This window comes from Lichenostomus cassidix, chromosome 3 (genome assembly GCF_008360975.1).
Source record: "Lichenostomus cassidix isolate B80296 chromosome 3, HeHo_3.0, whole genome shotgun sequence".
NCBI lineage: Eukaryota > Metazoa > Chordata > Aves > Passeriformes > Meliphagidae > Lichenostomus > Lichenostomus cassidix.
In genome coordinates, this window is record NC_139483.1 from 94,092,406 (window position 1) to 94,669,121 (window position 576,716).

The 576,716-nt window shown below is 38.1% G+C and overlaps 2 protein-coding genes and 1 long non-coding RNA gene across 20 annotated transcripts; all 3 read right to left on the bottom strand.

Annotated features, from left to right (window-relative positions):
• Positions 1-29,993: 29,993 nt before the first annotated feature.
• PXDN (peroxidasin) lies at positions 29,994-112,263 on the bottom strand. Of its 2 annotated transcripts, XM_085056751.1 has the most exons (23): positions 111,924-112,263; positions 86,364-86,435; positions 85,651-85,722; positions 79,129-79,200; positions 71,657-71,728; positions 71,024-71,095; positions 70,380-70,549; positions 68,926-69,043; positions 66,675-66,844; positions 65,498-65,770; positions 64,406-64,522; positions 63,079-63,237; positions 60,030-60,142; positions 58,908-59,064; positions 54,779-54,887; positions 54,180-54,337; positions 48,280-49,783; positions 47,306-47,440; positions 44,730-44,938; positions 37,154-37,274; positions 34,583-34,715; positions 33,582-33,695; positions 29,994-32,911 (listed from the first exon to the last, which is right to left on the bottom strand). In XM_085056751.1, the coding sequence occupies exons 1-23, from the start codon at positions 112,145-112,147 to the stop codon at positions 32,789-32,791; spliced, it is 4,467 nt and encodes a 1,488-aa protein (XP_084912877.1). In that variant the 5' UTR covers positions 112,148-112,263; the 3' UTR covers positions 29,994-32,788. The 2 variants fall into 2 exon arrangements, with proteins under 2 accessions (XP_084912877.1, XP_084912878.1); XM_085056752.1 differs by lacking the exon at positions 79,129-79,200 and having other exon boundaries at positions 111,924-112,262.
• A 13,089-nt stretch (positions 112,264-125,352) lies between these two features.
• On the bottom strand, positions 125,353-436,708 carry MYT1L (myelin transcription factor 1 like). 17 transcript variants are annotated; one of them, XM_085056762.1, is made up of 24 exons: positions 436,563-436,708; positions 351,168-351,282; positions 309,165-309,278; positions 258,540-258,594; positions 258,324-258,357; positions 257,955-258,017; positions 231,513-231,886; positions 209,081-210,058; positions 204,475-204,609; positions 201,855-201,945; positions 199,469-199,576; positions 196,089-196,300; positions 189,930-190,177; positions 187,422-187,658; positions 185,616-185,737; positions 185,190-185,252; positions 184,623-184,691; positions 160,795-160,857; positions 156,279-156,362; positions 154,769-154,990; positions 136,268-136,359; positions 133,139-133,248; positions 128,479-128,622; positions 125,353-128,159 (listed from the first exon to the last, which is right to left on the bottom strand). In XM_085056762.1, the coding sequence occupies exons 4-24, from the start codon at positions 258,592-258,594 to the stop codon at positions 128,019-128,021; spliced, it is 3,645 nt and encodes a 1,214-aa protein (XP_084912888.1). In that variant the 5' UTR covers positions 309,165-309,278; positions 351,168-351,282; positions 436,563-436,708; the 3' UTR covers positions 125,353-128,018. The 17 variants fall into 17 exon arrangements, with proteins under 17 accessions (XP_084912888.1, XP_084912886.1, XP_084912890.1 ...); XM_085056760.1 differs by lacking the exon at positions 309,165-309,278; XM_085056764.1 differs by lacking the exons at positions 309,165-309,278; positions 436,563-436,708 and adding an exon at positions 430,100-430,125 and having other exon boundaries at positions 231,516-231,886.
• LOC146440237 (uncharacterized) lies at positions 422,391-427,905 on the bottom strand. Its single transcript, XR_014851377.1, has 2 exons — positions 423,960-427,905; positions 422,391-422,847 (listed from the first exon to the last, which is right to left on the bottom strand). It is a non-coding gene; the product is annotated as an uncharacterized LOC146440237 (long non-coding RNA).
• Positions 436,709-576,716: the final 140,008 nt, after the last annotated feature.

Sequence of the window (576,716 nt, forward strand, 5' to 3'; positions counted from 1 at the left end):
CATGGCTGGACAACATCATGATAAAACCATGGTAAGCTTGTCTTTATAAAGTTCCTGAGCAAATGATGGAAAAAGAAGTGACATACTAATGAAAAGAAAAAAAAAAAGTTAGGACATTAAAATTCCTGATTAGAAAGAACTTAAAAAGTCATTGCACATTGATTTCTGAGGCATTATCTTTGGATAATTCCTTTTGCCTGTTTATGATATTGCAAAGGTTATTGCCACACATTGTAATTCTCCCAGATTTGAGACTGGTTTGTAAGTTCTTTAAAAAATTTCAAAAATATTTCTTGAAAACATTATATTTACCAGAATATATTTACCAGAATGTGTCTGATTTACAGCCTATTATGGAATGGGAATACTCCCAATAACATCAGTGTGCATCAGTTTGTAAAGTTTTGGTGAATCATTACAAATTATACCAGGAATCAACAGGAAATCATACTGTTACATTACATGATTTAGAATTTTGAGAAAAACAATGAATAGAAAAGACTGCTTGATATGCATTTATAGACAAACAGTGTAATTCAATGAATGCAAATGAGTACAATAGATTTTTGACAACTAAAATATTGTGAAATAGTCACAGGAAGAGATAAACTCTCCAGTATATATCCTCTCAGGCAGATATACTGGGAAATGTCCCTCAACATTCAAGCTTCTTTTTGGTTTGAGGTATTCACATGAACAATTAAAGCTTCCATACTCTCAGACTGAGGCCAAGCAAGGCTTTGCTGGAATCCTTTAGCTGCCAGAACTTTCAGAAATTTTTCTTGCATCCTCTTGCAATAAAATGCCTGCCAAGGTTAACTGTCAGATACTTGTAAGGAGCAGTAAATCTCACAGTGAGAAAGGTATTTCCCATTGTTTAGTAAAAAAAAATTGTTGGAATATATGTGAGAGGGAAAGACAAACTGCTTTGAAGCCTGAGCCTTTTTCAAAACTGAACATCTTGAGCCTTTGCACCAAAAAACATTTGTAAAGAATTAATATGTGAATGGGAGCTAGCAATTCAGCAGCCATTATGAAGAGAATTATAGACCACAGTCTGAGGCTTTCCAAGGCACAGCCAGTTTTATATACTAAAAGAACAAATCCATTAGATTAATTTCTCTTGGTTTGGCTATGAATATAGCTCACAATTAGTTTATAGTTTCATTTGGGTGGTTTCTCTGATTTTTCTAAATATCTAAATAAAATTCCTCCAGCAGTGTTTTCTGGCACACACCATTCCTGTTTCTGTATATGGAACATTTCCAAATCAGATTGCTTATGATATTCTCTTCCTGCAAGCTATATTCCATCAGAAACACCTGTGATTTTTAGGTTCTTTCAGCATCTTGGTATTTAGAGAGTCAGATCTGATATTTACACTGTACAAGCAGCAATCCTGCTGGTCCTCTAGGGAAAAAATAAAAAAATGTAACCAAAACTGTGGACAGTACCATTTTTTATCAAGATAAAAATGCAATTAAAATAGAAAAAGGTCTTGAGGATTGCTCCATTGAGCTTAAAGAAACAATTCTACCTATTTATTTTTTTCTACATGACCTTTGTTTCTTCACCTAAGGAATGACATGCAGTTTCTTCTCTTTCAGCTTGCATGATGGAGCTTTCCAAAAACTTATTCTACTTGCCCTCATTTGGCAGAGAAATTCTCCAGATAAGGTTTCAATTTCTTCCTTAGAAGTAGTTTCAAATGTTATATAGCTTGTGATCACTATCCTAGATTAGAGAACATCCATTTTATCTGAACTTAGGCAATAATTATGGTGATGGACACTGCATGTGTTAACACTCATCTTCCTATTACTTACTGCCAACATGCTGCCAAAAAAATTGTACATATCAGATAATGCATGAGCTTTCATTCAGGTTCCTCTCTGTGTTGTCAGCTATAATTTACAGGTAAAAAAGTAGCTCCCTTCATCTCAGTTTTCACACATCTTTTAGAATGTAGATGACAGAACAGAAAAAATATATGTGGATACTTTCACATCAATAGCACTTAACAGTGCTTATAAATAAAAGGTTGGGAAGCAGGAAAGTTAAAAAGGCAAATGAAAAATTATAGAAGCATAGTTGGGCTCTACACCATATAATAAGGAAGCCCAAATAATCCAATAAACTTAGCTTCCTTAAATATATAACCTGGAAATAAGAAATTCCCTTTTCAAATTCACTCTGATGGCAAGCAGAACATCAACTATGGTCTACATCCTGTTTCATCCCTACCTAGAGTTGGAATAAGTATCTTTGATATGAAATTAAATCATTCATTCATTGAAATTAATCTAATCAACTTTTAGACTCTTAAACTCAGTATTATAAAATCTATATGGAAATCATTGTCTGGGAAACTATTTGTTTCAATGCCATATGTTTCAATGGATCAATGCCATAGAAGACAGACTACAAGAAGGAATATTGCTTGTTGTGTTTTGAAAATGTACATAAACATCCTTGAAATTTCAGCATGCATTATACAGTAGTTCTGCTATTCCATATGAATGTATATGCAAGAAATTGAAATGCTATTGTGAGAGATAAAGATGAATTTGTTGTATATGCAAAAATTAATGATAAAGTACAAAAAACTCAGTTTGATCACTCTTGCTACATTAAGCACAGTAAAGTCCAAAGGAGTAATATACATAATTAGGGCTTTGAAAGGAGACATTTCCCAGAACTGAAAATAATTATGACCCAAGTCAGTTAGCAGAAAGAATTTAAGCAGAAAAATCATATGTCAATTAGAAATTAATTATGGATATTTTGCTTCATGTCCAAAAGTTAATAAGCCTGTAAACAAAAAACAAACAAACAAACAAACAAAAACCCACCAAAAAAACCAGCAAACAAAACAGAAAACAAAATAAGAAGACAGCTATAAAACTAGAGTGATGCCTTGAGAATTCAGAAAACTAATACTAAAAAAGTATAAATTAGAAGTTGGAAAATGGGAAGGAAAAGTATATAAAACATTAAAACACAACAAGAATAAGCACAATGCCAAAGTGCACTTCAGTGCATAAGGATTAAAGTTGCATAAGTCTATCATTCTGTAGAAATGGTGCATCTATAACACGATAGGGAAGATGCAAAAAAAGAGGGTCAATATTGATTGAATGTGGAAGGAATCACAGTAATGATTCCAAATGGACAGGCATAATGCCATCAGAATGATAGTTTTAAAAACATAATGCCATTGTTTGTCTTCAAATTTTTAAATCAAGTAAGATGAATCAGTATTGATTTTTTCAATTATTTCTTCAATAAAAAATTCTAATTTTAACTGCAACTTTCATATTGCCTCATCCATCACCTTCTTAATCCCTTTGTATTATTTTTCTCCTGTGAGTACTTTAATTTTCTATGGAGATCATCTTTTGCTAGGGTGTCTCAAGTGTCATTTTAAGTGTCTAAAAGAAAAGACTTTGGGCTACTTCTGTGTTAACAAATCAAGCACTGCCAGGGAACATTCCTGGGCACTGGAACTTGAATATGTTAAACTCTTAGAACATTTCCTGGCACCATTTTTCCTGGGCCAGCAATTGCTCTATCAAACAATTTCCAGGTATGGCCCAAATGTTAATGTAGTCCAGGAACTCATCTCAAAGGATGTACAACCTCTTTTGGTGTCCAAGACAAAAATGGATTCTCTTCTATGCCCCTTGGCCTCAGTGATAGAGAATGGTCCCAGGTGCATAGTTGCCTTGTAAATATGTAGCCTTTTGTGTCAGATCAAATAAAGACAGATTCAAAATTAATGTCTCAAATTCTGAGCTAATGAAAGTCCTTTCACATTTTTGGCCATGAGTTTGAACTGTTCCCAGAGGAAAGTCACTTTATATGATTATTTTCAAGCTGCGTTTTGGGCTTAATTACCCTTGTACTATAAACCCCAGTTTTCTAACTATTTTTCGTATTGTGATCCTAATAAATTAAGTTTCCTGTAGACAGTTTTATTAGGTATAATATGCCCCTTGTAAAAATAAATAGGTTTAGTTCAAAGTAGGTCTTGAATCTTTCTCAGTCTTTTTAATGTCTGGGGGTTTTTTTCACCTGGCTTTGTTAGTTACCAGCAATGCAAAACAAAGCTAACAGCTTTCTAAAGGACAGTATGAAAAAAACATGAAACCCAAAGTTTTCCATATTTTTTTTTCAAGCTTAGAATGGTCTAGGTAGAACTTTTTCCAGATAAAGTCTCACATTTAATAGGTATGAAATAAGCATTTAATGAACTCATGGTAGCTTACCCAAATAACATTTAAAACATAATCTTTGTGAACATGAACTATGTCTGTCTAAAATCAGTGCCTGATTTCCCTGTTTAGGGGATGGAGACGGCTCCGTAAACCAGAAAAGGGACAGCCATTCTGCCCAGCAGAACCACCTTCTGCAGCTCCAGTGACATAAACCAAGCCCACCTCCCTCTTCAGACTCTGGGTAATTTACAAGTCTACATTTGTCTTTAAAAGCACACAGAACAAGGATGCAGCCTATCCTTGACTTTTTCTTGATAAGACCATGTATTCAGTGGGCTTCTTTTTTCTTTGACCTAACAGATTAATGATTAGCGAATTCCAACAACAAAGAAGAAATTTAATTCTTGGCTCAACTTTGTTCAAAAGAGAAATCTTTAAACACACGAGCATGGAGCAGCTGGATGGAAGCTCCTTGCTTTCATTCTCTTTTGAAGGCAAAATGCTGAGCACAGAAGTAGGAACAGCCCCTCTGCAGATGAATGGAATGAAGAATGTCTGTAAAAGGGTCTAGGAAATTCCCAAGCTATCTTAGAATGTGCCTAGTTAATACTGATGCCCAGGATTTCAGGACATCTTGAAGTTAAGATTGTTAAGATTCCTGTCTGAAACTTAGGGCATTCAAATTCTTACTTGAGAAGGAAGGGACCTTAGGACTACAGCTATAGCACGAAGTTTAAAATGCCCAGGCACCACTTCTGGCACTGAAGCAACCGGTGTGAAACAGTTTGTGTCATTAATAATAAATGGTTTAATCCGCTGAAGCAGGATGGCTTCATTCAAACTGTAAACTGGATTTTTAATACAGCTATTTAATTTGTTGCTATAGATGTTTTGGTGCAATGGACCTCATCCAAAATTAGCACAGTTCCATATCTGAAAAAATCTTCAGCATAGTACTGCATTTTATCTGGTGTTTTCCGTTTCTATTTTCCTCCACAAATGCCTAGATTTTTCTGTGTTTGATTAGTAAAGTCTGCACTCATTAACTAGCTCTATGGTTATATCATCAAAGTTTTTAGAATAAGTAAGATTTATATTATCCATCATGCATATTTTTTCCATTTTTCCAAAGAAGCAGTCATCTTGACACACCTACAATCTTATGCTACTCTGGATCAGCATTTGCAGCAATTATTGTTATAAGAGGGAGTTGGATATGGGGATTAAAACAAGTTATTTCCTTCAGAGACTGATGTTACTTCTTCTGTTTAACAATATTATATTTGCTCCAATGCTATTCCCTTACTGTCTGCTAAACTGAAAAATCCAGATTTTCCTTCCATTCCGGCTCACAATTTTAGCATAAATTTTATCTGCTCTAAACACTGCTTCTTTCTGTTTCATTTCTGCATGAATTTTGTTAAGAGATATTCCATATGTTTTATGGATTGTGAAGAGTGAACACATTTTACAAGATTCAAACATGACATTACTGAAGCCAAATAGCTTAGCTGTTTTCCAAAGTATTAGACCTTTGTATGAATAGTAAAATTATCCAGAGGAGAGAAAATATTCACAGAACTTTTCTTTGATATACAAGTCCTCAGGTTTTAGGTATGAACCAGCTTCCAACCACTGAAGGAGAAATTCCCCATAGGTAGTATTTGCCACAGCAGCATGTTACACCAAGCTAAAACATCTGCTTCCAACCACAGCTGGACAGAAATACACACAGAGTTCTCTGACAATAATGAACATCTTTTGTTGCTTTCACCATTAGTAGCATTCTTTGCAAACATTTCCCACAACTACTCACAGTCCTAATACAGTGAATTTGCCAGTGTCATGCACATTGTTTATTATCATCTTTTGACAGGTATGTTTGTACAAAATAATGTATATAGAAAAAAGGTGAAACAGATCAGTTTATGCATCCAAGTCAGTAACTTGATTATTAGAAATCCATTCAGCCAACAGGGGAAAAAATAAATCCAGATAAATTGTACAAACTTTGCAAGTAAAGCAATAGTGCCTGACTTTTGGGTTTCTTTGTCTGACTGCCAAATGAAAAAGTAGAGTCAAATAATAAGATATCCTGTCCTGTCAAAACTAACTGAGAATACACTGAAGCTCAAACAGCAAAACTTTCCAGGAAAGCTGGAATCTGACTGTATGTTTTCCTCAGGGAGGCAAAGCAGATCGGACTCATGCACATGATTAATTACAATGACCTGCCAGGAGTCCACATCACCATGACCCGAAACTGAATGCAGAAAATATAGCAATGTTATAAAACAGGCAGCGAAAAAAGTCTGAAAGAAGGCAGAATTTAATAGGGAGGCAGTAAATTAGCTGTCAGTCTGGAGAAAACAAGACAGGAAAAGGAGTAGCTCAACGGGAGACAGAACGTTCAGGGGCTCAAGCTGTCATAATAGAACAGCTGGAACAGAAGAGCCTTTTCCTACGCTGGCTATTTCTTCCCATTTCTATTTTATGCTGGGATCTTGGGAGAAAAAACAGACTCCGTGTATGACTTCCCTTTACTTTGCTCAGGAATTCACTGGAACATGGGGACTCAGATTACATTAATGTCATTTAAGACAAATAAATTAGAAGTTACATCAGCAGAGATCCTTGCTGGTGAAGTGCTCTCTAACATGACTTAGCAAGCTGGCCATGTTTTGTCCAAGTGTGACCACACACAACATTCACTTAGTTTTGAATATCCATTAAAAGAGCAGTTTAAAAAAGAGCTCTCCCAACAGGAAACAGGCAAAGTTGTCTAAAGCTTTGAACACTGGAAGAACACATTTTGTTTCCAGTTCTGCCAGTGAACTCCTGTTCTTTCTCCATCTGTCAAGTTTCTCAGGTCACAGCTGACAGTAATGAAGTGTCATGTAAGAAATAAATACACCATAAACTTGATAAAGAGGCTTGATAAGAAAATGCTATTAATTTTAATTAAGGGTGCTGAATTAACTAAATGGCAGTTGTGGCCATGGATTTGTTTTTTTCCCTCAATTAAAGAACCAAATAGCTTCAATTACTTCCTGCCCTTCTCTTTTTTTCTTCTGCCTCTTTATTGCCTAATTAAATGTGATGTGAATACAATAGTAAAGAAATTACAGTAACATTGCATGCTCTTTAGAATGAAAAAGTTTTGGTTAGTAGGTATTTCTGGAGGCTGTGTAGTCCAGCCCCTGTCTCAGGGCTGCCAAGCCAGGTCAGGCTGTTCAGGGCCCTCTCAAGTTGAGATTCTACTGTTCCAAGGATGAAGATCCCATAGCCTTTCTCCTCCAGCGCTTAACCACTGTCACAATGAAAATTTTATCCCCATATCCAGCTGGAATTTCTCTCGTGGCTGTTGCCTCCTTTCACTGGCCATCACAAAACCACAGAATAGTTAGAGTCAGAAGGGATGTCTGGAGATCAATCATATATTAATTGTGTAGGGCTTGATTCAATCTACCAGAAGGATCTGGTACCATTTGAAAGGCTCTTTTGAAAGGATCTCCTTTTTGACACCCTGCTGCCATCCAGTAGGGCTCAGATGTCCCCAAGTTCCTGTATGACCTCTGTCATTCTGCTGCGGATATCTGAGCCAGGCTGGGGCATCTCAAATGGTGCTCAGGAATCACTGTACTGATGGCTGACTAAGTAAATGATCCTCAAATATTTGTAAGTCACATTGAACCAGATTTTCATTGCCTGCAGTGGCAGTTTAAGTGCTTAAAATGCCTGGAGATGTTTAACCCCAAGCATCTGAGTGGGAGTATCTTTCATGCCATCAGTGTCTGGGCTACTCTAAAGTGGAATGACAGAATTGGCACTGCGAACATTACCTGTGATAATCTGGCATCAGTGACAGTGCCTTTAGCCACCTCCTGCTAACAAAAGTGGTTCTAAAAATAGGCTTTCAACAGAACCACTGGGCAATGTTAAAGATACTGTCTGGGGAAGAATACAGTGCAATTCAACAGGAATGAATGTCAAGTTCTGTACATAAGAGCAATCAGCTGTATAATGACAGGCTGAATAATTATGATTTCTGGTACTGTAGAAAAGGGTCTCTATGGTGAATCATGAGTTGAAAATTATTCAATGTTAGGCTGCTACAAAAAACCAGAACATACCATACTGGGATAGATAAACAATAGCTTTGTTTGCAAAATATGTGAAGTAACTTGTCAGTACCATGATCTCAGGGGTAGCACCATGTCCATTTTTGGGCAGTGCAGATCAAGAAGAATGTAGGTCAGTCCAGACAAGCAACAGGAATGACTGAAGGTCTTAAAAACATGGTCCATAAATGTTGAAGGAATTAGGGCTGGGTAGTCCAGACAGGGTTGAGGGAAGAAAACTTGGCATGACTTAATCTTTCCTGACTTTAAAAGTGACAAAGAAAACTAGGAGGACATAAAGATAAGGCCATTTCTGGTGCTGATTGGTACTAAAGACGTTTGGCCACTATGATTTACTTCTCCTGTGCATGTGTATCAGGAGCAGGGTCCATGCAGCCAGTCCATCACTACTGCTTAGCTCACCCTCATGAGCTAGGCTTTTGGCAGCAGAAGGCTCTCAGCATACATGGAGCTACTGCCAAACACTGAGGACTGTCCAATCTTGTAACCTTTTTTTCCCTACACCGTGCATCAGCTTGTATTTTTACGAAGAGTGTTTATACCACATAATAAACTGACTGAGTCAGAAACAGAGGCAAGCCACACAAATAATTTCATTATGAAGTTTGACCATATTTCTGTTTCTTTAAAGGCAGAATCCAAGTGTAACTATCAGCTGAGAGTTAAATAGTGCTATGGAGTCGTGCACAAAAAATGTACAGTTTGAAAAAAAAAAGAAAAATAAGAAAGAAGAAAAAAGAAATCCGTTGACTAAAATCTGATGCCAGGGAGTAGCAAGGGACAGCTGCTGCCTAAGGACAATGAAGGTGAAGGTGATCCAGGGCAAGTCATGTCCTCACCAAGCCAGGGCAGAGCATGGTGGGCAGAACCATGGGCTCGTAGCAGGGTCCATCAACAACCCCAGATCCAGGTCCACAGCTGATGCCAAGGATCCCATCAGGGGGAAAAGAAGATGGAAATAGCTGCAATCGACACAAAACGGTTTGGGCAAGGACAGAGAGGCTGTGGTTGAGCTTAAATGGTGTTCTAGCCCTACAGAAAGGGGTGTTGAAGGCCAGGCAGGGTCAGCAAGGTCTATCAGTTCCCTCATGGTTCTGGAAAGTTTCAAAGGAACCAAAAGTGACATATTCTTGATTTAATACACATTGGACTGATTTTAAGGGTAGCTGTACTTAATAATAATTGCTGCTACACATCATTTTAAAGTCCAAAGGAAGACTGATAAAATTCAATAAATACAATGATTTGTTCACTACTATTGAATTCAAAGATAGACATTTTTACCAACAGCAAAAAATATTATATATTTCCTAGTAAATATGGGCTGAAAGAAAGATTTTTGGTCTTGGCTTATGCTTGGAGTTTAAGTTTACCAGAATTACAGCTCGGTTTAATGGCAGAACCAACGGTGCCAAAATCTTTTCTAATAGTTATGTGGTTTTGGAAAAAAAATTCATGAACTCTCCTGAGAATTGTTGTTTTTTGAGAATCTTGGCAGCATCTCAAATGGGAAACAGGTTCTTACAGCTTTGGGATCTTACTGGAAACCATAAGCAAGGGAATGATGTTGAAGCTGGGAATTCAAATATTTCTCCGCCCTTCTTGGCCAGAGATTAGATGAGATGGATGTGACATACTAGTTTCAATCCATCTGTTCTTCCAGGCACTATCCGATACACAGCTCATTTCACTGACAGCACATGCTCTCAATAATTTGTATTACTTGCATTCTGCAATATTCTTGGTGATCTGCTCTCCTTCCCCACTTCCCCATGGACACAGACTTAGCTATTCATCATGTGCTCCTCACCTCATTGTACTATGAGACAGCTGTGCTCTCATGGATTGCTTTAGACCATTTGGCTGCAAAAGCTGGCTGGCAATCCTGTACAGCTGTAACCTTGGCCTGCTAACTTTCTAATGAAAGCCATGCCACAGTGGGTACCAAAGGGAAAAAAAATACCCTTTTGCCCATGGAAAGTCTGGCCGGGAAGCAGATCCACTTTTGTTTCAATAACAAATTTCCTTTGACTGCAGCCCTCCCTTTGATTTTTTTCACAGTTAGTCAAATTGACAGAATAGCCAAGGGCAGGAGGAGACCTACAGTACTTTGAGCTACAGCTGCCAGTTATTTGAAACAAATAATCTATGGGCAATTAGCAAAGAAACTGCTAAATCAATTCGTAGAGAGCTGCCTTAATGGGAGGTGGTTTCATTCCTCAAACTGGTTTCTTTTTCATATGCACACACATTCAGTAGAAAAGCCTGGAGCAGTGAGGAATGTCTGGCATTTCTGCTGTCAGTGTGCATGTACATTGGAGTTAGTTATTTTTAGAAGCCCATCACATCCAAGTATGCATGAATTCTCACGTAACCTCATAGCGTGAACAGCTCACGGAGTCAGGGATGTGAGCCTTTATCAGATTAAGCACACAACTTGGTTCCTGCTGAGTGTTCTCCCCACAAACACTTTGCTGAATATTCCAATCCAGAGGTACATGGCACTGTAAGATTAAAATGGAGAAGAGCAGCAGGAAAGGCTATAGTAGCTGGGGTATGGCATAGCTCTGCAGGGCAGAGCTAAACTCCATTAACCTGCAGATGGCACGGGGAAAACTGGATGTTCAGTGCATTTTAGACAGCCATATGTCTTTTGTAAGTGGCTCTAAGAAAATGTTTCTTTCTTAGGGGAAATTTTCTGTAAATAGGAGATTTCTGCTGGGTCTACCCTAGTTTTCTGACCCATGCCCAGAAATGAAGCCTTAATTCTTCTCTCTTGTCTAGAGCATCTGACAAGCAGCCTTTAAGTGCCTCCACAGTAGAAGTAAAACAGGGTCAGCTTTACAAAGAAAGACATGGGAAGGTCATCTTTCAAGAATGTCTGGTTTGAGACATAGTTATTCATGTAAGAGAAAGGGGCAAATTTGAACTGGAAATTTCCGGAGCTTTTTCAACTTCTCTTTATCTCCCAAAATAATAAGGATACTATTTATTACAATGCCAAATGTACGGAAAACATTTTAAAAAAATATCCCAGTGTTAGGGATAGAGGCTTTACTGGTTAAGCCACAGATCAATTTTACAACACACTCCCACTTAAAGGGGGCACCGTTTTAAAGATAGGGCAAGGGTCTCTAAACTGCTGAGTGGTTTTAGATCCCTGAAATTTTGCAGGCCAAGCAGAGGACAGTTTAAAGTGTCTTGCATCTCTGCTCTAGCACCAAAACATCCAAAATCACTTGACATGTAAATGATTAGTTGCACTGAAAAAATAACCAGGACAATAATCCACCAGGAGTACTTCTGACAAAACCTAATTTTTTTAGGTACAAAGGGTCAGAAATAAATGTGAACCATGGGTCAAGTACGTTTTAACTATTTTTTCATTAAAGTGCTTAATCAGACTTTCAGTATCTGATTTAATCACCAAAGCTTGGGCCTAAAGCTCTTTGCTGAGGGAAATCCAAGTTTAGAACATAAATACAACATTCCTGCATAATACAGCTTTGATCTAATGAATAATAACAAGGGAAGATTCTTGTTCTATTACTCCCAGAACACAAGTGAAATGGCCTTTGTGTTAACTTTCTCTAGTCTTGATTACATCTGTATGTCATTTAGGTCTAGGAGAGTAAGAAAAAAGTAATTATAATTCTTTTGCCTTAAGGGCAATCTCTGCTTCTGGACACAGAGGTTTTAAATGGGGTCGAACTGACTTTTTTCCCCCTGTTTTTATTTTAAGTTTCTTTTAAAAAACAGAATGAAGAAATGTGAAAACAATGAGCTAATGAGATGGTTAGTGCTGCTTGTTGCTTCTTGTGAGCTTGTCCAGAGTTCATAATATACATTTTCCTAAGAGAAGAGATAAAGTCTTACATAAATAAAGATAGCACAGTGTCGTGCTACTGGAATTGTGCAGGCTTAAGGCAGCCTGCAAAAGTACTGTGTATGAATAAGCTGAATGTCTTTGTAGTCCCTATGGTAACCAAAGGAACAATCAGTTTCTCTGAGAACAAGTGGAAAAGAAATGCTATGAGAAAAACAGGCCTTTTCTGACTAGGGCAAGGAAAAGGCATGATCTCCACAGCCTCCTAGAAATAATGTACACTGTCATTATAACTTGAAGTATGCGAACAAAGATCCAAGTATCACAAAGGGGATGAAAAATAAAGAGCTGGCACAAGGCTCTGTGGTTTTATGATCAGGCTTGAGATACAGAGGCAATTTTCAGTCTGTAATTAATATTTCCCTGCTACTGCCAAGGTTTCCATAGACTAATCTCTCCTCTTTCAGGGTTTCTAATTGGATATCCTCTGAACAAAGTCCCATGGCTCATTTTGTTCAGCACCCAACATCACTCTTCTTTCGAGGTGCATCCAAGCCACTGCCAGGCATGAGTAGGATTTCCTAACTCCAGGGCAGAAATACCTATTACCACCAGCAAAAGATATTTGTAGCATCCCCAGCAGAGCTCACTGATTTTCTTGTCACAGCATAATCTTACATGAATTTTCATAAGAGAAAAAAATTAATTGTTCGTACTGTGGAATGTATAAGAGATCATCATGGTGTACTGAAAATAAGTAACCTTGTTGTTTTTGCTGTAGAGATCTCAGAGAGCAGGAAGGAAATGTTCCTGAGGAACACGATGTAAAGGAAGAGGATCTGGAGCATGAATTTGCAGCAGAGAATTGGAGGAACTTGCTGAGGAAGATGAACACCTGGCATAGTAATTGAAGGTCATAACATGATTTAACATTTGAACATCAAATCTCTACCAAACATTTAAATCCATGTATGTTAAATACAGTTTCTAGAAACATGTACCTATGCACCAAAACATATAAAAATGACACTAGAATACAACAATATATTATTAACTGTAATGGTGAACTGTTCATAGCCATAACTGATTTTAGTAATTGTCTAAATCACTAACTGAGCATCCAACAATGCTCAAATTAGCAAAATATTGTTTTCTACCAAATGACCGCTTAAAAGTATTTTCTTGCATCTCACTCTAAAGGTTGAAGGGTTCTTTTGGGCAGCACACCAGAGAAATGACTGCTACTGAAAGGGATCCTTTATGTTGTGTCTCTGATTTAGGAAACACTGGCTCTAAATGCAAATTTAGAAATCCTTCGCCTCATCATTCTCAGCAGGTTTTGTCTTTTGGAATCTCTCGCTCCCATTATTTGAAAAGGCAGAAGAAAGAAATTCAACACACTTAGTGTACTACATAGAGGAAATGTATTTTTCATTCCTGTATATCACTTCCAGAATTTCAGCAAAGAGATGTAACTGAACTACCAAAGCTTCTGAGACCAGAGGCAATGCAAGATCCCTTCCTCCTGCCCTAGGTAAGGTAAACTGTTTTCTTGGCAGTTTTTGAGTGGCACCTCCCAGGCAGAAATATGTGTACATGTGCTCCATAACACAAATGGAACGATCTGGACAGAGTCCCAGGACACATGGAGCCTAGTGCATGTGATGCACAGACTGACCTCTCAGAGGTGAAGTGTACATTTCACCAGGTCTGATCCATCCAAACCATGATCTATCAGTGAACTATATGCACAATACAGTTAATGCAGCAGTCTCAACATACATCATGCATTTCTGGTCTCCACTGTTGTAATTATCATTGGTGGCTAATAAGAGACAAATCAACCTCAGAGGTCCCTGTAATCCTCAAATTCACACATGTCCATCTGATAAAGAAACCTTTTTTAGGGCATATTAATAGCATGTACCTATTTACTTTCCAAATCTAGAAATTGTATTTTTCATCTCTTGTATATTATGAGGCAGATGTTTCTACTATTGTTGTTCATTTTCTCTTGATGCAGGGAACCCAAATCCCTCATGGTTTTTTGCTGCATTTATTTACTTTCTGACACCCCTTCTCTCTCATTGGAGAACACAACTCTCAGAAAAGTGATGGCCATGAAAGCATGGTGTTAGCAGTGGCAGGAAGAAGATGAATGGAAGATCCAGGCTGGAGAATGGAAGATCTAAAGCAAGAACATATGTACTCACCCTCTTCTCTCCTTTCCCTGTTATCAAAGCACATCTCTTGCTGCTCTTAGGAGGATGCTCCAGACATCCCTAACAGTATGAGGTATGTCAATATACCTTAAAACAATGAAAGTCCCTAGGTCTCAGAGTCCGGGGCAAAAAACAGTGTCACTTGAATCACATGAATGCATCATTAATCAAATGCTTTAAAAGTGCTGAGCTTACAAAGTTGTACGTTTTCTCCAGTTACACAGGATTTTATCACTTCCAACAAACTCTTGGTAGAGCATGACAAAAGAAAAGAATGAACAGAATCTTTAGATTATCAGAGCTCGCTGTCAGTCAGTGTGAGGACTGCAAATATTGATAACAAGCTGGGTTGGGCATCCAATTCACATATCCAAGTGAAGAGCTGTTTTTCACTCCTGCATGTGCTGAGGGAGAGCCTTAAAGAAGTTGTATAAAGGCAGACTGAAGATCATTGTTCTTCCCTGCCACATACTTCTTGGCCAAAAATTGGAGGGGAACTAATGAACACTATAAATAAGGGGAAAAAAATACAAAAAGACGAAAAGAGGTTACAATGAAGCAGAGATTAGAAACAGGCCTAAGTTAAAACACAAGCAACAGTCTAAATAGAGACAGGCTGGCATCAGCTCAAGCTATGAAACTTAAAATAATTTAAGGCAATCACCTTTAAAAAGAAGCCATAAAAATGTCTTGGTTGTATCAACAACTTTAAGCCTTTCTACAGAGTAAAATCTCTATTTGTCTTTCTTTCCTGTTTTCTCTGTTTTTTTCCTACATCTTGCATTTCCTTCAGGTCCTATACCTCACAGATAAATTTTCTTTATGCTCAGAAAGGTATTATTTAGATTACTTAAAACCAGGCTTTTCAAAATTATACTGATAAGCATGGTATTTTTCTGAATCTTTGACAAGGGGTGACATTTTAAAATAATACTAAGTTAATGCAACACAAATTTTTGCACAATTATTTTCAGTGTATTATGGCTCAAAATAACAAGACAGTTAAAAGTATAAACACTTCTGAAGAGATAGAAATGGTATAACTTTACCAGGTATAAAGATGAACAATTAAGAAAAACTAATGTATGAAAATGAGGTTACCATAAAATGGCCTAGAATAGTTATTGGAACATTTTTTGTTGTTTAAATGAGGATGAAATACTGTTGAAAAGTGGTTTTTAAAAAACTTTATAAAATGCCCTGTCACAGAAAACATAAATGGTATTTGCTATGACCCATGTAGAAACAAGATAAAACATCCATGGGGCCATAAGGATTTCCCAGAAACTCCTTGAAGCTGTGAAGTGTGTCACAAGGAGGGTTTTCCTTGTGAAACAACATATAAATAACTTCAATAAAGTAAGCAAAGGAGTTAATTTTGGCAGAAGTGATCTGCTTCGAGTTATTGAAAATCACTGTCAGCTTAAATCAATGGATGCTACAGCCCAAACCACCAGAGAGGTGTAAAACCTGGGACTGGTAACTCATTACCTCTTTCCCAGTCATAGACCTTGGGCTGCTGGGAATGTCCTCTGTCCCTTTTCGGCTCAGTACAGGACACTGCTCAACCCATCTGTCTACCCTGCTGCCTTCTTATCCCTTCACACACACTGAGGAAAATGTAGGTGCAGCTAGCCTGTTTAGAAAGAGAATTTGTTCCAAGCTGATATGTTTCTCAAGTGAATGCCAGATGAATTCATAATTGTGGGAACTCTTGAAACATTTCCAGACTTACAAAACATGTTTGTTTTAGGGCTCCAGTAATGTCTGTAATATGTGGGTCTGCTGAGATTTGGAACAGATGCATTATTTTCCTCAGCCACCTGGAAGATAGTAAAATATTGAAAAAAGCTGGTTTATAAGGACTCCCTGGTGTCCACAAACTGGTCTGGTTAATAAAAGAGAAAATATTTCTGATTTTTTTCAGCTGCAAAACAAATAGTAAACATATAATTGCTGCTTTCTGTCAAGGACATAAAAATGTCAGGAGGCTTGCAAAGCTTAAAATGAACACACAGTAGCTTGCCTGGTGTCCTGTTTTGGGGGTACTTTAAGGATTTGTGAATGTACTTCTCAGTCCTGTCCTGTAAACCTGAAATCAAAGAGAGAAGACCCCAAAACTGTGTGCATTTCAGTGTAAACTAGACAGTTTAGCAGGAGTTAGAAGAAATTCTTAAGATTGTTTTAAGTTCTTAAACGCTTTTACTGGGGAAAAGACACACTTGAAGTTTACACTTTGAAAGCAAAAGAACTTTGAAAATGGAAAAAATGGCCAAGGTCAAAAGGCAACCCAGAGAATGAACTTTGCTCCAGACTTAGAGATTTTCAGATTGTTGCAAATGCCCTTGAAATTAACTGGCAAACTATTTCATATATACAAATAATCACGAGCCATAACATTCAATGATGTCCTCCTTTGCTTCTCCTCACTATAATGAAATGTGGCAAAGTCCTTTCTAACCCCCATTGCCTTCTTTGAGAGATAGGGACCTGTCTGTCTTTAGGCTGAAAAGAGGAGCTTTGTGTTCACAGCCCTGAGCCTGGGAGCAGACTGAATGGATGGAGGTCATCTACCAACAGTGACTTTGTAGCTGGAGCAAAGCCTCAGGCAGGGATCAGGAACACACAAGGAGACCCTGCTGAGCTGCAAGGCTCCATCTGCTGCTCTGCTCACACGTGGTCTCATGGCCTCAGAGCTGGTGGCATCCACAGCAAGAAATTCTAAAATTGGTTCAAGATGGAGCTTCTCTTATGTAGCCATTGGCTCTTAAAGATGGTGCATGGCCTCTTGTGTATGCAGAGGCCATGGGATGTTACAGACTAGTCTACAGAATCTGGATATTGGCAGGAGAGACAAGCCTTTAAAGCAACTCTGCAGTGGTGCTTTAATATCCAGGATTTCTCAGGTGATCAAGGAGAAACTTTTTACTTTTAAAAAAGTGTTTTAAAATGTCTTCACAGGCTGACCAGAGTTTTCCCACATTCAGACATACAAGGTTTTGCCCCAGTTATTTTCACAAATCGTCCTGAAATGTCATCAGTGTTGGGTAAATGAGGTAAGGTTTTTTTTCCTGCCGGGAATAGGTAGGACATAGCATATGCAGCAAAAAGCACTTCTTGGAGACAAGCCGTTTTGTCCAAGATATACATATTTCAGCAGCACATGTAAAGACCAGTTGCCTCACCAGACATCCTCAGCTGCTGGCCTGAAAATAATGTTTGGGTAGATAGTTTTCTAAAAGAGAGAACTCTCTGGCCAGCTGTGTTTGCAGGCTTTACAACCCCGAATATACTTCTCCTTTACATGCTACAACTCAGCTCCAAGACATATACACTGGAATTTCCAAACTAGGTTTCAGATCTATATATTTCATTGAAATTTTTTTTATTTTGTTGGAACTCTAAAATTTCAAGGAAGATCATATGCATCTGTTGCCCAGAGAATATGAAGTTTAACTGAAGTTATCTTTTGTCTCTGCCCTTCAGAGATCAAATGGAAATTATTAAAATATGATTTTGTAACAAATATTTATGCATCACTAACAAAATTCCTGCATTGTTCTTGTGTGCTAGACACTGTGTAAGACCCACTCTTTACCACAGTCAGTTCATCTCATCTTTGAAATATTATGACATTTCCATGGCAACGTGCTGTTTAAAGGGATCAGTGTGAGAGGAGTTGGCACGTCTTGAAAAAAATAAACAAAGTAAAGTTTCTTTTTCAAGCCTCTCCTCTGCTAAGTGAGCTAGACTATAAAGACACATAGTTATAATACTAGGAAATAAAATATAGAATACATTCCTCTCCCTTCACCCCCCTCCAAAATCTAAATCTTCATTATCTAGCAATTTACAATGAGCTACATCTGCAAAACTGCATTGCTGCATTTGAAAATCCCAAAGGCCTAGTGCAATTCCTAACAGATGTATCACTGCTTTTACACAAAGGGGAATAATGTGGCCCACTAACCACAAGAAATACATCAAGTTATATCTCTGGTGATGGCTATAGCGTCTGGTGATGATATCATGTGCTAACTAGTTTTTTTCACATCTTACAAGGATCTAGAATTAGGTCTGTCTGTGAAGTTCAGCAGATAATTGCAGTACAGTTCACTTCTTATTGCCTTTTCAGAAATGCTATGGAACATTTCATTGAAATTATAATGCATTTATAAAGTCTATTATTCAATAAGCCATTCATAAAGTCTATTATTTAATAAGCCATTTGTCATCCTTACATCATGGATATAATCCAGATATCAGGTTTATAGGAAATGTCTACTTACGTTACACTCAAAATCGTTCTGCTGGGGCTTGACAACATGCTTGATTTTTCCAACTAAGCCCAATCTGGACACAAAGTGGGAGTGAGAGGAGCAAACTTGGATGAAAATCTAATGGGAGTAGAAGGACTAAGATGAACAGTTAAGGATACAAGGAGGGAGAAAAGAGCAAGCAACCAAGGTGGCAATGCAGTAGAGAAGGCAAACTGAAGGGTGCATCAGAGAGCTGGCAGTAGGGCTAGATCCAAATAGGGATTGTCAGCTAATGTAGAAATTACATAGAGCTGTAGTTTTCAAGCAGCTCACATAATTGCCATTTATCCCAGGCATCATCTAGTCCATTGTGTTTTAGATATCCAAAAATTGACACTCTTTAAAACTGATTGGGCTGTTCACACCAACTTTTTGGAAAGTGCTAGTTGGAATGAGATGGAAATGTGCAGGTTCTTTCTAACAAAAACATTTGTTTGCAGGTATGAAGCCTAGCATTGTTCCATTTACTGTCATTCAGAGCTTCATCAGCATTATCCCTTGGCTATTTCTCAGCCTCTCAGGCATAATGAGCTACACCTGCAAAATTGCATTGCTGCATTGCTCCTCTACAAGCCATCAAATTACTGTCAAAGCACTAAAAAAATTAAGAGTCTCAGTAGACTTTTAAATTAAGTATTATCTAGTAGCTGAAAATTAGCAGTAGCATGTCTGTTCTCAGTTACATAAAGGAAAATGTCCCTTTGGGTTAGTGTATGTTTCTCACTGTTAAGCATATTCATTTATCATATATCCCATTTTCAGTTTCTTAACTTTCATTGTGCATTATATTAAGCTTAATATCCATAATCATGTCTTTCTCTGACCATAATTTTAGTGGTGTTTCTCATAAAGTAGCTGTCTTCAGACAGATTTGTACTCATTGGAAAAATATTACATTGATTGTGTGTCTACAGTTTTACACTGTAATTTCTGTCAACAGCATCTACATGACAACAAGGTTGTTCTTCCTACTAGGAATATATATAAATATAAATTTACTTTTTATGTTACAACATCAAGCAGTTAATGGTCATTCAGAAAATTTGCCACAGGGTAAGATCACTGCTGATTATCATATAAATATTGTAGTAAAAACACCTGTGCAAACTAGATGAAGAATTTGAAGACTGACAGAGAGTAAGGGTATATCTAAGAAATACTTTGCTTAATTTTACCTCTGCTCAACTTTTTATAGGGAAATCTCTAATGGAACTTCTTAAATTGAATTAAAGCTGCTAATTCCTTTTGGAGGAAGGGAAAGAAAATATAATTCATGCTATAAAGATATACCCATCTTCAGTCAGAAGAATTTGAACTCACCTGTGAAATTAACCCATCTCTCATCCTTCATCAGGTACATTTATGAAAGGGGAATCTCTACAAATTTATCAAGAAGTCTTGATGAAAAACTTAGAAGAAACAAACTTGTTATTGAGGATGATTGAACACTGTATGGCTGCAGAAGTTCTAATGTTTTGAGAAAGTAGAAGCATGTCTTGTCTGGTCCCATGTTTGCCTGGGAAAACTTAAGGAAGGGAAAGATGCCAACAGGATGTGAAGACATTTCCCAGGTGAATTTTGCATGAAGATTGTCTGAAAAAATCAGAAATTCTGATGAAAGATGGGATTTAAGACTCATCCAACATCTCAGAAAATTAAACTGATATAAACTTAATTCTATCTGCTAGCAGAGCCAACATATTTGTGTATGCCTTGTCTGATGTTCACTGGGCTTCAGTGAAATTCTAGGATGTTCTACAATTGTTTTCAATATTAACTGACATTTTTCCTTCAGTTTAGTTTCAGATGAGTAATCTGATGTTCAAGTCATTTGAAGGTTTATTTTTAAGAGCATAGGCTATTTGACAGGAATTAGATACGCACAAGTATGGTCTCACTAATTGCTCACATGCCTAATTCCATATACATGAGAGGAAGGAATAAAGGACAGGGAACCCTAAATCTCCACTACAGTGCAGCCAGTAGGAAATAAGAAACACCACAAGGCCATTATCAGCCACTCCCAGACCTGGTAAATTTCTATCCTAATCAGATCATCTAAGACTCAGCTTCCCCTTCTGGTTAAAGGTGTTGTACATGGTGGATTTGTCTTCCTTTGATCAACCAAATCCCTATTCAAAATAAAGGCAAAGATCACCAAAAGGAAAAACAAACAGGGGAAGGAAATAGCACATAAGAAGAAACAACAGTAAGCTTTCTCTGAGACTCAACAGGCTACCAGTGAACTTCAGAAGATTTTAAAAGACTTTAAGAGACTTGCATTATTATGTCTTTCTTACAGATGGGAGACTTAAATATCGAGAACTTAAATTAATTGCCTGAGCATGCCAAAAGCTAACCCAAGAACAAATCCATCCTGTTTCTTATTTTCAAGGCTATCCTGCCTTCAATTAATTGTTCCAAATCTAGACAAACAATGATTAAGGGATATTTTTCCCTCTGTCTACCTTGATCCAGAATATTTTTTATGATCGAGATGTCAAACAGTATCAGTGTAGAATCCAACAACTCTGGAGACAGGAAGGTGAGCAGCTTCATTAGCCAAGTGTCCTTTCCAATGTGTTTAAGAGGAAAACCTCCTAAATTCCATTTAACTGCTTAGGCTAATTCACAGCTTGACTGGTACAGTTGAAAACCATCTTCTTGTTTACTTATTCTAGTTTGGGTAACTAATCTACCTCTGACATTTACTTTTAAAAAAAAATTATTTTAGTTCAGTCATGCATATAAAACATATTAGAAAAGGATACATTGTGGTGTATAGAACTGTGAGTAGACACTGTAGAGTACTCCCAAACTGTTCATTTCCACTTCTCAGTACACAGGTCTCTGTTGCCTTCGGGTCAAGGAAACAGAATTGTAATAGACAATAGAAACTCTAGTTACTGAAAAGCAACTAATATATGAATAAATACGTAAAAAATACCTGTCAATATCAGATACTAGGAACAAGACTCCTAATCAGGATAATGCTATGTGCTGGCTTTGTCTAGGGTGGAATTAATTTTCTTCGCAGTGGCTGGTATGGGGCTGGCTTTTGGATTGTGCTTAACACAGGGTTGATAACATAGAGTTTGGGTTTTTTGGCTTTTTTTTTACTGATGAGCAGGGCTTACACAGAGCCAAGGCCTTTTCTTCTTTTTATGCTTCCACCCTGGTGAGGAGTTGGGGGTGAGTGGGAGGCTGGGAGGAGACACAGCTGGAAGAGGTGACCCAAACTGACCAGAGGCATATTCCAGACTGAAGGACATGGCAGTCAGTATATAAAGTGGGGGGAAGAAAGAAGAAGAAATGTTTGTGACGGGGCCCTGCTCTCCTGGTGATGGCTGAACACCTGCCTGACCTTAGGAAGCAGTGAATTAATTCCTTGTTTTGTTTTTTTTCCCTATTAAGCTGTCTTTATCTCAGCCCATAAGTTTTCTAGCTTTTTTTTCCTCTAGCTTTTACCCTTCTGACCCTCTCCCCAAACCCACTGGTGGGGGAGCGAGTAAGAGGCTGCATGGGGCTTTGTTGCTGGATGGGTTGAAACCATGGCATCCTGTCATGTTAAAATCGTTACCAAAGGAGTATACAATTTATTAACACAGTAATTGCAACTTATCACCTAAAAAAACCTGTTTCAAATACTGCAGATAGTTTTTACACAATTGTATTCCTTTCACAAAGAACTGAACTTTCTAGATGATGATGAATAAATCAGCATAAAAGTAGGTATAATGTATTTGGGTATGTTGCAAATCTTGAAAATGAACAATTTAATATATATTTATTTTTGTGCATCCTGCACTCACTTTTGTGTAAATTTTACCATGGACTGAACAAAATAATGCCCTCAGTTTATTTCAGGGATTATTACACACTTTGGAGAATTGAATAGGGTAGCTCAATGCACAATGGCCATTTTTCTCCTCCCAAAATTGCATTCTAATTAAACCACCTCAAAATAACCCTTACTTCAATTCTTCTAAACATTTCCTTCAAAATAATTGTGAGTTGTTGCCATATTCGGACACTTCTCGATGGTTGTTTGGCAAATGGTCTGTTAACTCCCTTAGGAAACCAGTCCCCATGGGACCATAAATGCTGTTTTTCTCTTACATCCATTCCCTTTGACAGAACACTTTGGCCAGGACTTTGAATCACTTGTTTAGGTATAGGGTCACCAGTGTCACACAACAGAGAGTCATGTGGACTACAGAGGTCACAAGATAGAAATATATGCATTGCAGAAATAAATACATGTAATCACTACAGTCACAGAAAACTTTCACTCATATTAATATAAAATATTTAATATTTAAAAGAAAATACATGCAGTAAAGAAATACCATTTTCCATGGAAGTTTCCTTCCTGCCTACAGCTGGAAATTCATGTATTCTATAGAGATATTTTAACTAATTCGCTCTCAAGTTTACAAGACAATAGGGAAGTATGGATTTTCTGCCTGATTGCCAGAGATTTTATTCAGGGCCCAAGAGAGGAATTTATTCATGTAAGTCATGATCTTGTGCATGCTTCCTTGGTGTGCTGTGCCAAGACTGATGTAATAAGCTTTAGGAATCTTCACTGAAGACCCAAATGTGCTAAATGAGATCTGAGATAGCAGCTGCCATCCTGACAGTCTGGCAAGCTGTCTAGAAGAATTTTCTGACTCTGCTGGGAGAGTTAAACATATTCTCTAAAGAGTGAAGGATTTCCTGATATCTGGCCCAAACCACAAAAGTTAGTTTTTATATGGATTCCAATTTCATTTGTAGCTAGGCACTCACAAGGATGGACCTTGTGTAATAAAACTACCTAGAAAAAAATTTTCAAGATATTTTTGAGGATAATATCACCAGGGTTTTTATTGATGGTGTCCTCTAAAAGGAATATATTTAGTGAAATCCTGTCCTTAAACTGTAGGCATATATTATCCCAAGCTATCTTATTAGAAAACATTTCTAAGTGAATTGGTTATGAGTGTTCCTTGGGATACTTCTCTTTTCAGGAGCTGCAACTCTAACTTCTCTGTTTATTCAGTTTACTTGCACTGGGCCCTCATGGAAACAAACAAAATTTGGGACACAGGCCTGGGACATTACAGACAATAGAATTTCTTCCTAATGAAAATATATTGTTCAGTGCTGTCACACTGAACAATATAAGATGACATTACTGAAACTGATCTGATCTTGTATCTTAAGACACCAAATTCCTTCTTAAAACAGAAAATCCAGAACTAAAGGAATATTATTTGATTATATGGGTGGAAATCCTGGCCCAACAAGTATCTTTCCCAGGACTGACCATGAAGTGTCAATGACATTACCACATTGACTTAGCAGAGACAAGATTCCAGACCTGTCCTATCTCTTCTTAACAGATTTTTGTGGGCTTTCAGAAGGAAAAAAGGCCACCTGTTTGGATAAAGACAGGGATACAAAACAGAAAAATAATGATTCACTTAGGGAAGCAGTTTCTACAGCACTTTTGCAAGATCGTACTTTATTAAGAACTTTTAAATCGTAAGTACTTAAATCTTCTATAATCCCATACGGATATAGAAGACCAGGATTTTAAAACAGCTGAGCTGGCACAGTCACTGCCATCAGCTTTCTTCAGACCAGACTTAGTATCTTGTTTGCTTTGCAAGAACCTGTGAAAGTTGAACTATAACATTTTCTGTAAAAGTCTGGGATTAACACTCTAGTTTGTATTTAGTAATAAGCAGTCAACTACTCAAGATTTGGTTTACAAAATAAATGTGTAATTGTTGTGGCATTTCCATTTTCTTCTATTCTATCCCTTTTATATTTAGCATTTAAAGTAATAATTAATTAAAAATAACCATGTAAGCCACTTTTCTACACATAAATATTCTAATAGTACAAATAATAAATATTTGGATTTTAAGGTGGCTATTGTTAAATACTGCTGATGGGAATGCTTCTACAAGACAGGTAAGATGGTTTGCAGTGTTTCTAGTGAAGAAGCAAAATCATAATCAGTAATTAAGCACAGAACAGAGACATATTCCTTCCTAGCAGCTTGTAAACAAGTGATGCCACAAAACCCACCAAGACTGGTACTTACTTGCAGTGTTAGTCTCAACAGAGACACTGAGGCTTGAATGAACTCAGGTTTTCGTCTGTGTCTGAGTAATTTTCCAGAGCTGTGGTGGAGTTCAGAGGCTCTAGGAAGTCCTCACATCTGCCAACCATGGCTGTTACGCAGGCCAAGGCATTTTATTTTCCAGTGGTGCAAATCCAGCACTAAAATATGAAAAATTCCTGACCACAGCTATAGCTTCATGTAGCCCAAACTCTTTAAACTTCTAATATAAACAGTTTCCCCAGCCATATTTTTCTGCTCTTTCATAAGTATGGGCTATTGTTGTTTTAATCTAATTTAAATTAGAGCCAGAACTAAGGGCTGCAATACAGGAAAGCTGCAAGGGAAAGGAGAGACAAGATTATCACTAGGAACACACAATGTACAACATGTTTTTCCTTTAGTTTCATATTATCCCAAGTGTGGCCAGTCATACTTGGCTAATTATTGCTGTAATCCATGAGATGGATTGACTTGTAGCTGCATCAGAATATCTACACCAGGCTAAATAACACCAAACCTGAAGTAAATTACTTTCCATAAAGAAAATTAAGACAATTACTGTTAAATCTGGCTTACTCTGTAGACTGAGTTTATCTGATTAGAGTAAGGTAGTCAAACACAAAATTATTCATGGGGGAATAAAGAATGTGATGCCTTCTAAAAAAATTTGGGGCTATAAAATAGCTAAAATTAGCTCTAAGATCTGGCTGACCTGAATTCTTGGTGTCATTTAGTGAACAGGAGTCATCTTGAACTGCAAGTGGCACCCATGTAAACCTTGCAGTTTTCAAATAAAAAAAGAATGATCTATTTTAAAAGTGAAACTACAGGTTAGGATGAACAGTTCAGCAGCAGAATACAAAACTATTGCAGGCTGATTTTTTTTTTTCTGAGAGTAAGTAACCCCCTACTACAATTTACATTATGGTGATGCAGAAGTAACATTTTAAAATTTTCCATCAAGACTGTCAGTCTTTTAAAGACACTATTCAAACACAAGATAGTGTATTGATATAAGAAACTCTGGACAACTTGAGTTTACTAGACAAGGCTACAGTGACTTCTTGGGGCTTTAAAGGTCTATTAATCTAAGGCAATAGATAGTAGCTATGTCCCTTTTTATCACTCCCAATGTGCAAAATCCTTGAAATCAAAAAAGTAAAGTGACATTTTCTGATTACATCTGCAGATCAAATAAAAAGTATTACCTGCTTGTGAGGTAGGATTTCAGATAACAATAGCATTCAACCACAGAAAAAAAAAAGAACACCAGATGAAGGTTTTAAAATCTACATTAACATTTACCTGCAGCAGATACAAGCTATCCTTTTCTGACTGCAAGGCACCTATTGTTTGTTGTTGCCTGACTTGATTGTTGATATAAAAGAAAATATAAATAATCCCACAGCAATCTTCTTTAAATACTCTCAATATAAGAGAATAGCCTGGCAATATGCAAGGCTGTATGCAATCATGTCAAGACATTTCAGATGGCAGAAAACATTCCACCCCTACAATGTCTCCAATCTGTTGCACTGCATTCAAGAAAGCTATTTCCACAAAGCCTAATTTAAAAAAAATCCTTTTCCATGACAACTTTGAGTTTTTAAATAAAAATGTGGGTTGCTAAATAACTGATTTTCACCCAGAGGTAGAGAAAATAATTAGAACAGCTTGAGTATTCCTTCAGCAAATGGAATTGCTCTCTATATATGAAAGCTGTCACACTTACCTCTCAGGTGTAGCAAGTAGATGGCTTTCTGCAAAAAAGAACAACCTAGGAAAGAGCAAACCCTCAGCTTGGTGTCTCCCAGCAGAGTTCTGTGGAAGTGGGAAACCTGTTATTGAAATCTGTAACTAACAGTGCCAAATCTGTCACCCAAGCACAGGAAAAGAACAGGAACCCTAGTATGACCCTTTGAGCAATGTTTTTAACTGGCTGACTCTGAATCCTCCTCTGAAGTATCTCATTCAGGCCTCTTTTGTCCTTGTTCACCAGCCAGGACCTGCCATTCTGGGTCAGGCTGATGATTTGCTCCAATAAATACCTTGACCTTCAGTCTTGAGTTCACATTTAAGCCCCTTAGCGGTGAAAGCAGGTAGGACAGAAAAAAAAAAGATCTTCATTGCAAGAGAGGCAATGCCTCAGAGTGGAGGTAGGGGACTAAAAGCCTGCCTCACTACCACTAGTAGCTGGTTCAAACAATGGTAAAATTGCTTCCCAATGCCTCGGGACTCTCTATTGCAGTCTATGTGTTGCTTTGGTGTATTTAATCTGTTCCTATATTCCTAATGAATTGTTGCATCTGCCTGAAAAAATTCAGAGACCTTGATGAAATTTTTCTTTTTTTCCCCCTGCCAAGACAAAGCAATAGTTTATTTCCTTTTTCTCTGGACAATTTCTGGTAACTTCCCCTCCCCCCCACCCCTGGACACCTTTTATTAAAAGAGAAATGAAGCACTTTGCCATTTCGATCCTCGGAATGGCCGCACACCAAATTAACAGCTGACATCTCATAAAGATATAAGTGGATAATGAGATTCATTTTGGCAACTCAGCAACAGCACATGACTTGCTAGGAAAGTAAAGTTGTATCATTGAGGGAGGCATCAAAAAGACACAAACATCTTTACCGAATGCAACAATTCAGTTTATTTCTTTATTGCAGGAATTGCTGTTCTGTTCCATTTCTGAATCTAAACAGATATTCATTTCAGAGCTTTTCAGCTAAACACAGCTAGCCAGATCTTCTTGTAACTTACACATATCTGATCTATACTCTGCTCCATCTGCTAGCAGGCTGTAATGCTAAAGCCCTGTGAAAGGACCATTCATAACACTGCCAGCTGGACAAAAAATACATGGGGCCCAAGAGAAAAGGAAAAGTATGCTGGAGGTGCAGAGATTTCCTTGCCATGTCACAGCAGGCTAAGTGGGAAAAAAAGGAAAGAAAACTACTAAGAAAGAACTACTGCTTGAAAGACAGGACTTGAGGAAATGGCATGAAGCTGAGTTAGAGAGGTTTAGGTCAGATATTAGGAAAAGGTTCTTCACCCAGAGGGTGGTTGGGCACTGGAACAGCTCCCCAGGGAAGTGGTCACAGCACCATCCTGACAGAGTCCAGGAAGCATTTGGCCAAAGCTCTCAGGCACATGGTATGGCTCTTAGGGATGCAGAGCCAGGAGCTGGACTCGATGATCCTTGTGGGTCCCTTCTAACTCAGCTGAGTCTGTGGTTCTATGAGGTAAGCAGCCATGACAATTACAAAACAACAGTCTGATATTCTTAGTATGTCTGCTTTAAAATATGCTATTAAATGACAACGCTGCCTTTTCACGACAGTACAATCTCCTGATTAGGCACATCATAATGCAAAAGATGGTCAAGAGAGTATTAGTATCTATCAATTTATTAAGTATTTAGCAATTTATTGGTTCATATTAGTTTTAATAAGGATAATGTTTCATTCCACTGGGAGTCTGACAAACTTCCAGCATGAATGAACTATATGCATATGCTCATATTGGTTGACACAGTCTATCCACATATGGATGTCATTTTCTTCTTATACATAACAAAAATTAGTGAATTCTGACACATACTTCACTGAACCTCATGTTGTAGATGAGAGACCATAAGAGCACACTACACAGCATTTTCTTCTACTGGCAATTTTATAATTTTATTACACTGTGTGTGCATAACTTCATCTATTTTACCCATAAAATAACAGAATAATGCAGATGTTTTGAGAAAATTAGTCAAATATACCAGCTTTTGATATCTTAATCTAGTTTTCAAACTAAAGCTATGGAACAATCCAACATGTTTAATAATCTCCCTGCAAAGATTACTTATTTGGTTTATATTATAAGCAAAAAGCATGAAGCTAGTTGGAGATGAAAGAAAATAGGAGCAGAAATATTTTAGATCATATAATGATATATGCTATGGCAGCAAAATATTATTTTACAAAACAAAGTTAATGACTATGGGAGGTCATTCCCTATAAAGACAACTTTCATCATACTGTAGCCAAATGATTCTTAGCTGTAATCAACTAAAAGAAATACATTAAATTTACTAGATTTATTTCAAATGTAACTGAGTCTTCCTCAAAATATATCAGTATCAGTGCAAGGATTTTATTCTAAATGTCTACATTTTATGGTTTAGGGTTTTGTTTTATAGCTTTTAGCAGACTTCTTGGCAATTAACACTAATTTTGGATGAGCAATAGTGTATTTCAGCACCCTTCTGGAAAATACACAAATGACCTATCACAGTTTTGTTTTTCTATATTTGTCTTAAGCAAAACTATAAACTACATAAACTATAGTGAACTGCGATTAACTGCAACCATAACACGATTCTTAACTTTGTCTTCTGGAGTCCATCTTTAACTTCTCCCACATCACCATAAGGAAACTTAGAATTATATTAATTTCATTGATATTTTATCACCAAAATTCTTTAAATTAATTTCAGGTAAATCTGGCAAAGGAACTGACCTAGTGTCCTAGAGATCTTAACACCTCACCAAAGGATGAGAGTAACTCATCATGTGTCCAGCAGTAATTAATGTCCTGGGATGGAAAAACAAGATGAGGTAAAGAAGATTTCTTTAGCACAAAAGACTCATTTTGACCTGAGACTGCATGAACCTGAATATCCATTTGTGAAATTATGAGAATAAAGAATGAATGTAGAATCAAGTGCTTGTGAAGCCAAGTCATGACTGGATCTATTTGGAGACATGAGGAAGTGAAGAAACTATAAGAACAGCTTAAATATGTATCTACTTGTATTTAACTATTATGACATTCCCATAAAAAAATTCAGCACTAGATTTTTTAAAATACATTTTTGCTAAGAAAGAGGTGTCTTTTTAAAAATCCTTTCTAAGCATATATCTTCTTCCCATCATCTAGAAGGAAACTGTGAATACTTTAATTCTACATGTTGCAATATTACAGAACCTACTTAATCTACCTGACTCATTAGCCCATTGCTTAGTTCTCAGAAACAGTCTTGATTATGACAACTCTGCTTAAGATAAGTAACATGGATCTTTGATAAAAGCCTACACACTGGAACTTCAGCAAAAAAATTGAAGAAAATGCATGTACAAGAAGAAATCACTTGAAATTTACTTGGAAATGTGGCCCATTTTATTTTAACTGAAAAGCATTCATTATACAGTGCAAACAGTTCTTTGGTAAATTTACTGATTAAAGTAACAACAAAGACTTTGTTTTAGGTAACATTAAAAAAGAAAATAAATATGTAAAATCTGCAACATATTACAGCAATATTCTCACAGTGGATACTGAGGAAATGGTCATCTAGCCATTGGCCACTGTTTCAGAAATGTTAAAATCAACGCTGATTCTACAGACACTGCAATAAAACTGAACTAGTACAATCCATGACTGATTACATTTTAGACTGTGGATAAAGACCTGTTTCTCCTGGTTTATAAACAGATGGATGGCAGAAAATAACTCATTATTACACTTGTTACACTTGTTTAAGCATATCCAGACTCCTAAGCCCATTTTATATACCATATGAATAAACAGTGAACAATGAAGAAAACCTCCCACTTTACTCTGGAGGCTGGAGAAAAGGAACAATCAGATATAACGTACTATTTTATAATGTATAAATGGAAACTCTCTTCTCCTATAAGTGAAAATCTTGAGATAGTTTATTTAATATAAAATTGAAAAGAAAGAATGCAAGGAGTGACCAGCCGGATGTATTACTGTCTTATTTAACTGTTTGGACAGTTAAATTATATTTGGGTTAGCTCTGCAACCCTTCCTCTTTGAGGAATTTCTGCTATAGGTCAATGGGAGTTCCATCTCTGAGTTAGGATTATAGGACGAGACATGTGGTTTGGACTCTCAACAAAAGTCAACAAAATACCAGAGTATCAAAGAAATACAGGAATGACAATCTTTAGGAACCATATGATACTCAAACATGCTCGCCACACACAATTTCTAGAAGTATTAACATAGAAAATTACATAAATCAAAACGTTGTATATAAAATCAATTAAAATATTCTTAAAAATATAAATTGTAATTCCATGTGTACCACACACCTTTAACACAGCACTCACATGTACATATTGCTTCTACCATAGTATGAAACAAAGTTTCTGCAGTGAGTTTTGAAGTTACACCAACGTTTGTATGTGTGTCATGGTAATAGTTCATCAAATTAGGAATTATTAAGGTTAGTAATCAGAGAAATTATGTGCCAAAATATGATAGTGGATTTCATATTGCTATGCTAGGTTAGTTATTAGACAGGTATTTGTTCTACCATGCAATAATTAAGTACTCAGTCTGTTTGCATAATCTGAAATGTTTAACATCTGAAGGTTTAATTTTGTGCAGATTTCTTTGATACCCCAATCTCTGTCCCTTGAATTTGAATGCTTAAACTCAGAAGTCAGTGAACTATGTAACTAGCTCTGACTCTAGCCAGTCCTGACTTAGGACTAAAGAACAGAGCAATAAACTCTAACAAATTAAGTATTCAGGGAAAGAATCAATCCTGAATAAACACAAAAAAAAGCTGTAAAATGAGGTATGATAGTTGTCCTTCAGTCAATATAATTCCTGGTCAAAAATACGCAGTTTGCATTCTAAAAAAGTACACAACTTTGAAATGCTAGTGTAGACATATACTCTATAATGTTAAACATTTAAATGGGAGATAAAGTCCACTGGCAGACTATATTTAACAAGAATGATAAAAATATTGAGGTAAAAATATATGAAACTGGAAAAAAAAAAAGTCAAATACCTTGTCAGAAAAAGTAGTCAATCCACAATTAATCATGCTGCTTGATTTTGATTTTTCTTTTTTTCAGCAGTGCCACAATATAATCAGGAACATATGTCTATTGACAATATGCACAATGAATCAGTAGGAATCTTTGTATACAAAATGGCATGTGACATCTTTTCACATTTTCAAAACAGGGCCATTGTTTTGAGCTGATCTGAGATCAGCAGAAGCATGCTTTGAAACTGACCTGGATGGTTATGTTACAATGACTTAAAATAAATGAAACAAACAAAAAAAAAGTTGTCAAGCAATTACATATGTTTTGACAAAAAGGATTATGTTAATTTTTAAGATCAAATGCTACTCTGTCATGCATGTTTCCCTAGAATGAGGAACACTGTCAATTACATCTATAATACACGTTCAATTGCTTTTTGTTTCTGTCAATTACAGTTATTTATATTTCCTTATTAATTCTAGCTTTTTTTGCTTTGAAAATTTTGATCAATTTTGCTCCTTGAATTAAGGAAAATATGTTGAAAGGTGTCAAGTAGCTTTCTTTATTTCCTTGCTGGTCCAGACCCAGCAAGGATAGTGATTTAACAGAATTTCCATGCATTGATGTTTGCAGAAACTGGCCTGCTAAGGCATTGCTTCAGGCACAGTGACTTTGTGTTTTCCTTTTCCTGGCATTTGAGTAAATAACAGCAAAGAGCTAAGTATCAAGACAGACTGGTACTAGAAAGGGACAGTAAACTTTTAATGTTGCTGAATAAAGATAGGAAATAAAGTGTTCATTTTAGAGTAAATCCTAAGCCCAGTCATTTTGGGTACCTAAAACTACCTGACAGTGTCCTTTCAAAGTAGCACCAGTTTGAGTTTGTCTAACCTGAGAAGTATAACACACAATTAACTTTGACCTGTTTGCTAATTTCCCTTTCATTAATTTTTGCATTGTGATTTACCTTCATGGGCACAAAATAATATGATACATTATGTTATACTCTTACAGCACCATTAGAATATTGTAAATCTTGATTTCTTGCTGTTGTCAAGACTGTAGTTATCTGGTTTTGCCATCAGCAGGCACTGATATGATTTGAGGACTATGCACCCTAAATTCTTAAAAAGTAGACTTATGGCTTCTTTGTGTTAGTATTTTGTTGTAAGCAGACTGGACAGCAATCTCCTTTACCCTTCACAGGTGCTTCGCAGTCAGCTGGTGGGCACGATTCTACAAAACAGGTAATCTGACCAAGCTGCACCAGGAAAAAAATAACAGAACAGAAACATACTTAGCTATGTGCTCCAAACAAGAACATTTCTCATATTATTGAAGAACACATTTTCATTCATTCTCTGTAACAACCTGACTAATGTGGTAACTCCACATAGTTTGTTTCAGTATAAACTTACACTGAGAAGCTCAAGTCACTCAGTATCACCGCATCTTTTTGATAAAGCAGCATATATGCTTTTGTCTAACATTCAGGTGTAAATGGAATGCATCTGCACTATGGAAGTACCTTCCACAAATGGAAGGTACCAAGCACTAACGTATTTTTTTTTACTAACTTTTTAAAAATTCCTCCCTGAAAGAAGAAAATAACAATCTAGTGCTAAAAAAATCACATGAGCTTTTATTGATTTTTTTATGCATTTTGTTCGATTTTTTCAATAAGTGTCTTACTTTACAGTCAATTGCACCCATATAACTACATATAATTGAAAATAGAAATATAATAAAAATAAGGGCTGGATTGGAAAACAATGTCCACGGCAGGGATATCTGAATAATATAATTTTCTGCCCAAAATAACTGAAGATCCATAAAAAAAGTTTGCAGAAATTAGCAGGCATAAAACTGGAACTGCTGTTTTAGAGGAAGAATTAAAATTTCTATCTCAAAATTAATTTCCACAAACTTACTTTGCATTCACACACAGTACAAGGGTCCCTTTTCCAGGTTTCATTACTGGAATATGATTTACCCTCTTCATCAGTGCAATCAGAATTACTGAGGCGTGATTCAAGTTTTTTTATCTGAAAATATTAAAAAAGTTAGTAACTGAATCAAAAAAAAGGTTTTTAATTGTGCAAGGTATCCTCTCTTTTCTCTTATACTACAAGCTATATAACCCTTGTTAAATACTTGTCTGGGTTTTTCTTCTCCCTACTTAGTTCTTATAATGTTAAAAGACTAGAACAGGTAATACATGCAGAGATAGTCTTTCAAAAGAAAGCTAACAGAAAATAAATCTCTTCTACCATTGAAATATTCAGCTAGAGCATACAAAGAGAAAAAAACTACGTTTCATATATGGAAAGACAAATTTGAATTGTCAAAAATGTTTTGGAAAGGAGGAAAATTGAAAAAAAAAAATAAACACCTTGATTAAAAATGTTTAGTTGGATTTTTTACTAACTTCTGCATGGTGTATATTTTAAAAATAGAATTCCACTATATGAATAGAGTTCACCTGCAAACATTGTACAGTCTTCTGTAAGTGATCTAGATCTTAACTATGTTTACAGCTGCAATCTGGCATATTATTTCTTGTGAAGTCTACATTTTAATAATTACTTTACACAGGTCCTCCACATTTCAAATAGAAAAAAGATTTTATTAACAGTACGCAAAAATTTTTAGAGGATGATTAATTCTATGTTTAGTATACAACAGTTACACAAGGCTTCAGTTTCGAAAGTCAGAGACGGTCCAGCTCTAGAGTATTTCAGTATGATTTCAAAAGAACACAGAAATAAAGAATAATAACACACCATGTTCTGTGTTATTTTTAATTTGAGATACTATGTGGTGGGTTTTGTCTGCAGGGGATGTCTAAATATTAAAAACATAAGATGACAGATGTTAGGAAAACATTATCAATTGAATCTACAATTAGACACTGTTCATGATAACATCTTACCTGATTTCTGAGGCTTGAAATAGTTTTTTGCATTTCCAAAACAAATTCTTTGAAGTCATTCACTGCAGGTACATTTCTGTTTTCATTAGATGCTGATGTGGTGTTACGAAAATATTTACTCTGTTTCACAGAACTGCAACAAATAAATCCCAATTCAGGATATTCACCTAACTCATTTTTATTTGGCTAGATATTTTAGGACGCTTAGCAAAAATGTCAAAGAAGAGCAATCAACAAATGTAGGAACAATACGAATCACAACAGCACACAAGACCAACTGGTGCTGAAGACAGACTCAGGACAGGTGAGTTCTAGGTTATTGTTATATCACTAGCAAACAGAATTTCTTCTACTTAGAAAAATTACGTATTTCATGCAAGGGTACTTACAAAGTTGTTGCCAGTGACACTACAGAGCATCACTTTAACTTCACCCCTGAGCCTCCAATACAAAAGCAGACTAAAGTGAAACAGTCTTAAAAAGTGTTCCCAACGATACAAAATTCACATTTCGCATTCTGAACCATAGATTCTTCATCTATATGTTTGTCAGCAAAACATGTCTTTTAAGAAATATATCTTTAAAAAGGAGAAAGTTTGGTTTCATAAATAAATGAGAAATACTTTTAGATATGAACATATTCTTAACTAATATTTGACATCAATACTGCTAATAGTACACAAAATCTAAAATCTTGCCTGTAGTACTTTCCAGCTGAAATCTGATAACAGATGTATAATACTAAATTGTGTTAATCATTCAATCTGTTGATGAGAAAGAGTAACAAAAGAAACTGTCTATAACTAACAATATATTATCTGGCACCACTTAAAAAAACATGCATTCAAAAGCATGGATAACACTAATTTTTAAGTCACTTATTACATTAAAATCCTTGAATCCATACAGGCATTCTTATTTTGTTAACATGTCATCTCCAGTGCTGAGGGATACCCAAAGAATGAACAGGCAAAGAAATTCTCATATATCAGGGCTCAGGATTTATAATCTTTCTGCATAAATTTAAACAGCACTTACTGGCATGGGTTCAAGCTACTTTGTTTCCCATAGTTTTTCATCTAAATTAGAGAAAAAGAACTCTAAGCAACATAACATGCCAAAGTTCAAGTAAACCAGCTGCTATTGTATAACAAAATATTTAATCTTCCCCACCTGTTCAAGTTATTGAAAATGAGAAGCTAAAAAAAAAGGGAGGGAAAAAAACTTCACCACAAATGCAATTTAAATACAACCCTGAGCATGAGGACTGATGGGAATGTTCAGTGACTGAGGCTGCTTTAGCTTTATTTATGCTACAAATAAAGTATTGTAAAGCTACTATTTTGTATTTCTAATTAGTAATTGGACTGAAACAGTAATTTCTAAAACACAGGCAGACAAGCTGGTACTTAGATGTGTTTACTTCTTATTTCTTTCATTTTTATGCCATTTAACCCCTTTTTATGAATTGCTGTTTTGTAAATTGTTCTAGCAGTTTACTTGCAAAAACAGACAAAACATCTTTCTTCAAGGATTACTTCAAAGGAACATATCTTTCTAAATTATCTATAAGCCAGTTTATACTTAGCTGCTGTCTTCTCTTGTATAAAATCCTAAAACACCTAATGAATCTTTTATTTCAGGACAGATTCCCTCAAATGAGTGAAATATAATCATGGTGTTTCTTCAAGTACTACAACACCTCCAGAGTATTTGAAATGGCTGGAACACATTTAGCTATTTATCTCTCTAGATGCTTTCCTCACCAGTGGGTAGACTCTGCTTGGTCATCGTCTCACTCAAACAGATAGTTTTATTTGCTAAAAGCATGCACACTGAATAGAAAAAACTGTAATTCAAATGTCTCAAATTTGTTCCTTATGTAGGATCTTCACAAGAAATAATCTGAGCAGAACTCATTTCATGTCACTAATTCATAGGGAAGTTAGTTTTCATTCCCTGGACAGGGCAGAGACCCTGGCAGCTGATAATTTGTGACTGAAACTGATTTACTTCCTTACTACAGTATTTTGGGGATTAGGGAATTATAAACAATATTGTTAGCACTGCTGTTCTCCATTCCTGCTCTGAGTATTTTGGCACCAGAAGCAATCCTTGCCATTAGCACAAATATTTAAGCAAGTCAAATTAACGCTTGGTATCCTCCTATTTCTACAGGAGAACCTAGAAGTTCCAAAGAGGAAATGAAATAACTTAATTTCGTTACTGCAGGCACCATAGGAATGTGGCATTTCAAATTCCCAAATTACACTTCATTACTGAGTTTTTTCATGAAAACTGCAGGAAGAACAAAAGTACTATACTTATATTACTCACAAGGAGTCTTACAGAAATTAGAGCTTGAAAAATTGGGTTATTGTTGGTAGGTATGTAGAAGTGTCAGAACAAAATACAGCAATCATAAACTTTAGAAAGCAGACACTGGAAAAGAGTGGCATGTGCTTACAAAGGAATAATTCAGTTCCATTCCATTTTGAAAACAAATGCTTTCTTGTAATTATTAAAAAAAAAACAGAGATAGAGAGAAAAAAAAAATTTAAAAAGTCTCACCTTATTGCTTTGGACATTTTCATTTTCTTCAGGGGCTTGTCCTCCTGAAAGCTGTAGTCAAGAGAACGTCTCCCCCGAAAGTGATATGAAAATGCATTAAACTGTCCTCTGGTTCTACAGTCTGGAAATGGACAAGAAATTACACATTATAAACTACAGTATATTTCAGCAGTTAGAGTATTAATATGGTTTTGCAGTGTCTTCTGAATTGGCAAAGGTAAGTCATACATTCAGTCTGATCCCTCTGGAATTGGTTGATGGCAGATGGATATGTCTTAGTGACAGAACATTTAAGCTAGATGGATGCAGAGAATGTGATCCCAAAACCAGCTTTTTAGAGTGAAACAAAGGAATAAATGCTATTTTCACAAACCTAAATAGTGCTACTGTAACGATTCTTTTCAGATCTGAAATTTCCACTCTCTTGGCTTTTTTACTATTTTCTGCTTTTCAAAAGGGGCAGCTACATACGAAGAAAAACAGTAACAGAAAAACCACTCTGTGGCTTCTTCATCTATCCCAGGCATTATTATCTGGGTTTTTTTGACATTTGAAAGAGAATTTTTATTTAAATTCCAAAGTTGCAGACATGCTTTATAGGTTATAGGATGAGTCCTATTTCTAAATCTGAGGAATTTGAAGGTACCACAAGACTTTAAAACTCTTTCCACCACAGAGTAAAAATCTCAAGCCTGAGAATCATCTATGACAGAAATTTTCTCCTGAGATGTTAAGAGGATGTCTTGACAGGATGAAGTATGTCTTTCTTCCAGTTCACTTTATTTAGCCTTCCAAATACCGTGGATATTTGGAAACAGTCCCATTCAAAAAAGAAAAGGAAAACAAAATAAAACTACAACAGCACTTGAGAGCAGAGACAATGAGAAAATAGAACCTGAAAGTTACAATGGGCCAAGCTGAAGCAGGAACAAACTGCATTATCAACTGCTAGAAGCAGAATCTGCTAAACAGAAGGGAAAGCCTAAATACAGGATGCCATAGACATTTCCCAGCTAAGTCTGGTATTAGCAGAATGAGCCATGAAAGCAACTGAACGTGGGAAGAAGTCATTTTCCATAATGTTTCTTTAATTTGCAGGAAAACAAATTAATTCAGAAAGTCAGTAACATTTTTAAAGTATTTTTCTGGAATTTAGATTGAATACCTAAAGAATTAACACAAATTACTGCAAAAGTTTCAAGTCTATAAACACTGCTGACATAAGCAACTAGAGAAACAAATGTAAGGTTGCTCTGATTATACAAAATTAGGTATCTTGGACTACTTTTAATTGTGTTGGACATTTACTTAAAGTAGACTATTACAATTTCCCTGTTAGGAAAAACTTTAAGTTTGTCTTAATGGCTTAATATCCTTCAAGACACAAAAAAAGTAAAAGCTGATTGACAAAAAAAAAAAGTACTGATTGGTTTTCAGTTCAAAAACAGTATCTACAGATCATTCTTGAGCACGAGTTACCCACAATTCCACTTCCCTGTTCTTCCCTTGAGGTTTATCCCATTCTTTAATAAATGCATTACCTTCCTCCTATAAAAAGAGCACCCACGAAACAACTAGATGGTATTTACTGCCAACCTATTGTTCATTCTTCATGTGTGTTCTGCTGTTTCCCACATAACCTCCTTGCTGTCCACTCAGAAAGTAAACTCAGATGGGAACAGACTGACATGTAAGATGCTCGGCATGAAGGCATTTTTGAACACCCTTAGACACGTCTATATTTAGTATGGTGAGAAAAAGGATCACACTGAAGGGTTCCTGAAGAAAGAACTAATTTTGGCCAGAGGAATTTTTTTCTTAAAGCAATGTGTTTCTTAAAGTTTTCCTGAGTGTCACAAAATCTCACTAAAATGTCCCCAGATTAGCTATAACCATTCCAATTAATTTTCTGCAGAAGAAGCTAATGTTTAAAAGCAACTTAAGAATTCTTTTTCTCTATGGGCAGCTTTTATCTTCCAGAAGTTCCACTAAGTGCCACATCCAGTCATTTCTTGAACATTTCCAGGGATGATGACTGTCCCACCACCTCCCTGCACAGCCTATTACAGTGCATAACAACACTTTCCATAAAGAAACTGGCATTTTCATTTATATATGGAAGTCATGTCTACATTCTTGAGAAAATCCCCTGTTTCCTACAAGGTTTTAAAAATGCAACTCTAATGTAAATTGGATAACATAAACCTGACAGAGAATTATTGAGCACTCTTAATTCCCTATGAATCACTCCTCAAAATCTAGGCCACAGAGAATTAATCTAATGGTAGATTAAAACAAAACAATGTGAAAGACTGGGAAATGTGAAGAAAAGCACATATATCTATTTGTTACTAGTTTGATTCTCCAAGATTTATTGTAGTGAATTAAGCTGCTGTTACTGTAAGCATTTGTATTAAGAACTTGTAGACATGCCAGTGGGACCAGTAAAAGGGTGGAGAAACACTGGAAATATCTGATGTAAAAAAAAATTTTTGAGTAGATGTTTTCACAAAGCAGCTACTTAAAAATTGCACAACATAGGAAAATGACTTTTCACATTAAATGAAGCCCTAACTCAAAATAGCTGGTTTTGTTACTGCCAAAATGGGCCACAATCCTTCACCTTGTACTGCACCTCTTCATTGCTTCTGTTGAATAAGAATTTCTAACAAAAGATAAATTAAACAGCACCAAAAATGCAATGTGGTGGTCTAAAATCCAACAGTAATCTGCTCAGATCAGAACAGATGTATTTTGTATAAACATTACTTAAACATCCGAAAAAAAAGGTGTAGAACATAGAAGACAAAGTAACAACCCAGACTGCCATCTACCAGCTGATATACTGGGAAATTTTAAGAATAAACATGTTTCCTGTAGTTGATCTCAAAGCTCACAGACTGAGAACTAAAAGGTTCAGATGTTGTAGCAAATATCCAATTTGTTAATATACAGCTAATGATAGACTAAAGACAATTAAAAACGTATCATGCCTTCATTATCTGAATAGGTCTTGGATGGTCTGCAGGTAGATAAAGGAGAAACATTAGGTTCTTGACACCAAACCAAAGCAAATCCAACCTCTCCACTGGAAAAATTAAATAGGACTAGTTAGAGGATTTTGAAGATCAAAACCATGAGCTTTTGGAATATAAATCAGTACGAAAAAGTAATTTCAAACTGAAAATCCAAGGAAATTATTAAAATACCCTAAGAACTGTCCTGCCCACTAGACTGTGAAGTCAACAGTGTCTTTGAAAGGCAGCAACAATCCACAACAAAGAAAATCCTCCAGCTGCCTAGATTTGTAGAAATCACTGAGACACTTCAATTAGGATGCTTTTCTACCCATGTTGATTTTACAGTCAATGAACACTGACATAAGTTGAGATTGCAGCCTGACTGTCCTCTTTATTGCCAGCAGTGGGACTTCGACAGATCTGGCAACTCATTCAGGACTTTGAATTTAACCACCATGATTGAAGCCTATTGCTTCCCTGCTGCTTTTCACCAGGAATGGCAACTACTGGCATGAAAATCCTAGTAGCAAAGACAAAGCAATGTCATACATTAAGTCTCCTTATTTTATGTTTATGAATTGGAATTGTATTTCATGGATCACAGATACCTGAGAAATATAATTTTTTGTTTGGATGAAATACAAATAAACATACTGATTCTCTCAGTAAAATTTGTAATCATACAAAAATACTGGGCTATATTAAATGCACTTCCAATCAAAGATAAAAAGAATGCAATCCTTTAAATTATAGACCCTGGAACTTTGTTTTAGTAGCCTGGTGTAGACTGAATTGTTATTAAGCTAACAAACGCTGTCTTTAAATGTAAATTTAATGTAAAAAGATACATTTGAATGTAGAAAGCAAAAATATATCACCTGACTGAAGCAAACCAGTTATGTGTAAAGAGAAAATCTTTTCAGGCATAAATCACATCATTATAGTATTTCGAGGAGTTCTTGGTAACCAATTTCCTTTGTCACAAAAGAACTTCCAGTCTCACACAGTGACTTCTGCTAGCACTTTAAAATGTTACTTCCACTATATTCCACAGAATTCAGTGCTTAGCTCAGTACTGTTTAGTATTTTAATTGAAGATTAAAGGGCATAAAGAGAAATGCATAATAAGGGATTAATGTTGTCAGTAGAGAAGCAATTGACAGCATAATTGTTCCTCTGATCTTAAAATACATGAGTTCATAAATATAGGTCCAATCTACTGAAAGACCACGTATAAAAGCATTCAGATTAAGAATGTCTTAATTCTTCTGAAGAAATTCAGTGGGATTTAAACATGTTTGATCATAATTTGTATAAGGTTGTATTCCTGAATTAAACAAACAAACAAAAAGAAAGTAACAGAGGAGATATGCCATTTGCTAACTGAGAAACAGTTAAGAAAAATCATCCTAAATCAGTTTACACTTATGAGGATGATTTTCATCTTATCTGAATCACTTCCTCCAGGGTCATTGTCCATTGTCTTCCTGGGTCCATGTGAAAACCTCATGGGTTTTGACATAAAACAAAAGGTTAAAGGATTTTTTTAAAATTTCAACTTATAAAAAACAAAACACAACAAAGCCAAAAAAGTGTGAAACTTTGAAAGACTCATCACATTTGAGTAATCATGAAAGCGTACACTGATTACTTTAAAAAATGAAATTCAAAATACACTTTTTGCACTAGAGAGCCTGAACTAAAGTACCAGAAGTTTCTTGTTTGAAAAATCTGAAGCTCAAGCACTCTTCACTCAAATAAAGAGCTGCATCAAATCCAGTAATTACTCATCATCTCTCCCAAGACAAAGACAGGTAGAAAGTGAAGGAAAACAGAAGAAAACTTGTGTATTTCAGTGGAGCCCCTATTTTTTGCCATCATAAACTAGTAATTCTTGTATACAATTCCCAACTGAAATCTCAAGGTAATCTTGTTTTGTTATTATAAAGAGGAATAATGTTTTGCTTTGTACGAAGTAAAAACTAGCTTTACTCAAAAAATCTACAAGGCAGCTTTTGTAACTAAGAAATTTTTCTATTCTTCATATGGAAAACTATTTTGACTTTTAACAAAACAGGAAGGACAATAAAACCAGATGTGTTTTTAACCAGGCTGAAACAGCTGAACACATGGGTCACTTATGAAACATACATAAAGTGCAATGAGCAGTATTCTTTACTTGAAATTTTAACTTAGGATAATTTTAGTTAGAAAATCATTAGAAGCATTTTAAATGTGGCGAAGGGTTTAATTTTTTTTTCTTTTAAATATTAAATAATAATAAATTCAAATAAACAAACCCCCACAATGTATTTAACTCAAAGTAAATGTTGTTCCTGAGTGTATGCCCCCACCTCAGAGGAGTGGTGGCCAAGGAAGGAAAGAATTTTTTTACATCAGTTGCCTTAACTGGAGTCCCACAGAAAACGTCACAGTCATTCATCCATGCAAGAAAGCAGTTCAAGCCATGTGTACTTTGCTTCTTTTCATTAACCCTTGCAAGGCTTCAGGAGTTCAAAATAAGGGGATACATGTAGGCAATTTTTTTAAAAAAACAGTAATTATTTACCCTTTCTTTTGTTTGGCAGTTGTTTAACTGAACTGCATCCAGTGGTATTCTCTGGTAGGAACTTTCTTGAATGAAAATACAAGCTGGGTTGCTGAACACAAGGATACTCTAAAGACTTTCCAAAGATAACATCTGCTCTAAAAGGCTCAGTGATAACACAGCATTTAGAGAATCAACACACAATTTCTCAGAACAGTTTTACTATTTTTCCAAGTTGATATAAAAAATGTATTTGTGAAACTGTCAAGTTTCATGAACCATGGCAAAGTGAACTTATCCTGACCTGGCAGAATGTGCTTTATTTATGTTAAAGCATTTAAAGAGTGATAATTGATTTTCTCCCAATGTTTTTGGCATATGTCAGGGAATTTTTGAAGAGATTCTGGAAGACTGTATTAAAACTAAAATGTGTCAATCATATCTAGCTTTCTATAAGCTATTATCATTAATTTGGGAATGGCAAACCTGGTAAACATTGTTTTAAAAAAACTGAATAACCTACAAAAAAAAAAAAAGCTGTAAAAATTAGAGTAAGGCCTGAAAGGTATTATATATATGGGCGATATTGTACAAGATCTTGTTAAAATTTAAAGTATTTATGTCTGCTAGTCTCACACAGATAACTGACATTTTGAACAGAGTCTTCCAGAGAAGAATTTTTCTTAGGGAGTGATTTTTTTTTAAAGACTTGTTTACTGGACAAGACAATGCAGTAGTCCACTTAAAAGCTAAGTTATGCAGTAAATTTGAACAAGGAAATCTCTATTTTGTTAATTGTTAATGATATCTGATTTTTTTCTCATGGTACCATCATACCACTTAAAATCCTTCCCCTGTACTAACTGTATCTGTAGCAGACTGAAGAGACATCCTCCATCAGTTTAACTTTTACTTTCTGCCTTAAATTCTGAGCTGCATCACAAAAGAACTTTGTCACTGTGGACAATTATATCTTACCAAAAGAGTTAAATAGACAAAACACTAGTGGAAGATTGTGACTTCTCTCAAAAATGCAATGCACCAGTTCTTTATTCATGCATATCTTTCAACAGAATATTGAATAACTTACTCAGCAGTAGTAAACTCAAGAGAATCAGCAGTAGAAAAGATGAAGAACACAGATCGGGATACCTTTCATCAGCATATCTACAAGACACTGGTAGTGAAATATACTAGGAAAATGATATGATTCTAATAATTATCAACTAATACTACCATTATCGTTCCAAATAAAAGCAAAGTTTTTCCGTACCAACGGTTTGTTTGATAGTAATTTCTCAATAGTCAGAGTTCAAGAGCTAAGTTGCCAAAATTTCTGAATGTACTTTTACAGCCTGGGCATGTCATTTGAATTTTGTCCAAAGAAAATGATAACAACATTGGCAAGGAGATCTCAAAAAAGAGAGGTCATTGTCCTCTGAAGCATTTTGTTGTTGATGCTACTGAAAATCATTCTGCATGATCCAGAAGACTCTCTTGGGAATGGATTCTAACTATGTTACAGCTGCAGTGAAGTCTGATGTGACGATGGCTGAAGAGAGGCCACTCAGAAAATCTGTGAGACAGAAGCCAACATACAGGCCACCAAGCAGTGTCCTGTGCTTCATGCAGCTAAGGAAATCCTATTTCAGGAGAAAAACAGCTTATTTTTCAGGAAAAACAAATCACCCCAAGCTCATAAGTTTTGAAGGAGATGGCAGTGAACAAGAATATTTATCCACAAAAGAAAGGAAACAAGGAAACAATGCAAGTGTTTACAGCAATTACAACCCTACACCATGCAATACTCAAATCCATGTTATTTCATACTGTGTTTATTCAATATAAAAAATGGAAAGATTTTCCACTTAACAGGGGCTATGCTTCAGATTAAAATTTTTAACACCTTAACAAAACCCCAAAAATAGTAAAATAACTCCTTAAAATAAAAGAGACATTTAAATAACTGCACACACATCACTGTTCCCGAATCCACCTCTATACAGACCTTCACAGCAATCTTGCCACATCCTGAGGTCCAGTTTGGGAATATCTTCACAGCTACTATATCCATGTGGAAATTCAGCCACCTTAAAGACATCATGTTGTACCCTGGTTATGTTGTCACCATTGTCACACAAAACTCTGGCAAGAGATGTCTGCTTGATCTGAGTGAGCTGAGCAGGCGTGAACACACCTGGGTTTTCATACCATAACCTGTAATCTCACAGAAAAGACAAGTTTGCCAGTGAAAAAAAACAAGAGGCAGTTTTTCAAAGATATTTCAAAATAATGAAATGAATTATCTCATAAATCCTGTTCTCAACTTTACATTGTATCAAAAGACTGATACAAATGCAAAAATATAAGTTCCTGGTGTCACTTCAGCCCTAGTTGGTGTCATGCTGACACTCTGAAATGGCTGAAATCTTCAACAAATTCTTTGATTTCTCTGCTAGTCTCATTTCCTCATCTCAGGTATCTCTGGACATCTAAAATGGCACCAGACTACCAAGTTTCGGGTTTTTTTAAGGACGAATCTTAAACGATCACAATTTCTTTCTGTGGGGAACTTTCCCACAGTTATGAACACATTTTGATTGAAATTATCAAAATTATCAATTTGCTGACATTAGAAAAATGGTTAATCTATACCTAGTTTACTATTGAGAAAAGTGAGATGATTTAATTGACTAATGAATTTTTTTTCTGTTAAACTATTTTTGTGGCTGTACTGATTCAGGGACTTTCTAATTCATACTCAGTTAATTCATTATATTCAAGAAGGAAACACTATTGTTTCAAATAGTTTGTTTCTCACACATAAAGGGCTAAAAGACTGTTATCAATAGCAAATAGAAATAATGCATTAGTATGAAGAGCAAGCTTCACATGGAAAAGAAAATTTCTTAAGTTACTGTCCAGAATTTGAAAACATTTTAGGCCACTCTAACACATAAGAACTGCTCACTGTGACATTGTTTCTGCCTCCCAAAGTTGTATTTGTATATCAATATTGATACTTTTTTCCCCACCTATTTCAAACAAAAAAACAAAAAAGGAGGCTCTTTAAACTTTATGAAAAATCAAAACCAGTCTTATAGTAAACTTATAAGAATGGTCAATAAATTTCATTTTACCTATTTAATGTATAATTGTCATAGAGTATTGGACAGTGGCCAATGAATTTCCAAGTACTAGGATCAGATTCTGAAATTTCCATCTTGACATGAAGCTAGGCTCCCTTCAAACATCACTCCTTTTTCATGCACAGACACATTTGCTTTGCATGGTGTTATCAGCTTTGATCCTCTGCCCATTGAAAAGGCTTTTCAAAGTGAGAGCTGCTTTCATTATGTCTAATAATATTTTACTATTTGCTGGCATGTTGCTTCCAAATATTTGTATTCCTTGGACAGCATAATCCCATTTCCTAAATATTCAATGTTTTCATATAGTTTCTAAATGTTGTTTCAGAAAACAAAACAAAAACAAAACAGAGAAAGTGCTTTTGCTGAAAAAATGCAAACAGATATAAACAAAAGCCAGTATAGATATCCTGTTGTGACACAAATAGGTAGTTGTCACCAGCAACCTGGAGCTCATACTACATATATTTCTTCTTTTAGTCTCTCTGCCTCCAGGCATGAGAGTTCTATGCTTCACAGCCTAATTTTTAAACACATTTTATATAAAAAAGTTTGGGGTTTCTTTTAAAAAAAGCACACAAAAAGGCTTGGGTTATTGACTACAAAAATAAAAAAGCCTTTATAATATCCTAAGTAACAATTTAGTAACTTAATTAAGGAAAATAACATTAAATAAAGCTAATCAAATCTAATTTCCTAATTCTTCCTCTGTTTTCCTTTCATTAGGATGGGATTAATCAGCCTTTGTACTCTCATGCCATGAAAAGAAGAGGATTCTAGGTCACAAATTACGTTAAAATGAGGGAAACATTGACTTTGAGATGCTGAATGGGTGAACTGAAAGTGTGCAAAGGAGATCTGGCTGCTGTGACAAGAAAAATGACTATTCTATCAGGTACTCTAGAAACTGAAAATGAGAAATTGCTTACACTGTGTATATAAAGTAATTTAAAAGCAATTATCAAATTATGTTCTTTGGATTATCCTGTCTGCTTTTAGTACTTTTTTGGTGCACAGATTGCTTGTATCGTAGTATGCAAAGGGGTTATACATACAGAGTGATACTGTTCCAACCCATGCTCAACCTAACAACCATGCTTTCTTTGCTGGTAAAATAACTAAATACCAATAGGAAAAGTATCATGCACTTTTCAAAAAGGTAAGTGACTTGAATAACTGGCAAAAGGAACCTCAGAATGTGTTGGCCATTGTGCTTTTGGGGGTCAGTATGACATTCATTCTAAAAAGTAACAGAATTAATAAAGAATCATGGCTTCTAACAGTATTTTAGACCTGTGTTCTTCATTTTTAAAATTATATTTTAAAATCATAAATGAACATAAAATGGAGTTTGTTTTGGAAACATGACATTGTAACTGTTATTAAGCATCCTTAATTTAAAATTCATTATAGTTTCCATGGTATTTCAACATACCTGTCTCCATCCCGAATACGCCTGAACTGTGTGCTTAACAGACACATCAAAGTTGGCCCCAGTCGGCTCCCTGGAACTAAGTCTTCCACCATTAGAGCAGGAAATAGGTCTATGTTCAGTGGGGAGCCATACAACCTATGAATTGAAAAACACAAATATTGAATAACAAGAATTTTATATTTACAAAATAATCAGTACATAGTGAAGCTAAGAACAAGGGATACAAATAACTCCCAGGAAAAATGAAGTGATAGCCCTACATCTTCTGTGAATAACGTGTGGATATCCATGCACAAAATCCTGCAACACAGGTTGTATACACTTGTATACACCATGTGGGTCTGCATGTCTATCCTGCAATTTCTTTTTTATTAGTAGCCTTCTTCTGATTTCTTGGAAGTGTTTATTTTTTATAGCTTCTTTTTCTGTCCTTCTGTACACACTTTTTCTATTACTGTAGCTGAGACTAATTCTGTGTCTTTAATATTGGACAGATAAACTAGAGGTGGAAGGTATATGTAGACTAATTTCAAACACTAAAGCTCTAAATAAGAACTAATTACTGGTAGTGAAGGATGTCCACATGACAGTACAGTGAACGATACTGATGTTTGTTTCACTGTATGGAACAAATGGAACTGAACATCTAAGTACATGCATGAAGTTGGCATTTAATATGACCTTACACTGAAATAGCACTCATGTTTAACACCATTAAGAAAAGTAGGCATTTCAAATTATAAATTTCATGAATACATGCAGTATATAGTAAGTTCTTATTGTTCACAGAGATATAGAAGTAGAGAAATTATCTGTATGTGGAAATTGTTAACATCTATTTTCTGGTACTGATGGAAGTTTCTTAAAATACCCCTATGTCTTTCATAACAAGTATCTTTTTCTAGGTAAGATATTTAGCTACTGGTTTTGCATGCACATTTAGATAATTGACTTTTTCTTCACCTCAGGCTCACCTGCTAAGTTTCTCCCTGATTTCAGGATTCTTAATTTCATTTTTCAGATCTTCAAAAGTCTGAGCTGAAGAAAGATTACAGTAAACTCTAAAATCATGGTAGGGAGGAATTCCATGATCTCTGCCTCTCTGAATATTCATAGCTGCCAGATCTAAAGCCACAGTACGTGCCATGGAGAAGAGTCTTTCTGTTAATTCTGTATTGAGTAATTGTGATGGGACACGCATCTTACCAGCAACACCAAATAATCCCCTTAGAAGTGGATCAATGCCTCCTTCATTTACAATCCGAAATGGAGAGAAGAATGCCTTATGAAGAGGTAGATGGCCTTGTGGAATAGGTTCAAAGTTTTCATCCAGTCGATACAGAAAAGGATTAATGAGTGTGTGACCAAACCTAAAAGCGGCAGTTGCAAACTCATTAGTTATGCCAGAATTAACACTGGGATCATAACCCTTATATTCTCCAAGCATCTTCATGCCTACCTCTCCAAAGATCTTAGGGAGCCAGTGGCTAAATGTTATGTGTTGCATTTCTGCACCAACAATTTTGCGTGTTTCATGATATATTGTGTCACCGTCCCAGTGTGGATTGAGTTTCAGTAGCTCTGTGGCAATTCTGTTGTGTTCTCTAAACCACAATGTGTGGATGCTGGTAAGACCCAACTGTTCGTTAGAGCGCTGATCACCAGCTAGAAAGCAGGGTATTGGGCTCTCATTTTCATCTCTCATACATTCTGTTGGTGGGCCAGTGGCAAATGGAAGAAGGGGCTTGCCAGATCTCTGTACAATGCCCTGCCTCAGAAGACCCCTTTGACTCGCCAAGTCTCTAATTTCTAGTGCTTCGTGGTCTGAACTGCCATACACATTGGATGCATCAATGTATGATGTCAGCTGGTTGATCTGTTCTCGTGGGTACACAGAATTCATCAGGAGAGATGTCATTCCGCTTCCACAAACTGGACTGGAGCGTACAAAAAACATGCAGCGTGCACCATTTCGAACTCTGGGATCATTTGGTGGTATCATGATTGAAAAGCACGGAGGATCATTTGTACAAACGGAACTGCAATGCTGACCATCTGAAAACCTGGCCTCGCTCAGTGCAGCCACGGTGAGGTCAAGGTCATGGTCAAGAAACTGACCCCACTGCATGAGCATGTGAGTGTACTGGTCATCAGGAGTTACAGTTTCCGTCCCAATCAGAGTAGTTGAAACCAAACGAGGCATTGGGAGTGCGTAACCATTAGAGAGTCTTCTGGGTTCAATTCCCCGAGGCAAATTAAATCCATTTTCGTAGACTGACTTTAACAGACGTTCAAAAGCTGTCAGAGAAGCACCCCACATGGGATGCTGAAGGTTGTTGCATGTTCCATCATGTGTCCTGTACTTCTGGTGGAAGCACATATCTGAGCAGTTGTTCACTCTTCGATGGGCTGTACAGCCTGAGAGATTGGCTATCAGATTCAAGTACTGTGGGGATACAAGGTCATTATAGTGATAACCTGAAACCAGAAAAGAGAGAGAAAAATCAGAGGATTCTTAGACTCATGATCCCCCCACAGATAATTAACGTATTTGAAATGCTATTTTATTTTCTATTTTATTTTACATTTCCCGCCAGATTAAACATCCCTATTTTTAGAAAAAAACAATAATCATATATGTATATTTGAGCATTAGGTCATTTTAACAACTTCACCACCACTGGGTCAGGAAGAAACTTTCTAAAATGCCAATTCAAGTGCAACTTTTACAAAATTATCACAAAAGAAGCTTATTACTTATTTGATCACTTAGGAAAACAGAGATATTTTCAGAAATAAAAGGCTCATATTGAGACAAGTGGAACATTTTCCTCATGTTAGTAAAAGCATTTTAAAAAATGTTAGCAACACATGGAGTTCAAAACTTTCGCTTTTGAGACTTGCTAATTCATTGAACGTTACTATTTTGTTTTGCTTTATTACAATGAAAATTGCAGAATTCTAAGAAAAAAGTCAATTAGAAAAAAAAAATAACCACTGGTAATAGAGCCACACATGGAATGATCTCTAGGACAAATGTTGTGGAGTAACTCAAAATTACATTACCCTGGACAAGTTTCTGTAGAAAAGTAGTGTTTGGCACAGGTTTCCTCCGCAATATACATCATTCACCTCTGGGGCTAAAACATAATTTTTCTGCATTTTTTTCTCAGTCCATAGAAAAATAATACATACAAAATATATACTGCAATACATAAGAGCTATGTTTTTAGAACCTCAGATTAAGGTTACATGTTGCATGATCTCTGCTGTGGTATGACAGCATGTGGAAGGACTGAAGATCATAAGGCCTCTTAATATAGTGTTGGGTGACTGAAAATAGCAGAAGAGTCAGTCTGTGCCTTGTCCTTGCTATCAGGAATCATTGTAAAAGTGATTTTTACTTAGAAACATTTGGATTTAGTTTCAAGGGGAAAAAAGTGATTATTTCTGGCTACATCTACATTATCAACTTGTGTAGACCAACACAAGAAATATGTCAGTAACGTGAAATTTTTGCTTCTGTGTAAGACATGCCTACCATGAGTAGGTTTCCTTCAGAAAATCTGTACTCCTGAACTGAATGTGGGCCTGGACCTGATTTTCATTTACACTGAAAAGAATTCACATTGCTCAAGACCATATCACAAATCACACCAAAGCACAGTAAGTGGGGACAAATGGGAGCTGCTGATCCAAAGTAAAAGGCACACCATGAGTGACTAATGGATATCCAGTGGGGATGAATGAGGTTCCAGGATCCAGGAGAGAGTTCAGGTGGTGGAGTATTTGACAGTGTAGATGTATATTTAGCTAACTAGAAACTGTAATCCACCACCACGGATCTTGATCTGGAAAACTTGCAGTCAGGAATAAAACTAAACGAGCAATATAAAGGCAAAAGGAAAAAAGAAAATGAGTGAATGTTGAGTGGTACTGTGTTCCCACAGCCTTGAGGGGCTCCCAGCATGATGGGAAACACTCAAGAATATGAAGTGAATGCAGTTTTGCAAGAGGTTAGTACCGGTTGGGAAATGGTACTTTTAGTCCTGAGTTCAGACCCAACGTGCCTGCAAAGACCATGGTCTTAATCTAAATTCAACACATAAATGTGTGCTAGGCACAACTGGCTTTCTTCCAACTTCCACAGTGCAGGGGAACTGCAAACAAGCCACCTAAAGCCCAGCTTTGCCTTTGCCTTGAAAGGGACTGGGTTGCTCACAGTTGCCCAGCTGGGACAGGACCTGTGCTCAGCCAGGGAAGTTGTTTTCTCACCCTCAGGCTATGAGTACTCCACATGGCTTAAGTCAAAGCAAAGATATCAGAGACTTAGTGCTTGCATTAGGCAAAGCTAACATGCTCATGTAGACATACAGAAATTATTTTATGGAATATTCCATACTACGAGAAAGAAAAACAAACCACAGAGCAAAACCTGTAAATGCCATTGGGTAATGCAGCAAAATACACTCTTTGAGGGTATTATTTATAGGATATTAAAATATCCTGCCTATCAGGGCAATTTAATTCTAGAACTACACCCAGAAAACTTATCTTCTTCATAATAACACTCCTGTTTAAATGATCTGCATTCACTATGGAGTTCTTTCCTTATGATCGTTATTCATTCAAATAAATATTTGTGGTTATCCTGGTTGCCACCCCCATTTCTGAAGTCAAGTTGTGAACAAAACTCAACTGTGAATCTTTTAGGTGAAATGACCTTCAGTAGTAATTTAAAATAAAAGGCTCAGATTCTCTCTCTAGAAGTTCAAGTGGAATGTAATATCTCATTATGGATTAGATTTTGGCTTTCTGATTAGCCAGTTGCTAATCCTTAATTACCCCACACATTATAGGTACTAACTTTGCCTCTGCTCTCTAAACGGCTGGGTGCTGAGCATTTTCAGTGCTTAGAAGCTGGCCAGCTCAATTCACATATTAACTTTTTGTTTTTCAAAGTGCAAGGAAGATGTTTCTTAGAGTCATAGAAATATTGATTATAAGGGACCTCTTATCCAGATCAAGCTCCTGCTTAAAGTAGAGCTGTTTCCAGCACTAGATCAGCTCAGCTGTTTACGTGTTCTAGAGGGCTTGAAAACCTTTAAAGTCTAGACTATTCCACCATTTGGGATTAGTTGTTCCAGTGCTGCACTGGCCTTCTGGTGAGAAACTGTTTCCTAACATCTAATCTGAACCTCCAGAGCAGCAACTCGTGGCCATTCCCGTTGTTATACAGTCTGGCACTGCAGAGGAGAATTTGGCTCCATAGTCTTTCCTTGGGATATTCAAAGGTTTTACAACAAAAAAAGAAAAAGTCTCTGACTGGGAAATTGTCACGTTCCTCAACCGCTCCCAATGAAAAAGTGTTAAATAATACCTTCCATTTGGTTCTACATTTCAAAATAAAATGAAATAAGGACAAAAATTACTATTAAAAATCTGAGTATTGGGCTATTTAAATGAAAACAGATTTATTTTTCTATTCAAGTTTCCCTAAAAGCCATGTTTCTTTGGATTCTGTAGGTCTGAAAAGCAAGCTCTGGTTGCAAACAGAATTTCCATATCACAGAAAATTGCTTAATTTTGTATTCATTAACTAGTATCCACAGGCTTTAATGCCAATTTTTAGTACACTTTAGGTGCTTCACTATTAGGAATCCTAGTGAAAAGTAGTCAACCAGTTCTCACATTTTATATATTGCTAGTATTATATACTCATAGCATATATATTCAATATTCTTGCATATGCATCTAATCAGAGAACCAAACCAAACTGTGTTGCTTATAAAACATTAGTCTTCAAAGAATTTTGAATAAGTTTTTGTGGTAAACAATTCATCACAAATTATCTGCTCAGCTCTAATAATGAGTAACAAGCTCTTTTTGCTAGCAAATGTGACATTACTCCACAAAGTTTGCTATCTTTGGTCTTGCAAATGCTTGCTAGTTCACGGTCAGAGTTAAAGTTTTCGGAAGTTACAATACTCAATTATAAACATCAAAAAGAATATAACAAGTAAAAGTATTTCCTCTAGATTTTCAGTGTAGTTTTTGGCTATGTCTCAAGTCTCAAAAGCTCTCCTAAAACTCTATCATTATTTCCAAATACTTCAGTCCTGTGTTTCAAGCCTATCCACACACATATCTACACACATTAGCCGAATGTGCTCCAGCTGGACTTCATGAGTTTGATTGGAATCCAACACCTAAAAGGCAGGCATTAAACCCCACTTTTTTTGATAGTTATAAAAAGCAACAACAACTGCATTTCTCATTACATCAGGTCAGTGTTAAACAGAGCAATTAGCTTAGTTTGACGCACATTTATAAAGTAGCAAATAATTCTTTGAGCACTATTCTGGTACATGCAGAAACTTTGGTTTGTGAGGTATACAAATCCTTCTTGTTATGTCATCTTTTCTCCTTGCCAAGGCACACTGATATTAAATGCTTTTTCTTAAAGAAACAGGAACAAAACATTGCTTGTTTTTAACATATAACAGAAAAATCTTTTCTGCTACAAGACAACGGTCCTATGAAATTAACACATAGGGAATTAACTAAGAGGATGCATTATGCACTTCCATTATACTAACTTTGACCAGCAGAAGAATCTGAATCCTAACTTTTTCTTAATATGTCAGCGTGGACAAAAGTAAAAACACTCCACTTGGAGAGCTCAGTTACATAGTGAGCAATGTGCAAAAAGGTCTGAATTTAGTAAAGTTCTGCAAAGTCAAATACTTCACAAATTTCAATGTAATGGTTCTGCCACTGGGACCAAACCTCAGAAAATTAACATCTCCTGAAGTGTAATGACTTAAAAAGGCAAATTCACATCAAAACAGAAAAATAAGGAAAGAGTACTGACTTGTTCCATTCAGGTCAACCATTAGACCATCTTGTACATGATCTTGAATAAGCTGTAATGTCCTTTCAAATATTTCCCCAGCTCTTGCTTGCTCAACAGTGTATGGGTCCCTTGGGTATCGAAATAAGGCTAGCAAATCATTTGGAGAACGAGGACGACTGATAGATAATTTGGAAAAAAACAGTAAGTGTACACAGGAGTTACAAAACAACAGTACTACATAAATCATGTAAAATTCAGCAACGTGATTAGTACATACCTTGATTACTCATCTCAAAATGGGAGGCAAACCAAGAAGAAAAGAATTCAATAAAATAATAAAAAATTAAATATTTAGAATGAAATATTTAGTAGCATTTTAATATACATTATCTCAGCAGTAAAACTGCTGTAGTAGATAGAGATCTCAGTAGGAGTGTATAAACAATAGGAACCCTTACATGTTAGACTGTCAGTATTCTCAGAACCAACCAGACACTAAGAATGTCTTTTAAATAATAAAATGGTTTCTTGTCTAATAAATCTCCCATTATTTCTAGTACATACAAATTAATTCTGACTTCTCAGTACAAAAAAAAAAAAAAAAAAAAAGGAGATACCTGTCAAACAGATGCGTACGTGTTGAATTTATTGCTCTGTCAACAGTTGCAATTGCTTCAACAATTGACGTTTGTACAAAAGGATCTCCATTTCGGCTGACATTAGGAACTAGAGAAAAAGGAATTCACACGTTATTGCGAAATTGGCCACACACAAAGAGATACTTCTATAAAACAGAGTCTAGACACCACATCATTTCAGTTCTACAAAGTAAACGCTTGTTCTTTAAGCATTAGTTCATCCAAATACAAAATTCATAACCATTCTGGTTATGTATCAAGGCATAATAAAATAGAACAAAATTCACATAAAGCAGAAGTTAACGTAAGTTTAAAAGTCATCTAGATTATAACTCAAAACCAAAATAAAGACAAATGCAAACAGACTTTAGTTGTCCATTAATTAGACGTGCAATTTCAAGTGCGGATGATCGAAAAAAAAAATGAATTATTATTATTACTTTTTTTATTATTATTAGTTTTTTTCTCGTGTGTGTATTATCATGTTTCAGGTGTTGGTATCAAGAGCCTGATATATATCCACTGAAATCTATGGAGACTTCCCCTTTGATTTAAACTAGAACTGAATTAGTATTTAATTCAATGTAGGAATTTAAAGGGCTTACAGGAATGTGCTTCAAGTGTCACATAATGAACATAGTTTGCATAATTGAATAAGCATAAATTAACATCGTTCTTCTCCTGATCTTAAGTATAATAAGCAGCACAGATTAATTTTAAAGGGCAGTAAATATATTTTTTAATTTAGATCACTACTTTGTTTCCTACTTTAAAATTACGTTTTCAATACTGGGTTAAAAATCACATGCTTAAATGCTGTTTAACAACTGTACGTAACACTGGAAAGTTAAAAATGCATAGGCCTTTTTATACAGTGCTTACTTGCAGTTTGTACAACCTATCTAGGACTAATAACCTTCCTTTCAGTCTAAACTAAGAGCTACCAGATCCAGGGGCAACAGCTAACAATTTCCAGAGTGTGTTTAGATTGGAGAAGTCACACAGGAAGAAGGGTAAATGAGGGAAGAAGTCCAAAGCAAATATACTGGAATAAAATCAGCAGATGTACAAAATCATCAACATAAAAACTGTTGTTTACAAGCTTTTTGTGACTACTTTTTTCTTTTCTAGGCAACTTTCCATTATTCCTTCCTAAGTGGCAGCTTAAGTTGAGGCTGTGTGGGTTTCATAGTCTAGACCGACTTAATCAAACTTAACCATCTATACCTTCAAATCAAACAGTCCCTGGAACTCTATAGCTGTAGATGGAGCCATTTTCTGTGCCCTGAGGCCAGTCTCAGGCTTTTGACAATATATTCCCAGCATCCACAATGAGCTGAGCCTTTCCACAGTGCCTGAGGGCAATAGTCCCTGATCTGTCCTAATTACCAACTGTCCTTGTTTGACAGCTTCATTTTCAATAGCAGCCATACAGAAACACTATCAAATAAGCTATTTATTTTAGAAAGAAATTTCATTCACAGGTTTAAATTTTACACTGTAGTTGTTTCAGAATATCTGTATGCCTTGAACAACCTGAACAGTGCAAAATTACAGTCTGTAAAAATCCAGTGGCTGGTTAACTTCCTTAGTGCTGTCTACATTAGATGTAAACTTGGTGTTTACTTGCAAGGCTTTCTAATTAATGGTATAAGTGGGCTGAATTATAAACCTTGGTCAGATGTTTACTGTTCTTGATTTTTGTTAAGACTATTTATTGCTAGCAGTTCTTTTTTTAGACTGATAAATATTACAAGTTAAACCTCCTTGCAAGTGTCTCCCACAATACTTTTTTTTAAATTTGAGCAGGGAGGGGGGAATGTTGTGATCAAAGCTGCAGTTTCCTCACCCCTTTTCTTCCTTATATGTCTATGTTTCTCCTATTGCGCTGCCTTTCCCGCCCCTGGCCCTGGCCACTCCCTCAGGTTTCCCTATTGGTTTCTGTACCCTAACTCCTCCCATGTACCTCCCCTGTGCCCAGAGATCACTGGGCCATGTGCTGTCCCCACCCCTCTGTCTCTATAGAAAACCCCTGACTCTCCGCCATGATGCTGTCTTTGCACACGAGGTCTTTACATCTGGGATGTTTTGCTCTGGGACCATGTGAATAAAGGTGTTCACCATGCATAGACCCTTCTCACCACCTTTACCACTACCGCATTACAAGGAGCAGATAAAACCAGAGCTGGCCATTGTCACCCTGGCAGGGTAAAGCGCAGTGACCAGCCTTCGGAAGGAAGGTTTGGTGCACTGAGGCGCTGACCCGGGCCAGGCAGAGACGCTCTCTGGTAAGGCCTGCGGCTTGCTGTAACACTGCATGAAAGCAACCCAAAACCACAATAGGGGAATGACTTTTACAAAACAATGGAAAAGGAGAGAAGAAACTGGCAAAAGAAAAGCATCTTTAAAATATTGTCCAACACAGCCAGCAAAACCTGTTCCCACCTTCTATACACTTGCCTTTACTCTGTCTTAATCGTAGGAAAGTATTTTGATTTAGAAACATTCATAAAACATTGCCCTGTTTAAAAGAAATATTGACATGCAAGTTTTTAGGCATTTCTGGCTATGCCATTATTAATTCCATCCACATAGCAATTAACCAATACTTATAATCTGTCCACTTTTCCTCCTTGCTCCTTCAGCTTCATTTTTCAAAAGCAGCCATAGTGAAACAGTATCTGATATTCCACTAGTTTTAGAGAGAAACTTCACTTAGAGTTTCAGATGGAATACAGATTAATTAAGGGTAGTTTCATTAATTTTAGGTTTAATTATGCTACAGGTTAGAAGAAATTACTACATTACAATTAATTATTGCAAATCAGCAAGTAAGTAGTTTTGTAGTTTGCTGATTTCAGCAGATGAGAATGATCAATTTACACCTGTACTAAGTGTATGAAACTCATCTCCACTGGGGTTTTATTTCCATTTGTGGTTTCATTTTTCAGAGCTTTTTCAGAGCGACTTGAGAACTAGCTCATTTTTTCTAAACAAAAACATTTTTTTGCTATGCATCTCGACAGAAGCCAGATTAACTGATTGTCATGGACTTTCTTTCCTTTGCTGACTTCATATATGTAGATGGACACTTATTACTGAATGATTCCTAGCCATACAATTTTTCTCTGCTGAATCATCTTTAAACATTAAAGGAGTATTTTTCATTAATCTACAGATTAATGGTCTACTAAAAGCAACCTAAGAAGGGCAACATCACAGTTTTATTGATACCATGGCAAACAATACGTTAGAAAAATCACTGATACATCTTTTATTAATATAGTAAACAAAACACAGAACATCCCAAATAACACTGGGAAACAATATCCAATATATTGAAGAAATCTTCACACCAATCTTCAATATTGCAAAGAAATCACTGTTCTAGAATAATTTTTCAAAGATACAAAAATACTGTCCTATATTTTCTACTGAGAGACAGAAATCATTCAGTTTTCTTTAATTTTCCATCAAAATTAAACTGAAAAATCAACAGTTTTAGTCAGTAAGTCAGAAAAGCAGTATGGCCAATCTTTGTAACAAAGTTATTTCATTAGCCTCTTTTGCTGCTTTATTACCATTTATTACATAGCAAAAATAGACAATTATTATTTGCCATTATTACTTTCAAATAATTAGAACAAGATAAAATATTCCCCTTTCCTTTCTGTTTTCTCTTTTAGCTTCTAAAGGTCTGTATGACCTTCCTGAGCTGTTTCACAATGGTTGCAGCCTAATTTTTAATGAAGTGCTGTAAGTGTCCCTTTGAAGGTGCCAGAAGACTTTTTGTCAAGTTATCCCTACAACTTAGACTGGGTATTTGACTAGCAAATTCTTATAGCTCTATGCGTATCTCAAGAAGAATGCTGAAAGACTAACTTAAGCCTAAATCATAGTTTGGTTTAGAGCTTAACTCCTAGAGATATTATGACATTCTCATCTTACTCTTATCTGTAAGATTAATAATGGGAAAAAAGAAAGAATCATAGGAGAAAAAATATGAATAACTAATTCAGTATTTTGACAACTTTTTTTCCATCTTACACAGTAGGCAATTAGAACAAAACTAATAATCTAACTCATATGTCTCAATCATATATCTTACCATTTACACTAAGCACCATGCTAACAGAGGAGTATCCTATGGTATTCCGGGCAACACATTCATAGCGACCTTCATCGGCTGTTCCAACATCGCGAATGGTGAGAAATCCTTCTGGACTAACATGAAATTTTCCACTCTCAGTCACCTGTACTCCATCCTGCAGGAAAGCCCAAAGTTTAGTTATTCAAAACACTCTTGATTTCATACATGAATTTTTGTAACCTTTTTCTCTTCTGTTTTTATTTTTTATTTTATATTTCTATTTCACAAATCAAGTTCACAGTCAGATAGATTTAGATAAACTTATATAGAAAAACCACATGAACTTCTAAATTGCATAATGTATTTCTTTACTTCTAAAAGTACTCATTATTACAAAACAAAGTATTTTAATAGGCTTTCACCACATAAAATCTATGACTCAAAAATAAGATAGTACCTCTTGAGAACATATATATTTTTTCTTAAAATTAACTAACTGAAATATATCTGAAGAGCTTTATGTGGATCAGTTCTTCATGTGCTATGCATTTAGAAGCTCTTTAAGATTCATTAAAGTACATTTTTAATATTCACTAATTGAAGAAAAGAATGTGATCAGGAAAAATGAATATCAACATCAGCTACTCATTAATTCATTGGTAACTCTCCTAATACTCTATAGTTTGATATAGTAATTATTACACCAACAGAAATCAAAGGCACAAAGAGGTTACCAATGAGTTACCAAAGCCTGTCCTGGCTGGTCTCAACCTTACAGTGTCAAATGGCTCCAATATAGCATTTCTCATTGTTTTATATCTGTAATATCATTGAAAGTGTGAATATTAGTAGGTTATTCACACAGAACTGTCACTAAACACACAAACCTTTCAAGGCATACATTATGAATTTTAGCTGGTCTGTATAATAATTTGCATAACTATATATTTATCTATATAAAATTCAGGTTTAGTATCTGTAAACGTACTCCCTACTAAATACTTACTGATTGAACTTCAGGTAATGTTTTCAGACATTTCAGACAGAGAAAGCAATAATTAGACAATGTGAATTTTCAATAGTTAATTATGAAGAGATGGAAAGGCCACTGCCTTTCTGTAACAACTGAATACGTAGTACCTTATTCCATGTAATGACTGGCTCCGGCTCTCCTTGAGCACTGCATGGGATCTGCACATTTGAGCCAACCTCCACTGTCATGTCACTGGGAACACTGGCAAATACAGGAGTCACTAAAAAAACCAAATGATAAAGTATGAAATACAACTTTTGCAAAAGATGATAAAAAAATAGGTCAGCACTCTTAATTTTATCAGTTACTGAACATTTCTTAATCTAAGACATAATTCTATCTGCACATTTTTAGCCACTTATAAATTTGTTTTAGAGATTAAATTCCTCTCTCCTGGAGAAACTAGCTTCCCGTGGTGTGGATGGATATATTCTTTGCTGGTTAAAAAACTAGCTGGATAGCCAGGCCCAGAGATGGTAGTGAATGGAGTTACATCCAGTTGGTGTCTGGTCACTGGTGGTGTTCCCCAGGGCTTGGCATTGGGGCCAGCTCTGTTTAACATTTTCATCGACAACCTGGATGAGGGGATCAAATGCACCCTGAGCAAGTTCACAGACAACATCAAGTTGGGTGGGAGCATTGATCTGCTGGTGAGTAGGAAGACTCTGCAGAGGGATAGGGACAGGCTGGATAGATGGGCCAAGGCCAATTGTATGAGGTTCAACCAGGCCAAGAGCCAGGTGCTCCGGCTTGGATCACAACAACCCCAGGCAGTGCTCCAGGCTGGGGGAGGAGTGGCTGGAAAGCTGCCCTGTGGAAAAGGTCCTGGGCCTGCTGGTTGACAACAGCTGAACATGAGTCAGAGTGTGCCCAGGTGGCCAAGAAGGCCAATGGTATCCTGGACTGTTTCAGCAATAGTGTGGCCAGCAGGACCAGAGCAGTGATTGTCCCCCTGTATTCGGCACTGGTGAGGCCACACCATGAGTCCTGTGTCCAGTTCTGGGCCCCTCACTACATAAAAGATATTGAGGTGCTGAAGTGAGTCCAGAGAAGGCTGGTAACCAGTAACAGGACAAGAGGAAATGCCCTTAAGTTGTGTCAGTGGAGGTTTAGATTAGATAAGAGGAAATATTTTTGCATAGAAAGGGTTGTCAAGCACTGGAACAGACTGCCCAGGGAAGTGGTAGAGTCACCATCCCAAGTGTTCAAAAAACGTGTAGATATGGCACTTAAGGACATAGTTTAATGGTGAACATAGTGGTAGTGCTACATTGATAGTTTGACTTGATAATCTTAAAGGTCCTTAACAATTCCATGACCTGATTCTTGATGTCTGCTTCAGGGTGATTTTAAAATACTCTTAACTTCTAACATAATAGGCTAGTAGTTGTCAAAACCACTTAAGTTCTATGAATTTAGAGCTCTGAAAAAGATTTCTGTTAATAGCTAAATCTATACAAAGTCATCAGAATGAATATTGCATTAACTTCTGTCATTTTTAAGTTTTCATTTTTCAAGTAGCAACAACTGCAATTTTTTAGATGATAAAAGCAAAACCTTCCACAACTCATTCAACTGAATCTCTCAGCCTGACTTGCTGAGCCACCAAGTCTTGACAGAGCTCTCACCTCCATGACCCTTACAAGCCTCAGGGTTTAAAACATCAAAAAATCACCTTCAATTCTAAGGACAGAGTACACTGTTACCTAAATCCAACGTGAATGAAATTAATGCATTTTTTAACACTAATTTTCTTCAAATCCAGGTTGATGCCTGGCACTCAGATATCATCATGAGAAGCACATACAAGATGATGAAGACATTCAGAATTCTATTTCTGCTGTAACATATCCCTATTTAGGAGGAAGTGGGAAAGGGTGAAGGGCTGTGCTTCTACAGAAAAGTATGTGGCTCCACTGCAGTCATTTATACTACCAAACAAAACTGGCCCTTCTGTTAAACTGTACACAAATGGCTGTCAAAGACCAGAAACAGTTTCAAATAAGGTGTCCAGAGGCAGGTGTCCAGCACTGGGAGGTGAGAGAGTCTGGCTCTGTGGGTGTGAGCTGTGTCATGCCAGCAAACATTAATCTGTATTCATTAACACTGATTTAACCACAGTGACCATGACTAGACCATCCTCAAATGAACACTCATTTTGTTAGAAGCCCAGAAGAAAAAAATTTCTCTTCTTGCACAATTGAAAACAGCATTGCAAATACCTATGGCTGTGTATTCAGCCTTCAATCTTGTATTTACTGTCTTTTGGTGACTGAATTTTGCAACCTGAGCTGCACAAAAATTGTTTTATTAAACTTTATTCAAGGCCAGTGAAGTTTAATGCAGCTGGAAAGCTATAAAATTTTTAAACTGATATTTGTTTTACATAATTTTAAGCAACATTTTATATAGGTTAAAAAAATCTCAATTTTGATAAATCCATCTTCTAACACTACTCTTAACTATGAAAAGTCAATAGTATTTTTTTCTGACAAACTTCTAAGCTCATTTGAACCCCTTTCACTAAAATACAGTTTAAAATTAGGTCACAAAAAAGAAATGCTTAGAATTACATGTTTTATCTCCTTGAATTCAGTTAAATATCAAAGTACTTAAAGAAATTATGAATGTTAATATGAGTCTAATTTATCCTAGAAGTTGCTTACTTAGAATTTACTTGAAGAAAAGCATAAAAAATATGGAGTTAGGGGTTGGTTTTTTAGAACTTTTTTGGTGTCAGTTTATTTTCTTTGTGAAGTTCATTCTGCTTCTGTAAAATAAAGTGTTCTGTTTCTGGGCATAAAACATTATGTTAATAACACTATTTAACAAACAGCATAGAGGCTTATTGGAAACTAGAGTTTTCACAAAATAAATTATTTTTCTAAACATAGGAATACTGTCATCCTCAAAGCAAACCTCCACTCCTTAAAAAAAAAGTAAAACAGATAAACGTCTTCCCCAGAAGACAGAATATTCTAAAGGAATGATACCCTGTACAAACACTGGTAAGAATCCAGACGTGTTATTTATTGAAAACCACCTGGGATCTAAAAAGAGATAGAAACAATTACACATGGTGCTCCATATTTTAGTTAAGCTTAAATATTTGTTGCTTTTTTTTTTCTTCCCAGCAGCTGTACATGGAGAACATACCTCTAGGCTGTACAGTCAGGTATACAACAATTCGCTGAGACCCAATAATGTTGACAGCTTGGCATTCATACTGGCCCTGGTCATGCAGAGCAACCCTGGAAATCCTCAGGGTTCCGGAGGAGAGAACTAAGTGTCTTCTGTCAACAGACAACTGGCCTCCTGAAACACACAACAACATCATTTGCTGTTTACAGCAACAAAGTCCCTTTGTATCAAAGTGAAACCCAGAAGGTTTTAAATTTGATAAAACACAGGAAAAAATTTAAGTTTCTTAAAAAAAAAAAGGAAAAAAGTTTGAAACCTTTACTTCTAAGAAGATAAACATGAAAAGCAAATTAATTGTACATATGCACACAATCATAATCCTGATCTCTTCTCTGTGGTAGAAATAAATATTTTCATTTAAGGAGCGTGACAAAGCATCTGAATGAGAAGGCATAATAACACCAGCATGTGTTACTGCTCATTTCATATTATTTCCATGTGTGTAGGACACAATTCATTTCATGTGCCTAGGCCTAGAGAATTGACAGAAAAATACACATCCCTGAAAAAAATGGAATATAAGACAAATGAACGCACAGCAGTGTCTGTACCCTATCCTCCCTTTCTGGACATTTCATTTGATTGGAACAGTCTAAATAGAGGGAGAAACATTATCAGCATCAAAATGATCAACAGTTTGTTAACAATCTGCTTTATCTAGCATAATTTAGAATTTCCTAAGAGTTGTTTTGCCTGCTAGAGCTATTTCACTTGAATCACCTGGAATCTTTGCTTACCTATAAAACATCCCCGACAATATTTATTTCTGCTGGATTTGGTGTAATGTCTTTAGAGCCTTAACTTGATGAAACAGCAGAGTACAACCCATCGTTTCTCTCAATGTGCATTAAGTGACAGAGATGGTTGTACACTGATGCCAGTTACAGGCTGGACTATTCTGGTTTCTGAAGAGAGCACATCCCACCTAATATCAGACTTCCAGTTAATGAAAGACATCTCCATTTCTTCTGCAGAACAACAGCAGTGATATGTATTGCCACATGTAATTTGCCTCATATTTCTTAAACATTTATTATTAGGAATCTATTATAGACACATATATTTTAGTGGGTCTTTTTCACTTAATAATGAAAAATGCTTGGGCAGCCAGCTTCTGTAGGACACCTTGTCATTCCCAGCTAAAGGAGAAAGATGAACTCTGTTTCCTTCAGAAACTGAAGCATCTAAACAAATACATGCAGTTCCTTTCAATAAAGGAATGATTCCAATATGACTGCTAAACTATTCTAGTAGTTTAAAAGTAAGACTAGAACACACTTACCTCCTTTAGTCCAAGCAATAACAGGCTGGGGATAACCTTGTGCTTCACAAGGGAAGTCAACGGTTTGTCCCTCAATCACTGTTTTGTCTTGTGGAGTGACAGTAAACTGAGGTAGAGCTACACGAGAGAAAATTAAGCAGTTAAAAAAAAACAGCTGGAAAATGCATTACTAAATTACATACTATTTCCTGTGTAATTTGAAATACTCCATATTGGTGGGAAGAGAGATGCTAATGGGACTCTTTTTGACCCTTAGAGAGGAGAGTTAGGGCGGCCACTTGTGCAAAAGGAACATCTCCCTCACAACCTGGCCCTGAGCTCAATGAAGGCATGTGGGATCTACTGTCACAGATCCAAATAGGTAAAGTAAGACTTGTAGAATCAAACATAGACTGTTCCCTGGATTAAAAATACCTTCTTCTCTTTCTCTCAACACTTCCCAGCTAAACTGTGAAGAAAACATAATGTAATCAAAACCTTCCTGAGCCGCTTCTTTTCCTCCATGAAAGCAGTGAAGGGAGTGTGGGTCAGATTCTGCAGCAACACTGTGCTCTACCAGTGTGAGAAGTGATTTGTTCAGCTCTCAAAACACAATCATCCAGTGGTAAATAAGAAATGAATAAACCATACAGACAAGTTGCTCTGTATAGCTTTAGCACTCCCTAACAAGGCATTTACAATCTTAACTGTTTGCCAACTAAAGATTTTAACATGAGAACAGAAGCACACTAGAATTTAAAGTTACTCAAAGTATTTTGGAAATAAAAGTTCCATCATTAAAGTGTTTGCAAAAATTATTATCTATATGTACAAGAGACTTTTGATAGATATTCTCAAATACTTTATAATCACACTATTTACATACAATATCAAAATTACTGCAACCACAAGTTAGAGTACTTTGAATTTTGCTTTGCAGAAAAGCTCTGCTAATGCCTCAGGCAATTAAAAGTAAAAAGTCTTACGTTTTTAGCCTGGCTCTGTCAACTCAGAAGAAAAGACAACCCACACAATTTCAAGTAATATGTTGCTCCTAGTTGAACATTATTTGTTGTGATAATAGGTGCATGTTAAACCGCAACAATTATTTACCTTGGACTATGATGTACGCAGTCGCATGGATGTTATCTATGCTGTTAGTTGCAAAACAGGTGTACTCGCCACTGTCTTCCTGCTTTACATTTTGTATATAAAGTCCTCCTGACGGGGTTATTGTGATGCGAGGGTCATTTGGCAGAGGGGTTCTGTCACCTTTGGTCCAGGTAATTCGTGGCTGAGGGTGCCCAGTTGCACTGCACTCCAAGGTAACACTCTCTCCAACCAGCACTTCAGTATTTTGTGGGTGAATCACAAAACTTGGCCGGGCTGTGAGAAAACAACAATGCCTAAATGCAGCTTTTAGCTTACACACCTCTAATTTAGACCAATATAGTCTATAAATGGACACAACTATGGGGGGTTCTAATAGCTGTGTTCCAACATACTTCTAATCTCTGCCTTCCTTTACATCTGATCTAACTGCAGACATCAATAGATGAAAACAAAAGCTCATAGTTGCACTGATGTTTTTTCTCAACTCCCATTAAAACAATTTTCAAACATTTTGCATTCCTATGATGATCTTTATAAAGGTCTCTTCAGAGGCAAGGACATTGAGACCCAAACAACAAACAGGCTAAAAATTGCAGTAAGTGCACAAAAGACAAAACTGATTAAGCTACATTTTAAGTAACTTCTCTCAACTACATGAGTACTTTGCAATGACATTTTAAGTTTACCTGATGCTGTGTGTCAAAACAAAATGTTCTCACAGCAAAGTTTGGGTTTTAAAAACATTACAGTTCTGGACAGGAATTTAGTCCTTGCAAACATGAGGCCTTGGCTAGACAGAGCTCAGAAGTTCTTGAGCAAGAATGGCTGCACAGGGTATGCCAAAGCTTCCATGAGCAGCCTGTTCAGCAGCCTGGGGTTTTCAGGTATCCAGACAGAATGTTGTTGCATTGAGCAATGTTGCAATGTAACAGCCTCTTTTCCTAACCCTTCTACAGCCCATGAGACTATTATCAAAATTGCATACTACAATAAAAATATTAATTAACCAGCTGAGTTGCATTTTTGTTCTAGGGATATTAGTGCTTCATGATCTAGTTCTTAAGATGCCCAACCCCAACAAATATACATGTCAACCACGAAAGCATTTCATTTTTTAACAATCTTATTATCAAAACAACTCTATCTGAATGCAAAATTCATACTTAATGTTCTTTACCTGGTGACTCAAAGTATCTAAGAGTAACTTCCTGAGTTTTCACTTCTCCAGCCACATTTTTTGCCATGCACTGGTAAATGCCTTGGTCTGTTTCTTGGGTATTCTGAATCATCAATGTACCATCATCTAGCAAGTTTAAACGGGAATCTTCTTTCATACTGAGCTCATTACTGAGAAGAAAAGGATCTGCTAGAGTTAAACCTTTAAATCACAAGCGCAGAAAACTGCCAAATAATAAAACCCAGGAGATAAATTACCCAAAATAACTTGCAAGGGAAGAAGAAAGTTTTACTTTGCTATAAAATAATAGAATTTTAAACTTTCTCCTAAAGAGAAGAAGAGGAAAAACAAAAAATGTAACAATTTTGCTTATGCAAGTATTATATCTTCAAAATGAACAGCCAAAATAATTTTATGAGGAAAAGCTTACAGGAAAAAAAGTGAACAAAATAGACATACCTGGTCTTTAAAAGGCTGTTCAAGCTGGCAAAACAATTTAAACTGTTTGCACCTGAAGTATACCATGCAAGTTCAATATTCAAGATACTTTCTACTAGGAGAAAGATTAGTTGCTATAAAACCATCTTTATGCCAAACTCTGCCTGGATTATTCAAGGCAAACTAATGAATCTGATTATAATTTGTACTGGTAAAAAACGTAAGTTAAGATCAGGTCTTCAGGTTAGGTCATGGATGAGTTTTTGTGATGTTAACTGAGAAGTCCTAAGGGGTTTTATCAAAGGAACTGTTTCTCAGTCCACTCCTCACTACGTGGTGAAGAAAGGACAGAAGAGGGATGAGATCACACCTCCTATGAACAAAACTCAGCCTACTGATCTATTAAACGTACTGCTCAACAGGTCGATGGCTTTTGACTGAAATCTTGCCATATTCAACTACCTCGCAAAGAGCTTTGCTCTCATTCATGAAGCCAGGAAACAAGCCAGAGTCAATAATCCCTCACCCCAAGCTCAAATTTCTTCTTAAATATCATGTGTGCTTTGAATACATTTTCTTTGTGTACTATAAAAAGTACATATGCCAGAGAAAATTTTAACAAAATAATTATACCATTCAAGTTCAAGGCTCTGTTCTTGACACACTCCATAAATGCTACACCTTTGCTGCATGTGGGGCTCTCACTGACATCAGCAGAAAGTTATAGAACCAGGACTACACACCATGCCATTTTATCAGCGACTAACAAACCAAAAGGCTTTATATAAACTGTAAGGTAATTTATGCTCCTGATCAGATTCTCCACTTGTGTAAGAACATTATTAAGCAAAAGTCTGATTTGCTGATGGTAAACTCACAACTCATGTGTCCATTGTATGTTCACACCAGTTTAAGGGGGCAATGTGCTGGCACAAGGCTGGTTGAGATGTGCGTGCCCAGCACTGCTGGAGTGAGCCAGGCTCTGGGCACAGCCTGAGCAGCCACTCTGCAGCAGGCTGGCCCTTGGGCTGTTGAAAGATAGTCATCCTTTACAGAACCTCCCCTCATCTTCTAAGCGGTAAGGAAAAGATATGGAGTAGGTTGCCCAGACAACTTGTGCTATCTCCATCCTTACAGGCTCTCAAGACCCATCTGGATAAATCAACCTGATATAATCCTGCTTTGAGCAGAAGGCTGAACTGGAGACCTCTTCCAACACGAATTATGGTACAATCTTATGATATAAGGACTTGCCTGTCCTCCATGTACCAGTTTGAGGAGCCTGGAAACTGATGTGTCTCTCCTCTCCTGGAACAGAGCTACACCCTGGAGGAAAGCTACCTCAGAGGAGCTAGGAAGACCTTCTCTGAAACTTTAATTGTATCCAGCTGGAGTCCTTTAAAAAAAGTAGCTTTTGCTCTGCCCCAAAATATATGCAAATGCTAAGTAATCCACATGTTGTACATGCAACATGTCCACAGCAGATTGTGGTAAGTGCCTGGTACTTACATATAAATGATTTAGTATTACAGATGTAAGCAGCATTGCAGGTATACTACAGCTGATCATCTTACAAATAGTATTAGAGTAATGAAATAATATTTTATAGATATCAGCTCTTTAGTGTTTAGAATTACTAATAAAAAAAATATGGGCCATTATTACTTCATGTATTTATTTTAATTATAGCATGTTTTTGCTGTCACTATTTCATATATTAGCATATACAGCACGTGGACATGCATCCAGAGATTTACACACACACAGGCAAATGTACTTACATCAAGTTTTTCTCTTCCTCTTTTAAACTTACTTGTTTCGAAGCCAGATAATTTCTGGTTTAGGATTGCCTTCAGCCCTGCAAGTGAAGTACACTGTATTCCCTGAGGTAACGTCCACATCCTGAGGCTCTGATGTAATTCTTGGCCTCTCTATATCAACAATAAAACATACAAAGAACTCTTACTTATTTTAAAACTACTAAAATGGTAAATAAAAATACTTCCACACACCTTGTAAAAAATATTTTTTCACAAATGTTTTGACTTAAAATATGTATATGCTTAATCAGGATTAAATGCACTTTTCCCTATACAAAAGTGACTGTGGGATTTCTGACCTCTTTCATTGTTCATTAGGACCTTTTAAAAGACTGGAAATAGATTGTGCAAATTTGTATCAGGTTCTAAAGCAGCTGTTTTATTTATTTGAACAGAGACTCAAATTGCCTATGAAGGAAAAAACTTTAAAGCAGAAAGCACAAGTGCCATTTAAAATAACTTCCTCTAGATAAGTATCAGTGCCTAGCCTGCTTCACAGAATATTTTGTATGCTTGCTTCCTGCAGTTTCCATATTCAGGCTCCTTAGATGTGCAAAGAGCTGGTAGGATGCCATGTGAATCATTCTTGCTTGAAATCCCCTTTGTACTATCTTTTTCAAGAACCTTTTAGATGCTTATGGTCATAGCTCTTGTGATCAAAATTATATCCAATGCATAACCAAAAGGACAATTTACTTATTTAATACCTTGGTTTCATTACATGGGTGGGCAGGTAAATGCCCATAGCTTGATGAGAAATCCGTATTTTGATTTCAGAACACAAGAGGTGCTGGTCCAAGACCCAGGGTGCCCATGGGCCAAGCTTTTGCACCCCTAGGGTGAAGGAATACAGGCAAACAGAAGGATAACAAACGTGCTTGTCCATTAATCCTCAGTGCCAGAAGATTTCTGTACCTGTGTGGGGCACTCCTTGTAATTAGAGATGAGTAAAAAAAAAATTCAGTGGCCCAACCCCAATTTCTACAACATCAACAAAAATTTTAAAGGCAAGGACTGTGTCATCAGGAGCATTTCAGTAAAGCTTCTTTCTTTCCTTTCCCTTGTATAGAAGGGAATAAAGGACACCAAACAATATTGATGCAACACCATAGACTCTAGTTGACAATCCTGTTATGATCAGAACTGAAATATAAATAGGAAAAAGAAACTCCTTCAGGATAATCACCTTTAGTTCTTCAAGGGAAAATTTCAAACATGGCTATATTTGTTTCATTAAAGATAGGATGAAGGGTAAAAGCAATCAATTCTGTCAGAAGCACACAAAACCAGAGAAGGAACACAGAGAGATTTCTAGAAATAACCAATATTAACCAGAAGTGGTCAGCATTATCAAAGAGAACAATGAATTCCAACCTCCAAAAAAAAAAAAAACCTGTTTAAGTACATGCAACCCATTAAAGAAGCCATCAGGAAGTGGCAAACTCACCGCAGTTCAGTTCTTCTGGTGTTATTGTGGCCACTGATCTTCCCTGGATCCTTCGTGGATACTCACAGGTAGCTGCTGCTTGAGCGTTTCCTGACTCCGCGTACGTCTTGAGCAGCTCCGCCAGCCACAGGATTTCACAGTCGCAGTGAAGAGCGTTTGAATCCAAACGCCTGCACAAAACAAGGAGCAGCCACAACTCTGTTAGCAAGCTTCAACCATTTTCTAGGATCAACATGGTTCTGCAAATGGAGCAACACCTTTGTCTGTGAATGCAGACAATGGCCAACATGCAATTCAGGTAATGGTTACTTGCTTGTAGGCATTCTGGTAGTTTTTATTAGAAGAATGTGTGTTATTTTTCCTGCATAAAGAATGATCCTTATATATTGTTTAGTCTATAAAACAACAATTACAAATAATCCCAATAAAGGAAATAAATTTTAGTCAATAACTAAAGAAAATAGATATGAAACAATGGTCTCAATCTATATACATACACAACTGGAGCACAGTTAAGAAAAAAAAAACAGTACTTAATTACACGCTAAAAGGCATTTGCAAGGAAGATAAATATTGCAAGAGGAGATACAGTCTAATTGGGTTATTTAAGATTCCTTAGTTCAATAATAATTCAATTTACTTACAGTCTCTTCATAGATTCTAAGTGACTAAATGTTCCAGGAATCAAATGAGCTATTCTGTTGTTATGCAAAAACCTGTTAAAAACACAGAAATATGCATGTAATAATTCAAATTTTGTGATGCACTCATTTAATTTATATTCTTCTGGAAGTTTTTCAAGATAAAGCAATCTAAGAAAATTTAAGAAAAAAAAGTTAAACCTGTTCAGCAACTCACTGTCTGCTATTTTTTTAAGTGGCCTCCAAGGTTTACTTGGTGTGTCCATGGGGGGAAATCGAAGCCACAGGTAACCAAAAGGAAGAGGGTTCATAAGCATTCAAATGAGATTTTTTTTTAAAGGTTCTAAATAAATTATCTAGTTCTTCATTCATAACATTTATTTTAGGTCAAACATTGATCACAGCTCTTTGGAAAATAGTTTTGCAATAGAAAAATATACCACAGGCAATGCTCACTTCTGCATTCCTCTAAGACCAGCCTCATCAAAATGTTCTTGGAAATACTATGTAGTAGTTACAGTAAAAAAAAAAGGATTAAAAATAATCAATGGCAATTTTTTTTTCAAACACTTGATTTAATTCAAACAAGGAAGCAAGCTGTCTTCTGAATCTTACCCCAAGAAAAAAAAAACTTACAGCCTTTCAAGTTTTGGAAGATGAGTAAAGGATTCAGGTTCCAACGTTTCTATTTGATTAAAGTGCAGATACCTGAAAATACGTTAAACAAAAAGAAAAGTAATGAAACAATTTTCTTAAAGAAGGTGAAATATTTTAAAGAATTTATTGTTTCCATACAGTTTATAGATCTAAATGGCCACAGTGATGTAGCAGCTTTTTCTGTTACCATCTGAATCTCATACTTAAATCTGAGAAATACAAGACCTGACAAACAAAAAAGTTTTACAGATCACTACACTGAGAGTGTGTGTGTGTGTGTGTGTGTGTGTGTGTGTGTACATATATAAGAAAAAAAACTCGAACATTGCTTTGGAGATTTTGGAGATGATACTTTGAACACTGTTTTGCCCAGTCAGATGTTCATTTTATGCACACTTGAAAAAAAAAAAAAGAAAATTATTATTTTTTCATAGGAAAAATGTTAAAAGTTGTTTAGAAAACAGTTTCCAGCAGAATAACATTTTTCATGGACAATTGTTTTCATTTCAGTGGGTGAAAATTTCAAAAGATCCTGAGAAGTAACCTTCCCTAGTCCATAAGCACTGGAATTTAAACATGTGAACACTCTCAAAAGCCAAATTTGTAATATAAACCCAAGTTTGATTAATTTGACTTTAGACAAAGGACTTCCCAGCCATTGGTGCTCAATTAACCACCACAGCTGTGCTGTTTGATGCTCTGTTGATGCTTATGTAAGCTATTAATATTACACAACAACAAATACTACACAACTGTTTATCCTGTAAAACTGAGAGAGTTAACATAACAAGACAATTAACCGAATCACTAATCTGTATCTTTTGCGAAAAGGGACTGAAAAGGCAGGATCATTCCAGCATTGACTATTTTGTGGAGATATTCCTTAACACGGCAGATGAGAAAACAAGATGTAATAGATAACATTGGCACAAGGAACTGTGAAAATAATTTATAGCCTTTGGATCCTGATTACATCCAAAACTATCAAAAACTCCTTAAGTTTCCTATTTGACCTCTGACAAACTCAGGAACCTCTGGAGAATGTGCACATACAGAAATCACTGCGGTCTGAAGAACAAAAAAGCCCGTCATTTAAAAACAGTGAGAACAACTCAGAGCCCAGTAGCTCCTGAAAAATCAATCCCTCACTGTGAAAAGGACAAGGACATGGGGATTTGCCTGTGCTGAGCCCAGTGGTGGCTGCGGAGAGAGAAAAGCGGCAAGAAGCGGCGATTCCGGCCAGGCCCTTGCAGGGAGCCCTGGAAGGCGCGAGCAAGGGAAGCCAGGCACGTGCCTGGCAGCCTCCCAGGCCAAGCGTGAGCCAGCGAGCGATGCCAGGGAGCAGTGAATGGGGACCACAGAAAAAGCCAATAAATCAGCACTGACGAGATCAAGCACATCAGAGTGTCAAGTCTGCCTACTGCCAGTGCAAGGCGTAGCCACAAAGCGTATTGAGCATAGAGAATGATCTTGCTAGCGTAAGGAATCAAAGTGTGTCACCATACATCACTATGACTGCCAGTTTTCATCTCCCCTTTGAAAATACAGGCCAATTTCATCTAAATTAAAAAGACAGATCTCAAAGGCAGATATTTCCCGCAAGGTTCATTCTCAGCAGAGAGAAGAGAGCCTTTAGTGAGGAAGGACTGAGGTGGGCGGGCACAGCTTGCCAGGAGCCAGGGCTCTGCTTGTCCACCTCCCTGGATCAGCAGCATTTGGGAGGGAGCAAGGCAAGTTGGGGATCACTGCAATGATAGGGGACAAAGGGAAAAACCAGGCATAGCTATAGGTTTTGTTACTTCTTGTTAATTCACTACTTCTTGTGCAGTCAGCAGTGATTCTTTCCTTTTTAACTTTCTTAATTCTACTTGCATTTTTATGCCTCATGAGCACCTTGCAAATGCATTTCTTTATATTCCCAATAAATTAATCTCTTGTATTTCTTTGGCATTGACAAGGCAAGATTTGTAGATCTCTTATCAGAACAATAAATAACATTGGTAAAAGCAGACACATTGAGGCACACAACTCCTTCTTCAGGGCCATGAATCAGAGGTGAAATTAGAAAGAGAGAAAAAGAAAGAACACCTCTCTCAGATGGTTTAAGTAGTGTATAAATTGCTTAACTCAAATCAACAGTCCATAATGGCCATTTAGAACTCAAGACTACTAAAATTACAGATGTAATGACCACTTTATGTGCCTGAAAACCCACCTTGTTTCTCTAACCAAATTTAAAGAAAAAAATTTATTATAAACCTTGTCTTGTTTACTAGCTCACACCATCCCAGATACAAATACTATAATTCAGGTGCTGAAGCAGTTGTAACAGTTAACTTTACTTCATCAGATACCACGCTGCCTAAAGCAGCTCAAAAAATCAAATAATGAAATCCAGCCACAAAATACTCTTAATTCATTCAAGTAGTTGGACTACACAAGTTAGTTGGGTTTTGCAGGTCTTTAAATTATGGCCTAAAAAAGTCCTGAGCAACTTACCATGCAATTTATGAATAAAACAAAGTGTTAAATATCTGGCCAAAATAATTACCAAGTGTAACTCAAAATAAATAGATGCAGAAACCAGACTGCATTTTAAGTCTACAATAAAGAGAATAAAAAATTGTTGGTATTACGACCTACACTTTAATCCTCTTTTATCACTTAGGTTTATCACTTTTATTATTTTCTTCTATGTACTACATTGATGTTTTTTAAAAGGATATTTCAATATTTTAATTAATATGATAATTTCTTGGATTTAAAATTCACTTTAAAGGTAATTATATTCAGGAAATAATCTCACATTGGCATATCTTTATAGGCATCTTTTATGATCAGAGTACAAAACACTCTAAAAATAGTAGTACCATGTAATAAATTTAATATTAAAATTACTTTTAGCATGAAAATTAAAAGAAAAGCATGCAAGAATGATTTTTAAATACCAACATGACTTTCTTTTTGAATTCTAAACTCACTATCAAGAATTAAACAAAAGGAAGAGAAACACTTACAGGGAAAAAAAGTCTAAATGAAACATGAGAGAAAGATAAAGGTATTCTCAAATAAGAATGGTGTAGATTTTCTTTCTTATTATCCATCTTGTAGGACAAAAATTTACTGTAAAATACAATCCCACTGGCATTTTTCACTGAATTTAGGATTATATCTTACGTTGCTTTGTATTTTTTGTGGGGGAGGACTTTTATCATATATGCCAATTGTTCTTTTTCTACTAGTATTGTCATATCTTTGGGGAAGTACTTACTAACCCATTAACTGAGTATAATCTATGTTCTCAATATTTAAACAGCATGTTTTCTGTTTTGATTATTAGAAAAAGAATGAACAAACATATATTTTCCAATTTATAAAAAAGTTTTCCCTGCACAGGGACAAGAAGTACGAGCCTTAAACCACAACTAAAAATATTTCAATGTATGTTGTGGTAATGATATAAAATACTGGAACAGGATACTTAAGGAGATTATGGGATCCTATTTTTGAAGAATTTTAAAATATGACTAAACGAGTATCTGTTTCCAGTTTGAGTCCCTAGCTGATCTTATACTTCTCAAGGCCCCTGTAATGGGTTTGTTTGTTTATTTGTTTAATAATTCTCTTTCATTATTCCTTCTGATAGGTAGTTTTAGCTGCAATGCTACACAGACTCCACTGTGTTAAATGTGTATAACTGCTGACATACAGTTATGCAAAAATCAGAAACTTGTACTATAAAACAAGAAAATAAATAGCAGCATTTAAAAAATACTGAAAATTGAAATGAGGGAAATAAACTTAATATAACAGACTGAATTACTATATGTTAGTGAATGGTTTTGTCTATTAATTCCCCCCAAATATGTACACGTGTACACAAATTACATCATAACTAATAACAGCTTATAAAGAGCAAAGTTAGTATGCTAATATGAAAGTTATAAGAAAATGCGTAAGTAAGATTAGGTAAACAGATTTATATAATAATTCCATTATTATCTGGGGATCCCACTAGTTAAATATGGCAGTGTACACTTTTTGTCCCTGACACATACAACTCATAAGCTGAGATCTCAAAAATACGAGAGATATTTGGAAGAAAAGCAATGTATACATATCTGGAAATGGGCTCCATTTAGAGCTAGATCTTAGGATCCAAACTCGTGACCTCCCAAGCAGGTCATTTGTGACATTTCAGGTGGGATTTAGTTGTCTAAGCACAGGCACACGGAGGTATAGAGTAGCTGTCTAAGCCCAAGCATATAGAGGCAGCCTTCCTTGCCTTTCGGGTGTTCTGTCTGCCTTCTGGCTGCTGCTCCGAAAAAATGTAAGTTTCCTGCAGCTTTGTGCTGCATTTGCCAGACCCAAACATATGTCTTGCAGATTTAACAGTGTCTAAACTGGTACTAAGTGGCTACTTTTCATCAGCTGACTCTCCCCTTTCATGCCCAACCACAGGTGAAAAGTCAGGTGATGACATATGTGTGGTTCAGTGTGTTCAAGTATCTAAAACTGCCAATTTTTCTTCAGAATTTACTCTAGCACAAACAGGTTTTAAGATCTGATTCAAAGATCTTATTCCCTTGGCAGAAATCTCCAAAGGAAAAGCATTTTGACTACATCAGCAGCTAAGAATTCTGCCGCAGAGGTTTAAGGAGGAACCTGCCAGCTGCAGTAAATACTTGGGGGTTTTTGTCCCCTATACGTGCAACAGGCCTCCTAAATTTAACTACATTTAGATTCTGTTAACAACAATAACCACCACCAGAAATGTGTTTGTTTTGCTGTTCAGGTATGTTTTAAAAAGCTACTATCAGTTGAATTCTGCTTCACTGGAGTAGAAGAAATTGCTATGAAACATGTCTTTCCTGAAACGTGGTCCACAGAATCTACTTCTGAGAACTCTGCTAAGCATTGAGAAGAACATTTGGCTGAATTAACACAACCAGTAGCAAAATGTATTTGATAAGTTGAAGCCACAGAGACCTCAAATGCAGAAACATTGACTAAGTAGTCAATAAATTTCAAAACTAAAATTAGGACACTTGGGAACTTGTTTGCCAAGAGTAACACTTGTCCTGTCAGCAGTTTTCCTCCAAAGACAATGTGATAAAACAGACCCTGCAGAGTAAGAACATATTTTTATACTGAATATGCATAAATGCCAAATCTCTCATAAACTAAAAATCTCAAAGACTACTCTCCATTGACTTTACTTCTGTGCCTCCCACCAGCTTCATGTGCTCCCATTTTCCTGCCAGGCAAGCTGTCTGTTTAGCACGTGCCCAGGAGAAGAGCTCTAAAAAGCAGTGAGCTCTGCTGCAGGCAGTGGGGAAGTACCTGCCCCAAGCCCCCAGCAGCTGCAGGTGCTGCCTTGACACAGTGAGCTGTGACTGTGCCAGGCTTCATTTGCATACTGCCCAGCTAGAGGCGAGACTCAAACCCTGAGTTTGAAACTTAATTTCATACTGAATAAAGATGTCTCAAAAGTTTGAGCTTAAGCTGATACAGTCTGATATCACCGTAGGCAGAGAGGCTTAATTGCCACATAGTGGGAAAGTATATTCAGCAGGTGTTAATATTTCAAAGTGATTTATGTTTTTCAGTCATAACATAGATCAACAGGAAAAAAAAGGAGAAAAAGATAAAAAGGACAAATGTTGCCACTTGTAGCATATCAGAGTTGTAGCATAGGCAAAAGCATTATTTTGGAAACAGTAATTCAATACATGGGCCTCAGTATTCCAAATTCTACACAGAAATTAAGTATTGCTATTAGCATGCAAGTAAACCCTACCAGTTGCTGTCAATATGGTGCAGTAATAATTTCTAGAGTAAAAGGAGGAGGAAGAGAAAGGTATTAAGGAAACAAATTACATATTTATATATTTTTTGCAATCAATGCTTTTGCTTTATACACAAGCTCTTCCTTCAAAAGGCATCTACTGCACTCTGAAATACTCATGTATGATTTTGTACCCACAGGAAGTATAATTTTATTTCATATATACTCTGTATCTACTAATATCCATTAGAGGTTTATAGTAATAAGGAAATTGGTACATATAAAAACTTGTAATACACTGATACCTTTCAGGAGTTTAAAAATTTATGTTCAGCCCCCAACTTATACACTACAAAACTTATTGCTTTACTACTATTATTTGGTAGTCAAACTGTGAAACAACTACATATTTACAGCTTTTTCCCTTTTCTAAACATTACCACAATGAATGTAGAGCAGTGCTTTCTGATCATAGAATCATAGAATTATTAAGGCTAGAAAAGATATTTAGGATTTTCAAGTCCAACCATCAATTGAACACTGCTATCATGTTCATCGCTAAAGCATGACCACTAAGTGCTATCCAGTCCTTTCTTGAACATGTCCAGGAAGAGTGACTCCACTGCTTCTCTAGGCAGTCTGTTTTCCACCCTTTCCACGAAAAAGGTTTTTCTAATATGCAATCTAAACCTCCCCTGGTGTAAATTGAGGCCATTTCCTCTTGTCCTGTCTCTTGTTACCCGGGAGAAGAGACCACTGCCCAGCTCACTACAACCTCCTTTCAGGTTATGGTAGAGAGCAGTAACTTCTCCACTGAGCCTCCTTTTCTCCAGACTAAACAACCTCAGCTCCCTCAGCTGCTCCTCACAGGATTTGTGCTCCAGACCCTTCACCAGCTTCACTGCCCTTCTCTGGACTCACACCAGCACTTCAGTGTCTCTCCTAAAGTGATTATAAAACAAAATACAAGTCAAACTTAATGGAATCAATACAACTGGGTTTCGTCATGCTTAGGACTGCATTCTTCATTCCTTTTCAGTAGAAATTATTCTTCAGTCATTATACAGGAAAAGAAGTATGATTTTAATCAATCTTTCTGGAGGACATTACTGAAACATCTACATTACAAATTATTAACTTCCTTACTTTTTAAACATCTGTATATGGCAATGATTAACACATATAAACAATTGCAAGGTTTTTATTTAAAAATCTATTCTTGTTTCAAAATCTAACAAAACTGGGTTGAACTTCAAGAGACTAATTCAGCTTTAGTTATGCTGCACAAAACAAAGTAACTGCTGCAGTCAAAGGAATTGTGATATTTTAAAAAACCTACAGAAATAAAAGCAGAATCTATCTCTAAGCAATACACATTAATTTTCAACATTTTCCACAATTATTCTCCTTTGTCAAAGCTATGTAACAATGTATAGGGACATCAGGAATGCAAATCACAAATAAAAGACAAACATAGAAATGAGGAATTTGACACAGAGATCAATTGTGGTTTTTTCACATGCAAATGATTACGGGGCTCTCTGCCCAACCCAGGGAATGCAGACATGCAGAACATGCAGGTAGGATGTATGGATCAAGGCGTGCACTTTTCCTCTGCAGGGGAACCATGGAGATGACAGCACAGAAGAGAAAAGGCACTTACAGTTGTTCTAGAGAGGCAAGTCCTTTAAATGCTTGCCTGTCAATTGACTGGATTTCATTCTTGTACAAATAGCTGAAACAAGAAACAATCAGTAATATTAGTACACAAACAAGAGCTACGTGAAGATGGAAAAGAAGAATTAAGTTGACACATGAAGACAGTTTTTCAACTACATATTAGAAAAAAATACAAATCAAAACCTAAAAACATAAAAATATTCTGTCCTTGAGATTTTATCCTAAATGACTACTAGGAAAGACAAAAGTTTGGGACCTTGAAGGTCCTGAAGCTGATACTCAGATGGGCTTGGGCCTCCCAGTGCTCATGGTATTACTTGATTTTCATCTCCTGTTTTTTTGATTGGTTTGCCAAAAGTCAAAATAAATTCAACTCAATGGGACAGAACTGCATTAGAAGTGCCTTTACCAGAACACAGCAGGGATGCCAGTGGCCTCTTGTTTTCTTTAAAATATCTCATCTGAATACTGGTACAAATATTCGAATTAGGATAGAGTGAGTCTTTACTGGACTTGGAGAACAAACAGTGAGAAATTTCTGTAACTCCGCTTGTGTTGCCTTTTGAGTATTTACAAAAAAATACAAGTTAGAATATTGGTATTGCATCCATACAGCAGCATTGTATATTTGTTCTGTCTCTGTGTAGAAGATGGACATTAGGTCTCTATTGATACTCTATAATATAAACAGAATTAACAGAGTATCAGTATGATGACAGGTGTTGTCTACAACTTTTTTATGGAATTAAAATAAATCAGGATGGATCAGTGTATGTGCTCATGTTCATCATGCTCTGAGCAGCAAAGATGGTTTAGTGATGGGGTATTGGAGAAAAATCACACAGTTAAGCTGATGGCTACAGTTTCTGCATGGCAGCAGCATATGAAAATACTTTGGGGGTTCAATGTCAGTCACTTTTTTGTGTTAGGATAGGAGCAGGTTCATGGTTAAGAACTTCTTCACAAATATTTGATAAATTATTTGAAACTCAGTTAATCAGGCATGGGCTTCTATGAAAAGGGGATGAAGAGACTTTGTACCACAAATGACTTTATTAGCAGGCATCTTATTAGTAGTGTTTTTGGGCTTTCTGTTATTACAATTTTCAGTAACTTACTGGAAATATTGCAAACTCCTTTTGATGCAAGAGAAAAACTACTGTCTCTGCTGGTGGTGGCAGTTTTTACACTGATGTGACAATGGGCAACATTTCACAATATGCCCTAACAGGAAAAAAAGTTGTAGGTATTTAAAACTCAACTAATGACAACTTTGGGGAACAATAAGGAGTAGTATCCTTCCTTTGACTCTTAATTAATTTTCCAATGCACTGCTTGCTGAGAATCCAACACATTAATATACAGAGATTCCCACATGCTCTATTAATGTAGATATGCATCTGAATAAAAGGTAGAGTTCCTCCAAGAACAGGTAACATGGAAATAAAAATTTCTGAGGTTTTTAAAGTACTCAAAACCAGAAAGAATTGGTCTCATGTGATATTACTGTAAAAACTTACAAAATAATTTGAAAAGTGAGTATAAATTCATTACACATTTTATAGGTGGAACTGGTTTTTATTCTATTTGAAAAAAAATATTTCATGAGTATTAAAATATTTGACTGAGATTTATCAATTCATTTGAGGATCACAGTCATTTCAATTTTCTCTCCCCTAATTTTCCTCTTTCCTTTATATGAAACTCCTATCTTTTTCTGTGAGAATTTTAAATGCACCTTTTCACTCCTTAGATAATTTCAAGGACTGAACAGCTGAAGTGTTATTTCTATTTCTTAATGCACTTAATTCTACTTAGCAGTGTGAAAATCCCTCTTATTTCTGAGTACTAAACTTCTGGTCAGAGAACCAAAGTGGGCTTTGAAAGTTTTGATAACAACCCTCAGTTAATTATCTCTTGTGGGAATTTCACTAATTTTTTCCAAGAAATCTGAATTACTCCAATTTTTTAAAAAGTTTTACCACAATCATTCATGTAACTTTTATTTACTCTCTGCAGACAAAAGAAGGCACAGAGTGCAAATCAGAGGTGAGTTAGAGGAAGACTGGGATAATGACTGTAGTGTTGCAGGCTTTCACCACCATCCTGCAGGCAAGGGAGCAGCCTTTAGGAGCTCTTGCCAAGCCACTGCGGTAAGCCTTTATTTGGCATTCAGCTTTAACCTAGAGCTTTTTCCATTCTGGCCAGAAAACCCTCAGCTGCAGGAAACTCAGTCGACCTCAGCCCACCATATCCTCCCTTCAGAGAGAAACCCCAGCAACCTCAGGGCTACAAAAATGTATGGCTTATGACAGATGTGTTAACCAGATTTCCATTTAATTGTGTATTTCACTGAGGATATTAACAGAAAGAAAAATATATAAATATTTGCCTAATGGAGAGCAACATGCAGTACAAATACAAAGAACAAATAAGTATCACTCACAAAAAATATTCATCTCTCCAAAATGCTCCTGTGCACATAACATATTATACAAGTAAAACTTCGTAAACACTGACAAATTTTAACATAATTATTCTCAAAATTATCTGTTACATTACCAGAAAACAGATTTAGTACAATTAGAGAAAAATAATTTATCATTTAATTGATCTAAAAGCTTTCTTACAGAACTGAATATTAGAATTTGACAGAAGATGAATAAACAGTGGATTAAGATGAAAAAGGGATATATTCTATTAAGACATTAAATTATTTTTGGACAATTACTAATACCTATTTTTAGAAGTGTTTTATTTTAAAAAAGAGCATTTTTTCCAGAAATGCAATCACGGCTGCTAGAGATCAGAAGTACTGGTCATATACTTAGGAAATTAACAAATAGGTAATCAGTTACCAGAAAATTAGGGAAAAAAACATAGCTTTAATTAGAAAGCTTGCTAGATTCCCTATGAGGACATTATTGGAGTTTTCAGTTTCACTTTTTTTAATGGACCATGTTAAAAATCATGTGATTCAAGGAAAGTAAGATCCAGATGTATTTGTTTGGAACTGCAGAGAAAAAAGGCAAAAAGTAACAGCAGTATCAGGTATTGTAGAGTTAAATCTCACAAGTAAACACCCAAGGAGAGGTTTATATAGGAACATGAAGGAGACAGTGGAACCAGCTACATGAATTGCTAAGAAAAGAGATCTGGAACTACTGGAGGTGTTCAGAGCAACACAACCAAGACAGCAAGAGTGGCAGAAGGCACATAAGGAAATTTGACCTAATCTCATACTTAAGGTCAGAAATTCAGCATTTTGGCCTATTTATAACACATCATCTACCACTATTACTTCATTCACCAGACACAAAACAAAATTTGCATGCTCCCTGTTAGCATTTCTGGAACTGATACATTTCATACAGTCTTAATTACCATTTACCATATGCTTATGGCAGTACTTTCATGTCTGTTTCCTCATCTCTCCATTTCATACTGTGACCTTACAATGTTGTTGACAAAGCTAATTTCATTCCCGTTTTACTTCTTTCGCTTCCTTCATGCTACCTTCTAGCTCACTGCTCTGTAAATACCTAATGCATTCGCTTTATCTGGAAAGGTTTTTTAATAGCTAATTTATACTATAAATTTTTCCATATCTCCTCCTAAATTCTTTCCTTTTTAACTTACCATAATTTTTTCCACTTCTGATTCCAAACCTTTTACAAATCTACATGTTGGCATGGTAATAATGATCATGTGTCTACCTTTAATTCCCAACTATCTTCTCTCTTGGAGAATAAACTGTTGGCTTTTAGGGTCAGGAACTATTATCCTACCAAGTTTCCACAAATTTATTTGCATCTATATTATAAGGTTGGGAAGGTTTCTAAAGAACCATATTGCCAAGATTAAGGTATATGAAATAAAGACAGAAAGGCAGAGAAGCAGAAGAAAAAAAAGTACCTTCTTAGTTTAACAGCAAAACACTAACTACATTTCTTTCTTTCCAAACAGCAAAACACTAACTACATTTCGTTCTTTCCAACCATTAGTATAGTAATACAAAACCAAATTATTACCACAAACAGCATAGCAAAATAGTACAAAACTGCTTTTATAAGTGGCAAAATTTCAGTTACATAAAGAACAAGATAATAAAGAATCCTTAAAAAAAGGTTTAAAAATTGTATGGTGTAAAGACCAACTTTTACAGTGATGAGTATTTTTAATGCACAGAAAATTGAGAAAATATCACTACCTTTTGTCAAAATGTCTTCCTCAGACAGGTAATTCTGATAACATATATTCCTCATAAAACTCTAAGCTCAACTTCAGAAAGAAACAGTACAAAAAGTCATTTCAAAATCCTGATTTAGACCCTGCTGAAACAATTCTTGTTTGAAAGCAAAAAAGCTGATCTTCAGTGGACATACAGCAATGGATCTTGACATCTATTTCTCAGAAACTGGCTTTTAAAAAAAAATAAATATGCTGCATCATACATTATATATTTTATATATAAATATATAGTTGCTAATATTTTTGCTTAGTTTTATAGATGCATGTTTACTACTTGTTATAGATTTTATATTTATATATACTCACATTTTGCTAAATCAGGGTCACTGAGGAATTACAGGTTTTTTAAAATTAGTCAGCAAATTATACATTTTCAGAACCATATGCAATCCAGTACAAGCTCTCATAAGAACACAAGTAACATCATGGATCAATGATCTAGTTTTATGAAACATGAGAGAACAACTTAGGGTTGCATATTTTTCCAGATTATTTGACTTTATAATAATACATTCTGAGCCTCATTTCTAACTTCTGTACAATCTCTCCCCCCTAATTTCAACTTCAGGGGATCCTATTGGAAAGAAATATTTTATTTTGTTCCCTTCATTTCACAGAATGCAGTTAGCATGTTCTTGCTCAGCTGAAACTTTCACTGCTGAACAGTATTGATTTGCTACATTTAAGCCTTCTGTATTGATAACCTGAACAGTAACAGCAATTCTGCAACTTTAAGGCTGTACAGTTTAAACACTTGTATCACAGCCATTGAAACAGGCAAAGAAACCCTTAAAGTTTATTTTTGCAAAACAAGGGATAGCTTTAAACAGCTTTCTGCAGTCAAATAAACTACCAGACTGAACTTTATATTGAAATTTTCCAGGGAACAACAGGAAAACAAAAAGATCTTCCTCTTAACAATATAGATACTAACAACCATTACTACATGCATATGGAAACAAATCAGAGTTCAATTATCTCTTTTCACTCTTTCGTTGAACTGAACACACTGCATAGTTGAGTTTTATTTCAGGTTTACTACAGCTAGGCAAAGGCAAGTATGTAAAAACAAAGAACTAATAAGAATGAAGAAAATCTCTGTACAGTTGCTGACTATGGAAAGAAGTTTAGCAAACCTTGCTTAGTAAACCTGATGTACTACACTATCAGAACCACCATACCAGCATATCTTGTAACAAATACAATCATCATGGACTTTAATCATTCATTGGCAACAGTCAGTTCAATATTCTTTTCCCTCCTATTGTGTATAGATTAAACAATTTCATTACTGAAAGACAACACACATGAAAATGAGACCAGGAAATGCAATCAAGAACAACTTGGAAAAATAGGTAATGTGTCTGCACAAATTTATGCAATTTTCTCCCTTCTCCTACCTCCTTAGAGCTCTTCAGACTTCATTCCTGAAAACTACATGAAAAATTTAGCTTCTCAATTGTTTCCAAAGCAAGGAAATCTCAACGGGACCTTATTTTTCTGTACATCATTCAACTAACAATCAATCAATACTCCAAGATGATGGAGTGAAACTTTTCAAAAGACACTCCATAGGGTGGACTCCAGAAACTAGAGCGGAGAATCCATGACAACTTACTATGCATCTTTAGTCTATTATGCAGATAAAAATAACATTTTTGATGCCTTCTGTTTCTTCATATAATTAATAGCCTTGGTATGTTTGTTAAAAATGTGAGAAATTAGTCTTAAAATACACAAGGTGACTGAAGACCTAGAACTAACAGCAAATCATATATATACTCTGGTATTTTGGGTTTGGTTGAATTTTTCACTTACGAATTCAGCGGAAAATTTAGGGATGATTAATAAGCTTATGGAAGTTACAAGCTTCTGTAGACACAACCCTTGGACTACCTACTTTTAAACCACTTTTCAAAACGCAGAAAGTACCTGTGTGAAGATTTCAGTGAACCACTGAAGAGGTGGTTTCCTACACCTTTCAACACACGCCTTTTTAAATGATGAGTTGCATACAATAAACAGCAACTAGTAAGCCCTTTAAAACATATTGCCTACAGATATGAGTCTTTTATTAGCAACTACTTAGAGAAAAACAGTTGCCCCCACCCCATAAATTAATTTCACAGATTTTCAGTGCAGTTTATCTCCTGACATAGTGAGTCAGACAGAAATCACCATCTCAGATTAAAACACTTTCTCACTGGGGAAGCTGTTATACATTGAAGAATAAAGTGACATTCATTTAACTTACAGATATTTCAGATTTTCGAGATCTTCAAATGCCCCACTAGGAATTCTTTTGATTTGATTGTTGTTGAGAAGCCTGCAAAAAGACATAAACAACCATTTATTTTAATGTAAATGATAGAAGAGATACAAAATTAAAACAATAATACTCATACTATTTGTATTATTGGCTGTAAAAGGTCTTTTAAAAAGACTTTTCTTCACTATCATATATGACAACAAAGACCTCCATGAAAGGCAGCTCAGTAAGAACAAAACCTTGAGACTCCTGTCAGTGCTGGTAAGCACATTAGAATAGGAAAGTTCAAAACATTAATTTGTCAAATATTTTGTACCTGTAACACATTTGCACATCTGAGCTTTTGAACAGCTTTCTTGTAACTCCTTGGTTTATTACACAATATTCCACCAAAGCAATGTAGCACTGTGTTGAAAAGAAATTATACAGTAATGGTCTGCATTTTTCATTCAATTCAATTAAAGTACGTTAATAAAATACTAGTATGCAAATAATTTTCTTTCTTATTATGATAGACATATACCTGGTTTTGCCGTCAAATATTTTGGTCCTAACCCCCACTTCTCTCACCTGTGTAAATGCTACAGCTCAAATTCATGAGACTACTTAATTGTGATAAGTGAGCAAATTTCACACATTATCAAATTAATCACATTAAATCAAAAAAGAAAAGGTCTTAGGTTTGATTAAGAACTTACAGTGTGTTCAAGTTTTTAAGTCGTCTAAACTCTCCAGGCTGGATTTCTTTAATTCTATTAAATCTTAGGTCTCTGTAGAATAAAAAAGAAGAATCATGCTATTAAAAAAGCTGCATCTTTTTTCATATGAAAAACTAAACTAAGCACAAGTCTTTTGTGATGACTGGCCCGCCTCTGTCCATAAACCATAGCTTTTGATCAAAGCAAAACAAATCCAAGTTTAACAAGTCCTGTTTGACAAGTTTAAACCAAGGATTGACCAAATCTAGCCTCAGTGGTCAGCTGAAGGCTGTATCTAAGTTAAACCTGTTGTTGAAAAGTATGTTGTCTTCCACAGTGAAGCAACTTGTAATGGGTTGTTGAGTATTTTACTAAATTGAATTGTTTCTGTATTTTAAAAGCTGTTTGTAAATAATACAGTAGAACTAAAATGCTTATTATAAATAAACAGATATAGAAACATTTGGATCAGAGAAAAACTCAGGAAAAAGAAGAGACATGTTTCAATACTTTTAAGCTACTCTATTCTACTCTACTCTAGTTCTGAGCCCAGAAGCTTAAGTGCCCTTTGTTGTCTTATAGCTTAATGAGAACTTCTCCAAAAAGAAAGAAACCGATTTCTGAAGCAAAGTGCTGCAGAGAGAGCAGGGACAGGGAGTGAGGTGGCAGTGGAGCAAGGATGTGGGGAAGCACCATGGCTGTGTCAGACTCACCCCTCTCTTCTGCTGAGAGCAGGCAGCAAGGCTTCCCACCTCTGCCACCTCCTGTTCTTCCCTGACTCCACAGCTGGCTATTTGGCTATTGTATTCCAGCACCTCAAAACTGATTTAACCAACTGGTCAGAACCAGCAACCCGTGTAAAAAAACCAAAAACAAACAAACAAAAAAACAAAAACAAAAAAAACCCACCAAAACCAAACAAAAAAAAAACCCACCACCAAAAAACGAGGAAATAATTCTCTGCCTGATAAGCAAAATGGACAGGCTTCCTGAGAGAGCACCCAGTTGAGAGGGGGACTATAGGACCAGGGAAAAAGGAAGCAGAGCAATAGATCTGTCCTCTTCCCATAGCAACAGACCAAGGACACAGGGCCCTTATAGTGTCTGGTAAGCAAACATACGGGAAGTAAATGGGAAGTAAGTAAAATCTGAAAGACTGTGGTCACACATCTTAGAACACACACTCACCAATTGCTTTCAAAAAGTAGGACATGAACATGTCACAATTGGAATCTTTGCACCAAACCTGGTCTCAATTAAAACATAAATATGCTCAGCATTTTAACAAGTAATATGTTACCAAAAGCCTCTCTGTGATTTGGTATTTGGTCAAAGGAAATACAGAAAAGCAGACAAAACATCAGCTGCATCCTAATCCCAATACAATCCTACTGGCTGAGGCTGTACATTATGGGAGGTATAATTGTCTGAAGTCTTTTATAAAGAGCATACTTAAGCATAATTTCTTATGAATACACGCCAACAGAGCTTATTCAGCTCTGGAATAATGGCCTCAGAAGGACTTTTTCTACATAAGTGGTTGAGGATGTGCCCTACTGTTCATTGTAAGGAGAGAATCACACGTGTGGTTCTGTTTGCATTACACTCCACCAAAACACGTGATCATTGTCTGGAACAAATGAGGGATGCCAACTGCTATCTCTTACTTAGATGTGTAGCTAAACTGCCTGTAGACATGCTGTACAATCCCCTTACTCAACACTCAGTGAATTGAAGATTTCCAGATTTAGAAGCACAAATTTTTGTAGCTCTAACCTGTTCTTCACAAAAGCACCCTGTTTAGTTCTACCTTAACAGCATTATGTTTTGCTCTTCACTCACACAAGAAGCATGTTTCACATGTGATACATCTGTGTCCCTGATGAGAAAGAGGTGCTTCTTCTGAGTCACTGAACCTCAGGTGCCAAGATATTCTAAACAGCCATGGAATATCACATCCTGCACTGAGAGAAGATACAGCAGATCCCTCTGTAAGAATCATTGGACATGAGATAACACTTTACTGACTGCTTTTTTTATATTATCTGAAAGTTTATTGTGTTACAAGGCAGCATTTTAGTTTTGATTAAAACAGCCAAAAGTGAAAAAAAGTCAATATTCAAGAATGGAATATTGCAAAGTGAGTATTACTCAGAACCCTCAAACTACCATTACAGCTAGCAATATTTAGCTCCTAAAAAACTCTTTTTTACATTTAAAATAATATACATTCACTCATATGAAAAGCAAACCTATTCCCTACAGTGAAGCCAAGACAATAAATAAGAATTTAACTTTCATAAATGCAAGGAAGGAGTCAGACCTCTGGGTCAGCATCAAAATGAAGCCCTTTTGATGTGTCCAATCTACTCTGCAGTAACTCACGAGGATAACTGGGGATTAGGAACACCAATCAAAGCAATTTATATTATTTTACTATTTCTGCATATAGTGGTATTCATCTCAACTACTAACACTATTGCCTTTGTCATATGAATGTTCTTTAAAGCTAAAGAACAGATCAAGTTTGAAAATCTACCCATTCATTTTCATTCTACATAAATGTATGAGAAAAGGGAGCTGCAATAAAACACAGCACACACATTTCCTCTAGAGCACAGTACATTTGGAATCTGTACATAAAATTGTAAGGAACATATATATGTTTTGCTTAAAATTAGTGCTACATTTACATTAATATTGGAGGAAAAAAGCAATGTTAATTTTACTAAAATGTAGGATTACGATTTTGGTCCATTCTTTCAAAGAGCAGTTCCTTCTTCAAAGCAACATTTCTCAGTGTTCACTCAAAGTATTTTCATTAATTCTCAGCACAAAATCCCCCAAAATAAAGAGTGAAGCAGTTCACAAACAAATAACATAAAAGGTAAATCAGAACAACTGTAGATTTCTAAAGAAGAAATTCTGTAAAACTATCATAATTTCTTTATACAACAAGATAATAAACAAGTGGATAAAGGAAATAGAATTAACATTGCATGCATTAGTTTAAGGGGTGTGGTATAGGCCATTCACATAAAAAATAGGGGAAATCTCTGTAAACCAAGTGTTCAACTGATAGGGGAAAAGACACGCAAGACTAGTTATTGAAGTGAAAGATTACATCAAACAGAATTGGCAGAAATCAGAATCAGTAGAAGAGAGAGGAAAAAACAAAAAACCTCAGTCACCACTGTCATAACATCATAGATAAAAAACAAACAAACATTCCATAATAAACAGAAGCACCGTTTCTCAGGCCTGAAATGTCATGCCCCCAATAGCACAGACACCATATCCAGCTTATGATAACAGAATGATTTCAGGGAGCAGAAGAGCTCAGAGCAAAAGCCCAAGAGTAACCACAAACATCCCCTTGGAGAATGAATGGCAGGAATGAGGACTCTGTTAAAACTGAAAAATGAGTATGGGTAGCTCAAGCAGGCCATTATGGCGCAGATCTTCAAAGGCATTTTGTGTTGCTGAAATAATGTGTGGTCAGTCAGCACAATGAGGTCTCTTGACCCCTTTTTTCTGACTAGTTCCTGCCCAACCGTACTTCCACGTGACTTTCACTCACAAAAGCCTGTTCCCTGCCCATTCATTTCTCTTTCCCCTTTTTTGTTGCTCCCCATTTCACTCTTACAATCTGACATATCCTGGCTGGATGCTGTGCTTTGGGGCTCAGCAAGCCTGACTCCCACTGACCAGGTAGAGTGCACCAGGAGGTTAAAACAGCAGACTGAGGGAGGCCATCCAGTTGCTGACTGTCATTTTCCTCCTTCCTAATCTCTAAATAGTAAATGAAACAACCAAGTAAAGAAATGCAAACACCTGTGATGATGGCATTGGATTTTAGTGTATATAACAGCTTTTGCATAACAATCCAAAGCTAAATGTCATGCACTTGTTTCTTAAAATAAAAATCTAATACACCTAACTCCTAATTCAGATTGTCTCTTTTACTGTGTGTTTCAAAGTGAATATATTTACTTCTTAAAATTGTAGCTAGACAACATAATTTAAATGGAAAAATCCACTTCAGCCACACAGGCTCCCACAGTAGCTAAGCCCATCATTTTGAAGCATTATGTCTTGCCTGGATAACACAAACAAAACATGTCTGTGATAGCCAGTAAACCGAATACTCTCAGGGTTATTTTCCTGGCTCCACTCAGGAGCTCTGCTCTGTGCTAATCCATGGAGCATGACTAGGAAATGTTCGGCAGAGCGCGAGGCTGCCTGGGCCAAGAACGTGCCAGGGAGCAGGCAGTCAATTTAGCAATTGGCCTTGAGATTCACATTCCAGTGCCTCGGAATGGCCATGGTCCCACAGCCCGTGGGTCAGGACACGTGCCAGGCAGGGTGTGCACACATATTGGCTCTGCAGGCTTCCTATGCACTGTTACCTGAACAGGCTTGTACGAAAATCTGCAAGGTCCAGATGTATGGCATATAAATAAATACAACATTTGTATATGTTTTCTTCTCTGTCACAAAGCAAATGAGAAACGTGCTGCAGACTTTTTTTGTCTGGATGATAATGAATCCTGTTCTTAATAAATTCTTTATTTGAATTAACTGCATCCATTAACCTCCCCTCCTTAGATTGCCCATTCTTAATTCAGTCCAATTTAGCACTGAAAATTAACTTTTAACAATACTAACCTAATTAAACACAGTGGGTTTTTCTACAAATATAAATATTAAAAACCATTACTGTCCCATAAGATCCAGTGCTCCTGTGGAACTTCCTGGCACTGCAGGACATCCTCTAAGAAGCTTGCACTGACAGTGAGCAGTAATGAAAGATATGGTTTCTCTGTTAACACATCGTGATGGGGCATGGCAACACTAGGGCATATGAATTCATTGCAAGTTTACAAAATAGCACCTTATAAAAAGTAAAGACCTTAATAAATATTACAGTCACACAGGGTATGCAGCAAGCAGTACAACATTCACCTTAAACATCAAGCAACTTACAAGAAAAATTAATTAAGGAAGTTTCATATCACTCTGTTGGAAATATAGGAATCTCTTTGAGACAAGGGATTGTTTTTACTTGGATCAAACCATGTACTGAATGTAAAACTGTAACCTTTTATATAAAATGCTTTAAGTGCAGTTTTCCTTTATTCCTTTTTTCCCCTAATTATTGCAAAGCAACAAACAGGGTGGAAAGGTATGGATTTTAATTTCATTACTTTTATAAAAGGTTAGACTTCACATATTTTAATAATATTATTTCAGATCCCTTTTTGCATGTTTGACTTTTAAAGAGTCTGTTGCTTCATCAAACTCAGAAAAATCATTAACTATTCTAAATCAAATGGAGTTAAAGTAGGGCTGCGAAGCACACATTGTGTGCTCTCATCATGTATCTCGAAAGGATCAGATTGTGGATCCTCAACACCAAACCTGGTCACTCCCAGTCATCACTCCACAGATGATAACCTATTGATCTCAAGTAAAAAGGACTCACTAGTCAGCAGCTACTACAAAAGGTGTCATCCTAAGCAGGCAAACATGAAAATTCCTTATAAATAACTGCTGGAGAAGCAGTAAAGACACCAGAGCTTCTCTGCTTGCTCCACTCCAGTCATGTCCTTCTCATCTGTGCCTGAGGACTGGGCACCCTGTGATTTATTAGGGCTTGAAGGATGTCCCTGAGATCCCTCCATTGCTAGAGAGAGTATATTCAAAATGGCATTTATTTTTTAAATTTTAATCTGTGTCAGTAAGCAAAAATCGTAACACAATATTAAGATCTTTAATAAAAACATTTAAAACCAAAATTTAAAATGTTATGCTACAGCTTCTTCCACAGACATCTTTCTCTCTATATAAATATAATTAGCCAATTGTAACACCGTATTAAGTGATGCTGTAATTAAAAACATTTATCTTGGGAGATACTGTTTGTATGCAAAGCATAACATCAGGGCATTCACAAAAAAAGTTCTTAGTGTTACAGAAATGAGGCAATTAAAGAGATTTTAAATCCAGTACCACAACTGCAAGTGTTCTTGGTTATCAATTCCATCTTCTTAGCTACAGGACAGAAATGAAAGCAAAAATATAACTCATTTTATTTAAGGCTCATTTGCTAGGGTGTAACAATAAGATTTACAAAAGGTAGTATAAGGAAAGAGTTTGTAACTTTAGCTGCTAGAATCACCAACATAGCCCCAAAAGCTTAGACTAAAGTAAGGGAGATAACTTAGCTTGCTTTGGGCACTTTTTTTTCTATTATTAAAAAATGCTTGAGAAGAGACGTCTATATGGAAGAGGAAAATTTTAAGCACAATGTGTAATTTCATCTTCTGTTTATACCTCTCCTGATACTGAAAAAGATAAATGCAAAAATAGACTTTTGATCCTATTTCCTTCTCACATTAAAAAATAAATTTGTTGTTTCACTGTTGAGGCTGAGGAGGACACACAGCTGGTATAACCAAGCATTGTCCTAATGCCAAACAATTCTGCAACACAAAGCTATGTCTCAGTACTTTTTGGTTAGATATTTCATATCACTTGTATTTTTCAACATTAGAAGATCCCTTTAATAATTTGTTAATCTCCCAGCTTCTAAGTTTTTCTAGTCCAAAAATGAAAATATCCTTTTACTTTGCTTGATAACATTAGATGCAAACAACAGAACAACCTAAACATCAAGTTGCACTTACACTAGTAGTATTTGCTCTGGGGACTATTGCCCAGCATATTGCTCCCAGGTATCATAGATTAAAAATCATATTCACACATTCATGCTAAGAAACACTACATGAAAAGAAGAATAAGTGAAACAAAAATAATTAAAAAAAAAAAAAAACCAAACCCCAAGAGTGTCTCCAAAACCAGTATCTGTCAATACAGAATAAAGCCATCAGATTTACCACTAGCAAAGTGGAACAATGCATTTAAAGTAATGTTTAGAAGATCTGCATTTTTATCCACCTGTCATATTGAAAGCATGTGATTTCCTACTTTAAATTGAAAATATTCGTGTATCTGTTAGCTTTGGACAAGACAAAAGCAGTTTGGATTAAATCAGCTTAGTCATATACACCGTTTCAAAAGGGATGTTGACATATTAATGACTTTTATTTGCAGTCTTCATTTAAAAGCAAAATACGGAAGCATTAACCAATGAAATAAAATCCTGATTTTTATCAGCAGTGAAGATAAGTATCTCATTACCTTGTTTCAAGGGTTAACCAGTATTTCAGCATTGATTTATGAATGAAATTAAAATTCAGAGATGTTTCCTCAGCTAAGGAAAATCACCAGAGCAGCGAAATGGAAATATTTGAAAGAACACTACTGTTTAAAGTATTTTTAAAATGGACAGGTTCTCAAATGTCCAACCCCTGCTGCAAAGGTAGATGCCTTTAAAAGCGAAAACCATTAACACTAAACCTCTTCCTCTATAAGTGATTGTAAAGTGTATGGTCATACAATCTTCATTACTTCAATTTGATAAATTAAAAGGAGGTGGTGGCAGAAACAATGCAAACTACTTTAAAATTATGGATTTCTCATTGTCATAACTTTCTGATATTGAGAGATATAATCAGTGTGAAAAAGATGCTTATGTCAAATACAATGCACTCATTCATCTGTAAGGCTAGTTATGAAATGCTGATAGGCAACAAGAAGTGACAAAATGGAAAAATATCCATTCCTTCAGCTGTGCGATACATACTGAATCTGGAAAAAAAGGTGCAAATTAGCTAATCTCATTTTCCTTAAAAAAAAAAAAAAAGAAGGAAGCAATTTAATAGATAAATATTAGATTTGTAGGCCTATTAGATTTTTTGATCTATTCGATTTAATAGGTTAAATCAATAATTTAAGTTAAAGATTTGTCATCATTTGTTTAGCACTTTTCCAAAGTTTTTGTAAAGTAGGAATTGTCATAACCAGATGACTTTGCCATTACTAAATCTGAAAGAACAAAATAAGACAATATTTTTTTCTAACCATTACAGATTAATTACTACCCAGCAGAAATAACCTATACCTTAAACACCAAATGGTTATGTTTCTCAATACAGAACAAAAGATCTGCAAATGCCAGCAAGACTACATTGCTTATGTCTACTTTATTCTTATTCTTTTTTTTTTTCAAGGTCATCCCAGCAGGAAATGAAAAACAGCCATCAGCATAGTAAAAACATTCAAACAGAGCAGAGCATGAAAATTGCACAAAAGAGGTTATATAGTCAAGTCAGTGGAGTAACTGGATGATGTCAATGGCACTTTAATGCTGCATTAACTACTGCCCTGCAAAAAAATGTGTCACTTTGTTGAACAAAGACACAGCCACCACTTAAAAAAAAACCCAAAAAAAACCAAACCCTACTTGCAGCTATAGCACTACTTACAGTAATCCTCTCTGTTAGCAGTGTAACACTTGCTAGAATACCAGAGGAACCAAGATTTTTTTAATTTTTTTTTTTTGCCTCCTCTTCAGGTTTGGCCCTAGAGCTTCTTTTACCAACAAAACTATATCATTCTCCTTTTTCTTGCCAATTCATTTTCTGGATCAATTCTTCCCCAGTCTAATTACTACATAGAATATGTAATTTTCACTAATTTACATTGAGATATTTTTCTTACCGATACATCAGCATGTAGCACATAAAAAAAGCCACCACATTTTGAGATGGGAAATTAAAACATTATTCTTACATGGTGAGGGGGTATCATAGTCAATAATACTTAGTATATTGTAATTTCAGTAACAAAAGTAAATGGTAGGATCACAAAAATATTGGAAACTGTAGAACAGGATGCAGAACATTTGGCAGTACTCACCTTGATCATAAAACCATGCTTAAGAAAATATAAATAATTAAGTCTAGAAGATCTATCAATTATCTAATTAAAATAATATCTGATTTACACAAATATGTAAGATTTGTTGACAGGAACTTTCAGTTCACATGTCTTAAAAACTCTATTTTATCAGCTACAGCTTGTGAATGGAGAGCTTATAATATATCTTTCTCCAACAGCTAAGGATTTGTTTTAACTAACAATTATTTTGCCATTACAGTTGAAAGGAAAACATTTATATGTTAACTCAATGAAATACAACAGAGTATTGTCTTACTAAGTCTTTAGATCCCTTTGCTGCCCTTGTTGCCAGTTTTTCCAACCAGCCATTAAAAGTGCCATTAAAAGGATTCAAGTGGGATTTGCTGGTTCAAAGTTTTACGTCTGTAGGCTTAATTGTCAAGAATTATACATGGAATTTTACCCTGGCATGATTGTGGCTCTTTTTCTCATCCACCTTCAGAGTCCTCCAAAATCCATCCACTACAGAAATACTGTATTTTGAAATTAGAAATTTTATTTTATAAAGTTTTCTAATTCTTATGCTATCTTAATAACAAAAACAGAAACAAAGAACCCAACAAAACAAACCCAAACCCACACAACCAAACTCCCCTCCTTTTAACAGCATGGATAGAATTCAAAGAGATGCAATGCTGTTTCTGCAGTCAGAAATAACAAGAAAAGGCAAAATCTGTCTTTATTCCTCTCAGGGGGATCTATTGCTAAAACCAAACAATGGAATGGTTGTTGACAGCACAGCCATATGTTTCATCACTGATTATTTTTCCACAGAAATAACTTGGGAAAGGGCTGATTTCTTGTCCTGTGTTTGTGCTATGCCCAATAAAATAGAGCAAAACAGTTGTGCCTGAGTGCTGTCCTAACACAAATCTATAATGGTAAAGGTCCTGGATCAAGCTAATGGTTGGCACAGTCTGTGTTAAGAATTATGATACATTGAAATATTTGTGACAGTTGGGAGATGCAACCTTTTCTTGGCTTCCTTCTTAGTCTTTAAGATTATCCAGTCTCAACTGGACTTTTAAATGAAAAAATTAATTTCTCCTCTATAGTAGGCTAAAGAATACACCAAAATGGGAAGATGACTAGTTTATGCTTAGCATGAACCACTGAAACAAATGCGCTAGTTTTGTTTGGTTTTGAAGTTAATAGTCCTGTGAATTACTAATGTGAAAAGCCCACAGAAATTCTGCTTTTATGCTACAGTCATAAATTAGTCTTTTTTTCCTCCCATGTACCATTCTGTAAAATAAATACTGTTTCTGCACTTCTCTGTCTCACAGGGATGCTTAATTCTAAACTCTATATCCATGAAATACTGAAATTCTCGGAGAAAAGAACTGAAAGCCAGAAAGAAACATTATCATCCCTGACCTCTCACACAGCCAAGTCACACAACAATAGAGAATTCCTGGCTTAAGGCAATTATTGTTGTCAGAGCTGAGCTATCCCTGTGAGGGATATATAAAATTGTGATTCAAGACCATTAATCAAGCAAAATCTGATGACTTGTTAGTCATTCTACTAGTTAACTATATTCACTGTTACAAATGGGATAGTCTCACCCTGCTTCCAACGTCCAGCTTGAGCACGTTTGTTTTCAGTTTCTGCTCAGTAGAAACAAACAGTTTTAAGTGAGGAATAGCACAGACCATTTTTCTTTAAAATGTCCAAACACTGAAGTTCATGTATAATTTTTTTTTGCAGCAGCAGCAGTTCTTGAAAGATTTAAAAATAAATAATCATAAAACTTCAAATAGGGGTGGGTAGGAAAAAATACTCCCAACTGTGATTTTGTTCTATAGCAAATTAGTTCTTTCTCTTTTTACTGTCAGGTAAATGGATGCAAATAGTGTGCATATTCATAATTGAAAACTAACACGGGATAATCGCCCGTGTTTTAACAGAGTGCCTTAAACTTCCTTCTAACTCTGGAGGTGTCCATCAGCACCTCTCCCACAGGAGCAGCCAGCTGGGTACCCCTTATGCTGGGCGAGGATTGGTGCAGAGCTGAGCTCTCAGCAGCAAAGATCCTACAGCTGAAAAGAGGGCAAGAGTGAGGGCTGTGAATGAAGGAACAAACTGGACAGGTAAACAACTAAGCTAGTACATAATTGTGATTTCCCCATCAATGCAGTTTAGGGATTTCTTTCCTCAGGGCAGGCAGCCTCTTTGATACAGCATATGAGCTTGTATTATGTTTATTATGCCAATCTAAAATGCCAATGACCTTAGTAAAGAATGCACATTTTGTTTCCTTCAATTCAAAAAGAAATTCTGCCATACAGGATCAACATCAATCCAAAGGATGTGGAAAATTGAAAGAATTACTGCATCTAAAAATAACATCTAAATTTGACTCAAAAGCCTTTATTCATTGTAAATCTATGTGTCACTCTTCCCCTTACACTAGGCAGATTTTTGTCGGAATGTATTTCCAACTGTTTTGTACTTCCCACTTGTTCGATATAGTGATAGGCATATCAGATTCCAATAGACTTAGAGGTGTTGTTAGAATTTATATGGATAGTGGTTTTTGTAGAATGCTGAGGATATTTTACTATTTATATGGAAACACTGCTGGCTTGCATTAAGAGCAACAACAAAAAATCAGGTACTCTATCATTTCGCTGCAGACTGGATTCCTGGTTTCAGACAAAGCAACAGCTCTTCCTTCCACTTCATGGAAAATCCCAGATCACCTCAATGAAAAGCTACAGCTCTTGGAATGGAATTTTCTGCTTCCTGAGGTTCAGGACAGGCTGCAAGAGCAGATAAGTTAGCTACTTTCTGACTTTGCCTCCAGCTCCTCTTGCTCCTGGAAAGAAAACACAGAAGAGCAGGGCTCTTAGGACTCCTCTGATATTTATCTCTCCATTCCTCAGGAGTGCAGACAGCCTCAAGGCAGGCAACTGGGCGTTCCTGTCTCTTGGGAGAAGGTGTTTTCTCCCTATGAAGAGTAATGCAAGTGGCTACTAGAAGATATTCATTCAACCTTAAAGTACCCAATGGAATGACATTCAGAGAAGGGAATGTCTGGGAACAGATTATGGCTTCCCTTTTGCTCTTATGTCATGTCTACCCTCACACAAATATCAAAATTATAAACAAAAAGCAGTTTTGGAGCTACTACTCATTAGGGAACAAGCTACCTTACATAATGCATCAAGAGAATAATAAAAGTTGAAAAATAAACATTATGCATTATACCTTTTTCTTACATTCCTTCATTTGAATCAATCAATACCCATATCTCTTATCTCACATTGCACAAGTAGACTCGAACCAAGTAATACTAGCCTACAACTTCTTCCCCTGCACATTTTTCTTCTTTTTCTACTGCAATTAAACTGATTTACCATCTTTAAAAATAGCTTGGAAAACTGGACTGCTGCAAATTATGGATGTGTCTGAAATTTCCAAGTAAATGTCACTAGTCTTGTGTGTTTGTTAGCATTTTTCAATTCCAGTGGCCTCAGGAGATCACATCTACTTTAAATTAAGTCATATACCCTCTTCCTAGCAGTTCTAATAATTGGCAGCATTAAAACAATAACCAGTTAGAAAACTCATTTTAATCTCTCTGTGATTATTTCATCCTACTGTCACAATACTGAAGATACCAGAAAAAAAGTATGAAACACCTCCAGACAGAAAAACGTTTTTCACACTTCCATGTTCATAATGCAAAAAAGTTCATTTCTGAATAAAATTGAAGACAATTCTATCCTTCTTCAGTCTTCACCATGTAATGCCATTTTTAAAGCTATAACTCAATCTCATTTTTCTATTTTGAACATGTTTCAACTTACATTCTTGCTTTTATGACCCCACACAAAGTAGCTACACCCGGGCCATATAAATACCATTTGGGCCACATGGAGAGCAGCCGTGCTGCCCAGTAACACATAATAGCAAACGTGGACTCTCTAGGGCTCTTTCCTCGGTTCAGACATAAAGAACAACACTTTTGACCATATGAGTACGTAAAAAAAGGTTCAAACATTTGACTATCTTGCCAAAGCAGAATGAAAATATCAGCATTATCTCTAAAATAATAAATTAAGTACAAACCTGCCTTTAAGGGATATCAGGATGGTTTAAAATATCCACATATTAAATACCTAGCGTGACAACTCCACAGAGGGGACATTAATTAAAAATTAATTTGTGAAAGTTAGAATTGCAGACATTTCTGAGGCAGGACATTTGCTCTGGCAGGTGGGTGGAGTAGCCCAGGGAAGCACAGAGCAGGAGCTGGTGGCACTCGCTTCCCTGGCAGGGAAGGAAAGTGGGAGGCTTTTTCTCAAGAAGGGACGCTCACAGTTCTCGGTGTGCCCAGACCTGTCCCTTCAAGCTGTATCACACACCAGCTCACTTTTATGGCTTTCCTTGAGGGCAGGTCCTGTTTGGTGAGGCCCCAGGGCAGGCTAGCAGGTTTCCTCAGAGGCAGCTCCACCTCCTGCCACCTGCCAGGCCACCCTCTCTCAGACAGCACAGGCCACCAAACCGGGGAAATGATTCAGTAAAGACAAATGTTCTTCCCTTGCTTGTTTTTCAGCTAACTCTGAGAACTGATGAAGACCATGGGCAGGAATGAGCAACTACTGCTGGCACCCAGCAGCCAGAAGAAAGACAAGTACCACGCACAGGGCGTTTCTGAGTTTTTTGGAGTCTTTTTTAACTGCAAAGCAGTACAATCGCTATTTTGTAAACAAGAAAAAGAAAATCTGAACAAGTAGATATATCACTGTGTATATATATATATATATGTATATAGATATACTAATGCTACTATACAGTAGCATTAGTATACTAACTAGACCAGCTACTTAAATGCATTACACTATTTCCTTTTAAAATGCATTCTAAATAGTTAGATTAAAAAAAACCTGACTGTTATTTGCAGCCAAATTTTTTTTAAAAAAAAATCTTAGTTTCAATAAGCAGATATACCTACCAATTACTTTTCAGCTTTGAATAAAACATTCTTAGAATGTTTCTACTACTCAAAACCACACATCTACATGTCTTGAAAATGTATAAATGAGTATTATTCCACTTGACTAAGACCACTGTCATACATGTCATATATTTGGCTTAAAAGCCAGCAATAAAATTCTTTCCCAGAAAGACTAATCACGAAATTTTAAGTTCAACTGAAAAAGAATCCTCTGGACCCACAGCTAAACTATCACTGCTGTAAGAATGGTCGGAAGTACAAATATACCCTCTGATCCAAAGGCATACAAACACCAATTTATGGCTGGGATTTCCACAAATACTTAAGACACTTCAAGAAGAACTGAAGAGGCTGAAGAGTGCAAGCCACAAACCCAGCACTTAGCACTTAAGTGCAAAACTTCCTACTGGTAAATTTTCCTCAGGTGTCAGATGTTGTGCTACTACAGCAGCACTATGGCTGAAATCTCTGCTGAGAGATTATACACTTGCTCTGGTCTCTGGAGGGACAAGTCCTTCCCATGTCCAAAAGCTAAAGATAAGCCTGAGCTGAATGAACATTGTCTTTCCCACCCACTGAAGCTTCGTCACTCTGCAGTTAAAACCAACAGATTTACATAATGAAAGAGACACCAATCAAGGAAAAAAAACAAAACAAACCCTAAATTTTAAATCCACAAAGGCATTCAACAAGATTTTCAAATCCTGATGCTATCAGAAATTTCTTACATTTAGGTCCAGAAGTTAAAACCAATTTGTTTTATGGGCATCTACCATCATGTCCAACTATCTCAGAATTCTCAAAAATCTCAGAGAGAACTCAGAAAAAAAATAATATCCTGAGTTTTAAAAATTGGTTTAAATAAAGTATAGATGCTACCATACTAAGAAATGTATTTACAGACTTTTAATAATTGTCTAGTAGCCATTATCTACACACCTGACAACCAAGTCTTCAATCTACAAATTAATATGCTTTAGCTATACATAAAAGTCTAACTAGAAAACATTTTAATTGATTCTACCCCCTACATAGGTGTTATTGCATTTACTTAAGATTTTCCCAAGGCAATAAAATTAAATCAGGAAGTTAATGCCTTGAATCTAGCCAGAGCAAGCCACCAACTCACAAAATTAAATTGCTCTCTTTGCTCTTACAGTTCTGTTGCAGCTCTGCAGTTTTCCTTGCCTGATGTAAGTCTCCCCTTTTACTGGCACTTTAAATCAAATGCCTGGGCCCTTTTTCTAAGGTTCTAAGACTGAGAACCTTACCAAAGTCAAAGATCTGAATTTTTTCATTCAGTTTTTGTCCTTCAAAAATAAGTACTCTCATCTCTCAAATTTCCCAGAGTGTTTATCAAAATGCCATCAAACCAAAACCTTTTCTTTGAGCCCAAATTAGCTATTATCCCAAAGAGTAACAAGATATCCCTTAAAAGGCATCCTGCTTTGATAGGCCATGTACTATTTTATACACATATGTCCCACCATCATACTTCTGCTCTAGCTTTTTACTTTATCTTAGCAGATAATGTAATGTGGCTTTTATTTGTATTTGAGTTTTGAATGGCCCACTAGAGTTATCTGTGCACCAGAACACACACTGCCCCACCTATTTTTCAAAATATTTCTGAAAAATTTGGAAAAAAATTGGAAAAACTTCTCATCATTAAAACATTATCAGACATTCATTTAGACACACTGTAAAGATTTGAATATTGGTGACTGATTTAATCTGATCATAATGATAATCTATCATTAAATAGAAGCCACCACAAGATACCAAATAGTGAAATTTTTTATCAAAGTGGCCAACCAAAATCATGTAGAAGTGAAATATTTGCTTCTGTAGAGCATGGTGGACCTTGGACAGAGGCTATATGCCTCTGAATTTAACTGTTTTGAGAAGTCTGCACTGAATTTCATGCTGCCCCAGTCATGATGCTCACATTGCCTAGAGATAAGTCAAGCATGCAAGGACTCATTTATTCTACATTTTTTCTCCAACAAAGGAAATCAGCAGCAATATGGCTAATAAAATGCTATTAAATGCAGTCTGGCTAGCACAGTGCAAGTTGACACTTAGCAGTCATCATCCTGCTTACCAAAAACAGTCATTAGTTAAGGTAACGCTGTGTACCAAGTAATATTTTTCCTTTTTTAGACCAGCCAGGCAATGAGCAGTCTGTTGTAGTAAGTGATTTAAGGGGAAAGAATGCTGAAAGAAAATGTTTCTGAAAGATACAGGGAGTGGCAACTGGAAAGAGACTAAAAACTCTGAAAGTTAAAACAACAGATCACAACAACACAGGGAGCAATGTCACAGGCAGTAAACTAATTTGGAGTTAAATAAATTTGCTCATTGTTTTGCTTAGTAAAACTCAAAAAACTCAGAAAAAAACCTAAGAGAGAACACTACATTGTACAAAACTTCACACTTTCATTCTACAAACTTTCACATGGTTTCAAGAAACCCTGCCAGGCACTGCACAAACCCTTCAATGTCCTAATCTTTGCTTATCTTTGTAAATGCAGATTAAACAAAAAACATGAAGCTGAGAGATCACATCAGTCTCTCCTTCACGTGTCTTTCTCAAGATTTTGAGACTTTTATTTGTAATAAACATTCAATTTTCCATTTAAAAGAATCACTTGACTCTCATTAGCAGCAGTAATAATGTCATACCAACAAGCAATCATGTTTGGCAGCCTGATAAGCAAAGGAAGGAAAAGGAAATATTTGAGTCATTCTGTTCCAGCTCAGTCAGCTCTCGTTGCACCGTCTCTATGGACTGTTTGAAACCCTGCCCACATTTGCAATAAGAAAGCATTTAAAGTTATTTTTGTTTTGGTTGGGGTTTTTCTTATCAAATCCAAATGGAACAAATGATAAAGACAACTTAGCTAAGTTGTTTCCCTTTTAATATATATACATATATATATATATGTGTGTATATATACACACACAGAGTATGTACAGCATGTGTATATGTACACACACACATACACACAAGTATTTAAAATACTTATTTTCATACATAAACTTCACCAGAAAGACAAGCAACTATAAATGTTTAGATTGTGGGTTAGATTTTAAATGTCATCTTTATAAATGGATCTTTTCTGTAAGTGAAGTCTTATCCTATAAAAATATAAACATTTTGGCTTGCTGGAAAGAGACTCAGCAAATGTCCATGTCCAGGAAAAATCAGAAGCCTGGGGATTACTCATGTATACAAAGCTATGAGTAAGTTCACATCTGCAAGATGAGATCTAGAGTGTACAAAATATTTGATCACAAAATAATACCTGAAGTGGGGAAAAATACTGTGAACAAACTACAATAAGCTTTGAAAGTCTCAGAGATCTGAATGCAAAAGGAAATAATTAATTAATAATTAAATAATAATTAAATAATTAATGAATCAAGATGGATGACAATTTAGTTTGTTTTCCAGTCATTCAAAATAGAATTGGAGTCTCAAAACAGTAATCTAGCATTTTCATTTTACCCATTACACACAGTAAAGGCCATTTTGTAATTAAAAAAATAAAATATGCAATTTTAAACATAATGCACTATTTATCTTCTTTTGTTTTTTGCAAATAATTGTCTGCTATTTTTCATGTCATAATAGCAATATCGATTCCTTCTATTATATTATATTGGTTTCTTTCCAGTTTCCATATATCTTCATGCCAAACTCCTTTGTTAACTGGCTGTATTTCCTAGTTTTCTTTTCTGCTAGACTTTCAACCTTTTAATGTAAACTTAGCTTACTTGCAAGGCAATCCACAAGCACATGTGACAAGCCTAACATTTATTCAACACCTAAATGATGAAGTTTTCTGCTGGCTAATGGCCATCCCCATGTCATCTCTTAATGAGCACTGACTTCACCAGGGGAAGAAGTCAGTAGGGGCTACTCAGAAAACAGATGAGGTTAGAATATTTATTAATCATTTTTTCTCTTAGACATGTGTTTACCACAGTTTTAGGTGAGACACTCCTCTCCCTGTGTTTCAGATCCAGACCCTCCTGATGATGTAAGGGATAGGCATCTCCTTGTTATTTTTCCACCAGCTGCCTTTGGGAATTAGAAGAGAAAGGGTATATTTACTCATGTCCAAGCATCCATTTCCTACTCTGTCCAATGAGTAATCCCATGTTTGTCTCTGCTACACAAAAATTTCTTATTCAGTGTCCCTCATGTCCCTAAATTCCCCAAAGTAATGCTGAAAATTCATTTAACTCATCATTTTTTAATTATGTTGTTTGGGAAAGCTGAGTTATAGCAGCAGCACTAAAGCTCTCTGTTAAACAGAATCAGGACGACAGAAGAATGTTTAAAACTGAGAATTTGAATGGGGGATGTAGACAACAACACCAAGCAATCCACTGATCTATATAATCCTTACAGCTTTCTAAAATGTTTCAGTAGAACAACTGGAAACTCTTGTGCTGATGACAGTCCGAACTCCCAAAGCTTTGGGAATTAGAAGACAATCTCTTGAAACAGATATAAAGCAAATATTCCACACAGTCCAGATGAGCATATGAAGTTTGTAGTAAACGGAGAATTTTCATAGTTGGGAAAGGTCACCAGTAAGCTTTCACAGAGAGCTGTGCTGAGTGCTGCATTGTTCAGTTTATTCCTAACTGGAAGAGTGATGAACCACAAAAAGAACAAAGTTTTGCTTATGATATTCATCTATTTTAACAAAGTCTGACTAGGAAGAACAGCAAAAAGACCTGTCAACAGTCCACGAATGGCTATTAAAATGCAGACCTAATGCATGTATTAATACAAAATAATGTATATGGAGAAAACCAAACTTTGCAAAAAAAATGGCAGGCCTAAAAGTGATCATTACCATTTACAGGTAAGATCTTAAGCTACCCTTGATTAGTCCTTAAAAAAAAAAAAAAAAAGCAAACCTACACTCCAAGAGAAGGATATGTTAGGAATTATTAGGAAAGTAAGAGAAAATAAAAATAGACACCATCCTAATGCTGTTCTGTAAATGCCCAGTTAGCCCCTGTACCAGATTTGGCCATACAAATACTGGGGAAAATTATAATTCCCTCACCTCAAAACACAGTAGAGTGGGAAAGCAACAGTCCAGATGATGAGAGTAAGAACACCAACCTTTCAGAGAAGACACCAACTTTACAAAGAAAGGAATGGAGAAGCTTAGGATCAAAGATCACAAAATCATGGCATTGGAATGGTAGGGAGGTATCAAGTACTCACTGTCTCTTCCAATACAAGAAATGGGGGACACTAAGTGAAGCTAATAACTTGCAAGCTTCAAACAGGAGAGAGCAATTTCCACCGCATAGTTTGTGTAGTACTCCTTGTCACTGAAAGTTATGAGTGTAACTTAACAGCTAAATTAGTTGAAAAACAGAGGTTAAACAATTTGTGGAGGAGCGATACATCAAGATTTACATATAATATGGAAATATCTTTAGCCCAGAAAATCCGTATCTGCAAATTATTGTAGGGATAAACCACTGTATGCTGCTCTAAACTGTCTTCTTGTTTATAAGCTGCCCTTTCAGTCACCCTTTAAAGAACAGACATCAGGTGAAATGGATCTTTGTGTTTACTTTATAAAGGTATCTTTCCATAAATAAACACATATTTAGCATTTTAACATTCAAATGTTAAGTATTTATTGCTCAAAATTACATCTTAGAAAAACAGGATGAAAACTCCAAATTATATTTATTAACTCTAATATATGACAATGTAATCTTCTGATGACAGCATGTTAAGTGTACAGTAAGCTACTTGTAGAAAATGATGGGCATTATTTTGTTCCATGCGTTTTCCAGTTCTTCAATAAAGAATTTGATGAGGGCTAACATACTGCCAAGATGACAAAAATATCTTCCCACCAGTGAATCCGGTGACTTGAAGCAAAGACTCTTTTGGGCCTTCTGTTGCAGCCCTCAGCAGCTTTGCCTCATGTCTCTCAGTAAATGTCAAACACTATCAATGCTGTGCCCTTCTGCCCCCTGCTAACGACCAAACACATTCTGCAAGCTCTGCAAATGTCTCCTTAACACACTCATGCCTTGGTCCTGGGCTCATTCCATCAGCAGCACAACCACACTGCCTGGGAATGGCTTTAGCAGGCTTTACATCCTACACACCCTCCACAGCTGCTTTGCTGGGGAGGATTGGTATCTTTTGTATCCACTTGATTTGGTATCCACTTGATTTCTTGGGACTCAGGATGGGGCTTAACAGAAGGAAAACACTCTCCTTTTTAGCAACAATTTACGTACTTTGAAAGTTAATTTCTTTTATTGTTTATGACTCCTTTGCCTACTCTTTGCAAGTAGTTTCTTTCTGTTGAAAATTCTACAAGAACATTCTCTTCTGAAAAATAGTTTGAACTTTGGTTTAGATAAATAAACATCAACATCTACATACAGACATTTAATATCTTTTTATTGTCAACAGAAGACTAGTGAACACACATGCTGGACAAGGCACAAATAAATTAATAAACTGCCCAAACAGTAGACACTTAATTCAGTTGTCTGACCAGTGGTGCCTGCTATAGGTTTAGATATCCTAGGCTGTCTGAAACATCTGTTGAGAGCAAGCAGCTATGGCATAGGCAAAATAAAGGACTGGATCCTTTTGGGGAAGGCAGCCTGAGGCTAGAAATTATTTTAAATGAAGGTGTCCCCTTTTGAGTCAGCTGAGCTCTGTTTCAGGCACTATGAACTATACTGGCTGAGTTGTTACTCATTAGAAGAGAAGTTCACAAACCAAATATAGCTGTAAACTCCTGTGTATAGAGACTTAAATGTAGGTTTTAATCTCAAATTGAATTCTACACTTGTTCATAAAATTTCTATGAAGGAAGACGTAAGATAATTTTTATTGAAATAATCCTGTGCTTTACCCCCTGTTCTGTGTCATTCAAGCAAATCATCACTGGCACCTATTGCAATTTGCTGCCCAGCCAGGAGTGTGTCAATATCTGTGTCAGTATTAAATTATTCTCAAACCCTTCAAATAAATCTTCAGTATCTGTATTTCTTTTTTTTAATCATTAAGTATGTACAAATCCCTACATCTTGAATAAAATCTTCTGACTAAATCCCACATGCAAATTGATGTTCAGCCATGAAATGATCAAGTTTACTCACAGCCCACATTTGAGACTGCAATCCTTTGTCCTTCACAGTGATGAGGTGTGTTTATTTTATTTTGTCTTTATCAACTGGAATTTTTCTAAAAGGGTTTCAAATATCTAATCAGATGCAAGGACCTTGTATTTTTCAGATGAAAATGGGATGTTTGTTTGCTGGCTGAAAATGCATCATTTCAAATAGCAGATCTGCAAACAGCATGCAGATTCCTGCTACAATAGCCAAGAGAGCCCTGCACTGACAGTCTCCATACGTATCACCCATTTCATTTTCCTAAATGCCTCTGCTAAGAGGTGTAACATTAGCACAAATCAACAATGAAATGCAAAATGTCACTACCTTTCCATTACCCTTACCTCTTTAGTAATTCACATATTCTCCAAATAGATGTGTGATTTGTGTAATTTAGAGTTAGTGTTTTTTAATTGTATTAGACAGATACTCTTGAGAAGAATCAATAATGGTTTTCACGGGCATTATGAACGTACATTAGATTCCACCAAAAGCTCTTATGGAGAGATGAAAAAAATACAACTATTTCTTACTCAGCTGTCTAGAAAGCCACCATAGAATTAAACAACTAACACTTCCCCCTTTCCCTTTGACTTCTACACTACAAACCAGAAATTAAAGTACATCGATAAATAAGAAAATAAAAAAGTATACACCCTTAACTATCCATTGCTGAGAATATGTTGGAATCATGTAACAAAAGCAGTAACAAGTAGCATAGACTGTTGCCTTCAATTTCACTTCAGTGCCTACTTTCAAAAGCTGTTCAGCTGGAATGGCTGCAACTTTAAAAGTCCTATTAAGGTTTGATCACTTTAAATTATACTCACATGATGCAAAGGTGTTTTATTCATAGCAGACATGCAGGAGACCCAAAGTAATAATTATACATAGCAAATACAGATTTATTTGAAAATAAATTTTTCTCCTCAATAATTACCATGTCATTCTCAGTGCAAATCAAGTCCACTTTCTTTTGTAACAACTATTTTTGTCAATTTTTACCTTTTCTGCTATTAACAGAACATGAGTTGCTTTTCTTTTTCAGTCTGTTAGACTGAAATGCAGTGAATACAATTTTGTTTGTACAGCTAGCAAGAAATAAGAGAGCAATGTGGTGCTGCCAAGAAAAACTGCGAACAAATTTCAGTACTGGTCTGTGTAACTAGTCCTGTAGACAGATTTGGATTGTGTTTAGATACAAATAGTAACATATTGCATCAATTTTCAAAGGTCTCCTGTCAGAATTACCAACACCATATACTCAAAATTTCTGTAGAACACAGAAATCCCCTAAAAATGTAAGATAGGATACAATTATGGGAAGAGGAGACAGCAATAGTACTGCACCCAGAGTTTTACATTCCTCAGCTGTTTAAAAGGTTTAGTATAAATGTTCCACAACTTCACAATTCAGTTTCTATGAGTACAAGCACTCTGTATTTAGTCAGCAATGAAATGAAATTTCCACTATTGTACTTATGGCATGAAGTAGTTTTTCAAACCATTTTGGACACGAGTGTCCATTTTTAAGGGAAGTCAGCACAGAACTGGGATGTTAGCCCTAGTCCTACAAAGAGCCCAGGTAACAACCTCATCTTGGGTGAAACCACATGCTTATGCAATGCTCCATGAGCTCTTTCAAAGCTGGCAGAATCCACCCTGCAGAAGCAATCTAAACCATGGATCCCAGCCTGCAGCAGGAAACGGGAAAGTGCCAGAAAACAGGAGAAGCAAGAGAGAGTGAGAAAATGTACAGCCAGAAGTAGCACTGGCAAGGTCAGCAGCTAGTAATGTTATGAACAGTTTTCAAAAGAGAGCCTGAGATTAGGAGTAGACATTTTTGATATGTGGGGAAAAACATTTGGCTGCACCATTGGTCTGGGTCCCATGCTGTTTAAATCCATGTAACAAATTATATGTGAAATAGAGCAAAGTCAACTGAGCCTCCAAAATGGGGCATTTTTCAGAACCAGCACTCAACAAAATACTTTTAAACCAGGAAAAATTTACGGTGATGGTTTTTTACAAAATTTCTTTGCACAATCAATCTATGTCATAAGTAAGAAATAAAACAGATGAGAATGTGGAATTTATCAATGCCAGTAAAAATGGACCTAGCCCATCAGCAATACACTTGGCAGGATTTCCTAAATTTGTGTTTTAAAGGGGAAGGTGTTTGATTGAAATTAATTTATTATTTTAAATTATCTAACTATCAACACCACTGCTAAAGAAAATACTTTTAATATACAGGCTCCATGTGAAAGACAAACAGTGAGAGTCAAACTAGAGATGAAATAACTGCTTTCTTTCATGCTTAAAAAAGAAACTGTTCTTGACTGTAGAAAGCCATCTGTGGGTGATGGGCTACCTCTGTGAAGCATAAAACTGCAGTGTAGAGCTGCAGTTCAACATCACAGATAAGTGAAAAAAAAAAAAAGAGTGGTAAACTGTCTGGTAATTCAGTGAGTACCTCAGAAATGTAATAATTATTCTGAAAGTACATTATACAGCTAAAAATGGGTAATTCATATAAAACAGGTAAGCTATTTATGTATGATTGGTACCTTTAAACTACTGATTCCTAAAAAAATTGCACCATTGTTCTTTGTCCCAAAGATTCATATTGCCGGACCGTCTTCTGTCCCAGCTCCTTTCCATTCACAGCCATTCAGGAGAACTGTAGCAGAAGGAGTAACTGAGTATTTACAGATGTAATATTAACTGTTTTATTTATAATAGTTCCCCAGTCAGTTGTCCAGAAAGGTTAATATCCATTACAAGATGACAAGGTCACCATTAGGTTTTGAAGAATGCTGGTCATCTGCAGGCATATTTTGCAAATGACCAGTCTTTGGCAAGCTGAAAACATATTTTTAACTTCTTTTGCATTACTTCTGCAGCATGGTAGCTTGCATTATACCGGAATGATAATTCAAATTTGGGATACTAGACAATTTGATATATTAGTGGGGTTAGACAAGTACAATGCTTGCATTGTTCACACATTCTCCTCTGACTCACTGCAAGATTATAAATACCCACCGTAAGGGGAGCTCCACCCTGGTGAGCTTTAATCCAATACTTTCTGCTGTTGCAGACCCTTCTACCTTTAACACAAAACCAAGCCTTTAATATTTGAGTCCACACTCTAAGATTTTTTTTTTTTAAGATGATTCACAAAACTAGCGTTACACAGTTTCCTGTAATCTGAAGGCAAAAGGTGTTCTGTAAATGTACTTTGTTTCAGATGTATGAAACACTAACCACCCACTTCCTGTACTGTTCCCTAAAAGGTTTACAAGTACTGCAGGACTAATCCCATTCTGCCAAAAGCCTGCACTTCTTGCCAAAGACGGACTCAGTTAATGTTAAATGACTATACTCTTCACATTATATAATACTTGGAAGCTGAAACACAGCAAGGCTTTATAGATCCCTTTTGAAAATATCTGACAAAGTCACAAGTTAATTTATGACAGGAGGCCCCGCAGAAAATTCCCAGGGCCAAGCTCTGCTCAGCTTCCACGGCTGTGTGTGTGTAAGGAAAGGGTAGGGTTGGTGCCAAAAGCTTTCTGAGCCCAAGTAACATATAAGCAGGTCAGTGGAACAAATCCGTTTCTCTTCATAAGCCACGAAACAAAATAGCGTGTGATGTTCATTTGGAACTTTGCAGGGAAATATGGCTAGAAAGGTAACTGTTTCAGTCAAATCAATGTGAACTAAACGTCAGTCATGGTCGATACTAAACTTGATACCAGTGCAATTCCACCCAAAACTGACCAGAGGAACGGCCGGGCACTTCAGCTGACACATTTGTGCCTGAATTGAAAAACTGGTTACTAACTAATGTTCACAGGTCTCTGCAGAAATTTGAGCAGGTTTTGTTCTCAGCAAGCGCAGGGTTTAGGTCCCCGTTTGCTCGTACATCCCCACTACGTCTCAGAACAGAGCAGAAAGTGCCACCTACGTCTCTGCCGATGCCCCTGCCGACTGAATATGCTTTTAAGCAGGATACTAAGGAAGTAGAGAAATCGTTCTAGGGACGACTAAGCTGGGGCATAACGCCCGCAAGCTAACCAGCACATCCACTCCTGAGAGCCGCGCGGAACCGGAGGCGCCGCTGCGACCCCCCCGGAGCCAGCGCCGCCGGAGCCGGGCAGGAGCGCGCCGGGCACGGCCGGACCGCGGAGCCGGGGGGCAGAGGGGCAGAGGGGCCGGGGGGCAGCGGGGCCGGGGGGCAGCGGCGACGGGGGGCAGCGGCGACGGGGGGCAGCGGCGACGGGGGGCAGCGGCGACGGGGTCAGCGAGCGCAGCCACGGAGCAGCGCAGGGACGCCCGGGCCCCTCGGGCAGAGCCACCGCCGCGGGTCCGGCCCCTCGCCCGACCGCAGACAAAGAGCTGAGGCTCCGCCGCCACCCACACCAGTTCCTCTCAGCCCAGGTATCCATCCCCTCCTCCGCCTCCTCCTCTGCCCTCCCTCCCTCCGCCCCGCTCCCTGCCCCGGGCCGCCGCGGCAGCCCCCTCCGGGTACTCACAGGATGGTGGTCTGGGGGGACACGGCGGGGACGCTCTCCAGCATCAGATGCATGCAGCGCACCGTGGTGCGGAAGCAGAGGCAGCGGCTGGGGCACCACACGCTCCCGCGCTGCGGCGGCGGCGGCGGCTGCGCGGCGGCGGAGGGGAAGAGCCCCCCATCGCGGAGCAGCAGCAGGAGCAGGAGGCAGAGGCCGGGGGCGGCCGCCGCTTCGCGCCGGGCCATGCTGCCGGGCGGGACGGCGAGGAGGACGAGGAGAGGGGCTTCTGCAGATCCGCGTCGCGCCCGCTCCGCTCCCCGGCCGCGGCTGCCGCTCGGGTCGGCGGCGGGGCGATCCCGTCCCGCCGCGGGCTGGAGGAGGGGACGGCGGTGGGCCCGCCCCGGCCGGCGGAGCGATGGGCGGCCAACCCGCGCGGGGCTCCGCGCCGCCCTGCGCCGCGGGCAGCGCCGGGCACGGGCTGGGGCCGGGGGTGCGACCGCCAGCCAGCACTGCTGCTCCCCCGCGCTCCGCAGCGAGAGGGTGAGGGACGGCAGCTTGCACCCCGGGAGAGGGGAGAGGGAAGGCTAAATGAGGGGAGTGGAGCAGGGAAATGAAAAGGTAAGGACAGGAAACGAGAACAGAAAGGAAAAAGGAAAGATGAGGAAGAAAAGATCAGGGAAAGAGAAACTCTTATGGGAAGAGGCAAGTCCAACAAGCCAATTTCTATTTCTGCCCTGCTTTGAAAAAGCCACAGACACAACCCTTGGACTGTCCCCTGCGAGTGCTGCAACTTTGCTGAGTCAGGAGAATCTGCTGGATTTGCCCTGAATTACTTTGTGATGGTGGTTTTGGGTAGGTGGGGAAGTATAAGAGGACCCACCAGAATGTCACTTAGAAGTGGTTGCAGCCGCAGCTCACATGATCTTAACACTTTCTCAAATCATGCATGAGAACAAAACACTAGATTGCCTTTGACATGTCTAACATTGCCCTAAGTACTTTGTCATTCTTACATTATGTCAGTCCCAAGCAGATAAATACCTTTTTTCCAGCCCTTTGCCTATCCCAGGTGAGCATTGGCACATTAGTTCTATGATGACAATAACAGTGATCACAACTAACCTATTATATCTAACAATAACATATTCTCATAAATGATGGCTGTCAGCAGCCCCAGTTTCACCCCAGAAATCAGCCCACTTATTCAGGCAATTCTAAAGCATTGCCTGAATCCCTTTTTCTTCAAGGAACAATGTAGAGGCCATTCTTGCCTAAAACTTAACTATAGTTAAGTTCTCACGGAACAGATTGTCCTGAGAGGTTGTGGAATCTCCCTCACTGGACATATTCAAGAACTATCTGGACACAATCCTGTTCCATGTGCTCTAGGATGACCCTGCTTGAGCAGGGAGTTTGGACCAGATCACCCATTGTGGTCCCTTCCAACCTCACCCATTCTGTGATTCTGTTATTCTGAATCTCACTGTGAAAACTTGGTTTTAGCCCATGAGTCTGGGAATGACTTTTGGACACTTTTTAAACATCAAATCAAATACCTCATCAAGAAAATCAGAGCCTGGAAACGTGCTGTGATGCTGGAAATCATTAATGGGCCCAGAATTAAAATACTGAGATGAGTCATTATCTTTGACTGTTTTTCATGAGTCACAATGTCTCCTTCTCTAAAGCAACATGACTGCTTATATCTTAAAAAAGTAGTTAGCCAATGGAAGTTTAGAAGTGGGTTTTGTGTTCTAAGGAGTCCTGAATCCTTTAAAAGATTCACCATCCCAGTGGTTAACTGGGAGCCTGTGGACTCAATCTGTGTCTGAAGATAAGGGAGGCTTACTGACATGCCATCTGGGTGATTACTGAGTTTCTAGGATGGTCAGAGACTCCTAGAAGACTCTTACCAGTTAGATACACTTCCAAATTGGGTGCATTTCTAAATACTGTTGCAGGGCTGGACTAAGTCCTCTATTTCAATATCCTGAGTTGCTCAGAAACTCATATACATACACATCAGCTGTTTTACAGCAGGGGATACCAGTCTGAAGTAGAAGAGAATTTACAGAATAAGCAGGTTAAAAAGTTCATTACCTCAATGTCAATTCGGCAAACAGCTGCTATATGTATCACCTCCTCTGCATTTGTAATCAGTGTTGGGATGTCTTAATCTGAAAATTAAATTTGTTTCCTGGTCCAGGAAAACCTCAGGCACTTTTGACCTACAATGTGCAAATGTTGGCACAAGTAAGTTTTTGTTTCGGAAATGCCACGCACATTAGAGCATCTTGGCAGCTGTAAATCTGTCATCCCGCAATGCCTGCACTCAAAGCAGCAGAACATCTGAGGTTAGATAATTAAACACAGTAATACAGAGATATCACTGAATTGGGATATTCGTAGCATTTGGGAAAATATAATGACAGTTCATTTAGTGTAATTTTGGTGCTTTATGATGATTTTTTTTTTCAGAAATAAAGTACATAGTAAAAATTATGGTTCCTGTAGGAAATTTAAGTTGTTCTGAAAAGTTTTTAGCATTTGGGATCTTGACAGACTATTGTGCTATGCCTCAGAAGTGTCTGTGCTATTACATATGTAATTCTGATAGTAAAAGTGCAAAGATATTCTCACTGTCCTTAGGCAATTTAGATGTAACACGTGCTATAGAATTCTTGCCATTTACTTTACTACGTGCAACTTCCAGGCTCTTGGTTAATATGTTATTGATGCCTCATAAGTCATTTAAGTTAGACTTATTTTCATGCCCAGTGGAATCCAGAAGTACGAGGATTTTACATTTATGGTTGGACTCAATGATCTTAAAGGTCTTTTGCAACCTAAACAATTCTATGATTGTATGATCTTAATACTCACTGCATGCTATTCTAAATTGGTGGCAGGGAAGGTTTTTGATAGATAAGACTTCCAAATGGTTTTGATATATGTTTCTATTCTTAGCCAGTTTTCATAGAAGAATTTTTATAAAATGTGCAGGGTCATTTTTGTTGACCCTGCATATAAATATCCATGGGAAATTTGTCTTCTGTTTCCAATTTCTCTAGTTGAAGAGTTGACCTAACAAAAAATAATATGCTGGAAATAAGATATCATTCTTTCAGAATGCTAGCAGAAGTGATTTCCTTATAGTTAAATACAGTGTAAATCTCCATTTGCTTTTAAAAGTTTCCTATCTACCTCTCAAATTTTTGTCAAATACTGCCACTTGCTGGTTTTATTCCATACCAGTAATTTAGCTTTAAAGCTTTTGCTTTGCTGAAGTACTAAAAAAACTTTCTAAAAGATCAAATAGTTAATACTTTTGTCTTTTATTTTTCTAAAAATTCAGGTATAAGAAATATACACTCAAATCCTCTTCAGTTTATTTTATATCTCCATGTTAACATTCCATCTTTGGATATCAGGCATTTGAGACATTTCAATATATCTTCAGATACCTGAGAATGGAAATGCTGTGCATTGTCTTTAGTAGACACTGAATCATGAGCTAGTTTATTAACTAGAACCTTTTAGTCAATAATAACATAACAGTTAAGAGGACCAGATTGATAAAATCGCTAATGAAGCACCATGGAAACCTATATTTAAAGTGTTTTCATTATAATATACCAGCACAGGGATCTAAAGATTAAACACACATGATCTTTATGTTTTTTAAAGGCAGAAACAAAACTCAAATTGATTTTGAAAGCATAGAATCTTACCTTTTATCTCTATTATATATGCTAAGTGAATGTTATGGGGTAGCTGGATGGCATGTCAGCAAGTGTGCTAAATGCAATTATTAAAATTCATAAATGCTTGTTCATAAGCTTTCCTCACCTATCCAGGGAAGCTTAGGCTATATGCAGATACACCGTTCTTGAAATACGTCCTGCATCCTTATAGCCACATCTGTCAGAGGCAATGTAACTTCTCTGGCCATGGGCATTTGAGAGTTTACGATACCTGCTGGCACAGTAAAGAAGATTCAGGATTTTGTCTCCACAGACTCAGACATCCTTCTTCCTCTCAGATGGCATGGTGGTGATGTTGACATCTTTAAAAGCTGCCATTCTCCTTTCCTGAATATAATATGAATTTCTGGAGGAAATTATTCCTTCACTGGTTCCATTACAAAAAAAGGTACCTTCAGTTCAAACAAGACAGTGCCTAACTCTGGAATGTGTTGGTTATCTTTATTTGTCTGGTGACTTGCAGACACCTGAACAAGCATTGCTAGTTTCTTTATAATAATAAATTCCTGTGACTGGCAAAAAAAGGAAAGGGTTGTCTTCCAAACTATCTTTGAATCTTCACTTCAACCAGACTACCTGGTGATAGTGAATGTGTTCAAGGAAAGATACTCACTGTATCTTCAATCAGCCAGTATAACTTACATTTGCCACATATTTCCATTATTTCAGACAATGCATTTTATTGTGCCCTCCCTTTCAAAGGGACAGTTTGTTACATGTAGGAAATTGATCTTGTCTACCCCTTACCTGATATTTAGGAAAATAAATCATAAGATTGGTTTTTTACTAAATGTGCAGTAAGGATCTATTAGACCTTTGGTTTGATTCCACATAACTCTCACAGGTAACAGTAGGGGTAAAACACTTCTCCACCTGCACCGATTAGGGAAACCAGGCTTTAAAAGTAGAGAGCACAAGAGGATAACCTGTTTTTATCCTTTTGGCTTTTTAAATGATATGCTAAGAATAATAATTAAAAAAAAATATTAAGCCCTGCTTTGTCAAGTATCTTAAAATGTAGAAAAACATGGCCAGCCAACATACAAAGGAGGAATTTGCCTGTGATGATAAAGGAAAATAAGAAAACTCCCCTAAAGAGACTTTCCCAAAGAAAAATGCACTGAACCAATGAGCTCCTGGTTTCCCACAGAGTAATTTTCCTTAATATCAGCATAGCGGGAAATTGGGTGTTATTAGTTTAATCCCTTGACTACACTGAGGAAATACGTCACCCAGAAGAGATTCCAGGCTATGATTTGTTCTGCAGCTGTGCCTGGAGGCCTCAGAGGACCAGAGCCACCAGCCACATGTTTTACAATCATAAATAAAACCAAATTCCCTCTCGGAAGACAGATGAATGCCGTGGGACTGTGCCCACTGCCCAGATGGGCACCTTGAGCCCAGGGGCCTGGCTTTTGGGATGCTGGACCAGTCTGGGAAGAGCAGAGCTGGTCCCTGCTGTGGGGAAGGCCAGGGCCCCTGGGAGGGCAAGCAGGCCCACTTCTAAACAAACTGCCATTTCCAGCCTGGCCTCAGCCCATCCCCATCCCCACAGCCCTGCCCAGACATCCCAGGGCTGTGCCAGACACCAGTTCCCCCTGGGGCCTGATCCCAACCCCAGCCCACAGGTGAATATCCCAGGAATATCAGCCCCAGGAAGGCACTGATGCCCGGGCTGGCTGTCCTGTTCCTGGCTGAGAGGAGGGACAGACCCTGGCTGCTGCCCTAGCCATGGGCAGAACAAATCCCAGGAAGGGTCCCAGAGGCAGTGGTGAACAAATGCTGTTCAACTTTCCAGAACAGTGTAGATGTTTTCTGTTCTTAATTTTAAAAGAATGAGCATCATCAGGAAAAACATAGGCAGCAGATCGAGGGAAGCTGCTTTCCTCCATAGCTGGTGCATGTGAGGCCCTGCCTGGAAGGACACATCCTGCTGTGCCTCATCAGATCAAAGGGGATGAGAAAAACCAAGAAAGAAGACACCCAGGCGCCCAAGGGCCTTGAGTACATAACCTGTGAGCACAGACTGAGGGATCTGGGCTTGTTTGATCTGGTGAAGTTTGGTTAAAGTTGTGATCCAACAGCTACCTGTGACACTTGGAAGAGAAAGTACAAACACTGACAGTGTGGCACTGGCACATGTTACATGGAAATGCTGGGAATCATTTCTGAGAGATTCTCAAGATCTGATTAGGCAAAGCCAACTGCTGTAAGATATTGCTGGCAATAGTCCTTATCTCAGCAGGAGGCTGGCCAAGAGGTCTTCAGACATCCCCTCCAGCCATCATCTCTGTTTTTTTCACCTGCCTTGCCCTTTGGCAATGGCACCTCACTGTTAACAATACTGAGCCTGGGTGACCAGCTCAGGCAAGATGCCTCACAAGTCTCAAGGGTGAGTCATTAGCAACTTCACCAATATGACACAATCTGGGACAGGAATGGTCTGCTCTATTCATCATGACCTTAGCTTCCAGGGAAATGCAACAGCTTTTCTGGAGAAAAATCAATTTACTGTAGTTTGAGTGGAGTAATAGCTTAACAAAGATCTTTAGAAAACCAGACATAATACTTTAAAGGACGTTCAGAAGAATATGTATTTTTCCATATAGATGTTTGTGTTTAAAACTAATACACCAGAAAGATATAGTTCCTCAAACTTTCGGGTCAAATACCAAAGTACACAAAGAGGCAAGAGGGTGTGTTCAGCTAGGTTGTCTGAGGCTGAGGATATCAATAGACCTCCCTTAAATCATCCATGCTTTCCAGGCTGATCAAAGTCAATAGGACTGTTCAACTAGGGTGGGCCAGCTCAGTCCTGTTCTCTCCCTCAGGGCACTTTCAATGGCCTCTAATTGCTCCCCGGATTGACTAATTGCTGTCTGATCTTCCTCCTTTAGTCACCTTTGATGTTCTGTTGCTTGTTACAGAGTTTCTGGTTAGAATTAAGTAATTTTAGACAGTAAGACAATTCTGTGAAAGGGAATGCAGACAAATAAGTACTAACAAGAGAACAAAACAAAACAATGTTCTTTGCTCCAAGGAGCCAACTCCAGAGTTACAATAGCAGTGAAATCGGGGGTCTTGATTTGTAACTCATGTTATTGTATCATGACCAAAATATCATATTTGCAGCCATGATCTTTTCCTGTTGGCCCTTGAATTTTAGAATGACCCTCCAAGAGAGCAAAACAGCCTTTCCAGATGCAAGATTTAGGTAACAGCAAGCAAAACAGACTAAAGAAACAAATGGAGAAAAAAATCCACTACTAAAACCTGTGGCGATATGGGCACCTTTTGCATGCAAATCAATGTAATGTACGATTCTCTTCAGTTGCACAAAAAGTAATCATATTCTCCACGATCCTTGCTGTACATGCTCTGCTGGCCTCCAGTCATCACTTTGTTCAATCTCATCTACAAAATGGACATTTGGTTTGATTCCTTATTCTCTTTTTGCATAGCTTGGAGAAAGCATAATTTATTCCCATCCAGTTCTGACTGAAAGTGGCAATATCTTTAAAATATGAGTTAAGGCTCTATTATTTATCCTTATCATTTGAAAGTTAGGTGGGAGAATTCTAGAAAATAAGCAAATTTTATATTTTTTTCTGCTGATTTTTCTGGTTTTGTTTTTCTTTCATTATCAATCCTCGTTCTATTCTCAATCTGATTTTTCTAGCAGAACAAGAGTCAAAAAAGCTCTTAGGGAGTAATGAGGGTAACAGACACAGGGTTGTTTGATTTTTAATTACTTTTTTTTTGTTTTATCAAAAAAACAAAGTATTTGAAAACCCCCGTGCAGTTAAGATGTCCTATTCTATGACAGACCCGAAGAGACCTTGTCCTCTTTAACAAGTATCTGTTAAGAAGCTGGCAGATAGCAGGCATTTTAGAACAAAATACTAGCCCTTTAATGAAAAAAAATCCTAGTATCATTTGTAAGACCATAATGAACAACATACTTCTAATATTTATTTGTAACCCTTTTTAGAGGCACCAGAATTAAAATGACACAGTCATTATTTCTCCGTTTGAAAGTTTCCTTTTTCATCCTTCTTCTTCATGCTTCCCCTGCCCTCTCTCTTTAATGCATAAGGTTTTTCGTTCTTAGATTAAAAACCAGAACACCTGAAAAATCTTTTTATTTCTCTTGTAGCTGTCTAAAAAATAAAACTCCTACTTTTGTTCAAAACCTGTATTTTTCTGTGTTTAAAATATTTTTTGTCTTATTTTGGAAGAGAATGCCTAGGCAGATTCTCTTCAAAGCCAGCTCAGGACCTTGCTGCACTCACATTTTGCAGTCCTGCTCATTGAAGTCATACTTTCTCTTGACTGCACTGAGATTTGGGGGAAGTGCACTTGGAACATTTGAAACAGATCATTTAATAGATGAGTATTATAGTATATATTCTGGGTATATATGCTGCTATATATTAGTATATAGTATTCTGGCATATATAGTTTACATTTTTATCTGTTTTATCTAAATTTACCATTTTTATGTTACCTTTTATCTATGGATGTTTTTGTCCATCGGTATTTAACAGACAAACTATTTCCTTAGGAAACAGTGGATGAATTCAAATTGCATTTTGATAAATGGAGGTTTATCCAGGATTTTCAAAGGGAATTATGTGAGAACAATGATTTCCCAAGGTGCTGATCCTCTCTGTTCAGACAGCTGCTAATCCTGTGAGGACAAGATGCACCATGGGATGGTTTTCATGATTCCTATCTACAGATGAGATCACCTCCTGTACAGTGCTAACAGCCTCACCTGAGTCAGCACATCCAGTGAGAGGTGCAACCTTTGCCATGAATATTACTATTGCTTCTTGCTTATTTACCCACCTATCCTGAAAGATTCCCTTTTCATGCGAGTAAGTTCAAAATGGCTTATAATTATATAGTCATGAAAGTAATGACTACAAAAACTTAGCAGTTCTGCTGATACTGCAGTATCTGTTTTCAGACATACCACATTTTGCTCTTAGTTTTAATATTTTGCATCAGCTGTTCTACAGTAAATGCAATTTATTAAAAAGATCATTCCTTTCTCTCTCCTGGAAATAATTATTCTTCCAGACAGTATATTCCAGATCTGCCTCCTGGGATAGAAATTCAGCTTAAGTAATATTCAAAAATTGTCCTCACATAACCATAGATGTCCTCCGATAACCATAGATGGTGCAAATGAGAAAGAGTGGAATAACTGGAAGGGAATTTGAGAAGATTTTTCTTTCTCTGGAAAGGAGCAAATAATTAAGCATGTGAGAGTCACAGAAATTGGCACCTGACAGAAATAATTTTCTCTTTAATAGACTTGAATTGGTTAAATTTGCTGCTGTTACTGTTGCCATGCCATTTTCCTGGGAGGAGCAGCAAAACTAGATTTTACTGTGAACCTTTCTTTTTGTAGTTTCCTGAAAGTGTTAGTGAAATAAAGTTCTTTCTTGGTCCAAGAGGTATAGCATAGAAAGGCTCTCCATCTTTTCTTAGGAAACATAAAGTTTTGGGGTATCAGCATTTTGAATCAGAGATTAACTCTATATATGTATCTGGGTACACAGACATGAGAGGTAAATAGGTATAATGTCGTGTGAAGCCAGAAGAGCTGAAATATCTATTTTATCAATAAAGGTTAGACATTACTCATATCTGAGCAAGACCTTGCTTCTGTCTAGGCCTGAACATGTTGGTGGAGGTGTTAACAACATGTTTTAATATGAATGTGGCTCACACATCTTGGGCATCCATCTGGGCAGAGTCTCAGGGCTCCAAGGCATGATTGTGGATTCCGTGAAGCAGCATACTTCACAACTTAAGATTATATGCACATGTACACACACTATTCTTTCATGTTAATGTTACAAGAAGAAAACTAAATCTTCAGTTTCATGCATGTAGAGAACAATGTCTTTAGGAAAAATGTCTCATGCAAGGACAACGTGGTCCATACAGAAAACAATCTCTGTGTGAAAATCTGTTTTCATTTTGTTAACATCTCCATAATGTGTAAATCCAGTAATGACTTGCACACTTCTGTTCTCTCATTATAAAAGCCATGGTCAGTGAAAAACTGAATAAAAGCAATTCCATATACTGTGAGGGTCAGTGAATAGCTCATTCTTCATAAACCACGTTATTTCCTTGCTGCACACTGCTCAGATACCATTGAATTTAACACATTTACTTATATTAATTGAAGTAACAAACCCATTTAAAAATAACCACAGCCAGCTCAAAATCATCACAAAAATGAAAAAAAACCCCATACAGCTTCTTGTATTGTTCCTATTATAAGTAATTGCTGCATATAAATTTATGCCTCATTTTTGTAACAAATTATCACAGAAAAGGACCTAAACTACAAGTGTTCTCTAAAGCATAGTTTGAAGCAGTTAGTGCTGCTGTCACCCCAGTGAAGTCTTTGCTGCAGCTGCTGCTCTCCCCGAAGCTGCTGCAAGTATTGCTGCCTCTGGAACCACCCGGTGCTGGCAGCCCCAGAGCTACTGATGAAGGAATAGCAGGACAGGCATTACTAGAGGAGCCAGAAGCAAGGGAAGTCCTCATGTGAGGCTACAAGATCTGACCAAGAACATAACCTGGCATGAGATTCTGTCCTTCAGGGGAATTCTCACTTTCTTTAAGTGTCAAATGGAAAGTGGATGCTTGAGCAAAATAACAGGTACCCACAAATCCAGTCATCCAACATACAGAGTGTTTCAGGGTTGAAGAAAGACACTTCATCAGTCATCCCCACAGCACAGCTGGCTGCTCTTCAGACATGTGCTCAATGTCAGTGTGTGCAGCCATAATGTTTGGTGTGCAGTATGAGACAGAATACTGGGGGTTTCTTTTCAGTGAAGCAGTTTGACTTTTCAGTGTTAAGAGTTTATTATTTTCAGATTATAAAGGCAGGACACATCTACAGCTAATTTATAGTTAAAGCTTCTCTCATTGTTAGCCTGTATCATGTAGCAAAAGTAGCAAAACTTTTGTACAGAGTCCAGAGTATAATGCAAACACGAGGAGTTAGTGCAAGTGCCAAAAGGTGAATATCAGAAAAACGAAATTACTTGTGAAAAACATCCACTGGGCATGCCTGTGGCATCTTCTAGCTCCACCATACCCAGCATTCTTTTCCTTCTTGAAAGGCCTGTGCTGTATCCCAGCACAAGTGTTCCTATCTCTTTTTTTGCTACTTGCTCCATTTCATATGCCTTCATTCTTGATGGTCTGACTATGTCCTGTTTCTTTTGCTTCTTACTGACCCTGTTTACTTCTTCTGCAGCTTCTTTTTTCTGTTTTGATCCTTTCCCAGACAGTTTGGCTGATCGTGCTTTTTGGAAGCATTTACAAGAGGAGTGATTTTCAATGTACAGTCAGTGAACCTGGAGAATCCCCAAATTATTTGTAATAGCTCATGAGAGGCAGTTAAGAAAATCAAGTCTACTATCAGCAGGGTTAAATGTTCTGCTTAGAGATCAATTTCAGTCCATTGAAAAAAGTATCTGTAATGAAAACTCCTGCCCTAGACTTAGATCTGGTTCTCTCCACAAAAAGTGTTGAATGAATGATTGATTCTTCATGCTCCATTCCACATCTTCCCCCTGCTTTACAATGGAAGTAAAACTCTATATATAGTAGTGACAAGACAGAGCTCAAAGTTATTCATGCATACAGTTTCTGCCATAGTTTCTGTCTTTTTGGTACTACTGAGGCACATAATCCCATTACTGATTTTAAATAACAAAACCAGAAATCACCAAAGATGAAAAGACTGATCAGCACAGAATTGATATCTTGCACATAAAGAACCTGATGATGTGATGGGCTAAAAGGTTAGAGGCTGCTTAGAGATAAAAGACATTTTTTTTAATCTATTCCAAAACTTTATCAAAATGTAGCCCTTGGTCACAGGTCTAAGAGCTGTCAGTGAATGATCAAGAAAAAGCAAAATGTAATACGAGGATGTAGTGATATGCAAAGTATTTCTGGGCAATAGGAAGAGAGAGATCTAGTGTTATTTATGAAGACATTGCTTGGGACACTGGGCACAGTAGGCTCAAGAAAGATTAAGTCAAAAAAGTTCAAGGATTAAATCCACAAGCACAGAGAACAGACTGTTGATCAGAACAACGGAAAAATGGTCTTATGAGACCAGAGGAGTTGGCCCATATCCTTTGGCATAAGGACTTCTCAGAAGAAATACTGATGTTGGCAGGAGACAGAAGCAGAGAGTGGCATTAACTATTTCAGCTACCACTGCTCATCCGACTACTAATGCAGAGAACACGATGCCTTTATGTATTCTGCATCATACCAGTTCACTGGTGTACTGAGATTAGAAATACAGCTATCCTCCAAAACTTTCACTTTTTTCATCTGTTCACCTCTTGCAGTTTTTCATTCTTTTTTAAGCTTTGCTATTTTGTTGTGGTTTTGATGGCTTTTTTTTTTTTTCCCCAGAAAGGTCTCACAGTAGGAAGTATCAAGTTCTAATATAAAAAATCTTCTATGCCTGTACATGAACATAGCATCATGACATTAAGAAAAAATGAATATATCATATGAAAATATGAAAATATCATATATGAATAAAACTTTACATGTGATGCTGAAGAAGATCAAATTTTCTGAAATGTTCCCCATCTTACCTACAAAAACATATGTATCACATTGTGTATTCACAAGGTCACATACAGATGATCCTCTTTCCTGCGGTGATCTCCGTAGTTGTCTGCACAGCTTTTCCTGCCTGTCTGTTCTGCACTCTGCTGTGCACAGTGTCCTGGACCCTCTGTATATTCCCCATTCCCCCAGCAACTGACCAGCCTTTGCTAGGGGCAGAGAGACAGTCTAGAGTTTGCATTGGTGCTCCTGTCTTGGTCATTTAGGATGATCTCTAAGGAATGCAATTAAGAGGAATGTCATGCAGAGATAATGTACAGCATTAATTATTGATACTACTGCATAATGCTGGACTTAATGTATACTCAATACAGGAACCCAAGCATATGGTAAAGTTGTAATTATGCTTATAAATCAATTAATTACCAATTCCCCGTGTAGTTACTCTTGTTTGTTTTCAAGGAAGATGTTTTTAATTAGGCTGTATAACACCGATAGTGGAATCTAAACCAGTTATTAAGTCATAGCAGGGGTAACATAGGTTACGTCGTGGTGCAGAATATTGCATGTGACAGATGTATTGATGGTCTCAGGCAGTGATGACCAGAAGTGTTAGCTGACTGTTGTCATTCAACTCTTCAGCTGACTGGTTCTAAAAGCAGCTTGAGGCCTTAGTGCAGATCAGAAGAAAGGGAAAAGCTTTCCAACTGAGGTTCATTTTCCACTGGCTTATTCCTCATTTCTGAGTCTAGGAACCTGATTATCAGTGTATTTAAATATATTGCACACAATACTTAAGTCACGCTATATGGGCCAAGAAAACACTACTCAATTTCTTTCTAGGAAGTTCTGAAATGTTAGAATAAATTTCTTGTGCTTACGCATTTATGGAGAGCGGGATATGCATCATTTGAAGAGGCAGCTGTACATCCTGTGGGCAGAATTTGAGGAATCAACAGCCAAGGCTTCTTGTTAAAAAAGGTCTCTGATGATTTCTTTGTTGTTATGTCATATATGAAATAAAGTGAAAATGCTGAAAGTGATCATAGAACCACTGTGCTACAAATGTGGCAACACATTTTTTTATTTATTTAGAGTAAGATGTGTTAACATCCAGCATGACAAAATTTGTACAAAGTTCACAATTTAAAAATGAAGTATCACAGCAACTTGTGATTCCACACATTTATAGCAAAATTAAAATGTCAACAAATCCATGCCGTGTAGTACAAAAATAAATCAAACTTCAGTTCCACAGAGAGCACAATAAATAGTTTATACAAAATTCTGTCTTAATAAATGATTACTTAAATTAACTCAGAAATGAATATGAACAATAAGTTATAATAAATAAACTCTGATGACTCACAATAATTTCATATGAAAGGTCAGCATTCTAATATGTGACACTTTTGTGATCCCTATATAATAGTCACAGATAACTTTTGATTTGATATTATGTACCAACATTAGATGAGCAGCAGATTTGTGCTTAAAATCCCTTTCCATTGTACATAGGTGATAACAATAAGAATCCAAAACTGATACTATCTATTACTCTACTGAAAGCATTACTATATTGGCAAAGAAGCTGCAGACACAATGCAGTGGAAAAATGCATATGCCATTATGAACAATGAAAGCCCTAAAAGGAGGCTAGGGCAAAAGTACAATATATATGGCAGAAGGTGAACAACAAGCACCTTGCTTCAGCTCTCAAAAAGGCAATTCTGAGCATGGCAGCTACAACTAATAGCACAACAGAAAAAGGGCACTGTACAGATAAGATACTGCAGAGCCCCAAAGTAATTACATAATCTTTTCCCAGCTAGTTATTAAAGTCCTCGTGGAAAACTGTAAGCTTTTGTACAGTGAATAGTATAAAGTGCCGCTGGGATATACATATATTTATACATATATATATATACCGAGGTTGAGTATTGTATCAGAATATTTGTTGTGAGATCCCTGTAGTCTCCCTTAGCAATATTACTGGATTGGCCATAATGGCTTCCACTATAATTTGTTCAGGTTTAGTGTCACAAGGCTAATGACACAAGAAATTGCACACCTCCGTATGGATATATAGGGCAAGGTAAGTGCAAATAGTCAACTGGCACATTGTGGGGACAATGACCCTGTAAGTCCTGTTCTGCTAAAAATATTTTATTTTTTACAAAACCCATCTTTTTCATAACAAAATTTTAAAGTACTTTTGTACTTTCTGCATAACATCAAGACATGGAAGGAAAAGATATGCTATCAAATTTAAATAAATTCAACATCTGTAAAACACAACACATCACCAAATTTACTACTTAAAAAAGAAAAATGTAGTAATAAAAAGTGGTCTTATGCATACATATAGTGCAGTCATTTTGAAGAAAACAATCAAATCTTGAAGGTACAAATAAGTTTTACCTTAAAATGATCCTGTTTAAAGCAAAAAAAGTGCTGAAGTATATTTAATTACATTAAAAATTTGATTGCATTCATTTTTGCAATAGGTAATAGTAGAACAAATACAAAGCATATGTGAATGCTGCAGTAATGATTGTTCTCCAACAAAAAGCAAAACATAAATATTAAAATGTTAAAAATGGGATTGAATGTTTGGCAAAGCAAAAGGAAAAATCTTTACTGAACTGCATTCCTACTACAGACAGCAATGAATGCAGTTCAGTAACTCTATTAGACACAGATCATTTGTATTTATCCCAAAACTAAAGATGTGAAAAGGCAATATTAACTTTTAAATATTGTCCTCCATCTTGAATTGAAACCACAGAATTTCTGAAAGATGAACTACATTGCTATAACAGATAGTTCAGAGGGGCACTAGCAGTCCGGTAGAAATAAGAGAATGTTGGCTCCAAAGTTTATTTGAAAACAAAAGCTGAAATCTTCACGTTGTCCACCTCTGATATAGTTCTTTTCATAATGGAAGTTCCCATATTCATACCATGTAATGCTTAGAAGTTAATTAAAAAGTGCTGTTTAAGCTGCTTTGAATCTTCTGTCAAGTTTCCATGGCTTGATGTTGTCTTACAATAAATTACCCATTTTGTAACTTACATCTAATCCATGCCATTTTCTTGGAATTCAAAAAACCTCATTTTATTGCCCCCACCACACACCATCCTTCAAAAACAAAAGTCACATAATATTTTCAAGCATTGTTCAAAAATAAAGCATTTTTGCAACCAATTCTTGCTATGAAACAATATGCACACAAAATGTATTTCTTAAATCCCATAAAATCCTCCAACATGAGGCAAAATGATAGTGTTTAAAAAGTGGCTGCAGACCGCAACATTGTCATTCAAAGCTGTTTTTTTTTTTTGTCCATTTCAGTTCAAAATACTAAAACATTTAATCACTAAAGCATTAAAAAGAATTTACACTCTATTTATTTTGATCAGCTTACCTCTTCAGAAATATATATACCCCAAAAATGTGCATACATTAGCAGCTATAAACATTACATGGCATATCACACTATGTCAGCTTATATGAAAACGTACAAAATGTGAATGTATTCAAAAAACTATTCTGCAGTTACTATCTTTAAAGCAAGACATAAAATCATTATGAAGTCTTGTAAGCATAACACTGTTTCAAACAGAAATAAATATATAACACTTTCTGGTAAATTACAGCAGCAAAAAACAAGAGGCATCCTTTTTTTAAGCAAGATTTTCATCACTATAGCAGCTGTTCAGACCTGAATTCCTCTCACAGCCTGCTTTATATTTTCCAGTAGGGCTTTATTTTCTGGACTCTGATAACGATCTTGATTTGTATACATGTCCGTCAAAGTGGTCACGTAAGCATCAAAATTTTGTTCATTGATTGGTTCCTACGAGATATTAAATAGTAGTTCATATACAACTTTTATTTTCTTAATCGTATATTCATTTAAGCATAACATATTAGCAAGGCATATTGCCACCATTTTTATGATATTTAAAATGCCTATTTAGCTCTTACTTAATTTTACAGGATACACTGGAACAGGCCCTCCATGTCTGTTAGCAGTTAAATGTATCTCTATGGTTTCAGTGCTGTTACCACAAATATCCAACTGGTTGATGAAACATAAACATAAAAAAGGTATCTATTGTATGAGGTGAACTGAAGATCGCCAAATTCCTTAACTTGTGCTCTCAATCACTTACCATATGTGGCAGCTGGATATTAGCTAGACTATGAATTAAAGACTGGCTTAAATTGGCCAATTCATGAAGAAGAGACTCATTTTGCTGTTCAATTACTTTGTTCTCCTCTTCTATCGTCTTCAGGTTGCTCTCCATTGTGGTAATCTAAAATGGACAAATTTGTGTACAATGTAATATAAGGCAAGCTGGTACAAAGCATGCATTCTTTGAAGGGAGAGAGAACAGAAATACCAGGGGAAAGGAGAAAAGGTCTATTCATTCATGCTTAGAAAGGTTTTGCTTGAGTCTGCAATTCTTATCGCCGCTAAGGCTTTCTTATTCCCACTGTATGTTGTATAACTTTAACAGCTTGTCTTTTCAATACTGGTAATAGTGAGTGAATGAACTTGGATTTGATTCCACTCCTTCAGAGCTTTTCTTGTACAGTTGAAAGGCATTAAGAAGGACCTTAGTTCTGCAAGTTCACCCATGCGGTTAAACTCCTAGAAGCCAATCTTAGGGACATTTTGCAGTAAATCATGCTTTTCTTATATTTTCAGCTACACATATATCTTGTTAATTAAGCATGCAGATCTCCTTGCTGCCAGTGTTTAGCTCTTTGTAAGTATCATTTGATTCTGTGCAAATTCAAAGGGCTGCTTTTGAAAGCTGAACAACTGCATGTTATTGCAATGTATGTAAAAATTCAAAAAGTTTTCCAATTCATACAAAAACTTGTAAAACTGAAGAAACTGAAGAATACTTGCACATAGCCCTGTGGTATTGCTGCAATTACAGGTGAAGACAACTGAGACTGTGCTTTGCCTGTGTTTCCAGGTGACCAGACACATTAGCTCTGACCTTGCATGGTGCCCTGCTTGAGCTAAAAGCATTTCTGAGAGGCAGCTTCCCTGAGTTGTTGCAGAGCATTGTGCTAATGGAGCTATAAGGATTTCAGATGAGTGCTGGCTTACATCCAGCTCATCAAGAGCACATGCAGAGCTCACTCACATCTGTCTGCACTTTACTCTGTAGCCCTGTCCTTACTTTCCACATGGGGTGATAACTGTTAACATCTATTACAGAGTGTACAGTGTGCTCTGTGTGTGTAGGTTAAAATATACATTGACAAGAGGGTGAAAAGAGTAGCCAGTGAAGTGGAAAAAATGCCAAAGAACACAAGGCTTTGAATTCTCAAAATGAGCTTTATCCATTTCTACGCTGGCCTAGAGAGTGAACTATGGGAAGAATTGATACAATTAAAATGCTGATGAGAAGGTCAGAGGTTTGCGCAGTAGTTGCAGGAGAAGAGGAATAGGTTCTCCAGTGCGTATGAACTTCACCAAGGGTAAGTAAATTTTGGAAATTGGTGGCATGGTCAGGTAGTTAGAGGTCTCAAGTTTTATTTTGGTCCTAAAGTTGCAGTCTGCTTGTGGAAATATAGCCCATCAGTTGAGAGAAGTAACTTTGAAAAGTGAAATGTCTACATAAACAATCTCCTAGTATCTCTTGATTTGACTACAGGTGAATATTGCAGTTAATCCAAGTTGCCAGTATTGTAGGGACTTGGTTTTGTTGCAATTAATTGATTCTGAGCTATTTCCACAAAATATAATTGTAGGAAAAACACTTTCTTCTACTTTGAACCTAGACAAATCCTCTTCTCTTATTTTCCTTTCAGCTTGATTGTATTGGAGGGAAATGCTGTATGCAAATGCAAAACATCTTTCATAGGCAGCTTGTTGGAGTCAAGTTAAGCTCCAAACCCTACCCTAAAAACTCTTTTTTATATTACAGACCAGAATGAGGAGTCTGATGCCAATGAAGGCTCAGTTCAGTATGGCATACTGCAGCCACCTCACACTAACTTCAGCAGGAGCTGACATTCTACAAATTTTCTATCTAGCTGAGGACTGCAACTTGAATAGATTTTTTTTTCTTTTTTCATGAGATGCTGAGTATCTGCAAATACAGTGGCACCTGATCAGCATATCTCACCACTTCACTTAGTATTCATCTGTAAGTGTCTTAAGAAAACTGGCATGTTTAATTATTGTATTTGTTTGCTTAAAGGCTGAAATTTCCCTCTCCACATTTTACCCTAAAACTAAGAAATGTTTACTTGTGTGTCTTCTGAAAATGGGATAATCTGTTGCTTGTATGAGACACACAATTATTTGCAGATTCTTTTCCTCCCCTGTCCCCTTTAAGTGTTTCTGCTCCTTTCAAATTTGCATATTAAATTTGAGCAAATTTACTAGAAGATCTTGGATCAAAAATACTTTCAGCAAAGTGTTAAGCAAAAAGGCAGCTCAGTAAAGGAGAGTCTTACATATGCTCCAAGTAAGAAAAAGGCTGGACTTTTCACGTTATTAAATATAAAAATTCTACATGGAAGAATTTCCTGTTCCTGTCATAGGAAAAACTTTCACGGGTACTTACAATCATACGGGCTGCAAATCTGTATCAAACAAGACTGTTGCTACTTCTGGTGCTCACATAACTTCCACTATTTTCCCATTGCATATTCCCCATCTGTCAACTCTCACTGAAATCTGAGTTGCACAATGATTTTCTAAAGGTTTATCAGCAAACATTTTGTTATGTCCAATGTATTTTTACTTTTGCAAATAAAGGGGACAGTTGACTTTGATCCTCTTAATAGTTTGATGATGACTATGATGTAACTCTCTATGTGTTGGAAATGTAAACTGTTTATCTTCAGGAGAGTGTATGAATGCAAAACTAAGGCCTTTGAATTTTCTTGTGAAGTTTAACTCAGTTGGGATTCTCTGCAAGGCCTTAGAAGCTAATTGGGTAAGAAGAGGTAACTATTAGACCAGATTACCCAGAGATTGTGGAATTTCTAATGTAGGAAGTAAAGAACAAGTTAGACAAGCACCTGTCAGGATTGGCTTAGGAAGATCTTAGGAAGTAAAGACAACTGGTGGACAAAATAATGTTTTTACAGTTTCTTGTAGCTCTCCTTTTTAAAATCCCTTTAAATATTTTAATGACAGCACGTATCACTGCCAGTCATTCTACCCTTTTTCTAAATCTGCTGCACTGAAGTGTGAAAAACATCCTTTTAACTTGATGGTATAATCACCAGCTGAGCTTTCTTTTACCAAGAACATGCAGTGGTCCCACATAGTATCTAATCTGATTTCTAAGAATATGCAACAGCACTAGTCTGAAGTATGAAAGCTGGAACTGAGACCACTAAAGTATGGTTTCTGTACTCATTTCAGATCAAAGCTTGATGTGAAATTCCTAGATAAATTTTGAAACTCAGTACATGTTTATGCCTGTAATAGTGTTATCATGGCTTTATTTTATTTTTCAATTCATCTGGCCAAATATAAAATTAAAACTGCAGTAAATTATTGACAACTGGAGCATTTACCTAACATATACATAACAGCAAAACTGCTTCACATTTTTTAAAAACTCAGCTAAATCAGTCTGCATGTGAATAGCATCTACAACATATGAAGCAAAAGAAAACAATGCAATTGGAAGCTGCCAGATTCAAAACTAATGACCAAATTTCTCCAGAGTAAATACATGTAATTTTCCTGCCATTGATTATTCTTCTTACTTTATGTTCTTGCAGATTTTGTCCTCGTTAGCCTGCAGTTATATTTGGTCACATCAGGAAGCTGTGTAAACCATGAAACAAATCCTACAAAGGCTGAATAATGACAACAAAACTCTGAATGCAGGCATACAGTATAAGTAAGGTTTCAGTATCAGTTTGGCTAAGGTTTAGAAGTTAAATGAAAACCAAGTTGAAGAAGTAGATCCTGCCTTGTATTTATGAGCATACAAGAGGAGGAGGAGAATGGACATGGTGCCCATATCCTCAAGCAGCAGACAAAGAAGTAACAAGGAATGGTTTGCTCTGTTTCCATTGAGATCATTTGGGTGACTATGATCATGGGACTAAAGTCTCACAAATGGTGACTGTGATAAATTTCACTGTTGGTGTCTTTGCTCAAATCATGGGAAGGTAGAAGCACCGGAAGCTATATTGGACACTGGAAAATTCTAGGGAAATAATTCAATTGATTTTCTTTTGCTTTTTCCATCCAATTTTAGGACTGTTGAACAATAGGATTTTAGATAATAGTCTAATGTTAGGTTTTCTGGGATTTTTTTTCCTGCAGCAAATTTATGTGGAGTGAAAAAGGAATTAAGCTGCATCTCTGGAACCACTACTGCTGCCAAGGGCTGCACTTAGGTTATCACATGATGAAGTGAAGTGTAACAGGTAGTCACTTCTCTATCTAAATTTCCTCTGTAAGACCTGGCAAAAGCCATGTTGCTCATCTGGGCTCCTTTACCTTGTAAGTTATGTTAATGACCATGTCTGTCAGACAATGTTTTAACTGCCATTAGAAAGGCACAGCCTTATCAATGGGAAATACCAAGCTGACCATGACAGGTCATGTTTTCCCATTATTTTAAAGAATGTATTTTGCTGAGTTCTTTTGGGGTTTTTTACTGTTGGTAACTGATGTGGAAATTGCATAATGAACACTGTTTTCTGATTTTATAAATAGCAAATTATGAATAGATATCTTACTATATAAGAAACATAAAAGGGAACAATTATCTCCCACATTTCTTTTAATCAGTCATGTAGAAAAAGCAGCTTGAATTTAGGGCTTCATAAAACTGTTACCTGAGTTCTGAGTTTAATCATATCAGCTTCCATCTGGGAGTTGGATTCATTTAGTTCTTTTATTTCTTCATCTAACTGTTTAATTTCTTCATCATTTTCTATACCTGTGTGACATAAATATAAAAGGGGTGTTAAAATAATTAAGGTTTAAATCACAATTCAGTGAATTATTTCCATATTTGAAAATCAATTTATTTCAAGCAAAAAAGGAAAAGGAAATATTCTTCAAACTTCTATTCTGAAGTTAAAAAGAAGCATTTTACACTACTTTTCCTTTTTAAATTGCAGCAGTTCTCCAGTGAAAGTGTTGAAAATGCCTAGAGGATCAAAAAGACCTTTAACCTTATATACACTCATTTAACTTTATGAGAAATGCACCTGCAGCAACAAATTTCGCTTCACTGTCATATGTAATTTATATAAAGAGTGTGTCCACTTACTTATCTTAAGTAAAAAATCTTAACATGCTAATATATTCATACCCCAGCATGATCAACAGAATCTGTAACTAATTCAATTTTTTTTCTCAATAAAGTTAAATTTTTTTGATGTACTGGGATATATTGTGATTCTGCAGTTGTTTCTAATGGTTGATGAAGGCTCAGAATGGTTCAAAGTTCAGAAGGGTGCTATTAAATAATGATATATACAATAATTTGCAAAATTGAAGTGATTTCTCACATTTTGTGGCACAAATATTAAAACCAATAAAATTTTAAAGGTATCTGCATTTCTAAGAATTCAGACAGGAATAAACTGTAAGGGTTTAATTTATTTATCCTTGTAATTAGTATCACGAAAAATAAAATAATTCTGGGAAAAGAGACAGATAGATAGATAGATAGACAGACAGATAGATCTGTTTTTTCTCAAGTCAAAGTCTGAGCAGCTGAAGCCAGAGAAACTGGTGTTCCCACTCTCCTTCTTCTTCTGGTGTGAATCTTGCACACCTTTCCCCACAGTGCCTGACTTGATAGGAGGGACGACATAGAATCAGAGAGTGGCTTGGGTTGGAAGGGACCTTAAAGATCATCCAGCTTCCAACCCCTCTGCCACAGGCAGGGACACTTTCCACTTGACCAGGTTGCTCAGAGCCCCATCCAGCCTGGCCTGAAACACTTCCAGGGATGAGACATCTACAGCTTCTCTGGGCAGCCTGTTCCAGTGCCTCACCACTCTCACAGTAAAGAATATTTTCCTAATATCTAATCTAAACCTACTCTCTTGCAGTTTGAAGCCACTTCCCCTTGTCCTGCCACTATGTGCCCTTGTAAAATGTCCCTCTCCATCTTTGTTGTATGATCCCTTTGGGTACTGGAAGGCTGCAAATAGGTCATCCTGAAACCTCTTTTCCAGGCTGAGCAATCCAAATTCTCTCAGCCTTTCCCCATAGCAGAGGTGCTGCATCCCTCTGATCATCTTGGTGGCCTCCTCTGGACTGGCTCTAACAGTTCCATGTCCTTCCTGTGCTGGGACCCCAGAGCTGATGCAGCACTGCAGGTGGGATGTCACCAGGGCAGAGCAGAGCAGAGGGGCAGAATCCCCTCTCTCCCCTGTTGCCCACACTGCTTTGGATGCAGCCCAGGACACATTTGGCTCTCTGGACTGCCAGGGCACATGGCTGGGTCATGTCCAGCCTCTCACCCACAGCAGCCCCAAGTTCTTATCAGCAGAACTGCTCTGGATCTGTTCATCCCCCAGCCTGGACTGATACTGGGGGCTGCTCTGACTCAGGTGCAGCTCCTTGCACTTAGTCTTGTTAAACCTCATGAGCTTCCCATGGGACACTTCTTGAGCTTGTCCAGGTCCCTCTGGATGGCATCCCATCCCTCAGGTGTGTCAGCTGCACCACTCAGCTTGGTGTCATCTGCAAGTCTGCTGAGGGTGCACTCAATCCCTTCATCCATGTCATCAATGAAGACATTAATTACACTGATTCTAATACGGACTCCTGAGGGACACCACTTGTCACCCATGTCCATTGGGACACTGAGCCATTGACTACTACCCTCTGGATGTGACAATACAACCAATTCCTTATTCACCCAACATTCCACTCATCAAATCCATCTCTCTCCAATTTAGAGAGATGGGTGTCATGGGAGACTATGGCAATGGCTTTACAGAAGTCCAGGTAAGTGAAATCTGTAGCCCTTCCCTTGTCCACTGATGTAATCACCCCATCATAGAAGGCCACTGGGTTGCTCAGGCAAGCCATGTGTCCAAGTAGCCAAAATAACCTCATATTACTCCTTAAGGCATTCTTCCTGGGCATGACAGATACAGTTTTCAATTCTACCCAGGTTTTCAATTCTACCCAGTAGAGAAAATAACATCCAGATCTTTCACTCCCTGGTTACAAGCCATTGAAAAAAGACAGCCACTGCTTTCTCCAGCTGGGCTGGCCATGTGGGCTGAGGTGTCTCCTGCACTGCATTCAAATGCTCTGTGGCTCTAAACACAGTTAACACCAACAGTTAAGAAGACATGCAGTGTGACAGACTGACTGCAAAGTTTTCCAAGAAAACTCAAGACCAGGGCACCTCCCAGACAAGTCTTTTACATCACTTACTTGAACTGAAGCACCTACATCTTGCTTTCACTGCACTTCAGCTACCAGGGTACTATCATGACTTTCATCCAAGGTACTTTCGTCATCTTCCCTGCAACTCAAGGTTCCCAGCAAGAATTGCAGATTACTGGAGCTGAAATGGCACAAAGCCATCTCCATCTGCCAGAGGTTATAGAGCCACAGGTCCAAATGAATTCAAGGGAACTCGGGAGGAATTGACATTCTGGAAATAAACCCTTTTTCTCTTCTGAATACTGCCACAATATAAGACCAACTACCCACCTTTGATTAATGAAATGTGAACCAGAAAATTCTAATGGTATATTCTACTTTGAAATATTTTAGAGTTTTAGATTAATATAGACATAACTCAGTCTGACTGCTCTACTCCTGGCTCAGGTTTTCACAGCATAAAACCTGGTTTTTACTTCTATTGTCAGTGAATTCACAATTTATACAGAGTGGATTTATACATGTAGGAAAAAAGGCAACAAAGTATCAGTAACTTTACAGAGAATTAGTATTTAAGAAGGTAATGATTAAAAATTTACCATTACTGGCCCGCTGCTTTATTGTTAGCATTTGTTCTCCAGACAGCTTTGCTTTCTTCATTGCTGAAGTAGCTCTGGGGCATCCTGATAAACTGTGAACAGTAAGGAGCCTGTTAATTTTGACAGGTTATTGAAAAGAAATCTGTAATCCAAACCTGCAATAAAAACAGTATCAGAGACATAGTTTATCTTCACCGCCTAGCACTGAGACAGTGCACTAGTCTGAAAAAAGGACTTACCAGTAGTGATTTCAGGGTTTTGTTTTTTCTTCCAAATTCTTTTTGCATAGATAGCTAATACAAAAGTCAGATATACAGTCCAATTTTCTAACGACACAATATTTTAATAAAATATTAATTTAAAAAATTTTAAAAGCAGTTATTGTGTAAATACTCCCACTTGAATTCACATGTCCCTGCTCTGAACTTCCACCCTTTTTGATTAACATGCTCAAACATGGAACTGAATGATGAGAGAAGAGGACATGAGCTACCTCTCACATCCAAATGACTAGCTCTTATAAACTGTGCTTTTCTTTGTGCATATCACCTATTGTGCTGGCTAGATTTCCCTCTTCGAAATTGTTTCTTCAAATGGCAGTAAGTCTGTGCTGGCTTTTTATTGGAGCCCAAGGAAAGTAATGCCAATAAAAATGACCTTGTCTTGATGGGGGATATGTATGTCTTTTAATGCATTTGTTACATTTGTGAACATTTGTTACATTCAGTTTTCTCTCTCATGTTGCCAAAATATTAAGCTTTTAATTACATTGTACAAAACAGTTTGATAGCAAATGCAGTCTTAGCAGGCTTTATTTTAAAAATAAAAAAAAACTACCAGACAGTGCTCACTATTTAACAAATAATAGTACACACCAAACTGTCCCCGTTTTCCAAAATCACATCTTTCATGTAGTTGCACTATCACAGGTAAAAGAAAACACATATTCAACTTATTTAATGATGGAAATCTATAAACTTATTCTGAGGAAGCTTTAGCTTTAGTGAAGAGAATTTGGAAGCTTGCTAAACAATTTCCTGTTGCCTCAACATTTCAGTCTTCATAGCCATGGAAACTGAGTACCATCACATACTTCTCATTGCATACAGGCATATTTACATTTCCTCTCCAGATCCAAAGGAAGACTTTTTTTTTACAATTTTTAATTGTGCAAATCAGATTCAAATCTAATACTCAAATAATCACTCTGTAATATGGAGGAAAGTGGTGTCTTTGATTAAAAGCATTTCTTTAAGTAAAGACACATTTTCCTTCTAAATAAAGTCCTCTAATTTACGTATAGTGTTTGATTATTGAAAATGTTGCTCTGAAAAGCCTGGGCTATTATCTAGTGCAGTCATACAAAAATGGATTTTTCTTAGAAAAATATATTAAAAAAATATTTTCTCAGCAAAAGAATCAGTGTTCAACATTTTATACAGCTTTGTGACAAAGAATATGTATAATAAAACAAAACCAGTAGTATAAAGAAATAGCATGAACTCGTAGCTTTTGGCTGTAGCCTAGTTGGTAGGATGCCAAATTACTGTTCCAAGCCCTGCTATGGACTCAGCGTGTGACTGTAAACAACTGTCCTCTTGCAGTGTCAAAGGGAGCCTTGAAGACGATTAAGGAGGAGAGGATTTGGCATTTTGGAAAAAAAAAAGTTGGCACAGAGAAATGAGATAACAGTATATGCAAAGTTTCTGCATCATTTAACTGACTTAATTTTGTAACACTTCAACTGATTTAATGAATTTTCTCATATTTTGTCCTCACTCTCTTTCAGAAGAAGTTAGCATCACTGGACATTGTAACAACTGCATTAGTTTACTCTCAATTGGTCTGTAGCCTTTTCTTCTCTAAAAGTCTTGACTGATGACCACCTAGGGAACCCCTCAAAATAAAATCAGCCCTCAAACTGCCTGTAAGCACAGCATTCAAACAGACCAACAAGAAACCTGGATGCTGGAACAGTGCACCTGAGAGCACAGAAAAATAATCAAACAAAAAATATTGTTCTCAAGTATTAGAAATACACTGTAAGATTCAGTGTGCCTAAATCCAAATTTTGGTGCCAAGGACCCAAAATTATTCCCAGGCCATGGTTCTACACACCAATTTTTCAGGACTACATAAACCTGTAGATATCTTCTCAGCTTGTCTGGGAGGTTACCTCTCCACTAGTACATCCAGGGTGCCCCAAGTTGTACTCTCACCCTGAGGCCCCAGGAATAATGTTCCATATGTGCAATGCTAAGCTCTCCTATTCCACAAAATAGGAAGGTCACATTCTAGCTGCCAAACAGCAACTGTCTGTGGCCCATCTCCATTGGAGAGAGATCTAATACTGCGGCAGGCACGCATATAGCACCTATAGCTCGGCTGCAGTTCAGGCACCCTAGCACCAGATGCCTTCTGCCTAAACTGAACCACAAAGATCTGGGTGCTGTGCTCTATCCTTGCTGCAGGAACTGTTGGAGAGTCCCTCTGCATGGATTATCTACCTTCCTCTAGAGGCACCCAGATGAATCATGAGTTAGGGAGGGGAAAGGCAGAGGGCTGCCTATGTTCTGGGCATACTAGTGAGGATGCGTAACGCTTCCACATTCTATAGCCAGAGTAGTGTTTTCCTTACCCATTGGTGATCTAACACAATATGTACAGACAGAGGAGGGCTGCAGCAGTGCAAAACCTGAGGGCAGCCCCCCCTGCTGCGGGGGAGGGCTGCCCCAGAACCGGAACACGCAGGATGGTCATTCCATGGCCACGAGCTGTGGGGCTGGTGAGACGCGGTTCTTGTAGAAGCGTTGCAGGTTTAGAAAGGCAGCTGTTTGGTTCCTGGTCTGCATGGTGTTTTTATTGAGGAAAACAGGGGAGGAATGGGGAGACTGGGGAGGGGGAAGGGAAGGCAAGGGAGGGTGCAGGTTCCATATGAGCCCAGAACCAAAGAGGCTGTTCCGGATCTTGCTGGGGATTTTATCTCTAGGGATGGGGGGCGGTCCTGACTCACATCCAGTCAGAAGGGGTCAGGGGGGCGGGGTCAGGGACAGGAAGGACACACGTTACAACAAATCCACTTTTTCTCTTATACAAAAGGAAAAAAAAATTTTCTAGTTCAGAGTCTTTTGGAGCTGGTAGAAATTTCTTCAGTAGGGCTGGAGTTGAAGCTGCTTGGCTGAGGTCAGGTATATCTTGCTGCTCTGCTGCACGACGGGGCTGTGCTGTCTGCAGTGCCCCCCCCAGCTTTGACATGCAGGGAGAGGGGCAGAGCTTACACACAGCTGGAAAGACACAGGGATTTTTGGAAAAGCAAATTTTTAGAGAGCATGGTAGAGGGGCTATTTGGGGAAGAAGAGGGTAGAAAAAAAGGGGGTGAGGAGTGATTTTTTAAGGGTGATGGTACAAGGGGGGGACTGGCAAGGCGCCTGAGAGTATCGGTAGCAACTCAGCGTCTTTTTTGACGGGATGCAGCCTTGCTAGTTACCTCCTTATCAGAATGGGAGGGAAGAAGGGACATGGGAAGGAGGAAAGGTATTAATAGGGGTAAACAAAACATACTGTAACTCGAAAAAGGGTTTTAACTAAAGAAAATACCTTTCTTTTTTGAGGATTGGGTGGAGAGGGCCTTTTCCGGAAGCCCTCTCTAGCCCAATTCTCAAAATGCAACACTTGTTAATCTGTCTAAGGTTAAAAAAAGAATTAGCTGGGTTTTAAAACAGAGCCCTACACCCTGCCGTGTTCTATGACTCAACCATTCACACTTTTGCACCCCCTCCCCTGGGGGGTGCCTTTAGCCATTCACACGTTTCCCACCCCCTCCCCTGGGGGGTGCCTCCAAATCACATTCATACAAACATTCACTCCTCCTCTGCTGCAAACTACACCTTTAGCAGAGGTCCAGGGTCGGAAAATTTCCCTGAATAGGCAGTGCAGGTGCTATCGGCTCACCACAAGAGTCTCTCTTACTCTTGATAGACTTTTGCCAACTGACAAGACTGGTCACCGCTTTCCGGTCCCTTGCAGTCCTCTTCGTCACTGTTTCATCCTCAGCAACTCAACACAGACTTCACAGGCTTTCTACAAGTCCCTTCAGGGTCCTCTTCTTGGGACACGCCTGTGTCTTTAAAGAGTCTCACAGCTCGCGGCCAACGCGTGTGCTGCACAGCAGAGATGGTGTTTGGCCATGCAGAGTTGGTCTCGCCGGGGGAGGGGCGCACTCGACACAAAATGGCGGCTCACAAGATGGCGGCGCCCATGTGCGGGCCACGCGGCCAGGGTGGTCTCCGTCTGCAGCACAGGCAGCGTCCTGCCGCGTCGGCGGCTCCCCGCCGTGCGTTCGCCCCTCCGCCGCAGCCCCGCGCAGCCTGGCGGGGAGGCGCGGGCTGGCGGCCAGCTTGGTCCGGCCTGGCGCGGCCGCGCCGCCGGCCCGGCTCAGCCCTTCGGGCCGGCCCGGCCCGGCGCGGCCGCACCGCCGTTCATCGAGCACCGCCGGCTCCCGCCGCCCCCCAGCTCCCGCGGGCTCCGCTGCTCCCCGGCGTGTCTAGGCAAGTCTCTTACCGATGCCCGCATTCTCCACCACTTGCAGCAGTGCAAAACCTGAGGGCAGCCCCCCCCTGCTGCGGGGGAGGGCTGCCCCAGAACCGGAACACGCAGGATGGTCATTCCATGGCCACGAGCTGTGGGGCTGGTCAGACGCGGTTCTTGTAGAAGCGTTGCAGGTTTAGAAAGGCAGCTGTTTGGTTCCTGGTCTGCATGGTGTTTTTATTGAGGAAAACAGGGGAGGAATGGGGAGACTGGGGAGGGGGAAGGGAAGGCAAGGGAGGGTGCAGGTTCCATATGAGCCCAGAACCAAAGAGGCTGTTCCGGATCTTGCTGGGGATTTTATCTCTAGGGATGGGGGGCGGTCCTGACTCACATCCAGTCAGAAGGGGTCAGGGGGGCGGGGTCAGGGACAGGAAGGACACACGTTACAACAGAGGGCTTTGACCAAAACGGGTTTCTTGCAATGAAACTGCATACCCAAGCCACAAGCTTCCTCTTTTTGCTTTCTCAACCCTTACATGCATGGCTTAAACATGTGCATCAGGAACCCTATTACTGCTTTTAGCTTGTTACGTCTGTCCTTAGAAGACACCATGAATGAACAGATGGTCCTAAATTTTCCAGTGGCTTTACACAATTTAAGAAAGCATTCAAAACTCCCAAAGGTATCCTGCTCACCACAGACGAAGATGCCAAAGCCAGACCATGCCGTTGACTTCCTCTGCAGATCTTTACTGGCAAATTTGTCTCTTCATTAATTGTATATTGTATTGTAAGCAGATTAGCTCACTTTCCTGAGCTAGGCACTTTCAGTTTCAGTGAAGCAGATATCAAGTAAGTAACTAAATTAGAGTATTGAGTTTTACTGGTTTGTTTAACTTGGCTAAATAGTCAAAGATAGCAATGTGCATCCTTTTTGCCCAGCTCTGTTCTTAATTAAGTTACCTAAAACTGTTTTAAGTAATTAAAAAAGTAAATTAGGGCTTTTAGGACAAGCTTCTACTCTGCAAGGAAATTCTACCTCTTCCATTCTATCTTATTGACTATGTTTCCTTCTACTGAAGGCAACTCTTCTTTGTCTGATTTGGGAACAACCAAAAGAAGTCAGGATATACAGGGAGATAAGATGAAAAACAAGGCCGAATCAGTGTTGCACCAAAAATGGGCTGTTGTACAAAGGCTGAACCTTATGGAGGTGTAAAGTTAACCAAAAAGAATGGAGATTGCAGTGAGACTCAGAGATTGCAGTGAGATTGGATTGCAGTGAGACTCAGAGTTGCTTAAGATTTCTAGAAGACTGGAGGGTAGAAGGAGACAGAAGACAGAAAGGAGTAGATATGATTTTATTTCTTTTTCTGCGAGTGGCAAACAAAAGAATACAACTGCAAGCTATTTCAGTGCTTTAAGTGTTATGCAAAATGCTTTAAATATCTCAAAAATGGAAAAAGACTATGAGACACATCTAGGTAGTAGTTTTGTTACAGATAATACTTATCCTCACATTAAGGATGGTGCGGAGCTGTGTCAGGGCAGGTTTAGGTTGGATATCAGGAAAATGTTCTTCACCCAGAGGACGGTTGGGCACTGGAACAGGCTCCCCAGGGCAGTGGTCACAGGACCAAGCCTGACAGAGTTCAAGAAGCATTTGGACAATGCTCTCAGGCACATGGCATGATTCTTGGGGCTGGACTTTGATGATCCTTGTGGGTCCCTTCCAACTCAGAATATTCTATGATTAAGTTTGAAGCCTTTACAGTTGATGTTTGCCTTAGTTTTTCAAACTTTGCACTGACTTTTACACAAATATGGAATTCTGCAGCTTATTCATTCCAGCAAAGAACTAGTAAAATTAATCATAGTTATCCCACTTGTTCGTGCCATTATTCTCATACATATGAGAAAACATGCAAAGAAAATATAAACACAGTTGAGTATTCTTTCCATAATAAAAATGAGTTAGGCTTTCTAACAACATTGCTGGGGTACTGCTGTAATAAATTCAGTATAAACATACCAAGCCATGATTGATCTCTGTCGGACTCTGGAAGCCCCAGGGCTTGAAACGACAGCATTTTGGTGGGGCTGTGAGAAGCACTCACCTCCTGGCTCCCTCTGAGTTTGGGATTCACCAAGACCTGTAAGTCTCTGCTGTATCAACAACCAGATGACCATCAGCACCTTATATTGTTGGGATGAAATGTATCTTGGCTCTGGATGGATTTCTACTGTTGGGCTTAATCTCTAATTTGAGAAATAAAAGCATGGTCTTGCACATCATCCACCCTCTGTCATAACTTACAAAATACTATAAAGACTATATGGTGATTTTTCTGTCAGAGTTGAACATAATGTTAAGAATGAACTTTCTTTTTTGTTTAGCACTGTGGTTATCTTACTGCAACCAATGCCTTGCCATATATTCAGTGGACTTGGAGAGAGGGTGAAATTTGTTCAAAAATAAAGGGAAAATTAGTGGGGGAAAAATGTTTTAAAGTGGTATCAGGTAGTGTTCAGTGCACATTTACCAAGAAATTTTGTTTAAAAATAAATAAATGTGGGCTAAAATCCTGAACTGTTTCAAGAATGTAATTGCACTGTCTTCAGGGATGCAAACAACATAGGCAACCAGAGTGGAGGATCATTGATCAGGTGGAACAATTGTCTGGGTGACCCATTTTAGTTATGTGGGTTCCATCTGTGTTCTGTTAAATACATTTCTTTTCCTCAGTAAACAGATGCAGATTAGTCCCTCTTGAAGCTGAAGGAATTGCACTCGGCTTGTCAAGTGAAGAAAACATTTTCCAAACAGAGAAGTAGGGATATGGGAAAGGAGGAGATAAAGGTAAAATAAAACATAACTTTTACATTTCGTAGGTCAAGTGTTGAAGTTTTGAAGAAAGAAATAACAGGGTGTAAAGAAACCAGACCCTCAACCTGGAGTACCCAAAAAGCATCCTGAGAACAAACTTTATAAACCCTGCAAGATGTTTACAGATTCACTACCACAGTGGTTTTTCAAAAAGAAAATTAAACACTTCTCCTGTTTATTAAAAATAGCATTGCCTATAGACTAGAGGAAGGAGTAAGTCACTTTCAAGGGACTTCTTTTGACTAGAGCTACATTAAAAACAGGCCCCAGGTGTAAATCCTTTTGAAATTCAGGGAAATACAGATCACAGTGAGAATGACGGTTTTATTTTGTTAATGGATGAAACCTTACTTTTACGACTAAGCTCCTGAACTATTTGCTAATGTTTGAAGTTCAAGTTAAGAGCTCAAACTCAGCGATCAAAGTAGCCCATTCCTTGGTTTAATATTAAATCCATGAAGCACTCTTTTTTTTCTATGTCGAAAGGTATCAGGTTCAGTGATTTCCTCATTCCCATGAATAAATTCTGCTACACACCTTAAAGGATGAAATACTCTATGCACAACTCCAGCAGAGATAAAAGGAACCCTCCCTAAACCAGCACTCATTTTTATTTACATTCAAGGGTGATTGGCTTTTCCCCAGGTTCGTAGTGAGATGTAAAGCAAAGGGAATCCAGGAGAGAGGTTTTGCAAACAAGAGAGTTTTGTTTGCATGGAGATTGCTGTGACTCACAGAGGAATCTCTTCTCCCCACTGGCCACACAACCCCAACTGCCTTTGTGTGGTGTTTGGTGTTGGAAAAAAATCATCTGTTCAGCTCAGTTTCAGAATACTTCACTGGAAAATAATGGTTTTGATTAATGTGGCCCTTTATAGGTCTTGTTTCCTGGCTAAAGCTTTTTGGTTGGTTGGGTTTTTTGTGGTTTTACTTTTTTTAAATTTTGTTTGGGTTTTTTTTGGTGCATTTACAACTCACACCCGAATGCTTGGGGTGAAAAATTCGGATTTTGAAGCAGGAGGGAAATCTAAGTTAAAAATACTAAAAGCTGGATGTAATGTGGAAAGTGACAGCTCAAGTTGCTTTCCAAAGGTGCTGAGGAAGTAGCTGAGATTTCATTCTGTTTAAATCAATCTTTGCATTGGCTTCAGAAGTAAGAAAAATTAAACCACTTCTCAAGTGGCCATAGCCATTATGATTAAAACAAAATGCAACCTTTTCAAAATTATTTTAATTACATCTGACCATTATTGCAGAACAACTTTCTGGGAAGAACTATGCTCTTATTTTAGAGGGGGAGGGTTGAATTAGCATTAAAATATGGTCAGTCAGGCACCAAATAGACGATGAGACAGAGTGAACAGACACCCAGAAGAAGAGAAGGTATTTGGTGGTTTTTTATGGGAGATTTATAAGGTAAGATAGCATTATAGCTTAATTATGCCTATTCCTCATACCAAAAGAACAAAGCAGGCATCAGGTAAGAAAAACAAAGACAAAAATGATGCAGAATTGTTAACATGGCAAAGTCTCGAGAAAAGGCCCTGAGAGAAGACTCAATTTGAAAGGAATCACCATGGGGCATAAATATACACCAGAAAAGGCATTAAGTCATCTTGAAATGCTTGAACTGTAAGAGCACTGCCAAAGTTGCCCTTCAGCTGGGCACAGTAGTGCTGTGGCAAATTTGCATCATATTAAGTGAACTGAAGCTGCTTAGTCAGCAAAGAGGCTTTGTGGGTGGGCTTTTCACACGTGTTAATGAGCTTTCACCTGTATCATCCCTGAACAGGGAAAGAGGTTTGGTTCTTTGCCAATGTGCAACAACTGTTCAAAAATCTCTCATTTATTCTTTGGTGAGTGAGTACCCACTGCAGCACATTACATGACTTACAGGTGGCCTCAGCACTAAGCCATGCACTCAAAGGGGCATGAGTGAGTACCCCAGGAGCTGGGAGTTGGCTTCTGCAAAGCTTATCAGCCTCTCCTATCTGGTGACTGCCCACAACAGGACAGATGACCTGAAGGCTGGTGGATTTACTGGGCCATTGAACAGGGCATGTATTGTAAAGGAGAAAGGTTGAGACCTCCCTGTGTATAAATAAGTAAGGTGTATGATTAGCTACACACCTCTGATTAGTGCTCTTAGGCAGCTCAAAATTTCAAGTGATCTATTTAGTGACCTAGTCCAGCTCCCTTTGGCACTTAAAATGAAGCACAGTTTCTCTAAACACTTGTATAGACCGCAAAGAGAAAAAGGTATTTCAAGAGGAAAATTCATCCCTCCTGAAATCCAAAAAGCCATCCTGTATTCTCTGCTTTTTTATGGGCTATGTCTGGAATGAGGACAAGCAGACTTATAACCAGACAGCTTCTGCTAAGTGCCTGAAATCAAGGAGGTGTCACATTGCAAACACCTGTACAATTGCTGTCTGCTGTAATTTGTCAGGTCTGCTCAGCAAAATGATTTTTCTTGTTTATATTGTGCAGTCTGCTTTTTCTAATATGGATTTCATATTATTTTCTCTGTGACTTTCCCAAGGTAAGTAAATCTCTTAAGTCCTTTTAGATTAGCTTATTATTAAGAGCCTTCCAGTTTAACAGACAGTAGATCTGATCAAAATACTATTCCATCCTTCTTCCAGCTCATAATGAAAAGAGCTGGCAAAACTACCTACAGTCAAAGGGCCTAACTCTTTCAACCACCAGGTTCTGCATTTAGTCACTTCTGACTTCTGCCAAATTTTAACTGATCTGACTGAAATCTTCAGTGGCAACTGTCTGGCCAGGCTGAACTTTTTTTTCCAAATGTCATAGGAAAAATATTTCTATTTATTTCTATTTCTCAGATTGTACTTCTATACCACTATTTTGTCCCTATACATTGTTTTGTTCCTACTGAGGGGAACAAAAAAGTCCAAATAATTCAGTGAATAACTCTAACTGTCCATGAACTGGAGCAAGAAATGACATTTCATGGGATGTTGCGCTGAGTTTAGAGATGCGTTCTGCTGTTCTCATGAAAACAAAAAATAGATTTGGCAGAGCTATAAGCCTCTGACAGACTGTCACTTGGACATGCTAAGTGGATGTGAGTTAGTGTTTAGTGCCTGACCCTCCATGTACTTTGTGTGTTTGAGAACTGGGAACCTTCCCTGCCACCAGCCCCATTCAGGGCTGCAGGGCCTGGAGCAGAAGAATGCTTGCTGGAAGCATTGCCTGAGACTGCCTGTCCTGTTCTGTCAGTGCTCAGGAGAGCTAATTGAGCACCAGCTACCTCAAATTCTGGGGACTGAGAAGCTCAGAAGTAAGAAGACTGAACAGGAGCCACATGGACAGAGAAGGAAGAGGGCCAGAACATTACAGTAGGAGAGAAGGATGGGAAGAAGAAGGTATTGAAACGCAGTTTAGGAAAAGCCTTTTCCTTTAAGATCATGGGTCAACACAAAATTTCTAAGTAAAAAAATCCTTTGTACTACAAGACCCACCTCACAGATTTAAATTTTTTTTTCTTTATGTATATTATTATTACATTTAATTCCCACATTTCTTTCCTTGTCCTTTTGGAAATGTCAATGCATTTCCATGCCTGTCATCTTTTAATAATGTCATCATGATGATGCTTATCATTGTCAGTTGTAGCTACTGTTAAATGCAGTGAATTTGGTTAGTTTTTCTATACTCATAATGATGTATGATGTTCTCCTGCTTATTTGCTTCTATGAAAAACTAAGAGATGTGCAACACCATAACAAACCAATGGCAGGGAGGGGACAGGCAGATTAAAACCAAATGCACAAACACCCTAAACAACTTTAAAAGCCTACCAGAGAAAAAGTAAAACAACGAGAACTAAGAGGGTATTAATGTTGACACAAATGTGGCACTGTCAACTCACTGTAGCAACTAATAAAAGCATGGACAAGAGTTGACCTGACAAGAGACCTGGCTAGAAATAGATGCAATCAAATACTTTAATGCATTGCATATTAAAGGCTCCTTACAAATCTGGACTTCAGCAGTATTTATGTTTTGACAAATAGGAAAAAAAATATCTCTGCAAAGTTTTTACCATTTTAAGTACAGTGTAGGAACACCGTTCAAAAGATATTGATGGACACAGACTCCTGACAAATACGGTATTTTGAAAGTTTAGATTTCCCTGAGAATTCATCTGGCAGTTTGGATCCTTTATGTTTTAAAGAATGCTTGCAACTGCCTTAACTGCAAGCTTCTGGGTCTGCTCAAAATCAAAAGAGGAGTGTACCAGAGATGGAAAAGTGGGCAAATTCCCATGGGGAATGACAAGGCTGTTTCCGAGGGACGCAGGGATGCAGCTGGAAAAGCAAAAGCTCAGTTCAACTCAAACTGAAATTGGCCAGAAATGTAAAAAACTGCGAGAAATGGTTCTTTAGGTACATAGAGAGCAAGTGGAAACAGAAGGAAAATACTGGCCCACTGTCATATGGGAGAGGTGAATTAGTCACCAACAAAGCAGAAAAGGCTGAGGTTCTTGACAATTCCTTCATCTCTGTGTTTACCAACACTGTTGGGCCCCAGGCCTTGGGAACAAAATCCAGGTTGATGCAAACACAGACTGACCATCACTGATGGAAGAGGTGAATGTGAATTGTTACAGGAGCTTGACCCTACAAATCCATGGGCCCTGACATTGCCCACCCAAGGCTGTTAGGAGCGCTGGCTGATGTTGCAAGGCTCTTCATAATCTTTGAGAAGTTGGGGAGATCAGGGGATATCCCAGAGAACTGGAAGAAAGATAATGACAACCCCATTTACGAGAAGGGCTTAAAGGAAGATCTACAGGCTCATCAGGCTTATTTCAGTTTCTGGGAAAGCTATGGAATGAATCCTCCTGGCAGCTATCACAAGTCAGATGAAGCACATGATTGGGAAAAGCCAGCATAGATTCACCAAGACATGCTCAACAAACCTGCAAAGCAAATTTGCTTTTTGTGACAAAGTAACCTGTTTGTTTGATTGGAGGCAATCAGTGGACATTGTCTGCCTGGATTTCTCTGAGGCTTTTGATACAGTTTCCCATGGCGTCCTCCAAGAGGAACAGACGTGTTATAGTCTGGACAAGTTGTCTGTGTAGTGGGTGAGGAACTGGCTGAGAGGCTATGCACAGAAGGTGGTGGTAAACAGCTCCTTTTCAACTAGCAACCTGCCACAGTGGGGTCTCCCCGCTATCCATGCTGTGCTCAGCCCTGTTCACAGCCTTCATAACTGATCTGAACAATGGGACCAAGTGTACCCTGAAGCTTGACAATGATACCAAACTGAGTAGGGATGTAAACAATTTGGAAGGGAAAGTCACACTGCAGGAAGACCTGGATAGGCTGGAAGAGTGGGCTGACAAGAACCTTACGAAGTTCAACCAAGACAAGTCTAAACTCTTGCACCTAGGAGAGGTGCATAACCCAGAAGAACAGCACAGGCTGGGATCTACCTGTGGAGCAGCTCTGTGGAAAGGGACCTGGACCTGGGCGTCCTGGGGATGACAAGCTCAGTGTGAGTGAGCAGTGCTGCTGTGGTATGGAGAGCCAGCAGGCTGCTGGGCTACATCAACAAGGGCATCACCACAGAGATACAGAAGTCATTGTCCCACCCAGTGCTTGTCAGACCACACCTGAAACATGGTGTTCAGTTTAGGTTCACACTATGCAAAAAGACGGGGACAGGCTGGAGAGCCACTGCTGACCTAATGATAAGTATTTTTATGTTTTTAAATGCTGAAGCTGCGAAAAGCTGCTGTTAAGACAGGATGTGACTTCAGGCAAATACTGAAAGTTCTGTAACAATTTAGGAGCAAATTTGCACCAGCTAGCCTCTGCTTTGTAAAGCATCTGTATTACACAGCTACTGCCTCTTTGGGGGTACCCACCCACCCCAGATAAACCCTGGGGTGAGATGCTATTCTATGGACAGGGGTTGAGGCTGCAGCCCTGAGCACCAGGAGGTTTGACTGTAGGTGGTATTTGCAAATCTTCCCTTTAGAAGCTGAGGTTGATCACAGAGAATTTTTATTCAGTATCTATTTGTAGCAAAGCATATTTCATGAGAAAAAGGATCTGCATATGAGAAGTCTACATTTCCAACCTTCTTTCCCCACATTTGTCATCTCCTAAATGCTTTGAGTGTTTGGGAACTTGAAGGTCTTCTGAGGATCCATGTGAGTGTTGGTATCAGCCAGCTTCCAGACAGCAGCTGCAGAGGGCAGCTGTGGTCTTGAGGTTTTGGGGTTGTTTTTTTTTTTGTCTTTTCCTCTTTCATAATTTGTCTGTTCCCATGATTAGCAACGCAGCTGCGCAACTCAGAGCTATGACCAACCTAAAATTTTTGGAGGAAACAGCACTGACAATGCTCCTTCACCTCAGGACATGCATGTGTGGTAATGGCTGAACAGAGAGAACTGCTTCCTGTGGGCTTTCTGACAGCCTTACCCTTAACTAAACCTTCCTAAGCATAAAGTGGAAAGCCTGTAACAAGTGTCATATGTAATCAACTCCCATAACCACTTGATAATTTCTGCATACATGCCTTCAGAAGGGAAAAGGCAGTGAATTATGTCCATTGCTTCCTTCTAGCACATCTAGGCATTTTGCAAACACAGTGGCATGCTCTTGCTCCTCAAATACAAATCCTGTTCTATAAACTTTTTTATGGATCTTGGAGTCCTACTGTCCTCAGCGAGGATACAGGTTCACTAAAGAAAGATGACCCTTCCCTACACTTTCATCTCTATTTAGCATTAGCTTGTTAATGAGGAAAATATAATTTGATCATCTCTTGTATATTACAGCTCTACTAGCATATGTTTTTCTACTGGCTTTGGCTGGAATAGAGTCCATTTTTTCAGAGTAGCTGGTATGAGTCTGTGTTTTGGATTTCTGCTGGAAACAACGTGGATAATTCAGGGATGTTTTCCTCACTTCTGAGCAGTGCCCACACAGAGTCAAGGCCTTTTTTGCTTCTCACCCCACTCCACCATTGATGGGGCTGGGGTGCACAAGCTGGGAGCTGGATGGGGACACAGCTGATCCCAACTGACCCAGGGGATATCCCACAACATACGGTGTCATGCTCAGCATAGAGGGCTGGGGGAAGAAGAAGGAGGGGGGCAACATTTGGAGTGATGGTGCTTGTTTTCCCAAGTCACCATTACTTGTGCCCTGCTCTCCTGGGGATGGCTGAACACCTGACTGCCCATGGGAAGCATTGAATTAATTCCTTGTTTTGCTTTGCTTGTGAATGCATCTTTTTCTTTACCTATTAATCTCAACCCACGAGTTTTCTCACACTTCAGATTCTCTCCCCCATCCTGCTGGAATTGAGCAAGCAACTCAGTGCGGCTGAGATCTCGAATGGGGTTAAACCACAACAGTTTTCCATAGTAAAGGGAATTTAAAAGCTACATTAATGTGTTTGAAATGGGTGAACACTGATGTAAATAAAAGTGGGCAGGAGATGGGAACAAGAACACTGTTTTAGATCTGAAATGCCATTTCTGCATGCAATTTTCACTGAAGTCAGCACAAGCACATTTCCTCTTCTGTGCAAAGGAGCAGGGTTGCTAAATCCAAGTATATTCTGAGAAAGTCCCCACTGATTACAGTACTAGAATTCATGCCATCCATAAAAACCTTCTTAAATCAAATATAGGGATGTAAGGGTCTGTTCAAGAACTAAACTTCAAAGCTACAGTATAATAAGCAATTTACATTTCATTATAACCTATTTAATTTATCTGTCTACTGACTCCATGCTTACATGCCTTCCAATTAATTTTCATTCTGCTGATAGGTCACCTAATTTCACACTGGCCTCTCTTGCTAGCAGAGGCTCCTTTTTGAAGCATAGAACTCTTAATCCTATGCTTCAAGTTCCTCCTGATAACCCTCTGTTTTCATTCTTTCCTAATGCAAACTCCTTGACAAAATAAAATTGTTCATAGAAATTTCTGCAAACAGGCAAGGAAATATTAAAAACCAGAAATCTTTGTTGGTACCTTTGGAAATATGGTAAGATTAAAAATTCATTGAAATTTAAAACTTTTTCCACTGGCTACTTAATTCTGCTTCAGAAGCATCAATATAAGAACATGCACATATTTTTAAATGCCAGGCTACACACCAGTTGGAGAAGGTTTTTATTGAACTACGAGCCCTTGTGGATCACCTCCAGTGTCCACTGATACCAGTGCAATGAGACAATGTGCACAATGTCAACAGCAGTTCTAAGAAATCTTCACCTCAAAAACATCTTTCGTAATATATATTTGATAAATTCCAAAGTTGACATCATTTTCACAAGCCAGCCTCATGTTCATTTCCAGAGTATTAGAGCTGCTTTAATAACAGCATATTAAGAGCTGTCTACAAATGGCAGAATATAAAAATCTTGAAGAACACATAAAGGACAACTACACATGTAGTTTTTATATATTTATATATATATATATATATATATATATATATATATATATATACACACATATGCTTAGAGAAGTCTGCTGACAGAAAAGCATTTGCACTGGGAAGGAAAAATTTCCTATTAGAGAGTAGCAAGGTGTACTGGCAAAAATGAAGACATTAACTACTCCTTCCTGAGGAGCTTTTACTGATTCAGTTAAAGTCACAGCCCTACTTTCCCCCATGCATGCTGACCACAGCTCTACCTGCAAAAGAATATCCACAAATCTGGTCTCACTGTGTAAATGGCATAGCATTGCTTCTCTTCAGAAGGTGAGAGTTTGAGATTTACAGCTGTAGCTGTATAGCAAAATGTTATTAGAAGTAGAAGATGAGACCACAGTCTGTTAGAGGATGCACTCAAAGTGAAGGAATACTTCATCCTTATGTAAGAAAATGGATAGTCTGTAATTTATGTGGGACTGAGCTCCAGATTATGACACCTGGGTTTAAATGCCTGCATGGGAACTATGCGTCAAGGCTGCCATGGAGCTCTGGGGCCTGTTCATTTAACAAGACCATCACCCTTGCAGATCCCCTGCCCATGGACATTCAGCTCTCAGCTGTCATAACCAAAGAATGAAGTGTCTTCAGTCATTCTGGCCAACCCAGTATGGCCATACTGCATGCCCTAAGAACACTTCAAATGGCATAAAGTACGTATTTGTAGGCAGGGGAACTCACTGCCTCTTGACACACTCAGTGACATTTATGGTACAACTGATTAAAGGCAAGTGTCTACTTCACTGAGTGAAGTGAACAACCCTCCACAATCCATTGATCCTGGAAGAGGAGTAAATGCATCCCACATCTCATACAAGCAGATTCTTAAGGCAGGTGAACTGTTCTGAAGTTTAATCCTACATGCAGGGTTTTCAATCAATCTTTTAAAGCAACCTTTCATCTTGTGGTACAATCCTCTAACAGTGGGCCTTTTTGCCCAAAAAATGATCTTATAAGGTAAGCCATTTATGTCTCTGTTTCTACTTAAGATAGTGGTACTAAAAAACACACATGGCTGCTCTGCAGCTAAATGTCATATTCAGGTTACTCCATTAGGGTTTTTTTTCATGAAAGTATTCCTTTAAAAAAAAAAATCTCTAGCCACAATTTGCCCTTTAAATTGTTAAATTAAGTATCGGTACATTTCTTTTTAGTTAGTCTTGTTGTTGCAAGAATTTTCTCCTTGAAACCGTAAGTACTATGTGAATACTCCTTGCAAGCAATCTCTCACTAATTATGTTGTACCTTTTAACCAAAGGTAAAATAATTAAAAAATTTTAATAACTGATCTCTCTTAATGTTACACCATTATGAAAAAAGTTAAAATGAAATATGAACACTAATACTGATATTTTACTGGAAGTCAGAAATTTAAATCCACATGTGGTATCTGCACACATGGTCAGAGTTTTGCATATCCTACTTCCTAAAGCCTCTGGGAGCTGCAGGCTGTGTGATACATTTGACCACTCAGGTAACACTTCAGGTTATGGACCAGAATCCATTCAGGGTAGGTACCACAAAACATTGAGTAGAAAAACAGCTCTGAGCCTAAATAATAAATAGGAACTATGTGCACAATGTGTGGAGAGCTTGAAGTAAGGGTAAGGCTTCTGACTGAAGCTGTAAAGGATTGTCAGAGAAATAATCAAAGGAAATCGTTACAGGCAAGAAGCAGTACACTTTTCACCTCTGTATCCAGAACTGACTTCAAAACAAGATCAAATTGGTTTAGCTAACTAAAGGATACAGAAGTTCAACTGAGGTCTGCCTGGAGAGAGTGACAAATTAGGGACATCAACTTGACATCTTTGAAGTAATAGAGTTTTATATTAGTGATTATATAAGAAGAAATTTGCTCTGACATTATAGTCATTTTCAGGCCTACACTCCCAGCCAGAGCTCAAAAAAGTCTTTGTTTCCTCATAATCTAACATGTAAAATGGCAGCAAGTTTTAGCCTCCATAGACTGGCCACTTTCTCCTCCTTTTGAAAGCTATGATAAATGCTATCATTGAAGCTCTCTTATTTTTGCCAAGTTTATGAAAAATCGAGCTTTGTATTTTTCTCAAATATTTACATTCTATTAGTTTTAAATAATGTTTTGTAGTCTACATATATTCTTTTAAACAAACATGCACATTACCCAAGGAAGAAAAGTACTTTGATTTTATGGAACTCTTTCCTTAAATTCTTCAGTTCCATGCTCTGATGTTTGAGAATCAAAAACGTGTTTGACATCTCTGAAAATAACGGGGATTCAGACATGTCTTACAACGTCTACCCCAAGGTAATTGGTCCAGAAATATTCAATAAAGCAATAGGAAACTTACAGTTACTGTCATGCATGTTTTTCCTCCTAAAATTTTCCTGTATATTATAGATTCAAATGCAGGTCTGTATCTGCAAGAGCTTGCATAAAAAACTTGTGTGTTTGGATTTCCAGTTAACTAAAAATACATGTAAGTAGATTATTTTTTGAAGTAATAATGAAATTCAAAAGGAACAGAGACATGCCATGACAAAAAGCTGTATTTTAAATCTGGTTCAAATAATAAGCATAAGTGAAAAACGTAAGTCATAGTTACTCACCTACGATGAGTGAGAAAACTACCACTGACATGTCCTGAGCCATCACATCCTGGCGTTGGACATGACATTCCTTCCGTCTTCACTGACTTCCAAGAGAACTGTGAGCCATTTAGGTAGCCATCTTTTTGCCTTTTGGCAGCAAGAGGACACCCTGATGCACTGCGATGGGACGCGTATTTTCCAGTTATATGACCTTGACCATCACAGCCAGGAACTGGACATCTGGATAGCAGATAGATGAGATAAACTTTATTGTCTTGCCATTATATACCTGGTAGCCTCTACAACAAAGTCAAAATAAATGAAAAGGAAAGAATAATCCTACACTGTGGTCACAAAACGTTCTTTGATAAACTCTAAGGAGGCTAGCAGTAGACGTAGTAACAGATGTTGGCATTATAGAATTGCAACAAAAGGACTGAGACATATACTTGAATTGCAGATGTTTATCACAGTAAATATCACAGTGGAATTGAAATGCTTGCTACTGAGCTCTGAGCAGCATTGAAATTGCCCATAAAACCCCCATAAGCATAAAATCCTACTTAGAATAATCCTTGGTACATTTTATTTATAGGTATGGAACCTAAAGAAGACTTGTCTGAAGTCATGAAAATGTCACATATACACAGTCAGTTATGATGTGATCAGAGCACCTCATTAGAAATGCTGAGCACCTTTAACCCCTCTTTGAATAGGGGTGATTACATCAAATTGTGTGCTACAAGCCCAGAGATCAATGAAGGCAGTTCTGTATTCATCTGGTGGTTTTCCTTACTTGGGAACCCCCCCAAACATTTGCCCTGTATACTACTAAAAACCAAATAACCAGGTTTAGAAGGAACAGGTTAGAATCTTCAAAGTGAAATGTTTAAAGAAAATTATGAGGTGTTTTTTCAGTGTGTTGCTACGTAACACATGCCTAAACTAAAGGCCAATTACTTCACTGTTTGTGAACTAAAATATCTCTGGAACTCTCCACTGAGGATCTGGTCCTGAATGGTCTAAGCAGTTACTAAATCCACCAAGTTCAGAGGCCACTGATATGAAGAGTGCCTTGCAAGAAGAAACCAATACCTATAGGTAGGCATTTGTTTCTCTTGCAAACTGCATAAACACTCAGATTTGTTGCAGCAGTCTCATAAGAACACTCAATTCTCTATTCCCATAACTATGTTTATCTAGCATTTATGGTTTTGCCTGTAGTATGCAAACATGCTCAAGAGGCTTTTAGGAGATAAAGATCTAAGTAATTTTTTAATATCTTGTGAAAATGAAGAATTGAAAACTATTTCTAAATTATAGAAGATTATATCCTTGGCCAATACTGTATTCTTTGCTGAAACAATCAGCACAGATACTAGACTTGCTCATAGGAATCAATGTGGTTGTGTGCTCTTGGGTAACTATTACACAATAATGTTTATGCCTTTAAAAAACCTGAAGATATATAAGATATATAAAAGATATATAAAACACACGAAGGCCCTTTGACTGTATTTGTTCTCACCTAATGGGCTCTTGGTCTTCTTTGTCTTCCTTGCTTTGTGCTATCCTGATTCCACTTTTCTTTGCTCGAGGACAGCCTGAAAGACTGTGTGAAAGAAAACATTTTAGAATGCAACTTCTTATTCTTAGGTATAATTTACCAGGAATATACTTTCTATCTGAGACACTGGCAGAATCGGCCAGTTTCCACAGTCAAAGCTCAGGTGGGTTAAATGAGGAGAGCTGCAGCAGCCACCACGAGGGGGAATCCGAGCCTGTGAGTTTGTGACGCAGGACAGGACTGCCAGCGCTGTGCAGACCACATGCACAGGAACTCCCCGAGGAGCCAGGGAAGGCAGCTCTTAAACCTTCTGCCTAATAATTCCTTCAGCTGACTCAGCAGCAGCTGTGACATCTTTAAAAGGAATAGAAGCCAGTGTCTTAGGGCTGAGAAACATTATGTCCTCTATGCCTGAGACGGATGGAAGAATAGAAAAAACACGAGTATCTCTTCACTGGAATAAGGATTTCTCACATTAGAAACATTACCAAACCCTCTCAAACATCACATAAGAATTCTATAGATGATTGAATAAAAACATGACAGAGCCCAGAGTTTTCAATGCCTTCCAGAGAAGGAGTTTAAGTGCTCAGAACTCACCCAGACAAAAATAATTGGTAGAGACAGAGTTATATGTTAGGCTAACCAATGTTAGATTTAGCTAAAGACTGAGAATGTTTTCACCTACATAAGCTCATGTTTCCCTTGAATATGAAGAATTCATTATAGAAACCAGTTAGTAGACTTGAAAATGACTTTAAATTATTTTTAAAGATATTTTTAGGTAGTTGGTATCTGAGGATACAAGTACATCTATCAGAAAAATCATGCTTTGTCCTCTATTTAAACATTATTTCCATCTTAAGTATCAACATTAAAAAAAGAAATCCACCAGTAGAACACCTTCAAGTGTTGACATGAGAGACAAAGAAGTGCCACCAAAGAAAAATTTCCCTAGAGAAAGAAACAAAATAGAAAAGATTAAATTTTTGGTTTTAGCATGACAAAAGGTACTTGAGTGTTGTCTAGTAGGTCCTGTCTTTGTGAAGAAGAGACAGAAACAGTGGCAACAAAATTTCTAGTTACTTTGTCTTGTCAAAACCAGTGAGGACTAGGGGAAGAAGCAGAGAAAAAGGTGATGCAATCTCAGACAGAATGCTGTGTTAGAAAATGAAGAATAGACTTTCAGAGGCCTGGGGTCAGTGCCATGCCCTGGCATGTCAGCATTAAAAGAGTAGGCATCTGCACTCTGACACGTGGACCTGTGCTCTCATCCCATTTCATTTTCCAGTTCAAAAGTAACCAACCATTTTCCTTTTCAAAGCAAACTGCTGTTTATTCCAGCTTGCAGGGTGGACACCAAAGTACCATAGTTCCCTGTGTACAAACTAAATCTGAGAAAGCCTGTGCCAATTAAGAACACTTTTCTTGAAAAATAATAATGTTATCTGTAAGAAGAAAGAAGTAGGAGGAAGAGAGTCTGAGCGACTCAGAATAAGCAGAAGCTGGCTCTGGGGCAAGGGAACTGTTCAGGAACAGGCTGGTTCACTGCCTGACATTCAACCTGGTCAACAGAACATGAAGGGGAGGGGATGGGAGTTAAAGATATCCCTCCTTTATCTCTGAGACTAGCTGTACTCACTTTGTGAGAATAATCAGAATTTGCATCTGAAAACTAAACAGTTAATAGAAATTCCTCAGAAAGCAGTACTTTTTTTAGTAGGTGTACAGATGGGTATGCTTGTAGATGATGACATTTTCATAACAAAATCTGAACAAAGAATGTCTGCCTTGACTAATGATTTAAAGCTTTCTACATATTAAATCAATTTAATTATCACCTATTTACTGGTGTTTTGGTGCATCATCTCTCTGTAATAGATCTTTCTATTGTGGCACTATGATTTATTAGAAAATTCTAAGACCTTTCAGGTCCTCTAAACAGACATATCCAACAGACAGCTTCTGAAGCTATGATTAATTCATTTTTCCTCTGACAGTGGATCCATCAAGAAAACGTATGTCAAGGATGAGCCTTTGCTTTAATTTTTTCATCCTATAATAACCAAAGCTATTACAAGGTAAGCATATTCATTTTTTTATCAGTTTAATTCTTCATATATGAAGACAAAAGACAAGGGAAATTCAAGAGCAGTACATGCTGCTGTAACTTCTTGCATAAATTGAAGGGGTGTGAGGAACTGCAGAGTTATGGCAGAGTTAAATCTGCCTCCATGTGTGCTTGCTGTTGAGCAGCCATTTTAAATACAGATGATACCCAGGCATCTTGGCAGCCATTTAGGAGAGAAGTCTGTCATTCCTTTCCTGCTGAAACTGAGAGGGTTGTAACTTGTGGTATCAAATACAAAACAAAATGCTAACTCAGATGCAGGGAGAGCTAAATGCTAATTTTCAGTTTGCGAATTAGGAAGCTCAACCGAGAACATGCTGTGGGGTCTTTCATGCTTAACAGCTCCAGATTTAGGCTACTGGTTTGCTGCCCTTTAAAAGCATTCATTTTGCCAGCCTCCCCACCTCAGACGTGGCCTTGACAGATATCATGATATGAACAGGGTGAGGCTGGCTCTGTGTAAATGTGACAGGTCTCCTGGGGACTTCTGTGGATTTAAGCAAAGAAAATGTTACTTTACTGACTACATGTCAGTGCTTCTGTGCCTGCAGGCAGCCAAAGACATGGGGTTGCCAGAGGCCTTTTTGGAAGAGAAATTAAGGAGTTATGTGGTCAATACAGACATAGTGGCATTTCAAAAAGCTGCATGTGTTAAATCCCAGTGCACTGAACAAATTCCAGATCAATTCGTTTTGTAGAATTACTTTTTATATCTTTATATGTACTTCATTATGCTGCGCAATCAAATGAAAACTTGGTCCAGCAGTTATCTGCAAAAATACAAGAATGTAAGAATTTACAAACAAAAGTAGGTAACACCATTCAGCTCATGGTACAGTCCTATAGTGGCCAGGAGACAATGTGCAGGGAATGGCTTTAAAAAATGAGTCAACATTCAGTGATTCTCCCCTGCCAAACTTGCCAGCTTTTAGGTTTCTTGTTCGCAACACTTTTCTTCTGCATCTTCACTCTCCTGCCTGCTTCTGGTTAAATAGATGATCAAACACATTAATAGCCTCCCTGAAGTTGGAGTAGAGTTATAACAAGTATAATGCTGGTGGAGTGTTAGCTAGTAAATTTACATATAGTTAAATATAGTTCTAAATTTGACCTTAAATCCCTCTGAAAGCATGATTTAATCTCCTGCACCATACAAGTGCTCTTAAAATGCTTATATCTCCTCCTTTATAATGTTGTTTGTACTTTTGATGTTTAACACTGCATTACAGAAATTGGTATCATGATCTTCCATTTTTACAGCGTGTAAGATATGGTATGTTCCCAATTTCTTATTTTATTTATGTTTCAATTTTGAACTGTTTGCTGCTTTCAGTGGGAATACTTTTAAACTGGGAATTTGTGTATTGACTAGTTATAGCCAATTGTGAAACTACAGGGACTTGGTGAAGAAAGCAAATATCCAGACTCAACAGTACTAGTCTGCATGGCAGTAAAGAGCCTTTACTAACAAAAGGGAGGTGGACTACACTATTATTCTTTGATTAAAAAGTGGATAGATATTTACAAAATATGGCACAGCCCTTCTCTACTTATTTAGGTTTCAAATAGCCATAGGGAAATTGCTAATTACACAGCATTTCACAGCATTTATACCATTATCTCTACAGTGGTACCACTGTAATTGATCAATATCCTAATTAGTGAATGAGAAGTGTTCCTTGGTCCTTGGTAAAGTTTTAGTTTAAGCAGTTAAGGTAACAGCTTTCATCCATAAATCTCTCCCTTCTTCTGGCTTCATGTAGTACAATGCGTTGCAACTTAAGAACAAGCCAAACTCCTTTCTGAAATGTACTAACAAGACTGGTGCATATTAGATGACAGAGATACTTTTTCTCTATGACTAAAACTGATAAGACTTCATCCGGGAGAGAAGGTAAAAAAAAAGGGTCCAATTTTGCATTTCAAGGAATATGGAGTGAATCTGGAAGAGAATGACAGGAACAATCAGGAAATATAATTTGTGGGGAAAAGATGCAGGAGTAGGATTCGAATCTGGACTGTGAAGAGTTAAGTTGTTCAGAATGAGCAACAGAAGCGTGAATGTTGAATTGGCTCCTGGGCTGCTAGAGAAGGTAGAAAAATGGAATTTATTTTGTACAAAGATTTTGCTAGATATTAGCGAAAATATTCCTACCTATTTCGGTAGTGAGTCATGCTAAGATGAGAAATGTTATTCACTGGTGGTTAATATGAGTTAGACCAACCCAGCTCTATGTGCAGCACTCAGTCCTGCTTTAGTATTCAGGGAGTGAAGTCAGGTCGGTTGAGGTCCCTTCTAGCCCTGCAGTTGTTTGATTTAAATAACAAGACCTTGTCTTTACATACCTTCGATGAGAAGCATAATTTCCAGTAATATGCCCAGAGCCATCGCACCCAGGGGTGGGACACCTAGAATAACAATGGAAGAGACACCGAGCAGTTACTGACAGGAAAGATATAACTGCCCATTTAAAAATATTCATTGGCTCAGTCCTTGTTTCCTCAGGTGCCAGCCTTTGAGACCCCTAACCATTGCTAAATCTGAGCTCAATTCCACACCAAGGACAAAAAGTTTTTCATTCATAAAATGTTTTAGTTTGCTATTCATCAGTTGTCCACTCAAATGCTTCCTGGATATCTCAAGTACTGGCAGATCAGTGGAGATTCCAGCAGCAATCCAACATCCCTACACCACCAGGAATGAGTAGGGTTGACAGCAAATGGAATATCCCCATGGTTCTGTATGCTTAGGTAGTGGCTAACATTGCAGCAAGTCATTTTCTTTTCCACTGGAGTTATTGCTCTCATCCCACTACATAGTGTCACGAGGTCACACCCTGAAGAGACCCCTTCACCTCTCCATGAAGCAAGGAAATGCCTAAAAAAGAGGAAATGTGTAGACAGGGAATGCTGGCCTCTTGCAGGGAAATGATAACCCACCCATACACTCTCAAACACCAAGCTACAGCACCAGACAGAGAAGTCACTGATGGTACAGCCCTCAGTGGAATTTCTAATAGTGGAATGACATTAGAGCCAACAAAGAAAATGGATGTTTTTATCTACATTGCAAAGATGATTGCGATCATCACAGAAAAAGCTACATTATAATGCTAAGTAAAATCATTAGCTGGTATTTGAACTGCTATACTAAATCACAGAAAAGACAAAGAAAGAATTAATTCCTATACATTTTACTGAACAGACAAATGCTACATAAATTCCAAAAAGTCACTTTTCTTGAGCCTGAGTTTTGAATTTTAGCCATGCTATTTAAAGCTTCATTTGAAAAAAGCATTCAAATTCAAAAGAGCTTGCATACAAATTCAGATGTTGCATTCTGAAACATCAGATTTCCATAATATTGGATTTTTCCACTATTTGAATCCAGAATTCATGCAGACTTTGGCTTTCACCCTTTAGTTACAAGTGTGCCTTCCTCAAAGTTGGTCCATACTGGTAAACTTGTTTCACAAAAGTTTCTGCAGAGACTTGAATGGGAATTAAATAACCCAGGATCCAGTGCTATGGAGTTTTCATGTTCCATTAAGCTGAATTTCAGCTGTTTTAAGCTCATAAGCATTACCCACTTCTGAGGAGCTCAGCAAGGCCAAATTTCAAACATGATTATTGCTACTTTGAAAGACATAAATTAAACTGGAATGTATTCAATGAAGTTCCCATATGATCTTCATCTGGACCAGTTCAGTTATTCTGTAGAAAACATTAAAATATGGTAGCAGTTCTCAGACATGAGCTAGTGAAACTTCTGGGGTTCACTACATCACTGAAGTTTCTGTTCTCTATCCCAAACAGGCTGTGTACTCTGGACAAGAAATCTAAACAACATCCTTGAAGACAATTCTCCTCCTCTCTTGCTTTGTCTTTGCATAGGACCAAATATACAACCCTGATCTTCCATAGAAGGTGTACTGATATGGCTCTTAATATCTTAAAGACCAACATACATGTTGACATCACATATAAATCTTTCTTCTTATAGAAAGATAATGCCCATAGCTTCTGCATACATTCTTCTGGTATCAATTAGGTAGAAATATGATCCTTGATAAAGGAGTCATAACTCAGTCCATATGGCTCCAACCCTTCATTCTTTGTTGAGGTTTCACATGGCTAGCACAAACATTGGGTATTTCATTAAAAAATAAGTGGTCATGGCATCTTATATGAAGGGTCTTATAGTTTAAATACTCTGTATCTATATGTTCTCATAATTTATGTTTAGTTTTAGGCTAATGTTTTGAGACCTACAGAGAGACAATCTCTTGCTTCATGTGTTTTTTTTCAACACTAGGTAGCTTCAGTGATCTGCAATGCCTATTTCATATGTCCATCAAGACTAGCTGCATCACTGAAGCCTGACTGAAGCCTCTAAGGTACTGAGTCAAAAGATACGGGAATAAGAATTAATTAAAGGAATTGGCTAAATTTTGGGTCTAAATATCCATGGCATTTAAATGAATAAAGGAGAAACAGGAGCCATAGGACTATTCCTCTGCAGTCTGACTGGGGTACTACAAGGATTTCTTCTTTATGAACCTATGATTTGAGGCCACCATTTTCCTCTCCAGACTTTTCTAGCCTTTTGATGAGAAGCTATTAGCAAAACCAAACAATGTTTTTTCTCATCTTTCCCAAGATTTTTTGTTACAGGCAGCATGATTACTAGTGTCATAACAAACAGGATTTATGCACCCATATATCCCATCAGTCTTAAAATAAGACCATTGCACCTCAACCATTACACACTCTTACAGAATTTAAAAACTAGCTTATTTCTGTGTCATTTAAAAAAAATAATTAAGCAACTGAAGCTAAAGAAGGAATAATTCTGCTGCAAATTGAATTGAGTACCTTCAGAAAGGGCTTTGCACAGTTCATATCAGTTTAAAATCATACTTTTGATTAAATGAAAATACCTTCATGTTGGCAAGGATTTCAGAAAGACCTTTCAAATTTTGATGTTGACACTATAATATTTGTTTTCTAATCTCATAAGCTTATATTTACCTTCATGTAACAGATGAAGTGAGATTTTAGTGCAGTTGGTAAGAACCTTTTAAAACTCTGGAACACTTATATATCTTGCTGCTTCCATTCTATGGGAAGTGCTTTTAACACTGTGACACATAGGGTGCAGATATGCAGCAGTCTGTTACAACTATGAAGCTATTACAGTATTTACTTGCTATCATAAGCAATTAGATAAGGAGACAACCATAAATTCTTGTGCTATTGGGAGTCTGCATTTTCAAAATGTCTGAGCATATGTAGGATTTGTGTATACCTTACTATTTTGCTGTCATTTACCACCTATACATATTTGACTTAATCAATCATGTACATACAACTATGCCAAAAAAATGTATGCATGGATGCTTGTAAAAGGCAGGTGATGGGAAACTCTTTGAAAAGGACTATCAGAGTATGTGGAAAAGAGAGCTGCACTTTTCCTCACTTACTTAAATTAAATCTAATTTGACAGGACCAGAAGCTCATTTGTAGAATCTACATAACAGCTTATTTCAGCACAGGAAATACTTCAGTACCATAATGAGGGAGGTGACAAAAGCAACTGACTCTATGAAAAGTGAAGTTCAGGACACAGAACACTAGCACTTGACTACAAATTCAGGGCATCCAGTAAAAGAAAGGGCTTGTCAGGGAAGGGGAATGCAGTTAACAGTGCCTTGATGTCCCATTAATTTCACAGATCATCCCAGAGAAGCATTTTTGGGAAAATAAGCAGAAGTAGAAAGTAGGGCAGGCAGCAGAACAGCAACAGCTGTGGCAGCTGGATTCAGTATTTGGCTTAGATTCAATAGCCGGAGAAAAAAGGTGAGAGTTAAATTGAGAGAAATACACTTAAGCCCTGCTACTGATTTTTCATTGTGGAGAGACTGAAGGTGTGCAGCAACTTAAACAAACTTCTGGCAGCTCAACAACTCGGTGAGGCTCCTGGGACTGGGGAGGAAATTAATGCAATGCCCAAATGAGCTCTGGGATGGTTTTTCCAAATGCCAATGGTTAAAAGTCTTGTTGAAACATCAGCTCACAAAATATCCCAGCTCTCACAAGCATAGGGCACTACAAGTAAGACCCATATTTAAACCTATATTCCTAGGCCTCTATCTAGGTCTACATGAGCAAGATAAGCTTGTATGTAGGGTACGTACTTAGATTTACAGCTTTACTAGCATGAGAGAAAATAGGATTTTACACAAAGTGCAAAGGCAGAACTGCAATAGTTTTGTCCTCATTATTGTGTATGACTTGGGTTGACTTAGTTTTTCAAATTATTTTTAAACATCAATTAACTCTAAAACATCCTGATGAAACAAAGACAAAAAAACTACTTCAACGTTTTATTTTTGTCCTGAGGATATCAGCTCCCATGGAAAAGAATTAAACCATCAATTTCTCTTACACTGACCATCTGCAATGAGTCCCTACAAAATACCTTTCATGACCCGTCATTAGTAAGCTCATGTATCAGCATTAAAGACTGATGTTGCCTTTACTATTTAGTTTACAACACTTAGTACCTACTATGTTGTGCATCCAATCTTCCCTTGTGAAGTATGTGAATACATTTACCAATAATATAGCCTATCAATCAGAGAAAATATCCCATAAATTACTAATTAAATATTTAAAGCAGATGTAGCTAGCAAAAGAAAAATCATATTGAATTGAACAGGGTAATAAATCAGGAAATTGTGCAAAAATTCAGAATGGTTTTTCAGAATATTCCACACTGCAAAACAACTGGGATTAATAGGAAATTTTATCTTTCCCATGGTTTTATTTTGACCATGCTGTCAATCTCTACAGCAGAGTAGTGATTTTCTATTGAAGATTCAGAAAGGCTAGAAAAATATAATTGTTTCCTGTGGGATTTTTTTCATAGCAGAATGTAGAATTTTTTATTGTCTGCTGGTTTCTATCTATTTGAGATTCTGTTTTATTTGACTGAATCACCAGGAATGGAATTCATAGGTGGGGAGGCTGGAAGACAGACACAATAGTACTTGCATTTCTATTTTTTGTCTGAAGATCTGAGAATATTTTAAAAACATTACTGGATAAAAACTCAAAATACTGCTTTGGAAAAGGGAAGAATTTGGCAGAGGAAAAGTGGAGCATTAAGCATCTAAATGGCTTTACACAGAAGAGGAAAATATGCTACAAGTATAGATTCTTATTCACTTGCTCTGTTTGGAGCCATAAAGCTGGATGTCTTCTGAAGCTACATGGAGATTCATAAGCAAATTATTGTGGGTTTTTTGGGTTTTTTTTTCCTTCTAGTGAGGTAGTCCCAAAACAAAAAGGTTACAAAAGTGTGTCTGATGCCTTTTGCTCTGGTCCTAGAATTATGAGTCAGCCACAGTTAAGGGGATAAAAAGGGGTTACATCTTTTTGATAAGGATCCTTAGGTACACAATTTGTCAAGGTGGAAAACACTGCAGATGCACACCGCGCCTGACATGTATACAGTTTCTATAGACTTTGAAAATTAGAATATCTGACAAAGAGTCCCCAACAAGAAGCTTAATAGATGAAGTGATGTCCCTCCAGTTCTGGCAGCTTCTAGAGTCTCCCCGCTTTGACGAACCTTGAACCCTGCTTACAAAAACATGTCTTGAAGAGGTGGTTTCAACCTTGGTTTCTATGGAGAACCAAGACAGCATGGGGGTTTCAGGCCCTTAGCTGGGAGGCTTTTAGAATGTTTAGTCTTTCTGCCTAGAAAAATACTGGAATTAAGTTACAATAATAGGCTACAAAAGTTATAAACATGTGTGCTAAGAATACAGAGAATATATAGAAGCTATATAAAAGGAAAAGGCAAAAAATCACCACAGCACCATGTCCATCCCTCTATGAATTTGAGGGATTGTAAAAAATACAGGTTTGCAGCTCTCAACAAACAAGTCCTTTTTTTAATTAGAGAAAACAAGCTTTCCTTCAGTTCCTTCCTATGCCCCTCACCACTAACCTGCAGGGAGCACTCCAGGGTGAGAAACAAGATCATGAACAGAGCTGTGCGGTCCTCAGCGCAGATTTTTGGCCACAGGTGTGTCAGTAAGAGCCAGTGCTGTGGCTATTGTTATGAAAACACCTTTTTAGCAGGAACTGGACAGATAGCAGCAAGTCATTTTGTCTTTATGCTCCCTAGTAGTCAGAGCAATGCCTCACAGCCATGACTGTTCTAGCCAGCTCTGTGAAAGCAATCTGGATGTGTAAATCTCTAAAAATCTTATTTTCAGTCCCAGGTATTTTGGTAGATTGTCAAACTCTAATCAAGTATGTGAAGTGGGAATACTGCTTATTCTTTTCCTCATGACGACACAGAAAAGCCATTGTCAGTTCTAATTCCAGTAGGAACACAGATATTTTCCACTTTAATCCTGTTGTCTTTTATTGCCTATTTTTTACCACAGCATTTGATTTCTGAATTCCAGTGATGATACTTTCTTTTGATGTCTAGAAATAAACCCTCTACCTATGCAACTGATCTATAGATTTGTAATGAAAACCAGTTTTGTTAGGATGGATTTATTTTCCCTCAATTTCCCTCAGTGAGGTTCCATATCTACATACTTCTTTACTCCATTTTACTCCTTCCATTTTCTTTCCTGGTGCCTCTTCCACCCTATTTTCAATCTGCTATCCTTTTCCTGTAGTGAAGCAAGAACCTCCATTTGCTTTTGCTCCATAGTTTGCTTTCCATCCATATTCCTCTCCTGCATTTCTCTTCTGCATTCTACTCTCTCATTTCTCAAATCCTTTTCTTCCTCATTGTCTTTTTGCCTCTTTAAAATTTTCTCTCTCTCCCTTTTGCTGCTTCTTTTCCTCCTTTCACTATCTCTCAGAACCTTGGAGTCGACTCTGAAGGTTTCTTTCTTCTTTCCTCCTTCCTCTTTGTTGTTTTTTCCCTCATTATCTTTCCTTTCATCACCCTTTTTGTCCTCCTGCTCTTTTCTCCCAGCTGATTTTATCATTCCTGCTGTCTCCATTGTTTGTGGTCCTCTCACATTGCTGAGATGACTGGGTTCACATTGTGCCCGTGTGTCAGAGGAGAAAGTGCTGTGTGTGAAACCTTAATACAGAATTTATTGGCTGTCGAGACTCAATGAGTCATTTTAAGTATCTTGCCCTCTTTTATTTTTATTAAAGTCCTTGTGAGCTTTATCACTGGCTTCAAAAGGAGCAGAACCAGGCTAATACTGGGCACTTCTGGAAATTGCATTCAGAGCTCATTTGAGCTCATTTGAATTGGTCCAAGAGGCAACATAAACTCTATGGGACAGTCATGCAGATAATGAATATTTCAAGGGATCTTACATCTATGGTTTCATGTTCAAGGCTAAACTTATGTTCCAATTCTCACAAATATACCTATAAAAGCATGCAAAGTCGGACTATTAAAAATATCAAAGTTTCATAACAATGCATTGCAAGCCAAAAATAAAAAGATAAGTTATATTTAGATTCTTGTATTATTTCCCTCTAATTGTTCTAGCTAGAAGGGGAACTTAATCACAGAAATTTAGTTTTAACAAAAGTGCTAAATACTATTTTTCCACATGTAAAATACTGCTAACATTTCTCACTTAACAGAATGCTACTGATGTGACAGGTCTCACTGGAGGTAATAGGGAAATATAAACTACAAACCCACAGCAGATATAAAGGAAGAGGATTTCAGGAAATTTCAGCAAAACCAAAAGCTTGTGGTGGAAGGGCAAATGGGTGAATTAAAAAAAATGTTTTTCCATCTTGTCAGAGGTTTTTTTTTCAATTGCATCCAATGCAGTTCCAGTAGAAATGGGCAGGAGATCAGGGAGATCCAGACAAGGATCCCTCCTGGTGGGGCATTACTGAGCTGTCTCAGAAGACACTGGAAGAGGTACAGATTGGAGATTGGAACAAAGTGCAGAATGGAAAGATTTGTTGTTGCCACTTTCACTGTACAGTATTTCTATCCATGAAGGAACAATGCCAGGCCCATGGAGCTAGTCCAGGCATGAGACTAAAATAATTTTGGCTCAGAGGCTTCATGGAGTAACTTCAGCCTCTTTTATCTCTGCAGAGAGATTGCTCTGTCTCTTTCTCTTTGCCTCTAGAAATCCCCAGCAACTGAATGGTTCTGAACTGGGGCTGGCTGACTGCATATTCTTTTCCTCGGGTAAAATTTAATTAATTCCCTAATTTTCTGCATCTAGTATTTTTTTTGTCCTTAGCTGCTGCTATTATCTGTATTGCATTCCTGCATTTTTTGAACTGTGTGGGGGTGAGAAAAAAGATTATATGTTTTTTAATTACACTGAAATCCATTTTCCTATAAGCAGTCTAAAATGCATCATGCTGGCACATAAAATATTGCTGTGCACTCAAATGCACAGATACACACAATGACTTTAAATTAATTATATCGCTTTAGAAAAAATATTCCTGTGCCTTCCATTACCACCTCTGCATGTTGCCTATTTTGCTACCAGTCAGGACTTCCCAGCTTCCCAGCAGCAAGTGCCATGACGTGCTGCCCGCTGTTCTCACATCTAGCACCAGCACATACCCCCTTAACATGCCAGTTGCCAAAGGCAGGACATGTGCCTAATGTGAAATAGCTTCTGTGCACTACCCAGGGGGTGCTCTGTGCTCAGGAGCTGCCAGGAGGAAGCTGTGAATCAGTTCTCCCGCGGGCATGTTGCCCACGCTTTCTCTCCTGCCAGCATCGCCTGCCTTGGAGTCAGCACCGGGCAGCTGCAGATCCCCTCCCTGCAGCAGAGAGCACTTCCTGGCACCAGGGATGAATCTGTTCCAACATATGCAAATTCAAATGTTCATTTCCAAACAGCTCAGCCTTTGGAAAAAAAAGCTTATTTGTATATGAAGGAATAACATAAAATGATGGAGGCACAGAAAAAAATGCAGAAGATAGCCTTAAGAGAACATGCCCTACAACTAGGAACAAAGCCATGCAGATTCTCTTGTCTCGTAATAGCATTGCTGTAAGCCTGTGCTTAAAAAAAAATAAATTAAAAACCCACATGGGCTTTTTTCAACAAATTTATGTGGACACATTTGTCTCTGAAGAAGAATGTCCTATTCCTAGTTGGTCTATTAATATGGCAACCACTAAGCTTCTCAAGAGTATCTGCCACTCAGTTACTGCACAGCAAGATTGGTCCAGGTTTGCTGAACAGCCAGTGACATGATTTCTATAGCTCCCTGCAAGTGACAATGGGTCCATGTGAAGCACTTGAAGACAATAACACAGGTATAATGTTTTGGTTTTCTTAACCTTAAAAGCTCATATAACTGACCTAACATTTCTGTTTATGATTTAAATGGGAGTTTTAGCTCAAAATTAAATTAGGCTGAATGATGAGTACTTTGAAAATTCACTCTTTAAACTAGGTATTTTTTCCCCTGATAAGAAACGTACACTAGAGTCAGTAACCTGCTGGTTACCTTGAACACCTTAAAATTATCAATAGTGTAATTCTTGAATTTTCATCTCTATGCTGCTGCCTCTCCCATGCTCTGCTCTTTTGTACTTTGTATATCTTGTCCTAGGTAAGGAAATCGCCAAAGGTCTGATGGGCACAGCAGTATGACCTTGGATCTGTCACTTCCTGTGAGTTTCCTGGAGGTTTGGAATGACTTCAAAATCCATATATCTGCAATACTTAAAAAGGTCAGCATCACCACAAGAAAGGCTGAGAAAAGGTATCAGATTAGGATTGCCAAAAGCAGAGGAAAAAAGATTACCAGCTTTCATGTAGTCTGTGACCTTAACAATCCACTGAAGCTGTTGGTAAGAAATTGGGCACAAGCCAGCATTAGCCATTCCTTAGCTATTCTGTTTATGTGTTCCTTGTTCAACTTGTGCTTGCACAACCAACCAAGAGAAGGAGATGGGTGGATTAAATGTATGGGGGAAAGAAAAGGCTGAGTGGGAAGGATGGAAAGAATAAGAGCATGAAGAAAGTCCAATTTATATGTCCTTCTTCAAAATGGTGTATCTAATATTAGTATGATAGATCAAGATTACAAAATATTTCTAGACCTGTGTAATTAAGAATGAAGCAAGAGTCCTGCCTCTAATGCGAGTTCTCTCAGCCTAGCATTATGGCAAAGCCAAAAATCAACAGGATTGCATACATCTGTGACTTATCTGGGAAATATATCCTGGGCAGCCTAAGGGATGTTTGCAAAAAATGCCAAGCCCATTAAAATAATCCAAGTGACAAAAAATGTAGTGGGCTGGGATTTTCTTCACTATTAACAACCTTTTTGTTATACTCCTGTTTCAAAAGAGCAATTAAGATGATGATTTTCAGTGCACATTCAGAAAGGTAAGGTAAAAAACAATAGTTTGATGTAAAATGTGTTTAGGTGACTAATTGCATCTTAAGGCTGAGAGTTATTTTTGCTCCACATGCATTCACTGCACTGTGCTCATTAGCAACCTTGAAAAGTGCTATTGTAGCACGAAGTTCCTTATACTGGATGGACTTTATACATCTTCTGCATGTATGTGTTTCTCTCTGGAAACATATACCATCCACTAACAGAGGCAGGCTTACATTTGGATAAAGGGAGCAAACTCAAGAGTTTTGCTCTCCCAGACAGACAAAGCAGAGATACTACTTTCTATTTTGGGGTGAAGTGTCTACAGCAAAAGAGCAAAATACTCCAGTTTTCATTACATGGAAACAAGCAGCTTTTTCCCTCTAGGCCTAAAAACATTTGTCAGTGAAGAAATATGAAAATACTGAGTGTGAATTATATCAGACTGTGAGAGGCAGTCTGGTCTAGTAAGAAGGCTAATGAACAGTGCAGCTAAGGGAAATCCAGTTTTGTTACTAATTTGCTGTGTGACTTTATACTAATTCTTGAAAATTTCTCAAGCTTGCTCTAATTTTTGATGTGGCTGACTTAAGACACATGCTCCACACTGACTTTTAAGTAAAACCTCACTGTTGAGTGCTAACTTACCTCAGATATGCAGTAAACATATTTAATTCTTACTGAAGGGAAAAATCCCTAGTGAGAGTCTAATTATGAGCTTGTCTGAAAGGAGGACAGTTGGGCATTACCACAGTTACGCCCATCCCTACAAGTATTCCATCCTACTGCCTCGAGGTAGACTCCATTGGTAGACAGTGGGCAGACAAACCAGACATAAAGACTTAGGAGAGTACAATTACCATGAATCTGGTCAAACACTGGAATAGTTATGGGAACTCTAACCTTCGAGATACAACTTGACTGGACAGGTTCCTGAGCAACCTGTTTCAACTGGACTTGTTCTGAGCAGGAGCTTAGACTAGGTTACATTTGTATATCCCTGGCTACATGATTTTATAATTCAGTAACATATCTTAAAAGCTGTATCAGAGAGAATACTGTTTGGCCTCCTATTGGCAGTACAGATGCAGTCTTTAGTTAGAGACTCTATTACAGAAAGATCATGCACTATCATTCTGCTTGACTCCCGTCCCTTCTGCATAGTTCAAGTTCAACCATCAGCAAATTTATTGGTATAGTTTTATGTATTCAAGATATTTGTGTATTTCTTTCAATTTGTATATGTTCTTATCAACAATTGAAAGTGATGATTTTGAAGTCCAGCTTGCAGTTAATGAATGCTCAGAAATTCTCAGTGAGGCAGACGAAGTGGATCACAACAAACATCCTGATCATTGAGAGGGATTGTGTACCCGAGATAACACTCCCAGCTTCTACTCTGGGCATTCATCTGCCTCTGCTTTGGAGTTTTCTGCTCCTCCTGAAAGGATGCTGCAGCTGTCTGAGTAGCACTAAAAGAAACAATGGAGCTTTTGGTACAGTATTTAATCACCTGAAATGGGTGTCATTTCACCCTAACCTGTCAGACTGGATGAGGTAGGTTGCACATTATGAAAAAAAGGAGATATCCCTTCAGTCAGGGCAGGAAACTCTGATAAGACCATTAGGACTGTTTCAAGCTAAACTCATCATTTTTCTGTTGGAATCTGAGACTGTATTGAACAGCACTTAAGTAATAATTCCAGCTCCATACATATGTTCTAAGGTACCACTTAGTAGAGCACTTGAGAATGAATTGTGCTTTTCATTATCATGGGATATGCTCTGATGTCTTTTCTTACTTTGGCCCTCCTTACTTTCTTCTCAAAGTTAACAAAGGCAGAAAGTCCATGCTTTTGTACAATTTTCCCTTCTGCAACTCCCATAGGACAAGGCAGTGCAAGCTTGGTTTGTAGTGTAAACATCTCACAGAAGAGCTATATCAGGTTTGCAGTCTGAGAGCTGCAGGAATAGTTTCCCAAGCAGCTACGCAATGCAGAGAGGTTGGAGGTTCCAGCCCGGGATAAAGGGCCACGCAGGACAATGGCCCCGTGTGGCTGCATGCGGTGCTTGGGCTCTGCTGTACCCCAGGGCTCACAGCTCCCTCCAAGGGCAGAGTTAGAAAAACAGCTCTCAGTGACAGACTAACTTTGCCTTACATGATTTTCACAAGAAGGTTTCCCTCTGATTATTTTAGAGCCACACACTTCTTTTCCAAAACCACTTCCCATTTTAGTGTGCTTACAGTCAAATAATCCTGAGTATCTATTTACTGCTCCTTACTCTGATTCCTAATTGACTTGGTTAGTGTTGATACGGACCTTGTCTAAACTTTGATAAATACATTTCTTTTTCCAGGCTGGTGAAGAAGAGGCGTAACTTTCTATTACATAGTGAATGTTTACATCTTCTAGTCAAACTCTGACAAAATATTAAAAAAAAAAATCACTATCCTTGCAACCATTCCTGCTAATTGAAAGTCCATTGACAACAATTTGGAAGGATGTTACACGGGGCAGGAACCTAGCTGCAACACAAATTCTCATTGTTTTGATTAGCTCAGAGGCTGGGATCCTCAGCTATACACGCCATGGAAGAAGAACATGTTATTAACCTTCTTGCAGGAAGTAGGTATAGCGTAATTCCACTCAGCACCCATTCAGCCATAGGAAAAAACACTACTTTCAAGATGAATATAGGATCACAGGAAGGTCAGCTGTGGAATAAGTTATCCAGCAAACTACATCTTACAGAAATGTCTCCTACAGATTGCCGTTTCCCAGTACTTATTGTTGTCAACTGTATCTTTTGCACAGAATGTAAACCATTGGCAGTGTCTTTAAAAACAGGCAATTTCCCCTTTTTATGGTGGGGGAAGTTTGTAAGAAAAAAACACCCCTTGGATAAATATCTTATTCATTACATTTACTTTACCTTTGAATGGAAGTATCTTCATTGACATGAACAGACAAAAAGGAGCTTTTCTTAGCCTTAAAGACAATTTCACTACCTTTTGAATTTTAAGATGGAATAAAAATATTTTTGAGATTGTTCTTGATTATTTAAGACCTTATATGAAGATATAAACACATCTGGTCTGTGGTACATTAACATTCACAATAATTTTTCAAAAATTGGAGATACGCGGTCCTGACTTGTTTACGTATTACGATTTGTGAATCAGCAGCGTTTACTCTGGCTTCAGTAGAGTTAACAAAAAAATTTGTAAAAATGGAATTAAAATCAGATAAATTATTATTAAACATAGTATTCTGGATAATAGTTTTGCATACAAGCTTTGCAGAAAATTACTTCTCATTTGCATTGAATATCAATAATGTTTAATTTACAGAGGCTTATTGTATCAAATAGATTTCCAACAAAAGTTAAGAATAACTTAAAATTAAGAATTCCTTAACAATACTTGACTAATTAAACTTTAAAACACTCTTTTCTTTAAAAACAAATATTGATAGGACTCTGTCAATGACAGTATAAATCTGAAAGTGGTTTAGTCAAGTGGAAGAAGTGCAAACTCTACATGGATTTTGGCCTTGTAATATTTTTCTCACTCCATTAAAATACATGCTGCTTGGGGAAAGCTTTTCACAGCTGCAGAACATAATCTTGGATCCAAAGCCAGCTAAAGACAGTGGGCGGTGTTCTACTGACATGACTGCCCAGGGACATCGTGGATGCCCCATCCTTGGAGGTATCTAAGGCCAGGCTGGATGGGGCTTTTGAGTAACCTGGTCTAGTGAAAGGTGTCCCTGTCCATGGCAGGGGGGTTGGAACTAGGTGATCTTCAAAGTCCCTTCCAACCCAGCCCTTTCTGTGATTCTATGATTCTATTACTTAAAATTCTTTTGGATTAAGTCTCAGTAAGGAATTAGTACCACCGAGGGACTTTTTCTGTGAGTGGGAGTACTGAGGATTAAACCTTAGTTGGCTTAAAAAGGTAAAGAAAAAAAATTATTAATAATTTCCTTCTTTCAGATTCTTCACACTCAAGTCACAAAAGTTGTATTTGGTGTTATTCAAAAGCAAGGACCTTGCCCCTTCTTCATTATACCTACACTTATGGAAAATACTTACGCTTTCCTGACAGATGTTTCTTGATTAGTGCATCAGAGGAAAACAAACCACCACCTACAATGGTTCCTGGAGAAGCCTTGAGGAGAAACCCATAATCTATAATTTTTAAAAATTTTTCAGTTATTTTCATATAAATTTTTATAATATTCCTGGGGGGGGGGTCTGTCTTTTTTTACAACTCTTATTCATTGGGAGCAAAACCAGTGATTTTTCTCTGCAGGGTCCAGCATGTCTCTGCAGTGTCCAACATAACCACATTTACAGCTTTAAATTAAAACTTATTTGCAAAATTCCCAAAAGTTACTGAATTCACTTCCCAGTAAAGAATAACTCTGGAATTTAAAAGAAAAAATACAAATATTCGTAAGAAATAATTATTTTTCTTAGATTTTTTTTTACCTGTTGTCTGACATCACATCTGATTCATTACTGACCTAGGGATTCCTATTATAGAGTCAAAAATAAATGTTTTATACCTATGAAACTCTGAATTCAGCATTCATTAGATTGTATTTAATGCAGGGTCATTTTATTTCTTTTAGCTGTCATTAGCTTATGCAAGAAAACAAAAAAACATATGCTCATTTTTTTACTGGTAAAATGATTAAGTAGTGATTTTGTAATTCTTCTTTAGAATACTTCTTATGTGCACCATGTATTCAAGGAAAGTGCCAAACTGGCCTAGAAAAAATAGTTCTCTACCTGTAAAAAAGAAAGTCTGTGACTTGGTTTTTTTATAAAATGCATCTGTATGTTTTGATTCTTTTCCTATTTAATACAGATGAAAAATACTTGTGTATCTAATCTCTTTTGAATAAATTATAGCTCTTTTGACTGATCATATGCTTTCATAATGATGTCCCCATTAATTTACAGTCTGAAAATTTGGAAACTAGGTTCTGTTCATCTTAGTGTACTTTTAACTCTGAAGCCTGAAGAAGGCATTTTAAATATCACTCTGATTGACTACTTTACAGTTCATTATTTAAATAAAATGATGTCAATATTATATCTCTGGAAACTACATGTTAAATATAATTTATTTAAACTCATTTTTTGAAGGGTCTGTCGTTTTTCCTTTTTTTTTCCCCACGGTCCAAAATATAATACCTAATAATAGTCATGTGCTTATATGTCAGTCCTCCTCTGCCGCCTTATTGCAGAAAACATATACTGCTGAAGCTGAGTACAGTGTAAGCACAGTCAAGCATACAAAAATAACGATGGCCAGTGTTAAAATACTCCTCAAAATTTAAGGTTGTTTCATACAAATGAAGACATGCTGAAAGAGCACATTGCTGTTATCTGTGGAAGAAGAGAAATCAACAGACTTTGAAGCAGTGGAAATTTTGTGTGTGTTAGGGTAGAAGAGCAGTTTTTACATGCAGATGAGCAAATGTAAATTCCACTTAGTGGGAATACAAAAATATTGTAAAAGATTATGACGAGGTGCTTATGAGGGATATGGGATATTTTAGAGATATAAAACATTGATATAGATACTACAGTGCTGCAAAAAATGTGTGCCACATACAGTCCCAATAGCACTGAGATAAAAGGAAAGGGATGAACTTAACCACATGGCAAAATCAGATGTTACTGTGTAGATACAGACACCACATAATCCAGTTAGCAACTGCCCATTTTAAGAAACTAAACAATGCAAGGAATTTTTTAACTTCAAAAAATTTAAATAAGGCAATCAAACATGAATGCTAACCCAAGAGAGTAGCTGAGGGCACCTGCCCAGATCATCACAGTTGTATCTTAGTGTAACTCCACCAAAGGCAGTGGAGCTATGCTAATTTACACCAACTGAGGATCGGGACAATCATGTTTAGGACTTCAAGCGACAAAATTACTTTTGTTTTGGGGTATATATTAAAGGGTTTTGGCAAGTCTGACCAAACACAGAAAGTGCAAAACACTTCATTTTTAATTCCCCTTTTAGCAAGTGTATAGTTTATGCAACTTCCCATGGGGATCACCTCAGCACTTGGGATATACCACAGCATCATGTTGCAGATCTTTGCAGATCTGGATGGAATGAGCAATTGGTTATGATCTGTTGATTTGAAGCAAAAATGATCAACATCACAATGGGAGTTTGCACAATTACCAGATTGTGCCAAAGAAAAGACCCTTGAATTGATTACAAGCAAATGCCAGGCTGAATGAGATTAATTATGTAGGACAAGTTCAATGACAAAGAAGTATGACCAAACCCAAGGAAGACAGAGGCAACTGTACAAATGGAAAAACTCCAAGACAAGAAGGCCTTAAAGAGATTCATTGGGCATATTAACATATCTAAACAAATTCATTTATAATTAATCACAATTAAGTGCTCCTCTCAGAATAGTTGCTTAGAAACTGCACAGAATGGCACTAATGACTGACAAGAGAAAAGTTTCAAAAATTAAAATAAACCATCAAACAAACATTCACACTGAAATATCTGGTGATTAGTGAAGAGCTAGGAACTAAGAAGTGTATCTTCAAAACTGCCTAAGTTGTTATTGCAGACACTGAATTCCACTTTCAAAGTTAGGCATATAGAAGTTGCAGGGATGTGGATGCCCAGCACTTACATTCCTTCTAAAAACAAAGTTTAGGCTCGCTAAGCCATACAGGCTGCTTTGAAAAAATTACTCTAATTCAGTGAATATTCATCTGAATTGAGACTATTTTGGTAAAAACTGAGTGGCAAACGGTTTTAAATACTGATTCAAATCCAAACAGTAAAAAAATACAAGCTACTGTTATCTTTTGTTTTAAATAATTAAGTACATAAGGAAAGAGGCCATGAACTGTCTGGTTGTTGTAGATACCACTATGCCAAACAAGCCTCTAATTTCAGAGCATTTCATAGTATTGACAACTTACTAAGGCCCTGATTCTGCAAGGTGCTTCATGCAAACAATTTTGTGCCTGCATGGAACATTTCACAGCATCAGAGATACTGATATGCAGATGGCTTTTAAGGAGCTTTTTAGAGAGTACATGCTTTTAAGACTACCTCTGAGTAATGAAAACAATGATGAAGGGTCTTATGTAAACAAAACTCAAGTGTTTTCCATTTCGGAGACAAAAGTTGACAAACTTAAGTGAGAAAAATGGAATGACTCAACCTTACCAGAGTCTGAATGAGATATTCTAACAGAGAAAAAGCCCAGCCACTTCCATATGTAAAACTTATTGCGACTACAGAGATGAGGTTGCTGCAGATGATGGGTTTCTATACAAAGGACATTATCATAACACCACACAACATGAGGTTGGAAATGCTAGGTATAACCTACAGTGCCCATTTGAGTATTGAGAAGTGCAGGAACAGAGCCCAAGGTGTTCTGTTCTGGCCAGGCATGCATGCTGCCATCAAAGATAAGGTATCCAAGTGGAAATCTGCAATAAATACAGGAAACAAAAATGCAAAAAAAACCCACTGAAACCACATGAGATTCCTAATTTCACTTGGCCCAAGGATTGTTGAGCAAAATGGGAAAGATTATTCCTTACAGATGAACTAATAATTGGGGATCTATGTTCCTTGGTTTCGATTTTAATAATTTAAATTAGACTTGCACGCTAACTTGCAATTTAAGAACACATTAAAAACTACAGTTTGTTCAGCTTGTTTTACCACAACATTGCAGGTAAGTTAATAAAACACTATCACTTACAAACGGCTCACTTTATCAATTTTTAGCATTCCTCCAAATACATCACATCTGGTCCTTGCAATCACATTTCCTATACAAAACTTAGCTAAAACATCAAGGAATTTCAAAAAGTGTCTGCAGATTCAAAGGATACATACTTAGCATCAAAGGAGTATTTCACCTTAACACAAGATTATTTACTAGGCTCAACAACCTCAGTATTCAAGAAAAACTGTAATGACAACTTCTATTAAGTTTCCATGTAAAAAAAAAAAGGCATAAAAAGAGGAGTAAAAAAGTGATAATAAGAATGGAAATGGTTGTTTCTCTTGCAACAAAGAGTAATTTTCTAAGATAAAAGTGAGTGAAAACTATATAATGGGTCTCAGTCTTGCTGCCTTCCTATAGGAGGACAGATGTAATCTCAACAGGAAAAGGGAAAGGGAAGGTAGGAAAGGGAAGGCAAGGCAAGGGAAAATACTTCTTTGCAGATGAAACAAAAAATGTACACCCGGGAACTGAACATCAGAAACACCTCAAGTGGAAAACACAGGATGTAGGTGGAGAACTCACTCCAGCAGGTAAACAGATTTCTGCAGAAATAAGTGGTTTGAGTACATAAAGTGACTGCATATTGGGAGAGCTATCAAGGTTTAAAATAGTATAGGCCCTGGTCAATGTCCAAGAATAATGTTGTTACCTATCTAAAGAGGGAAATGTTTCTGTGGTGTTTTACTAATATATTCTATCAATTTTTGTCTCTGCATTTAAAATTTATATTTGGAGAAGGCTTATTTATTTGCCAGATGACTAAAGCAAGGAGGAAAATACTACCCTTTTCCAGTAATGCTTTATTTTATATAATCATTAGAATAAAACCAACAGAAGCTTTTCCATTTTGGGGAGGGTATCCCTTCTTCCCAGTTCTTGCCAAGCAAATTGCAGTAAAATCCCATCAATAAAAAAGAAATAATAGATAATATATTAATATGGAAGAGTTTCCCTAGAAGTAGGAGGTAAGGCTATCCTTTCTATTAAGAAAAAACTGTACTGCATGGAGTTGCTTTTCTAGAAGAGTCATGGCTAACGGGGAGAGCTTCAGAGAAGTTCCCTTTTCTATGTGAACACTGCTAGGATGGCACATCTGGGAACAGGGAGACAAGAGTGAAAGGAAGTTAAGAGAAAGAGTAAAAGATCACCAAGAATATGGAAATTAAGGCAGAGTGACATGGAAAAAATGGAGGCACAGAAATTCCAACTCTTACTTTATTGTGAAGAACATGAGAAAACAGACTGAACTCCCCACTTTGAATTAAGATGTGGAAAACAAAAGCTCTCAGATTTCATTGTAGGGAGGGAAAGAAGACTGTATGCCTCCCTGTAAGTGCCATAGGAAATACCAAAAGACATCCACCACAGAAAACAAAAAAAAATCCACACAGGTGTTTTGGGACTGAAGGACTAAGCATACTACAACAGTATCAGAGAAGTATCCAAACTTGTAGGCACCTGGTTGAACTGCAAAACTTTCTGAGGTTCAGATTCTTCAGAATAAGCAATAACGGGATTTTCTGGCAGAAAATTGACCCAAGGGAACAAGAGTAGATGTTGACAATGTGATATTTAGTTCCACAGCAGACCAAGCTAATACTTAGTTACCTATGGCCCTTGAAAAATTGTGATTATTTTTACATCAAAGTAGCCCTAAGTAGAATTAAGTCTGTCACTCTCTGGTACCTGGGTTCTCAGGTTACCACACTGACAGGGCACCAAGAAGAAATTCTCTCAGTCAGCAAGCTGTGTTTTAGCTGGGATTGATTTACTGATGAACAAAATGTCTCCTCTTAAAAACAATAATTAAGTTTAGCTTTGGATTGTTACGGGGTTTTTAAAAAAATTTGTTTTGAATAAGATATAAAGTGCTTCAAAACGTTGTTTTTAACTGTATTTATAATTCCACAATGGGATTACAGTTTTGAAGTAATTGTAAATGTTAGAAAAACCTGCTATGATAAGCAATAAATATGAAAACTGATAAGAAAAAGCCCATGGGTAAGATTACATGGAATTTAATTTATGAATACTTTAATATTGGTAGCTGTCACTGGGTGGGCTGTTAACTGCTTTCCTGTCATAGTTAACTTTACTCATCCATATAATGTTCCCAGGTCCTTTAAAAATTAGTTGCTTCTCAAAAGTACTAACCAAAATCTCAATATTGGAAATGTTTGGATCCTTGACAGATACTCATTTCTTCAGACAACCTTAAAAAGCTGTCAACCTCTTTTTTTTCCCCTTTTTTTTTCCTCTTTTTTTTTTTTTTCCCCCAGCAAAAGTATCTGAGAATTAAAGCAGAAGATATTCTTCTGTTATTTGGAAATCACTGACTGGGCTGTAACTGCTTTAGTCTGCTGATAAACTATGCACAAAGGCTCTCACTTTTCCACTTGAGCTTTGGGCAAAAATGAAATTTTGTGCAATCTGCATGGTAAACCTGAGCAAGAACCCTTACAGATGAGAAGCATGGGTGGTAAGGAATAATTATGCTGACCCTGGAACAATTTAATTTAAAGTCGCAACATTATTATTCTGAGAGTCAGGAAATGTGAGTAATGGAATCTTGGAGTCACAATTTCCAAAAGGCAATACAGTAAGCATGACTGTTAAGCAAAATAAACATTTCTCTAACCTTTTAGGATTCTTATATTATTTTGATCATGAATATTATCTGACTGATATTATTAATGAATAATATTTGAAGTGCCTGCTATTTTATATTTTAGTTGGGACACAAAAAAAAAATCAGTTTGTTAGCAAAATTCCAATTAGCATTAAATCCTTACAAACTATGCAGTCCAGAAATATGATTCATATGCTACACTATCAATTCTTCTACCACACTATCAACTGTTCCCTGTACCCTACACATTAAATGAGTATTTGCCAAGAATTTTACAGAGGTTGAAATCTTTATGGATGAATGGAAAAAAAACTACACTGAAAATCTGAACAAGGAATAAAAGATGAAGATATGAGAACAGTACAGATTGGTAGGGATAGGACAGAAGGGATCTCAGCTTGGGATACAGGCAAAAAATGTGTATACATTTCCCTCTACAGTCTGGGGCAGGAGCCAAGGTTACTGATTCTCACTACTCTTCTGCTGTCAGCAAATATGTGTGAAACATCCCAGCAATGTTTCCCATCCCCTCCTGGTGCTCAGTCCATGCAGATCACTAAACCTTCTCCTGCTGTTGGCTAAAACAGCAGCCCAAGCTATACAGCAGATTCCAAAATTTCCCATGGTGACTGGTGGCCTGACAGAAGGCCAGTAGTATCCCATATTATGTAATTTCTGTTTCTTTCCAGCTTGCTCATTTTAGAAACAAGGAAATTACACTCCCAGACCTCACACACAGAAATATAACAGATGGAAATGAAGTACTTCACAGTTCAAAAATTTCAAAATCAAATTTGCTTATGTAGCTTTGGTTTAGCTGCTTTGTGCATGCACTTTACATTTACATGATCACATCTTCTTCCATCTTAAGCAAAGAACAAGAGTATAAATGAGAGCTGTGTAAAGGATGCTGCCATCCATAGGACTCCTACTTCCCTGCTTTCAAATATACATGAGAAATGCTAAGATGCTTTATTTCTGTCTCTGTACCAACTTCACAGGATGTAGAGACAGAGGACAATAAAAATATAAATGTGATGGAGGCAGGAGATGGGCTGATCAGACAAGGGAGCTTGAGACAGGGAACAATGTAGAAAGAATGATGAAGAAAAACAGGACAGAATAAATGGGCCAAGTGGAAGCTGGGACTGATCCGAGTTTTGGGATAGGAGAAAGGACAGTGTGGCTGCTCTGGAAGAGGTCTCCTGCTTTTTCTGTTGAGTTCATCCCTTTTCACAAATGGTCAATTATATTCCATAGATCTGCTGCATTCCCACAACTCCAAGCAAATTCAAGGGTTTGAACCTATACAGCTCTCTATAATGTGAAGAACTGACAAATTGAGTCCTAAAAGTATCCAACTGAGCAATCAAAATTATATGCCTACTTTTTCTGGTTTAAGATGGGGATAATACCAATACTGACTTACTTCAGAATATAACTGCAGATTAAAATAAACTAATTCTTTTATAACTAAATTAATTAGGAAACACTCGGATGAGATGGTAATGACAAATGTGTGAGCGAATTAATATTTATATCTTCAGAGTGCAGTTTGAGAAAACTGTAGTGAATAACAGACAGGGCCTCACATGGGATAATGAGGAAAAGAGAAGAAATTAATTATTTGCTTATGCAGTGATTGCTATCTACCCTGTGCAGTGATTTACTTTGTTATCCTGTGGAAAAATATATGGTCATAAATTGAAGAATTGCCATATAGTACAAGTACAAAAGAGAACTGAATTAAGTAAGCCTGCTTAAAATTATGTCATTTTCAAACTTAACAGAGTTTAATGCATTCAATAGGTATAATGGTAACTGCTAAATTAATAATTTATGCTAATAAATAATAAATTATATATTTTCAACCTAATTATCTTGTTCTTATTGTTTAAGCAAAACTTGAAATAAGTAGAGAGAGTGGCATGACATAGAAGTGGGGTCTCAAGTTTAAGTGGTTTGGGTTTTTTTCTTTCTGGACTCTACCAGGCAGTCTTGACTGCAGATGTTTGAGAAAGGCAGAGGAGATGGGGTAATTCAGAAAAACCTTCCTAAGATAAGTAGAAACTTTATAAAGGGATAAAGCAGCAAAGTATGTGCTTAAAATATTCATGCTGCTTCAAGAGTCTTGACCGTGTTTTGCTTATGCATTTCCATTTCCTCAAACTTCTACCACTTGACCCATCCCAAGCCAAAACCCAGGTCAACATCTGAGTTTCTTTCGGGTGCCCATGTCTTTCTCTGCTCATACTTAAATGTTTTCCCTGATCTCATTTGCATCCCCTTTTGCATAACACATATTCTTCTGGCAGCATATACCAGCATGATCTAAACTAATAGTTTCAAAACATTATTTTTGACTTTGTGGGAAATCAAATGTAAACTTTGCATGTATTGTTTACATTTACCAACTAAATTAGATAAAACTAGACAGCAATCTTATTCCAGCAGTTTTCTCATGCTTGCTTTCTTATTTTTCCCTTGGTTTACATCAAGAGTTTTTTTTTTAATCAGTGTATCTATTGAACTCAAGAAATGTATTGTAAAGACAGAATACTGCCAAACACGGCAGCATAAAGTATCCATTCATACTCTCCCTACCAAATTTTCCTCATTTCTTGTGAAATCTTTCTACGTTAATCAAATTACCAACTCAGGAGTACCACCCTGACATAGCACTAATAAATGCTATAGTTCTTGCACACAGAGAGCTGCAGTAGAGCATATGTGCAGGAAGACAGAGCAAAGCTAAGTCTCATGATTCTCTAATGTTCATTGCTCACAACTGTTACTCCAAAGAACTAAAAGGAATTGTAAAGAACTAATTTTAAACAGGGGATAACTAAGTAAACATTAAAAAACATAGTCACATGAGAAAATGCATTAGGCTGGTAGCAATGATACGAACCTGGGGAAAATGTTGCAAGCATTTGGGAAAAACAAATCGTTTTCCCTCCAACTGTGTCTGAGAAACTGCAGCGCTTTTCTACTGCTTGTGTAATCAGAAGTGTTTCATCAGTTTAACTGTATGGGAATTTTCTGTTCAAACTAGCAAACTCAAAAGTTCAGAAAAAAATTGAATAGGAATTCAAACATTAAGGTGAAATTCCAGAAGTTCTGTCTTTTGTCCATCCCTATCACCTAACGGATACACAAAAGGACATACTAGGTCAACAGACTTATGTATAGACCCCCCTGTATGGAATTTCTACAGACTTCAATGCATGTTGCAAGCAGGATCAGCCCCTCCTGCAGCTGCTCTCCAGACAGCATTTCTAAATTCTGATCCAACTATACACAATATGCAGTCAAATAAATATTTGTAAAGAAAATATTTGTTCTTTATATCTTACTTGAGTTCTTGTGAGCTTGTGGCCAGCATACTTCGAATGCTTTTGTCAGCCAAGGGACAGCCAGATAAACTGTAAGACATGGTAGGACATACAAGTATGTTAATCTTCTCATTAACCGAATACTCCCAAACAAACACAACATAAAAATTAAAAAGTAAAAGTTTGTAATGCAGAAAAGCGATGGGGCAAGTGCTGTAATATTGAATTCTGTAATATAGTTAACCCTCTGAATATATTTAGTTATCAACATTACTTCCAAAATTACATACTGGAAATGTTCTTGTTTGTTTGATTGTTTCTCTATGAACTAGAAAAATATAACAAAATATATTGGAGATTCCTGGGTTAACTACTTAAATGCTTAAGAATACTTTGGAAATTTTAGTAATCTATTTAAAAATAAAAGACGTTTATACAACACACAAATTAGCATGCTTTTAAGATCAACATATATTACTCAAAGGGTTAACACATAGTTCAACGTTTTACTTTGACAGCATTGTTGAGGTAAGCTGAAAACAATAAATTGAAAAGACAGAATCCACCATGAAAAAAATGAAGTCACACCTTCTATGTGAGGCGTAATTACCAGTCACATGACCACTCCCATCACACCCTGGTGTTGGACATCTGCCACCAAACAAAAACAAAAACAGCCAAAATAGTAAGTATGTTTAAAAAAAAAACTTTTAAAAGTTTCATTGTTTCCAGTTTAGCTGCAATGACTGCAAGGGGTTTTAAGCATCCTAATCGAAAAGCTGCAAAATGAACAGGTTTAAATGAAAATGGCGTCTCAATACAATATAGCATCATTAAGAACAAGCAAATACACATTAGCTTATCACTTTACTTAACTGGCAGTTTGAAACATTTATATGCTGCAAATGTTGCATGCTCATACTGCAAGGCGTATATGTATTCGTTGGTTTAAAAAAAGACAAAGAGAGAAAAAGTTAAAAGGAGATAAATAATTTCACCTCACATTATGCTTACGTTATTAAATCCTTTTTGCTCTCTTTGCATTGAGGGTATTTGGGTTTAGGACTTGGGATTGTAACTTCACCAGGATACCTTCTTTCTTCAAGTGCCTCTTGGAAAGGATCCAAATCTTCCGGCTACAGGCAAATATATACACATTAATTTCAGCTAGATAAGGTCACAACTTACATAAAATAATGCAAAGCAGAGTCATCAGATGGTATCTCCTTCTTAGCCTATTCTGACAGAGAAAATTATTGAAATTATTTTACATTTTTTCACCTACTAAACTTTTGAATAATATTTGAATATTTTGAAGACTTCACAATATGTGTAATATATAGTTTATTTAACTAGAAAAAAAATTAAGGACAAACTCCAGGTTTTTTTATAGCTGTCGCATTATTTTTATCTAAAGACTCAGGTTTTTTCCTTAAAGTCACTGCACACAGAGGAAAGGCTAAAAGAATGACTAAAACAGTATCTTATGCATCAAAAAGCCATTAAATAGCATTTTTAAGGATTTAGAACATCTCAAAGATGAAAGAGGCACAATCTTAACATTTACACACAGAATCTCAGCCTGGGACAAATCTCAATGGATCTGTCTAGCAAGACAGAATGATATAATTTGTAATTAACTTCACTGATGTATTCAGAAATTCAAACCCATCTATTTTGGGAATGCAGTGGCTGAATGCAGGGATTCAGGGATTCCTGCAGATGGTGCTATAAACAACACAGTAGAAGTAGGGAGTTCTTACTGCTTTACCTCACATTTCCTTGATAGTGACAGATTTCCTGCCAACTTCAGGGAAATTAGTAGCAAAACTGTATCACCAAAGCTAGAATGCATTCAAGATAGCTAGTGAAAATTCCAATTTGCTATATATTTCAAAGATACTGAGAATAGTTTTATGGTTTAATTAAAACTGGCAAGAGATGTCCTACACACAAATGATGAGCCTAATTTTCTGCTATAAACCAAGAAAAATCAATCTCTAGAAGTCTTCAAACAGCTAAACGGAATTGAGTGCAGGATTTTAAGCTGCAGGATGGATAAGGGTTAAAACCTGACAGAAAAAAGCAGTGGCATTGAACCTTGTCAGCAGACCTCTTCAGTGTCCTGTCTGTTCTGTTTTGAAAAGTAATATAAATTCACTAATGTATTTTCTTTATTTGCCTCTTCTGTTTAAAGGGTTCCGCTGTTGTCTTCGTACTATAAGTAGAAAAGTAACACTGGTTCCTTATATCCCTTCTTTGTATTCTTTAAAATATTTCTTTAATACAGGCCTTTACACATATAGCTATCAAGAGCGTATAAGTAATCTAGAAGATTAGTTGAAATAGTAGAAAGCTTACATTTTACTCTTCTGCTTTATTTAAATTAATTTCTAAGTAATATATGCTTTCAAATACTCAGCACATCATTTATGGTTTTCAAATTCAGGAGAAAATCTTGTCTTCAGAGCTGATTATCCCACTATTGAACAGTTATGTCAACTTACTTATACAGAGTAATGTAATCTGGATATAGCAAAGCATCTTTACTGCAGAAAATGTTTGTTAACAAGATGATGCTGTTAGAAAACATGATTCACGTTCATGGTTCAAATGTTGTCTTATGGAACTTAGTCACAGATCAGACGTGTGCCAGCATGATATAGTCCTTAAGATTAACCAGCAGAAAGTCCTTTTCGTAGAAAACCACCAGTTTTATCACATAATACTTTTCCTTCCTATTTCCCTCCAAATTTCAGAAAATTAATGAATTACCAAAATTAGACTGCAACAAGAACTATATAGATGAAAAAGACCTACATTAATCTCTTTGGAATCATCTTCATCTATCCTACTTGGCTTCATTTTAGTGTAGTCCACTGGCAAGTCCCAGCAGTCACCCTCATTCAGTTGGTAACACCGGTTGTTCATCACTGCTTGTCGTTGTGGGGACATTGGCTCCAGTGGGGTCAAAATGGTACAGCAACCATCTCGCTGCCTCTGCTTGTTCATGCTCAGATCCAACGTCCCATTTTCATCGACTTCCATATCAGGATTCTGTCAAAATAAGAAAAATATTGTTAATTCAGCTTCACACTAGCAAACTGCTACCTCTTCTTCAATCTGATTGCCTAGCAGAATGATAAAATGCTTTTCCATTCCTGTATAGATTGTAAGCATTGAGCCCCCTCCTACACATAGCATGATGCGGTTACACAACATTAATGCTGTTAAAGTAGATTTCTTTCTGAATGGCTAATTTGATGTTTGGGGGGAAAGGGGAGAGTCTTCAGTACCCCTCCTGCCACCCAGCACAGAGGTGTAAAATCTGATATATATAAAGGAGAAATTTCTAAATGTATTTTCTTGCCATTATCTTTATGTTCTTGATTTATTCTGTGACAGGTGAGGTAACCTGTGAGGTAACATGTGCATAATTCTGTTTTCAGTCCTGACATCTGTCTGGGTGATTAGAGTAACAAAAACCAGCAAACATCAAATAATTTTTGGTTCTTTCTTTCTTTAACATTAGCAGTCAATGCTTGAACAGATAATGTCTGAAAATTAAACAGGGAGGGAAGGTACCAAACAAAGTCCTTTTGGACACCATTTGTCAATGAGGAAATGCATTCAAGTTTCACAGCTCCTTCCCTGCAGATGAACACATATTAACAATTCATGTAGCTATCTTCATAATAATTTGTGCCAATTTCTGTGAGAACTGGTACTGTGAAAAATGGGGCGAGGATGGGCCCTTTTGCAGAAAGAAACAAGTGTTGTCTATTATATTCAATGGGGAGAAATAAGATCTTAAAATTAACACAAAAAAATAAGGACAAGTAAGATAAAAATGCCCACAGAGAATCCCTCATCTTTCCAAAAATGAAATGTGCCATTAGAAATTTGGTTTCAAAACTAACGTGAATGTGACCGACGTCTCGTATGTCTGGTGACTTTCTTTCCTCTTGAGTAACAACAGAGCTGCATGAAAGCACTGTGAATGCAAGTCGCTCTTTCTGAATTACTGCCTTTTGTCAGAGCTGATATCTAATTGCTGCTATCCTGCTAATTTAATTTAGAAAGGACTTGTTTATCTCCTCAGACTCATTCCTTCAGTTGCAATATAGAGTGACACATTAGGAAAGAGGCCCTTTCTGGCTTAGACACAGAAGATTTTTAGCATTTTATTCCAACTTCTCCCATTGTACTGAATAGAGAACAACTGCATTTATTTACATGCCAGAAAGAGATTTTCCTCTTGAACAGTATTAAATAAATTAATCTAAAAAGCAGTATTTGAAAACAAAGTCCATTCTGGCTCAGATTATGATTATTACAAATACCTACTGCTACAGGTTTAGTTTGTTATAAATGATCATAACATGAGGGGGTTTGCACAGCAAGGGAAAGCAAACCTTTGTCTATAGTAGAAGAACAGAACATGTCTGCCAGCTCAAAATCTCTCTACAAGCACAATAAAAATGTTTCCTCTGCACTGCATCTGTCTGCTCGGCCATCTAGTGGTCTCCTATAGGCAGCACTGTACTGTTTGCTTATGCATGTTAAATACTCATTTTTGAACAGCTATCAGAGCCAAAACTTTAAAGTTAAATATGAAAAAAAAATTCCTAAATCTTTAACAAATGTTAATAGTTACACTGTTTTTTCTCAATACAGAAAGCTTAACGACAAAAGCTTTTATTTGTGTCTGTATGGCCATTTCATAATATACTGAGGCTCTGTGAACATACAGAACATTAGTGACCCTGCAATACTGTTAAGCACAATTTAAGCCACCTGTCCTGGAGGATTTGTCCATTTCAAATGCATTATGTATTGACTGAAGAACTGTGATATCACAGGCAGGCAAGAAATTGTAAGACACAGTAGCACAGATTTCTTTGTACTGAATCTTAGAAGCTTAGGTTCCATTTGTGACTTTAAAATGAAAATGCAGAGTTAAATCTCAATCCCTTTCCAAAATGTATGAATCAGACTGCATTTTGCAAAAAAAACCCAAACCCCAAACATTAGTGAGATAAATACCATTTGAGCAATCCAAACATCTTTTATAATTACAGTAAGAGACAAATTAAAAATGGAGGAGTACTTGGTATCTGTATCATTACTTTATAAAACCATCATGATTTCCTGCGATACTCGTGAGAAATTTGTATCTTTTTTTTTCCCTGGCTTTAGCAGAGCCACCAGATTATGTTAATTTTGAGGGAAAAAATAACCAAGCAAAATGTACTAAAGCTATTGTCTCTATAAGGGCCACAGAGCAAGTACAGTTCTTCATCAACAAACAGATTTACTAATTTTTACCCTTGCACAGAGATCCTGAGGCTTAGTGGAGAGGTTCTGAGGCATCTCTCTGCAGCGGGTGGAGAGATTCAGAATAGCAGTAGCAGCCATGTGTGCTGCCTCCATGTCATGAGTATAGTCAAAGCTGCTCTTGCTGCAGGTACTGCTGGCACTGCTGCCTCCACCACAACTCATATTGCTGCTGCTGCTAGGGGCATAACTGCTTGTTGTGCTGCTGGTTGGACTTGAATTCTTACAGTAGCGTTTAGCTGTGGGAAGAAATATGACAAGGATGACTCAAAAGAAGGAGCATTCTGCATAACTGAAGAGGAAAACAAACTGCTGGAGGTGAAATTTATAATGAGGAACAGTAACCAATGCCAAAAAAAAAAAGCCCGCAATAAGAATGATGGCTGTATTTCTTGATTTCTGTCTGTGAGTTTTATATGTTACATGTGTGAGTTTGTATGAAATAACCTCCTGTAAAAATCTGCATGACATGATCATGAATTGTTCTGACAAACAGGCTGGATTTATAAAACAATAAAAACATAGAAACACTGCTTTTACCCCACATATATAGTTAGACAGAAGGTACAATCTGCTCAGCTCATTCATTTTTATTAATGATGGGCAATGTAATACTATGGTACCTTTTCCTATTTACATGAGGAACTGTTAGTTTAAGGCCTAGAACTCCCCAGAGCCACTGGAGATCAAACCCACTGCAAGGCTAATGAGCTTGGCTTCTGGGCCACAGCACCACCCATATGTCCTCTTAACACCTCACGCTTCCTAAAACCTTTATTTCCTCCTACACCACAGGCAAATATTATGGCACTGGCCATCCCAAAAACAGGAGCATGACAGGAGAAAGGTGTTTTTTATGTGTGAGTTTTACCATGACTTGTCCAGAGGCAGAAGACTGTTTAAATGGCAACAGACACGAATGAAATGTCCCCCCCTTCCAATAACCTGAGCACCTACAACTCTTCATAAAACCAGTAAGGACCAGACACCCCTCCCTGCTCCCACTGCCAGCAGTGATGTCCAGCTGTGCTCTGACTGACACAAGCCAAGGTGGTCACAGAAGGGCCAAGGCACTGACAATGCTCACGTCCAGCCTATCTAAACACAAGGCAGCACTGTTGCTGCTTTTAAGTAATGCTCCTTGCAGCCAAAGGTATTACAGCAAGAAGGGAAAGCAGTCCTATCAGCCCACTTATTTCTCCAATCCTCTTCCCAGATGAACTGTTTTAAAAGTGTTCATAAAAAATGCAAGAAAGTGTGAGCTCGTCTCCAAACTCTAAAAGTTTATGTATTTTCAGAAAAAAATAAGAGTCAAGGTCAGAGGATACATCCATGCACATTACGGCAACTACTTCTCCTTAAGATGGAAATGTATACTGCAGAGATCATACCTTATAGCACAGTGTAACAATAACCAACTAGCATGCTGATTAGAGAGCTATACAAAAAAGGTCAGGCCCTAGACAGAGCTCTTCCGTGATGGGCTCCATTTAAATGCCAGACTCTTCCGTTGTATTTGTCTGAACAGACACACATACAATAATCTGCTCCCATGAGCACAGCCCATTTGTGAACCATAGGCTGCTTTGGTAGGCAGGCAGGGTTCAAAAGAAGAATCTGAAAGCAAAATGTCTCTGCTAGAGCTTATGTCATCCTCCTTTCTCTAAAAAACTGAAAAAAAAATCAAGGCGTTATTTTTACTGCAAAGGAAATAGTGTTTCACTGAAATCATAACAGATGGAGTTTTCTCAGGAAAGCCACATAATGCACAGGGTGCGATTTTTTTTAAGTGAATTGAATGCTAAACACTCATCACATTTTTTTTGTTTTGAACACATAGTAGCACTACACTAGCAGGGTATCCAGTAATAATAAATTTGTGAACTGTTCCTCAAGAGTTTCATTATTAATATAGTAGTCAGTGGTGGTCATTAAAAATTCAGCATTTATCCATTATTACTTTGTTACAGTATCCAAGACATGCAAGAATTTTCCTATACTTAAAGAAGGAAATAATTGAATAATTCAGTTTCTACTGCGTTAACACAGCAAGCATCCTGTACCACTGAACTTGCCAAATTAGAAGTATCTTTCAAAAATCATAGGAACAAATAAGGCTTTTGTCATTTCCAAAAAGCATTAGTCTTGTTATAGCAGGTCACATTTAGACAGACATAAGAGACATGTTACATGGGAATTATATACATATATATATATATATATATATATATAAAAGAATGTATGCTAAAGAGAAGGAGGGAAAGAGGCAGCTTTTATACATAGGACTAACCATCAGAAACTCATGCATGCTCTGATATGGACTCCTCTGTGGCCTTGGTCAAACTACATTATCCCTCAAATTCATTTTCCCTATAAATAGAAAGTTGCTTCTAAAATTTAGTTGTGTTGTGATTCACTTGCAAAACACTTTGAAGATGTAAAGTGTCATAAGTATGTTACACAATTATTAGCTTTCAGATTACCAATAATTTAAGCAAAACTTACTTAGAGAGAAATGGCCATGGCTATCTTAACTTTACTGTTGCTGTACATTGGAAGATGAGTCACATAACCCAGACTGTTCATTTCACACTGGCTTTTCAATAGAAACAAAGATCATCAATTTAAAATGAAGTAAATCAATCTGTTCACTAATGAAGGGAAAGCTGCACTGTTTCAATACCAGATAATTCAGCTTGATACAATGCCCACCCAGGTTTATGAAGCTCTGCAGTCCACCTATGCTTTGTGATCCAGAGTGAAACCAAATGTGGAGAATACCTTTCCCATTAAAAACAGACACAGGTCTAACCAGCTGCATACCCAAACTGGGCTTCCATCAGATATGCCTGGGGGCTGATTGCAAAGAACCTCTCAAAGTCAACAGGCTTCTCTTACTAATTAACAATGGGGGAGTGGAAGAGATCCCAAACATGCAGAAAACCAAAGGAAGGTATTTGGAGTGGAATTCAGTTCTGCCCCGGCACCTTCATCCCCAGTATTGTCTAAATACTGAATGTGTTAGTAAATTAATTACAGTTTCAACACTTTTTCTGTCTTGCACAATAAAAGATTCATCTCACCTAATTTCAGATATCCAACCTAGTCATTATAGGCTTCCTATACAGGCAGTGGAAAAAAATAGGAACTTTCAGGTAATGATTCACCCGACCAGTTTAAAATAAGCACTTCAGGAAAAGATTAATTGAATCAGAGAAGCAACTACCCTTCTTGAATCTGAAAGGGGTGCTGAGCTCAGCTGTAGGTGCTGACATTATAAAACGCTTGATACAGTCAGATGAATCCCACACATAGCACCCAGTGTTTCGACAGAATGACCCAGGCCTGTTGGTGGGATGACAACAATTCCTGCCATCACCTGAACAACCGAAAGTGTTGCCATCACCACTGTCTGCTGTGTCCCGCTGTTCTTATCTTAACTGCTGTATACCATAAGCCTAACATCCAATACACTATGCAACTGGTTTCAAAGGAAAAACAAGCCTAAAAATACAAAATTTCTCAAGAATTGTTAGATCATCCTACCCAGCAATCCAAAGTATACATTTTTTGTTTGTCTTTTAGTAAACCATACTGGAAAAAATATCAAGGAAACAATCCAAAGGAGCTAGTTATGTTCATGCCACTCCCAACCATACACCTAGTAAATGTATAATCCCTTTCTCTGATGACAAAATTACAGCACTAGCTGAAAATTAAAAAATAATAGAGACGTGAAGCTATTGATTTTTCATGTCTTTAGACTACTTCTCTCATACAGTCGGAACTAAAGAACTGTTTACCTGCACATTCCCCCCAAAACCTCAGATGTTCTTTCACACTTTGCAGGCACTTTGCAGAACTGAATCTGCTTTTATACAAACATGCTTTGCTGACATGCATAATAGCTGGGCTCTCTGGAGCTCCATATTGTCTTTAGTGGCAATAATTAATTCTTTTATATACAAATATAAAACCGCCTAAAACTACTGTGGATTTTTGAAGAAAAGTGGCTCTTTTAAGTGGAGTCTCTTCCTGAAATTCCCTTCATATTCAGTTATTTACAATAACTGTCAGCAAAATCCTTGTTCCATTGAGAGTGAGTGCCAAAATTTTTGAACAGTTTCAGTGTGCCCAGGATTTCACTTCTTCATTCTAATAATTCAACCAATTTTCCTGAGCCAATTTAAGCCAAATATTCTGTACTTCTAAAATTTCAGAGAGATGTGAATTCTCAAGATTTCATGAAAATCACTACATGGGAAAAGAAAAACTCAAATTAGGCCCGATCTCTGGGACCATGTTGTCAAGTCCATCCGGCCAAACAGTGCACACATCACTTGGAACCAGGTATAATGTGTACTGCCTTCTGCAGAGCCAGGAGTATGGAACAAAGCCATACAGTAGCCTTTGTTTGGCAACCAACCCGCTCCAGCTGCAACGGGATTCCGTTGCTCTGAGTACACAAGAGCCCCTTATAGTTGCTATACCAGCATGAATCACATGTATACAGTGTCCTTCAGTCCTCTCTGCTCACGTTACTGAGCAGTGAAGCGACCTAGTCTCAGTCTTATATCCATGAAAAATTCCTATTTATATCAAAGGAAGGTGAGTGTGCATAAAGACAGTGGCCTGTATCAACATAGCCTTTTATTATTTAAGGCCACTGTTTAACTTGTGCTTAATGTTACATGTATTTTTAAATTCTGGTGATTTGGGAAAAAAAGTGGAGTTTGTTATTATTTATTGAAAAAGGGGCCTGACATGAGAAAAATATGTATTAGTTGCTTATGCATCAGTAATTTTATCTAAAAATAAGCTTTTTTATAGGAACCCCAGTAATACTCTGATTCTTTCCTTTCTGCAAGAGTAGACAGAATATATATAAAATATTTAATACCTAATTTACGTTATATTAATGTATACTTATAACCTTCCTAACCACAGGTACAGTTAATGCTTTAGCTTTAATTTTGTCCAAGCCTTTATTCTGATACGGACAAATAAGATGAAGGTATGAGGGAAAAAAAAAGGCTCTTTTAGTAAAAAATAAGTTTCTTTTCACAGCCCTTCTCCTTTCTGCTACAGTGCAAGAACATGCCTGTTAGTTCTGTGAGAGAAAAATTATCCAAAATATCAGACACACGAACGCAAGAGCGGTAGTAATTTTTTCTTTTTTTTTTTCTTAACTACTTTAAAATGTCAGTCTGTGTTCAGACAACAGCATAAATTGTTCTGTACAGTATGTTTCTCTCTGTTTTCCTAAACAAATATCTGACGCCTGCCTGAAATTTCTTATAGTAGTCACTGAGTAGCATCAAATATTTTAGCCAAAAAATTAACTACTAGTGTTTAAAAAAAAAAAGGCATGGTTTAGTTTTATACATATATTTATTTATATATATATATATATATATACACACATATATATATATCATATATATGCATATATATACACATATATAATATATATGCATATATAAATGTATTGCTCTGAAAAATTCCTGATGTCTTCAAAAGCTACAATCCTTCTTTATCCTGCACTTCATTTTTCTCCCCTAATTGAAAACCTTTTGCCTGACTGATACCATCCATTGTCTTCTCCTGAACTGAAGCTAATTTCAGCCTTCTCCTAAACATGTTAATTATGTTAGGTTTTCCAGAGAATTCAACCAGAGTATTTATGAGGACAAAATAAGCAGAAATGCCTCATTAAGTAAGTAACAGTGATTTCTGAAGTGCAATGAGAACCCATATTTTTACTTCCATGTGCCCACAAAGCAAGTATGTTATCTTTCTAGGTTACCTGAACTACTGTATGGAGGCGAGAATCCTAATGTGACCCTTGAGGCTAGGTCCCCCAGATAGTAACATAAGGATTATCTCTATTACTTAGCTTTTATTGCCATCTCAATACATCCCAGGAGCTTAATAGCTGGAGATGTCTTTTGCTAGTGCAACAATCCTGAAGCAAGCACCGTATAAAACAACACTTTTTCTAAACGGCCTTTAAAATGACTTAGATATGACAGCATTACTCATAATACTGTATGAACATGAAAACATGTCTTATTTGTATGATGTTTACATATACAACAACATGATTAACTGCAAACTTGTCTCTCATGTATAAGAGTGTGCACCTCCTACCATCATATCCTTTGGGGGATATATCCCTGGATTGCACCTTGGGAGCTATGGCTCTCTTGCCATAGGCATGGTTGTCATAACTGTTATATTCAAACGAAGTCTTAGAGTATTTCTCTAGTTCCTTGGCCAAGTTGGAGCGGGGTGTGGTGGTAGGGACATTGTTTCTGTAGCCATACTGAGGGATCTCCAATTGCTTAACAAAGCACATGGGCCTAGAAATTAAAGATATGTACAGTTTGTTAGATGCAGTTCAGTTTACTATGTCTGTGCATAATTTATAGTTCAGATTAGAAAATCTTAGTTATTTCTTGTACTCAAGAGACAGCAATATATTATTGCATTTCCTTAGTTTGGTTATTTTCAGCAGACAAACAATATATATTTCCTTGAACAAAGCCTAAACAAAATTAATTCTAATACCACTAAATGTATCCTGCAGCTAAAAGTGTTTTAAAATTCTGTTTTAAAATACTTCAGGGTTTCCTTTTCCCCATGTAATTGCATCACATAGCAAACTTGGGTTGTTTTTTTCTTTTGGGGAGATGAATTAAAGAGGGGCAAGCAGACTGACAGAAGAAGTTTGGACAAATTCCTTTAAATGTCAAAAAGAAAAAGTAGATCTGGAAACTCCACCTAATTAATGGAGTTTCCTCTGAATTTCTTCCAACAGAGCTGTATGATGTTTTCCTCTGTGCTTTCAAAAGTAACAATTCCTGTTTCATCCTTCAATATAGAAATCCATGTTCATCTTGAGAAACATACAGAAGAGTCTCAGAAGCTCTATGGACTCTGAGCTGCTGCCTTGCAGGTCCTGCTCACCCTTAAATGCAAGGTTCTGGCAGGAGCTGTGATTCCTGACACACAGATGCACACCTCAAGGAAGGTTCCTGAGAATGAATACAAAATAAAACTGTTTCAGTTTAATATCTCTTTCATTTTGGATGAGGGAGGACAGTCAGAAGAAGCCCTGGTTGATGTTATTCAGTCATTTGAGAAACTTGTGAAATCTCAGTGAAAGAATGCTGCAATGAACTCCACCGTCACACCATCTTCTGCACGTGGACACAGAAGCTATCAGCTCAAAGCAGGCAAATGAAGGACAGATCCTGCAAACCCTACCTATGTAAGAAAGTGTTACATGACTGGGTCATAGGAAGCAACGGCTACATGATGCAGTGTGTCTACCCATTGCATTTAGCAGAAGGCGAGGATGATGAACAGCACACCTGAAGTGCTTCTGCTGGAACCAAGAATCATATAATCAAGATTTTTTATTTTGATTTTTTTTTACTGCATTTATAACCAGAAGAAATGGAAGGAAAAGTCACAGGGACACAAATTCAGTTGAGAACAGAAGTATCATCACGCTGACTGAAAAAATGAAATGTGATAAATAGTAAGAAATAGGTTTTGAACATTATATCATGTTTTTTCTGAATGAATTTATTTTCATATAATTTAGTCAGGATATTTATGTAAAGATCACCCAACAAATCATATTAGTCACCCTATTCCCTTTGATTTATGTATGCTCATTCCTTTAGACACTTCTTCTTCACAAAATAGTGGGCTTATTTATACAATGAGTTGATACGAATAACAGTTTGATCTTGTTTCAAGATAGTCTATATTTAGCCAAAAACCTGCAATTCAGATCCTGTATATTCAATGCAAATCCAAAATTTCAGTGGAATAGAAGTCCTATGAATTTGATTTCTTTTTAAGTGAGGACTTTCAAATGCAGGTGGGATGGAAACTAGGATGAAGACAAATATTCAAGATTTACTCTTAAAACATCTCTCTCTGCCCAAGCACTGCCAGCATGCAAATACTATAAATAGCTGCCAAGTTCATCTTAAATATTTAGTGACTTAAAGGTAAAAGGGAAGCAGGAGAAAAGATGAAAGAATTATTTGAGTTGCCTAAAATACCTGAAACACAAGGCAGCTCACAAGCGAGTTAAGATTGCACAACAACTTCCTAGGGAGCTTGCAAGCAAACTGGATGCTGGTTTTGAGCAGTTGCCTTCTATGGCAACTGACTTCAGTGGCTTCTCTGTAATGAGCAGTGGTAAATGCCACTGCATTTTTGATCTGCCTTTTTCCATCAAGCGAGAAACTATTTTATTTCCTCAAAGAGTAGAGTTTTTTTATTAATGGGATTGGAAGAACCCTTCTCTAAGAAACCTCTCTGGGATGCTGTTTGCCCAGCTGTGCAAATTGCATTAGGGGCAGTTAAGATAAAGCCCATCAAAAACAATCTGAGGAAGGAAAGCAATGACAAAAAATCTGTAAATGTGAACCATAACTCAGCTCCATGGAAATACTGGTTTTTGACGATACCATCAAGATTAGATGACCTTTTAAGAGACTATTCAAAGAATGATGTTGGTAATAGAGGAGAAAACTTTAAGAAGCCCTATCAGTTCTTAAATCTTGGAGACAGCTAAAGATTAAGAAAGCTATGGGATAAGTATGAAATTCTGAGAACTAAAGCTGCAGCACTTCCTCCAAGCTCTTTGAGGCAGCTGGGAGGGATGTACCTATCCCAGCCCACAGATATTGCAGTATCCATGGAGAAATTCTGCAGCTTTTGGGGCATCATCAGCATAAGGCTGGTACAATCATGCGGAAGTTTGATTCCTTTACATGTATCCTTCACACTTCAGCTCCTTAGAAATATTATTTTTTCCACCCACATATCTCAAAAGAGGAGACAATAGCACAAAACTGAATTCAACTTTGGATAAATGCAGAATACTACATCGATGAAGAAAAGGGGTATAATCATAAAAAATTGGTTCAAGATCCTTCCCATATGAAAGTTTATGACAATTTTTCTCTCTTTCTGTCCTTCCTGGCAGGGAATGGGGAGAACAGAGACAAAGAACTAAGCCTGATATTATTTTGGAATCTAAGCTATACCTGGCACTTTTCCAAGTGTCCTGCCAAAAGGTGTATTCCCAGTTTGGTAATGCACATAGGGCTTCTGGTTTAATTTAAACTGATATTTACTAGTAAAAGCCTGCTGAAAAAACCAAGACTTACCGGTAAATATTAGTTTATTCCCAAAAGATACCAACTTTTTTCACACTGTTCTTAGACTTTGCACTCCAGCAGTCATCTTTACACCAAACAATGCCTAAGACAAAAATGAGCTTTTCAGCTTTACATGTATTTGCCAAAATAATTACCAACCCTCCCCCATGAAAACTGAGTGGGAAAAATACACTGTGAGAATTGGATCCAGAAGCCCTAATGCTAACTATTCTTTAGAGGAGATATAGATGTATATACAACGTATATAAATATAAATTCTCAGATTAGGTGAATGTGTGATGAATTCTGCATAAGAATAAGTATTATAGTGATTTCTAATACCTTAAAACCCGATCTGATGCCTGGTTTGATTTTGACACATCACAGTTCTGATGCTTCTCTTGAGCTTTAGCCAGTTTCTCTGCTGCAGCAATAGGACATCCAGAGAGGCTGCAATTACAGAAAGGAAATTTAATTGTCTTGTCCTGCATAGTTTCACATTATAGCACTGATCCAATTACTCCTTCTCCTCCTTAGCCAGCATCAGGAAGAATCTGAAGGAAAAGGGTTTCCAAAAGTGTTTTGGTCATGTGTATTTTCTCTAGAATAGACTTCCTTTCTGCTGCTTTTAAAGTTGCATGGTAAATCTTACATCTGTTCTTCTTCTCTCACAGTATATGGGTAGATTATTCATGGATGTCAGCCAGGGAACATACCAGTCGGAGAGGAGAATATAAACTGGAATCTACTGTGCAGCTCTGCTAGCAGACTTGAGACCTTTATGCAGCTACAAATGTTGCCAATGAAATGGCTCTTGAAGACAATTAAATGACAACACCACATAGGCCAAATCTTGTGCTGCTTCACACCTCATTCAGATCCATTAACTCCAATCTTTTTGCTAGGCATATAAATGAGTGTAAAATTTTTCCTTGGGTTGCTACATCTACATGTCAACTGTTTGTTAGTGTTTGTTCATGAAACTCAGCCACGAAAGTATGCTTTCTGATAGTAGATGGTGTAACAGGAAAAGCATTTCTGCACTGGGAATTTAATTAAATTTGCAAGTGTTGAACTATTATTGAAGTGGCAATAACAAGCCTGATTCTTATGGAAAAGGTTTAGAACTGAGAAAAATAAATATATTGATGCCAGCAGATGGTGCTCTTAGTGAAGCTGTAAAACCCTGTGACCTGACAATGGAGGGGCTCTTTCCCTTGTCGTAGTCTATTGCATGCTTATGTGGCCGCAGCTCTCTATGCTCTCCACAGGAAAAGGAATTAAAATGAAAGGCAAATCAGTGCATTCCCAGATGTTCCCTTCTTTACAGGAAATAAGTGGGAAAAAAAAAAAAGAAAAAAAAGTGAAGTAGAGAAAAATGCCCCAAAAGCTGCAGAAAGAGGTGAGCACAGACTGCAGAGTGCTCTCCCCCACCCTGGCTGCCCTAGTTCTGCAGAGGCTGAGGGAGCTCTGTGCAGCTCTGGAGTCATGCCAGGGGGCAGCTGCGCTCCACTGGCATGCTCCTCCTCAGACACCTCAAATATTCTAGTGGATATTCAACCAGAAGTGAATGCTGCTTCAAGCAGCAGTAATTCCCATAAAGCCTTCTCAGAGGTTTTTGCTGCATCTACTGGCAGCATCACTGCAGAGAAGAAAGGGGTACCAGAGCTTATTGCAGACAGGCTGGTACCCACAAGAGTCTTCTGGGGGAAATGCAGCTGATATGAGGGGCTGTAGTAACCCAGAGTTTGGTAAGACTGGATGTCCAGTACCTGTAGTCCCATAAGCCTTCATGCTACCAATTAACAGTAAAAAGGAATTCAGTAACAGGAACACTGCATAGTTCCTTTTACCCTCTTACCCACACTTTCTGGATTTTTAAAATTCTGAAGAAATAGGCGGGATTTTATTATTGTTCTGTGGGAAAATTATGAAGTGTGAAACATTACAGTAACATTTTGAAAATTTGTTTGACAATTTAATTGGCAATAGCATCCCTTCCCTAAGAATCTATTACTAATCTTAGGAAACTACAGAAAAGTTGCTTTTGTCCTTGCTATTTTTTTTCCCACTAGAATACTTATTTCTAATAATTCTGCCCTCTCATTTTTAAATGTAATGAGACATTTTCCTCATGTTTCTTAAACAGCCAAGATTCTCATTCAGTTTTAGCTGAATAAATACTTCAGGATTGAGACTGTGGTCAGTAAGAAAACTAATACCTGTGCACTGAAAATGCTGTTTCTCATGTATTAAAAAGCCCCAATATTTTTAGGATTAGAGCAGACTTTTTCATGCACTATAAAATAATCTCTGAGGAGAGTGAAGTGTGAGAACAAGAACTCTGTCCTAGTCCTTATGATGTTGACAGACTCTTCTTTCTCCCTGCATCACACCCATGAGGAGTCATCATATCACTTGTTTTGTACCACTGCTGTTCAGCAAATATCAAAACAAAAAGAAAAAAAAAAGTCCACTCAAAAAGCTAAGGATGCTTAAAATGTCTTCTGTTCATCCATACTACAGCAAACGCACACTCGTTCTCCTCAGAAAATACATGAATAAATGTTACTCTTTAAAATGGATAAAGCACACGAAGCACCATCTGTCAATCTTCAGAACAAAACAACGACACACACTCACTCCCCCCCACCAATGGACTGCTAGAAGGGCTGCAGTTCGGAGGCACTGTTCCCTCTAGATTGGTGTCCAGCGACGGCATCCTTACCTTCGGTGAGAATTCCTGTTGCTATTTACGTGGCCCCGGCCTGTGCAGCCTGGTGTAGGACACTTAAGAACATTTTCATGCATGGCAAGAACTTGACAAGGAGAGTAAGAGAAAACAGCAGAGTATGAAAACAAGAAAAAAAAATCAAATCCCAGTATATATGAAACCATTTTAAAACAAAGCAGGATTCATTAACAACCAGCATTCCTCAAAATACACGTGACACACATAGCCAATAAAGCCTGAGGAGGGAAGTAAGTATTGTGACCCTATGCTCATTAATACAGGGCAACAGTGGAAGTTATGGAGATTACAGAACCTATAAACAAGTGTATCTCTGGTGCAACAGTAAAGCAGAAGACGCCCAACATCTTCATACAAAACCACTGAGCAAAGATCAGCTCAACAGTAAAGGGTGAGCTAGCAACCATACAAAACAAAATTACAGACTAGAAAAATTCTTTCAGGAAATGTATGTATTCATAATACATAGCTTTATAAACACAGTATCAAACTCGTGAGCTGAAAATCTGCTCTCAAGTTATACTGGTAGAACACTGAATTATTTGAAATACACCTCAGTACAACCCTGAACAGAATTTAACCCTAACTATAAGGCAGCCTGATTGAGCTAGGGGCCAGTTCTGCTTGCTTCCACATAGATATAGAATTCATATCTATATGGAGAGCAGAATGGATCCTTTAATTTTGACTTGCATTCTCTACAAATGTGATTTTTTTTTTCTCAAAATACGAAGAACCAAAATTAAGCACATAAAAATTGAGGGATGGCAGAAAAAAAGTATGTAAAAAAGAAATAAGTGGTACAAGCTTAAGCAAGTAAACTGATTTACTTCTGCATCCACTGCAAGCTGGATGGAAAATTTACTCCAAGGCTGCTCAGAGCAGTACTCCTCTAAATCATAAAGCTCATGCTATGGAGGGCCAAATTATCAAGAACTTTTTGGGAACACTGAAGAGTTTTTTATTTCATGAGACATAGCTGAAACCATGCCTCGGACCTGGATGGCAGTACATGATTCAGCGGAAAAAGGCCATCCAGCCCTTGTGAAGTTGTGATTTTCTCACACAAGAAGAAGTCTGGAAGCCTGTATTTAGTTCTCACTCAAAAAATAAAAAAAAAAGAAGAAGATCTAATAAAATCAGTAGATACACCTTGACTGAGTTAAGAACTGAATAAAAGCTGTTCAGAGACTTGAGAATTAAACCATGTATACTCATTAAAAGATAATCATCATCATCATCACCCCATCATCAGTGCTAAAATGTGTATAGATGCAAAAGATTCACTCTGAAATTCCTAATATTCAAAGCTGTTCTTGAAACATGCTTCACAAGGCCAACATCACAGGAAAAAAAAAGATGAGCTCACCTTTGTTATTTTAGTAAGTACAAGAGCATGCAAACAGTTTAAAGCTATATTCTTCTTTGATTTACAAAGTCTTCTAAAGAGCTTTTTATTTACCATTTGAAAAAATGATAGAACTTTGAGCAACTGAATAAGTATTTGTGTTTCAGAAAATTACAGGGTCTTGGAAAGCAGAGAAATTACTTTATTTGTTCTAGTGTATTCAGAGCCCTACCAAACTACAGCAAAGTTTCCTAAAGCACTTCCTCATCACTTTACTTCTGGAAGAAGCCACTGTACCATGAAAGAGGAGACGTGTTATGTCTGCCACTCTTGCAGTGCTAATCTACTTCTGTTTTCCTGTCCATCAGACTCTACTTTCCTTTGGAAACTGGGGACCATTTCGTTCTGACTGTCTTTATAACATTTCCTTAAGGCTGCTGCAAATTCACTGAAGTCAAGTCTGTAAGTGCTGATGGACAGTGAGGATTTTAGGTCCATATGGAATGGAATCCATAACTCCGTTTTAAAACTGGTGTGAAAGAGAATTGGATCTTAGCTAGACACTTCCTGATGAAAACCAGCATAGAGTAATTAGCTTCAACAGAACTACGCTGATTTCACCAGCCAAAGAGTTGACTTCCAGAAATGAAGCCCTCTGCCTTCAGGTGCATGTCCATGAGCTCATATGGGTGAACCTCCTATGAAGAGATTTTGCTGACATGGCAGGAAGTTCCACCCATGCAATTGACAGGAGATGTTTGCTCAAAATCCTGACATCTGTAACTAAGTAAATGGCCAAATCATTATATTTTATAAAATGCACTAGTTTAATATAAATTATGTTTCAGACACAACAATAACAAAGGAAAGGGGTTGCAAGTTTTTCAGGAATAGTTATTCCTGTACAAGACAATAAGGACAGTTGATGTGACATTAGCACGCAGAAGCAAAAGCAGTGCACATCTTCTGGAAAACTTTTTCTCTGTTGACAGAATATGTCTATTTAAAAATAACCTGGGATTCTCAAAATCAAAGAATACAGCTTTAAAAGTTGTTCTTTTAGTGTAAAGTTAGTAGAGAATGGAAATGATGGAATAAAGGAAAAAGTATAACACAGAACAGTTGATTAAGTTGAGACAAACCATACTGAAAAAATGAAATTACTTTTTTAAATAAAAGATTTAAAAAGCATGCTAGAAAAGTTTTTGTAGTTTTATCCCCAGTTTCCATGAAAGAATGTGAACTTACTTTCTGGAGGGACCCTATCTTTGTGTGGGCATCCTGACAAACTGCGGTGATGGGGGTAAAGCCCCGTTACATGGCCAGTTCCATCACACCCAGGGGTAGGACATTTGCTCTCTTTCTTTTCTGTTCTTGAGGGATCTATAATTTACAACAAATGTGTCAAGTGAATGAGGCTTTTCACATTTCTGTAAGAAGGTTCATTTAATCATGTCATTTACTCTTTGGTAAATGTTATTATGAAAACTGGAAAAAAACCACCCTTCTACTTCTTATCACAGTTCTGTCACTTTTATCCTGTTATCTTCTTCTCAGACTGCAGGCTCCCATGATCATGGCAATATCCATTCACAGTGATTGGAAAATGACCTTTTTATAGCAAAGCTGTACCACTGTCAATAAATGTTCTTCTGGCAAGCATTAGCTCAAGGGTGCAAGGTCATTTGGAAACTCTTTAGTTGGAGTTTCCCTTCTTTACATTCTTATTTGCCTCATGTATTAAGGTCTGCAAGTGTACTGTCATAGCAGTTCAATGTCCTGAGAGTAGCAAACCCAGCTCTTCAGCATAACAATTCCACAATTCAGCACAAATAAATCTCTTTTCCAAGGCTCACTGAGGAAATGACTATTGTTTTCTTTAAATTCCTTATGAAGTGGTAAAAGTACATAAATATTCCTTTCTCTTCAATAAATTATGGTGGAGTAAACATTGTAATCAGAATTACTGAAAGCATTGCTTGCTCTGTAAATCTGGGCCATTACCAACATGCATATGTAACATTTGAACATTCATATGCTTGAAAGGTTAATGACCTTTTAGGATGTTGTTGGATCTTCTGACTACAAATCAAAGAAAAGTCTAACTAGACATTTTTTCCACAAAATAAAGTTTTCTGCCAATAATGTAGTGGAATAGGGGTGAGATCAATCCTGAACTGGAACTTTCCCACATAACTTCATCAGCTTATTTTGTTTAACAGAACATCTATAAAGTAACATCCCTATCCTTCCAGCCAAGCACATGATAGAAATTACATCTTATCATCTTGACCAAAGTTGCCAGATTTTGGACATTATTGCTGATTTTCATATTAGTATTAAACGGATAAAATTCAGGATACTCAAACTGCTACGATTTTGGCTCAAGATTACCAACATCTTTTTTAGTCCATCATTTCTTTCAACACCCAATCTGAACTATCCTCATTTAATAATTTTATGTTGCTCTTGTAATTTCTCTGCTTCGGTATTTAAGCTTTCATCTCCAGAAAATAAGATTTTGCTACTTGATTTCCAGTAAGTCTTTTTAACATTAAATTCCAACCCAGCTTCAACAAGCAGAACCCTCAGTACAATAGGGGGAAATTTCAGTACTTGTAGAACCTCACGTACAACCCATTATTTTCAGCATGAATCAATACAATTCAGAGTTCACATTCTCTTGTGGACTTATCTTTCCCTGAGTTCCCTCTGGTAGGTTTTTAAATACACTACCTTTCAAGTTCTTCCCAAACACTTTCATTTTAGGGAAATTCTTTAGCTCATTTAATGACTCTCCGTGTCTTAAATCCATTCTTAAAATTTAATATCATACTTAAACCTTATATTTTGCAAATGGAATCCCTAATTATGAAAGTTTTATTTTACTTAACTTGCATGTTGACTGTAGAACACAGTGCTTTGTTTCATACTCTTTAATGACAAATGAATATATAAATCTATCTCCAATGTGCTATACAATTATCACAACACTCCTGTAAAGACCATAGTCTCATACATCAGGAAATTGAAGAAAGCAATCAAGAAGTTAAACCCAAGGCCACAGAAGGAGCAAATGTCAGAGGAGGGATTTGAATTCCTGCCAGATAGGCCTGTGCTGAGACCACTAGAACAGCAAGCCCACAGCTACATACATACACAACTCTAAGCAACTCATCAAGTCAAGTACTTTGGGATGTGTAAAAGTATTAGGTAAGTGAATAGATAATGTAAATGAAATATAAATTATGTAAATATAACAGTATTCAAGGACTGCAAAAAATGTAGATGATTAATAGACCATAATGGCTTTTTATAGAAACTTTAAACTAGAGGAACTTTAGCTACTCGACATTGTTAGAACTCCGCCAAAATCAGTGAAGATATTGTAATTTGGAGCAGCTGAGGATCTAGTCACTTGCATCCTACAGCATCAAGCAAATTCTCCTCTGTGTTCAAGTCTATGCCATAAAGTTAAACCATATATCAGATCCTTAAGAGCCTTTATGGTCTAATGAGTCAGAAAAGATGCTGTATACTACTCTTAATGAATTCAAAACTTGCATAAAACTGCACTTGCACAATTTCCCATTGCTTTTAATGGAAGACATTTGAGTAAACTTTTCACAACTTTATACAAAACTCTGAATACTGTTTTGTAAATCCTCTTCTGCTACTTGGGAGAAATATTGCATATCTGTAATCTTTCCTCACTCCTTGCCACAATGGAAGTACTTCCTGAGTGAAAGTTGTCAAAAGACTTTTGAAAGGTTTCAAAATGCATAAATTTCAGAAGAAAGACTGTTTAGAAAGCTTAAAATGGCAGGGGGAAAACCATTTGTGGTCTCTTCATGGGTTGTTTCAGTGATCTTTGAAGCCAAGAGGTAGTTCTCTACAAACCTGCGTACCTAAAAATGTTTCCATTTAACCATATCATACATCTCTGTAGGCATCTCTTCCAGGACTATTTGGGAGATAATGTGTGACTGGAGAACAAATGGTGTAAGCAACTGTCTTACTTAAAACTTCCTCTCTCAACAACCACCAGAGTGTTTCCCTTTTTTCTTTTTTTAAGTAAGGGAATATTTTAAAATTTTTTTATTAAAAACGTGAAGAATGATCCACCCCACAAAGTTTCATGGTCCAAATTCCCACAGTATTTAGTCCCTGGTTGAGGCTTGGACCTATTATAAATTCAGCCTGCAGCTCCCAAGAAATAGGATGGTTCAGAGAAGCTCTAGAATTTACTGAAACAGGGCCTCCATACATTTCTCACTGTCAGAAATTATATAGACTTTTTGGAGACAGCAGATCTATATGCAAAAATGTTTTTCCAGCCGTAAGTAGACTGAAAAGCCTGGACACTACCAGAGATAAAAAACTCTTCAAAAATTAATTCTGGTTTGCCATGTTTTCTATATTATTAGAGGCATATACTCAAAGGGAAATGCATCTATAATAGCTCATATGTGAACAACATTTAGCACAACATCCACATGGCTATGCAGCAATACACTAAATAAAGCTGTCTTCCCCAAATACCCAGAGTTACTACAGCATACACTGGACCGTATAGTTGTGGTTAGAACAAGCAAAACTTCACTAAAATACATTGCAGCAGTGTTTGACATCAGTAATTTACATGCTTTTCTAACAGACTGATCATTGCTTTTGTTTAAGACTTGTGAAAAATGATCAAAACGTTTCTTGGATCCAAGATGTTGTCTGCCTACATGAATGTCACAGGCAGATTACTTTTTCGAAACAGGGATTTATAAAAAAGAGAAAAATGTCCACCATCTCAATTGAAAAAGCAAAACCAATATTTTTACAAGAAATATAAGATAAACCTAGTTCCTGTTTAGCATCTCCCAAGAAATACCACATCCTCAACTTCCACTAAAGTCAATGGGAATCAGGGGTGTTCAATGAATCTCAGGAGGTATTGAACACTTAAAACAACATGGCCCTACATGTACAGATGTAAACACATTAAAGAGGGGTGTCATAATATAAACACACCATCACCATGATAATCCTGCAAATTAAAAGGCATTCTAAAGGTAACCTTTAGTCTGTTAGGGCTTTTTTTTGTTTGTTTTGTTTTGTTGGAGGTTTTTTTTTTCTTGTATTGAATTATGGTCAAGGCAGCACCTTAACTGTTTCCACAATGGAATGAAACCAGTGAAGTGGAATGCACATAAGAAAGAAATTGCTATTGATCTCAGCCCAGGCCACACCATGCCTTGCATAGCAAATGGTTTCCATTACCTTACTATCTTAAGATAATTAATGTGCAGTCACTGCCCCTATCTTATGTTATCGGTCATTTTGATACTATTCAATTTCTATCAGACAATTCTACATTTTAGATGGGAGAGGCTTCATCAATAACTGTCATTTGATGATAATTTTGTAAGTCACGATGCCACCTACCCAATCCAATCTGTAATATATGCACTACATAGCTGATTGACTATCTGCTACATAAACCCCCCCTCTCCAACATAGTTTGCAACACAGTTCTCTTCTTTAATTATTACTATAAAATATATTAAAACCTTGAGAAAAATCTTTGCCTCTTTCAACATGATCTCTTATTTGTTTTGTTTCCCTGAGAAGTTACTTTTTAAATTTAGCCAATGACATACTGTACATATTTCTAACACTGCAGAATGAATTCTTTTATTTTATAATCATAGCATGATGCTATTTTACAATCATGTCATACTACAATTTTAATAAAGTTCCCATTAGGTGCAATTAATAACTTCATTTCAGAAATCTATGCAAAAACTTAACATGTTAGCTCACACTTTCTCATGACATAACATACGGTATATAGAAATATTACCTTTACCATAATATGGCTTTTTGACATGGCCGTCACTTGGTTTAGGCTTCCTGTCATCTCCAGAAAGGTGTCTTGGAGACTGTTCCTCAAATGATCTCATATTATCCCTCCTTCCAGCTTCCACTGCCATTTTTTCTCTCATGGCTTTTGCTCTCTCAGTTTCCAAAGCAATTGCTTTCTCAAGCAGGGTTAAGTTACCTTTTGTCATATCAAACACTTCTTCAGACCTATCTGAAGTAATAGAGGTGGTATCATCGTCTCTTTCATGACAACCATCCTCCTTGGCACAGCTAGAAAAAGTCCTAGATCTGGGGCTCAACTGTTCTTCAAGCCTCATTAGGTTCATCATATCAGAGTAATTCCGGTCTGGTGTTCTTCCTTGGAAGTCATCTTCTTGCCTGACATGCTGACGAGTGTTCATGTTTTGTTGTTGATTTCTTTCCTGTGGGTTTGTCTCACTGAGTTTCCTAGCCAGATCAAAACACTGGTTCCTTAAGCACTCCAAACTGCTGAGACACACCTCTTCATCACTCTCCTCCACTATTTTTTCTGTAAGTCCATTGTTCACAGGCTTCCCTAGCATTACAAAGTTCATATTCCTATTATCTTGCTGTGAAGTATTGTCTGCATAATTTCTGTCATTAATATTTTCTGAAAGCACTACACCATGTCCTTGTGCTAATAATTTAAGGGAGTCCACTGTTTCCCTAACAACATCACTGTCTAAATCTAAACTCAGCTCACTTTTCCGACCGATATTTTCATTTTTGTCACTATCATCTTCCAGACTATTAGATGTATTGCTGTTCATTTCTGATTCTGTCCTGGCTCTGTATGCTGCATCCTCTGCAATTTTGCCAAGATTTAACAATGACTTGGCCACCAGTTCATCGTAATTATCATACTCATCATTATTGTTATCGTCTTTTTCTGTGTCTTGCATTATTCGAGTATTGTGACAATTCATTTGATGGTCTTCTGCATAAAAAACAGAAACAAAGAAAGAAACAAAGAAAGAAAGAAAAAGGAAAAGAAAAGAAAAAAGTGGCTACAATTGGAACTGTTGTTGCAATCGCACGGACAGAAAACAAACTGCATGTCAAATATTGTTAATCATACAGCAATTCTAGAACACAATGGTTGGCCCATTTGAACTGAATTCTCTGTAGTACATAGGGCTATTTTTGTTTATTTGCTATCCACATGAATTTCTTTCACAGAACTGATAAGAAAAAGGCAATCAAAATGCTAATTACTACTACTGCTAAATATTATGTCATAAATAGTTATGTTTCTCCTTTCACTTCTATATTCACAGTTTTATGGGATTTATTACAATCACATTATTCAGATGACATAATTGCCCATGTTTCCAACTTTTCTCACTCCTGTATTTCCTGCAAATACGGTAGATGGTAAAGGAGTGAGTAGTACTGGATTTATTCTCTTACTGATGAACACCATTCACCAAAAGAGTATACTCCAAGAAGGAAAATGTCACTTTTTTAACACCATATGCACCATTAACACTAGTTGACCAATAACTACACACTAGTTGACCAATAACTACACACAAAGATTAAAATAGCATTTTACTTAGTGGATCCATCAGTAAAATCAAATCTCTCAGTTCAACTGTAGAGAAGTAAGAATTTTAAAAGAGCTGTTGCATTAAAGGAAGATAGAAGGAATTATATGTACAATATAATTTGAAGTAAATATGCTAGACCAAATTTTATGGTCATATATGTATGGCAGGGCTGTTATCTGTGCAATGTAACAAAATGGTGCAAAATTACCACATTTTACTCAGCTTTGTTATAGCAACTGTTGAATAACTGAGGGAGAGCTTAATAAGATGGAGCCAATGTGAGGCCCTGAGGGTGAGACTCATCTCACCTAACTTTATACATGAGCAAGGAAGGCATCTACATCTGAGTTAGCTATTCCATGGTTACATCCTTAGTCAGTAAGAGAAGCAGACACTTTACAGACAGAGCCCACCTGATCTGGTTAAGATATCTCCTTGGGAATAAAACTAGTAACAACTAGAAGTGCCTGTTTCTCTTCATTGACAACAAAGACTCAGACTTGATGCCCACCTTAAAGATTCCCATACTCAGTCAGATGAGTATCATGAGATCATCATCAGAGAGCATCTTCTGGTATCTCATGTTCACTCAGAAGTTATGTAATTCTTAGACCCAGTCTTAAAACACATACACATTCATCATTAGGGAGTAATGAATGCTGCATAACTTATATTTTGATAAAGGGCTACCCAAGCTGTATTTCAACATTTTGCATCACAACTGGGAAAGTTCCTAGACCTCTCACACACTGTCATTACAGTGACATGCCAGGCCAGTTTTTCAGCTGGTGCAAACTGGAAGAAACCTAGTAGAGCTAGGATCATTAACACCTGCTCAAGAACTAGTCCATTAACTTCCGATAGCATCTTTTCAGCTTAGATGTATTTTCCACACTGGTACACCTAAACACATAGCAATTTCCAAAGTGTGACCCATGTTTTGGGTTAAACAAACCAAAGCAGGAAATTTCAGGTAGTAGGTGGCTTGTACACTAACATTTTGGTAATAGGAAATAGTGTTTGATAAAAATAGTTTTTATGTCAGTAGACAAGATAATAAATCAGAATTGTAAATACAAAGCTCAACAGCACAATAATTAATATTTCAGCCACAAGATAGTATTTCTTCTACACAGTGGTTAGGGATCCTGGGATGATAGTAGGCTGTAGTTAAGCAGCAGAACTGGTTGATGATTAGGCTATGTCTAGAGAAAAAATGCTGTAATGGTAAAATTTTATATCTTATATACTATCTGCTTGAATACAGAGGAAACATAATTAATAAGGAAGATTGTATGGTATTTTCACATAACAACATATTCCAAGTCAGTAGTGGGTTATCTGTTTATCAGAAAAGGTGGTTTTATTTTAGTTGCTGTGTTTTTCAAGATCATCATAATTCACACTTATACTTCAGTGTCACAAAAATTAAGGGTATCAGATTATCAGATTTTCAGTGTACAAGTAAAGATTGCCACTTATACTTCCTATCTGAAAAATGTCCATCTCGAATAACTGCATACAAGAAAGCAATGAAGGATTACTGGATAACTAGTTTGTGCTATTTGAAAAGCAAATACACTAATAATAATTTTCTAAAGTAAAATGTACAAACAAGTCCCACATTAATTTAAATATTAAAGATAAAACCTGATGCCATGAAGATTGCTCAGTAGAAACTGATGCTTTTGTGGGGTGCTTCTTGTAACTACACTGATGGGCAGTCAGATGCAGCAAAGGATTATCAAAGTAATTAAAGAACCAATGAGCTATAGCTCCAAAATTGCCAGTGGCTTCAAGTTTAGAATGAGGTATCGACAAACACTGGTGAAATCAGTCCAAACCGAGCTGTAATTTGATACTGAAATACAAAGTAGAAAAAAAGTATTTTCTCAAGTCATCCTGAGAACTGCTCAGGTATGCAGTGATCATTCTAGGCCAACTTTAGAAACATGAAAACTTTCAGGGATTTTTCTTAAAAATGGGGTTTGTGTTTGTAAATGATCACCAAGGAGAAGAATATGTTATACCTTCCCTCCACAAGTGAAAAGTCAAAATATGAATCATGTACTGTATGAGAGAAGACATCTAAATTCCTTCTTAGTAGGGAAGCTGGGTGAAAGCTGTAACTATAGTATTTTTTATTCTGTTTGTTTGGCTATATCCTTTTCTGGTCTCCCATCCATTCAATCATGAAATGAGGAAGAAAAAAGGTAGTGGAGGAGAAGAAAGTGTAAAGCATTAATTTCAGATGAGAGAGGTGGGAAAGCAAAATATTTATATTGAGTTTCATTTCTCCTATTTTAATTTTTTGCCTGTTCTTGCATCTCCTTTCTTTAAAAACTATTTTACTCATGTCTTATCTCCATGTAGCAGTTAATGAGAAGGCTATTTATGTATGCCATGTCATCTCCCCAATAACAGCTGGATTCGAAGCTTGCACTTGGTGAGGCACCTGCATCATCTGTTTATCAATATGAAATTTCAAATTCTGAATCAGTTTGAGTATTATTTAAGGGTCCTCTGGGAAATATGTTAGACTAGCGGGTCTGTGTGAACTATATGCCCTCTTTGATTCAGCTCTCTAAGATCGAATCTTGCTTTCATTTCACTTTTCTGTGATTCCTTAGATTTGATCTTTAACTCAGTAACTACCTTTACACTGTGCTGTTAAATGGCTGTCTGTTAAATGACTGCAAAACCCAGAAAGCTAAAAGGCTTACTCTACCCCTTGCATAAGTTTTGGAAACAGTGATGCAAACTGAAAGTTTTTATTTTGTGAAGAGACTGAGTTTGTCTCAGAAAGACAAAAGCTAGCCAGTTTAGGTGAAGAATACACAAAGTTATAATATATCCTTTTTCTGTTAACTTTAGGGTTGCATGGACCAAGAGTACACAACACAGTTTAAAAAGAATACTAGATTATTCTAGCCCTCATCCACACAATACCACGACAATTCAGATATTTTTGATTGTAATTTGTTCTTTATAACTCCCAGCAGATATAACAAATGACAGGAGGAAACTATAGTGGAATAATGTAGAATAGCTATAAAGAAATGGAAGCCTTTAGTAATTTCAACACAAGTGCACTTGTACTGTGCTAGTTCACTGCAACAGTACTGCACTAAAAAAGTGAATGATTAGATTTCTTATTGCACCTTTCATCCAAGGATCTCAAAGCACTTTACAAACATAATTTTAAAAAGCCTCACAACACCCCTGTGAGGTAGGTATTTTAACCCCATTTTACAGATGGGAAATTGAGACACAGAGAAGTTGAGTGACTCTTTTCATGTCGTACCAGGAGTCACTGGAGAATAAGGACTATAGCCTCTACATCCATGATTGTTTCCTCCTCTTGTTACTATCACATCCAAATTTAAGCGATTTTTTGTCAGAAGAAATGGCTTGCTGGTTTTAGTGTAGGGAGTCATGCAAAACAGCACCTTCCTTTTGAAAAGGAAAATATACAGCATTTAGATTGAGAGATTCTGCAGAGAGAGGCAATGATACTTCAGAAATAGCAGCTACATTCCTACCAAAGGACAACTTCAGGAACAAGACTTTCCAGATCTGTTGCCTGTGTATCAAATTACTCACTTTCTTCCAAGCATGGGAAAACACGGTGGCTAAGAAGGTGAACCTACACGTGGTCACACAGACTTCCTGCCCAGATGGATGGTTTCAATATCCAGGCAGCCTTCCCTGTTTCAAAACACACCACTGCTCTTGCCACTGCTACTTGTCAGTTCCTAAGTGCTCAGAACATGATACTAAATGCATCACCATTCTTCTCCCTTTCAGCTGTAATGTGAAGTACATGCACACATCTCCACATTACAGTCTCCAATAGCTGGCCTATGAGAAATATTTAACAAGACAGTTTTGGCACAAATGAGTCCCAAATCTTAGAAAGATACACGATCATATGGGGACGGGGATTGTTTGTACATTGCCTTCTTGGGGAGAATCTTGTAAGTCAGGAAACTGAAGAGGTGGAAAATTCAGTGAGCTCTCAAGTTCTCCACTTACACATGGAAGAAAGAGAGGACATGTGTAACTCTCCACGGACCTAAGCAAGGTCTCCTAAAAGTCTTAACACTCCTACTGACATGGGATTTGGATCAGAGCCCAAGCCTTTGAATATGCCTGTTTCTGGGACACATTGAACTCTGAAGTTGACCAAGTGCACAAAGAATCCTTCTGTCATGTCTGCAAAATTTTCTGAAGTTCTTTTACACTGGAAGTGCTATAGGCAAAGATGCAATCAATTTGTTTTTTACCATAACTGGTTCCTTTATGGACCTTGTATACCTAATGAAAGTCAAAAGAAAAAGGTAAGTGTTCACTCAGTTAATTGATTCACTCTAGCTTTTCCATTATATTCCATTTTATTTCAACTTCTACCCCTCAGCCTGCTACAGCTGGGCTGTATTAGAATAGTTCTAACACTGGGACTTACTGTTTAGACTCTCCTATAATGATAGTATCCAATTAATAGTCAATGCTCAAAGTAAAATAAATGGAGAATAGAAGTCATTAAGTGTGGCAATGAAGTTCTGAGCTGAAGAACACAGCACATCACAGGAGGAGTCAGTATTATATGACGGCAGTGCAGCAAGCCCATATAGAATTTTAAATATGCACAATTTACCACCTTACATATCTTTCCATTCTTTTTTTATTCTGTTACATTTTGATCTTTTCATTTTCTATAGCTGCCGTTTTTTATCTGGTTTTGCTCACTGAAAAATTAAGTACTACCTTTTTTTTTCCTTTTCTTTCCCCAAAGGACCAAAACAGATCCTCACAGATCTGAATTTCCTTCCTGTCATGGCATGATTACGTACATATAAAAATATTCCTTTTTTATTAATCTTCTTGCCATTAACATACATTTTTAAAAGAGTATTAATAAATTATTTTGGTATAGCAGCATTTTGAAGATTTAGTTTTCTGTACAAATCAGCATAAAAGCAGAGGTGTTTTACACAACCAATGCCCAGAAATACTCTTTCTTTTTTTTCCTTATGCCATTTGTATGACCTATTACTATGCCTCTGCTTATGTCACACATGCATGAATAGCATCCTGATCTACAAATATTCACATAAAGTATTGGTAGAACATGCATTTTCTTACTTGGGTTATTCCTATTAATATAAAGACAGAGAGCAACAAGTAATACAGATCAATGCAGACGCAATGGACTTTTAAAATTTACGTAATTTGTTATTCATCTGTGTCTTCCCACTCCAAATCCCTATGAGCTACCTGTATCAGTACAGTTTTGGAAAAGACTCTGAGGATATCTGACTGCTCCTCTTACAAGATCATGACTGAGGTAATGTGCCAGACTACAAGAGCTTCTTAAAGGTTTTCTATGTTCTGACTCAAGACAATATGTTTAAGGTTTTGTCATTTTACCACAAGATACTGCTTGCCTTTCTTTGATCTTAAGAGACTGTCACATGCCATTCATTGACAGTGCACTGGTGCCATGGAATCATGCACTAGCTGAGGCTGGAAAGGACCTATCTAGTCCAACCCCTGCTCAAAGAAGGTATCCGCTTAAGGCAATTATCAGGGCCCTGTTCTGTCAGTTCAGCTTTAAAGGTCTGTAAAGGTCTTCCAGGATAGAGATAACACAGCACCTGGAAAATCTGTTCCAGTGTTTGACCACCCTCATGGTCAGAAATTCATTCTAATTTCTAAATGGATTTTTTTTTGTTACAACTTGTGTCTTGTCTCTTGTTTTTACATTATACACTCACATCTTCTCTCCACTCTCCATACAAGCAGCTGAAGACAAGCCTAAGTTCTCCCCTTAGCTTTTTCTTCCTCTGGTGAACAAACTGGGGTTTCTGCACATCACATGGTGCAGTTCTTTAATCATTCTGGTTGCTCATCACTGGACTCCAATATTTCAAGACTTTCTTGTGCTGATGAGCCCAAAACTGGACCTACTCCTCCACATACAAAAGTGTAAGTGCTGCATAAAATGGAATAATCATTTCCTTTTGATTTCTGATACAGTCTCAAATATTTTCATCCTGACAGCCAAACATTATTTCCCAAAGATAATTCCTAGCAAATTCATTGCCTTTTGATTTTTTTCCTTCTACCACAGAAACAGCTACCTTCTGGTTACCTACAGGTATCCCTTTAAGTTGGAAAGGTCCCTGGTTTGTATGGACCCTGCTTGTTTGGTTTGCAGTATCTGCAATATTTGGTATGAAGGCATATATTTAGATTTGAGAAAGAACTTGTTGAGATTATCTGTGAACAGAAGTGTATATGCTGGGTTTGCAAGGGCAGTACAATTTAGCCAGTCACTCCCACCTGGTTCACATTTCTTTGTGAATTAGGTTCAGGCAGCCCTTAATTGTTTTAAATTGACTTCCGTTTGGGCAGATAATGAGATGGCTTTAGCTGATGACTGGTATTCATTTCATCCTACTTTTTCTCCCCAGGAAGCCTATATGAAGGACACAAGATATTCTGTCTCATAGTCTTATAATCATTCAGTGGAGTTTGGCAGTTTCTTGCTTTCTCTCAGGTTTCCACAGCTCAGCAGGGCAGCAGGCAATGAGGAAGCCAAAGCTACACTCCAGATACTGGGATACAGCAGGAAGACAGCAGGAGAGCAGAGGACCAGCTGCACCAAAGGCAGAACACCCACTCAGAGAGCTCTTGCTCTTGGTACAGAGCTTCTCACAGGGCTATTCCTAAGACTGCTCTGGAGACAGTGACCCATCTCCATATTCATTGTTTTACGAAGGATGCAGCCTGAAGAACACATTTTCAGTTTATAAAGCAACATATTCTTTCTCACACACAAATCTCTGAGAAAGACAGGTTCGGAAAGAGAAATCTTTTAGTACAGGGATATATCATCCCTTTTTACTCATTTTGTTTCAGTTCAGTTCTCTGATTCGGTGTCAGATGTCCGCACTGAACACGTCTCCATATGAACTACACATCTAGATTCTGTTTACAGGCAATGAACAAAAAAAGTGCATCCTGGGATATGATTTTTCATCCAAACCTAGGTATCTACAGTAAATTGGCTGAATTGTTCCCTAAAAGTGAATATTTTTTTTGACTGGTTATCAATTAAACTGATGGGGTGAATCCTATCCCTAATGTTTCTACTTAAAATTTTCAAGTGTATCCTTGCTGAATTTCAACAGCATCTTCACCATGACACAGTAGGAAGTGTAGGGAGGAAGGAATGAAGGCACTACCCAAAAGGAGCTTTCTTTAGGTTGTTCATAGAGGAGCAGATCTATCAGGAAAAGCTGGTGTAGATGGGGTGGTATGGATGCTTTGAATGGGATATATGCTTAAGGCTGCATAATTTACATGAACAGAATTATGTATCTTATTGGATGTGTTTGGTCTCCATTATAAGTTTAATTACTTTATTATAGTTGTGTTTGATTATTAAACAAAGCCTGTTTGTGCTTTGATAACAAACTGACCTGACTGGCAGAAGGGACAGAGGCCCATATCACTACCATTCCAGAGGATGAGAGAACTGCTAAATACAGTATCATTGAAATATCTTCTTCCTGTCTATCGCCTCAATGAATTCAATGCCAAGGAATCTGGAAAGACAAAGACATCTATGTGCATGAGTGCCAGACTTCACTTCATCTGCAATGTAAGGCTTTTAGTTAGGGTGTTTGTTCCTTCATTTTTATCATCATCTAGCTTTTTAATCTACATTTGTCCCATTCCCAATGTTTTCATGACAGGGAAGGCTGAGCAATAACCCACAGCATAAGAAGAAATTAAATACAAAGGAATTTTTTAAATACAAAGGATTACGTTGTATAGCCATCTAATATAAACTAATTAGGGACAGAACAGTAAACCAAGAAGAGGAATGTGATTACTCATGCTGCTATACTCTTAGTGAGGCCCTGGCATGATTTTGACTTGAGTGACTTAGCACCTTTCCAGCAGTGTCCAGATGCACTGAAGAGGTGGTGGTTAGGAACCATTCTCAAGAAGTTTGAATGCGGTGAACCTATTTTGGAAGGTAAAAGATTAGCTGTATATGCACTCAAATCATGCAACAGTTGAACTCAGCATTAAGTGAGTGGACTATGGTCTGTTTTATTCACTCACATAGATGTAGTCATTGATTAATGTGACTGAAGAGACAAAGCCAGGAAGATCCATAAGCTGGGATCAACAGAAAACACATCAGAAGGAACGAGTAAGGCCAATGTGAACTATTTATCATGGTTCACACCACATGCATTGAGTGTGCACAGCAAGGTTTTGGTAGCAGGGTGGCTACAGGGGTGGCTTCTGTGAGAAGCTGCCAGAAACCTCCCCCACATTCAAAAGAGCCAAAGCCAGCCAGCTCCACAATGGACCCACTGCTGGCAAAGGCCGAGCCCATCAGCAATGGTAGAACACCTCTGCGATAACACATTTAAGAAGGAAAAAAGTTATTGGGCAGAAGTAAGTGCGGACAGAGAAGAGTGGAGTGAGAATGTACAAGAGGAACAGCTCTGCAGACACCAAGGTCAGCGAAGAAGCAGGGATAGGAGATGCTCCAGGCATTGGAGATTCCCATACTGCCCATGATGCAGCCCATGGTGAGGCAGCTGTGCCCCTGCAGCCCATGGAGGTCCCTGGTGGAGCAGATATCCATCTGCAGCCTGTGCCGGACCCCGCATCAGAGCAAGTGGATGCTTGAAGGAGGCTGTGACCCTGTGGGAAAGTTGCACTGGAACAGACTCCTGGCAGGGTCTGTGGCCCTGTGGGGAGAGAAGCCCATGCTGGAGCAAGTTTGCTGGTAGGACTTATGACACCATGGAGGACCCACACTGGAGGAGTCTGCTCCTGAAAGGCTGCACCCTGTGGCAAAGGACCCATGCTGGAGCAGTGTGAAGAACTGCAGTCCAAGGCAAAGACTTCCATTGAAGTTCATGGAGGACTGCCTCCAATTGGAGGGACCCCATGCTGGAGCAGGGGAAGGGGTCCTCTCCCTGAGGAGGAAGCAGTGGCAGAAACAACCTGTGATGAACTGCCTGTAATTCTCATTCCGTCTCCCTACACCCCTGGAAAGAAGAGGTAAAGCCTGGAAAAGAGGCTTTATTTTGCTTCTCATTATCCTACTCTGATTTTCATTGGTAAATTCAATTAATTTCCCCAAGTTGACTCTATTTTGCCTGTGATGGGAACTGGTGAATTATCTCTCCCTGACTTTATCTCAGCTCAGGAGGGGAATGATAAGAGTGGCTTTGGTGGTCACCTGGCATCCAGCCAAGGTCAACCCACCACATCATGCTACTCCACATATACAGTGGACCTCAAAAAGAGAAAATGGCAACTCAGTGGTGCAGCTAGCTCTTAGCTATTTACCAAGAGTCTCTAGTACCTTCTGTTTACTTGCCATCTATGTGCACAGATGCCTTTGTGATTGGAAGTGTGCAAGAACGAGAGTAGAGTACCAGACACCTGTCAAATGCAGGAAATGTATGCTATAGTACCAGATATAAACCACCTTTTTATGTCACTATGGCATTTGCAAAGCAGATATTTCCAGTGAGGCTCTTCCAAGTACCTGTCCACCTAAAGACCACACAGTACTCCCATTTTAGAAATTGAGGGATTTCACACTGCTGTTCAGATCTGCACTGGAATATCTGTCCTGATGATGAAAGCCTGTATCTCTCAAAAGGAGAGTATTTGCTGGACAAAAGTAACAACTCACATATTTACATATATTTCCATCCATTACCAAATAAATATGTACCTATTAGCTATGATGGCAATGGCTTTGTTGCCAATGCCCCAGAGTCTAAATTGAGTAGAGCAGCACAGCCTCAGCACATGGCATCTGTGCTGCAAATAACTGTCCTTGCAGAAACAACAAGAAACAAAGAGAATCAATCAAACAACCACAATATCCAGTCTTCCAAATACACTCATGTAGATACAGCGATAATACACCACAGAAACCTAAAACCTGAGTCCAAGTCTGGTGTCAGGATGCTTCAGCCTAGAAGATATTTTGCTGCAGTTCACTGGTAAAAGTAACGTAAATGAGATAAAGTAAATACCTTTACTTCTGCCTGAAATTATTTCTAGTTTTATTTTTTTCACTCTAACATATTGTTACCTTTCAATTGCCTTTTGTGTGATTATTTTTAGGTTCTAGTGTCATTAACTTAATTTTCTGTGCACCAAAGTATTTGAGCTATTTAAGAGCCAATGGAATTAGCCTATCCCACATGAACTTTTCCCCTCTGTTCCTTTTTATCTGTTGCTGTACTATGTTTTATGTCTTCAAAATGAATTTATTACATGGAACTGCATCAAATCCATTCCTAAAACTCATATAAACTGCGTATATTATTTCCACACTGTCTGTCTTCTCAATGATGTGCAATTTGCAGATTTCAAGCAAAACACATACTTGCCAGAGGACAGTTATTCTTTCTTCAATAAATACATTGCTATTACTTTTAGTTATGCATTTTTTAACAGTTAGTAATTTTGGCTCATTTCTGTTTGCATCTTATCCAAACATCAAGTCTAGTTTAAAAATCCTTATTTTCAATATTATAAAAAGTCTCAGAGAGTCTACAAGTATTGGATGGGGTTTTCAAAATGCTCTACATGCGTCTAGTTCTGATTTTACTAATGACAATCATATAAAATTGTATCATTAAGATAAAAAGACACAGTAAGTTACTTCACATCATGAACTATAGGAAAATGCACACATATAACTAGGGATGAGAAAATACAATAGAAGAAACTGTGCTGCATTGCCTGTGGGTGTGGGATTTTTGCCTAGCCCTGATCTTCCATTTTAAAGCCTTTTAACTGTTAATTTAAAGGTTCCACATAATGCAGATTCTTTACTGCAGCTTTCACATCTGCCATTTCCTACTGTACATGAAGGAATCCTAACAGCATATTTCAATTGCTCTCTGCAGGACTCCCATGCTGATCTCATAATTGTTTCTTTACGTCTTTCTGCTTTTTTCTTTCCTGCATAAGTCCTGTCCTCCCTTTTACATTTGGAACTTACTGTTTCCATTTCTGCGTCCAAAGACCCTCCAGTCATTGAATCAAGTATGTTCTTAAACTCATACCATATCTTTAATGGGGATTTCAACAGAATCACTTTAAAAAATCTTATGAATAGCAGCAGTAATTGCTAAAACATTTTCAGATTAGACTTCTCATGTGGCATGTTGTATAGAAAGGAACAGTTATATTTCTATTTTTCTTGGTGATACAACTACCTCTATACTTATCTGTGCTTTAAACCTAGGAGACACCTTAACACTGATCAACTGTTCAAGGCTCTGCTTAGATGTGCACTGAAACAGCTCCAGCCTTACAAAGCTCTCCACCTATCTCCTATTTAAGCACTGAAGGATTCTAGACACTGGGTCTTTTCATACATAAATTCCCTGAGAAACCTAATCCAACAGGTATGCTCTCATGCATGCCTGAAAGAAAAGGGCTTCCCGTGAAGTGTTGCTTTGAGTGGCTTGCTTAATTTATAGCCAAGGGAAGAACTGTCTGTTTCCTTCTTCATTTCCCCTGCTCATCCCCACTTGCCCAAGTTAAACACATTGTTTAGTGGGTCACTCACTAAGGAACCAGAAGACTAAGAGTATAAGCTCTCATGGTTTATGTGGATTCCATACCATATTTCCCAAAAATATTTGCTACACCACAATAAAAGCTAGACTGGATTCAACCTCCAATAGGAAGCAGAAAACACAAGAGCGGAATAAGACCCATATTTTTTTACATGCTATTTTGGTATCAAAAAAATATGATGTCCTTACTGTAGGTATTATACGAGGACACGTGCCTTGAAGAGAGAAATACAGTGTCTCTCCCATGTGCCAGGACTGACTTTGTAGCCTAATATTAAGAAGCCAATCCATAAGATGGTTACAAGGTCCTTGGAGCAAAGACAGAATTCACCATGGCCAGCTTTCTCAGGAGAATGACCCCTTTGGTCTATGGCAGTTCTTGAAGATTTTTTCTAGGGTGTGATAGAGCTTCATCAGAATGTGCAAGAGTGCTCCCTATGGCAAAGCAGTCATTGGTCTAGTCTCCAACTTTCTGTGTTAGGAAAGAAGGACATGTGGCATTGAACTCCCGCATCACTTCTCACACTTAACTCAGGCACCTGCATTACACACAGGGGCAGAATTTTCATTTCATTCTATTGTGAAACATTCATCTCACTCCACAAATGTAACAGGATCACTGGCTCCTAAGACAGGATTCCAGTTTTTAATCATCTAAAAGTTGTCCTTTTTGGCTGTATTTTCAGAGAAAGACATTCACAGACTGTGCTCACTGGATAATAAATAAGCACTACTATAAACTTTAGTATACTTTTTGTAAGTCCAACTCCAGCCCTACTCCTAACACTCTGGTAACAATGATCTGTTATTCTCTATTTACACTATTACTTTTTAAAATGTATTTTTCTCTTAATGATCTGAGGGCAAAGTTTTATTTAACACATTGCAATGGAAAAAGGAACAAGTTTTTACTTTCCACTGGATGCCAGCCTTCAAAGTTGAACAATGTTTTAATTATTGCAAAGAATGACAGTATTCTATAAAAACTTCAGCCCAATTCTTTACAGGGTATCCAAGAAACTCTTTATCAGATGTATCTTGTTTACATAGAATTTCTATAGTAAGCGGAGGCAGTTGGTGAAACAATAGATTCAACAGAATAGAAATCAGAAGAAAAGCAGTTGCCCAGCTTGCCTTAGAAGTATACACAAGAAGTAAGGAATCTCACCACATATGCTTTATAATGACAGAACCCTTGTCTGACATGGGCCTGGGCAGCTTTGCAAACACTCCTGTGATCCATGACTGGAATTGTTCATGACACACAGACCTTACCCTTGTTCTGTCAGTAATCCATGTCTGTGGAGCACAAGGAAGAAAATGCCTGCTTGATTTGTTGTATTTGTAATTTTAAGTTCAGCTCTCCTATGGCGTTCCTCTAGTGTCACAGCAATACTAGTACTTACCCTTCCTATATATAGTACAGCCTGCAAAATTAAGCTTTTGGGATGACACAACTATCATATTATGAGTTCACCTAATAAACCCCCACTAAGTCTTGAGTTGTCAATCCTGTTAACTTTCTCTGACAGAGCCACCACAAATTTTAGCTAAAGCAATAACATTTACTGCACCCAGCATATGATATTTGCCATGGTTTCCATGTGGTGGTATGGATACCTGACATGCTTTATGTTAGTGGCTATTTTCAGTACCTTCCGCATGAAGGCTTAATGTACCACGTAATTTTGAGGATTTCAACAATAGTGACCAACCAGTCTCCTTCAGGTGGTTTCTTTCCTATTCTCTCCTATCATTGGTTTTCTTTGTATTCTACTGAATGACTTGGCCTTCCTTCCCGTCCAGCTCATTAGTTGTAGCTCCTATAGTATAGTCTACTCTTAAAAAAAAAAAAAGGAATACATTAATTTACAGAAGGGAAGGTATTTCTTACGGTAAAAAATGACCATGTCATATGTGATATAAGTGACAAAGAACAAAACTCAATTGTTTTGAGACCTGTAAAATAAGGAAGAAATGCTTCCATAATACGAAAGTATTCAAGATTACATTTATATGTTCATTACACATCAATGCTTTTGTTTCAGAAGAACCCTTTGTTACATTTACATATTTCAGTTAAACAAAATTCCTGTGACTTGAGGCATTTGCTAGGACTGCAAATTTGATTTGTGAGAATGGACATGGATCAGAAGAAATTACCAATCCAGTCTGTAATTTTATTTCATTTTATTATCTCCTGGAGGAACTCTAATAGGGCAAAATTAACTCCTACAGCTACCAAATAAAGTCCTCTGCTTTTCAGGGTGAAAAGATACCATTTGTGTTCACTCTTTTAGGACAAACACTGTAAGCATAGTGGTAATTGTGAATTAACAGGGTCATCAAATTGCTCTTAGAGCCGCACTCTAAACGCAAGATGAAAAATAGGAACCTCTAATACTGACCAAGAAAAAGTTACTTTAAAGAATCATTACATCTGTAGTGTCAAGGAGGATTCACACAGAGTCTGTGGTCACTGTGTAAGTTGCAGTACAGTGTGGGCAACCAATTCTTTGAAGTAGCACTATGAAAGACAGAGGAATTGAAAGAGAGATTGGGAAGAGTCCAGTTCTGTAAAACCCCTGAACATGTTTTTTAAAGTGACATATTCCAGATGTGAGACCTTCTACAACATCAGGTCATTTACAAATACGGATGCAAAGAGCTGCTATATAATTGAGTGAACTATTGGTTCTTTAAAGCACTACATCACAAAACCAACTGGCTTCTTGGCAGTTGTGCCAAAACCAGGAGATCACTGACAATGAACAGGTTACAGAGAGTCTAAGTGAGAACAGAGCTACAGCTCCAGGACTACAGAACTTTCATTTCTTCTCCAGTCCATCTAATTACAGAAAGAATGAATTTTACGATAAGATCTTGCCAGACAACAAAGTAAATAGGAAAAATCAAGGATCCACTCAGCATTTTTCTGCAGACAGAAGGACATAGTGGAAATGCAGAAAAGACAATCCCTTCTTGAGGACTGCAATCTGTGAAAATACAAAGCAGCACTGCTGAGACATGGTCCCTTTCCAGACCTACTGCTCTGGCAAGACTAGAGAAAGCTGTGGTCACAGATAAGTCCTGAAACAATCTGACAGTACAATGGGCCCAACATCTCACGTTCAACTAACACTGAAGGAAAGGATTAGCGTATTAAAAATACAAACAAACAACCCCATGCCATGTAAAAAAGTTTCAGAATAAAGCAGCATTGAAATCAGATGTGGTGTTGAATGTGTTCCTTGATGTTTTTACTAAGGCCTTCAGTTCAGACCCTGAACACTTTAAGTATCCCAATGCCCTTTACAGAATTTCTGCTTACATCAACAAAAGTTGTGTATGACAGAGATCTATAATCTGTCTCATCAAAGGTGAATAATTTCTTTACACTGCATAAAACTATAATTGAATCATTTGCTCTTGATGGATCACGTATTTCACATTATCATTTAAGGCCTTTCATTTCTAGGAAAGGAGTTAAATATGTAAACGTCTACATGACAATGATACTTAAGTACATTCCTAACTTTAAATGTGGAAGTTAAGATGAAGAGTGCTATATAAATTTGTAGGCACAGACTGGAAGGTTTACTGAGCTTCTGGGTTAAATATTCAAATAGAAGGAAGTTTTCTAAAACAATTCTTCAAAGGGAGGAAAAGTTAGGGATGACACATGCAACACATGACCTCACATAAATGAAACTCTACTGACATAAAGCTATTCTTGATTTCTCTCAATCTAACTTCAGAGAATTACAAAATAATGTTTAAATAATGCTGTTTAGTGAGTTTAAATTATATTTTCTATGTATAGTAAAGACCTTGAGCATGGAACACAGCAAAAAGCAAAATTTAGTAAACAACTGAGTCATATTTAAGCAAGCAAGCAACCAACCAACTAACCAACCAGCCAACCAACCAGCCAACCAACCACAAACACATAACAGTAACAAAAGGATTCAAACTTTTTCCACAAGAACTAGTAGTATCCAGGGGGTATTTACCCATTTAGCTGTTTCCCCACCCTACTCCAACAACCTTGAGGTTTCCAGGTCTAAACTATCAGATCCAAAATTTTTAATTGGATTATTTCCAACAAAAATTTTTAGTGAAAATGCTGAGTCTGAATCTCTCAGTATGAAATATGAACAGCTAAACAGCAGAACATGTTGTAATCCATGCTTGCATCTTCAATGGAGAAAGAAGGTATCACAGATTCATAGAATATTTTGAGTTGGAAGGGAACCCCAAAGATCATCGAGTCCAACTCTTAAGGAAATCGCCCAGAGATCAAACACACAACCTTGGTATTATTAGCCTCATGCACTGATCAACTAAGCTCATCTCAGTATTAATAAAAGTTCTAATGCTGTGGCTTGACCCAAAGAATTCCAGGCTTGATCACTGGGCAACCAGACCAGAGAGGCAACTTTAACTTTTTATCCACAGGAAACCAATGCAACGGCCAGGATAAATGTCTTTCATACACAGTAGCAACTCTTAAGTTTTTTTCTGTTCTTCCGGTTGTTTGTTATTATTAGGGTGTAAGACACCCTAAAGACAGGGTATCTTTTTTATCAAGGTACAGTACAGTGTTAAAATTTATTAGCAAAGAGTTTAGATCTGCTTGCCTTATGAAACTATCAGGTATTTGTTTAGTCTTCTTTGGCCCTGAAAAAGACTAAAGATTTTCCTATATACATTGTCCTAAGAAGTGAAATTATGCTTCCTGGTCTCTTAATTTAAAGCTATAATTCAGTTTTATTAGGTGCTTTGCCTGTGAAGTACACTTGATTGTAGCTCTCTGCTCTAATTAAGACTGAACACCTGCTGTGCTCACCAAATAGATGACCACTTTCCTGCTAACAGTTTAAATAAATGAATATGATTAGTGGTCAGCAGGCTGACAGATGACCTTGCTAATACAGATAGGTTGTCTTCATTTCATCAAGATGTTTACTTTATCAGAAGTGCTTTCAGAAGCATGCACAGCTGTAAAGCTGTGCCTCACCATGCTTTCCTCAGCACATGGTCTTCTTTCATCTTTCAGATTGGTGTTTGCATCTCCTCTTGCTCAGAGGACACAAGTGCTTCAGAAGCAATCTGCTGAGGGGATCAGGAAGATAGTGGAGAGCACTAACAGTCTCAATAGAGCTGACAGATGGATTTCATATTTTGAAGGTCTGTCTGCACTGAGTTCATGCAAATGAAAGAAAAAGCTCAAACATATTATGAGATTTTTAAAAACAATCCTAGAATTGAAACAAATGCTGTTGGATTCAATGATCTTAGAGGTCTTTTCCAACCTAAATAATTCTATGATTCTATGAAATATGAAAACAAGTAGAACATCTATCTCTATGTCCATGCGCCAGTTTTTCTTATTAGAAAAACTTGTACTGTGTCTCCTTTGAATACGCACTACTATTTGTGGTTTACAGCTATTTTTGAAGTGTACTTCACCTGAAAAATTAGGTGAAGTACCACATATTAGTATACTGGTTATGCCAACTACCTATAGTTCAATAGAAGATGTAAGGGAGCATCTAAAGGACTCATAATTCACCTGTTAAGAAATTGCAATACTTTTGTAGCATCATCTGTAAAATGGATTTGAATGATGCATCAAATTTCCTTATGTCTATAATCAACCTAAGTTTCTGATTGGAAAATACCCGGAGTACAAGCATTTTTAATGTCTTCATGAGATATAGACTAAATGGCTCCTTGAAACATCTGTTCCAGGAGCACCTCCATGGGAGATTTTTTTAAAAATAGAAAAGCTTTGCAAAACAGTCTTTAGGATACAACTACCTGAAGCAAGCCCATCTCAGAAGAAAGTACTTTGGTTTGCTCTGCAAATTGAATGCACATTTCAGTTTTTAATCAAAGGTTCTCGGCAGTTGCCATCACAGAGAAGGGGTGCTCCAAAAGCAGCCATTACTCTCACTCCTTCCCATTTGTATTTCAATTTACAGGTTATGTTATTGTAACACAGGTCATCTCTATCTGTCCTTTTTTTCCTAGGACAGAAATCAGAAAGATTCATCTTTCCTTTAGTTGCTGCTTTGAACATAAGGGCTTCTCAAGTCTCTTCATAGACGGATAAATTTACCTGCTCTTCAAAGAGATTCAGATTTAATGTAAATTTAAAGAGGATATGCTACCCATTGACAGAGAGTTTTGAGCATGGATTTTGGTTCAAAAGATTGTGTACAGAAGTACTAGCACAGAATTTAGGACTCATCTAAAAAGGTTTGGTTTTTTCCTTTTAGTTTTAAATTGGTATTTTGAGATTTATGAGACTGTTAGGCTACATCTGTGTTCTCCAAGTCCTTTAGTTTATCAATGACAAGGCTACAAAGACGTGATTTTCAAAAAGACTGTGATGGTTTCAGTGAATGCCCAAGTACCTCCAATAAGAACTGTTTACCTACATTACCTGTGTATTATCTATATCCGCTGAGAATCCCATCCAAAATCCCCATTCCCTTGAACAGAAAATGTATGCACCTTCACCCCCATTTCTGCCTCTATAGGCCAATCCTATACTTGCTGATGGAATACTTCTGTCACCAATGCTTATGATTTTAACCATTTTGTTCACCTAGACTATAGCTACTTCCAGAAATTTTCTGAACTGCTATCATCTACAGCTCTAGTGACAGAAACTTTTATGAGAACTGTGCAGGCACCCTGGTGACCAGTGAACAATTTTGTATTTTGTTTCTAGGAATAGGAATACTAAGACACATTCAGACTTCCCACTAAGGTGACTATAAGGTGGTTTGCTACAATATTGTAGTGACGCTTGTAGTGAGCAGCAAGTGATTGAGAAATCAAGTGATTCATAGCTGACAAATCTAATTTTCCATACAGTCAATAGATAAAGGCAAGAGTCATATTCAGACAATGTAGTTTAAGCACACCTAATTTTGCACCTTTTTTTTTTTTCTGGAAAATCAGCAGTCCAAATTCCACCAATGCAGCGTATGCTACAAGCAGAATAAAGTGAAACATCAATATCCCTATTGGAAACAATAGGGAATAAACTATTTTATTTTTAAAAATATAATTTATTGATTAGTTTCTAGACCTCAGCAAAACCAAATTGTTTTCACTCTCCATGCTTTGGCATAGACATAAGGAACTCCATACTACCTTCCTCATTAATTGTTAGGAACTCTTCCTTGTAAATAATCTCTGCTCTAACTGACACTGTTGCATACTGATTACTACATTGATAATCAAAGGGATCATGAATACTTTTCTTATAAAATTCTATCATAACTTTTCTGATTTTATGAATATTTTTTCTTAATGACTTATCTTTTAGATAGAACATATATTTATTTATTAACGTTCATTTATTTTATTACTGGAATAGCATGAGATCCTAAGAAAAACTTGACCTACGAAAGTTTTAATTTCAGGTTATACTCAGAGCAGTTAATAAAGGTACCTTTGTAAATTTTTTGCAGTTCTTAACCACAGCCTACTATATATGGAAGGAAAGCAGTCATAAAGCAACGTCAGTCTCTTCACATTGATTAGGATGACTAACTGCATGTTTAACTGTGTTGGAATAAGTAAACCACTGTGTTTCATTATCATAGAAAAATAAACTGAGTATCAAGCCTGATGGCTTGCCAGAAGCAATTTTCTTGAGCTCTTGAGTTTTGCTTTAGGGTTTCTTTTTTCCTTTTATCATTTTTGATAGTGTAGATTCAAAGTTTTTAATGTCAGCTGAAATCACAGCAGCAGTTGCACCATAACCAAGCACCAACAAACTCAGTCACCATTATTTGTTAAAGAAACTGCTGGACATCCTACACTTGCTCAGCAAGACAGCAACAGCAGTTGCACATCAGCCTGATCTAACACAGCTTCTCTTCCAGGTTCTGAAACAGCAGAGTTCCCTGCAAAAGGAAATTACTTCCCAGTTGCATCAAACTCATGCAACTTTTAAGACTGACCATGTATTCTCTAGCAATTTTGTGGCAAATTCAGGCAATTGAGGAAACGCTACAGATGCAGTATCTGAGAAAACTCTGATAGCCACCCAGCTGGCCACCATCTCACTCAAATGGAAAGAATACTTCCAAAGTCTTTCTTTAAGATTTAAGATCTGACCTTACAGAATGCTGAAACAAAAGTCATACAACTTTCATACCTGGTTCCTAAGAGGAATCCAACTGAGGAGTGCTGAAAGCTTTTCTTATATTTTTATTGGTTAGAAAGGTGAATCTACCCAACCAAAAACGTGTTCCCTGGAAATGGGAACAAAATACTTTTTAGATAGCTCATTAATTTTCGCATGATTCCTTCATTTCACCCCAGTGCATTATGATGTCTGTCATCAGCATATGGAGTAAATGGACAGTGATTACATATTTTGAAAGTATTATATAAAGTCCAATATCCCAAAAAAAGAGAAAGTTGAATAGGGTAATCACATTGCTACTGCATTAATTTGGTTACTACCAATAACCTGTATTTCTAAACGGCATTTATGCCATGGCATGATAATAAAAATATATAAATTTTAGAAAGATGTTATCTATGTAAACCTGTCACTTGCTATATTTTTAACAGAATCAACTAAAGCACACAGAATTCAAGTCTAAAAGAACCAAAGTATGATATAATAGTTAATTCTGAATAGTTTCTTGGGGTAGCGGGAAGTATAGGGCAAAATTTTTGAAGGGAAGAGGTCCATTTTTTCTCAAAAAATTATCTGAAAACTTGTGACAGAATTTATGTGGGCAATTGTTGATATTCTATAAACAGATCTAGCAAATACACTTGCAAATGATCAGTACAGGCACCCAGCTGTAGCTGATGCTTTGCTTGTACCTTCATAAATATTCTCCTGGTAACTGCATGCATTAATCCACTACTAGGATTACATTTTATGCAAGCATTTTAGCACAAACACACCTCCACTCTCCTTGTTTGAAACGTCAGTGCTGGTGTATTAAAAAATATTTGGAAGACAGACTTATTAAAATAAATGTTAAGAGAACACAGTGGGGTATATTTTCAGTGTGGAGCAGAGAGATTTAACTGCATGACTTCCATTAGCTTTAATGAGAACTTAACAGCTAAATCCTCGCACACCACACTAGAAGATTAACCCAGAAAACACACATTGTTTACTTTTTACTAATACTCTGATTATTACCACGTTCTTCCTCCTCCTCCTCTTCTTCCTCCTCTTCTTCTTCCTCCTCCTCTTCATCCTCCACATCTTCACCTTCCTCTTCATCCTCCTCTTCCTCCTCCTCAATCTCCTCTTCTTCTTCTCGATCTATCTCCTCATCATCCTCCTCCTCATCACCTTGCTCCTCATTATCATCAGAATATTCCTCCTCTTCTTCATCCTCTTCCTCTTCTTCCTCTTCCTTTTCATCCATTTCCTCTGTTCCATCAGTTTCATAGCATTCATCTACTGAAGAGTTGTCTGCTTTAACCACAAAAGGTTTTCTTTTGGGGGCTGGTTCTTGGGGTTGCTTATCTTGTGTTTTTCTTTTTTTTGCCAGTGGACAGCCATAAACACTGTTCAAAAATAAAAGATGCAAATTATTACACTATCCTCCAGATTTCACTTATTCATGTATTGTAATTGTACATCATGATTAGTTTCTGTTCTCAAAATGCATATTCGCAAAGTAAAATTATGACCAAGAGAGAGGGCACTTAAAAACCTGTGAAAATGCAAGTTACTATTATTTGCCTGAAAATGTCACACATAAATAACAGCGTAACAGTTTCAAAAGTGATACAAATGTGTGTTTTTCCTTCTCATTCTTTCTTCTCTTCTGTATGTTACACTCTTTTCTAAGGCAGACAAATATGGTTAAAAAACCAGCAATCTTGTCCTACCTGTAGCTATCAATACAACAACCAGAAATAAAGCAGTGCTCCATAATTTTGTAATATTCAGTATTTTGGTAGCACATGGTTATGTTTCAATGATGTTTAAGTAATGAAAATATGATCATATTCTGAATGCTTTTGGTTATTATTATTACAAATAATAACATAATAATAATAATAATAAATAATGAATCACTCTTAAATTCTCCCGTTTTTCTCCATTATATGCTACAAGGCTGGATAAATGGGAAAGCAAGCTCCCCAACACAACCAACCCAAATAATTATCATGGCCAGTGTGGCAAGTGTTCTCACACTGAAAAAAAAATCAAATAATAAACAAAATCCTTTGTCAATAAAGGAAGTCAGACTTTTCAAAAGTGAGTACCACTTATTTATCAATCATTTTAATGCATTTGAATGCATTGTAACAGAAATAGTATTTTAGTGTCCTTGCCTTCTACCAGAGCAGCCACTTGTGTCTCAAAGGTCATATAATCTGTGTTTGTTGAAACTGATCTCCCTTGTGTAACCTCTGTAACCTTCTATGCAGAGTGACTGCACACACACATTATTCTTTTGTTCAAAGAACTTCCTCTCTGAACTTTTGGCATTGTGTGATTATAAACATTAGTCAAGCTTTATCAGTTTTTAGTCTTCTTCCTGTGATTAACTCATTTTGGAATATTTAAACTGTTTTTTATAACCTTTTTCTCCATATTGACTGATAACTTCCCCTTTTACATTATATTCTTTCTCCCTTTATTCCAATACACTGAGGATCTCTTATTTTTTTCCACTCTAATAATGCTTCATCAGTTGATAGACCACTGAAAAATCTGGGGCTTCACCACATGTAGTACTACAGATGTGCTGTATGTGGTGTCCTCATAGTCTTGATCTTGGTCTAATTTAAATGCATCCCAACAGCTATGCATCTCAACTGCTTAAACTGGTACTCAGGTAAAAAACAACTATATTTAAACAACCAACCATTTTATTTAAGCGCCTAACAGGTATTGTCTTATCTAAATTTCAAACCACTTGTTCACAGTCTGCCTAGCACACACATATCTAAAGAGTAAGAGTCACAAAAGATGGTATTCATGGAAAACCTGCTACAGCAGACCATCTCTGTGCAACACAGGCACCTCTGTGTGGAGACAAGAGGTGTCTCTGAAGTCTAATCCTGCATGCCTGAAAATACCTGCCTCCATTAAAACTACAGAGAAATACTGCATAAATTTTAGGTATGTCCATCTAGCCACATTCCAATGCACCTCACTTGGGAGTAGGGTAGCAGTCCTAGTGGGATATGGATTCCAGACACCACCATCAAAATTGAGGCCTATAGGTGCAAGCTAGAGGGGAAACAGATCCACATCCTCCAGATTCCAGAGCCATGCTCCATCCAGTAGGTCATTTGGCATATTTTGTAAAAGAGCATCCTCTTTATAGAGGATGAGCCCTGACATGCTTGGAAGCAAGAAACTCTGACACACAACAGGCAAGCAAAAGCCCAAATCTTCACTAATTTTAAGAGTCCTAAACCTGAAAAATAGGGAGCCCTAAGCTTCTGGTGTTTTCTTTTTGGTCCACATTTGTTTCTATCCAAAGACACTTCAAAGTAAAACCTATAAACATACCAGAAATTCTTGTACTAGATCACAACTACAGCTCATTGCCAAATGATTGTACTGCCTCTTGTCCTGCGAGTCCTCCTCTTGGACAGGAACCAACTGCCCAGAATGAAGAGGAAATGTAGGACATATTTCCATGGAAAACATCCCACATCATCACAGTCAAAGCACAAACAGGAATTCAATCTCCATCAGTCTGGACACTGCATAAAATCTGGGTCAAAAAGGAAGCAGTGTTTCTTGAAGGTCTGACCACTCCAGGTTTATTTTGGTGCTTCCCTGGTGCTATGGGGTTTCAGCAGCTGCCTATTTAAACTCTCCATATGGAGCTCTGAAAGAAGGCAGATGAATTTTTTCTCAGAACTGGAATTTCAGAGTGCATGTTGTGCCGAGGAAAATGGCTGAATAATTAGGGAGGAGCCTGTTTAATTTAGGTGTCTAGAAGAGGCTGCATCCTGGAAAACAAGAGTGGATCACATCCTGGGGCTCAGGCAGACTTTAGGAACTTGCATATCAGTTCAATATGATTTTAGCAGACAGGTTAACATTTACTGAATGGATATGTCTTGCTTTCTTGGTTTCAGTTCCTTCTCTTTCAGATGCGTACTACCCTCACTAGAGCTTCTTCAGTGCCATTATTTGTTAAATTATATTTTCTCAAAATCCTGATAGTTATTTTCAAAGATGTGAGTAGGCTTATCCCCAGAAATCTCCAGGATTTCTTTTCTTCCTCATAACCTTCTTACAGCATTGTAAGAGGGGAAGATGACACGTCAGGCAGCTCTGAACTAAAAGGGGACCCATAGATACGTAACTGTGAAAATTTTTCCCCACTGGCATTCAAACAAACTCAAATTTTTCATAGAATCATAAAATCTTTCGGGTTGTGAGGGACCTTAGAGATCATCTGCTTCTAACCCCCTTGTCATGGGCAGGGACACCTTCCACTAGGCTAGGCTGCTCATAGCCCCATCCAACTTTGGCCATTTTGTCACATTAAAGCCAGAACATTAAATCCATCCTACCCCAATCTGTTTTCATTTAAAAACACTAAATAATTGTAACTGTTTTCATCTAGTAGTGCCCCAAAACAATCTCTTTTGGAATTCATGAAAGTGTAAGAAGTGAGGCAGAGGACAGGGGCATAACTAATACATCTATTTTGGTTTGAACTTTTTAAAATTTTTGTATTTGACAATTAAGAAGAACAGCATGACTTTTTACATACAAATTATTGGTGAAAGGTAGAAAGAAATTGTCTCTGCTGTTTTTTGTAATCTTTAATATTTTTTTCACATCTTTATGGTCTTCTACACAATATTTTATAAAGTTTGTGAGAATCTAAGGCATTACTTGGGATTCAGGTCCCCCTGAAAAATGAATAACTGGCAATGGAAATCAATTCCAGTCAGCTGCCTGATGACTTTGATTCATTTATAAATCTCATTAAATAACTAATTGGAACTCAGCTATTCAAGCAAATCTGTGAACTTTAGTTTATAAATTTATGAACCTATTTTCAGTGTTCTTTACTCATAGAATTAAAATTGACACATCAGCACCTACAAGAAACATATTTGTATATTTTAATGGTTGTGTCCAACACTAAGGCTTGGAAATTGGTAATTTTTCCAAGGAAATGGGTTAAGCTAGTTCACAGAATCACAGAATTGTTTGGGTTGGAAGGGACCTTAAAGATCATCTATTCCAAACCCTCAACCATGGACATGGAAGGAACACCTTCCACTAGACCAGATTGCTCAAGGCCTCATCCAAGCTGGCCTTGAACACTTACAGGGATGGGGCATCCACAACCTCCCTGGGCAACATGTTCTAGTATTTCACCACTCTCAGAGCAGAGCATTTCTTCCTAATATATAGACTAAATTTCTCCTCTTCTAATTTCTCTCCATTACTCCTTTTCCTATCACTAGTTAACTTCAACTCAGCTTTTGTAAACTGTCCTAATTTATTTATAACCAGATATTCCACAACTCTGAATCTGGTTTTGTCTGTATTTGGATTTATACTTCACAAAGCTACCATTGCAATGATTTTTCATATAAAACCTTAACAATGCTGTCTTGTGCTGGCTTCCTTCTACCTTTCAACTGTATACATCACATACCTTATATATACCTCATGTAGTGTAGACTTCATGGACTGAAAGAATTAAAAAAATCTCACCATGTGTTTCAGAAACCTGGGAAACAGGCCACCAGACCTGAAGCCTACTGTTAAGCTGCCCTATTTTCTTCTTTTTCTTTCCTAACCTGGTCTGCTCTCATCCTTTGTTTCATTAATTTTTCAGATTCTGCCTCCAGGACACTTCTCTCTGTTTCTGGCATGCTCCCTGGGGTCTCTCCAGTGAGCACAGCAAGGGGAAGGCTGCGCTGGCTTCCCAGCAGCCTCTGCCACTGACTTCCCCACACACAGAGATGACAGTCTCTCTCATTGACCTCTTGTTCCTCATATATTTGTGGAAGCTCTTATTGTTTGTCCTTACAGCTTCTGCAATTTTCTCTAAATTTTCAATTTTGGCTTCTGTGATCATCCCCTCATTTGGCTATTTTTAGACTTGTTTATCCCTGCTCAGAGCATTGACCCCATTGATTTATGTGTCGTTTCTGCCTTTATCTGCTCTTCCACTGCTCCCTGTATTTCCCTGGTCAGCTGTGTTCGTCTTATTTTCTCCTCACGCTTCAGCTCTCTTGGCTTCCAGCAGGGTATATATCTGGGCTTCCTGAAACACACTTTTGAATATTCTACACTGCTTTGCTGTGTGTCTCAGTCATCTCTGGTTTTCGGAATCTGTCATGAATAATTCTTGTGGAAAGAATGTTGTTGAATTTCATAGTGATAAGCTCCAAGAGGCCATATAGACATTAATAATTGAAGAAATGGAAGAAATAAAATATGATTCTACACTCTTTAGTTAGAAGATGATTTATGGTATTTTTAAACTCTCATGCAATTTCTCTCCATTAAAAACTTTATGATGCTACTCACTGATACATTCAGTTGAAGCACTGTTCAGAAAATACATATTTCTTGTCCAGAGTTGAACATATTGATTGTTAATATAATTTACTACTACTATAATATAATTTTCATTATAATTAGTATAATTTCAGTATAATATAATTTTCATTATAATTAAGTAATGGTTATTATTTTGAATCTATAGCAATTAACATACATATTTAAATATACATAGTATAGGACCAAAGAAATACAAGGGGTCTTCTAAATCAGATTACTGACCAATATTTTTCCCTCCACAATATGCCAACTCACACATCAAAGCTGGAACATGATACCTATATCTGGAGGAAGTTTTCATTTAAGAGGAAAATGAGAAAATGAGAAAGGGAGATTATATGATTATTAAGGGTTCAGTCAACTTTAAATACCTAGCTTGGATAAAGTAATTCCTACGTGCTGTATTTATCAGCATTTTTTTTTCATTTGAATCTCTTTTCTATTGAATCTATTATTTCAGATGCCTCATGCTATAACATCCAAGTGAAGAAAAATAAGATTATGTCAATATTATGCTCTAAATCTGAATAATTCCTTTTTCTTGGAGTACTGTTATCTTTTTCTTTCTTAGTAGTACTTTGAAAAATCTTACAAAACCTTTTTTTTCAAACTGAAATTGTCCCAAGTAACAGTGCTCTCATTTTTTTTTCATGTGAGAATTTAATTTAACAGAAACCAAAACATTTGATAGGGAATAGAATCTAACCATTTGCTATATAAACACCTAATGAGGCTATCAAAACACTAAATTAAGTACTTCAGTATCTGAAGTAGCTGTGAGGTGGAATTTTATCATATACAGTTTAAGATAGGAAATTAGGAATAGGCTTGGAAGCAAACTTCTGCTTAAGGCTTCAGGCAGAAAATTCCCAGGGCATCTATACTTGTCTCACTGGATATTGTTAGGTATTATTTTTGGTTTGGACTACATAACTTCCAAGTCCAGACCTCCAGATGAAGAGTCTTAGGGTATTGAGAAAACAGGCATTTAGCAGGTAAGTCCTCTAATGAATCCAATATTTTAAGAATGAGCAAATCTAGTTAATTTGCATAACACTGCAACATTTTAAATCACTCTCAAAGCAGTGACTATTAGCTTGAAAGGGCTGATACTGCCAATTGATAGAGTCTGACCAGAAAATAAATATTCAAATTCCAGCAAACTCTAGAGCTTGAATTCCCTGCACTCCTATTGGCTGCACTTCCCATCAGACCCTGCACTATTACAAGGAAGAGCTAGTAGCTTGCCTGGTGAGGTTTGATCAATGAATTGATAGGAATGAATGATAAATTCAGAAGAAGAGATTAACTCCAGCCTAGTGATTCACTGACTCAATTTCAAGAATAAACTCCTTCAGTTGAAGATGATTTTCTATCCATATTTGAATACTGCTTAAAGTATTCCAAATTGCTACAGGAATGAGCAGCAAACCCAGTGGACAGTGATAATTGCAGGGTGGTAAAGTCAAACTTCATGTGGGAAATTACAATTTACTTCTTTAAGCCACAGTGGTCGGGAATCTTTTCTGCCCCAAAAAAGTCCCACATAATGGCTGCATACTCTTTTGGAGCATAGGAGGTGTTGAGACAAACCTTCCCAGGCTGTGAAAGTTAACACTAAGCTATATAACAGAAAAGCAACAAGCCGAAGATCAAGTAAGACATGGAGTTTTGGGGCTTTTATTTTACAGAGATGACTAATTGCAGCCTAGAAGATGAAGCAGGGACAGACTGGTTTTGGTGCTTCCAACCAGATGGATTAAAATTCTCTGTGCTAGCATCCTATGTGCTACGAATCCCAGTCTAGAAGACCAGCTTACTCAAATCTGCTTTCCAGCTGCCTGCTGGCAACTGAACCAGAGCCTTTAATACTGTTCTGGAATCAGGGATGCTTCTTGCAACCACTGCACTGCCAAGCACCGTAGTATCTAAGGCCACTTTCAGAATGACTGCCCTCACCCCTGTCTTCTCAGTTGGACTCGGGCACTAATCCAGAGACAGTGCTTTGGAAAACCTGGGTTCCTGTTCGTTTTACATGCTTACATGTTTTTGTAAAAGTTAATATTAATATATACTATAATATACTATATTATAATATATATACTAACATTAATATATACTATAATATATTAATATTAATATATTATAATATATACTATAATATTAGTATATACTATAATGTATACTATTAATAAAAATTAATATGCTTTTATTAAAAATATCTTTTAAAATACAATAAACTAATCTCTACAGTTTTTCAATATTTCAAGCTTTCTTGTGAGCTTCTGCCTCTGGTTAACTAAATCAGATTCTTATAAGCAGGAAGTGTTTTTATGTGTGCAGTGTCAAAACACACCATCTTTACTTCATTTATTTGTACCAAACAGAACTTCGTTGATTTTTCATTTTAGATATGTATACAATAGTAATTTGGTTCAGTGAAAAATATTAATTTACCTTAATAGGCACAAGCTTCAGTGACGGGAATGAGTGAAATGTAGAAAATTCAAACCACTCTTCCTTCTGGAGTTGCAAATATTTACTGTTCCACATTGTGGAACAGTAATAAAAATTACAGAAGTGCCCAAAAGGATGCTGGATCTCGAAAGGCAGAGATGAGGATATGATACTTTCCTCACAGAGTTTTAGAAGTCAATTCTATCCTCAGAGCCTTTTTAAGCATATGAATAGCCATGAACATACTGCAGATCCACCCGTGTATAGCAACATTTAACTAAATGAACCTTAAAGAAAAACTAGTGTTTAAAAACCAGCATTGCCAAAAGGACTTAGAAATAGCAAATAATATGAGATAGAATGATGTGCCAGAAGTAAATGATGGAGCTCAAAACTGAACTACTTTTCTTTTAGAAATTCAGATATTGAAATATGTATTTTTAAACAAAATAACATAGAATAGCTTTGATGTAGTCAATACAGTCACAGGAAGTCAAAGCAGGAATCTTTTATTTCACTGGACCCTATACATCTCCACGTGAAGCATCTCCCCACCCCAGTTCACCAGACTCCAAACTGGTGTAACTGAAACCTGTGAGGAACACTGACAAACTAACCTGCCCTCTGGCTGGTGAGATCATTTCCACCATCACCCAAGCCTCTGCTCTTGGGGCATGACAACTAAAAGGAAACTTTAGGTTTTGCAATAACTAACCCATTCAAACAACAAGTTTATTTAATTGGTTGAATACAATAGCTGTTTGAAGAAAAATGAGCAGTGAAGAAAAATGAGGCACAGCGGTGTATTTCTGCATGTTGCACAAATACACAGGAAAACTCTCAACCATGGAGAGCTCATTCAAAGAAAGATATAAAAAATATATGTAACAGATCATGAGACTAAAAACCTATGTGTCAGCATAGGTTAGCAAAGTACATACAACCTGCAGTTGTAGATTCACCAGAAGTATTTATATAAATAAATGAATATAATATCTGACTGCCCCATAACTTACAATGTCACTGATGCGGTTCATCTCTCACCTACCCCTAGGCTTCTAAAACCTAAGTCTATGCAAGTCATGTTAAGCTCCCTTCATAATTCGGGGCAAAGAAACAGGAACCTCCTGGGAGGCTATGCATCCTACCTTTCTTAGACACTGTGCCTAGTGACAATGAAGGGAGGCATTGGCAATTAACTTGCATTTCTACCATTTACGAATCTTTTAACAGTAAGACAAGTCCAAGAATTTTTCTCTCTCTTCTTTTTCTTTTTAATTCCCTGTCAATATTCAATAAGGACAGTACTTGAAAGAATTTAAAACCACATACCATAATACTTTCATAACAAGAAACCCAAAAACCTGTCCCTTTCCTTTCTGCAGCTGCTGTATCACTTACCATGAATAATTCTCCTCCCTATAGCTTCACAATCTTTTCAAGACTACCTGCATGTTCCAATGTCAGACAAATGCTGGAGCTGCTCTCCAACCTTAGGATGGCAAATACCCAGCTGCACTGTGTGCACAAGAGCCCGAAGACACAACTGATAATGTCTTGTTGCCATATCCTTGAATACTTGGGCTGATCAACGAGTGCAGGATAGTGCAAAGAGCACAGGTTTAATGACTCATTGATTCATTAGATGTAATGCATATAATCAAGTTTTGCTAAGTGGCTATTGAATCTGCGCACTTTGATGTTGATTTAGATGCATTTCAGACACATAAAAATGGGAACATGCAAAGCCAGTGACCACTTCTGCACTAACTCAAAGAACACTGACTTCTGCACTGAATCAAAATCCTGAGGTCCACATTTATTTAAAAAAAAATCTAAACTTGACGGAAAACTTTGGGAAAGAAAACCTTCTATTTTTCTACATACAGATGAAAACTATGTTGGCTACATTGAGTTGAATAAAGGCATTATCTAGAGCTGTAAAGGTGTCCAGATTTGTGTGTATCCTGTTTTCAGCTTCAACGGTAATGACAACTCTTTTACAGGTAGAGGGAAGGGCAAATTCTAATTTATTTATTTTTCATGGTAATATCAGAAAATGGAAAAGTTTACAATCTATCATTCACCAATTTGAAAGGGTCAGAATATGCTACAAGAGTGCATCTATCAGTTAGAAAATATTTTTGCACAGTCACATGATACGAAATCTTTCTATTCCAATTCCAATTCAAGCAATTCAGCATGCTAAGTTCAAGCATTCAAAAACCAAGGGAAATAAACTGCTGGAAATCAAAGGTGGTTCATGTAGTTATACTGTCCAACATTTAATAACATGGCTAAATACCTATTAGCAGAATCAAAACCCTAAGACCTAGACTCGATATACCATATTTACCAACAACACAATAGGTCAAACTATCCTTCTGGCATGTACTTAAGTACTGAGTAATAGAGTACTCTGTCATTTTATCACATCTGTAATGTAGGGCTACTATAGTGACACTATCAGCTACTGATTCTTATCATAAATACTCTTCTCATCATCTCTGCATAGGCACACAATAGCACTGACTTTCGACTTAATTTTAACTAAGAAAGACATATGGCTCAAAATTAATGATACAACAACCTTCCTGTAACTATAGCAATGAGATTCTTGGTCAAAAAAGCTAACAGCTACAGAATATAACCGATGGAAAGGAATAATAGTGTGGAGCAGCCTTCTCACACAAGACTGTCATCAGTAAACATCTGAAATTACAGGGGAAAAAAATGACAAAAGCAAAGTGATACAAGCTGCAAACACTTCAGTGCTTATGTACCAGAGTCTCACCTCCAGCACAAGCCACAGGATATCGCTCTGTGTCTTGCACGGTTGGTTAGGAGTCATTCAAGTGTGAAATATTCTAAATTCTGGTTGTTAAAGGATTGAGAACCTCTGCCTCCTTGCCATGACTTACACCCTGAAAGGCATATATTTGTTTGTGATAATAATCTACTGAACTAGTCTCCTTCTGCAGCACACAGAAGTTGCTTTGCTGTAATACTAGGGAGTCTTGCAGGTAGTATTTCCACTAAGTTACAATCTTACATAAAGAAATTGGTTCAAGCTGTTGGCAGACTCAAAGGACAAATCTGTATCTCACGATCAGCTGATTTTTTCCAGCTTTTATTTTTAATTATTAGGAGAATTAGAAATATTCTAGTCTAAAAACGAAAGCTTAACTCCTAGGCTAATCACATGACTTTAAAAGCCAGATGCCTCAATGGCTTTGCCTTAATCTGGCCTTTTTTGATATATCTGATGAAGGAAGGATGTCTGTTCAGGTAAAAAAGCCCCAAACAAAAAAGTCAAACTGAATTCCATCACATTCTTGTCCAGAATAAGAAGGCTTCAACTTGAGTCATATCACAATTTAAAAAAAAAATACTATGGCATATAATGTTGCTTTTTATAGCTGACAGTGAGTTCTATTAGACTGCAAAAGAATCTCTGAAGGAAAATGAAAATAGCTTCCCAAGAGAGTGGAAGCCCCACACAGCATGGTTTAAATGTGGCAGCTGGGCTGTGGGTGGAAATGGCGGTTTCCATTGAAAATCTGCTGCCAATATACCTCCTGTGGATAGATTTTTAAGAGAAATGTTATCCCTATCTGAATTTCAGCTGCTCAGTTTTAAAGATGCACAGACAGGAAAGGTAGCAAGACTGACTAGCAAAAGGTCCAGAATTATGTTCTGTCCAAGGACCAAAGACTAAAACTGAGAAATGACCACAAAAATGTGTGACAGGAAGATGGCAAGAGGGGAAAAAGATTCTTTAGTTTTAAAAGATAAAAGCCAACTTTTTAAAAAGTGTGCGCCACTTCAAAGGCTACTTTAAATTTTTTTAATAGTTTGAGGCATTTGATGCTTAAGACAACTCACTGAAAGTTGGTTAGCAATGCGTTAGTTACTTTTAAAAATGGTAACTTTATATTTGGGGATCTATCATGATAATAGCTGGGGCAACATCATATGTCATCACACTTAACTTTGCAGGACTTCAGCTTAGCTGACTAAGTTTCTTAGATAATAAATTCCCCACTGGTAATATGTAGGTATATAAGCCTGGGAGTCACGAAAGCAAGCATGTGTTGTATCCAGGCTAAGATATATGAAGTATCATAAAAAGAACATTTCCAAAATCACTTTTCTTAAAGTCTGCATTTACTGACAACCCTGACTTAGGCATAATCTTGAAAATATGACTCATAATCCAAAAAAGACACTTTCTGGTGCAGGTACGAAAGTCATGCCTGTAGTATGGATGGCTACTTTATTGTTTTCTCTTTTGATATAGGTAGTGTGGTACTGTTATCTGCCTTTTTTTCTTTTTAACAATTCAACAATATTAAGAAGGTTGAAAAAAATATCAAGCAAATGGAATACCCTTCCTTTTTTGGGGGAGGTGGGTGGGTTTTTTTCTTTATGAGTTTTTTCTTTTATTTTGTTTGGTAGTTTGTTTATTTTTACCCAAACAGCCTTTTATAGCTCCAAGTCTGGTTCCTCTAGAGCAGTCCTTTAACCATCAGACTAACTTCTCTCTCTCCTTTTTTGATCCCTGGGAAAAAACTCACACTTCCCTCTGTTCAAAGGCTTGAATTCAATAGCCAGGATAGAAGGATCTTAGCCAGTCTTCACCTGTCATCATTTTGGTATGGCTCATGGCTTGAGAATTAACATACTCCTTGCACCCATTCAGGCTAGTGGAAAAACCAAAGCAGTATGTTGCTACCTAAGTAACATTCATGGTCCAGGATGCACAACTACCATGAATTTTTTCAGTGAAGGGCGTGTGACTACTATGCTGTCTATACAAATGAGGTGCCTGCATGTTAGTGTGAGCAGAGAATAACTGCTATGCTTGCTGGATCACAGGATGCTGGTGTAAGTACCTGAAGCCTGCAAATTAGTTAAACTGGCAGCACTTCTGAAATACACAGATGGGTTTTTTATGACAAGTTTGGTCAACTACAGACTTGGTAATTTTGTGAATCCTTGACTTCAATTTCAGTACCAAAGATCTACTTGTAATTATGCTCTAGAAGTTTGTGCTTATTTGTAGGATTTAATTGTGTGGGATTTGGTTATGAGGATGGAATAGAAACAAGAGATCTCTGAAGTTGGGTTTTAGAGCATGGGGGTTTATTGTGAAAGAGTGTGGGTGTTAGAAACCTGCCAGAGCCGCAAGACGCAGATCAAGGCAGGTCAGAAAAGCAAGAGAGAGAGAGAGAGAGGCAAAAAAGGAGACTGATTTTCCATTTACAATACAATAAATCATCTTCTGTGTTGAATATTCTAATTCTCCTTAACCAATCTAGGACAAGCTACAAACCCTACAACATTTACATACAACCTAAAAGAATCATGGCATTACCATACAGGATTGTATTTTAAACCTTACAAAACTGCTTTTTGGATGCTCTGCCAAGCAGGCAGGGTCTGCTATGACCCTTGGACCAGCCTGCAGGCAGAGGGCATTGTTCTATCAAGAAGGGGGCCGTACCATTGTTTCCTAGTTACTCCTCAACTCAAAGCTTGTCTTCATCTCAATCTCGCTTATACTTTCCATATTCTCAGCATCTTTTGCGAGGTAATCATATCTATAAGGCTTTCCTATTTCATCTTCCCCAATACTTATTTTCTGATTTATATGTTGTGAAATGCTTCTTGTGAAAATCACAGACATAGACATTTAATGGTGGAAAACTTTTGTCTCATCTCTAATTGACTGGCAACGTACTAAACAGAAGGTAGGCCAGGTGCAAGATGACATTTTGTTTTGAAAATACCTGGAAGGTTTTGAAGGTCGGGATGAAAAGCTGCATAGGTATGATGTCACTTCAAATTATCTCATATTATACAAAGCTATATTGCCATGTAGCCAGTAGGTAGAGCGTCCCTGACTCTTCACCAAATGATTCTAAATTTCCTTTTTGTTCAAAAAATAGGGATCTTGGTATCATCTTATTATCACTGCTTTTCAGACCAGCCAATAAACTTCTGTCTTTCTGTGAGTTTGTGGTTTTTTACGGAGTTCTAGAGCAACACCATTACAAAATGCCCTGGTGTAAAAGGAATGAAATTCCATTCCTGCTTACACAAGAGATCATGTTAACCCATAGTATACATTAAAAAAAAAGAAAAATTACTTCTAAAAAATCTGAACTAACCATGATAGTTCTGTGTTGGTTCTACTGAGCTGTCCACTAGACTGCTTTCCAAATCTGACTCTCTGCTGTATATTTTAAAGAACCATCAACATTATAGTAGACAGAAAAGCTAAGTATTTTCTCTGTTTTATAGTTTTTATTTAATGCTGACATTTAAAATAAGTGGTTACACTTTTAGTCAATGCCATTTTAACTGTTCAGTCCTTCCTCCTACATCCTTTTAATAATGTAACTGGAAGCAGCAAGCTTGACTGCTAAGGTTTGAAGTTAACACAGTAGTCAGAATGTATTTGCATTCTTTCTAAAATGGTATTTGTTTTATAACTCTGACTCAGTTTCTGAGTCTGTCCTTTTCTGTGATCTCTTTAGGTCTCACAAGCCAAGCAAAGCCAGGCCATGTCATTTCTGAGAATGTCAGTATCTCCAAGGAACACCTAGGTGCTGCAGAGACAGTGCTACAACTCAGAAAGTAGTACACTTGTCTCGCCAGAAGCATTGAAACGAATTCGCCGTTGTGGAAGGGACCGAAGAACTGTAAAATAGGTAATTCCTTATGTCACATGGAATTAAAATGAAGAGCTAAGTGTCTGTGTTTTAAGAACTAGAAATGCTAATTCCAAAGCCCCAGTCAAAATAAAGTAATGCGATTACATTATGGCACAATCATTCCTACTTTTTCAGACAGAAAAACAATCTATTATTCTTTTTCTTTTCATCCCAAACTCCTGTGCCCTATAAAAGTGTGCTGTAAAAGGTTGCTATAACCAGTCTTGTGAGTCAATGTGGTGTTATGAACATATTACATTATAATCAATATGACCTTTGGTGTCATTTGAAATCAAGTACTTAACACTGCAAAATGGACTGAGACTACTGAGTTACATTTGTGAAATGGTTTAAAATTAGCTGCTGAAAAACCTTTAAGAGCATAAAAGACAGTTACCCTAGCAAACTGGCTACAGAGCAGCCATCCATCTCACTGGGGCTCTGTATCTTTGACTTCCTTTCACAGAGTGTGGGATATACAGAGAATTTTGCCAGAAATAAGTTTCAAAACCACATTTTTTGTTTGGTGGCTATTGACATGCAAACATCTAGAAGACTTGTGTCAGAGACAATCAATCACATATGCCATGATGTATGATATATCCTCTTGTTTGAGATGACAGCTTGCTTGTCCCCTTCTCCTGAAGTGGTACATATGGTTACTAAGAACCAACAAACCATTAATCCTCATTCATCATTCTAGAAGAAACCATGCCCAAGCAAGATCTACACTAAATATAAGCAATTCTAGTACATTTTCCTTACTGTCCCTGCAAATACTAAATAACAAAAAAAATTTGGTTATTTTTGTAAAAATTTTGTAAAAAAATTTGATATAAAAAGGATGGTCTAAAGCAAGACATACTGGAGTAGAATTCAGAGGTGTGACTCAACTTCTGACAGTGATGCAAATTTCTTGTGTGGTAGCAGAGTCACGAACTCGTGGTTTACCAAGGGAGCAAAAGCATTACAGCTCTGTTTCTATGCATAGCTGCACAGTGAAATTCTGACATTCAAGTGAGGTAAGTTTGCTCCTCTTCTAATACCTAGGGACATGTAGGCACTTAACACTGAGCAGAATTTAGACACTGTAATCCAGGCTGGTGGAAGGTATTTTATGTAGTGGGGGATTTCCACTCCTGGAATTAATCACTTCAAGTCTTTTTTTTTTTTTTTCCTCCTCACAGAAAGAGAGATTAACTCAGTCTTTTGACTTGGTGATGGTCAGGGGAGAAATCACAGTCCCAGCCTTAGCCATTATCTAATCTAGAACACACAGAAATGTGCAAGCAATTTGAGTTTAATATTCTCTTTTGCCAGAGGTAACTGAAGATTCATTTTACACCTCTCAGAAGACTCCTTGCTCATGAGATTTCCTAATAATCTAGGTTGAGAGTGCCCACTTCTCTCCTGCTTAATGCAGAACAAAATATTTACAAGTTCTTTACTACCAGTTCTTTACTACTAATGTAGGATTCATTCAATTCCTCTCTAAAATGACTGTCTGTCTCCTATATGAACTGTTTATGCTGGGACTGAAAACGGGTTTCTTCTGTCTCAAACTGACTGCTCAAAGTTACATAACTATATCCTTCCGTCTACCTTTTGAATACAGATGCAGAAAAAGGAATACAAGTATCCTGACAACTTCTTTAAAGTCAATGCAAGTACCCAGAAAATGGGAGAAACCATCTCCAACCAACTCCAGATGAAGTCCTAATGCCTACTGACAAAGAACACAGTGGGAGAGTGGCATGTTTGTACAGATCACAACTTGGGGGACTCTCCAGAGCACTTGCTACACTGAAATAAGCAGATGAGAGATGAAAGATATACTATCTATGCTCTGAACTTAGTATGGCATGAAGGTGCCCAAATAAATGTTTTCACAGGTCTGATGAGGAACGGCTGAGGGAACTGTGCTTGTAGAGGCTGCAGAGAAGGAGGCTGAAGGGACTTTTTTTTCTCTCTGCAACTACCTGAAATTAGGTTGTAGGCAGGTGGGGATCAGTCCCTTCTAAGTAACCAGTGACAGGATGAGAGGGAACAGCTTTAAATTGTTCTAGGGGAGTTTAAGGTTGGATATTGGAAAAATTTCTTCAATGAAAGGATTATCAAAGATTGGAACAGGCTGCCCAGAGAGGTGTTTGAGTCATCATCCCTATAGGTATTTAAAATAAATGTAGATGTGGCATTGGGGAACAGTTTAGTGATGGACTGGGCATTGATGGGTTTATGGTTGTACCCAATGATCTAAAAAGTCTTTTTCCTACCTTAAAAATTCTATGACTCTTGATTTGGACAAGCTTAATATTAAAAGTACAGTTCTACTGTGACTTGGGAGTTAGACACAAAACAAGAGAGCACTGATGAGAGTCCACCCTTTGTACTTAAGGCAGAAGTTGAATGCATACCAGTTTTTAGCTCTAGCCTTTTTTTTTAACACCAACAACAGGTAAGATTTTCTCCTGGAGGCATTAGGAAGGTGAAAAACAGTAGCAGGTGTATATCTTTGATTGATTTCTTTCACAAGGATCAGCTGAACAGAAAGCATTCATCCACCACTTGTGCATCCAATTCAGTGGCCTGCTCACTACTTGCAATAAAAAAAATTATGATAGAGAATTCTGTCCCAGGGAACTTGAAGGCAAACACCCTCCCCTTTTTTTTTTTAATTACTGTTTTTGACATTTAAAACCAATCATATCCTGTCCTATTTCAGTCTACTTTATAGTATTACAAATTTTATCATAAGTCATGGATTTGAGGCACAACCCTAACTTCAATCACAGGAATATTTTCTCTTAGGCATTAAATCACTTCTCTGCTCTTCCATGGATACTTATTGCACAGCACTGCTAGCTCTTGCAAATAATGAAAGGACATTAGGTCCTGGAATCCCTTTTCATGTAACCAGTAAGCTTCAAGATTTTCTTGGGAAGGTGATTCAGGTGAGTAGCCAGAAAACTAATTTCAAAAGTCCAGTCACCTGGCTACAGTTATCACTGTTTACAGTGTCCTAGGCTGTAGAGTGCTGAGGATGTCTTCAGGAGCTATCTATCCCCTGGGCACATTTAATTCTGTGGATGTATTTATTTAGATTCATTATTACATCAAAGAGGCTCAGGACTACCGCTCCTTTCCCTGTCCTGAGCTGACACCACTAGGAGCAGTGCTTCATATCAACCCCTAATAAGAAGTGATGTCTTTGAAAGGACTGTCTCAACTTACTGAAAAATCTCAGCAGAAGTCTTTAAAGACGCATCATGCTGTATTTTTAGGCCTCTTTCATATTTTAGTTGATTTCTTCTTTTCTTCATATTCTTTTGCCAGCTCAGGTAATACCTGGGGTGCTTGATCTCATAAAATATGAATATTTGAAAGAAAATGTAACTATAATTTTATTTATTTATTACATATATGACTTCTGCCTCCTTTTTGATGATTCTAGCAGAGTTCAGATTGTTTTCACTGAGGTGGTGAAAAAAGGGCAGGGCAACACTTGTTCTGATTGCGTGGGTGCCACCTACAGAAAGAACTTTTTGCAAAGTCATCTGTTGCTTGTGTTGGTGTGGACACTGAGCAAGGAATAAAATGGGGTTCCCTGTCCATCCAGCTGCCAGTATTCACCAGTAAATTCTCCTGTCTCCAAAGCTCTGACTTAGGATGCTTCAATGCAAAGGCCATTTTTCAACACACGGTAGCTATGCTGCTGCTCAGAATGGCTGGAATGAGGATGTAGGCAGCTCGAAAGCAGCCTAAACACAGTGCACAACATTTCTGGTGGCTCTTCTGGTTTAGTCTAAGACTAATAACTGTGACTGCATTTTCACTGAAATTCACATTAATAAACAGATTTTTAAAAATACCTCCAGCTTTTTAAGTCTCAGAATCAGTATTTTTAAAGAAATATTGTAGAAATAATTCATGAATTATGAAATAGGGAAGCTAAACTATACTCTAAATGTAAAACTGTCGTATCAATAAAAATCAGTTAATTTTGCCCTAGGATCCAGAAAAATATTTTGATCAATAAAGCACTGAATTGTAAAGTTAGACTTCCTCTGATATCAATGACCACTCAATAGATCTTTATTTAAATATCAGATAAACATCAGAGCCAGACTTCGGGGCACGACATTTGTAATAATCCTCCATACGTGCTTTTGTCTTTACACATTATGATGCCTAAAATTTGCTTGCTGTTTAGAAATGGGGAAACGGAGGTATAGTGAGATGAAATGTCTCATGTGCCAATCAACTCTGTAGATCCTCTTTTCCACCATGGAAAGCACAAATTATTCAACCTCAAACGATTTATTTCTCTCCTAAGAGAACAAAACGTACTCAGCAAACCTACCAGGCCAACCAAATAAATTTCCCACAGGTAAAGGGAAAATGTGTACAGCTACTTCCATGATCTTGTTGGGGAAATTATCTCCCCAGTATTACTGGTTGTTTTGTTCTTTTGTTTTGTTTTGGATTGCTGGGTTTTTTTGGTTTTGGATTTTTTGGTTTTGGCTTTTTTGGGGTTCTTCTTCGTTTTCTTTGCAATACTTTCTGCATGGTCTTCATTTATTTTGTGGCTGATAGGGACATCTGAAGACAGATCTTTCCACAGAAAACCCTGTGGCTGTAAGTGGACTGCTGCATGAGAAACATGCTCAGCACCTTCCATTTGAAAGAAAAGGAGTGTATCATTTCAGCAACATACAAGCCAGGGGACCCACGGCAGAAAGCACATCCTAAATCCCCTGTTTGCTGCTGCTGCACAATTAGTGCAGTACTCCGCATGCTCCTGCTTCTGATTTACTTTCTTTCCCCTGCCCTTATAAAGCTAGTTACTCCTGGTACTTGCATGTCCTGCAACTTGTTGCCACTGAAATAGCTATTCCCAAAATAGATGGTGGTAATGATGCCTGATGGTTTTTGTCTTTTCTCTTTATACCGTTTATACCCTTTTTATACATTTTTATACCCTTTCCCTGTCCTTGTACCTTTCACAAACACTCCTTGTACCTTAGCCCTACATGTCTATAACCCTTGTATTCTGATGTTTAGCCTAGTTCGGGGTTCTCTGGGGAAGACGAAACATCCCTACGATCTCAGAACTAGAAGCTCCAACCTTGGATGGGCCTCCTCTCTGGAACTAGATTTTGTAAACTAGATTGTAGTCTCATTTTGGGGGGGGTGGGTAATTAGAATAGGGAGACAATTACTTCATTTGTTCGGTTTCTTATTGGGGGATTTTAGGTAGATATGCTAATTTGTGAGGTCCATAAAACTGTATACATGTACACGGTGTGCTCCTCAGCGTGATTCCACCTTTGACGAGGGTGCACCTGGGATCCTATTAAAATCAAGGTAATACCCTTTTTTCTCCCCGATACTGCTGTGTCTGCCTCTGATTTTTACCAGCTTTAAGGCATCAGTAGGCGCAATTGGATGTGCTTCCTTTGTGTAGTCATCTCTATGCAATGACCACTAGCATGCAAAGCCTCATACGAATTGCTGGTGTATATTTGCTTGATGGTTTAGAGCCAACTTTGCACCTTTCTAATCATTAATCAACAATCAGACAAAGGATTTATTGCTGAATCCAGACAGCAGCCAATACAGACCTCTAATACATTATGGATTCTCTGTCAGCACAATTATTTATTGTTTGCAGTGTTCTGTTTGAAAATCCCTACACTCTTCCACTTATTTATTTACTTGCTTACTTATATTTCTTTTGCTGGATTTAACAAAGCAATGAAGCTTCATTTATTAACATTTTTTACAAACTCTGAATTACTTAATTTAAAATTATTTATAATATTATTCTTGGTATTTACCACGACTTACCAAAGTCTTTAGCAAATATGCTGTTAAATAAAATAGAATTAAATTTCACAGACAGCATCAGAGTATCTCCTTGGGTAAATATCCAGTGAATCATTTTATCATTATTAAACACTATAATAAAGGTTGACTATCAGCTGAGAGATAAAGGAATATACATTTCTCTATACTTCTGGCATCCTGTGGGATTTTTCACAGTACCATGAAAGCAAGCAACACTAAGGACCTCACTGTTCTCTGGTTAGGCTTTAACACAAAAGCATTAGTGGACCTCTGGTTCTGCACAGCACGCAACCATGCTCTGCTACCAAATTAATGTTAAAATATGTATGTCCCAGCTTCTGATTTATAATATCTTTGACAAATAGTAAAAAGGACAGGCATGCCATAAAGTTTATGGATAGGGTGATGGCATGCACAATGATGTCTCATAAAGAATAAAAGGGGAAAAGTTATTTATTCTTGTGATTCAAGAACTAAAATACAGATAGACTGGCTGCGTGCACAGAATTTTTCATAAATATCCCACAGTGCACCCTGTTGTACAGCAGCCATACATTAATTAGAGCATTCAGCAGACACTGCAATGTGTTACACTCACCCAAGTGAATCTTCATTTTTCACATGCAGGGCCTTACTAATTAAAATCAGCTTTGCAATTAAATGTGGAAAATTGTGTTAAACTTTCAAGCGTGGTTTAGAAAAAATTTATTTATTTTTAGGGTATTTTATTTTGATGCAAATGAACTCTCCATCAAAGTGAGACCAGTAAAAGGAAGGTATGAGGATTTCTCTTTTTTGTATTATAGATGCTCCTCTCGGCTGCAAGTTGCAATGCTCCACTATCTCTCTGCCAGTACCTGGCCCTGTTCCAATGCTTTTAGTGAGTGCTATCTGTCAAGGCATGAATAATACAGCCCCTAGGCTGTCGGCAGAATCCAAATGAGGCATACATCAGGAAGCAAGCACTCGACTTTAGCTCCAGAACATGCTCCTGTGAAGACAGGCAATTATTCACCCACGGCTGCAGCCATGGCAATCAAACTGGTGGGTGAAAAGGTATATGAAATGAAAAAATTTGAATAAGAAATATGGCACAACAAGGCACAGATATTCAATAATTTTCTAATAACAGAGAGACATTTGAGCCTTTTAATTTCGAAGTTTGGGAGCCTGAATTATTTCACTTGCTCTGTTAGAAAATATAGACTAAAATACAGTATAGAATGCCAAGGAAACAAAAGGGATGTTTGGTTTTTTCTAATACAAACAGCAATGCTAAACTGTAAGGCATTTATAAATTCAAATTGTTATATGAAATGACAAATCTCATGCTTAAAAATTAAAAGATGGTTGAAACAATTCTATCCTTATAATGTAATAAACCAGAGAGAGACCAGTAAAGCAATAAAGAACTGGTGGTATCACAAAATTTGGTGCAAAATTAAAATGCAATGTGTTCTATAATGTTAGGGACAATTCTTACATTACAGATACACACATCATTTTATAACTCCTCTTTGTTTTTTTAGACTAGCCTTTTTTTGCAAGACATAGTATTAGTAATTAATGAAAAAAAAATCCCTTACAAATAAAATATGACCTGAAAAAAGGCATGAAAAATTCCTTGGTAGACGGAACATTTAAGTTAGTTTATTTCCTCTGAGTTCTTATTTTCAGCAATCAAATAAAAATTCATGATATAGTAAAAGCTATATCAGTATTTCCATTTTAAATACAAAGGGTTTATCGTTTGGCCTCAACATTCATACTTCACTGAAATTTTATGCATTTTTTTTAGACTACAATTGTTTTGCTTTAATTTCTATACAATAGCCATATCTGTTTACAAATATACACTGATAGAATCCAAAAAGAATATACATAGTGTCATGCCACCACTTCAAGATTTTTTTTAGGTCTCTAATTTGTTAGAATGTGTTTCATTCTGAAACATGAGGTAATTGGCAAATGATTAATCCATTACAGGATCTAATTGCTATTGTTACTTGAGAAAAACTATAAAACTATTTTGTTAAGAAGCTTTTAAATAAGCCCCTGTATGTAATCAGTATGTTTAAATGGAATCTAGTTAGGATTTTTGATGTGTCTACATACCTACTTACACGGCCAATCATTGGCACCTATTTAGTGTATGATGTTGTTTTAAGCAGATGCTAAATGAAGAGCAAGGAAGTGAAGTGCAGTATTTCTCTCATTCACATCTACTCAGTACATAGCATGGGCCAGTTTGTTCTCTATAACTCTAGTGTAACTATGGCATCTGCACCTGCAGAACAGACCAGAAACCGGACTCACTTTTATATTCATATTTGTATGCACAGGATGTGAATCCTGTTGTCTCTAAAGCTGATTAATGAAACTGGCAAGGTTCCAGCAAATTGCAATGAAAGAACCCTTGAACCTCTGCTTTTCTTCAAATGCTTAGTCAAAAGGAATCCTGAAAACTCAGTTCTGGGAACATCCTCCTTGTCTGGTTTGAGTCACTGCTATATATACAGATGGATTATTCACAGCTACGAGTATGCAAGGATCTGGACCAAGCTTATTTTTCAAAATTAATTCACAGTTCTGGAGGTATAAGAGCAGTGTTCATTGTTATGTTGCTATGCACAACGGGCCTGAACAGCTACCAAGGAAGTAAAAGATCCTGTATCAGAGGCATGGCGCAGGGAGACGCTCTGGTTTTCACTCCTAAGATTTGAATTCTTCTCTTGCCTCCACCACTATCTGAACACGTCTATGGCTTACTTTTTTTTTGTTTCTATCTTGCTTTCAGAGCTTTCACAACCTTTGTTTTCCCCTTATTTTTCAGTTCAGTTGGCCTCAGGTGCCTGGAAACATAAACAACATGTACTGAAGCTCTTTCTGTGTAAACTCTAACACTGAGGCACTGCCTCATGCTGTGTATCGTGGACAGCACTAGAGGGTCCATGAGAGCTTCAGGTTTCCAGGTATTACTACAGTTCAAACCCCCCCCCCAAAAAAAAGAAAGATTACTCTGCTCCAAACAAGGCAGGCAATCACAACACCATCACAACTTTGGGCACTTCTCCTCAGTGCCCAAACTGGGATATTAATCCTCCTGACCTTTCCACTGGAGAGAGGTGCTTTCACCACATTAATTTTAGAGATCCCAGCATTCTGCCCTAAAGTGCCTTTTCAAGAAGCTTGCCCACCTAAGCTGTTTATTAGCACATCCACCCAACAAGCTGACATCAAGCACTGAACTTAAGACACAAGGGCAAAGTACCAACCAAATCATGCAAGGTTTCACTGCCCTTCCAACTAAGATTTGATATGCCCTTCCAACTAAGATTTGATACAAAGAAAAATATCAGAGATGGAAATGACACAAGTTCTTACCACTTATACCCTACCTAGTACCAGTCTTGTGTTTTTATACACTTAAAAGGAACCATCAATGGCATAGAAGGTCTGCTTGTTTCCTTAGTAAACCTGCACTGCAGCTCTTTCATAATTAAAAATACAACTGAGGCAAAACACGTATGATAAAACTCTCCTTTAACTTCTATCTAATATTTTATCAGCTGAATAACATTTCATCCCCTGAATCTGACAATGTGAAAAGATCTGTTTATTTCAGTTCAAGCTTAATGTACTACCTGATCATGGTTTTCACTGTCACATAGATAAAATTACAATAAAGAAAACCAAAATACTTGGAATTCCAGAGACTTCAAGACAGTTTAGAAGAAACAGAATTCTGGAGACCTCTGACTGCATCTAGTGGAAGCAAATGCATTTCATTCCTAATAATGAGCTGGTCTGCTATTGTGAATAAAAAGGTCTTAACCTCATTAAAATGCTCTGTAGGTCTAAACTGAATTGACTTAGGCATCAGCTGAGGTAAGCAATTCCCTGAACGCATAAAATTTTTAAGACAGTCTGATTTCCTTGGAAGAAATGTTTGAGGGTCTTTCCCACCCATACAGCAAAATAGAAAAAGAGAGAAATTCCTTCACATTCTTTCAAAAAGGTAAATTCAGGTGTTAGTTGTGATATAAATAGTACTTCTCTTCTAGAAAATAGCAATTTTAGAAATATGTACATTGTAAACCTCAACAAAGAACTCTCTGTTTTACATTAAATAGGACATATATTGGTTAAATATATTTTGATTAGTGGATTGGCAATCAGGGTGACAAGAAAACATAAAAGCCCAACAAATTCTTTAGTAGAAAAAAAGGAATTTTTGATGTATTTCCAATTTTTATTCTTTGCGCATCTGCCCAAAATTTCATTTAATTAACAGCTCTGAGATTCAGTCTGTTCGTGTACTGACATACCAGAATCATGTCAAGAAAGCAAAATATGGAATTAACGTCTCAAAACTGCATGTAATCTTTCCAAACCTCACATTTATTCCTTCCCCCTTCCCCAAAAGGGTAATTTTACACAAACACAGACACTAACACATAGAGCAATTCTGTAGAAAAGTCAGAATTTTTCAAGTTAAAGAGTTTCTTGCTGTATGTTTCAAGACTTTTGCTTTTGATATCTGCACAGAAATTCCATGAACTGTAAAGAAATGTATGTAGCTACAATCTTGTAACTTGAAAGGACATTATAATCATGTCACTTTACTGTTGACAGGTCATGAAATTTCTGACAGAAAAGACGGATTTAGTGCCATTCTTTAATTACTTGTGAGGCCTGTATTTACATGAAGTAAACAGACAAAAGAAAACCATGGTTTGAAATGAGATGTCACAAGTGAATTTAAAAATAATGATTTTGGTTACTTTTCCTAAATCAGTGTTCCAATCTAACCAAAGCCTTCAAATAGCCACAAAAATGTTACTGCTATTAACAGTGAAGAAAAGATTAACAAAATAAATGTGAATTATTGTTTTATGGTTGATAGTTTACATGTACTTCTAAGTAATTTTAATATCACTCTTCTTGGTCTAATTTTGGAAGTGTTTTCTGGACTTGCCCCTTCAGTGATAAGAAAAAAGGCATATGAGTGGACTGAGTGGCACTGTTCAGTATCTTTTGCTATTTCAAATAAATGCTTTAACCCCAAATGTATAATTTCAATTTAATTCATAAACCCCATATGCCCATTACAAAGCAATAATCAGATTTGATGTCAAATATATACTCTTACAAACACCACAAGTACCTGAAATATAACCTGAAAAATCTAAAATTAAAATAATTCTTTAGACTTTCAGGAGAATTTGGCACTGGTTTGAACACTTCCCTCTGTTCATAAAAGAGATGGCCCAAACATCAGCCATTTTATCTCCTTCAACGCACTGCTTTAAAAAATATGTCAAATGAAATGCAGAGCAATGAGAAAAAAATGCGAGTATTCCAGAGCTGTTAAATTTTCAAAATACTGCACAAAAAGTTCGTGGACAAATGATTCAGGAAAGTTATAGTGTTTATAGAGATGTACAACACTATTGAACATTGACCTTGCAGACACAGAAATATAAAGATTGAGGTCTAAATTAATTTGAAGCATATGTAGCATGTGTAACTACCTTGTATGATATTATAATATAACAATAAACAGCTGGAATTTTTTTAAAGGAGATTTCTCCACATTTCATAGTCTAGAAACTGTAGTAAAGGTATTTATAATACAGTATAACATTTGAACCCTTAAGTCTTATTATTGTTTGTCTTAAGCTTTGACCTTTGGATCTAACCTGGTCATTGAACTTAAAATGCTCAGAAGCTCTTTTTCATTCAGTTATGAAATACATTAAATAACAGAAGAACATGTAAGTGGGGCCAAATTTTAATTTGCAACACCTAAGCAAGAGAACTATATGCAAAAAAAAGAGAGAAGATTGACAATGAGAGCAAGCCTCCTCAGCAAAAATGTGAGTTAAATTTTGTGTGACAGAAAGAAAAAATAACCCTGACTCTGAATGGCTTCTAGAATGTCTAACTGCTAATTTTTATCATTGATTGGTTTATCAAGGTCATGCCAGATAACTTGTTTACCAAATCTCTTCACTAAATTATGAAAAATTACAGATATTACCTTCTGTGTCTTGCATATTTGCCACTAACATGACCACTGCCATCACAGCCAGGCGTGGGACAGCTGCAAAAGAGAGAATTAATTATATAGGTGCGGGTGTGCTGCAGAAAGATTATACTAAAAGCAAGCAGGCAGTAGGTATTACAGAGATGGAGGGCAACCAAGACAGAAAGAGAAATCAAATAACTGAAGGGAAAAAAAAAAAAAAAAGGGGATGCTTTTTATTAGCAAGTCTCGAGGGAATTAATTTCATCAGTGCAGCAGGGCATGAGCAAACCACCAATGAACTTGAAAGTGCATTATACCCATTAAAAGGCATGAATTTTCTAAATTGCTAATGGGGATACATTTTACACTCAGAGCACTAACCTGAACAGCTCTTGTATGGCTGGTTCGACGGGAACTGCAGAGAGATGGAAAACATATAAAAATTTATCATCTATTACAAGTACCCCTCTTCTACAGAAAATTACCAGAAAGGTTGTGTAAAAGCAAGGGTCAGAATGAATCGTGCAAAGAGATTCTGGGGGATGAAGGTCACCCTGAGCAGGGGCCTTGAGTGATTTACTGAAGCAAGAGACGTACCTCGAACACCTTTGGAGCGTGTGCGATGGCGCTTCTCGTCTGCATCCACCTCCATCTGGGAATAGATTAGCAGGCAGTCAATGTTCTTATCCTGCATGCACAGACTATCAATGCACAGACTGATACAGTCTCTCACATGATTTATTGACACTATTTTAATTCTATTTTATCCTGTAAGGGAAAGTTCTCCTTACAGGGGATTTTTAGGATCTTTGTGCTTACTTTAAAACAGAAAATGCAGTAATTTCTGCTTTAAACAGTCGGTTTCTGTGCCCTGCTTTCATAGCAAATTGTGTGCAACTAAGTGCTAGTTCCTCTTTTCAAAGGGATATTTCTGACATAAACTCTTCATTACTCCTATATAGTCTGAAAAAAGGATTCAATAGATTTCTATACAATTTAAAATTAAGGGGTCACACACCATAGGTCATTTTCTAACCAAACCCTTTACAGTGGAAAGAGAGGAAGGAATAATGACTGAAAACAAGATGAAGATTCATCATTAGACTTTCAAATATTTCATGTTATTTAATATGGCATTACAATCTTTTCCAACATGTTTCATTGTTTAGTTGTGTTTTCCAAATTTCAGGAATGACTAGATCTTTATATCATCATTTTACAAACAGCTTGCCTCTCCAGTGTAGCTTTCTGTACAGTAATAAATATATATTTACCAGAGAGATGCAAGACTTCAGATTATAACTTGGAAAGTATCATAAACACTGATCTACAGTAGTTAACGTAGGGCCATATAATTTCTTCTGATTTTACATGGTACAATTATCACCAGACTTTAAAATGTAAAATACCTAGGCTAAAGAAATTTCAGGATTTTGTTCAACAGAAGCAAATTGCTCTGAACTATGTTGAGAGACTGTGTCAGGGAAAATATATGCAGTATCTGTATCACCAGCTCTTTTGGCTGTAGAAGACCAGGATGGCAAGATTGATCTACAGTGCTTCATACGTAGAGATGATACTGTAAAGGTCAGGAAGAACAGAAATAGACCATGGAGCTCTGGTTCCCCCAGGGGAAAAAAATCAATCATCACCCCCTTTGTAACAATATCCTTGGATTGATATCTGGTAAGAATGTCATATATCTCATGCAAAAACATGGAAATGGGTCCGAGTGACTTGCAGCTAACCCTTTAATCACCCAACTTTCTTTGGTCAGTACTTTAACACCAACGATGTGAGAAGTAACTGGGAATGAAGAAATCAAGGGGCATTTTTAGAGAGCTCCCTCAACACATAATATCAGGAGGAAAGAATCACCTCAACAAAATTTGTGCCTGACAGGGATTTGGTAAAAAGAAAGTGCCACTCTCACAAGACTCTGAGCTACTGATGTAGTTCTGTTTCTTGGCATATTCCTGGTAAGGTGCATTATTCCACGCTAAATGGATGATCTAGAATAGACTGGTATTATGAAAGCTAATAAAGCACCAGTTTCTATTAAGGGGCTTTAGGTCAGTCCTGTGCATAACTTTGAGAAGGTTTCATTTTTAAATTAAGACACCTATATTTAGCTGTGTGCAGATACGTTCAGAGCATGAGCTTCCACCTCCATCAACCAATCATGCTGAGATTCCATAAGGTATTCCATCAAGCCTGCAACTGCCAGTCCAGGAAAGTACAGAAGGGTACAGATAGATTGTTTGCTGTATCTACCAACCCTGTGCAGTTTCAGGTATCCTCTGGAATCAGAAATGGCATTAACTGCCTATGCTTGGCAACTGAATTTACCCTTAGGTTAATGCAGCCACCAGGGCTTGAGGACCAATTCCTCTGATCAGGTACATCACATTATGTCAGGCTGGATAGAATCAGTCTCGAGACACCTCTGTCTGTATTGTCTAGCTCTCGATCAACTACTGCATGAGACACTTGGCATGCCTGTAGATACATGCCTGTAAATACATGCCTGTAGATAATACAGGCACCTCAAGTGAATCTTAAACTTTAACCCACCCACAGTGTCTATCCTACAACTTGAGTTCACATCCTGGCTAGTTTCTTAGCTCCAATAACTTGAGAGGCATTTGAAGCTTTTAAAGCTGCCATATCAAGGCATATAAAACCATCTCTGGAATAAAAATTACCCACTAGATTGTGATATTCTTTTCCTTTTACTAATAAAAAAACCAGTACACTGTATTATTCTGGAACTCTTGCATATGTAAGGACCTGACAGGAGACCAGAAGTGAAGTTACTTGATCTTCAGACTAGTATGTTTTTTAAAAAGTTTGAAAAACCTTATCTAGCCTCATTTGTCACCACTGAAAAACCTGCTGAAAGAACATTATGATCTTAACCTGGAAATGCTGTCCCAGTTGTTATGATAGTCTGTGTACATTTATAAGGGGCAAACTACAAAACAGATTTTTCTGTCTTTCTAAACCAAAGTAAGCACTTCACGAACACTGAGGGTAGTACACTTTTACCTACACCAACAATCACAGAAGAAATCATAAAGCTGGAAAAAGGCCCGATACAATCCACACAATCGAGATTCAGAAACAGGTCAAAGAAATAAAAAACATTGTAAAAGCTGCTGGCACACAGTAATATTTTAAATTTTGGTGTGTATCCTAAATAGTTTTCTGCTTCTCCAGAAAGGCACAAATTGACTTGCCATTTTCTGTGACCTAGATACCCTCTCATATATGGCAATATGTGTCTTGGATGCTCTAGGACACATCAAATGAATGGAATTTTGCTTTGACTTGATATTTATACGCTTACTCACAGATTTTTAAGACTTTGTCTGTCATGTCAAAACTTCAGCCTTCCTTCCTCCATGGATTACATGTTGGATGTTGGGAGCAAGCAAATTCCTGAAATTCTAATGAGATGTGCATTGGTTCTGCAGAAGTAAAGCCACCTGGCAGCCTACCATAGCAGTCCCCAGCGGCACCCCTGGGACTCCCATGGCCAAGAACAGAATTCTGCTCCCAAGACCATCAATCTCACACAAACATGGGCTTCCTCATCACTTTCACGTGCAGAAAAAGGAAATGTGGACCTTGGTCTCATAAGGAGTTCACCTTAGTAGTTCTACTTTATTCATTACTAGAATTACAATTCTGCAGAATATTTAGTCACTATTCCAGAAAAGAACTTGTGGACATGGAGGACAGGTTGGCTAGAGTTAGTCTTAGCCTGGTATCTAAGATTATGTATCACAGCAAAGAGAAAGGCATCAGAAATAGGAAGAGAAGAAAATTTTAACCATGCTTCAAAGAGAAGGTCTAGAAACAAAAATGGAAAGGTCTAAGCAGATTAGAGGGTGGAGTACCTCTCCTACAAGAAAAGGCTGAAAGAATTTGGTTTGCTATGCTTGGCAAAGAGAAGGCTTCAGGGTGGCCTAATTGTGGCCTTCTAGTACCTGAAGGGAGCCTACAACAAAGATGAAGAAGGACCATTTACAAGGGCATGTAGAGACAGGACAAAGGAGAGTGGTTTCAAACTTAGAGTACGTTTAGATTAGGTATCAGGAAGACATTCCGTGAGGGTGGTAAGAGACTGGAAGAGGTTGCCCAGAGAAGCTGTGGGTGCTCCATCCCTGGCAGTGTTCAAGGCAAGGTTGGATGGAGCTCTGAGCAACCTGGTCTAGTGGAAGGTTCCCTGCAAAGCCAGGGGGTTAGAACTAGATGATCGTTAAGGTCCCCATCAACCCAGGCAATTCTATGGTTCTATGATTCTATGAGTCTCAATTCTGAGAAGGAAAAGATAAAAAAGGTCTAAATCTTTAAGTCAGAATTTAAAATAACCAAATCATTGGATATGCCTTACTTAGGATAATAGGCAGAGAGAGGCAGATCTAGGAACTCTGTACCACCATTATATGTGTTCACGTTATTAAAGATTTAGAAAAACAAGATCTGAACAGTTATAGTGCTCTAACAAATAAACCACAAGATGCTATACTAAATACAATTTTTCTGAATAAAAATGAAAAAAAAATCTGTCGGGTCACCTGCATGCAGGCAATAAGGCTTGTTACATCTTACTGCACAGAATCTTATCCCAGTAACTACTACACAAACAAAGGGTGCTTTTAAATTGTCAGTACTTGAAAGTCTAATAATGACACAAACTGAGAAGAAGACAATCTTTTGATATAAAATGACTACAATCAGGAGCAGCTGAAAGTATTTCATTAAATGCTAAAAATAAAAAATATATTTAGTGATATGAGAAGAATTTATTAATAAAAGAGATTTGATTATTATTATTTGAAAATGTAGTAATAGTAATCAACAAGAAAATTTTATATCAGGGGCAATTTATCACTATTTGTAATTTGAAAATCAAAGTCTCAGACAACATTTACCCCCCACCCCCCCATAGCCTACTAAGAGTTCAAAACATTGCTGTTGTTAAGAAACAAGCCTGGAATATTTGGGGAATTAGGGAGAACTGAAAAAGAAATTAAAAATAAATTACTTCTAACTTAATCTTTACTAATTGCTAAGAGGATGGTGTGGCTCACTAAGTTAATCTTCCTGATTCTGACCCTTAGTAACATCATACAAAAACAATATGGGATACAAGATGATGATGACGTAATTAGCACCAGTCAACACTTTGCCATGGAAGATCTGTAATCAAAACCACTTGATCCTACTCTTTGAGGTTACTTTAAAATTCGTCAGTAAATGTAGCTATGTCAGGATACCATATACTTAGACACCTTTGAAACATTTTAGTTTCTTATTGAGCATTCAGGCAGTAAAATAAGTGCTTCATAAAATCAGCATATTTGTAACAGTTTAGCAAATATTTCTCAAAAAAATATTCTGTATTAAAATATTTCTTCAGAAAAAATATTTTGTATAACAATTATTTTTATGCAAAACTAATTGTTGAAATTAAAAAATATATACTTAATAAGAGCCCTTCTAATATAATCCCACAGGTATACATTTTAGCCCTACAACATTCAGTCTCTTCACCAGTACTCTGGAAGATTATATGCTATTGAAATATGAAGATAACAGCAAAATTAACAGTGTGATAAACTATCTTGGAGACAGGCCAATTACATTCACTGGCCTGCATCATTTGGCAGATTTGATCCATCTGAAGAACATGCTGGTTCTAAGCTCCTGGATGTATGAACAACACACGTGGGCCATGCTTGAGTGACTGAGGATCACAATCTGCAAGGCAGTAACAGTGAAGAGGATCTGGACAACCAGATGAGCAAAGAGCTGCTGCAGCTGGAGGGCAGAATGTGATCCATAGCTGCACAACCTTCAAGGCTTTATTAAATTTCCAGTAAACCACCAGTTACTTGGATACAGTCAGTAACTTGTAAGAACAGAATGCATGTTTTCATCAGGACCTTATCTGTTGGCTTGCTGGATACCCCATAAGAGTCTTCAGGTTTTTAAAGTGTATAGATTTAAGTCTTTGAGAGTCACCATAGAGTTACCTGAGCTCCTAAAAGTTCCACAACCAGCACTGCTTTCCCTATCTCTAGATGTGCCCACATATCTACCATATGGACTTTCTCAGGGCTGCCAACTGTGATCAAGAGCTTTAGGCTCCTTTCCAGGACAAATGGTGATTTTTGTTCCCTCACGGGGAAGCAGATTCAGTTTTCTTCCCTTGTGGACAGGTAGTCCTGAAAATGATCCTTCCTGTTAAAATTCTCAGGGTATCGGAACCACCAGCTAGAGACATGGTGACCGCAAGGTTCAGTCCCAAGTTCCTAAACTTCCCTGTTGGCCAACACTTAGTGAATTGTTACTGTTTCTCTCTAGCCATGATATAACAGAAGTCTAGAAAGCCACAAACGAGCTAAAGGCCTTAGATATGGACTTACAAAATTTATCTTTCCTAATTTTTTCCTTACTCGTATTTCTTCAAATCCAAGAACTGGATTCTCAAACATCTTTCATCAAAAGATGTCCAGTGTTTACTGAGGTAGAGCATTCAAAGTTCTGGGCTCTTCAGGACAAGATGGGCATGGAGATCCAGGAGTGTGTCCAGAGGGGGTCAACAAAAATGATTAAAGGACTGGAGCATCTCTCTTACACAGGAAGGCTGAGGGAGCCTGTTCTGCCTCAAGAAGAGATGACTGAGAGGGGACTTCATCAACATCTGTCAGTAACTGCAGGGTGGATGTCAGGCAATGTTTCCAGGCTTTTCTCAGTGGTGCCCAGCAACCGGACAAGAGGGAATGGACAGAAACTGATGCACAGGAAGTTCCACCTCAACATGAGGAAGAACTTCTTTACCATGTGGGTAGCCAAGCACTAAAACAGTGTCCAGAGAGGTTGTGGAGTCTGCCTCACTGGAGATATTTAAGAACCATCTGGGCACAATCCTGTGCCATGTGCTCTAGGATTACCATGGTTGAGCAGGAAGGCTGGACCAGATGACCCACTGGGGTCCCTTCCAATCTGACCCATTCTGTGATTCTGTCATTCTGTAGATGATCATCTGTGACCTCAATAATTATGGAAAGTACTGTTAAATGCTAGCATTACTGCATAATTGTTATTGTCAATCAATAATGTTGCTTAAAACTATTAGAAATCTTGCCTTTCCCTAACAAGTAATATTAGACATACTCACAAAGTGATAAAAGTAAAATATTCAGAGACAAATACTATGATTTCCTGAAAATGTAAGGAGTTTATTATAGTAAAAGATTGCAGTTTAAAATGTATCTCCATGTGATTCAGTAAAAGCAGATTTTCAGCCCCTAACATGCTGAGATTCAAATTTCTGCAGGTAAGTTTGCTCAGCATCTCTTTTCATAACATAGAGAAAACATTATTTCTTCTGTGTGGAAGTCAAAATGCAAGGATTCAAAGAATTTTTTTAATCTAGTATCTTGAAGAATGAAACAAAATATGTCAAATGTATTCAATTATAATTTGAATAATCAAAGAAACATGACCTGGAAAATTATGAATAGTTTATGTAAGCAGTGTATCCCATACTATCTAAGTACTTTGTGCAGTCTTCCTAAAAAAACTGCAAAGCAACCTTCTACTGCTCTTCTCAGAAAATAATAGTAAATTCTAACACACCTTTTTTCCAGCATGTCTGTGTATTCCAAAAGACATTCATTTTCTAGTAACGGTATTTCTCAAGTATGATCCCTGGTAATCTGAATACGTTTTTATAAACTGGATATGTTTTGTGAGACTCTGTTTAATCTGTCTGGTAAATGGGACATTTATATATGTCCCATTATTTATATATGTTATTTATAACACTGTCTGCTTCAGCAGGTCTTCCTCTCCCCTAAGCAGACCAAACCTAAATCAATAACAGTATCTTAACCTTAATTTATACCTTACTGATAATAGTTTTGTAAATTAATTGCATTCTAGGATAAAATGCATGTACTTGTGGGTGAAGGGACAGTAGCTGATGGCATTTAGCTACACTTTAACAAGGCATTTGACAGAGTATTTCTGGCAGAACATCCTCTCCTCTTCCTCTAACCACATGGCTAGTGCATAAAATAACTCAGGCTAGGTCTAACGCCCAGCAAGGTGTTATCTCTTGGTGCCCAAAAGTCAGGGGCCTCCATCTGAAAAACCCCATCATGGTATGGAGAGCAGCAGATGTGGAAAGCGATGAAAAAATAAGTAATGTGACCAAAAGACACACTTTTACACTATAAAAGACACACAAATTATTACAGAGTTAGAAGCTTTCTACATGCTCACTGAAGAGTGGAAAAGCCTCTCCCCAGAGCTGGATGAAACTCTGCGGTAACTTCCTAGGGATTGAAAGATGATTCTGATGTATATTCCATCACCAAATTGGAGCTGGTAAGACACATTGGTTCCTAAATTGTATTATTTCTTTGCTAGCTGTAATAGTAAGTACCTTTCCACGCACTGCATTTTATCTACTAGTAGTTTTCTTTGTGCTTATTTCATTTTTGTGTAGTATATAGTTTGCTTAGCTCCTTATTCTGTTCTTTCTTGTGTCTAATAAAAAATAATCCATTTTATATTAGACCTAATCGGCCATTATTAAAGAACTTGCGAACTAGACTGGGTCCAGGGGTGCTGGCCACCCCAATAAGCTAACTGCCAGTCGTCAAACGCCTAGGCAAAGGGCAGAAACTTACCAACCCCCTGTCTCCATTCTTAACAGCACCGTGTCTCATTATGACTGTATTCGCACAGTCAGTTCTTTAGAATGAGTTCTTAATATTTCAATGCTCTTTATTAAATGTTGTCTATTACTGCTATTAACAGAGTATGGTAAAATTCAAGATCTTGATTTTGACAGAAAACCTCTATGACTCTCCCAAATACATTTAATGTACTTGTTTCTTATTTCAAGATCTACAAGACAAAAAAGACACAAAACTGCAGGACAGAAAGTTACTCTAAGAAGCTACTGGAATGCTTAAGGAAAAGTTAGGGAGAAGGGAAAGCAAATTTCCTCTCCTTTCAGATGCTTCCCCCACAAACCTTGGTGCCTTCAGATGGATATCTGAAATTTAGTTCAAATATTTCTCAGTACCCTTTTTAGGAAAAAGCAGACTTTATAAAAATTACTGTATTTGAATCTTCCCCTTAGGAAAACAGCATACAACCAGAGCAGAGTTCCAGGGGCAACTTGGCAAAGATAAAAGTTACGAGTTAAGTGTCCATAACACAAAGCGAGTAAAAAGGCACATGGGCAAATTAATGACTAGAACGTAAATTACTCCTTTGCCCTCTTCAACTTCTGATGAACACACAAAGCTTTTATTAATATCAAGGAGAATCCTGCTTGCAGAACAATAGGAGAATATAACCTCAGGACTTGTTCTGAAACTTTGAGCAAGAGCCATTCTCCTGCTATAATGCACAGAGGGAATCCACTCCTTCAATTTGCAGATGAACAGTGCAGGCGGCAGCCAATCTGTAAATACATGCTAGGATAAGCAGAATTCTGGTTAAACTCATGAGTTCATCATATATCACCATATTTTTTTGTGGGGAAATACATTTGGGATTCCGTGAAGTAACCTGGAGGGAAAGCAGGGAACCCTTTCAAGTATTTTTCATTGACCTCAGATTAGAATGGAAAAGACCCAAAGTGCACACAGGTAATTTGAGCATCCTTCTCTTATGTTAGATATGAAGAATAAGAAAGTGATGTGGAAATCAGAGGTAAGAAGAAACAGCACTGGATCTGTAGGACTGCTTTCTTTTAGGAGTGAAGATATCCTTTCATCAGCCTGTGGCTCCATAAAGATACTTGAGTTTGCTCAGGGAACCGGCTTTGGGGCATGAACCAGAGTTTTCATTGGGAAGAAGACATCCAGAATATGTCCACATAGCTGAGCAACTCCAACTGCACCACTCTTTAACCAGACCTTGAGGGTGGTCCTGCACCAGGCCACTTGATCTATGAAGGGTCAGGGTGGTGAGTGTCAGCACATGCTGACAGGATCTTGCGATACTGAAGTCTCAGGAGCTTTATAGTTAGTCCTGTTCATTCCCACCCCTCCCACCCCCCCCACCCCGCTATTTATAAGCATTTCTGACCGGAGAGGTATGAATTTTTCACATGAGAAGAAAAAAACTGTTTTAGAAGTTTTAAATTTCTTGTTACAACACATATTTTGGTTACACAGGTTGGCTTAAACTAGAATTCACAATTCCTTGCATTAGATGCAAACACTGAAAGAAAGCAGTCTCTAATAAAAAGGCCTTCTAATAATAAATTAAATATAGCAGACGAGACAATAGGTCTACATATTTCTCCAGTGCAGTTAGCAAAGCACTCAGAAGCAGCACAGATTAAAGCTGAATGTAAAATTTATAGTGAGAACCAGAAAAAAAAATACAAAGAAATAATTTGGACTTAATTCTAATTTCCTTGTCATGAATAGAAGAAGCATATCATGCTACTGTCAAGTGGGGAGATAAGCAACTTAAACTTCAAGAACTTAAAAAAAAAGAGATTCCTTGAGGATTATTTTCTCTATTGTAGGTGATTCTGAATGAAATTTGCGCCAAACTCACTGCATTTATTCTAGAAATTCTGTTAGCATGGGGTTACATCCATAAAAACAAAGACATAGTATTTTTTTATCCAATGGTCTTAGTTGCACTTAGAATGATATAAAAGATGTGACTTCTTGCTCCTTCTGTCTGGATGGGTGTGTGGCTGTGTCCATGATGTTTGTGTCCACACGAGTTCTCTGAGTGTCTGTCTAGAATCTGTATGAGCAGCCATGCATGTATGTATTTATGTATTACACATGTAGTGCACACATGTGCTTTGTGTAGACATTGCTTGCTCTAAACAAATGTTCAGCCTTACTACTGGTTGAACTGGTTGAAGCTTTACATTTAACTCCTAGGATTTAACATCAAAGACTAATTTCATGGAAGCCTATGTTCTGGACAAGCACCAAAACTGAGAAACACCTTTACTTAATGCACATCTGAATAGTATATAAAACGGTCTTTTAGGACAGCAACCTAATAAAGGTTTACATATCTCTAGTTCTCTAATATTTTTGCATGCATGTTTCTCTAAGCACCTGCTTGATTAGCTGAAAGGTACCTACAAAGGAAGGGCCGTAAGAGTCTTAAGAGTCTTTTCTGTAACTCATTCCATGTATTAGCACTACACATCTTTAAATTATCATTAAAATCCAAAGAGAATGAAGAACAAGCCAAATATGGGGCCTGCACCAATAGTGAGGAGCATGCAGTGTACTACCTATCACCATAAGCAGAAACAAGACCAGCCAACAAAAAGCCAAAGCACATTCACTGAAATTCAGGTCAAAGTGGTCACAAGTTTAGAGTTCTAGCTTTATCTTTGAATGTCCTAATGACTGTAATCATGATCATGCTGTGTTTCAACCTCTTTGCTGCCTTGAATCACCCATATTGAGGTCAGGCCTAGAGGCTCTTTGGTGGTGAACAACCTCCCAGAGCTGTGCCTGGCAAACTGCTTGGAAAAGAACTCACAGCTCTGCAGAAACATAAAGTCCCTGACTTGTTCCTACAGTTCATCCAGAAGCAGAGTTGTAAAAGTTGTTACAGCTCTTAAAAGCTGTAAACCAAAAGATCATTACAGACAGTAAGACGGGGAAAAGAATGGTTTCAACTTCCCCACTTCTCTTGGCAAATTTCACTTCCAATTCTGCCACAGGCTCACCCTGCCCTCCCTCAACAAGGGTATGGGGTTTGTGAAGTAAAAATATGATGTCTGTTTGTGCATCCCATGAATTTTTTTAAAATTGGGTTAGGTTTCACCCCCCAAAACTTACATACATTATCTAAGTCTGTAATGAATTGAGGAGACTGTTGGTTTATCTTTGACTTATTCATCCTTTCAATAAGGAATGTATAAAAATACGTACTTTTCTGAATCAGAGGAGAAAACAGAACAAGCAATTTAAACATATTTAGTACTGTCATGCATTGTTTCTCACTGAGAAGCATACACAGACATGTATGATACAAAATGCTCATACAAGCTTTTGTGTATGCCAGTCACCACATCCACAAATCAGTATTAGTGAATGTAAGTATGCCACAACACTCATATATGCAATTTGTGTTCTTAAAAAAACTAGGATATGAGATTTTAAAATCTCATTTATAGTACCCCAATACACCATATATTATATATTATATATATTATATACATTATAGTACCCCAACTAATACCCCATAACTAATACACATGCTAAGATTTGTTAATTCAGTATTGCTTCCAGTGTATAAAACAGTAGTATTTTCGCCAGCACAGAATCAGACTGACAAACATCAATGACACCTATAAGCATTTTGTAACAAAACAGATGAAAGCACTACATGAAATGAGCATTATTAAAGAGATGGGACTTGTGTTTAAGGTTTTGATTAAACACCAATAAACATAAGCTAACTCTATCAGATATGTACCATGCAAAAGATTAGTATTTCAGATAAAGAAAAGGACACATTTGTTATTTTTATATATATATTTATATTTTAATATATATATATTTAATTCTAAAATAAAACTATGTAAGCCTTGCAGTTTAGTAAACTATCAGTCTGCACACTGAAAACAGGATAGTAAAAAAAACTCTTAGTCTATTGAACTAGCCAACTGCTGTCACTATTGCTGTCACTAGCATCCCTTTTCCCCATTCACTGCTCCACAACAATGAAAGCTCATTTCTGTTTTTAAGTTTTGTCTAATCACAGCAATGGCAAGAGTACTATTTCAGAACTACATGGTATCAGAAGTGTTTGTTGCTATTAGTGTGCAGGCCATTATGCTTTTCAAAGGGTATGTTATAAATAGCTTACAGCTATTAGAAATGCAACAATTAACTGATAAATTATTAAGACAGGCAAGCAAAATATCAATCATGGCCCTTCTAACATGATTAGCATAAATTACACAGGATCACAGATTACTGCAGTTGTTGCATAAAACAAGAGCACCTACTTCAGTTGTTCAAAAACTTGAATATTTGTAACACTAAAACTATGGAGCACAACACTCGAAACATAAAAAAGAGACCACAAGAATAAGGAATATTCACTGGTAATTTTCTGCTCAAAACTTGTTTATAGCAATTTCTGGGGTAAAAGAAAAAAAAAGGAAAGAAGAAACAGCCCAAATGGACAGGATTTGGTAGCATAACATACAGTAAACCCCAGATATCTTCCTAGGACAGAGATGAGAACAAGTGTCGTGGTAACTATTGCATGGTGACCCAGTGGCCCATACAAGGTCTGAAAAAGTGCTACATTAAAGGAGGCCTGTTATTACCAGCACAGTTAGCAATTTCAGTGATTGCATGAGTTTTAGAATGCAATTAAGCTGGCATAAACTGTGCCCCTTTAACTCCTGGAATGAAAGGACAGCCAGGAAGTGACTTTATTTTAATTTATTTATATATATTTATTATGTTTTTCAATTTTCTTTCATTTCTTGCTGCCACTCTGACATCAGAGCACCTGTAAATCCCATTATTATAAATATGGATATTCTTTTAAGCAAATTGAAAAGCACATTTTGCGTTAGCAAGGCACAAAAGAGATTTCCTGCTTCAGATTCTTATGCTATCTGTAGTGGTTTCAAGATCTAGAAAGAACTGTTGTTAAATAATTCAAAGCGGTCAACCAGACCAAATTGGTACAACAATCCATATTCTGCCCTCAGTTAAAACTTTCCCTTCTGACTTAAGTTAATACAGTTACTCAGATAACAGTGAGAAGGAATCTGATTAACTCTGTTCATGTTTGTATGCTATGAGGATAAAAGAATGAAAACTAAGACTTGCAAAATTACATCTCTGCATCCTTAATGTCAGTTTTGTGACATAGTCTCCTAGTATACCACCAGCCACACAGGACCAATGGTATAAAGATTTTATCTCCTTGATTCATGTTGTAAAGATGGGAAACTGCATCATTAGGTTTTGTTTTGACAACTAGGTGAAAGGACTGAAGTGAATTCTGCATAAAAAGAGGTCTCTTTCATCATTGAATAACAGAGATAAACCTAAGAAGATTCATGGAAGTATGTATGTGCATTATTTTACATACATTCTGAAAGAGTTGATCTGATGCAGGACAAAGACAGTGTTGTAAAGTGTAGGTGCTTCCTCACTTCCCAGGCTTCTTTTCTTCCCAAATTTCATGTTAAATCCTCAACATGAAATGTATGACCTGAGGCAGCATTTCTGAGGAGACAATATACTTTTAATATAGTTATTATGCCGTCTGGGTGAAAGAATGTTTCTTGGCAAATGCAAAGAAAGCCATTTATGCAGAAAAAGCATTCTGGCTCCCAAAGACATTGAAACAGGATGTCCAAAGTTCTGGCTGTTCTTACCACCTATGGGAAAGGAACAGTGCCAGCAAAAGGATGGGAATCTGCCTTTGCAAAATTTGCAAGAGCAAAAGGGCTTAGTGCTTCTAATTTTTGTGATTTTATAAAGTTGTGACAACTTTTTAAATAAATCAATTGTTGGCATGTCTGCAGAAGACCTTCAGAATAAAAAAAATCAAAATTGTTGAAACATTTTTTAAAATAATTAAACAAACACCACATATTATAAAGGTATAATGCAAAATTATTCCTCTGTGCTGTACATCCTTAAGGGCTGATACACGATGCAGGTATCACGTACCAGAATTATACACACAGCACCAAAACTAAACTTGCATGCAAGCTCAGGTGTTGTAAATATATATATAATATAGATGTACAAATTAAAGAGTTAAAATATCTGAAAATATGTTTCTACCCAATAAAATAAAAAGATAGTCCACATCAATGTGCTGAAAGTCATGCATGCTTGCTCTGTGTATTAGATCACACTGGTCTGTAATGAAATATAATATGCAGATCCTTGAGCTCATGTCATGTCCCACTGACGTAAAAACTGAAACATATTTATCTGTTTATACTGTAAGTCTTCTGGGCAGGGCATATGTTTGTACAGTATTTGGCAAAATGAAGTTCTGGATTGTGATTGCAGTCCATATGCACTAGAACACTACAAGCAATACAAGTAATTGCACGTACATGTACACTCATATTTTCAAAGCTGAGCAGGAATATTTAGCTCAACAACTCCCTAACACCAATGAGTAAAGGTAGGGAATGTATACCCCAGAAGTACTTGAAAACATCCAACTGTTTTCATGCAAACAGAGAAGAAAGCCACAAAAAAAACAAGAATCTAGATGGAGATTGAGTAAATACTAACATTAGCATGTCTGAGCATGTTCAGCACTGGAGTGCCCAAAACAAGTACATGGACCAGTTGGAGAAAATCCAGAGGATGGCCATGAAGATGATCAGGGGGCTGGAGAACCTCTCCTATGAAGTGGGCTAAGAGAGCTGGGGTTGTTCAGCCTGGAGAAAAGGCAGCTCCAGGGAGACTGTAAAGCACCTTTGAGTGCCTAAAGGGGCTACAAGAGACTTAGAGAGGGACTTTTTACAAGGGCATGTAGTGACAGAACAAGAGGGAATAGCTTCAAACTGACAGAGGGTAAATTTAGATAGGGTATTAGGATGAAATTACTCACTATGAGGGTAGTGAGTCACTGGAACAGGCTGACCACAAAAGTTGTGGCTGCCCCATCCCTGTGTTCAAGTGTTCAAGGCCAGGTTGGATGGGGTTTTGAGCAACCTGGTCTAGTGAAAGATGTCCCTACTCATAACAGGGGAGCTGGAACTAAATTATCTTCAAGGTCTCTTCCAACCAAAACCATTCCACAATTCTGATATTAGAACTACCTGAAGATATATAACAAAAAAAAAAAAAACAACAAAAAACCCAAACAACCAAACAAAAAAAAAAAAAAAAACCAACAAAAACTGTAGAGAAAATGAGTTGCAAAAGACAGTAACACAAATACGATTCTCAAAACTGCAGGGAAAAAAATTGATGATTAACAGAAACAAAGGCAGGAATTGTATCTTCATAGCAAGTCAAGTCACGGAATTATGTACTTTTTTTTTCCTTATTAATTGTGCATTCTCAAAAGAATTGAAACTGCAGATCAGAAAAATACCGCAAATTTTTGATAGCCACTAGATTCAGAAGTTGTCCTGGAGGTGAAATCAGATCCTTAGCATAATATTGCACTTCTGCACGTGTTTAAAACTTACCTTGTGCTATGCCTGTCACTTTACATTTTTACAAGCTACAAATTAAATTCTCAGATCAGAGATCTGTTAGATGAAAATGACAGAAGTCTAGGCTAAATAAACACACTAAATGGGGAATCCAGCAGCAGAAGAGGCAACTAAGAGCATCACACTGTCTTTGATGAATGTTTTTGGTGCTTCCCATTTGAAGAGATCTATTAGTCTGATACAAGCTTTCCAACCACATATATGGCGTGCAGAGATACATACAGTTCCCTGCTCTGTCTTGCTTACAAATAAAGTTGTATGACAGCAGTTCTAGAAAATGAGATGCAGGTGAGTGATTGTAGTTATCTCCTCACTCTATGTCAGATCTTACGCAGAACATTCTCCCTTTTACTCAGTTTTTAATTCATTATTTTGCTATGAGTATTATGAAACGGGGCTGGAAATGACCAACATTCATAAAGATCAAGTTGAGGACAATTCCAATATTGCATCAGACTGGGACCTGAAAATGAAAAGCCATTTCCATTGAAGTCAAATGAAAACCCACGGACTTATGAGGCCAGGATTTTGTCCCCAGTGTCTAACCCAGAGTTTCCAAGTACTATCTGGGGCATACCAGCATCTCTAGGTAGGTTACCAGATATTCTCTGAAATCTTAGGCAATTATAAATGCTTCATTCAAGCACCACAGTGCATACAGGCATCTCACTGTGTGAGATATAATATTTCAGAAGCTAACAAAAATTGTGAGATGCTCCCAATCAGGATTCCTATACTATAAAAACAATTGAAATCTACTAGTGAATATCTCTAGAACATTATATGAATTTCCATCAGCAGCACTGTCACTCCCAAACCTTCAGAAAGCATGTTTCAGCCTTCTCCAATGAATGGACTGGATTTAGCACTACAAGATTTTAAATACGTAAGTTTCTACCCCTCTGTTTTGCATTCTGGCTGTCAGCACTTTATGTCAAAGCTCTCAAGCTTCTCTTTGCAACCAAAACCCCTACAAAGTTATTGTCTAGTGGAAAGTTACATATTTTTGCAACTGATGCTACAAATTGCATCTTTCAGAAAATCATCTAGTATCATTAACTACCATTTTTCTAACAGGTTTTTTTCATGCTTAAGACACAGATGAAGAGTCTTCCTATAAAATCTCCATTCCTCTCTTCCAAATTTCTCCAAAACTGATTTACAATAGCATGTTTATGGAATTAGCTGACTACCTACAATAAGCAGTCACAAATCTTAAGCTCCATCTGAGTCCTAGAACTGTGTGTTCGGTATTGCTGAGCTGGCTCCTAGAGCTGAAAACCAGGCAGTAGGAAATTAAAGGTACAGGAATTAAGATGTAGACTAAGATCTTTGTGTTCAATCCATATTTTCAGAAGTTTTATTCACACTTCTTTGAAATCACTGAGGACATCTACAGATAGTTTTTATAACAGCAGTTTTGTGACTACTATCTTTGTTGTTCCTCCTTCTTTCTTAATTCCATGCATCACACCCTGTTGTGAATTGGAGCATAACCAATCTGAAGAGGGAACTGTCTTTTAATCACAGTTGGTATCTCCAAATTAAATTTTCACATTCAGTCCTAGTACTCCAATTTCTGTGTCTCTGTGGCCGAAAAAAATAGCAGTGTACCATAGGACAGATGATTTCAAAATGTAGTCAGATATTACTGCTACAATATAAAGGGAAGGAGTAAAAACTGGTAGTACAGGCTGCAGAAAGCCAAAGAACCAATGCATTATCATCATATGTTATCTAGTGGTTTTAGTGGGATTTAAAAAGTAACATGGAGAAAACAAAGATAAAGTAATACTCAAAATGGTTGCCCTGATCAAGTCCATTTTTTATCTGTGACTTCATGTTGATTTATTTTCTAAATTCTTTTTCATCCTCCATTTTTTTATCTCTTCTTGTTGTCTCTGTACTTACAGAATTTGCTGTGAACCAGCTGCTTAGAAAAAAATGAAATGGTTAAATTTCAGACTTTTTTTGAAGGAGGTAAACATATTTTAGGTTATTTCACTAAAACGTGTATTTAGTCATATTCATATATCTTTCATTATCAATCTAAGATCCCATTACTGTGCTTCAAGTTTTGTTTGTTTTTGATTGAGAAAAGCCTTCAAAGTGACAGCCATTAGAATTGCCATGTGGTCAAGTTATAGGCTCCTTACAGACTTTAATACCTTTGTTTCTTAACGTGTTTTTGTCTGAGACATGTGTGCATGTGTGTCTGTGCATGTATGTGCATGAATGTACGCACATATATATGTATATATATAAGTATGCACTTATGTGCATGTGTTCCCATTCTATTAGTATTAAAAAACATGTATGTAAGAAGGTGAGTTTATAACACATTCCTCTTCAGGAGGAAAATAAAACCAGGTTTCAATAAGAAATAGATCTAAAACCTAAACCCTTTCAAATACAGGTTTTAGACTCAAAACCCAGTCAGACCTACAACTACACTGGCACTCACAGGCACAAGCTGCACATACTGTAATACAGCAATAGCTTCTGCGCTTTATTCCGCCAGGTTTTCAGGTTTCCATGGAAATGAGTAGGAATCCCAACACACAGGAAAAATAACTAGGCTATCCAACTCACACCATGGTGCTGGATGTCTGAACAGCTGATACGTGAGGCAGTCATCACACGAACAAAAATACACACAATACAATACTTACTACACATAACAGTGGAGCCAAAAAAATCAGCCACGGCTGCACCTCAAAAGAACACACGTAAACTACCGCTGTAGTAGATACATCAAACTCTGCAAGAACAAGGTTTTACACAATTTTGAAGCTGCCCTGGGTACAAATACAGGTACTGTATAATGTTCTAAAACTAATTATTTAAGCAAGTCATAGCTATTTAAAGAAGAGACTAATTTTCCTGCTTCTGACTTCGCTACACAGATGGTGAATTTAAAAAAAAAAAAGTGGTTTTAAAATTCTATTAATACTAATATCCAATGACCTATCAACTGCTGTGCAAGCCTTGGTTTCATGAATGATAGGCCATTTACAGAGAACTCCCAGTGTAGCAACACAGTGCCTCTATTTGGATATTAAGGATTCCTGCCAGTTCTTTTGCTTTTTTACATGAAAATTACAGGGTTGTCATATGGTTCTTCCTTATTGGGTATTATATCTAAGATTCATGTAGTTGTTAAAATAAATGCTTTTTTTTTGTTAATGAACTACTGAAAAACAGAACCAACATAGATAGTCCTTAAACTTCCTCAGATGAGGGGAAAAAAAAAAAAAAAAGCTTGAGCCAATTTGAGTAAGTCTCTCTTACCTGGCAGCAAGTTTGTGCTATTGTGTTTGTTGATTTCACTGCAATTGTGTCAGGCTCACTGCCGGACTTGGCACACTATTTTTTTCTGGTCAGACACAGTGTTTGAGGCGTTTGAAAAGTATGTGGACTACTTTTTAATGTGAAGTCTTGGAGTATAGAGAATATTATGCTAAGACCAGCAGAGAGTCTGCAGAGAGTGGTATCTCCTGCTCCTTATTAAGTTTATTAGGTGGTGTCAGCCACACGATAGGGAAAAGCAAATTATGAGCAGGTTCTTCCCAAGTGAAATAATCTACTAAGAGGCAAACAAGATCTTTCAGACTGAAAGAAGAGAAAGAAAAAGAGATGGTGATTAAGGAGTTGCCAGAAAGAGAGAGAGAAACCTCTTCCATTACATTCTCCATGACGAAGAATACAACACAGAAGTATTGAATGTCAATAGTGATAGACCACTAGGCCTAGAAGAGTATCTAACTTCTTTATCAAAAGATAAACAAAGCATAGCTTGAGCTGTAGGCTGTCTCACCAAGTTCTTGTAGGTGCAGCAGAACAAAACAGAACTGTGCCCCAGTAGCACTGCATTTGCACAGTCAGCCTTCACCCCGGTGTAGGTTTCCTTCCCATAGGTCATAAGAGAACAAAACATTTCCAAACAATCACCGTCAACAGTATTTCCTAAAAGCTTAACCAACAGGCTAAATGTATTATCTTCTCAAAACAACTCCATTACTGCTAAGCCATTCTCAACCAAGAAGTAACAAGAGGAAGGTATCTTACTTGTGCCTGTATGAAATATGGTTACAATTTGCACATTTGTATTAAACACATTATTCAGTGTGTCAGGAAGATCATACTGGGCTTTGAGCATACTCTGACCAATAGTGGTGCCTTAGTAACATTTTACTTGAGAATGGATTCATGATTTACTGATGGCTCAGCCACACCACTTAGCCCTACTGAACTTTGTTTACCTTTGGGGCATGTGATAACTGCACATGATCAAGATCAAGACACAGCACCTCTGAAACTAGAGAGAGACGACTGGGATAGGAAGGCCAGGATCTTTTCCTGAATGAGGTAAATTAGCAGTGAAACAGATTTCAGAAGCCCATTTCCTGATCTATCCTCTCATTTGTTTGCCTGTAAGGCATTTTGACAAATAGCTATTTGTGTTGCTAGGCTGTAAATCCTGGCACTGAAACTATTCCTCTTTTGGTGGATTATTTTGGTTTTCAGATAAGCACCACTTAGCTCTATTACCATAACTAAGGGGACGACAACCTGGAGCACAGGGGCAGAAATAAGTTGCCAGGAACAGCTAAGCACAAATACTCCCTTAAATTGCTTCAGTGCTGTAAAACATAATGCCACAGCTTATCTGAGAGGCACGAGTATGTTTTAGAGGTGGGGAACACTTCTTTCCACAGAGTTAGGCTGACACAAATATAAAGTTCCTGAATTAGAACTGGTTTTCCTTGAAGTTGCCATTGAGAAAGGACAAAATGAAACTGAGGGAGCCTCTCAGCCCTCATACATTTAGATGCCCTAGAAAATTGTTACATACCTGCAGCTACGTGATGCTGTAAAAGAGCATTTGGGATTCCCACCTAAGGTTCACCAGAATTACTACTGGCTGCTTTGCCACATTCTGGTGCTCATGTATCCACAACCATCTCCCAAAACTAAGTGCTCTCCAGCACCCTTAATTAGCTGTATTAAAGTCTAAACATGGCCTGATTCTATCTCAAACTGATTAGAGGGCTGGAATATCTCTCCCATGATGACAAGCTGAGAGAGTTGGGGTGGTTGGGCATGGAGAAGAAAAGGCTCCAGGGAGGCCTTCCAGTACCTAAAGGTGGCTTATAAGAAAGACAGAGACACAAGAGATGAAAACAACCAACTTTTTCTGGAGTTAAAGCAAATAGCATAAAACCTAGTTATTTCAGAGCTGAGATGGGACTGGAAGGAGTGGAAGGGATGATGCCCTGTTTCTTTGGTGGTAGCAGGTGATATCACTGCTGTCACTGTTCTGGGTTTTTGTGCCATTGCCATTTGTCCTTAGTTCACTAGCAGAGAAAATTTATTCATTGTAAGATACACCTGTGCAGTCACAGGCCAAGGGTGATGTGGAATGGCCCTGTGAGACAAAGCAATGGGCCATGCAGAAGGCAGACACATTTTCATTGCATCTCCAGCTTTCAGGGAAATAAACTTCTGAAAATTCCCTTAAATATTCAAGCCATGCTTTGATGAAAAGCTAAACATGCTTTGTTTTTCCCATTTTATAAAATAGGATTGTTCATAAGTTCCTACATCTGTCTTCACCAACCATGTGCCCATAACCTTTCTATGCTACAATAAATGATGATAATAAAGAACAGCAAATGGCGCCTACAAGAATAATGATGTCAGACTGTTCAACCACTAGTGGCTGAAGTATTAATTACTGTCTTCAATATTTTTGTATATTTCTTTGTAGAATCTACATGAAAAAAATCACTTTTGTTAGTCGAAATATGCTCAATGAATAATCATTCGTACATTCCAATACATGTTATTTTTAAGTGTGGCTTTACTATGATTTGTTAAAAAAATCACACATCTTTCTGCAGACTGGAAAAGGGATGGCCAGACATTAAGTTTGAGCTCATTTCCTGTGAATTTCTGAACAGACTAGAAGTACCCATAGAGCACACAGGCCAGTAAAACTGCAGACAAAATGCCTTTAGGTGCAAGAGGAAGTTGAGAATAGATTGGAGGACTGGGAGAATGGAAGAAGTGCAAGGGTTTTATTGCATGATGACGGGAATTATGGAGTAATAGACGCAGCATTAAGATATAGACACATTTTATGATAATTTGATTGGGGTTTTGATGAGTCCATATATTAAGGTTTGACTGGAGCCCAGGCCTGCCTAAACTCTAGCATTTACACTTAGGCTCTGGCTTTCTGCCCTGCTCTCTGGCTCCCTTGCAATACAGCTGGTGTCACCTGCTTCTGCTGGCCATCAGCCAAAACTACTTGCTCTCTTCATTTTCACCTCTCCCATGGCAGGGGAACAGGTGGGAGGTCAGTGCTATGACTACCCCTCATGTCCTCACTGCTTATCACCTTTCCTCTTGTGTCTTTAGCAAAAGAAGCTTAAACATAAACAGAGGAAAGGACAAAGCTGATGGATGTATGACAGGAAACAACAGGCATGGAATGTTAAAATGCTTAACAGCCACCTTCTCCAGAGGCACACAGGCAGAGCCAGGCACAGTAAACGAGGCAACTGAAGAAGGCATCCAGTACCAGCAGATGTAAGGACCAGCTCAGGAGCTCAGCAAGAAGATATAAGCAGAAGTGGGATGAAAGGCCTCCCAGGTAGATAAGAAAGGCAGTACTAAGTACAGGAGGCTGACAGATTAAGGCAGATAGATATGGCTGAGAGGTAAGAACACAAGGGAAAATTGTTTTAAACATTTTTAGTGATGTCTTTGCCTCTAGTGGAAGAGAATAAAATGTGTGTGAATATTTCAAACATATGCCTATACTGTGCAATAAATTGCTGCAAGATGTCCCCAACTCCCTCCTCTCAGATCGCACCAGATGAGCTAGTTCTGGCACCAAAGGCGGTACAGTAATCGCAGGCTCTTTAGGGCAGTCAGACTACTTACAGTAATCAAAGGAAGGGATAATTAGCCTTTGCTCAGTCATGCTAACACAGTTACGATTTTTCTGGGTCATGAGATGCAGCATCATGCCCCACAGACACAGCACGTAGGTCTAGTATCTGTCCTACAAGAACAATGCACATGCACATGACTATTTCCTTTTACAGTATAATACAGTGATGGGGAAACTGTACATTCTGTGCAGATGATATCCGAGGTACAAGGGAAGAAGCAGAAGTGAATTCAAATAGCCTACCAATAAGAGGTATAAAGACAAATCTACTAATTTTGTTACAGGTGTCCCTGCTGATCAGTAGATTTAGAGTGGCTCAGCTAACATCAGGCATTTTGTGTCACAAATGGCAAAGAAAACAAGATCTATGGTAAAGACTGCAGAGGTAGAGATAGCTGCTTAGCTCACCTCTTAGCATGGTCACTTCGAGATCAGTGAAATGATTTCTTCCTGAGCACCAACCTGTCTGAACAATAAAAGACCGGTAAAGCTCTTGAAGGAAGATTTTTCAATGGTGACTGTGTGACTGCCTCCAAAATTGGACTGTATAACAAGAACAGCAAAATTTCACACAGCAACAGTGTTGTGGCTGTGCTCAAGTCAAAGCAATGGAGTGTTTCATAAGCCAACAGAAGTGTAAAACAGCCATGGTCTGTCCCACTATCAAGTGCATACTGGGACTGTAAGAGCACAAAGGTGAGCTGATTCAGCACTAGACCTTTGTCTATGAGGTTGGGGTTGCAATGACTACAGGCTCCAGGCAGAATTCCACAGTAATTAAATACAGCTGAATGTATTTAAGGTTAGAATACAGGAGAATTTCCATTCAGTTACAAAAAGAGCTCATTGTGTCAGTGTTATACTGAATACAGGGGAATTAGCACCAAGTCAATATTGCTTTAATGAAATGCTTACAATTAAAACTAATGTGTTATGCAAGAAAGATGTTATTGGACTAACAAGTGATTGACAATGCCCTATTGCATAATACAAAATGGAATTAATAATGGTTGATTTCACATGAAATGAATTTTGCATGAAAAAACAATGGATGAATTGATGATGTTTAGCTACATATATGAAATGCATATTATGTAAATTTGAATATCAGGGAAACTTTTTATTTTCCTTATTCTACACACATTGCTAGAACATATAATTGATCCATCTAAAATAGTACTATTCTTTAGCTAACATCAGATGCTTCAAAGAAAGGAACTCCTCTGCCCCAAACACTCCTTCCAGAATGCAAACATTTCTACACCTCATAATGATAATTAAACTGAGTCCTGCATGGGAACTTCTAACTCCTACAATTTCCAACTTTGGCTGTATACCTACTAATGAAAAAAACATTCATACAGCAATATCTAAAAGATCTTTCCAAAGTATATGTAACAACAATACAAGGGATTCAAGCATCACTTCTCTTCATATCTTTTTCTCTTCAATCTTTTTACATTGTGTAACTTGTTTTGCAATTTCTGTATCATATTAAAATAACAATATAATAGTTTTATTGCACAGTTAAATTAAGCCATTTCAGAGAATAATTACATGTAACAAATACACTAAAAGAATACCTGTATCAGCTCCTGTATGCTGCAATGAGTTGCAAACATATGATACCAATGACATTTTATGTTCTAATAAGCTTCTCCTGCAAACATGGCATGTCTGGGCTCTTTAACAGGCCGATTTTTTATTGGCTTAGAAAGAAGGAAGGTGTCAATCCAGACACAGACTTTCTTTCTTTCAAAGCATTGGTCAGCAGATGGTAGAAAAAGCAATTCAGATCCTCAAAAGGACCTGATGTTCTTGTTTTCTCTCTATTTTAGGATGCAAGTCCTGTTATCACTGAACAGAATGACACTTGCAGCAGGTACAGCTGACACATGGAAATATGTTGGATCAGTCTCACTAATAGGATCTATGCATTTGCTAGAAAAATCAAACAAATATGGACCATTTGGACAGGCAGGTTCAGAACCTTACTCACAGTCAATTTTCTGTGTGAACATTTGCAAGGAAAGATACCAGATGGCTCAGGCGTGTATTACACTGACATGTACATAAATGTGCATGGGTATATATGAAATAGAAGAGTTGCGACCAAATTAGGGCACTAAATTACATATGTGTAGGACACGGCAGTGACAAAGGAAAGAAACCCTGAAAGATGGGGAGAAAGAATGGTAATGCTGAATAAAATATGCATTATATATTAGCTTTTTTTAAAGGCAGCTAGGCTCCCCACATAGATATACTGAGTTGGGGATTTATGTGCGAAGTTCACTTTAACACTGTGAAAATCATGTGTTAAAATCCTCCATACACTGATTGGAAGACTGGCTTCATCGATCACAGGTGCTGATATTAAAACTTCCGGTGGGAGTTTTGTAACTGATGAATTGCTTCACTGGGATTCACTTTGCCCACCCAGCCAAAGCAAAATGCTATAGCAGCAGTCACCAGCACAGAAGGCTGGTTAGAAAGAAAAGTGACAGCGTCAGAATTGAGAAATGAGCAGCACCCATGCATGGATGTATTGGTAGGAAAACATAGGAAGAGAAGGAAAGAGCACTTACTGATAGAACAAAATGTAAGTCATCTTGAAATACGCATTTAAACTGGCAGACAGATCCCAGCCTTCCTCCCACAAGAATCCTGAGGTCTCTGTAGTCACCAAAATCTTAATGGAATCCTTGAAATGAAGATTTTTTTTTCTTTAAAATTGGCAATAAGGTGTCTTTTAAAAAAACACTTTATTGAGAAAGGTCAGAGTAAAAGAGCCCACCTGTTTGGTGTTAAGAATCTCCTATGTAAGTGTACTGGATCTAGATAGGACAGAATTAATTTTCATCATAGTAGCTCATACGGGGTTTAGGTTTTTGACCAAAATGATGCTGGTAACACACAAATGTTCCAGCTTTTGCTGAACAGTGTCTGTAGTGGATAGAAGAGGGCACAATAGGTTAGGAGGCAAATGATCCAAACTAAAAAAAGTCATGTTCCACAACATGCTCAGTAATAACAGGGAGAAGAGATGGTTTAGGAGATTACACATCTTTTTGGGCATCAGGCTACCTGTCGGAGATGGTGAGTGATTGTCTTTGCATCACTTCTGTTTCCTTTCTATCTTTTCACTTCTCCTTTACTTATTAAACAATTTTTATGTTTTCTTGATCTCAAATTTTCTTGCTTTTGATCTTCCTTCCCTCTTTCCCCATCTCACTGGGGATAGCAGGGGGAAACTGAGTAAGCATTTAGCGCAGTGCTTAGCTGTCCATTAGGGTTGATCCACAATAAGAAAATGGTCAAGAACAGGTATTCTGCATCTTGGTTTTTGTTTGTTTCTTGTAGTTTAACCTAACAGCTTCAAAAGAGATTAAGTTAAATTCTTAAAAAACCCACCAAATAACATGGAACAAGAGTATCCAAGAAAATGTCTGTGGAGCCGTCCATCTGACTAGTTTATTTTTCAGTTTCTACAGATAATATCTGAACAGACTTGGTGGTGCTTTCACTGCTAGATACTGGAAGGTATTTGAAATAAAACTCCAGTATTTTTATACTTCACCTTCTGTTCCCATTTTATTAGCTTCAAGTTATATTTCTCTGTTATTTGTAGAGCAACTGAATTGTTTGTCTCTTGCGCTCATTGATGTGCCTTTCTTGAAAGAGCCTGTCTCACTGCTCACTCCCCCTTATCTGCATGTAGGTTTACTGCTTTTGAGACATGACCTGTTAGCTCAGTTTGGCTACTCATTGGGAAGTCTCTGGTACTGACAAGTCTGAACCACGCTTATTATGACTGCAACTACAACAAAGAACTCCTGACTTCTTTTTAACAAGTCTGAGTGAAATTAAACTCTGATGTGGCTTTCCCTAGAGTCATTCTGAATTACAGCAGGAACTAAGTTGATTCAGCCTAAATTTTCATATCTATTACCTTTCTGGCTCACTGATGAGCCAGTGAGTATGTGAGTAATTTTGGCCAACCAGGCTACACAATATTTTGTGTCACCCTGAAGTCTTGTACAGCTTTAACTGAGTGCATCTCTTTCCTTCCTGACTAACCAGTTTTCATGAACAATTTGTATGGCCAGCTTGTTCTAAGTTGAAAGCTTTTATTCTACTGTGTAATTGATGGGAAGCCTCAAGAGTTATTGCTGTGGATGGCAGTGAAAGAGAAAGTGACATTTCATGGGCCTTATCTCCTTATGAAACCAACATAAAATATTAAGTACTGGAAACAAAGAATTAAACACAGAGGAAAGAAGGTGAGTTTAACATTGTGTCCTACTTAAACTGCATGACATACCAGCCACCTAAGATGTATAATTTTTAATTTCTGTCTGTTCCTCCACCCTTCCTCCCTTTTTCAATGATCCCATTTTATAGGATTTGAATGAACTCAAATCAAAGCAAAAATGCTTCCATGTAAAAGTCTCAGTGAAGGCTCAAGCTTAAGATCTAGGTTTTTGTGTTGCTTCTAATAGCTTTTTGATCCAGTCCTCAAACTCTGTGAATACTATAATATCCACTCGATGAATTATAAGAAGGAAACTTCTGACTGATTGCAACTCTGTAATTTTTGCTTATTATTCATAAATATAATCAGTTACAGTATCTGGCCATATGATTTCAGAGCCATGATGAATGTAAATGGAGTAATTTTTTTTCACAAAATATAACAAGGAAGTGTATTACCAATCATCACAAAATCATACAACCTTACTGGAAAGGCACACTAGTTTGAGTGAGCTCTGGGTTATCTCTTGCATGGGAAAGGGTCAGTAAAGAACAGAGTAATCAGAATTGGCACAGTACTTCTGTTGAAGAATGCAGAGCAGTGTGACACATTGAACAGAACATAGGGATTCAGGTGGTACAAGTTCTGGTCTTATTTTTTGTGGTGGTTTTGATTGGCCCAGAACATCAGTGAAGTGTTTTTAACATCTAGGAGAAATTTGGACCCCTCAGAAGCTGTTGTAATAAGCCTGGAGAGGTGTCTGAGGGGTGGGGTGTGGCACAAAGATGGCTCCTGTGTGTCCTGAGTGCAAGTTCTGGAAGTTTTTACATCATGTCCAGCAGAGCCAATCTCTGATGGCTCTGAAGGTGATGGACATGCTACTGGCCAAGTTTGAGCCAATTAGAAGTGCTGGTTACGCCTCTGTGAAAACATATTTAAGAAAAATTCAAACAAAGCAGGTACGCACTTCTTTCACTTCTTTGTAGTTGGAAGAGGAAGAGGTAGAGGTAAAAATATGTGAGGGAGAACAACACAGAGATTGCCAAGGTCAGTGAAAAAGGGGGGAGAAAGAGGTGCTCCAGTGCTTCCGGCACCGGAGCTGAAACTTTCTGCTAGCTGTGGTGGAAGCTATGGGAGGAGCAAGAAGTTTCTCCTGCAGCCCATGGAGTCCATAAGGATGCAGAAATTCACCCACAGCTCACTCCAGAAGAGCAGGTGGATGCCTGGAAAAGACTGTGAACCAGTGGGAGTCTCATCTAAGAGTTAAAACTGCAAAAGGCCTTGACTGGGAGAGAAAGGCCTTGCTCCTGGGATGGAAGCAGCCTGGCCTGAGCTGGGGAGAGTCTGCACAGCACCTTATGGACAAAGAAACTCATGTTGCAGCAAAATTCGGGCGGGATGTTGCTCATGAGATTGGACCCACGCCAAAGAAGTTCTCAGAGGACTGTCTCTCGTGGGAGGGACCCCTGGCTAAGTAGAGAACATCTTTTCCTGATTGGACTGACCAGAGGACCCCTCAACCTGCCCCCTGTCTGTGTTGCTGGTTTGGAGAGAGGGAAGAGGCAGGGGGTGAGTGCAGAGACTGCTTCTTAAGAGGGTGGGGGTGAGAGCAGAAAACTGTCTGGAGAGAGAGAGAAACAAGTAGAGATAAAGAGTATTTGTAGTACTATTTGTAGAAGAATTGTGATGATGAGTAAATTTGAGAATCTGCTCTGTGGACTGAAAAGAGACCCCATACCCTGCCCCCCCCACCTGGCTTGTGGACTGTAAAGGAGGAAAGGGGGTGAATACTATAGGTTCGTAAGAGGGAGGGGGGAGTGAACAAAAAAATGTATGAAAAGTTTATTTTTGCCTGCATTTATCCTCCAATTCTGTTAAGTAATTAAACACTTTTTAGCAACTTTAAGCTTAGAATCTGTTTGCCCTTTTTTGTGCGTCCTCCTGGCAAAATGTCCTTGTCTCAAATCCATTACATTTTTACAGATGAGTTCTTGGGTTCTACTGACAAATGACATAATCTTTGTATGTCTCAGTTTCCCCATAAATTAAAGATCTAACATACACCTTTTAGTATAAAAGACATTAATTCATTCCCTACTGAAAACTTTTGTAAAACATACTTTCTCAGGACATATCTAGAGCCATCAGACAAGCTTTACAACATGTTTCTTCATCAGTCATCAAAGCGTGGAAAGATAAACCTTTGTGTTATTATGCTGATGCTAAAAAGCTTACATCTTGCCTATTACCCATTCAAACACTATTTCACCTGCAAAAAGGAAATCCTGTAGGACACTCTCCTACACACTTTTTGCAGATCTCTTTCTTTGCTTTTCTCTGGAGATGACAGGCGTTTAGTTTGAGCAAATCTACACAACTCTTCACATGTTTAAAAGACTTTAAAATGCTTACCATGATCATTTTCAGGTGTCATCCTCTGGCAAAAGTTTCTACTCAGTACCACTGTAGCAAATCATATCAAAGCAAATTATTTTTATTGTGAGCACCCAAGCCAGCTGTCATACACAACGTACCTGTTCAAACTGTGCCCATCTGTAATTTGGAAGTGCCCAGGCTCCAGTAGAAAATTTTTCTGCTGATGCTCATACTATAGTGCCCATGAAATGTAATAGTAAATTGACAGACAAATCTTCCCAAGCCCAGCTGCTGAATTTGGTATGTAAAGTCCTACTGCATACCCTTCCTTACAGAGGCCATCTTTACCATTTACTATAAATTGTCTTAAATGAACTCTAAAGACCTGCCATGACAACTGCTGGTCTTTATCATATATGCTTGAGATGACAGCTTCCTGGATAGAATACTAAATGGCAATAAGCAGTTAAAGTTCTATATATAGAGAGTAAGGTCATTTACTGCAACAATGCCATGGATTGGTAAAGGGGCCAGGGTTGCTATAGGACAGAAATGACATTTTAAAAGCACAAAAGCTACATTTATGTGCCCTAAGCCCAGTAATTCTATACCCTAGTAAGTACCCTGACCTAAAAGTGCTGAGTATTTGTCATTGCCCCTTGACTTCACCTGAACTGTATCTTAGCTCCAATTGAAACAATGCTATTCATTCAATGATCTGGAAGCTCTGTTGACAAAGCTGGTGCAAAAATCCAGTATTAAATAGTGCTCACTTTAGTAATTTTTATCAACTCATCAGCTACTGAGTTGATAAGCAAGAGATGGAATTAAAAAAAACAACCTAATTTAACTAGTAGATCCATTAGCATCAACACAGATAATTTGACTTGTTAAATGGTCTAGTGTGGCTAGCACAGACCTTTCCCGTGAGAATTCTTTTCTCTCTTCTTCCTGTGTTTTATAAACAAAGATAAAGTTTGGATGTTATTAAAAACAGTGTCTCGAGATTTGGACGGTTCAGGCCTGGCCAATCTGCCTAGGGGGAGGTTTCGAACTGACCAATCTGGGTGACCTTTGAAAAGTCTATATAAGTTGGAATTAAATAATAAAATGCTCTCTTTTATGCCACACGGAGAACTGGGTCTTCTTTCTCTGCTAGCGGCTCAACAGCGACAGTCTAGTTAGTCCCAGACTTAAAATTTGTGTCAGTGCAATTAAGTCTGTATATAAGCAAGCCACATTTTAACAAATCAAATAGCACTGCAACTGAAGGCAGTATCTTTATTTTTTTTTCAATACGGAAAAATGGGGTCAGATGAGGAAAGTCCAATTGCCATCTGCCAGCAGAATATCTGACTTGCCAAAGAGAGGTTTTAAGAAAATTGGTCTCAATTAAGATTATCAGTTTTCAAACGCATTGCTTGTCCTCTTGTACATGTCATCTAAGAAAGGTATAAAAGACCATTAATATATATTTTAGGTTTTCATCATGGTAGACTCATCTTGTTTGAAAAGACCAGCTATAAACATATTTTAATTTAGAAAAGCAAAGAGGTAGAGTCAGACTAATTAGAAGTCAGATCTATACCTAGATTTTGCTAGCTTTACTGGTTTTGCCTGAGATTGTATTAAGTTTCTTCATGGAGGTTCCTACGGGCCTGTGATTTGGATTTGTGACCAGAACAGTGTTGATAACACAGGAATGTTTTAGTTACTGCTGAGCAGTGCTTGCACAGCACCATGGCCTTTTCTGTTCCTGACAGCAAGGAAGCTGGGGGCCAGCAAAAGGCCGAGAGAAGACACAGCCCAGACAACTGACCCCAATTGACCAAAGGGATATCCCATACCATGTGACATCATTCTCAGCAATAAAAGCTGGGTGGGTGAAAGATGGAAGAAGGGGGAACATTCAGAGTTATGGTGTTTGTCTTTTCAAGCATCTGTTATGTTTGATGGAGCCCTGCTTTCCTGGAGATGGCTGAACACCTGCTTGCCCATGGGAAGTGATGAAAGAATATTGTGTTTTGCTTAGCTTTTGGTATTTCAAGTTTATACCCATCTTCACTACAAGAAAAGCCAAACATTTTAATTCTTTCACAAAACAGAATTTGCCTTACTGGAAGTAAACAGTACTACAGTACTGAAGATATGTTTGAAATGGCCTGACAATATGATCATGTCGGACTGTTATCCTAAGTGACCTGTGTCATAGCTGTACTGCTGCTCTCCCATCAGCCCCAGACTGGAAAGAGGTCAGATAAAACAGACCAAGGGAACAATTGCATCAGTTTTATCCAGACTACTTAGCCTTAATGAAAAGGCAAACAGTAGCTCTTGCTGCCAAGTTTATCTGTCTTGCTGAGGTGCATAATTACAGTCTGGAGTTTCTGACTATGAACCAAGGACAGCAGCTGTTCCCTCCATGCTCTTTGTAAGCACCCAGCAGAGCTGTAAAGTGTCCAATCCGAAGCATAGCTGGGAGCGTGCTTTCTCCACCCTATCCCACTGAGGAAGGGTTTGCAATGGGTCTTATTATTGACAGGTCTAGGATAAGGATAAGATCACTTAATTAGTATAAGCACTGATTATTGGATACTCTGAACAGAAGGATGCAGAACAGGAGGCTCCCTATGCCATGTGCTACAGATAGTGCCCACTAAGTTTTAGAAGTTTCCCAAATAGGAATGGATTCCATTGAGATACATGTGCACTGTAAGTGTTTAATCATCTTAGAAGCAATCAAGTCTTTCTAGTAGTTTTAGTAACAAACCATGCACAGTACAATTAAGCCCTGTCTTCCAGGAAAACATGAGTACAATATAACAGAGCAGCTAGCAAAAAAGATTTAGGCTTGGTCTGTTGTCCTCAAGAACAAGAGACTGCTTCTGTGCTTCCAAACTTCAGGAAAAAATTCTAGATCAAGAGGAAATAGTAAGATTCCTATTTCTTAAAATTTGCAGTACTTTTTCCAACCAACATTTCAGACATACTCTATGCAAACTTAATGATTTATTATGATAAAATACATCTAGGTCATGAGCATATGTATTTTTACTACTGATTCCAAATACAATCTTTGCTAGTGTCTGGATACTTGACAAAAATTCTCTGCTCAGACTAATCTCACAGTCGAATGTTTTAGCCTTTCACAAGTCTCATTAGTTAGACATGTTAAATAGATTCAATCTTACTGTATTCAATTATATTTTGTATTTTATGTGTTTGCACTGAAAAGACTACCTCCTCTGTGAGCCAAAGGAATGAGAAAATATTGATGGTAGCATTACATGCTTCAGTGCTTGGATTCCTCCTTGTGTCAGGAGTGAAAATCCCATTTACATTTGTTATTTTTTAGGTGCATTTAACTTTACATATAAACATCCATCACTGCATATGTTTACATTCAATTATTAATTTTTCATTCATTATATATATCTTATAACAGTCTGTAAAGCTAATATATATCTGAACAGATTCTTCCAACTGTGTGTTTTTCTATACACAACTGAAGTACAAAAATGTACCTCTGTATACAGAGAGAGTGAAGGGCAGCAACACATACAGTCACTGTTGAAAAAGAATAACCACATTAAAATACAAGGGCCTGCCAATTCCAGAATTTGCTTCCTGAAGTTGCCAGAAGGAGACTTGTGACCCTTGGGTGATGCCAAATATAGGTTAGGAATAGATAATTTACTATGATTTAAAATTACAAAGGTATTTCTTCTCTCTTTCTGTTGGCCTTGACTGTTACAACTGTAAATATTATTCTTAACTAAATAAGAGATAATAAACTGATATGTTTCAACACCACGTACTCAATTTCTTTTTTAAGGCAAGTCCTCTTCACTGTATTGGCACAGCTGCAACTATGGATCTACACCCACACAGATATGATGGTGTGATTGTCTTTATCAAGAACTGTTTTTTTCTGAAACCAATGTAACCCTTTGTACACAAGGCTACGCTCTCACTTCTTACTAGTCTCTTTCACAAAGACAAGTGGTCTGGTTCACTGTTTTTATAAACTTGTTTGAATTAGATCTGTTTCATAAAAGTTTTCAGCTGCTGTTTTTTCTCTTCTGTATTTATGTAGCTATAGCCTTTAGTTTTGATCAAGACTCTACCATGATACTCGCAGATGTACCAGAAGTCTCCTCCACATTCTTCCCTCATTCTTTCTCTAATTCCCTCGTATTGATGCTTTAATATATAGACTGCAACTCTTATTTTATTGATATACTTGAGAGGTGTTTTTGTATTTGCTCTTCAACATCACTTTTCCCTCAAAGCTAGACTAAGCTGAAACCTTATTAAAATGACAAGCTAAAAGTAATTACACTTTAATTCAAACAAAACACTATTTATATAAGGTTTTTCATTTCTGAAACATCTCTAGTGCTTATTTAGGCCTTCTTTAACCAATATCTTCTGAACTGCACTTCGAGATCTTGAGTTTGTCCTTGTTTGGCCTCTCATCACTCCTGTGCATGTCACACAGTATGAAAAGGTGATGCCATTCAGAGCTGGTGCCCTGTTTTGAACAGGGGCTATTAGCAGTGCCCAGGACAGCTCTTACTACCCAATTCACTATTAATTTCTACCAGGGGGTGTGGGTGGTCCTAGCTGTTCAACTGAGATTACCAAATCTTTTCTATTTTTTTTCCAATTTCTCTGGTTATGAAACTTGAAATAATGCACTGAACAGTATAGATTTAATCCTTGTCCACAAGTCTTGACACAGACATAATGGTCATAGAAATAAACTGGGAATACGACCTATGGGGCCTGTAGTATCAACCAGTTCTAGCAGAATTGCAGAGCTAATAATGTCAGGAAGAATTGAATTTCACACTAAATGCCTGAGTTAAGAATATAGAGGAAATTCGTCTCTGGCAGACACACCAAGGATAAATTTTGGCATTTCTGTCAGCAGCAGTTAGCTTTTTTGTTCATAAGTACACAGAGATGTCATGTATAATGCCTTGAAGAGGTAGTGGAGTTAAAAGTGAGGTTGAATTCAGGAATTCAGCCTACAGAATGCTTCTGTTCTATGTTCTCTCTAGTTTTTTAACAAGCTGAGCAACTAGAGATCCCAAATGAACACAGGAGTTTTGCGAGTTGGTCAGAAAAAAAGCCCTAAAATTTCACACATTTGAAAACATAACAGCAACAGTCATTTTTACTGTATGAAATCCTCTTTTGAATTCCCTAGCTACCTCCTCAAGTCAACATGTCCCAGATTTCTTCTCCCTCCTTGCATGAGGTGATTTGTATACGCATTGCCATAGCTCATGATTTCACTATCTGTTCCAAGGTTCCTGAGATGCTGCAACTGCCAGGGAAGGAAATCATCACTGCTGGTTTTCCACTTTCCACAGTCCCTTGTTTTATCCCTACTAGCCTTCCCAGTATTCTTTACACTGCACAGCACGTGTTACTATCCTTTTTAACCCTCCCATTTTGCATTTGCTATTTCAATATTTTCTCCCAGTAAGCTTTTAACTCCTTTTTTCCTTCTTCTCAGTACATCTTTGCTTCCTTTAAATAGCACTTTTTGAACTTCTAAGTCTCTCTACTTCTCCTGCCTTTACCTGATTAACCACTCATTATTATTTAGTAGATTACTGTTGGAATCCCCTTTGCAGGACAGAAGCTGCCTCATTCTTCATGGCTGCTCCATAAAAATGAGTTTGCCAAAGCTTGCACTTGTCCTCTCTCATGATCCAGTTCTCACCAAAGTCAGAAGGAACATTTCTTCTGATCTTTAAAAGGGTGGTGGATTACAGTCCTACCTGTTTCCATTTCAAATTCTAAATGCTCATTTTAACTTTTTTTTTAAGTCTTTAATTTAATCCCCAGTGACAATAAAGATGACTATCATTAAACAGATTTTTTAAAAATATGACTGACATTAAAAGTAAAACTAAATTTAAAATCAGCCTCATTTCCTACCAGCTATAATGCTACAAAATTTATATAGATTTTAAACTTTATCTCAAACATGGACCAGATGCGCTCAAAAATACAACTGTTTTCTGTTTACAAATACGTATTTTTGAAATGCATCAATTTACCTTAACACATTATAGAGCAATATTAGAATGTGTGCTACCAATAAATGAACAGGGGTGATTATATTTTCAGTAATCATAATTATTTTGAGGCAATATTAAATTATTTAATTCAGTAATTGGGGATTAACCATACACCAGGTTTTCTTCTTATAAAAATCTGTGACAAAAAAGGAATTACATTGAATTTTAATGGCTGGAATCTCTGTTTGTCTCTGGTAATCCATTCTGGTTTCAGCAGCAAAAAATAGGACAGCAATAAGACAATGTCATAAATTTAATCCATTACTTGTGACATGTATTGTAACATGAACCAGAAATGGCAACTATTATGATAATTTGTACAACAATATGGTGGACTCACTCTTGTGACTGTTTTACACAGACGAAATACACTGTAAGGCTCCAATCTGCAATTACCTACAAATCAACTTTAATGTGACTGCTAAAGGGAAACACTTATGGTAGTAAATTAAGCATGTGTACATTTGCCAAAACTTGAAAAAGCTAGTAATAAGGGTTAAAAAACAGTAAAGAGAATTGATCTACAAAGATTTATATTTCTTTTTTCAAGTCTTGCACCAATTACAAGACAATAGCCCTTATTCAGCTTCTATTAGTCCTATTGATTTCAGTTGAATTTAGACATGTCAAGCTGTTCCAGCACTGGACCACAAGACCTTTGCTGCTGAGTATCTGGATTCAGCTCTGCATGAATATATACCCTTGCAAGGAAACTGAATCTTCTCAATTCCCCTGTCATCTCAAACCCTATTATAGGTCAAGACTTGCATAATTTAACAGAAGATGTGCATAACTGAGATTAATCATTCTAACCTGATCTTTCAAATGTGAAACATCCCAAGTCTCTAAAAACTGAGTTCTAAGATAAAATCCAAACAAGTCACAAGTTTCCAAAAGATTAATATTGACAATAAGTATTTCAAAAGCCCTAGGCCTAAGTGAGGTATATAGTATGTTCTGGGGTAATCTGTACCACTTTCCATTTAAGAATCAGCTGCTCATAATAAACTTGGAGGATCAGGGTGGAAGAAATTATCTGTCATTGTGTTGTATCTACTTGTCCTAAATTTATGTGCTTTAAGGACATTTTAGCATAGTGTGCTGAGTTTAACAGACATAAAACTTTGCTCACAGATATTCAATACCTCTTAAAAATAAATAACATGTAGACAACAAGCATTCAAGTAGGCGAGGATAATACAGTTTACTGTTTTGCTCACTTTATGCCTTCCCTTCCTTAACCAACCTGTTCATATCTTAAGGAAACTAGTATCTCTCAGGTCCAGGGACAGTGGTGAGTTCTAAAACCAGAAGTTTTGAAAATTATTTTTGGAAGAGAGCTTGCAAGTATGTCTTTCAGAAAAGACACCATCAGTGAGCATAACTGCTTTTCTCTGACTAGGTATTTTTGTCTAGTATGCTTACCACCATGGCATTCAAGGATAGAACACACAACTGTTCTACTCAGTAAAAAAAGATAATCCACATGAGATAGACATAGGCTTTATAAATTATTCCTATGGGTTAGATCTCAATTTTCACTTGGTAATGAAACAGTTAATAACACCAGAGCAAGATCTAAAGAGGAGACACAGCACAGCAAAGCTAAAGGCTGCTAGGCTACATCTTTGAACTCTCTTAAGGACTCTGCTGTACTGGCATCACTCCAGAGCCTAATTTGATACATTCTGAAAGCCTAATCATCTTCTGCAGGGAAGAAACCTCTGACCATCACACTCTTAAATTCTAATGCTCTTATTCTGCCTTTCTGTGACTGATGATTTTTTTCCCCCCAGGGGCGTGGGTTGTTTCTTTGATTCAGAATAATAGATTATTTGGGGTCTTTGTACTCATTTCATGTGGGCCATTTCCTTTAATATTACCAACAATAAACCATAGCTCACATTTTTCTGTTTGTAACATTTATATAAAATGCCTCACAATATATACTGCTGTTATTAAATATTGACAATATGCCAATAATAAGTTGAGCATGAAACAAAAATACAAATAGCCCAGTGTGCCTGTCAGTAAATAGTTCTGAAAGATGTGTCCCTAAGATTGTGTCCCTAAGACATAAATTGGTACAGTTTTACTCTGTGGACCAGTTTATTTAACATGGTCTATTACATAGTTTTCAGTTATAAATACATGAATTGGACAAACTTTCACTGCTGGCCAGAACCAAGAAAGAAGATGAAATGTGAAATAAGGCAGAAAATACGTGAAGTGAAATTGAGTTACTTCAGGAAGAGCTTTTTAATTATCATTCAATGACAAAGAATCAAAATACCTAGAATGTACTTTTAGTAGCCCACTAATGCAAGGTGTAATAGTACAAATATTTTTAAGGTTATGTTTTCCTTGTGGCAGTAAGATATTGATACTGGCTATTGCTTTGAAGGCATGAGTTTCCTTCCATAATGTTTTAAGCAGCAGTATGCAACTGAGACATAAACGATAGAACAGAAGGTGCTACTGTCCTTACTACATTGTTTTGGTGTCACTGGGAAAACACACTCTTTTGTTCATGTTGACTACAGAAATAAACTAAACTAAACTAAACTAAAATACTGTTATATAACTAAGAAGCTAAATTTAAAAAGCAGTCTTAATTTGGGCAACAACACAGACTTCCCCTTATCTTGAATCACATGGAAACATGTAATTGGACTTTCATGATGATATAAAGTATCATGTATAATCATGTATAATCAATCCCAGGTTTGGGCCAGGGTTATTTTCTTCTTTTTCTCTATTACAAACCCCCTCAACATTATAATATCAAAGGTCAGCTTTAAAATGTAGGTTATCTACAATGTTTTCTAGCATTTATCAATATATTTTACAGAAAAGCAGATCTCAGTTCTCAAGTTCTAGTGTAGAAAACGTATTAATCTCTTACCATAAAAACTTTCACAGTTTATAAGAAAAAAAGTAGTGGGTGTATCTCAAACATCCTGACGGATGTGCGAAACTTATGTGGTAAAAGAGAAGCCTGGGCATCTCGGCACAAGGGAAAAATACACCTGCTGCTTTACAACTTTTTGGCTTCCCTTCTGACTTAACTTCAAACAAATGAGAGTGCTTGTGAAGAGGCAGACTGGATAGTTACCTTACTTTCCAAACTAGTGTTTTGATGAAGCTTTCTTTGTCATGGTACAAGCATTTTTTACAAGTTTGAACTAAGATTTAAAAGTTAACAGCTCTTGCATGGTATAAAGTTTTTTTATAACTCTGCCATACCCCAATTACAAGAATATTTCTTGTTTCTGACTCATAGATCCATCTAGGAGATCTCCCTGGCTAAATCAGCATTAAGACAGCTTCCCAGATGGGAATATTCCACGTGTCTATGTTTCACACTTTTTTAGTGCACCTGAGGACTAGGAATGAGGTAATACCAGCAGCACTATCTGTCCTCTATGCTCTCTTTTATCCTTTACAAAGGCCCTTGTAGCACTTGGTGCATGTCCCCCTTGAATTTTGCACACCCAAAGTCCTGAATAACTACTGAACTCTACACAAAGAGCCCTGTCTGCTCCTCTGCTTCAGCTGCGTGTGACTTTTTCTGTGTGACAACTGGATATTTTTGTTGTGAAGGGAAGAAGAGGCAGAGGCCTCACTGAAGCCTAGGCAGGCACAGACTTAGCACCACCGATGGTCACTGTCTGTGAACAGCGCTGATCATTCACCATTTGCACTACATGTTCACAACATCCTGTAAATTAGTCATTAACTGGAATATGAAAGACCATTTGATCTGCATCAAATTTAGCAGTGGCATTAAGGAGATGGCACACCTACCTCTATAGACCCAGTAGAGCTTGAGGCTGTCTTAACCTCTGGAAGATGGCCTGTGAAGCCAACGCACCAGGTGGCTGAAACCCAGTGGCAGTGACAGGACAAGGCCTGCCAGCCATCCCTACAAGATGAGCCCAATGCCACTGTCTCACAGCATACTCCTGGAGAAGCTGGTTGCCCATGGCTTTGACAGGTCCGCTCTTTGCTGGGTTTAGAACTGGATGGAAGGCCAGGCCCAGAGTGCTGGTGAATGCTGCCACATCCAACTGGTGGCCAGTCACTAGCGGTGTCCCCTGGGGATCAGTGTTGGGCCCAGTCCTGTTTAATATCTTTATTGATGATCTGGATGAGGGGAATGAGTCTACTGTCAGCAAATTCATAGACACAAAGTTGGGCTGGAGTGTTGATCTGCTGGAAGGTAGGAAGGCTCTGCTGAGTGAGCTGGACCAGCTGGATTGGCAGGTGAGGAACAAAAGTATGAGGTCTAACAAAACCAAGTGCTGGGTCGTGCACTTGGATGACATCAACTCCCCGCATTGCTACAGGCTGGGGGCAGAGTGGCTGGAAGGTGGCAAAAGGACCTGGGTGTGCTGGTCAACAGCAGCTGAACATGAGCCAGCAGTGAGCCCAGGTGGCCAAGAAGGCCAATGGCATCCTGGCCTGTATCAACAATAGTGTGCCCAGCAGGACCAGGGCAGTGATTGTTCCCTTTGTACTCAGCACTGCTGTGGCCACACCTTGAGGGCTGTGTCCAGTTTTGAGCAAATACAGCGAAGGGTGATGAAGGTGATGAAGGGTCTGGAGCACAAATCTTATGAGGAGCAGCTGAGGGAGCTGGGGTTGTTTAGCCTGGAGAAAAGAAGGCTCAGGCATGACCTTAGCTCTCTGTACAACTGCATGAAAGAAGGTTGTACACAGGTGGGGGTCAGTCTCTTCTCCCAGGCAACTAGTGACAAGATAAGAGGACACAGCCTTAAGCTGAACCAGGGGATGTTTAGGGTGGATATTAGGAAAAAATTCTTCACAGAAAGGGTCACTAGATATTGGAATGGGCTGCCCAGAGAGGTGGTGGAGTCACTGTCCCTGGAGGTGTATAAGCTAAGACTGAATGTGGCACTTAGTGGCATGGTCTAGCTGGCATAGTAGTGATCAGAGACAAGCTGAACTCAGTCTCAGAGTCTGCTACAACCTAATTGATTCCACGATTCTGTGAACACCAGAACCTATCCAATTCACACTCTGTGTGTGCATTTACCCGCTGCCTCACTGTAGTCTTTGGAAGGCCTTCACCTATTTATTGACAAGCTTGAGTACAACTTCAATGCACATAGTCTCAGAAACAAAAGTTATACAAATCCAAACTGTAATTACATAAGGGAGATCATTCATCTACATCCACACCTGGTATCACAACTGCTAACTTACCTACTTAAAAGCTGAAAACCTCTCTCACCATTCCTTCTAAATCTCCTCCTCTTCTCCCAACAATTATATCCCATTTTTCTCCGCAAACCGTCCTTCAAACTTAATAAACTCTTCAAGGCTGTACCACAAAAGGCAGGACAAGATCACCCAACCCAGGCCGAATTTCCTTCATCCATCAGTAAGATGCAACATTGAACACCTAAACCTGTTCTTCTGTCCTGTACTCTCCTATCTGTCTGCAAGGGTTAGATCACACCTTACAGTAGAAATGGACAGATTCTCAACCCATGCAACTGCTAAAAAAGTTTTATAAAACACAATGTAACTGTACCCTAGGCTCCTCTGCATGAAGGCTTCTGCCATCTCCACCATCTATATTCACACACATCTTTCCCTACCCATCTGTTCCTGTTTGGCCTTCCTCCAGTAGTCATACTAAAAGTATGGCTCCAAACCTGTGAAAGCAGTGAGTAGGCACCACTGCTGTGCTCACCACCTAGCACGGTGCAAGAGACAGTTGCCCCAAGCACCCGCCAACTCTGAGTGCCTCACTGGAGGATGTCACCCAGCCACACTCCAGCTTTTCTCCTCCCTCCACATGCTCTCCGGCTCTGATGCCAGATGCCTCTGCTGTATCTTGCAAACACACTCTTGGTCCAATCACTCTTTCAGTGTCATCTGAGGATGCTCTTTTGCATAGCAGAAGCTAAGAGCTTGACCCAGAATGAGGGTATATAGTGCTGGCATTTGTCTTCTGGGCTGAGAGAAGGAAAGGATAAATTAAAAACTAAAAATGTCATTATGTTCAGAAAATAGCCCTGCTGGTTTTGTTTTAAACTGTTTTTAAGAAAACAAACATTACTCACTGCCAGATATAAACAGGGGTAGTGTTAACAAGTAGTAATATTTTAAAACATATCATTATATAATATTTTAATACATATCATTATACAACAATTTCTTATTCAAGGGCTTTTGGGCAAATGCAACAATGTGAGATTGGGGAAAGGCTTGTTTGTGGAGTATCTCCCATCTCTGTCCCATTTTTGCCTTGTGTAATCAACACCTAAAAACTGTACCACTTTCATTTCTCTTTCTGGTATAGCCTTGCCCGCAGTTCCTGAAACTGAAAAAACCGAAAAGGATTCACTAATGTTCTGCTGCTTCTCATTATCGAAGTTGTGCTCCTTCTCATTGTGTGACGTTTTAAAGTCCTTCCCAACAGTGCTGGAGTAGGCTCTTGGAACAAATAGCAAGAAGTCTGTGTCTTTACCCACATCATCCAAGGCAGGTGGAGAAAAGTTTAGCTGTAAATCTAGCTGGGATCTAGTGGGTGTCTAGTCAGTGGTGGTGGTCTCAGGCTGGGAGGAGCAAGTGGTTTGGTGTCTAGCCAGACCACTGGAGGTGGGTGATGGAAACCCAGGACCACCAGCAGTGTCTTACTGCAGGCCCAGGACCACAGCTCATCTGCCATTGGAGGGAGGTGCCTGACTGCTCCTGGGTGCCCTCCCTAGCCAACCTGGTGATAGGGTACCTGCACTAGAACTTGTCTGTTACTGCATATAGCAAGAGAACTGTCTGCCTTCTAATCTTCCAGTGAAGTGTATGGTTATCCAGTGAAAGTCTCTCCCAGCACGTTTTGCCACCTACATGCTAAATGTCAGTGTCTTGGAGACTTCCTGGAATATGCTTTCCTGTCCCAACCAAAAGTTGCCCTTCCTGATTTAGTGTGTTTCTATTAGTTTCCTAATTCCAAATTAGTTACTTCCCAAGTGTCAGCCCTACTGGGCCAAGCAAATAAGTTATTTCATACAGGAAGCTTTTTTACTTGAGTTTGACAAAGTTGTGGTACAGACAGTTCTCCAGCCACAGAAGAACCTTATACCCTCCAGGCACCACATGCTCCAGGCTACCAGCTGCTACTGTAATGGACCTGACACTGTAATACCACATCACTGTAAAACACAGACATGAATTTTCTGCCTAGACCATGGGTTTTTTGAAAAAAGGATACCATGGATGAAAACATCAAGTGTCATATGACAACACAGTAGTGTATGTCATGCCAAGTGGTCTTGTGCTGGGAACCTCGAGGAGCTTTTAAATTAAGTCCATTGAAAGGTCAAGAAGGGTACAGAGGAGTTGGTGCCCAATATTTTGTGGAAAATTAATAATAAAGTAAGAAAGTGTAAGAGAAAAACACAAACAGCTAGACAGTGAGGAATTCTTGAAAAACACTCTGTCAGGAAGAGGCATGTACAAGTTATTATGTCCTTAGTCTTCCATAAAGACAGATATGGGCAAGGAGTGCAAAATCTTTGGCTGGGACTATGAATCAGAAAACATTTTACCATTGTTTAATTATACAACCCAAAACCAAAACCAAAACCAAAGTAATTTGAGGAAAGAAATCAAACCTATATCAGAATATCCCTAGAATTTGGGTGAGCTCATCACTGAATCTGATTGACAAAGCCTTCAAAAAGTACGCATCGTAAAATCCTAAACTTGAGATTTTGTATGTGAAACAGGAATCTCAGGAAGGCAAAGTAAGAGACGTCACAGAAATGAGGTTAGCAAGAGATCAAGCAGGACCTGATCACCTGGGAAATGCAAATTCCAACACCCAGACATTAGAAAAGTCAGGGAGCTGACTGTCTGGAAAGCAGCTTTTCAGAGAAGAACCCGAGGGTCCTCGTGGACAAATTGACCAAGAGTCAGCAATGCACACTTGTGGGAAAAAAGGCCAACAACGTTGCCAGGAGATTATTGGAGGTGATCCTTCTCCTCTACACAGCACTGATGAAGCCACATCTGGAGTACTGTATCCAGTTCTGGGCTCCTCAGTACAATAGAGACATGAACATACTAAAGTAAGTCCTGGAAAAGTCCACAAATATGATGAAGGGACTGAAGCATCTTTTGTAAGAGGAAAGGCTGAGAGCTGGGATTGTTTAGCCTGGAAAACAGAGAGTTTAGGGGGATCTTATCAGTGTGTGTAAGTGATTATGGACATGAAATGTAGTGCCCGACAGACATGAAATTAAAAGGGAGCCACACTCTTTTCAGTGATATCCAGTAACAGGAAAAGAGGCAATAGGAACAAACGACGGGCAGAATACCGAAAATTCCACTTAAACATTAGAATTGTTAGGGCTTTGTTTACTGTGATCAAACACCATAAGAGGCTGGCCACAGAGTTGTGCAGGCAGTAGAGCTGTCCATCTATAGAGACATTCAAAGTTCAGCTGAACACAACCTTGAGGTATCTCAGCCATAACCCTGAGCAACCTGTTTTAGCTTACCCTGTTTTGAACAGGTAGGTGGGACTATACCTCCAGAAGTCCCTTTCCAGCCATAACTATCCTGTGATTCTGTAATTCTACATATAAAGATACAAAGTCTTCAGGGAAATGACCATTTTGGAGACAGTAGATATGTTCTGAATATGATTTTAGGCTTAGAAATTGTTCGTGTGGTTTGAGGGTGGAGGTAAACCATAGTTATTATTTTTATTTATTAAAATATATAATAGTACTTATTAGAAATATATTCCAATATAACTCAATGTATTCTTAAATAAAAGACTGGGTTATCTAAAAATAAAACTTGGTTGGTAGTTTAGAGATTTGAGGAAAAAATCTCAGATTAGAATTGCAAAAATTCTAGCCTAAGCTGATGATGTATCAGTTAATCAAAACTATATTATGTAACAGTGACAATGAATATTCAGATATGTAAGATTTAGAAGATAACATGAAGATTCAGAAGAAAATGAGAAATTTGCAGCCAGTGCCATATAGATTATTGTTGCCTGGAAAGAAAAGTTCTAAAGTAAAAATGCTGGTCTCTACCATCCAACTACTCAGTTTTCCAACACCCTCTGACATTTCCTCTGTGTTGTCTTTCATACATTTTTGTTTCCAGTCTAGATATGCAAAGCTCTGTAATTGCACACCTGATTGCTCCTTGAGTCTTTCATTTGTGGTGGTGCCCGACAAATCCTTGACAAAGATTACGTAGCAGGTGTACTGTGTGATCACTGCTTGCAATGCAGACCTCCAGTCTGCTTGCACTTCACTAACCATGTGCTTCTAACCTGCTATACAGTGCCCACAGTCCTAGCTCTTTACTGTAAGGACTGAATTTCTACCTGTATTTGTCCACCCTAGCTGACAGTAGGCACCAACCTCTTTGTCCATAAGACAAGAATAAAATGCCACTGTCAGTAAAATTAACAAAAATTAAACTATTTACCAAACAGTCAGATGTAAGCAATTTAGTATTAGTTAAGGGTTACCACCTCTAGGGGTGCTGTGTTCAGGAGAAGAGAATGGTAACTTTTATCTGAGAAGTACTCACTGAAACACATTCATGTGACTCACGAGAACCTACTGAAAATAAAGGCTTTTTAGTTTCATACTGACAATTTACACATTAATCCTAATTTGTTCATCCATTAAGCAAAGTACGTGAGCACCTGCCCTGTCCCTTACATCCAAGCATATCTTGGTACAGTACTTCAGACTGTACTGGCAAAACTGAGCTGGCTGATACTAAAGTTTTTGAACAAGCCTGAAATTCATTGGTGTAATTATCTCTTCATCTGAAATCTAAAATTATTCATGTTCAAGGGCGTATTCAAAACTCTTGCAGAAGCAGACAATAACATAACTGGCCACGGTTCACAGCCAGGATACCTTCAGACCATCTCTTCCTTTTGTTACCTTTAGTAGCTAACATTCACAGTTGGGAATATGAGCCTCATTCAATTCTCTGGTCACCTAACACAACGTTTCCGGTTTCACTGGTTGCATAACACATTGTGGCAAACAATAAGCTCACCTGATGCAAACCACTGAAAACTGTTTAAACTGCAACCTTTAGTGTAGCTGAGGCAATTCAGAGGCATTGAGCTTTTGTCCCTGCCATTACAGTGAACAGTGCACTATGTATACTTCGGCTTCTTTGTTTAATGAAAGGCAAGCCTTCTGCTGCTTCAGGAAAGTCAATGAATGTGTAAAATGCACAGGAGGATATACTCCTGAAGCATTTTGCAGCTGTTAACTATATGTTTTCTTTTTCTTCCCAAGATTGTGCTTACAAACAGTAGTCAGATACTACTATTGCTATAATTGAGACATCTGTTGAAACAGTAAAACCAAAAAGCACCACAGTAAAAAGGAATTTTTAAAAACAATTCTCATCAATGATATAAGGACAAACAAGAGGTTTTACAAATAGATAAGGATCAGGAGATTTTGAGGGAGACTATAGTCTCTTGGTGTGATGGATGGAGGCGAGTTGCTGACAGATGAGGCACAGAGTGCTGCAAAGCTAAAAGATTTCTTTGTCTCAACTATGTTCACTAGGGAGAAAGAGGGAAACATGCCAGAATCAGAGAGAAGTTTCCTGGAGGCAGAAAATGAAAAATTAATGAAATGAAGAGTGACACCAGAATAAGTAAAAAGGAATCAGTCAGTGAAAAGGAATATACAATTCTAGTATTTGATGGCCTGTATCCCAGCATTCAGAAAAATGTGTATATATACATTTTAATTAATTTGGGAAATAAATTTATTACCATCAACAGAAAAGGCAGATGACTTACCACACTTATGAGAGTTCATTAGGGGTTGAGGGATGGGTTAAAGGAGATTTACAGGTAAAAGACTTTAGAACAGTTGTGGATTAGGGTACAAAGAGCAGGCAGCTCTGAAATAAACCAGACTGAGCACTGGCTGTAGAAGCCAGTATTTTCACACTGCATATCTAAATGAAGTTATAACTTTGTAGACTAAGTTTGTGTACATAGACATGTGGTAAGAATCTAACACTTAGAATTAAGAGAGGGTTTAGATAACTAAACTATCAAATTAAAAAATTATTACCAGTGCCTTTAAAATCTTTACATAGAAAGGTATTGCATAGATCCATATGCATGCATTGCTTTGTAACATTCTGAAGTGTAACTGCAATTCAGTTATGTGCTATCAAGTAAAGGATTCACCCAGCACAAACTGATGACAAGATATATGCAAGAGTATGGACATTTGCACCAGACTCAAGAAGCTGACAAAGAAATATAGAAACACCTATATTTAACTGTGTGACTTAAATTAGTGAAAACAGGAGGCCTGAGCTGAAAGTTTACATAAATTTTACATTTTAAACAGAAATTTTGCATTTAAAATTTACACTGGACATAAGCTTTAAGTCAGCATGTTGATCTCTGAAAAAGTTACAAAATACCATGCAGTTATCTAAACAGAGGAGATCATTAGTGACATAAAGAGCAAGAAGAACAAAATTGAGGTCAGGGCTCAAGGCATTTTGCACTGCATTACAAGCCAGATTTTAAAATAAAAACAAATTTCAAGAAATATGAAAAGTTATGTGAAAATGTTTGCCATAAAAAATGAAAATAGACACACAGCCAAACAGAGTTGAGCACTCCATAGGTCACACCCAGCCTTTGTTAAACCTTGCCTCTCAATGTGCAGATTTTACAGCACCAAGTAGATGCTAGAGTGAGACATGGAACCTCCTCATGCTAGCCATGATACAAACCTGCAAGCACCCGCTGAACAAAGCGACATTTTACTGAATTCAATTAAGCAATTGGTATTTGTATTCACTAATAAACATAAATTATTACAAATTCAGAGCAGCACTTCCCTTCTGAAATGGTAGAGTTGATTTCACATCACTGTGTAACTCAATACTAGCTACTCCTGACGTGAAATGAAAATGTAGCAAGTTGAGATAGTGGCAGAAGAATATGAATAAAGGGAGATAAAATACTCTCAGATAGGAATAGAATTATGAAAATTAATTATGTGCAATTGATTGGTGTTCATTAATTCAAAATTGGCGAGGTTTTTCAAAACATTGAGGCAATGAAGTAATATTGATCTTCTCAATTTCTACAGACTGAAACTGATAACATTAAAATAGAAATTATGGAAGATAGAATTAAAATAATCAATAAGAGTCTGCATATTGCTACATTGTGTAAATGCTCTGTTGCCTGCAATTACAATGCAAACTAATTCATTAATATTAACTAAGTCTAAATTTTTCCTTGTTGGAAAAGTCATTGTCAGAAGCTAAACAAACTTCTTCACTGCACTATCTTATATTGCATCCCCACCACCAGCTTTTCATCACCATGACCAATATCCATTTTTCATTCATTTCATCATCACACAAAAAGTGCACAATGCCTTTGCCCGTTTGAGGTCTATAGAGATGTTACTTCTCTTACGTTTGCATGTATTTACTTCAGTGACTACAGCCAGAGGCAGAGGCCCTACACGAGAAGCAGAACTATGAAGGATTGTGAGTCTTTATGAGGAGCTGGTGCCACAGTGTGCATTTGGCCCTGCAGAGGGTTCACTCCTACCAAGGAGCAGCCCCACTGCTTGTAGAGTTCCTTTGTTGAGCCAGAACTGCTCAGTGTAACAGCAGAGTCAAAGTGTAAGATGTGAATGCATGGCACTCAGCCCTGCCTTTAAATTCACCAGGCAATCCCTCGTATTCGAGAGACAGCCAAGAGAGAAGCTGGTAGTAACTGCTAAAACATGCCAGCTGTTTATTTGGCTTTCTTCCCTCACAGATTACTAAACAGCATAGACTGAAACAAAGGATTTGGAATGCTCACGATTTCATGTTGCTAGAAATACCACAGCTAGGAGATACCCTTTATTATAAATTATTTTAAGTATGACATTTTATTTTTTTCTACCTATTTCAACTAGAACAAAGCCAAATCTGTTAAATAAAATTAATGCAAATAAATGAAAATATCTGGCATTTTTCAGCAGAAAGAGAAAGCTTTTACAGTTTGATTCTGAGCCATCACCATATCCCCTGTGCTACAGGCAATAGGAATTTGACATTTGAGTTCTTGATACTTGTTTTCAAGATGCAATTCGGCAGGGCACTAGATAATCTCATTGAGGCTCCCTTTCCCACTAAGGGTTGGACCAGACGATCTTTTAAAGGTTCCTTCCAGCCTGGGCAGTTCTGTGATGATTGAAATATTATTTTTCCCATTGCATTCCAACTGGGTTATCTTAGTACTTTTTTTGCTTCTTAACAAATTTAAAAGCAGTGCACTGGAATTATATGATAGCGATCAGTGCAGACTGAATTTCTTCATTAAGTAGTGGGGAGTGTATAATCTTGTGCATTGGACTGATCATGCAACTCGCTGCTGCTTTAGGCAGGCAGTTAAGGTAATTGCCCATCACAGAGGCGCTTATTCTGATTGCACGCTAGAAAGAGAAGGCAACTGATTTCCCATTTCCTCATTTACTGATATTAGCTTTATGTTGCTACCACCAGAGCTACATGTAATGTACGATTCTTTACAACTTTGTTTACATGGCATAAAATATAATTTAGTTACTACAGAAATCTTATCTAAGTTTTAAATGTTCATTGAGAACCAAAACAATCCAAAAAACTAAACCCCATTTCCTCATAAATGAATAGTGTTAGAAGTCAATTTAAGGAACAGAACAAGCAGTTTACAAACTATTTAAAAGGCATGCTTTAATCCCCATGTAGTTCTTGTTGCCCTAAATGTGAAAAATGTACAGATCTTAATAGAAACAATTATATGCAGAAGCTTTTGCTTTCTAATTGAACTCGAGATTCCACTAGAACACAGCTTTTCTTTGTCATGTTGTAATTAAAGGAACTCCTTAAGCATTTATGGATGTACATGAGAGACAGTGGTCTAGACACCTGCCTCTGTGCAATTAGAACACTGAAAGAAACACGGCCATGATTTTTAGCCTTTTAAGGAGTGTAAATATACATACAAATGGTAAAGTAGCAAGTAATCAATCCACTAGTCTCTATTCACAGAACAGATAAAGCAAAGACCATATAAAAACATGTTTTCTCACCTAACCTTGAATTATATAACCTTGATTCATATAACCTCTAAATTATATTCTGCTTTCAATTCTCAGTCTAGTATTGACAAAAGCACTGCCCATCATAACCACTGATATTCCATACAAATGGTTCCTCTAAGCAAAAAAAAACAACATAGTAGTAATAGTAGTAGCTTTGAAAATGTTGAAGAGAATGTTTTATAAACTACTGCTGGCATATGAAACCATGGATTCAACAGTCTCCTACACCAACCATTTCACCTCTCAGTTTTTGTACTTCTAGAATTCACTGACCAAATGAAGATATCGATAATACAGAACATTCTAAGCTCATGGCCCCAAATGCTGCTGGCATGTATTTGATGATTCTATGATTCTAACAAATCCTTCAATCTGAGTACATTCTATTAACCCAGAGAATATAGAAAATGAAGCATTTACAATGCAATAGATCATACTGACTTGATATGACAATGTATCGAGCTCTTATGTCACAAATGCATGATTTTATCTCATATCCAAGCAAATCTGAGCACATTGCAGACACAATATAATTTTCTTGGAGACAAATACTTTGGTATATAGCTGGACCATCTTACCGGTAATATACAAGTGAGAACTATGAAGGAAGACATTTGCTGATAAGATGTGGCCTGTTAATGTAACAGCAGCAGTTAACTTCTACATATAAAAAGGAATTGGTTCTATTCCTATACCTTCAAACTTGAACTTGGGTATTTTTGCCAGTGACAAGACACCTTTGATTCAAGTGATTGCTTACCAAGGCCGAAATTCCTGTTGGCACAAATGTACCGTTTTCCTTTTGTTTCTAACTACTTTGCGCTTACAATTTGGCAAAATGCTTTTCAGACCCAAACTCAGAAGGCTTTTTAGTCACTTGCATCAACATAAAACCTGTACTTTTCACAAACAGCAATAAAAAGGTTTTCCAGCCTTTATCCTGGACACATGGGTATTGAGTACTGGGTACTGAGTGACAGCACTAGAAAATGAATCCAGGTTTGCTTAGAAAGATTTCCAAAGGCAGCATAAGAAAGTCCTTCCAAAATTATGTCAGCAATAGTGCTAACTTCTTGAAGAATACCCTACTGATTTGAGAAAGTAATTCAGCTTAAACTTACCTTAATCAATGTTAAAGACAACACAATTTCCTGATTTTATACAGGAAATCAAATACAGAAATTGAGTGTATATGTGGTCTCCTAGGGCCTTATCCACCATTTCATACAGGCTTCCTAAGACAAAAACAGCCCTTATCGAAGTTAGTTTTAACCCTGACCTTGCTGGTTTTCTAGATAACAACAACAACAATAAAATAAATTAAAAACTGTGAAGTAAGGTCTCAAAATTAAATTCACAAAAGGCATCATAAAACATCATAAAATACTACAGAGTAACACATCTGAAATGTTTCTATGCTTATGCACACAGCATGAGGCACAAACTGTGACTGGCGTGCCCTGTTGGATGGCTCCAGATTCTTCAGGAGGGATAGGCAGGGCAGAAGAGGCAGAGGGGTGGCACCATATGTGATACAAGGATTAGAATGTATAGAGCTCACAGTTAGCATAGGCAGTTTAGAGCCTCTGGGTAAGAATGAAGGGGACAACAAATAATGTGGATGTCATTGTGGGAGTCCACTACAGACCTCCCAGTCAGGACAATGACACCAATGAATTTATTCTTTGAGGAGCTTCCAAGTCAACTGCTCTTGGCCTTATGGGTGACTTCGACTTGTCAGAAATTGACAGGGAGCATCACACAGCTGGTAAAATACAGGCCAGAAGATTCCTAAAAAATCAGGATGACAACTTTATGGAACAGGCCCTAAGGAAGCCAACTCGGAAAGATACCCTTCTTGATCTGCTGCTTGTCAACAGAGAGGATCTCATGAGCCGAGTGGAGCATCCATCTTGGCCACAGCGACCATGAAGCAACTGAGTTTAAAATCTCTGCTGACAGGCGGAAAAGTGCCAGTGAATCTTCAGTTCTGGACAAGAGAAGAGCAGAATTCAGGCTGCTCAGGGAACTAGTGAGCAAAGTTCCCTGGGAAAATGCTTTTGCAGGTAATGGGGTCCATCAGTGCTGGTCACTTTTTAAAGATCACCTCTGAAGGACACAGGAGCACACAATTCCCAAATGGCCTAAGTCAAGCAGATGAGGCAGAAGGCTGACTTGGCTGAACAGGATTCTTTTCTTGAAGTAAGGCAGAAAAGGAAGGTATATGCCAAATGGAAACAAGATCAGGTGACATGGGAAGAATACAGAGCTGCTGCTTGCCACTGTAGGGAGAAAATTCATGGAGCCAAAGCTCTGTTGGAGTTCAAGGTGACACAACTGTGGAGGACAATGATTTTTTTTTTTCATATATATTGATGGCAATAAGCAGTGTAAAAATAACATCTGTTCAGTGCAGGATGTAGATGGTCACCTCACAAACAGGGACATAGACAAGGCAGAGGTGTTAAACACATTCTTTGCCTCTGTCTTCAACACAGATGACAGACCAAGGGGGTCTCAGTGCCCTGAGCTGTAGGACCATGACTGCAAGAATGATAACTCCCAGTCGACCCTGAAATTGTGTGGATCTGTTGTTCTATCTGGATTCCCACAAATCTATGAGACCTGACAATATTCATCCAAGAATTCACAAAGAGCTAGCTGATGTCATCTCTTTTGATGATTTTTTGAGTGGTCTTGGGAATCCAGAGGGGTCCCAGCCGACTTAAAACTGGCAAATATTGTCCCAGTTTTCAACAAAGGAAAGAATGATGACCCTGGAAATTACAGGCCTGTCAGTCTCACTTCAGTGCCTGGTAAAGCTATGGGGATGATTATTCTGGGAGGTATTGAAAAACATCTGGAAGACAACACAATCACTGGTCACAGCCAGTTCAGCTTCATGAGAGGAAAGCCCTGCTTGTCAAACCTGGTTTCGGTTTATGACAAGATAACCCACACAGCTGACCAAGGGAAGCCAACTGATGTAATCTTTTGGGATTTCAGAAAAGCTTTAAAAACTGTCGTAATAACCTTCTGCATAAAATGACCACCATCCATCATGTGATGGGTGCACAACTGGCTCATGGGTTTGGGCACAAAGGGTTATTGTGACTGGGGTGACATCAGACTGGTGACGGGTCACTAATGGGGTCCACAGGGCTTCATACTCGGCCCTGTGCTCTTCAACATCTTCATAAACAACTTGGACATGAGACTGGAGGGTGTACTGAGAAAATTCACACACAATACAAAACTGGGAGGAGCTATTGACTCCCTCGAGGGACATGGAGGCCCTGCAGAGAGACCTCAACAACTTAAGAGGATTGGGCAATCATCAACTGTATGAAGTTCAGCAAGGGAAAGTGTCAGATCCTGCACTTGGGAGGGGCAACCGCGGATACATGGACAGACTGGGGAATGAGATGCTGGAAAGCAGTGCCACGGAAAGGGACCTGGGGGGTCCCAGAAAATGACAAGTGGAACATGAGTCAGCAGCGCCCTGGCAGTCAGGAGGGCCACCTGTGTCCTGAGGGGCATCAGGCACAGCATCACCAGCTGGGCAAGGGAGGAGATTGTCCTGCTCTACTCTGACCTGGGGCAGCCTCACCTTGAGTCCAGTGTGCATTTTTGGGCACCACAATGTAAAAAAGATATAAACTATTAGAAACCATCCAAAGGAGGGCAACAAAGATGGTGAAGGGCCTTGAGGCGAAGCTGTGTGAGGAGTGGCTGAGGTCATTTGGTCTGTACAGCCTGGAAAAGAGGAGACTGAGGGGAGAGGAGACCTCACTGCAGTTACAACTTCCTCCTGAGGGGAAGAGGAGGGGAACAGGAGGGACAGACACTGATCTCTTCTCTGTGGTGACAGGGACAGAACCCAAGGGAATGGCCTGAAGTTGTGTCAAGGGAGGTTTAGGTTGGACATTAGAAAAAAAGGTTCTTCACCCAGAGTGTGGTTGGGCACTGGAACAGGCTCTCCAGTAAAGTAGTCACAGCAGTAAGCCTGACAGAGTTCAAGAAGCATTTGGACAATGCTCTCATGCACATGGTGTGACTCTTGAGGTGTCCTGTGCAGGGCCAGGAGCTGTACTCCATGATCCTTGTGGGTCCCTTCCAACTCAGCTTGTTCTGTGATTCTGTGATTCCATGTTTTGGAGAGCAGTAGAACACCTCAGCTCCATCTGTAAGCCCAAATTTTACTCAAAATGCCACAAGATGGCTCTGGCGGGTTTGGAAGTGTCCCCTGGTTACCACTTAGATGCATGGCTGACATAGAGCTCTTAGGCTTAACTGGATCAGAGGGCTGGCACTCTGAGAACAGGGAGTGCCAAAGAGGCATTCTCTGCAGCCCTTGCCTAGCTTGTGATTAACGTGCTGTTTCTTCAGTAATTGTGATATGAAGTAGATTAATATATTAGTTTAATGCAAAATAGGTTAATATAAAATGAGAGCAGAGAGAATACAACTGCCTCAACACATTTGGTGCACTCAGGGACACAGAAAAGGCTGAGAGTTCATCTATCTTGGAGCAAGAAGAGTGAAATTCATAGAAAATTACACAGATACTTAAATGATATTCACATTATTCCTGCCCAGGACCATTAGGCTCCTCCTCCATGTCACTCCAACTTCTGACAAGGCTCTTGGACTAGATTCAACTTGTTTCCTTCTACCATACAGAGACATATCTCTCACAGTAGACTGTCATGATCTCCACAGCATGGCACATTTTTCTAATGAACATTAACCAGCTTTGAAACAGGTAACATTACTGAAATGTAAATTATGCCTTTTTGAACTGAGCTGAATACGATAGAATCTGCTTACTGGGCTACTGTTGGAAGCTCTGAAAAATTCAGTCAGCACTGCTTCAGTCACACCTGGTAAATAGTTGAGAGTTATCTTTGTAAGCACTTTTGGAAGAGAAAATTTAGTTTCTGCTACCCATGGTTGGATTTGGACATGAAAATGCATAGTGCCCCTCTCACCAGCTCAATCTTCATTTAAAAATCTCACACTCCAGGAAAAGTTAACCATATTCAACAACAAATGCATAAATTCCTTTTACTGCTCCAACAGCAGTTACCAAGCTAAACTAATGGGTGCACTAGAAATATATACAATATAAAGTAAGACATGGAAGACCTTACTCTTTGCTGGACCATGTTTTATATCAGTTCAAAACTGCTGTGCCTGTTAAGTGACTGGACACACGTGGGGTGCCAAGAAAGCATGACAGCAGGGGAAACTGGAGCCCTCACTCATCCTCCAGCAGAGTCAGAGCTGTGTGGTGGTGAGGGCAGCAGGCAGACCTGGAACCTCCAAGTGTCAACCTCGGGCTGTATGCAACCTGTCGGAGTAACACAGGACTCCTTACTCACCTGTCTTTAGCAAGGGAATAATGACATTTCCTTTATCCTCATTTTACTCCTATCTTGTCTCTTCAGATAGCAATATATTTGTGCAGGTAGCATTTATCTGCTCTGTGTCCATATAGCACAATAGGACACCAATCAATGTGTTAATACTGTACATCAAACAGAGTTGAATACATATTCCCCATTTTTTGTTAGGTAGTAATTATATTTTTTTTATAAAGCTGTACTTTTTCCTCTTTAATAAAATTCCTCACTATTTAGCTGAGAAAGCAGGAAGTTATTCATGTCTCTCTGACATGAGAGCATCGCTTGGTCTCAGACATCACTTAAAACAGCCTCAAAGCTATTCAAAACTGTATCAGTCTGGCTGCAGCCCCAGATCAATTGCAGTGTAACTTCAGCCTTCTTTTCCCAGCCTGGCAGCTTCAGGAACATACTGGATGATTTTACTAGACTTCTTTCAGCTCTTACTCAGTGAAGTCCCTAATTGCAGAAGTCTGGGAACTTTCTTGTTCCCTTCTAAGATAGGAGCACTTCAGATTCAGTAACAGAGTTTTCAGAGTATGTAGGTAAATATTGAAAGCAAAGGTCTGGGGTTATTTTTGTAATGAACTGAAATTAAAATTGTGAAATCTTTCAGCTTGTTCTGAAGAATACAAGTAACGATGGTCCTAAAGGACTCAAATGAGAACACACAACAAAGTTATTAGTGGTTATACTTGTATTTTTATTTTACTACCTCTTCTTATTTTACGCTGGCAAAAACCAAACAATTATTGCACAAAAACCTTTCTCACCAGATGGGAACTATTATCCCCTCTGTCCATGACAGGAGAAGAGAAAATGAATAAAGGAAGACAAAATTCAAATATCCACAATGATAAAGTCATACTGCTCAGAAAAGTCTCTTCCTAACCATGAAAAATTAACAGTCTGGCAGCATGGATTAATTATGGATTAATATACATGGCTACAGTAACCTTAGCTCCCAGCATTTTAAGTACACAGTGTTTGCAGTCACAAATGTAAACATTAGCTATCTGCTTAGAGACTAGGCTTTATTCTAAAGCAGAGTACATATAGAAACATGCTTTAGAAACTTCTGTATTTATCTCTTGATGTTTAAATATATAATGCTGTGCAGACTACACTGGGCATCTGTTGTGGGTTAACCCTGGTAGGCAGCTAAATGCTACACAGCCACTTGCTCACTTCTCCCACATGGATGGCAGAGAGAATTGGAAGGACAAAAGTTAGAGAACTTGTAGGTTGAGATAAAGACAGTGTAATAAATAAATTAAAATTAAGCAAATAAAAACAAACCCAAGAAAAACAGGGGATGCAAAGAAACCCAACTGCTCACCACCAGCTGACTGATGACCAGCCTGCTCCCAAAGCAACAGCAGCCCTTGCAAACTTCCCTTCCAACTTTCATTGCTGAGCATGACACCATATGGTGTGGGATATCCCTTTGATCAGCCGTCCTGGCTGTGTCCCCTCCCAACTACTTGTGTACTCCCAGCTTACTTGCTGGTGAGGCAGCATGAGAAACACAAAAGGCCGTGATGCTGTGCAAGCACTGCTGAGCTATAGCTAAAACACCAATGTGTTTACGGCACTATTGTGATCACACATCCAAAACATAGTTCCATACAAGCTGCTATGAAGAAAATTAATCCCATCCCCGCCAAAACCAGTACATCATGCCTTTTGGTACTCCCTTGTACATTGACCTCACACCCTCTGGATAGCATTGCCTACACCTGGTAATTAAAAGGTGTGCAGCACCATCTGAACAGACCAGCTGTGGTGGGGAAGCTTTATCACTGAGCTGAGATGGCTGCTCAGCAAGACTTATTCACTGGAGTGTTGTGCCAGTCACAGTATTTCCACTACTACTTGTTCATTCTCAAACAAGTCTTATGCCTTACCTCATGGTCCTGGCATCTCCAGGCCAGTTTGGGTCTTTCTGCTGTTTGTTTCTGCAGTTTGGGACACACTGCTTTACCCAATTATAAATTAGGCTGATTTCAGGACCATATGAACCCAACCATACACAAGGAAGATGCCTCTCCCCTCCTTAATGAACAGTGAGATGTCAGCAATTACTGCAGTCTATGTTAGGGTTTTATTCCTCTTACACCAGCTATCACATAAGGGTGGGAAATCAATCCCAGTCCAGCATACTACTTCCTGTGATGCACTAAACAACATTCATGCTTATCTACACATCTGGATCTGCACAAAACATCCTGAACAGAACAGCGCAAAATGTCCATTGCTATTGCCACGTACGTGAGAGACTGAAGTATGCAAACAACAGTGAGGCTGTCCACCCCAAACATGATCCACATCTCCTAATCCTAGAATGGGAACTTCAATACAACAAGGTGCTAAGGCTTCTGCATGCCCCAAAAGAGAAAGATTATTTTTGAGATTTTACACCTTTTTGGAACACAGTATCTGTTATTCATCCTTGACTCACCAGGCTCAGACCTGCCTGGTGACTTAAACACACAATCAGCAAAATATTGTTACAAGTCAGTATGTACAGCGACCATCCTTACAGCAGTGCTTCTGGATGATGTCTGTTTAGCATTTGTATTTTCTTACTTTGTTTATGAATTTATTCCTGATACAGTCCATGTTTTGACACAGTTCTGACAGTGTTCTGAAAGCCAGGATTTCAGGGATGACCCAGCTTAAAGATAGTACTGTGAACCAAGAGCTGCTAAGACACAGGCAGCAAAGGTTAGGGACACTTGACTAAAACATCCCCATACCCCAGTCAGCGACCTCAGAAGGGTTCTGGATTCAGAGATTACTGCGGGTGCAGGGCTATGACCCCCCACTCTGGAGGCTGGCTGTAGTGACCTGCAGGGCTTGGAGCTGTGGAAGACTCTTGGGATAAGTTCTGGTGTTGTGGCAAGGGCATGTCCCATAGCACCCACCACAGGGGCAAGGTGCTCCAGTGCCTGTGGATCAGGTTCCCCTGTGTTGGGCCTATTGGCAGGGCAGAGGGGGGCTTGGGGAGAGGCCAGAAGGAGCTCCCAGGGCTGTGAGGCCCTTGGGGCCTAGACAAGAGCTTAGTAGTACTCCTCCTCAAAGACTAACCTTATTCAAACAGGTTTTTATCAGCTCTTAGAGCAAAGCTTCTCTTCCTCTGGTAAATCAAAATTATCTGAAGACACTGGCTATCAGAACCTCTGTTGACAGATGAATTTGTTTACTCCCTATTTAGGATCTGCTAATGACCAATTGCTACAGAGAGAAATCAGAAGGCATGAGGATGGAAAAGTATTTTCCACATCATAAGCTCTGTTATTATGCATTACGGCCATGATCAACATCTTCAGGCTGTCAAAAGAATAGTGTGTTTTACTCTTTTCTTCCTTGTTGCCCAGAACTTTGTCACATTAATAGACAAAGTTTGCATTTCTGTATCCTACTGCAGACTTTGTTGTAGTTTGGGTTATCAGCCTCTTTCTACATTTGATGTGCTCTTATTCTTGAATTATTTTCCAGACAGCAGAAAATGTCAAAGCTGCAGGATTTGGGGCGGGTTGTGGGAAGGTTGGTCCATGGACACCTCTTTTCCAAACTCACTAGTCTTTATATATTATAAGTCACTTTCATGCCATATTTCATACTTGCCACATGCACCAGCATTTTTAAAGTTGTCTGTTAGGTCTAAAGATACAATCCCATTAATGAATGATATGGACTGGAAATGTGTTTTTTAAGTCTCTCTGCCATATTGTATTTGAAATTGCCACCCCCTATATTTTAATACTGGGTTAATATGCTGAATAATAATAATAATTTATATTGCAGCTTTCATCCTGCTCGAGTGCTGAACGCTTCCAATTACATGCATACCATAACACACTGATGCAGTAATCTCTGTGGAAGGGTAAAGCTGTCAGCAGCAGATGAGACAGGACTTTTAGGGCTTACAGTATGGCCAACCCCTAGACTTAAGCCACCAGCACAGTAACCTTGAGTTCACACAGAGCAAAATATCTTAGTTTTAAGGTAACACCAGAAGTCCTGAAGCCTACGAACTTAAGTCTCATTTGTAAAAACAGATTACAGAAATCAGTCCTGCATGGAGATGAAGAGAATTTCTATTAAAAATAGAAATAGGTAGCCCAAAAGAAAAAGAAAAAAATGTAGGTGACAAATAATCTCTTTTGGATGCCTAAAAACGTAATTAAATAAGCAATTGAATTATTAGTCTCTTTTTTCCAGAAGGAAGAGGATTGGAGGGGATAGATAGAGAACGGAAGGGAATGGTACAGAGAAAGTTGATTTTCATCCAAAATAAAATTGGAACAGGTCCCAGCCAAGTGACTGGTCTGATTTCTATTCAGTTTTGCCAGCCCAAGTGGGTCCCAGTATCACTATTATGCTCAGTATCATGTGATTAGTCTCATTGAGAGAACACAGTTTACATGCTAAAAGCTGATGGTATGAAGCCTTTAGCATACACCTGCTTTTTTTGGAAACATTTCAAACGTTTCTTTTGGTGTGGGGGAGTAGTGAAGTGAAGTCCTGTTTAAAAGAAAAGCCTTTTTGGGGAAATGTTGTTCTTGTGACTGGAAAAGCTTAGTTTTGATTTATTCAGCAGAAATTCCCTTTATATAAGGCCATTCCCAGCTTTCTTTTCTCCAAGACAGATGTCAGTCCCAAACACTAACAAATAACCCTTGAAGTCAGAAACTAAAGATCCTTACATAATTGCAACTCAGAATTTATATTTTATAAAATCTTGTTATCTTGATGCCAGATTTTCAAGAGAGCTTAGCTCCCATCTAACAACTAAGGGAAGAGTTCAAAAGCTACCAGCTGCAATTGTTGGGGTTTTGTAAATCAGTCAAAGATGATGACAGTTGCAGCTATCAGGGTCTTTTAAAAAATAGGCCAAAATTTATGAAGAGCTTGGGAAAAATGCTTTTTCCATGGGGATAAATTCTCTCCATCTGACTTCAAGTTACAATGGATTTTAGAGAATTTTAGAATGGCCATGATAATTGTTTGCTGTTGATGTTGTTCATGCAGGTGTATTCCTGGCTAAATCCAAGGAAATCTTTTATTGTACGTTCTTACTCTAAGTTGCTGCTAGAGAGCAAGAGAGGGTAATGGCTACATCATAAGCAAAAAAAAGCTTATAAATAAGAAAGGCAAAGAATAAAAAATGTACAGGGAAAAATGAAGACTAAAAAAAGAGGGTTAAGAAACACCTCTCTCCAGTCAATTATTTCCATCTGCATTTCTTATTAAAAAGTAAGATTTTTTCTCTCTTTCCCACTCATCTTCTGCCATCAAATAAGATAAAGAAGGTATTTTAAAAATATTTCCATGAATAGTCATGCAGGCAGATATCTTTTATGAGATGGAAGACCAGTGTATGTAAAAGGGAGTGCTTCCCTACAAGAATTCTTCATCTCCCCATCATCTCAGAAACTAGCAACAGTGAAAGTGTTTGTTTCCTTCACTCCCTCCAGATCAGATCATTCAGTAACCATGTCAAAGGATTGGCACAAGTTCAGAATGATCAAACACTGGGCAAGAATTGATTTGTAATTTTAACGGACTTGCACATTCTGCATGCCTCTTAAAAATGAGAAACTGCAAAAAACTTAACTAACAGATAACGTGAAGTTTCAAAGAATACTCTTCTTTTGCTTTAATATTTTACTATCTTTCGGTGGCGCAATTAAAAAGCTTATAGTTTTTACAGGGAGATTATCAGGCTGAAGACCACAGTAAAGCTAGGAAGCCATAAGTATGGTAAAAATAATCAAACTAAATTATCTATATTCTATATAAAATATGAGTCTACTCTCATCCCAGGCAATGAACGCAGTCTCCAGGAGAAGTCCCTAATTTCTTGATGGAGTCATTCCTACGGCCAACAGATTTTCAAATCAAGCCTAAACATAAACAGTGTAACTACTTTAATTTAAACTTTAAAATAATCTCCCCAGGGAGAGGAAGAACAGCAAAAACCCATTTTGTAGGTAATAGTAAGCAAACGTTAGCAGAAATACGTTTAGAACTAAAAGAGAGATTATTGAAATACATATATTACAGTCATTATTAAAAAGGTATTTTAACAGAATTATCCACTATTTCCTATTCCTGTTGTAAAAGTGTTCAGGGACCAGTTTCCACTATCAGCAGAAATAATGTATCATCGATTGAAAGTACTTCTTGCGTATTTCAATGCTCAGGAAAGCTCCTTCTGTCTTACAAAAGGCAGGTGTTTGATTTGAGAATGCATTACTTCAGAAATCTATTTTAAGAACTGCAAGCCTGAAACTAACGTGGAAGGTTTTAAAGCATTGTTCTAAGTAGCCTGTCTTTTATGAATCACTAATGTCACTAATTTCTACTGAGCATGCTCAGAATAGATATCCAGCAGGAAGAGAATGTCCCAAAGATTTGTGTTTATTATTTAGGTCCAACAATTAATCTCATTTTCCTCTTAATCAGTCACAGAGATTTGATTCCACACAGGTCAAGTTAAGATCCTACCCTTTTACAGACAAATTAATATCAACTTCATGTTCACAGCTGAATTATTAAAAACTATGTCATGAAAAGAATATTAACACGAGATTTTTCTTACTCTATATCTATGGGGTTTCAGTCTCCTGCTTTTTAAGTTTTACTATAAGCTTTCTATTAGTGGCAACAGATTCCCACAAATCATTTCCAAAGGAGATTGTCTTTGCTCTTCTCTAATTCTAAAACCACGTGTACAATTTCCCAGGTAGCTTGCAAAAGCCCTATATGCTATATAGAGGCTCCTTCTTATTACCAGTGGCAGATAAGCCTTCAATTTGACATGGCTGTGACTGTGATGCATGACACACAAATACACTTCACTGGCATCAACATCCAAATAAATTTGTCCTCACCTCAGTGAGTGCGGAATCAGAATAAGTGATTAGCTAGCTAAGTAATTAGCTTAAGAGCTTAAAAAAAGAAGGTGTAATAATCAGGTTGTATCCTCTTGCTGCCCCTATCACAATACATTCCAATGTAACTTCCATCGAGCTTCCAAAAGAAAAATTAGGACAAAAAAATTCCATGTTCTTCTTTGGACATACCTTCGTTTTCTGGTATAAGGTTTGAAAGCAACACAGGTGTCCTATAGACTCTGATTTAGCCTTGTGCTTGCAAGTCCTCTACATGTGATTGTTGCAGTGGTGTAGAGTGAAGATAAGTATGCCTTGCAACACTAAAACATATATGCACTCTCAGAGGCCAAGTAAAGGTATTGAATATTCATGTTGGAAAATTTTCTTCTGAACCATGAGGTTCCACAGACCTTGTCTTTTTTCCTGATGAAGAATGTATTGAATCATTTGGTAATTACAGCTTTATTTCATTGAATGGACTGCTGAAGTGGAAAGCTTCTACTTAGCTAGAGCTGCCAACTGTCTCATAGCTTTGGAATAAGGATGAAAGCAGCTGAAAAGTTCTTCTTATGTATGTTTGCAATCTAAGCCCAGAAATGTCTGTCTTGGAAGCAAGGGAAGACTAAAAAATAAAAAGAAGCAGTCATTTTTTATGTATAGAAACTGGTTAAACTTACTTCATACATCCATACAAAATACTGGCTAATAAACAGTAGTTGCAATTCTATGAAAGAGAACTGGCCATAGGTAGTGAGGAAATAAGAACAGTAAAGATATGAAACTGCCATTGAATGTGTACTTTTCTAATAGCAAATGGAGATATGGCATAGTTGAACATTACAGTGTTTGAGGTATAGTATTTATTCCAGAACACTACTGTTATGGTGATGACACTCATACTGAAAGGATTACCCTCAATTCTCCCCACTCTACAGTTGGTCCTGTAAAGATCCAGCTAATTGGTATCCAAACAGTTTAACAGTTACAGCTCTTGCCAGTTTAACCGTGCCAGCAGCTTCCATTGCAGACATCACCACTGAACTAAACAGGGCCTGGGCACTACGGCATGAACTTGTCCACAGAATTTAATTGCTGGTACACAGCTTGGCACAGATTTGAGTCAGGGGAGCTAGCACTCTTCCAGGCAACACCTGGGAGCAGTTTGGAGGGCAAGGCAAGCCTGGGATGTTTCCCAATATGCAATACAGGCACGGCTGTCATGTTTTGGTGAAGTAGAAAGTTTAGCCACATGGATGTAAGCCATGCCCTGCCGCTTGCCCTCGGGGCCAGACAGGGAGCTAGGGCGCTTTTTATTTACTTTGTATGGACACAGACATTGAAACCAATTTGCTTCTGACATCACTATGACTCACTTTATTGAAGCCAAAGATTTATAGCAAGTATGTAAAAATCAGAGCTTCACTACACCTGTTGAGTGTGTATTTTGGGGAGCGAGGAAGCATATGGAGGATATGGCAATCATCTTATTTTTAAAGTAACGTAAATAGGGTTAGACCTATTTTATTTTTGTCCACTTATAACAGCATCTGCTGTATTCTGATTTTTTGTCTCTTCTTTTTTAAACCTTTTTTCTACCAATTTCATTCATTTCAACTGGGTTCGGTCATTAGCAGCATGGCAAAATTCAGTATTACATTCTTCTTCTGAATGAATGTGCACCCAACAGCCTGCTTGATTTATCTGCTTCCTGTCATATGATCTGCTCAGATCATGTAAGAGGGAGAAGTACCTCTTTGTTTGGTATTCCCACACTTACATCAGAAAGCAAACACATCACAGCCCCAGGATGCACAGTAGGCAGCCTTATGCTGAACCTGAACTTTGGAGTATCTTCCATTTTTCCTCTCTGGAAAAAAAACTGTTGACATGAGGGACAATTCTCCACTCTATTATACCCCCTATACCCCTAAAACTCATAGGGATAGCTCTACTGGTTAGCAAAATTACATGTTAAAATAAGAAAAAGAAAAGTAAAAAAAAAAAAAACCAACAAAGCCTTTCTGTAATGTTAAGACAAAATCAAAACTGAAGAGATACAGTGGAACAAGAATTAGTCTTCAGCTTTATTGTTGTTAGCGTGTCATGTGTTGTCATTCATTGCTCTTTGAAAAAATCCCACCTTCTCTGTGAAGCACCTCTCTCTCATTATACATGCACAAGTTACATATTGCTCGTTTAGATTTCCTGAGATTTTCTTCTCAATACTATTGGTATGTATCTGTGATGCTCTCATCCTGATTTGTACATTCATACATTTCTATGCTTTGATGATTTGCCTGGATTTCCATTCATATTTTTTGAATGACCTGGCTCCTTTCCAGACACAGAAACCCTGCTTCTAACATGATACAGAAAGTTTACAATGGCCCAAATAAATATAACAGAACTGGGAATTACATACTCTATTCCTCATACAAAATCCCACTCCAAAACAACTTTTCTTTCACTCTCCCTTACAGGCATGTAGACAAAACTGCACACAGCTAAGGCTTTTTACATAAACTCAACAAGCTAGATTATTTGGCTTTCAAGCACAAATAAATTCTGCTGTCTTACCACCTTCTCTGCACTGATATACATATATATATATATATATATATATATGAAATCTCAAGGGGTAATTGCTTTCTCTCTCCACCTGCCATGGCTCTTACCTCCCCAGTCCACATGAACAAAACATGGCTCCACAGAGCACTATACAGACTCTTCAGGACTATCCCATACTGACTCACCATGCCCACTGTGCTTCTCCCAAACCCAGCACATACTTAAAGGCTAAAGGAACTCCCACTCATCTAACCTAGTTCTTTATCTCTCTGTTCCCAAGGTACACTTCACAGTCCTTCACTGAAGGGAACTGTTCACTCTTTTTAACCATTAACACTGGATAAATAAAAAAGAAAATCAGGAGGGAAACACAGAAAGATGGAAAGGGAAAATATAATAACAGACTTAAGATTTAAAGCCCACCAACTCACACTAAACTATTTCCGCCACCTTCTGAGATTTATATGTATACATATGCATATAGCACTCAAATTCTCTTTGAAGTGTGTTGCTTCAACAAACAGTAGTAGAAACACTCTGGAACTAATCTGCTTTTGTAATTTTGTACCATTGTTTTATTCTGGTCAGTAATATGACCAACAAAAAAACTCTGAAAATGTTGGATAGCATAATGATGTAAGAGCATGATCATTTAAACAAGGTAAAGCTTTCTCATCTGAGGAAACAAAGGTTTGAAGATGAATAAGGTCTGATCTTTCTTTGACACAAGCAAGTAGGATTCCAGCTGAAGAGGCAAGCAATTTATGATTTTGTGTTGGCCTTGCTATGTCATATCAAGGCCTTCTCCATACACCATAATCACAAAATTAAACATTATCATCAATGAATCTCACCACTTGAAGAGGAATTATAAGAAAAGTAATAGGGACAACACCAGTATGTTTGCAATCTAATGTTCTACAGTAAGATTTAACAAGAATATGAAATGAAAAAATACAGTTACAGTTTCTTAAGAATGGAGATTTTTTTATTACCTTGCTACTTTTTTAAGAAGTGGGTTTGTTTTCAACATGACCAGAATGGAAAAACTAAGTTTCCAGTAAGTTTAAATATACAAACAGACAAAGACTGAAAAATAACAGTGCTAAGATCACTCTTTGAAAAGGATTTTTTTTGCAGTTAAATATTTTCTGGTCTTCTGAGCAAACAAAAATCCCTAGAATTTGATCATATGGCTTCACATTGTCAAGACTGGTTATCTGCCAAGCTGGAATAATTTGTTCCACTGCACTAATTACTACCATGCAAACATATGAAGCAACTGATGGCAGCAGTAGGTTATAATCCTCTAGGTATGTCAGAACTAGAGCAGATTGAGGCAGAACAGGAAGGTTAAGGCAGCTGAACCTTGCCAGAAGACTCTGCAGCTGTCTCTGCCTCTGCCACAGAGCCCCCATGTCATGGCAGCCAGGTCATTTCAACCAGACATGGAGCAGGTGATGCTATCTATCTGTGTTCTTCACCTCTGGTTCCAAGCCTGGCACCACACAGCCTGACTGGCAATAACAACAGGATCAGACACTCCTGCTAACGGCAACAGAAACACTGTTTTCAGCACAACCAGGTCCATGTAACACTAAGTGTTGTGAAAAATCTGTGTTTATAAATGAATGAGCCAAAAATAATGAATCTTACTCTCTTGTGCCTCTGTTTTCCATCAGGGATGCAGGTAATGCCACATTTTACCTTACCCAGCTACTGCAAGTGCTCAGGTGCTAGAGCAGCGAGCAACAAAGAGAAACCAGTAGGAAATTTAAAACTGAAGGAACTGCAGTTCCCTGGATCATTCTTCTTGCCCTTGTTGAAGACAGGAGTGACACTGGCTTTCTTCCAGTCTTCAGGAACCTCTCCCACTCACTGTGACCCTGACATCAAGAGTGGCTCCAAAATTACCTCAATTTAATGTCGTAATTTGCCAATTGGTAAATTGGTAATGTACTGATTTACCAGCAACCTGTGCACTCGTGGGTGCATCATACCAAGCCCCATGGACTTATGTAGGGCCACTAGGGGCTTCACAACTCCCTAAGGGTGAGCCTTGCTCCAGATGTTTAGGTAGTAAACAAAGAATTGCTTCCTGATAATCATATTCAGCTAATGCTGAATAATGCAGAATAAATAATACAGAATAATACACCATTAAAACTGAAATCAATGTGTGTTAGGCATGTTCTAACTGCTGCAACTATAAAAAGACCTGCCATAAGGAAACAGAAGCCATTTAGTACAGAAACAGAATTCTGTGATAGTTTGCCATATTTCACAGTTGCATTTCAATGAAAAGGAAAAAGAAAGAAAAGAATACTATCATTACTAGTTTTATTTATTTTATTGCTGCTGTTGTTCTTGCAACTCCTATGAATTTTATTAGAGATGAGAATCCCACTGCTCTAAGCATATATAATGCTATGGATTACTAAAAGTCTTGAGCATATGCCATATATTCAGTGAAAAATATACCTCCTCCAAAGAAATCACCATGCACAGGTTAGAGGAGGAATGACAAATGCATTCAACTGAAACTAAGATAAAGCAAATCACATGAGAATCACAACAATATTCATTCGTTCATAGGTATAAAACTTAATAAATAGGTATTAAACCACTAAAAAAGTCTGGGAAAATAAGGAGTTTGGGAAAAATAAGATACATACACTGGAAAAAATGCCTTACAAGGGCTGTGAGACGGAATTCAGGGGAAAAAGGAAGGTTTGGCACATTTAATACAGAAAGCATTTGGTGCATAAAGAAATATTTTTCAGATATAAATTCACTTCTGCCTCACACAGACCTTTCCTCTAATAATGATGATAAACAAATGACAGGGGAAATGTGATGCAGTGAATAAATTTTATACAAGCTTCAGACCTAGAAAACATTCAGTCTAACATTTCCCCTGCAATTAATTCCTTTTTGCTCTTTCATTTGGTTTCTTGGTCACATATTTTAAAGGCCATTGTGACAACCATGTTGATAGTGGCAGCTTCACAGCATTGTGGAGGTAAGGCTTACAGTCTCAGGAGCAAAGAGAACAACAGATTACTTGCTGGCTGCAGCACTCTCTGTCACCCCCAATATAGTGTCCATTAACGCCATAGGGATGACCAGCCCTCCTGGAAGAGGCGTTGTTGTGACCATGGCAATTGCAGAAGTTCTGAGCATAAGAACATTACACATCCCAGTAAGGAGAAAAGCTTTGTAGGCCAAGTACACCTGTCTTTTCTGGTTTCTCTTGATTCTGTCTTTTCTTTTTCAGCATCTGTCCCAATATTCCCTTTCTTCAGAAATAAAGATGCTTCTCTACATATTTTGTAGATGAATATTTTACAGTATTTCCTTACTTTCTAAAGCCACTCTGCTTGTGTATTTCCACTTGCAGGCAAGAATCTGCTCAGAATTCTTTAGTGTTTTTTAGAATTCTGTGGTTTCTTGTGCTCCTTCCCAGTACCCAGGTGTATTTTACCAATTATTTTCATATTTTTGGAGTTACTGGCTCACGTATTCATCCTGCCCCAGCTTAAATGGAAATGATGCAAATGATATATTCTTAGAGAAACATCTACCCTCTGCACAGTAAAGCGAAGAAAAATTTAAACAAGATATTGAACAACATTAAAAATAGACTGCAAATACGCAATGCTAATTGATGTACACTGCATATGTGAACACTGTGCTTAATTTTGCCATTCTTATCTAAAGAATAGTACAGTGAAAAAATGTATAGCCCCAGAAAGGGCAATATATGATAAGAAGCCTGCTAATATTCCTATTAGACTGTGGGAGTAATAGGTGCATTCATTCAGAGGGGAGATGGAAATGAAGACTATGAGTGGTACATTATTAATAGTAGTAAACAACGGCAGTAAATTAAAAAACATTTGTGTGTCTTCACCCTCACTTCAAGGAAAAGGGTATATTCCATAATGTTGAAACAGTTTCACATTAAACTAATAGAGATTTTGAAAATAATACACCCTTAATTGTCTCATTAATTAGCATAGACCAGTGGAGCAGTCAAGACAGCAGCGTTATTGGGCATGCACTGCTCAAGTGGAGAGCATCAGATGGCACTTGCCAGGAAAGCTGAGAGTCTGGAGAGCGAGAGCAGACAAAAGGCTGCTGAGGGGGTGAGCACACACAGACTAAGTGTCATTACCATCAGGGTCCATTTAGGGGTGGCTGGGTACGGACAGCTGAACTAAATGGGAAAAAGGCTAGCAAGATGGGATACTGAAAGAAACGAAAGGAGGACGAGGCAAGGAAGAAAAAAGGAATAAAGGAGCAAAGCTGGTACTCAGAGTCTGTGCAAGAGGGAAAGAAGGAATGGGCACAAGAGTTGTTCAGCTCCAGGCAGTGAACACTCAGCAACAGCTACATGAAGGTCACTGCTTTGGCTGCTTTGCAGCTGTTTCCACTGCCGGCAGCTTCTACCTCTTCTCAGCTCTCCCCACGGCCAGCTTAGACAGGGCACAGGTTTCAGGGGCACCACCTGGGTCCCAGCATCCCCATGGTCCAAAGGCATTGTGGCCAGGATGTTGGGCACAAGCAGAACCAGGGCAGAGGTGACCATCCCATGGCACCACTTCCTGCCTTCCATTTTGCATGTAAATCCTACACATGGCTTATGCTCTTCCAGTTAATCTCTGTAGGTTCCTGCAGTGAGACAAACGGATTTTAACAGGCAAAAGAGACTGCAGTCTAATGTGAGAATGAAAAATGTCATGTCAAGTGATAGTAACTACCACATTTATCCCTATGTTATTTTTAAATAATTCAAAAATATTGCAGGATAAAAGTGTGAAAGAGATATTTTGATTTACTGGAAAAAAAAAATACAGGCTTTCTTTAGTCCTGTAAATGCTTTATTCCCAAACATTAACTGGTAAGAAGACAATTTCCAAGAGTGGTTGCTAGAGTGCTTTACACATTAATCTGACCATTTATAATAACTCCTACAAGTTTGGGTTGTTTTGCAAAGTCAAAATGAAGTTTTATGAATGACATGGGGAACCAGAAAAGCCTACTCCTATGTCTGGCAAATGTTAAATGTTGTGCTTTATTTATTCTATACCATCTTTATCTTCCAACATGAGTCATTAAATCTTTTCTATTTGTATTCTTCCTGTATACCAACAGTACTTTGATCACTGCATATAGTAAAATACTTGGCAATTTTTTCATCAGAGTATTAGACTCTAAACAAACTGCTACTGCATAGAATAAGGGAATTTGCTTTCAATAACTCTAATATCCTAAGTTCCTGAAGGTAGTATAAGTCACCAGTATAAAGAAAGGTACTTCAGTTTCCTTCATAGTAGTCTCAGCAGACAGCCTTATTTCCAAGCTTATATTTTATTTAAATTGCAAGTAACTTGAAAAATGAAACTGCAAGCAAGCCCAGTTGGTGATTCCCCCTTCTCTTTGTTGGTCTTATTCCATTAATCTGTGTATAACAGAAAAGAGGAGAAGTCTGGGCAGAAAGCAGACTTTCTTAAAGCAGACTTAAAAGGAAAGGAAACTAAGATGCCTGGATTCTGGAACCAGTATCAACCTGCTCCCGTATGATTACATGTCCAGTTATGAAGACCCATTAGCCTGTGTACTAAGTGGTCTAGGTCCAGAGGCAAACAGAGTGGTGGGAAGCAATCCTGAAAATACCTTCTGACACATTACAGCCAATACATCATTTAAGCTGCTTATCTGAAATCCATACTGTGGATCTGATAGAGGGATTTAGGACCAGAGAAGACATAAGCATGCAGAAGCAAACTGATGACTAACCAATTTCTACTGCTGTTAACCACAGCCAAGGAAAGGGCTGAAGTTCAGAATCTCTAAGAAAGAAAAGTGAAACACAATACTAAGAATAAGTCGATCAATATTAAACGGCATGCTGTTTGGCCTAGTGGAAGAATCTCTTCCTTTAGATCACAACAGAAACTCTAATCCCTAACTTTTTTTCTTGAATACACAGCACTGATCTGTGTGCATAAGCCATGCAGCAGGACCACATCTTGAATGTCACATCACATGGGCAGACAAAAGGCTGTGATTTTGTCCTATAGTCATTCCTGGGAGAGAAATGGGTCAAAATGTAGCAGTAGCCCTTTGCATGAAGCTCCCAGTGGGATCCAGACACCTTCTTCAGATCACATCTTACAGCACCGCAGATTGCAAGCTGTTCTCAAACCACTGATGAAAAAATGGAAACAACATGTTCTTCTGTGTAGTTTGGGAGAGTTTCTACATGCATAACTAGTTATCTTTACTTTTTGAGGTAGTCTTCAATTGGAGAAAGCAACATTTAAAGAAATAAATAAATTTAATACATTTAAAGAGATGAAAAAATACCAATTTTTGCTTGTCTACAAACACTTGACAAGCTACTGAAGTATGAAGAAAACTACTGAAAAACTTCTGTTTGAAATGATTAAATGTCATGTGGCAATTCATCTTGGTACTTCGCCTTGGTATTTTGGAATAAAATTATAACTATTGTATGGCAGATTTGTATCATACAAAACAATGTATTATACTAGAACAATAATATTTAGGAAATGAAAAAGCAAAAAAGTTTCTGGACTTGCTGAATACACTATAACACAGGAATGACAAATGTTCTATTAAAATATCAAGAGATGTCTAACAATAGAAATTATATATTTTAACACAAAATTACAATGGTATAAATACCTCCTCTTCACTGCTATGATCACAAGGCTATTGGCATCTATGCCTTGCTTATGAGAAGAAGCAATGGCATTAGAGAACTGCTGACATATCAGACTGTATGAACTATGTGTAACACATTAAGTGAAAAGTAAATGTACCCCAGGTTAGCACAACAGAGATGCGTAACTCATACTGTGTGCCACAGCCAGGGAATTCCCGAAGTGACTTCTGTGACTTCTGATCTCATTCAAGACTAGTATAAATAACAAAGATGTGCCCTTCTCCTTTATGACTTACAGCTAAGAGAAATGTATGTCATTGGTCATCCAGGAAAGAACTTTAAGAGGAAAGTCCAAAATGCCCTACAGCCTAGAGAGTAAAAAAAACAGATAGTTGAACACTGAAAATATTGTTCTAACTACTTTAGGAATGAAAGTCACTTCATTTTTTAATGACCAAAGGCTAAGTCTCTGGTAATTATTTCTTTTTCAATTATCTCAAACTAACATGTTTTAACATGGAATATGAAAATCAAAAGATAGATCAAGGAAATAAAACCTGCAGCCAAAAGACATGAAGCAACACCAGACTCTTCACAACCCTCCACAAGTTCTGTAACTTTTCTTGCGCTTTTTTCTTTGCTTCTTGTATTCAAATAACACAAACTTCCCGCTCAGAATACAACTTGGAGTTGACGGCAAATCCCACATCTGAGTAGCTCTAAAAACCATCCCCAGTTCTCAGTGTCTCCTGGCAGCAGCAGCTTTCTGTGTGTGGCTGTGGCATGGCTCTTCTCGTTTGATACTGGTCATTAGGCCGAGTCTTCTGCTGGAACTATCACTGAAATGGCAGCCCCCAGGAATTATGCTGCTGCCAAATTCAGATCAGGGGAGTGAAAAATACATTTTCAGATATCTTAAAAAGCTGATTGTAAACTCCTTGTTCAAATACAGATTCTCATTATGGTCGGGATCCTGCAACCTGATTGTCAAGACAGAATCCAATGACAGGGCTGCAGCTTAAATTCATTTTCCTGCACTCAGTATTTCCTCTGAATAACCCTGAAATCCTAACACTTTGTATGCATATTCCACATTTTGTCTGAGGAATTCAAAAGGGTATTATAAATATCCAGGGACACATCCTGCTCTCTCTGCAGTTAGAGAGCCTCCCCAGCTAAAGATCTCCTAACACGCAGAGTAAAGAGGGCACTAATCTGTGCAGTGAGGCACTCAGTGTGACCCTGCACAATGAGGTGGAAAACAGAAACCCATGTCAATAAAACATAAGCTGTGGGAGTTCAGGCAATTTTGGATCTATGGAATAAACTGCAAACCTCTTTTAATAAAAAAAATTTTTGGCCATCCAGCCCTCCTTCTGGGCTTGTCTATGCACACCTACGACTCAAACAGACACCAGCTCTTCTGCCCATGCTTTAACCTGGCCAAACACAAAGAAAATTTGGTCAGAGATTAATTAGCTCAGGCAGGAGATTGTGCCTACAAAGCCCCAAGAATGGTTGGGCAGAATCAGCTGACATCCACTCAGTCTTGACAGCAAGCAGAGCAAACCTCACCATGCAGCCTGGTACTTGTTCTCAGCATGCAAAATGGATTCACCATCTAAGTACTGCGTAGAAATGACATGCTCATTATGTAGATTAAAAACACCAGAATCATGATATTAAAAGAAAACTCAGTCCTGACAGTGACAGACCTGAGGCTAAACTCCAATATATGAATACAGCTCTGAGGGTGGATATTTGCTAATAACCACAGTCTTATGACTCATAACCACCTGAACTCTGGGACCATTTTCTTATCCTTATGGAGACCTACAGAAACAATTCCCTCCCAAAAAGATGCTTGTTCCAGCACCATTACATGTGCTTTCTAAGCAGTAAGGTGGGAACAGCAAATGGATTTACCAGGTTTACTTGTGTGTGTGTGTCCAGAGAGAAAGAATTCATTTGTGTAGCCTGTACAACTCCTGGTCGGCTAACTCAATGCCTACAGCTTAGTGCTGCATAAAAGTTGTGCTCCTAAATGCCTTCCCATTTCAGCTAATTCTTTGCTGCATGAGCTAACCGGGTGTGGAGCCAATTTTCACAGCTTCCAGGGTTTTACATGGCTTTCCATGTTTTAGAGCTTCAAACTATCCTTTAATTGAATTAAACACTTAAATGTGCTCATAAATGTGAAAAGAATACACCCTCCCCACTCAGAAACAGGAACAGATATTGATCTGTAAGCTAGAAATCTCCTTATAATTTAGAAATAATACCTATAATTTTGATTTTTTTAAAATGGGAAATGTTTTTTTGGTTGATTGGTTTGGGCTTTTTTTTTTGGTGCAGAGATTTTGAACAGTAATTATTTACAGGGCTTTGGAAGTACCCACTGGTATTCCATAGTTTGTATTAAATAACATGCAGATTTCAGAAGATGTCATTTGGGTTTTACGACAGTTACTGTATTATGGTACCAGTATGGCTACACAAAATTAGAGCGATAATTACATATTGAGTATGTATATGGTCCTATGCTGTTATTTAAAAGTAATATTAAAGAAAGTTGGTCCTTCCTTTCAGTACTGCTGTATGGAGTTCGTAATACAGCCCAGAACTTCATCCCAAGAAGAGATAACAAGGATGTGGACATGCATACACAAGCATACACAAGCACACACAAGCAGAGATAACGTGAATAAATAAAGCACAATGGATATAATTTCATTTTCCTTCCCATTGTTTTTCACATCATTATTCTTTGTTTGGAAAAAAAACAGTGAGACAAATTAAAAGCAAAAATTCTACAGAGGATCTCGTGAAATTTCACATCAGCACAAAAATATTATTATAAAGAAAAGAAAGAGAGGTAGGGGAATATGGGGGAAACTAATAGGACTTGCAAGCACTAAATGTATAAAAAAATCTAGTTTATGTGATGCATTAAAGTCAGCCTGAATTATTAAGAGGAACTCCCTTTGCATCCCCAGGTGCTTTACAATGTCTGTGCAGTCCATATCAAAAGTTCTGGATGCTTTGTGCTAGAATCACAGTTGTTGATGAAGCACAAATTTAAGACGACAGGTAAAGGAGGTCTCTGTGACTAGGGATTGAGAATGGTCCACTGGGCTGTCCACCTTTATGTTAGTAGTTCAAATCCAACCCAGCTAAAATAACAGAAGTTGGTGAGGTCTGAGAGCTGTTCAGTGGCCCATGTGAAACGAATGCAACGATTTGGACCAGCACCCTGTGGACTAGCAGTCATATCACAGCCCCTTCTCCTGCCTATTTTCAAGGTGACTCCTGAGACTTCAACAAAGAGGGAAAAAAAAAAGACCTAGGAATAGCATCTACCTTCTCTGCAAGCAGTAAATACCATAAGCTTAAGGGCATTTACATTCATTACAGAACAGCAATTTATACTGCAGTAGCACCAGCAGACCTTGACTGCTATCAGTATGAGCTACGAGCACAGAAAAAGAGACAATTCCCTCTTCAAAAGGACAGGTATTACGCTTATGAGAAAGGACAGAAGAGCAAATCGACTCTATGGATTGTATTTATTTGTAATTGCAATTCTCTGCCCCAGCCATGCTACACTGAAGGAAGGCTTTCAATGCCCCACTCTTCCAAGCTCTACAGTTTCAACAGACTACTTTACACTTAGAATAAATGTATCAGCAAGTGATTTTGAAAGCATAGTCATACAGCCAGGGCATTTGCTTACATCACTAGTATTATTACATCTTTTATATATATATATATTTTTTCTACTACAGATTTGAAATATTTTCTCAAGACTGTTTAAAGCCTTGAAAATAGTCCTTATTAATGGAAAGCTTAACTTCTGTCTCTTTTACGAGTGGATTTTAGCTCTGCTGCTTTACACTACCACAGCAGACAATCTGCATGTCAGCATAACCACATCTGATCACCTTTACTCTGAAACAAAAACCTCACTGTCAGGTGAGGGAACAGCCCACAAGTCAGAGGAATATTTTTATAAAGAATATTTTTTAAGAAAAAAGGCTACTAAAGGTCACATACAATACAGCTAAAAGAGATAATCCCATAAAACATCTGCATTTTGCATTTTCTACTAGATTACTGGCATAAATGTTGACTTTGGTAAGCTTATTTTTTAGCCTTAGGAGCATATTTAATCTCGTGAATAAGAGTAAGCACACCAGGTGAACAGCATAAAAATTTTCAGGATCCTGTTTGACTTATGGGGAGTGCAAATTTTTGTTGTAGATTTAATATGGCAACATGAATCCAAATTTAAAGCATTAATTAGCATTTGTCAAAATACAAAAATCCAAAGCAAGGGATCCATCCTTACTTTCCCGTGTTGTCCAACTATGTACAGTAGCACCGAGCTAAATTTAGAGACAACAGAAATGATGGATAAACAATATAGCAGTAACACACATTTTTACACGCTGAGTGCAGCAGAAAGGCAAGGATGAAGTCAGAAAATAAAATTCGCTGATGAAATTTAAGACTTATGAAGTGGACGTCCTGAGATGAGTTTGCCTACTGCAACTTTTCTACCTGTAACCCCAATCTCTTATACAAACTGCCCCATATTCAAACATACTTAAATAATGCACAATTTACCCACTCATATATTTATTTGCCTATATAAATTACTTTGATCATTATAGTGCCATGGATTTCTACCTAAAAACTGCATTGGCATTGTGCCAGGTTCTTAGAACGTATTTTGTTATATCTGGTGTAGATATTCCCTAGGAGACCTTCAACAGATCTACTGGTGTGATATTAAGAATCACACCTTAGATGTGTCATGAATAAAGGAATCTGAGATATTTATACACAACCTTGATAGGAGAATCTGAAGAGGCCTGAATGAAAAGTAACATCTGTATAAGTGGCCTGACAGAAAAGATGGGGACTGAGAAAATAAGCAGTACTGAGGGACTAAGGGGGAAGCCCTTTTTCTGTAATGCCTGTCTTGAGCTGTTAATATAATATCTGGAGTAGAGATATAAATCTGGGTCAGCAGCACAGACACGCCAACTGCATTTATTTGTGGATAAGACTGTAGAGGTGATACGTAAAAGGAGAGGAGAGATGGATCAAAACTAAAAATCCTTAGGATTTTGGCAGAAGTCAGATCAGGAAGCTTCAAAGGATGAATGAAAGGATTAGGGGGAAAACAAGTGAAGAATGGAGCCAAAGATACAAACTACGATGAGATTTAAAGAGATCAAAACTGACAATGTGAGAGGAGGAGGAAGAACTGGCTAAGAGAGAATCATTAGGTAGTTTTGTGAGAGTGGTTTCAGCTAACAAGGAGGTCAGAAGCCAATCTGAAGGAGTTTACAATGGCACTGGAGATCACATGCTTTGAACACAATAGAATGAGAATGCACAAAGAGGAAAAGTGATCATGGAGCAATGGTGTGAAGTGACAGAGAGGTAAACAGAGTCAGGATGGCTTGCTAAGGATTAGGAATGTTAATAAAGGCTAATATACTCTTAAATTATGAGTGGAAGGAGCTAGAGAGACATGGTCAAAAGAAAAACAGGAGGAAATGAGAGCAAGTGTGAGAGAGGTAAGGAAAAAGGGTAAAAAGTGATGATTATGGAAAAAAAAAAGATTTAGAGAAGAATAGATGAGAAGCATTTATATGTGCACCAAAAGACCAGTAGAAAAGTATCACATTTAGCTAGCTGTACAAAAACAACATCAAAAAAATCACCTTGAGAGTGAAACAGGGTACACATAGGGATGGAGACTGTGGAATCTGGAACCTCCATGCTTGGAGACATTGAAAGCAGTATGAAGCTCCAAGGAATCTGATCTAACTTTGAAGCTTGCTCTGCTTTGAGAAAGAGGGTGGATTACATGACCATACAGTTAAGAGATCTGTTCCAACCTGAGTGATTCTGTGTAAGGACAGAAGAGGGGTAGATAGACTCAAGAGATGGAAAAATCATTTCACATGAAGAAATAATCAGGCTTTTAATGTGGCTTGATGTACAATATGGTACCCTCAGAAGGTACCTTCACATCCAAAAGTGCAGTCAGTATCTAGTGTTATATCCAGCAGTGCTTAGATATATAAGCCTCAGCAATGGAGGTGAGATTGCCTACACAGGCAGTTTAGCAATCTGGCCCTTTATAAAATTCCAGTCACTACTATGTATGTCTTAAAGAATGTGAATCACCCTTGAAATCTGACCTCAAGATAACAAGATATGTGGATCCAAACTGAAAACTGAAGGAAACTGATGGGAAAATTAGACATACATAACAATTTAATAGATATATTTCCTATAAAATTCTCCCTGTTCATGTTTCAATGGTCAATAATTAGTAAGAGAAGTATGAATAGGTCAGAACCCTTCTATCATAGCTGAAGAGAATATATTTCTGGAAATCTCAGCTCTTTCAAGTACAATAGAATTTTTCTAATAAACATGAAACATTCTTAAATTAAGACTACACCCAAATTTCAGAGTCTTTTTCCTCTCTGGAAAAGACTAAATAGGCAAATAATATGGGATCTGGACAAATCTTTAATCAAGATTATATTCACTTGATATTTGACATCAGAGACATGTACCATGGGCCATGTGAGTAGATCAACACCTCAGACTCGTATCAGGATTTTGGAAGTGTGTGAGAAAGGAAGCACAATGGCCGTGCCAGGAGTGTGCTGTTAACACAATGGTCTGTTTTCCAGGTTACTTGACACAATGCTTCTTCCAATGAAAGTACAGATGCAAGTGAAGACCTGCATTTCTAAAGACGCTTTTGATGGTAAATTATACCTTACATATGTGTGCTGCCAACGAAAATAATAAATGTTCTGAAGGTTCAATGTCAAATGGCTAGAAGTATAAACCAGAGACCAGATTCCTGACTATGCAGAAGCAGAGAGTAAAGACCACAACTTCAGTGTAGAATCTTCTGCAGCAGCATTCATGCAGTTAAGGGCAATTTAGGGGCTGCTCTAATGTTTTCCAGCTGCTCACAGCTGTCGCAGGATTACTGTTCCTTGGTCATACAATGAGTATATTCCCTACCAATTATTAACACCAGGTAAATGTTGGAGAAATTGTGATTGGAAGTGTATCTGGTTGGAATATAATCTGCTCTTTTTGTAAATGGAAAATTCAAGTTCTTTCAAATTAAACATTAAAAAACACCCAAAACTACCATTTCTAATCTTTAGGAACCACTGGTAGACTTTTATTGCAAATCTACAGCAAGTTTCACTGGTGCATATTCAAAAATATATATTTCTCAGAGGTATCCTGTAAAATAAGAAGGTCTCTAAGCAATAATAACACCATGAAAATTAAGAGGCACATTATCTTAATCAGATTGGCAAGCATAGATGTAGTAAAATGCTCTCTTACACATTCTGTATCAACACAATCAAAGCTGCTTATTTAGGTAACAGAAAGCTAATTTTCTGATGTTAACATCTCCTGCCTTTAACAGCTCAAGAATCAGCATGTGTCTCCAGTTGAACAAGGACCTTCTTGTCGCTGTTGAGCAGCTAGCAGAGTAATGAATGCACCAGTTCTCAGTGGCAAGAAGGAATGACCTTTATTGTTTTGATTTCATCACATATATAGAGTTCTCAAAAGTCACCCAGATTGGTCAGTCAGAAGCCTTCCCCCAGGCCTGATTGGCCAGGCCTGCACTGCCCAAGTACTGGGACACTGTTCCAACAACATCCAAACTTTATCTTTATTTATAAAACACAAGAAAATTTCTCATGGGAAAAACCTGTGCTAGCCACACCTTCTCACCAAACCATGCTAAATAAAGAATATTTGCTTTTCAAGGGTTCACCTAAGCACATCAAATCATTTAGGTGAGGACCTTTAAAATCATCAAGTCCAACATTAGCCCAACACTGCCAAGTCCACCACTAAACCATGTCCCTAAATCCCTCATCTACATATCTTTTAAATACCTCCAGGGATGGTGACTCAACCACTTCCCTTGGCAGCCAGCTAAGGGAAAGGAGAAAGGCAGGTAATGCATTCACATGCTTTTAGTATGAAAGGAAAAATGCTTTCAGTAGAACACAAGCCTTCTGAGGATAATTCTCTGCTTGCATCAATGTGTATTTCATTTTACTTTCCTCAATTTTAGCTTGGTTTGTGCTCAAGTACTTATTATGCATCACTCAAACAGAAACAAAACAGAAAATAATGTTGCACATCATTATGGAGTGTAAACACAGTTATGATGGGCAAAGCCCAAAGCATCCTAAAGCTTCTTTGAGAACTGGAAATAAATTTCTGTCTTTTACTTTTTGGGAAATGAAAGGAAAGATCTTTCTGATCTTAGATATCCTTGGCACTGACAAACAGAGTAGTCACTGAGGGACTACTCACATAAGTAAGGTTGTAGAAACAGGCTCATCATTCTCAATTTAAAAAAATCACTTTCCGGATTAAGACCAAATGAGCAGAAAATTTGTCCTGTTTTTTATTAAAAATGTAAAAGTATGAACTTAAATATGATTGTCAGGATAAAAAAGATTCTGTAAAGGAATGTTTCTATTTATTATTGTGCTATGTGTGAAATTCTGCATTTAACACGCATATTTGTACTAACCTAGTGGGAGGACAGCATTTACTAGCTCCAGGAAAATTCATTACTTTTCCACACTGATTGTATTCCTGGTCCACAGCTACATCTTAAGCCATGATTTGGCAAGAAATACAGCCAGCATGACACTTTGTCCCATTTTCCTCTACCGTATATGAAGTAGATTGATTTTGCATGTCTTTGGTCTATTTTGTTTAGAGAAAACAGTTTAGTCTTGGTTGCTATTTTTCTGAGGACTTTTTTTCTTGATTGCCAGCTCATAGCAGCTGGGATCTACACAATTCCAACTTCCTGGAGAAGGAAGGGATTAATGCTGCTTTTCCTTGTCATCCAGTGTGACCGAGCATAGATAGGCCCTTAGCTCTACAAAATTGTTCTGAGCTACCTCTACAAAATGCTCTGAGCCATTCATCATGCCCTGTTAGTCAATATTTAAGACCCATGTGAATTGGGAACTGCTCAATGAGTGAGGTGGTGGTGGCTGTCAAGGCTGTAATTGATCTGTGCTTTAAACACTTTTCATCTTAATCCTTCATAGGAAAATCAGTGAACTTTGACAGCACATAAACCTACATCATTATCTTTTATGTGAGCTGGAACCCATCCATGCTTTTTTATGCAGGTCTTACAGCAAGAGACTCAACTCACTTGCACAGAGGTTGAATTCTACTGTTTGAACAATTCATTCTCAGAAGACAGATAGCTCTTCTTGTAGTAGAATTAACTTGGTAATAATTTCAGAACATCTCAGCATAGACAGCTATGGAATATGTCCCTAAATACACATATCTCAGCAACAAAGCAGTGAGAACACAGTTGTATCAAGAGAGCTCCATTTGCCTTGGGCTACTCCAACTATGAAGACAAACATTGTAAAGCATTCTAATGAGTGCAGGCATGGTCAGTGCTGAGCTCACTTCCTCTCTGTTACAACTAAGCTCTTCCTAATGCCACAAATAATTCCTCTCTGAGTTAAGAACACACCATTCAGATCAAAGAACTACTTCACACAACTCAGAGACGCCTGCTGTGAAAACAGATGTATGTTTTTTCTTCTCTATAGACTAGTTATATATTTGCACTATATTTGACTGTTACTTCCATTCCTCTTCTCATTGGTACATGTACTCTCACTGCCTCACCCCCTTCATGCATCCCAGAAGACCCTTCACACTGACTTGGGACAGAAAGTTCAAAGAGGGAAGTAATGCTCAAATTTGAAGTATAAGACCAAGACAGAGGGAATTATGGAGGAACAGGAGCAATGCTGAAATATAAGCAGCAGTGAGGAGCTCAGAGGTAATACAAACCATGAAAGCACGAACATTACTTAAGGGGAGGGGGAGATAATAAAATAATGAGGAAACCTGTGCAAATGAAGGTTTGAAAAAATTCCATTGTCTTAGGTATAAAACTTACCAATCCACCAATGACAGTTCTGATATGAGACATACCATCAGTATTACAGTACTCATACAAGCCATAATACTACACTAGGCTGAGAATAATTAATTTTTTTCTTTCTTTCTATGGTATCTGTGAAGCAACTATTTTAATATCTGTGAGATAGTGCTATTCCCATTTTATTGATAAAGAACTGCGTCACAGAGAGACAGATGTGAGTAAGGCAGGGAATTGAGAATAAATCTCCCATAATTATTCTAATGAATCTAACCATCATTATTGTCTTGACCCAAATCCAATATCCTTGCCCTCATTTAAAATATTTCCCGCAGACTCTTATGAAGTTAGGTTGTTCTGGCATCTTTCTTTCCCCAATCTTTTATTGATCATGCACTCTTCCAAGTTTCTTGCCAGGAAAAGAATAAGGCATCAAGATTACAAGGCAAAGTTCAATGGAGTAAAAGAGCCAGAAGCTGTAGAAGAAGCAGAGGGCAGTATTGTGAGGCTTCCAAGATATTGTGCATTTTGAAAGCATGAAAATTAAATACAATAATTAAACAATGCAAAGGGGTATTTTCCAGTTCTACCTTGTTTCCTTTCACATGGGATACCACTTCTCACAACAGTCCCTCTCAGAGCTGGCTAGAAATTCTAGAAATATTTCAGAAGTTATGTAAAGATTTACAATTTATGGAGGACAGAGAAAAATCCACCACTGTCAGATATTTTAAATTCAAGATCAAATAATGAGCAGGCTTTCTTCAGCTGTAGAGTGATTCAGAGTATGCAGTCTATTAGAAGCAAGATATCACTAGAAGCAAGTTTATCACTAGATAAACCAGCAATCTCTACATTCAAATCTTATATGAGTGTGCAATAGTAAACTGAATAGTATCTGGCACTGTACAATTCCCACAATTTGATAATGCAGCGTTTTTCTGCACGGGTTCTGTCCAAGTTACTGCATTACATTAACATTCTGCTGAGTGGTGAAGAGATTAACCTGCCCAGTTGTTACTGGGATGTGTCGAGAGGGACAGCTGCAACTCAAATAACCAGTAGGTTTAATTTCAGTGCTGAATTCTGGGGTTGCACCCATGCATCCCAAAAGTCTGGTTTCAGCCAGCAGAAAGTTTCTGAATTCAAGACTGATGATCAGGTAAAATATGATCAGCAATGGAGAAAAAAAAGCAGATATTACTAAGTAGAAGCAGATGCGGCATGTATCCAGGAGGGCTAGAAAAGTTTGCCTTGACTAGGATCAGGTCTTGAGTATCAGTCATGGGTGCATTGCTTCTGTCTACTATGCTTAGATTTAAATCCAAATTTTGAGCAAAGAAATTACATTCATGCAACATTGTCCTAGAGGGAGCAGAGGCTCTGCTCTCAAATTTACAATGACAAATATGAAGAGAGCTCTATCAGTTCCCTATTGCCCAAAGGAAAATCAAGCAGCAACAGGAAAAACAGGGGAAGAGCCAACATTTCAGTAGCAGTATTTGGAACAGGAGTGCAAAGAAACAAATGATAGATGGTTGGAGGCACAGAAACTGAAAACACAGCTTGACAATCGAGTTCTGGCTGGAGAGCCAGTGGGAATGAAAAAGTTGTACACAAGCCTAGGGATCCAGCCCTGGAGGAATGAGGGATGAAGACATACAGACAACTGACTGTAGAAGGTACTGAACAAGTAGGTCCTGAACAGAAGGTAACGAACTAGTACTTAGATTATGCTTGTGGCAAAAAGAAAGAAAGAACATGGGACAAGAAGCCACTGGGGCAGTGAGAAATAGAACAGTTTTCCTTAGGACACAGAACTGGATTATACTCAGAGTTATAACAGATCGTGAACAAGTGTAGGAAAGGTCAGTGAGAACTGAGCAGAGAATCAATAATGACTAAAAGCCCCTTTTGGGTCTTCTGGGAACCAAATTTCAGTTTCCCATGATTCCTGTGCCATCAGCAAATATCTCTGGAGTGTGATGGTAGTGCAAATAGGTATCTTGCATCTTACTCCTTTAGCAGTAGTTTTTGCAGAATATTATTCCATGCAGCTTGTTTAATAGAAGAATGGTACAACATGGTGGGGTGGATTTTAAGGTTCCAGTCATCTCACAGTTCAGACAGGGGTTGACAAATTCTCAAAAGTTTCTATTTTAAAATGGTAAGTGTGTACTCATTATCTTTCCCTCTGTCTCTCTACTTCTGTTTTTCTTTCTCACACAGACACATTTTCAAAATAACTTTTTTACCATGACCAAACCCAGAACAAAGTTGCCAAAAGTGCCAGGTTGCCTATATAACCAAATTTTTCCTCATCTTTGAATGGGCATGGAGACTAATGGCATGACTCATATCTATTATTTCCAGAACACACCTGCCTTATACAGAGCAAAAACGGCCTTGCTGCAAGGATGAATCAGAACTGTGTACTGAAGACGGTTCATCTGGTAAAGAATTTTGAAGAAATACACTAAAAAATGGGACAGCATTATAAGAAGAACAAGAATGGTTAAAGTAATTGGATGTCAGTCTAGAAAGCAGGATTCTATCTTTCCTTGGCATAAAGTTTCCATCACAGTAATTCAAACCAGCTTTTCCACAGGTGGTCACTGGAAGTATACTCTTCATTTTCCATGTGATTCACTGAGATGAGGCATTTGAATTTGTAGAAGAGATGAATGTTCAGAGATATAGCTGGAGACAGGAAGACCTGAATCGGAAAAGTTTCATTTGACAGTAATGAGTCAAGGCTTTTAGACCTCAGCAACTCAGGATGGTCCTGTAGATTGGTGGCACCTTCTGAACACAATATTCTGGGCCATGGTTCCCCAGCCATAAAGTGGAAATCATATTGTCTTCCAATCTCAGTGGCCTGCAGTAATGCTAATTTAATGTTTGCTCATCACTTAGGCACTACAGTGATCCTAGGAAAATCCCAAAAGGAAATTAATAATAATTAATAACTATGTCTCCAGAGCAGGGCTTAAATTTTCTGCAGTAAACAAGGTGTGGGACCACACACTGAACAATGCCATGAAAACATAATATGGAACAGCTGCTCATCAAGTGACTATCATATATTCTGTGAACTAAATGAGGAAAAGATTTTGTAAGAAAAAACAATATGTGATCATGTAATTAAAGAAGTCTTCAAAATGTATATGCATGGGAGAGATTAAATTAACTTGCCTTAACAAAGTTAATTCTGGCACGTATTAGCTTTAGAGTGTTTGGACTCTTTAATGTAGATTTTCCACACACAATATGAAATAACTGAAGATCCTGCTGAGATCTGAACAAAGGACATATATTAGCCATCTCTATTTTATTCATCCAGTTCAAAACAGAATTTACTTTTAACTATTGGAGATGGAATGCTGGAATGAGTTATAGCAACTGGAATACAGGAATGACTATTTCATTACCAATTATTCCTATTTGCTACAGAAAGTTTGGATTTTAGCCCAAAATTAGCATCATAAATGGCAAAAGAAGCAAGCTAGAGGCCATCTTCTATGTCATATGCTACAGCACAGTAGCTTCTGCTGCCTACCATTGTCACTTAAATTATTAAAGTACATAAATTCAAGACAAAAATTATGACTGATTCTCACAAGTGAAGAGTACATTCAGTTTCCATTAACTTCAAGAGATGTGGAGCCAACACATGGATATTTTTATCAGTCCTGTTCAAATACATACAAGTGTAAGCCAAATAAAACCTTTGTTTTTTCATATGGATGTGCCTTTCTGGCTGTGAAAACCACAGACTTCTTGTGTACACATGGGTAGATATACGTATCTGTATATCTACCTGATCAATTAAGTGGCTTTCATTATAAATATTCTGTCCTTCAAGAATGATGGTGTCTCTTACACGAGCATATTTAATCAGGGATCGTATTTTGCAGTATGAGTTCATTCTTTACTTCCTCTTGCACTCAAAGATATAACCCATCACATTTGTAATATATGGCTACATATTTAAGGTAGAAAGTTTAAAAGTGTTTGCTTGTATGCTCAGTTTTAAAAGATGCTTCCTGGTTTTGTTTATGTGTGCACTGTCTGGCTTACCAGGGCTAAATTATGTGTCTTGCTGATGAACAGACAGACCACATAGAAGATTTCGCTTTTCTAATCTCTTACACAAAGAACACAGAGCCAGCTCAATGGGTACTTCAGAATATGCACTGTACACACATGTCCATAAACCTCAGAAAGTTAAGTTCCTGCCACTCCTGCATCATTTAATATACTTTACCTCTTAAAAATTGGATTCCCTGGCTTTACATTCATAAAGAAATTTTAAGATAAAGGGCTTGTTACATTGAAAATAGTTTTTCATCCTGAAAATTTTAGCACATGGACACTTGTTTGGATGTCTACAAACTACAGCAATCATCATTCCTTTGTCATAATTGTCAAACTACCATGACCAAAATTCCCCTGTCTCAGCTGTAGACCCCACTGCTCTAGAAGAAGAGCAGCAGGAACCAATCTCTTATCTCTGGTGACCAGTGACAGGACTCGAGGGAATGGTATGGAGCTGTGCATGGGGAGGTCTAGGCTGGATATTCGCAAAAGGTTCCGGAATACTGAAACAGGCATTGGAACAGCTCCCCAGGGCAGTGGTCACAGCACCAGCCTGACAGAGTTCAAGATACATTTGGACAATGCTCTCAAGCACATGGTGTGGCTCTTGGTATGGTCCTGTGCAGGGCCAGGAATTGAACATCGATGATCATTGTGGGCCCCTTTCAAACCAGAATATTCTATGATTCAATGATAATTACTATCCCTTATCATTTAGAAACTTTCAGATATCTTACACACAATACAATCAGCAGCAGATATGGAAAGGTCTACAGTAGCAAAAGGATTCCAAAATTAAACACAGTATTTAAAATGCAAATAAAATTTCTCTGCTGCTTTTTTAGATCCTTTTCACCCCTGACTCTGTATCAATAACAGATATATACTTATATTGATCTTATTCTACACAGACTATTTCAATGTTTCTCACAATTTCACAGTGCATTTTGCAAGTTCAAGTTCACTTAGCACAGTCCTGGTATTGCTGTCTTTAAAGTTAAATGCAGCTGCCTAACATGGAGATTTGGATCTTACTTTATCTAAAACAAATAGTTTTCAGGCTGACCAAACAAACATGTTCCATACCTATGAGTATACTTTTACCTTTAACTGTAAGGTCAAAGAATCACAGAAAGACTTGGTTTGGAAGGGACCTTAAAGACCATTTCATTCCAAACCCCCTGCCATAGGCAGGGTTGCCACCCACTGGACCAGCTTACTCAGAGCCTCATCCTACCTAGCCTTGAACAGCTCCAGGGATGGGGCATTCTCAACTTCTCTGAGCAATCTGGTAAGTGATATAGCGATTTTGCATAAATTAGTTTTACATTTACACTTAAAGAGAAAGTGATTTTAGAACACTTGCACTTACAAAACAGTTTTTATTTTTGTTTATGCATTTGAAATTACCATAAATGAGGACAGCTAAATAGTATGACTCTGAAAGACAGGGGAAACGAGGTAGATATTTAGTCAACATCTGCATGTGATTCAACTTTTTATCTGTGGAATACTTTGTAATTCTGCTCCCACTTACTTTTGAAAGCCATGCCATCTATTTAAGTGGCAAAATACAGATTTTGGTCAAAATGCCTCACTACCTGAACACAGCTGATCTGTTGCAAGGCAAAAATTAGAACCCTGGTCTTCTAACTTTCAGTTTCTTGTTTAATCTCAGACAGTTCTACATACTTTATTTCTGAAGCCTGAGGGGTTTTTGCTTTTATTTACTGAAGTACATTTGAGATTATTTTTGGCATCTTTACACTGGGTCATGAAACAGCATGTTTTGGCATCTGCTGGCCTCACTAGCAATCTGCTAACTCCAGGCTGTCATCCTTGTGCTACTCCTGGGTACGCATCTGACAAAAGTCTTGCAGGTTTCCTTGGATCTGGAGTTTTGCAAACAATGGGAGAAAAGCAGCATATGAAAAAGCTTCACTGTTGTTTAGGTGAGTCTTTATTTGTTCATTTTTTATTTTAAATAAGTAATAAAAAAGTTGTTCATTCTTGCATATTCCATTTTATTTCATTGTTTATGGTTGATACTTCAAGCAAAGACAACCAAAATGAAGATCCTGTCTGCAAAATTCATTTGTTAGCACTTGAAAATACTCATTGTGGAGACTTTCAGATATATTTGCACTAACCACTTCCTCTGCTGGGGCATTTAGTGAAACTCTGGCACTAACAGTAATTATTATTATTATGGAGGAAAAATTTAAATTAGTCTACTACCCTAAATTAAATGCATATCTTTTCTTTCTCCTTGCAGAAGTTTCTGATTGAGAAAAGGGATCTGGTTCTGAAATGGTTCACAATAATTAACCAAAACTATGGTAAAACCACGTACATACAGATTATTAGCAGAGACTAAAAAAATTATGACACTGTGGAACCACTGGAATCACTGATGATAAATGTATACAAGTTACCTATTCATACAATTCAGTCTACTCAAACATCACACCCTAAAATATTGAAAGAAGGAGGAGGTGTGATACTTTTTTAAAATTTATCACCTCATGACTATGACTATGAACATGCACACCAATGCAGTGAAACCATAAGCTCTGAAGAAAAGGGAGCTTCCTGAAGAGTAGGATTTTTTTCCTCTGACTCTGAACTCTGACTTAGTTCCTATAGACATAAATTTCATTTCACTTAACTTTATATATTTGCAATATGTGCATTGACATCTAAGCTGATCCCTAGGTTTCCTTTATTCTCTCTTGTAAGGAATGTGCTATTGTACAGTCTGATTCATCTGACCTACTTAGATGTCTACCTTCCGAGGAGATGAATCATGCCCTAAAAGTGTCTATTTCTCTCCATTGACTATCAAGGCAGACTAGCCAAAGATAATTTTGATATAAAAGACATTACATTAGGACAGATAAATTTCACCCCAGAAGCTATGAAAGGAACAAAACAGGAATGAATGCTATTTTCAGCAATTTTTAACTTCTGTATGATTTTGAAATAGAAATCCATCCACAAGGTCATGTGGGGACAATACTACTGAGAGCGGCTGAGCAGCCCAGACTGGTCTCTTCCAAACCACAGGGGAGCAACTCCCTCATGAAATGTGCAAAGTGACCATGAAATGGTAGTATCTACTTCCTCTGCACCTTCCCAAAAATGTATTCAGAAGAAAAGAGGAAACTTTTAGAGTAAACTGCTTTCTTTAAATGTTGTTTGCAATAACATTACTACAGAGTCAAAAACTGTATTTGTATTTGTACACAGAAAGGACTGCTGAACTTACAAGAATCTGCTCATAGCTTTGTCCTCCTGCCATACTTTTAAAAACTCTTTTTAAAAAACAGTTTCTTTCTAGCTTTGATTGACTAGAAAACATGTATCTTCTCTTGGCTTTAGCTACTTACAGGACAAGAATCTTTATAGTTTTTATCATATTCCTTTCCTTGACATTCTTCGGTGCACTGAAGATGAATGCAGTGCTGTACAAATGCACTTCTGCACCTCTTCTGTCTCAGTATATGAAAGTCTTTTCTTATATGCAGACTTGTTAATAAAAGCTTTATTTCTACTACATAAGAAGCATAGTTCTGACCTAACTAAACTGTGACCTAAACCCTACTTGATCAATGAAGTATTTCTCTGAACTTCACTTGGCTTTCAAATTAGCCTTCTGTCTTCCATGGCTTCAGAAGGAATACTTCAGCTAGAGCAATACACAGTCATTCATCTGCAGTGGAAGAAGGCAAAATTTCCTATGGCTGCCTAAGATTTCTTCTGCCCACCAGAAGTTAGTACCCAATATTCATAAGGACAAAAAAAATCATTTAAGATCACATGACAAAGCTAAAACCCAGAAACTAGAAACTAATCAAAATAAAGATGCATGATAACCCTTCTTCAGAAAATGTTAAAGTAGGAGAAAAGGAGGGATTCAACATTAAGAAGCTGCAATGATCTAGCAAAATTATTTTTTACCTCTTCTAATCAAATTATTCCAATACTTTCTAAATGTTTGCTACAAAAGCAATCAGCTCTATCATCATCAGATTTCTCCCAAAAAAACATTTTTACTTCTGTGGTGCATTCCCTTTGATCTGGGATTGAGATTTATACAGCTAGCTGCTACTGCAGTGAAGAGAGACCATGATCTTTCATAGTGGGCTTAATTTGATTTTATAACCAAACCAATTTTCAGGATGATTACGGGATTAGATATTCTGGCATGCTGAGCTATATATCCAATAAAACACACGAACATATATTATTTTCTAACTATTTCTGGTGATATGCCCCTGCCCTGGCATTTTTACCTGTAACATAACATGTTTTCTTAGGTGTGCTAACATCAGCAGCAGCCTATGATCAATCACAGTTGGCTGGGCCATGCAATAAAACAGCCATGTCTGCTTGCAGGAGCAGAGATGCTGCCTAGAAACTGCAATTTAAAGAGCCTACTGCCTCATTTTTGAAACCCTTTAAGTCTGGAGAGAGACAAAGAAAAAGAAGCACAATTTTATGTGATGATTCCTACTACTTACATTTATAGTCACAATTTATAAACTGCAAATTTAGCAACATGTGACACTGCGATTGATGAACTTTGCTTTTTCAGAGGGTTGTACTAGGAAGACTTACACTGACAAGAGTGTACGTGTCACCATGACAGTATCTTTCTAGTACTCTAGTACTTTCTAGTATCTTTCTAGTACTAGAGTATCTAGTATTCTAGTATCTTTCTAGTACTCTGCCTGAACTAACATCAGGCATTACTTTGCTTTGTAATTGCCATTCCATCAATACTCTCACCAGTATGACAAAGAAGTGTACAGAATTCACTTCAGCTAATGAGGGGAATGAGGATTTTGGACTACTCAATTATTTAAGGTGGCTAACTAAGATACCAGAAACAAGCAAGGACACATGATTCTGCTTCAAAAGGAGAGGACGTACAGTCACAATCCCTGATCCTTAAGTCTTGCCGAATTTTAGTCAATACTTAGTTAATTGTCTTGTAGAAAATTTGTGGCATAAGCAGAACCTGAACTCATATTTCCCAATTCTAAGATAATTCTCTAATTAATGGGCCAGACTCTTCTCATTCCCTGAGGCACCACAGAACAAGCAGAAATAATATAAAGCTGGCTAAGAATGATGCTGCATACCAGAGATTCCTACACTGCCTAATTAGGGTTGCTGTACTATGTCCTTCCACTACCATGGCAGGGCAAACTCAATACAGCAGCAAGTATAAAGTCCCTGATCTGTGATATTGTCCTCTACAGGTCTGCACCCTGCAAGGGACCAGAGTATCCCTTCAAGATGTAAAGTAACTATAACAAAACTGCTCAAGACACTTAATTTCATTGGGTCTACAATTTATTACAACATGAAGCTTTATATAAGGCCCAGAATGATGTTTTTATCTGTTATCTGCTGAAGTGAGCAATCCTCATAAAGACCATTCACACAGAAAAGTGAATTTACATGGGGTTTTCTAGTGTTTCTAATTTCAAATGGATTTACTCATCTACAGTACGTACAACTGTTTGTATGTCAGCCATGTCAGGTCTCTGGAATGTCAAGACAATAATTAACAAAATGTGTGCATCTGATAATCTCTACAGATTAAAAAATCAAGCCTTAGATACATTTTATTTAAAAGAAAATGGGAAAAAAGAAAATGGGAAAAATCACATCAGCAAGGTTTAAGGTTAAGCCCTTGCAGCACTGCAAGAGTCAATATGAAAAATTCTGTTTGTAAGATACCAAATGTAAGAAGGTAAATATTTCAATTTAGACTCTGGCACTGCTGGTAACTTCCTACAAGTTTTCTCTCTCTCCTTGTGTTGGGGCAGGACTGATTTACTTTTTCACCCCCAAGCCCATGTTCCTCAGTTGTCTTATTCTGTAGAACACTCTACAACAAAAAGATCCTCTCATGAATCCACTTTAATTCCTCATGTACATTCTCTCACATCTCAAACTTCAAAATTATTGTCTTTAGCAGGCCACCAGAAAGCACTAAACATCCCCAAGATCCTAAACTACAGCACATGAAGTTTGACAAGGTCAACCTGAGCTGAGAATCCATTTAATAATGCCTTGCATATTTTTACTGCACCTTCATATATTCTTTTACTGTTTTCTTCTTACACTTCCATTTCAAATTACTGTTCCTTTCCACTGTGATATACTGTCTCCTCAACTCCTTAAAGTAGATTGGCAAAACATAAATCAGAGCTAAATTTTCTCCTATATTTAATCCAAATTTTCCCTATAATAAATTAATTACTATCTAATGCAATTAACTGATTCATGCTTCACCTTATTTTAGTATAGAATTTCTGAGTTTAACTACATTTATAACTGCTGTCCATCATCATCAAAGGAACCAAGTCAGTAGACCAATATAGTGTATAGTCTCTATGTCATAAATTATTCAGCTTTCAACTCAACTTCTTCTTGAGTTTCCTTTGAAGAGTGGGACCTGTGATTATTAGCAGAGTTTACTAATAAAATAAAAATATTCTGGTGTTCCTCTGGAAAAACATAGGGGATATGCAGGAAAATCATAGCACAGTTGTGTCCTGTGATACTAGCTCATAAAGGTCTGTGAAAAATGGCCCCCCAACAGCTGCTCAGCATGGAACCTGATAGCAGCCTTCTGAATTTCTGGGCAATGTATAGATTTTCTAAATAAAAATTCAGCAGAAAAAAATCATTCAAGAAAAAATCTCTGTGATGAACACCAAGGGAACGCCATCTATTTTCTCTATATTCCACATACATGGAATGCAAATATATCCAGCATTTTCAACACATTTGTGTGCAATGCTTAAGAAAAATGCATTCAAAACTAAAATGGATTTTATCATTACCAGCCTCTGAATTCACTTCATTCACATTTTGTACACTTACACACTTAATTTATACACTCATTTTTTTTCATGCCAGCATATGAGAACTACTGTGATTGCCTGGAGATAGTAGGATGGCAATAGGGCAAGTCACACTTTATGAAGAAATATATATACAGTGAAAGAAATAGCAAATTTTCCAATCTATCCATCCTGCATATCTGACTCTACTGTTAGTGTTTACTGAAATAAAATTTCCTAGTTATTTACAATTAATTAGTACCACCTTTTTGATTTCACAGTAAAAAGAATTCCAGTGCATCCAAGTCCAAAAGGATTCAGGCACTTATTCCTGTTCTTTGTAACTTCAGCAGCAAGAATAATATATGCATCATCTAATTTAACTGCAAATGACTCTTTTAGCATGAATTGTCTGTTTAAAGATAATGCACAGCAGAACTCAACTGCATCCCAGAAGTCATGCAGCACCAGGCAGATAAGATCACAGTGGTTACCAGGGGTAGCAAATGGGGAAAGCACTACAGGAAATGAACTCTTGTCAATAATCTCAAGAGAGTGCTATATTTAGGTCAATTGTACCTGAAATCGTTTGGTGGGGTAATTGCTCTTTGGTACAGACTCTGCTCTCTGAGCCTGTCAGAGTGCTTGTAGGTCCTCTGGATTGGATTCACCAATTTTCTTCCAGACTCATTTTCTAAAAATGAAAACAAACAAAGAAACAAACAAAAAAAAAACTTTAATGAAGGATAGCAAGCTTACCAGAACAGAGAAAATCACTCACATGCTATTTTAGCTTTTAAAAATATGCTTTCAATGAATGCATTTAATACAAAAATGTGTTTCAATATCCAACCAATCGCCTCAGTCTTGTAGAATAGAAATTTATTCAATTATTCACATTTTTTATTTGGCCTTCCAAAGACTTCCCAGATCTACTGAATATCTAAGGTGATCTAGAGTGCTTTTGCTGGTCAGTTAATAGTCAATGCAAAATTAGAATTGTTATTAAATCCTATGATGCATCCCACTGCAACATTATTTTGGCTTTAATTCAGGTTGAGTCCTCATCTGATAATACAGCTTATTGTTTAATAATTTAAGATGGTTCATTCATGTATACTGAAGAATGTGATAAATTCAGTTTTAGGCATCCAATTTAATGAGACACATACTGACCTTTTGTATCAGTTACCTGGATTAATACAAGTACCAGAAAACAGCACCTATTCCTTCTGTCTTATGATTTCTCAGAAGAAATATTCTGCTTTGATAGCACAAAGTTTCCAGCAGAACGATTCCTTCTTCACATTAGAGAGTCAGTATTAACCACATGAATTTTGAAGTAAAAGAAAAGCCTCCTTCAGCAACTATTCAGGATGCATTTATCTTCTACAGACAAACGCAGAATCAAATCTGTAAGCCATTACTCAGTGCTTGTGATTAGCATCTACTATAATTAAAGAAAATGTCATGATGCAACTACACTGCTTTAGAATATACATGTACTTTTTATTAAAAAATTACAAACTGAAAAAATACACTATTGAAAGCTACAGTAGGTGTTTCACTTATTTTAGCTATTGTTTCTTGTGAAGAACTTCAAATTCAAAGATACTCATTAAACTGACTAGATGGCAATAACAGACGAAGTGTTAATGGGGCAGCAGTGGAGTGTGTCAAGAAAATGAAGAGACCCTGAGGGGCTCACCATGCTGTTTATGCTCAGCTAAATTCAGCAGCGTTACCATAAATCCTCTAAAAGATACTGTACTCAATTCTTTACTTGTTACTTTTCAGTCAAGGAAATATTCTATGAGATTAGAAAATGGGACTATTTTCTATTAAACAAACTTTGCATGTAAATACACTAAATACTTACATGTGATTAATATTACTTTTTTTTTTTACAATTTTATAAAAACAAAGAGAAGGTATTTTAATCTTCCAAATAATGTGTGTATCTATCTGAAAATTTCTGAAATTGTTCACAGGAACAGAGCCTTTAGACAAAAATATCATCATTTCTGTCATAAAATTCTTTTATCATTTAAAGACCAGGCTTCAATATTAATTTCTCACATGCATAATTCAACTAGCTAAAATAAAATTATGCACAAACCAAACAACTTTTCATGAGAATCCAAAATTCTTGATTTCTAGGGTTTTGGGTTTTTTTATATATTTTAAGATGGCATTCTGAGGAAGTGAAATATTATTAGGAAATATACATAAAACATCAATTCCAAAAATTTACTGGTTAAACAGAAGTATGTTTTACATGGTTCTGCATGCATCTTTATGGTGACTTTATCGTGCCTTTGATCTTAGAACAAAACTTTTCCTACATAAGGATAGGTGGATTTATTATTAAGGATAAAGTGGCTGCAACACACTGTGTAACTTCAATGACAAACACAACTTCAGGTAAGAAATCATTATTTACAGCAGAAAGGCCCTAGCAAATCCGTGGAAGGCTCCACGGAGCCTCCTCCTCCAGCTGTGCTGGGGTCACTTCGCTGTCACGAGGCTGCAGCACCGCGGACAGCAGCAGCGACAATCGCCGCGTGTGCTCTCCACGTCCTAGTGCGCTGCTGAATCTAAGATATGGCCAAAATTCGAAATAATGGATGAGGTTTTTCCAGTTTTCTCCCAATGGCATCGTGTTGAGCTCTACCTGCTACTTTTAACTCTTGGAAACAATGAGAACTAACATATGTGAAAATGAACTGGTTGTTGAAATACATCAAGACAGAGCTTGGGCTCTGACAATGCTGGCTTCCACTATGTGTTCTTGACCCTCCATTTCAAAGCCAAAATTCTGATGTCCAACAGCACTCACACAGTTTTGCAGAAGCCAGTTTTGCATATATAAATCTCCACATATGGAATACCTATTCAGAGACCTGCCGCAACATCAAATGCTTGGCAAATGCATGCACAGCCATACATGACTTGCTTGACACTGAGAATACTTAAAAATAAAGCCCCCACAGTTATCCATTCATAGTCTACTAATGATAAAAATGCTATGTTTCAGGAACCCAAATAAAAAATCCATTTACCCTTGCAGAAGTAGAAATAGGGTACTTGCGAGAGGCTGAAGTACAGACTCCCCTTACTGCTTAGCACCTAAGAAAAGCACATTTAAAAGACAGATTAAATGTCACAGGCTCTGAGATGCCCTAAGCGATGCACTTCACAAGAGAATGGTAAAACCACCTGGAATGGATACTTTATCCTTACAAGCAATGGATATTTTAGTAGCAGACAAGAAAATTCTCACAAAAAGGTTACATTCTGACTGATGCTGAGAACCAGCAATTCCCAGAAAGGTCATGAAGAGCCTCCAGTTCTTATTATCCCTGAAGGTATGGAAAAAAACCTGAACCACCAAAATAAAATCTCAAGAAAGTGTACAACTCTCATGCAAATGCTGCCTGCCTTTAAGAGGTTGTGTCCTTCCTCTAGTGTATTTCAACAGTAGTGGTCACTTGAGTTATTTCTGGCAATAATTTGCTTTAGTGGTTTTTTTTCCAGGAAGATGAAATAATTACAACTACTTCAAATACTTTGATACGGTTTTAAAAAATTATTTACATATTTGATCTCATATTAGGATTTTTGAGGTTATTTGTGATTATGGACAGATTAGGGCAGGTAACAGTTTACATGATTTTACAGACACTAAATTCATGCTTCTAATTATTCAGAACAATGTATAAATAAAAATGCATGGGACCTAGTCCCACTCCTGCTGACATCAGACAGATATCTGTCACACTTTTCAGTGGAAATAACACCATAACCCAACCTCTAGAACAAACATTAAGTCAAAGGTGAAGAAATATACTTACAAAAATTAAATAAAAAACATTAGGTGAGTAGCAAATATTTTTTTTCAATCAGAATATGAAGTTCTAAATCATCTCTAAAAACACAGAACTTGAGGTGAAAAAAATGTTTTCCCTATCATTACATTTACCATATTACGTTCTTCCACCAACAGCACACATAGAACTACAAAGCATAAGCACTTGCCAGATTTTACATTAACTTTCATGTAGATCTACCAGTAGACAGTCTTAGTGACAACCCTGCTTTGAAATAAATGTTTCCCAGACTTATAAAATTCCATCTATAAATAAAAGGATGATTAAGAAAAAGTGATCTGGTATAAAAATATAGGAGAGTGAACGCCCTTCTTGGAGGAAGAAAATATCCAAAGATGGCATTTAGTGCTCTTGGAAAATGTATGAGTATCATCACGGAAAGCAGACAGTCATTGAGCATCCCTGTTAATACTGGATGCCATGTTTTCTTATGTGAAGTTTAGCTTAGGCAGGATTAATGGTTCAAAGAACCAGTTGCTGCCAAACATGGATTTAAAACTAATGAGGAAAATACACAACTAGCACTGAGGAGACCTTTAGGAACAGCTGCGTGCATCACTCACGGCTAGATAAACAGTTATTTCCTGACTGAGGCCCACTGGAGAAAGTGTGAAACAGTGCACTAATACCTGAGGGAAAAAACACACAGGGGGCTCTCCTGACTGCAGAAGGTAATGAGGATGGTGAAAACACAAACTGCTTGCAGTGTTACTGGCTCTTGCAAAGTGAGCAGTGTGTCCACTTCCAGGACAATATGGAATCTGAAAATTGCCTTTAAGTAGGAGTATAGTACACAGGACTGGATGAGTCAGAATGTTTTCTTTTATCCTGCACCTTAAAACCCTACCACAAAGCAAATAATGTTAGGAGAAAGGCTATTACATTAAAAGCTGTTGATTTGGAGGCATTTCCAAGGTCAGCCTTTTGGTGTGCAGATTCACCTCCTCAAAACTGTGTTACCCAGAGAGCCAGAGCTGAAGAAAATCAGGGAGCAAGTAATCAAAACAACTTGCCAATGATTAAATTAAGTGTAGGGCAGAGATCTGATTTGCCTTTCCATATCTTTCCTGCAGTTTTCTGAAGCAAACTGGAGGAAGTGATAGCATCTTGAGGAAAAAACAAAAACAACTAGAAAAATAGAAGCATTAAATAAATAATATTAACCCACAGATTACAGACCTACACACTGCAGATTATGAATTATATACAGCAAGAGTTATTAGCAGGTTTAGTTTTACCCTCCTACACTGACAACTATGGGAGAAGAGTTCTATTACAAGTGAATGCAGCAAAGCAACGTGGCAGATTTTGGGCAGGGCTGTTTACACAGTCTACTGTGCATCAAGGTCAGACCTACCTAATAACTACAGGTGAAAGTGCCGAGCCGCTACTGATTCTTCTGTGGACTAAGGCCTAGTTCTGCCATCTCTTGTCACAAGTTAAATTTTTATTCTCTCTTCTTTAATCCTTAACTGGAATCACTTAGCAGCAAGACTATCTTTCAAACAGTAAAGTAAAAGTGCATTACTGTAACATAAAGAAGCACAGAATTTGCCCTTTCAGTACACCAAAATGAGAGAGACAGAGCCTGGTCTAGAAAAAACACTGTATTTGCACATTGGATCAATTTCCAGTGTCTCAGTTTGATGGTGACTTAAAAGGTCCTATGTTGTACCTGAGCCAAGTTTAAAAAAATTTGACACCTTTTATGCCTAATTTAAATGATGCAGATATATTAGAGGGAGGTACAACAGGTACATAGCTACTGATCTGATCTTCTAGCCACCTATCTACTTGCACATCAAGGAGGAAGGGCACACAGAAGCCTTACTCCTATTTTGCTGTATCAAACAAGCTTGATTGAGCAGCGATTTTCGTACATCACTCTGCTGAAATCTGCTTCACTGCTGTCAGAACAGAAAAGACACAGGTATGGTGAGATACTTGCATTGTCATACCCTGTCACCCCAACAGCTGTCCCTTGGAAGCTGCAAGTTCTTATATCCCTTGGCCAATTCAAATTGATATGTCTCATTTGACTCCTCTTTAAATAGTAATTTATATGCAGATACTTAATATTATGATTTTCAGAAGCAACAGATGAACTGAATTAAATGCAAAAGAAAATCTGTGCTAGTGCTATACTGATTTTAGTAGCAGACATACAAGAAATGTTTTTTTCGTCATTTTTGTAGTACATCATACAAGCTAAAGCTAAGTAACACTCTGGACTTAAAAATTACCATTATGTATACTCAGTTGCAGTGATTTACATCACAGAAAGTACTGTTGTGAATAATACTTACAGTTGCTTTGTACAGTACTCACAAAGATTTGCCTGAAATATAAATAATTGATCTTTTAGTGACATTTGACAAAAAAGAGAAGTCTAAATAATGTTTCTAAACTGGCGTATATTTAGGGTTATATTTACAGGATGATATATCCTGAAAGGAAGAATAATATTTACCACTAGTTATTCATTGCCCTTCAATTACATTGTTGTTACAAAGACTGACCAACCAAAAACTAAAACTATACATGATTATTCAAATAACTGTTTTTTAAGTGTAAACAGAAAGAGTAACTCTTCCATAAGGCTGACATTTGTCTGCACAAACTATTTGAAAATATTTGAGAAAAATTAATGTGGTCCTACTGATCAGATTTCTTTTCAAATTATTTGTGAATAAATTAGAGCACTTAATTAGTCCCAAAATGCATGTGTGGTCAAATGTACACATGGCTATTAGTCTCTTAAATTAAAGCAATTTATGGTTCCAGACTATCTCTCAGATGACAGTAGCTCAGAAACCCTCTCCTCTTTGCCCCTTACATTTCACCAGCACTGTCAGGTAAGAGAACTGTAATCGTATCACTACTTAAAGCAGTGCCTCGGATGCAAAGCTGGGGTTTCCCACAGTTCACAGGAGACAGACAAGACAACAGTTACAGAACATAAACACAAAATAAAACCTTCAATAGCAAATAGACAGGAAATCAAAATATGTTTGTGAACCTATGTGTTAGGAGGACTAAGCCTTGGTGTCCTCTGATTCTGATATAGGAGACCTCAGATGGGTCATGGGATATCTGCAGGGCAAATTCCTACTACAGACTGACTTTGATAGTGACAAAAGCAGGAAACTGAGGTGGGCTGAGGTATCAGCTACAGTGGGAACTGCATATCCAAGAGCTATACTAGCATATTAGTAGAGTGAATGTAGAGAATTTATGAATGGAAGAATAATCTGCAGATGCAAATACACCAACAGGTGTACAACTTGTCCCCACAGATACAAAAACTGTACCATTAGTAAGATGAGATATGTTTAGAATCCATTATCTAATACAATACAGCATGTTTGTACCCCTGTACTAATTAATTTATATCAAAAGAGAAAGTAAAAATGCTTGACTAGCTGGTAGACCAGGTGTTGAATAAACAACTTATGGATTAACAGATATTGCAACGTAAGAAAAGCTTAAATTCTGTACAGATACAAAAAGATTTATAAGGGCGTAACAAATAGAGGTGCTGTCTTAAAAGAAAATGTAACAAAAACCATAGGAATCCTAACACTTATAAACAGAAAGAGGAAACTTCTGCCCTTTCATCATCTCCTTTGAATTACAGAACTTCTCACACTCATTGTATTGTCCAAGAACTTCAGGTTTCTCAGTTGAAACAAGCAATTGTTGATGACTATGCTGGCTGGAAAATCATAAAACAGGAGCAGATAATCTAACATACTGTGTGATGCCAGAGAAAACAATGGCCTTTGCTATGGGCACAGAGGAGGCAAAGTCAGGTAAGAAACTCTTCCCTTTACTGTAAAATTGTTCAAGACTTATAGAGAGTGAGAAAGAAAAATATTTTAAAATAGTCAATGATCTCATGTGATAGCCTGAGCCATGGGTGAGCCACAGTCAGCTCCCTGTCACATGCCAAAAGGTCATCTCATGGTGAATCCAAAAATAAAGCATGAGATAGGAACCCTCTCTCCCCTAGGTGTGAAGGATAGAAGGGAATATAAGAGACAGGAGAAATTAAGAGTCAGTGCTGAGATGCTGAAGACCACACTTGCATTGTCAACCAAAAGACGCAGAACAAAAAGACAAGCCAGAAGGAGAGACAAGGGAAAGAGAACATGATGTCTCAGGGATGGGTCACTGAGTTGGAGGAAAATATGGCAGAAAAGCAAGCATAAATGGGTGTTAGAGAAAATTAAATCTTATTCTTGCTGAGAAAGATAATGAGGAAAATGTGTAAAAGGTGAAAGTTAAAATGGGGTAAAAGAAGGATTTTTTAAAACAAGCTGAAGATTTTCAAATTCAAAGGTACTGGCCAGACAGCCAAAAGAGTACCAGATGAATATTTTGCATGAGTTCCAGTATTTTAAATTCTACATTAAACTTTTACAGTGATTCTTAACATTACAACTGCTGTGTTAGATGCCAGTATTATCCAAAATCAGTCTGTATAATATATGTGTAAGACTGTTACCAGTCTGTGTACTATCTGATCACCATCCCCAGTATGTTCCAGACCATCACCATAATTAAGGTAATGCTATCAGGCTTCTTCTCTTATCTCAGCACATTTCAAAAGCTGTTCACTGCCATATTTCAGTCTTCTAGTCCACTGGCTATTGTTTTCATTCCTTTCTTCAGAGCTCATTGTTTTGTGACAGATTTGAAATACAGTTAAGGATCTCCAGGGTCTTCTCACCATGTTCTTCTTTGATCCAAGTCTCATTCCCACAAAGGAAATAATTTTGTAAGTCCAGGTCCTGACTGAGGACACAGAGGTTGACAACCTGCCCTTTTTCCACTAAAAATCCTGGGCAGGCATGGGTTGTTTTGTTACAGACACTGTGAAATGTAGCAGTAGATTCCCCTCTTGGTGGCTGAGACACCACTCAGATCACAATAGGAGAGTGGGACTGTTGCAAGAGGAATACACTGAGAGCAGAACTGCACCTCAAAAGGCTGCCATAATGAAAATGGGTCCCTAACACTCCTGCAAGAGGAGTATCAGCTGGGGCTCAGGTACCTGGCTGCACCTCAGCTTTCCAGTAAAAACGGTGAGATGCAACGATGAACTACAAACTTCTTACTCCAATTCTTGAGCCCTAAACCTTGATTATTTTCACGGCTTCAAAGGACAGGAAGTGACTCTGAAACCCAGATTCTCAAAATATTTAAATGCCTAAGAACTTTTGAGGTTCTGAACCTGAATGTTTTAAATGATTCCCTAAGGAATACTTAAGATTAGGAGCAGAATTTAACACTGGTACTCAAAGCATATTAGGAAATCTCTTACATATAACCAAAACCAAGATGTATTTACAACAGGTTTCATCTTGTTCCCATTCAACTACAAAAAAACTCTATTTTTGTAAACAACAGCAGCATAACATCCATGCATTTAGGTAAGGCACTTAATTCTCCTCTTGTGCTACCCAGCTACTTGAGGAATATAGCATAAATTAAAACTGTCAGCAGTTTGGACTGATTATCTTCTTGTTGCCATTTATTAGTACTGCTATAAAGTTCTATTACTGAAATGAGGATAAGCTAGGGTCTAAAACAGGCAGTTTAACATCATCACCTTAGACCTCAGATTTTTTCTATGTATTTTAAATAATCAGCACTACTCTGGATCAAGCATTTATTGCAGAAACTCAAAGGACTTCTCACCTTACTTTTCCTAGCAGTTAATAAATAAACCTAGTTAAAAAAACTATAACCTTCAATCATTCAATTGCTTAGGACTTTCAAGAACACCAACTGCAAGGAGGAAAAGCTCTCAACTTGCCATGACTGAGAAGCCTGAAGAAATATTAAAAGCCAAGTGCAGACAGTTTGGCTTGCCGGACAGACAGCAGCGTAACAGTACATCTGAGTCACAGCAGCCATGCATCCTCACGTGCAAAGTCAGTGAGAGGCCAAGCAGCTGCGACTGAAAAATGACAGCAGGATTGAGAAAATGTTTGTGTTGGTCCAGGTTCTGGGGAAAATACAAGCATAGCAACAACCTACAGGTATTCATCCAAGCGTGATTGTGTCACAAGAGCAAGGAGAAGGACCAGAGGCTCAGCAACAAACACAGTGAATACAAGACAGGCACAAAGACTGTCAGTGGAGAGGAAAAAACAAAAGTATTAAAAGGCAGAGGGAAAGAAAGATTATGCATATCATGGCATATGTTACCTATAATTTCAAAATATCAGTATGCATTGCAAATAATCCTTATTTACAACACAGGAAATACCCTTCATTGAAATCTGTGAACTTGTCAATATAAAAGTCATTAATGTTTTCTTTCTAAAGAACTGGTTTATAAATGCCAGAGTATATTTCTATTATGGAAGCCTTTGTGACTATTTAAAATGTACATTCATTTTCAATTTAAAATAAACAAAATATGTTGTCATGTAAAAAGGTTGAGAAAATAAGAGTTTAAATAAAAACCAAGCATACATTGTTGTCAATAAATATCATGAGACATCTGACAATTTTTAAATAGTTGAAAGGTTAAGAAAATGTAAAAATATGAATGGAAATGAGAAAAGCATTTTCCATCTACTTTCCCAAGCAAACAAAAAAAATTACAAGAAAACCTGCAAAAAATTGTCTTAACAAACTTCAGCAACTGCACTTAATCACAAAATCTACTCATGAATAGGCTGCTACCGTAAGGTAAGACAGGTTGCAGACAGTCCTTTATGTAAAAGCAAATGTCAAAAGAAATGCTCTGGTATTTGGTTGTGGGCTCCCACTTTTCACATAGGCATTTCCTAAATCCATGTTTGATGAGCTTCTCCAGCTATAAATTCTGTAAATTCCCTCTGGAGCAGTGCAGAGTGTGCTTCATGAAAATGTCATCTGCCAGCACTGCAATTACTCACACTCCAGCAATCATGTGCACAATGCAGAATGGGTCGAATTCAGGTGAGAACGAGAACCAGCAATCAAGCCTCTGGAATTGAGAACAAAGCCATTTTCTTTCATTTGCCATCAACACAACCATCAAGGCCTTAATTACAAGGCAAGTGTCAAGCCTGGCTGCTGAAAGGCTTATTATTATACAGCTCAGCTTCAAATCAGTTTTATATTGATGAACTGCAAAAATGAGGAAGCCAGCTTAGCCCCACAAGAAAAGAAACAGGGAGTAACTGATTATGTGATTGGCAGGGAAAAACAAGGACATATAAAAACACATTTTTAGATAGTAAAAGAATTAGTGAACAGCATACCTAAAGTCTTCCTATAAACATATTTTCTATTTCAATAGTAGATCTGGGTGGTCTGGTAATTCAAAAGACACCTTCTTTAGTTGAGATCACTGTATTAGCCATAAAAGACACTGCAAAAAGTATCTCCTTAGGTCATGCATTCTGTTTTTCAGACAGTAATACATGTCTGTGAGTGTTCTTATTGTCCCCTCATATCTATTTGCATGTCTTTACCTTGAACATAGAGATAATAAGAGAATTGTACGTCTTCACAAGCCCGTGCCCAGCAATTATCTATTCACATTAGATTAGTTGTCTCCATATTGAACAGCAAATGAGAAATCATCATTTAGTTAGCAACAGAATTTATATATGCTGAGATTCAATTGAATTATCAGTAAGTACCACATTGCAGCTACAAGCCAAATGTCTCCTCTTTTACTATTTCCTATATAAGACTTTTAAGAATGACAAATAATGAACCAACTGTAAGGAGCAAGCCTGGATTTGGAACTGGCTGTTTATACAATATTACTGTTATCGTAAGTGTTAAACCTTGTTTTGTCTTTTTATTTTTTAAACCTGTACTTTGACTTAGCTTCTGCATGCCTTATGTGACTAGAGAAATATGTGATTAGCTCTTGGTCTGCCTTTCTGATATCTAAAATGAATATGCACCTGTATAGCAGAGAGAAAACCACTTTGGTCATGGATCATTTTACCAGCAATTTGAAGCATTTTACCTGAAACAGTGAATGTTCACAGCTCTTTTTTTACCCGCTGCCCAATCCAGCCGATACACAACACACATTTTTCCTCTAGCAACACGCCATATCCTGAAAATTTCAATGGCTCATGGCTCAGCAAGATATTAAAGAATTTGAAATCAATGCCATGAGAAAATAAACATTAAAACAAAAGAAGATGAAGGGATGGACATGACAACAACAGACACATCTCTTTTGTCATTAATTTTCATTGGTTATAAGCTGGATTTGTTTCCATGGCATATATAGATATTATACACAATACTACAAAATTAGATAATCAAAAATTAGGAAATAACAGAATGATTTACCTGCTGAAAAACTTTAGACAGATTTGGAAAGATAAAAAAAAAAAAACAAACCCAGATTAAAAACTGATGATGATTTTTTGTTTTAAGAGGGAAAAGAGTAGTAAGGCTTCCAGGCCATGCATTTGAAACATAATCAATAGTTTCAACAGAGCTTAGGTAATTTTACAGTATCTGTTTCTATTTGCATGTTTAGATATCTGATTATTATTTATCTTTTTTTTTTCCATTTCCATTGAAAGACCAAGTTCAAAATAGCTAATTCCCATTCTGCCACTGAAATGCTCTAGATATAGGAATAGTGTAGAAAACTGTTATAAAAGCTTTATTAGTTTTGATTTTTTTCAGCATTAGTTTTATTATTTGTACTTATATAACTTCTTCCTTCCAAGGAATTTTAGAAGTCCACCTGATTAATTTCTATCAAGCACCATTCATTTCATTTAGGAAGGGCCTTCGTCTCTTCATAGATTACTTTTAGGTTCTAAATCATAAGATATATTATTGTACCACAAATATGCAAACAAGTATTTTCTCATTTAGAAACAGCTGGCAGAACAATGTTTTACTTCTTCAGTGTCAAAAAAGGTAAAAAAGGAAACTTCTAGGCCTGTATGTTGTTGAGTGAACCTGAACACAAAGAATAGCCAAGTATCACGGACTGCATATATAAGACAATGTGCTGAAAGAAGTATGAAATGTACCTAACTAGAAAGATTACTAAAAAATGACATCCACACATATTGTTAAAGAACACCATGCTTGGGTATCCAGATCAGAAGACTGCTGCATTATATTTGAAATCTGAAAGTGAAAAATATTTAGGTAATTGTTACAGGACGCATTGGTAAGTATGTGGAGAACATCAAGGTTTTTAAAGACAGAGAAAAATGGAACTGGTACCAATTGCTTATAAGAAGTTTACTGGCATAGTTTGATGTTCTTGATGTGGTCAGACTTGCAGTATCTCAGATCCTTGGCTTTTTAAGGACAGGGAAAAGGTACTGCCGTAACAGTAAATGTTGAAAAGAGAGGTCATGTGCTCTGCATACTCAGAAACCCAGACACCTTACCACAGAACTGATAGCTTACCACAGAACTGAACAAGTTCTAAGAATAAAATGAAAAGTAACACAGATACTGGTGACAGACCCTTCCATGGAACTCATCTCTCAAATGTCCTGTCAAAGCAAACAATTTTCCTAATAATACAGATTAATTACTGGAATAAGTTCATATTTTTCTAAAGTAAACCCTTTAAGAAAGTGAACTAAAATTTTCAGATATAGACAAATGACTTAGAAGACTACTTTGTTTTCTTTGAATGAACTTAAGGTCTTAAACAGAGCAGGATAGAATATATCCATACACTGAAATGCACAGATTTCAGAAATACTCTCATTTTGAGCAACAAGGAGAGGACAGTAAGAAAATAAAGGAGCAACGTAAGATATTAATATAATGGCATAACTGACGGTCTCACATATTTACTATCACATGCCTTGCTTTTCTGTACAGATGCAATCCCTCATTTCAGAGCTCCTATTTTTTTCCTCTTTATCTTCAGCAAACAGCGTTTTCTTCAGAAGCAATAGACTTCTACTCTGTTCATATGTTGAAAGAATTGAGCGTGAGATAACTACTTCCTTAAAGTTAATTTATAAATGTATTTGTATTCCATGCAATTTAGATGGTTCTTCGTGTACTTGCAGTTAAGCAATTGCTTAAGAACCTTGCTAGAGTGACAGAACAAGTGAAAGACCTGAAGCACTACCTTCTGAACTCTGCCAGTATAATACTAGCTATCTCTAACATCCAACATAGAAGACGTTCTTTCAAATCACATTAATTTAATCCTACCTGCTAAAAAGAATTAATTAAATGCCTTTGCAAGTATGAAAAGAGAAGTAGTTCTCCAGCTACACAATACAGTAAAAGAATAACAAACAAAACAAACAAAACCAACCTTCTTTTTAAAAAAACTTAGTACCTTTCATATGAATCAACTTATTTTTAAACTTAGAAGTAAACAGGCATACTTGGGGTAGGAAGGGAAAGGGAAACTTTCTCTGTGTAATTTGTGGAAACCACCTACAAAAAATCCAATGGAATACTGCTTCCCCATATTAAAATTGCGACTACAGCAAGAAAAAAAAGTTTACATTGAAAAGGATAGTTGCTGTTCTAAAAATAATTTTCATGTATGTGTTGTTTACAATTATTGCAACAGTGTATTCCCATGGTTAGGACTACACCAATATCTACTTGACAGGCATAGGGAAATCATACTGAATACTGAGGAACTGCAAGCCAACACCCCTCATAAGCAAACGGTTGCATTAACTCAAGTGCGTTACTGACAATTCTAAACTTGAGTCTTATCATCTAACGTACCTGAATAAAGAAAAACTTTTTAGTTGTTCAAGTTACACAGAGAGTCACAAGAGAAAAATAAAAAGGATTTTGGAGTTCACAAACACAGACTCAGGAAGAAAGGAGAAAATGGACAATCTATAATGTGTTACTTTAAACTGTTGGAAGGGCATAACACAGATTTAATTCTAAAAGCTTGTGATGATTACACATTGCTTGTGACTGGGTGCCTCAGTTTTGTGTATTCAGACACAGATGATACTGAGCTCCTGAGATGAGTGTTACCATTTGGAAGACAGATACTGTTATGATTTCTTAGGGTGGACAACAGAGACCATGCAACGCTTTGGACACCCCTGGTTATTCTGTACCCTCTAGTTGTTAGACAAAGGGACAACATAAATCCATCCTCTGGAGAAGATCCTGACGCCATCACCTAGTGAATGACATCACAAAGACAGGGCAATGCTACCACTTCAGAGAAATGCTGAGGTATAAATTCAACTAAGTGTCTGAGACACTCAAGTTTCTAAATTATCCACCAGACTCATTCAGTCAAATTTTTTTCATAAATTTTTATAAGGATTTTATGGCCAAATTGGATCTTTACATGATACAGCTCAAAAGCAGCTCTAATTCCAAAGGTCACAATTTCAGTGTGTAATTACTGCATGGACCAGAAAGGTGTTTATCATACAGAGGTCTGTATATAAGTCTTGGATTGGTCAAGGTTATTTTTTCCCATTCTTTTCTTGACCAATTTCTTGTTTTGCAGTAGCTGATGAAAGTTTAACCATTTATCTCAGTACATACAAGACTTGGATTTCTCTTATAAAAAGCCTGATACGCAAAGCAAAATACATCTCTGCCTTTTCCTCTAGTCTCACTCTTACATGGTACAGATCCAGGACAAGAACACACTACACCTTAAAAAAGAGACCATGTTAGGTCTGTATCTCTGATTTGAGTATCAGAACACAGTAATTTAAACATAGTCACTTATTTCAAACTGGTAATAATAAGCAATAACCCCAGAGCAAAATAAGCAATGCTGATATGCCTTCTGAGCAGGTGCTACCGGATAAACTTTCACAGGTTCAATGGAACTGAGTAATGTCCCAAAGAACACAGCCAGATGTGACTGTAACTACGTAACCTCTTTTTCCTGCAGTCTTTTCTGTCACCTCATGACATCTTTGATTTCATACTTTTATAGCTAGACAACAAGAATTTGAAAACCTGCAAAGGCTGAAGAACTCTCAAAGATCATTATTTGTGACCTTAATACTAGAAAACAATGTAAACTGAACACTTATCCATAACTTTATATGGACTTTATAAAGTAACTTTATAACTTTATAAAGTAACAATTTTCCCTCATGTTGTCTGAAATCAATATTGGCCAATTTCCCAGCATTCCAAATCTGTTACTTCATCGTTTACTACCATCTACTGACATTGCATATGTCTTTCTTCTTTATTAAATAATTTTCTTGACTCAGAGATTTGCGTAAACAGAGCTGCACACAAAAAAGTGTATGAGTTCACGTAAAGTGCAACACAGAGGTTCACATTTCTGTACACTATCAAGTAGCAAAACATGGGTAAGTTTCAGGCCTTGTTTCTGAAGAAAATGTCTTTCTCAGACTTCCAATTTATGTAAGTGGAGGTAAAACCACTGTTATGCTAATCTAAGGCATATAATTTCATATTAATTTCAGCTATATTCATGCATTTTCTGCTTTGTAATTCTGCAAAAATAAATTCTTCTGCTATTTATTTATTTCAGGAACACCCACTCTTGCATCTTTTTTGTCTCTATGGAAAGTGACATGCTGCTAAGTGTAAAAGCATTTTCAGTGTAAAGCTACCTCTTACAAAAGAGTCTATCCATTGCTCAACTTTTTATTCTTCATCCTCTATAAGGTACAGAAAGATCTGCACAGAAAAATTAATAAAAAACTTTATTGTGACATCATTATGATTATGGCCTTATTTCTTTCACAGAAAAACCCCACAATCTATTTTTAGAAGAGTCAAACTTGGGATAAATCAAATGGACTTAGGAATTTCTGGACACCTCATCTCTGAAAGCTTCTTTTTCCTTGATCTTTCATACATATCAAATTGCACATCAGCAGTAAAGTCAGGAACTGGCACAAGTGGGCTTTCACAGAGCAGAAGGGAATGGGACAGGAAGGGTGCTCATAGCAGGGCTAACCAGAAAGGTGCTACTTTCTGTATACAGTGTAGTCTTTCAATTACCCATACCATAATCCCCAAAGACAGAAAATTTTGGTAATTCATTATGAGGATGATGGGCATAACTGGTCTAATCTCCCTCCAAAACGAAATGTCAAAAGGATGAACTTTTTCCTATCAGCAGGAAGCAGAGAAACACATTTTCATTACTTAAAGAACAAAATTTTGTGAAAATGGAATACAACTAGATCATTTTGAGGGAACAGAAGAAGATGTCTTCAGTACACAGGAATCATGAGTACCTATGTCTGCATAAGGGAATTCTCTCTCTCCCATTACCATGGCAAATTTAACTTTTTCTTCATCCAAAAAATTGTGAACTCTTGCTAGCAGAACTGACAAATTAATGATAAAGTCTCTTGTAAGATACACTGACCAGTATGTTTCCTGGAGGCATTCTGATGGCTCTTGCCAGATGAGGTACCACCAAATAGCCCAACATGTGTTCTTGCTAAGAAGACTGGTACAGGAGTCTAGTATATGATGAAGAGCAATGACATAAACTACTGAACCATGAATTTCTATGAATAGCTTGATAGATAAGGCAGATTAGCCTCTGACCAATTCTAAGGTATTCTGACTTGACAAATACTTTTTTCTTTGACTTGATCAACAAAACAGTAATTTCTATCATAAAAAAGTTGCAAGGGCAGTTCTCCTTGTAAGTCATTTTAGTGGTATTAAGTGGCATTTATGCACAACTGAGATATATTAATCCTTTTGGACTGCAGTTACTAGCCCAAGAAGTCTTCTGAAGATACCAGTAGAGAAGAGACACAAAACAAGGAAAACAGAAGCAGTTGTGAACCCTCTGGAACGACAGCAGCAGATGTTTTACTTAGGAACACTCCTGATGCAACAAACTTTTTTAGCCTATGTCAAGAGTTAACACAATAACAGATCATAGTGTATAAGAAAAGTATGTCTTTGGTCATTTACTCCTTCAAAAGTCCCTATTTAACAATTTCATCAATTCAGTGCTCCTCTGGCTAAATCAGAGATAATAACTTAGTACTTCTCTGCCCACTGTGATATGACATCATTCATCACACTGCCAACCTTGGATGGGATTACCTGCTGGGAGTGATGTGTCAGAGTCACCTTCAATGTTCTAATACCACTCCCTATAGCAGGAACTTCAAGATGTGAAACCTCTGGGAACAATCTCAAACCCACTGTGACTCCCTGCAGGGTACAGGGAATCTCTTTTTTTTTTCTAAGCAGACACAGGCTGTTGTTTAATCTTTATAAAACTCTCTGATACCAGCATTTCCTTTAATATTTCTTTCTTTTCACAAGTTCACTTTTTTACAGGACCAGAAAATCACAGTTATTCAGGCCTAAAGAGACAGCCCTCCTCCATTCAGGGTCAATACTGAATCCAGACTAGGCTGCTCAGGGATTTTTGTCAGCTGAGTCTTGAAAACCTTCAAGGATGAATATCTACAGCTTCTAAGGGCAGCCTGTACCAGTGCTGGTTTTCCCCATTTATTCTTCTAACATTTTGTACACACAAAGCTGAGACATGCATTGGATTCACCAGCCTGTGATCAAGACTTTGTTTGTCAACTTCAATAAACACTTTATTTGGGTTTTTTTAGTATCTAGAAAACTATTTGAACAACTAATTTTCTACCAAAATCAGGATTTCGTAGTAATACAGAGACAACATAGTTGTGATACACAACTGCCACAATATGTTACCTTTATTTGTTGGGAGAGGTCTTGTCCAACTCAAATGTCTCTACGGTTCTCTGACATTTTGAGGAATACAAGTAACTGTAACTTTTTGAACCAGCTAAACAACAAATTCAAGAGTAAGGGAATGAAGTAAATTAATTTATACCACTCTTATTTAATTTTGTTCTTACTTCTGACTTGATTTAACAGAAGGAAAACACACACTAGTACTGGAAAAACACTGAACTGGCTCTAATTACCTGATTACTATTAGTATTAGAATTTCAAAAGATCTCCTAGCAGCGTGCAGTATTACTTTACTGGCTGCACTATCAAAACTGATTAAATTTATCATATTATATATTTATCGATGGACTAATTTGTTCAGCAATGATAGAAGGGTCAACTCATTCATCTGATTCAGCTTCTTTTATAGTCAATGAAAAGGTATCAGGAAGGATGACTCAGAAACTATACCAGATACTAATATAAGAGAAAAATCTAACTCTAGACTGCAAACTGGATAAAGTCCATCACAGCAGAGCCAGAATTTCCCCAAAACTATTGTTTTCCAGACTACGTTTTTTTGTTTTGTTTTGTTTGGGTTTTTTTCTCATGTAGGTTTAAGTTTTCAGCTGTTGTTTGTAAATCTATGAAAAGTAACATGTATGAAAATATAAAATAGTTTCTCTGGAGTAGTCATAAACATTCTGGAAAGTCTGTTATACTCCTGTTTTGGCCATTACATCTCCTGTCTAGAATGTGTTTTAGAATAATTCACTGGGCACATAGATGTTGGGTTGGAAAGGAGGATCACAGCGAACAGCCGGCCCACAGCTCAAGAATTCAGGTTTTCTGCATCTTAAGCAGCTTCTGAATGCATTCTGCAATGTTGTTAAGTGCTTCTCTGACCAGTCAAACGTCAACCAAAACAGTCCTAGATCACTGTCACAGGGAAAAAAAATTATGAAGCCAGATTTGGTAAAACAAAACAATCAGAGGAATCAAATTGAAAATTAAGACCCTTATGTTTGAGGAAACACCTCAACATAGTAATTTGTAATTGCAGGTAGCAAATTCTCTTACGTAAATTACAGACTTTCTTGTCCAAATGGCATGTTCATGTACAAATTTCAGAGTTAAACAGTATCCAAGCCATTTACTGGTTTTACGTTAGGGCTCTGCTCAGGTTTGAACTTAATGAGTTGTGGAAACTGCATTCAGTCAGAATAGTGCCACTGAGTGCTAAAAAGGAAACGTGCTCAACCCTAAACAAAGCCCACCCAATGCAGGACTTAACTGCACCCATGAAGGGTAAAACCCCACTATCTTTCCCTGGACTGTGGACTACAGCAACTTATGTGGAAGCTACACCAGACCATGGATGCTAAGAACTCTCCTAAGAGGAGACACTGCCTTGGTTTGTTTTTAATTTATTTCAACGGGTGATGTATTGTGTTAATAAAAATTTAGAAAATTAAAAAAAGAAAGCTACCCTTTTTTTACCTCCAAGCCAAACAAAGTAAGGCAAGCACCTTTTGTTTTCTTTTTAAAGTACATCTTCAGTTTCAGGTCAGCCAGTTTTTATATGTGTATACACATAGATGGACATGCTTCCTACTTTTGCTCAAAATCTAGAAATAAACAGCAAGTTCATGCAATTTAAATGTGTGCCTTTAAATAACGCAAAACTGCAGACTTCTTTTTTGAGGTGGACTTGCTCTTTAATGACTGGCAGGTAGAAATTGGCTTAAAACCAGACACAACAATTTATTTTTAATTACCATTAACCTCAGAAAATCTGTTTTCCTTTGAGTCCAACTCCAGCAGCATGGTGAAAGTTCCCACTCCAACCTGACACATGGGCCATTATGGAGCCCAGACGCCAAGCTGCTGAAAACAGTCATCCAACAGCAGCATCTGGCCCCTTAGTGGGCTCCACAGGCAGTGAAGCTGACAGCTCTGGAGTTGCCCATGGGTCTGTCATGTAGTTAGGTTGCTAGCTGAGTTGACTTATTCTGCTCAGTGCCATTTTTCTTTGACTTACCTTTGATCCTGAGATATTTGCATATCATTATGTGCCTGAGAAAAAGTTCCTCTGTAAATCTCTTATGAGCCCTCTGTGTTTGTGCATTCTTAAAGCAAGAGGTGATACTGCATGACGAGAGAGTCGTGATGTGCAGTGCTTGGGATGTTGGCACGAGATAACCTCTCTCATCACTTACATAACACAGTTGGTACAAACTGATACGCGATACTCTGGGAAATCACGCAAGATCTAAAAGCAGCCCTGTAAATGACACAAGGCTGAACTGCAGGTACCTTTCAAGCTGCATATTAATGTGTTAGTCTCCCAGGAAGGATGACTATACTCTTCCCTTCCATCTGGATTACCATAGCCATTAGCAAAGGTCTACAGCACAGCCAAATCCCAAATAGACATAGAGCTGGCACTCTGGGAGGTTGGAAGGAGGGAATGAGAGCAAATAAGAGAAAGACTGCAAGCTACCCAGCACAGTAGGAAGAGGGACTGGGGAAAAAAAGAAGAGACCAAACGCTGATGAATCAAGTTCAAGGACCATTACTGACAAGCCCAGCTCCTAGGAATTCATCTAGCCTCCAAAAGCCATGCATGCCTAGGTAGGGGGCAGCATCTATTATGTTTAAGAAAAATGTGTATTATTGTTTCTAGACTCCCTACTTCTTTCCTGAAAGTTACTTGTCTCTAGGGATCTTCTACTATAATGCATTTCATCACGATGAAGCAGTGACCCTACTTTTCTTCCTGAAATATGTCTGCTCCTAAGTTTCAGATGTTAACAGGTTCTACAGTAATTTTTACTGTGAAGTTTCCTTTCATTTTTTAATGCAAAAAGATGTAACATAACTCAGAAACTCCAATCTAATTCTTCTTAAATACGGAATTAATTACCCCTAAAAAAAAAGTTTTGATTTTTTAACTGTTTTGGCATATAAAATATTATAGGACACATTACAAATTCTAGAACATGTTCAAAATGAGATGTTTAACAGATTCTCCTATTCAGCAACACTGAAGCTGGCCCCAGGACAGACCCAACAAAACTGTAAAAAATTTAACTAAAGCTGACGGATAATCACAAAACATAAAGTGCTTCCCACCTAAATAATGCCAAAGTAAATGTTGGGCTCATTCACTGAACTTTGGCCCCACAGAGATAATGATAAACTACACCTGTGTCAGAATAACTCCTGTTGTGTATGTAAACACACAGATTTCCATTGGAAGACAGCATACAAACAAGTAATTGCAGAGTTCACCTTGTACAAGCTGCCAAAACCTTGATTCAACACCTACTGCAGCATTTTCAGACACTATCCCAGTGTTTCTACCAGGAGTCTGAGCCAAAGGAAAAGCAGGAGCTTGTTGTTCCTGGGACCCTTATGAGCTCTGCCTTTTGTGATAGCCTGGTGGGGATGCTGAAAGGTAATACAAAGTAAAAATTCATGCCTGTACATATGGTGCGGGACATGGAATAACAGTGACTTGCAATATCTTGCTTCCTTATTTGGACTAAGTATTTACTGTTAAGAGAAATTTGGGTCAGATCTTCATAGAGACTTTATTTGACTAAGATTTGTGAGTCATTTTATAGAATGACCCATCAGCTTAGATTTCTCCAATATACTTATGTCAAAAATTACTTAGTCCCTGCCTCAGTGCAATCAGTTCACGATTGCACTAACTGCATGTTCTAAGGTGCAACTGAAAATTTTCATATGTTGAACATGAAACTTCTGGGACTGAAAATTTTATGCATAGTTTAAAGTGGTAGGTTCAGCAATCTGAAAACTGTACTTGTTTTTTCTCAGGTGTCCCACAGCAAAAAAAAAGAATGTAATGTGATCAAATTTAGGTGAGAATAATCTGATTCAGCATAAAGTCTACTCTGGACAAAAGTAGCTATTCAAAAAGCTTGGGCCAGTAGAATAAGTGATACCAAGTAATGATCTAATGTCATTTATGTGTTTGCTTCATTTTTGGTATTAAGTACTCAAAACCAGATTTTCTATGTGGTTGAAATAAATTGTTGGGTCTACTACATCAGTAGCATCCCAATCCAGCTTTGCAAGCAAGTAAATACAGCTTACATGCTGAACTATGAAACTGTTGAGCCTCTCTCAAAAACCCAACCTATTCTGTAAAAAAAAACGAAACAAATACACAAACTCTCTGAGCTACAGAAGTCTAAGCAGAATCTGTGAAGAACTTTTGTCAGCATATATCAGCATTTTCACTAACAATTAATTTCCCTGGATACTGAACCAGTCTCATTATTTTAGTAGCTACTTTTAAAAATCTTGAGATTAGCAGTAACAAAATCTAATACAATGATGCTACCCAAAGATGTGGCATTTCCCATCTTCCAAACTAGAATGAAGTTTAAAGAGATGGTTATAATCACTTTCAACCTATCCTCAAATTTTCTCTGCCTTTCTTGGAAAACCAAGGAGAGCAAGATTCCAGATTATAATGCCTTAAGGTTTGATTTCGCATACATTACTAAATTTTCAACACAGCAGATCAATGAATTTGTGAAGTTCACATTCAGAAGTCTGAAAATCTGTCCTTATTTTTATGCCATTATTTCTCTTCTGTCATGAAAGAAAACATGGTGATGAGACTATTACACTTCAAGGTTAGTTAGCAGAAAGTTATAGCTATAAAATTTTATGTAAGTGAAAAGAAAAATACAAAATCTAACAGATTCCATAGCTGTATCATGTAATAGAACTTCTCATCACAAAATGTCAGGGTTTGAAAGTACAGTATTGAAATCACTGCTAAAAAGCCACTCGCAGAAAATACTTGAGAAGTTTTGCAAGTATGTGATGCTTTTTTCAGTGGTGTTGAGTCAAAAACTAATGAATAAAATCTCAAGTAAATCTATCAAATCTACTATGTCATCAAATGAAGTGCCTTTTGACCTCTCTCTTTACCCTACAAAAACCTGCTTCCAAAGCTAGCTAGAAAATGTTTCATTCCTTCTTTTCTGTAGTTGCTTTTTCCCTTCCTTCCAAGCTTTCTTGCTCCTCCCTCCCTGCAAATTCTCATCTCACCTCTTGACCAGCTCTGTCACTGCAGTTTTGCTCCCCTGAGCAAGTTCCACTTATCAGCAACTTGCTGCATTGGGTTTTTTTTTTTCCTTTTCCTCTTACCTATTTGATCTAGTCATACTGGCTGGAGCAAATGAGATCTGTCAGTCAACACCCTTTCACACACCCTTATCCAATCCTTAAAAAGACATTCATTCCAAAGCAATTCTACCTGTGAACAACAAAACTTCCATCCAAAATTTATGGCCCACCGATTCCAGTGACCTGTACATTTTCCACAATGGGAGAGCATCCCTATGCCCAAATACAATATATGTCCTTCTGGTGTAAAGCTGAGCTGGAACAGTCCTGCTGTGTGCAGACAGGAAGATTAATCAAGTTCTTCAGAGACAGAATAATTACTCTATTTGTACCACATTTGAATTTGTGATGCAAATAGACACTGTATCATCAGAGCCTGGTAAAGCACCTGAACCACTCAGGGAAGCTCTGGTTACCATACACCTATTATTAAGAAATAAACAAACAAAACCCCATAGGCACATATCTCACTTTTAAGGCACTCATAGTCTTAAGCTCATGACAGAGGCAGAAGTGAGTTACCCTATTCTACATAGCAACCTTTTCAGATGAAGACATATCCTCACCTGCTTCTCTTCTAGCATCCCTTACCGTTTTTAAAAATTCATATCTCCTTTTGAACCACAATGATCTGCAATAAGAGAACACAAGGCAACTCATTTCACAACCTAAATGGTGCTAGTTCTGTCCCAAATCCTTTCAGAAGAGAGATGTCTATGTAAAATGAACAGAAATAGAAAATAATCCCACACTGGCTGATTCATACCTCCTTGCAACTAAGACCTCCTTGCAACTAAGGCTCAGACCTTTGACACAGCAGGATACAGAAGTGCTAAATAACAAATGCAAACATCACTTCTTCTGCAACACACAGCAACTCTTGTCTGTGCTTTACACTGCTAAAGGTAGTTACTCATTTTAATGAGTGTTTCTTCTTTGCTTCCTTGGAGTAACAGCACAAGTAGAACAAATTCCTGACTTCCATAAACAGTTCCTGGAGAAAGTTAAAACACCTGTTTATATATATGCTGATTGGTGCAAAAACTATCTCAGTATTATCTGCAAGGAGATGGGGAGTTTAAGAAAGATTATAGAAGACAGAAATACTAATGATGATTCTTCTCTGGCAAGAGTTCCCAGCTTTACAACTTTGCCATATTTTGTCTCTGGGCTTGGAGAGCTATGTGTTTACTCTCCTAAATACTGGTACTGTTAAAGGTAAGGAGCAATCAATAACAAACATATCCTAGAATGACCAAAAGTAGCAATGAAAACAGATAAAGAACATCAGTTAAAGTATTTTGAGAGAAACAGTACTGCCATAATTTCAACAGCCTGTACTCTGATAGCACTGTTTATAGTGAAGGACTTACAGTCTAAATCTAAACAATTTGAAACTTTTCTTGTGTGCAGAACAATGAGATTTAACTCATGAAATTTTTTTCAGTTGACCAACTCCTCATACCCTAAAAAAGGACTACCTAATGCATAACACAAGAGCAGTAGTGGAACAAAGCTAAAACAAATAATGTATGAGAAATTAATTACTATACTGCACTAGCCTCAATTTTGCTTGTTCCATGAGCAACATGTTTTCAGCAAAGTTGTCACACAACCTATGTTTCTGGCAAAAAACCTATAGCATGCAACAGATCCATACTTCCAAATCTCTGCACCTCCATCAACACCTTTTCACCTGCCATCAGGTATTACATATTTTATCTCCATCCACTGTAGGTATAAAATCCTCTGTCATATAATTTTGAGTACCAAGAGAGTCTGCAGCAGTGAGGAGTCAATACCCTGTTCACAGTTACGTTTTCATTAACTCTTTTGCTCAGATACCACTATTTGGATGTCCACACAGATCTTAAAAATAAATAAATAGGACCTCAGAAGATTTTAAGACAAATATCCTTCTATCAGCATGAAGAGACAGAGCTTAAATAAAATAAAGAAGCTATGCAAGTAACAAATCACTGCTTCACGCTGATACCATGTCACTTAACCTCATACTGTTCTTCTGTGAGAACCAAATTCACGGCCTCATTTCAACAACACAGGTCTCAGGCACATAGTAAAAGAGATTTTATTTTAGACATAAATAATATCAAAGCACCACCCTTTCAAACTGCCATAGACACACTTCTGGCCAGCTTATATAAATGGCAAAAACAGTGGAAAACCCTATTCTGCCTGACATTTCCTGACATCAAGATTTTTAGCATAGTGGGCAGCATCTGAGTTTTAGGCAGACTGAAATTAGTCATTGCAGCATAGTTTGCAAGTATATCCACACATAGTTGTCAGCTGAAAATACAGGGAACAGCATCTGAGAAATTAAGTACCAGCACTCAAATGTAACCATCATTTACATCTTGTTTCCCAGACAAGCCACTAGAGGGTGAGACAATTGCAGAGTTGGTAAGATTTGAACAGGTCTGTCTCGCAGCGAGCATTGATGCACGAGCAGGGCAGGTTGAGGAAATGAATTCTCAATAGCTGGGGAAAGCTTACCCACACCTCATTTTGCAAGCTGAGACACAGACACCACAGACCATCACATAAGCAGGAGTATGAGTTTGATGGTCACAGCAGTGAACTTTCTTAATGTATCAGAGTTGAAGATTCACTGTAAGTGAACACATTATTTCAGTGGATTGGTAATAGGTCTTTCTCCTTCAGGTCATCAATTCAAGCAGCTGAGCAGGTCACTAATGACTAAATGTTGTCTGCATTTGATGCTAACAGCATAGTCAAGGGCTTTCTACAAAGCAAATTTTATGTTTTCTGTCTCTACATATGCTGCTGAAAACTTCCATCACAAAGAAACCTTATTAACACTTCTGTTTGCTCTAAAATCACCATACAGTACTACAGTAGCCTAATTCCTTAAGAAAATTCCAGATTTTTCATCTGGGTAAAATCAAATTCTAACCTGGCAGAAGGGGGCACCATGTCACTGAAGTCTTACCTGATGTCAGAGTCGAACTGTGTCTTGCAGATTCAAAATCTATGACAGAAACGCTTGATACAGCCCCTAATATTCTGCATGGAACCAGACTGCACCACTACCAGCTATGGTTGTACCTGAAGGACCCACCGTTTCTTTTATCAAGTCTAGAAACTAGTACGTAGTAACTGGTATTTCATACGTAATGCAGCATTGCCAATTGCATACAGATGTTGCAGTTCAAAGAGAACCACAGGAAGATTTTACAGCAGTCAGAATAACCTCTGCAAAGTTACTCAATGCTACAGACACATTCTTGAAAGATCCATCCCTTTTGGGATGGTGAAGGAACTGAAGCATTTCTCTTGGGAGACTGACCACTTATCTCTGGTGGTTTTTTTCTTTTTCCTTTCCATGTTAAACATTGCAAGACGAAAATTATGTTAAGCCATCTTCCATTTTTATTTGCATTGACACATATACTGGTATTTAAGAAACTGGGAAAGCAGCAGCCTTTATAGGTTCAGGTGGTATTGGACAAACAAAAGAAATACTCAACAACTTCCCCTCTCGCCCTCTCTCATTGCAATTTATTTTGTTGCACTTGTTCAACTAAGAACAAAATGGTCTTCTTTCATGGCTCTGCCAACACAGGAACTTTCACAGAAATTATGATGCTTGGAAACAACTTTTTCAAGAAAGTTTGCAATTATATTTATTCTCTTGATGTTTTCATTATCTTTTGCTTGGGAAGGTTCTGACACTCGTGCAATTTCTTCTGAAACTAGTGGGTTTCTTACGGATTTTAACACAGATTTTTAAAAGGTATTATCTTTATGTTTTACACTACTTAAAACAGCAGTAATTTACCTATTAAATAAATTCTTTTATTTTTCTGTATCACTTTTACTCACGTGTCGTCTCTAAATTAAAAAAAACCACATTTTTTAAAAGAGAGAGAAGGGAAGTATTTCAAAGATGCAACATACAGAGGTGGTGGGAACAATTATATGTGATCTGTACGATGAGAAGACCAACTTGCATAGAGAAAGCAAGCTAAAAAGCAAGCTCTGAACCTTGCATGACGAACTGGTGGAACAAATTTCATTGTTACCAAAGCAACAGTACGGCACCCAGTAACAAATCTGCATTGGAGGTGAAGAATTCCTATCCATATTTCCAGTGCTATTACCTGAGATGCACTTTTACTTCCTCATATTTTACCAAAAAATGATGCATTTGAATGTCTACATGCCCTGAGCTGCATGACAAAAGCTATGTGGTGGCTCTCATTACCATGGAGGAGCGCAGGAAAAGCAGCAGCAATGATTGATTATAATCTTTATGAAACCACTTGCATGTATGTGACACCCATTTTTCAATGCTTTTCTGTCCTCATGCAGGAGAAACATTTCCCATGTATATAGGTAAGGCAGAAGGCAAAAGAAGAAGATATGTTTCATATCCTAAAGTGAACCTATAAATATGCTAGGAAAATCCTACCTAGCATTCCCCCATACTTAGAAATTTTTTTGTTGTAGCCAGTAACAGTCAAGAAGCTCAAGAAAAGGAAGATATGCATGTATGTTCTGGTAATGTAATAAAGGGGAAACTGACTTATTTTTTTTAAGTAAAATAATCTTTACTTAGAAGTAAATAAATTCAGAAATGAATGTTCTTGATATTTTCTGATGCCTAATGACTATAGCCTTGCTCTTTTTGCATGCAAGAGCCTATATTATATTCACAAACAGAAACCTTTATTTGTAGCTACACTCTGTAGAAAATGTGATGCCACATCAGCAGCAGACTATAAGAGCCCCTGACATCTGTAAACCCCTTTTCCTAAAAGCAATTCATGTAATATTCTTGACTAGAGATCTCCCCTACCCCTCTAAGGATGAAAATTTCCCTTGCAGTTAGAAGTTGCACTTTTATTCCTGCTGCACTGTGTAACTGTAATTTCTTTCCCCCTTCATCTCCCCAAGGCAACTCCTGTAAATGCTTCCTTAAGAACATTTGTTATCCTCAGTTTTAATTGAGGCTCATTGTGAAATATTTTGAACTGCTCTGCAGGGAGGACACAGGGTAGGTGCTCACAAGCACTATTTGGTAGCACACCACAATATCTGTATGCAAGGCCACTTTCAAGATGAAACTGCTGGGTTCCCTCCTTCGCTAGTGAGCTTTGCCAGAGATACAACCCCACACATCTTCTACAAATGCCTTTGTAGAACTTGGGAAGAAATTAACATAGCTTTAAAAATTCTGTCTGTTTGGCAGTCAGCACAGGAGACTCAGTGCAGGAGTTACACAGTGAGGAGTCCTGCCATAATAGCACTGCCCAGCATCACCAGCTGATCCTGCTGTTGGTCAGAGAGTGCTGGAGGGGAAAAGGGACTGCAATTAAAACAGAAGCATTGGGAGTACAACTATACATGCAAACATCTACCTGCCAGAAATTTGAAGACCACAGACTTTAAAATATGTTGCACACAGAATTAGATAATAGGGCAAAGGAAACAACAAAAATAAGAGGCATTAAATGTGAATTGCAGAGAAGTTTAGGACATATCTTTAGAAGATGTAGATATATACTCCTATGTTCTTCTATATTTACTAATTAACCTGGTTGCAAATAAATATATTCAGGATCAATTACGTAAAAATTATTTAAAGATTTAATCTAATCCTTAAATAATATGATTGCAAGAACTTACAAACACTCATTTTTAATAAATGAAAAAGACAGGAGCTTGACCCTGGAGTTTGCCAATATTTGTTGCAGAGATTTCATCTCCAGTCCTGGACTCTGCTCAAAGAAGACAAACAAAAACAACAGGAAGCCTAATTTCACCTTAGTTGACTGAAATTAAAAAGAGCAGCCAGTCTGTTTTGGCTTACATCAGAAAATACCTCTGTGCATAAATGGCTGTTTTACTCTTCCACAAAGACTATCTCTGCCTTTGACCAAAGGCAAAGCACTTCTCAAAGCACTTCTCGAGTTTTCTTACATATTTTCCTTACTAGGTGAGAATATAACATAAAGAAATAGTAGCAGAAGTCTTACAAATTGCAGCTGAATCCCTACTCTGCAAATAAACACTTCCCTTTATCTGGGCCACTCTGCTAGCATTTTAATTCAGCTTGTGGAATGTCTTCTTACACACGGTCGCCTCCTTCAGCTTCCTTCAATCCTATGCCTCTAAAAGGGCAGAGCAGAGCATGTCTTCCTTGCATAACTGAATTATGTGGAGATCACTTAAAAACCAGGAAGCATAGAGAGGATGGAGAGTGCTACCACATCTGAGTGTTAATTGGTATGTGATAAATGTGCAAAAGCAGACTTTCTGCAAACACCTGTCTGCAGCATCCGGCAGCTATTTAATTTTCTACTCAGTAAAACTACAGCAAGAGATTAAACCCTATCCCAAGCTGATCTAATACACATTTGGATTAAATCTGATCAAGATTTTTCCTACTTTCAGGGACACTTAACACAATTTAATTTCCAGGATATATTTCCTTTCTCTGCCATTTTTCGTGTAGACTTTGCAGCCATTATTCATGTCCCTTAATAAAGTAATGGGTGTCTAAAAGTCAGATATTCAGATTAAAGTACTTTAAGGGTAACATAGATTGCTATCTATACTTCAGAAGCAAGGAAGGGCTTGAATATTTGTCTACTGATCTGACCTAGAACCAGACAGCTCTTCACACTAAGCTTGGCTCATTTATGTGCTCAGACCACACATGCCACAAAGCTGGCTCTCTGGTGAACTCCGCAGGACAAGTAATCTAAAAGTTTTCTTTACAGAGACTGGAGAGAGATACTCACCATTATGGGGCTATATTAAATCAGAGGTCTAAAACTTCAGATAATTAGCATTAAATGAAAGCTTGAGTAAGAGTTTAAAAATACATTTCTTTCTAAAAAAGTCACTTTGAGACAATTCACATAATAAAGGTAAAGGGATAACACTACATTGCACAAAAACTCACTCGAGTTATGGCTAGTTTAGCACAGAAATCAAGCCACACTGAACATGCCAACATTCAGCTGGAAATCAAAGCCAGTGGCAGAACATTTTCACCAGTGCATATATTAAGAATTGTCCTCTAAAAATACTTCTTTAATAATTGTCATAACTGGTCTGTGAACAACACATTGTACAGGAACATCCATGGCCAAAACGTTTTTTTCCTCTCTTCAGAGCAATTTGAAGAGAAGAGTGAAGTGCTTTGTCTTGGCTTGCAAATCTACACAGAATTAAGACAGTGAAGAGTCTGGAGCAAAATGAAAAGAGTGTGAGGGAGCTGGGATTGTTTATCCAGGAGAAAAGGAGGCTCAGGGAAGACCTCATTGGTCTCTACAACTACCCGAAAGGAGATTGTTTTGAGGTGTGGGTTGGTCTCTCCTATCAAGTCTCAAGTGACAGGATGAGAAGAAATTACCTCAAACTGAGCATGGGGAGGTTCTGATTAGATATTTGAAAACTAATTTCAGTGAAAGAGGGGTTAGGAATTGGAGTAAGTTGCCCAGGGAAGTGGTGGAGTCACCATCTCTGGAGGTGTTCAAGAGGTGTCTGGATGTGGCACTTAGGGATATGGTTGATGCAAGATTATGGTGGCGCTAGGTTGACAGTCTGGCTGGATGATCCTGATGATCTCTTCTGACCCTGATGATTCTTCAAAAACTTAAATGGCCAATTTAAACTATTAACATTTATTGTATCTGCTTTCAAATTCACTTTCAAACTGCCACAAATCTGTATTGTGCCAAGGCTACACAAAATGCCTCTCTTCTGTTCCTAGTTAGGTACATGTTTGTGGTTTCTTTTACAACCTTGGGTCTCAGTTCTAGTCATGAAAATACAGGCACTCAGTGCTTTGTACCTTGCCAACTTGGCTAGGATCCATTTTAGAGTCTGCATGGTGACTGAATAAATGAAACATATATAAAACTGTGCCTATTTGTATCTAGAAAAGCTACATCAAACCCTTAACGACAGAAACTAACAGGTAAATACAAGAAGATCTTGCTCACACATGCACCCTCTGTATGCTACTATACCAGCAATGTTTTATTTCTTTTCACATTCAAAATCATTCTTTTTAAGAGGAGCTTCAAAACAAACTGTCAGACTTCAGTATGCCTGAGTTTTACAGTTAAAAACTATTCTGCTACTTTGTTAGATTATGGAAATGTTTTTTTTTAAACTCAGTTAATAGTGTAATTAGTGTAATTTTTGCATTTGCTTATACATTTGTTACCACAAAAGAAGAATAATTAATTTTCCAGTTCTCTCTGTGAGGCAACAGGAAAACATGAAGCTGCCCTTGCCACTCCTTTGGGAACATGAACTACCACATGCACTGCTTTTGCCTTAAAATCACAATCACAGAATATTCTGAGCTGGAAGGGCTCACAAGGATCACCAGGTCCATCTCTTAAGTTAACGGCACGTAAGGGGATCAAACCCACAACCTTGGCATTACTGCCACCTTGGCAGTACCATGCTCTGACCAACTGAGCTCATCTCAGTGGCAACATGCTACCTCTCTTTTACTGCCTTCTGCATAGCTGGTGACCAGCAGGATCCACCTATTTTACTATATTAATATGCTTTTTCACATTTGATTGCTACTTTTAGTCACGAACTAAACAAGCACAGCTTCAAACCACAGAAACAAGTAATAGAACAGAAATTACAAGATGCAAGATAGAATAAAATGCCCAATATTCAAATCAATCCCAAACTTCCCAGGGCTAAGACAGCAAAACTAACACTAACATTCCTATGGACTATGGCAGTTTTCAAAATCTACAGCAGAATAACTGGAAGTTACAGGATTATTTTAAAAATACTATCAAATCCTTCATGCATGAAAAGTTGCCATTAAAATAACCTGTATCTATGATTACTAACTCTGCTAATTTTAAGCATTAGTCAGACAAAAAGTTCACAGTGTAATTTCTGAAAAATAAATGGGAAGATTATACACCTTGATGGGGCTTCATTTAATAGAGCCCCTTGGATCTAGAGACAGAGAATAATTTGTACAAGTCTCACCTTTCTACTATAAATCATGATTTAGAGGTAGCAGGCAAGTAGCACTGAGTATCCCCAGCTGCTCCCACTGTAGTACTGGTAGCCTGGTGGGATGCAGGGGTGAATGGGGAAGCAGACTGCGCTGCAGTGACATGCATATTCACACAGTAGAATGAAGCATTACACATCCAAGCAGGCTTCCTGTGGCATGCTTTATTTCAAATTATTACCTCAGCTTGCAATTTTTTTAAAGGATTCAAAACCAAAGAAGCAAACAAAAAAGTAGAAGTTCAATTTGAAATGGAAAATTGCAATAGTCTGTCTTCATCTATTGGGCTGTATCAAAAGCATCATGACCAAGGGAGGTCAAGGGAGGTGATTCTCTTCCTCTACTCTCCTCTTGTGAGACCCCATCTGGAGTATTGCATCCAGTTCTGTTGCTCCCAAAATAAGAAAAACATGAGACTGTTGGAGAGAATCCAGAGCAGGGGCACAAAGTTGGTAAGGGGACTGGAGTACCTCCCCAGTGACGACAGGCTGAGAAAGTTGGGGTTGTTTAGCCTGGAGAAGAGAAGGTTGAGTGGACACCCCACAGCAACCTTCCAGTGTCTGAAGGGGCCTACAGGGAAGCCAGAGAGGGAGTCTTTGTCAGGGACTGTAGTGATACGACAAGCAGTAATGGGTAAAATGGAAAGGGGGGCAATTTAGGTTAGATACATAGAAGAAATTATCCGCTTAGAGGGTTTTGAGGCACTTGAGCAGATTGCCCAGAGAAGCTGTGGATGCTCCATCCCTGGAAATGTTCAAGGTTGGATGGGGCTTTGAGCAACCTGGTCTAGTGGAAGGTGTCTCTGCTTATGGAAAGAGGGTTGGAACAAGACAATCTTTAAGGCCCCTTTCAATGCAAACCACTCACTGATTCTATCATTTACAACAGCAGTGGTGTGTGAAACTCCAGAAGCAGGGTCCAGGTGGTGCTCCCTGCATCCAGCAAGGTTTCTGCTGCTTCAGCGTGGAATCAATCTTTTGTCTCTGCACCTCAGTCAGATGCAAATCCATGATATGGGGAGATTTCATTTAAAAAGAAGTGAATCTTCTAAGTATTACTACCTCTGTATTCAAAGGAGCTGGTAACTTTATAGTAATTAAATCTGAGAGTTTCCTAAAATCCATCTACAGTACTGAAATGTGCTGTCCGTAGTCAAAATCTCTTGGGTCACTTCCCAAAGCAGCCTGTTACACCTACATGCATTTAAAATGGGAGAATTTTACATTTGTTGTACCGTTGGTCATTTAGTCTACTTTAATGCATTTCTGGGATCTAAATGATGCACATTCAGCCTGCTCTCTGTGTGGGGCTGATTTTCACCTCAGTGCATAAAACACTTAATTATAAAATATGTCAAGTTTCCAAACAAGAATCAGAAGCTCTCCAGAAATACCTTAGAATTGATTTTGAAGCACTCTAGCAAAGAAAACATAAAGTGAACAGCATCTGTATAGCTCAGAAGGCTGAAATGGGAGAAGATTCTGCAGGCACCACAACAAAGGAGATGTTTAAAGAGGGATTTGAAGGGGAACAGTAGAGAAAACTGAGATAATATTAGGATAGTGCTTCCAGAATGAAGGAAAAGCACAGAGGAAATATGCTTCCATATGGGCAAGACTCACTAATAAATATGAGATGACAGAGAAGAAGACTGTATCTTATGAAAGACTTTCAAAGTAGAGTGATGCATGTTGATGTGATACAGAAAAGGCTAGGGGACAAAAGCAAAGAGGCAGGTAACTATTAACTGAAGCTGCAGCAGCCAGAGAAAGTTTTGATGTTCAACTGAACCCTCTTATTCCCATTTCTTAGATGAAAATATTGCATTAAGTACAAGGAAGAAGCAGTAAAAAAAGTGACACTTTAAAATTCAAATCTGAGAGAGAAAGACCATAAAAGAGGCTTCCATAGCATGCCTCCATTCTGATGGAAGTGAAAGAAGCAGAAGTCAAATGAAAGAGGACTTAGCAAACAGACTGTGTAAGATGGTGTTCTGGTAGACCCCCACTTCAAAACAGGGATTGAATAATGGAGAAATGAAGTCCAGAGAAGCTCATTAAGACAAGTGCCAAAGAAAGGAGACATCTGCAGCACAGTTAATTTTAAGGACTTTAGTATCCTGCTTGGAGAAGAACTATTATAACTCAAGGGCACAGCTCCTCTACAGGAGCACAGAGTCTCTAAGCTTTAACATAATAGATTAGTTTTAACTGATACTGGGTTTGAGCTAATGCTGCTAGGGAAACAAAAGCTAAGCTCTTTTCTAAACATATGAAGGATACATATGTGCACATGCAAAAGGATGATCATCATTGAATGCTTCACTTTTTGCTTTTAATTACACAATTTATCTAAGATATTTAGTATATCTTCTATATTTCCTTACAGAACAAAATGACAATGCAGCTTAGCTAAAAAGGAAAAGTGTGATGAATCCGTATGCACACCAACCTCCCCCTCTTAATTAATATCTGGTGATGATTCTCAGGACCTGACTTCTTTCTAATTTACTGTATTGTACTGACACTTTCTTGTGATTTCCTGCACAAGTTTTTTTTCCTAAGGAAGCAATAATAAACAAATAAAAATAAATGTTTGGCTGTGATCTTGCCTGTAACCCAAAGTATGTTAACAATACTGAAGAGGAACATGGCATGTAGCCCACACCCCGCTCTTTTGTATCAGTATCTGAACTAGCCTGGCTATAAAGATAAAGCATCTCTACATTTCACTGCAGTGTCTCATCACAATTTATACTGCGATTGCAAAACAGATATACCCCAGCTGGGTCTCTGTCTGGAGCTCCCAGTCTAGCTGTAAGCTTGCCAACATTTTGGTTGATCTCCTCTGAGGACATGCAACTCAATTGGTATATGGTGGCTGGCATTTCACAGGTGAGCTGAAAGATAAATCTTGCACTCTGGCATTTGTGTATTGAAGATTTCTTCTTACACAGATTGGGAAGTGTGATATTGACTGAGCTAATAAAAGACTACTTGACTTTAGAAAAGATCACTGGAATAGACACTTTCTTGTAACAAAGACACAATTCTTTTTCCCCTCTCTAGAGTGCAAGTGTGTGTATTGTGCGCACATGTCCACACACATTTCCTCTTCTCCAGCATCGTCTTTCCCTTTACACTTCAATCTGGAAAGAGATTGGGTTGGGGGTTTTTTAAGCAGTTATTGTTTCTATTGCTCCATTCAAATTTTAGCAAGCTACATACTAAAAAACTTTATTTATTTATCAATCTGTATGAATGAGCTGTGGCATTTCAATGCTTCTCTGGATTAAACTGCATTTTTTTTCTACCCATTTCAACATACCTTCTTCTGTTAAGGCCTTCAGAAAGCTACTCAGCTACTGATTTTTCCTGAACTAAGGCCTTAATTCATTACTAAACACTGTTATGATTATGAAAAATAATGATATTTTGTATGATATTATAATTAGGCAGCTTGAATAAATTTCACTTTCGGTATGTTGCAGAACTGAGGACAAAACACTGGTTCAAACATAATAAATATTGTTAAGGACAACATTTAAAGCCAGGAAATGAATGCACAAACAGAATGTACCTTATTTCACACTTTTTACACAAGGTTCTATTTAAAAGGAAGTAAACACAACTAGCTGCTAGATTAACTTCCACAGAATATTGTTTCATTCTGTAGCCAGTGATACATGCCATGCCTGGTTGGTACCAAAATTTCTTGGGGAAACCCAGGTCATAAATAATCCATACATGCCAAGTGCAGAGCGAGAACTGCCTTTTGCAGGAACTCAGGGAAAAAAAGAGGATATATCACCTTTGGAAAAAGGGGCAGACCACTCAGAAAGTGTTTAAGGATAATGTTAGGTCATGCAGACAGAAAATTAGAGAGGCGAAAGCTCAATTAGAACTTAGGCTACTTCTGCAAAGTAATAATAAAAAATGTGTTTATAAATGCATTAACAGCAAAACAATGGGCAAGGAAAATCTCCACTCTTTATTGGATGCAGGAGGGAATACAGTCACCAAAGATGAGGAAAAGGCTGAGGTACTTAACACCTTCTTTGCCTCTGTTTTCAAGAGTAATACAGGTGGTCCTCAGAACAAATGGCCTCCTGACCTGGTAGACTGGGACATGGAGCAGAACAGCCCCTCTGTAATCCAAGAGGACACAGTTAGTGACCTAAGACATTTAGATGCTCACAAGTCTATGGGACCGGATGGGATCCACCCTAGAGTGATAAGGGAGCTGGTGAAAAGCTCACCAAGCCACTCTCCATCATCTATCAGCAGTCCTGGCTAACCAGAGAGGTCCCAGATGACCAGAAGCTGGACAATGTTAAAACCATCCATAAAACGAGCCAGAAGAAGGATCCAGGAAACCTGGATCCTGGCAAAGTTATGGAACAGATCATCTTAAATGCAATCACATGGCACCTACAGAACAGCCAAGGGATCAGACCCAGCCAGCATGGATTAAGGAGAGGCAGGTCCTGTCTGACCAACCTGATCTCCTGTTATGACTCGGTGATCTGCCTGTGGGGGAGGCTGTGGATGTTGTCTACCTGGACTTCAGCAAAGCTTTTGACATTGTCTCCCATAGCATACTCCTGGAAAAACAGGCAGCCAATGCCTTGGACAGGTGCATCCTTCTCTGGGTTAAGAACTTAAGTAAACAATGTGCAAAATTAAGGACCTGTATGACCTTACATTTTGTTGCTAAAGTGATGCATTTCAAATAAAGGAAGTAAAGAATTTATCTCACTCTCACTGAAATATCATGCTTTCAAAATATCATAGTTCCTAAATGTTGAAGCTGTATTTATAAACAAGGTGAAGCAATTCTATAGAACAGGCAAGGAGGCAAATGCTCAGTTTCAGCACCTGACATATACAGATCCCTATCTCCTTGTTAATTCTATTCGATATTGTGTGATTCATGTTTTCTAACAAGTACTTAGGAGTTTTTATACCCAAGACTTCATTTGATCCCCGAAGATTTGAATTTCCAAACTTGCAAGACATTCACAAATAAAACTGTGAAAACTGAAGATACATCTTTAAAAAGAGGGAAAAAAACACTGATTTTTTTCTTCTGTGCAGATATCACATTTGATCTTCAGAATTAATTTTGTGCTACATAGAATCAGCCTCAGTGGCAGGCATAGGTGATTTAGGCAATTCAGTCTTTATTACTGGACCATTAATGTTCCTGAAAAGTCCATAGCCAGAACTGACTCCAGCTGCCTATGAGTCATATAAGAAGTATGGATAAATCTGACTTTCTTTCACAATAAATGAATAAATAAATAGCCAACAAAAACTCAATATATACAACTGGATTCTTTTAGGTTCAGCCTGGATATCTCTCTCTGACTTTTCCTTAACAATTTCCTTACTCATTCAGTCAATATAGAAAAAAAAAAACATAAATACAGAAAATGTGTTTTATGTGCATGATAACCAAATGGCTTATGTCATCCCTGTTAGAATGTCGGCATTTACTGAAATTGTTGCTATGTGTATGTGTGTAAGACAGACAGTATCGCTGAACACATGGTTGATATTTGGTAAGTAGGGCAGGTAGTGCAACTGGAACAGACACTCTGCTCTCATTTTCAATCTGGGCTATACGAGGAGAATTAGAAGGGTTAAGCAATGTTTAAATTAGGGCAGAATTTGACCCCAAGGCTCTTAGAAAGCTGAAACTGTAATCAACATTTTGTTACATATAGCTTTAAAAGCTCAGTCCTTATACAACACCACAGTGTCAACCAACGAAGTCAATTACTTGTATGTTTACTTCAAAATTAAACGCAACCCTGCAACAGTACTGTGATGAAGCTAGAACACGGAGTATTTTTTCCCAGACTCAACCTTTTATGTACTGCATAACACCAAAAGACACAAAAGGCAAACAGTGAAGCTGAATGGGTGGAGCCCCTAGCTCTTCTAAAGGAACAAGCTTGACACCCCTGCTCCAAATAAGGTGAGTTAAGGAAAAGGATCATGGTACCAGAGTTCCTCCTGGAATTTACAAAAGGATCCGCATTTCATTTGCAATTTCATTAGGCTTAGAAGAGCAAAAGCTAGGATTACAGATGTTTCTCCTTCACTTTTTTTTTTCTGTCCCTGTAGTGGTGCTCACAAAAATCTTCTGAAGCCAGAGTGCAAAAAACCCTCTCCTCCAGCCTCCTCCCACTTCTCACCTCCACACAGGAATGCTGGAAAGGATTTTCTCCTCCCTCCCTGGCACTACACATTATTAAAATACAATGTCAAAACTGTTTCCATCATTCCCCTTTTTTCTGGTGTTACTGTGGGTCCTATGACATCAGGTGCAGAGAAGGAACAACTTCTAAATTATACATGTCCTTGGGAGAGAAGAGGGAGGAAAGGTCATTACAGAAGACAGAAGCAAAAGGCTTCCAATTCAAAAGTCAGCCAGATAGGAAAATGGTGAGAAGACAGAAAATCAGAGGGCAGGGAAAGAGAAAAAATGCCCAAGTGCTGTTTAGTCACACAAATACACACACATATACATGGTTAATATGCTAATAGTCTATTAATTGAGGTGAACAGCTAATCCCTCCCTTAAAATGTCTTAAGCTTCTACTAAATATCTTAACATGAAAACTTAGCTGGTGGAACAGGAGGTTTGCTTTTCTGCTTATATACCAGTCTTTACAAGCTGTTGTACATTTTGGCATCACTAACTCTACATAATGTAATACTTAACCTACTCCTGGACACATAATCTCAGTTTATGTTCTTGTGATCAAATCCCTCCTGATAGAATCTAAGAAGCACTTCAACTCATTATCAGTCATGACTGGGTATAATGAAAAAGCAAGGGCACATTCTAGCAGGTACAGCCCATGAAAGCTTTTGAATTTGCTGGGAGTGAGAGGATATTGTTCACCTTGTGTTCTCAGTAAATTACATACTTGCCTTGATACAGAGGAAAATAGGTCTTTAGAGGCACTTCTACCAATTCATCAAAATGGAGCACTGAAAATGGCAACTGGATGTATCGGTACAGAAGATGAAAGCAGTAATACCTGGCAGTTTGGACAATTCTGGGTCATGGTACAGATTTTATTTGACTTCCTCTGCCTGTAGTGCATGCAGTTATATGCAGGAACACCTTTCCTCACCCTAAATCACACAAGATCACTGTGGTATCCCATACAGACACAATGTATGACTGTAATAGTGTTTTCTTGTGAACTCAGGCATTTCATGAGCCTTAAAAAAGCACTGAAAAACTCAACAATATGACCTTTGTTCCACATTTTTCCTGGATACGATACACATCCTTTTCTTTTCCCCTGGCACAACACACTAGGATTACTGTTGCTCTACAAAGAAACCAGTGACTGACACTGCAGGTTCCACATTCTTTCACAAAAGTCTCTTCAAACTGAAGTAATTTCTTGTCATGCATTTGTGAACTCTGATCATCATAAACTGCTCATAGCTGAGCAACACAATGTACTTTAAACTTTGCATCCTGGTTTTGCACATTTTGCATGGTGTGCCTTAATTCTGAGTAAAGCTGAACTTACACTTCAGTCTGGGAAAATGGATTATTTTGGCAGCACTGTGCTTCAGTAGACAATTCAAAAGGTGATGTAACTATTCACTTTGCAAGGACCTTTCCAGTATAACAACATTTTACTCCTCCCACACATTTTATGAATAATACCGATAAAATAGTAAAAGACTATTTTTTCATTGCTATTTCAAAACCTGTTTTCTGCTTATGTGTTTATTCTCCTTTTAGACATGTCTACCACAACTTGTAATGGAGTGTACAAGTACACATTTCTTACTACAAGTCAATCTACAAAATGCATTTTGAATTAATAAATTTCAGTGATTGCAATTAGGACACCTATACTGTGCTGCATCTGTTAAGAGATACATGCCATGCAAATTATGCATCTACAAGGGATTCCCCTAACAGAGGATGTATTTCATCTTTCTTTGCCTGATTTTATAAACAGCTCAGAGCAGCTACAAGTGAAAAAAAAATGCTGCAGGCGGTCAGATATTCCAATGAATAAATAGTATATCTTACTTGCATACGTGCTACTGGCCAAGAAATGTTTGCCAACATCAAACAACAAAATTTTTGTAGACAAATAATCAGCTGGCCAACATACTAAGATATAATTCACTGACTAAAGTATTTACTGTAAATTATTCTCTGGCACAAATAAGTTGTTCAATTTTGATCTCTAAAAGCATATTCTATATTGCACAGTTATATGATGTTACTAATAATTGCAACTTATATTGATAACCCACTTTGAATCACCCCAATCTGATCTACTCTAATACTGCACTGCAATTTGAAAAAAAAAACAGATAAAAGAGTTTATAATCTATCCATTTTTAACAACTTCTCCATTGTCATAAACATATAGCATTCTCAAATACTACATTTTCCATTCAGTTCTTTAAGTTAGCTTAAAGCCATGTAAAATCATGAGTAGGCAGAAGCTCTCTATTGTCTGTACCACTGAGAAAGCACGTTGTTTATTCCACAACTGTATGAAACAGTTGCAATCATGAAATGTGGAATAGCTCCAATGGTTTGCAAAAAGTGTTTGAATAAGTAATGTGCACGGCTTAATTCTTCCAAGTTGAGAGATGTGTACACTGTGCACACACACATACTAATAAGCTCTTCTGTGACAGGAATTCCATGCACTGTTGCATGCTTTGGAATACTACACATATGTCTGAGTTACAGGACCTTGTTGCTTGGTTCTGCAATACTTTACACGATTTAAAAAAAAATAGGACAGTTACTGACATGTAAATTGTGGCTGTGATCTAGTAGTTAAAATATACCAATCACTATAGACATAAAAATCCTCTATTAAAACATTAAAATCACATACTTTAAAATACTACTATATAGTAATAAAATACCTTTAAAATATCTATTATAAAGTTAACACCTGACTGCCATCAAAAACTCATCAGGAATATTATTCCAGCAACTCCCTTAAAACAATCTCACCAGGCTTATACACCATCCCTGTAGTTTCACCTCACTATCAAACTTCCTGAAAGGTTACTGTTAGCAGAATTCTAAGTTCCTTAAATTTAACCTCATTAGAGGTTTCAGAATTGCTTGAAGTTAAGCAATCTTACTGCAAGGTAAGTAGCAATGTTTCAGTAAATGAATATTCAAAAATATCAATTTATGGCAGGAAATTGCAAAACTTGTATTACCATTTCATAATTTAATCAAGGTAAAATGAAATATAGTTAGCAAGTGAGAAATGACCATAGAAAAAAGTGGCACGTTACTGGGCAGTAAAAAAAAAACCAACAACTTTCATTCATTTATCAGTCTGAATATTCAATATCTGCGTCTTGAACTCACTCTAATATGGGATCTAAGCCTTTGGGAAGTATCTTTCCAGTTATGTGACTCTCAGGGATTCCTAATCTAGTCATCATTTTTGTCTCCCAGCACTCATCAACTTTCAAAACCAGGGCTGGAGTGCCTTTAGGGGAAGGAAAACAAGTAGCAAAGTTGCCGATAAAATCTGCTGCTTGTGTGAGTTTCTCAGACCTAGAACATGTATAGTATTATGAAGAAAATATATGTACATACAGATATATAAAAAAACAAAGCTTTCTCACACTGTATGGTCTAAAGGTGCACAAAAGCACCCAGGCTCAGCGCCATTCCAGGTACCCAGTGGGAGGAAGCCTTTGGAAGCTGTGGCTTCAGAAGAGAGAGTCAAGAGATGGCAAGGCAGGTCTCGGCACCCAAATCTCACCCATAGAGGTGCCTAGATAACAACAAATGTGTTTAGTACCAAATTGTACAGAGTGGTGCAGCGATTTGGAGTAGATCTTTAGTCCAGAACAAAGATCTTGGAGATGGGCTTGACAATCAAACCGCAGTGGCAGGAAATTTTACACATGTAGGCATGGCAGTGGAAGGCTGTTCTCTTCGCTCTTCTCAGGCACTGCCTGACCCCACAACACCAGCAGAGGTTTTTTGGTGTGCCTTTGCACCTGCCAGGGCAACATCTCCTAGAAGTCCAAGGAAGGGTCTCTTTCACACAATCTAGTTGGTCATGCTGTTTTTATTCTTCTAGCTTGCTGGGCTCCCAGGAAATGATATGGCCAAGGATGTAGCCTTAAAGAGCAAGTTTGGGCAGCTGAGGTAGAGAGTCAAAATCTAAGGCTTATTATTGTCACTGCTATGATGTGTTAAAACATATTGCCAGGCTTTTCTTAGCAAGACACCATAAGGTACTCATAGCTTGGGCCCCGCACTACAAGAAAGACATTGAGGAGCAAGTCCAGACAAAGGCAAAGGTGCTGGTGAAGCATCTGGAGAACAAGTTCTATGATGAGTGGCTGAGGGAGCTGGGTTTAGTCTGGAGAAAAGGAGGCTTAAGGGGGAAGTTATTGCTCTCTACAACTACTTGAAATGTAGCCAGGTGGGGGTCAGCCTCTTCTCCCAAGTAACATGCAACAGGACAAGAGGAAATGGTCTCAGGTTGTGTCAGAGGGGGTTTAGATTGGATAGCAAGAAAAATTAATGCCCTTGAAAAAATTACTGAGCATTGGAACAGGCTGCAGAAAGAAATGGTGGAATCACTATCACCAGAAGTGTTCAAAAAACATGTAGTTGTGGTGCTTAGGGACATGGTTTGATGGTGGATCTGGAAGCATTACATTAATGGATGGACTCAATGATCTTAGAGGACTTATCCAATCAATGATTCTATGATTTTATACATATACACACACACATATGTATAATATAAATATATATTATATAAATAATATATATTATATATATATAAATAATATATAATATATAATATAAAGACAGCTGAGCCTTATACAGATCAGCCTCCTGAGACATAAGGTGTATATAAATGAATCCATAAAATAGCCTCAACACAATCAAAATACAGATGAAATCTAGTTAGCAACTAACAAATTACTCATTATGTGAGTAATCATCTCAATTACCTGAACTTCCAAAGGATCCAGCTAGGCACTCCAAGCCCTTTGTCCTTGTACTAATTCTTTCACATGCACATTTAAGTATTGGTTTTAAATGAAACTAGGGACTAAAGAGTAAAAAGACAAGCCTCTGATTTAAGACTGTCCTGTTTCTCAGATCAGGAAGCTATAGCAGCACAGAGAGCTGGCTCAACACTTGCATTACATTTAATTTGGAGAGGTAAAGAGTTCTGAACATTGCACAGAGATTTAAATCCTCATGTGCACCCACAGGCAAAATTTTGTGTGGGTAGATAAAAGCAAACTCTCTTACGTAACTCCTTGCCTACGTGACGTTCTCACAGCACTCTTCATAAGCAAAAGTAACAGTTTTTTGCTCCTGTGTTTCCTCCCTACAACCTAAATTTGCTCCTGCTTATTCTTCCCAGCTGGCATTAACTGTTACTGAGCTCTGAATTTCTATTCACCCAAGGCAGCACTCAGCTCACCAAGAATTTTTCACCTGCGCTTTTTGGCAGGATTCAGTTCTAAACTGGTGTCTGACACAGTGGATCAGCATATTAACACATGAACCCTGCTCTCGCCATGGTGTGATTTCCAGCCTCTGTCTCACAGCCAGTTTGCAGACTCTGTTGTTCCAGATAAAGGTGCTGTTCTTCAGAGAGATTACGCTGAAGCAAAGGGAGCAGCTCTCCAAACTAAAATTGCGGAGTGGCACACAGGGCATCTTTTTAAAGCTCCACAAAGGAGTTATGAACCTAAATCCTGGAAGATTAAAGACAAAGACTGAGTTGCACTCAGTTATCAAAAGATGCTTTTCTACATAAAGCAACATTCTGATTCTAATTAATTTCACACCTTTAAATACCATTACAAATTTTTCAAACCCATATTTGCATTCCTTTTGTAGATTTTATTTTTGCTTAGCGCACAAGACATTTTTCCTGTATATTAGGTCGGTTAAATATATTGCAGTATGAAGAAGGAATCTTTCTGAATTCATTTTAGTAAAGACTTGTTTATGCAACTTTACAGGTCTGTTTAGGAAATTAATTTTCAAGAAAATATTGTTATTGCCCTCAATCACATAATTGTAATACATCTTATAGCAATTCTAGCCTCGTTAACTTCTCTTTCATTAGAATTAAACAAGTAAGGAAAGTTACACTTGTTATTCTCTGGGTTGACTTCAGAGGTAACAGTGCCAGCAGAGCTAACAGTGCCCAAGCAAACACATGAGCTTGTAAGTCCAGAAAGTAGTTTTTTTCTATATTGTATTAACTGGAAAACTATTAATTGTTTTCTTGCCAACACAGGTGACAAGAAAGCAGGTGTTATAGAAAATAAAGGCCTAATAAGAGAGACAGAAGGAATTTGTTAGATGAAACAATGGGTGGGAAAAAGGTTTTAATTACGGCAACATACCAGCTCTTTTCTTATTTTCTTTCCTGTTTTAATTACTCTCTGGTAAACAATTCCTTTCCCTAACTTGATTTTATCATCCTATCTCTATTTCTCATTTAGGTATTAACCAATTACTCTGTCTGTATCTGAGGATCAGCACTCTTTCCACCATTCTGTCTTTATTGTATTTCTTTTTCAGTTCAAAAGTCAGTAGGATTTCTGATCCAAGGAATATTGAAAGTGATGATAATTGGAAGTGATGATATTGAATGGTGACTGATGACCATTCTATATGAATGCCATTTGGCTTTTATGAAGAGTTATATACACTACATAATAAATAAACTGACAAAAATAATTGTGCATGGCATATTAAGAACTCAAATATTGTTTTCAATACAATGTTATGTGATCTGAACATAGGCACTGGGATAACTGGACATGGCCACTTGAGTGTTGTCTATGTCACAGGCCTTTCTTCCTCATTACTATATTTATAGTCACTCCAGAACAGACCATTGCAGGTGTGAACAAAACCCATTAAACTAAACAGGCCAGATGTTGCTCCAGTGTCCTTCAGGGAGCAACTGTCTTCTGGTACAGAAAACAGGAAATGGCTAACAGAAATCTCTGCATACAGGCCTGAGAGTGTGCAGACTTTTGGGTTTGCCTTTCAGGATAGCCCCTGTTTGAACTGCAGTTCATAAGGACACCAAGTGAGGAGGAAACAACTCCTAGTAATATCACTTGGATACTAAATACACACTTAAGTAGACAGGGTAGAAAATATTTTCATAGACACATTTCAAATATTCCTTGCCATTTCTCTGTGCACATCTGTGTGACAAGAGGTTTCTTGTTTGCTTTAAGACTTGCAGAAATCAAGAACAACTAAACAGCGTAGTTACACAGTGCACAGCTCTGTAATGGGTCTAAGGCTGCTCACTCAGGAACTGACTCAATGTGAGTGTCAAGCAAAACACTCCATCAGGATTTACGAAGAGATGCTGACAGCAAGTCCACTTGTGCAGTTCTTTAAAGCCTCCAAACTACATCTTTCTTACTGCTTAACTACTACATAATCTTTGCACCATTGCCAAATCCCCTGATATAGACAAGAATCAGCTTTTATTTCTTCCTGTAACCAAGTCCCTAATCAGACTACTTCCTCATTTGAAGAATGAAAACTAGGCTGCTTATGCAATCCCCTCATTGACTTTTTTCTTTAACTGTGATCAGTATTTATGTGAGTCCAAATATGAATGAGATTATTAGTCTTCCCCAAAATTCATTTAACCAAGTGTAGATATGTCTGCATGTACCAATATCTGTTTCTCTCATCTCCACACAGAAGAATGATAAAACATAAAACATAGTATCTCTCTAACATACATAATTCTTGTGCACATGCACCTTATGCAAGCACCTTTCAACAAGATAAAAAAAAAGCAAATCCTTTAGAGACAAACACATTTAATAATGATAGAAGGCTAAAGAAAGAAAAGAGAATTGTGAAAATATAGTAGCAAGACTGCGGAGAAAAAGAAAGCTGAAATACAAAAGCAATAGAGCACTCACTTGGGAGATCAGATGGCTCCAGTGATGAAGTTAAATGAACAACTTTGAAAGTTCATCACATGCTAAAGTGACAAATGGGAAGGTTTAGTGTAGAGATTAGATATGTAACTGGAGCTGGGGAAATATTTAGGTGTAAAAAAGACAGCATCTGTGACCTGTCCCTATTTGTCATTAGAAGAAGAGAGAGACAATACCCCAGAACAAAAAAACTTGAGTAACTTGTCAGGATAAAAGATGGAGGGAAGGTCAGAGAACAGAAAACACAAGCAGAGACAGTCTGGTGAGGAACAGAGGCAGAGATGGATTTGGGAGAGATCAGGTGAATTAGCCAATGAAGGTGACACAGGATGCGGTGATACAGTCTTGTCTCCTGGAACAAGACAACAGTCTTGCCACAGCAGTCTGAAAACCTAGACAGTGTCCAAATAGGCAACTGAATTAATAATGAAGCTTTTAATCAAATAGAAGTAACCAGATGATATACATTGACTTAGAGCTCAATGCAGAAACCTGGCCAAGTGAGACAGCATTCCCACCTTTTGGCTACTTTTAAAGATAGATAGGAATCAGAGGCCCTTCCTATTGTGAAGACAGCTTATAGATACAAATTAACCCACAAATAGCCCATAAAACTCCTTTTGGGAAGCTGGTCCAGAGACTTACAGGTTTTCTAGTCTGAAATCCTCTTCTCACTTCCAATTAACCCTTGTGCTAGTACAGGCCTTTAGCTTAAATAGCTCTTCCCCCTGCTGCATGTGTCTACCTATATTCCAGTGTATTCACTAAAGCAAATGCACTGCCAAGTACCAGGTGCTGTGCGAGCACAGGTCTTTGCAGGTTCCAGCAAGGCATGTCAGAACCAGGACAACCATTTTTTTCTTCTCCCAGTTCAGCATGTCAGTAAGGGTACATAGTTTCAAAGGTGTGACAAACCAAGTCTTCTGAGATCATGTCTGAAAGCTGATCTGTTCCCTGAGAACTGATGCACTCAACTTAGCAGTTTCCCTGATACACAACATGAGATACCTAAAAGCAGGGCACTTTGAGTGAGAAGGTGTTGTTAATTTAGAATGGCTTTGCTAGTTTAGCTCATTAACTTCTAAGTCACACCATGAAACCCTTCTATTCCTCCTGACTTTCTCTTGGATGAAGGAAGAATGAATGGGAGATTGAGAGAGAGATATAAGTTTCAAGGATCTAGGCAGACCTTCCCTCTGATTTGTAAGAGCATTTTACTGCTACCATTCATGCAGCCAGAGCTCTGGAAGGAAATTTATTAAGTAAACACAAGAAATAAACATTTCTAATGAGACCAAGTCAACTACAGGAATGGAACCCACCACAGAACTCATGCAGGGGGCTGTTATGCAGTCCATCAAATGCACAAGAAAGGTGTCCACAAAGCTGCATCCCACAAATATTCAGTTGGTAATTCTTTAAAGGCAGCTGTTGTAAGAATAAATGTATTTTCCCCCACTTTGCAATGTATGCAGTTAGCTGATTTTTTAACTATCTTCTAAAGCAGCAGTGAGACCACTCGAAGCCAGTATGGCCATTGAACAGAGAATCACTGAAAGATCAAATCCAAATTGCTGAAATTTTAGAGCTCAAAAACACTGAAACATAATAAACACAGGAAGGTCTCACAGACATATTAGAGGGTAGGTGCAATATCAGGAATCACAGCACTGACATTCCTGCATATATTGCTGGTTGATTTATGTTATCCTCTCAGTATTCATCAGTTTAGGGTGTATCCACTACTATATTTTATCATACATTGGTGGCACAGCACAATATTATAGGGTCCTTTTATAAAAAGAAAGGCAAGATCAATAAGGAAAAAAAGTTTAGATACAAAAAATACACTTTGACTTGTTTTCACACTTTTTTTTGGGGTATGTGTGTACACCTGCATAGGCATTTATAATATACGTAAATCCTCCTCTTTTTAAAAACAAGTACTTCCTCCGTGTGGCTATTTGTCTTACATGTTTTACTCATTCAAATTAATCCTACAGTTTTATTTCATTCTCCTGTTCTTTCTCAGCTACTACTTCCCTCTGGCTATTTTCTAATATATTTTAAAGATTAAAACATTGTTTTGTTAATCTAATAATCCCTGTAGGTTTTCAGTTATCTTTTATAACCTTTCTAATGATTTTGTTTTCCTAAATAACTTGACTTCCCCTGAAAAGTAAAAGATTGGCAGCACTTTCAACTCAATATTCAGTCCACATTCTATTGAGCATGGGTGCCACATGTGTGTTCTGGAGGGTACCGCCCCAGGAGCAAGAGGCTAATTCATTCTTCAAGCCTATTCAGTCCTTGGCCTTTCTACTGATACTTCCAATAAGGATGCCAATTAGCACTAATTAAGGTATTGGATTTTGTGATATGGAATCCTTTACTAGACACTAGACTAACATCATCCAGGCTCTTTATAAAATACATGGAATAGCTGCCACATGATAACTCCTAGTGTTACCCTCATACAGGAAAAGTTTGGCTTCAGCTTATTAAATGTGATCTTTTTAACCAAGATACCTGCCCTTATTTTTAAAAAATGGAAGATTTAAAAGAGGTGTTACAAAATGCTATATAGCATGGCTTTGTAAAATGCACTTTAAAACGCCTGTGGTTATAAAAGCCTACAGAAAACATATAAATCTGTTCTGATCACATATTATCTTTAAGCAGTGCTTGTAGCATGATATTACTCTTGTTATCATGGAATCAAGAAGTTTTCCACGTGAATGAAATAGTTCAGCCTCTCGGTCAGCAAAATTATGCAATAAACTGCACAAGGCAAACTCTTTTTCTCAGGTAGCTGGTAAAGATGAACCAAGCAGAAAGCAGGCTATGTGCATGCATGCATGTATTCAGATTTGATGCTGAGTTTTCAAAAAACAAATACAGAAAAATAAAGGTTTTCCAAGTATTTATATTTGGAAAATATAAATATATATATATATGTCTGTCTGTCTGTCTGACTGTCATAGAATGGTTGGGAGGGATCTTAAAGACAATCTAGTTCCAACAAACCTGCCATGGACAAGGATGCCACTCACTACATCAGCTTGCTCAGGGTTACATGCAACCTGTATTTGAACACTTCCAGGAATGGGCATCCACAATTTCTCCAGGCAATGCCTAACAGGCTGCCTGTCTGTGTTTCTATCTATCTATCAAACCAACCTTAAAAAAGTCTAAGATGTTTGTGAATGTTTATTTCAACAATTGGCCTGATTTACATGATAAAACAGGTTACATCTCAAATTAACTGCAGTTATCCAAACTTGTTAGCTCTTGAACTCCTTCAGTCTGTTAGAACTAGACTTCAATAATGTCAAATTGAATGGGGACAAAACTAACCTACAAACACAACTAATTTGCAATTTTGATTGCGTCTTCTGGGCTATATTTCCTTCTCTTTTGCTGTTGCAAAGTTTCTCTAGTAAAGCGTGCTTCTTCCTCTCATTCTCTCAACCCAAAGTTTAACATTATCATGTAAGTTAAAGCACAGAACTTATCCTTGAACATTTCAGAATGCAAACTCTAAAAACTCAACCTGTATTTCCAACTACCTGCAGCAACATGATAACCGTCCCACAATGCCAGGTCTTTTAGTTTGTTAATGTTTATATACTGTTATAACACCGCTCTTCAGCACAAATAACTGATCCGCCCTTTCCAATACATTACTTTCAGAAATATGAACTTGAAGCCTTTGGTAATATGATTGTAGGTTGATGACAACCACCCAATGGCTCTTGCACTCTCCCTCCTCTAAACAATGGCAAAGTGAGATGAAAAGGCTCATGGGGCAAGACAAGAACATTAAGATCACTCAACAATTGCCATCAAGGGCAAAACAGACTTAATTTGGGGAAAAATAATTTCATTTATTGGGACTTAAAGAGAGAGTTGGATGGTGAGAAACAAAGACAAAAACTAAAATACCTTCACCTCACCTCCCCACTCATTCTAGGCTCAACTTCACTTCTCCACTTCCTTCTCCTGTACCTCCTGTCCTCCCCACCCTACGCTGCTAAAGGGAATCAGGAAGCAGAGGTAGAGTCAGTCCATAAAAGCTTCTCTGTGTCACTCCTCCTCCTGCTTCTCCCCTGTTCTAGTGCAGATTCTTCCATAGACTGTGGTCCCTCACAATAAACCTGCTGCTCCATGTGCTCTTCACAGACCACAGATCTTTTTGGAAGTGCCCACCAGCTCTGGCATGGGATCCTACACAGGCTGCAGTATGGATATTTGCTCCACCATGGTCCTCTCCACCAGCTGCAGGAAAATACCTGCTCCACCATCATCTCCTCCACGGGCTGCAGAGGAGTATCTGCCCTAATGCTTGAAAGTGCTTCCTCTCCCTCCTCCCCTTTCTCTGCCCTTGGTGTTTGCAAGGTTCCTCACACTTTTTCCCCCTCGCTCCTCTCTGGCTATGCAGCACTTCTGCCCTTTCTTCTGTTACCACAGAGATGCCACTATCTTGGCTGATAGGCTCGGCTGTGTCCTGCAGTGGGTCCATTGTGGAGCCACCTGAAACTGGCAGTGCAGACCCTGAACACCTCCCACAGAGGCCACCCTGCCGCCCCACTCCAACACCTTGCCAGATGTTGATGGACCTTTACAGGCTGAAGGAAGAGATACTTCCTGCTGACTGCATTATGCAGCCTTGTCTTCAGCTTGGAAAGAAAGACTGGTCTTCCAGTAGAGACCACACCACTCGACATAGTTGGTGAGGCTTCATGGAGTCTCTTCCACCATTACAATAAAAGCCAACTGAGTTATGGTCTTTACTTCAATGTTCCTTCCTTGATACCAAACACCTCGAAAAGATGAAAGCTGTTGAAGTCTACACAGCATTTGATTTTTCTTATTTGTTGCCTTTTAACAGATCTTCCTTTACTGTGTCTTTTCTACAAAGTTACACCAACATAACTGCTAAAAACTACGTCAGCCTCTGCAGTACTCCTACAGTAGCATCTGTGAGCTAAGGGCAAAAAAGATTAAACATTGTATTCTGGCCTTCTTTACAAAATATATTCTGTAAGCAAAAAAAAGACACACTAGAATTGCCAAAGCTTGCAGTACTTCAGTTGAGTATCTACCACATTATTTGCATTTCTTAAATAATAAAAACAAGGTTTGCTGTGACAGATGAATAATCACATAAAACTAATATGCTCCCTATGAAACCTACAAGGCTCTCCACATAAATAGTGCTTACTACTATAATACTTACTGGTTTGCAGGTTCGGAGAGGTATGAAAAATTAAAACAAGTGAGGCTTATGTTAAGTTTCCAGTAATAATTAAATTTCTTATTCACTAAAATTTTTTAACTTCATCTAGACAGCTTTGTAACATCCTAACAAATATTTTCAGATTAAAATGCCAACCCAGATGAGGCCATACTCAGGAAACAATCCCTGGGGCAGAAAAGAGGGTCACAGCATAGACTTAACCATCTGCCAAAGTGGATTTACAGTGTCTTCAGTTAGCTAAGTTATTCACTGCAAATATACACTGTGTGGAAAAATAGTCTTTTTTTTTCTGCCATGTAAACTGACCTTGACCTTACCAACAGCATTCAGTATTCCTAAATCTTATCAGAGAGATTCTTAAAAACAATTTTATCCACGGATTGCTCTTGAAATGTACACTGTGAGGAATAAGCAGCTGAGAGTGGTCACCCAGGTCACACAGCAGCAGATCAGTGCCTTGACCAGTGAAGGAACAGAACCAATAATATGTGGCTATGGCCACCAGCCATCTGACAACAGTAATGAGAACATGGTACAAAGAAAGTCCACCAGCAATGCATATGTTAAATCTGTTCAGAAGATACATTTGTCAAACAGTTTTGAATAACAAAAAAATCAAGAAAAATCTGTTCATACACAATTCACGAAGAAGGAATAAGAACAAATTTGCCAAGCAAATTGTTTGCTATGCATAGATATCCCAGCTGTCCTCATTATCTTACTTATCTTGTTTAAATCTCCCTTGCACTCCTACCCTCTTGCCTGGTTTACCCAATGTCATCCCATCCTTTATCATGACACGTTTTCTCAAAGGCACAGTCACAACTCCACCTGAAAAACTCATTCTTTCACCGACACTTATTTTAGTTGTTCTTTTTTTCTTTAAGATCATTCAGACTGAAATCACAAAAGTGTTAAACATTTAATGAAAGCTCAGAAATTTTCTCACTGTGTGTGTGACATTGTCGTAAGTGCCAGTAAAATGGCTGCTACAAACAGATACAGGGATTCAAATTCCTGACACAGAAACTAAAGGTACCCAAATCTCCTGCCAGATTACAATATTGCTGCTAAAAGGAAGAAGGATAAGCAAGGAAGGAGGATAAAGGAACAAGGATATCACCATGTCCAATACCTATGCCAACTACATCACAGTCTTCCTGTACAACTTTGGAAAAAAGCACATAGGTTCCTCTCTGTAATACAGGATAAAAATACATGTCTGTCTGGAAAGACTGTCATGAAGATAAACACATTAAAGACTGCCAGATGCATGGGAACCATAGTAATGGGATTACACTGAATACAAATAGATCACATGTGAGAAGGCATATGCGCACGGATGTTCATGCTTACAGGGTAAATTAAAGGCGAGAGGGGGAATGCTTAGAAAATTGACACTCTGGCACTCTTTAGATTTTCGTAAGAGAAGTCTAGTTATGTTGGAAAATTAGGACATTAATCCCAGTTGGAGACATCTGTCCCATGGAGTAAGCAACACTGTACTGTTCAAACTTCATAAGGATTCATTGCAACATCCATGTTAGCTATAACCACACAGCCTTCTCTCTAATTCTTCCTGGTATCGATAAGGTTCTGATACCTACGCATTTTGAAAAAGGGCAAATAACAATAGTGCTGGGAGGTCAGACATTGTTAGAACAAGGAAGGCAGCAGCGGACAGAAGTCAGCAGAGACAGATCATGCAGGCTGTTCACCCTGCTGGGACTGGAATTGCTGCAAACACTAAAGCCAGAATACAGGGCTCCACTAATTCTCAACATATGAAGAGTAAATGCTTTCAATTTGAAGTGATATTTGCATGCAATTTAGCTGCATCAGTTCCAATCTTGTTTTGTTTTTTTTTTTTTGGAGCCAGTCAGCTTTATTGTTAAAGTAATGCTGGGGAACAAACAGGCAGAGCAAAGTGCATGTGTAACTTGTAAATAAGCCTTCTGTACCATCTCAGAATGCATCAAACAGCCCTTGAAGAAACAGAAGCATATAGCATTGCCCTGGATTAACACCACAGGGCTGGAGGAGAAATCACCCACTAAATCTTAGCTGCTCAGTTTCTTAAGAGAGGGATAAACATTTTGCACATTAAATGGGTACCAACAGCTTGAAAATTACACTTCTGCTTTAAAATTCTATAATCGCTATGTTACAAGTAGCCCATAAAATTACCACGACTTCTAAAAAAAATCCTAAAAAAGTACTTCTTTCACTTTTTTTCAGATTTCTTACTTGGAGCACATGATGGAATTTACTGGACAGCCAGTCTAAGACTATTAAGGTAAAGACAGCGAGTCTTAAGTCTTTCAGAGACCAAAATACTCAGCTTGGAGATCATTAACACCCTCTTTCTGTTCAATGGGACTATTAATATTTTTCAGATTAAGGACATTTAAAAATGCTATACCATTACATTGGACCTTTTTTTGTTTGGCACCTACACCTTTAAATGTTTCAAATGTCAAATAAAGGTAAACAGAAAAGCAGTAATAACCACATTTTAAATATTGAATCCCAAATTAACAAAGAAAACCACATTAAATACAAGTGAATCTTTCAAACAATATATAATTTTCTTTTTCTTTTACTTACTTGACAAATCCAATTTCCATACACAAGCAGATATGCTATGCATGTGGATGCTTGTGAAGACATAAGCTATCAGGTTAACCTTTGAGCACATGTCTTGAAAATTAACTTAATTTAATGGCATATTTGTTATTTGACATAGTGTAGGTTAGCTCATTGCTGCTTTATATCACCCCAACCACAAAGTCATGGTTAGGCACTGTTCTCTTTGCAGGTTACCAAGTAGTACAGGACCACTGCCCTTCCCAAACAATCACTGCTCCTTTGTACTCATGTCCTCTCCTGTCAGTCTGCCAATCTCTAAACTTTATCATCATTCTCAGCTGCTCTGACAAACCTAACCAGGTCACTTATAAGAAGGTATGAAATAGCACAAGAGTCTCTGGCCTCTCAGGACCTCTCAGGTTCAGTGAGAATAAACGCCTGTACCCACAAACTTCCTCTAGAGGCCACTGTCTACCCTATCATCCATATCAAAAGGTCAAATACTTTTCCCTCGGTGCACTCAACAAACACACCACGAATATTTCTCCCTCCCAGTTCCCTTAGAACTTGGCTCATCGCTGTGGACTCCTAACAAGAGGCGATGGTCCCATTGGCCTTCTGCCAGACTCCAAAATTCATGTAAACCTTTACACTCACAGCCAATTATTGTTTTCTATCACTACATAAAATCTTTGACAAGTTCAACATAAACTCTTGATGAAAATCCTGTTTATAACAATACTGTGAAATACAAGTAAGAAATTTTCTGTTCATCAGAGCCAATTTCTTCACTATTTACAGGGGCATTTCTGTCTTTATTGACTGCATGTGTAAGCATGAACGTGAAGTTAAATGTTTTTGTACAAGGTCTTTCCAGTATTCCCAATGAAACAAAACCAAAATACTGGGCCAAACAAGAGATTGTTCACTATTAGTATCCAAACTGCCAAAAGGTTTCAATAATATTATAACCCTAAACAACTACTGTATCACGTAGTCTACTCTCAGGCTTATCACTGTGGCCTCAGTGGTATCAGACAGAAATGGTATTACCACCTTTGGACCTCCTTTGTGTCACAGGAAAACACAAGGGGTATAACTTTGCCACAAATAAGAAACGCCTTCAGAAATGGCAAGAAACTGTTCAGCCAGAACACACCAAGATGATTCAGCAAATGCAACAAGCCTTACACTCCAGAGAAATCCTCCAAGCCTCTGCCACAGAAGACTCTCTTACTGCCATTGGGAAAATTCCTCACCGATCACTTACTTGGCAATGAGTCTGACCTTGAGACTGTGAGCAAGACAAAATGGCCTAGCCTCTCAGAAAGAAAAAACTGTGCTTTGCTTTAAAACATTGCTCTATCCTGTTCAGCATCTTGTTCAGCAACTGTGCGCAACCATGGATATCTGAGGTATATTTCCGAAAACCTTTGTGTTAATGAGTTACAAAAAAACAGAACTCAAAATTGAATAATATTTTGGGTTGGAAGGGTGGCTCACAAGGATCATCAAAGTTCAAGTCCTGGTACTGCACAGGAAAACCCAAGAACCATTCCATGTGCCTGAGAGTGCTGTCCATACAAAGGGCTGGCTAACTGCACCAAGTCCTAAACTATGATATTGCAGAGTACCAAAAACTTGAGCATGTGAGAAGTAATGCTGATACCCAGGTCTGATCCAAAAACATGAACAAAACCATTCAGGCTCCCCATTCTACATACTAGTCCATTATTCTTTACATAAGTCACAGTACGTATGTGTGTATATACACAAGCCAGAGAACATATTCTGGAATGATTACCTAAGTATTTCCTTCAGCTGCTCATACAGATTCATTTGACTAAATTCAAGTGCATTTTGCTCTGTGGTCAGTATAAGACCAGGTGATTCTGTTTTTTTCGCAGTAGTGACACATCCTCTAAATCAATTAATAAACTACTTTGAACATTTTATCACGAAAATGAGCTACTTATAACCGTGTTTTTATAGCCATTTAAGAAGCTGGCACAAACACTAAATTATACCAGATTAAGCACGTATCATTTGCCTCCTTTTCCTTTCAATAGTTTCAGTATCATTCTTGGTGTTGTATTTAGTATGAAATAAAGAAATGTAGCCAGGTCTTGGCCAGAAATACTTAGAAACTTACTAATTTCATATCAGTGTATCTTAAATGAGATCCAAGAGTGAGGTGCACCATTTTGGCTATAGGATAGCTAATATAGAATATCTGCTAATATTTTAAAAATATTCTTGAGAATTTTGTCATGTCCAGAAATTGCCCTCCAAATTAAATCACCATGAAAACACAAATTTTTTCTTTAGTATATAGATAGATATCAACTGATAATTTTATCAGTACTATATCTAAAATCCTCCAACTTTAATGTGGATGTCAAAGATCACAGAAGACGTTTGAAAAAGTCTTTTATTATTAACTATTACAACATCTTGAAAAATTACCAGTTTAAAATCTACAGAGTCACATGCATGAACAAGTTGCTTTAGCATGAGAAGTTAATCCAATCCACTCTAATTGCATGAATGTGAAGTTTTATTTTATGACAGCTGTAAATTAAGACAATTCTTTGCCTATTGAAGATGACAAGTCCTCAGTGAAGTAGCTTAGGTATCTGAATTAACCTCATAGTGACCCAAGAAATTAAGAAAACATATATGAATGATGTGTGCTTTTTATAAAAAGAATCCTTCATTAGCAGTTGACCTGTTTGGATAATTCTTTCTTTGAAAACACTGAATAATATGGAAGAGAAATAACTTTTTTTTCCGATGCAAAGTTATTTTTATGTTAAAACAGTAAGGCCCAAGTTCAGATTTAGCCAATGGAGAAGAAAGAACAGGAAAAATAAGTGGCCTATAGTTTCCTAATCACTGCTCTCTAGAGTTCTGCATGTGCTCCTGCTTATGAACTGCACTGCAAGCTAAATGGTTACATCACTCACCTGCTTATATACATTAACATTGCATCAGCATTCATACTCCTGTTTATCATTTAAAAAAAATAGAAAAAAAAAAGACCTTGAAAGACCTTAATATTTGAGTAGTACAGTAGTTGGCATCTCCTACTACTAACAAATGTTCACTTTTTCCAAGGAAGACAGTTTGATGCACTCAGATGGGTAGCTGGCAAAAGTAAACTGCCCCAAATCAGTCTGCAGAACATCACCACACCGTTGACAAGAGATGACAGAAACCAGCAAAACTCACTGCAGCATTCAAAGCGACAAATGCTCTGCAAATACAGACTCGTATATTTATACTGCTCCAAGAAGTATGACCAGGTCATACAAAAGAATAAGCACAACATAAATTGAAGATGGCCCACCACAGAAGGACCTGGAGGTGCTCACTGACCGCAGCTGAACATGAGCCAGCTTGGGCCCAGCTGGCCAAGAAGGCGAATGACATGCTCATCTGTATGAGCACTACGGTGGCCAGCAGGACCAGGGCAGTGATTGTCCCCCTTAGCATGGGTGAGGCCACACCTCAAGTCCTGTGTCCAGTTCTGGGCCCCACAACTAACTCAAGAAGAACATTGAGGTGCTGGAACAAATCCAGAGAAGGGCAATGGAGCTGGTGGAGGGTCTGGAGCACAAGTCCTATGAGTGGCTGAGGGAGCTGGGGTTACTTGGCCTGGAGAGAAGGAGGTTCAGGGGTGGCCTTATGGCTCTCTGCAACTGCCTAAAAGGAGGTTCTAGCCTGGTAACATGCAACAGGACAAGAGGAAATGGCCTTAAGCTGTGCCAGGGAACATTTAGATTGGACAATAGGGAGGAATTCTTTACAGAAGGGGTGATTAGACACTGGAATGGGCTGCCCAGGGAGGTGGTGGAGTCCCCGCACCTGGATGTGTTTAAGGAAAGACTTGATGCGGCACTTTGTACCAGGGTCTAGTTGACATGGCAGTGGTAAGTCACAGGCTGGACTCAATATCAAAGGTCTTTTCCAATCTAATTGATTCTGTGATTCTGGGAATTCTGAGTTATTAAATTCAATGCAACCATTTATCCAGAACATGACAACTCAAAAAAGCCATTTGAAAGTACTCAGCTGGAACTTGCTAGGCTCAAAGCATAAAATATAGAGGATCAATCTATGTTGTGTACAATACAGGAGACCAGATCTAGGACCTCACAGTCCTCTTCTTGCCTTAAAATTTCTAAACTATAGGCAGTGGTTGAAGACTTGTGGGTAATTTCATGTGGACAGAATGCAGGTAAAGATCTCCACTTTGAATTGAGCCCTCCTGGAATCAAAGTTCAGAGATGGCATATCTTTTGGTTAATCAGTCATGACCCTTCCTCTTCCCCTTGAAAATGGGGAAACTTGTTTTCTGAGCTACCATTATCAGATGGAGATTACTGGGGAATAACAGTGAACAAGGCATAGATTTTACCATCCCACAAGAATGAAGAATTAATCCCTTTGGCTGAGTGACAGTCTTGAAGATAATTAAGGGAATTCTATCACCATCAGACAATACAAAACCCCAGCTTTTATATACAGTGCAAGAAGGGAACCAATGAGATAGGAAGAGACTTCGCAAGACAACTGAGGCCAGCAGCCTCTCACTACAGGACTGCCAAATTGTACCCAATGTAGGATTACACTGAATAAAATATTAATTGAGCCTACTGTGGCCTCCTTCCAAGTCTTAATAGCCTTTACTGGGTCCTTGGTGAAAAACACACAAGAACTGGAATCCCCAGATACACACTAGAAAGCTTGATTCAAAGAAGGCTGCTGTGGACTATGTTCTTAGCACTCTACCTGAGACTCAGGGGAAGATTTATCTGAGAATAAAGGTCTGTGCGAAGTTTTAGAGTATGGACTACCCAAAGTAGTCTTCTCCTTAGCGCTGCTTTCAGATACAAAATTACTTTGCACTCAGAGCTGCCTCTTGCTACCAGAGCTGAATGTTGCCTCCCTCTCAGAACTTTTTTTAAAATCAAGCTTTAGTTCAGCATGTCTGAGGGCAGCAGACTTTATACTGAGGGGCAAGAGCATGCTCTTGCAGGCTCTGAAATCTAAGTGGTGCAGGGTTTTGATGGATTGGTACTTCACCTCCAAGCATTTGGTCCCTGTCCAGTTTCGGATAAAAGGCATAGCTGAATGTAAAGATATTACTTATAGTCCTTGGCTTTTTCTCTGTCACAGAAGCTCTATTCAGCTTGCAGCAAAATGATAGCTGCTATTCAACAGTGGCATATTAGGGGAACTGCCTTGCCAGCACTACAGTGCATGAGCAGTACTGGTTGAGAGATTGCACACTCCCACCTGCACTATACTTAGTTCTAGTCAACACTAATCATTTCCAAGACACATCTACTAATGTGCATTTCCTCTCAAAATACTGACTAATGGTGAAAATCAATACTGCAAACTGACAGGATATATGACTTGGATATACCTGTTTCACATAATGGGAGCATTTACCTTTAAACAATTTGTGACCTATAAAATGTTCACTGCAATTAATGATTAATTAATTACGAAAGTGCAGACATTTGTTCCAATTACAGTTATCCTTAGAGTTGTACTAAAGCACTGGCCTTGCTGCTATGGGCTTCCTCTTTTTTTAGGAAGCCAAAGAAGTCATTCACTGCTTAAAGCAGGTTTCTCTTCTGGAGCCCCTTGACCTCAGGCATCTGTCACAGAAACACCTCTGCTCATAGCAGGGGAGAAGGTGAAGGGCTCCATCAGAAGTAGATGCCAAAATGCTCCTTGCGTGGGCTGGGACAGAATGATCATCACTCTCAGCTGCGGTACGACCTGACTGCTGTCCTGGAATATTCTCCAGCCCCAAGAGGTCCAAGGACAACGTGCTGCTGATTCTGCTGATTGCTCTGTCTCCCATACTGCAGAAAGTGCTGATGGGAAGTCAATCACACAAGTTCAAAGGGCCAGATTTTGCCCTGCAATCCTTATCCAGAAACAGCTATTACATTATACAGGACAGAAAGAAGACCTGCTTTTTAATAGCTTCATGTGGTCTTTTCTTCAGATTTTCTGTTTTTCAACAGGCATCATTGTGTAAAAGAAACACAGATGATTTTTGCAAATGGTAGCTCTGAGAAGATAGATACATAGAAAATAATTTTATTTCCAACAGATCTGTGAGACAGATCTGATCTACAGGTCTCAGAAGTCTTCCCAATAGCCAGTGCCCATAGGATCAGGCACAAAGAACCAAAAATGGTTTCACAGGCATCTTTAAGTCACCCTGTAAAACGGAAAAATTTAATAACCATCAGAAAAAAAAAAAGGAGACTATCAGCAAGGGAGGATATGAAAGAAAGTATGTGAAAGAAATAGAGTATGTGCAAGGGAAAATGTCTAACAAAGTCTGTATGTTTGTCTTGTGTATTAAATATTTTTTCTGTATCTCAGAGCATTAATTAAAGTGTTGAAAAATTAATTTAGTTCTGTAAGCATTCTAGGTCCATTAAATAAACATCATTCTAACTCCTACGAATTCTGGAGGCCTTCTATATTTTATTTGCCAAAATTTACAATGACAATGGGAGTCCTCCCACAGTGTTCAACAATCCTTGGATCTGATACCAGTGCTGCAGAAGCTGAACTTGCCCAGTGTTCCTAATGTCAACTGGTGAGCATGTTCTTTCAAAGTAATCATCAGCTGATCAGTAAAATGTCTGAAAGACGCTGGACTCTGGTGATGAAACCCTGGTAGAACTAAAGTCAATAGCAAAACTGCCGGTGACTACCATAGTTTTACCTAGAGGACCTGTCCAGATCATGCCTGCCACATTCCTGAAGCCAGAAGCAGCTGAAGAGCATCAGAAGCAGAGGCGAGCTTTCTGGGTGGCACAGCTTTGCACGTCTGAGTAAGGGAACCAGCTACTGGAGAGCATTTGTACCAACCAGTAAGATACACAGATTTCTGTATTTCTAATGAAATTTTCTGAAATATTTATATATGAACCTGTTACTCTGATTGGGACAAAAATGCAAGGGTTTCCTTTTCCTGCACTGCTACCCAGCAACAGCTGCAGTCTTAAAAACAGAATCAGACTCCTGAAACCCTCAAAAAGCAAAAAATTGCACAACTGGGGAAAAAACTTATGCAGTATTTACATATGCAGATGACAGCAATTTGATTGTCCGAGGCAAATGTTTTGGCCGAATTTTTACACAGAATTGCTTATAGTGAGCAAAACAATCCTGTGCAGGTAAGTTCTAGCCACCAATAGGCTACTATGCTAAATCACGAATGTAAACAGGCACATTTATCTGCTATCAGAATTTGGCCACAGGACCCATTATCTCAGATAATTACTTCACTTGGTCTGAACTCTTTCTGCCTGTTGCAGAAGTCCTTCTTTCTTTCACATAATCAACAAGGTCAGCTACCATCTCATCTTCTGTTTTCACTCATCACCTCAAACTGTTTGCCTTCTCTAGGGGTCTAAAGAATTAAGGATCAGTCTTTAAATAGTGACTATCATGTAGAGTTTGTCAGTAGCTTTGGACAAGCAAAGCAGAGGCCCAACTAATAATCAAAACAGGCCAGCAGGAAACAAGCAATGTCACTCATGCAAACATGTGCTGAGATACCCTTCACTTTTGAATCTCTAAATACCTATTGCAAATACTGGATATAAAAAAAAAGTCATCGGTTACGGCAATTAAAAGAACCAGCCTGCTTAAAGATCAATTCCCAAAGACTCACAGTCCCAGCTCACATCCCTTGAGTGCAAGCTAGGAAAGAGGACTTTACTTACCATATTTGAGGACCCTCCCCCTAAGTCCAAAATAGGCTGATGCCCTAAGCACTACCAAAATACAAATATTAAACCACCAATAGATCCCAATGACTGTAAGTTGCTCTAATACCATGTGGAGACTGAATCAGGGGGACAATTACACCATGCTTACAATGCTCACACTTTCAGACCACAGCTGTTTCCTTGTGAAAGAGAACATTTCAATTCTGAATCAAAGAAGAGCTTTGGCTTTTTAAGGATTTGTCTCTTTTCCAAATATATTAGCTCAAGTAACCAAATAATGAAAGATGGTTATCCTTATCTCTAAATTGGCTATTATGATAGTCCTAGACTATCACAGCTACTATGATGCCACTAATTCTGCCAAAGGCATACACAATTGCATGTATTTTTATTTGAATTTGACTCTCAGGTTTCTCTTACAAAACTTCCTTTGTTTTCAGAAGCGTTTGCTTTCCTAAGAGATTGACCCAAGTCAAAGCTTAAGTTAATCAAAGATTAGACTTTTTTCACTTTGCACCTTGATAAATTCCTTGCCACACAGTTCCACACAGCTGTGATTACTGGTAGACTAGACCATTACTGGTAACTGCAGCAGACAGCCAGTCTCCACCTGCTCCACGTTATACAAAAATGCAGGATCAGCCTCATTCAACAGCCAAATCCTTTAGTTTCACTTCTTTGCATTGCTTTTTCATTTTTTTATTTCTCACATTTTCTTTTGCGGCTATGCGGTCACAGGAAACAGGGCCTCAAAAGGTCACCTTAGCTCACCTCTCTGTCCCAAAACAAGATCAAATATATTAGACCGTATTACCTCATTACTCAAAGGGGGTTTTTTTTTGCTTTTTTTATAAAACCTTTTTTTTCCTGACACTTATCTATAAAACTTAGTAACCACACAGTCTTTCCTAGGGTACAAGAAACAAACAGCATCACTCATTTCAAGAAGTGGTAACAACCATAGCTTATAACTACAGAGACTGACACATTGCTACACTTTAACTTCAAAAATATTTTTAGAGAGATCATATATTCAGGAATTTTATAATTAACTAACACTTCTGCTGAATTTTCCACTTGCCACAGAGATCCACACCCATACATTACAAAAATCAGAGATGATTATGGTTGAAGTTGTCTGGAATGATGAAAGTACACCAAGTCTTCAGTACTCAGAACACTGCACATCAAAAAGATGTCCCGGAATAGCTTATCTTTAGCAACCCCTTGTACAAGAGCAGTTACATACCTGTATTTCAGGGAAATACCGTGCCTCACCTACAATTATAATAGTGTGTTTTACCTTACCAACAGCTGGTAAGGGGCTGGATCTTCTCTTGAACACACCATGACTGATGATGGAGAGTTCAACAGGATGGCATCAGTATACAAGATAATTATACAATATCTGTCACTATATACAAACCAATATCAGATGATTTTGGCCATGTAGTTACTGACATGGACAACACAAAGAGTAAGTATGTTGTTTCCTTTAAAACAGCGTTCCATAATTGTTTCACTCTCAAACCCACTGTGAGAGACACAGTTTAAGTTGTATTTCCCACAGGTTAGCCAAGTAAGTCAACATGTTCTTCACCCACAGCTGACCTTGACTCACAGTAAAACAGCAGTCTCATCTCTACAGCATTTCTAACATGCATATGTTACTCTTACTAGCAGTCCAAACTGTGCAATTGAACACCTTGTGCTATGTGCTGTAAAGACACAGAAGAAAAAGACAGTCCCTGCAGAAAAAGCACATTTGGTTTGTCAGTCATAAAGCCTTAAAACACAGCTTCAAGTGATTCTACATCTCACTATCCCCTATGACTCCATCTTTATCTCCACTTGACAATGTTGAGAACAATCTTGTTTTTATTAAGAGTGCAAAACAGACGTCACAGCATGTGTGACATGTGAAAAAATATCTAAACCTTAAAGGTGAGTGACAATTCTAAAAACTGCTAAATCATGTCAAACCTCACAGTGTTTTCAGATTAGATATGTGCCTGATGGCCTGCTTAAGAAGTAGTGCTTTCAGCGAAAGCAGCTCTGTTTTTTTTAAAGGACCTCCCAAATTTTGACTTTTAATTTAAATTATAAATTATAGGAAGTTTATATTTAATTAAAATTTGTAGTTCTAGTCTGTGTTCACACCTGACATTCTGCCAGGCCTGAAGTCCTTTCCAAGTTATTCAAGTTCTTCTTGCAGCAGCAGCTGGATACTTTCAAAACAGCCAATAAAATCACTGGACATATTATATTTACACTAGTGCTACAAAGAGAAAAGTTTGATCCTTAGTGTCCTGTGTCCAAGGTGGTCCAAGGTTGCCTTTCTAAAGTGAAATGAACCTATCTGTGCCCTATGCACACAAAAGGAAATGGAATCTGTTTTTTTTCCATTTTATTTTTGTATCAGGCAGCTCAGTGTCATGTCTGACCCATGAATCCAAGAATGCTTAGGGTCAACACTGACTAGCATAAAACCACGTAGGAAACAGAGCAGCACGATGCTGAGTTGTGGCAACACAAAAACTACTAGCTTTCATAATTGCACAGTGTCAATACTCATGGTAAAGCCAATGTATTTCTTAATACAAAATACAGATTTATTAAGCAACCAAACAATATGACATGTCCTGCTTCCATTTTATTTCTAAGTTGTGTTTAATGAAGTGCATGACTACCTGTTTTGTTCCACGTCTCTTGACGTATTTTTTTTTCAAACTTTTGGCTTTCAGTTATGTGAACTTGAAATGGGAGGACCTATTTGGTCAACCATGGTATCTCTCCATTGGTGTTAAACTGATTCCTACTGTATCTTTTCTAACTTGGAACAGAAATGTGTTTCTATGATTGAAAACGAAATTTCCTTTCCCAAATGGTTTTTCAGAATAGAGAAAATAGCTAGAAGATTTTTTGAAGATATTTTTCAGATACAAAGGCCTTCAGCTTGCATTTTCCTACCACCCTTCTGACCTGTGAAGATGTTGTGGATTCCCTTTCGCCACCTGATCCAACAGAAGAGACAGCTTTTGGCTCTAGGGATGCTTCTATTCCCAGTGACATGTGGAGATGCCAGAAATAAAATTACCTGTACACGGTAATATCAGGTGAACTCATTACATATATATACTACAGACAGATAGATAGACAGACAGACAACCTGACTTTAAATACACCTTTTTGTCACAGTCTCTCACGTGCCTTCGCAACACTTGCATGCTACTGTGTACACTGAACTTTGGACTTTACTATGGCTATATCCTGATTTGAATGCCTTTGAGAAGATTGGACTGGACCTCCAGATATCCTTTTCAATCTGATTTTTCTACAAACCTGTAAATGATATACAATATAATGCGGATAAAATTAGCTCTTGGATGAGCATTAACTACAAGGACTAGCACAAATATAATTTTATTTTTGTCATCAAATAAAGCACCGTTACCGCTACACTTTAATTCTTAGATCAGCATACACAGTTTTAACATTTCATTAAGGTACATATCAGGTACAAACATTTAATGTCACTTGATCATAACATGCTATCTCAGGTACTTAATAATCAATCTGCTCTCAAAAAAGCATACTTGCAAAACACACAACAGGAGGAAAACGTGATTTATGCTTATTCAACCAACTACATTGCTTATCTTGGTAAGTCGATCAGCCTCATAAAAGTTCACATTACTGACTCTTACCAGTTTTTTAAGAAAACAAAAACAAAGCCAAAACCAAGTGAGGATCATCTCAACCACCTTGCACCTTGTACAGCTACTCCAGCTCAAAGACAGTGATTAATGCCAGCTCTGGTATATTTGCACACCCTGCACCCATACTGACCATTTTGATAGAGACATACTTTTTACCAGCTTATTGGCATATAAGGAAATGACAGAAAGGAAAGAAAACTCACAAAATGGAATGAGAAAGGAACCACACCCCTCCACACAGCTCACCAGGCAAAGCTAGTGAAGACTCATCTGAAACCTTCACTCCTGTTTGCTGCTTTTCAGATTGCTTCTCAGGTGGTACAATCACATTGAAATCCCTTCAAGTAGCAGCAGCTGTCACAGACTTGAAAAATAACACCATACTATTTACCACCATAAGAGAGGCCCTGTTCTTGTTTTCCCTGCTCACTTGCTTTTCCTTGCTGGCCCAAAGAAATGGGTTTTTAAAAAAGCCTCTCAAACTAGTGAGTAGCCTGAGTTAGAAATACTAGTGGTAACACTTGCAGATCTGCTCTCAAGCCACACTGTAAATTTATGAATTATCTTTTGTATTAAAAGAGATGCAATGACTAAGTAATACCAAGATCCTCCTGGAAACTATGGTAAGGCACATGAAAAGTAAGGAGGGGATTTGAGACAGCCAGCAATGCATTACTGAAGTCAATTCATGCCTGACAAATTTGGTGGCTTTCTCTGATGGGGTTACAGTGTAGGTGGATGAGAGAAGAACAACCAAAGTAATCTACCTGGACTTGTGTAAAGCCTGTGACACTGTCCTACACAACTTCCATATTTCTAAACTGGAAAGACATGGATTTGATGGATGGACCACTCAGTGACAAGGAACTGGCTGAATGGTCACACTTAAAAAGTTGCAGTCAACAGCTCAACATCCAAGTGGAGACCAGTGACAAGGAACTGTGTTCCTCAGGAGTTGACAGGGGCATCGACAAACATCTTTGTCGGCGACACAGATGGTGGGATCGAGTGCACCCTCAGCAAGTTCACCAACACCACCAAGCTGTGTGGCACAGCAGACATACTGGAGGAAAGAGATGCCACCTAGAGGGACCTGGGCAGGCTTGAGGTGAGCTCGTGAAGTGCAACAAGACCAAGTGCAAGGTCCTGCAACCGGGTTGGGGCAGCCCCAAGCACAAATACAGAGTGAGCAGAGAATGAATTGAGAGCAGCTCTGAGGTGAAAAACTTGAGGTTGCTGGTACGTGGAAAGCTGGACATGAGCCAGCAATGTGTGCTTCCAGCCCAAAAAGCCAACCACGTGCCTTGGGCTGTATCAAAAGCAGCATGGCCAGAAGATCAAGGGAGATGATTCTGCTCCTCAGCGTCACTCTTGGAAGACCCCCACCTGCAGCACTGCATCCAGCTCTGAGGTCCCCAATATAAGAAGGACAGGGAGTGACTGGAGCGAGTCCAGACGACGGCCATGAAGACAACTGGTGCATTGGAGAACTTCTCCTGTGAAGACATGCTGAGAGAGTTGGGGTTGCTCAGCTTTAAAGCATCCACTAGTACCTGAAGAGGGCCTACAAGAGAGCTGGAGAGGGTATTTTTACAAGGGACAGGACAAGGGGGAATGCTTCAACCTGAAAGAGAGTAGGTTTAGATTAGATATGATGAAGAAATTCTTCACTGTGAGGGTGGTGAGGCACTGCAACAGGTTGTCCAGAGAAGCTGTGCATGCTGCATCCCTGGAAGTGTTCAAGGCCAAGCTGCATGGGGTTTTGAGCAACCTGGTCTACTGGAAAGTGTCCCTGCCTGTGGCAGGGGGGTTGGAACTAGATGGTCTTTAAGGCCCCTTCCAACCCAAGCCACTTCATGATTCTCTTAAGATCTAAGAAAGCACAAAAAGGGCAAAAGGATCAGGATAATGGTGTATTGCAGTTTACAGCTAATTTATATGCAAAGCTAACTGTAATTCAGATAAGCATATCACAAGACAGAAGAAGTTGCACAATATTACACAAGCAATGAGGTGTATCCAAATCTATTTTCTGAATCTCTGCCATACAGTGACAAACTAAGAATCTCTACAACCGTAAATGATCCTCAAGTGACTACAGCTATTTTGTTGAACACAAATTTTTAACCAGACAGGCTTAAATGTAGAGGTGTAATGTTGAAAGAATCCCCTTCCTCTTTTGACTTCTAACCAGAGACAAGAATTTCAACAGTACCTACTGAGTGCTTGGAAAAACAAGCTACTCAGGCAAAATTTAGGGATGCACAGATCTCAGTGCCACTGGTCCAACCAAACTTGTAGGAGACAGTACCACAAAATCTTTCAAATTTCAGCTCCAGAAATTTTTTTTCATATGAGGCTAATTTATTGATTCTCACTAATTTAAAATGAGAACTTTGGCAAACCAAACAGTACTAAAGTCATATGAGTCAAACTGGATCTTGTGATATAAAGAATTTCAAAATTAATTGTACTTTATTTTGTAACATAAATTAAGGAAGTACTAAGAGATCCATTTCTAATAGAAAATCAAACTATTTAATTTGAAAGGAGAAATATTGTGATTTTTTTTCCCATTTTTGTCCTATCTACAGTTTTTCATAACAAAAACTCAAAAGGTTTGCTGGTTTTAGTGAATATGCAGTTTATTTTGTCTCAAAACTTCACATGCTTAGTCCCTAATTCTGTAAACATTTACGTTATGAGCAAAAGACTGATAAACCTATAAAATATGAACACCCAGGCCAGGATGTCATACAAGAATGAGGCTGTGTTCTGTATATAAACAGACATCTTGTTTTCTAAAGCATGAGATTCCTCCCAATTTTTCTGGCATTATTAATAGATAACCTAGCTGGTTCTCAAGATTTGCAGCAATGGATTCACACTTACCTACTGTCTTGTATGATGAATATAATCTTCTACATACTTACAGCAAATTGTATGTTTTTCATTTGCATGCAGTTTTTTTCATTCTGTGAGTAAAATCTCTGTGTATAGTTCAAGGCTAGCAAAACAGTTTCAAGGAAGATGAAGGAAAAGAGGCTGATTGTATTTAAAAGACTTTTTTCTGGTCAGAACCTTCACTCAAATTATCATGAATGTATCAGTTACACACTTCTCAGCAAAGAGAAAGGTTGATTAATACTGATATCCTATGCCTTTCAATTTGATACTGTTTTGATCACTAGTGTTTCAGGCTACCTGCAAACAGGGGCAGTAACATGCCTCTAGAGAGGCCAGAAAAATACTTCATGGCTTATGTCATGGGTGTGATGCCTCTTGGGGAATGTTGTTTTTAAGCTTACCACAACCAAGGTTGATCTCTCGTTGATCAAGAGACAACATACAGCAATGACATGCCAAACTGAAATTTAGAATTCAGAACTTTGGGCAAAATGATAAAGCAATCAAGAATTCAATTTATAAAGCAGGGGTTAATAATTATCTCTTAAATGGAATTGCTTTGAAAGCCATACTGGGAAAGTAAGTTAGCAGCTAAAAACCTAGAAATTAACACAGAATGCTTTATTCCCATCAAGAAATTCTCAATTACTTCAGTGGAAAAGGACAAGACAACTGGCTCTGTAAATGTAGCCATGCAAACGTATTGTTTCTTTGTACTAATACAGATGTCTGGCAAATTCTTTTTGCTGTTACCATAGCTCTAATATTCTGATGTTTCAGCATAAAAATAAAAATTAAGTGTATGAGTGAACACTGAGACATTTTTAAACACATTTCAGGGTTACAGTTAACAGTCAAATCATATTTCTTCTTTAAAAACATTAAGCTATGATCTGAAATCTGTAATTCTCATATATGAAAATTCAGAATGTGTATTAACAAAAAACTGTCAGGAAAGCTACTGATTTTGCTTTCTCAGTTTCTAATCCTAAATTTTTGTTTCCTATTCATCCATTGGCTGGTAAAAATGAGCAACAGGTGGAATCTCCTGACTTACTTGCATCCTTACATCAAAATACTACAGGTGAGTAAGAAAAAGCCTCATTTCTCCTATAGCAAATACTTTTAAACTCCAATTTACAGCAGAAATATTTCCCAGTAATCAGCTGTGCATGCAACAGCCCTTGGGCATACAGGTTGTCTAGAATTCAAGTTATCTGAATCATAAAACCATAGATAATCTCAAGTTGGAAGGAACTCAGAAGGATCACAGGACCATCCAAGACTAAATCATAAACCTATGAATGTTGTCCACATGTTGCTTGTTTATACAGGGAGTTATGAAGGTACATACAAATAAATTACTCCATTAGACAGGAGGATTTTCAAATTCAGGATAGTTTATGCAATTTGCAGACACTGTGGAGGGAAATGCTTGGCAATGCATGGTGGGACTCCAGAACATTGCTTAAGGAATTTGAAAGAGTTTAAACACAGCTTCCTCCTGTTCCTATTCTCTTTGCGGGTTTTTTTTGAGAGCCCCTGGTTCCTTCTTCATTTCCCCATATTAATATTTCCATGTTTTAATACTCAAACCTATAATACCATTACAAATATATGGAACAAATCAGTGGAGTTCTTATGTCTTTTCATATTTTAATACCTATTTTCCTTGAACTTTCAGAGTTTCAATTTTATCAGATTTTTCAAGAAATATATAAAATTGAGGAAAAGTAGAAGACGGAGGCAGAAAATAAAACTTGCTAGGAGGTAGGAGTATTCCACAACTGATTTAGATACGCCAAGACTCATGATATTTAGCCCTAGATACAATCATGGTGGAAATCTAGGATCATCAATAGCAGAAGCAAAGCTTTTAGATACAAGACATTGCAATTCCAGTTCTAAATTGTGTGCCAAGTTTATACCAACCTTTCAATGGAAAGGCCACAAAATCAAAAGCATTTATACACTGAGAAATTAGTGGCATGATGGCTTCGGGAACCTGCAAACCCTGATTGTTTAGTGGTGGTTAGCAACTTGGGTTGACAATTCTTAATATATTATAAAAGGGTGTAGTATTTTATATATATATATTACTATAAAGGTGCAATCGTGACTCTTTCAAAGCATACAAAAGCAAGCAAATTAGTAAGGTATCCCATTCATGCTTCTCTTAACTTCCCAGTATATAAACACACAAGTGAGACTTTTGAGTAGTTACAAGAAGTGGCTCACTAACTTCTATGCAATTACAAAATCAATGTAGAGCTCCTATTTTTAGGAATCCTTTTGCAATACTGCAATGCAAAGACAGTTTTCTAGACCACAATATTTATAAAGATAGCTACTTCATTAACTGTAATTCTCAAAAAGCTGCTCTATCTTTTCTTTCCCTAGTTCCTGAAGTGATTCACCCAACATCTGGAAACAAAGATATATGTATTGCTCAGGGGCTTCTCATGTATGTCTGGTAAATCAAAAACACCTCTAAACCCAAAAATGAAGATGCTTTCACTTAGAGTAGAAATACTTATGATTCTGAATACAGGAGACCAATTACAGGAGTCAATCTGAATACAATTCCTGGAAGCCTCAGAAGCATACTCAGATATGTGTTATTGGCAGTACTGCTTTGAATCTGCTTGATCTGCTCTTTGAATAAACTGTACTTACGATTGCTAGAAAACTGAATTTCAAGTTAACCACATTTTACTGAATTTGGCAAGAAGCATGGGTATAGGAAAAGGATGTTCCATATCAGTTTTTCCAATAGAATAAATCCATCAAAGTTTTTGCAAAATAAAAGTTTATTAACCATATCAAACAACATATAAAATGACAAATAAAAAGTGCAGGGTGCATGACTCATTAACATATGTGCCATCTTGTCATATGGCCTTATTTTCCACTGGAGTTGGCTGGAATTAATACTGTGGCAATCTGTGCTGGCTCTTGGGCAGGTAGGAGCTAAAGGAAGAAGGTATATGGGATGAGACCTGCTCTGCAGAGCTGTCTATGAAACACAGTGACTGCTACAGTGAAATGACTGGGTGATTTATCCCATACTGCTTTGCAGTGCCTCCAATTGCCAAATCAGGATGGTCAGTCTTCAAAGGTAAACTATTCAAGTGTGCGTTATCTCCAGCACGTTGTGTCACAAAAGCCAAACAGACCTCTGGAAAATACCAACCCTTCTCTTTCTTTTCTTCCTTCTTATCATCACCTTCTTCTTCTCAGGCAACGTCACTGAACAACAACAAAATAAAAAAGGCATTGTTAGATTGGACATGCCATAGATAAAAATCTCCATCCTTTTCCCACATATTTTTTTTTCTTGTAAGATATGAAATGGATCAGCCTGGTAGTGGGCAGTTCAGAAAGTCTGTCAATGATGACTACTTTAAATTTACAACCTTTTGAAGAGCTTGCATACAGCGTGTGGACTACCACAGATATCAGTTGTAGAAACATGGCAGTAACTGACTGAATGGGCAGGGATCTATTCAGAAAGTGCAGAGACCTCTGAGAAGATTTTTCAGAGCAACGGGAGCTCACCCAGACACATTACCAACCCTTCTGCTATGAGCACTTCTCCAGAGCTGACAAAGGTGAGGCAGTAACACACTGTAAAGGGAGAAGTAAAAAAGGCCTTCCTCACTCTCAAAATTTAAAGAATACTTGCTGAAAAATGCTGACAGTGTCCTGAAGATAAAAGGGGATGTTCATGCAAAGATCAACCTGAAAATCCATTAATGGAAATGGATAGCTGCTATTGTTTAATTCAATGAGCAGCTTCTCTGGACCAACATCAAAATGGCTCTGTTTCCCTGAATAAAAAAAAAAAGATGTTTTGAATTTGGTTTACTCTCAAAAAGCAACCGACTGCATGTATGAAGGTTCTAGTACATGTATACATTTTATTCTCAGAAAACACAATTTTAGCAAACAACAGCAAGACTACTTTTAATAGTCTTGTTTCCCGTCTGGTTTAATGGCATACTAAGGTGTCTGTTTCATTGCCATTGTTTTTGCCACTGCATGGAAAGAACTGATATTTAGTCACAGAAATTCTACATGCCCACATATATTTATCTATATTTAGCACACACTTATGAATACTGGGTGTGATGTATTTTATCTTTTGGGTTTTTTACTTAAAATTGACAGTGCATATAGGAATGCTAAAATAAACTGGCTATTTGAAAGGCATTTTCTTTGCTTCCTGTCCCCTTGTAATCAGACACTACTCTAAGAGAGGGATGAAAGAACTGAAGAGAAAGAACAAGTTCTTAGAGCTGAGTCTGGGAAAAACCCAAACAAAACAAACTCGCAGAAGTAGCATATAAAAATAAACTTACCTGGGCTTTCTTTGCTTTTCCATCTGATCTTTGGGTTCATGAAGTACTCCTGACTTCCATTCATGTACATCTCCTGACTCTTCTGTGTAATCCTTCTTAACAAGTCCGTTGTCCATATCCACTTCTGAAGTTCTTCTCTTGTTTGAGGTCATATGTCCAATGGTCATGGAATTATAATTTTCCTTAGCATCCAAACTCTGTATGCTGGCTAACAGAACCTCAGTTTTTCCACTGGCAGTTTCCTTTTAACTGAATGTTTGATTATTTTTCCTTTTAATTGAATGTTTGTTTCTTTTTCCCTGCTCTGCCATTGTTACTCATTCCTCTCATCGCAACCTCTCCATCTTACACCTGCAATGTCCAAAAATCGCCTTAGTTCTTGTGAGAATGCTGCAGCCTCGCCTGTGCCCACTATCCCTGAGGACTGAAGCATGCTATCTTCCTGGAATATGGAGGTCCAGTAACTCCACAGAGAGTAAAGCCCTTAAGCTCAAGTAGATCCAAACATGCAGAGTATTTTAAAAGGTTGAGAAAAACATTTATTCATCACTGCAAGTGATGAGATCTGGAGCTTGATGAAAACTGGAGCTTGAGATTGGGTGCAGGTTGATCACAGCCAAAGGATCAGAGGATTGTGAAATTCTTGAAGAACTCAGTAAATTTGTTTCTCTTAGTACATAAGTAACATATCAACTGTGCATGCATCTTACCACTGCTGGAACAGGCATCCTTTTCTATGTGTGAGGATGTTTTAGCTCAACCTGTATAAACTCTGAGTGTTTCCTAGCAAGACCTGGAAATTACTCTGTGCTTGCACATGCCGGAAATACACAAGCATTACTTTTTAGTGTCAACTCCCAGCCACATGAATCTGTTTTTTCTGGATTTTTAATTCAAACTATGCTGCATAACCAAGACACTGCAGAAATATAATTCTGAATTCATAACAATTTGTCTTAGACACACCAAGAGCATTATAAAGATACAAAGAAAATAAAAAGCCCTGTACTTAATCATTTTCTATCACATAATGGCATTATTTCTTTCTAAATATGCACACACCCCCCAAAAAACAACCTGAGTATTTCTGCATAGGACATGACAGCCACAATGTATGCAAAGTTGTTATAAACATAGTGTCATATTTAAACATGGCCATTTCCTCTTTAGACAGCAGAGGAACTGCCAGTATCTCTGAAAATGTTACTAAAACTAAATCACCAGTGCTGAAAACTAATACACTGGATTTAACAATTCTAGCAAAGGAGATATTCAATAAAAGGATGAGCCACAGATTTACAGTATCACAACAGGCCTGGGAAACCCCTTTCAAGAGTATTCCTTATGTGAGAGGATGCCCTGCTGCAGCACTGAAGGAATGCCAGAACATCTACTCCCTACAGTTTATCCTTATAACAAACCTTGGAGATCTTCTCTTTCTGCATTTTGACTATTTTATTTGAACTGAGGAACTGTTCAGAAAGTGACAAAGATGGACTAGGTTAAATGCTGTAACATGGTACTTATTCACACTACATTAGGCAAAGGAACACTAAAATTAGGCATAAAATTTTATTCCCTTGGTAATATCCTCCAGTATTGGCTAGAGACAGGAGGAGAAAAGGGGATTTCCCTTGGAAAAATAAAGCAAGCTGTTGATATGAAATACAAATATTGCAGTATTACATCTGCAATACTATCACTATTTGTATTGGAGGAGACGGGACATGAGGGAGACGATAACACCAAAGAGCCTGGAAAAAATTAGCCATTCAGTGAGTGGTCTAAAGGCTTTATTGAATGGTAACTATACTCTCCATTACATTCTGTCTGTAAACAATCTTATTAATAACAAAAACATGAGAGAGTGAGGACAGGTTTCCTTTTGATTTTACTGGAGCTGCATGAGAAATATGTTTGGCCTGTCATTCTATAAAATGATAGTGCAAGCCTGTTCCAAAGCTCACTGCTCTCTTTTCTTTGGGGTCAGGAGCAGGATCATGCAAAGTAGGAACAAAACAGCAGCCTTTTTAAAACCTGTTATGAAAATACATTTTTTTTTTTAATTGCTGCTTTGTCCTAATTCTCTTCACCACTGCACCAAGCAAGGGACAGCACTTGCTGGATTTAGACTCAACCAGCTGAAGCCATGCCAAGTGAACACATATTTGTTGTATACCATGCCCTTTTTAACCATCTTCGTGATAAAAATATGCCATGCTGACATAAGATATGAGAAATACAGACCTTTAATATTTCACAAAATAATAGACTCCTGTGCTGGTTTGGTTGGGAATTTGTGACCTTACATATGTTTAGGAGTTTGCCTGGTGCAGAACTATAATCAATTTGGTTATGATAGACCTTCAAGAAACATAAAATTTATCTTGATGGAAACTGGCTTCTCAAACCAATTGCCCAGATGCATTAGGCAGGTGGGAGTTTCAGCAAACCAAAGGGTTTACTGGCAGACACAACATTGATTTCTTATTGTTTACAACCTACCAGACAGTTCTGTACTGACCTGATTTGATAGATCTCTCTGGGGCGCCCTGCAGCCCTGGTTATTTCCACAACCAAGTTGGCCAGTTTCTTTCTTGGTAACCGTGTTCCACATCTGCAGCTTCAATGCCAACACGCTAAACTAGTATATACGCACTGAAAATCTGATCTGAGATCAGATTTTAAGTCTGATCTAATAATAATAATGTTTACTGGTTTCATGACTAGAAGTATGATCCCTTTTAAGGGATCAAAATCCTATTGTGATTTTTGTCTGTCTGTGTCCACATTCTATTCCGCCTCCCCACACAAGATGTTTCCCCTTCATTTCAGTTTCATTACATTTTGCTGCTTTTTCCTTTATGGCTAAAATAGGCAGAGTGATTCCAATCAAAGCAAAACACTGTAAAGGATTCTAAAGAGATAATCATTGTCAATAAGCTACAAAAGCTTTGATTTGTTCTCCTTGTGACTTTTTATTCTAGGATATGTGGAGAAGATGATGCCATTTGGTCTGCACCCACTTTTACTCTATGAAAATCTGGCTGCACTTCTGTTTAAAACATCATTAATAATATTATTAGCATTTCTCATCACTCCTATTACAAGAAAGAAAAGTCAGTAAGTAATCCACAGCCATAAAGTTTTCTGGTACTACACTATCAAGAGCTTCACATCTTTACTGAAAGTTGATCAACATGATGCAAACATTTATCATGCTCAGACAAAGTGATATTAAATTCAGCGTTTCCATGATGATATTCAGTGTTGTACACCTATTTAATACCTAAGTACTTTTCCACCACTGACTCTCTCAACAAAACAATGACTGTTCTCAAAGTTGATCAAGAAATTATTCTAACACAGACAACTTTGTTTTATAAATGTGCTTGTGCAACGTACTTAGAATAAATTCCCATGCTCATTTCCCATGGAAATGATAATGGATGGGAATTACATTTTCATTCTTTTAGAGTCCATATAAAAGCCTGACCAGTGCAGAACACTTTTGAAAACAGTACATTTTCTGACATTCATATAACAAAGTTTCTATGCCTTGCTAATAGACTGCCGCATATGTGTAGCATGCATGTGTATATAATCAAAATATTCCTTTGCATATCTTACTCATCTCCTCAACACAAAAATTAAACAAAATAGAAAAGAACAGGAAAAACAGAAACCCTCAAAAATAGTCCTTAACAAATCTAGAGAAACCATGTATCTTTGATTACACTGAAGTAGCTCCTCTTCTTTCTTAATTGTCTTTGTCTCCAAACACACAGTTGCTCAATTCTATAATATGCAGCATCCAAGACTGTAGAGTAAAACAACAAAGTCATACTATGAACCAAGAACTACTACAATAAAACTGATACCCTTTTTGAAAATTTGGGCATGTAACTGGGTATTTGAATCTAAAACAAAGAAACTACTGCAAATGTTTAGCATTTAACTATTGCCCTTGTTGGTGAAAATAAGCGGGGGGGGGGGAGTGAACATTCACTCTCTAGAAAGTTCAAGATGTAAAATACAAACAAAACTGAATCTACAATAAGATTACTTTAAAATGTACCTAATTCTACATTTACTCATTGTAATAATTTACTCTTCTCTTTGTTTCACTTGATAAATCAATGTAGGTTTTAGAAAAATATAATTAGTTAGAAAGATCCTGATTTTTACTTGCAGTCTTGCATCACTCTATTTCTAATATTCAAAGTGTTGTGTTGCCATCTTAATTGCTTTTAAATGTGTCATATTGCAAACAAGTATAAATATATATAGTCACCAGACTACACCACAGCAACCAAGTTTAACCTTATCATTCCAAACTTGATCAGCCTTAATAAATCATCAAGGGTACCTGCTAACTGCCTACCAAGGGTTAACAGTTTCTTCCAAATTTTGGGGGTTTTTTGTTTGCAGAGTGACATGACAAAGACTTTCATTTGTTCGGCAATTTTTGAAAATAAACTACCACACAGAACTGAAATAGCAATTAAAAAAAAAAAAGGCAGAGAAAGGTAAAAACTAAACATCATTTTGAACTGTAGCTGTTGTTCTCCCCAACAATATAATTAAAGGTAACAAAAACCCCATACCATTCAAATTAAAGCAAATAATCTACTAAACTGTTCTACAATAGTCACAAGAACTATGTAAAGACAATTACCAGATAATAATTTCTACTTAGCCTCAACCTTAAATGCAGTTTCAAAATTAGGTCAGTTAAAATTAAAATCACCATTTTTAAGGAGATTAGGAATCATTGGAATTCAATAAAAATATTCCTAAATGACTACACAAAAAAACCCAAACATAACTAAATCTTTAAGTACCCCATATTCTATACACAGCATCAGAATTATATAAGAAATGCCTATCAATGGATGCTCCGTTCGAGAAGTGGGATTCCAGTCTGACTCAGTGTTATTATCTGACAAAAAATGTAATTCACAGACAGGTTGTTTATTTTTTTCTTTTGTTTTCTTCTCTCAAAAAGGAAGCCTTTATAAGGGCAGATATGTAAAGGAGATATACAGATCTGAAAGACTCACTGGCAATTTGTCAATCTGCAACTTAGGTTTTAGCATTACTGGCGAGTTTGTGTTAAATAAGCATTTTTTTCTTTCGGCCAAGAAAATGCATAACACACCAATCAAAACTAATCCCAGCAAAGCCTTCATTGAAACAGGAGTTGCTAATTTTACAGGTCTGCCCACATTATTCTAGAAAATAGGAAGCACAAATCTGACATTTCCAGCAGTCATTATTAAACAACAATCACTGAGAACTCGATCCTGTTCTCACTGGAAGCAATGTCAAACTCCCCGTTGACTTCAGGGAGAGCCGGATCTGGCCCCGAGCTGCTTAGCCTCCTCCAGCTCCATGCACAAGAGTATGTGTTGTGGAGCTGGGGTGGGAGAAGTACAAGCTATTCCCTTTGTTAACTGCCCAAAGAGTTGAACTTTCCATCACTTTGTCAACAATAGCAAAGTGCCCTGCAAACAACAACGGTGATAAAAGGACATATTTACCTTGAGGGAATAGGAAGGGGAAAGCCGTAGAATTGCAAAACAAAGTAGTCCAAAGGAATTATCTATGCATGCAGTCCAAACGTGCACCTTCAAGTAGGCCACAGTCTGTCAAGCAGTCGTCTCGGCACCAGCCACCCTGCCTTCCATCTTACGAGATTCACCCAGAAAACTGACAAACCTGCTCCACGACAACAAAACTCTCCTAATGCTTTCGAACGCCCACCATTTGTTCTCCATTCATCCAATCAACTTTCCACTGCACATCTTCTCCTGCGACTGAGGCTCAGAGGCAGGATCCCTTCTCATCTGTATGCTAATTATTTTGCCACATGGACAAAAGTAATAATGCTTTCAGACAGGAAACCAACGGGCCTGAAGTCGAAGGCAGAAATTAGTAAGTTTCCACCACTGAAGGCTGAGAAGGTGGGCATGCGTGCAGCTCTGTGGCTGATGGATCAGCTGTAACCTCCATTTAAGAGCAGCAGAGAGGCGACGGGCTGGAGGAAGCCTAGGCAGCGTAGCATGCATCAAGCCCGAGTTCCCCTAGAGACCACATTACTGCAGCAGAACAGCATCCGTAGCAGATTGCTGACTTACCCCGCCTGAGCCCGCATCCTTTAAGCGGCGCGGCGCGCATCCATCCCGCCGGCCCCGCGGCGCGGTGCAGTGCCCGGCGCGGCCGCGCAGGCAGGCCCGGCCCCCGCGGCGCGGCGGGAGGCGGGCAGGGCTGGGGCCGCGCACCCCGGCCGGGCTCCCCGGCGGCGGGGGGCGCCGCGCCGGCGCTGTGTTCCACCCAATGGAGGGGAACGCCGAAACGCCGCAGCCGCCCGGGAGGAGAGACCGCTAAAAATACTCCCCTGCCGCTGTGCTGGCGTAAAATGGTGTCTCCGATAGAGAACACCCCCCACAGAAAAAAAAAAAAAAAAAAAAGGAAGAAAGAAAAGAAAAAGCCCCAGCAATTAGGCTTCTAAATGTATCTTTAAAACAAAATAACGATTGAAAACCATCGTTTTTTTCTACTGGGGTACCACACCAGGGTTTCTAGAGTTAATTTTGCTGAAGCCTCGCTTATATTACCTGTTCACACCATCTTCTCCCCTTTCAAACAAAAGAAATTAACTATTTACAGGAGAAAAGATTAGCAGCTTTACACCATTAGCAACTTGCGCGACTCAACTTTATGTGATCGAGACCCCAAACAGAAATCAGGGCTCATACGCATAAAGGGCCAGCTCTGCATGTACGAACCCTTAACATCGTTTCCCCAGCAATTTGACGTGGATTTTGTGGCTCTCGCTGCCTGCGCTTAGCCAGGGACCGCGTTACTAAACGTGTCACAGACAATGACTGGGAAGAGGCACCTCACCGCCTTCCACGGCTGTGCAGAGGCTTTCCTCCGGTGCTCGCCCGCCCGTGGGCAGCGTCCCTAAGGGGGTCGCCCCGGGGCTGCCGGATGTCCCTGCGACGGGAGCGGCTTGACAGCAGGGAGCCGCTTCGTTTAAACCCGTCCCCGAAATGTCATTTCGGTAGCAGCGTGACAGGCTGTGATCTTTACGCGGAGGCGGCGGCTCCCCCCTGCCTTGGCACGACTCCGCACGCCCCCGCGGACTCAGCCCTGCCGTGTCCCGGCCCCTGCCCCGGGCACCGCCGCGCCTCCTGCCGGGTCCCCCCCGCCCTGCGGGTCCATCGCCGCAGGCAGGCTGTTCCGCACGGGAAGGACCCTGGCTAGCGCACGCATACAGCCTACACGCCCTCCCTACACACACGCGCGCCTGCCGGTCTCGTTGCCCTCCTCGTTGCCATTGTGCTGCTGCAGCCCCCTCCTCCCCGCACCCCTCCCTCCCTTCTTCCCTCCCTCCCTGCCGCGGCTCGCTCTGCTCGGCGGTGCTCGGTGCGGGCAGCCCCGCGGCTGGCAGGGCACCGCGGGCAGCCCCTGCTGGCCGCGACAGAAGCGGGGGAGACTGACCCCAAAGTCGCGAGGAACACCCTCCTCAAGCCCTGGGAGGTAATCCCTCCCGAGCCCGCTCTGCCTGACGTGTGAACACCAGACATGTCGGTTGCTGTAGAGGTTGCCATTCCCTCCCCACCCAGTCTTGCCAGGCACCACACTGCGGCTGAAGGGAAGACGAGTCTCTGCGTACCAGCCCTTCACACCCCGAGCCGTCAGAGCAGCTCCACAGCCGCACTCCGATGGCAGGAGATGGGCTTGGAGGGGGGGAAGTTTTTCACAAGGATTCAGAGGAGAGCCAGCCTGCTGGGGAAGGGACTAACAATAGCAGAGCCCTCACGACATCCACGCTTTTGGCGGAGAACGCAGTGTTTCCCTCAGAAAGCAAAAAAAAAAAAAAAAGGACTTACGTGTCTCTTCCCCCGCCCCCCCCCCCCCAATCCCCACCTCGCTCGTGGTTTGGGGTTTTTGTTTGGGTTTTTTTTCCTTAATTTTTCTCTGTCATCTCTGATTACATCTCCCTGCAGACGCAGGGCTCCCCCGAGGCCGAGGCGCGGAGCCCTCGGGAGCGGCCGGGCCGCAGGTGCGGGCGGGGAGCGCGGAGGGCAGCGCGCAGGGCGGGGGCGGGACGGGGGAGCCGGTCCGCGGGGAGAAAAGCCTCCTCGTAGCGGGGAGGGAGAGCTACCATGTTTGTGTCGTAGCGAGGGCATGTCAGTTTGGGTTTTTTCCACACAAATCAACGCATCCTGAGAAGCACACACGCACACCTGGCAATGAAAGGGCCCCCTTGTAAGTGTATAGGCTATCTACACCCCTACAGATGAATCTCAGCGTTTTCTAACATCAGGTTTGCATGCAGAACCTTGGTAGTTGCGTTTGAAAAATCAAGGCTTGTTTTCTCCCTCTGCTAGAGCTAGCTTCCTTATGTTAGATCCTAGCTACCTTTAATAGGATAGTGAAGGCGACTACATAGTACATATATCACGGGAGGTGCTGTCAAACTTTCTGAAGGTGATTTATCTGAGAAAAAAACCCTCATCATCTTGTCCAGCCTTCGGGGTGACACAAAGAAAAGGCCCAGTGCTTCTCCCACTGAAGACAGAAACAGTATTTGCTTTAATTGGGACAACATGTATATAAATCTTGTATTGGTAAGTGTTAAGGAGGGTGAGGGGACGCCACTGCATAAATAAGAAGCATTTGCAAAAAAAAAACAAAACAGTGTGGAAAGAAATTTGGGAGACTGGTAATTCATTGGCCTAATTATCCTCCATAAAATGTTAGGGTATGGGTTTAATGCTGTGGGTTGGATTCTCCCTCCCCCAGCCTCTGTCTCGTCAGTGCGCATTATCCATGGGGAAAAGGAGATGCAGGTCATGTTTAAGCAGCGTTAATGAGAGCACAGTATTTTTCCTGCAGGTTAAATTGGCCAGATTAGCAAATTTCAGGTAAAGTATGCTTGAAAACCTTCAATTTCTTTTACTTTCTGACTAGTAGCACTTTCTAGTGAGTCTTGAAACATTAGACAAACACAGAAAGCAGAATTCAAGCATCAGACGAACTGTCAATAAGGGAGTACAATTTCAGCTTGACAGGAGTACTACAAGAATATACCCGCTAACGAGCAGCCTTAATTGGCTTGCATATTGTGGCTGTCACTGTTAAAACCTGTTCCTATGCAATCCTATTTTACACATCCTTTAAATGTATAGTTCTCTAAAGCAGTTAAAGAAACAATACTTTACTCACTGGGCTTTTGATTTTGGGTGAAAAAGAAATGAGAAGAAAAGGAAATTTAAAAAAAATAGGAAACCCTCTTCAGAATATTATATCAGGGACCGAGAAACTATGTAAAAGTCATAGTTAAAAAACAGCAACAGACCTTTTTGGGTTTAGTGCACTTTCTCAGTTTTGAATGTAAATTGTTATTTATCCATATATTGCAATGGCTGCAGAGTTTTCAGTGACATTAACTACACTCAAATCCTTTAAAATGCAGTGTGTTCTTTAATATATCCCACCTTTTCTTTAGCAGGACACTTTCTCTTAAAAGCATTTTGAATTTAGTGATTTGCGGGAGTTCACTGCTTGTCCTGGCAAATCCTTCACGCACTAGAGTTTAATGTGTGGCTTCAGTTTCCAGTACAGGGTCATGCTCATAAAGAATACAAATGAAAGGGAAGATGGTAAAAAAAAAGTTACTGCGCATGTGCAATTGGCTGTTATTAAATGATAACAATGTAACTTCCAGATAATAAAAGTCAAAATACCAAACAGGGCAAAGCCCCAGTGCTACCTAAAATGACTTAAAGAAGTTATTCCTAGTCTGATTTAAAACTGTCTAACCTGCGAACCTGAATATAAAATAGTGTTGCAACTGAAGACTGCAAAAGTCATTTATATGTATAATGAGACCTTAAAAAGATCTTCCAGATCAATTTTAAATCAATAAAATGCTTCCTATTGTCAAACTCCAGAAAATTGTCATTTGCAGTTCGGATGCAAGGAAGACCTTGGGCACAATAGTGTTGGTGAGGGCAAACATAATTTTTGACGTGATTAGCTGGAATATGTTGGGGGGTTTTGCACAAAAAACAAAACAAATCCCACCCAAACAGATAAATGAAAGCATTTAGCCCAACAAACACTCTCTACTAGGACGAAAAAGTCTGGCTAAGTATGACAACACCTGTAGTGTCCCTCACCTTCTGAGAGTTAAATCGCACTGCTGCAAAAGTGCTGTTTAAACTACACTGCCCCATAGATCCATCCCAGAAAACAGAATGCATGCCAAGACAGCTCTTGGAAAAGAGGATGAATTTAAATGCATTTAAATTAAGAGAGTGGCGCTTTACCATAGCCATCTTTCCGCCTAATTAGAAGGCATGAAGCCTCTCCAGCCTTTACCTCCGAGAGCAGTCGCCCGTCACAGGGCCGGTGAGTGCAGACAGCTCCCGGTGAGCCGCACAGCTCCCGGTGAGCCGGACAGCTCCCGGTGCTGAAGGAACCGCACCGACGCGCCGAGGGGGGCGGTGAGGGCTGGGGCTGAATAGCGCTGTCTGCAGAACAATGGCAGCCAACTCCAAATCCAGCTATAATCACATTAATGAGATTAATCAGTGAATTAGCAGCAGTCAAATGTCAGGGTGGCGGGGAAGAATCCAACCAAGCTCGGTAATTAACTTTTGGGGGGCAGGGGAAGGGAATCGACTGCGCTATCTGTTATGCTTTTGCCAAAGTTTAGCAGGTTTCATTCACCAGCCTTTGGAAGATGCTGACAATTCAAGTGCAGGGGGGAGGTGGGGATAAGACAGAGACCTCAACCTTTGCGCGCTACAAGACAGCCTGCTAATGCACAGTATCCCATTACTTCCAGCTGAAGTCCATTGAGGAAACTAGCACCGTTTCAGACACCCTCCACTCCCTGCAGCCGCCAGAGCTGCACGGGGCTGAGCTGAGTGTGAAACTAGTTCTGTGAGCTAACTTCCACCACAGATTCCAATAAGCATGCTAAATATGGCGGATGCCAGAAAAGCATTAAATCTTACTCCTTTTTAATAATGTACAAGCAAGATACTCTTTCCGAAATCAGAGGGATGGGAGAAAAAAGTACCCTTTAAACAACCACCAGCAAGAGATTATCACAAGTTAATGCTAGATCTGTTTCAGAGTATTTCCTAAAACAAACAAAAAAAAAACTCCCATAAAAATAGGAATTTTAATCAAGTAATTGAAAGTTTCTTAATGTAGGCAAGTCAGAGGTCTAGTCTCTAGCTGACCTCAATAAAACTGAAACTTCTCGCCATCTGAAATCCAGCACCCATGACCATTTCTCCATTGCAAGTGTGAAATATAAGAAAATATTTCCCACAGATTACAAATAAAATCCAAAAGTATTTATTTGCAAGAAAGAGAGTACTGCATTTCTCCTTTTCTGCACTTAAAGGAGTATCATCAACCAGGAAAAGCATTTTTCATGTAAAAAGGCTACTTTTATCCACATGTTACTTCTTCAGAAAAAAATAAAGGTTTAAAAATACCTCCTCTGCCTAGATGAGGCTGTGCACATTGCTCAGAACTCAGAAGAAAATGGCATGCTTCTGTTTCATTTAATTTAATCCTTTTTAGTGACAATTAAAAGAAACAAACCTGTGTAACACATCTTCCAAAAGACACTAGGTAGTTTCTTTTTTACTGATATAAGTTGTTTTCCTTTATTCTCTTTGGTTACATTTTAGCACTAAATAATAGGATTAATAAATCTGCACTAAATGTATATGGACTACAGCCACACTTATCAGTCACAGTTAATTATTTTAAAATTGAAATGTATACTATGATGTTTTCAGAGAGTTAACTGAATTAACCACCTCTTATTTACAAAGCTTTTTTTCTTTAAAGAAAAAGTATTACAGATACGAAACATTGAAGATAGTGTTGTTTCAAAAATGCTACTCTTATACAAGTATTCCCCTTAAAAGTAAAAATCCATTGTTTTCAAAATTCATTTTAGTGCAAAACATAGTATCTTATAATCTTTTATTTAATTGCATTCAGCTGTCATTGAGCATTCCAATCTGTGAAGTTTCTGTCTCGAGTTCTCGATATCAAACAAGTACTGTCCACATGCAGCAAGTTTATATAAACAACAACATGCTTAATGCATGCAACATTATGCAGTCATATAGTAAACACATTCTTTAGGATATTTTATCAGCTATTCTACAGCCCAATACAATTTCAGCTGCACAGCAGTATTGCCAGAAGAATTTGAAAGAACAAACAATGGACATTCAAGTACAAGCTACAGAACGACTGCAAAAATCACAATAACCTTCCCAGTTAGCTGCAAGAATCAACCCCCACCCTGCACAAAACACAGCCCACACCTGCACTGTTAACCATTTATAAGTTAAACATAAGCAAGACATTTCAGCATGGTTAAGAAACGCCCTGGCTTACTACCACTTTGAAAGGATGAGGAGTAAGAAGCATACCACAGAGACCCAGAAAAGGCTGCTTTTTTCTTCACTGAACACTGAAAAGATACCCCATGTTCCAGGGAATTCAAAATATATATATTTTTATATATATATATTAAAATACACCCACCAACACTGTGTAAAAAAACCAGGGGGGCTTCAAGAAGACTGCAGGGAAAAAGCTCTCACTCTCTTTAGTGTGCAGAAGCTTAGGGGGAAAAAAATGTCGCCCTGGCAGGAATGACAAATGCAGTAGGATAGGCTAGCAGGCCTGAGGGATCTGTTTTACTTCCACATACATCCTCTAATGCACGCACTCCCACTCATCCTCTTGAGATGCCTTTTTTTTTCTTCCACTTTTTTTTTTTTCACCAGCTCCAAATCCCCGGCATATGACCTTCTGTTAAATAGATAAAAAAAAATTTGCTTATCAGTCATGCAAATGAGGCTGAATTCATTTTCCACAACAGATGGCCTCATAGATAATGATGATGGAAGAGAGAAAATTGAATGTCTCTCACAAGGTGGTCATGGCAACCGAGAGCAGAATAATATCAATAATAAGCTCACTGCATAATAAGGTTGTCAATCCCACAAATCAAAGTCTCCAGCTAAATCAGGTATCCCACCCCCCGCTAGTTATCAGGTAAATAGAGAAATAGAGAGCGTTCTTTTCCTTTTTAAACAAGGCACTGTGAAAAGAAATTGTAGCTCTAGTGCTTCCAGGGTACAAGGGGAAGGAAAGTGCAGAAGAGATTTTTCTCAGATAATTGTGTTTTATTTAATGATTCTGGGAGGGGGGTGTTTGATTTATAATCTTTTTTTTTCTTTTTTATTTTTTAATATTATTACTTCCACAGAGGGGCTTTTGGGTTGTTGGCTTTTTTGGTTTTTTTTTCTGAAGAGGGGTGCTGGTATGTTTTTTTAATAGTGAGGCTGGTATTTTGAACTCGATCTGCTGCTGAAGCCTTGCCTCCCCTCCCCGTGTCTGATGTGGAGTGCTGCATTGATGCAATAGCAGCTCGCCTCAGGCTTTCACCTTGGCTCCCAGGGGGCCATCCTGCAAAATGAATCAGCAGCCATCCTGAGCAGACTGATTAAAATGAAAATGGCAAGGCACATGTCTGGGCGGAACTAGAGCTGAGCTGCGCTGCACTGCCTGTCTGGCAAGCATGCTCAATATAGCTTTTGCTAATAATGGCTTACCGCCTTTCGGGTTTTTAAAGGTATTACCGTCGCCCCTTCCCCCACCCCCTAAACAGATAACAGTACTGGGGGCTTTCCCCCCTTCACCGTATACTGCTCACAGCTAGAGTTTGCCAGACTGACATACAGTGATTGTGAAAAGACACACTTGCTTTGCAAGGATTTTCTTCACAGATGTGCTGAAATACCAAGAAAACATATTAACATGCAGCTATAAATTATTCCCAGATATTAGCTGAGAAAGAAACCTCAGATGAAGAGGAAAGCTCAGTCTCTACCAGAAACACCATTTTCACACACACCACACCACCCCCCCGCCCCTGTTTTTTACACCTCAGCTTGCATTGGCACCTTGTGCATTATGCATCACAAGAAAATGACTGCCAGTAAACGCAGAGCAGCTTCCTGGAGCTCTCTATGCCCTGTGCTTGACACACACGAGCTGGATGTCTAACCCCCCCCCACAGTCCCCAAGCAGATAAATGTGTGCATAGAGAGAGAGCCATTTAAAGTGCGCATCTCCTGTAGTCCTTTAAGAAAACAGAAATATTTTGCGGCCAGCTCCGGTGTGCAAATCCAGCATTGACATAGCATCAAACATCAATCCCTATGGGTGTGGGATTTGAAGCCTGGGCAGACTCTTGTTTCAGGAGTTTTAGGAATTGCTCTGCCTTTGGATTTTTGGTGGTGGTTTTTTAAGCAAACAGCTCAGCAACATGTCTCTGGAAACTGGAGTGCATGTGCTATACAAATGCATATACGTCCCGATGTGCCTTCAGTTAAATCCTGTTTTTAAACCACTGGGATTATTTCCCCCCCACCCCTCCTTCTTCTCCCCCTGCCCTGCACTCTAGCCCTGTTACTGCAGTGTGAACCAGAAATCAATAGGATTGCTCTAATGGAGGTTCCAGCTGCAGTTGGCTGTGCAGGCACACGCTCGCACACACACACACACACACACACACACACACACACACACACACACACACAAACTGACGTCTGTGCAGCTTTCTCAGCCGATTGGGCACCACATCGGATGTTCTGTGGAGCAAAGAATAGGAATCATTTACAGTCTGAAAAAAAAAAACCGGTACCTTGCATCTCCCTGTCTCCAAGAGCACTAGGCTGGGCTCGCCGCACAGGCTGGCTGCAGTGTGTGAGCGAGAGCTCCGCTCAGGGTAAGTGCAGGTACAAGAGGACACCCCCAGATTACTATAGAAAATTACAAGCACAAAACCCCATAATTCATACAGGATGTTTTTATAATGTTACCCTTTCATATTGTGAAAGATAAGGACACAAACATAGCAAAACAGACACAAAAAATCAAAGCTGTTTAATTGACGGATTAACAAAGCCCTTGTGTCATTTGATGTGTTTGCAAGTATTTCTGAGCTCTGAAGAGTATTTTAATGGCAGTTTTATTTTTAAGGGCTTTGTTAGAAATTATCCAGTGGACATTTAATATTTTGATATGTCAGTTGCTTCCCCCTTCTTCAACAGAAAAATATTTAGTTTGTTGAATATTAGCCTCCAGTTTAATTTTCTATGATCTTCAAGTATTTTTTATACATATATATTTATGTGTGAAGACACCCTTGTTACTAAAACATGTTTGGGTTTTCCCCTTTTAAACAATAAAACCTAGGCTTGATTTCCTGATGTTGTGGCTGTTTCTCTCTGAAACAAGAAACAACCCTGTTACTGAACATATAAAAAATCATAATTCTCTACTCCCAAAATAAGGTATTCCTGGCATCTGCAACACTGCAGAACACCTCCCCCCACCACCATGTCTGTGTATTTCAACTTCAGTGTATTGACAGCCACTGCCCTAGCCAAAGTCTGGCTCCAGTGAAGCATTTATATTCCTTCCACTCAGCCCTGTGGATCTTTTGCAGGGCTCAGGATGCCAACCCAGAACCTGCTCTGGAGAAATAAAGTCTGAGAAAATGAATGAATCATAAAGCCATATTGCATGACAAATTCACATCCCAGCCTATGTTCTAGAGTTCTTTCTTATGCAAGCTTTTAAAAAAATGTAGTTTTAACTCTAAAAATCATGGCATATGGCAGGTTACTAACTAATGGCCTGTAGGACCGCTTAAAACAAAAGGGAAGCACAGAAGTCCACCTCTCCTTAACATCAGCAATTACACCACAAGAGTACCCCCTCCCCAAATAGTTATCTAATCTCTGTTTTAATTATTTATACTAGTTGCTTTTTTCTGCTGTCCTTAGCAGTTTGGAGCACAAATTACCTGTTCTCGGTTTCTCTGTGAGGAGATGTTCTGCCTAGGGTTTTTTCCCCTCCCTCCTGCCCAATCCTTATTAAGTTTTAACCCCTTTTCTACTGGACAGAAAGCTCAGGCTGTGTGAGTACTGTAATTGCTGTGCATTAAAATATGTATGCTTTCAAGAGCTGCAAGATATCTTGCCTAGCCTAGCAGCAGACTGTTTACCAGGCTGATAAACATAGCATCATAGGCCAAAGTTAAAGCATACAGTTTTATTGTCCTGGAATATGAAATTAGAGTCTGAGCTATAACCTAAATGCTAAAATGCATTTTTTTATTTTATATTTTCATTAAAAAAAGCAAATTTCCACATAACGAAGCTACTAGGGTACTACTGCTTTGCTTATGCTGAATTTATTAATATAAGTGAAAACGAACAGTGGCAACTGCCCAAGGATAGAAAGCCCTTACAGCACCACTAATTGCTACATTTTTTAATCTCTCCTACCCTTTCCTAACACTGGCATTTAGCATGCCCAGAAATACCAGCCCAGGGCATTAGGATAGCCACTAATCCGGAGCAGTTGCTGAGTACCTGTATATCAGGTAACTACTTTTTTGATCTAAAGCTGAGCACCCCTCTGGTAATTAATGTCTCGCTCCTATGAAATCTCTCTAGATGGGAACAGGCACCATGGGCGGGTTGGCTAAATTCTTTCCAGGGATTAACCAGCAAAGCTGGTTCTAACAAACTGTTCAGGACATACTGGCCATTCCAGTAGCTCAGTCCCTACCTCTGAATCCATGAGTATCTGAAAAATAGTCCTTTTCAGTCCCATAACAATAATTTCTGGTATTTTCTCAGCCTAGTGACTTTTGCTAAAGCAGGAGGTTAGTATTCACAGCATTACAGAATAGGTAAGGTTGCAAGGAACCACCGTGGGTCATCTGCTCAAGCAGGGCCAGGCAAGAGCACATTGCACAGGATTTCATCCAGAGGGAGACTCCGCAACATCTCTGGGCAATCTGTCCCAGTGCTCAGTCATCCACAGTAAAGAAGTTCTTCCTCATGTTCAGGTGGAACTTCCTGCACATCCGTTCCTGCCCACTGCCTCTTGTCCTATTGCTTGACACCACCAAGAAGAGCCTGGTCCATCCTCCTGGCACTCTTCCTTCAGATACTGACAGACATTGATCATGTACCCTGTCAGTCATCTCTTCTGGAGGCTGAAAGACCCAGCTCCTTCAGCCTTTCCTCATAAGAGAGCTGCTCCAATCCCTTAATCATCATTGTAGCTCTCCATTGAGAGAGAGCTCCAGCTGCTCAATGTGTCTCTTGTCCTGAGGAGCCCAGAACTGGACACAACACTCCAGATGTGAGCTCACCAGGACTGCATTGAAAGGCAGGATCACCTCCTGACACCTGCTGGCAGTGCTCTTCCCAATGCATCCCAGGATACCATCAGCCTTCTTGGCCACAAGGACCCACTGCTGGCTCATGGACAGCTTGTTGTCCAGTACAACCCCCAGGTCCTTCTGCGTGGATTTGCTTCCCAGCAGATCAGCCCCCAGCCTGTGCTTCTGCATTGGGTTATTCCTCCCCAAGTGCAGGACCCTGCACTTTTTTGAATTTCACAGTTCTTCTTGCCCATCTCTCCAGACCACCAAGGTCCTTCTGAAGCACTGTACAGCCCTCTGGGGTACCAGCCACGCCTCACAGATTTGTTTCATCAGCAGACTTGCTGAGGTGGCATCTGCCCCTTCATCCAAGTCACTGATAAATAAGTTCAACAATATTGGGCCCAGTATTGAACACCACTAGTGAGAGGCCCCCAGCTGCAACCTGTGCCCCGACTATGACCCTCAGTAAAGGGTTATAAAGATCACTCTGATGAGACTCAGCAGAATATCTTGCAAATACTGCTCCAGCACAGCACAGGGACATGGTAGAAAGTACACTTAAATAACTGGGCTTCACCCACACAAAATATTAAGACAGGTAAGACTCAGATGAAAATAATTTATTTTATTTCAAACAGACCTTGTCTCAGTCATGAGGCAAAATGCACCAAAACTAGTAATTTACAGGTATGTGGGGCATAAATATTCCTTAGTATCTAAAGTGGGGTGCACTACTTTACTGTTGCAGCTCTTGTTTATACTGAACTGTCTAGCATCTGGTCCCCATGAACCACTGAGTGAAAAAACAAAACTTGTATATGAGTGCAGCTGTATGTGCAGAAATCCCATGGAATATTGAGTAACTGCTTGCTGTTAGGCATCAAGCATCTCTTTTCCTCAAATACATGGTCCGAAATGTCAAAAGCCATTACAAATTGGGAAAGAAATCACAGGGATCAAATGCCCACTCCCAGCCAAAATACTGGTGGCTCCATTTAAACACTTACCCTGAGCATTCTCCATTTGGCACCATACATATGAAGAAACCATTTTACTGTCTAGAATAATACAAATATTTAGCATTATTTTGGAGAGAAAGCACCTAAAGTAGCAGGTAGCTCAAGGATGACAGCTTTAGAATAGTCAGACTGGAGCTTTAATTTAGGCAGTACTTCTGATATTTAGCAAAGGATTTTAAGTAGCATTTTCATCAGGGTTGTTGGCCTCAGCTGCTCAAAATTACTGATATCATGTCCTCAAAGTATTTCCATGAAGGCACACTGAGTTGCAATTTTTGCTCATGCTTCCAGCTGGCAGAATGCAAACTATCTGGTCTGGAAGCAAGTCAGACACAGTCAAGTTAATAAAAGGCCTGCCAGCTAGAAGAATTATTTGAGCTAGGTGATGACTGTGTTCACTCAGGATAGATAATAGTCCTAGTCCTACTGGACACAGAAACTGCAAAATACTCGTGTATTTGAGTCAGCTGAAGAAAAAAAAGAATTTATTATGGATACAGGATAAAAATTGCAGGAGAGTTATGAGCAGTAACATACCTTCATTTTTTCCCATTGGCTTCAGCAAGAAAGAGGAGCAAGTCCACAGAGCTATTAACAAATTGGAGAATTCAGATTTTTTTTTTTAAAGCAATAACAATAAAACAGTTATTGAAATGGAAGGAACAGCTTATGAGAAAATATTAAAAATTAAACTCATAAGAATGCAAATACAAACCAAAAGAAGAGCAGAAACCTCAAGGATGGTGGAAGGTCCAAAACTGCAAAAAAAGGAGAAGTTAAAGGAATCTAAAAGAGATACCTCATACACATATATGAGAAGTCAGGGTAAGTTAAAATTGTCATAGTTGAATTCCAGATGCAGAGCACTGACAAAAAGGCATTGAATATTGTGATAATGTTCTTAAGAGACTAATGTAAGGAAGTAAAACTGGACCAAAGAAAGCACTGGAAATTATACTACAAGGAAAAATCCTAAAATGGCAGGGGACAGGTTTAAAAACTGTAATAGGCCTTTCCAGGTTCTAGTTTTCATGATTCCTCGTTATTATTAGTTGTTATCCTATTTAAGTGACAGTCCCCACTATCACCAGTGTAAATACTTCTGACAAAACAAGAATCCATAAAGTGAATTAAAAATCTCAAATGGAGAAAAATGAGATAAAGAAAACCCCATATAAAAAGTTTAGTAATTTTCCAGTTCAAATTGAGTACATAAACTTGGCAGAAAGTAGTTTATTATTTTACAGAATTTACAAACTCAAGGCTTTCATGGTTCCTGAAAAAGACTACAAACTTGAATCTACTTCTTGAAAAGACTACCATCAGTCAAAGGCATGTGTTACATACAGGGGGACTATTTTTCAGGGAAGTACATAACAGATTTGAAAATCTTGTCAGATTGCATGCTTTGCTTTTCCCAGTGATGACTTGAGCATAGAAACATGCTTAAATTCTTTGCTGAATTTGGACCCAAAATTGCTACTAATGCTTTAGTGGAGGATAACTACATAACATCAAGAAGTCGTACTGTCTACTCACATATATTTTATTTATTTGCATTACTGCAGTGGTTTATAGCTTAATCAAAGACTTGATGGACACACAGGCAAAAAATTGTGATCTGAAATTCTTAAAGATGACTAATTAAATAAAAGATAGCTAAAGAAAGATTTGTGACAAAATTCATAGATTTACCACTGAGATTGGAACCTATTTCACTGTTTCTACTATATATTACACAGTTAAAACAAGTTTTTTTCTATGACAGGACTTAGAACAGACCTCCTGCAGTAAGTGTGCCTTCTAAGGAGATGTGAAAAAATTAAGGGAGAAATACCAGACTAGAACAACATAGGGCACAAAAGAGGCGTCATAGTAAAAGGTTTGCAAAGGAACTTATAGAGCAGGAAAAAGCCAAGGAATTGTTTCTAAAAGCTGCAGGGAAAAGCAGGATTCACTTTAAGGTTAAGACATACACATGTAGGTGGTGAAATCCCATTGTAGTCAGTGAAAATCTCATCAAGACAGTCAACACTGCCTGAAGGATATTAAGGTGGTCAGACAGAATATGTCTACTTCAGAGAGAGATAAGCAGCTCCCAGCCTTCATTACATGTGTTTCTCCAATCTCACTTTTCTTTAAGAGGAACTAAGATGATGAGTACATATTGAGGACACCCAAATTAGGAGAAAGATTCAGCTACAGAGCCAAAGAACTACATGTAGATGGTTTTAATCTCACCATGAGTATTACCTTTCAAAGCCAATTAACTTCTCTAAACAGGCATTTACTGCTATGTGACATACCCCAGCTTCCCTGTAGGTCTTCCCAGAAACTTCTGCCAGCCCTGTGAGGTTATCTGACAAAGATGTCATTTTGAGACTGAATTAGGGTACAGCCCCTAATGCAGTTCCTAATGACATTTTGCTAGGTGTTTTGTTATTTCTTAATAAGAAATTTAAAAAAGAAAAACAAGCCAAGACGAAAAGCTGAGAAGTTCTGCCATGCTTTGCATTTTTCCCTTGCTTTGTTTCTTTTTAGTCTGTTTGAAATATCAAGTTTTCTGCTTTCAGTAGAAAATAATTCCTATTGCCAGACACATTTTCATTTAAAAATTGCTCAGTTCATACATTACCATTATATTAAAACATTTACTGTCTAATTACTAAGCTTAGGTGAATCTCAAAACTATTTAATTTTATTAAAAATATCCAAAGGAAAATATTCAGAAAACTTTAGTCATGACAGAGTATAACTCCATAACTCCATTTATAAGCATAAGAACTACCTAATCCAGGTCAATAATACTTTAATACACAATTAAGCCAACCTAAAACAGAAGACAGACTGGTCATTCCCCTGGCATATTAATGTGTTGTATAGACATCCTAAGTCAAAGTCTGCCTTGACACCACTGTGCTCAACATTTCAGTTGATATTCTTGCATAAACCTGATCAATTTCTATTTGAACCCATGCATTTTTTTCTCCCATATACTTTTAACATAAAAGAATTGGGCAGTGATTGTATAGTAAAATACATTCACTATGTATTTCACAATGTCTTTTTGCTTCTTTTATAACTAATGTCTGATAATTTCATTGGAAATCCTCCCCTTCCTATATTGCTTGGCCAATCAGCTCATTCTCCTCACTATTCATGTTTTCATGGATCATCACTCCCATATCCCTCTTCCATTATTATCCCTATGCCAAGCAGAGAAGCTCAATCTGTGAAAGTTCATGCACAGAAGCTATTGTTCACCTCTGAACGTCTTCCCTCCTTATTCTCCCAGTGTGCGACGGCATGACATTTTTTTTAAAAAGAAGATACACTAGGAAGAAATGGTGCTCATCCTTACATGGCAATTTACTAACAAGCAAATTTGTCTAGGGACTAAGGGTGTCCTTCTGAGCTTTGAATGTCAGAGAGCAAGATTCTAAATCCCCACACTCCAAACAGAGGCTCTGGTGAGTTTTAAGGACCATGGTTGTGAGTGGTGTTTTAAAACAGGTGGTCTGCCTCACTCACAACTGGGTACCAAAAGCTCTTCGAATTCAGCATGAAGCAATATCTGGAAACTGCAAACACAACCATGAAAACTGATGCATTCTGGGGCACTCAAATGTTACCTGTTGTTGATTCCAAAATTAGTAACCATCAGACACAAAATTTAACTGTATCATTTGTTGTTGCTGTTAAGAAGTTTGCCTATGCACACATATTTGGAAAAAAAACACCAAACCAAACCTGAAATGTGTTAATAACTCCATGAGAAGCATTATGAAGAGGCTGAAGTAGAAAGCAAACATGCAAGTGGCATCAGTTACAATCTCTCACTCAATACATCTAATCCATATCTTTACCAATCCTGTTCCCAACTCCTGCTCCTTCCTTTGCTATCACTTTGTCAGCCATTGTGCTAAACCTAGCCAACTGGCTGACTATAACCTCCTTTTCTCTCCCTCTCCCTGCCCCTCAAATGAAGATGAATCAAATGTCCTGCACCTGAGAAAAAAAAGCTCCATGCATCAGTACAGACTAAAGGCTGACAGAAGTTTTGCAGCAAGTTCAGCAGCACTCTGCAGCATACCCCTGAGGCAATGAGGGTTGTCTGCACACTGCGCTGTACTAGATGAAATATAACCAGTAGGGTTATGGAAATTATTATTCACTTCTAAATGGGAGTGTCTGAGACTATCTCTGGAGCATTCCACCCTGCAAGAAATACATAAATAAACTGGAGCAACTCCAGAGCAGGGCCACCAACTTATGGACCTTGAGCACAGGACATATGGGCAGAGACTAAGAAAAGTGTGCATGTGCTCAGCTTGGAGGAGGGAAGGCTAAGTTCAGCTGCTGCCTTCAACAATATGGCAGGTGGTTATGTAGAACACTGAACCAAACTCTCCTCAGAGGTGCAAAAACATTTAAAGGCAATGGTCACAAGTTTCTACAAGGGAAGTTCCTAAAGAAAACATTCGTCATCTTGGGATTAGTCAGTCCTCCAAAGATTCACAAAGAGATAGTGGGATTTTCAGCTTTGGAGATACTCAAAACTGACTATGCAAGTCCTGAGCATGTTGCTCTGTGAAGCTGGAACAACTCTGAACTTGTGATGGTACTAGATAACCTCCAGAGATCCCTTCCAGCCTAAACAGTTTGGTAGCTCTAATCACACATTTATTATTAAAGGGCTTTTTCAAAGTTAAGGTTTAATTTCCAGCTAGAAAATCTTCATGTTCAGCTTCAGAAAGATGTACAACCATTTTTAACTATAATGCACCTGCTAGACTACAGACCAGTAGTAATAATATATATGATATGAAAAAAAGGCAGCATTACCTGTGCATTCCCAAACTAAGCATATTGAGCATAGTCAGAAAAAAACGCAACATGGGTCTGGCTGTAACGTGACCAAGGTTTTATATATTTACACACTCTATAGCATCTGAACTTTCATGTTTGTACTCAGAATACCTCAAATAATAATGAGTTAACAAAAAATTAATTAGCAAAAGGATATACTGCTTATGAAATTTATAAATGATGGCATTATTAACTGCACTGAAAGTTTTTGTAGTCAAGATTCATAGGCAACATAGATCTGTAAAGCAAAGCATATTCTCTGAAATGAATCAGGGATAAAATCTGTGAACTTTAAAGGGAAAAAAGATCTGCAGCATCAAAAGTGAAAGAGAAACTTAAAAGAAAATGAGAAAAGAAATGTGAAACGAATAACATTTCTTAAGAAATAATGAACATTGTGCTCTGGGGTAGGGATACAGATTCCCATACAAGCATGAAATCCAAATGTATAAGCTTTTACGTAAAATGAGAACTATTTCCAAACTGTTTCTGTGGTTGAAATGGCAACATTTGAAAAACCAAAGAAAACCATAGCGGGTATCACGTTTGTATAAGGCATTATTAATTCTACTGGTTGAAGTCCCTCTTCACTGTGATAGAATCATTAATTCTTCACTGACTACCTCATAAAAACAAGTACAAGAAGGAAGAAAATAGGTGTTTGGTACAGACACTGAAAATGAATTTTTTTTGCTACATCTATGCAACACACAAATTCAACTTAAGTCCAAACACAACTAATGAGGGCATCAAGAAACTCTGTTTTATCCCTCAAATTAAATAGAATCAGAGTGTAACGGAAGAAAGATACAAGTCCCTAAATATTAAAACACTAATTCTTTAATTAATTTAATATTTCCTATTGGCAATATAATATGGGAGAAAGCCAAGTCTGATGCTGCTTTTCCCTATGTACAGGAAATGCCAATTCCTGAAGAAATAGTTGCTTTTCTTTCATCTAAATGTAATTTACTGTTTTCCAAACTACCTCAGAAAGGGACTAAAGAACTTCTACTAAGACACCCATAGGTGACTTTTAGGTTAATTCATTCAAAGACCAGTGACTAAAAAAAGCAATTCTAACAAAATAAACAGTAAATGTGCAGTGCAAAGAATCAGACTGGTTTCTATTCTATGGATGTTATCGTCATATTTTCTGAAAAGTATGAATGATAATTTAACAAAGACTGACAGCACCAGAAGAATTGGTGCTCTGGTTGTATTGCAGGACTTACCAGATCAAAACTTCTAGCAGATAAAGTCTTACATTTTACGGAAAATAAGTTACTCATGTAGCTTGCCATTTATACAGGTAGAGCCTGAGAATTTTGGTTGTCAGTCAGAGTTGCGTACAATATAGCCTGGGATTATGAAGTGCTTAAATAATTCACATGTATAACTCTTAAGAAAATTAATAAACCTGCACTGTCAAAAAGAAGAGACTGTAATGGATATCACTGAGACTACACCTGTTGCAGAAATCCTGACATGATGGAAAAAGATGAATTTTTAAATGTATCACACAAAACAAATAAAGAAAAAAACCCAAACAAAAAAACCCAAATCAAACCTCTAAAGCTGTCTTGTGAAGTACATATGTAGCATCAAATTCATAAAGTTCAAAGTCCTGATTTAATCCATCACAATTTTTAATGCAAAATATTAGCATAAAATTCTACCTACCAATGGGAGAATAGTCTGACTACCTAAAATTAGATCAGTACTTTAAAACAGTACCAAGTAGATTTTTTTAGGCAGAAGTTATTTGGGAACACAAACTATATTTTTATTTAGAGAAATTAAAATGAACCAGAGTCTTGTGAAGAAGAATTTTCTCTGATTTAATGAAGAGCCTTAAGGATTTAAGAAATATTCGACTTTTAATTATGGTTTAATTGGTTAAGAAAAAAATTCTAACTTACAAAAGTTAAATTAATTGAACTTTAAATTGGTACAGGTTTTAGTTAGAGAATGCCCATTATTAAAGAGCAAGTAGATTAAAAGGGAAAGCATTTGATCAAAACTGATCATGCCACCACAGGCATATGGGTTACCAACCATCAGTGGTATTACAGTAATTAGTCACGTGCTCTCTTCCAACTGTATCTAATTAGCATTTTATTTCAATATTCACAGTAAGCTATTATGACATAGCTTAAGTGAATACTTTTTACACTGCAACAGCAAACTAAAAATATACACACAGTAGATTATGGCTCAGCTGAGGTCCTAAAGCTCATTGCTTTACGGTAACTTCACAATTTTCAGCCTGTCCAGAAAATGACAGGTGCCCGGTATGGCTTTCTGCTTCGGCATGTCCTCTTTTTTGTTTCCTTCTCTTCCTTCCTTAGACAGAATTTCAGGATTGGGAAGAAGAAAGAGGAGAGAAATCACAGACTGGCCATATGACCAGGATTTCCAGACACCCTGGGTGAGTGGGATCTGAACATGCTTTGTGGAGCTGATCTGTGCAATTGCTAACCATCTGTGTAGTGTGCACGTGCTAGATCGGATGTGCACATATGTAGCAAGCTCAGTGCATGGCACACAGCCCACATTTCCCTCTGAGATTCCCTGGATGTGTGCCCATCCCTTAATTCTGTGTACCTCAAACAACTCCTTCTATTCTCCTTTCTAGTTGCATACAGAAAGTTAGGAAAGTTGCCCTATAAAGTAAAAATGATTTTAAGAGAACAGCAGCCATCAAACACATTTTTAAACTTCATCAATAGCACTGTCAACAACGTTAGCTGCAAATTATTTATTGCAAACAGCAGCAACCTACCGTATATGCATACAACAGCATGAGAAAAAATACCAAACACTTCCTCACAATGAGCATTTACATAACATGGCTCAGGCTCTCAGTATTATGTCACTAACGTGCCTCTTTCTGTAGTCCCTTGAGTGCCTCTGGCTTTGCAGAGTACATCCTGCTAAATAGCACTTGTATGGCCCTAGGACATGTGCAGTCTGGCCTCCTGCAGCCACTGCTCAATTGAATAGGCTGGAGTCAAGCTAAATAACAGAGCCTTCAGCATGGTCAGCAGAGGGGGCAGGCACAAGCACGAAGAATTAATCATGCAAGCCAACTCTGAATTGTACAATTCTGTCATGCAAATATATACAACATATTCTGTCACCGAGACTGTCAAAAAGTGCTAAATCCTCTGTTTAAGTGAAAATAGTGCAGATATTCTAAATTACAACAATTATGGCAATATGCACCAACAGAAGATCTTGCCTCATCTTACAGGGGGTTTAAAAATTCAATGCCACAAAAAGGTTCAGAATGCACACCTTCTGCTTTCTACTCTTCCCTTCATTCACCAAACTTCATTTTTCTGTACATTAGAAAGTCTCTCATTTTCTGCCCAGGAGTAAAAGCTACTCCTGTCCTGTTCTTGGCTGGACTGTCAGTGCAGTGCTAACTTTATCAGCTCTGGGGAAAAGATTTGTTACTTAACTTGTTCCCTAAGGCTGTGCAAATGAACTGTAGCAAGTAGTTTTCATTTCTTCTTCTGCTTCTGAAGTATTTTCACTATTTGCAATTTTCATCAATTTCTTAATTTATGTATTTTCTGTAATTAACTCAAGTATCCATCACAGCTATATAATTATATATTAAACAAAACCCACATTAATTTGATAATGAATTTCCTGTACCAGAACATTTAAGTATTTTTTGCAAAGCTGAAGCAATTAAACTTATTTCACAGTGCACTGTTCCCCACTTCAAAGCAATTTAGGTGAAAATAACAAATAAAAGTTTACACCATTTTCCAGTGGAGCCACAATGGCTAGTTTCAGAAATTCATTAAACAGCTAGGGAAAAAAAATCTAAAATATTTTAAGATGACAAATTTTCCAATGAAAGACAAGCAAAATTTTTCTAGAATCCAGGTTTTAATTAGGTATAAATTCAAAGTCAAGAGATCAGGTTATAACCCTCTCTCTGAAACTAACTTTTCATGCCTATAAATAAGGAATTTATTTCCAAACTCTGATTTACTACTGACTATCTGTAAACTGGCATATAAAAATTATTTACTAGTATAATTTACACAGATTAATTAACAAGTATTAATAATGGCAGAGGTGCTAATAAAAATGGTGCTTTTTTTGTTGTCACAGCTGTTCTCAACCTACCACCATACCAGCATCCTAAACGGAAAACCATGGAATAGCCCTTTCTTGGATTTTCAGAGTACAGAAATGAATTAACATCCAAACTGGATTTCTGAATTCCTTACTTTTTTTTTTTTAACCCTGAGGAGAAAAGCAATCAGTTATTGTTAGCTCAAAATAAGGTCTGTTTTCTCTGAAGCTGAAGACCTTGAGTGTCACCAGGACAGAAGTTTGTAAGAAGTTGAAGATACAGATGAACAAAAGCAGAAGCAGCTTAACATCACAGGTATAATTTTGAGTTTACTATGGAAGTATAGCAAAATCAGATGCGTTTGTTCAGCAATGAATAAGGTCAAGCAAACATACTATTATATGAACATCTTGTTTAATGTCCTTATGGTTGAACCCTCTTCCTTTGATTCCATAAATATACTGGTTACTATTCCCCCACCTGTCTGTACAGAACAGGTCCAGGAGATGCATTCCCTCTGAGACAGGTGCACAGCATGTGGCTCACAGCTGGGTTAAAAGAAAAGCATGCATATGTATGTCGCTGAGCACAGGGAGAAAGGAAAATGGATGAAAGTTGATCTGATACAAGAGAAGCATGAAATGAAAGGACATACAACACATGGAAAGGAGATGGATACATTAGTATACTAAAGAGAAAAAAAAGTTCTGTGCATTAAAATGGAGAGCATGGTAAAATTAATACTCCCATACTCATATATATTAGAAAGACTATTTTCTTCAAAAGGAAGTAAAATTGTCAATAGGTTATAGGTTGTCACTTTTCTTAAACAAAACGGGAATATTTCAAATAAGGCCTCTTTGTGAATGAACTGAAAAACAGATAAAAGAGCTGAACTCAGAGGGAACCCAAACAGAAGATGCACTAACAAATTAGGAAAAAAACCAAAACCTCTCACATCCCTTATCACTTCATCTTTAGCAAAGTCCACCTGTACAAGAGCTCTTCTTTCTCTGCTAAAGAAGGGTTATACAATAATTAGAAGCAATCATATCAGCAGAAATCCCACAATGAATCAGAATGACAATTCAGCACTTTCTCAGCTCACTTGAAGGGGTGAGAATGAATTTTCAAAAGCACTGGAGAGATTAGCATACTTCTACATTGTATTCAACTGGTCTTTGTTTTCTAGATATAATGCCTTTATTTATCCATTGTTCACAGGCAGGACACAGTATTTTTTTATACCTAGCAATTTACACTTCAGTGCTTAGAGCTCTCTGAAGGAAAAGTAAAAGCCTATGGTTTAATGTGAAGCTAGAATTGACCTTTAAGTCCTATTGTTTTCTATTTTCATATAAATTGATCGGAATCTATGGAGAAATTAATCATTTTTCATTTCACTGTCCGGTCCAAAGCCTGTGTATCATACACAAGTCTACAAGAAGCATGAAAATAAAAAAGCAACGAAATATTTGCTAAAGCTACAAGGGAATTCACAGAGTCAATTGAGCTTCTTTATCTGTTTCTAAAATGTACGTATTCTGGAAATAAAGACTCACATAGCCTCATATTAAAGAAGTATTCTGTACCTGCATTTCTCCACAACTCAGCAGCAACTTCACATAAGTTTCAAGACAAACAGAAATCAACTACATCCATTTAGAAAAACCAACTTTGACAAAATGAAAAAAACCCTCTACCAGCGTTCACTTTAGGGATATTTCTAGAACAGAAAGTATCATGCACAGACTCCAGATTCTCTCCTTTAGTTACTTCTAAGTGCTATTTAATGTAAACATTATTAAATGTTAACACATATATATATTTAAGGAGGTTGAAAGCAGGTAAGATGTTCACCTATTTTCTTTCAACTGTAAGCTATTTCCTGTTTTGGTATAAAACTTCAGAATTCTACCAGTGTCGTGGGTTTGAGACAGGACCCTGCCAGGAGGACGCACGAAAAAGGGCAAACAGGCTTCAAGCAAAGTTGCAAAAAGTGTTTAATTATCTAACAGAGCTGGAGGATAAATGCAAGTCAAAAACAAACTTTTCATACATTATTTTGTTCACTCCCCCCTCCCTCTTACGAACCTATAGTATTCACCCCCTTTCCTCCTTTACAATCCACAAGCCAGGTGGGGGGGGCAGGGTGTGGGGCCTCTTTTCAGTCCACAGAGCAGATTCTCAAATTTATTCATCACTACAATTCTTCTACTACAAATACTCTTTATCTCTACTTGTTTCTCTCTCTCTGTCTCCAGACAGTTTTCTGCTCTCACCCCCTCCCTCTTAAGAAGCAGTCTCTGCATTCACCCCTCCCCCCTTCCCTCTTTCCAAACCAGCAACACAGACAGGGGCAGGTTGAGGGGTCCTCTGGTCAGTCCAATCAGGAAAAGAGGTTCTCTGCTTAGCCAGGGGTCCTTCCCACAAGAGACAGTCCTCTGAGAACTTCTTTGGCGTGGGTCCAATCTCACGAGCAACATCCCGCCTGAAATTCTGCTGCAACATGAGTCTTTTTGTCCATAAGGTGCTGTGCAGACTCTCCCAAGCTGAGGCCAGGCTGCTTCCATCCCAGGAGCAAGGCCTTTCTCTCCTTTGCAAGGCCTTTGCAGTTTTAACTCTTAAATGAGACTCCCACTGGTTCACAGTCTTTTCCAGGCATCCACCTGCCCTTCTGGCGTGGGCTGTGGGCAGAATTTCTGCACTCCTGTGGACTCCATGGGCTGCAGGGGGACCTCCTGCCCCCCCATGGCCTTCACTGTGGCTTGCAGAGGGTTTTCAGCTCCAGCACTGGAGCACCTCCTCCCCACACCTTCTTCACTGACCTTGGCACTCTCCATGCTGTTCTCCCTCTACATATTTTCACCTCCACCTCCTCCTCCTCCAACTACAAAGAAGTGAAAGAAGTGCGCCTGCTTTGTTTTGAATTTTTCTTAAATATGTTTTCACAGAGGCGTAACCAGCACCTCCAATTGGCCCAAACTTGGCCAGCAGCATGTCCATCACCTTCAGAGCCATCAGAGACTGGCTCTGCTGGACTTGATGTAAAAACTTCCAGAACTTGCACTCAGGACACACAGGAGCCATCTTTGTGCCACTCCCCACCCCTCAGACACCTCCCCAGGCCTACCACAACAGCTTCTGAGGGGTCCAAATTTCTCCCAGATGTTAAGAACACTTCACTGATGTTTTGGGCCAATCAAAACCACCACAACCAGTGATTAGACTGATAAAAGTACAAACTAATCAAGCAAACATTTGCTAGTTGTCTTGGTTTTGGAGAATTAAGAGCCCCCAAAAGCCACTAAGGTAAGACCAGGACTGAAAGTAAGACCCGTGAAGATACCATTGGTGAGGGGAAGATGTGCTGTGTTCTGTTTCACCCAGCTGATGCATTTCTCTCTGCTTTACTTACCTTGTTCTAAAAATAGATTTTCATCAGAATATGAAATAGGTTTTGAAGACCTTTTTGTGTATACCCACTTTAAGGATAGGGACAGGCAGAACAATACCAGCATAATGATACACCCAAGAGTCCCATCACAATAAGAAAACATCGCATGTTCAGCATTTACATTGCTCAGGAAGTTATTAGTCCTGAGGTACTAGTAGTAGCATGATATTTCACTGTAAAGTTAAAACTTTGTAGTTTTAACTTCATATTTTAATAAAGTGGAAAGAATAATGTTATTAGAAACCCTAAAAGACTTTTTTTTTTTGTTGTACCTTCATGGCCAAGTTTCCCAATTTAGCATGCTCCCAAAGCTACAGTCAGACAGATAAAGTCAAAAGGCTTGTCACAAGGTTGGGTATCTTATGGTATCTATCCTTGTGGCTAGAAATTAGGATTGGATAATTACCTTCTGTGGGGAAAACACTATGTAAAATTGCGCTTAAGAACGAAATAACTTGGTATTTTATCAAGTTCTTGATTTTAGAACTATAAGATATGGATCTAACCACATAGCAGGAGTGTGCATCTTACATGGATGCATTGTTAGAAAACAGTCTATGTCAGTGCTGAGTAATAGAGAGGCTTCATGCTTTGATATTTCTATTCTTCTCCACACTTCATAATACTATAGAATAGGTAAAGGATTCAGAGTTAATCCCCAAAAATAGTTCCACCAAAAAGCATGAACTGCTGGTTGGACATCTGCAGCTATTTTATCATCCCTAAGGAAGGCAGAAAAATACATGCGCACTTTCAAAACAGAGATACAGTAACCAGACTGACTGGTTTGGTTGTATGTTTACATTTAAATATTAATCTTCAGGTCATAACTTAACATTTTTTAAAGACAACTCTCACTTAAAAAATCCCAAACCCCACAAATAACCAAATGTTTTGACAGGACTGGGGGATGGGTCCTGGTGAACACCAAGTTGACCATGAGGCAGCAACATGCAGCTGAGGCAAAGAAGGCAAATGCTATCCCAGGCAGAAGGTGGAAGCCTGTAATCCTTCCCCTCTACCAAGCACTGGTGAGGCCACCCCCAGAGTGCTCAGTCCAGTTCTGGATTTCTCAGTGCAAGGAGGACATGGACATACTGCAGAGCATCCAGCAAAGGGTCATAATGATGAAGGGATGGAAATATCTCTCCTATGAGGAAAGGCTGAGAAAGCTGAGAGTGTTCAGGCTTGAAAGAGAAGGTTCAGGGGGATGTCACTAGTGTATGTAAATAGCTGAAGGGAAGGTGCAAAGAGGACAGAGCCAGACTCTTTCCAGTGGTGCCAGGATCAGAAGCACTAGGCACAAACTGAAATGCAGGAGCCTGTCTGAACATCAAGGAACACTTTGTTACTGTGAGGGTGATCTAGCACTGGCACAGGTTGTCCAGAGAGGTTGTGGAGTTTCCCTCCTTGGCAGATATTCAAAAGCCATCTGGACTGGGCACTTGATGACCCTGCTCGAAAAAAGGGTTGGACCGGATGACCTCAAGAGGTCCTTTCCAATCTCATCTGTTCTGTGATTCTATGATACATGGAGGATTTTTTCTTTTCATACTGTTAATCACTTGAAGGACTGTGTCTAACACTTCTAATTACAGCATGGAAATTATTTCTTGGAAACACCCTTTCCAGGGGCAACAGCTACAGCAATGACCTATATGTTTGTCATTTTAGGCCATATCTATTGCAAAGTAGTTTCTCTACAGATGAAATTTACTTTCTAGCCACCAGAATTTTCTCACTGAATGTCTCTACTGTGCTCATTTTCCCTGTTAGGGCTTTGGTCAAATGTTGTGAAATGTAGGACTGCAGAGCTCAGATATTAAGAGACCTTTGCTGACTGCTGAATGTCACTGAAAATCTATGTGTAGATAAATCCTGAATTAAAAGATACGCTGCCTTTATTTTATATATGCGTGCAAAAGAGGAGCAGGTCAGGGACTTTAAACCTGTTTCAATGAAAGAAGGCACATAAAAGCAAGATAAATGACATACAGAGAAGGTGAACATGATGCAGGAAATTAATTATGGATCTACAGGAAACGAAATGCACTTCTGTATTGGCTCCATCTCAAACTAAAAACTTATTTCTTCATTTGTGGAACAGAAATATGCAGAAAAGGTCAAATCACAAGTTCCAATTTTAAAACCAATAAGATACTTGAATAAGCATACCACATGCAGGAAGAGTGAAATCTTCACTGGTATCACACATTGAGTAAGAACCTAGCAGCTCCTTTCCTTCCAGCTGGTCTCTGACTCTGCCCATGCTCACATTTGCTCAGATGCTATAGAACAAATTAGCCACGTGGTAGCTTCCATTTAAAAGGAAAGCAAGAATGAAAGCTTGCAAGCCTTACAGGTATTATCAATCACTGCAAAATTTTGATAAGAGGCCAGATACAGATATTGTTTACAGACTGCAAAGAACTGCATGCAAAAGGTTACCCCTTTCCCTCTATCAAATACCACGCTTAAAAACTTTTGGGGGTTTTTAAATGTCACGTATGACTGTAGAGGAGAGTCTTAGTGCCAAACCTATTCTAAGGTACCTATGTCTAAGGTACCTGAGAAAGATTTTTCTCTTACTTGGCAAAAATAATTTGGAAGCCCTCTGGATTGAACCTCTCTATCAGAACACTCTTATTTTCGAGGGACACATACAAGCAAGTAGTCATTTTGGAATATGACTATGCAATAAATATCTATTAAGCCCTTGAAATCTGTTGGGTTTTAACTAATACATGTTTTGTTACAGCTATATGTTTCACAAACATCTCTGTATTTTCCACTAGTAAATTTATGCCTACTCAAAAGTATTGTGTGCTTACAAATATATTTTGCAAATGCAGGCGAATTTCACCTTTTTTCCCTTTTCTTCTGTGAAAAATACATATTACAGTCATACAACAACATGAGGCACCATTGCAGCACGTGGCAGGAAAGGAGCATCAATCAAATCACAAGACAGGTCCTTTAAGGTGGAGCCTTCCTCATACTCTAAACTATGTCCTTCAGGCTCACCCAGGCAGTCAGCCTCAGCTGCATGTGATGCTATATCCCTGAGTAGGAGAGCTTGTGGTATAAAATACAGCACTTGGCAGGCTCCCTTTAGACTTACTCATATGGACTAAAATCAGAGGCACTTACTTTTTAAAATAAAATGAATTGCACATTAAGCCTGTATTTGAGATAAGTGGGGTTTTCCTCATTAAATTCTCATTTTTAAAGGAAATGTAATGTCTTTCTATGGAAGTAGTTTAAGCTACATATTAATTTGTGTATGGAATCTCTTAGTCCACAAGATTAACTTTTTTTTCTCCTAGCCTTTTAAGAAATTATTCCAAATTAAGGAGTGAAACTGTGGAAAAAAAGCATTTTAACTTTAGCAGAGAACATCTCTACATGCAGGTTCCACTGCAGTAAAAGCCAAGATGCATTTCTTTTAAATGTACAGTCCATTTCTACTGGTATAGGTATCCTGTGCAGTTATGTTAACTAGAACACTATCCTGCCAGCTTTAATCACATTGAAAAGCTCAAGGTACCTGATATTTTACTTTAAAAGCTGGATGCAGCAGACAATGAAAAGTCTCATGTGTTTAAAAAAAAAAAACAACACAAAAACCCAAACATTTTCCACTGAAATGCTTTGAAAATAATTTTTTTTTGTACCAGCAGTTCAGCATCAGGATTTCTAACACCAGTTCCACATGCAGTTCACTGCATCCTAAAGTGCACTTCAAAGCCCTTCCAAAACTCGCACTGAAAGTGTGCTCCATCCTTTGCTTGCTCGCCCTACCTCAACTCATAACTGCTCAGGAAAACAACAGTAATGCCATTACAGGTCACTAGAAGGTTACGTTTTTAGGGACTAGGAGAGAGAAGATAAAAGTTAAGTAAAATAAATTCTTAAATCACTGTGGAAATTTTTTGTTTTCTTTTAAACTCACGGTTTCTGAGGACTTAAGGAATAATAGGTGTGATGGTAATTATCACTGTTTCTACAACACTCACATGTATGTGGAAGAAATAAAGCAGTGATGTTTTTTCCGGTTATTACCATTTTTGGCTAGAATGAAGAAAGGTTCTCCATGTAAGGAACCAGGTTTCTTCTGGGGTTTCTATAGAAATGAGGATCACTAACATGTCATCTTTGCCCATCTAAATACAAGCACTGCTGAAGTTCACAGCAGAAAAAAAGAACATGCCCATGTATGCACTTCCAAATAATGTTTTACTAAGACTGCAGAAAAGGACCCCATATGTTGATTTACATACATAACAGAAACGTGTCAACCTGTGGGAGCAAGCCAGGGAGCCGCCAACATGTTTTCCTCACTGACATTAGCACACAGCCAACTCTGTTCAAACGTACCTGCACAAGGGCAGTGCTCTCCAGATGTTTGTACAGGGCCCTGAGAGATACCTACCAACAGGCTTTCAAAACACCAGTCAGCAGCTGAAGACAACCCTTGTCCTCACAAAATGACTAGGAAAACAAAGAATCCCAGAGCAGCTCATCAGGCACCAAATTAAAAAGGGCAACAAGCAGGTATCATTCCTTTCAAAGTCTGACAGATTACTTTAAGCACTCAGACTGAACAGATAATGAGGTTTTGAAGTCCTATTCAAACACTGTAAAAATGCAAAACTTAGGGAACAAACTTTCTAAATCAGTTTGAAAAAACTGTAAAGAATATCTTTGTAGGTTGTGTGCTTTACATGAAGACACAAATGAGAACAAGGAATAGGCAAATGATGCCTTAGAATGACAGGTGAGCACTTACCAATTGACTTATTTGCATGCTAATGGCTGACTGGCTGCTCTTTCCCCTATCAGCGAGTCAGGTTTCTTTTGTCATTTTAGGCACCTTCACATGTTGTAACGTGTGTCCTTCCTGTCCCTGACCCCGCCCCCCTGACCCCTTCTGACTGGATGTGAGTCAGGACCGCCTCCCATCCCTAGAGATAAAAACCCCAGCAAGATCCTGAATGGTCCTCTTTGGTTCTGGGCTCGTATGGAACCTGAACCCTCCCTTTTCTTCCCTTCCCCCTCCTCAGTCTCCCCACTCCTCCCCTGTTTTCCACAATAAAAACCCCATGGAGACCAGGAACGAAACAGCTGCCTTTCTAAACCTGCAACGCTTCTACAAGGACCGCGTCTGACCAGCCCCACAGCTCGTGGCCATGGAATGACCATCCTGCGTGTTCCGGTTCTGGGGCAGCCCTCCCCCCGCAGCAGGGGAGAGCTGCTTTCGGGTTCTGCACTGCTGCATTCACAGACCAGGAAAAACTGTAATTTATTGCACTCCAAAACACGTGCATGTAAACACAGGCCTTCACCTGCCATGCAGTAAAGAGTCTTTAGGCCCACCCCCACCTCTGTGCAGTCCCTTTCATTCGAAAAGCTCAAAATAAAGGCAGGTGACAGAAATCGCTAAAGATCATCTATGGGACCCTACACTCAACCAAAACAATTATTATTAACCACAGTACTTCTAAGTAGAACCCGTTTTCACTGAATCTTTGCAGGTTTTGTCCAAGGTAGTGCTTTTACCTCACAACCATTCTGTCAGTTTACGGCAACACCCTCACGGCCCTGCAGAGGCTTTCTCACCTTCCATCTCAACTTCTCCCAGACCGCCTGATCTCAATATTTCAGGACTCCACAAATCCTCCCACATCTCCTTCTCCCCAGAGGGTCTTCAAATGTTTAACCATACAGCAAAATGTCACTCCCACTCGGACCTCCGCCTCCTTCCCTCCCTCTCCTCACACGCCCCGTGGACTGTGGCACTGCTGCTCTGCGACCTCCCCTTAACAGAGCGGCCGCACCAAGCAGCTAACTTTCCAGCTTTCCACGAGGGCAGCAGGAAAACAGCGATCCCGGAGTTACCTCCAGGCTCGCCCTCATGGCATGCTGTGCTGCCTTGTCCCAGGCCACACGCAGGGCTTGTCCCCACAGTACGGACGGGTGCTGTGCCCGCCGACCCTGACAGCAGCAGGACAGGGCAGCTGCTTCTCAAGTCTCTGCTACAACAGTGTCAGCAGAAAGTGAAAGAAGGAGCGGGGGTTTGTACAGAAACGTTCCGAAACTGTCCACAGGGCCGTCTGCTAGCTCCTTCTCTGTGGTAAGGGAGCAGCTATCGCTGCCGTTCCCTGTCCTTCCCACTGGAACACTAAACTTACCTCCTACTCTGCTTCACCTCGAGCAGCTGCACAGCAGAACGTAGAGCAGGGCTACGAGAAGCAGCAGCCGAACTTGCCTCTCAGCTCCAGCCCCACTTACTCTCAGAGTGCCTGCCGTGGTGGTGAGGGCGAGGGAAGCCAGAAGCATGGCTCCATGCCACAGGGAGTGCCGGCCGGGGACCAGAGGCACGGAGAGAGGCCACAGGGCACAGCAGCAGGCAGGGGAGCTGGGCAGCAGCCACTCCTGCAGGGTGAGAGCACGGCCATTCCTGCCTCTGACGGCACTGCCTTTGGCTAAGGAGCTTCAGAAGTCCTCGAAGGCAGGTCTGGTCTGCCAAAACTGGGAAATGTGAAGAACGATTTAAAAAGTCACAGGCATGTGACATCCCTAAGGAGTTCCTGGAGATCTGAATGGTAATTTTTAATGCATGGAGTTGGCAGTGTGGCTGGTTGCAGGTTTCCAGCACTGGCACCGCTTTCACAGGTGATTCGTGCTTCATGTTCTCCCACAGTCAAGGCCATATTTCATGCATCTGCCATGAAGGAGTAAACCCTTCTCCATGCCTCTGATGCCATATGCCAGTAGCAGCTCTTCAGTGCATATTTTGGTTTGCAGCAACTGTACCTCACATGCTGGTTTATATATTATATGAGAGGCTATGGCTCCTTACAACACTGAAACAAAAGAAAGGAGGCATTTTTTGCTAGGACCCCAATTGAAAGAGGCCTTCATTAACATACATGCTCTGTTGTTGCAGCGAAACGTTGCGCACGCTGCTCCTGCCCATGAACCCTAATGCATTAAGAGCAAGCCTTTCGCCTGACTGTGTATCCTACTGCCTCCTACACAGGAAAGCCAAGGCACTTCACAGTACATCATTTGAATCCTAGAATCATGAAATGGGCTGAGTTGGAAGGGCCCGTAAAGATCATCTAGTCCTAACCCCTCTTACCATGGGGAGGGACACCTTTCACTGGACCAGGTTGCTCCAAGCTCCATCCAACCTGGCCTTGAACACCTTCAGGAGTGGGGCATCCACAGCTTCTCTGGACAGCCTTTTTCAGTGCTTCACCACTCTGTCTGTAAAGAATATTAGTATCTAATGGTTTTAATATTTAATCTAAACCTACTCTCTTGCAGGTTGGAGCCATTCTCCTTTGCTCTGTCACTATATGCCCTTATAAATAGTCTCCATCTTTGTTGTAGGATCCCTTCAGGCACTGGAAGGCCTCAGTTAGGTCACCCTGAAGCCTTCTCTTTTTCAGGCTGAACAATTCCAATTCTCTCAGCCTTTCCAAATAGCAGAGATACTCCATTCCTCTAATCATCTTGGTGATGCTCCTCTGGACTCGCTCCAACAGGTCCATGTCATTCCTGTGCTGGGAGCCAGTGCTGGATGCAGCATTCAAGGTGGGGTCTCATAAGAATGGTGCTTTCACACCCTAGAAAAATATATCTTCATTCAGTAAAGAACACTGAATATTCAGAATGATCCTTTGGTAGCTCTATATTTTAGAGAGTACCTTAGATTCAATTTTCCAGTATAAAGGTCTTGATTCAAAGGTTTGTTAAGTTCATTACAATCTTTTTTCTAGAAGGCATAGGATCAGTTTAGCTCTTAATTTAGCTGACTGACCATCCTGATGTCAGGTCACAGATCCAATTTATTTCTGACTTCCACTTTCCCTACTTAATCCCCTCATTTGTGAATATTTCCAGCAGTCAGGAGTTAGACATTCCTGTTTGTAGTGAGTTGCTGCTAGCTAGATCCCAGGGTTTTACCAAGCAGTTTAGTCATTCCCCCTCCTCAAATGGTCAGGAGAGAGAAAATAGAAGGAAAAACTCAGCGGTCAAGGTAGGGATGGGAAGATCACTCAACAATTACCATCACTCAACAATAACCATCACAGACAAAACAGACTCAGTTTGGGGATATAATTTGTTACCAATTGTTCTGTGGTAATCCCTGCTGGCTACTAAGCCGCACACAGTCACTTGCTCATTCCCCATCTGTGGATTGGGGTGAGAGAATCAGTAGGGTAAATATCCTATGTCCACAAGATGCTCAAATAAACAATATAAAATAATTTCACTTAGCCAAGCCCGTTTGTCTTTCACTATTCATATAATGGGAGGTTTACCAAGGTTTACTTACTCAGAATGCAAATCAGATACCAAATTCAAGTAACATATAGTAATAATTACTTAAGTATGTAGCTTAATTCACATAGAACTCTTTCGCTTAATTGTTGAGTCTTAGCTCTGTCCATTTTTTCACTGTATGGGAAAAATTCAACCAAATTTTTTATTGCAAAAGCTAGAAATCACTACCAAAAAATATCAGTCGCAAAAACAGTGAGTGAAAGAAAGTAGGCCTTCTTGAAGTCAGTAACTTTTTGAAAATTAGTAGGAGAATGTCTAACATTAACATCTTGCTTTTGATATGTTAAATTAATTGTCATTTTCTGTTGTTTTTCCTTTGATTTCCATCTGCAAAGAGTAACAGGTATCAAATAAAAGAACATTGGTCACTTTTCTGAGCGTTTTTATATTCAGTTAATCATAGCCAGTTCTTATAAATGAACAATATTAATCAATATTAGGAGGGAATGAAGCAAAGGAATAACTGTATCTTGCAGCAAAACCTGAGGGTTATTATGTCTAGGCAGGATGCATGAGATCAAAGCATTCAAAGAGGGAATGTGACAGTTTTAGTTGCACAGTGTCTAAAGGACATTTGTGTTGTGCTGCTGGTTTTATATATGCCCAAATCAGTATAGTCAGTATGATTTTGTACCCTTTGTTCACTCAGGAACACTTGACTTACTGCTGTGGTCATTCTGCCATGCATTGGTGTAGTTTTTCATCACAAAAGACTCCATGGAGGTCATATCAGCCAAGTGCTGATAGTGTTTTCATTTTTTAAGGTGGGAAGCAGTAGCTCAGTATTAGGAAGCAAGATGTCCTGTGAAAAAGACTCTTGGATACTTAAAATGACATCTGAATTTCCCTTTTGGCCCTGGCACTCATATTTGAATTGTTTTGGTGATGTGAGCAGCCATAAAGGTGGCCTGGTAGGAAGGTGAAAAATACTGAACAAAAGAAACTGTCTTCTGAAAAATACTGACGTCTTTGAATAGTGCAGCTGGTCACGCTCACATGCAGTCAGGGTACATAGAAACCAGAGATACCATGGATAAACACAAAGCCAAGGGATTTTAATGGCAGTTTACAATCTGATAGGGTGGAAAATCATCTAGAAAAACAGCTCTGAAAGGACAGAGAACACCATAATCTAATGGCTGTTACAGGCAAAAAAATCAGAACTAGTGGTTGCTCAAAGTAGGATATCCTACACTATCTCAATGTTATAAAAAGGACTTATTTTTTATTCAAAATGGAGCCTCTTGGTCTCTGAGAATGTCACAGTTGACTTCCATGTGAACTTTCCGTCAGCTCTTGGACTCTCACTGGGAACACCTGCCTGACTCCAGGCTCTATAACATGGACTAATTTTGAAGGCAGACTATTACCTTATTGGTTCAGTCTGTCCACCCTTTTGTTTGGGGTGACTAGATCCCTCTGGTATCCCTTCCCCATCTTTTTGGATAGTTTGGCCCCTTCTGAAATCTGTCCAATTAGCTTCTTATTGATGTTATATATACTCTTGTAAATAACCTATTGTATCTGGTGTTACACTGCTGGTATGCTTGCTTCACTAATAGTAAGTTGTAGTAACCTGGAGTAGTGTTTGGTTGTTACCATTACTGGTTGTACTGCAGTACTGATTGATAACATATTATTGATTGATACTAATTATTGATTGCTGACAGTAATTTTTAATAGCTTGGTGGATATATATTTATTCATATCCAGTTATTGATTACACGTATTTAATGAGTTATGGGGATTTCTTAGTAGCAATGTTTGTGGTATTTGTGATAATTTGAAATAAAATAGAGAAATTTAGAGGGTAAAGCCTTCATGTTCTTGTGTGTTACAGGACCCTATGAACCCATGGTTGCAACTCTACACACCTGAAGGCCAGGTAACCATTTAGGTTGTGATGCTTGGGAAAATCACTTCACATCCTATGGTCCTTCCCTCTTTCTATAAAATTGTTCGAGTTCAAACTGTGTAGATTTCCAGCTTTCTGTCTTAGTCTTCCTTCCTGACTTTTTGTACGATGGGAAAGGGAGGAAAATTTTTATTGTGCCATATATAGAAAAGAACAAGTAGAGGATAGTCTTAATACAAGACTTTATAATTTACATTATGTCCCATGCCTTTACACAGGGAAAAGGCAATACTTCACATCGAGAGACTTCAGATGTCTCTCTTCTGGAACAGAAGTGTGTACTGACATTTTTCTTTCTACCGTAAAAATGTTAGTCATGTAGAATGGCCTACTACATACAACATTTTCATTTCCCAAGAGAGGAAACAGAGAAACAAACACAACATCTCTATTAAATATTGATAAAATACAAAGAATAATATTTACTGTAAGGAAGAAAATATTCCTTAGGTAACAATGGAATAGAGTGAGATCACACAATTAGGTTTATACATGCAAGTAACTGTAAAGTCCTTCTCTTCTGGTCAAAGATTTTTTTTTCTTTGTTATTAAATGCCAGTTTAATTCTAATGGCATTGATCAGATTACAGTGATTTCTTTTGGAGAAATACAATTGTACTAATGATTTATCAGAATAACAGTATTCAAAGGTCATATATTTATCATACATTAAGAGCAGGTATGGTGTTTTGTTTAATATCTTGCGTCTTCATTAAGTATTGAAAATAATTCATTATTCAGAAACCTCTTTACTACACATGTTCATTTAAGTTTTCTTCTGTATAAATCGGTTTAATCAAAAGAGCTGGTGATGTTTTACCTCCTCATTTGTCTCAGATTTCAGGAACTGTGTAGTCCAGAAGACAGTGCACTAGCTGGTGAGAAGTTTACACTTGAGTTATTTTAGGGACTTGCTGAAGTAAATTTTCTTGTTGCTGTTCCTCCCTTTCAATGTCTGATATTTCAAGCAGTTTGGGGCTGATGCATTCTATTATGTTTCTATAATCCCTGGCACAATTAGGATTTCATGTTAGTTTGCATATGTAGCAGAATTTTGAAGCTAAAAGCACAAGTCAAGTAGAAGCAAGCTATTTTGTAATTTAAACTTGATTATGGCATACTAGTGTAAAAGCTAATGCAGTTCTGAGGTTCATTGTATGATCTTCTCCATGGATTCAGCACATACCTATGGAATTTTCAAGTCTGCGTTTGTGTGAAAAGAAGTACAGAATCAAAGAAGGTGTAGAGCAAAGACTGGGATCCACAGGACATCATAAAACTTTTAAGTGGCAATCTTGAGAAGCACAGAGACATTGAAAACAATTGAAATTAACTTATCACAGAAGGTTTTAAAAGGTATTAAGTATGCATAACCAGTGTAAGAAAAGTTCTTTTCTTTGGATACCTGTAATAGATTTAGTACTTTGTTTTTCATTAGCATTTTGCTGTAAAGAATTTCCTTATTCCATTAAGGAAGGTAACCTTAAAAGCTAATTTTAGCTAAGGCAGGCTTTTCTCCCAAGGCTCTATTGACAAATGGTTCTTCTGAAGGGCAGTTCAGAGCCTACTTCATGTGCTTTGAATTAGTTTACTGAAGGAACCTTTCTCTCTCCATTGACTCTCTGCCTTGGAAAAAATAAGTTAGACCTCTGCGATGTAAGCTTAGTCTTCACTGAATACATGGAACACCGTGTTAGCATTCAGACTATGATTCAGAATATCTCTTTTTAGGTCACATTATTTATGAAAAATTTTATTGAGTTTTCACAGCTTGATAACAGAGTAAGATGTACTCTTGGAATCAACCATCTTCCACCTCCTGCAGGTCTTATGCAGATCTTACAGACACTAGTATTGGCCCTCAGATCTTTGTTCCATGTGCTTTAGTGTATGTTTTTCAGCAGTCTGAAGCACATCAGCAGTATTTGATTGCTATCAGCTGTGCAATTGCAGTGGTCCTGATAGTGACCAGTAAATGCCACTTCCTGATCATAATCTTTTCACTGACACTCCACAAAAAGTTATGTAGTAGGAGTTTCTTGGAATCACAACCAGATTTATCTTGCACCCCTTATAAAAAGGGGAAGTAATGTATTATTCTAATTTTGTACTACCTCATCTAGGAAAATCTTCAAAATAAATTTGTATAGGATATTAGTTTCTAAACTGTTCTGTCTATAATTTTATCACTGGCCTCACTACATGAACTTGTTGACCACTAGGTATGAATTCCCCTGTAAGGCCTAATATTGCATTTTTTATGCATGGTTCAGTCATAATCAGTGCATTAATCAAAAAAATGTTTGAAGTTGCTCACATACAAATGACTGCTGCAAATTCTGGTAGTCACATTCCCCATACACTACACTGTGTACAGAAATGTGTTTAGCAATCCATTAATGGCAATAGTTAATGTAACCACTCAGTCAAGATAAGAATAAAATAAGCAACTTGAATCACTGTTAGAGCAAGAGGGAGCTTGCAGCTCAATACTACACAATGTAAAAGCAGACATAAAAGACTGCTGCCTTTTTTTTTGGCCTGGTGCAATATGGCAAACAAGCCAGCCTCCAGTGATGTAAATAGTGTTTCTCTCACGCTGAGATTGACTTTTTCAGTCATAAGAAACATTTGCACTGTTGTGGTTTTGAGGATGTTACAGCAGACTTTACCCTAGAGCTTCTCTACCCAGCCCGGTTCAGCGCCTCAGTGCTCCAAACCCTCTGTCCCAGGGCAGACACTGCGCTCTCACCGGCCGGGGAGCCATAAGGCTAGCTCTGGTTCGTCTGCTTCCACAACCGGCGGTGATAAAGGAGGCGAGGAGGGTCTATGCGTTGTGTCCATGGAAGATGTTTATTCGCATGGTGCAGCAGAGGCCAACGACCTCCCCGAGGCAGAGATGCCTCGAGGGCGAAGGCCTCACATGCACAGCCACATGTGGAGCATAAACACACGTGGAGCATAGACAGCAAGATGGCAGAGGGTGAGGGGTTTTATAGGGAAACAGAGAGGGGCAGGGACAGCACACAGGCCCAGTGACCTCTGGGTACAGGGGAGGTACAGGGGCGGAGTTAGGAGTACAGGAACCAATAGGGGAAACCCGAGGGAGTGGCCAGGGCCACGTGGGGTTAGGGTACAGGAACCAATAGGGAAAACTGGGGGCGTGGCTAGGACTATGTGGAGTAGGGAAGGCAGGACAATAGGTGACAAGTACAGTCGTTAAGAAAGGGGTGTGGGGAACTTGCAGCTATTATCACAATATTGCACTTTTAAAGGTGATGTAGTTACAGATGCAGAATGAGTAACAGTTGAATGAAGAAAGAGAGGACATGGTTGCTAAAGATGTAGAGAAAACTATATATAGCCAAAATTAATCTTAGTGGCATGTTTTTACAGATGTAACACTAAGAAGGAAATTCCACTGTGTATGTTGTTATCCTCTATTGCTGACATGAAGCTTTGGCTGCTGATCTAGCCTCTATGTAATCAGACTTGTTTGACTCCTGGATAAAAGAACTGTAATGCTACCATCAAAATACTCTAATATTGGAGAAAATATTAACTTTGGGGAGTAAAAGCGTCTACATCTGGTATCTTTCTGTGTTTTCAACATGATCTGTCCTTATATGTGTCTGTGTACAAAAATCTTTCTTCTGTCATTATTTGGTGCTGTGGCCTGGAGCAGATCCCATACGTGAAGGAGGACTGAAATCTTGTCCCTGCTACTAAGAGTGGGAGTCTTGGTCTTCATGCTGTATCTAATATTCTGAAGCTGTACAATGAACACATGGATATAACAAGTTCTGCCTCCTTCACAAGAACATTGTAAGTTGAATTGTGAGTAGTTTCACTTCACCGAAATTTATGAGTTTTGTTAATTAACTTTATTTTTGTCAAAGTACGTAATGGTTAAAAAAAAAAAAAAGGATTTTTTTTATCATGAGAACTACCTAAACAAAATGAGCCTTTCCATCTCTACCTCTAGTCATATTTTCTTTCAGTTGTTAATCCCTACTAATAAACTAAGTATAGTGTAGTCAGATGGTTTAACTACTTTCATAATACATTTTGCATATACTTTCTGTCAAAAATACATTACTTTAATGAAGTGTGAATCAACATAATTTCAGGGACTAAATAAAGTTATCTATTCATGCCTTTTTGGACTAGTTGAATATTTCTTACTGAGTGTTCATAATAATAAAAACAACAGCAGCAGCAACAACAACAAAAACAACAATAATAATAATTATTATTACTGTTATTAATATTGTTATTTTCATATCCATTGTCTTCACCATCAACATTATTTTAAATTGTCTGAATTTTATGGAAAATATTGATTTTTCAAAAGCTAAAAGTTTCCTTTTACTGAAACAAGTATTTTTCAAAAATAATAGCTTAAATATTTAGTTATTTATGAGTATGAAGAAAATAATGTTGCAAATAATATAGTCGAACTAATGGGGAATGTATAGTCCTTTATGAACTACATTCCAAAGCCATAATACATCTTTTGAAATGTACCAATGAAGACATGAAACTATGGCAAATCATAGAAGAGAGACTGGAATGAATAGGAAGAATGGGAGCATAAAGATTGAACGAGGAGCTTGAATCATTCATATACAAATATTTGGGGCTTTATCACAATTAAGGGGATACTTCTCTCCCCTTTTTCCAACCACATTAGTTTATGTGTTCTGTATGGATTGTAGTGTCTTTGGGTCATACAGCTGGAGTAGTTATTTTCCCTTAAGAATTATTTCAAATCATGCATTTTTTAATTGTGTTACTGTGGCTAATTGGAAGTTCTGAAAGAATGCAATATATGTTAAGTATATTATGGAGTTAGTTGTATCTGGGAGAAGGTAAACATAGCAATTTTCTGTTTTCTTCAGCATGGTGAGTGTCCTGTCAAGGAATCACAGAATGGGGAAAGTTGGAAAGGAATCACAGTGGGACATCTGGTCCAACCTCCCTTCTCAATCAAGGTCATCCTAAAGCACCCTGCACAGGATTGCATCCAGACAGTTCATGAACATCTCCAGTGAGGGAGACTTCACATCATCTCTGGGCAATCTCTTCCAGTGCTCAGTCACCCACAGTAAAGAAGTTGTTCCTCATGTTCAGGTAGACCTTCCTGTGCATCACTTCCTGCCTATTGCCTCTTGTCCTAACTGCCCTATTAGATGTGAAACATTTAAAGTGGTATTAGGACAAGAAACTAGTGCATGCAATATAAATATTGAGAAAGATAAAACAAAAAAAGAAAACATATGTGCTAGGAAACTAAATAATATTTTTCTAAGTCCAAGATGACCATGAAGCTAGAATGCTGGAAGAGTCAAAGGAGATTGCCATCTGAATATTTTTAGCAGATAAAACAAAACATTCTTCTTCATATTTTCACATTTTTAAAACATGTTTGTAAATTTCAGGGAAAATAGGAAGGAAGTTGCATATGACATGTTGGAAACACTCACAGCAGAGAAACTGTAGAGTTGTTAAAATATAATAAAGAAAATCAGACCAGGAAAAAATTATTCCAGAGTGAATCCAACCTCCAGAATGAACAACAATAATAAAAAGGATAAAATTATACAAAATCATTATATAGTTTTGGTAAAATATCAGATAGGAGAAATACCTGGAGACATTCCGAAATGTTGGGAAAGTTCAAAAAAGTAAAAATTTCTAAGAACATGTATAAGAAGCACACACTGTGTAGGAAAGAGAGGTAGAAAACTTTTCTTTCTTTCTTCCATTCAAATGAGCATAGCCACTGTTCAGTAGTTCAAAATGAGTACTGAAACTGAGATTATGGGAGTGTGACCTTATCGTAAAATGTAAAGGATAGGAAACAAAGATCGTAACAATAAACAGTTTGAAATAGTTGGCTCCCTCTGTTAATTGATACTTTATAATTTCTGATAATTTTTCTCGTCCACATTTTAACAGCTTTTACTGTTAAATGCTCCTGGACTCCTCAAAAAATTAATATTTTAGGGTTTTAAAGACAAGTATTTTCTGATATTCGCTGTCTTTTTAACACTTAATTTAGACTCTGCTTTTCATTGTATATTTGTAGATTGTATTAAAAATTCCTCCTTCCTACTTCCTGTCTTCTCTTCAAAATCTTGGGATTTCTTGCTTGTACCCCTCTGTCAGTGATTGATTGAAGCCGTTGAAGGAAGCTGGCAAAAGCTTTTCCCAAGGATAAATGTAAGAATTAGTTATGGTGGGTTTTGTAATAAGATATTGCAATGAAATAAACCATTGCCCTAACATAAGTTTGATCAGAAGGAGACCTGTGTCATGTTATATTGACATTTATTGCAAAGGCAGAGGGTTATCCTGTTTGGCTTGGTTTCCCAAAGGTATACAGAGAACCTGAGCAACATCAATGTGGGACACAGAGAAAGCACAGAGGGACCATTTTGATAGAATGTGGCAAAAAAAACCCCAATACTGAGAATGCTGGAAAAAGAAATTTCTCCCAGTTTCATTCCCATTGCCTTTAGTGTCCTGAGAGAAGTCATGTGACTGATATGTTATCAATAATGTGTCTGTCTACACAGTTTCAACTTATAAAACTGACTATTAAAATTAATATACTGATTAATTGTTCACATTAGGATTAGGAACATTTCTCTAGGTCATTGCATTTTTAGGATACAGCAGACTAATTCTTTTCATATTTATTGTCTTACACTTTAATTTCTCCACTGCCTTGACTAGTGTTCTATAAACACTTCAGAGATTTCTGATATTTCTTGATCCTCACTGCCTCAGAACTCACCCCAGTGATTCCACTTAACCAGAGAATTAGCTTCTGAACATGACACTACATACATAGGCTGAAACCTCTCATACCATTGTGTCAAATTTATTATTTTTGACTGTCCTTCTATTTCATTTGATATTAATGTTTTCTGGATACAATTGGTCAATTTGATAAAGACATCTACTTGGAAAGTAATATTTGCATTTCAGTATATACTTTCCTATTTTCAAAAGTTTACATTTGTGTTAAATACTAGTACACTTTACTGTGGGAAATGACAAGTATTGACTTTTAGCAAAAGCAAAGCACAGTAAATGTAGCTCATTTTCAAATTGAAATTTCATTTTGGTTTTCAATACCATTTATATGAGAATGATTTTGGACTCTTCACATCTACTTGAATTTGAATTGCTGAGCTGGGCTCTTTATCCCTTTTCATTCCCTTGATCTTCTATCTTGCTACTAACTTTTCTCCTTTTAATATTATCTGCAAATTTAAGTTCTGGTATTATGAATAGCCCTTTTATAAAATAATCTTCTGGTTATAATTGGACTACTCTCAGGAATTAAATCTGCTGACACATTTTTTTTAGATCTGAATATCAGATACAAAGGCTAAAGGGTCAAATCTCCTGTACACACAGGTGGTGCTGTGGCACATCTTGTACTCAGCTATCCTACCTGAAGCCCAGTAGCTTGCTCCTAAGTTTGACTGTATTTCTTCTAAAGACTGTGTTGATTTGGGACATAAAGAGATGGGAATTTCAACATTTGCCGTAGTATCTTTGCAAAAATTAATCAGATTCCTTTTGAAATTTATTTGGATTTCTCTTGCTCAACTTTCAGCCATTGGTTCTTGTCATGATTTCCTTTGCTTGTTGAAAACACCATCTGTACATGGTGTTTTTATACATGGGTGGAAACTAAGCACTGAGAAAAATATTTATTGGTAGGCAAAATCTGTGGAGCTCATTAAGATAATGTAAAGGACCATACTCAAAATTCTCATAACTTTTTGGCTCTGTTTTGCATTCCTTTTCCCGCTGTTTTGAGCACCTTTTTTTGTTTTAAGCAAAAAGTGAGCACTTCTGAAGTTGGTTGTGAACAAGTATACATTCACTGCTACATTGCCATTAGCTGCACTAAATTGGTGCAACTTTGTGTGAAAGATGTCATATGTTCCTACATATTTTTTTTTACTCACAGAAGATCTTTGGGATAGTTTTCATTCATGTGATGGTGTTCCTGTCCAAGGTGATTTGAATGTAGAATACAAGAATTAATAAGAGAATATCACTAACATGGTCTCATTGCATTTGGGTTTTCCGCTACCCAGCCATTGTCTCTTGCATTACAGTAGAAGTTCTTGAATTGTGAGTTGCGACAGTACTGCACAAAAATTAAGTTTGTGATGATAATACAGTAATACATGAAGTATATGTAATAGAACTTAAATATGCAGGGTGTGCATATATGCAGGGTGTGCACTTAAATATGTGTGCATCAGCTGTTGGCCATTTGGCAGTTCTGTTGAAAGCTGTAGGCAGAGGCCAGATATGGCAGATAAGAGGGAAAGAATCTCAGGTAATGTACATAGTGACAGCTTCATTGCCCTTAATAGAGCCATGATGATGCCTGATGGTTTTTGTGTTTTCTTTTTAAACCCTTTTTATACATTTTATACCCTTTCCCATTCCTTTTACCTTTCACTCCCTGTACCTTAGCCCTACATGTCTATAACCCTTGTACTCTGATGTTTAGCCTAGTTCGGGGTTCTCTGTGGAAGACGAAACATCCTACGATCTCAGAACTAGAAGATCCAACCTTGGATGGGCCTCCTCTCTGGAACATGTTTTTGTAAACTAGATTGTAGTCTCATTTTGGGGGGTGGGGGGGGGATGTAATTAGAATAGGGGGACAATTACTTCATTTGTTAAGTTTCTTATTGGGGGATTTTAGGTGGATATGCTAATTTGTGAGGTCCATAAAATTGTATACGTGTTGTACACGGGGTGCTCCTCGGCATGATTCAACCTTTGACAAGGGTCAACCTGGGATCTTATTAAAACCAAGGTAATGCCCTTTTTCCCTATACTGCTGTGTCTGCCTCTTATTTTTACTAGCTTTTAAGGCATCAATGACAGTTTATTCCAGTGGAACAGTTGACTGTAAGAATTTGAATCCCTGAATTATTCTGATCTCAGGAGCTTCATCTCTCTGTGAAAAGGCAATATTATTATTCCTGGATAACAGTGTCAGGTGGACTCAGTTTGCTCCAATCAGGTTGGGAGGTGTGCTACAGCTTGAAATTAAGGTCCTGGACAAAAGACCTTAAGAACAAGATTGGGATAGAAATAAATGACAAATATTTCCTGCAAATTGGCAAAAGTAGGTTCTTGATGTATTTACTTCATTTAGAGTTTCAGGGTCAAAGATTTTATGGGATGAATTGTTCTTAATTTTTCATCCTGTAGTTTATGGGACTTTTTTGTTGTTGTTTGTTTGGGTGTTTTGTTGGTTTTTTTTTTAAACATATAGGTAGCTATTTTTCTGGGAAAATATTCTTGCAATATGGCAGTGTGTCAGTTTTTATTTCACTGAAGAGGAACAACATGTTTGCTTCTCCGATTCCTCAAATATTTCCACTCTTTTCTATGACTTGATGAACTTTTTATTCAGGGCCCTTTGTACCAAAAAAAAAGCAAAAATTCTTCATGTTTTGCTATTGATTAGTCCAAGTATTCTTTTAATCTTTTTATCAACAGCTATAATTCCAAAAATCTTCATTGCTTTTGATTGTACTTTCCTTTATTTTTGTTCTTTGCAAGAGTCTCTCATGGGTAGTGTCTTGCAGGAGTTCTGACATGTGACTTGGACAGTACATTACAAAGAATAAGAGAAGATCAGGAAAGAGTAACATAATTTTTTTTACTGTAAAAGCTTATATCAGCAAAGTTTTTTTTAAATCAGAATGAAATCTTATCTGAATCCTACTAAACATCTGCACACAATTCTTCCTAGCTCTATGTTGCTCACTAAGAGCAGGCGATTTACTATTATATCTCAATATAGTTAAATATTCCACTTTACCTATTAGTGTAGTTTTGGTGGCTGAAGCAGCTGGCTGCCAGATGCCCACCCAGCTGCTCTTTCACTCCCCTCCTCAACATGACAAGGGGAGAAAATAAGATGGAAGAGCTCATGAGTCAATATAAAGACAGGGAGATCACTTAGCAGTTACCACTGTGGGCAAAACAGACTCAACTAAAGGAACATTATTTTAATTTACTGCCAATTAAAATAGATGTGGACAATGAGAAACCCTGACAAACTAAAACAACACCTTCCTCCACCCCATCTTCTTTCTTTTCCAGTGCTCAATTTCATTCCATCATTGCCAATTCCTCTACCTTGCCCCACCCCAATCTCTGCACTGCATGGCACAGGAAGATGGAGAAATGTGGATTGTGGACAGTCAATAACCACCCCTCTCCACCACTCCTGTCTCCTCACGCTTTCCCCCTGCTCCAGGGTGTGTCTTTCCCATGGAGGATAGTCCAGCAGGCCAGACTGCTCCACCATGGATACCCTACAGGCTGTAGGTCCTGCCAGTGAACCTGCTCCCGCATGAGCTCCCCTCTCCACAGCTCCACAGGTCGTGTCAGGATTCTGCTCCACTGTGGGCTTCCCACAGGGTCACAACTTCCTTTGGGCATCCACCTGCCCTAGCATGGGGTCCTGCACAGGCTGCAGCCGTGTCTTTGTATCCCTGTGGTCCTCCATGGGCTGCGGGGGCACAGCTGCCTCACCATGGGCTGCACCAGGAGCTGCAGTGGGATCCTGTCTGGAGCACCTCTTCCTGCCATATCTGCACTGACCCTGGTGTTTGCAGGGCTGTTTCTCTCACATAGTGCCACGCCTCTATCTCTTACACCGTGCAGTTTTTTTCCCCCACTTCTTTATTAAGTTTCCCCCAGCACTACCCCTGCCCTGGCCAGGGGTTCAGCTGCGCCCTGCCCTGGGTGGTTGGATCCGGCTGGAACCGGCTGTGTCCGGCTGGAACCGGCTGTGTCCAGCTGGAACTGGCTGTGTCCGGCTGGAACTGGCTGTGTCCGGCTGGGGCAGCCCCGGCCTCCCCTCACAGAGCCCCTGCTGCTGCCAGGGCCTGAGCACCCACACCCTGTACAGTGCCTCTCTTTTTATAGTATTTTTATCTACGTTAATAGAAGTTAGAGATCAAAAATATCTTTAATTTTATTATATTTATCGAGACTATTTAGTTAATATTTTGGGACTTTTCTTCTTCTGTAGCCTTTTTGGCCTCACATTCCCATGCTGAGGAATGTGTTCTGTGAAAACTTTAAGAGATTTTGTGGAGAAATCACACCCACTTTGTACATCAAGCAAAGCACATCATGAAAATATTTCATCATTTCAGTTCTCTCAGGATCCTCTCTGGGTCACTCCATGCCTTGCCCACATTTTAGAGTTTCACCAACACAATCATTAAAAGGGATCATGCCCATCACAAAAACAATTTCATGAAATAAGAAACTTTCCTGATATTTGTTCTGAGCTACCATCATGAGTGTAGTTGGGATACCATGGAGCATGCGTAGGTTTTTTGGATGTCTTCACACAGAAGAAAAAAATAAAGATTAATCTTAATCTAAATCACTTTTGTTTCTGATTCACTGAAAATCTTGGCTTTTAAAGTACTACCTTCAGTGACATGCCATGACAAGGTACCATATTCAACCTTGAACCTTGAATCAGAGCTGCTTCTGACCTTCACTAATAGGATTTCAGTCAGACTTCTAAAGGATGTACGTGTAAATGCTGTCTGTGTGGCAGTTATTCAGGCTTTTTTAAATTCTATTCCTTCCCTTTTGTGTCTGCCAAGTCAGTCTGTATTACCTGTACCTAATAAGATGTGTTTTAATGGTGAAAGTAACAGGTTGACTTAAAGAAAAAGCAGCCAGTGACACTAACAAATGGGTGTCACTGAGGTGGTGGTGATGAGGTTGCCCAGAGATGTTGTTGTTGCTCCACTCTTGGAGGTGTTCAAGGCCAGGATGGGTGGTGCTCAGAACAGCCTGGTCTAGTGGAAGGTATCCCTGCCCATGGCAGGGCATTGGAATTAGATGATCTCTAAGGTCCCTTTCAACTGAAACCATTCTGATTCCATGATTCTATGACTTCACTAATATAAAGAATAATGACCTTAGGAGAGCTTTGTCCCTGCTAGGATCAAACACACAATTATTGAAAGGATAATAAACCAAATAAATACAGTGGCAATTACTGTTTTAAGCACACAGATTTCCTTCTGAACATGTGGTAGTCCAGACTCAGTTTCCAGTGCCTCAATTTGCTAGAATATTTTGTCATGTTAGAATAGAAATAATAGAATTGTGAGTTCTCCTTTCAACTAACAGAGTATTAATTGTAATTGTGTAATCATTATAGAGGGCAAAAGTATATATATATAGCATGAAACAGCTGAGATGAACCACTATGGAAACTATGGGGTTAGTCACAATCAACTCTCATCTTGATAGCAAACTCAAATTGTTCCTGTTGACACTGATTTTCAGTCTGATAATTAACATGGATCTGTTTTTTCCTGTAACCTACTTTTCTAGTGAAAACTTTTCCAAAGAGATGCTAGATCTGTGACAAAGAATTCTTAGGGAATTGGCCACTGGATTAAAATTCACCTTTATGTAAAAAAGCCAGATTCTGAGAGAACTACATTTTTTATGTACATGTATTCCTTTTTTTTCTTTTATTAGGGTTTTATTGCAAGTCTATTTAGATGGCAAGAAGCTTTCTGTTTTGACTGACTTAGCTGAGGCTACTTATATCTATGACAGATATGCTGCTGTGAGACAGAAGAGAAACTGTCAACCAAATGTATAGTCAGGATGGAAGAGCACCTCTATTCTTTTTTCTTCACTATGATGGGCTTAAGGGGGCAAAATCCTTCATGTCCAAGGCCTGTCTCCATTGTACACCTGGCACATATGCCATTTCACTGAACAGATAACAGAGAGCATGTTTTTTTTTATGGCAACATTTTTTGCACCAAAGGAACAGTATTCTTTTGAGAGGAAGATAAATGGTTCTGTGGACATGTGCTATTAGGAAAACAGATTTCAGTCAAAGTCAAGAAGATGTATCAATTTGGGGAGCATTTCATTAATCACTTCTATTTGAAATCAGGGTTGTTAATTAGTATTACTGGAATATTATACAAATGCCATGTGTTTACACTGTGTTACACCTGACCCAACTGACTCTTTCAGTCTGGCATCCACATTTTCCCTAATCCCCATAAGCACAGCCATAGACACACCATAGGAACTGTGGCCTCCACTGTCCCTAGAAGCCACATAAATCTGAATCTGCCCTTTGCTTAAAATAGACTGTCCCTAGTGTAAGGGAGATAAATCTACCCTGAAAATGTCCATATGTGTGGAATGAAATACAAAAGTGTATCTGAGGTGTTTTTTTTTTTTTTTTTGGTGAAACTAAAAGTACTTCATAAATTTGACTCAGAGTATTTGGCCTGTTCTGTTCAGGTGCAGGTTGGTTTAGTGTTTGCTTGAATTTTTTTAAAAATCTGTGGTAATACAAATTAAAGTACTGATACAAAAAATTTAAAAAAAAATCCAAACAGCATGAAAAGTTTCAGTAAATTCATATCCAAAAAAATCAAAGCTGAAAAATATCTATAATGCATTTATATAATAACATCCACAATACTTCCCACTGTGTTTATTGAGTTGGCTCCTTTTTATAATTATTTGGCTGTTTCTAGCAGGGACCCATGAGAAAGAGGAACAAAGCTCCCCTCAGGTCATTATTTTTCAGATTAGTAAAGTCCCAGCATTCCTTGGTGTCACTGCAAGCATTTTTATTGAGTCAACCAGTTACTTCCACCATTAAAACACTTCTTAGTAGGTACAGGTAATAGAGACTGACTTGGCAGGGATGACTAAATGGATGGACAGAATTCAAAGGAAGCTTGAATAACTGCCACACAGACAGCATTTACACATACATGCTTTAGATGTCTGACTTAAATCCCACATCCAGGTGAATAATAAATAAAAGCATTTGTTCTTTTGGTGGTTGCTAGTGGCTCTGTTTTATTATTTTCATGCTGGACGGCTAAAAAGTAGAAAGTGTGGCAGCAGGACATCATTATGATAGGTGAACATCTGAAAACGTACAGCTTTAGCTAGGTATCCATAAGTTTCTTCCTTGCCCAATTAAAGGTTCGCCCTTTGGTGTCTGTTAAAATTTGGATGAAAGTTTCATGTGAACAGGCTGTCTCTCAGGATTTCTGTACAGAATTTTCTGCTCTCACTCAGGCTGAATAGGCGCAGAAAAGAGTAAGGGATAATAAAAACAAGAGAGAGAGTAGCAATGGCTATATAAGAGCTATATAATTTCAGTAATTGAAATTGAAATTAACTAATAATAAAAATAATAAATAGCATCGAAGTGCCTTCCTTCTTTTGTTCTCCACAAATCCTTGGCACTCCTTTTGTCTTTATTCCGTGTCTTATTCTTGCTTTCCAGTGCTCAGTAATATGTTTCCTTTGACCTTTATTTGTAAAGCTAGGCCAATATTTTTAATCAAGTGTTTACAGTCAGATGCTTAAATCTATATTAAGCATCTAAAAAGGACTTGCATTTTAAATGAGCTGAGCACTGAGTCAATAATAGTTGCAGCCCTTAACTACTACTGAAAAGTAGTCCATCTCTTTAGGTGCCCAGTTCTCTACCCACAAGCTGGAAAATATTTGCAGCCATTATAGTATAATTCTTACCCTCACTGTGCAGTGCACTCCTTATGTTAAATAAAATTCTGTCATCATACTCCACCTTTGATATAGGAACACAGGAGTATTCATGTCTGACCCAGATGTTAGAAATAACTGTACATCACACAGATATTTATATATTTTGTGGTTACACTTCCTGTCACAAAACTGCTTGAAATCTAACAATTCTGTTGTGTTCAGTGTCTGATAAAAAAGTTGGCTGTACAAGAAGAAGAAAACCATTATATTATTTTCCTTTTTGTTAGGGAAATGGTGTATTAATGCATAGGTGCTCTGCTTCTGCTGAAAACGTTCGTTCATCTCTTGATATGATCCTCATACTACCTGTCTCCCAGCTGTCAGTTCATGATTCAGGCAGGAGCTTGCAGGGATATGTGCGTTGGCTGGAGGGGATGTCTGGAGGAGCTGGGAAATAACCAGATGACTGACAGCGATTCAGGCTAGACGCGGCATGGAGGGGGTAGGTACGGAAGAAAGCTAATCCTATAGAGGGAGTTGAAGGGTTTTTTGAGGGAGGATGAGGGGTGTAGAAAGCATCTGCGGGATTTGCTTTAGAAAGAATTTAAGGTTACGTCTGCATCTCTGCAGCTCAAGGGACCTGAGAGCTAGTCAGTACAGCACATATTATCAGTTACACCTGCACAGTGAAACCAATGTGGTTACACGAGTATAACAACCCATGTGAACACTCTTGTTCCAGAATTAATGCTTCTCTTTTTTTTTTCCGGTTTAATGTAGATATTGTGCAAAGCTGAAGGGTTTGGTTTGGTTGGTTATTTTTTTTTTAAAGAAAAAAAATTGCCAGTACAGTAAACAACACAGAAATTTAATTTTATGTAATTGTACCTGTTTAATTCAGCCCTTAGAGTGTCCTGGCGTATTTTCAGCGTGTGCACAGCTCTGAGTATACTGTTTTCCTTGCAATAAGGTTAATATTAGTTAGAAATGGAGAGCTGCTGGAGATAAAACCAATTGCAGATGAGCTTAGCTAAAAGCAAAAACTACAGTCTCTCAGATAATACCACAAGACAGCTTGAAAGGGTAATATATCATGCAAATGGTGGACCAGAATCACTTAGGCATAGATGGTCTGTGGGCTGTACAGAAGGAGTGAATCTTTCTGTATTCAGCTGCGTGTGTGTGTGTGCCTCACTCCCTCTCCACCCGCTCCTCTCCCTCTGTCTCTCCCAGACAGGCGAACAGACCTGCTTCTTCCTTTGTGTTGCCAGTCAGGTCCTCCCTCTGCAGTCTTACACAGGAAGAAGATTTATAACAGCTGCATGCAATACCAGTGTCTCAAAGAGACAGTATCACGCCATGTGGAGGATTTTTATATGGGGTTTAGCTTTGCTCCACTGAATTGGAAAGGTACATTTTTTAATCTTAATTATTTTAAACCCTTAATTCCTGTGATTTTTATCTCCTGCTAAATTCTGACCTCCAAATACTAGCATCTTTAAATCACAATCTGTTGTCACAGTACTGTAATGGCTGTGATGTCTTAATTGAAAACATGGGGCTGTAAGAATTCGAAAATATAATTAGGGCGCATTTCAATGTGAAGCTGTGAGTGCTGTTCTGTAAGATGGGCATCTGATATTTCTGACATACTGTATCAGAAATATAAGATTCAAACTAGAAAATGAAAATACAGGCACACATGCAATGCAACTGTGTACCATATGTTAAGAAATGTGCACCTCTTAAACAGCCGGCTAATTAGCTAGAGAAAACAGAGATGTCTGAATGACGATGCTAGAAATAAAAAGGATAATGAAATCTCGAGACAGACTTGTGTAGGAAATCCACCTGGCAGCAACTTGCCAGGTTTACCAAATTAAATGAAATCAAAGGAAAATTTATAGGTGGGAAAAAATGAATGTAACAGCACTTCTTCCCTTTGTTTTAAGCTCTCAGTTGCCTGCATTGTACCTCCCTGACTAGTGGAATGTATTATAATTAATGATGAGTGAAGCATCAGAGTCAGAGAAGCCTTAAAAGCTTAGACATGTTCCCTCAACTTGGGGAAAATCTCTATAAAATTTAACAAGGGGTAGTTTCTTGGGGTATCTCTCTTCCCGTGAAGTAGCAGGAATACAAAATTAAAATAGACTTTCTTTCGGTATTTCATATCTTAGCCTCCCTGTTTCCCAAAAATGAATGCACAAAGTTGAATTAGTTGATTTCAAAAAATCCCTAAAAGGGATAACCCCTGTCAGTGTCTCAATTCAATATTAGTAACAGATTTCTTCTTCAGAGGAACATACAGTCTGGAAATAAAAACCCTGGATAAAAAAATCAGGAATAGAGGCAGTTTCACTATAAGGAGTAAAACACTACACAGCAGGCCATGGCAGGGAAGAGTCGGTATAATAGTTATTCTAACTCAAATACATGCACTAGTGTCCTTCTTCTACCCTGTTTTACTTCATCCCATAAACAGCAAATCTACACATGTTGCTCAGGATTTGCCTTAGGACTGCTCTTCCCAGGGTCAATGAGCTCCAGAAAAGTGTTCACTGTATTCACTCGCTGTTGATTTTCAGCAGCAGGAGGTCCAACACATGCTAACTCTCCTATTTGAAGGAACATAACCAAGATTTCATTCCACTATTCACACATGCCTGAAATACTTCCTCTGGTTTTCCTCAACTATTAGTATGTCCACCCAGAACCATTCTTGTTGCATTGTTTTTGAGATCTACTATTACCCAGTATTATCAGTACAATGTTTACTTTTGTTCCTTCTGATAACCAGAGCCTTTGTCCTTCAACCTCTACAGCTAGTCCACTGGTAGTTTTGGTTGAAGGAGCCTGCAAATAGGCTGACATAAAAGGTTCCTATCCCAGTGGCATGTTAAGTTCACATGATGATAGTTGTTTAATCTGTAACACTAACTATATCCATTCTAGGATATAGTGCTAGGGATACTATATTTACCAAGCTTGGAGTAACATTAGCAAAAGTCCTATGGCATCAGGGAATTCAGTCTGCTTCCTCACTACTATACAGTTGATTGTTGTTGTTTAAAGAAGCTTATAGGTGAGAATAGAAAGCCTTCCACAGAATGCTTTTAGTGTAGGACCTCACCTTCTCCACTGCTGATTAAATCTGTAGTATGTGAACTATTCACATGAAGTTCTTTCTGCAAAGTACTCTAATGCAACAGACAAATCTATGCTCATTGTTTGCATTTTAAATGGAAACTCAACATTTTTTAAGTTTACATTGTGGTTAGATGTCCTTTTTTTCTACAAAACAGTATCCATAGAGGTTTTTTCCCTTATCTCTGGTCACGTCACAACTTTTGAGAACTTTTTGGGACAAGATTTGGCCAGTGTCTCATTGAAATCTGTACAGAAAAGGTGACTGTACTTCCTTGAGAAGTACCAAACACAGCAAACAACAAGGAGGGGTAGAGGATCTACAGAAGCCTTCAGCATGCATGTAACTGTACAAATACATGTCTATGCATGCATTTGCATTAAGCCTATATAGCCATAATGCTATGTAAACAAAGCTTGAATACCAGCACTGGACCACTGGTTATCATACTGCTTGCCTGCTAACAGACTTCATTCATACTGGTTTGCCTGGTGCTAACTAGCACCCTGCCAGACATGCTCAGGCATGGGGATAGCGTTTGCCAGGAATCATTCCCAGTACCCAGCCTCACCCTCGATGGTTTCTCTGAAACTGTCTCTGAAGGTCTAGGACCTTGACATACACTTCCTGTCACACACCACAGCATGCTGCAAATTCTGTTTCCTAGTAGGAAAACCTCTGTGCTAAAAAGCTGCCATGTGACCCTCACATTATTTCAGACACTTTGTCCCCTTGAGGTGACTCTCAAGGCCAAGTGTTATGTAGTATGCCTGCAGCCACTCTACGCCATTTAGCCTCAAAGCCAGAAAACAGCCCTTAGCCCTATTTTATTTATTGACATATATAGCCAACAAGACCTTCTGAGTTAAAAGTTAGGGAACACAGAATGAGTGCAGTATTGAGCCAGGAGAAAAAAAGGAAAACTAAGACAAATGGCCTATGTCTCATGTATTTGTCAGAAAGGTTAAAAAAAAAAAAAGTACAGACCATGTGAGAGACAAATGTTTGCTTCCCTCTATGCCTCAGAGCACCAAAATATCTCAGTGGGATAAACTGCGTTTTTCTACAGACTTGTCACACCACAACAAAATGCTTAATCTCCAGAGAAATCACAATCAGGCAGCTAATGCTCAGTTGGCTAGGAGAATATTCATGTTAATGTACAGGAGTATAGTCACAGAGCCAGAACAAAGACCTTCTGTGCAGTTTATGTTGTTGAATGAAACTTTACAATTTCTCTCTTTCTGTGTCAGAGATAAATATGGTGTTTAAAAAAAGGAGAAAGAAAACAAACAAACAACCACCTCACAACCTTAAACCTCATCCTACAGGAAGCTAGGATTAAAACATACTGTTTAAATACATACAGCAATAAGACCATCAGTGATTCCAACAATGTGCTTTATATGAGATATGAAAATATTTAGTCAGTTTTAGTCTCAACCAGAGGATGTGAGCTGAATTTTGCAGAAACAATGGAAACATTGGGAATGTATATAATTCTAGAAATTCCACATAAGAATAAAATCTCTTCTGACTCACAACACACAAAAAGAAATCCTAGCAATGCTACAGTGTTTGCAAACAGGATCTGTAAAAGAAATGGAGCTGTGTAACAGAAAGCTATTGGCCCATCAAGCTAAACTATCAAGACTGGAAGCCCAGCAAGGTTTTAGCTGATTCCATTCACCAAACACACTCTTGGTAATGGCTGATATAGACAAAGTATTAAAAATTGTGTTAGGTAATGGCCAAAAGACTAAATATGTCATAAGTACTAATATGCTCTTGAGGACAAATAATGTTAAATAGCATCATAGAAAACACTATAGTAACATATCAATTCAGAATACAGTTCAGAATGCTCATAAATCAAGTTTCAACCAGTGTCCATGAAACTGCTAAAAGTAGCATGATGTTCTTTGTGTTATTTGTGTAGTTAAGACAAGTGCAACATTTGTAATTGTAGTTCCATGAAATCTGTAACTCACAACTGCAGATGTTAAAAAGTGCTTCTTTTAGAAACAGCCACAGATATTAGTCAAATACACCATCGTCAAGTCTGAGAAGTTTAAACTTCCATTCCTACAATCTAGATGGTTCCAATGTGTTAAAATAGTTGGAAACAATGGACCATTATGCACTTTTGGAAAATAGCACCAATGAAACACTGTTTTACCTGAAAAAAGGAGTATATTTCCACTTGTTTCAGAAATAAAAGGATTTTTTTTTCCTTTTAATATAGACATAAGATATTTAAGTTTGGAAGGGATGTCAGGAAGGATATAGGGCAAAATACTGCTCTAAACAGAGTTGCATAGAGATTTACACAGCCTGGTCTTGAAAACCTCAAAGTAGAGTCTGTGTAGCCTCTCTAAGCAACCTACTTCACTTCTTGGTTGTCCTCATGCATTATAACCATCTGGAAACATTCTTTTTGTCGTTTGTGTCTATTGTTTCTAGTTCTTATGACATGCATCACTGGAAAACCTGCCTCGTCCTTTTCATAACTTTCTCCTAGGTATTGGAAAGCTGCTGGTCCCCTCAAAACTGTCTCTTCTTCAGACTGGAAAATTCTATTTGCTTCCATCTCTCCTTGAAGGACTTTTATTCCCTGAACCTGTTGTCCCTTCATCCCCTAGATTCCTCCAAATGTCAGCCTGCCCCTCAAGCACTTCAGCTGCAACCTCCATACGAGTTTCATCTGAAAACTTGATGAAAGTACTGTCCATCACATTGTTATTCTGCTTCAGGTTCCCTGAAATATGTTCCTAGAGTATTTGCTCTGGGTATTTGCCAGAGGTTGAATTAAGGCTGAGCATCCTGTAGTTCTCTGGGTTGTCCTCTTGGAACCTTTATAAAGTTTTGATACAGCTTGTCAGGTCCATAAGCATTTATGAGTTGAGTTCTCATAAGTAGTTCCTGACCTGATCCTTATCCATTGCTGGTATTCCCTCTCTTCTCTGTCATTGAACCTCAAAGAACAAGGCCCTGAGTACTTCGGCCTTACCATTATCCACTGTTGCTGAATCACCCTTTTCATTCAGCAACCAGTACACACATTTTCCTTTTTCAGCCTTGTATTAGTAATGCACAAGCTCTTCTTGTTGCCTTGATGTCCCTGGCAAGTCTCAATTCCATCTGAGCTTTGGTTTCCCTGACACTGTCACTACATACTAATGTAATGTTTCAGAAATTCCTCCTTTGAAGCCTATCCTTGTTTCCATCTCCTTTATGCTGCCTTTTATGGTGAATCTCTGTCTTGAGTTGGTCTATTGATGTGTACTTGAGTTCCTGAGAATCAGCATGAACCATTCATAGGCTTGAAGGGTAATGTTCTTACAGACCTGCTAGATTCCCTGAACCCATTTGCTTGTCAGAGCTGTTTCCCATGGAATCCCACCTTTCAACTCCCTGGATAAGCTGAAGTCTGCCCTCCTAAAGTGAAGGCTCTGTACTGCACCCCTTGCCTTCTTTTGCCTCCTCAGGGTTTTGAACTCCACTGTTTTATGGTCACTGCAGCTGAGGTTTCTATTGATTATCACATTCCCAAACAATTGTTGCTAGCTGGTGAATGCCAGAGTCAGCTGGTTGGTCCTTCCGGTGTCTGTATCATGAGTTTACCTCAAATACAATCTAGAAGCCTCCTGGATACCTTGCTTTTCACCACAATGTCCTTCCAACAGATGTTTAAGTTCTGATAAGAACCAGCATCATAGGATCCAAAGATTTCCTTGAATGTTTCAAGTAGACTTTATCCACTTCATCACATTGATCAGGTGATCAGTACCACACTGTCTCCTCAATGTTACCTTCACTGGCCTTTCTGAGACCCAACAATGTTTTCATGCAGCTTTAACACATTTTTAATACCATGTCTATGTCAGTCATTGCCAACAGTATATTTGCTTAATGGAATCAGATAAATCCTTGCTGGGCTTCCAGTCTTGTTAGTTTAGCTTGACGGGCTGAAACATTTCCTCTGAATGTTTCATTAAAAATAAAATGTTTTTTAAAGCTCTAAACAACTTTTTAAGGTACTTTGCTAGTAAAATTCTGTTAGAATGTTGTCTATAGCCACAAAACAATTAAACTTATGGTAATATAATAGTACCGTCAGCTTGTTTAAGATATTTATGTGATACCTGATATGCTGTTTAAATATTTTGTAATGAATTATTGAGGGTGAAGAACAGGCACTATAAAAGGTGCCTAGACCACCAAGTCTACTTGGTCTTGCAAGTCCAAGCAACAAGATCTTTTCAAGACTGTTGAAAGGCAGGTTTGGATTGTGGGTGTGGCAGGATTGGCAGAAAACTTGATATCCAAGGTACAAGTAGTGTCCTAAATATTTTGCCCATAGAATTTTTGTCAAGCAGTAAAATGTGATAAAGAAGGAAAAAACCACAAAAGCATTCTCTTAAATACAGCAAATAGGTGCTGTAGTGACTTCAAAACACTTTTTAAAAGGGCAGGGAGAAACTCTTTCTACTTTATTATGAAAATGAATACATGAGATACTGAAATGTGCCAGCTTAGTGTACCAGCCTACAAGAAGGTCATACAGCCAGTAAGAAGGGGGATTATATGCCTAAACCTTAGACCAACTATCATAAGCTCCTAACTTAGGCGGCGGAGACTCAGATATTTAACAGATTTGCAATAAAATTAATTGAGAAAGTAATGTAGGGGCTATCAGTGTCAGGTAGGATGTAAGTGGGAAAATGAATATGTACTCTTGGTTCATTTTCATTTAGGTTCTGTGAGTAGGTTAGTCTCGCTTACACCTAGTTGTGTATTTAGCTATGGAGACAAATATTGCCAAATATTTCACAGTTAACACAGCCTCTTTCCCAAAGAGCAGGCCTTATAAACAAAGAAAAAATGGCTAAAGAATTCAGATTCATTAATATTTGAGGAAGAAGAGAACAGTAAAGAAGTATTCATGATCCTGGACCTTCCAAGGACAGACTGGCAGGCTAAGCAGTGAAACAGTGAATCACTTTGGGTAACCACTTAACCAAGACTCTTGTTTCTTGATCACACTGTTGTTTGTGTGAAATAAACTCATTGTCTTTACAGCTGTTATGTTTCTCTTGAAGCCTAAAGGTTCTCAATACATAATTAAAGGTGAGGTATGACAATAGACCCCAAATACATGAAAAGATGACCCTAAGAGGAAAGGAGCAATTTGTTCTCTGTATCATCAGTAGATGAGGCTGAAAAATAAAGGACTTAAGTTAAAGCAAAGTTAGGTGTTAAGAAGCAAATTCCACTGCTAAGGATAGAGAGAACCAGGAAGAAGATAATTGCATGGGAGATTGTAAAGACTTCATCACTGGAGATTTTTAAAACAAACATCAGTCAGATGGATATAAGCATAGTTGAGTTTGCTTTAGAGATGGGATGTGGAAGAGATGTCCTCTTGAGGTCCATTTCAGGCCTGTGATTCTATTATTCAAAGCCTGCTTCAAAGACTAACAGTCTTTAATGTGTTTCAAATGGAATTACATCTCATTCAGATAGTTGGGGAATATTCAAATGAAACATAAGTTTCATTAAAACCTGGAAAGTGAAATGAGTGCAGCAAATGCATCTCTCAAGTAGCTCTTTGACCTCTTACATTTTTCCTTTCGGCTTATTCTTGTCATCATGCTCAAGAAAGCTGCAACCTGATAACAAATACCTGGATAGCTGGCAATGACTCAAACTCATGCAGCTGTGTTCATGCTTGACCTGCCTTTTCTTAAGCAGTTTCATCTCATTTTTTACCAGTCATTAAGCTCATTGACTAGTGTTTAGAGACCAGTAAGTGACAAGCTTAAAGACAGCAAATCACACTGAAAGTCTGTGTATAACTGAGATGTGTTGCTTGTTCATGGTAGCACTCTCTTTTTCTGCAACAGCTGGCCCCATCTCTGAACAGTGCATGTACTGACACACAGCATATTGCATCTGAAACCTGGAATTTGACCAGATTGTGCAAAGTAATGAAATATTAGGAAACAGGACATTTCCTAAATAAAGATTCACTACTACTTGCTTCCTGGACCCAACTAAGACATAATCCTTCTCCCCCAGTTTCCATTTTTCAGTCAGTAAAGTGCTTCGTAGCTTTCCTCCAGATTCAGCTGTAGCAGTCATGATTGACTTCTCAGCTGAAGTCAGCAGCAGGGAGGCAAGCTTCTTCCTCACCATTAGATAATACTGTAATCAATAGGAATTGTTTGTCCTCTTAAAAATAGGGAGGCTTTTCTGAGAAAAAAAATTAACCATCCATGTAAAATTGCATAAGCTTTTTCCAGGTCACTTAAGCACAGGGGGTTCTTCACTTTGTACTGGAACATAAAGAAGGTCCTCCCTGTCTAGCCTTGCCAGTCTGTAGATGACCTCTTTCTGAGCTAATGCAGATTTATTTAATTTTAACTTTTAATACATTTCACTGAAATAGATTGCCACCAAAGAAAGAGTAATAAAACAACTCTTCAAAGTCTAAATAGAAAAGAATTTTCAACTTGCTAATCAGTAAAAATAATCACCTAGGTTTAAAGGTGATAACTCCTGTCATACTGAAATCATATGTTTACTATAACACTTCATACTATAGAATATTCAGAACTCACATATTATTGATCCCGTTTTTGTGAACAGCACAGACTTGCATTAACAGCAGTGAACTTGCACTGCTTTTACAATTAGTGAATTTACACCAGAAGAAAATCATGAAATTCACAATAAGGGCCAATGCAATTAGTCACACAATGAGTGGTGGTGATAAAAATGCCAGCCCATGCATGTTTAAGTATGAATTTAGCAGAAGAAATAGGAGCATTGCAACTTAAGTTAAACTATTCAGAGATGTCAAGATTCAGAGCATTGTATGAACTCAAATAAGAAAAGTAGGTTAAGACAAAGTGAAATATCAAAGAAAATATTTGAAAGAGACAGATTAGATGAGACAAAACAGAAAATCCCTGATTTTTCATCTCTACTATATGTCTTAGGAAAAATATATTGCCAAAATACTGTGGAGAAAATAGGAATTTGGGGAATAATTCAGTGCATAAGGAGTTTTGGATTCTTTTTAAGATTCTTTTTAAAAGTCTGTTCAGTTAGTCACCTAGATTTTGATTAAGATTAAAAAAAAAAAAACAAAACCAAAAACGCTTGGGTTATATTTTTAACTTTTAAATATGTTTGTTTATTTGTCTAGTCTAGAGTAGATTCTCTCTTAGTAGACACAAGCCAACACTTCCAGAGGGAAGTACATCTATCTTAAAGTCCTTTCTTAGGCACCTCTAAAGAGTGATTTGTCCCATCCTAGGTCCTTCGATTGTCTTCTGGGGAAATCTAGAAAATTAACCAAGTTACCTATACTACTACTGAAAGACAGCTTTCTCTAGAAGTCTTTCTATAGATACAGCCTCGTGAGGTTCCACATCTGCAGCATGTAATTGTTTTCCAGGTAATCAATAAATATGCTATACCTCCAAAGTAAAAGAAAAGTTGGATTTCCATCAATAACAGTCTTCTGGACTCCAATTTATGACTGTCTTATTGCAGTGGAGTTTATTCATTATGCTGGTACACCTTTGCAAAGGAGATGTGCAAATAGGCATACTCTAATAGTTGAACATGAAGGAAATTATGAACCTAAATTAGTTCTACAGTACTACAAAGAATTAAAGATACTAGAAAACAGGCAAATCTAATCTCTTCCGAGCGATGCCATGATACTGATTCTTGTGGTATGGAGCCCCTCCTTGCTGGAGGACCTGCCCACATCATATGCACAGTAATATTTTTATTTGCTTTCAGTAACAATTGAAGAGAAACCACAAGCAAGTCCATATGTGCCTTCCTTGTATGCGCCTTTTTTGCTTTCTATCTTGCAGTGTACAAATTCACTGCTGGAACCCAGTGACAGGCCTTGATTAACTGTGCTTAATCTATTTCCACAGAAAAATTGACTGAATAAAGTGTTGTAAAACAAGATAATAAAATGTTATCATTCCTTCACTCTCATTTTATTAAATATGCTCATCTTATGTGCAAAGTAAGTCTATCCAGTTGGCATCATTGTGATGAGACAGAATGCATAAGGAAAAATTGGTTTTGAAACGTATGTTTACATATTCTATCAGCAATGGTAATCTTACTGACAGACATTTATCACTGATCATTCTGTTGTGATACAGTATGATTTGTACTCCTTTTCTCTTTGTTACTGGAAGTTAAATGGGAAAATAGATAACTGTAGAAAAGCCTATAACTTTTTTTTTTCTACCATTCATCTCTAAGTCAGCTCCAAATGCAGGAATTCCTCCCAATATCCATGAAGTCCGTTGTGATTGTATTTTTTGTTTTCTAGCACAAGAACAGAAATATTCAATGAATTAAAAAGGGGAAAAAATTGTACAGCAAAACATTCACTCTGTAACAAGGCTTTAATTTTCATCAATGTCACAGGATGTTGTTGAAGGTTATAGTTGAGCAAGTTTTAGATGGTAGTTAGATGTTTATATGCCTAGCAGGAAAAGTCTAGTATCAGAATATTTACTAACAGCAATAGTATTTTTGAAAGGGGGATCAAAATTCATATTTCAGGCCTTAAGCAAATCACAGACTTAACGAATAGGGATGAGCCATTTAATGAAACCTTTTTCCTATGGTTTGCATCACACATCATCCTATGGGAAGCTTGTTGTTAGCCCTCAGAGACTGAATGGCAGATCTAGACAACCTGTTTTAGTGAGATGATTCCTGTGTTCTTATGTAAAACCCTGAGAAAGTGCCAATAATGGTCTCTACTGTTATCTACCCTTGTGCACACTATGTTTTTCCCTAGGAAGATGATTGATGTGTTGGAGTAAGGAAAGAACATCAAAACCCTGGAACTGAATTGGTCTTCTTTTATAGCCAACAGAATACAAACAAGAAAAACAGTTCAGGGGATAACTTACAACAGACCCAAAAGTCACATACTACTTTGACTCACAATGGATAAGAAAACCCCTTGGTATGTCTGGTGGGTTGACCTTGTCTAGCTACCACAGGTTCACCAAGCCTCTCAACTGGACTGTGGACTGTGGAGAAGAAAATACAGTAAAAGTCTTGTGGGATGAGATAACAATAGAGAGATCACTGTAATGGGCAAAACACACTTGACTTGGAGAAATGAATTTAGTTTATCACCCATTAACAGATAAGTAGGATAATGAGGAATAAGACCAAATCTAAAAGCACCTTCCCCTCCCACCTATCTTCTTCCTGCGCTCAGCTTCACTCAGATTTCTCTACTTCCTTCTCCCAAGCAGTGCAGGGAAATGGGGAGTGGGGGTTGTGGTTAGGTCATTACATGTTGTCTGTGCTGCTCCTTGTTCCTCCTTGCACTCTCCCACTGCTGCAGGAAACAGTCCTCCAAGGTGAGTCCTTCCCATGCGTTGTAGCTCTTCATAAACTGTTCCAGCATGTGTCCCTTCCACAGGATGCAGGCCTTCAGGAGCAAACTGCTCCAGCATAGGTCCCCCATGGGGTTGCAAATCCTGACAGCAAACCTGCTCCAGAGGGAGCTCTCTCCATGGGCCACAGGTTCTGCCAGGAGCCTTCCCCAGTGTGGGCTTCTTGTGGGATCACAGCTGTCTTTCAGGCATCCAGCTGCTCCAGCGTGGGGTCCTGCACAGGCTGCAGGTGGATCTCTGCTCCACCATGGACCTCCATGGGCTGCAGGGGCACAGCTACCTCACCACGGGCTGCACCATGGGCTGCAGGGAAATCTCTGCACTGACCTTGGTGTCTGCAGGATTATTTCTCTTACATATTCTCACTCCTTTCCTTTGTTGCTGTTGTGCAGCAGATTTTTCCTGCTTCTTACTTATGTTATCTGAGAAGTGCTACCTCTGCTGCTGCTGGGCTCGGCCTCGGCCAGTGGGATGAGTCCTTCTTGGAGCCAGCTGGCATTGGCTCTTTGGACATGGGGGAAGCTTCTGGCAGCTTCTCACAGAAGTCACCACTGTAGCCACCCTCAAACAAAACTTTACCACATAAAGCCAGATACTTCAGGATCTTTTCATGTCCATAACCTTTTTCTATTACAACCATGTTATCATGCAGCCTACATAACTGACCCCACCTCAACTACCACAGCTCACCTACTGCACAAAGATCTCAAAGGCTGCATTTGATATGTTTCCATCCTGATATGATGTAAAAAAATTTCCAACACACTTTTTCTCCATCTGTGGGGTATTACTTTAGAACTCACATCACTCCACATATTTAAGAATTTATGTTATGTGTATATATGTATGTATTTGTATGTGATTTAATGTATATTATTAACTTGTATAATATATGCATTAAATATAGAATGTTTGCTATATTTCTTTTTAATTGCATAATATGTTATATATATTCAGAGTTTGGTGGTACAACTAGGAAGCTAATCTGTAGGCATAGGTCTGGAATGATATCTGAAGCATTTCTGTAAGTATTCTCAAAATATTGAACCAGGTTTAGTTATGTAAGTATGGAAGGATGTAACCTTCAGGATGTAACCAAGAGGCAGTACATACTTGGTTAGAAAATAAGAGCCTAGTGACAATAGGACAATCTATCTGTCTTCTTGAGCTGTACTTTTGACTTGAATAGGTCTTCCAAGCTCTCTATTCATTTTTCTTCTTTGATTTTTTGTAAGTTTATACAATACAGATATTCTCTCATTTCTCTCCCCACATATTTTTGTTTTTAAAATTGTCTCTAATTCTTTTTATTTCCTTAATTTCTCTCTTTTCAAATTAGTTGGAGTTTTTTTGTATCAATGCAAAATATGGTCTAAACTTGATCTTCAGTTGCTTCAGTTGCATGCTTCATCACTGACTTTTCTTGCTTTTCCTTTATTAATTTCATTCAAAATGCTGGTCTAGTAATCACCTATATTATGGACAACCTCTATTATGATCTATTCATTGACCTCTCATTATCCTCATTCCTGACTTCCAAACTCTGCGTAACTCCACTCTCATTATGGGCAATTTTCTCTGCAGTTTCTTAACCATGTCCTTTTATCCTCTAAGTCATGTGCCCTTCAGTTTATTCTTTCATTCCTGTCTTTAGACCTCAAATTTTGGGGAGTCTTTGAAGGTTTGAGTCAAGGGTGAGCATATAAACCAAAATTGAAAGTGCTTGCAATCAAAAAAACTTTCAATCAGGAACAGTCATGGAAGTCATTAAAAATTTTAGAGTGAATTGTCAAAGATTGTCTTTACACTCCCTTTTCTTGTTTCTGCCCAGTTAAAATACTTTGCGTTTTTTGTTTCTAAAGTTTTCAAGGTGTTATAAAAACGGAGTAGACCTTGTTAGCCCATTTCCAGTGCTAAGGTAGGGTGAACCTAACATAGGTAATGATAAGGTCAAGCAAGATCGTTTATCTTGCTAAAGGCCAAGTGGCAAAATAACAGCAGAAATTAGATTAGAATAGAGAGTAATATCATAAACCCAGATTATCTACCTGGGTAGATAATCCCAGATTAACATTTTCCATCAGCTAATTAAAATACATCCTTTTCTACTCTAAGGTAGCAAATTATGAAAGCATTGCTCATCCTCCATTGAGGTATAGTGGTATTATATTCAGAGAAGCAGGGAGTATTCTTGTGTTCAAGGCTAAAAATATTTTTCTTTCAAGATGCAGCTATGGAACACAATCGGGATCAAAACTCAGTGTTGAGCTCAGTAATAGAAAAGAGAGTACTTTCTTACAGTGAGAAGGACCTTTTTTCCTTCACTGCAATGGCAGCTGAGATAGGTGAACCAATACTGGCCTTCAGATATATTAAATTATGTTTCATTGATGGCAAAATCCAGTTTCCAGCTAATACTCCATTTAGCAGATGGCTTAAAGTGCACCTTAATCTGCATCGTGCCCCAAGTTTGACATTATTTGTGTAGGGCATCACAGGTTGATAGTATTTTTTTTCTGCTGACAGGCACAGTTCTCTTCTCCATTAAAGCTTATGGATATTTATAACTCAAAGTGTTCTTGTAGCGGCTGGTAATATAGAACACTTCTCTGCAGTCTACTATTTGACAGCTTCTACTTACAGAGATCGTACTGATGAGAACATCCATAGCTCTTTTGGTTACTAGATAGTTGTGCCAAGATGATCCTGATTCCCGAACTTAAGGAAGCAAAGATGCAAAAAGCTAGTTTCTTACCCAAATTTGTGTCAGTCTTTCTAGCAATTATACACACCACCTTACTCAGATAAATAGCAAATCAGCTCTAACTTCTTCATCACTTTTTTCTGTTTCTTCAAAATAAATGTAGACCTCTGCCATCCCAGACAACAACACTGCCTGCATAGATATAAATCAAAGTACATTTTCTTTATGCTTAAGAGCATGGAAACAGTATAAAACTCCAGTGCATTAAGAAGCAGGAAATTAGAATCAGAACAAGGGAATAATTGGAAGGATCTTTAGATTATTTCATCTAACCTCCTACTAAAAGCAGGAGAATTGCTAACCATAAATCTGTTTGACTTTATCATGTCCTGAAAACCTTCATGAGAAGAGAATCCACAACTCTTAAGTGTAATCTTCGTGCTGTGCTGAACTACCATTTTCCAGCATTTCACTGATGAAAAATGTATTCCTAATGCCCAGCTTGAACCTCCCAAGCTGTAGTTTGCGGCTGTTGCCTGTCAACAAGTCCAGGTGTAGAATGATTCATAGAATTATATGAGTTGCAAAGGACCTTAAAGATCATCTAGTTCCAGCCCCACTGCTGTTGGATGGGATACCATCATCTAGACCAAGTCGCTCAGGGCCCCATCTGACCTGGCCTTGAGCACTGGCAGGAATGGGGCACCCACAGCTTCTCTGGACTACCTGTTCCAGTCCTCATCACCCTCTGAGTAAAGAATTTCTTCCTAATATCTAATTTAAACCTGGCCTCTTTCAGTTAAAAGCCATACCCCCTTGTCCTGTCACTATCTACCCATATAAACAGTCCCTCTCCCTCCTTTCTTATAGTCCTCTTAAGGTAGTGGGAGGTCAAAATGAGATCTCCCTTAAGATCTCCTCTTCTCTTCTCCACGTTGAACAACCCCAGCTCTCTCAGCCTGTCTTGATAGGAGACATGACAGAGCCTTTCCAGTTCCTCCACATCAGCCTTGAATGGGGGGACCAGAAGTTAGATGCAATAGTTGAGATGTGGCAACGTGCAGTAGACGTGAATAAGTTCCTTTGATCTAGTGGTGAAAATTCTCCTAACTTAACCCAGTATGCAGTTTGCCTCATGTGTGATGAGAACACACTGAGGCCTTAGATTCAGCCAGGGATTTACTTCACCTCCATGGCCATGTGGGCAGCTCACAGATGTATTGCATTATTCCACTCTGGAAACAACGTTGAACTTCTCATGTGTGAACTGCATGGGCTTCCTTTTGGCCCAGTCCTCCAGCATCTTAAGATCAATTGAAGCTTTAGCATTTATTGCATGGACCAAATTTAATATCTTCCACAGATGTACTGAGAATTCTTGTCTCATCATTGAGGTTGTTGACAAAGATACCAAACACTTGTGGAGCCATTGTCACCCCATTAGGTCTTGTGCTCATTACCATGTTCACTGGGTATCACATGCCTGATTCTTACTCCTCTGAGTACAGAAGTCCAGCCAATATTAAACCTACCTAGAAGTGCATTCATACAATGCATTCTTCTTCAACTTACAGCTTAGAGTGCTCTGAGACACTTCCAAAGCCTCAGCAAAATTAAGGTTGTGTTACATCCACTATTATCCTTTCATTCACATCACTAGTCACTTTATCACTGAAGACAATTGAGAATAATGAGCATGATCAGTCCTTGGTAAACCTTTGTTACTTACTTGCCCTTCAATGTTTAACCTCAGGAAGCAACTAAGCACCATGCAGTCATTCATTCACTCTGCCCACTGCAGGATGGGGAAGAGAATAAGAAGAATAAAAATTGGAAAGCTTGTGTGTTGAGATGAAGACAGTTTAATAACAATAAAGAAAGTGACAATAATTGCAAGGAAAAAAATAAAGTAACAAAGAGAGGAAATAAAAACCAAGAAGGACAAGTCATGCAAGTGAAAACAACTGCCCGCCACCAAATGACCAATGCCCAGTCAGTCCCTGAGCAGTGGTCCCCTCACCAACCTCTCCCCCAGATCTTTATATTCTGAACATGACACCATATGGTGTGGGATGTCCATTTGGTCAGTTGGGATCATCTGTCCTGGCTGTGTCCCCTCTCAGCCTCTTATGTACCCCCAGCCTTCTCACTGGTGGGATGGGGAGAGTGGCAGAAAATACCTTGATGCTGTGAAAGCACTGCTTAGCAGTAACAAAAACATCCCTGTATTATCAACAGTGTTTTGATCACAAATCCAAAACACTGCCCCATACCAGCTACTCTCAAGAAAAACCTCTATCCAAGTCACATGCAGCACAACTGTTTAGAAAAATCCTCCAAGAATGTGTTTCCAGGGACTGAGATTAATCTGACTAGCCTTCAACTCCCAGATGGCTCCTCTTTCCATTTATAAAGCTTGGCATAATATTTTAATTTTTCATTTGTAAGGGACTTTTCCAGATTGCCTCAATTTTTTTGGCCACAGGTAAGTAGCAGCTTTACAATCACCTCAGCTATGTGCTTCAGCAGTTTCAGATGAATCTCATCCATGTCCAGGGATTTTAGTACATCAGGATGCTTCAAGTAGCCCCCAGCCTGCAACAATTCCTCTCTTGACTGCTCTTCTCCTTCCTAAGCTTGACTGGTTTGGTGCAGTGATCTGGTCTCAGGCTTTTCCTATAGGGACTGAAGTCGGAAGGTTTGGAAGGCATCAAGTACTTCAGCTTTATCTGTGTCATCCATCACTGAGCTGTCTCCTCCCTTTTGTCAACCTTGCCACATTTCCTCTGAACTTTTTGCTCTGAACCTTTATCTCTGAGCAAACTGACAGAATTTCTTCTTGTTACTCCTCGTTTCACTAGGCAATTTTAACTTCAACTGGGCTTTGGCCTTCCATTTTTCCTCTAAGTGAGTAATGTTTCTCTCTCCTGTCTATTCTTGTTTGCAATTACTTGTATGTGCTCTAGGTTAGCTATCATCAATTTGATAACCATTAAAAATCAATGGTTTCACAAGTTATTGTGTTGATATTTGCATTGCATTAGTTTTGTGCAGCCAGTGTTTGGTCAGTTTGTGTTCTCATGCCATGTTTAGCAAAGTAATAGTGGATTAACATATATATGTATAAAGGCAGACAGAAAGGTGAAAACTCAGTTGTAACACTGACAAATTTAAGGGCCTACATCAAACCTGTGGGCCTCTAGCAAGTCAAGCTTTTACAGGCAGTCAAAATTCATACATTCCTTCTCATCTGGAAGAAACTTATTTGTAATATTTTGGGTAGTTACTTTCAAATCAAAACATATTAATTGTGTCCTAGCGCTGTGAGTCCCCTAGAACCTTTATCTGTAGGAGCCCAATGTTTGAAGTTGCATGGTCATCCAACTGCCATCATTTATTTTCACATGCACCTTAGAGATATATGAACCATTACTCTAGGTGTTTTCTCTCGATCCTAGCTCCTGCATATCTCTCTCTAGCTGAGCAACTTATTTAGAGTCTTTCAAGTTTTTTTTTGATCCCTTACTTAAAAAATAGCATCCAAAGGAGACACTTCACCTGAAGATCCCCGAACCCTGTAAATGTAAAACTATAGTTTCACTCTATCTGCAACATTGTTTTTTATTTTCTTACTACATCAAATAAGCTGGTTTTTGTTTTTTTCCTTTTTTTTTGGTGAACATTTCTTTAAATGTTTCATTTTCTTATACTTTAGAAAAATGCATTTTCTATTTTAAAGTGACATATCATGTCTAGAAGTTAATCTATCACTATTTTAGAGTCTCAAATTTGAAGATTGAAATGGAAAGAAAATGCTTCAGTTACCTTGAGCTTTTTGTTCATTTATTTGGCTCTTAGATATAACATTTGTGACAACTAGAGCATTTTTTTTGTCTCTTCCCTTCAGTTAAATAGCAAACTTAGGGAAGAATGAGAAAGTATTTTCAGCTCCCAACTTAAAGTCGCTCTGCCACATAAAATCATAGACTCATTAAGGTTGGAAAAGACCTCGAAGATGATTTAGCCCAGTTAAACTTCATATATTTATTATGTTTATATTTTATTTGTCAACAACTAACACATGGATAGGAAAAATAACTAAATTGATGTATTTAAATAAAATCACCTAGGAAAAAGTGTTTTCTCTATTCATTTTATATCTGAGTCCCTCAGACATTGGGCATTTTAGCAAATTATCCCATAGCTTCTTTCCACTTCCCCGGGGAAGATGGAAGACAGGACTTATGAAGTCTCTGATGACATCTGGAGGAATAAAATCATTGGAAATTTACAAGAAGGTCAGACTGAAATGCCAGAGGGCCAGTACCTAAAAGATGACAAGCATAAAGTTAAATATGCAAGAACCATTCTTGCATATTATATTTATATATATTTATATTTACATGTTTTTCTCCAATATTATAAATACTATTTCAAAGGTCTTTTTCTTTCACAGGCATGATTAAATGTTATTTATCTGGAATCTGTGAGGTTTTGTAATATTTTTAAGGCCTTCAGATGAACTGGCTTTGAGATATTTGACAAGTTATTAAAAAGAAACTTAAATCCTATAGCCTTCTGGTAAGAAGAAAGAGCTTTTTACCATAAATTTGGTCTTTAGACCAAAAATACCCCTTTCATGCTGACTTTAAAATAAAAATTTATGGTTTTAAATTTTGCTTCTGTACTCCTGTGATAGGTGCCAGAGTTGATGAATGGATGTTAATTACCAGTGTATGTCTCAGCAAAAATGAATGAAAAATCAACGTTAATGTGTCTTCACGTAAACTTTTAATAATGTTCCTCTGACAGATCAAATTCGAATATCTCCATCCAGCAACCTCTGCACAAAAAGGTTAATTTATGATTCAAATGTGTAACCACACTAATACAGGTATATGCAGTTTGGGAGCAGATTAGCTGTAAATTTATATTTGGGAGAAAAATATTTATTTCAGTATTTCGTAAAAAAAAAAGGAAGGGAAGGGAAGGGAAGGGAAGGGAAAAGGAAGGAAGGAAGGGAAGGGAAGGGAAGGGAAGGGAAGGGAAGGGAAGGGAAGGGAAGGGAAGGGAAGGGAAGGGAAGGGAAGGGAAGGGAAGGGAAGGGAAGATTGAATAATTTTCTCCTATCCTGTCTGTTTGTCAGTGGGAAATGCAGGATTGTAAAGGACTACACAAGTAGATGAGAATTCCAGACACAAATCACTCAAACTCCAACCTATATGCTTTCTTTTGCTTTGATTTTGAAGGCTTTGGAATAGAGTTACATTGTAAAAGTTAATGAATTTGTTTAGCAAAACTCAGTTGGATGGACCACAACAGTAATGAAATGTTTTAGAAGAAAAGTAAGAACACCCTGATGTTTTTTTCTCATATCACAAGCAGTTTACAGAAAGCGCTGTTTCTTACTGTGTCCATGGAACTTTACATTCCAGGTATTATAGACTTGGCAAGGTGGAAGGAAAAGCAATACAGGAAGGTTATCTTTTAGAAAAAAGGCCATTGAGGTGTCAACTGGAAGCAGTCAAATACTTACAGGCTGAGAAAGCAGCCTTTTGGAAGACTTTTGAGGAGAGAATATTTATTATTATTTCAATTTTCATATATTGCCAAAGGTACAGAGAAAATGAGGTCACAATAGACAAGAGGCACAAAACTGCAATTTCTTTTATATCAAAATACCTCTCAAAGGCTTTCTTAAACAATAGTGGAAGATGGTGTACTTGTTCAGTGAGCATTGCTTTAGGATCCAAGCAGGAAAAGATAAGTAGCACATAACTGAAGAAGCCATGTAACCTTTCACAGAACATGCTGGTGTTGACCCCACTCATTTCACAGTGTGATGGCACACTCCTCAGAACACAGCCTAAGCTCAGTGAAACAGCACTGGACTGCTCCTCTTCAAAAAGAGATTCCTAAGGAGAGATATGGCGAAGGCCTTTAAGTTCTTGTTCACCTGCTCCATACAACTCATGAAATAGTTATTGTCTAATTCTCATAACAAGGACTAGGAGTGGTAAATAAAAATACCATCCAAAGCTTGTAGAGTAAACAGAAGATAATATGTTTTCACTGAGAGCATATCTGGAACTTATTTTAGTAGTTTATTGTCTATTGCATGCGAAAAATATCGAAGGGAAATCAGACCCATTTGGATGAAGGTTGCTAAAGGAAGAATTGTGAATACAGTCTTTAGCATCCCTAAGTGACTTATTCTCAGAAAGTGGGAAAATGCTAGTAGAACTATACTTGAAGGTGAGCATACGTAATTTCCTGGAAGAGTGAAAACAGCAATGTCCACAATGACCAAGAATTGCTGTCCAAACCCCACATATTTATACTGAGGTGCTTGAAATATTTCTGGTTTTGAAATATTGTTTTTAGCTGAAATGTCTTGAATTAAATTGTTTTCAAAATGTGCTTGGATAAACCTTTGAGAACTGAATGTCATCATCTTTAAAATACTTCTGGTCTGGAAGAAGGAGGAAGACATGCTATTTAAACTGCTTTTCAAAGAATTTTAAAAAAATATTTCTATTTCAAAATATTTAATTGCACCAATTTTTTTTAAAATATGGGATTTTTCCATAAATACATGGGCTTATTCTCCCAAGTTATTTACGCATTTCTAGTTCTCAAGAACTCTTATTCAGCTACAGTCAACATTACAGAGGGAAGTTTAGCAATTCATCTTGAATGCTGGTGCTAAAAACCCTTTTTAGAACATACTTAATTTACTGCATTTTAAATGTGTGCAGTGCATAAAACTTGATCTGGCAATTTTAGAATCTTTTCTTCTGAACTTTTGAGGGGAAGCCACAGACAAAATAGGAAGACTTGGAGGAGGAAAAAGGAGACATGGTTGTTTTCTCTGTTATGCAATATAGCCTCTCTGTCTTTAAAAACATCTGCGTCCTAATTTATCTCTAAATAATAATTATTCAGTGTTTAGTAGATTTCAAAACACTTTGTGAAAGGGATCAAAATTGTTATCACATAAATTACAAGGAAGTGATTTGTCCAAAATTTTGCGCAGAATAGAACACATATGTCCTAAATTTAGTCTATCAGTCAAGTCACTAAATGACACCAACTTTCTGAGTTATCTCGTAATTGGAAATAAATTCTTAATTCTGGCTCAGTCGTATTGCAATATTTTTAAACCCAGACCATAGTACTCTCTTACTTTGTAAGGGCAGGGATTAGCAGTCTACAATGTGTCCATGATTCCTTATTAATCAGTGGTACTCATGATTGGCATGATTAAAAATATGAAATACAGGTGCCCAATAAATTTGAGGGTTAACTGTGGTTTATAGGCCCAGTGTGTTTGGAAACCCTTTGTGTGTGATTTTTTATACAAATGTGAGGACTGTACATATATATATATGTGTGTGTGTGTGTGCATGAAAATACATATGGGGATGTACATATTCATATAACATAGTAATACAAATAATGGCTGATATCTGTAAAGTCGGAAAGCCTTGACTGGAAATCTCAGCATAAATCAAAAGGATTATTAAAAAGTTAGAAAAGATGACAGAGGGTTATTTTTAATATAAAACTGTCAGTTTGCTAAAATCTAGTTTCAAGTTTCTATAACAAATCTATCATTGACAGTTTTATTTTTTTGTGATAACTCTGAGAATTTCTGACATTTTTGCAGCTATTTTTTTAACTTCTTTTGAGATAGTTGAGACACTATTAACTGTAGTCTCCTTTTAAGATTACTTAGAGACATCTTGTATTCCTCCGTAGAATAAGAATTCGAAAGGATAGTCAGTCTTCTACCAGGAATTCAAATCCCAGTTTCCTAGTCTGAAGACACAATTGTCTTTTGAGATCACTTTTAAAACAATGGCACCCCGAGGCAATGGGCCAGAAGCAATAGTGTCTGCAATTAGTGTCACATTCAATCCAGACCAGGAGTATAATGTGTTTTGTTTTTACAGAAACCTTATTGGCTATGTAACTCTATTTTATGATGATGTTTTAAGAATTCCCAAGTCATATACCCTGAAAAGGTCTGTATGCTCATTAAAGAATGTGTCTTACAGTATGTTAAGGAATTTGAACAGAAATTGAATTTATGTTTAAAGTAATTTGCCAGAGAAATTTAGCCTTTTTTAAAAAAGTAAAATTTGGTGGTGAAACAAGAGAGTAACATTTCAGTGGAATAAAGCAGTGATTCAAGGGATGTTAGTATGTTAAGATGGCAATAAAAAGAGCAGGTTAATTTCTATTATTGATAGGTTATTTTAACTGCTATGGAAGCTAGTTTTCCATCAGGATCGCACTCTGTGAACACCTGTGAAGAAATTCTCTTTCCCCACACAGGATGTTTCTATTCTTCCAGTTCTCAGGTGTGCTCATGCAAGATGCACTCTCCCTTCTCAAAACTCTACCTGACCCAAGATGCAACACTGGAAGTCATGCTTGGTATGCAAAGCTAAATTAGGGCATGCTGCTCTGCATATGCCAAAGTGGGGATTGGTGTCTGAGCCTTACTTTGCTTGCAGTTCACATTGTCAAGCTTTCTGTTCCTCACAAATGTAGCATTTGGTTGTGACTTGCACAGCCAAATGATCTGGTCATATAAATAGTACCTTTTGGTATGCCACCTCTTGGGAAGACATAACCAGCACAAGAATTTAAATACTGAGAACCAAAAATTAGCAGTGGAGAGGCAGTGCACAATTTTTAAAAGCATTTTTCAGATGTATTTGAGTCCTTAAGTAATCTTATACTCTCACAGAGCAAAGTCAGACAACTTAGGTCAAATGTTTTCAATGATGGCTTAATTAACCTGTGCCATTATTTTGAGTGGAAATAGGTTATTAAGCACTCAACAATAGAGGCATCTGCCATATCTGAGCTCCCAGCTCTGCTGTGGTAACTGACTGTGCTTCTAGTCCATGGTTTAAGAGATCTAAGTGAACTTACACTGAAATGAACAAAAAAAAAAAATCATGGTGTGTACTCAGTTGAACAACTTATCTGGAAAGTCTCCTTCAAGTACAACAATAAGGTCTTTCTGGAGCCTTCCCTGAGCAACCCCAACTCTTTCAGCCTATGTTCATAGGAGGTACAGGTTTCTGATAATTTTTGTCACCTCCTCTGGACTTGCTCCAAGAGGTCCATGACTTTCCTGTGCTGAGGATCACAGAACTGAGCGCAATACTCCAGATGGGGATATCACCACAGTGAATCAGAAGAGGAGAGTCAGCTGCCTGGACTTGCCAGTCATACTGCTTTTCATGCAGCCCAGGATGTGGGTCTGCAAGTGCATATTGCCAGCTCATGTCCAGCCTCTCATCCACTCCCAAGTCCTCCTCACCAGGGCTGCTCTGGATCTGTTCATCTCCCAACCTAGACTGATATCAGGGGTTGCTCTGCCCCAGGTGCAGCACCTTGCACTTGACCTTATTGAACTTCATGAGATTCCCATGGGCCACTTCTCAAGCTTGTCCAGGTTCCTCTGGATGGCATCCCATTCTTCTGGTGGTCCAGCCCACCACTCAGCTTGGTGTCACCTTCAAACATGCTGAGTGTGCACTCAATCCCTTAATCTATGCCATTTATGAAGATACTTGACAGTACTGCTCCCAGTACAGACCCCTGAGGGACTTGTCACTGATGTCCATCTGGACATTGAGCTGTTGGCCACTACTCTCTGGATGTGACCATCCAACCAGTTCCTCACCCACTGAACAGTCCACCCATCTCTCTCCAATTTAGAGAGAGGGATATTGTGGTGTACCCTGTTAAAGGCCTTACAGAGTCCAAATAAAATGTTTTAAATTGTGTAAAGAAAAAAGAAAAGGTAAATGCTAAAGATCTCAGTAGAGATTACACTTTTCTATTTTTGCATATTAGGATACATTTTCTGGGTTTTTTTTTTTAATTCAGTTGATGTTTCTTCTTCTTTCTAGGTGCTTAGACCACATTTTAAGGTTCTTTAAAAACAGGAGTGGAAATGCAATAGGAGTACTTCTGTCTGACAAGCAATGTATTCATTCATTCATTTGGTATTTTTGAGGATGCTTATGGATAGTCCAAATATGTGCAAGAACTAGTTACTGTGAAATGAGCTGAATTTATTTGTCATTTACTGTGTTCTGATACTCAGAAAATGTTTTTATTTTGAGGACTCTGCAGATTGTGACCACTGTTGATAAAGTTAGCATTACATAGATGACCATAGACTGGAACTGCTTCAGAAAAAGGTTAGCTATATCTTTCTCAGAGACTTTAAAAATGACACCATCAGAGATTATAAAGGTAAGTCACTGTTGAAATAAGAAATTAGCTTCCTTAGTAGATTTTAATGATTTTTATAGTCTTGTTTCTATTCCTATGAAAGGGTGCTGTTGCTTGTAATTTCCCATTGGAGACAAGAAAAGAATGAAAGGAAAGGACTTCGAGTGATAATACAAGCAACTTAGGTTCTATGTGTTTTGGCTTTTTTTTTGACAGGACTCAAGAGAAGCAAAAAAGTAATGTATCATAGCCTCAAGGGAAAGCAAACAAGCTGTCATCTTGTAGGAAATATTGGTTAAATTATCTCCATAAAGCTTTTGTTAGACCTCAACTGCAAAGAAATCCCAACATGCTTTTGCATACACAGATTCTATGACAAATCATCTATGCACACTTATTTATGTACAACATGGACCTATCTCATGGGTTGTACCTGTGGTCCTACCTCAACTGCTAAGTTAAAAAGACGCTTTCTCTCTCAGCTGCTACCAAATAACACTATCCTCAATTTCTTTATTTTTCTATCCCTTTTCTGTTGTCCTCACTTAGCAATACCACTCTTCTGCTTTAGCACTTTTTTGCACACTGTAGACAGTCTACAGTTCTGTGCTTGGAATCACTTATTCCAGTTTTTATTCTCCCCAAGCAAATCTCACCAATCAATGAGCAAAGCCCCGAGACGATGCAAACCAGATACATTCTAAAAACAAACAAAGTAAATCCAGATCATCTGCATCCTTAGTTTCTCAAACCCTAATCCATACAAAGTACCCAATAGAGGTGACTGCTTTCAACGTGAAAAACTAATCTGTTTGCATGCTGTGGAGGATTTGGTCTGATACATGTTCAGCCTTGCCTCAAGCATATGTTTCTTCTCTTTTTTATTTACAGATATTTGTCCACTCTAGGTGAATCAAAAAACATGGAATGATGCAGTCCAGAATAGAGGGGTTTGTTATTCTGTTTGTCTTCAGTTGGACCAAGCTTTATACTCTGTCCTGGGGAGCCACAGGCTAAGATTTTATCCAGGCCAAGTGCCTGTCCTGCCTTTAGTAAGACTTCTCACATGCAGTTACAACTCCCTTTTGGTCATATCTTTCAAGTCATGTGCACTGCATGTTGTATCTGAATTTGCTTGAGGGTGTCAGTCTTTAGAGCCCATCAGTGTGGTACTTTGCATCTTGACACAGTCTGGCCAGCAGGTCGAGGGAGTGGATTCTGCCCCTCTGCTCCTCTTTGTTTAGACCCCACCTGCAGTGCTGCATCCAGCTTTGGGGTCCCTACCACAGGAAGGACATGGACCTGTTGGAGGGAGTCCAGAGGAAGTGACCTAGTTGATCAGAGGGTTGCAGCACCTCTCCTATGAGGAAAGGCTGAGAGAGTTGAGTTGTTCAGCTTGTAGAGGAGACTTTGGGTTGACCTAATTGCATGCTTCCAATACCTGAAGGGATCCTACAACAAAAATGGAGAGAGACTATTTACAAGGGCATGTAGAGATGGGACATGGGAGAATGTCTTCAAACTGCAAGAGAGTAGGCTTAAATTAGATATTAAGAAGAAATTCCTTACTGTGAGAGTGGTGAGACACTGGAACAGGTTGCTCAGAGAAGCTGTGGATGCTCCATCCCTGGCAGTGTTCAAGGCCAGATTGGACGGCGCTCTGAGCAACCTGGTCTAGTGGAAGGTGTCTCTGCTCATGGCAGGGGAGTAGGAACTAGATGATCTTTAAGGTCTCTTCCAACCCAGGCCATTCTACAATTCTATGATAGATTGTTTCAGTCTGCCACAAAATGCCCTTTGCAGGTCATGCTGAGATGTATCTTAGACAATGGATTGCATTTTAGAAATCTGCCATTTGTACTCTTTGCTGAAGAAATTCATGAAAGCAATGCATAATCCATGATCAATGGACAAAGTAATTATTTAGGAAATGCTGCCTGAATTTCAGTAACTAAATAAGCCATTTTCCTGCTAGGCTTTCTCAATTGCTGAATATTTCCTCCTCATGCATTAAAAAGCATGGGCTCAGTACTCATCCGAGCAGCATGAAGACTGCTCGTTGATATTTCTGACACTTCTCTTTTGTGCATTTGAACAATTCATTGAGTAGAGGTGTACATAGTTTGTCTTTGAGCATCGAAAAAGTTTATGCTCAGGTCACACTCTAAACTATTGTCTTTGGGACCCTAATGAAGTTTAACACCAGGGGAGCTAGAAATAGGGTTCCAAATAATCTGTCTAAATTAGTGTCACAACACCCAGAAATAAAAAATACCCAGGTTTTTTTTGGTGGGTTTCTTTTTGTTTTGGTTTGGTTTTTTTTGTTCTCAGGATTGCACAGTGATATAAGTCAGCAACTGAGTCAAAAAAGAGCTATCTCACAAAGAAGAGCAGCACATTAATCATGTTGACAGTGAGAGCTGTGCTTCATAGATAGCAGCTCTATGTTTACTGCCATTACAATGGATACTCATCATTTTAGGTACAGACCTTATCCTTGTCTAAGGGGCAGCTGTTCATGGGTTAGTATCCTGAGCCAGAATGCAATCCATAAACTTCTGAAAGGGTCATCCAGGCCCAAAAAGCATCCTTTGAAAGTGGGACAGGTCTTCATCTAGGGACTTTGTTTTGTAATCAAAGAATTTGATCTTCCACAACTTTTCCAAAGATATGACATTAACTTTTCTAAATCAACAGGAAAACAGTTTATTCCACCTTTATTTTACAGATATCTGCATTATTCTGAACCATGAGCCATATCCAAAGTCTGGAATTGCCCGGACTCCATAGGAGCAGAAGCACAATGCCATTTGCCAAGCACTGGCAAATGTATTGTGTGTCCCAATTTGAGATTTTATAGACCTCTTACTGTTTCAGGCCACACAGCACACTTCTGTGGTGAAAGCAGAAGCTTTCTTTGTACAGGGCTGCAGAGAACCAGCCACTCTTTGGCTTTGTGTTAATGTGACAGGCTGATATTTAGGATGACTTACTGAATGTGATAAGGGATTCCAAAAGCATCAACAAGACATGTTTCTGCTCACACCAAGGTGATCCAGTGTAGCCTCTTTCATGCAGACAAATCCCATTTCTTCACCCACCTAACAGGCAGACTGAGATTTGCCTGTCCATGAAGGAAATAAAGATAGGATCTCTTGCACACAAGGGTCTCAAAAATAGAGGATTCTTGGGTTTTTATCTGACAGTCTCTTGGAGCAGGGATGTTAGATACATACAGTCAAGAAGCCTTTCATTTCTATCAGAACCTTATAGTAGTGAAAAGCAGCAGCCTGTGGGTTTTGTGCAGCTGACTGTCCATGGGCTTCAGCTCATCCTCAGCTCTCCTCATGTCTCCGCAGAGCTCTTGTCCTCGCCCCACACAGGATATGAATTGTTACAGCTCACAGCCATGTAACCATGACTCTGTAACTTCAGCAACTACTCTACAGGCCATCAGCTTGGCTGGCCAAACAGATGGCTGCTACACTTCATCCACTGAGGGAGAGCTGTTCTCCACAGCATGCAGGGGATACGGTGCTTTCTGCTCAAGCCTCCTAAACCTTGCTAAGCAGAATATGTTCCATTTGTTCAAGGAGACAGAGCTTGTCCTCTGGCTATCAGTGGTTCTTTCATCCTGTTGACTCTGTACAGCTCAGGTATCTTAGTAGATGCTGCCAAAGACCCATTTGTCTCACAAGAAGCTTTGCTATTTTCACTAAAAATATTCCCAACAAAATCCCATCAAATATTAAAAAGAAAGTCCACAGCAACTTTTTCAGTATATCAAAATTAGAAGCAGCTAACCTGCAACCCTCCTTTTAAACAATTAAAGAACTTCTGTAATAACAATTACTCTTAGTTCCCCATGTAATAAAAATAGGTTTTCTCTGTGCACCACATATAATATGTTGTGGATCTTCCTGCTTCTTTGTATTAAACTATGCCTCTTTTTTTTTTTGTTGTTTTTTGGTTTTTTTTTTGTTTGTTTTTTCCAGTTCTTTTAAACTTTTTCTTTGGAGATCCCCCAAGTTGAAATTTCACTGGAAGTTATACCAAGGTATTTTTTTTTAGCTTACTTACTGATCTTATTCTTAATTTGCTTGACATGCAGTTTGATGTTTAGTTAATGGAAGGTGGATTCTGACACTTGGTGAGTACTTTGGCCTCCTGCTTTAATGAATGAACACAAATGTTTGGATTGCACTCAAAACCATTAGATATGTCTGTATTTAATCCCCTGGTTAAGCTGCTAAAGAAAAGTGCCTTGAGGCTTCCAAGAACTAAATTGTAGACACCTGGGCTTCCACATTAAAATGGGTCATAATGTATAGTTTATTTCTGAGAAGATGTCAGTAAAAAAGTAATATTTCTAAAATATATAGCATGAGGATAAATAAAGATCTGAGTTTTACAAAATCAGCAATTTGACAAGGGTTCAGACTTTAAGGAAAGTAGTCACTTTCCTTCCCATTATGTGTTTAATTCTGGTTCACAAAAGCATAATTCAGATATTTGTGAAAATTGTGTTAATCACAACAATTTTTTTCTAACAGTATATATAGAAACATAATGAGAAACAAAGCAAAACAAAATAAAACAAGTTTGTATTTTTCAAGGAACTCCAAAAGGTTTCTATAGGATCCACCCCACTATAAGCGGATTATATTTGAATTTTCATTGGGCATATCATAGACTTTTTTTTAGCTAGATTAAATTTCTGAGCAATCTGCAAGACAGTTAGGAGTCGTTTTTAAAATGACCATATAAAACAAACAAAAAATACTTCTCTTTTTTGAAGTACACATACATTAAAAATGAAGGTACACCTCTTTTATTCGTACTTCCAACTACACAGAGCAAAATCCCTGAAGATTTCAAGAAAGAAATCACTTGATTTCTTTTAATCACTTGATTTTTTTAAATCTTATTTTGCAGCTCAAAAATAGTTATCAAATGTTAACTACTCATTTTGCCTCCATCTTTTTATTTATGAAAGCATTCTGTATACAGATAGATTTTACTTGCTCTGTGTTTACTGTTGTTTTAGTTGCTAATAGACAAAAAATTGGAAGAGCTTTAGAATTGGTACATAACACTGTTTATTTCCAGATTTGTAAATAGAAAGAAGTCAAATACAACTTGATACAATTAATTTCCAACTACTGTTTCTGGAAGTCTCTGCAGTGCCCTTTCAGCAACTGCACATTCAAGAAGCTATTTCTTTTTCTTCAGCAATCAGAAAATACCTCTGCCACAAAGTTTTGCTCAGTGAGGGCAAGGCTGCTTTCTGCAATGATGTCAACAAATATGTGCTGTTCTTCAAATGCTGACCTTTAAGAAGCAAATTATTAAAACTAACACATTATCTTACAGAGACTGTAGAGCAAGCAGGAAAGAGGCTTCTCTTTACTAGAAGATATACCATTGCTTTCCCCAAAGCTTCCAAACTTTGTGAAAGTGCCAATTTTTCATATTTAAAACTGTTCTGCACTGGCCTTGTTTGCCATGCCTGGGTAGGCGGATCTGCACTAAGGAGCAGGTTTTTTCCCATTCCCAGATGAGCTGAGTAGCACAGCTGGTTGAAGACAGTTAATTGCTCTTCATGATGATTAGAATGTTGTTAAAGTTTTCTCAGAGGGAGAGAAAAGAACATGCATGTGGTTTGAAAGGTCATGGTGGAAACAAGATATAGCAGGCATGAGATAGTGTTATATTGACAAGTGTTTATCATAAGAAAACACACTCGGCATTAAAACCTGCTAGCTCTTCCAGTTGATTACAGTGTAATATAGTTTCATGAAATAACACTATGATTACGTGTCCCTTTGTAAAATCACACTTTTTTTCTCTTCTGCAGAAGATTGCCATTTCTGCCATTTAAAAGCAATGCAAATATGCTAGAAAAGTCTTTAAAAAAACAGCCAGCTTGCTACCTTGTTAATTTGCTTCTAAAAGTGAATTATTATATTTTCTAAACAATGTTTCTATACACATAGAAACCACATATGTGTTATATTTATTTTCATTTTATCATACACAGTAATTAGCAAGTGTCACAGTACTGGTTTAGCCATGGATTATGCTTTATTAAAAGGATGCATTCAAACTGCCTGAATTAATGTTGAGAGCTGGGCTGCATTCAATGCCCTCCAACATCCAGGCATACTGGTCCATCCAGTTCAAGAACTGGAAAACAGCACTCATGGTCTGATGGATATATGCAGATCAATAGAGTTCAACTCCACACTACACGCAGTAAAAACAATTAATGGAAGTGAGGAGAAAGATATTGATATGATTATCCCATACACAATAAAAGAGTAAGAACTGCAAGTAGGCAGGTCCTCTATTGCATTTGACCATCCTACACACTAAAAAAGGCAGGTCGCTCTATTCTTGCCAGATGTTTATAGTGGATTACATCTGTGTTTTCTCCAGGATACCATGGAATCCAGCAAAATAACACACACTCTTTCACTCTGGCCAATAAATTCCAACAAACATAAAGGAAATTCAAGGTCATCCTTTCAAGGATGCTTGCTCAGTCACGCCTGTTTTAATTGCTCTTGATTCTCTTTGTCTCTGGATACAAGTATTTACTGAGCAGCTTTATCTGCTTTGTCCTGAAGCTTTCCCTTAGGCTGGCCAGGTTTTCTTTCTCAGCACTAACATTTCTAAGTTCTGCCATTCCTGTATTCCTGGAAGGTTGTACAGAAATAATTTTGAAGAATCCATACTGTATAACATGAGCCAAAAAAGAAACACCTTTGTATACTATTTCCAATCTGCACAGGCTTTACTCTCATGACTGGCACTTCAAGAAAACACACCTGTTTTCTGTGACTAGTGATGGTGTTAACACCACTGAAAAATGAGGCAAATTGTACTCAAAGGATAAAAATTAGAGAGTATTAGTGTATGACCTTTATGTCACCTTGATATGAGAGATGAATATCTAAAAATATAGAAATGTTACCTTTCTGGGTCTTCTTTGAGACTTTCCCACATTTTTTATTTATTTTGGGGTTTCTTTAATTTTTTTTTTAAAGAAATGATCTTTTCTTCAAGGCAATGGTTGTATTGCAGGGATAGCATTTACAAAGAACTCACTTTCATTGCTGCCAGATATTCCAAATGCACATTCCATTTGGATTGGAGATTTAGTGAAGCTTTACTAAAAAATAAAACCTCCAGGTTCCTTTTCCATACATGTATTTAAAGACTTGCAGGTGTTAGGGCTCCAAATGCTGCAGTTCTGCTGTCAGAGAAAACCCACAGGAAAATTACTGATGATATATCAACTAAAAAATCCTAATGATAATAGTTCAAAGTGGGATGTTCAAAATATGATCATTTGCATTAAAAAAAATGTTGTATAACCTAACTCTTATATAAATTATTAATTATGTTGGCTTAGCTGTTTAATTTAAAAATTAAGGTTGAGAGGAGAGTAAGTTGCCCAACTTAAACCAATTTAAAAACACAGAAACAAATTTTTTTGTCATCAAAACAAAGAAGAAATAATTGTCCATAAGAAGAATGTTCCACAGCCTCAAAAACACTTGATTTTGTGACCTTGCAACAACAACAAAAAAGTTAATGAAAATTCAAGATATGATTCATGGAAATTTCCACAGATAACCTGCCGGTCTACATAAACACTGGCCTCCTCATCCTGTCTGCTGATTCTGCCTCATATTAAGCAGGTACCATGTGGGGGGCATTTTCAGCCAATGTTTCAGAAAATCAGAATTTAATGTGTTTTGTGGCAGATTTGTCCTCCACACCTTTTCTCCACACTGTTAAACTGAATTCACACAACTCGGCCTTCAAGTCGCGAGTCTTTTTCCTTGTAGTTCTGTGTTGAAGAAATTATGCTATTAGTTCTAAAAACACTGAGTTCAACAGGTCAAATTCATCTCGAGGGTGACTTTGACTTCAGTGAGAATGCCGCAGGGAGACATTGGCTCAGCGTGTCTCCCATGTTTACTAATCACAGGAGCAGCAGCAGTCCTCTCCAATTGAGCAGGGCTGCACAGAACTTTCATTACAAAATAACAAAGCGCAGCTAACTCAACTTTGAATTTAGTTATGGCTTCATTAAAATTTTGCAAAGTTTCTGACTGAGCATGAATTTTTATAGTGGATGCTTTATGGATTCAGCTGAGTTGCAGTGTGCATTTTAATCCTAGGCTCAGAGTGAAATACAAAGAAATGCAAATGGCAAACAAACTTCGATATAAATGCCAACAAGACAAATGCTTGAAATTTTTCAGTTCTAATGCTGCTAACGCTGACCTCATCCTACATAACTGTGATTTTTAAACAGATTCTGCTTTCCTTCCTCACTGGATGGAAAAAGAAAGGTTGGTTATCTAAATGAAAATGCCTAGATTGGGAATGTAGGTTTTTATATTATCAAAAGCAAAATTTTTGGTGAATACTAAGTGCACTAAAGCTAGGAATCAACTCCTGTCATGATGCCCTGAATCACGAGTGTCCCTAGAGGCACCTCCCCTCTGTAAAGTATCTTAATTGTCAGATATTGTAGACTGCACTGGAGTTGCAGTCTACAGTGCATTGTGTAGTCCTGGTCCCTGCATACACCCTGTTTGCATTCCAAGTTGGAGACAGACTGCATACAGACTCTGCCTGTACACCTGTGTTTCCTTGGGATGCATGGGGAGCTACAAAGGCAGCAGCTCTGTGCCCGTATCAGGACTCCTTGCCTTAAGAAGTTTGGGACCTGAGATCAGCTCTATAATGTGCACTGCAGTGCTGTGACTTGCAATCAAGAAAAACTACATGAGTCTTCAGGAAGTAAAGGGCATCAAGGCACCTGATGTTTTGTTGTCTGGATATCCCATACTGTGTGCAGTGCATCTGAAGGAGCAAGAGGATGATGCAAAACACCACTTGACACATCAGCAGACCTCAGCACACCCTGAACATCACACAATGAAAACTCTGCCTTGCCTCTGAAAGATTTTTGAATTCTCAAAGAGGCTGTTTGACTCCACTAAAGTAATTTCATCAATTGACTGGCTTTTATTAAACTAGCATAGAACATTCTTCATAAATACATATTACATACAGAGGTATGTATTTATACACATACATGTGTGTGCACATATAGTATTGATGTCTCAAAAAACTCCTTTTCAAATGAAGTATACAAAGAATTATTGTACATTTTATCAGATCTCTTTTTAGTAGTTCGGAGGTTGTGCCTGAAGACATTTTAACATTACCCAAGATTTGCTGACTTTCTAAAGTGTAATAATGTGCAGGAACAAATCTTGCAACTAACACAGACTACATGCACTAATTTTCTAACCTGGTTCTCCAGTTGAAACCAACAAGCAACCTCAACACAGTATCAAGGACATCTCATAGAAATAAAAGACACATATTGCTTGAAATCATTGTAGTAGTCTGGAACCATCCTGTATCTTTAGCATGGCTCCTGCAGGTTTCCTTTCCTTTTTTTGCTGGGCTCTGTATATGTATGCAGATCCCTTAGTAAGGAATCAATAGGAGGTTGCAGATGCTGCTTGCTACAGGGAAGAGTGTCCTGTGGGACTTCTCCAGCAAAGCACTCACTCTTCTGTTTTAAAGGAATAGGCATGGAGCAGGTTTCAGTTGGTTTAGTACATGTTCAGTTTTGTTTGTATCTGCCATGATCCTATTCTCCAGAGGCAAAAGCAAAGCTAACTTCATTTCAAACATTATGCCTTCTGAACTTCCTTTCTCAACCCTAAAGCCAAACCAAAAACCTCAAGAGACCTGTATCAATGAACATTACATGTTGTGCTTCCCTCTTGGCAGGGACATGTAACTCTGGAGGGGGCTGAGTCAACCAAACCAGAAATGCCCTGGTTTCTTGCTTTAAAGAAAATATAGAGTTAACCACAGCAGCAGGGCGTTTGAGAACACTCTAATGGTTGCCTAGCAAAAGGCTGTACTACTTGAGAAAAGGTATGTAGTCGATAGTGCAGTGCCTACATCATATTTTACTTTCAGGAAGCCAATGCCAACACACCACTGGTGGAAAAACCCAGCACATATTTGGCAGGGGACACTTGTTCAAAATTGGAAATGATAGTAAACACCTAGCAGTTTCATTTCTCACTTTGGGTGTTATGAGGAGAACAGCAGGCATTAGAAATTGCTGTTCATTCAAGAGATGTAGCATCACAACTGGCCTCAAGAACTGCCAGAGCGCCTGTGGGTTCTGGAGGTTGTCACTGGCCATTGATTGTGTGTGGAAGATCCTCTGACACTGTGAAAATTGCACACAGCTACATAACTCATATATTTGCTAAAGACCTCAAGCCCATTCATGTGGCCAGCATGAGGGCATATTTGCAAAAGGCATGCAATTCATTTCTGCTGCAGGTATGAAATCAGCAAAACCTTTGTGATGACAGCAAGGTGTCAGGATGCTCTTTTGCAGTGATCAAGAATCATTCCTCTTTGAGATGAAATATCACAAGGCTGCACTGGCTGTGCTTACAGAACAGCATCTCAGATGGCAGCATGGCTACTGCTGAAGGCTCAGACACTTGGAATCCCTTTTATATGTGGAATTTTTTATAATTTAAGAAAAAAACATTAAAAAACCAATTTTATGCAGGAATATGGTAAAGACTGTACCATTGCATTCGACAAAACCATCTGCTAAGTTCATGGGGTCTTACCAAACTGGCTTTTCAAAACATCCTCCAGCAGTCCCCTTTGACACCTCTCCGCTGAGAAGATCCAACAGCCACCATTCTTCTACCCTGCTGACACCACTGCCTGCCTGGAGTCCTCCCTCATATCTCCCCTTGGGGGCTTTCCCAGCTCCATCCCAAATATAACAAAGTTCAGCCAAGCACTCTGGGTACCTGATAGGCATTTGTCATAGAATTATACAGTCAAAGAATCATTTAGGTCGGAAAAACCCTCTGGGATCATCAAGTACAACCATTAATCCACCATGTTCACCACTCCACTATGTCCCCAAGTGCCACATCCACACATATTTTGAACACTTCCAGCAATGGTGATTCCCTGGGCAGCCTCTGCCAATGCCTGACCACTTAGCATGCATTAGTTACCACATTTAGTAGAGCTGGCTCTAATCCTGCTTACACAAGCAACTATAGCTTTGCAGTTATTTTGGACTTGCAAATGCTTTGTGAGTTGTACAAATGGGTTGATATAATTTTGAGTTTATTGTATTTTTTTAATGGAAAAAATTAAACCATTGCATTACACTACTGATGAGGTTAGAAGGAATTGGCTGGTTTTCCCTTTCACACTGATGTATGCTACAGTATTATAATATCATAAAGTAGATGGCCCACCTGTGGTTTCTGTAGACTGAGCCCACTGAGCTCCTCATGTTCCTACAGAAAATCGAGAGGCTTCTAGGACCCAGAGGCACTCTTGTACTCCCACCTCAGAAAAAATGTGATTCCCCAGGGAGCCAAGAATAATGCAAGGGCCACAGTTCTTATACCACCTTTTCTAGTATAAATACAAAAGACAATCTTGGATTTTCTTCAGACTGTAATAACAATTTCGTAAATGTTTATTTGCATCCAAACAAAGCCACCATTCAAAGCTGATATTTTAAGTCAATTTCCAGAACCTTTGGTTTGTAGCTAATTTTCAACTTTTCCATTATTTTTTCTCCTTTTGAGTAGAACACGATTCAAGTGTTCCTTGATTCAGTAAAAATCTGATGTATATTGTCTAATCAATGGTAAGGTTGTCAGAGCATATGTCCAGAGTTCATGGTCAACAAGAATCATGATATTAATCAGTGACAAAGAACAGCATATGTAGTACACAGGGAGCTCCAGAAACACAAACCCCGTAAATCGCATACTCAAGAGCTGAAAACCAGAGCATGTTGACAATACTGCCATTAGAAGTTCCATGTACAAATTCAACTCAGCTGTGAATTTTAAGTGCATTGTAAATACAAATTTTTGGTTAAAATGCTTCACATTTATCAAGTTAGAGAAAAGACCATAAGGAGGTAATTAGGAATGTTTTTAACCACATATATTTTACTTGTTATCCTGTAGATATACCTGTTAATTTTGATGAAAATGAACTAGATGGAAAATAAAATAATATTTCAATATCTGTGCCATCCATGAAAAAGAAGAGACAGTTCTATTTCAGCCAGAATTGTGAGCAGACAGCAATCTACAAACCAGAATCAAAACTTCTTAGTTTCAAGTGCATCTTTATACAGCTTCAGAAATTTCATCTCAAAACATAAATAGGGTAAAAGCCTTTTAAAAGCCTGTCTCAGGGAGATAATGGAACAGAGGAGACACATGAATGATAGAACAGTGGAGACACATGCAACGGGCTAGACACAACGTTAATCCTGTCTTACACTCTGAAAATCACAGGTCTTCCTAAAGAAGAACTCCAATCTAAATTATATGAAATCACTTGCCAGTGAAGTTTTGCTAGATTTACCACACGGATGAACAAAAATAGTCCACATGTGCTTATGTCTAGTTCAAATGGCTAATGAAGAAATGAACATATGTCTGAGCACATAAAGAATTGTACAAAGATCCTCAGCAACATAACTCTCACAGTTGTGTCCAGCATCTTGGAGAGCAGTTACATTTTACTGCATCTTACCTTGCACCTAAATAATGTAGATTAGGTTCGCTAGTGTTCAAAGAAATTACCAGAAAATGACTGACTGGTGTTTTATCACATTTTATTTCCTCTTTATTTAGAGGGATTGTCATTACAGAAATGAAAATAGAAATATAAATCTTCTATAAAAATAAATATAAAAATAAAAATGAAAAACATCAATGGAAAAAATGGAAAACCTTGATATTTGCAACATGAACTTTCTCTATATGAATCCCTTTACCGCCCAAATTGTGTGAAGACACCCTTATGGTAATACAAGAGTGGTATATATTTATCATGTACTAGAAAATCAGAGGGTAAAATAGATCTATTTGTTTCAATTATACCAGACTACAGTAGTACACACTTGTATGTATACACCTGACACACTGGTAGATCAGAATTACCACTTGTTAAATAACTGTTCGTTGTCAGAAATGATGGAATTTCTCATAGCAATAAAATATAATTGTCTTCTCTGGCTGTGTAATTACTTCATCATATTAAAGAACTATACAAATATAAAGCAACAATAGAAGAGGTCTAGATGATTTTCAGATTTTTTTTATTTATAAAGTAAGGCTTTTAACCACCTTTAAGCAAAATTATACATGAAATGAGTCTGGTTTACATTAGTTTCTAGTTTCCCAAGCACCCCAGAAACACTCAGATAAGACAGTGTGTCCAAAAGCCACCTAATGGAAGTGAAGTCAGCAATTCTTGTCCCCTAGCACATACAGTAGGTTTTGACCAAGCTTCAAAGTGGTTGTTTCATTTTCTGAAGTCCGTGGGAATGATCCATGTTCTTTTTCTGATTGTTTTGAATATGGCAGAATGGAAGAGCCATTGCTGCTCATTCCTACTCTTCCTGGTGGGCTTACTGCCAAGCCTCAAAGCCCCCTTCTCTTGTTTGCTCCAGGTTTCTGAGTTCCTCTGACTTCTTGATTTTTTGCAGTGAGATAGTCACAGTGAGAGACATGGAGGAAAGGCTAAACTCCTCTGCCTGTGCTGCAGGCTGCTGTGGTTAGGGCAGGGAAGTGTGTTTCAGATATTTCAGAGCAATGGCATTGGGCTCCAAAGGAGTTTTCCTTCCCCTGGGCAGGTGTCCCAGCCACTGAACTGCAATATGAGAAACAGGGATTGTGTTCTCTTTTCTAAAAATAAAGCTTACTGCGGGCACTCTGAATTTCTCCTCAAAGGCAAAGCTCCCACAAAAAAAGGCACAGTGTAGCAGATTTGAGGTACATGACGAGGACATGTGCCTACTATAGGCAGCCTAATCTGAGCACTGCAAAAGAGGGCAAAGTGCCCATGGTGCAGCACTGTAAATCCTTTGCTGGACATAGGGGTCAGCCTACAGTCACACTTGACACGCTAGTCAGAGTGATGTGGCTGGAGAAGAATGTTAACTTGGGTACCACAAATGGCTAATCAAGGCAGTGCATTCCCCATTTTGGCCTCCCAGCCCCATTGCATTTTGTGTTATATATTCAGTGCATTAGACCATGAAGTAGAGCAACAAAAATCATCTCATGCCAGTTGTGTATGCCACCTTCATAGGCCAATAAAACTCCATTATTGTTAATGTAAGCTCTCACATTAATGACTGGGCCTGCAGTGTTACAACCAACAATATTTTGATGAAGATTTATTTGATGCTTCTACAACTGTGCTATATAGTCTGCTAACTCCCATTTCCACATGGAGCCATTAAATCTGTATATATGTCCCACACAGAGAGTGAGTCAGTAAACAAGTTTCAAAAGCTTCTTTCTTCTTTTTAAGGCCAGGTCCTCAAGTGACCTTCTCGCACTTCAGTTCCATGGAGATCACACACTGCAGCTCCTGCATTAGATCAAACCCGAAGAACAGGGGAGTTAAGCTCACCTGCTTTGTGAATAGAAAATACCTCTATTCACTGTAATTACTCTTGGTCAGAAAACATCCCTTGCACTTTTCCATTTTCACTTGTCTTTGCTTATCATATAAAGGGTTCTTTTCCCCCCTCCAGTAGCCTGTATTGCTGAAAAAAGTGTATTTGCTACAGGGCATTAGGAAATATATTCCCAGATTGCTAAGAATTCATTTTTGTTTGCTTGGAATAAAAGCACAAGAACAAATACAGCTAGATTAAAATGAAAAGCATTGCTACAATACAGAAAGTACATACAGTGGTTTCTCTTCTGTAGAAGATATACCTTCAGCAGGAGGCCTGATGGGATTGCTTAAGGCAATAGCCTCAACTAGTTTCACTCCTTGGAACTTTTATTTTAATAGGGCTGCAGTCGTCATATATAATACTTATACAGTGAAGCTTGGCTTTCAGTGCTACTAACTTTTGGTAGAAAGGAACAAGATTTAAAATCATACCTGGTAAAGTCACAGTATGAGGGGTTTCCTACAGAAATTATCTTTTTAAAGAAAATATAAAATCCTAGGAAACCTTTTGGATGTCCATTGTATCAGGTAATATTTGGACTCTTCTAATCATTGTTTTTTTCACAAAGCTGGGAGTCTCTCATATCATTCAGTTCCAGAATAGTTAAGATAAATAGCTGCTGCTGCTTCTGTGCAGCCAGCCTGGGGACTGCAGGAGCCTGGAGGAAACTGGCTAGGTCTACACTCTGTGAAAAATATTCAACTTTGTGAGATGGTTCAGTTTCCAGGCAAGGGATGACATGTCATTTGGAGACTCCTCATCTCCTTCACTCTCTCCATCTTAGTTAGCACCATGTGAACCTTCCCAGTTCAGCCCTTGTGTTATAACCATCTCCATGAGCATGGTGGCTTTTTGTCTGCCTGTAAGATAAGACAATTTAAAAATTTAACAGAAGAAGTACTACTCCAGAAAATAACTTCCATTCTCATCATACGTTGCATCATATGCTTTCTTTTGTTTACTACAGGCACATAATAACCTAAAGCTTGGAAGGTGTTCTCACTAAAAGTATGACCATTTGTGATATTTTGGAACATTTTTAGGGATAAACTTTCATACTGGTTATAATTTGATACCCTTACCTTGACCTCAAACTTTATTAAAATATAAACATTAATTTAGGAAAATATTGGAGGTGAAATCACAGAGCTGATACTAGTTTAATGAGGTGGCAACAACATGCCACCATCTTTTAATTATTTAGTTATGGACAGTAACATGCCATAACATCTTGTAGTTGTCTAAGGAGAGCAGAAGAGTAAATTTTTACCCAATGTTTTCCAACATGAAATGTCTACAAACAGTATTAATTAAAGTTAGTAAAATATTTTATTTCCCAAAATAGTGTCTTGAGTGGTAACTGTAAAAATAATTGCAAACATCTCATCTGTTGTGCTACAATTACTTCATTCACTAAGACTTTTTTATAGCACCCCTGTCCCATTACTGCTTTATTGGACTTTTGTAAACTTGACTTAGAAAAATAAAGAAGAAAATTTGCTGCAAAAAATATTAAGATAGCTAATTTGAGAAACAGAACAGCTTTTCATTAGCAGTCATATGACTGGTATTCATGACTTACTGGTAATTATATCAGAGATAATACATTCCAGTTAGAAAATTTTCTAATTTGCTTTAATAAGAAAGAATAGACAAAGCAGATGAAAAGAGCTGTAAAGAATGCTATTGGTATCATTACCTAAAATTAACAAGAGCCTCCCAACTATCTGCTCAGTTATCTTTAGCATCTTCAATTGAAAGAACTCAGATCAATTAAAAGTGCCCCAAGTTTGAGTACCTATTACCCACAGCTAACAGTACATTTCAGTGTCTCATGCTCTGCCAGTGAGGAAGTGCACAGAAAACTGGGAGCAAACATGGCTGGGAAGGCATATTCCATACCAAAGGATGTCATGCCCAGTATATTCATTGGGGAGAGTTTGCTAGGAGCCACCAATTGCTCTCGGTGGACAGACTGGGCATTGATTAGTGGGGGGCTGAGAAATTGTATTGTGCATCACTTGTTTCTCCTAGATTTTATTTCTTTTTCTCTTTCTTTCTTTCTCTCTTACGTTATTATCATTTATTATTACTATTATTATTATTATTATCGTTCTTATTGTTGTTGCTGTTTCTGTTCTTGATGTTCTTGTTGTTCTTGTTGTTTTTGTTGCTGTTGTTTTGTTATTGTTGTTATTGCTATTATCATTATGGTTACTTTTAAAATTTACTTCTTGTATTAAACAGTTCTTAACTTACAGGTTTTACCTCTTTTTTGATTCTTCTCCCATCCCACAGGGTTGAGGGTGGAGGGAAGTGGCAGAGTGAGTGAACAGGCAGCTGTGTGGTGTTCAGTTACTGGCTGGGGTTAAACCAGGACAGCAAGCAGCAATTGCAGTCACCTTAAATCCTGTGGTCAGTACCTTGTGCTTGGAAGACCCATGGGGGCACTAAGTGCATTGAGACCCTGAGCAGGTCAGAGGTTTGTGATAGATCTGCTTAGGCTTCTTTTTATAGCGACTTCTCTATAACATTTTCTTGGAACAACAATAGGATCACTATCTTTAATGACAGAAGTCTCCAATTGACAAAATGTAAACAGAACAAACCAGAAAGATTTCTGCACCATTATTCCTCTGGCCCACAGCGTCCTTGCTTCTGTCTCTCTCTGCAAGGTCGAATGTGTGCCACTTACCCTTGCACAATTCTCCCTGCAGTTCCTGAATCCATGCTGTGGCTCTTTGCTTCTGCATCCTGCCAGCTCTGCCACCCTCTGCCTCTCCAAACAGGTTCATTTTCTTCCCATTCCTCCCCAAGCTCCAGAGGGACCATGTGACTGCTTCTTCTGAGAGGGCTACAATATGAATTTAAACAGAGGAGACAGCTGTGGTCGCACCTGGCCACACCACTCATTTCACTTAATTTAAATTCACCTTTCCAAACCTGCAGGAGGAAGGCACTAGGCTGTACATAAGGCCTGGGGGAGTGGGGTGGTTGAAACCCTCCCACTGTAGCTGTGTGAATCTGTGAAATAGAAGGCACAGAGAAAGAGGACACAGAAGTAAAATAGGCATATCGAAGACTGCAAAATAAAAGGTGTGGAATTCCTACATTCTGGTCCCTGTGGCAGCATTGTTTCTGTTTCAATTCATTGTGGATATGGCAGACAGGACAGTGCTTGCTGCACTGCATGCTCCTGGCTTGCAGGCTGGCTTCCCTTATGAGAAGTGACTGTGTCAGGTGAGACTTTCCGAGAAGGTTTGGAGCTGACTCCTGCCCTTGGGGCAATCCTCCTGTTACAGCTGCAGCACGGAGCTGGCAGTCTGTGGCTCCATCAGAGAGAATGCTGGCAGCAGCAGGAGCAGACAGGCAGGTCACAGGAATGAAGGAAGTAAAGCTTTCTAATGGAGCAAAGAGGCTGTTGGGAAGGTGGATGTCCCTCTGAGAGAGACTGTATCTCATTCAAAGGCATTCAGCATTGATTCAAGAGCTGCCAAAGTGCCAAAAAATACCTTCTAGTCTCTAAAGCATTCTAAGGCATCTTACATTTCTGCCTAAAGACTTTCTTATCTGTACCCATGTGCAAGAAAAATGCCCGAAACCTTGTGGGTAAGTCTCTTCCAGGCAGCTTTGACTGTCATGCAGGTAAGTCAATTTAAGTGTCTTGGTATTAAAACCTTAGGCTTGGTATTAAAACCAATAAAGTCCAAGGCTGTGTCTGCAGAATCTGTTACTATTCCTCTGTTAATTATAATTTGCAATCTTGTAGATGCTTGAACCAGCTTGAGTACTTAACAACTTTTAGAAGTTATCCCATAAAACTGGCTATATTTCACTTTTTGGACTTGAAGGTATGTTGACCTTTATCTGTAGGAAGCAAAGGACCAAGAGGTGAGATGGTCCCACAGGAAAGCTGGGAGAGTGGAGAGATCCTGCTTTTACATACAACCTTGCACTTCATTAACATTGGTTCTCCAAACCAACCAAATGGGAAAACCTTGGCTGCAAAAGTCTTCTCACTCTAATTAATTCCTCTTCAAATAAATTTTACCAAGGATTTGATTCAGTTGTGAATTTAGAGGACAGTGATTTTATTTGGTTTTGCCATTCCTCACAGATTTTAATAAACATGCAGTCCTCTAAATCCCCAAGCCTGGCTTTCAAGTCTTTTTGTTGGTCACCCTGTCCTTCTCCCAATGTCACAGGAGACACAGAATAAACAGTAACTGGCAGTGGACCTGGATACTGGGCTTAATAACCAGAAAGACTGGAGCTCTTGGCCTACTTGGTTATTTCACACTCCTTTGCTCTCCAGCTCCACTGTTTCTAGCTCTTAAGTTCCACCCTGACAGAGAAGTCACTGCTGGTCTGGGAAAGTTGGGCAGGAAGTTCTGTGGGTTCGTGCTGCTTGCAATGACCCATCTGGACTAGCACTGGTGAAAGTCTCTGGACATCTCCCAGTTTCCATCTCTGTGCATCTCTCTGACCACCAGCACCCTTTCCCTAGTCAGGATTCTCACCACTTTCTTTCCTGGTCCTCTGTCTTTTCTCCCAAACCACTTTTTCTCTTTGGAAACTCTAGTGTTTCAGCCTCCTTTTTTAATGGGCATCCCAAGTCCAGGGCTCTCCCAGTCTAGTTTGTATGCAGAAGCATGATCATTGTCCTAACCGTTGGTCCTGACATGTGTCTCTTTGGTAACCAAAGGGCTAGAGATATTTCATTGCTCTTTAGTCCAAGTTCTAGGAAAATTTAGAGCCAATTTGTATTAGTTACAGTTAGCAAGCAGCAGGCTTCATCTTGAAACTTTAAAAGCTCAGTTTTGAACTTTTGCTGAAACATACACACACACACACACATACACACACAGAGTTATCTGGCATCTACTACCCTTCAAAGTTTAAGATATTTTTCACCTGTGACACCCGCATATATTCACTCCTTTTCAGTGAGAGGATTCTCCAGCATGGATCAGGTTTGTGTAGTTTGCTCTGCCATGTCACAAGATAGTGAAAAGGCTCCTGCTCCCTAACCTGGACCTTCTTTCATACTTCTGCTAATCTACTATTTCTTTAAAACACAATTCAAAGCATTATGTTTGCTGCATTCCATTTCCTCTCTTCTTCCCATTTAATTTGCTAGTTCAAAATAGATTGCTATAAAATTATACTACTTGTATGTTTTGTAATGATCTCTTCTCAGGTAATGAAAAGTAGGGGTAAGCTCTGTCAAGTGAGTCATAAGATAATGCCAGGCAATTCTCTGCCTGAACACAATTGCTCAATCCAAGTGCAGATACAGATCAAACTACTACACAGATTCCTTCCAGAATAGCTGTGAAAAGAGACATTTAGATTACATTTCTGACCCTCCCAGGTTCTTGCCTCTATTAGGAAAAGACTGTTAATCAGTTGCCTCTTCAGTAGAACTGGAGGGGTGCTTTAGAGATTTATTGTGTCTTTTAGGGGAAAGGATGTACTTTAGAGGCTTACAATTTTTTAAAAGGGCCATTTAAGATTTGCAATAAATGTAAGTATTATTTAGGGTGGTGATAACTCTCTTGAATTTCATCTGAATGCAATCACCAATTTATTGAGTGCTGAATGTCTTGGATATAACCCGGTAAACAGATAATTAAATGCCTAACTGCATGGACACAAAAAGCTAAAAAATGAGCTAATGGCATTTTTTTGTTATATAAAGCACCTGTAAGAATGGGTAGCTCTTCCCTTTTCTTTTAAGATCCTGGATAATATTACTTCACCTTTGCTTCCTTTCTTCAGTTTCAGATTTCAAGATCAGTTGTTGTTTGAATATTATTACAATAGAAGACAGTGAGAGTTGTTACTAGGGAAGCTGCATAGCCTGGAACATCCCTTGTAGTATACCTAGCCACAAAACAATGGCATGGAAATTTGCATACATTTTCATATATTTGAATAAATATATGGATAAACGATTACAAACACAGATTTTAGTTTAAATTGTATTGCAACAGAACCATAGTTTATCATTATTCTTTTCTCATTTCAAGTTTTCTTCATTAACCATAGCCTAGAATAGATTTAAAATAGTAGTACTAGAAATAACTCCTAAAAGAAAAAGGAAGCAATGTTTCTCCATATTGTTCGCTCATATCTCACAGTGGTTCTTCATATTTTTCTAAGCATGAATTTTGCTTTTGTGGATAACCACATGGCTGTGGCTACAGTATAGAATTTCCACCTGACATGGTGAATGTAGATATGGAATTTTTCCCCAATATTTTTGTTCTGTAGCGCAGTAAAATTAAAATACAGGTAGGACTGGGGAATATTTCTCTGATTGGTTTTAAACTTCTCATCTTCAGGCTCATGTCTCTAGATTTTGAGTTAATCCCTTGTACACCCAGAATGATGTTTTAGGGGGCAGTTTGGTACCTGGCATCTTTGAACATTTGAACCTCAAGAAAAACCGCTAGAGTATTGAACAAAAATAGGTCAAGGCTCTTGTTTGAAAACAATCAGTAATTAGCTGGTGGAGACTTTCTGGGCAGAGGAACCTGATAGGCTCAAATATTCCTGCAACATGCCTTTCTTATCACAGAATATTAAATTATAAGTTATTATTTTTAAGAAAAATATTTCAATGCCACTTCATTATTTTTTAATAAATACCTTTGTACCTCAATCTCAGTGTTAGTTTTTCAGACATCAAAGACATTTGAACTGGAGAGTTTCTATTTGCTCCATATCTGACTGTATACCCCTCTTTTCTGTGCAGAACTCACAGTCCTTCCTTTGAGCAAAACCCATGTCTTTCAAAAATCTAAAAGTGCATTGGGTAGCACAGAGTTTCTTAATATATCATAACAAAGTGATTAGTCCCCTTTTGTGAATTTTTGCAGGAAAATAACAGAAAAATCCCCATGTAGACATGATAACTGTTCCTTTTATTAAGAGGCAAATTCAGTGATGAGACTGAACACAACTTGCACAACTGTCCTCATATTCAGCTTTGAAGACGAGATTCTGCAGAGCAACAATGTCAGAGTGATCATAGATTGCTTCAGACAAATAATGCACAGTTTCACTTCATAGCAATAGGGTGGAACACATCCATATTTATATTGAAACCTCAGGAGACTGAAGCAATCTTCACTGAATCCAATGGTTATTTTCTCCATTGATATGTTTTAACTGTTGTTTTAAAACCGTATTTGGGCCACATTAGCACTTGATAAATGCTCAAAGCTTGTAAAACCCATTGACTTTATCTATGTTACCAAGCAGGGAGCCATGGAGTCCAAAGAAGCTCCTATCTGTGCTAAATGCCAACAAGACTGTCCTTGGGGTTGGCCTCAGACCAAGACAAAGCTCATTTCTGTATAGAAGCTTAAGGTGATCCCTTAGAGCACCTTCTAAGAGGATCTTTCTGCAGTGTGGATGACCCCAGACTGCTACAGAGAAGAGTTTTAGGTAACAGACTTTTGCTGTGGCTGCCATAATGGAGAAAAAGATATTAAATCCCATTCCATCAATTCCAATACTTTATACCCCTTTTTATAATTTTATTGAGAATGTGATGTTCAAATTAATGAAGGTGATTTTTTATAGATGGTTCTTCTACATCCTGAAAACATTTACAGAGCATATAGTAAAAATATTAACATAGTTTTTCATATGGAGATCATCTTCCTGAATGTTTGGGCTGTAACGGCCTTAACAAGCTCATGAACATGAAAACTAGTATCTGCCAGAGGGAAATGTTTGAGGTCCAGCATCCCAACCATTAATTCTGGGAAGCATGACCCACTGGACAACCCAAAGTTCTTTGGGGAATAACACGTGGAACTGGTGCAAGTTTGTGCAGCTCAGGGCACAACGGGGGATTGAGCCTGATGAGCACTTCAGCACTGTAAGAGTATCCATACTTCCACAGCTGGAATTAAAGCAGTAGTGTAAAAACTGTGTCTGTGATAGCTCAGTAAATACACACATGGTTTGGAATACTAGTTAAAGTAAAAAAACATGACCTCTGCTGCCTTTCAATTATCAACAGGTTTTTATACATCCTTTGTTATTACCTTGAAGAAAGTGTAGCTATTAAACCAACACTGTGTATTTTCTTCAAAGATACCAACATTTGAGCCATATTTTTGTTTATTATGACTTAAACTTTTCTCATAGTGAGGGGATTGTAACATGGGTGGTCATCAGAATACTCCTGAAGGGCTCTTTGGGTATTTTCCCGAATCAGGTTCTTAATGTTGAAATTTCATGTAAGTGTGAAAGCTGAAAATAGACAAAAAATTCAGTGCCATGATATGCATGACACATATACTAAAACATTTTCCAAGGCAATTTCCATTCTCCTGTCTTCTTTTCTTTCCCAGATAGTGTTATTAAAAAGGGAAATAGGAAATAGATACCTAGAATTAGATCTTCCACAGATGAAAATACAAAGTTAATTGTGTGGTGTAAGGCATGCAGAGATAGAAAGACACCATGATTTTAACAGCATGCAAAAGGAACGCAAGGATCCCTGCTTTGTTGAGGAAGCCTGGAGAGGACAAACAGACTGCATTATCATCTGAGTCCCTGCTGTAAGCACCGGTACTTGCCACTTTAAAGCCAGGGGAAAAATCTGTATTCCCTTCAGTACAAACACAAATAAAACATTACAGCTTAATATGCATCTCCAATGAAAAATAGGTACAAAACCTTGCATTCAGATAGTGAGGAGATGAATTGTAGCATAGACACTTCTGTCATAAAAATTCATACCTAGTCTTTTTCCATGACTGGCAGTCACAGACTAAGAGGCATCACCCAGCAAGGACTGTGCAAAAATTATTCCACCTGTTTTTTAAAAGCACAGAGGGCCTGAGAAATGATGTGACAGACTTTTAGTTTTGAGGTTTCTCTTTTTCTGTGAGAAACTCACTAACTAACTAACTAACTAACTAACTAACTAACAATAAATTTAAATAGAATTATAATTTATTAATTTTTGTACATGTTGTCAGCTAATTTGTTCTTCTACATTTAAATATTTGATCTTCCCTGACTGCTGTATCACACCAATAGGGAACTTCAGGGTATATTGTAATTTCAGCATGTTTCTTTCATTACTGAATTTAAATGTTACTTTTTCTGCATCTTCTAGGGATGCTTACACAACCACATATATATAAAAATGTGCACTTGCTCTTAGTTGTGTCTATGACTTTAAAACCTACAAGACAGAACATTTGAAGCTGGTCTTCCTAGTTTCCTCTCTTATCTCTGCAACAATTATATCTTTGTTGTGTCTGGATTACAACTCCACAGTTCTGCCTGTGTGTCGTATTTTGATGGTTCCTCCTGTTGGAGCTCATGTGACATCACAAATGTCAAGCCTGTGATGCCTTCATGCAGACAGCTCTGAAACAGCCAAAGTTTGGGGTAGATGTAAGATGATGTTCATCATCCTTTCTGCAGCTACAGTTAAGCATTTGAAGAGTGAATACAGCCAGAAGCAAGACAACATTTCCCTCTCTAGCACCTCAATCAAAAAACCTGACACGCCTGCAGAAAACAGAATAGAAAGGGTCCGAGGTGTCTGAATCAGTCTCCTGGATTATTGAAACTTCTACCATAAATACTATTTATCACTTCTATCATTCCAGAAAAAAACCCTACCACAACACGTTATAAACTACTTAGAAGCTGCTTCATGAGCTTTTAAGCCACCCCTGTCACTGGGGCAGCAACCTCTGAGAAGGAGGCCAGCAGACAGATAGGAGCAGAAATCTTGTCAGCTGTCTGACTTTAATCCACTACTGCTTTAGAGTCAAAACCCTACCACGTAATTTTCCTTCCAAACAAACATTCAGTATATAGTCAGCTCTCCATTATCCCTGGCAGATTATCCAGTTTGCTGATAAACGGTGCCACAATTGCAGACATCCATACTGGCTCTGTGCAGGCTAGCCCAGGTCTGGCAGAGCTTATTAGCTTAAGCTCTGCAAAAATACTTCTGTACAGCTCCCAGAGCCAGCTTCGGGTGCCTCTGCATCGAGTTGCTGGAACCAGTGTGCTGGGGAGTGCAGTGCAGATACATCCAAATGGGTCCATGGGAAGCCAGCTCATGTCCAGCCAGGCTTCCGATTTTGCCAGCCCTACATTAACACCAGCTCACACAGGGGTTAAAAACACAGATAGTTTGCTGTAACTCACTCTTTTCCTGCTTGTTCCCATTAATTCATTAGCATAGTTATTGTGAGTTCAGCCTTAGGCCACAAGAAAGCTCCCAGAAGACTTTAGCCTTAGCCAGGGAATGCACCGAGCAACATCTAATTAACCCCAACCAAAAGCAGGTCCTGGGGACTGCAGCGAGGAGGGAGAGCCAGGGCCATGTTGCCAAGTAACTGTAGGAAGAGAGTCCTGGAGCTGGTTCAGCGCCTTGCTCCCCTGTGTTCCTGTGTTTCAAGCAGAGCCCCAGAACTCCCTCTTTAGGAAATTTTAAATACAAACAAATTCAGTGTTCGTGGTGCCCTTACCAAGTAGAGTGGATGATCGGATTTAAGCGAGACCCTGGTGTCTTGAATTTGCAGGGAGATATGCACTGGAACATGACTGAAGTTAAAAAATTATAAAATGCTTTGGTATAATTCAAGATGGTAAATATTACAGAAACATGGTGCACTGCTATTTTAAATCCTCATGCCCTTTCAGGTTTTTCTCTGTTTGCTGAGATACCCCAAAAGCATGCTAATTATTGCACAGATGTGGGATTTTTTTTTCACCAAATTATATTGACATTATCAGCTCAGTTTATTTATTCATCCAAATGGCTGCCAGCTGCAGAGAGATTTGTGTTTTTATTACTCACCTCTGCCAGACTCATACTGGTGGCTAAAGGTTGAAAGGTCCCACATTAGATTACTGATCCCTTGAGCCAGCCAGTCCTTCAGACCAAGCATTTTCTAATGCATATTTTGTATCACGTAATCAACTCCTTTTTCAAGGTGACACAGTCACAATTTGGAAAAAAAGAATGGAAATAGAAAGAAGTCGGTGTTCATAACTGAAGTAACCTGTTTGTCTAACACAGCAAGTTTAATTTCTGGGGTCACATTTCTCCTTCATTTCCAAAATAAAGGCAAACATGCAAGGTAAATGAAAATGAGGAGAAATATATGCAAACTTGCTTCAGTTTATAGGTGTATTTATGCACTTATATGTATCCATATATGCACACACATATTTGTACATGCACTTTTGCAATGGAACTATTAGCATTTTCAGGAAGATTTTTGTTTAGTGATTTATGTTAACCACTTAGAAAAAAATGATTCTACCAAACCTGGGAAAATAAAAACAGCATTATTTGTTCCATGGTGGTCCCACTCAATCAAAATGCTTTGGTTTATTGAGCAGGAATGTTTCATTTGAATCATACTGATGTCAAGTTGCATCTGCTCACCACCTTGTGGGAGTCCCACTGGAACTGTGATGCACATGCTACCTAACTCCATGATTTCTCATGGACTTCCTGGGCAGGCTGTGATGCTATGTGTCTTCCCCTGTGGGCAAGTCACGTAGGAAACTGAATCACATGGTTTGCAAGGCTGATGATAAATACACTACAGCAAATTAGCCCTTCCTGTAAGGCAGGGTAAATATGACAAGCAAAGTGCAATGCCCATAAGGCTTTCCTTTGGAAACTGAAGAGTTACTATGCATCAAACATTTCTACTTGATTCAGTACACAAAGATGAAGTATTTCAACCTGGGATTGCAGAAATAATTAATTTCAATTAAAGTACTACAGAAAGTATTGTATTACGCACAAACGGATTGTTTCAGCTTTCTGACTCACAATAAATTTAGGTATTCTGACTGCAGAGGAGAAAAACAGGTTAGAAATTCCTGAGGTTTTTTTAGCTATATCAAATAACCTGATTCTTACTCAGATACAACTCAGATCGTATTAAAAAATAAATTCACTCCACATACATGTATTCTGATTTTTAACTTACCATAAGACATTTCCTCCACCCATATTTCCTCACACTCCCCATGTAGCAAGCAACAGAAGTGAGGGCAGGACAGAAGACGAGAGCATACAAACCTCCTCTCACACACAGCGTGATATCTAGAGGGAAACTCAGCAGGACATAAAGCTTACATGCATAGAGCCAACAAATCTGCATTTCCTTATGCGTAGTAATCAAAAGAACCTTATGGTCAGCTTCAGTTCATTGGAATTCAGAGATATATCCCATACCCAGAAGGGTTGAGCAGCAAGTTTCACACCAAGACCAAGGCTGCAAAGAGAAGCTGCCCAGCCAACATGAGTGCACTGTCCTCACAGGCACTGGAGAGTTGGCAGCACAAGACAGCTTTGGGCAAGAAGGGAGGTTGCTTCTTTAGGGCACATTATGAGTTCAAATCAAAACATGGAAAAGGCTTTGTAAATATATTGTGAAGGGCAATAGTACAATAGAAGTTTAATCTTGATTAGAAGTAAGGAATTTGGGGAGGTCTAATAGTAATTTGGAAGCAATACAAGACACAAAAAGACACAGAGAAGAATTTAGGGTATTGAGCACTGACATACTGAGTGTTAACTTTCTCAGGAATTTCCCTGCAGGTCAGCCAGGGTCTGATGCCACAAAGAGCATATGGCCTTGGGCAATAAATATCTGGTTTTTCCCAGGCTCATGCTTTTTGCATTTCCCAGATTCTCACTAGTCAGTACAATTGCACAAGTACTTCATAGTCTAGGAGGAATCAGGAAAGAAATATAATTACTCTTATGAAGACTCCTCTTCATAAAACATTTTCTGGCTGTTGGGGTGGCCAATATGGCCCTAATTACTTAAATAAGTCACCAGTGTATAATTTAAAGTTGAGACCTAGACACAACTGACTGTTTTGACTGTTTACTATGGAAGTAAATGTGGCTAAGAGTGGCACACACTTTCCAGTTTGCCTACGGCAGTAAAAACCCCTCAAGCCAGCCCTGTCAGGAGTGGTGCTGACATGCATTAATGGTGCAGTTACCAGTAGATAATGTAATGCAATTAAAACATCTCATCACTAGTCCTTCAGTGAGTGCACTACATTGCAAAATTTCCATATGCATCTCATAATTGGTGTAACATCCCTTCAGCCCACAGTGCCAGATATTCTGATTTAATCTTACACAGTCTGTTCTGGTTTATACTGCACCATGATTTTCTAAAGATTGCAAACCTAGACCTGACTGACCTCCTGCCCTAACACGTGTAACACCCATGGTAAAGTTACTGGTCTCACATAACTAAGCCTGATGGCCAAAAGCTCTGGAAGGGAAAGATAACTGTACTCCCTCTGTTGGTGGAAAAAGAAAAACGATGCTAAAAACATCCTAATCCACAAAGACTACCTTGTCTGTAAATGGTTTTTGCAGCAAAACTCTTTATAAAGTCAATTTAGGGAGAAAAAAGGTAGCTGTAAAAAGAAAATTGAATTCTCATAATGTATTTAATAAAGAAATTATTTATTACTATCAAATTTTGGAAATTGTTTTTGCCTTTCTTTCTATGAAGGTCTTCTTGTGAGGATTAATACATTCCAATGTATTCCATTCCAATGTCACAATTGGAAATACATTCCAATGTCACAAGTAAAACAGGAGAAAAAAGGAAAGTTCAGCCTTATTAAAGCCTCCTGATCAAAATTTGACTAGATAGTGATATTCATTAAGCAAGATCAGGAAAACTGCTCATTTTGGGCAGGAAAGGTCTGCAATCTGGCCATGCTGGGACCAAGGGATCTGGTTAGATAAGACAGCAAATTGCAGAGGATGACCAGATTGTTGTGACCCTCCCATACCTTGTGAGCCACACTACAGCCACAAAGAACCAGGCTTTTTGCTGTTTTTGAGGGAAGTATCAGTGTTTTGGAGTGGCAGCTGCTGCTGTAGGAGAGCAGCAAGCTAAGCCCTTGTGCTGCCCAACTCACTGGTAGCAAGAGGGGCAGGAAACTGATCTCCAGCTTCATCTATCAGCTCCTCTTCCCTGTAGCATATCTTTCTCTCCATTCTTATCTCCTGGTTTAAATCTTACTGCTTGTATCCACATTACAATTGTTACAATTGTTAGCTTTGCATGTTTCATCTGCACTGGGAGTGCAGTAGATGGAGGTAGAAAGTTGCCTTGTAACTTGACATGCAGGTTGGAGAGGTTCTGGCAAAGATTTGAGTACCTAGAGTGATGGATGGAACATCAGCAGTTAAATCATTGAGAATTGCTAAGCAGCTTTTGGACATGACAGGCACTTGTGTGTTCATGACAGGTTTTTGCTGATGGCATCTCCCTTGCTAACAGCCCATAACATCAGGTCCTGTCCTTTACAGGTCTTTTGCTGAGAAAGTTTTTTTGGGACTTGCATTCTTCATGGACCTGTGCTTTACTGGTGAAAGTTATGGGAAGAAGCCAAGCCAGGAGGCCAGAGCCTTGTTCACTTTGCCTTCTGCATGCACTGATATATAACACAATGTTCCTTTCTATTTCAGTTTATTTGCTTTATTAGAAGTGAAGAAAAACTCACCTCTGCTGTAACTGCATGTTCTTCTCCTTAGTAGGTATTGCTTGTACTGCTTATGACAGCTGCAATCTTTGCCTGCTCTCCTGTCCATTTCCCTGTGTTCTCACCTGGGATGGTTACTTTGTACCTCATCTCATTGCTGCTGCATCATCTAAATTTTCAGGATAAAGGTTTTCAAAACAAACTAATTTGCATGATTCCCATTTATGTCAGCTGCATGCCATCCCCATGGCTGCAAACAAACAAAAAAGAAAATATATTTTTCCTCTAGCCAGTGGAACTAAATAACCACCATATTTCCCAAGAAGTAGCTCCCCTAAACTTTTATCTTGAATGCTTAAAATACATTATTAAATCACCTAAATGCATTATGTTTACCAGTGCAATAGATGTGCTAAAAGTACTATAAAATCACTGATTAAGATTATGATCTACTGCATTTGAGAAACGGCCATCTAAAGAAAAGTAAGGGTTGATTCTGTCAACAAGTGAATTATACCAAATCATAGGTACATTTTCTATCTGCACATCTTTAACAACCATGAATAGCATTGCCAAGTGGATAGAGAAGACCGGACTCAGGACCACAAATAGCCTTTCTGCTGAATGATAAAACACAACACATCCTTCTCTGACTCTGATGGGTGAAAAAATACATGTAGGATGATAGGGTCCAGGAATAAATAACAGTAGAGTGCACTGTTGAAAAAGAATAGTCAGCTGCCTTCATGTTAAAAAAAAAAAAGAGAGAAAAAACCAACCTTAATACAACAATTATCATTAAGAATGATTTTTCCACCACCTAACTGACAAGTAAATTATCACGTCTGTACCTGCATGTTGAGTTACTGCTTCACCTTCACCAGTAAACAAAGAGGGGAAAAAATTGCTTTCAGTGACAATTTTTTTTTTCCAAAGAGCCAAGCTGTTTGTGCTTTCTCCTCTTTTTCTTTCTCTACATGTTTTGTTGTTGAAAAAAAAATCAAATATAATTAGATAAAGTGGTAGCATAAAGCCAGGAGAGCTTTTGCTAGAAATCAGGGAAATTGTGTCTCATTTACTGTTATCCCTTCAGATATCTCCCTCCATCAGTGCTTTATTCCTATAGCCTTCCCTAAAAATATTAAAAGGCTAATTAATATTTAATAAAATAAAAGCCTTTATTCTGCTTTATTGAATGTTGAAGGGGTATTAATGAGCAAATGGATAGTGTGTCAGGTCACAAATATATGGAGCCTATGGATCCATCTAAATTCAGCTCTACTTCCCTTCTTTATTTCCTGGCATTTCAAAAGAGAGAAATGTTAAATCTTTTTTCCTCTTTACTACTTTTATGAAAGAGATATCTGGAGAAATTAATTTTTAAAAAGGAAGGACAGTATTCTTACTGCAGCTTTATCAGAAGACAACAACTGTTAGATATTGCAAGTAAACATACCAACAGAGAGGAGCCTCATAGTAAAATTTTAAAAAGCTCCTAAGATGCTGAAAACATCAGTCTGATGAATCACATCCCAACAGGGCATATTTTTCATCAATGGGATCCTGATGTAACCAGCTTGTATATAAACATTCGTGGGACAAACATCTGAAGGCAGAAGAGATGAATCCCAACACCAGTATTTGTAATTCTGCTTCCTTCTACACCCAGAGGTGTCTCAGCCTTGATGGAGAAAAAACAACTCTTATGCGCTTGCAGCTCAGGAGGATCCAGAAACAACTAACTCGTGGCTTTTCCCTGAGAGGCTCCATCCAGCAGGTTTTCTTGAAGCCCTCCCAGCAAGGTCTCAACCAGCATCCAGACTATTATAGAGTAGGAGCCCAAGACCACCAAAGAGTTCAGCATTCCAACACTGCCTCACCAGCCTTGGCAGGTCCCTCAGGTGATCCTAACAAAACTCTGAGGGACCCAGCTGGGTGTTTGCTGCTTGGGTGGTGCAGCTCTCAGCCCAGGAAACAAGGCTGGAATGGCACCAGCCTAACAGGTCGTGAAGGAGACGAGGAGCTGACAGGCCACTCCAGCAGCAGCTCCTGGTGGCAGGACAGGGCAAACAAGTGGCAGTGCAAACCTCTGGGGTGGCTCCAGGGGGATCTGCCACAGCTCATGAGTCAGGCTGCTTGGTGGTGAGGATGCACACCCAGATTGCAAGAGTCCTGGGCTTACTTCTCTTTATTTAAATGATTTTTTTTTCATCTGGAAGTCGATTTCAGAGTGAAGATATTCTCACCGTATGCTATAAAAGCCATTCCATTGTACAAAACCCAGAATTCAAGGTGAGCGGTCAGGAAGAGAGGCTGCACATTACTCTCTAGATCTTCTCCTTGGGAAAGGGAGGAGTGCCATCCCCTTGCTGCTGCAGCTATATATGTCTTTTATGTGAAAAACCATTAGACTGAAATCCAAAATTCATGACAGGAATACATCTCTCTTTCTTCTTAGCTGACTGTAAAAGCAGAATATATACCAAAGGAGCTAACAGAAAATGCAGATGCTGATTGTCATGTATGAAAAAGGAAGCTTTTGCTATTTTGAAAAAGGTTTAGTGTCAGTTTATATTGAACAAGAGATTGCTTTCTTATATATACAACTATAACCCCACTTGCCTTGGATTAGACTTGGTGTACTGACAGACTGTGCTCCCAGTTCTACAGATCCCAGGGAGTTGTTCCTGTCACCAGATTCTGTGACCTGCTGCACAGCCACAGGAGGTTTTTCCCTCCTTTCTCCCTGCATTTTGCAGCCTCTCTCCTCCAGGTAATCCTAAGAAAAGCACAGACTGTCATCTGAAGTCGGGACTGAGAAGCATCCTCTTAAAATACAGTGAAGCACACAGGCTGCTGCAACTGCAGGACCCTGTCAGTGCAGAATGCTGGCTTTAGCTTCATTTTCAAAGAACATTACAGCCATGCAGTAAAACTCAAGCTGAAACTTCTTGATCTTTTACACCATCTCACATTATTTAGGTTTCCAAATGAAAGTTTAAGCAACCCACAATTTTGCTTAGCGAATACAGCAAGCTTTGGGGATCACTTTCAAAAACACCTCATTTGCATCAATTCAGCTGATTTCTTCCTTGTTGGTGAAGATGAAAGTGTGTTTCTATCTTATATTTCCCTCTACTCAGACAATGAGGCACTCATTCCTTTCAAAAAAAGAAAAATAACTAGATCAGCAAACTTGTTCTCCCCTTTTCCAGTGTTTCTTTGACTGCATAATTGAAACGCAGGAAAAAATGCACAAAAGCAAGAGGCACAGATGTTTACATCACAGGTACCTCAAATAACTTAAAAGTATCCTAACTGTGTATAGCCTGTGAATATATTTCATGCCTCACTCACTGAGAATTAGCATTGAAAGTCATCACAGTGAACACAGGGAACTGGATGAATTTCAATCTACTGCAGAAACCAGCCACTTATGTTGTTTGATGTCATCTGCAGTCACATCACTGCAGACATCTTTTGCAAGACTAGTAAAAGAAACGTTGTCATTTTTGACATGGCTGCCTGTCCCTCTTCACTGCTCGAGTGACAGCATTCACAGCGCTCTTCCCATTGCTCAGTGTATATAACAAACCCAGGTGCAGAGATGAGTCTCCCAGGCTTTCCTTTGAAGAATGTCAGATCAGCTCTGCTTCTTTTAAAACCGCTCCCTTGGACCAGCTGACATTTCTGCAAGCCACACAACACTGAGGAATCAAGATTTCAGGCAACTGATACCACTTTGGGGACACACAAGCTGTAATCTAAATGCAAGCTACAAAGCCAAAATTAACAATACATGCAACTGAATGTCACTTGGGTAGGAAAACACTCTGCACCATTAAGAGAATTAAGGAAAAAACAGGTATCAAACAGGTGAAATAACTCATATTGAGCACTGCTCTTATTGGCCACTTCACTTGTAACAGAACATCAATACTGTGTTAATGAACCACTCTGTGCAAAAGGGCAAAACAGGGGATTTGTGATGATGTAAAGGAGAGGGATCAGTCTACCTAATTTTAAGTACTTATTTCAGGCATCCAGACAGGAGCCTTGTCACCTTGGGCTCTTTCTACAGCAAGTGAAGTGTGGGAGAAACATCTCTAGGGGATGCTTCTGGCCTCTTGAGGTGTGAATTGGCTTCTAGTGGTGCCTCTCACTCTTCATTTCTCAAGAACAATATGAAAAGCCTTAATTTAGGAATCTCTGACCTCCTTCTCCAAGTCCTCATCCTCCCCTCAAAGGCCTAAAGCTCCATTATGCTTCAGAAACCTGAGAACAGCACTTGAATGCTGGGATGCAGTTTCCTGCCTAGGAACAAAGTTGAGATAACTGCTGTGGTGAGGGAAATGCTCTGGGAGCTACAGTTTTGCTCAGAAAAGAGTCCAGAACTTGCCCCAATTATCCAAAGTTGTATGTCTGCTAAATGGGTCTAGAAATGAGTTGGGAAATCTCAGCTCATGTGATGGATCAGTAGTAATGCTTCTTGCAGTGAAAAATAGAAATATTTAAGGCTTTCCCTGGAACTACATTTCTCACACTAGCCTGTAGAGAAGCAAGAGCTGAAGAAAACCCATATGTGTCAGTGTATTTCAGTTTCTCATGGGCATCTGGGTAGAAAAAACTTTTGAAGAGATCAGTTCAAAAAGCACTTTTTGTCTGTGCACTCATGGCTGTCTTTCCAGAAACCAGCCTCTCAATGAAAATTAACATAGTTTTTTTGTCTGCAGGGTTACTGTTGGTTTACAATTTAGAGATTCTGACTAATCTAATGAAATCACTGCATGAAGAAATGTCCTCATGTATACACAGCCATGTGCAATCAAAACCAAGTTATTTATCTCCCACACCAATGCTGTACAGATTAAATATAAAAACTATAAAGCCTATAAAAACTTGCAAAAGTATATGTACATTAAAAAATATAGACATATTCAACACTTGACCAAACAAACAGAATTGGGGAAAGGAGGAAATAAAAGTAATAAATGAAATTTAATTCAGCCTTTTATTTTATCCTAAATGGAAATCACTGCAGCAATACTGCACAACAGAATAGGGAGAATTTTTTTAAAAAATCAAAGTGCATCTAGCAGTTAAAAAAGTTTGAGGATACACTGTTCTTGATTGTGAATAATGGAGAGAGGTTAGGATGGCTTTAGTTGAGGCTTCCTTATGCTGTGCAAAACCAGCTTTCCCAAGCCTCTGAACTGGGCAATATAGACTCAATAGGATGGAGAAACTAATATGGTGTTACTGTTGTCTCTTTGAATGTGGTGAATTTGTGATTCAGAAAACTTGACACAGGAGGAGGATCCCCATCGCACTTGAAGATCATTCACATATCCTGTTGAGAACTTAAAGCAGAGAAGAAATTGAAGCAGAACAAGGGGTAAAGGATTTCATCAGTCTGTTGTTACTCACAGCTACATCTGCTGCTACAATTTTAAAAGGCAACTCAATTTTTAAACCCAGATGAAGTTTCTGTTTACTTTCAGATCAGAAAGTTACTTTTCAACTCTGTATTGTCACAATATCCATACCCTGGGAAAAGGTGAGTTTGGTCTGCTGGAGAGTCTGCAAAGAAAGGGCTCAGCAATGGTCCTAAAGGTTTAATATCCCTTGTCTGTAAGCATCCATGTGCAGGTAGAGCAGCCCTACTCTCATGATGTGCCAGAGGCACGTGAGGATGAAGTGCACATGCACCCAGATACAGCCCAGTGAGAGGCTCCCAGCAGCAGCTCTGCCAGGGCCTGGTGACACACACAATATATGTATTTATTTTTTTAGAGTGTATGTATGCAAGCTTCAGCGCCTGGGCTGAACCTCCCAGCTCCCATCTGCTGTGCACAGTGTGAAACGTCTCACTGTGCAGGAGCCAGAACAGCCATGCATGCTGCAGAAATCCCACTCATCTCGGTATATTTCCAGAGGCACAGCTTGTGCTGACCCCGGGAACGGAGGCAATTTGCATTCACACACCAGAATCAGAGGTTTAGCTGCTGCCTTCCTCTCCATTTTCACCATTTGACCTGTTGTTTTTCTCCAGCTCAGCTGACACAGACACTGCAGTATGCTTCCAATGGCAGAGTGCATTAAGATTCAGGGGATTGTCTACATCCTGTGCATTTTTCATTACATCTATTGATATTATGTATTAAAAGACTAATGATTTGGAGCCTCTTATATCAGGAAATGATGCCTCTAATGATGAATCTTTGACCTCAGGCCTGGAGTCTGCAGCATTGCTTCCTTGACTGCATATACGTTTCCTAAAAGCCTGGCTGAGTAGCGTGTTGGCTAGTGCAGCAGCAGCTTGAGCCTGCACCTTTGTCTCTTTGTGGTGCTTGGTGTTCCCCACAGAAGGGCACTGGCTGCTTAAAAATCAAACCAGTATAGGTATTTGAGTCAAAGCACCTGTCTGGTGATGGGTGCGGCTTCATTCAGTATGTAAGTGCTCTGTGAAAATGTAGTTTTATCTAAATTTCCTCTGGTCTGCTAGATGCACTGAATTTTGTATCACACAAAAGAATAGCTTAAATACACTCTGCAAGTAGACAAAGGGGAGAAGGCTGATAAAGGCAGATGAGTGATCTAAAGGTGCACTGTAGTAATTCATGCTTCATATGAGTACAAGACATTGTATGGTTGGGGCCTTGAGTTTTTAACACAGAAACTTAGAACTTCAGGGCTGTGTGTCTTTTCACATTTTAAGACAAAATATAGATGTTCAGCTCACTCTAACCTGCCTTATTGTTTTGCTGGTAACTTGATTTCCTCCGTTTCTCCTCATGTTGCAGAAAGGATTTTTTAAGAAGAGTACCAACATAAGTCTTCAGCATGCAAATAATAAATCCTTTCTTCAAGGGAGTCATAAGAAGACATATTTATGTAAATGAATGTTTCAAAGACCAATGAAATATTAGGCAGAGTAAAGAACCTTTATTTTTAACAGTGTTTCTGCCACACATGTCTTGCATTCACTGGCAAATGTCTTGCTGTGTAAAGTTTCATTACCAAACTCATTTCTATAATCCATTTATTGGTCTGGATGTTTTTTTCTCTGTAGGCTTATTTACTGTATACAAACACGATGATGTAAGGCTTGCCTTAGGGAACTGAACTAACATCATTACTTTGCAATCTACACTTTTTTAAGGTTGTTTTATTAAAACTGCCACTTGAAAAAGACCAGTTCTGAGTCCTTTCATTACTAAAGAGCTCCTCATGTGAATATGTGCTCCAAGATATGAAGTACTGATCCTCCGAAATCATAAACATGTCATAAACATGCTTAATTTTATACACTTTGAGTGACTCCACTCAATTCACAGAGTAATAGGGCTCACAAGTCACCATTCAGCAGAGTACCCAGACATATGCCTAAAGCCACCTTTGCTCAGCAAAACCCTTCTGCAGGCAAATTCTCAGTAATATACTCAAGGATATATTTAATTTTAAGCACATGATTAAGTGCTTTACTGAGCAGGGGCCACCATTTCTTGAATGAAGCATATCAATAAGCCTATGTAGTATGCTCTGTTACTCCATATGAAAGGCAGTCCAACTTATTTCCAAAAACATACAATGCAAAAATTAAAGCAGTGTTAAACACTGCTTTGCAAGATATTAAAAATCAGTATTGATTAAAAACAGTATGCTAGATGGCAGATGCCTCTTTCACAATAAGATCTCACAGGAATGCACTACACCCACAATGGCAAGACAGATAGTTGAGAAACAGATCTCTGATTATATATTGATACTTTAGGAATATTCAATTAATTATTTAAGGATGCAGTGTGTCCTCCAAGATAAACAGAATCTTAGAATCTATAAGGTTGGAAAATACCTCTAAGATCACTGAGTCCAACTGTTAACCCAGCACCACCACATTCACACTAAACCAAATCCCCAAGCACCACATCCATACACTTTTTGAGCACTTCCAGATACAATAATCCCACCACTTGCCTGGGCAGATTATTCCCATGCTTGATGACCTTTTCCTTTTTCTAGTCTAATTCAAACCTACCCTGGTGCAACTTGAGAACTTTTCCTTTTGTCCTGTCCCTCATTAGAATGTCCTTTCAGGTATTTGTAGAGAATTATATATTCCATAGCCGTAACTTTTCTCCTTTTTTAGTAAATAAGACAGTTGACAACAGGAATTGAGACAGCCTTATGTAGTCAGAGAGAACAATTGTTTTCTCTTTAAATCTTAGTCAGTAGTAAAATGCAATAGCAAAGAAGACAATGTTAGACTATTACATACACAATTGCACAGAGTAGTTATAGTCTTGTTTTGAAGTCCCTGTTTCTTCTGACTACAGTCCAGAAGCCCCAGTGTCTGCCTCAGGAAAGTCATTCCCATTCATTGTGTAGTCACATGGATAAAAAAGAACATGGCAGAACAGAAGGGCTTCTATTTACAGTGTCAAAAGATATCAATTCCTCCTGGAAAAAATTCTGCTGATTGATTACAACAAACTAAAAATGAAAGAAAAATAAACTTGAAGCAATAGTATTAGTAAAATCATTTTAGAAGAACAATAGTATTAGAAAAGACCTCTGCACTTGTCTCAAAATTATGTATCTTGCAACCTTAGTATGATAATTTAATAACAATAACAATAATAATAATAATAATACTTTTTTTTTCAGGTGAGCTGCATAGCTTACGTTATGACTTTACCACAAGAGATTTACAGGTCACCTCAAACCTATGTTAAGAAACTTTTTTATTACAGTGTTATGCATTCTTTATTAATATTGCAGACAGTTCTGAGAGTTTCATCTGGAAATATATTAACAGAGATGAGGGAACTATGAAGAAAAAAAGAATGGCACAAAATTGGTTAAATGGTCAAAAGACTAATAAGTGAAGAAAGTGGAATATAGGCAACTCTGTATTATTCAAATAATGAGAAGGTGAAGAATATAAAAAACAAGCACAAAGAGAGAATCTTAATGCCTTACAAACTAGCAACATGATTAAAATAAGAGAAAATGGGAGAAAGACTTTCTGTAGTTTAGCTAGAAAGAAACATCCCTTACTGCTAAGACCTATTAATATCTTTTCCTAGAGAAAAGTGGCAGAAGCCCTAGCACCAATTTAATACTAACTGGAGAAAAACGGAGAGCACTCTGCAGAAGAGCAGCGCTCCCCACGGTGGTGTTCTGGATGATGAAAGAGTCTGTCTGACACCCAGTGATACAGCTTTAATGAATCTTCATTTTCTGAGCCTTCCCCCTTAAAAATGACAATATGCAAGTTATATAAAACATTACAGGCTCTCTCGACTGCTCTAAACTCTACTGATGTGCAGGCAGATGTTTTTCACCTGATCCAGATATTTTTCCCCTACGTTTTTTTCTCCTTCTGCAGCCCTGCTTTTCCTCGCAGGGTGGTGAATGGGAGCCAGGAGTACACTTGTGAGAGAGCAGCTGTTTTGAACTGGAGCAGGCACACCTCTGCCAGGGTAATACAAAGAGCAGTTAGAGAGCCACTGACAGTTCAAAGTGTCTTGCTTTCATTATGCTGCACCTGCCATCAACCTCCGTACATCTGTTAAATTCCCTTCAGAGGAATGTTGTTTTCATGAGAAAAAATGAATAGCTCCCTTTTACTAGATGAAAACCTGTAGATGTATGAAGTTAAGACAATTATTAATATTAAACTAACATCTACCATTTAATAGCAGCTTCTCTTGAGACTAAAGCAGTGACATGAAATACTATTGTCGCAGAAAGAGAGACTTGCAGCTTACAATAAAAGCAATGCTCTGCTTACATGTGCAGAGGCACATGTGACAAACTGTGGCAGCTTTCATAGGTTTAACGAGTCTCTTTGGAGTTTCTCTCTCTGGTTAGTCACAGGCAAAGCAAGGGAAAAGCTGCATGCAAATACATACCTCATGTGAGTAGCTGCACACCAAACAGCAGGAAGCATAATGAGCAAAGAGGTGGGTTTTCCTGTGATCTCTTTCCATTGCTTCATGCATGACTGAAAAAAAATAAGCCAGGAAACAAAAAATAGTCTGAGTCTTTTTGGTTGTACCCAAACTCCAGAGTGCAGAGTGTGATACAAAATGGCAGGCTTCAAGCTCTGCTTTTTATCCCTGGTCACTACTATGTTAAGAACAAGTGCTCCCAATTTGGTCTTGCTGTACAGGAAGTAAAATAAGAATTTAGTGTACCCCTAAAAGTTCCTGCTGCATGTTTGCTTCTCTAAATTCATCCCCTGACTGCACTGCATTGACAGCAAGAGGACATGGCAGTATTCCCTTTCCCATCAGGGCTGTAAAGAAATTGACTTAGCCATTCCCTATAGTGTTCTTCTTTGAGGCATTGGCTAGAAATGTTGTGTCTGAAGTTCACTGGGATATGAGGTGACTGTTTTGCTTCTAAAGATATACCAAATGGTAAGGAGGCCTGGCATTGTATTGGGGTGTATGAGGGATTTCACTACTCATGAGAAATAGCAGTCACAAGGTCATAAAATCTGAGAATGGTTTGGGTTGGAAGGGATCTTACACATAACCTTATTCTACCTCCTTCCATGGTCAGGGAATCTTCCACTAGACCAGGTTGCTCAAAGCCCCATCCATCCTGGCCTTGAACTTCTCCACGGATGAGGCATCCATAACTTCCCTGGGTAATCTGTTCAGTGCCTCATCACACTCACAGTAAAGAATTTTCTCCTAAGATCTAATCTCAGTATTTCATCTTTTAGTTTTAAAATAGTCCGCCTTGTCGTATCACTCTCTCCTGGGGTAAAATGTCCCTGTCCTTACTTATAAGCCCCCTATAAGTACTGGAAGGTTGCAATGAAGTGACTCCAGAGTCTTCTCATCTCCAGGATTAACAACTCTAACTCTCTCAGCCTGTCTTCTCAGGAAAGGTGCAAACAGCCTTCTGATCCTCTTCATGGCCCTCACAGTACACTAATATCACATTTTAGCTTGTGTGCCTTTCTCAAAACCCTGGCAGTTGTCAGCTAAAACATGTCAAAATAACAGGTAACAAAGCTTTCTTCATGCTGTTATGTTTGGTTTTGTATTACCAAGGCAGAGATCCTGAACTTGTGTTTGGAAAAAATAATTACTTTCTCTCATGCTTTCTTCATGCAGTTATGCACTGTGTGGATAGTGATGTGAACAGTACTGAACTTTAAGTTCCAGGGATATCATTCAGCTTTACATGTCGCTTATCAATCTAGTCATTGAAAACCATTATAGTTTCTCCTATGATCAACCCAAAGTGATGGTCAAAAACATAAAGGTAAACTCTAGAAAATCTTGCATGACAGAATGATTTCCCTCAAGAAGTGTCTTGATCATCAATTATCACATTATGGGTGCTACTTAACACAAATAACTTGTTATTTGTCAGCAGCAGCTATCTTTGGTTCAAGAGTTATTTCTCAAAATGAAGTTGCCTCAAATTGCTTATTTACTACACTTCTTGTTCAGTTTCATCTTATCCAGTCTTTATCCTTTATCAGTGCTATTTTCAGCCTTATCATCTCCTGTTTCCTCTCAAAGATCTTTGAATAAGTGCATTCTCCAATGCTGTCCTGTTTTCTAAGCCACGTGAAAGAGATATCATTCCTGTTCACAACTGTGTCAATAAAGAGTGCTGGACTGTACTTACTAAAATAGGTTCAATAAAATAATTACAAATAGCACCAGAATATTGAGTTTTCATTGAAAGCCCTTCTTCTGTATGGTAAAGTTAAGTCCCAACTTGTCTGTAAGACCAGTAAATACATAGTTATAGCAGCCTGCTCATAGGAAATCTATTATAAAGGATGCATCATCTCCAATGTTTCAAATTAAGTCAGGTTTACCAGCACAGACTCCTGTATCCATAAAGTTCTGAACAGTTTGGGACCTGCTCAGTTCTTCATCTTCTCTGTGGAGATGGTTAAAATCCACTTTGTGAAAACTAGAACATGAGCAGCTCCAGGCCCAGCAGTAGGAATGTCCCAGAAGGCAAGAGATCTCCCACAGCACCACAAGGTGACAAGAACTTGATAGAAAATATGAATTTTTTCTTAAATTTTTCAATAAAGTGTCTAATTTGCTTTTTTTGTTGTTGTTCATTTGGTTTTTTGTTTTTTGTTTGTTTTTTTGTTAACTAGAGGCCATTTTCAGTAATTAGTATGTTCCTTAAAGATGTTGTAAGTAAATGCTGCTGAGAAAATATTTTTACTGTTGCCCTCATAAGGGAATAACCTTTCTGTAGCAGTCCAGCCAGTGTGCCTTTCTATACACTGGTCATCCTACCACCACAAAACATGTTAACTATTGATGAATCTAAACTGAAAAGGACAGAAGAGGAAAGTTCTCAATTATTATTAAGCTCCCTCATGACTAATAAAATAAGTTTTCCATCAGTTAGAAGAGGCTGACCAAATTATTTTTCTTCCCCATCATCCATAAAAAGGAAGCAGCAAAATGTCAACTCATATGAGAAGTAGTGTGGGGAAGGACTGCTCATTAAACCCCAGACACAGGAGAATTTTGACTAGAGCTTAGACACCAGAATCTACCTGGTGAAAACCACCTGGAAACCACAGAACTGTTTGCTTAACTTTGTGTTGATTCTTCAGGTGCTATATTTGCAGGTTATTCATGAATCATCATCTATTTTTCCATATCCAATGTGCATAATCATTAAGTTCTTTCCCCAGCTACCTCCGTTTTTGTGATTTTTTTTTAGGTACCTGTACTGTATCACCTTCCTTGAATCTTGTTATAAGGCACCGCTACTTATTCAGTGTAGGGCAATTACTGTTACTAACTGCCTCAAGATTCATAGTGGTATGGGGGCAAACAGCTTCCAAAATACCTGCAGGAATTCACTTACAGTGGCACTGCTACCAGTACCCAGAAATCTCAGTCATTCTAAATGTAGCCTTAAAGAGAACAGATACATTCAGGAGCTGACAAAATACCAGTATCTTTTTATCATATTTTATTAATTATTGAACCAGAGATGCTACCATAGTACCTCTTACTAACCTTCTTTCCTTGGTAGTAAAGGGTAACTATAACTGTCTTTTCACTCTATGTGTGAAAAAATCACATTATTATGAGATTCTGTACAAGCATGCAAGAAACTGTGGTGAAAAAAGGCTGATAGCTATCTGATTAGGTGCGTCATCATGTCATAGATACCTTTAAATAAGCATTACTGCAAGGTAATCTAGCAGAATCTAGCATCACTAAGATACTTGTAAATAAAGCATTTATGGATTATTCCCCACTGCAATCAAATAAGCACCTATTCATTAAATCAAATTCCTAAATGATTAATTCTTCTGTGGGTAAACTGAAGAGAAAATAAAGCTTTGTTTCAATTTTAGGTCCTAATTTCTAGCACTCTAATTAAGACTCATTCTGGTCTTGCCTCATTTGGCAAAGACCTGCAACTTTTTATAGCAGAGATCGAAGTTTGATGGTAGAATTACTAAATAAACTGCAGTTGTCACATTTAGAAAGGTGAGCCAAAGGACGTGTGTCTGAGGTGGCAAGCTTTCTCTTCTGAGTAGCATGGCTGCAGGGAAAAATGCAGAATGGGTTACAATAGCAGCCTTGCTTCATTTTAAAAGTCAGGCCAGTGATATTTCGGGTTAGTGCCAGTTCACTCCTATCTTCATGAGGCAATACTTTGGCTAGTCTGCAGCACACTTTGTGATCTAACAATGAATACTTAAGCAGAAAATATGCCCCTGTAATAAGCCCCCACAGTAAAAAAATTAATATTAATGCAATGAAAAAGTTGTTCTTCCTTTTGAACCCAGTGAGGACTGCAAAGACAGTGATTATTAAAGAATTCAGCTGGTTTCAAAATTGACCTTAACCTGGAAAAAGCTAAGCAGAAGCAGAGGGAAAACTGATTAAAAATTCAATGCAGCATTTCATGGCCTTGGTAACCTGGGACTGGGGTACTCAAGAGCTACTGACAGCTTGCATTTCAAAGCTGATTTGTAAAGTTGCCAACAGGTCAGTAATCAGTAACTTTACAGAGCATGCAGCTGACACAGAAAGCCAAAAAGGAACAACAAAAGACATAATTGGATCTTAGGACCCAAAAGATGCCATGAATGCATTCATTTTTGGCACTACGTATGCTGCATGTTGCTACAAGATATGGTTATAATGAAGGTGATTTGCATATTTTTCATGAAGTCTGGATGCACTGAATTATAAAAATAACCCCCTAACATGAAACTATTTCACTGGCTCTTGGAAATCTTATTTGAAATGTTGACAGAACCACAGAAGTATTTAGTGATGAAAATAAAAAGGGGGGAAAAAAGTCTGTTAGGTCATCACAGGCATCTGCATTCAAATGCTGAATTACTTTCTTCAGCTTCTTTAAAAGTTATTCATATTTACCAAAGGAAAGAAACAATAAAGGAAACCACCAAAGTAAGTATAGACAACTTAAAACTTCACAGCTCTTAAATCTTTGGATTCAAATGGGAAAGTTCTTACCCAGGCTGCTGCTTATTTTGGAGAGTTACAAGGTCTTAAAAGGGCTACACATATTGTTTAAGGGCCTACTGGTTAAATTTCCTTCCCTTTAATGCCCCCTTGTCCTTCTTCTCCCTGCTTGTTATCAGCCCTGAGGTCTGGATATCATTGTTCATATGCAGAGGTTTCCAGGTCAGTGACCACATGCAAAGCTCTGTCCCTGTCAGAAGGCTCTGAGTCTGTCCTCTCATACCTTCATCCGATGTTTTGTTTAACATGAGAACTGCAAGCTCTACCATCTCCTTGCTTTGGGTGGACCATCCCAGATTTCCCAACATGAAGCTCCTGGAAACACTGGCAAACAGCCACAGCTAGAGACACAGACTGGACACACACAGGCACCAGGCAGGGGCTGTTGGAGCAGACAGAGCCAGCGCTGGCAAACACTGCTCTGTTCCCAGTCCCCTGCTACAGCAGCCTGGACACAAAGGACACTTGGGCTCACACAAGGCTTGAGGCTTCTCACCACCTTCTCCCTCCTGGGGCAGGTGGCTGGGGGCCTCTGTTTCCTGCTGCTGTGTAGGGACTGAAACTGCCCCATGCTCTGTGTTTCCATGTGCTGGGCTGTGACAGCCCTTGGCCTCAGCACAGCTGGGTCTGCACAGCCTGAGGGTGATTACGCTGGTGAGGTGTCACTTGGATTGCCAATGTCATGCCCAGCTTTGCAGTCCCACCAGCAGCAAGTCAGTCCCTGTGGATGCCTCTAACCAACCCAGGGACAAAAGCCATGCCTTGAGAAGGCGAAACATGGACAAGAATTTGCTGCACTCCAGATATATATGTGGGTCACACGATGAAAAAGCTGTAATTCTATGATGTTTATAGCAGACCTGGATCTTAAAAGTTTCCTGTAGCACTCTTGACAAATCTTTCCATTCTTCTCCTTGGAAATTCTTGTGCCTGGTCTTTCTGGCAATCAGTTTGTGAATATATATACCTCTCCATAGATACATATAGCCATCATGTATTTCCTCTAGAATGTTATAGCTGTATATCTGCTGTATTTACTTCAAAGAAAAAAAAGTATAAATATTAACCCAGAAGAGCATATTAATCTGTTAATTTATCATTATTTCCCTATTTTCAATACACTAATGATAAATATGCACAAGTTTGATGGCTAGGTAATTTATTTTTAGGGATTTTAAAATTTCTTATTTCCTACAAGTTCCCTCTAGGAATTAAACTGTGAGTATCAAAATTTGAATATACAATCAATTCAAGAATTTGTGAATCCTCATTTAGTGGAATAGCAGGCTTCTTTACTGGGGCTTCAGACCAAGTAATGGTCAGCTTTAGGTTTTTGGTCTTGAAGGAATTTTATCTCATGCTTCTAGGGAAAAAATCCTAAATAAATTTGTTGTTTTTAGATAAAAATATTTCTGCCTTTTGAACTGAAAGATGTAAATGGCAACAAGCAACAACATAAATGAAGCAATGAGTTTTCTGGATATGGACTTTGGATGCAGCTTCTGTTTGTTTGCTCTGCTGGGAATGCTGCAACAGAAATGCAAGGCTTGTGTAAAGGAACTGAATGTCCAAGATCACCCACAGGTTTCCTCTACACTTTTCTTAAAAAGTGTTAGCACAGCAGAAGGAACGGGGTGGAGAAAAGGCAAGCCAAGACATGGCAAGGCATTAGGGGGAGTCTGCATAGTCTTCCATGCTTGTTGCAAACTGAGTGGTATCAGGGCTTGATGTGGTTATAGCAACATGAAGTGTCACAAAATGAATATAAGTAATACAGCTCTGTCATTACAATGCCAGACTCACTCTTCTGTCCCCACCAAGTCATTCTAAATGCAAATTTATTCATGCCGAGCTCTTGTGAGCAAGAATGTGATTTATTTTCGAATATGCAAGTGCCAAACTTTAGAGATGGAAGAGATATTTCACAAAATATGGTCAGATGATATAGCTATAATTAGTGAGGGAAAATAAGAAACCAAAATAAATTTTTTATTGGTGAAATCTTCCTATCTATCAGTAGGAACTCTGTACTTCCATAAGACACATCCATAGGACTAGGCATTGAAAATATTGCTATTTCTGGAGCAATTAGCTAATGAAACTGGTGCATAGACTGAGCTGAAGGTACTTAAATCCTTTCAAGCTTGGTTTTAATTGAACAGGACATAGAACCAGTTTGGATCTAGGGCAAAAATTTCTCACTCTAGACATATCCTTCCAGGTCAGAGGGCAATTTGTTGACACAAAAGAAATAGGAGGTCTGGTATCAACTTGCTGCCTACACTACTGCCAGGTGTGACACGTAATTTCCAGTGACTTTTTAGCCCTTTGTACCAGCATTTTGAAGGAAGGCATGCTGTGATGTGCAGGCATGCATGGCTAACTCAGCCACCTAGGGGATGTGCATATCTTGTCAGGTGCACAGGGAAAGAGGCAGGGCTCTACAAGAGCCATTCTTGCTTGCCCTGCAACCCTTGTTCCATAATTTATTAAGCTGATGGCCTGTCTCCCCCCTTTTAAAAACTGTTAGTAACAGATTAATTCGCTAATATGTGCACACACAAACAAGATTTTGTGAACACATGAGAAAAAGTCCAAGCTTGCAAATCCTCCTTTGTTTCAAATACTGATTGAGGTTGCTAAGAGACAATAGTGTTGATATCTATTGCCTCATTTCCAAACCCAGACACTTAAAGAAATTAATAGCTGAGCTTACTACACATCTCATATTTGTACATAATAAAATTTGAGCATACAATTCCTATCAAATAGAAACAAACACAATGCAACTCCTCCCCTACTTTGACCCTAAAATAATATTATCAGCCCAATTTTTCAGAAGTTCTTGCAGCTCTGTAATGGTTCAAAATGAATTCATAATTGATGTTTCAAAAAAACCCCCCAAGCTTTGTTTTCTACCAGAAGTCTAAATGAATGCCCTTCTTTGAAAGAGAATGTGAGAATGATTTATGTGCACATTAATGCCATGTGTTGATCAAACACCTAGTTATATATAATTTTAATAATATTTGATATTATGGTTATTCATTAAGTGCCAGGTATATGATTCCAAAGAAATAACACTTACCAAATTCTAGCAAAATAACACATGGCAAATTGACTATGAGATATTTCTGAGTTAAATGCATCTCTTAAAAGAAGATATGTGGGAGGGATTAATTTTGCCTGACTTTTAGCCATCTGAAAGTTTGGTGCTTAGCCTAAGCTAGTCACCTGCACTCCTCTAGAGCAATGGAGAGAGACTGCAGTAGAGAGCAATTCATCCAGCCTATCTCAGGCACCTATCTTAAAATGGGATGAATTGCCATTTGGAGGAACTTATCTTTCTCCATTTACTATAAGGGGAACCTGGACAAATAGCTTAGATGAAATCCTTAACTTTAAATGACTAAATATAGTGAAGATAAATTCTACTCTAAATCAATATAATACAAATAATACATAAAAGCCACAATGCACAGGTCAAAGTTAAGGCCATTGTGATGAAATATGTATTTTCTTGTTCTTGCTGAGAAGAATGTAGGAGTTTTGCATGCCAGGAAACGTCAAGATTTGCAAGGACCCTAAACTATTAATTTCTTTTCTTCCTATTCTGCTATTTCTATGTTGTTTTTCACTGAAGACTTTTCATGTGTTTTTTTAAAAAAGGATCAATTGGGTTTTATGTGTATGGGAGCTTTAAGTCCTAAAGCAAGAATAGCAGCACCTTTTGGATTACCTGCCAGGTATGCTAAATCCAGTCATATCTTTGAAGGCATGACAATGATTGTGCTATCCATGTTCCCTTCCAAAACAGTCATTTAAGAAAGTAAAAAAAAAAAAAGTATTATCCTTCTATTGTAATTAGACTAGAATGACTTTTCCCTCAGCTTCAATTTTTTGTGTATAAAAGAGGCCATCTTCAGCAACCTTAGCTTGATGCTTTGTGGCTCACAGATTGAGATCCCTTCCCTGTTCTGATAGTCTCCTTCATGGGACTCTCTTCACACAGGATTGTCTTTCTGGGCCCCCATAACCCTGCTGGTCACCTCTCCCACACCTTTATGGTGAACAATGAAGAAAGGATGCAGCTTTTCAAAGACTAGGGAGAAATGGAACAGTAACTGGAGGACTGTAAGTTACTTATTGCTGCTTCCAGAGGATATCAGAGTCAAACTGGTCAGAGAAGCAGATCCTGCAGGACCATGAACAAGTGCTAGCTATTTCACTGGTTCCCAGAAGTTTAAATTACAGAATCTGTAAGTCTCCAATGGATTGAAACAACTTTCTTTAATTTTTAAAAATTTTTGGAAGTAATTTTATTGTGGTCTGTCTTTGCCTTGGATAATTTCTTTTCAGTAGCTGGTAGAGTTCTGTGTTTTGGATTCAGTATGAGAATAATGTTGATAACACACTGATATTTTGGTTGTTCCTGGGAAGTGTCTGTCTTAAGTCAAGGATGTTTTTGTGCCTCATGCTCAGCCAGTGAGGAGGAACACAAAAAACCTGAGAGGGAGCATAGCTAGGGTAGGTGACCTGAGCTGGACAAAGGGGTATTCCACACCACAGAACAGCGTGTGCAGTAGATAAACTGGGGGGATTACCTGGAAGGGAGTCTGATTGGGTTTCAGAGACAGGGGTCTGGCATCAGCCAGCAGATGGTGAACAACTGCATTGTGCATCACTGCTTTTCCTTGGGTTTTGTATTATTATTATTATTATTGTTGTTGTTATTTACATTTTTTTAAACTTTGTTTCAATTATTTAACTGTTCCTATCTCAACCTGGAAGTTTTACTTTTGATTCTTACCATTCCACTGTGGTGGGGGTGTGGCTGGGGGTGAGTGAGCCACACTGAGCACTGAGTTGTGCTTAGTTGCCAGCTGGGTTTAATGACAACACGTTGCCACGTTAGCTGTTCAGAGGCAAAACAACAGCCTGAAGTTTTAGTATCTTTAATTTATTGCTTTAAGTTTTTTAAAAAGTAATCTTTGAATGTGGCAGAATTTTAAATCATTATCTCCAGTTTGAGTGTCTCTCATGTAATAGTTCACTCCATGTAAGTACTACCAACCTTAAAAGTTTTACTCTGCTCACTGTAAATGTAACTTTGGGATAGAAGCTACTGTTTGTTCAGCAAATACATCTTTGTGTGTGTTTTAAGTAGACTAAATATACATAGACTGTAGGTAAATATAAATAGACAGGATACATAATAAACCAGAATGGCCTTGACAACACCCTCTTCCGAAGGAGATTTGTTAATTGAAATTCTGACGATCAAGAAAGTTCACAAAAGCTGCTTGAAGAGGAACTTCTTCAAGGAAGATGCAGAGAAGATGTTGTGGTTTACGGGATGTTAAAGCAGACCTTACCCCAGAGCATCTCTACCCAGCCCAGTTCAGCGCCTCAGTGCACCAAACCCTCTGTCCCAGGGCTGGACACTGCGCTCTCACCAGCCAGGGAGCCATAAGGCTAGCTCTGGTTCGTCTGCTTCCACAACCGGCGGTGATAAAGGAGGCGAGGAGGGTCTACGCGTTGTGTCCATGGAAGATGTTTATTCGCATGGTGCAGCAGAGGCCAACGACCTCCCCAAGGCAGAGATGCCTCGAGGGCGAAGGCCTCACATGCACAGCCACATGTGGAGCATAGACATGTGCTGTATAGACACACGTGGAGCATAGACAGCAAGATGGCAGAGGGTGAGGGGTTTTATAGGGAAACAGAGAGGGGCAGGGACAGCACACAGCCCCAGTGACCTCTGGGTACAGGGGAGGTACAGGGGCAGAGTTAGGAGTACAGGAACCAATAGGGAAAATTCGAGGGCGTGGCCAGGGCCATGTGGGGGGGAAGGCAGGACAATAGGTGACAAGTACTGTCATTAAGAAAGGGGTGTGGGGAACTTGCAGCTATTATCACAATAAGAAGACTCATAGCAGCAAAGGCAATACTGCTCAATGAGGAAAAGTGAAGGACAATGATGCTAAAAGGACCGGTGAACACAAGCATTTTTCTAAAGCTCAGCTTTTTATCAGGTAGATTTTCTGAAAGGAACTGATAGAAAGCCTGGTTAAAGTAATACTAAAATCACATTCACTGAAGCCAGAAAACATGTCTTGGATGACCTACTCCTGTTCTGCCATTGCAGATGATCAGAGAGGGTCCCAAGATTTTGTGTATAAATACTTCTATCTGATGCCAAGGCAGAGGGGCAGGCATGGAACTGGGAGGGACTTTGCAGTCTCAGACAGGCTGAAAAATACCTCTTGCATAACTTAATGCCTTCAAAGGGAGATTCTTTGGCTCACACATGGAGCAGGGCAAGCATCATATTGTCCCAGTGATCTTAGAGTAAAAGAATTTCATTTTTACATACTCACCACTAATATTATCAAATGTTTATGTAAATACCTAACAAATAATTATAAACACATATATGGGCTAATGAAGATAAAAGGAAAGAGAATCTCTGTGATTTTTTAATCTAAAATCTAAAGAAAATTTCATCAATTAAACTTACTGACGTTGAATATTTAAAGTTACTTTCTGCTTGACATTTTTATTTTTAGCATTTTTAAAGACGCCATTTCTGTACTGTATATCTTCTTCTAATTATCTGCAAATATTATAATAACAAAATCTTCAATTGAATTGGCAAAACTCCTTCCTGTTGGAGACACCAGAGATTAATTTGTCCCAGTATCCAATTCATCATATTGATTAAAAAATTCTGTTTAGGTCATCACTGGAAATATTTCTGCTGTTCACATTTATAGCACATTAAATCCCAGTATCTCAGAGTCTTCGGAAACATTAATGAATCTTCACAGCTTAGGTATGAAATAGAGGTAATATTCCCCATTTAAAAAACCCAAAATGTAAACTTATGACATAAGGACAAGCTTTGGTTAAATACCCATTGCTCCACTCAATACAGGAGATAACTAGATGAAATTCTCTGACCTGTTTTATGCAGAAAGATCAGACAAGATGATCTAATGGTCCCTAATGGCTTAAAAATCTATGGAACTGCCAAATGACTTCTGCAGGGCCATGGGGTGACTGACTGAGAGCTACTGAATTGGACATATCAATAGGAAACAATTAAACAATTACTATATTCCTCTCTATCAGAATAAATATCAAAAACACAGCAGGAAATGGTTTAGTAGAAGAGAGTTCCTGGCTTATTATACTACTTTTTGATTATGACATACTGTTTCTGGGCAAATTGTTCTTAACAGGCAAGCCTACTGGTTAATTGTTAATATTAAAATGTTGCTAAATCCATTCTCTGATGGATTAAAACCTTTTCAAATTTGGTCAAGGAACATATGCTTATGATTATAAATAATGAAGGAAATACCTAGATGCATAACCCCACAGTTCTATTTGCAAATGTAAGGGAAAAGAAAGCTCTGTAGATATCTTTGAGAGTAAAGTATCTTACATAATATAATGGGAAAACATGGTCCCTAATGACCTGTCAGATTTTAACAAGGTCACCATGATGAAGAAAAGCACTGTGTAGTAAAAGAATGAAATAGTTAAGAAAAGCTAACATTAAGATTTACATTTTATTTTGCTCTTTCTTTATGTGGACGGGCATTGGTTGTTAGATGTAAAGTATATTTTACAATAAAGTCCTAACAAAACTCAACTGCTTTGATGGACTATGTTAAGTCAAAGTTTTTAACAGTACAACTAGCTCAAAATTATTCTTGCTGTATTGCATCCCAGCCTCCTAAGAACTCACTTGCAAAATCACTTTATCATACATATATTTAATTCAATTTGCCTTAGACAAATCTTTACAAATGTTTTCCCCTGCTGTCAAAACTTTCATCAAAGAGAACAACAATAGAAGATATCATCACCTAATGCTTTGACATCCATATTGCATCAATTCTACTTTCAGATGGAGTTTTGCATATGCCAGTATAACTTCTTGTTTTCACTGTGACATATAGCTGCATGTCTGTGATCCTCTGTTTGCTGTTATCCACTATTTAGCTATATTATTTTGGTATGCACTTGCTAAAAACTTTGGGTCAACAAAAATGTCATCTCACCTTTGAAGAACCAGCTTCTTGAAGAAAAAATAACACTCAAACCACCTTGCAACAATCTGCTCAGGCCCACTAGTGTTTGAAACCTATTTCTCTCTGAGGCTGACATTGTGCAACCCTTTGCAGAGGGCGCAGATGTCATCTTGGCATTAAAAAAAGCTGCTGCAAAGAGACTTTAGCCTCTATTTGTCTGTTAAGTGATGGATTGCTATTCAAAACTGTCAAAACCCACTGTGCCTGAGCTCCCCAGCCCGCACTGAGATGACATGGTCTATTGTCCTCCCTCCCCGCATGTTAAGGGTAGACTAGCTTTAGAAATAAAATATAGTTTCTGAAGTCATAGCAGGTAAAGTATTTTATTAGGTCCAGGGATTAGTTTTAGATCATGATTAGTTTTCTACAGAAATTGCAGAATTGTTCCAAAGCATAGAACAACTTTCCATGGAGAGGTGAAAGCCAGTGAGGCAAGCAAGGTTCACTTATTTAGGACTGAGGCTTAGTAAATGATGCTGATGTTTTCTAAGAGTTTCACTGGAGCACAGTCTGACCAGTACCAGAAGAAAACCCCCATGCTCAAGTCTGCCCTGATCTCACACCTCTGCAGCTGCTGTGCAGGACCTCCTTCAGCAGCAGCAGCAGCCCTTCTGTTGCTCAAATCACAGAAAAAATTAGTTCGAGGGATTTTATCAATATATTATGAAAAAAAATTAGCATGTGACAATTATTAATAATTTTTCTTTTAAAAACCTGTAAAATTTGACCTATAGGTAAAATGCTTTTCATCTCCCATTGTCAAGACAGTGACCAGGCCAAACCTGATCTCAGAAGATTGGTTGCCAGATCCATTTAAAGTTTCTGGGTGAAAGTGAGGGTAAACCAGTGAAGATGGATGCCACTCCTTGTTATTTGCAATTGAGCAGAAGACAAGATGCCGTCAGGGAAGCTAATGGTCTGTTAGCTACTCTGCGAGGGCCAAGCAGGGGACAGGGGAATATGGACATGCCAGATATGGTGGGAGCAGTGGGGAGGGAAAATGCATTCAGAAACGGGACAGCAAATTGAGTGAGACTAATGTAAGGACCAGGAGGGATGCAGAGGAGTGGCAGACAAGCGTGAAGATGAGGACACAGAGTGCAGGCAAATGTGCTGCAACAGAACAGAGGAAAATGCCAAGTAGGAATTTGTGAGAAGAGAAGGAAGTATGGAGGTCAAGCAAATGCTGCTGCATCAGATCTATGTGAAACCATACAAAGAAAATTCAAGCAGGTAGCTGCTCCTGCAGCATGGACAGACACCTCTGAGCCTGGTAGATGCTCCTAGAGTTTCCTAGTAGATACTCATGGAAAAGTGAATTGAGAGGTTGCATTTCTGGAAAAGGTTTTTAAGAATAAACTTTTTAAACCTGCAAAATTATTAACAAGGAGATTAAAAGGAACATTTTACATTGCCATTAAAATTATAGAATATTTTGGGAGCTTATGTTTTATAGTTAAGCCATTGTTCTGAGAATTGGAATTGCCAGACTTGGTTTCACAGGTATCATTATAGTGTATAAGCCAATATAAACCAACTAAGTAATTGCCATGGTTGCCTTTCTAGAAAGAGCTCACTAAAGATATATGCACTTACACAGGATAGTTGTGAATGAACTTAAGCCAGGTGGATTTTTGAGGTAACAGTCTTCTTCATTCTGTTACATGAGAAAAACCACCTCTAGGATCTTTCTCTGGAGTTTCAGACATCCAGTGGTGCCAGAGTGTGTTAATATTGTACAGTCCAGTGGCTGCCAAGATTTATCTTTTAAAGGTTTGCCAATGTCATAGTATACCACTATTTTACAGTCCAGTAACTTCCAAGGTTTATCTTTTTGCAGAACCCCATATAAAAGTTACAGCGTCTTGGACAGTTTTGATAGGAAGCATCCATAATCACTGAAAGATTGAAAACCATCTGAAGTTGGACACACTAATAATCTTCATTGCTTTCACAGAAGCTGTCACCTTTTACTTTGGAAATGCACCATGTCAGTGTCCCCCAAGGAGGAAGACAAAACTATATGAAAAGCATTGAAACTATGATGAAGAACGTTGAATGGAGTTGTGGGAAGATGGTTTGGAAAAGGCTTTTATTTTTATGTGACTTTTTCAATTGTGGTTTTCACATTGAAAATAATAAAGTTTATGCTGAGACTTTGTCTAATTAGCAAGCCATTTTATGTCTGGGAGGAAAGCCTTAAAACTCTGTATTCTTTCTCTGTGGCACCATGAGTCAAGTAGAAACCTGACTGAATGTTACTGCATGTTGCTCTGCAAAGGAGGGGAGAGAACAAGCCTGAGACAAATGGATTTCAGGTAATTTCATTTTTAGCGTGAACAACACAGTCATTCTAAGACAGCTATTTTGATAGTTTTGAGTTTTCCAGAAAACCTGTTTTCTAAATGTCTGCAGAAAATGAAAATTACACATGATATACTTCATCTTACTGTGTTTATGTAGTCATTCATAAATGACTGGTTTCATTGGAGTTTAGGAATGACTGGAATACATTAAGGACTTCTCACAACCCATTAGTCAGAATGTTATCCAGTAGCTCCTGAGATGGCAAAAATTGAATTGGACAACTTTATTTACATGGCTAAGTATTTATTTACTTGTTTAATATACTATATAACATGTTAATGGAAATATTTCTTACAAGATTTTTATCAATGTGAATATAGGATGCCACATTATATGAGTTTTGTTCATACATCATTCATCAAATCACTTTCAATAATTTACCAGCAGTCTTGGTCCACTAGGCAGGTCCCAAGTGACCAGAAGATGGCAAATGTGATCCCATCTTGGTTCCAGGGAAGGTCATGGAGCAGATCCTATTGAGTACCATCAAGCAACATGTACAGGACAACGAGGGGATCAGGCTCAGCCAGCATGGGTGAGGCCACAGCTTGAACTCTGTGTTCAATTCTGGGCCACTCACAACAAGACAGACATTGAGGTCCTGGGGTAAGCCCAGAGAAGGGCAGTGGAGCTGGTGAAGGGGCTGAAGTACAAGGCAGTTGAGGGAGCTGGGATTGTTTAGTGTGGAGAAAAGGAGGCTCGGGGAGCAGGGGTGTCTTATCACTGTCTACAGCTACCTGAAAGGAAGTTGCAGTGAGGTGGGTGTCTATCTCTTCTTCTGGGTAACAATAGACAGGACAAGAGGAAATGGAGGTTTAGATTAAATATTAGGAAATCTTTTTTCATTGAAAGTGTTGTAAAGCATTGGAATGTGTTGTCCAGGGTAGTGGTGGAGTCACCATTCCTGGAAGTGTTCAAGACCTGCATGGATGTGGCTCATGGTTGAAGACAAAGGTGGGGTGCTGAATTGATGGCTGGACTCAGTGATTTTAAAGGTATTTTTTTTTTAAAGCTTAGATTTTATGATTCTATGATCTGCTAGTGCTGTTCTTACTGACTGATGTTTGTAAGCTTTTTTCTGCAATGTCTTAACTACTATTGTAGGTTGGAAACAGAAGCTTCACAAATACTAGCTGAGCTGTGAAGGAGGAGCTTTTGAACAGTGTTCTAATGAACAATACACAGATTTCAAAGAGGAGATCAGACATGCAGTCAGAAGCCAAATCAAAATATTAATTTCAAGTTCACTGATGCAAGGCCCAAGCCTCCAAAAACCAGATTTTTGTGTATATAAATATCCTCGTGAATAAGTGAGACCACATCAAACTCTGTCTCAAAGAATAAAGAAATAAAACCAGCTTACAGCAATGAGTTACTGTAGCAGAGTAGTAGAAGTTTCTCAGTCTGGTGCAAGAAACATGACACTGAGTATGTGGGGGTGTGTGAGTGCATGGGAGGATGAGCCCACGCAAAGACCTGACTACCTTTCATCACTCTTACAAGTTTACAGTGCTGTCCTTCATGTGACTCTCTCTGTTTCAAGCAACTGAAGACACAAGTGAGGAAAATGAACAGTCCAAGATAATTTTCAATAAGGCAAGATATGCTTTATTGTTTGAAATTCGTGCCTCAAACTATATATAGAAGTCATCATCATTGTAGAAGACAGATATCTTTGACCATGAAGGAAAATATTTAATCTACAAAATATATGGGTTAGTTTGTCTTAAATCCCGAAGAACTGAGCTGCTGTCCTTCTTATTTACCCATTGTCCTTTAGTTTCTAGTAATTCAGTCAGTATGAAATCCTTTTCTTTGAAGTCTGTTGCCAACTCATTAAATTTTTCAAACTTTCCAGTACATGGATTTATGGGCAATTAAGAATTTCTCAGACTCAGTAGTCAGGAAATATAGCTCATTATCTGTTGCAAAGGCATTTGGCCAATTTAAGGAGATTCTTCAATAGAAAAATTGTTTCCTAACAGTGTTGCCTAGTCTCTTCCTTTTCAGATATTTTGTCCCAAACATTTTTTTCCATACCTACAATGGCTCTAATCTGAACAGCTCTTTCATTGAAAAAAATTGCTATATTTTACCTAGTTGTTTTCAAACAGTAAATTTACTGAGCTCATCTAATGGTTTTGATATAATAGATGAAAAAACTCCATTGTATGAGTGAAGGTCTTGAGACATATATTCAGACAAATGTTTTACCCTATTGCCTTTTTCTTCTTATTCCTGGTAATATGTACACAGTATATTTGTGTTGCTGTTTTCTCTCCAAAATTCTGGGTCCTGCAGCTCTTTCTGCCAACTCTGCCATTTGTTTGAAATCTCTATTCTTAAATGGCAATTTTCATTTTAGACCTACAGGAAATGTATCTGAGTGTGTCACTATATAAAGTTGGATTTTCTGAACCTTTCATCTTCTACCCCTTGGATAATTTTCCTACTTGTGTTAAAGTAGTGTCATTTCTATAAAAAACCTGCTCTTTTGAAATTTGTCACCGGGTGGTTCTCCAAACTTTATTAGCAGTTTCTAACAGTACCTTTTATTTACTGGACAATTCTTCAGTGCTTTAAGTAGCTGGTGCTGTAGCAAAAGCAATCACACAAGCAGTTTTGAAAGATTTATTGTCTGGGTGCAATTTTTTGTGAATGGACTTGCTGGACAGACTGTGTTCAATGCCGTTTGCAAAAGCATTGCAAAAAAAGGGCATCTGAATTAACACCTGCATGAAACCATGTTAAGTAATGGTGGGTTACATCCAGGGCCAGCTCTTAGCACTCTGATACAAGCAAAAGATCAAGTCATGGTGCAAGGCAAATAATGTGTACCTACTTGGTCAAGCACAAATCTCAGTAATGTATTTCATGTACATAAGTGTAGTTTCAAATCCCATTCTTGGTGAAAGTATTTTACCATGCTTATCCACATTTCTAAGTAAAAATCTCAGAGATCTTTAGGAAGAAAAGCAAAAAACCCCAACATCTCTTTGGGTTAAAACAAATCATCATTAACCAATTTATGAAACTATTTTCTTGGGTGCTTCCTGAATAAAATTTCTAGTTCTCTGTAACCTTTAACTACTGTCTGAGTCTTCCTTAGAAAGCTGGTGAAAAATGTCATTGTATGTACTTCCAGAATCTATTTTAAAACTCTTGACTAGTACCTACACTTCAACTTCTTGCAACACTCTGCAAGACCACCTTTAGGTTTCCCCAGAGCTACTGGTATCTGTATGCAAGATGTAGCTATAATCTCTTAATAAAAGCAATCAATTTTTTAATTTCATTAGGGTTGCTTTGTGCACAGGCAACTAATCACTACTGAATAAATAAATAAAAAGAGAGAGGAAAAGAGAATATGTCTATTTATAGGCAGATTAAATGACCGTAAAAAAAAAAAGACTACTCACTTTTGAAGTGCATTTTCAAAGATAATAAGGATTTCAAAGTTTATTTTTATTCTCTGTATGTGACAAAGAGCCCTCCCTCCATTAGAAACAGCTTCTACCTCTAAAAGCTGTTGATAAGCAGTGCTAACAACATTTTACTACTCTTATTGATGGTGTTGTCTTACGTATACATACTGGCATATCATCTAGATGTATATGAGTATAGATGAATATGTGTATATGAAATATGTACATCTTCATATATGTGCACATATGTGCATATATCTGTACAGAAATTCAGGAACATCAAATGGTCATGAGTGCTTTTCCAGCCCTCTGCCATATGCATGGAATAGAGTACAACCACCAGCTTTTAAGTATTTCAATTCTAGAGAAAATAACATTCTGTATATAAAATATTCTCCTTCAAGGTAGATTTTCTTAACAGCTCTTTTCACTCAAAACTGCTTGCTTCACTGTAAGATCTTTCAGTTTCAGTTCAATTTCAGTTCAGATTAAAGAAACGAACCAGTGAAAGAGGAAACAAAATGCATCTCTACACAGCCCATCTCTTCATGTAAAACATATACAACACACAAACACTGTCAACAGCCTGGCATCCTGTCCCACACATTTCTATCACGCCACATGCATTAATAAAAAGCCCCTGTATCCAATGACAACGCCTTGTTAAAGCTCCAACATCAATCATGCTTTTAAACAAATTTTGGTTTTTGTGTCCCTAATTGAATCCTTTGAAAATATGCCAGAAAGGTGAGATACTTTATTTCCTTCTTTTCTCTTCTGGCTCTTTAATTACTCTTCCCTGAAACAAACAGGCATCAAGTCATAGACTCTTATGGGAAAGTTTCAATGGAAAACTCAAATCTCATTACTGGGATTTTTATGGGACAACATTTTACTTAAAATATCTGGGATAGACACAAGTTTGGACAGTGAAAAGGTAAAACTGCTGGCAGAGCAGCTGTCTGTTTGATGTCGGGTTCAACCTCAAGACACACACATGGCCCTGCCTGCAGAGGGAAATGTGCTCTGACAAGTGGAGGTCAAAACTAAAACATTTCCTCTTCTCAACTTTCTGATGGCCCTCTCCTTTTATGATTTTCTTTCCTACCATGACAGTCTTAATTGTGACACTTCTGATGCACATGAAGTGAAAATGGCTCAGATTGGCTCTAACTGCTGTACTCCAAATGGGTCAGTGTACTGGAATCTGATTTTTTCAGAAAAAGCTTCAGCCTTTGCTGCACAAAGCAAAATTTAGCTAAAAAAAATAGGGCTTTCATTTCAGTTAAGCAGAAGTGCAGCACTCTGAAAATCACATTCACTGCAATATGAGCACATAAGTAACAGAATTATGTCAATTCTTTCCAAAGAATTTTATGCATCACTCTGTCACTGTATTCTGGACCTTTGGTGATCTGCCTAACTTTTGGCTTTATCACATTTGCCTGCTAAGCCCTCTTGAATAATTACACAGTACAGCTATTTTAAGTAAAATAGATTTGTCAAAATTCTCTCACTCTCTTTTCTGTTGCCTAACAATGGCAGGGGTGCAAAGGCAAGAAGCTGCTACAAACCCCACTTTGGCCTCACATGGAATGAAATACATGGAACAAATATTGAGAGACGGAGCCAGATGCTGCAGAGGTAACATCCTCTTTCCTTTATCGTCTCATCTCTTTCCTCAAGGCAGCCAATCTCATATCCCCTCCGTGCCAGTGACAGTAATCCTATGCGAAGCACTGTCACCATATAACCATTAAAGAGAAGCAGCAGTAGCAATAATACCCAAGGTGCCTTTCCTACCTTTCCTTTTCAAAAGATCAAACTTTGGTACATGCTGGGAAATAAGAACGGTTAGATCCGCTCTGTGAAATTGTATCTTCGTTGGAAAAGAAAACAGGCAGAGACAGAGCTACTGAAAACTGTTCTGATTTTTTAAAAACCAACCTGGCAGTATTACAGAGAAAGATTAAAGATAGTTATGTACATGTGTACCAGCACACAAATAGATAATTGAGAGACCAGAACTACATTGGCATTTTTTGAGAAAGTACCATATGAAAAGATAATGAGTAAAAACTCCAGACAAGTAGTCCTTATAAACCTCCACACCTGGTAAGCTGCAGCTCCCATCTGCCATTCTCCTGGCTTTTCTCAGTGCAGTTTTCTTTGTACAGAAATTGTGTATATTCATGTCATCATCAGATCCAAGCACACTGTTGGGATTTAGATAATAATGCAACTGATCCCTCTTTGGGCTGTCAGTATGAACTTGAGGCACACTGATGTGCAGACATGTGCAGAGAAAATGCAAAATCAGAGCAGGGCCAAAATGTGTGCCTGAACACCAGCCTCCCTCAACATGAGCCCTCCATGGGCTCGTATAAACATCCTTATCCTGACAAATAACACATGCAGCTTTCACACTCACACAGAGGAACTGCCATGGGCATGAATGCTTAAAATGTGGTGTGAAGGAGCATAGCACCAATTCCCACCTCAGCCCACCAGACAGTAGTTCACAGACTTTGCAGGTCCCACTTGCATCACCAGTACAAGTTTTAAACTCATCACCTTTTTTCCAGAAACAGAGTACAATACCCCGACACTCATCCACAGCTGGGACCAGGGCACTACTGCCCTGTTCTGTCTGCATTGGGCTGCTTCTTCCTTGCTCCTATAGCCACCCTCAGGGCCTCCAGTGTCCCTTCCTCCAGCTTCTTTTTTTCTTCCTCCTAAAAACATTTTCTGTTCCACATTGGTCCTTACAGTCTGCTGAACTGAACCTAACCAGCTTCTTCCTGTATCTTTCCTCTTCTCCTGGAGACACCTACAGGCCTTACGTTGAGCTGTGCCCCATAAAGAAACAATACTGAGGCCACTAGTCATCAAAATCAGCCTCTGTGTTGATGGTCTTTTAAAATCTATTTGGATTTGCTCCAGTGGTAAATTTTGACCCTTGGGACAACTTACTAGTATCACTTTTCCCTAAATAAAATACTGGGATTCAACACAGGTCTCTATAAATATAGACCTCAGCTGCTCATGTATCTGTTTTGACAAGAATGACTATTAAGGTGATAAGAACTTAAAGCTTAAACAACCTGGGGACAGCTTATCTGAACATGCTAAATAACATATTTCCTGTCAACTATTTTCCACCCCTGTGGAACAGAGCTAAGAAAATCCTAATTCCTATGAAAATATTGGTGTATGCCTTTGTGAATCAGTTCAGAAATCCATCTGAGATAAATGTTTCCACTAAATATTTTCCCCAGAAAGACTCAGCCACATAATTCAGTCATGGAAAAGGATGTTTAAACTCCAGTTGGTGAAGAACTAGATCTAACCACAATACATTCAGTGCTCCTGTGAAATTTGAGAATAACATTCTCAACAAGTTACTTACTCTAAATAGCTGAATTCATTCTGACCTTCCCAAATCTGATCACCAGGGGAAAACTAAACAAGAGGAAAGTGATTGGCAGAGCAGCCTGGATTCCAAGCGGACAGGGATGCAGGGCTTTGGGCTCTACAGAAACACTGGCTCTACAAAGTAGCTTGCTGCAACTTGCTGCACAGCACATTATGCAGAGCACCTATCAGCTAATGCCAAGTCCCTTCTCTTTGGGAAATTCATGGCACCCAGTTTGGGGGACTGTTACTGGGCCAAAGGAAATCTGAATCCTTTATTGGATGTGAAGCAGAACATAGTGACAAAAGATGAGAAAAAGCTGAGTACATAATGGCTTCTTTGTCTCAGACTTCCACAGAAAGACCAGTTATCCTCAGAGCAACCAGCCCCCTGACCTGGTAAACTGGGATGGGGAGGAGACGGACCACCTGCAAACCAGGAGGAAGTAGTTAGTGACCTGCTGAGCCATACTCGCATGTATATGGGACTGCTTCCATTCATTGCATGTTCCTTCACACAATGGAATCACAGAGCAGCTGAGGTTGGAATCGACCTCTGGAGATCAACTGGTCCAGCTCTCCTGCTCAAACAGGGTCATCCAGAGCACGTTGCCTGGGACCAGGTTGAGACAGCTTTTGAGTATTTGGGCAATCTGTGCCAGTGCCGGGTCACAATAACAAAGTGTTTCCCAATGGTCAGACAGCATCTCCTCTGTTTCAGTTTGTGCCTGTTGGTTTGTGTCCTTATGGTTCTGTCACTGGGTACCATTGATAAGAGCCTGGCTTTGACCTCTTTGCACCCTCTCTCCAGGTGTTTATATACATTAATAAAATGCCCCGAGTCTTCTCTTCTCTGGACTAAACAGCTTCAGCTCTCCTAGCCTTTCTTCATATGAGAGGTGGTCCAGTTCCTTAATCATCTTTGTAGTCTTTCACTGGACTCTCTGGAAGAACTCCGTATCTGTTTTGTTCTGAGGAGCCTAGAATGGTGCCAGGAATGGCCTCATTGGTGCTGAGGGGAAGGAACACTCCTGTGATAGCTGATATAACCCTGGCTTCATCCATTTTAAAATTCTGGAATTATTCTCACATCCTCTCCAGCTTAATTAATAACTTCCTGTCACATACTGCAGTTCAATTCAGATAATAACACAGGAGAATGAGGATGGTCATACCAATCAGACTAAAGGTCTATCTGTCAATAGCCCACATATACAAAAAAGAATAAAAATGGGCTGAGTATGCAGCTTTACTCCCTCAAAATGTCTCCTTACCTCCGTGGCTCACAGACTTCCTAATCAGAATAGGTGTCTGTGTATTTAATGGCCTTGAGGGACTTTTCTTCAATGATTTTTTCTGACTGTTGTATTAATTTATGTAAACTTCAAGCATCAACATCCTGTATCAAGCAGCCCTTCAGGTGATGTGTGGTAGATTAGATCAGCTGTGTTTTCTGTGTCTAAAAATAAGTTGCTTTGCCAGGAATATACAGCAGACTGGTCTGGACAAATTTCTCTTCGGAAAACCTTTTTGCCTTTTACCTTCCACTTACCTCCGTGTCTTCAATTTTTCCTTCCTTGAACTCAGACAAAAGTGCCTGTCTCTGTTAGCTCACTTTTTCTGTTTGGTTAAATGTAAGTGCTATTCTTCAAACCCCTTATACAATCATACCCTGCTTAAAAATCTCTTACAGGCTGGATCATGAACAATCCCACTTCTGACTGTGCATGGGCTCTTTCAGGACACTGAGTGAATTCAGCTCTTCAAGTTTTCCTCCCACTACACATATAGTAACTTCAATTTATTTCTTATTGATAACTAGCAGAACTACTGAATCTTGTTCTCCTATTGCTTTGTGAAGCCCAGTGTTAAGATCCCACGATCATTTTCTGATTTCTAATAGGTGCTGAACTCATGTTGTAGATTTGGAGCAGTAATAGGGCCAGTTCATCCAGCCATCTATTATTTCTGAGTGCTCTATTCTGCTTCCAAATGTGACTGAAATCACCTGACTGATTTGAGAGCCGTCTCGTGGACTGCTGGAATGAGGAGGAGAATGCAATAGTTAAGTTGGGTTTTTTTTAATGCAGGATTGAATTTTGACAGCTATCACCAGGTACTCCTTCCATTGTTACAAGATTGTTTATTTTCAGATTCCAGATAAACTATTTGTGATTCATTAGGACTAATACTGAAATGGCAGACTTGTGGCAAAGACTGAAGTTTATACACCCTAGCATTATAACCTGGAACATCTAGAAGTGTTAGGCATAAAAAGTTGCTAATTAAAGGAAAAAAAGACAAGATTATCGTAGAATAGAATAATAGAATGCCTTGGGTTGGAATGGACCTTAAAGATCATCTTGTTCCAACCCTCCTACCATGGGCAGGGACAGCTTTTACTAGACCAGGTTGCTCAGAGCCCCATCCAACTCGGCCTTGAACATTCCCAGAGATAGGGCATCCACGACTTCTCTGGGCAACTTGTTTCTGTGCCTCACCACTCTCACAGTAAAGAATTTCTTTCTAATATCTAATCTAAACCTACTTTCTTGCAGTTTTAAGCCACTTCCTGTTGTATCACGGTCCGGGAGAGCTGCACAGGCCGCCTCCCCCCGGTCCGGGGTCCCTGGTCCGTTTAATCTCACCGTATCCGGGGCGGACGGCCCCCGAGGTTCTGCAGCATGGCATGAGTCTTCAAACCACGTCAATTCAAGCAGGAAATTAAGTAAGGCGAAGGAAGAACTGGACTCCATCTCTTTTCTGGCAGGGAGGTTTATTTGGGGTAGCGGGGAAAAGGGAGTTGCAGGGGACGAGAAAGGGGGGAGGACAGGCAGGGACAGGATAAGGGCTGCCAGCCCAGAGATGCAGAGACCTTGAGCAGATCTGGACATCACCTTATAAAGGGAAAGGAAGGGGAGGGACTGTCTCCCCTGAAGCCAGTCCTGGGGAGCCTGAAGGGAGGACAGGCATAGGGAACCCACCAATAGATTTCGGGTACAGCAGAATGCATATTTCAAAATGAACCAATGGTATACAAAGCAGAGGGACAAAGCAGCACATGGAATCCTAAAACCCCACGTTGCTACAACTTCTCCTTGTCCTATCACTATGTGTATTTGTAAATGGACTCCATCGTTCTTGGAGGCCCCTTCAGCTACCAGAAGGCCACAATTAGGTCACCCTGAAGGCTTCTCTTCTCCAGGCTGAACAATCCCAGTTCTTCCAGCCTTTCTCAGCCAAGCTCCACACAGCCACTCACTCGCTGCCCCACCACCAGGATCAGGGAGAGAATTGGAAGGATAAAGGGCAGAAAACTTGTGGATTGAGATAAAGGCAGTTCAGCAGGAAAAACAAAAGCCACACACACAACCAAAGCAAAGCAAGGAATTAAATTACTGCTTGCCAAGGACAGTGTCCCGGGTTAATGATAAGACTCTCTCCTCCGAGAGCGAAGGGCCCCGACACCCCCTCCCCCACCCACAACAGAACCTCTTAGATGGAAGTGAAGAAAAAACTATTTATTTAACAAAACCACGCAGAGTGCCCTACAAGGCACAGGGGAAGGGGAAAAAACAAGGTGAAAGGCAGTTATTCAACCTGATTAAAAAGTCCTTTTCTCAGACGCAGTCCCTCTCCTCCTCGCCCCCCACCCGGGGTCGGGTGGAGCTCCCTGGAGAGCTCTGCTGTCCTCTGGCCCTCCTGGGTCTCCGGGTGGCAAAGCAGATCGAAGAGAAGGGGTCCAAACGAGGAAAAAAGAAGAAGAATGGAAAAAACGGGAACAGAGCTCACTCCGACCCCCGTCCAGCACACAGTCTCTGCCGGGCGACGAATCCTCCCCCGGAGCGAGGCTTGGAGAAAATGTTTTCAAAACAACCCGCGTTTCTCTCTGCGGCTGGGTGCAGTTAAAGAGACAGGACCACACATTTTTACACATTTTTTTCTTTCTTGGGCATATAAGCCAACGATAGGGGATAAAGGATTATCATATCATCAATCCAAGACAGACAGGCAGGTGTTCAGCCATCACCAAGAGAGCAGGGCCCATCACATGTAATGGTGACTTGGGAAGACAAACACCATCACTTCAAACATCCCCACACCTCCACTTCCTCCTTCTTCCTCATCTACTTTAAATACTGATCATGATGTTGTATGGTCTGGAAAATCCCTCTGGTCAGTTTGGAAGACCTGTTCTGGCTGTGCCACCTCCCAGCCTCCCATGCACCCAAGCAGACAACAGTTCCAAGGTTTCAGCCTACATTTGGTTATTAAAATGATGTTTTACTTCTTGATAACTGAAAAAGGCATTGTTTGGGAGTTTTGAGTCATTATTTGTGCATCACTGAAAGTTAATCTTTCACCTATTTCTATATTAGCGTAAATTGATAAAAGCTTATGATTATTTCTTCATTTATTCCTTGAAATTTTTTAGAAGTCATATTACTTCCATATCTTTATGGAAAATTCCTCTATAGCTGGGGGTTGAAGGAATGAAGCTGGTTAAGTAATTCTGAATTCATTTTAGAAAACTTCTCTTTTGCTACATGGAAGCATATTTATGTTTTTAATTAAAAAATAAAGAGGCTATAAATTGCTGGTCAATTTTACAATGTTCTGTCACCTCACATTAATGCAAATATAGAAGATATATTTCATAAAATAAATATATGGAGCAAGGATTCATGTGGCATGCTGATAGTCTCTCTTTTTACAGTACCTTGCACAACATGTCTGTAACCTAGCTGATTTCTTTCAGCTCTAAAGCAATATAAATGTTAATAAATTCCGTCAGTTAAAACTTGATGTTCAGAGAAGGATTACTAAACAGGTACTTACATATGCATTTTAAGAGAGTTGTATCTATTTTATATAACTGATCAGTCATTAAGTACAATAGGGAAAAGAACAATACACAGGGGACTTGCATGGCATTTTGCTTTTTTATCTGTAGACTAGCAACTCGGGTAGTATTCAGAAGAGACACAAAGATTATAATAATCAGATTTGCTTTTTCAGTGCTGTCACCGTTACTGGGTTAGCTGCACATTAGATCCCTCCTTGGCCTCTCCCTGTCTCACGTGGGCCTTCCTGAATGGCAGATGAGCTGCTCCATTGCCCCTGAGGTTAAATCCTGCAGATCTCTGACTCACAGCCTTGTCCCCAGCTGCAAGGGACTACCCAGCCAGCTGTGCCTCCACAGAAAACTGTGCTGAATTTAGTGCTTGAATGGGACTCTTTTTTGCTTTGGCTTTCATTAGTAGATGCAATGACCCAGAACAGCTTTTTCAACACAAAAGTGCAGCACTAAGACCATATGACAATAAAAAATGTCCCAAAATTAGAAGCAAATGAGTAAAGGTTATGTGATCTAAAATTTAAGTAGGTCTAACTCATGTCAGACACCATCTCTAGAGGATGGAAAGTCTAACTCTGTTCCTCTTCTCTCCCCTTTCAGAGCCCAAGATTTTTCAGATGTGCAAAACCCCTCAGAGCAATTGAGTCCTTAGTTATTTCTCAGCAAGGTATTCCAACAAGGAACACATGAGAACCATTGAAAAATGTTATTTTGTCTACATTCTTTCCATCTTAAAATCTTTTTAAATCTAAAAAATCTGTGACATGGTTTCTCTATCAATGCCCAAAACCATCGATCTGAGTCAGCTCAAAAATCTGAAAAAATAGAATTTTAAAAATCTTACAAAATAAAATTAGACATAGCCTTTTAATCAGTAGGTTAAAACAATGCCTAATCTTAGCACGGTCAAAAGTCAAAAGGATAAAAGTTTTTGTTAGGTTCAGACACATGGCCATCATTTCAAATAAAAATTATCAAGGACTATTAACTCACACTTCTTCAGTTACAGGATTTCTGTTTCACTATGTACAATGCACAGAGGTAAACCCACAAAACACAGAATTCAGTGTCTGAGAGCACCACCTCATCCTGCATGATTTCTAAAAGTGAGGAATGCAGCCTTCTGCAAAGGTCATAGAAATGAACTGAGGCTGGCAAGGCAACAAGACACACATATCTGAATTATCCTTCAAGGTTCTAAACAGTGTAATGCCAGAATGATGGTTTCAGGTTCTCTCTTGTTAGAGGAAGGGAACCCTGATGTATCGTTTATGCAATAGCCATGAGGCCTCCTTCACATTACCGCTCCCTGAAAAGTACAAGATAAACACAATGGATCAAAATTTATTTAATAGTGGACCACATTGACTTTTAAACTATTACACTGCTCAAAGAACATTTATAAGAGAAGGCAGCAAACCCATTATTCATATCTGCATGTGGTGGTTTGGTACACCTAGTATCCTTTTTCCACAAGGTGACTAGCATACAAAAATTGTGAATTGCTGCCCAAAAGGAAGATTCTTCCATAATTGATCATTTATGTGTATCTTGTACCTTCTTCTGAACAGCCAGTATTGGCTGCTGTCAGAGACAGAATAATCTATTAGGCAAACTCATACCGATCCAGAGTAATGTGGTGATTCCTAAATGTTGTTTTTGCTAAACTGAAAACAGAATATTAAGTATTTACTTAAAGAGAAAGGAAAGCAGCTTTTAATGATGTCCTATGGAGTTCACAGAGGAACGTTTGCTATTATTGCTCTTGTTCCTTTGTGGATGTTCCTGATGCTGATTTTAACATCTAGTAATTTTTCATCCCCTGCCCTTGGCTGTACCTCTTCTGTTATTTCAAACAAAAACCACAAAGCACTGACCCTCCAGAAATACAATGTCATTTGGGATGACAAATTCTGTCATCGTATTGTTGTAAATACACAGTTTAATAGACTTTAAACAGATATGCAAATTGCAATGACTAGTATTCCTGAACGTGCCTGCAGGAACATCAGGTAGTTGTAATCAAGGAAGAAAAATGTTGCTGTTTTAGGGATAGCACCTTGAATTTAAAGACAGGGCTCCAGCTGAGTGCTGCAGAATGTAAATTCACTTGTTAAACAGCTCATTTATATATATTTAAAAGCACAGACTATAATTCAAAAAAGCACCATACATATTCTTAAGGACCTTTTTACTGGAAAAGAGGAAAGGCTTTTCACCACACACCTTCCACGACTGACGGTGGTCAGTGAGAAGAGTCTGCTGAAGTAAGAAAAGTATGCTGGCAGAGCTGAGGTGTTTGACTGAAGCAGCAATAGTTACTCCCAGTATTGACATACATCCTTTCTACTGATATAACTTATTTCTTTTACAGGATGTGGCTTTGCTAATTGTACAACTCACACGCATTCAAATCTCACTGCAACTGTACAGATATAACACCAGCTTTGTCCTAACAAAGAGCTGTAAGATGCCTTTTCTCAAATAGTTTGCTAGGTAAGGACACTTTCCAGAACTAGAAACAAAGAAATAAAAACAGAGAAATATAAATATGGTGTTATTTAATGCCTGCTGAATTCCAAGGATAAAAGAAAAGAAAATATACAGCAGGCTTCTTTTCAGCAGTGAAAATCTTTCAGTTGCCTGACAGTTTTCCTACAGAACAATAAAACACATAGCTGTTAAAAGATGAATGGCCAAATTTGGGTGATTTACTAATGCCAAGATTCACAAACTCCATTTTTAAGTGCCTGTTTCTCAAGTCAGTCCTGCTGTAGAGAGGTGGGCTCACTGCCAGCCCAGCCATGTGCCCTGGTGCCCTGGCACACGCCAGTCACACGCCAGCCTGCACCCTCCAGCAGACACACGTTCCCCGTGGCACGGGAAAACAGGCAATGTGCTCCTGGGACAAGACTGTTTGGAAACAAGCCCACAAAATTAGCAATGTGCCCTGGCCTTATTCCCAGTTTTCAGTTGAGGTCCCTTTAGTGAAATGCAGTAATGGAGCTGCTTGGGACAGTGGACAAGCAGCAGTGGGGTGTCACACAGATGCAAAAATTCATCTGTGACATTGTATAATGCAGATCTTATTGGTTCCTTCTGGCTTCAAACCTATGGAAGGACCTGTGATGCACAGATAATACAGACTTTATTTAGAAAATAGCTCCTACTTCAGTAATAACAATGACTTGGATAAAATCAGCCATAAATGCATGTATGGAGTTACTACATTCTGCAAGAGGCTTCAAAGGAAGCATAAAAGAAATTATCATTTAAAAAATTCTTTGTAGTGTCAACAAATTCAATAAATTCCATTTACATGAGTGCTTTTGTCAAAGGCAATTAATGTAATCTCTTTTGTTTTTCTGTTAACTGTGTGTTTATGAGACTTTTTTGTATAGTAAAATACAATATAGTTTGAATAAAATGTTATAATTTAATACTTTTCTGCATAGTCCATCAGTCTTGCAAGCTGTGATGGAAACATTGTCAGCTTTAAGTGTATTTTAATACTTCAGAAAGGTTTACAACTTTTTCTGACAAATACCCCAGGATTAGTTGGGGTAATCTAACTATAGATTAGATTTAACTATTGTTATAGCCTGGTGCTAAGACCTCCAAGGTTTGGGGTTCAATCCCTGTATGGCCCACTCACTTAAGAGGTGCACTTCATGATCCTTGTGGGTCCCTTCCAACTCACAATATTCAGTGATTCTGTGAAATATTAGTTTAACATCCTGAAGAGATGCAAAATAATAAAGAATGGAAAGAACTCATGGGCAAGAAAGACAATCTCCAAGGAAGGTATGTACTTACAGAAATAAAGAAAGTTGTAAAAGAATAGATTTTATACAGTGAAGTAATGTTTCCAACAGTAGAGTTAGTGGCACACATAATCAAAGATCCACAGAATGGTTAGGGTTGAGAGGGACCTCTGGAGATCATTCATTCCAAGTCCCTGCAGGAATGCATCCAGGTGTGTTTTAAATTTCTCCAGAGAGGAACACTCCACCTGGACAGCACACCTACCTCCCTGGGCAGACTGTTCCAGTGCTCTGCCACTCTCAATGTAAAGAAGTTCTTGTTCATGTAATAGAACTTCTAGTGTTATATTCCGTGGCCGTTGTGTCTTCTCTTGTCTGTACATACAATGTCTATACAGACAGACAGATTTGGTGTTATCTTTCCATTTCTATTCCTAGAAATGCAATAGAAACTTGCACAGGAATTGGATGGTTGGATATTGCCACCAAAAGACCTTCCTGAAACTGACCTGTCTATGTTTTGGCAAAGCCTGTATATTTTGAGATTGGAAAATAAGGAGAAAAAGGCAATGTTTTGTAAAAAATATTATTCAAATAAAGTTTTTCTTGAAAGATAAGAACACTTGCTTCTGCTTTACTATTTCAATTTCCATACAATAAATTATATCAAACATAGAATGCACTGACCTTTTAAAACCAAATATTTTAATAACTTCCTGTGAGACTGGATTAGAGATATACACATACACAAATATCCCTTGTGAAACCTTCCAACTTTGTTGACTCAGCACTGCCTCTCAAAAAATCTGTTCTGCAAGAATTTCTTTATTAGCTTTAGGCCCACATATTACCTACACCTCAATGGTGAAAAAGGGAAATGGCAGCATTCCCCCTGCTTTGGCAAGTGTATGCCATGCAGGTGGACAAGCAAGTGGGCAATCAAACATAGTTTTATGCTTTTCCTTCACTCTACTTACAACATAGTGATGAGTCCAAGTTACTCCCTAAATAGAGTATCTCAATGTCTGTTTAACCCTAACAAAGGCAACCCAAGTACTAAAATCTGTTTAATTTCTAGTTTTCTTTGTCAAAGTCACAGTGACATCTGAGCCACCAGAACACCACTTTCTTTATTTTTTTTCTTTTATACAGCTACAGAAGGTGTCATTTCCAGGGATATCAGACACCTGAAGGCCTCTGCAATGACAGAAGTAAATATTGGGACAGAGGAATTGGTCTTTGGAAAGGATTTAGTGTACTGGAAAAACCTGCCATATCATCAGACCCTTGAGGGAGAAGTAACAGTGGAAGAAATCTGGCAATGAGGAAGAGGTTTAGAAAGGAAGGCAATGTATAGTCTATCTTCTCCCTCACACCTGGGATTACATGAAAGAGTATATATGAGACTTAATACAGAGATTAAAAAGAGGAGTAGGTGGGATACCACAGCTCTTCACTACAGTGGGATTAAATTACCACAGAGCACTGAGTTTAACAGTGCGTCTATTAAAAAAAAGAAAAACAAGGGATAAGCAAACAAAGACTAAACAAGTAGACTTATTCCCCCTGATCTGATGGCTGCATGGCTGATTTTACTATAATTTCTGTTGGTTATGTCACTGAAAGACTTGAGAAAGACAGAAGGTGTGTAAATGAGTGTAACAATGTAGAAAGGACATAAATTATCTGGCTTCTCTACAGCATATCATCAAATAACAGCTGTTTGACGGTGGGGTCACTCATTGACATGCTGAGGGGCTCCAGTATGTGTTTTACCCACTCGTGAGCACATCAGAACTTTACAATTTTCATAGATAATATTATATTTTATTACATATTCTATGAAAAAAGAGAGTAGTGGATTTTACTGGAATACAGTACCTCTGGTAAAGTCATTCACAGGCGGCTTAAATTCAAGTTCCTTCAGTTTCACAGCGATGAAAACCATTGCAAAGTGGATCCT

Excerpts from the sequence above, each read along its gene's own strand:
- PXDN (XM_085056751.1), bottom strand. The coding sequence starts at position 112,147 with ATGGCCCGGCGCGAAGCGGCGGCCGCCCCCGGCCTCTGCCTCCTGCTC. Across the intron at positions 70,550-71,023 it reads TTAGAATCTATGAAGAGACT|GCGTTTGGATTCAAACGCTC; the intron begins GTAAGTAAATTG and ends TGTTTTGTGCAG. Across the intron at positions 34,716-37,153 it reads AAAATGTCCAAAGCAATAAG|TTCTGTGAAACAGAGTAAAT; the intron begins GTGAGACTTTTT and ends TATTTGTTGCAG.
- MYT1L (XM_085056760.1), bottom strand. The coding sequence starts at position 258,594 with ATGGAGGTGGATGCAGACGAGAAGCGCCATCGCACACGCTCCAAAGGT. Across the intron at positions 201,946-204,474 it reads AGATAGGGTCCCTCCAGAAA|TTCTTGCCATGCATGAAAAT; the intron begins GTAAGTTCACAT and ends CTCCTTGTCAAG. Across the intron at positions 184,692-185,189 it reads AATTACGCCTCACATAGAAG|TTTATCTGGCTGTCCCTTGG; the intron begins GTGTGACTTCAT and ends CATGTCTTACAG.